This window comes from Artibeus jamaicensis, unplaced genomic scaffold, assembly GCF_021234435.1.
Source record: "Artibeus jamaicensis isolate MK-2021 breed Jamaican fruit bat unplaced genomic scaffold, CSHL_Jam_final contig_718, whole genome shotgun sequence".
NCBI classification, from domain to species: Eukaryota; Metazoa; Chordata; class Mammalia; order Chiroptera; family Phyllostomidae; genus Artibeus; species Artibeus jamaicensis.
In genome coordinates this window covers 3,470,410-3,904,046 of record NW_026521936.1, presented here as the reverse complement: position 1 = coordinate 3,904,046, position 433,637 = coordinate 3,470,410, and the positions used below count along the sequence as shown (strand labels likewise).

Below are 433,637 nucleotides of genomic sequence, written 5' to 3'. Positions count from 1 at the left end.
AGAAGATCACCATTTACAAATAAAATATTTTACATCTATAAAAGCCACCTGCGTGTCTGTTCACCCCTCTGGGCTCCAGTCTGAGCTCTGGAAGGGACAGCGGCCCAGAAGCCCCCAAGGCCTGGGCCCGTCCCGGGAGCCTGGCACGCAGCTGAGTCACCTCGGGGCGCTTCCCAAGAGGCACAGACGCCGGTGTGTCTCATGGGGACGGTCCCTTCCTGGCAGGTGAATGAAGAAGGGGGAACTGCAGCCTCTAATTAAGAAATATCTGTTATGCTTTATTCCCTTGTTTAAAGTCCAATTTTGTTTAAATGTTAAATTTTTCTAGCTTTGTTGCATGTGGTAAGGACTTTATGTGGTCTGTAATACTGACAGTATTGAACACACTTGCTCAGAATCCCCCTCGAGATTTATTTTTTTACCTTAGTTAGAAATGTTTATTGCATTTTAGGAAGGAAGCCGAGGCCTTTTATGTGTTTCATTTTTTCTGTTTTCAGTAAAACTGCTATGTATGATGTTAACTGCATTTTACTTATAAACCTTTTTATTTTCCAGCTCCAGTTGGTCTGTACAGTACTATATTAGTTTCAGGGGTACAGCACAGTGCTTGGATGTTCTACGGTGACCGTCCCTGTCAGTCTGGTACCGAGCCGATGTCACTCAGTCACTGCGGTTTCATCGGTTGCGTTTTCTTGGGCTGCGCTTTACGCACCGCCCCCCCCCCCCCCCGACTGTTTTCATCGCTGGCAGTCGGTGCTTTCCGATCCCTTTTCCTTTTCACCCCCCCCCAACCCCTTTACTTTCGGCAGCCGTCTGTTTATTCTTTGTGGGTTTGTTTCTGTTCGTTCAATTATCTTGTTTCTTAGATTCCACGTGTAAGTGGCACTATATGGTACTTGTCTCTTGCGGATGGACTGCAGTTTGCGCACCGTCTGGGCCCATCTGTGCTGCCACAAATGGTAAGGTTCCACTCTTCTTTACGGCCGAGGCGTGTTCGCGCACCACGCCTTCTTTATCCACCTGTGCACTGGCCGGCACTTGGGCTGCTTCCCTACGTGGCCGTTGTAAATAACAGCAGTGATGAACATGGGGTAGGGGGGTACATGCATCTTCTTGAACTTGTGTTTTGGGTTTCTCTGGATATATACCCACAAGTTGAGTTGCTGGGTCATAAGGCAGCTTTTTAACTTTTTTGAGGGCCCCCGCCTTGCTTTCCGCAGTGGCTGCACCAGTCTGCAGTCTCCAGCAGCACACTGGGGTTCCCTTTCTCCACGTCCGCACCCGCGCTTGTTGGGTGATTTGCTGGTGGGGGCCCTTCAGACGGCGGGGTGGGGTGGTCTCATTGTGGTGTGAATTTGCATTTCCCTGTTCATGAGTGATGCTGAGCCTCTTGTCCTGTCTGTCCGTCATCTGTGTGTCCTCTTGGAAAAAAGGTCTGTTCAGTTCCTCTGCCCGTGTTTTAAAGAGATGATGTTTGGGGCGTTGAGTTGTATGATGTAATAGTTTTATTCTAGAAGAAAATCTTGGTGGGGTCTTTAGGGTTCTCTGGAGTATGTCCCCTGCAGATACAATTCTGCCTCTTTCCAGTTTGGATGTGTTTTGTTCTCTGTGTGGCTAGGACTCCTAATACCGTGTTGCAGAAAGTGGTGATGGTAGACGCCCTTGTCTTCTTCCCGGCCACCAAGGAAAGGCTTTCTCAACCTCTCCGCTGTGGGTGTGCCACACACGGCCTTTGATGTGTCGAGTTTTGTGTCCCCTCTGGTCCCGCTTTGAGGAGAGGCTTTACTGTAAATGGATACTGGGTTTTGCCAAATGCCTTTTCTGCCTCTGTTGATGTGATTGTATGATTTTTACGTTTCATTCTCTTCACGTTGCAAGTCATGTTGATTGCAGACACTGAACCAGCCTTGCTCCCTGGGAGTGAGCCCCAGGGATCTGCGTTGGTTGCTGTCCGTGCTGGGCGGGGCTCAGCAGGAGGTTGAGGGCTGGCTGAAGCCGGCTCCTGCCTGTCCTGGGTTCGTGGGCTGAGGCTGGCTGCTTGTGTGGAAAAGTTGCTGGAAGGGGTTCTAGTGAACCGTGAATTGGGTGTTGGGGAACCAAGGCGGAGCGGTTGAGCGGCATTAGCCGGGTCTATGGCGACTCGGACTGGGCGCCCACCTGTGTCTGGCTGGTGGTGCGGGGCGTCGGCGGGGGGCATCTCTACAAAGGAACACTGGCCAGCACTCGTGCCCTTGAGAGAGGGGCCCTCCCTGCTGGCCCTGCAGCCCTCACCGTGAAGTTTGTCCACCTGTCTCCTCCCCACGTGTCCCTGTCACTTTGGGAGTGTCCTTGCTGTCCTGGAGAGTACGGGTCTGTCACTGAACCGGTGCAGGCCCCCCTGGAGACCCGAGGTGCCGACGTCTCTAGCAGCCACTGTGTCTCTGGGACGCGATCCCTGCTGGCCTTCATGGCCAAGTGCCGCTGGGGATTTCTCTTGCCGGCACTGGAACCCGGGCTGGAGCGCGCTGGTGTGGGGCTGGGACCCCCGCTTGTTGGTGGGGGCCGACCCCCCAAAGCCGAGATGACCCTCCCAACTTTTATGAGGTGCGTGTGGGTGCCTGCACTGGCCTGCTCTTCACTTCAGCCCCTCCTGCGTGTTGGCGTGGCTTCTTTGTGCCCTTGGTCGTAGGGCTTCCTTTCAGCTGGAGGTCAGAGAGGCCTCCCTGAGGCGACACTGAAGGGAAGCAGAGGGACGGAGGCAAGGCCCCCCTGGTGTGTGCAAGGGTCCCGAGGTGCAGGAACCGAGAAGCAGGCCGGGCGGACCAGGGGGATCAGACGGAAGCAAGCGAGAGCCAAGCTGCAGGGATTCGGAGGATCCAGGAATGATAGGAGGTGACGGGAGTCGCCACCGAGACCCTGACCTACATACAGGAGGCGACCTGTGCTGCTCCTCAGAGGAGGGGGCAGCTGGGCTGCAAGGCGGAGACACGCGACCCAGTCTCCCGAAGGACGGCCCCTCGTCTTCACCCCTCCTATGGGCCTGTGGGATTTTACATTTCACGGTTACATGATGCCGGCGTGAAGAACTCCTCCTGAAAGGTTGCCTCCTCCAGGAAGGCCCAGCTCCGCGGGCATCCCTGGCTTCTGTGCTGTGAGGACAGTCGGCCTGACACCAGCACCCTGAGACAAACCCGTGTTAAGCTTTCGGAGGCCCCCAGGCCATGCCGACGCCTTCCAAAGGCCAGACGCCCCTCAGTGGGAAGAGCCGGGGCACAGAGCCTCTGCGCCCAGGGGACCTCGCCTTCCAAGTGGCTCCCGAGCTGCCCCTGCAGTTGGTCTTCTCGGTCCCACACACTGAGTGATGCGCTCGTTGGTTTTTGTTTTGTGCAGAGAAGAGACCTCGACCTCCTGCCAGGCTGACGCTCTGTGAGCACAGCTGTCGGGGCTCCTTTTGCGGTGGTGTTGCCGGCCCTCGCCCGTGACCAGACGTGTGAGGTGGCTCCTACCAGACTGCAGGGTCCCCGCCTTGGGCTGGGGAGCTGGGTGCTTCTGAAGCAATGAAGCGAGACAGTCCCCGCACAGCATGGGCAGCCTGGCATCACACCCGTCTGCTGTTACGGTGACCAGGACGGGCACCGGGACGTCGGCCTTGCACCGCTGGCCCACCAGGCACATCCCCCACCACCTGTGGTTCCAGGAGGTTGCTTATGGCTTCTAGAACCTTCCAGAATGGAGCCCACACCCGCCCAGGGAGGAAGGCGGAGCAGCTGCACACACGGAGCGCGGGTCTCCGCTCCCCATCGGTGCTCCCCGGGCAGGTTCCTAGTCCACGCGACGCTGCGGAGGCCCCCAGGTCCGAGCCACCTGCTCTGGAGAAGACGCCCCCCCAGCTCCACTGCGGGCCACGCCCCGCCGTCCCCAGGTCTGGTCTGGGTTCTCCCCGCCTGTGGCCTTGTGCTCCAAGAGCTCTGTGCACCCAGTTCTGCCTGGGCCACAGGAAGGTAGGAAGGGCGTCACTTCTTTCCCTTGGAAACACACGTCCTTGCGAGCTCACCGTCCCACCCCGGGGCCGTCACCCACGCTGTCATTGTCCTGCTCCCTCCCAGCCCACGCTGAGGCTCCAACGTCTGCCCTCTCCTGGGGCCCATCCTCCCATCTCCTGCCTGCTGACCGAGCCCAGTGGCATGTGGATGTACAGGGACAACTGTCCAGAGGCCTCCCTTCTCCAGACCCAGGCACAGCTGCAGCCTGTGAGTTCTCCGTGCCCTGCCCCGTCCCCGTGAAAGCTGCACCTCAGCAACCCTGTCCACTTTCTTCCCCAAAGCTGCCCACCGGTGCTTCCTGACTCTGGTCGGCACCTGCTTTGCCCACCGGGTGCCCACCGGGAAGACCCCGCCAAAGGCCCTGCTCCGGCGGCCGCTCTGCCCCACCTGCTCCAGCTCAGAGAGGTGAGTGCCCCAGAGAAGGCCTTCCTTCTCTTCCCTAAGGGGCGCCCTGGGGTGGGGGGGCAGTTTTCGAAATAAATACCTTCTCTTGACGCTAAATGAATACTTGTATAAAACTGTTAGATAATGTTTTGTGATTAAAATATCTCTATCCTTAAAAGCAAACGATCAGGGAAGGAAGACAAACCGCAGGAGCTGTCTGGGTAGTTCACAGTGTTCTCGCCTACGTAATGCTGTGATGACTCACTGTGTTGTGCTGTGTGCGGTGCGCACATTTGGCCCAAGACTTTAAGGGTGAAATAAGGATGTGTCTTATACACGGGCATAATAATCCCGCGTATAATGCGGACAAAACTGGGTGCGTGTTACACACGGCAAAGTACGGTGTGTTCAGATGTGTGAGCCTCAGTGCATCACGGCAGTTTACTGGTCTTTCAAAATAAAGTTTGTTGGAGGATAGTTTTAGATTCGAAGAAAAGTTGCAAAGATAGAACAAACTCCCGCCCCCCCCCAGCTCCCCTCACTTGACTGGGACCCCAGGTGTTCAGTTGGAGGACGTCCATCACGTAAACCACAGACCTGGCTCCAATTTCACCCGTTTTCCAGCCGCTCCCTTTTCTGTTCCAGGGTGTGATCCAGGACGTCCATCCCAGGGTCATCGAGTGTCTCGTTTTTCATGACCCGGACAGTTTCCCTCCTTATTCAGGTTTTCCTCTAAAATGTTGCGCCCACTGAACAGGTTTATAGCAGCTCTTTCAGGTTTCGGCCTCTGCTCGTTCCCTTTCACTTCTGGCCTGTTCACCCCATTGCTGACTGACGGCCTGGTAGCAGTTTAGTTTTCAAACTCCTCTTTATATGGTCCCTTCCTGCAACTGAAGGCTTCTTCCCAGGTTCGGACGAGCAGGCTGCATTTGGGTCGGTTCTGAGCACGTGCCTTTCTGGGGCCCCCGTCCTCCCCCCCCGCCCCCCGTCACCTTGACCTTCCCCCACCTGACCCACGTGTGCAGACGGGGCTCAGGCACAAGGGCGGTAGCGGGGGACCTCTCTGTCCAGACTGCTGATGGCCGGATGGGGCAGTGTCACGGGGTGGGGGGTTGGACTTACTCGTCAGTCCTGCCGCCTGCGGAACCTCACGTCTGTCCCCGAGGGGGAGAAACCTGGGTGTAAAGGAAGGGGAGGCGGACCCGAGCACAAAGGAGTGGGTGGACGGGCCAGGGCACAGACGGAGGAAACGCCAGGGTTGCGTTCATGCCTCAGGAGGCTCGCTCCCGCCTCTGGAACCTTCCGGGTGGAGCGGAAGTGCACAGACCCGAGTGGCCTCGCCCGGGAGACACTTTCCTGGGATGGTGGTGGTGGTGATGATTGGTGGACTGGCTAGTTATTAATGGCTAAGTGTCATTTATGTTGACGAGCGACCCAGGCCGGGCGCCTGTGCAGGGGGGCCGGTTGCCAGTGGAGCCCAGCATGTGGTTGGAGGGTAGAAACTTCCAGTCGCCCCTCCTGACCTGGGGGGAGGGGTGCGGGGCTGGGGGTGGGTCCAGTCCCCAGTGGCTGTGATGTCGGATGCAACGGGATGCAGTGTTTCATCCTAGCGGAGGCCTGCTGCCGTCTTTGTCCTTGATTTTGTTGCCGCCACGAAAGGCAGGATTGTTTTCTTCTTCCAGACGAGCGGGTTTGGTGTTTGCGGTTATCAGACCTGTTTACCGCACAGACTCGAGACTCTGAAACGGTCGATACCCACGTTGCGTAAAGCCTGACACGTTAACACCTGGCGCGTCGCCATGATCTCTGGCCCAGGAACGGGAAGCCCGGTCATTCATGGGAGTCTCGTGGCACCCAGCAGGGGGCCCCCAGGGGGCCGCGTCAGACCGAGAGCAGCCTGTGGCTGTGGCCGACTCTGCTCGTTGCTCCGTGCATTTTTCAGTTTCCCGTTACAGGCACTAAGGTCAGAACTGAATTATTTTTAAAACCTTACTTGCCTGCCCTAACGTCACAAAGACATTCTCCATCCTGCAGTTTCCTTTTGGAGATAATTTTGGAGTGTGGCACGAGGGGTCACCCTGGTCCGCAGGCACTCGAACCCCTCCCAGCACCACTCGTCACGAGGCTCCGCTTGCCTGGGAAGCCACCCCTCTGCTGGGAGCTGGCTGCCCGCAGGGTGTCTGCACCCCTCTGAACGGCCTGCAGGTTTGGACTCACCTCCCCCCGTTCACCCCTGCACCCCGACCTGCTGTCCCCATGGGCCTCTTCCAGAGTGTCGTCCAGCTGGTCGGGGACAGCAAGCAGGTTTTCAGATCGGCTCTTTTCCCTGGGTGACGCGTGCTCAGGTCCCTCCACGTCTGCATGCGGCAGGCCATCCTGGTTCTTTCCAACCATGAACGATGCCCTGCTGTCTGAGTGGTCCACGGTGTGCCCACCCACGCACTGAAGGACGTCCAGGTGTGGGCAGTTAATGAGGCTGCTGTGAGGGTTTTGTGTGGCTGTTAAGTTCTCAGCTCCTCCGGGGAAATCACCCGAAGCTTGGCCGTTGGGTCGGGTGGTGAGAGCGGGTTTTGTAGACACATGTAGTTTCATGAGAGATTATCCCAAACACGTCCCCCACGGCGGTGCCACTCGACAGTCCCACCAGCAAGGAGAGAGAACTCCTGTGCTGCCTTTGTTATCCGTGGACTCTCGGAGGGAGGCTGCCATGCTCTTCACTGATGTTGGTAGTTTGGTTTTGTTGTTTTTTTGTTTTTATATTCTTAATCCAGGGTTTTGTTTCATTGACATTCTGATTTTCCACTTCATTCTGGTATTTAGTTCTTCTCTTCCTGTTCCAATTATATTTCTTCTGCTTCTTTGCTCTTTTCCTATTTTCTAAGGTAAAAGCCTAGCTCACTGGTCTGCAGACTCTTGCTAACCCTTCCTCCTAACGGAGGAGGCTCAGAGCTCCGCGCTTTCCCAGTGCCGGTGGGCTGCCCCGGTGCCCCTGCTGTGTGGTAGCCGAGCTCAGCCCAGACTGTCCCTGGTTTCTGCATCGACCCACGGGTGTTGGGAAGGTGTTCCTGGGTTTCCAGGTGGCTTCCTTACTGTTGTCGATCAAGTTTCATGACTCAAATCTGTGTAAATTGAGGCTTAAGATCCCAGGACATAATCTGTCTCGGTAAACGTGTCCCGTGTCCTTGGAAAAAGTAACAGTGTTCTGGCTGGGGGGTGTCTGGTCCAGCTGTTCTCACCCTGGCAGCCGCGAGCCTGTTTTACTGCTGCCGGGACCCTCATGAACCTGAGACGCCGCCCGTCCGGAGGCTTTGGTGGGCGGTTTCCTCCCGGTGAGTCAGCCCTTTTACGGCCACGAAGCCACTGCAATCGCCGGCAACAGCTGTGTCTGGAATCTGCTCTGATGTTAGTACGGCTGCTCCAGAGGCCTCATGGTTAGTGCCTGACACGCACATCTCTTCCCATCAAGCTGGTCTGTGTCACATTGAAAGGGCGTTCCTGGAAGGCAGCGTGTGGTCGGGCCTTGAGTTTCTCTCCGGTCTAACACTCTGCCCCCGACTGGGGCATCCGCTGATCTTGCGTTTAAGTCCGCTGCTCGCTTCTCTTTGTTTTACGTCACGTCCCCGCCGGTCTTTGACGTTGAACGGCTGATAAAAAGTTTGGGGTGCAGATACGTTCTTCTCCCACACGTCCCGAGAGGCTGCGTCAGTGATGGAGACCCGCTCTGTGCGGGGGCAGGTGAACGCACAGAGCCGACTCCACGTCGATCCTCTGATGTCATGTGTGCTCGCGTGTCTGTACGCGTAGAAACCCCGACCTCTGTACCCAGCGACCTCCGTCACAGCTCTGCCTGACGCGTCACAGATGGCCTTCATAGCAAGTAGCCAAATTCCCGTCCTTCGGCCCCAAACTCACAATTCAAGCTGAAAGTCGGAAACCCTCCCCCCACCACCCCCGACTAGAGCCGCTCCAGAGCACGCAGGCCCGTCGGCCGACCCGGCTGTGCTTCCTGGGACACACCACACACAGGGCGGCCCAGACCGCAGGCTCCACCGCACAGAGGGCACGTAATTGAAAAGATCTTTTATTTTAAGTGTGCATAGTACCACAATTAATCAAAATAATTTATAATAGTCAACTGCCTTTTAAATATGATCTATAAATGATGCTGTCTGAAGTTAGAATTAATGTGGATTCAGTTTGTTTAAAATGAACCGTCTGCTATGAAGTCTTCTAGGGAAGGAGAGTGTGACCAGCCCTGATCGGACAGACACCATTCCATTGTCAGGGGACTGGAACGAGCGTAAAGGACCTGGAGCAGCCCCAGCAACGCCGGGGTCTGGTCCCTCTGTGGGAACCCGGCTCTTCACATTCAAACCGCATTCTGGTTTCCTCCGTGAGCAAGAAATTCCTCAACAGCCACCTAGAAGTGACCTCAGTGTCTCGGTGGCACCTGATTCCTCCCATCCTGACAGTCACCCGGTGCTGCCGCCACCTCCCCCAGTCTCCCCAGGCCGCCCCCCGGAGGGACAGGCCGCTCGAATCGCCATCACAGCACGGGGTCCACCTTAACTTTCCAAGTGCCACTGCTGGGAGGAGGAGCCGTCACAGATCGCCATAGCAACCAAGCCTCTGGGACTCCGTGGGTCCACCGCTGTCAGGCACTGCCCGACTGACACCTGGTACAGCCGGTTCTTCTTCTGGAAATAAAAAACAAAAGAGGTCGCTCAGATACCGCTGGGCAGTGGCAAAGGGACACAGCCAACCAGAGGCCACGTGGAACGTTGAAGGTCCCTCATGGGGACGCTACTAGCTCAGAACCCCCTTCCACAGGCGGACTACACATCCACCTGCCCCCGCCCAAGCCGCTGCTCACCCCGAATGTCCACTGCTGGGACCCCCCGGACCCGTGGCATTTCATGAGTCGTGGGGGGTCCGATGATCGCGTTTCCGACATGTCCAGGCAAAGTAGATTACTTAAGACTAGTTCATGCTCTTCATTATAGATCCAGACCTAAGGAAGAAAATGAAAGATCAAAACCGAACTCCTACCCACAGCAGCCAGAGAAGACAAATCAAAAGCATTCAAGTTGGACAGGGAGGAGGAAAACTCATCATTTGTAGACGTGGGACACTGTGCCCAGAAAACCCGTGCGCGGGGGCCTGGTGTGCGTCCACACCTCCACGACAAGGGCTCAGGGAGAATTAACCCCGTTCGTAACGGCACTGGAACAAGGGGGTGCCCGGAAATAAATCCACCCAGAGAGGAGAGAACTGCACGACACTGACGTGAAAGCAGAGGAAAAAGAACTGGACCCTGTCAAACTGAGGAAGTTTTCTGAATGGCAAAGGAAACAAAACGAGGAGACAATTTACTGACTGGGAGATGATCTTTGTAAATGACACATCTGAAAGGGTTCATGTCCAAGAAAATATAAAGAACTCATACAGCTTAACACCAAACAAAAACAAAACCACCCAAGTTAAAAATGGGCAGATGCCCTGGCTGACGTGGCTCAGTGGCCTGAGTGCCAGCCTTCAAACCAAAAGTCGCCGGTCCAGTTCCCAGTCAGGGCACAGCCTGGGTTGCGGGACAGCTCCCCAGTAGGGGGCGTGAGTGAGGCAAGCAACTGGTGTTTCTCTCCCTCCTTTTCCCCCCTCTCTCAAAATAAATACATAAAATCTTTTTTAAAAAATGGGCAGAGGAGACCCGAGTAGACTTTTCTCCAAAGAGGACATACAGATGGTCAACAGGTACGTGAAAAGATGCTCAGCACCACTAGTCATCAGAGAGATGCAAATGAAGACCACAGTCAGCTCTCACCTCACACCCGTCGGGATGGCCGTCATCAGTGAACCGACCGGTGCTGCTGAGGATGCGGCGGAAAGGGACCCCAGGGCCCTGTTGGTGTGACCTAAACTGCTGCGGCCACTGCTGAAAGCAGTATGGAGTTCCCTCAAAAACATCACCAGCAATCCCACTCGTGGGTGTTTAACCAAAGAACACAAACAGGAACCTGAAAAGCCATCTGCACCCCTTAACAGCAGCCGGGACGTGGCAGCAGCGGAGCTGCCCCCGCTGGGCATGTGTGCGATGGGCTCTGACTCCGCCGAAGAAGAATGGCACCTGGCCCCCCGTACCACGGCCCGGGTGGACCTAAGCAGGGCCTGTGCCCAGTGAGTGGGTCACAGTGCACACGACCCTTTGACCCCACTTACACGCAGGCCCACCTGGTTGGGGTCGCTGTAGTCACACGCCTTCAGCACCACGAGGCCTCCCTTCTGACTCGGGCGGCCCTGGGCCCCCAGACACTTGCCGGTCTGCAGGTGGTACAGCTGTGGAAAGAGAGAGCGCCCGTGAAACCTGGCATCGGAGGAAGACCAATGCTAGACACGGCGGGGGTCGGGGGGAGACAGGACAGCATCAGCCAGAGGTGCGGACCTCCTCCCCCAGGTCATCGGAAGCATCTCCACTCCTACGTTCCAGCTGCAGTGCACAGAGGCACTGAGCATCCTTCAAGTTTGCAGGCAAAGTCAAAGTAGACATTCCACCTAAAGACACAGGCTTACTTATCTCCCGGAGGGAAGAAAGAACATTAAACTGTCGTCTGTGAACTGAACAGACACTGGGGAAGTAAGAACAGAAGGCACAGAGCGAACACGACCTGGTTCAATACAGAGCACAAACGCTACAGGAGTCCAGATGCTGAGATGCACAGATGCAGCCAAGACGGCCTTGTCTCAGTTCGAGGCCTGCGCCCAGAACGGAGCCAGAGGAGCTCGCAAGGCGAGGACAGTCGTGGCGAGGGGCTCAGCTACACAGACACACGCCGCCCCTGTCCTCACTGAAGTTGGCAACACCTAGTAACATCATCTTGATGGTTTTTTAAATCTTAGAAGACAAAACGAGAAGGGGAAGCTGCTGGCTTCTCGCCAGCCATCCTGCAGTGGAAACCAGGCCACAGTTACAGAACCTGCACAGCCTTCAGAAAGCGAATTCTAACAAATGACTTAGGGAAAAGGCATGGGTTTTTCTGGCTAGGCCCCTAAGATTTGTGTGATTATAAAACTGTAGAAATTCTGCCCTGGCTGGTGTGGCTCAATGGACTGAGAGCCAGCCTACAAACCAAAGGGTTGCCAGTTCAATTCCTAGTCAGGGCACAGGCCTGCATTGTGGGCCAGGTCCCCAGTCCAGGGTGCGCAAGAGGCAACCACACACTGATGTTTCTCTTTCTTCTCCTCTTTAAATAAATAAGTGAAATCTTTGCAAGCGGCAACAGGGAACACATGAGCACAGGTGGTCGACCAGCAGGGTTCCCGCTCTGTGCAGGTGGGAGTCTGGCCGAGCACCAGCGCTGAGACCGCGCCCTCTTGCCACGCTCCCTGTCTGCAGTCGGTGCCCAGAGTGAGGCCGAGCAGTAATCTGGAGCTGCCCCAACCTCTCCTTTTCTTTTGCTCATTGGACAGGTTTCTGCCCCGTGCACTGCACACTCACACTGCCTTTTGCACCCGCACTTCACCTGTCCTCTCAGGAGCAAGCGCGTGACTTAGAGAAGCCAGAAGTCACACTCTCACGACACAGCAGGAAAAGGGTCCTAACAGCAAAGATGATATAATTCCCAAAGTCTTAACCTCAGTAGAGGAAGCTCCTAAGAACGTAGTGGAAGGCAAGCTCTGGTCCACCCGCAAAGATCCGTTAGGTCTACAGTGCCCGTGTACTTTGTCGTACGCCTTTGATGACGCGCCTCGCCAGACACCCCGCTTACCCTGCCGCGCTGCAGGACTCTGGGGCGTTTCGGCCCTCTGTTGACGAAGAGGGGCTGCTGGGCCCTGGCGTGGGGCCCTGACGTCTGCATCTCCGGGTAGACGTTGTCCAGGTACCACCTGAACGACTTGCAGCCCAGCTTCCTCCGCAGCTCCACGCGCTCACTGACGTTCCCGTAGCTCCGGGTCCTCAGGTCTGGCCTCAAGGAGAAGTACTGCTCCTGGGGGCGAGAGGGTCCTCGTTAAAACCAGCGCCGTCGGGTGCCCCCGAGGAGTTCAAGGATGAGGGAAGAAACGGGTCGCGAGCAGAAATGCTGCCCATGCCACAGCTTTCTGGATTCCGACTGCAAATGTCAACGGGAAGTTGTTACGCAACGAGGCCCATGACTGCCACCGATAAGAAGACAAACTGTAAGAGGCGCCCCTTTCACAAATGGCAGCCCGTGAGGCCGGCACCGCACACTGGTTCTACCCCGCATCTCAGAGGCGATGCGCCAGGCCACGTGTGAGCCCGGTGGTCCACACGCCCCCCGACGCCAGGGCTCAGCCCAGAAACGCCGTGGGCTCCCGGGAGGTTCTGTGTGTGCCTGTGACACCGACTGCTGTCTACCGAGTTAGTGAAAATCCAGGAACTGAAACCACTGAAGTCACTAAAAATAGACTCACTACCCACTGACATGACACACTTTGGACGCATCACCGAGCGAGGAGGGTGGCCTGCTCTGCCCGTCTGCAAATCGGGTCCGAGGCTGAAAGAGCCCGGCGGACAGACCCTCAGGTCCGCCCGTCTGTCACGTTCACGGAAACACACGGTTTACAGTGGGCGTGCTGGGACAACTCTCAGGATCACGCCGTCCCCTGCTGGCATGTTAACACTCAGTGCAGGCCGCTGCGACGTGGACCGCGAGGTCATCGCTCTGGGCCTGTGTTGCTGCAGCAAGGCCTGCCGGTCCAGCCCACCTTGCTCTTGGAACGGATCTGTGACCCGTGCGAGACCCCTGGGTCTTCCCACACTGGTCGCTTGGAAAATCGTGTCCCGTGACGTTCTTCCAAGTAGGTAAACTTCCGTCTACGCTACCCAGAGTCCACACCACAAACGCACCTGCTGCCCACGCCCCACCTGCAGCCGAGCACCGTCCACGCACGCATGCGGTGTCGACGTGGTGAGTTTCACACATGCTGCCCACCCAACCGCGAGGACAGCAGGGCCCAGTCGGCCAACCTGGGGGGACGCTGGGCCCCAAGAGCTCAGTCCAGTGGCGGGAAGAGGGCAGGGTCCTGCCTCTGCTCCCCACGTCCAGCGTTGCTTTGTCCTTGTTACTCCCGCGGGACACGCCATTCCACCTGCATGCCCCCTGGTGTCACGAGTGACAGTGCAACTCTGTCATCTCTGTGTCCCCCAGACCCAACGTAGGCGAAAAAGACACTCCTTTAAGAAAATTCAATGTTTTTTCAACACACATAAAATGCACATGAAAAATGACAGTGGCATTTTCATTACAGAGAATGGAACTAAGGCAAATGTCCAACTCACAAAAGGATAAACAAAACATGGTGCTGTCACACAATGGAACGTCACTTGGCAATAAAAAGAGACTGACACGTGGCACAACCTGGACGAACCCGACGCGCCCGTCTGAATGGAGACGGGGGGGGGGGGGGCCCACAAAGGCCCTGTGCCGGGCGGCCGCGTCTGAAAAGCCCCAGTGACAAAGTGAGGAGGCAGAGTACTGGTCACCTGGGGTGGGGGTGGTGGTGGCAGCTGAAGGAACAACAGTTTCTTTGGAGAGTGAAGTGATAAATGTTCTAAAAAAGTGATTTTTGAATCAAACCTCAATAAAGCTGTTGCCCAGGCAATGGTGCTGCAGGCTGCTTCTGGGGGGGCAGGAGGGAGGCCGCAGGGGAAGCCCGCCAGCCACGGGAGGAGCCAGGGGCTCTGGGAGCCACGGGGACTGAGGACACGCGAGAGAAACAGAGTTTCTTCCGCCGTTGCCCGTCTCGGTGATGACTGGGTGGGCACGCGGAAAACTGCCAAAACAGTCCGAACAAAAGACAGCGACTACTGGGCGAAGAGCAGAGAGGGAGCGCCCGGCAGCAGAGGCACGCGCACTCGTGCGGGAACAACTGCGGAGCCGCCCGCCCGCTCACCTTGTACTCGTCCAGCCAGACGTGCGCCAGCCGCAGCGAGTTGTGCGTCATGGTGTCCTGGCCTTCCGGAGAGCCGTAGGGCCGCCGCTTCCGGAAAATGTGCCCGACTCTAGAGCAAGGGATGATGAAGAGTTTACCGCCACACATCCAAATCTGGTCAGAAGCAAAACACGAGTTAATGTGGTTGCCCGTGGAGCGGGGAGGTCGGTGCGTGCGTGCATGCAGGGTTAACGAGCCCACACTCTGTGAAGTGGGCGTCTGGGGGGCTTCGCCAGGTGTTTTATCTAGTTCTCTGTCAAAGTCTGAAATGATGCAGTGTTCTCTTACTGCCGTGCGTCTGAGGTCTGCTTCCCACGCGCTGTCCGAACAGACCAAGGAGCTTGGTCTTCAGGGCTTAGGGACATGGCTCACTGACGGGCCCTGTAATGCCAGTTTTACAGGAGTTTTTCATAAAATATGTTTTTTAAATAAAATATGCAGAATAGGTCAGTATTCAAGAGATCTCAGATCTGGTCTAAGTGTTATTTCTTACTGAGTTGTCTTATACAGTTACTTTAATTTCTGTGGAACTCAGTTACATTTTTAAACTAATATCTATTATTCCTTTCGACTTTAAGATTCTAAAGATTGTGTAAGAAGGGACTACCTTTTAAAAACACGGTGCTCGGCATGTTTGCAAAACTACTACACAGCACGTGCACAAGACATGGGGCTGTCATCGAATGTGCACCCCGCTCTCCTGCCCTGGAGGGGGCAGTGGGGACCCGTGTCGATCCCCCCCCTTCCTCCGTGTGGAGGTGCACGAGTGTGCACAGCATTCAGTAAGCAGTGCGTGGGGTGATGCTCTGTTTGTCAGGTGAGCTGGACCACTGCTGGGAGTGGTTTCTAGGGAAACAGGTGTGCGCCGGGCAGATCTGGTCCCAACTGTGTCCAGCAAGGACGAAGGAACATTAAGTTCACATTAAGTCTTGTGCTAAACCGTTCACAACCACTGCTGCTGACATTTTGAATGGACACTGTCCACATCACAGATTATGGCAAAGTGGCATTCACTGAGGACAATTTCTTAACAAAGAGAACGCACAGAAAATATGGGATCACAGACATACACACACGACCAAGCACGTAAAAAATATAAAATCACCCGAAACGAAATCTCCAGGTTCTCCCCGCCCCAGATGTCCATGCCGCTGTCGTACCGCCCGAGCTCGTCAAAGTAGCCCCTGTTCATGGCGAACAGCCCTCCGGCCATCGTGGGCGACCTGGAAAGGCAGGTGCGTTCTGTCAGTCCCACACGGTCCACTTTCTTCTTGTTTGAAAAAGCTCAGTGTCCTCTGGAGCATCACTGGGGAAAACTAGGTTACCTGTTTAAAGCACTGAGTCTAACACCAGGAGTGAGCTGGCCCACTCAACCCCACTGTCCAGGTCAATAGCGACAGGCTAGATAATGGGTCATGAAGGCCACTTTCCTAAGAACCATGGCTCTTTTCTTCATTATAACCATGGGTGACAGACGTCCACCTGCCGTGAATTACGTAACCCCACCTGGCAGTCTCAGAGCCTCTCGGATGAAAACGACTCCAGGGCCCCAGAGTGAGACCAGACAGCTCAGCCACTTTGAACTCGACTCAAAGGTGTGTTAGGCCAGAGGCTCTCCAGTGGGCTGACCCTGTCTCCAGGCGAGCATATCTCTATCTTCTGGAGACAATTCTTGGCTGTCTGGGTGGGGGTGCCTCTAGCATCAGTGGGCTGAGGTCAGGGATGCTGCTCATTAAAGAACTCATCAGGCTCCAAGGTCAAGACCGCAAAACCCCGTTAGTGAGAGCACGCAGAGCAGTGGGCTGCCCCCGCCCCCCCCGCCCCCCCCGAGAGCCGAGCCTGGCTGCCAGGCTTCTCCCCTCTGGAAACGGGATCAGGGGGCTGGAAGCTGACACTCAAGCAGCCCAGCACAAGTGAAGCAAAACTCCGTGTGCAGGAACGCGTCACCCTGGGTGGGAACGCTTGTCTGTCGTGTTCCATATGCAGAGTCTGGGACTAATCAAGAACAACCCAGCAAATGAGTAGCCAAGCAGTCGGGAAGCCGAGTCACAGGAAGGGGAACCGGGGGAACGAGCCGCCCGCAGTGAAGCGCCGGTGCAGGGGAGGGAGCAGCCGGGCTGCCGGCTCGGGGGAGGCTCTCAAACAGCTGGTTGTCGAGTTTGAGCACAAAAAACTAGGTGCCAGCAGGTGAGTGACAGCTACGGGACAAGAAAACACCGCTGGCAAAGACGGGAGGGGAACTGGGGCTGGGGAGAGGTTCCCTTTCCAGGACCCAAGACAAGACCGCTGCTGACTCCTCCAGAAGGTTCTAGACTAAAACCTTCAAAGTCCTAAAAGGACGTTATCTGCCTGTCCAGAACTGGATGTCGAATGAAATTTTTATTCTTCAAACCAGTGGTGGAACAAAGACATTTCAGAAAGAGGAGTGATCACCAGAAGGTCCAACCCAAAGAAATACCAAAATGTGATCTTCCATCAGAACACACATGATCCCAAACGAAGGTCTGCAGATGCAGAAAGAGCAGCGGAACATGACAGGAGAACCATGTGGGCCACCAAGTGAATCGTGGTTACCACGGACTCACACACGTTTCAACAACGTGACGAGTGGGCAGCAGGACTGGGAATGCGCTGAGCTCGTTGCACTGCGGGGAGGAAACACGTTCATGCCACACTTTGGCAGGTCGAGGACATGACCTGTAGTCTGCAGGGTAACCACTGAAACCACAGTTTATGAGACTCTGCAACATGCAGATAACACGCTGCTGATGGGGGGGGGGCACATCTAAGATGGCAGAAAACCGGCGGAGGGAAAGGGAAGGGACATGGGAGCTGACGGCACATCCACATGGGCGTCAGACTGTGAAGCAAGTCTCACAGGGAACTCGTAATGATAAATGGGCTCACTCACCAGAGGGTTTAATAATTCACGCATCTGTTAAAACATACAAAGAACCATGAGGAAAAACACACCATGGGAAACTGTATGTGCCACTTTCAATAACTGACAGAGCACGGGAACTAAAAATTAATTTAAACTATGGAATATTTGGTAACACAATAAACCTGACCAGGAATCCCATCTTTAACAACTGCAGAAAACACAAGTTTTCCAGGCCTACCAGGAATATTTACAAAGATCAGTGCTGCTAGACCATAAAGCAAACCTCATCCATTTCTACGGAATTAAAACCATACGGTGTAATTAAATGAGGGATAAATTACTACAAAATTTCCCGATGTTTGGAAAATAGTAAATGCACTGCTAAATAGCCTATCAATGAGAGAGAAGCCCTTTCAATGAAAAAATTTAAAAATGCATGATAAAAATAATGTGTCGTCTCTTAAATACACGTATTAATTAGAAAAGGGAAAAGGCTGAAAACTGAGTATCTAAACAACCAACTCCAGAAGTTAGCTGTAAAGAGAAACAACGTACAGAAGGGGAGTGGAAGGGGGCAGCGGAAGGAGGGTCAGGTGGGCCCGTGACCTGCACAGAGGGGAGGTCACGTGCTGTCAGGAAGCAGCAGGACGAGAAGCAGGTCCAGCCGAACACCCAAGGAGCCAGTGTGGCGACCGCAAACACCTGCTCTGCACACCAGCCAGTGCACAGGGGCATGATGGACCCCAGGAGGGGCCAAGGTCGGTGTGACCTGGAACAAGGACCCGGTCACACCGGGAGACTAGAAACAAAGACGGCTGGGAGAGTTTGCCTTTGGGGCGGGGAGAACAGGAAGGCACCGGGAGACTTGGCCGCTTTCCACCCTAAGTTCTTCTGGTTGATTTGTTACTCCATACGTGTTTTTGATTAAAAATATTACAAATAAGGAAACTTCCGCCAAGATGGAGGCATAGGTGGATGTGCGGTGCCTTCTCACACAACCAAGATTAGAGAAAACTAAATATTAGCAACAGAAAACACAGCCAGAACACGGAAAATTGAACTTTTTGGAAGTCCGTTAACAACAAATTCTTCAGCCTGACCGGTAAGGGGCGAAACCAGCGGCTGGCGGAGCAGGGTTGCACAGGAGGACTTGGCCAGACACACTCAGGCCGGCAGAATCCAGGCGCAGGGTCAGACCTAGTGAGTGACCCAGCCAGCAACCAGGCGAGCGACCTCGGGGGAGACAGCCGGGCCCGGGGCTGCGTGTTGACTGAGGTCGCGCATTTGTGCGAGGGTGGACAGGCGAGGGAGTGGGCGGTTGGACCGGGCCGGCAGGTCCCCACGGCAAGCGGCAGTGGAGGGCGCCGCCATTTCCCTGCTCTGACCCCACCTCCACATACAGCGTCATAACCCAGCGACTCTGAGTGGCCCAGCCCAGGTGAACCACCTAAGGCACTGCTCCTCCCCACCCAGCTGTGAGAAGCGGCAGAGGGGGTCGCCATTTCCCTGCTCTAGCCACGCCCCCACATACAGCGACACAACCCAGCGACCTGGGAATCCAAGGCACCGCTTCTCACACTTAAAGGGCCCGAACAGACCAAGAATGGCATGCCACGTCCACTGCCGCGTCCACTGTTGGATCCCTCTCTCCGTGACAAGGTCCTGAGAGGGGGTGTAAGACTTCAAGGAAGCAGTTTCCAACCTGGTGGACGTGGCATGGAAGGCCTTGCAATACCTATTGTGATTGTGCTTGCTTTGGAGATCATGACCCTTTTTGCTTTAATCATTATGAATACCCTGGCAGTGATTCAGATAGTGTGCCTGGACCTTTCCCGGCTCAATAAACAGAATAATAATATCATACTAGAACGTCAGGGAATATAGGCACAAGGAAACAATCAGAACAATCTGAGAATTCAAGCTTAATCAATAACAATCATTAGAAAAACACCCAAGATAAGATAGAATACTCTAGGAAATCAGAAGATGATCTCACTACTTTCTTAGAAGGAATTAAAGTGCAAAACATGTTTATAAAAAGAACTCCTAGAGAAACTTAAAAGAAGTACCCTTGAAAGCCCCCTGCTACATAGGAACAGCCCCTCCTTTACCTTGAATAGGAATATATATCAACTAGACAGGCAAAGTAATAACAAAAGCTAGTTAGTTATTACAAACTGAACAGTCACTAGGGAGTCAGAATTTATGGTACACTGAAAAAACATTTTAAGCAAAAAAAGGTAGATAGCTAAGTTAGACATCACGAGGGCTTTATAATAAATCTCCTATTTTCTCTACTCAGTCTAGCGTATCCTTATACCCTATACCAAATTCTGAGAAACTTTGGTATACAATAAGATATTTTTAACTGTCTGATTAATGGCTCTCCTAGTTAAAATAATTTTTAACTGAATCTATGAGAACTTTTGTACTTTTACTGATTGCCTTTGTGTTGATTTTTTCTGCTTAAATGATCATGTTATACTGCAAATATTAATCACTACCTGAAATGAAAATTATAAAAACCTGCTTGTACTTTCAATAAACGGAACAGAGCTTCACTGTCCTTTGAGGCGTGTTGTCGTCTGTTACCCAGCGCCGACGCCTACCCTCACCTGTGGGACCCCCTGACCCGCTGCGGCTGGACCGCGGCAAGTGGCGCCCGAAAACAGGGACCCTCAGGTAAGACCCCTTAAATTATTGTCGGGTAGGCTAGGCTCTCACCGACCGGGTGCTGCAGACCCCCTGGTAGACAGACCAGGTAGCAAAGGGTGAGTAATCATGGGACATGCAGAGTCCAAGGAAAGAGGTTTATTCATTGATATAACTAAGCATATGCTCCATAAGAGAGGAATAAGTGTGTCAGGAAGACAGCTTAGAGATTTTTTTCATTTTGTTCAAGAATGTGCGCCCTGGTTCCCGGAGGAGGGATCAGTGAATCCAGAGACTTGGCAGCGACTTGGCCAAGATATGAAGACTTATTATACCCTTCATGGGCCCGAAAAGGTTCCAGTAGGTGCTTTTTCCCTTTGGAATGTTTTAAAAGATAGTTTTGACCCCACTCCTGAGGTTGCGTGCCTCGCTAAACAGACGACCGAGGAGGAAAAACAGCCTTTGTGTGCGGCGGTAAAAATAGCAACTTGTGAAAATCTAGCGCCTTCTGCCCCGCCGCCTGCTCTAGATGAGCATGAAAAGAGTGAGAGTGAGTCTGACTCTGACTCAGATAATGAACAGCCTGAGAAAAAGGAAGAGTTGCCACCTGATTATCAGACTGAATTAGAAGAAGAAGCTGCTAGATACCATTCTAAAGATTTCGATCCCTTGGCGTTAGCTGCGCTGCGAGACCGGAAAGTAAAAGTAAAAATAAAGTCCGTTCGGTCTCGGCAAGCGAAGCGTCTGCCTGATAAGGTCGGGTTTCTAGGGGCCATGAGAGAGGCAAGGAGGCAGGGTGAGACCTTGAGTTGCTTCCCAGTGATTTTTCCAATGACTCCTCAGGACCCCCCGCAGTGGGAACCTTTGCCGTTTAAGTTAATAAAAGAAATAAAAACGGCTGTTAAGGACTTTGGTCCTACTTCCCCTTACGCTTTGCAGCTTGTAGATTCCATTGCTGCTGAGTGGATGACCCCTTATGATTGGCAACAAACAGCAAAATCATGTCTTAACTCTGGGCTCAGTCAGGGAGCGCAATATAAAAGTTGGTCACCTGGCGCTTGGAGCCCTCCCTCGCAGTTTTAGAAGCGTGGGAAAAACCTAAAACCCAAAAGTGGGGTCAGGGTGCCCTGGACACCAGGCAGCCCTCCCTGACGGTTTTCACCAACAACACATTTCTGACCCACCACACTACACTCCCCAATAACTAATTAGTTAAAGTTTAAAACAGGCTACAGAATCTGAAACGGCAGAAATCAAAAATAAAAAAGAAACCTTTTAACAAGTATAGGCTCTCTAAAGAACAAGAGCAATGTTTTATACTAATTTAGCAGTTTTTTAAAGTTGCTAAATATCTTCCTGATAAGGAATCTTCAGACTTAGTTATTTAGGAAAAGTTAGAGATTGAAACAGCACCAGATGGTATAAGATAAAGACTAGTATCTCACTCCCTCCTTTAGAGGATTTAATTTAAAATATTAGTTTGCTTAAATTTTACTTTTGTTTTTATTTTTAAAATAACATCTGTCTCAAAATATTTCAATGAGTAGAATAAGATCTCTAATATTATTACATCATAAAGATTCTACTCAGAAAAAATGTAAATTAATTCTTTAAAAAAAAAAAACTCACTTCCCTCAGATAGTAAAAGGCACAAGAAAAAAGATAATAAGAAAATGTGTCTTTTAACTACTCTGAATCCTCCTTCTAGAGACTCAGAGACTACTTTAATCTTAAGAACAAGAGATGTAGAGCTTAACATCTCCCCCCCTTGCAATAATCAATAAGAATTAACAAAAAAATAAAAATATTTGCCAATAAAAAACTATTTCTAAAGGTTATGAATATATTCATAAATTTATCAATATAAAACATGATAAAAGTGACGTAAAAATATGACATATTAAAGAAATGTTAAAAATCCTCCTTATTTATGCCAGAACTGTGACTTTTATTATAAAACTGAGATCTATGTGTACTGTCTCCCTGGGAGAACTAGCCCTTCTCCCTGGAAAACAAAGTACCATTTTTTAACTCAGTACCTGTAAACACTGATCATTTCCTTGGGAAAGAACTGGCTATTCTATTCCCAAGGAAAAACGATTAGTCAATCAAGTCACAGAAAACCCTCTCCTAATTTACAAAGACCTTATCAAAGGTACCAATGGAAAGTTTTACCTCAAGGGATGAAAAACAGTCCGACCTTGTGTCAGAAATTTGTTGACACTGCTCTTCTTAAATTTAGACAATGTTATAGCCAAATTTATTGTATTCATTATATAGATGATATCCTGATAGCAGGGGCTGATTTACTATTATTAAGAAAAGCTCTATTAGATTTAATTGAAATGCTGCAAGATGCAGGGCTCACTGTTGCTCCTGACAAGATTCAAGAAAATCCTCCATTTAATTATTTAGGTAGAGTCATAGATCCCCCAACTATTACTTCCCAAAAATTAGAAATTCGAAGAGACTGTTTAAAGACTCTTAATGACTTTCAAAAGGTACTAGGAGACATTAACTGGATAAGGCCATTTTTAAAATTAACAACTGAGGAGCTATCGCCCCTCTTTAATATTTTAAGGGGTGATAGTCAGCCTAAATCCCCCAGACATCTTAGTCCTGAAGCAGAAGAAGCTCTCGCAAAAGTAGATCAGGCATTGACTAATGCAAAGTTGTCTCAAGTAGATTATAATAAAGCTTGGAGTCTTATTATTCTGAAAACTATATATTCTCCCACCGCCTGTCTCTGGCAAGGAGCACCTTTAGAGTGGATTCACTTGTCTGTAACTCCTAAGAAAAACTTGCCATCATATCCATACCTGGTTGCACAATTGATTTGGCTAGGAAGACAGAGAAGTAAGACTCTATTTGGAAGAGATGTCCATAATATCATTGTTCCTTATACCAGACAACAATGTGATCAATTATATCAATTGGAAGATCAATGGGCAAATTCACTCAGTAATTTTGCAGGGGACATTAATTACCATTTGCCAAATGACCCCCTTCTCCATTTTTGTAAAGAAGTGTCTATTATTTTTCCTCATTTATGCAAAAGCTCACCTTTTGCCCCTCCGGTGGTTAACATTTTTACTGATGGCTCAGCCAATGGAAGGGCTGCGATTATCATAGAAGGTCGAGAAATAGTTCAAGAGACACAGGAAACCTCAGCTCAAAGGGCAGAGTTGGCTGCGGTTATTCTCGCCTTCCAAAAGGTGCCAGAAAGATTTAATTTATATACGGACTCATACTATATTAAAAGTTTATTTCCTGCTATAGAGACTGCCCTTATCTCATCTCGTTCCTCTATCCATGAAAAACTAAAATTGTTACAAAAGCTTATTCAAAAACGAGGAAACCCCTTCTATATTGGTCATATTAGAGGGCATTCAAACCTGCCAGGGCCTTTAAGTCAAGGAAACGACAGAGCAGATAAATTAACACAAAAGATTGTTACTGTTGCTCTCCAAGAAGCACAGACTTCCCATGCATTGCATCATCAGAATGCTACTGCTCTAAGGTTACAATTTCATCTGAGTAGAGAGCAGGCCAGACAAATAGTAAGAGAATGCTCTTCGTGTGTGACACATATCCCAGCTCAATCTGAAGGAGTTAATCCGAGGGGGCTAAAACCTAACTCTGTTTGGCAAATGGATGTTACCCACATCCCTGAGTTTGGCAAACTGTGTTATGTTCATGTAATAATAGATACTTATTCTCATGTGATCTTTGCCACTGCTAGGACAGGAGAAGCAGTAAAAGATGTCATTCAACATTTAATTCAAGCCTTTGCTTATATAGGACAGCCAGCAGAAATAAAAACTGATAATGCTCCTGCATATACTGCAAAATCATTTAAAGATTTTTGTAACAAATTTCAGATTTGTCATAAAACAGGAATCCCTTATAACCCCCAGGGGCAAGGGATTGTTGAAAGAGCTCATCAAACCCTTAAAATTCAAATTAAAAAATTAAAGACTGGAGATAAGCAATCTCATTTATCTCCTCATCACATTTTAAATCATGCCTTATTCGTCATTAATCATTTGAATGCTAATGAACAAGGTTTAACCCCAATGATGAGACATTGGGGAGTTCAAAATGTGCCTAAAGAATGGGTAAAATGGAAAGATTCCATTACAGGAGAATGGAAAGGACCTGATATTTTATTAACAAGGGGGCGAGGATACGCCTGTGTTTTTCCACAGGATGCAGAAGTGCCCGTATGGATTCCAGAAAGACTCATCCGGAGGGATAAAGAAGCGACGGATGCCGCCCTTAAAACCTCCTACACTTAATCTTATCCTTGAAGAAGAAGAACCTGAGAGTCTGGTCCCTAAGATGTCTCGCTTGCAGCTTGCTCCTCCACCACAATACCCATCCACTCCTCGACCATCTCGGCGCACTCAAGAAAGCGACCTACCCACCTGGGGTCAGATTAAGAAGTTGTGCCACGAGGGACAACGGGTAGCTGATACTGTAGCTAATACTACAGGAAAGCCTACCACCCCAGAAACATTTCTGCTTGCTATAGTAACGCTCCTGTCTCTCCAGGTAGTAGCAGCAGAGTCTCTTCATCAGACCTATTGGGCATATATCCCTAATCCTCCCCTCTTTCACCCAGCAGTCTGGGGGGAAAACCAACCTAAGGTATACACTAACAATACTGAACTTCTCGGAGGAATTCCTGATACCTTAATTTCCCATACTACTACTAAGAATTTCTCCTTTGAAGGATTTGCAGATGATGCCCCTCTGTGTTTCTCGACCTCTGGCACCCCTCCTTCCGGGTGCCTACCTATTAACTATAGAACTGTTGTTACTGACTCTCCCTCCAGTTTAACAGACTATAGCCGTTCTCTTTGGGGACTTAATATAGTCACCCTTGGTCATTATAATTATAATGATACTTATAAAAATAATACTTCCCTCCCTAAGGCTATAGATTCATGTCTAACTGATTATCCAGAAAAAGATATATACTGAAAAAATATTAATCTTAATTCAGGATTTCCAAGATGGCTAGATTGTGGATTCCCAGGAACTCCAGGGAAACATGCCATTCCAAGAACTAACTTAACTATTTTTGATTACTCTATCTCCTCTCCTTATTATAATTATACCTCTTACCTACTGAATTCTACTCACAAGTTTTTTCTTAACAACACAAGAATTTTTAATCCTCATGAACCATTGAGCCGCTATTACTCCCCAGGATGGGTCGCCCCTATCTATGTAACTAATTCCACAAGTCATTCCCGATCCTCCATTTATCCAGACTTATACAAATTGTTTGCAGCCACCAATATGATTATTTTTGATCGACCCACTAGTAGTGTTTCAACTATTTATAGTGTTAGAGCATGTGTTAATACCCCTCATGCAATCTTAATTGGGTCTATTCATACGGAGCAAAGGGGCTCCTCTTTTTATATTAACTGTTCTAATTGTATTTTAACCAACTGTATTGATCCTGGGCTTCCCAAAAACCTAACCACATTTCTCATAGTTTTTCAACCCTCGCATGTCCTAATGCCTGTAGTACTATCTGGAGATTGGTACGCTGATACAGGTTTGTATATACTAGAAAAGATAGATAGATTAATAAGACCAAAAAGATTTTTAGCCGCTCTAATATTAGGAATTACTGCTTTAATCAGTATAATAACCTCTATTGCATTATCAACTACCGCTTTAGTACAAGAAGTACATACTGCACAACATGTTAATCAGCTCTCTCACAATATTTCCCTTGCGCTAATTCTACAAGAAAAAATTGATAAGAAATTAGAAACTAGAGTAAATGCCTTAGAAGATACGGTTATATATTTAGGAAACCAGATTCAAAATATAAAGACTCAAATGACTACTAGTTGTCATGCAGATTTTAAATGGATTTGTGTCACACCTTTGCCTTATGATCAGAATTCCACCACTTGGTCTCAGGTAAAAACTCATTTGCAAGGTATTTGGCACGATACTATGTTAGGACCTGATCTTAAAGGCCTACATACTAAAATTACAGAAATTAGTCAAGCATATTTAACTGCGCCAGGTTCTGAAATTGCAGACAGAATCTGGAAGTCTATTCAAGAATCCATCAACCCTGTCATGTGGTGGTCTAGTTTAATACATATTGGAATCACTGGCCTAATTATTCTAATTTTAATCCTTGTTTTTCCAGTCGTCTTCCGAGTAATCCTCTCCTCCCTTCGAAAAACTACGTTGGAATTTCATCACTTTCGGCTGAAAAATAAAAGAGAGGGAAATGCCACGTCCACTGCCGCGTCCACTGTTGGATCCCTCTCTCCGTGACAAGGTCCTGAGAGGGGGGTGTAAGACTTCAAGGAAGCAGTTTCCAACCTGGTGGACGTGGCATGGAAGGCCTTGCAATACCTATTGTGATTGTGCTTGCTTTGGGGATCATGACCCTTTTCTGCTTTAATCATTATGAATACCCTGGCAGTGATTCAGATAGTGTGCCTGGACCTTTCCCGGCTCAATAAACAGAATAATAATATCATACTAGAACGTCAGGGAATATAGGCACAAGGAAACAATCAGAACAATCTGAGAATTCAAGCTTAATCAATAACAATCATTAGAAAAACACCCAAGATAAGATAGAATACTCTAGGAAATCAGGAGATGATCTCACTACTTTCTTAGAAGGAATTAAAGTACGATACATGTTTATAAAAAGAACTCCTAGAGAAACTTAAAAGAAGTACCCTTGAAAGCCCCCTGCTACATAGGAACAGCCCCTCCTTTACCTTGAATAGGAATATATATCAACTAGACAGGCAAAGTAATAACAAAAGCTAGTTAGTTATTACAAACTGAACAGTCACTAGGGAGTCAGAATTTATGGTACACTGAAAAAACATTTTAAGCAAAAAAAGGTAGATAGCTAAGTTAGACATCACGAGGGCTTCATAATAAATCTCCTATTTTCTCTACTCAGTCTAGCGTATCCTTATACCCTATACCAAATTCTGAGAAACTTTGGTATACAATAAGATATTAATGGTTTAACTGTCTGATTAATGGCTCTCCTAGTTAAAATAATTTTTTAACTGAATCTATGAGAACTTTCGTACTTTTACTGATTGCCTTTGTGTTGATTTTTTCTGCTTAAATGATCATGTTATACTGCAAATATTAATCACTACCTGAAATGAAAATTATAAAAACCTGCTTGTACTTTCAATAAACGGAACAGAGCTTCACTGTCCTTTGAGGCGTGTTGTCGTCTGTTACCCAGCGCCGACGCCTACCCTCACCTGTGGGACCCCCTGACCCGCTGCGGCTGGACCGCGGCAATGGCACAGGAGGATCTCAGAGCCCCAGAGCCAATAAATCTAAGCCATGAAGAAATAGCAAAACTCTCAGACGTACAGTTTAAAACACTGGTGATCAGGATCCTCATAGAACTGGTTGATTATAGCCACAAATTAGACAAATATATGAAGGTGAAACTAATTGAAATGAATGGAATTGCACAGGACACCAATAGCAATGAAAAGGAAACTGGGACTCAAATCAGTGGAGTGGACCAGAAGAAAGCAAATAATGGCCAAACAGAAAAGAGATGAAGAAGCAAGAATTCAAAGAAATGAGGAGAGTCTTAGGAACCTCCAGGACCTCTTTAAACGCTCCAACATCCGAATTATAGGGGTACCAGAAGGGGGAAAGGCACAGCCACCAGTGGAAAACTTATTTGAACAAATAATAAAGGAGAATTTCCCCAATCTGGCAAAGGGAAATAGACTTCCAGGAAATCCAGGAAGCTCAGAGAGTCCCAAAGAAGTTGGACCCAAGAAGGAACACACCAAGGCACATCGTAATTACATTAGCTAAAATTAAAATGAAGGAGAGAATCCTAGAAGCAGCAAGAGCTAAGGGGACAGTCACCTACAAAGGAGTCCCCATCAGACTGTCAGCAGATTTCTCAAAAGAGACCTTACAGGCTAGAAGGGGCTGGAAAGACGTATTCCAAGTCATGAAATCCAAAGACCTACAACCAAGATTGCTCTATCCAGCAAAACTTTCATTTACAATGGAAGGACAGATAAGGTGCTTCTCAGATAAGATCAAATTCAAGGAGTTCATCATCACCAAGCCCCTATTATATGAAACGTTAAAGGGACTTATCTAAGAAAAAGAAGTTAAAGAAACATGAACAGTGAAAGGACAGCAAACTCACAGTTATTAACAACCACACCTAAAACAAAAGCAAACTAAAAGGACAGCTAGATCAGGAGTGGAAACATAGAAATGAAGATCTCAAGGAGGGTTAGCAACAGGGGAGTGGGAGGAGGAGAAGGGGGGAGAAGGTACAGAAAATAAGTAGCATAGACAGTAGATAGAAAATAGATAGGGGGGGGCAAGAATAGCATGGGAAATATAGAATCTAAAGGACTTGAGACACATGGTCATAAACTAAAGGGGGGGTGATGGTGGGGATGGGGGGTAGGGTGGAGGGGAATAAAGGGGGAATAGAACAACTGTAACAGCATAATCAATAAAAAAAACAAAAACTCAAAAAAAATAAATTTTATAAAAATGGTAAAAAAATATATATATATTACAAATAAGACAATGAAAAAGACCCACAATGAGGGGAGAATAGGTAAAAATAGGCAGCCACACTAAAACTAAGAACACACGGAACAGACTGGGTACTTTCTTCTTCCACCTGCTAAAGACAAACACTCTTCACTGGCCACACACACAGCAGTTCCTGAAAAAGGGGGCGCGGGCGAGTGAAGAGAAGGGCTGCAGGCCTGTGAGGATGAGGACAGCTGAGAGCCGGGCGCGCTTCATCCGTGGTGCTCAGCAGAAGGCATCCACCCGGACACCACGGTCCCGGGAGCAGAGCCTGGTCCAGGTGACAGGAAGCTGGCATCACCAGCAGCAACACCGACAGCACCCTGGCCACACCGGAGGTATTCAGAAGACACGACCTTCCTGTAATGTGAGGAGGGCCGTGCCCTGCGACCAGCAGGCTCCCTCCTGGGAACCAGAGGCCGTGAATAAGGACGCTGGGAACAGCACTGGTTGTGACGTAAAAAAGCCACACACACAACGGAAAACAATGCCACTGGCCCATCAGGAGTAACAGGCGGAGAAGCTGTAATGTGTTAATTACGAGAACAGAGCACTGTACAGCACTGACGACACGTCAACGGTAGCTACACATGCAACACACGGGCGTCCAAGGCAACGCTGAGTAAACACAGACCCAACCATGAGCCCTGCAGCTTCATCTGCAGGAGGCCCGAGAGTGGGAGGAAATGAACGCGATGCGGAGAGATGCCCACAGGGTGGTGAGACAACAGGGACCCCAGGGACCTACCAGGTCAGACGGGGCGCCTGGCGCCGTGTGTCAGCCCGAGCGCTGGCAGCACGGGCGCCTGCGTGACAACCATCTATTCAGTGGTGTGCACACGTAACCTCTTTACACGTGCTATTTTTACAGTAGAAAAGTTTAAGAAGAGTGGGTCCGAGAACTTTACAAACCAGAACTACAGGCCTCTGAAAGTGACGTGAGCAACGTAAGAACAAAAACGAGGAAGAACCAGCACGCGAGGGCAGACGTGCAGCAGCAGACGGCGTGGGCGAGCGGCACGGCACCGCAGACCCGGGACTCCGCCTACCGCCCTGCTGTAGGGAAGCTGGTGTGTCCTGCGTCCTCCGCAGCACCACTCCCGCCAGCCAGGGACGGAGGACGGTGACCGCCACGGGCTGCGGGCACCCCAGGCATCCTCCGCAACTGGGCAGATGCTGGCTCCGTCTGCCTTCTGAACTTGCAAAGCCGTAAACCCTTGAGAGCAAGGGCAATTTCTCACTCATTTATCTTTCCTTAGGACTTGGCAGGTTGCGTAAAATTCAGTGAGCACTCAGAACGTTAATGAGTAAATTAAGCCAACACTTTCGCTTCTTGCAAAGGAGGAATTATCTTTAAAATAACGTTTCCCCTTTGAAGTGGCCCTGGTGAGTCCCTCAAACACACGCGGGAACCTTACTTTATGGGTGCGGTAGCTCCTCCCGGCCCTCCGAGCTCAGAAGGGGGCACGAGGTCCCACTTGAAGTGCAGCCCCCAGTTGAAGCCTCCGCGCACCACGGGGGATGAGCTGTAGGCCAGCGTGTCGGCACTGATGATGTCGATCACCGGGCACACGACTGTCCGCCGGTCCTCCTGGATGGCGGCCAGCAGGGGCTGCAGCCACATGACGTTGACTTCGCAGTGGCTGTCCAGGAACACCAGCACTTCCCCTGGGGGGGCAGAGACACGTGTGCGGTGCACACGAAAACATGGGTGTGCGTCACACACTGGAGCCCACCACACACAGCACAATGCGGTTCCTAATATTGTTTAAAAAACTGCCCTGGCTGGATAAGTACAGACTGCGAACCAAAGGGTCACAGGTTCGATTCCCAGTCAGGGCACATGTCTGGGTTGCAAGCCAGGTCCCCAGTGGGGGCCATGTGAGAGGCAACTAGACACTGATGTTTCTCTTTCTCTTTCTCCTTTCCTCTCTCTAAAAAAAATAAATAAATCTTTTTAAAAAATCAAATTTATTTTCAAAGATTGTTTTTTACCACGACCATAAATGACAATCAGGATCACCAATCTTACAGAGTTAAGCACAAGAACACACACGGTGGAGTCCATACAATGTAACTAAAGACTAACCAGTCCATACAATGTAACTAAAGACAGTTCCCCCGGAAGACTGTGAATCTGACACCTGCTCTGCCTCTGTGAAAAGGCAGAGGTGAGAGGAAGCAGGAACTCTCACAGATGTGGTGACACCAGAAGGGACTTTCTCCCTGATTTAGAAGAGGAAAATTCTAAAGAAAATACTTTATAGGTACGTAAGTCAATTTTTTTTTAAGATTTTATTTTTGAGAGAGGTGAAGGGAGGGAGAGAGAGAGGGAGAGACACAGACCTGAGAGAGAAACCACGACTGGCTGCCTCTCACATGCGTCCCAACTGAACACCAAGCTGTGATGCGCGCATGTACCCTGACGGGGAATCGAACTGGCGACCTTTCAGTTTGTGGGATGACACCCAACTCACTGAGCCACACCGGTCAGGGCTCTAAGTCGATTTTCAATATTATGTCTATTACCCAATGAAAATGAGGCACATCACCAGGTATGCCTTTGTACTCTAAGAATTATGGGCATAATTCAAATCTAACAGTTTGGGTATACATATTTTAAATTATGTGTTTAAAAAAGAACAAAACTTTAGTTGCATTTGGGTTTGGGCTGTTCTACTCATCTAGGTGAACAATGTGGAAACAACATGCTTTAGGGGCAGCAGTTAACCATGAGGGCCTTGAAGAAAACAGACCTGTGGGGACTCGGGGACTCACCGTGGAGTCTGTGCGGGGGGGGGGGGGGGGGGGGTGTGCTGCTGCCTTTTCCAAACTGAGCAAGTGCCAGATTCTAAGGGACACCCTTTCCAGACCTCTGCTGACTCAGCACCAGTGCCCAGGATGGCCCTCCTCACTCAGCACCACCAGGCAGCACCACCAGGGGGAGCTGTACCTGTTGCATGGGCTGCTCCAATCATCCTTCCTCGAATTAACCCCTCACGCTTTGTGTTTCTTATCACTTTAATTTTTCCAGGGAGCTGCGTTTGGACAAATTCATCTAGTTGTCCTTTCAAGTCATCTGAAAATAAAGAGTCCAGTAATTATTCAAACCCCATGAGACATACAAAAACATTGTATAGCTGCTCTAAAGCTGCTTCTGGTACTTGCAACAATCTGTCCAGCAAAGGCAGTAGAACCTTCTGCTTTGCTTTGAGAGAACACCACGCTCACCCTGTGAGAACAGACCAGGAGGGGAGGAAGGGAAGGCCCGGTGTCCCGGCCAGGACAAACAGCGCCTCAGTGACACACTCGTCCACACTCCGACAGCACCCAGCCAGCGTTCTGCATAATGAAGGGCCCTCTGACCACCCATCCATCGCGAAGTAAACAAGGGGAAAGTGTCTTTTGTTTCTAAGTAAGTTATCGAGTCCTACAGGACTCTGGAATAACTGAGAAGCGACGACTGCTGCCCCCACCAAAACTTTCATAACAGCAGCGGTGACTGTCCAAGGGTGAAGGACAGGGCCTGCTTCCCAGGCCGTCCTCCGTTCTGATGATGGATTCCTCTGCTGTCCGAGAGCCCATGAGTCTGACGTGGTCCCGTTTGCTCATTTTCCCTTTCATGCCCCCTGCCCAAGGAGATACGATGTTGCTAAGATCAGTGTCAGAAATTTTACTATGTGTTTCCTTCTAGGAGTTTTATGGTTTCAGGTTTTACACTTAAGTCTTTAATATATTTTGAGTTTGTTCTTATACATAGTATAAAAAGTTGGTCTGGTTTCTTTCTCTCTTTTTTTTTTTGCATGTGTCTGTCCAATTTTAAAACACCATTTATTGAATGAACTGTCTTTACCATATTGTATATTCTTGCCTCCTTTATCATAAATTGATCATACAGATGTGAGTTTACTTCTGGGTTTTCTATTTGGTTCCACTGATCTACGTGTGTATGTGTATGTTTCTGCCAGTACCATGCTGTTTTGATTACTATGGCCTGTAGTATAGTTTGATACCATGTAGCGTGACTCCTCCAACTTTGTTCTTTCTCAAGATTGCTGTGGCTACTCAGGGTGTTTTGTGGTTCCATATAAATTTTAGGGCTATTTGCTCTAGTTCTGTGAAGAACGCCTTTGGTATTTTGATGGGGACTGCATTCAATCTAGAGACTGCGCTGGGTAGTATGAAAATTTTAACAATGTTACTTCTTCCTATCCATGAACACATTATGTGCTTCTATTTATTTGTATCTTCCTCAGTGTCTAATAATTTTCCAAGTACAGGTCTTTTACCTCCTTGGCTCAATTTATTCATGAGTATTTCTTTTGAAGCAACTGTAAATGGGATTTTTTTTTTTAACCAGCCCATGAAAAAGATTTAGGTAAAAGACTCATAATGGGAAATCTGACAGTGTGGGTGAATCAAAGTAAGAATACTGCAACCACCTGATCAACCTTTACATCACCAACAATGAAGCAATGGATATCACGTGCTTCTTTTTTTCTAGTTTACATTGCACACTTTTTTGTAGTAGTTTCCGGTATACAGCACAGTGGTCAGATAATCACATTCTTCACTGAGTGACCCCTGACATTTCCAGCACCCACCTGGCACCGTACACAACTACGATATTATTGACTGTCATCTGTGCTGCACCTTACACCCTGTGACTACTGTTACTATTGATTTGTACTTCTTGATCTCTTCCCTTTTCACATCTCTGCATAAGACTCTGTTCAGCTAGTCTTCAGTAGGTTATTGAGTAGGTTATTCTGGCTGATTGTGCAGTAATTTAGCTATAATTCCAATTTGGTCCTGGCAGGAGGTGAGTATAACTTTTACCTACTCTGTAGCTATGTTGGAACAAACCCCAATGGGACTGTTTTCCTAATTCCTCTTTCTGATGGTTTATTACTTGTGTATAACAATGAAACCAAATTCTGAATACTGACTTTGTACCCTGCTACTTTACTGAATTCATTTATCAGTTCTAGTGGTTTTTTGGTGGAGTCTTTAGGGTTCTGTACATAATGACAGTTTTACTTCATCTTTTCCAATTTGGATGCCTTTTATTTCTTTTTCTTGTCTGATTGCTGTGGCTAGGACTTCTAATAGTATGGTGAACAAAAGTGGTGAAAGTGGACAACCTTGCCTTGTTTCTGATCCTAAGGAAAACACTTTTAGCTTTTCCCTGTTAAGTATGTTAGTTGCGGGTTTGTCATGCATGGTTCAAAATAAAAGATTTTTTTAAACATAAGCCAAGGGGAAAATTTCAAGGGCCAAATTTGGGTACAGGTTACCAAGGTCATGCAGCTTCTCCAAGCACACCCTGCACGCACCAGACAGGCCTGTATCTGTGACTGGCTCCATCGCAAGTGCGTGCACAGGGCTCTCCTACCCACTGTGTGGCGCGTGGTCAGCTCTGCTGATGCTGTGAGTGCTGCAGGGAACAGCAGCCGAGACCCCACATCACCGGGCACGGCACTCCTTACCGAAGTCGCTGTCGTCGTCCACGAGGATGACCTCATGGAGGAGCCGGGCCGGCGTGCGGTCCAGGACGCTGTGCACCGTCCGGAGCAGAGCGGACAAGGCTTCGTTGTAGAAACAAATGACGACACTGGCTACCGGCAGGTCTGCCGGGTATGTCTTGTCCTTACATCTGCAAAAGTGGATGGGAAGAACTTCAACACTGGACAGGCGTGAGTGTCTTCAGTCACTGTTATTCACCAAACATTAACTACTGCCTCATTTAGCCCCTTCCTTGCATTACAACAATTTTTTAAAAGCCATTCAAGAAAACAATGTGGTCTCTTACTCCAGAGTTTTCCATTTCTTAGCAATTTCTCCCTCTGGTATGTGTTGCTCTGCTTATGTTTATGTCAGCATTTTAAATTGATTTTTTTTTTTTGGTACTTATGTTACATAAAATCATTCAGATTTTAACACAGCCCTTGTAAGTTAATGACCAGCTTCTCCTCTATGAGGTTTCCAAAGACAATAACAGAAATATAAAACTTTATATTTGAAAATTTTATTTTTGCCCAACGAAAAAGACATGAGTAAACCATGATAATGGAAGAGCGTCCACGTAAGCAACTAATAGTTAGGTGGCTTTACTTGATGACAGCAAAAAACCACTAACTTCCTGACCCAAACCCGGAGTTCTGTGCTCTGCACGGCAGACGGCAGACGGGAGAGCCCTCCAGCGTCTGGGCCCCGCCCACCCCAGCCTCTTGCCGCTGGTCCACTGCAGCCAGAGTGGACCACACCCGTCCCTCTGACAAACTGTGCCGTTTCTGGCCTCCAGCTGCTCCCCACTCCCTGCACCGCTGCTCGGTCACCACGGCCGTGGAGCCTTCCCTAACCACTCTGGTTTGGCGGCCACTGCACCGATTCCCACCACAGACCTCATCCCCCGCTACTGCAATCACCTGCGTCCACATTTCCCTACCCTGTTGGACTGGGGGCCTGTGAACCCAGAAATGCCTTCCTCGGTTTATTCTGAGGCCTAGTGCAGTGCCTGGCGAACAGAAGATGTTCACCCCGGCCTGTGTGTGGAACGACTGACCAACCGTGTGAATAAAAAGTAAACTGGAGTTACAGCCAAATTTTTACCAGTCTAACTCAAAAAGCAACCGTATGAATAAAACACCTTTGACGAAACAAAAACAATGAAAACATAAAAGCAAGGTGATGAGCAAAATTCTTATCCTTTCTGCCATGAACCCGATAAATTAACATTTTTTAAATCTATGCTTAGGTTATATAATTATATGCAGTTAGAACATCTCTCCTTTTCGCCACATGATTTTCACTTTGAAGAGAGTCACTCCAGAACTCCATTAGCCCTGCCCCAGACCCTGTGGATTTGAGCAGGATGAGTGGGACTCTGTCCTAAGTCTCCTGAGTAACAAAGTCTAACTGCGCAGCGTCAGGGCCCAGCCAGGCACGCACGCTGCGCTCCGTGTGTCCGGCACGTCCCTGTGGTAGCCCAGGCGGTTGCTGATGAGCATGTTGAAGGCGTGCTTCTGGTAGCCCGTGTCTCTCAGCTCCTGGTCCTGCTCGTTGAAGATCATGCCTGCGGGGAGCGACGGTACAGTCAGCACACGGGGCCTGCGGAGGGTCACTGCAGTTACTATTTTGATCTTAAGAAAATCTTGACTTTCAGCTTTGATAACCAGATAACAGCCATATTTCTCAGTCCATTTTCAAAACAGTAAATGGAGGTTAGAGCCCAATTTTTATCAGTCCAGCTCAAAACCCAAGTGTCCCTCAACTATAAATGACACCTTCTCACCAGGCATAATCTTTTAAGAATATTTTCAAGAGAAAATCTTAACCTCTAACCGAGAGAGAAAGAACTTGCTGATTATTTTCTATAGAAGCAATAATCCTAGAACCCATACGGACTTCGGCAGGTCCCAGTCACAGGCAAGTCTGTGTGGGAAGCCCTCCCACAGGAGAGGGGAGAGCCCTCTGCAGAAAGTCACTGGTTCCAGGTGGGCGTGGCATCAGCCAGTAACCCCCCACAGAGCCAATCGAAATCCCTTCAGCCTAACATCCCCACGGCCACATCCCAGACTGAGCCTCCCCCCACACACACTGCCCTGGACACAGCAGACAGCAGACAGCAAGAAGGGCTGACGGGCAAGTCGGTCAGGCACACACTGGCGTCACAAGTCGGATGGTGTTTGACGGCAGGACACCTGGGACCTGGTGGCTGTGTGGATACCCAGGGGAGAGGAAAGAGGCCATGGAAGGCGGTGTCCCCCAGGTGTTTGACTGCGGGACTGGAGTTCCCAGATGGACTTCGGGAAACACTGCCCCTTAGTTCACTCTGGCCGGAACTTGTAAAGTCAGAGCGCACCCAGAGCTCTCAGCGTTTGTGTGGGGACAGAACTCCGCCAGAGTGGAGATTCTGGCTGTGTTCACAGGAAGAGAAATGAAATAAAAATGGCTCCATACCCAGCATGTAAAACAGTGCCCTGCACAAATCGGAGTCTCAGTAAAGACTCTTGGGTTCAACAACTATCAAAGGACTACCTCATACCAAAAACCATTATTTTCTAATAAGGATCTCTGGGTGAAAAACTACTCTATACTAAAACATCATTTTATGTCCATCAACAAGATGAGTGGGTAAGAAAATGTGGCATACACAAACATAATGGAACAACACTCAACCATAATAAAAAAGGAAATCCTGCCATTTTCACCAACATGAATGAATCTCGAGGACGTTATGTGAAGTGAAGTAAAGCAGAGAAAGACAAAAACTGTATGAATCTCACTCACACAGGGTGGGGCAAAAGGAGGTTTATAGTTGTGACTTTGCAAAGCAGAGTTTACTCTCCTATCATTACCTGTTATCTATCGTGTTATTTCCCACACCAATGACTGTAACCTCCTCTGCCTCACCCGTGTATGGACTCAGGTCTGCCCCCCCGATTCACCCCCCCTAAATTTTGGGTATTAACCCCCCTAAATTTTGGATGTTAACACCTTATCAGATGTATTGGTGAGCATGTGCTCCCCTTCAGTGGGTTGTCTTTTATTTTACTGGCAGTTTCCTTTGCTGTGCAGAGCTTTGTGGTTTGCCGTAGTTCCGGTTGTTTATTTTTCCTTCTGTTTCCCTTGCCTGAGAAGATGTATCGGACAAAATATTCCTGTGGGCAGTGTCTGAGGTTTTACTGCCCACGTTTCCTTCTGGGGTTTTTATGGTTTCGGGTCTAACATTTATTTAAGTCTTTAATCAATTTCCAATTTGTTCTTGTGCGTGGCAGCGTAAGAGGTGGTCTAGTTTCGTTTCTCTGCACACATCTGTCCAATGTTCCCAACTCCATGCACTGAATAAACTCTCTTTAGCCCACAGCATGTGCTTGCTCCCTGCCAAGTGTCGGTCGACTAAAGCTGTGGGTGTACTGCCGGGCTCTCCGTTCTGTTCCACTGCTGTGTGTGAGTTCTTATGCCAGGACCGGGCTGTTTTGATGACTATGGCCTTGTCATACAGTTTGGTATTACGTGGTGTGATTCCTCCACCTTTGTCGTTCTTTCTCAGGATTGCCTGTTGCTATTCGGGGTCTTTTGTGGTTTCATGTGCATTTTTGAAATATTTGTTCAATTCTGTGAAACAATCACTGGAATCTTGACGGGAATGGCACTGAACCTGCAGATCACTTTGGGCAGCGTGGACAGCGATTCTTCCCGTCCACGACACGGCGCGCGCTTCCACTCACTTGTGTCTTCGGCTTCTTTCCTCCGTGTCTTGTAATTTCCCGACTGTTGACAGCGCCCTACTCAGAAGTCAGTGTGCTTTTAACTGTTACTACACCAATTCCAGTCCGTTCCTTTTGGATGAACTATTCTCTGTTAAAGAATTTCATGGTTTTTTTCCACTGCCTGGAGTATGGTAGCACATACCGACATGTAGTGTGCATTCGTGGCCTTCAGCGTGTTTCCAGCCGTGCACAGGCATCACACCACACAGCTGCAGAACGTTTTCACCGCCCCGAGAGGGCATCCTGGACCGTCAGAGCCGTCACCACCCTTTCCGCTCTCCCTCGGCCCCAGTAAACCACGCCTCTGCCCTGTCTTTGAATTTGATTACTCTAGACATTTGTGTAAAAGAAATCACACAGTATTTGGCCTTCTGTGTCCTGACTCCTTCACTTACAACGTTTTTAAGATTGACCCCGTTGCAGCACGCAGCGGAACTCCATTCTTCCCGTGCCCGTACAATACCCATTGCATCGATACCACCTGCACTCCGAGTTTTGTTCAGACCCGTGTGCAGCTCTTTCAGGTGTGTGCTCGGGAGTGGAACGCGGATCTGGGGCATATACACAGTAACTCCACACTCACTCATTGAGGACTCTTTCAACCGAGGCTGCACCGTCTCACATTCACACCAACAGTGCAGGAGGGTCCCAGTTTCTCCACGTCCTCGCCAACACTTGTCACTTCCCTTTTTAAAAATTGTAACCATCCTAGCGAATGTAAAATGGTACCTCATTGTAGGTTTTGTTTGCAGTTCTACAACTAATATGTTGAATGTTTTATGTGCTGGTTTCTCCTTTGGAGAAATGTCTGTTGAATTCTTTGCCCAACTTTAAACGAAGCTGTTCATTTGTCCCTGTGCTGCTGAGTTGGTAAGAGCTCTTCGGACGTCCTGGTAACGGGCCCACTGGTGAGACTGCAGACACTCTCCCCGAGTCCACGGTTGTCGTCTTCATTGTCTTGGTGGCATCCTCTGATGTGTGAAAGTTTTTCATTCTCATGTAGTCCAGTTTATCTATTTTTTTCTTTTGTTGCTTGTACTTTTGGTGTCATAGCTAAGAAACCATTGCCATATCCAGGGCCATGAGGATCTAACCCTGTGACTCTTTCTAAGTGTTTTATGATTTTAGCTTACGCTTAGGTCTGATGCCTTTTGAGTTAGTGTAATTTGTATCTGTGTTATGAGTTGAGGGTCCAACTTCATCCCTCTGCGTGTGGGTAACTAACTAGTTGTCCTAGCGCCACTCATTGAAAAGACTATTCTTTCCCCACTCAGTGGTCTTTGCACCCTTTTTGAAAATCAGTTGCCCGCAGATGTCCCTGGGTTCATTTTAGAGTCATTAGCCTGTCCGTTCATCCGTGTCTGCCCTTACACCAGTACCGCCCTGTTTGATTACTGTAGCTTTGTAGGAACTTTGGAAATCAGGACGTGTGAGGAGTCCAACTTCGTTGTTTTTTTTTTTTTTTTTTTTCCAAGATCGTTCTGGCTATTCAGAGCCCCTTGCAGTCTGTGAACAAAAGAAGGGGTTCTATGGAAAGTGACCTCCCGGGGCCCTCTGATCATACATTCCTAACTGGTCTGGTCGTGCTGGGTGGTCACGCCCCAGGCACACAACGTCTTTGCCGAAAGGCCTGTCTCTGCCCATTCCCGCCCTGCCCGTGGTTTCCACATACCCAGGTTAGCCGCCCCTGCGAGGGGCCCCTTCCGGGCCTTTTCAGAGGACACACAGTCTTCACCTCCCTTCAGCCCCGCCCCTGAGCTGCTTCCTCCCGCCTCCCTGTGCCCTTTCTTCCATCCCCTCCCCACCCCCCACCCCCCACTTCTCATGCACGCTGCAAACTGCTTCTCTCAGACGCACTGACAGTGCACTGATCTGGGGCAGTGACATCTTGCTTCCAGGTATATCCTCTTTTTGGCTCAAATAAATTTTTATAAAAATTCTCTAAAGGTTTGGACATTTCTTTGTCGACAAATCCATATTAATTTTGGAATCGGCTCTCCCACCTCTTCAACCAAGGCTGCTGGGATTTTGGTAGAGTCTGTGTTCCATCTGTGCTTTGCATAGCACTGACATCTCGGCAGCATTCAGCATGCCAGTCCATAAACCTAGGATGTCTCTCCGTTCGTTTAGAACTACCATGATGTTTTCCAGCAGTGGTTTGTAGTGTTCAGTGTATAAATCTTGCACTTCCCCGGTTAAGTTTATTCCTCAGTACGTTATTCTTTTGGATAGTATTGTAAATGTAACTGTTCTCTTAATTTTATCTTCAGACCAATTGTTAATAGTGTACAGAAATACAACTGCTTTATGTGTGTGTTGGTCTTATATACCCTCCAACTTTGCTCAATTCATTTATTGGCTGTAATAGTTTTTTTGTGTACTCTTTTGAATCTTTTATAAAGAATTTAGTTGTTCGGTCAAGCAATTTGAGTTTGGTACTTCAAATAGCTACAGTTCTCTCACTTCTTCTTTCAAAGGCAAATACAATGTCCATTCAAAATGGTAAACTAGCCCTGGCTGGTGTGGCTCAGTGGACTGAGCACCAGCCTGTGAACTAAAGCATAGCTGGTTCAATTCCCAGTCAGGGCACATGCCTGGGTTGTAGGCCAGGTCCCCAGTAGGGGGTGCACAAGAGGCAACCACACATTTGATATTTCACTTCCCCTCTTTCTCCCTCCCTCTAAAAATAAATAAAATCTTTTAAAAAATGGTTAACTTATAGAAGCGTTACCAAAATAACTATGAATAAAAAAACTAGATAGTCTTAAAATGTCTGAGTGGCTTTTTGAAAAAGACTAGAAGGTGTATTTCATGAAAACTGAAGTTTTATAGCTTCTGTTTCTTCATATAATTTTAAGTACTTTTGACTTCATGTATTAGAATATCATTGTCCCAGAAAATTATTTTTTTCTTTGAAACCATGGTCAAATGAAGAAAATGTTTTACCACTTCCTTTATATTCTGTGAACCTTTCAACCTCTCAAAATCTTTTACTAATTACTTATCTGATGCTTCCATGACAAGATCAATTTTTTTTAAGTTTTAAAGAAAACCAAAAGGGCTCATTTATCCCATATTAAAATAAAGCTTGCTAAAACCAGTACTCTAGAATTATAACATTCAAAACTTATACAGTACATTCTTGCTGCCAAACTGAATAGAATGTAATTTTTGAAAAAAGAAAGTTTCTGTGTTATCGATTCCTGTATTTGACAACTATATTCCAACACCTCCATCACTCTGATCAGAAATTCCGCATCGGCCATCGCAGCTGATTCCCAGACCGGGTGGCTGCTGCTGCTGTGAGGAATCGCGGTGACCCTGCGCCTTCCCCGAGGCGTCAGCGCAGCCGTGTGTCACTCCTCTCTCCCCTTGTTAAACAATGACAGCAGTGAAGTCTCCCCAGAGGCTCCACTGTCTCTCCAGCCACTCAACTGTTCATCTTCCTTTCTGGATCTTACTAGTCTCTCCCGATCCATGCAGAATACTGACTTTGGAATCAGACATACTAGAACACCCCTCTCAGTCTGCAAAAATCATAAGGACGTCAGCTAGCCCATACGTGGAATAACCGACTGGGAAAAGACAACATTTCTAATCACCTGAGCAACATATGATGAGAAGAATAACTGAAACTTAAACTTGGACACGCTGGTGGCAGAAATCAAACACACTTACCCAGTTCAGAAGAGAACTTCATGGTGCCTCTCTCTGCGCCTTCAGCGTGACCGTTCACCCTGCCACCGATCTTGTTTGCCCGGAACTGCTCCTCCAGCTCCCGGCTGGGGCCTCGTGTGAGGCGGGGATGGAACTTCTTGGAGAATGGCCCGTGGGGCCCAGACCCCTTGATGGGCACATGCCGAAGCGGCTGAGTCACTTCACTGAAGTTGAAATAAAAAAAAAGCAGAACCGTCCAGGTCGCAGAGGTAAAAAGGCATCCATAGCAGAAGTAGCGAACTGTGGCACTTCCCATCATAGACCTAGCACAGCCGAAGGGCCATTGTCAGTTTCCTGAAAGAAAAGGACAGAACATTAGCCACCCGGGTCACCTGGGAATTGCTACCAAGCTCCGAGTCACTGTCACCCAAGGTGCCTTTCTCTGCCTTCGTCCTGGACTGCTTCCAGCTTGGAGATTTTCTTCAGACTCCAAGTTTTAAGAGGAAAATGCCAGTACATTACATGAAGGCACATCTAAGACTCCTTCCAAACATAAAGTCACAAGACTGGCTTTAACCCAAGAACCTTAAAATCTGCTTTAAAAATAAGCAGCTTAAACAAAATAGTCCTACTTTCTGATCAAAAATTAAACCTACCCTAATGCTGCTCCAGATTAAACAGTTACATGTTAAGTTTATAATTGAAAGAGTTCAAGTTCTGTTTTCCTTCTTATGGTGGCCAATAACCAATACAGCACCGCAGGTTTCCCTGAGCTTTCTGATGACACCTGGTCTCCGTGGCGACCTCACACGCTTCCCGAGGGCGCTCTGAGAAGAGACCAGTGGACCCACAGGACAGTCTCCCAGGGCATCAAGGCAGGGAAACCCCACGTAAGTCATGCGCACACAGAGGAAATGTACAAAGCGGTACTGACTCATTGCTTCTCGTTTCTACAATATGAAATAATTAAAAAAATAACGGTGCCATCTCTCCACCCCCAAATCTCAGGACAAAGCAAATCAGCATCGGTTAAGTCTCACCTGAGACATGAAGCTGTTTGGTACATTATGCCATAAGCCTCGAAGAAGAAGGTGGTGGGTAAACAGCTCAATTCCTTGTCTATCTACCAACCAAGCAGTTATTTTACTACGTGTCGATTGAAAAGCTTAAAAAGCAAACAAAACCAATGAGGACACCAAACAAAGCCCCCACCACAACCATGCTGAAGCAGCGGCGGGAAATGACTGCCACGTTGGAGCACCACCCTGACACACCAAGGTTGCGGGTTTGATCCCCAGTCATGGCACATACACGAATCAGCTAACAAACATATAAATAAGTGGAATAACAAATCTTTCTCTCTAAAATCAAGCAATAAGTTTTTTTTAATTCAACACCTGATTCTTAGGAAACTAGGAATAGAGAAATCCTTAACCTGACAAAGATATCTCCAAAAATCTTAGAGCAAAAATGATCCTCACTGGTAAAGTGATAAAATCGTTTTCTTTAGAAACAGGACCAAGACAAGGATGCCACATCAGTTCTCGTGTTGCACTGTCATAAGTACAGTATTCGAGGGCGTCCCTCCAAAATGCTGGAAGCCCTGCACGTTTGTTAGAAGTACCAACTCCCGGGGCTGGGCCGCGCGGGCCCATCCAGCGCATGCGGAGGTGAGGGGAGGGGTCGAGGGCTTTAATCGACGCCCTGATCCGTTCTGATGTGAGCAGCCGGGAGCCCACAGGATGAAGACAAGATTAAGCTCAGCCCCGACCCGTCACTCACTGGCTGTGCGACACTGGAAAATTACCAAATCCTCAGAATCTGTCCCAGTTAACAGTACTGCCTGTCTTAACTGGACACTTCCCATTAAATAAAATACCTGGGACTGTATGAGATGGCGCATGTCAAACACCAAATACCAAGGTTAACACACACAGTCTGCAGTGGACGGAGGCATCCCCCACAGACTCGGCTGGTTTCTGTTGTCTGTTCACTGTATTCCCCTCCCTTATCATTATTAGCACAGGGACAGGCACACAGAGGACGCTGAAAAACCCCTACAGGATACAAGAATACAGAAGGAACGTTAGCTCTCCCTCCTCTTCATCAGTTCCAAATCTAATGTCTCACAGGAGTGGTACGTGTGACCATCTGTTCCTTACAGTGACTGCTGCTCCGAAGGGAACCTGGCTCTACCTCTGCGACCAGGTGTCCCACTGGGCCTCTCTCCCACCGAGGACGTGTGCATCAGCTCTGGCTCTTCCCTCTGCTGGGAGCACTTCATCCCAGGTCCCGTCCCCCTGCTGTGTCCCCACACAGACACACCCGGGCAGGGCAGCAAGGCTCTCTCCGCCCACCCTGACGTGGGACTGCAGCTCGGCCACCCAGCTGCGGCCCGGCTTGTCTCCCCTGATCTGGGCAGCCTGCCGCCTCGCCCACCACACCATTCCTCACTCGTTACGTGTGCCGTTCACCGTCCGTGCCCCTGCTAGAACGTCCACTCTGTCAGAGTACAAGCTTCATCCCTCCCACTTCCTGTAGCGACCCCCAAGCTTGTAACAGAAGTGTTGCACACAGCCAACACTTCATGACACTCGCTGAAAGCCACAAGAGGCGATCACTGACCCAGTCACCGACACACTTGCACAATGCCGGGGCTCCTATGTAAGTGGGTTTCCACCCTGTCTGAGCCACTCGGTGCCTTTGAGCAAAGCCTGGAAACCCCAACGGCCTCATCCCAGCAGCAGTGGGAGAAGCGGGCAGTGCAGCAACCAAACCCATCACCAGAGAAGGTGCAAGAGCACAATGGCTCTGGCTGCCCCGTTTCACAAAGCGAGTGTCTGCGGTGAAAACAGGAGCTGGCGCTCCACCGTGTTTGCTGTCAGCACCTGGGGCAAAATGAAGCCAGTTGCCCTCAAGCCTCACGCACAAGGGCCCAGTCCGCGTGGACGCCCGCAGAGCGACACCCACGCCCGCCCTCTGCACAGCAGCAGCTGTGGGGTCCTCGCTTCCTGAGCTGTGAAATGTGTGGAACGACTGAGTCTTGATAACCCTACTGGGTGAAAACTGTTTTCCTCACACCATACTGTGGAAGTCTTGTTTTAAAAAGTTTATTGACTTTAGAGGGAGATGGGGGGAGAGGATGCCTCCCACCCACGCCTGAAGGGAGACCAGCCCACAGCCCAGACACGGGCTCTGGCACACCCAGCCCTTTGAGGCGCAGACCTCATCCCCCGAGAGGGCGCACAAGGCCCGGGCGCGTGATGAACTGCTTCGGAGAACATCTGACATTGTGAATCATTACACCAAGTTAGGGAGCCTCTTAAAAACAAGAGATTTATAAAATCTTGCCATTCCTTTTGTACTGTCAGCTCCAGCAGCCACCATAAAGCAGCAGCAAAGATGTCAGTGTTTAGTCAGGCCAACAAGCCGACACCCAGAAGATGCGGTGCGACCGGGCGCCGATCATTTTGTAACAGGTCCTTACCTGCCTAGGAAATCAAACCCTCTGAACAAAAATCAGAGGCTGAGCCCTGAGTCCACCTGTGCTGATGAGTCCCGAAGCAGCAGGCACAGAGCAGACAGTCTCGCCGCGTCACACCGTCTGCTACCTCTCCACAGGCGGTGCGACTCAGTGTCCCGGCTGCACCTGCCACGAGGACGGTGGGAGCGGACTCGTAGAAGCTGGTTAATACCACACAACAGTGAACAAAGTCCTTCAGTCAGTCATACACCTGAATAGCTAATGAAGCCAGAGCGTCAGCAGTGCAGCAGCACTGGGATCTGTTTTCCAAAAGGTCAGTGAATGAGAGGCTGACCAGCTGTGCACACAGTTTCAGCAACCCAGGCGGTGCGGCTTTATGTTTCCTTAGGTCACGGCCGGCACTTGGGGACAGGGCCCTGGCAGCTGGTGTGGAAGGACGAGGGGCGTGCGCACTGTGAGCTGCCCAGAGGACAGAGCAGGGTCAGGGCCAGGCAAAGGAGAAACGGAAGGGCGTGAGAGGCGTGGCCGAGCGATCAATGGAGTTCTGTCCCCTGAAGGGGTGACCTGGAGGACTGAGCACAGTGACTGGGAACGGCTGCCAGCCCTCAGACTATGGAGGAGTGCAGTGGGGACAGAAGAGTCCTCTCCAGACCCGCCGCCTGGAGACCCCTGGTGGACGCGGGGCCACAGCACAGGCCCACCTCAAAGCCTTGCTGCCGCCGCCATCAGCCTCTACTTGTCACACAGACGCGCACAGCGACACAGCGTTCGGGGCCCCAGGAGACCCCAGTCGGTCTAAACCCAGCATCGTTACCAGACTAGAGTGATGTGTATGTATTTCTCAGCAGCACCACGGCTGGAGCTGGAAGACTCATTTGAGATGCTTTTCACAGTCAGCTGTTACTAACGAAGAACACAGCACACACCAGTAACTAAATTTGCTCCATAAAGTACTTAAGTCGTGTGACATTTGCTGAGACAGTCCCTGTAATGTGATGATGTCGAGGCACCGTGAGCCACCCCACTGATCTTCCAGCTGCAGTCTATTCGATGCACCAAGTGATCCAGCAGTTTTCGTCTGAAAACCAGCACGCAGTCCTGACAGAAAGGCTCACACTAACAACACAGCAGGGGCCTGTGCACCAGACACCCAGGCAGGGGGCTCAGGGTCTGGATTTTAAGCTCTGCTATCATGCTAAAAAATCAGAAGTACACATGATCAGACAAGTTAAAAATTGAACACCACCTGAAATCTCACCACTATTGACGTGAGGCTGTAAATGCTCCCACTTATTTTCACTCTCTCTACCCCGGCTGTGAAACGGTATCTGCTATGGGCCCTTAGGAACAAAGGTGGAGAGGACTGAACATGTTAACGCTTTGAATCTCAGAAGTGCCATGTCCACTGCCACGTCCACTGTTGGATCCCTCTCTCAGTGACAAGGTCCTGAGAGGGGGTGTAAGACTTCAAGGAAGCAGTTTCCAACCTGGTGGACGTGGCATGGAAGGCCCTGCAATACCTATTGTGATTGTGCTTGCTTTGGGGATCATGACCCTTTTTGATTTAATCATTATGAATACCCTGGCAGTGATTCAGATAGTGTGCCTAGACCTTTCCCGGCTCAATGAACAGAATAATAATATCATACTAGAACGTCAGGGAATATAGGTACAAAGAAACAACCAGAACAATCTGAGAATTCAAGCTTAATCAATAACAGATCATTGGAAAAACACCCAAGATAAGATAGAATACTCTAGGAAATCAAGAGATAATCTCACTGCTTTCTTAGAGAGAATCAAAGTACAAAACATGTCTATAAAAGAACTCCTAGAGAAACTTAAAAGAAGTACCCTTAAAAGCCCCCTGCAACATAGGAATAGCCCCTCCTTTACCTTGAATAAGAATATATATCAACTACACAGGCAAAGAAATAACAAAAGCTAGTTAGTTATTACAAACTAAACAGTCACTAGGGAGTCAGAATTTATAGTACACAGAAAAACATTTTAAGCAAAAAAAGGGTAGATAGCTAAGTTAGACATCACAAGGGCCTTATAATAAATTTCCTATTTTCTCTACTCAATCTAGCGTATCCTTTTGCCCTATGCCAAATTCTGAGAAACTTTAATATACAATAAGATACTTCTAATTGTCTGATTAATGGCTCTCCTAGTTAAAATAATCTTTAACTAAATCTATGGGAACTTTCGTACTTTTACTGATTACCTTTGTATTGATTTTTTCTGCTTAAATGATCATGTTATACTGCAAATGTTAATCACTACCTAAAATGAAAATATAAAAACCTGCTTGTACTTGCAATAAACGGAACAGAGCTTCACTGTCCTTTGAGGCGTGTTGTCATCTGTTACCCAGCGCCGACGCCTACCCTCACCTGTGGGACCCCTTGACCCTCTGCGGCTGGACCGCGGCACAGAAGCAAATGGGGATTTTAGCATGCTAAAAGGAAGGGATATTTTAATTCTACTAATTTGTCAAAAACTTAAGAGTGAAATTTGAACAATGAACAAGTAGTCTGAAGACACTATTTGAAGATCGGGTTTTTTTCTACGAACCACTGCCTCGTTCAAAATTCCCACACCTCTTCCCCTGTGCATTGTTTTTAGGACAGGACCAGGGACGCAGTTCTGTTTAGCCAAACAGGACAGCTTTCGTTTTCCTGTAGAGCAAAATGACCTTCATAATACCTAATGTGGTTCAAAATGTCTCCCTTTAAATGTTACACATTCACCTCTCAGGGGTTTCCAGCCGTTTTCTCGTCAGTACACTCTCTAAGTTGCCCAGCAGCAAACATTTGTTAGCTTTCTCCCCACGAGAGACATGCTCAGGTCTCGGCTACGCCGCACTCGCCGAGCACAAGCAGTGACCCGCAGCAGCGCCCTCCCGAATGTCCGTGAAATTACCAGGTGATGACAGCACAGGAACGCACCTTCTCCCTCCTCATTCCCCGCCCACCCGCCAGACTAGAAGCAAACCCTGGCACCAGTGCGCGGCATGGCTGCAAGTGCAAGATCATGGATGGAGGAGACACTCGGGCGAATTCCAGACATCACACGCTCCCTGAAACCAACCCTCTGACAGCCCCAGAGGTTTCTGAGCCCCTCGGAGAAAATCCACAGAGAACGTAAAAACAGACAGTGTCTCTACTTGTACCTTGAATGCATGGGAAGACCACATGGTGAGGTTGATGGGAGAAAAGCAAAATTAATCAATTGAACACTAAAAATGAAACCGAAAGGGCAGACGCCATGACAAAGCAGCCATGGCCCCCGAGTCCGCTCAGGGAAACGCCCTCTGGGCATCGGTGCCCGCCTCGGTCCCGGTGCGTCAGCCCGCAACGTGCCAGCATGGGGGGTCACGAAACGGACTGCAGTCAGAAGCCAAGCAGGTGAATGAGGAAGGCCAGGGGGAATGGGCCTTGCCCCTGACCTAAACAAACTCAGGTCCCCGCAGCTCTGCTGCTCTGCCAGCCTCCAGGCCGCACCCCCAACAGACACACAAGACGCCCGGGAGCCTAGTACACCACCCCCTCCACACCAAACCTGGAGAACAATGGTCTCCTGTTCTCCTCCTCTTCCTCATAAAGAGGGGACCGAACCCAAAGGACATCCGGAGGGTGACCACCTCCAGAAAGCACCACCGCACCTCCCCTGCCGTCCGAGCCCCGCCCTGCTTCCTCCCACCCTCACGGAATCTTCCCTGCGTGCCCTCCTTAATTCCAAATGCACAAAAGAAGCTGCAAACTCATTTTTTTAAATTTTATTTACTTTTAGAGACAGGAGGGAGGGAGAGAAACATCAATGTGAGAAAGAAACATCGACTGGCTGCCTCTTGTATATGGCCAGACAGGGCACCAAACCCGCAACCCAGGCATGTGCCCCGACCTGGAATCGAACCAGGGACCTTTCGCTTTGTGGAACGATGCCCAACCCACTGAACCATGATGGTCAGGGCTGCAGAGTGTTTTTACAAAAATCTATCTGAGCCAAACTGACGACTTATGCTGCAGAGCAAGACCTCAAATGCCCCCAAGATGACAACTGAGCAGTTTCTCTGGGGGAACAAGGAACATTCCAGGAGGGTGGGAGACAGCAAAGCACGCGGGGACAGGGCGCCAGGAGAGGCAAGACTGTGTGTTGTTTGGAGAGTGGGTGAGCACGAGAAGGATGGCTGTGTCAACCTGGACACACAGCGGCACCAGTCAGGGCTTGAGGCAGAGCTAAACCCTTCACCTAGCCCCTCACATTCCTGGGTCGTGAACCCCCCCATGACCTGCCCAGGTAGAAAGGGATGCCCAGATCACCCCATGAGGTGCTTTCCACAGAACCTGTTTTTCCATCCACACCTCACCAGGTGCGCATAAATGTCCAACTGCTACATTTTATACCTGAGAGTAATGTAATAATGTACATCAACTACCACTGAAAGATAAATTTTTTAAATTAAAAAATGGTGGGTGACTTCTGTTTAGCAGCCCACTCCCAACCTTAGAACAAGAGGAGCTGGACAGATAAAAATCAGTGGCATTTCCGGACCAGTCGGAGAACTCGGGTACAGGGCAAGCTGCCACCCCAACCTGGAGATGCTCAGCGGCGTCTGCTCACCTGGGGCAAAGGCCTCTGGAGCAGGGAACTGGTGCGAGAGGCTCGGTGCGAACTGGGGTGGGAGTGAGACACCCCAGGGTGCAGTCGTGGGGGGTGGGCGCTCTTCTGTGGGCTTTACCTCCAGGAACCCCACAAGGTCCTCAAGGTGAAGGTGAAGGTGAAGATCCCGGAAAGGCCCTCTGGCGAATCTGGCAGGGAGGGAAAGAGTAATCAGTGTGAAACACACCAAGAGCCTCCTGTATAAAAATGGCTGGGACAAGACGCCCCTCCCACTCCAGCCCTGTCCAGCCCTCCAGTCAAACAGAAGAAATGAGAGATAATCAGCAGAGGTCAAGGCCTGGAGGAGACAGGGAACTCTGCAGCAAGAGCAGGGACTGGGCCGAGAGGGGAAAGGAAGCCACGCCACTTGTGGAGGACACAGGCCAGACTTCCTGGGACCACCACAGGGGTCTCACCAGCCCTCTTGCTCTGCCACCAGAGCGGCAGCTGAAGACGCCTTCTGCTCTAGCCCACGCTCACCAGTGCAGACCACCTTCTGGGCCACAAAACACAGTTTACCAGACATGAGAATGCAGGATCAATGAAATGAAACTAGAAACCCATAAAACAAGACAAAAAAAAACCAAAACCCTCAGATATCTGGAAATTTAAATAGTATCAAGAGAACTTTAAAATTACTTTGAGCTAAAAATGCAACATGGAAATTTGCGGGATGCAGCAACAGCAGAACTTAGAGGGAAATTTAGCGTTTAAGTGATTATGTTAGAAAAGAAGAAAGGTGTGAAATCAATAACCTAAGCTTCCACCTCAGAACCAGAGAAAGAGGAGCAATTTAGGAGAGGTGAGGACTTCCGCCAAGATGGAGGCATAGGTGGAGACGCCGTGCTTCTTCACACAACCAAATTTAGAGACAACTAAATATCAGCAACAGAAAACAGCCACAACACAGAAAACTGAACTTTTTGGAAGTCTGATAACAACAAATTCTTCAGCCTGACCGGTAAGAGGGGCGAAACCAGCAGCTGGCAGAGCGGGGTAGCACAGGAAAACTCGGTCAGATGGTCTCAGGTGCGTGGAATCCAGGCACAGGGTTGGACCTGGTGGGCAACTCAGCAAGCAATTGCGGGGAAACAGCAAGGGAGCAGGGTTGTGGACTGACTGTGGTCGCGCATTAATGTGTGGATAGACAAGCGAGGGAGAGGGAGTGGGTGACTGGACGAGAGCCAGCAGCCCCAGCGGCAAGCAGCGGTGGAGGGCACCGCCATTCGCCCGCTCTAACCCCGCCTCCACATACAGCGTCATAATCCAGCGACCTAAGTGGCCCTGCCCCGGTGAACAACCTAAGGCTCTGCTCTTCACCCAGTGGTGAGAAACAGCAGAGGGGGCCGCCATTTCCCCTCTCTGACCCCGCCTCCACATACAGCATCACAACCCAGCGACCTGGGAGTCCAAGGCTCCGCTCCCCAACCTTAACGGGCGTGAACAGACCAAAAATGGCTCAAGAAGATCTCAAAGCCCCAGAGCCTAGAAATCTAAGCCATGAAGAAATAGCAAAACTCTCAGATGCAGAGTTTAAAACACTGGTGATCAGGATGCTCACAGATCTGGTTGATTATAGCCACAAATTAGACAAACATATGAAGGCGAAACTAATTGAAATAAATGGAATTGCACAGGAAACCAACAGCGATGAAAAGGAAACTGGGACTCAAATCAATGGAGTGGACCAGAAGAAAGCAAATAATGGCCAAACAGAAAAAGATGAAGCAAGAATTCAAAAAAATGAGGAGAGTCTTAGGAACCTCCAGGACATCTTTAAACGCTCCAACATCCATCCGAATTATAGGGGTACCAGCAGGGGGAAAGGCACAGCCACCAGTGGAAAACTTATTTGAACAAATAATAAAGGAGAATTTCCCCAATCTGGCAAAGGAAATAGACTTCCAGGAAATCCAGGAAGCTCAGAGAGTCCCAAAGAAGTTGGACCCAAGAAGAAACACACCAAGGCACATCATTATGACATTAGCCAAGATTAAAATGAAGGAGAGAATCCTAGAAGCAGCAAGAGCTAAGGGGACAGTCACCTACAAAGGATTCCCCATCAGACTGTCAGTGGATTTCTCAAAAGAGACCTTACAGGCTAGAAGGGGCTGGAAAGACGTATTCCAAGTCATGAAATCCAAAGACCTACAACCAAGATTGCTCTATCCAGCAAAACTTTCATTTAGAATGGGAGGACAGATAACGTGCTTCTCAGATAAGATCAAATTCAAGGAGTTCATCATCACCAAGCCCTTATTATATGAAATGTTAAAGGGACTTATCTAAGAAAAAGAAGTTAAAAAAACATGAACAGTGAAAGGACAGCAAACTCACAGTTATTAACAACCACACCTAAAACAAAAGCAAACTAAAAGGACAGCTAGATCAGGAGTGGAAACATAGAAATGAAGATCTCAAGGAGGGTTAGCAACAGGGGAGTGGGAGGAGGAGAAGGGGGGAGAAGGTACAAAAAAATAAGTAGCATAGACAGTAGATAGAAAATAGATGGGGGGGCAAGAATAGTATGGGAAATATAGAATCTAAAGAACTTGAGACACATGGTCATAAACTAAAGGGGGGGTAGTGGTGGGGACGGGGGGTAGGGTGGAGGGGAATGAAGGGGGGAATAGAACGACTGTAACAGCATAATCAATAAAAAAATAAATTTAAAAAAAAAAGAAGAGCAATTGAAGTCTAAGGGGACCGTAAGAAAATAAATAAAAATTAGAACAGAAACCAACCACAATGAAAACAGAAAAAAAACGTAAGAAAAGAAAAATCAATGAAACCAAAAGCTGGTTCTTCAAAAAGACCAATAAAACTGACGAACCTCTAGGCAGGCTACCCATTCATCACCCTCAAAAAGGGCGGAGAAGACCCAAATCACCTGTATCAGAAACGGAGGATGGAACATCACCACTGTTGCTGTGGACGTTAAAAGGATAAGAGAGAAATACTACAAACAGAACCCGAGATGAAATGGACCGATTCCTTGAAACTACCAAAATTCCCACGCAAAGACCCATACACAAATGTTTACAGCAACTGTCCTCAAATGGCCACGATCCAGAAGCAATGAGATGTTCCTCAGAAGGTGAGTGGATGGACAAAATGTGACACAACCACACAATCACACACTATTTTGCAAAACGGAGAAGGGGGAGAGGAAGGAAGGACACGTGAGTGGGAGGAAGAAGTGGGGGAGGAGGAGGGAGAGGCGAGGGGGAGGGAGGGGTCAAGCTACACAAAACAAGGAAGAATCTGAGGTGCATTTTACTAAGAGGTCGGCTTGAAAAGGCGCCTGCTGTACGGTCCCCGTTACACGACATCTGTGTCCTGGAAGAGTGAGCATACAAAGACGATAAACAGATCGGTGGGTGCCAGGGGCTCAAAGGCTGGGGAGGGTGAGGTTGAACAGGCAAAGCACAGATTTGGGAGGGGAGGGCAGTGAAACTGTCCGGTGTGACCTTAAAGAGGCAGACACACAACACTGCTTCTGTGGAGCCCATAAACTTAAACTAACAAAGAGTGAGATGTGTATGCATGTATGTATCTCACCTAACAAATGCCCTCTGACCATGACCCTTACCTTAAGGTGCCGGGTGCCATATGGACAGGGTGGGGCAAAACGAGCTTTTTCACAGTTGCTCGTGTGGAAAAGTAATGCGCAACCAACAAACACTGACGCAGGAGTAAACTCTGCTTCCTGCGCTCACAGCCGCAAACCTACTCTAGCCCTACCCTGTGCATTGGTTTCCAGGATCAGAATGAGCTTACAGGGTTGAGTCCTCCACTGTTTTTAACCCTCACCCGAGGATATGTTGGGGGATTTAACTGACTTTGGTGGAGGAGAGAAAGGAAGAGAGAGAGAGGGGAACATCAGTGTGAGGAACATCAATCAGTCGCCTCCCATACACGCCCCGTGTGGGGATCGAACTCACAACCCAGGTATGTGCCCTGACCAGGGACTGAACCTGCAACCTTCTGGTGTACGGAACAACGCTCGAACCCCTGAGCCACCTGGCCAGCAGTCCTCCAATAATTCCTGTGCGTGGAATGAAAGGACACAGATTTCTGTGGGTTTAGTATTATTTGTGCATGATAACTACTTTCTCCTCACTTCTGCTTCTTCATTAAGTAATACAAGTTTCACTGAAGGCTACCTTAAGTGGAGTCTAGCCAACAGTGCTCACACGGAAACGCACGGTGAAGGGTGTATGTGGACGCAGGGCACACCGTCAGAAGGGTGGATTGGGCCAGTGGAGGTAGGCTCCGAGAGTCAAGTGCATGCTCCAGATTTGACCTGGGTGGTTCTCGGTCAGGGGCTGGGGTACTGGGCAACCCCTACTGTCTCCTGGCAATGTCTGGAAATGTTTGTGCTTGTCACAACAGGGGATACTACCAGCATCTGGTGGGCAGAGGGCAGGAGCGCTGCTGAACACCCTAGGGAGCAAGGGCTGGCCCCCAGCAACAGGGAGGTAGGTATCTGGCCCAAAATACCGCCAGTGCACAGTCTGAGAAGCATGTCCCATCCAGCTGTGCAAGGGCTGGGAATCTACATACCACGTTTTTCAAACTTGGATAAATCTTGGAAATCGCACAGAAAAGTCTTCAGTCTCAATTAGGAAAGACATGCAAGTAAAAATGAGATGCTACTTTCTAACAATCGAATTAGCAATATTTTAAATGCTCATTGAAGTACAAGTATTGATCGTTGAGTGATGCATTTATCACTGATGAAATTATAAAGTGTAGGTCATTTTTACATTTGACCGTGACACAGAAGCCTTAGAAACCTGTATACCCTGGTCACCTTCTCTAAATCAGAGAACAAATATCCTACAAAAATGACAAATAAGGTGAAAACCTCAGGCATATCCTAAAGCAAACTCGAGAAAGTAGTAAAGACAGGAACAAACTATATAGAAACAAGTATGGAGGAGAAATTAATTTTGTATGAAACACTTAAATAAAATTTCTTATAGAAATTGAGATGTAAGTTTGACTTTAAAGACCAAAATGTCAATGGCCTAGTACTGGAATATTTTCAGCAGAAAGCTTGAGTCTCGGGAAACTGCACGAGTGTTTATTTTCACTTTTCCACAATGACTAGCATGCGGAGCAGCTGTACTAATGCACGCCAGCTGAGGCGGCCAGAGGAAGGTGATTAATTCTGAAGGACAGGCTAGGGCTCTGAGCCCCCGGAGATTAACCTGTTCTGCATGCAACGGAACGTCTGTGAGCCAATTCTAGAGGCGGGGTGTAAAACCGTTTGGAGTAGAGGGGGAAAAACTACAACCGTGGAGCCCAGAAATAAGCGTTCCAATAATGGCTTCACCTGGAGCTGTGGAAGTCAAAGGAGAGGAGAACCAGAGGCAGAACCCTCTGCGCCAACCACCTAGACCGAACTGGGACCCTCAGGGAGAACGGAAGGGTAAAACCTCCACCAGCCTTCATCTTAATGACAGGGAGCATGGGGGAACAGCCCTGGGAGGATGCAGGGCTGAGCTTTTTGTCGGACAGGCTGCCTTCGAGAGCACCCTGACATGGAGGCGATCATAAGCGGAAATTCAAACCTAAGCCTCAGAGGGAAGTTAAAAGAAAACATCAAAATTATGGTCTAAGTGGCGTGGACGTAGCTGCAGGGGGGCTTAAGGAATGAGGAGCGTCGAATACACCAGGGAACAAGCACTGTGCCTCTGGTGTGAAGGCAGAGCCTGGGAAGGACCTGAGAAACACCGCGTCAGAGACCCTCAAGAGGGCGTTCTGTCCAGTGACAGCAGGGCCCCAGAGACTTGTGTCAACCATGGGGGTTCAGGCAGGGGCCATGAGACTTAGCAGTAAGTAAGGCATGAGGGTCTGTAAGAGAGCGGTCCTAAAATGTGAAGAGTCTGGTAGTTCCTGGAGTTAAACATAAATTTACCACAGGACCCCGCAATTCCTACCCGAAAGAACAGAGACTCCAACCTACACGCAACCACAAACTCACAGCAGCATTATGTTTAGTAGCCAAAAGGAGGGAACAGCCCACTCCCACCAGCGGATGAATGGGTGAACAAACCCTGACCGACGGTGCAGCCACACCGCGGGGGAGGTCACATATGTGCCATACATGAGCAGGCCTTGAATGTTACGTAAATAAGCCAGGAAGTGGGCACAAGCCCACTTCCGCCAGGTCTCCAGAACAGGCCAGTTCACAGACAGACAGGGGTAGGAGATGGGTGGTGACTGCCCAGTGCCTACGGTCTGTTTGGGGTGATGGAGAACTTGGAAGGAGGCAGTGGTGATGGTGACACGACACTGCAAGTGTCCTTAACATGTCTGCAGTGTGTGCTTACAGTGGTCAGGATGGTTAACTTTATATCCTTGCCGGGTGGCTCAACTGGTTGCAGCGACACCCCGTAAACCTAAAGGTTGCCCATCTGACCCCCGGTCAGGGCACTTGCCCCAGGTCAGGATGTGTACGGGAGGCAACCCATCCCTGTTTCTCTCCCTCCTCCCTTTCCCCTCTCTCTGAAATCAGTAAACATGTCCTACGGTGGGAGTAAAAAAAAAACAGAAAAAAATCGTATCACACAGTCACACCTCAGTACTTGGCCTTGGAACTCGTTAAACCCTGTACTCGTCGCATCCTGATGAGGAGAAAAGTCTCAGCACTGTGTGCTTGCTGGAGAACTCGTGGCACTTGCCAGAACTTGTACGAGTCAGACACCACCCTGCCAGAGCAGATGCTTCAGCCCTCCTCACCTGTTGGGTACTTGTCAGGTTTCAGCACTCATCACGAGTTCCAGAACAAATTAAGGATGATTACCGAGGTCCTACTGTGTTTTACCACAATTAAAAAAAAAAAAAAAAAAGAACCCCAGTTACAAGGAAACCCACAGAAACTGGCAACACAAGTTGACAGTAGACCATATTGAGGGCAGGTTGTCTGCTCTTGATGTCTCTGAAGGCTGAGGAACAGGTCTCAACACACCGTATTTCTACATAAAAGGAAAGAACTGAGCGAAGGAAAAGAGCCTGGTCTGCCCTGGCTGGTGTGGTTCAGTGAATTGAGCGCCAGCCTGCAAACCAGAGGGTCCCCAGTTCCATTCCCAGCCAGGCAGGGCACATTCATGAGTTACAGGCCAGGTCCCCAGTTGGAGAGGGGCATGAGAGGCAACCCTCTCTTTCTCTTTTCCTCTAAAAATAAATAAATCTTTAAAAAAATAAAAGCATGGTCCAAAACTGTGATTTGGGGGAGAAGAGCAGCAGCACAGTATTTTTTGTGGCTGCACCGGAGCATGAAAGCCCACGTAAAGTTACAACTTCATTTTATGTGGAAAGCCAACCAAAAGGAATGTGGGGCCAGATCGTCGATTACAGGGACGACGCTGTCCCGTCAGGTGCGCATGAACATCCTCAAAAAGGTGAGGTCTATCGGAATTTGTATATATTTATACTTGTGTATATTCATCTGGACGGCACATCAATTCTAAGAATGCGGTAAATTGTGCAAGACCAATAACCCAATTTCTTCAACTTGTATATTGCAAAAGAAACGGAGAGGAAAAGGCTCATCAGTGGCCCGGGTTAAAATACTGATTGGCACAAAGCAGCCATAAGAAAAAAAAAATTTTTTTTTTTTGGTGAGACTTGGTGGGCAATCTTTGGTGAGATTAGCGGGCACCTGGGGCTGGGTCCGGGAGGGGGCGCGCTATTCGATCCTCTCTGGGTTTTGTTTCGAATTTCCCGCAACCCTCCTGGACACTGGGCAGGGGAGCCGCAACGGGGGCACCGGCGAATGGCCCCCGGACCCGCGTCCACTACCGCGGCGACCCGCACCCACCTCAGCCGAGCGTGAGCCCCACCGGAAATCACTCGGGGCGGGCGCCGAGGTCTCCAGCGTCTCCTCGGTCCAAGCCCGCGCCTAAAGAACCGCGTTCCGGGTGCTGAACATCAGGCCCGACCGTCAGACACTGCGGGGGCCCGGGCGCATTCCACAGCACTCGGGCCCCAGTGTCCCCGCCGCAAGCCCGAGGCGCTGAGGGGGGACGGTGGCCGCGCGGGGCCATACACCTCAGCCTGGCTGCGCACTACTCACCCCCACGCCGGCAACACAGGATCCCGACCTTCTGGGACTCGGGCTGTGGCATTTTCTCTCCCGCCACAGCCCAGGTCCGCGCCGCACTACTCGCAGCGGGCGGAGCTGGCTGAGAGGAAACGCGGCGCCGGGAGTGGAGGCGGTAGCGGGCTGGCGCAGGCCCGGGGGGCGCTCCCCAGCTGCCCGCGCCGTAGCCGACGCCGGAGCGTGAGCGCCCGCCGTAGCGGAAGCCGGAGCGTGAGGGCCCGCTGAGGCCACGTGACGGAGGCTCCGCCCCCGCGCGCTGCGGGTGACGTCACTGCCCGCAGGTACGCGCCGCAGCCCCGCGGTGCCCTTGGATGTGCGGTCTGTCCCGGGCGGTGTTTGAGGTTTTCCTTCGTGTGAGAGCCCGCGTCAGACAGACCCTTAGACATAGGAGAAGTTGGTCAGCGCCACCTACGACAAACGAAGTGCAGGTTGGAATGTAAAGGTGGAGGCTCCGTGCACCAGGAAGCTGTGCAAATACCTCCTGGCTCGGTGGGGGGAGTGCAAAATCTGCATTTTGTCGAGAGCTCGAATGACACTGAAATGCCCTTTGCAGAGTGGCACTGTGGTTGAACCCAGAGTCAATAAGAGCTCAGTAAGTGTTAACTCTTAATTATTTCATACTGGTGTGTCTTAGCATACATTCCTAGAAGTATGCTTTAGTATCAGCTCCACAAAGCTGATATTGGCAACATCTTTTCTGATTACTTTAGAATTATTCTCTCCAATTTTAAAACTGGAAAAAAAAAGGTTACTACAAGAAGATGCTCTGCATTTAAACAACTATAATTCTTTTTCCTTCTGCTATAGAATTTCTATTTTGTATTTTACTCTAATTGTAATAGCTTTATGGGTTCATTAGGATCAATCTTTTATTACTTTCTGGAAGCAAGTAAGGCATAAATATAGGCCAAGAGCATAATGATAATGTTGTGCTTAACTTTGTGCTGCTAGATGGACCTTTTAAAGGCTGGATTGAATATATGGCGTCATATCTATAATATATGACAATAAGCTTTTCCTATGTCCTTCTGGCAACAGATTTCAATAGAGTATTTTGCTAAATACATAGGTGTAAAGAGATTATAAACTGGTTCTTTTTTCTTTACCTTGGCTATATCCAAGAACACAAGCCCCATGAAGAGAGGGGCGTTTGCCTGCTCTATGGTGTGTGGCTCCCCAGCCCCGAGGCGATCACTCAGTTGTTGAATGAATGAGCTTAATAGACTGGTCCGGTTGTTTCTCACTGTTAAAAACCAGCGTGTGTCTTCTCTAGCATAGTCTGTACTTAGTGACCCTCTCCTAACTCCCCCTCCAGTCCATTTTCCTCCTTTCTCATGTGTCCCTTCACCTATTTTCTCATTCTCTGTCTTTGTAAATTAAATACATTTCACTTTCCTAGCCACCTGCGCCCGGGTTAGTTCCACAGTCAGCCCTCTAACCTGAAGGAGGTTCATTGGACATTTGGGAGTGTGTCCACACGGGATTGATTTCGAACCCACCTGCCTCTTCCCCAATCCCAGCTAAACAGTTCTTGAGTCAGAACACAGCTCATGCTCAGGGCACGCAATCCAAAAAGTGTCAGGAGCACTGTAGACCAGAACCATAGGAGGGGACAGGCATGAAAAAGGCAAAATCAGAATCACGGACAAAGGAGTGTCTCCCTGTCTGGTGTAACTCAGTGGACTGAGTTCAGGCCTGCGAACCAAAGGGTTGCTGGTTCAATTCCCAGTCAGCCCACATGCCTGGGTTGTGGGCTAGGTCACCAGTAGAGGGTGCACAAGACACAACCATACATTGTGATTTCTCTCCCACTCTTTCTCCTTCCCTTTCCCTGCTCTCTAAAAGTAAAATCTTTTTTTTTTTTAAGAGAAAAAAAGAAGTGTCTCCAAGTGACTGAAGGGCAGACAGGGACAAAAGGGATGTGGTCCGGGGCCCCCAGGCAAGTGGACCTGATGGCAGACACTCAGGAACACAGCTTAGCAAGACGTCAATGCCAGAATCCACATGGGCAGCAAGAAAGGGGTCCAATGAGACCAAACGGAAGTGGGTACAGCCTACCAAGGCTCTCTGTGAGTGTCCTGCAGAGAGACCACTGGGCCAGGTCACACGTCTGGGGTAGGACTAGAAATGGCGAAGCCTCCAGGAGTGGGGCCGTCCCTGTGGCCCTCCCAGGACCGAGTGTGAGTGTAGCAAACCACTGGAGGTCACTGTCTGCGCAGCAGTGTGCATTTCTAAGGTTCAAGGTCTTGCCCTCCCAGAATTTTAGTGGCAGAGGAGAGACCACGTATTAAGTGCTAGCATTAGAGGAAAGGAAAAAGGTTCCGGTGTGGACTCCTCTGGTTGTATTTCCTGTTGCATTTCATATAATGGCATGCTGTTCCAAACCTGTACTCTGTTCTCTGTGTGGGAGGACTCGGGGGCTTTTTCACCCTTTATTGATGAAACCACGTGTTTTCATTGGTTGCCCTTCGATGCCTCCAGTTCCGGGAAGATAGTGTCCAAATACCACTGAAATGACTTGCAACCCAGTCGTTTCCTTAACTCAACACGCTGGCTGATGTTTCCATAGGGAACGGCTTTCAGACCAGGCCTTTGTAAAAAGAACTGCTCCTGAAGAGAAATAAAGAGTTTCATTAGACCAGACAAATCTCTGGTCAGCAAAATCATGACATCCAACATGGTGGTGTATGTATTCTCACCCTCTGAACTTAAAACAAAAACCTTCCGACTTCCTCTGCCTAGGGACACACATAGAACCTGGGACTCACCCACCCCACACGGATGCAGTGTGCGCTGCGGTGGATGGACAGCCCACGGAATGGGTGGGGCATGTTCCCTTGCTCCTACTGCCCCCATACCCTCCCCCATTCCAATCAACACTTGCACAATTTCTGGAATGGGGGATGGTGTGGGGGATCAAGGGCACATCGGCTGTGGAGGAAGACAGCCTGGGTCCCGCGGCTGGCTCTGCTAATTTTATTAGCTAGGTGACCATGGCCCCTACCCTCATGAGGTTGTTCTGAGAACCAAGCACTTCCACACACACAGAGCCTTTGGGAGACGCAGACCAGCACATGGTGTCACGCTGGTGTCAGCCACTATTATTGGCCCCTCCCCCATTGGTGTTCTGTGAGCTCTGATTGAAGGAAGCCCCAAGGATGTACGTCTGACGCACTTGCTCCGCCCCCTGTTCAAAGCACTATTGGAAGTCAACTAAAGACCCCTCGTGTGTTCCCCTTTGTGTTCCCAGGGCCAAGCGTGTGGCAGAGAAATACAGTCGAGGGAGAGGGGCTTGATTATTTAAACCAGCGCAGTATGAGCTGCCACATAGGATCCTCCCCGGGGATCCTTGGCCACTGGAGGTCTTCACCATCTTCTCTTGTCACTCCTAGTTCCCCGCTGTGGTTGGTACAGGGGGTGGGCCTGAGGGTGGCGGAGGGGTGTCATCATTTCAGAGTGAAAGCAGAGAAGTCCTTCGGCAGCATTTCCCCGGGTGAAGCCTTCTCTTGCTCAATGTCACTCACTGAATTCCCCACTGTGGGGTCTCATACAACCCGTCGACCACGCCAGACGTGACCTTCCTTCTCAGTGACGTGGATCTCTTTGGCGCTGGGTCTTCTGTGATACTCAGTAAAGTCAGTCCCAGTTCTCTTTAAGTCAGCCGTTCAAATCTGTGACCAGAGTTCACAAGTGTGTTCACAAGGACCCCTACGCAGGGGTTTAGTGACGGCTTCGGGGCTTAGAAAGCTTGCATTTTACTTCACCCTCTTCCTTACTGTAGCACTTTAAAAAGTGAGTATTATGTCTTATCTTTTTAAAACCGATTTTTAAAAATCAGGAAATACAGGAAACATACAAAAGGCACATAAAATGTAAATGTGCAACTTCATAGATTATTGAAAAATCACCATTGGTAATGCTGACTAGGCCAAGAAATAGAACATTACAAGAACCCTTACAAGCCCCTGGTCTCTCTCTTTCCAGTCATAATTCTTTCTCTTACTTTCACATGCTCCTGATTATGGATTCATTTCTTTGCTTTTCTTTCTAGCTTTGATATCTAAATATGCATACACAGATGATATAATTTCACTTTGCCCATTTTTAACTTATAGAAAAATACAGTGTATTTCATTGTGTTGGCCTGCTCTGGTTCACCGTGATGTCTGCAAGACCTACCTATACTGTTGTATGTGTGTCTACAGTTGGTTAATTTCTGTCGGAGCAGCTAAACACGTCGCATTTATTCATTCCATTTTTGTTGAGTGTTTGGGCTGTATTCCTTTGGGGGTAACGAGCAATGCTGTTGATAAACATTCTCGTTGTGTGTCCTGGCACACACAAAAGCATGCATTTCTTTCCAGTGGAACTGTTGAATGACGGGACAGTCATACCTTTTATTCAGTGTTGCCCCACCGTCTTCCGAAATGAGTTTGTAATAATCAGCACCCACCGTGAGTGTCTGAGAATTCCTGTTGCTTGCCGACACTTGGTCTTATCAGATTTGTGTGTGTGTCTGAATCTAGGTGGCTATCTATCTAGAAATATCTCCCTGAGGTTTTAATTCACATTGCCCTGCTTGCTAAACAAAGTTATAATATTACTTTTATAAGTTAACATAATAAAGAAATATTAGGTCAAGGCCAAGACAATATCCCTGAGAGATCCATACATATTTCCACCCATATATCTGAAAGGAGGACTTTTGGGGTGTCTGTCCACATGGGTTGTGTGTGGATTCCGGACAGACTGCTTTCACAGTCCATGTCCTCTGCGTGCGCGCCCTTTCAGGGCCTGGCAGGGGCTTAACCTGGGGCAGGGGGCTCCCAGGTCAGCAGCAGCCCCGTGGTCAGGAGCTTAGTCGTGGAAGAAGAGAATCTAAAAGCTGCCTGTGGGGATGGGAATGGGGAGAGGTCCAGTAGACCTGAGCAAACAAACAACAGACTTCTCAGGTGGACTGATTGATTCCTAAGCATCCTGAGTTTTCCTAGACGTGGAAAGAAAAAGTAAGGTACAAGCGTCGCAGCGCAGAATGAACTCACTGAGACCCGTCAGGGTCTGACGAGGGGAGGGACCGTGGAAGGGGTGCCACTCGTTTCAGGAGCATCGAGAAAAGAACAAAACCCGGTAACCCGAAAGGCCGTGGACGACTTCCTCAGGGCAAGCCCCACGGCGCCCCCCACCCCCACCCATCTTTTCACATCGGACCCGCGTCCTTTACCTTGTATTCGTCCAGCCAAACGTGCACCAGCCTGAGGTTGTTATGCACCAGGGCTCTGAAAAGCTCGGTGTGATTTTCGGTGCTGTGCTTAACAATGTGTCCAACTCGAGAGCAGGGCAGCACAAAGAGCTGCCCCCCGCACATCCAGATCTAGACGCAAGAAAAAGAGAAGATGTGCTCGTGTATGTTTGTCGGTAACAGGCACCTGCTGGGTTTTTTTTCAGTCCTCACCCGAGGAACTATTTGTTGATTTTAGATATAGACAGAGAAACATTGATCAGTGCCCTCCTGTACGCACCCTCACTGGGGAGTGAACCCACGACCTAGGCACGTGCCCTGACCTGGGATCGCACCTGCAACCTTTTGGTGTCTGGGACGATGCTCCAACCAGCCCCGCCACCTGGCCAGGGCCCGCTGCTGGATCTTTGTACAGACATAACAATAGCTCACATTTATTAAGTTCCTTATTTCACTCAGTCCTCACAACAACCCTATAAGGTAGGTGCTGTGATTATGCCCATTTTGCAGGTGGAGAAACCAATGCCTAGATTGGTTGAGCAGCTTGCCCAGCCACACAAGGGTGGGAGTGGCCAGGCACAGGACTCAAAGTCGGGAAATCTGGCCCCACAGCCAGGAACACTAAGCAAATCTGCCTTTCTCATACGTGACCCATTCTGACACCATGAGAAGCGTGGCATGATACATTCGTCTTAAGATACCCTCAAACAATATAAGAAAATATTACACTGTGTTAACCCCCAGCATGGCTTCAGAGGTGCAAAGTAGCTGAGTGTCAGCCCCGAGCCCCAAAGAACACGCAGGGTGAGGGGACAGAGTTGACAAGAGCCACCTCAGGAACACCCACATTTAAGAGACACACAGAAGAAAGTTCCCCAAAGGGAACTGAGCGCCAGCAAGCAGTGGAAGGGCAACCAGAAATGTTCTCCTAAAATCCCAGGAAACTTCTGGAAAAGATGCTCTACAGCGTCAAATGCTACAATAACCTCAAGTATATGGAAGACCAAAAGCCATCCACTAGGGACATCAATATTAAACTGGCGACAGCTTCCCGCCCCGGCTGCTGTGACTCAGTGGATTGAGAGCCGGCCTGTGAACCAAAGGGTTGCTGGTTCAATTCCCAATCAGGGCACATGCCTGGGTTGCAGGCAAGCTCCCAGTGGGGGACACAGGAGAGGCAACCATACATTGATATTTCTCTCCCTCTCTCCTTCCCTTCCCCTCTAAAGATAAATGAATAAAATCTTAAAAAATATATTAAAGCAAAGATAATCACTACATTTGAATAATAAGTTAGCTGTTATTCTCTATCTGGAAGGAATATAGAGCCAGAAAGAAAAAATATAAGTGCTTTTCAAATATGCCTGTATCACTCACAAAACTGATTTTAGTCTGAGGTGGAAGAAGGTGCTAATGAAGCGATCAGGTCCTAGAAGGGGGAAATTCCATACACCGTTTTCTCAGAGGAAAGTAATGAAATAAGGAAGAATCAGCCAAACAAGGAAAGGCAGCAAAGGTGTGGGTGTTATGATATAGACACTGATCGGAAGGGAAGTATGAATGGAGATGAAGAAACAATGAAAATAATAGTCCAACAGGATGCGTCTACATAGGGGCCTGGAAGGAAAATATACTTCTTTAGATGGTCCTGTATTTAAAATAAAGTATCTGAAGGTTTATGAAACAAATCTACACTTATAAACAGTGAACTTATAAACAGTGAACAAAGTAACCAGCCAAAACAAGAGGGAGGTAAAATCCAAAGCAGAAAAAAAAAGAAAACATTGAAGAGAAATACAGTAAACAATTTAATACATGCTAAGACAACATGAAATTCAAACTATGACTTCCGCAGGTGATGTCACAGAGTAAAAGGCACAGGTGGCGACATTTAAACTACAATAGCAATGGCTGTCTCTTATTAACCAGGTCCTACGAATTCATCAATTAAGCTGTTTTTTCCAGACCAACTTTCCTGATTGGGCAAAGACACAAACAAGGCAGAAAAGTGAGAAAACAAATGTTAAGAGTAATAACAGTGAGATCGCAGCCTAGATTTTTAGGCACAGTCATTTTAAAAATCTATTAGGATTTAGTAAAAAACAAATACCTATGATAAACATTTGAACAGTACCTTATATTTTCTTTGGTCTCTCTCTCCCTCTCTCTCTCCAGGAATATCTAACTTTGTACTTTATTATCTACCTGAATTGTCTCATGAAGTCTTCACAATTTCTGAGGATGGCATTCATATTTATTCCTACTTAACAGGTGAGGAAACTGAGACTAGGAAAGTTCATGACTTGCCAAGGATCATACAATGGTAGAGATGGGACTCATTCTAAGGTCTGGTATCACAGGATTTTTTTAAAGTTGCATCTGTTTTTAATAACTGAGAAACAATTCACATGCCATATGAAATCACCCTTTTAAAGCATAGCTTTTGGTGAGTTTCAGTACTTCCTCAAGATTGTGCCGTTAATTCCAGAACATTTCCACCCCTCCAAAAAAGGAAACCGGGCCCCCATCAGCTGTCACTACCCTTCCTCCAGCCCCTGGCAGCCTCGGATCTACTTCCCAGGTGTATGGATCCACTAATTCTGGCCATTTCATATGAAAAAGACTCCGAAAAATTAGTGGCTTTTGTATCTGGCTCCTCCCACTTACCAAAGGGTTCTCAAGGTTTTGTTGTAGCAAGTGTCCCAGGATTTAAGAGTCGGGGGAAGACTCAACATCCTCTCCCGAGTCCTCTCGTCTTTCCGGATGGAGCAGCTAAGACCTTAGGTGGCTCACAGAGTCAGTGGCACCTCGGTCCCCTGCCTCCTGATGCTGTGTTACATCCACCACACGATAGACCCCAAGACCCTCAACTGAATCAAAAAAGAGATTCCACCACAGATTAGAGTAGTCTTGATATGCCACATGTTCAAAATAACCTGTGGGCGGACGTTCTGGCATTTTATGAAATCTTTTCAATTACTTTTAATTTTTTTTAATTTTTTATATTTTATCTTTAGAAGGGAAGGAGAGAGGGAGAGAAATATCAATGTATGGTTGTCTCTCTTGCGCCCCCTGCTGGGAACTGGCCTGCAACCCAGGCACGTGCCCTGACTTGGAATCAAACCAGTCTTTGGGTTCGCAGGCCTGCGCTCAGTTCACTGAGCTACACCAGTCAGGGCGAAATCTTTTCAATTTTTGCAACGGGTCTTGTAAATCGTCTATTTCATAGGACACCAGAATGGTACCAGATACTCACGGGGTCAAATGGCATAATTGCCACAGCAGATTATAGGACTTAAGGTTCGATTTCACATTGTATGTACAAAGGTGACTATTTTTAAAAAATCTGAATTACCCTCAGTGAAAGTTCCAAATTTTCTCCTCCCCAGAGGTTCATGTCCTTGTCATACTGTCCAATCTCATTAAAATAATGCCGATTTATAGCAAAAATTCCTCCAGACATAGCAGGGGACCTAAAAAGACACATAAATATTAAATTGATTCTACAGGCTTAGTCATTATGGACTTTTGCCCAATTTATACAATGTTAATAACATAGTTAAAAACGAGAAAACAACCACGTTAGCTAATTCCAAAATTATCTTAATGTACATTTATGTACATAAAGTTACTAAGTTTAAACCACAACTACCTAAAAGTAGGCAGTAACATTATTCAGCTGTCACCAAGATGTATAAGCAACACCTGATAAGTGTAGTTTCGGTCAGAGGGAAAGTTCCCTGCAGACTGTGAGTTTCCCCTGGGGATGACTAACTAACTGACCCAGGCAGTGGGGTTTGGACATCCCCTTTCTAAGAGTGTTGAGTGAATTGCAGTATTTACATCTGGGAAAACTGTTATGTTCCAAAGCATCTTTTTTTTTTGGCCCACCAATACCAGGACCCATAAACACCAAAATAAATCATTTAAAATGAATTACATGTCCATTCATTCATCGATGTGTTCGTATTACCTACGCAGCATCTGTGATGTGTGCGAGATCAATCAGTGAGTCAGCAGGCAAAGGCGGGGGTCGGGACACCAGGTAGAGGGGACGGCAGTGGCCCCAGAGAAAGACCGCGGAATCTGGGGTAAGGGTACAGCAAAGATGGCGGTGAGAGGTGGTCGAATCCCTGAACTGTTCTGAAGATGGAGCCAGCAGATTATGGTGGGATCTGGGGCATTGGGAAGAAAAGGGAGTCGTGGCCGACTCCAAGGCTTTTGGCTCCGTACCTGGAAGACGGAGCTGGCCTGTGCCCTGAGATGGGAATGCTCTGAGTGGAGCTGGGTTTGTTGGGAAGGTTTCGTTTGGGACGTGTTACTCAGCACGCAAATGCAGATGTCCGGAGACAGGGCAAGAGACACATCTGGGGTTCAGAGAGCGGTCAGGGCTGCAGACATGAGGATGGAAGTCGTGGGTATGAGGAGGGGGCGGTTCACTCAGTGAGAAGGGGAGAGGGAGGGTGGGCCCAGGACTGAGACGCAGCACCCGACAGTGAGAGAGAAGAGCGGGGATCCATCCGCGGGGAAGATGGGAAGGAGGAAGGAGGCGGGAGGAAGCCGGGGAGACCGTGGTCGCCCGAGGCCACAGGACAATGCGTGTCAGAGAGAAGGAAGGGACGGCTCAGCAGGCAGACCAGGGAAGACCAGGACTGAGAAGGGAACACTGGGTGTAACAATGTGAAGGCCATTAACAAGTTTTTATTTGGTGGGGGCGGGCAAAGTCAGATAAAAGTGAGTTTGAAAGATGAATTATCCCTGGCCCATGTGGTTCAGTTGGTTGGAGCAACATCCTGTAAATCGAAAGGCGGTGGTTCGATTCCCATCAGGGCATGTACGGGGTGGGGCAGCCCATCCATCAATGTGTCTCTCTCAGTCTTTCCCACTCTCTGGAATATATGTGACGAGAGTTAACACAGATGTAGGCTGTGTACAGTGTTAGGAGATTTTTACCCCTATGGTTAGTGAGACAAAGAGTCGATTGTAAAAGGGCAGAGGTGACCTTGGTGTCCAAAGTCACCAGTAAGTGTGGAGAGGGGCCTGGCGGAAGCCTCTTCAGAAGTAGCCTCATCAACACAGCTGACACTCACAATGCCCAGACTGTTCCCACACTTAAGACAGACAGTTCCCGAGACCAATAACCTAGGAAAATCGAGTCCATCTCAGCCTATGAAGTTATAGACAGATGCCCTTGCGTGACTGTTTTAGAAACGGATTTGGTAAGAGTTCTGCTTGTCTACCCACCACGCCGCCCTTCGGTTCGCCGGCCAGCACGTGCCCTTGCTCCTGAACACCAGGCCCACGCTCTGCAGACCTCTGAGGTCAGAGGGCACCAGCCAAAGGGAGGTGCTGGGAACGGGGTGACATGCTCCTGTTCAGTGCAAGAAACTCAAAACCAACTCAGTTCTACTCTCGCAGACTGTTGGAGACAAGCGAACTTTCAGAAACAAGATAAATAGCAAAATATCATTAAGCCCAAGAGATGGAAGAAATAACCCCTGAAAGCTTCTTTTTTTATTTGTCCGAGGTACCCAATACGCATATTCTATTGTGTTTCCCCTTAACCCGAAGAAATCTCACCGGATGGGTCTGATGGGCCCCTCTGGTCCGTCCATCTCATAAGACAGAACATTATCCCATTTAAATTGTAGGTGCCAGTTGAAAGCTCCTCTTACGACAGGGGAGGGCTTGTATTCCAAGGTCATGGTGTCAATGACGTCTATGATGGGACACACCACCATCCTGCGGTTCTTGGCGACGGCATCCAGCAAGGGTTCCAGCCACACTCTGTTCACCTCGCAGTGGCTGTCCATAAACACCAGCACGTCCCCTGGGGAAGTGAGAGGTAACCGGCATGAATGCTTGTGGGCGGGACCCCTAACCACCCAAGTCCAAGTCCAACACCACCGAGCAGCCAAGCCTTTGCTACGGGTTTGGCCTTCCAGGTGATTTCAGTTCCACTGGGAGCAGAGACAAGAAACACAGACCTCACTTTGTACCAGAAAGGTGGGACCTCGTGGGCTAGCGATGTCCAGAAGGACATCCGCAGTTACAGAGTAGCCCTGGGGGGCGGGGGACGAATTCTAAAGAAGCAGGGAGAACTGAGTGAGGCTGCAGAGAAAAAATACTTCAGCTTGGCTCTGACCGATTAGTTCGATTTTGCAAGTGTCAACTGGGAGGACACCTTCTCTGTTGTTTACTTCGGGATGCGAAGTGCATAATTTTTCGTGCTCTTGAGTTGAAGCTTTACTAAGGGTCTATTTTGCTCAGAGAAGACAGGGAAGATTGGCCCTGTAACTGAAAGGTTGCTGGTTCGATCCCCAGGCAGGGCGTGTGCGGGAGGCAACCGATTGATGTTTCTTTCTCACATCAATGTTTCTCTCTCTCTCGTTTCTCTCTCTCTCGAAGCAGAATAAGTTAACCCTTTAAAAAAAAGGTTTTACCAAAAAAAAAAAAAAGAATAGCTGAACGAATTATGCCTATCTCTTCATGGAATCCATAAGGAAGACCATACTATGATTAAAACTCATGTAAGTCTTACGTGCTGTCATGGGGGAAGTTCCAAAACATTAAAATTAAATTAAAAGCTAAGCCTCGGGACAATAAAGCCAGTGTGATTCCACATACAGAGCGGAGCAGAGTAGGTTTACAGTCGCCAGTCTGTGAAACGCATGAGTTTATTCCTGTATTATTATCAATCGTTACATTGTTTTTCATACGAACAACTGTAAACCTACTTTCGCCCCACCCTGTACGTTTGAAAGTCCTTGAAGTTTTGTGTGTGTGTGTGTGTGTGTGTGTGTACACACTCACACGAATGCATGAAACCAGAGGTCTGGAAACCCACACACCGAGCTGGGCCTTGCACTGCATTCCGGGCGATGACCGAGTACGGTCCGTGTTGTTAAATCAGAGACTACGTTCGTCCATCCAGCCAACATGGGAAAAGAATCAGACGTTGCCTGTACTTGGCCTTCTGCTGGCTGACGAGTCCCAGACTGCAGTGTGCTCTGAGGAAATGCCCTGGACAGAACCGGCGACCTTTGATTCTAGTTTACTATTCTGCCAGAAACCTCTGATCCTGCCCTGGCTGGTGGGGCTCGGGGGACTGAGCGCCAGCCTGTGAAACAGAAACCTCTGGCCGGCCTCCCGGGATTCCTGGGAGCGGACAGCTGGAATGCTCAGACCCCTGGGGACCCGCCCCACCCCCGCCCCACCCCCGCCGCCGCACCTCCCCCAGTGCTGACCACTCAGGGCGCACAGCTGCGTCCCTCCCCGGGAACTGGCCTTGGCAGAGGATGGGGCCGCCTCGTCCAGGGCGCGGCCCCTCCCAGAGGCAGGGCTGTGCTCATCTCCGCCTCGTGTCCCCTTTCTCTGATGTGGCTCTTGGTGGCAGACAGGGGAGTGAGCTGCGCAGGTCACCCGTTCAGGAGGACCTGCTGTGAGGAGCCGACCTGACAGCTTCCATATGTTTGGATCCAGAGCAGCGTCTGCCCCAAGGCCTTACTCTCCCCAGGGGCCTCCAGGAGGACTAAGCACAGTGTGTGGGGGGCGGGGAGGGAGCGCTGCAGCAGGGCGCCTCCAGTGGGCGCTCTTCCCCACCCGCCTGGCTGAGCCTCTCCCGAGCTGTTTCCACCACAAGCCCTTCCTTCCCTCCCTCCCTTCCCAGGTATCGACCGTGAGCTTCAGGTCCACTTGTCTCCTTCGCCCCTTAATCCTTCATGGACATTTCTCCCCGGAACTCTTCCTCTTCTCGTTTCCCCTTGGCCTCGGGGCCTCAGAGCCCCAGAGCAGATGCCCGCCCTGGCTTCAGAGTTTCAGAGTCCCCTGCGCTGCAGGCAGCTGCCCCCCCCCCGCCCCCTCCAGAAATCTTGCTGTCCTCACTCCTGGACAGGCCTGGGCCCCAAGAACACCCCAGCGGGCCCCATGCACGTGCAACCACATCTCAGACTTTGTACCTGGGGGGCACTCACCCTGCATCTTGTTACGGGGAGGCTGACCTGATGGCGCGTACAAAAGGTGATCTTTTATTTGTAATAACAGATTAACATTTTAAAGCAGGGTACTTTCAGGGCAACTCTGTTGCTCGTATGGCTGAAATGCATTTCCAGTCTGTGTTTACGGCGAGGGGAGACAGGAGGGCCCCTGTGCGGACAGTCTCTGCCCCGGAGGACAGGTCTCCGAGAGGGGGACCCGGACGCATGTCGCCAGGGACAGGCTCCTACCTGAGGCACGCGCCGCTCCGATCATCCTCGCTCGGACCAGCCCCTCTCTCCTCCGGTTTCTTACGAGTGTAACTTTTCCCCGAAACTTCTCCAGGTGACAGTCCAGCTTTTCTTTCAAATCATCTGCGGGGGGCGGGGGGGCGGGGGAAGGACGGGACATCCAAAGTTTGGCAACGCGTACATGGTAACTGCACGCGTGCAAACAGCTGGGCGTGATTCCGACCGGCCCCTAAACACCACACTCATCCACAGAGGTAGTCACTTTATAAGAGAATTTTATCCGACGTGAGGGAGAGAATGAACTGTGTTTCAGCCCCGAAATCAGCCGTAAATAGCTTTGTCTCTAGTGAAATACCGCGGTTTTAACAAATCCCTCACACAAGTTTAATAGAGAAGACCCGGGTTTGGGCATTTTGGAGCACGCTGGCTTTGCGAGTAACAAAGGGGCTGCGGACTTGGCGGAGACTCCGAGGCACGTTATCAAACCACGTGAGTGTCAGTTTCCTGATCGGTGGGGAGGGACCCCCTCCGTATCCCTTGTCATCTTGCAGCGGGAGGAGGAAATCCAACAGTCAGTGCACGGCCTGTGTGTGATGGCATCCCTCGTATTCCCTCAAAATTTTGGGCAAAAAAAAAAAGTGCACATCACACAGCAAAATACGGTAGGTCTCAGGTGTGGCTCTGAAAGGCTGGGGGAGGGGCCCCACGGTCCTCCTGGGGCTGCAGTCCCTCTGCTCACCTCGTCCTTCTGGGTGAGAAGGTAGAGCTCCAGTCTAGCAGAAGGTCCCACCTGCCCCCTGCTCATGGCTTTTCTGGGGACTTGTGACCCAGCATGGGGACAACTTTCTCAGAGCCACCTCCTACCAATCAGATAAGAAACCTGACCGTCTCTCCGCATTCCCTCCCATGCACAACACTAGAAATAAATAAAGTGTCTCCCGTAGAAATAAATGTCATGTGTGATGGGGTCTGGCCGACATGTGACATTCCTAAAGGTTGGTGACATTCGCTTCAGTTATATAGCACCTTCGAGCTGACGCCCCCGAGTTTCTGCCCCTTCCTGTTCTTCTTCCTACTTTTCTCCTTCTCTCTTTCCTTCCCAGCCGACAGTGGGTCAGGTCCACAGTGACCGTTATGCGCTCAGGTAGGAAACCTACGAGCAGTGCTGATACATTGTTTCCATGGGAAATGGGCCCCCCAGGGACCTGCAGACTCCAAACCTCTTTCTACTCCTCTGGGTCCTTGCGCCAGCTTCCAGTTTTCATTCAACTTGTAAAACAGACCTAATTTCAAGTGCTAAGCGCAGTTAATCAAGCTTTGTAGTATGACAAGTCTTTAAACTCGTGAGCAAGCAGGAGTAAGCACTTCCCTGTAGCTGGTGCAGTTAGAATTCTTTCATGGGAAGGACCCAGATTCCATCTTCTCCCCGCAGTGAGCCCGTCAGAGCTCCCCATTTCCTCCAGATAAAATTCCACCAACTCCCTTCGAGAGCGGTTGCCTTTCTACGTCTCTGCTTTTATGTCCACAGATCCCTTCAACGTTCTATTCATACATAAACTACATCACATATAGAACTATTCTGAACTTACTGTGTTGTCTCTTGCCTTTGGGCCTTTACAATAAATACTCTTTCCTCCGCACCTCTCCAACCAGCTAACGCCAATCAATCCACCCTTCGGACCTGAGTGTTGATGTCCCTTCTTCCTGAATGTCATCGAAGAGCTCTAACGACCAGGCTGGTGCCCCTGTGCTTACCTAACAGGAGCACTAAGCACCCCGTTTGGCAACACTGTCAGGACAGGGGCCAGATCTTTGTGTAGCCGTAGCCTCGAGCTCAGGGCCCGTCTCCATGGCACCCAGAACCACTTTTTGTGTTTTAAACTAACTCACAGGCCATCAGAGAGAGAGAGAGAGAGAGAGAGTACTGCCTTCAACGTAGATTAGGGAGATTATTAGTCTCCTGTCTTACCAAATTTGCTCATGTCATCCACCAGAATAATTTCTTCAAGGAGTTGGTGTGGGGTGAAACTCATGATGCTGGACACTGTCCGAAGTAAGGCATTAAATTCTTCATTGTGGAAACAAATGACAACACTGGCAGTGGGTAGTTTGGTCAGGTAATGTTTTTGATGGCACCTGCAGGCACACAGAAGAGGAAGAAAATGATTCATGTTTGGGGAATCTCAGTGCCCTGGTGTCCAACTATACTACAAAGCGATAGTACTAAAACAGTATGGCACCAGCATAAAAATCAGACACGTGGGTCAATGAAAGAGAATAGAGAGCCCAGAAGCAACCACAAGTATATATGGACAATTAATTTATGACAAAGGAAACATGAGTATACAATGGGATGAAGACAGTCTGTTCAATAAATGATCTTGGGAAAACTGGGCAGCAGAAGAATGAAACTGGATCCCTAACTTACACCAAACACCTAAATTAACTCAAAATAGATGAAAGACGTGAATGTAAGACCTGAAACCATACAGCTCCTTGGAAGAAAACATAGTCAGTAAGCTCAACAACGTCAACCTTGACAATGATGTTTTTGGATCTGACACCCCAACAAAGGCAAGAGAAGCAAAAAGAAATGAGTGGGACTGTATTCAACTAAAAAGCTTCTGCACAGAAAAGAGAGCCAGTAACAAAATGAAAAGGCAACCTAGTGAATGAGAGAAAATGTTTGCAAATCTTATACCTGATAAGGCATTAATATCTAAAACATATAAAGAACTAATGCGGGGTTCTTCTCTTTCCTTCTAAAGATAAAAATAATATTAAAAAAAAAAAGAACTAATGCAACTTGCCCCGGGCAGGCGGACGAGGTAGGTGAAGCCTTGTCCCGTGCGCCAAAATGTTGCCGGTTCAGTCTCTAGCCAGGATTCGTATGGGAGGCAACCGAGTGATGTTTCTCTCTCACGTCTGTCCTCTCTCTCCTCTTCTTTCTCCCCTGCCTTCCTATCTCTCTAAAATCAGTAAAACATGCCCTCCAGTGAGGACTTAAAAAAAAATAACTCATACAGCCCAACAGCAAACAGACCAAACATCACAATACGATTTTAAAAATGGGCAGAAGATCTGAATGGATATTTTTTCCCAAGAGGACACACACATGGCCCACAGGTCCATGAAAAGATGCTCAATGTCACAAATCATCAGGGAGATTTAAGTCAACACCACAGTGAGATGTCACTTCACCCCTGTTGGAATGGCTATTATAGACAAGACAGAGAATAGCAAGTGTTGGCGAGGACGTGGACAAGAGAGAACCCAGGTGCTCTGTGGCCAGGGGTGAACATGAATCGGTGCAGCCACTGTGGAAAATGGTGAGACGTTCCCTCAAGAAATTAAATCTAGAACTACCTGAACATCCAGCAATTCCACTTCCAGGTATTTATCTGAAGAAAACTAAATCACTAACTCGAAAAGACATCTGCGTCCTCATGTTCACTGCAGCATTATGTACAACAGCCGAGACCATTTAGTGGATAAATGGGTAATATGTGTGTATAAAATATATATTATTTTCCATTAAAAAATTGAACCATAAAAAGGAGGAGATATTGCCCTTTGCAACATGAACGAACATGGAGGGCATTATACTAAGTAAACAGCCAAACAGAAAAAGACGAGTCCATATCATCTCACATGTAGAATCTGAAGACAATAGCAGAACCCACCACCCCCATCCTCCCCCACCCCCTGCAAAAAAAAAAAAAAAAAAAGCTCATAGAAACAGAACAGATTAGTGGTTGCCAGGGGCAGGGAATGGATGAAGTGAATAAAGAGGGGAGGTCTGCAGGCGCAGGGCCTTCCAGATACAAAGTAACTAAGTCTCCAGAGCTGGTGCACAGCGGGCGGGCCACTGTAGTTAATACCATTGACTTCATATTTTGAAAGTTACCAGGGGAGTAGATTTTAAAAGTTCTTATCACGAGGAAAAAACATTTTTTGTAACTATGTATGGTGACCGATGTTAACTGGATTTATTGTGGTGATTATTTTACAATATACACTACTATCAATTCATTATGTTGTACACCTGAAACTAATAGATTGTTACAGGTAAATTATATCTCAATACAAAAATAAAGAGGAGAGGCCTGGCTGGTGTAGCTCAGTGGACTGAGTGCGGGCCTCTGAACCAAACAACCGCAGTTTGATTCCCAGTCAGGGCACATGCCTGGGTCGCAGGCTGGTTCGCAGCAGGGGATGCATGAGAGGCAGCTATACATTGATATTTCTCTCCTTCTCTTCTCCTCTAAAGGTAAATAAATAAAATCTTTTAAAAAATTTTTTAAATAAAAAGGAGAAACATACATTTTATTCCTGGTATCTGGCACAGGTCTTGCTTTGCCCAAGTTTTTACTTATCATGGTATTAAAGCCATACTTCCTAAAGTCATGAAGAAGTTCTGGGTCCATAAGCTTAACATCCTTACCTACAAGAAAAGGTAATGAGAGTCACATAAGTATTGGCTGACAGCCATCATTTTGCTAAAAGGCGATGTTTTTAACTGTATCTACTAAAATTTATTTCTGTGAAAAACAGAACACTGTCTGAGACAAGTATAACAAACTATTTAAAAACTGTTAACACAATGAGATAACCACCTCTACCATTGAGAATGGCCATCATGAACAAAGCAATAAACAACAAGTGTTGGAGAGGTTGTGGGGAGAAGGGGACCCCAGTGCACTGTGGGTGGGATTGCAGACTGGGGCAGCCACTGTGGAAAACAGCATGGAATTTCTTCAGAAAACTAAAAATGGATCTGCCTTTTGACCTGACAATTCCAATGCTAGGATTATATCCTAAGAACCCTGCAACACTGATCCAAAAAAACCTATGCACCCCAATGTTCATAGCAGCACAATTTACAATAGCCAAGTGCTGGAAGCAGCCTAAGTGTCCATCAATAAATGAATGTATCAAAAAACTATGGTACATTTACACAATGGAATTCTATGCAGTAGAAAAAAGGTGCCCCTACCCTTTCTGACAGCATGGATGGAACTGGAGAGCATTGTGCTAAGTGAAAGAAGCCAGGCAGTGAAAGACAAACACCATATGATCTCACCTTTAACAGGAACCTAATCAGCAAAACGAGCAAGCAAGCAAAATATAACCAAAAACATTGAAATTGAGAACAGGCTGACAGTGAGCAGAGGAGAGAGGGGAGGGGATAATGGGGGGAAAGGGTGAAGGGTTTACAGGAACAATTATAAAAGACACTTGGACAATAACAAGGGGCGTGGTGGAAACAGAGGAAGGAGGGGGAGGGCTGGGGTGTGGGGAGGGGTGGAGGGATAAGGCACAAAACTGTACTTGAACAACAATTTTTTAAAAAGCTCTTAAAAAACCATAGGTAAGCCTTATCTACTCTGCTTATCCACTGGAATATGGATTGTGCTTATGCATTATGAAGACATTATACCGAGTGAAATAAGTCGGTTACAAAAGTATAACCAGTGCAGGGGGTGCCTAGAGTAATCAAATTCATAGACACAAAGTAGAAAGGTGGGTCCCAGGGGATGGGGGCTGGGGACACGGAGAGCTACTGTTTAATGTGTGTGGTTGGGGAACATGAGAAAGTCCTGAAGGCAGATGGTTATGATGATAGCGCAACCATGTCAATGCATTTATTCCACTTAGTGGTGCATTTAAAAATGGTTAAAACGGTCAACTTCCTGTTATGTATATTTTACTACAATAAGCATATTTGTTAAAGAAAAATCCTTAAATTTAGGTGGTTAAATGCATACATACCTCTTTCATTTTTTTGTAGGTAGAATATGAAATACTTCATAATTTAAGAAATGAATTGATATGAAATATATATTCTCTTCCTCTTCCAAATGTTACATTTATGGCCTATTTTCCCCTTAAAAAAAATGGCTAAAAGAGCCCTCACTGGTGTGACTCAGTTGCAAGTTTGTTTTGCAAAGCACAAGGTCACCAGTTCAATTCCTGGTTAGGTCGCGTACCTGGGTTGTCGTTTGGTCCCCCATCAGGACTTGAACCAGAGGCAGCCAATCTGTTTCTCTCTCACATCCATGTTTCTCTTTCTCTTTCTATCTCCCCTCTATTTAAAAATAAAATCTTAAAAAAAGAAAAAAAGGCTAACAGAGAACTTCGAAACGCTTACCTGATTTTAAAAAGGGACTCCATTCTTTGCTTTCATTCTCATTGGGTCTTTCCTCTAGTACAGAGTATCCTGGTATCTGCCCTGGGCCATGGATAATTGGCGGCTGCAGTTTTTTTCCAAGGGACCAGACAGAGGTAGGCTCCCGGCTTTCCACCTGCCCATCGCTCTCGTGGTCGTGGTGAAAATACACACAGAGCAGTGCCGTCCATGTCCCAAATACCAAGGACCCACAGAGCAGACACTGAACTATGACATTTCTCATCATCAACCCAGCATTTTGGGAAGTCCGGTCTTCAACGTCCTACATCAGGATTTGAGAGAAGCTCTATTAGACTTGCAGTGGTTCGTAGGGTCATTTGCTTGGCTTACATTCGATTTTCAGCCTTTTAAAAATCATTTTGCGCCCTGGCTGGTGTGGCTCAGTGGACTGAGCGCTGGCCGGTGAACCAAGGAGTGGCTGGTTTGATTCCCTGTCAGGGCACATGCCTGGGTTGCAGGCTGGGTCCCCAGTGCCGGGGAGGGGGCTGGGGGGGGCGCTAGAGAGGCAACCACACACTGATGTTTCACTCCCCCTCTGTCTCCCTCCGTTCCCCTCTCTCTAAAAATAAACACACAAAATACCCTTTAAATAAATAAATAATCATTTTTGCTGTTGGCGCTCATCATATACTTTGATAAGACTAAAATGGGACTTCCGCCAAGATGGAGGTATAGGTGGATGTGCCGTGCCTTCTCACACAACCAAGTTTAGGGACAACTAAATATTAGCATCAGAAAACACAACCAGAACACGGAAAATTGAACTTTTCGGAAGTCCGTTAACAACAAATTCTTCAGCCCGACCGGTAAGGGGCGAAACCGGCGTCTGGTGAGGGGTTGCACGGGAGGACTCAGTCGGACGGACCCAGGCGCGGAATCCAGACGCGCAATAGACGCACGGGTTCCAAACGCAGGATTGGACCTAGTGAGCGACCGAGCAACCCACCAGGTGAGCGACTGCAGAGGAGACTGTGGGGAGGCGGTGCTGCGTGTTGATTGCAGTCGCCTATTTGCGCCCGAGCGACAGGCGAGGGAGTGGGCGGTTGGACCAGCCGCCAAGGTAGAGGGCGTCGCCATTTCCCCACTCTGACCACGCCCCCACATACAGCGTCACAACCCAGCGACCTGGGAGTCCAAGGCGCCGCTTCTCACATTTAAAGGGCCAGAACAAACCAAAAATGTCGCAAGAAGACCTCAAAGCCCCAGAGATAAATCTAAGCGACGAAGAAATAGCAAAACTCTCAGACGCACAGTTTAAAACACTGGTCATCAGGATCCTCATAGATCTGGTTGATTATAGCCACAAATTAGAGAAACATATGAAGGCTAAACTAATGGAAATGAATGGAATTCCACAGGAAACCAAGAGAGATGAAAAGGAAACTGGGACTCAAATCAATGGAGTGGACCAGAAGAAAGCAAATAATGGCCAAACAGAAAAGAGTCAAGGAGAAAGAATTCAAAGAAATGAGGAGAGTCTTAGGAACCTCCAGGACATCTTTAAACGCTCCAATATCCAAATTATAGGGGTACCAGAAGGGGGAAAGGCACAGCCACCAGTGGAAAACTTATTTGAACAAATAATAAAGGAAAATTTCCCCAATCTGGCAAAGGAAATAGACTTCCAGGAAATCCAAGAAGCTCAGAGAGTCCCAAAAAAGTTGGACCCAAGAAGAAACACACCAAGGCACGTCGTAATTACATTAGCCAAAATTAAAATGAAGGAGAGAATCCTAGAAGCAGCAAGAGCTAAGGGGACAATCACCTACAAAGGAGTCCCCATCAGACTGTCAGCAGATTTCTCAAAAGAGACCTTACAGGCAAGAAGGGGCTGGAAAGAGGTATTCCAACTCATGAAATCCAAAGACCTACAACCAAGATTGCTCTATCCAGCAAAACTTTCATTTAGAATGGAAGGACAGATAAGGTGCTTCTCAGATAAGATCAAATTCAAGGAGTTCATCATCACCAAGCCCTTATTATATGAAATGTTAAAGGGACTTATCTAAGAAAAAGAAGTTAAAGAAACATGAACAGTGAATGGACAACAAGCTCACAGTTATTAACAACCACACCTAAAACGAAAGCAAACTAAAAGGACAGCTAGATCAGGAGTGGAAACATAGAAATGAAGATCTCAAGGAGGGTTAGCAACAGGGGAGTGGGAGGAGGAGATGGGGGGAGAAGGTACAGAAAATAAGTAGCATAGACAGTAGATAGAAAATAGATGGGGGGGGGGGCAAGAATAGCATGAGAAATATAGAATCTAAAGGACTTGAGACACATGGTCATAAACTAAAGGGGGGTAATGGTGGGGATGGGGGGGCAGGGTGGAGGGGAATGAAGGGGGGAATAGAACAACTGTAACAGCATAATCAATTTTAAAAAATAAATAAATAAATAAATAAATATTTTAAAAAAAGACTAAAATGTACTTTCCCCCCTGTTATCCAAACCACTCTTAAAACTGATATTCACAAGATGACATGACATCAAATTATAGGACCCGCACATAAAGTGTGTAGTATCACGTATGGTCGGGCGCGTTCTCCTGAGCCTGGAGCTAAAGGAGGCAGCGTCTCCTCACCCTTACCTTTGGGTGATGGTACAGGTCTGATCTAAAATCTGATCTAACACCAATCCACCTACTTAAAACATAAAACCTGGCTGGTGTGGCTCAGTGGACTGAGTGCAGGCTCTGAACCAAAGGGTGGAGGTTCGATTCCCAGGCAGGGCACGTGCCTGGGCTGCGGGCCAGGTCCCCAGTAGAGGGCGCATGTGAGAGGCAACCACACATCAATGTTTCTCTCCCTCTCTTTCTCCTTCTTCTCCCCTCTCTCTAAAAATAAAAATATATATTTTTTTTAAAACATAAAAGCTGCAGAATCACATGCTAAAAGGAACAGGGACAATGGATGCGATGGCCCGCCCGCCACCGCTGGGACAGCGTGTGGTTAGGGTGACCACATGCGCACGGTGCAGACCCCTGGGAAAAGAGCCCCAGGAGACTGTCACGAGGCCTGGTCAAGCATGTTGACAGAGGTCAGGTTTGTCCAGACCCTGGACACAGCTCCAGGCTTCCCTCGACGGAAGCCCAGAGAGAGAAAGGGAGGCCGTGCCCCCGACGCCGCAAGTGAGGCAGCCGCAACTCCCGGCGTTAATGTTGTGAAATCTCAGAGAACGATGTTGCCCCAAAACAAACTGGGCGTGACGCTACCTGTAAACATGTAGAAAGCTGGACAGGCAGTGCCATGGTTTGCGGCGACACCATATGCAGCCAGTGATGGGGGGGGCAGGCAAATGGACCCAAATTTAGGATGGCAATGGCTTCCGTGGGGGAGGAAAGTAATAGCTCCTGATGCTTAAAAAATGTTTTAAAAGTCTTTACCTGAGCATATGTTTATTAATTTGAGAGAGAAAAAAACATCAACGTGAAAGAGATCGATTGCCTCTCGTACACACCCCAACCGGGGATCAAACCTAAAACCTAGGTATGTGCCCTGACCAGGAATCAAACCTGCAACCTTTCAATGCTGGGGGTACGGGCAACACTCCAACCCACTGACCCACCCAGCCAGGGTGAGCTCCTGATGCTTTTTGTTTTTTAAAGCTCTGAAGCTCGATGAGGTGTACCCATCATTCGTGATACTTTTCTCTGTATTTCCCTTACATTGGAAATATTTTGCAATTTATGGAGAGAAGAAAAAGGACTTGAGAGGCTTCCTTTCTCCGTGACAGACATCTAACTGTGTTCTCTCCCTCCTCACTCGGCCGGGGATAAAAGTAAAGCTGAAGACCCCCCCCCCCGGGGGGAGGAGAGGAAGTGGGGCCATCCCTGCGTGAGACCGCCACATGGGTCTGGAGGGCGGAGGCCACTGGGTATGTGACAATGACCACAACGAACAGAGGAAGGCCCACTCGGAGCGTGCGCTCACGGGACACTGAAGTGGACCCTGGTGAGGCACCAAAATGGGATTTGGGGGCGGCTTCGAGGGTCCCACAGCTGACAGCCCCTGGCACGCCGCAGCAGTGCACATGTGAAAACGTCACACGTGCGGTGACTGGGGGTGGACTGCTGGTGGAAAGGTGCGTCCTGAGAGGCTCGGGCAGAGCACAGGAATGGGGACTACCGTGGCACCAGACGGCAGTGGCTGGGTGCCCCGACTGCCGTCTGAAAAAGGCAAAGAAAGGCTGAGGGCGGTTTGTCCCACCGAGGGCAAAAACTCAGTCATGGGGGCCCCTGAGAGGCACAGAGAGGGACTCCCCTCCTGCCACCCGAGGGCAGAGAAGGCCGAGAGTCAGGCCTTAGGCTCGGTGACAGGGGACGGAGCCGCAGAGCTTCCAGGAAAGCTGACTTCTCAACCCTGGGGAGGGGGCGACTCGGAGACCCAGGTGGGGACTTCAGCATGGGGACCTCTGGGCCTGCAAAACTGTCCCCATCCCGGTTTAAAGATGTGTCTTAAGGGCCAGGAAAACAGGACCATCAATTTTTGAAATCCTTCCCTCAGTTGCCCAGGGCAATCTTCATACCCATCTCCAAACAAGCCCTACGACTTTCTGATACCACGAAGGGTTCTTTTTCTATTTAATTTTTTTATAGTAAATAACACCTTCACTTGGTATAAATCTTAAGAAGCATAATGACAATTGGCCTTGATTTGCAAGAACTAAATTCACTGTGATGCCCGGTCTGCCTCCAGGGTGGGGATAACACCTTTGGAAAAAAAAATAGATCTTAATCCTAACCCCCCCACCCCCTCCAGCTGGCATCTCCTTGGAGATTCAGGGGTTCGGTGCACTGCTGCTTTGGATGATCCCAGGTGGAGAAGCCTCGCATTCTGCTCAGAGCGCACCCACCTGCCATGGAGACCCGCACTCTGGCTACTTTGTATCCGGTGTCTTTTCTGAGTTTCACGGGCGGAACTAGACGAGTTTGTGCGAGCAGTGATCTGAGAGATGGGATTACTTTTTGAAGGGCTGACTCAGTGGTGTCAGGATTCAGAGTCTTGCCCCCAGGGCTGAGCTCAAAACAAAGCCTGCCTCACAAAGCCCTGTGTGACGTCACACACGGTGTCCCAGCCCCCACAGGCCTCTGCCCGGAAGGTCTGATCAGCAGGTGGAATCCAGGCTTTCCAGAGTTCAAAGGGTTCTTCCAGAAAGTCTTAGAATCCCCACCCCCCTGAGGAAATGGGAAAAGCCTCATCTTGGGAAAATTGAAATCCTAGCCTTCTCTAGGCCAGGCTGTTTGGAAATAAACTTAAGAAAAAAAACAGGCTCTGGTTGGTTGGAGCATCATGTCAAAGGTTTCTGGTTTGATTCCTGGTCAGCGCACATACCGAGGTTGCAGGTTCAGTCCCCAGTCAGGGAGCATATGGGAGGCAACCAATCGATGTTTCTGTCTCACATGGATGTTTCTCCCTCTGTTTTTCCACTGTGTTTTTTTTCTCTCTCTCCTTCCCCCCTCTAAAATCAATCAATACATCCTTTGGTGAGGATTAATAAACAAACAAAAGGAGCTTCCACCGCACTGCAATTGACTTCATGGTGAACCGAAGGGTTATTTGGCTGCCTTTTAATTTTTTCCTCTCCATTACTCAATGTTTAGATGTTAGCCAATGCATTTGGCCAAATGCTTGTGAAATCTCTTCTTTCTTAACACGTCTGAACAGATCCAGCCCTCCCCCCGGGGAGGAGGCTGACTCAGTGTTTTGCCTGCCACCAGACCTCAGCTTCCAAGGATGTGAGAGGCAATGGGCCAGTCCCTTTTGACACAACCTCTGCCCAGATGTGACAGGCAGTCCTCCAGGCATAGCGCTGAGTCTGCTGTGAAAGGCTCGAAGGGCAGGTCCTTCTTGGTCCCCTTATCATAAAATGAATACTAAAACAGAACCTTTTATTCCTAATAGCCCTCAATTGGAAACACCCAAATGTCACTAATAGCGGATGGATACATTGTGGCCGTGCCTGTAATGAATGGAATGCAAGACAGCAACACACGACTGAACCACAGCTGTGTGCAACAGCATGAAGAATCTCACAGACATAACATTGAGCATTAGAAGACACGGGAATTTATAGTTCTTTTTCTTTCTTTAAAGGATTTTAATTATTTACTTTTAGAGGAGTGAAGGGAGGGAGAAAGAGAGGGAGAGAAACATCAGTGTGTAACAGATGTGTTCATTGGTTGCCTCTCACACGCCCCCACTGGGGACCTGGCCTGCAACCCAGGCATGTGCCCTGACTGGGAATCGAACTGGGGACCCTTTGGTTGGTTCACAGGATGACGCTCCACCCACCGAGCCACACCAGCCAGGGCAAGATGACAAGAGTTTTGGAGAGGAACGGCAGCACCACATTGTGAATGGGTTTGACACTCCTGAACCAGACATTTAAAACGGTGAAAATGATCAACTTTATGTCGTGTATATTTTGCCATTAAAAATGGGGGCAAAGGTACCTAAGGGGACATGTATCTTCTGACTCGTGCTACGAAAACTTCCCCCTCCCCCGCTCTGTTCTCGATGTGCTTTTTAGAGAGTGGTTTCACTTCCACACCCCACACTTCTGGCTTCCTGTTGGCTTCCTGTCCGGCGTCAGTGATCGCTCACGCTCCTGCTCTATTTTCGGATGTCATCATTCAAAGTGAAGCCATCCCTTACAACGCTAACTATACAGCCTACATGGTTTGGGGTTTGTTTGTTTGTGTTTTGTTTGTTTGCTTATTTGTCTAAATACAAACCAAAGCAAATAAACACCATAGCTTTTTTTCTCCTTTCATTCGAGTCAGGCTCTGTCGGGTTTTGGATGATCTAACTCCTTCTCTTACTAAAAGACAAGAGGGGAAGTTTTATTAGAAAACGTGCTAAGCCACAAGCCCCGAAGGACTCAGTCAAGTGTAAGCACAAAACAGATCAACCCAGAGAGCCCAGAACTCGCAGCTCCTCTGGGCGGGGCGGGGAGGTACTGAGCAGAGAGCGGCTGTGGAACTCGGTTCCCTTTTCTTTTCTTCCACCGACCCTCCTTGCTGTTTTTCCTACCTTGTCTGGTTTCTGCGCTCTTCCCCACCCTCTGCCCACTGCACAATACTGACACCCCTCTTCCAAGTAGAGGGAGAAGCAGGCTAGGTCCCAAAATGATCTGGGGCTTAGTACTTGGAAGGGAACGAGTACATGATTTGAACAGTAAGTTTTTCCAATCCTGTTTTTCTGACAGTGACATATTTTTTTTCCTTAGGCATCTAGATGCCTTTAATTTCTGGGTTTTTTTTCTCCCCTCTAGCCCCGTTTTCCTTATTGTTTTTCCCTGTTTGCACATTAATGATTAAAAAAACTCTTTTGTATGAAGAATGACTGTCATAATTTTATAACTGACTGGCGTAGTCTTTCTTCCTTAGCTCTCAGCAGCCTGGCTGACAGGTTCCGCTGAAGGTGAAGGTGCCTCCCCACTGTCTCCAGCCTGAGGCAGATTCCCAGACCTCAGTGACCTTTACAAACCAGGAGCATGCAGACCAGCCTCCTTAGGTGGTTGTCACTATTAAAAGAGAGAATTCACATGAGAGTGGTCACACGTGCTTCTTCCACTGGCCACTCCCAGGAGGGCAGATGGGAGGGAGGACATAAAGATCTCGGGGTGACGGGGGTGTCAAGGAGTCCAGTCCTTCTGCAAGCCATCTGGCAATCCCAGAGAAGCCGAAGAACCAGGCGTAAAGACCCAGCCCTCAGGAAATTCCTCCATGTATCCACAGGCGGAAGAACGTCTGGATGGTGCTGTTCCTTGTGAGAAAGTTCACAACCGCCTGAATATCCCAGAGTAAGAGAAACGGCACAGGTGTGTGGTTTTCGTCCAATCATAAGATACAGGAAAAAAAAAGATGAAGGAATGGGAGACCCTGAGAGAAACTTCTACAGTGCAATACTGAGGGGGGGAAGTGGATGGTCGAAGAATGCACCCAGCATCTTCATAAAGTCGAAAAAAGGCAGAACGGCAGCGTGTGCTGTATTGATACCCACATAAGTAGGGAACTATAAAAACACATACGAGAGTAATAAACACAAACTCCCAGAAGCGGTTACCTTGGGGAGGGGGAGGGTGCAGAAAGGGAATTTACACATTGAACTCATCAAAAGATCTAAAGTAAATACAGGGCCAAATGTTTAAGATTTGATAAACCTGAGGCGTGACCGGGCAGCCATTTTTATATTACCTGCTACACACTTTTTTATACGTTTGTAATATTTCGTAACAAAAACAACGTTTCTGTTCAACTCATCGGATTCAGACATCGGTTACCTATACGTACCTCGTCATTGGATTTGTTCAGGATCAGCGGTGTGTTCTATTTCGCAGGCGGCCCACAAGGGGGAGACCTAGAGCAGGCCCGCACCGGATGCTTTCCTGTGTGGAAAGGCGAACTTTGCTGAGTGGTGGCCGCAGGCTCCTCTCTGCTCACTGTGCAAGATGGGGCGCTTTTGAATCTCCAGCTCGACTACTCGTGGTGAAGAGGATATGTCATAGGATGCCGTGATAAACTCAGCAAGGTTTAAAAGATGCCACTTATTACGATATTGATGAAGTCGAGAGCACGTGGCCACGAGAGGAAGAGGGGCCAACAGAGTGTAGGCGGACATGGGGACCTGTGGCCGGGGGTAGCCCCAGGATGCTCCCCGAGAGCAGCACAGAAGCCCAGAAACTCCTGCTGAGACATTCTGAGCTGGCCACTGCCATCCCTGCAGCCAGAAACAATCCAGCCAGCATGGCTGTGTTACGGGGTGGGGGGCACTTGGATTTGCCATCTGAGCAGCCCCCTCAATGACTGGTCCGGTCTGAGCTTGGAGACCAGCCAATCACAACCTTTTCCCGCCTCAGCTCTTAAAACACCTGGCTCTCCACGCTCTTTTGGCAGCCGGGCAGGCACCGCCTCACTGTGAGTGTGTGAGTGTGAGCTCATGTGTGTGTGTGTGTGCACACAGGTGTTCCCTCCCCAGTCAGGGTGCAGCTCCTTAAAGAGAGACAGGACCTCACCGATTCCAGGACGCACCTTTTGAACAGCTCTAAAATCGGGATGCAGCTTGGAATCCGTGCGTGCTGTCTGCAGTCTGTCAGGGCATTTCTTCCATGGAAGGTGAGTTCTCAGGTCTGACTGGCCACTTGATGGGCAGGTGCACCTTCCGCTGACCAGCACGGAAGCAGATTCTGGATATATGACCGCCCACGCCATCGCCACCACGACCCCACTGATGCACCAGTGCCGTCCACGAGAGAGGAGGGCAGCCAGGACGGGGACCGTGGCTGCCCTCCCTGCCTAGTGTGGGAGCTGCAGCCCCGGCCCAGGCGCCGGCGTGGAGGGAGCCCTGGAGGACTGGGACACCACCATGGAAGGGGGACATGCGTCATACCAGGTAGGACGACAGATGAGATGCAGTCGGGGAGCAGCCTGTGAGGGGTGCCCTGGGAGAGAGGCTGGGGTTTCCTGGATTCAGATGGATCCAGAAAGGCCTGGGGGGGAGGGTAGATTAGCAAGACCCAGCATTCGGCTGCTCGAATGTGTCTGTGCTGAGTGTGAGCCCCACTGTGGCTGCGGCCACAGGTCACTGTCCCAGCGGGCTGCTCAGCCCCACGCGTTTGAGGTGGGTGGCAGAGTCACTGGCCTGGCCAGTCTAATAAAAGGACATTAAGTGAATGTCTGTGTTCATAGAGAGAGACTCAGTGAAGGAGGGTGGAGGAGACACATGGGTTTAAGAAGGACGTGCCCCCTGCTGGGGGATGTGCGGGGTGGGGGGGGACTGGGACCGTCACTTACGGATGAAGAAGGCCTCCTGCCTTGTTGAGTGTTCCTGAGCTGCCCCAGGGAGTGCGCGCCGAGGGCGACTCTTAACTGAGCGGCTCCATGGACGGCGGCGGCTGGTATTTGACTGGACTTGATAGTTCACAGACGGTTTTCACACACACTGCTCTCGTTGGAGTCTTTGAACGACACTCGGTGTCACCTCCATTTCACAGGCTGGGAAACCGAGGTGCAGAGAGGGCACAGAGGGGATGGGCTGCTGCGGTTCACGACAGCCTCCTGGTGCCCGGCAGGTCGGGAACCTCGTCCCGTTTCCTTGGCACAGGAAGCGGTTCCTGAAGCCTCTTGTCTCCAAGTTCACGGAGGAGGATGTGGAGGTCTGGGTGGTGAAGTTGTTTGCCTCGTTTGCCTCGTTTATCTGAGTCTGGGACGATTCAAGAAGGGAGCGATGCCCTTGGAGGTTCCAGAGGGAGCAGAGCCCTGCCGACTGCTGGATGAGGGCCCGCACGCCTGTATTCTGGCTTCGGGTTCCTGCTTTAACAGCTAACATACTGGCCTCCATGTACTTGGTCTGAGGGCACAGGAGATTAAAAAAAAATAGCGTAAGACACGCTCTCTGGCTGGTGGGCAGGGCCTTCAGACGCAGCGCTCTCGGTTGGTGGCTTCCTGGCTCCGTTTGGGACCAGGGCCCCAGGTGACGGTGATCCCGTCTGTCAGCAAACACCAGGCAACCCTCCCTTTCTGGGACCTCGCTGACCCCCACCCCACTTGCTGCTGAGGGAAACGCATTTTTCAATCCTGTAGTGAATCCTTCATGGTTGTCTTTAGGTTTCTAGAAAACACAAAAGCCAGAGGGCTTCTGGCTCCTCTTCCCTTATCCCTTTCCTTCCCTGAAGAAAAAAGTAAGAAGACAATTTGCCCACGGGAATGGAAAAAGGAAGAGGGGGGAGGAGAGGTTTGTGGGTCCTGTCCCCCCCCAGAAAGATATGTCCAAGTCCTAACCCCCAGCCTCTCAGAAGGTGACCTTATTTGAAAATAGGGTCCTTAAAGACACACTTAGTTTGGATGAGGTTTGGAGTAGGGTGGCCCCGATCCAGTCCCACAGGCGTCCACATGAGATAACAACCATGGGAAGACAGAGGCGCCCAGAGAGATTGTCACTTGAAGGAGAAGGGATGGGGTGACTCGTCCCAGAGCCAAGGAGCGCCTGACGCTGGCACCTGAGTCTGGGATGATTCAAGAAGGGAGTGATGCCCTTGGAGGTTCCAGAGGGAGCAGAGACCTGCCGACCGCTGACTGGGGACTTCTGGGCTTCACCACTAGGAGACAGTAACTTTCTGTTGTTTTAAGTTACTCAGTTGCTGACACATCGTTACAGCAGCCCCAGGAACCAGAGAGAAGTATAGGAAAGTGATACACTGCCCAGTCATGAATAAGCATCTAAATTTACTAGAGTTACTAGTAACTGATTAGAGGGGAAAATGTTTGGGAGTTTGAAGAACAGGGGAAGGAGGTTAAAAGAACAGTCAAGGGTCTGGGAGGGACTGCAGGCGGCTTTGGGGGCAGAACAAGGACATCTTTAAGGGAGCAGAGGGAACGCGGCTGGAAAGGCAGGGGTCCCAAGTGCTGGAGGTCTTCACACAGGTTGATTTAGGTGACCAGGAACCAAGCTAAGTTTTAAAGCTGGGAATAGCAAGAACAGTTTTCAGTTTTTTAAAAAGATTTTGTTTATTCATTTTTAGAGAGAGAGGAAGGGAGGGAGAAAAAGGGAGAGAAACATCAATGTGTGGTTGCCTCTCTTGTGCCCCCTACTGGGGACCTGGCCTGCAGCCCAGGCCTGTGTTCTGACTGGAAATTGAACCCTTTGGTTCGCAGGCCGGCACTCAGTCCACGGAACCACACCAGCCAGGGCCAGAGCAGTTTTGAAGAACAGAGTGGAGTGGACCAGAAAGTAAGGGTTCTAAAATTAGCCTCCGGTCCAAATGCTGGCTTCCCCATTCACTCTAGCTGGGTGACTTACATTGGTGAAGCCTCTCGGAATTAGGTTTTCTCAGACCATAAAAAAAGAGAGAGCGAGAGAGCAGTGGAATTCCTGGGAGAGGCACTGTAGTGATGGCAGCATAGTCTGTGGCTCTTCCCAAACTCCCCATTGAAAACACACAGCATCTGGGCAGAAAAAAAAAAGCCAAACCGATGAACAACACCGACCAGGCTACCAGGTGTGATGGCATCTCCACAAACGCCTTAAAACAAGCCGGTGGGACAAACCTCTAAAACCGTCAGACCTGCACGGTCTCGGCGTCTGGGCGGGAGAATGTACGGAGGCAATGGGTGTCCGACAGGGAGGACCCGGTGGGCCGGTCTGTGGACAGTGGGTAAAACTGGGGGACGTGAGGGTCCCGCAGTCAAGCCTCAGAGGGCTGGGTCACCCGCACTTAATGATCTCCCTTCCTGGACACCGCCACCCCCAAGAAGAAGTGTCTCGGAGTAAAATCAAAGACAAGGAAGAGAGGAACCGCAGACGCGGAGAAGACAGCATGCCCAGATACCCGATCCAAGGTAGCGTCACGAAGCAAGCTGCTACAGGAAAACGACAGAAGGATGTCTTACGTTAAAAAAAAAAGCTGTTAGAACCAAGCCATCTTAGAAGACTTTGGGAAAACTAACTTCACATAAAAATTCACAGCAGCAAACTGTCAAGGTCACATTGTCTACAAAGTCAACGTTTAGCGAAAGACAAGGATGAGAATCCCATCTCACGGACGAGGGGAGCCCACAGGCTGCACTTGCCCACGGTGGAGAACTTGGGGGAGCTCGGGGAGACTCAGCCTGAGAAAGAAGCACGCAGCTCCCACACCGGCGACGCGCGAATACCCTGCTCAGGTGCTGGAATTAGTGGACCGGCTGAGTCCCGCCCCCATTTTTATTCATTTTAAGGTGAAACGTAGGTACGTCACTGAGCACGCTGGCTGCAAGGGGACTATCGAATGTCCGGTCTGCCACCTCTGCCCGAACACCCCAGGTAGAAAAAAGCAAAACCAATGAGGTTCTTTCTTCACCCCGCAGTCTCCGTGGCACTGAGCAAAGAGCCAGAGTCTGCTGGCTCTCGGTGACAGTGACCAGAAGGTGACCAAAAGCGGGCAGGTGGGCGGCCAGAGGAACAAAACAAAGCTCTGTGGGGTTTTTATTTTTGCCATGATTATACACACATAAAGCTTCAAGAATCAAACCTGTGAAAAAGTCATATCATGGAAAGCACTTAAAAACTGGACAAAGACTTATTTTTTAAAAAGCTACCCACTCCCAAATTCCTCTAAACAGCACCAAAATTGTTTTTTTGATGGATTCTTAGGTATTTACCCCCACATCTCCTGTCAGTGGGCTTTTCAAGGTCAAGAGCCCCTGCATTTTGCAGCAGATCCAGTTCCCAAGGGTTGATATTCAGGGATTGTGGACAGAGAAAAGGACCTGGTGTTGTCATTTGAACGTGCTGAATATGAGACGATCTCACGCCAGCAAGGGACTTGGCAATGTGTAAGACGTGGAATCTGCTAAAGAAAGTCTCCTCTCCTCGCGTGTCCCTCCCTCCCCCTATCCATGACTTTTCTCCTATTTTTCTTCTTCTGCAGGAAATTCAGAAGCACACACTACAGGGTTGTTTTGGTTTTTTTTATTGTATTTTTCCTTACTATTTATTCCCCCTACAGCCTCTTCCACCTCCACCTACCCTCCTGACCACGCCCACTCCCCCGGCCAATCACAATATTGCTGTCCTTGTCTAGGAGTTCTTTCCCTTTTTATCTTGCTCCACCCTCCTCCCCTCTGGCCCCCCAAAAGCTGTCAGCTGCTCTCCGTCTGTGAGTCCGTCTCTATTTAATTCGCTAGTTCAGACTCTTCATCAGAGTCCCCATATGAGTGAAATCATAAGGCACTGACACTGCAAATTTTTTCAAGTCCTGTGTTGGGGTGGGGGGATGGTGCGGGTGATAGGCTTTGATTCTGTTCACTTAACGTAGAACTTTGGGAAGGAAAAGGTGGCTTTGCTGCCTGCGAGGTCCCTTCCTCAAAACTCACCCTCCGTTCGTTCCAGTTTTCTTCGGGGCTTTGTCATTCCTCCTGCCAGGGGAGCCCTTGAATTTTGTAAATCACACCTTTCTTCCCTTGAATTCTCCAGCTGGCTGTTGCTATTACATAAGAAAGGCACTAAGTTCTTTGAGTATTTATTTTCCAGCCACTTTATGGAATGACTTGACTCGTTTTAAGCGTGTTTCCATCCATTTTAATTATTATGATTATTTTTTTAGGTAAGTGATTAAGGTCATCAAGCCTGTTCGTGTCTCCTTTTTAATATTTGTGATTCCTGGTCCAGTCAGAACAGAATGAGAGCGCCCCTCTGGTTTCATGACTTGGTTGGGAGTTTTTTCGTATTATATTCAGGAAATCATCTTTCACTACTGCTTTGCTTGTAGGTGTTTTGAGTTACGGGATCTTTTTCACTGGGAGTTTGCTCAGCTGAAGACGCTGTGGCCGGTCCTATTGAGGGGGTGGGACAGGCGATGTGCCAGGAAGAAAAATCTGACACCAGTGCACACGGGGAGCAGTGCTTTAACTTCCAGGAAATTTAGGTACTTTGTGGGGACTATAAGGCAGTGTCTTTGAACTGAGATTATTCCAGCGAAACCCAGGGCTGTTCCAGGAGGGGTTAAGGGCGTGCTCCGTGGCCACCATTTGCTCTGGGACCTGTCCTCGCCACCCTGAGCTGCCCTAGGTGTAGGGACAGCGTCTCCCAGGTCCCCTTGAGCGCAGGCCTGACCGATGGAGGCAGCAGAGTAGGACCAGGGAGCCAAAGAAAGGGGAGGCCGGAGCGTTTCACCCCCTCTTTCTCTGCCTTTCTCTGGGGTGTTCCTGGGAGAAGCCACACCACCTGCTTGGCTCCGCTCCACTGGACGGTCCTTCTGTGCTGGCCACCGACAGCCAGGTGACGCTGGTTTGGGTGCTTCCGGTAGCACCACCTGGACTCCCAGGAGACGCCAGCCCTCTGGCTGGGGCCCTGGGGTCGGCGGCCGGCTCTCTCACACATGTTCTCTGTTGTTCGCGTGTGAGTGAGCCATCCGGGGTCTATCGCGCTGGCCCCTCCTGTCCAGCGCTACCCGCCCCTCACACTAGAGGTCCAGACATGCTGCTGGGAATCCATTCCTCCTCCAAGATCCATGTGCCCCTGAGGCTGGCTGCCTGCCTGCACACAGAACTGGCTTTCTGTGCACCTCTTCTCCAAGCCTTTGGCACAGGGAGCTGTGCCCCAGGCCCTGGGGAGGGCCCGTGGGCCTGTCCTTGTTTTTTTTTTAATTTCTAGAGATAGAGGAAGAGTGGGAGAAAGAGAGGAAGAGAAACATCAATGTGTGGTTGCCCCTCGCCCACCCCGTATTGGGGACCTGGCCTGCAACCCAGGCATGTGTCCTGACTGGGAATCAAACCAGCGACCCTTTGGTTCTTAAGCTGGCACTCAGTCCACCAAGCCACACCAGCCAGGGCTGTTCTCGTTAAACAGAAGGCATTGATGAATATGCTGGTCACTTAAATGCTTCCTTTCCCAGTGGCTTCCCCACACTCTGGTGGAGGTAAAGCCACATTTCTCTGGATGGCCCGGATGTCGCCTGAGCCCTGCAGGCCTTTCCTCTTCCTCACTGTTTAGCTGGAGGAAGAAGAGTGACTATAGGGAGAGCTTGGGTTTAAATCCAGCTCCGCCTACTCACTGTGTGGCTTCACACAAGCAGCTCGGCCTCTCTGCCTTAGCTTTGTCATCTGTAAAACGGGATGAACAAGAGCACCCACTCTTCCCCAGCTTAAATCTCCCCCTGGCTGCGGGCCCCCCACTGGCCCGAGCCCACGAGGCAGGACCGCCCTCCCCAACGCGTCACCTGCACCGTGCTTCGAGCGGCGGCCGTCTTACTCCTGCGCTGGACCCTGTGCACACTTGACCTCCCTTATGTCTCCGCCCAGGTTTGCACGGCAGAATCACTGTGGCTGTGCACGGGTGAGGGACGCAGGGTCAGATGTTCGAGGAACTTGTCCAGGACACCAGCCGTGAGTGGGCGAGCTGGGCCAGCCCAGTGTCTGCAGGACCCGGAGTCTTTCCTCCCCATCCCGCCCTTGTGTCTCCACCTGCTCCGGTCCACACTGAACTTGCTGCCGTTTCCAGAACATTCCATGCTCTCCCATCCCTTGACCTGTATGGTGTCCGCCCCAGTGCATTTAGTGAATTATGAGTAAGTGAATTTGGAAAAAGCAAGTGCTGTGGACGTGAGGGAGGAGAGAGAGTAGACAGGAGGCGGGAGCAGAGATCGAACCTGCTACATTTCGGGGTCCGGGATGATGCTCCAACCACCCGAGACACACCGGCCAGGGCAGCACAGCGAGGTGAAGTTGAAATTAAAAGTGAGAAGTTTACTAGCGGGGACTGTGGCATTGCAAGAGTCCTCGCCCTTAGCTCTGTCTTAAGATAGAAATGTCACTGGTTCACAGGGGGAGGAGGGGAAGGCCAGGTCTCAGGGACAGGGGGGACCCAGGCTTCCGGGTTCTCCCATCCCCACTTCCCGCTGACAGCTGGACTCAATCTCTCAGGCTACTCACTGTCCATCAAGTGGGGCAGCCTTCAGTCTTGGGCTTGGGATGGGAAAGGCTCTGGTCCTCTCCAGGCAGAATCCCAGGGAAGGGCTCTGATTGGCCACCCAGGACCAAGCCACCGAGAGAAGGTGGTTATGATTGGCTGAGCGGGGACTAGAGCACTGACTCAGAGGGGCAGCCCCTTCCCAGTGGGGAGGCAAGTTCCCCAAAGGGGAAGCTAAAGCAATTAATTAATGGGCGGGTTACGGGTCTGATGCTGTGTTCTGGCCGCCGGTGAACAAGACATGAGGGACACGTCCAGTGCTCACAGGGAACAAACAAACCAGGAGTTCAGGAGAAAGATGATTGTTCTTGGTTTCTTTTTATTATTTAAAAAAACTTTTATTTATCGATTTTATAGAGAGAGAGAGAGAGGAGGGGAGAGAGAGGCGCACACACACACACACACACACACACACACACATACACACATACCGATTTGTTGTTCTACTCATTTATGCATTCATTGTTGGTTATTTTATGTGCCCTGACTGGGGATTGAACCAGGAGCCCTGGCCTATGAGGACGATGCTCTTAACCAATTGAGCTACCCGGCCAGGTCCTGTTCTTGGTGTTTAAAACCAGACAGGAATTTCTCTTTGAGGATCTTAACGTTTTTTGGGTTTTTTTTAGTGTTTCAAATGATCAAGTCTCCAACGTGGCTGGCCACACCCAGCCCCCCAGGCCTGACACAATGGCGTCCTCTCTCCTGGGGTTTCAGACCCAGCTCTGGCTGGACCAGTTCGAGGCAGCGCCAGTGTTCTGTGCAGGGGTCTCGTGTCCTCCTTCTTGGGCCTCTTCCCCAAAGAACCCTCTATCCCCTTCTCCCTCTGGGGTCCCCAGGCCAAAGCCCACTGCCATGCCTTCCAAAATCCCATGCGACTCCTCTTCGACCTTAATAAACCCCCCTCTTTCCACCTGGCTTTTAAGTAGCATGCCTTCTGCTTGCTGGCCACTAACCCCTTCCCCTGTCATTCAGTAATCTAAAAGCCACTCTAGAAAGACTTATAAAATCAATGACCACCGGATTCACACTTGCATCTCGGAGGACATAATCTTTCTTGAGCAAAGGGTTGGTGCACAGATTAGAAACATAAAATGGAAAGGGGATGGGTATTGGCAGCCCTCTCCCCCCTCCCCCAGGCCCCTCCCACACACTGGGAGGGGCTGACTCAGGCTGCTCCCGCCCACACAGCTGGGACGCTGGCTGAGTGCCTGCTCCGCCTGCCTGTGAGGAAGACAGCCACGCTGTCCTGCCTGGCAATCCCGGGGAACGGGCTGTTCTCCAAGGCCATCCTCCACGGCCACGCACCTTCTGCTGGCTGAGAGGCAGGCACGGTGCCCGCAGTTCTCTTGGCAGGGAAGACAGAGCCAAGTGCGCCGCTGTTTTGTGTCTGGTTCCCAGAATACTTCCCGGAAGAAGGCTCAGAGGGAGCGTCCCAGAGGAGGGAGGAGCGGCGGGGGTCTCAGACTTCGCACGTGCAGGGGCGGGGGCTCCCCCAAATGCCCAGGCAGAGCCTGGGAAGGGGCCCAGGCGGCTCCCAGGTCTGGTCCTTTCCAAGCAAAGGCTTGAGGGCCCCTCAGAGACAGGCCGCTTGCTCTCTGCCAAAGCCTCGCTGCGCAGGCTCTTCTAGGAAATTCGCTCTCCCTTGGGGGGGCTGTCACCTCTGAGGGCAGGAGGGCGGACTTCAGAGGGCCACAGGGCACAGGCCTGGAGCATTACAGATGTTCTGCGGTTTTCTCCAAGAACTCTGGACAGGAAGCCGGACTGGCTGTGCCAGGGGGGCGCGCGGGGGGGGGGGGGGGGAGGGGAGGGAAGGGCCGGTGGGGTGGGCACTGGGGGCTGGGAGGGCTGAGACCCCACCTGCCTCAGAAACACCCCCGGGAGTGGCAGGGCCCATGTGCCTCCCACCACACTTGCCTAAACAGGACATAAGAACTCAGGGGCCGCAACAAAAAAATTAATAAAACAAACTATATAAAAGGTGAAGAATCCTCCATGAAGAAAAGGCAAGATACATTTTTATTTTATATTATTTTATTTTATTTACTTTTAGAGAGAGGGGAAGGGAGAGAGAAAGACAGGGAGAGAAACATCAATGTGTGGTTGCCTCTTGTGCACCCCCTACCGGGGACCTGGCCTGCAACCCAGGTCTGTGCCCTGACTGGGAATTCAACCGGCAACCCCTTGGTTCACACTGGCACTCAATCCACTGAGCCACACCAGCCAGAGCCAAGATACATTTTTTAAAACTCAAAAGATAAACAGATGGAAGATATGCTTGCAACCCTCATTGCTGATAAGGGGCCAGTTTTCTATACAAAGAGCTCCTATAAGTAGATTAGAAAGAGACCCACCTCCCCACAGCACAGATCGCTAATTCACAGAAAGGCAACTGGAAAGGAAACACAAATGCACAAAAAGGTGTTCGTTCTCAGCCATAACAAGAAAAAATGCACAGTAAGAGTGCAACTAAACACTGTTTCCACCTGACCAATCTGCAGGTATTAGGAAGTTACAAAATGAAAATGCACCGTGCTACTAAGGGCGGGAGAGACAGGCCTGTGCGCCCCCTGCTGGCAGGCGCACGAATCGGTCAGCTCCGAGAGTCACCTGCGTCCCGACACGCACCGGCAACAGCCACTTTGCCCCCGCACCTGCGTGTTCACGCGGGCGTCCTTCCCAACACCACAACACACGTGGTGACCTAGGCATGTGCTATGTATGTGCATTCTGGGCCTTGGAAGCCGCCCAGCTTTTCGTCGAAGCTGCAGGGGACACAGCTGAGAGAGATGCAATGTGACAAAGCCTAAATCACAGTCATAAGTCACGTCACATTTCTGCAACGGAAGACGACGCGGCCGTGTCCCCGAACAGAGTAGCTCGCTGCATGGTGGTAGGAACAAGTCAAAGACATGCAGCAGGGAGCCTGCGGAGCGCTTCCGTTTGTGCGGGCAGGGACGCTCCTGCCCCAGGCTCTCACATGGTCACTCTCTCCTCAAACCTCCATGGGCAGGAAGCTGAGCTCCCTGACTGCGTCTACTCCGACCCCCTGCCTCCTGGCACAGGAGGACTGTCCTGTTGGCATGTGTCACCGCTCCTGCCTACCTTAGCAAGACGCTGGGAGACGCACAGGTGAGCAGAGGCAAACGACCGACCGCAGGGAAACCGCCGCCAGGCCAAGGACCAATCTCTCACTGGGAGCGGTTGCAATGACCTGACTCCCCAGCTCTGTCAGTTTTGGGTGAATGAATGATGTCAGTTTCTCAAACCTGCAAAGATGCAAGACTTGGAACCAACCGTCCTATCAAAATGCAGGCTCTCCTCGAAGCTCCACCTGAAACCCCTGGCACCCCAACCACGAGATTCAGGGACCTGTGGGAGTCCCAGAGTCCCGGCCGGCGCTCTGGACCAGCAGTGAGCCCACCCAACCCTGCACTACACACGGGCACCTTTGGTTGTGCAGAGAAAACCCTGCACTCAACCCCACGAGGTGCGGGGAACCCCTCGTGCGGGGGAGAGATTCACCACAATGGGAAGACGCTCTCTCAGGCTGGTCAGAGACCAGGGACCTGCGTGAGGAGGGTGTGTTTTTTCACCTGCAGGGGAAGAAGCTGCAGGGAGTGGGGTCAGGAAAAAGCAGGGCGGGAAAGCCTTCGCCTCCACGGCGTATGGGGAACCCGTCTCCCGACAACCTGAAACAGCCTCCTGAGAAAGCCCATGGGTGGAGTTTTACTTGGAACGTTTCTTTCCCCCAAGAAGCCATGCAACTCTCAGGCGTTGTATTTGGGCACATTTTACGAAATACCTTTTGACCCACATGTCAAAAGCCACCGTGTCCTCGAGGGCCTCCCCGCACATCCAGAGCCCCAGGCCGAGCCTCTTGCAGGCTGTCCACATGTCACGTGTGGTGTGATCACAATACGAAGTGCCAGGCGCGGAGAAGGGGCGGGTTAGGGGCTGGCAGGTCTCCCACGCACTGAACTCTGGGTGTGGCTGGGCCCTTCTGGGAGAGTCGGCCGATTAACAGGTAAGTCTGCACACACCTGAGATCCAGTGCGCCGTCTGCCGCTCTGCTCTCCAGGGGCTGCCGAAACCAGAGGATCCTGAATACGTTTCTTTTTTCTTCTTCTTGGAGTCTTGCTGAAAAGCCGTAACTGCCATTCTGGAGGCCAGGTCTGAACATGAGAGCCAAAGTCACGTGGACGGGTGGTGACACAGTGCCAGTGACCAGAGCCTCGTGGGCCTCCCCCGGCCACTGCCCAAGTTATGTCCCGATGTGTGCCACTCTGTGTAAGTTTGGGGGCCGGTGTCGTTACCAGGGTAATTTCATTTGTTCGGGAATTATGACAGTTAACTTGCAGTTTTTATTTAATCATCTCCCGCATGGCAGGAGGTCGGACATGAATCCTGAGTCGCAGGTAATGGTGGTGTCTCATGTTCCCCAGGCGGATCTGTGTGCGTATTTGCGAGGTCAAAGTTCAGAACCGAGTGGAGAGCCCGGTCTGCGGCCAGGGGAGCCTGGAGCCTCCGCAGCCAGGGGAGGTCATGCCAGACCACTAGGACAAAGGTCACACAGGGGCGCCATTAATCCTGAGCCAAAGACCACTCCCGGGGACTTCCGCCAAGATGGAGGCATAGGTGGATGTGCCGTGCCTTCTCACACAACCAAGATTAGAGAAAACTAAATATTAGCAACAGAAAACACAGCCAGAACACGGAAAATTGAACTTTTCGGAAGTGCGTTAACAACAAATTCTTCAGCCTGACCGGTAAGGGGCGAAACCAGCGGCTGGCGGAGCAGGGTTGCACAGGAGGACTCGGCCAGACACACTCAGGCCCGCGGAATCCAGGCACAGGGTCAGACCTAGTGAGCGACCCAGCGAGTGACCAGGCGAGCGACCGCGGGGGAGACAGCCGGGCCCAGGGCTGCGTGTTGACTGAGGTCGCACATTTGTGCGAGGGTGGACAGGCGAGGGAGCAGGCGGTTGGACCGGGCCAGCAGGTCCCCGAGGCCAGCGGCAGTGGAGGGCGCCGCCATTTCCCTGCTCTGACCCCACCTCCACATACAGCGTCATAGCCCAGCGACTCTGAGTGGCCCGGCCCAGGTGAACCACCTAAGGCACTGCTCCTCCGCACCCAGCTGTGAGAAGCGCAGAGGGGGTCGCCATTTCCCCGCTCTGGCCACGCCCCCACATACAGCGTCACAACCAAGCGACCTGGGAATCCAAGGCGCCGCTTCTCACACTTAAAGGGCCCGAACAAACCAAGAATGGCGCAGGAGGATCTCAGAGCCCCAGAGCCAATAAATCTAAGCGATGAAGAAATAGCAAAACTCACAGACGCACAGTTTAAAACATTGGTGATCAGGATCCTCACAGAACTGGTTGATTATACGGACAAATTAGACAAATATATGAAGGTGAAACTAATTGAAATGAATGGAATTCCACAGGACACCAATAGCAATGAAAAGGAAACTGGGACTCAAATCAATGGAGTGGACCAGAAGAAAGCAAATAATGGCCAAACAGAAAAGAGTCAAGAAGCAAGAATTCAAAGAAATGAGGAGAGTCTTAGGAACCTCCAGGACATCTTTAAATGCTCCAACATCCGAATTATAGGGGTACCAGAAGGGGGAAAGGCACAGCCACCAGTGGAAAACTTATTTGAACAAATAATAAAGGAGAATTTCCCCAATCTGGCAAAGGGAAATAGACTTCCAGGAAATCCAGGAAGCTCAGAGAGTACCAAAGAAGTTGGACCCAAGAAGGAACACACCAAGGCACATCGTAATTACATTAGCCAAGATTAAAATGAAGGAGAGAATCCTAGAAGCAGCAAGAGCTAAGGGGACAGTCACCTACAAAGGAGTCCCCATCAGACTGTCAGTGGATTTCTCAAAAGAGACCTTACAGGCAAGAAGGGGCTGGAAAGAAATATTCCAAGTCATGAAATCTAAAGACCTACAACCAAGATTGCTCTATCCAGCAAAACTTTCATTTAAAATGGAAGGACAGATAAGGTGCTTCTCAGATAAGATCAAATTCAAGGAGTTCATCATCACCAAGCCCTTATTATATGAAATGTTAAAGGGACTTATCTAAGAAAAAGAAGTTAAAGAAACATGAACAGTGAAAGGACAACAAACTCACAGTTATTAACAACCACACCTAAAACAAAAGCAAACTAAAAGGACAGCTAGATCAGGAGTGGAAACATAGAAATGAAGATCTCAAGGAGGGTTAGCAACAGGGGAGTGGGAGGAGGAGAAGGGGGGAGAAGGCACAGAAAATAAGTAGCATAGACAGTAGATAGAAAATAGATGGGGGGGGGCAAGAATAGCATGGGAAATATAGAATCTAAAGGACTTGAGACACATGGTCATAAACTAAAGGGGGGGTGATGGTGGGGATGGGGGGGTAGGGTGGAGGGGAATAAAGGGGGAATAGAACAACTGTAACAGCATAATCAATAAAAAAAATGAAAAAAAAAAAAGAAATAAAGCATAATACACCAAAAAAAAAAAAAAAGAGTCTGGTTAACGGAGATAGAAAACACAAGTTCATTTATCATGTTCTTTATCTTAGCATCAGATTGACATAGATGTTCTCCACCGTCACAATGCATTATTTCAATTAAAAATAAAAACAGCCATGTTAAGTAAAAAAAAAAAAAAAAAAGACCACTCCCAACCAGCGCTGTTTCCCTGACTACTAACTCCCCTTAGTCCAGCATGTGCTGGGGCTGCCTCCTCCCTGACGTGGTAAACAGACGCCTTCCCACTGTGCGGTCCCGCCTGTCCTGCTTGCTGAATCTGTCCTGTGGAACTGCCCAGTGTGTGTTGAGCACAGAGCTGCTCGAGACACCAGGGTGTCCTTTAAAGATGTCAACAGCGGGTTTGTCCCTCAGGGGCTTGTGGCCACAGAGTCCCCTCTTCCTTAATCCAAAGCACTTCTTGGATCGCACCCTCAGGGGGACCACATGGCTAACAGGTGTGGTGGGTGAAGCACAATCAGAAAGGCGGGGGCAGGAGGTGGCCAGCATGTCCCCTCTCACACCCCGGGAAATCCAAAGGGACCCCGGAACGCATCACCAGGAGCTGGGCTGTCCCAAGCAGCCCTCCCCACTGGTCCTGAGCGCCGGCCTCCAAGTCTCCTGGAGCGATATTACTGACTCCGGGTGCAGCAAGAGCTGCGTGAGGTTATGCAATCTGTGCCCAGCCTGGTGGAAAATAAAAACAGGAATGTGACTCTTAGCCCTGGTTCTCTCGATTAGATGACACTCCCATTGCCCCGGGTCTAATGGGTTATCCAAGCGTTGAGAGTCCTCAGTCCAGACTCTGTTGTTTCACTCTTGCAGGAGCTGCTTTCTGCACAGATTGGAGGCGCTGGTTTCTCCCGGCTGCCTGGACCACGGCTGTCCGCCAGCTCTGTGTCCCAGGCAGAGACCTAGGCAGCTGGGATGCAGAATAGTCTGTCCATGGTCACCCTGAAGGAGCTTCCTAAACAGTATTATTAACCGTGGGCAAATCTCTTACAACAGGGGGTCAGGGGGAGCTCACTTTAAAATATCTCTCCAGGGGGTGCAGTGAATCAAGGTCTGCAGACAGAAGTTACCACATTTCTTGGTTGATAAGACGCACTCCCCTGCCCCCGACATGGGAGGAATAATGGTCGTTAATGCTGCTGTTGAGTTCTGTTTACATTTACATTGGTGAAATATTGTGTTATTTATGTTATTAAATATTTTACCACATTTTTTTTGCTTCAAAAAATGTTTTCCCTGTTTTCCTCCTCTAAAACCTAGGTGTGTCTTATGGTCCAAAAAATACAATAAACAGATTGCAATGAACTCTCCAACAGCCGGGCCTCAGTTTTCCTGCTCTGGAAAATGGTAGTCCTCTTAGGGGGTGTTCACGGAAATTCAGCAGGATGGTGCATATGAACTTGTGTGACATCTGGCATCTCACCACAACCAGCCTGGGCAAACAACACCCCAAGTGGACACACCTGTCCCTGAGAAGCGCCGCCCTAACTCACCTCGGCTGAAGCAAAGCAGGGGTCTTCTCTTTACTTGCGTGTTTTTGATCTTCGGTCCCTGAATTTTTGTAAAGCTTTACATAGAAGGGATTACTCAAGCAACCAAACGAACAAATACGAGGAAAACATAATCAGGGCAAAACACCCCCCAACCCTGCCCCATTAAACGGACCATGGAAATCTCCCGTAGGCCGCCTCGTCCCTCTTACAGACCAGGAAACAAAGTGTCCAGCCCCTGGACCCATGGCAGACTGGCAGCCCCCAGTCCTGGCCAACTGCTATCTCTCACCCTTCCCTCGCGTGGTACAGCCACAGCAGGGGGCGGCCAGTGAGGCGTTTGCCCCGGGGTGTAAAATCGAAGGCAGTGCTCTAAGACTCAGCGAGATAAATCCAAAGTCAGTGCAATACGTCCTTTAGACAAGGTCATGCTGCAATAAATAAATATCAGAACCTTGGTGGCTTAACCCACAGGTGGCAAACCGAAGGCCCACGGGCTGCATCCGGCTCTCCACCTCGTTTCTCCCCGGCAGCAGTGCCCAGCTCTCACTTAACTGTTAAGGAGCAGTTACGTGGATACAGTCCTAAAGTGACATTCACTCCTTTGAAGGCGACCGTGGGCCTGAGGTGGCCTCCGGTGACAATGAGTTGGACACCCCTGGACCTAACCCACGCCCTAGGCCATTGGGCACCCGTGACCTCCAAGTTCATGGCAGTGGTGGGAAGGGAAACAGTGGAGACAGGCCAATTCCGTCCTGCGCAGCCCAGAAGTAGCCACGCACGCAGTCTACTCCCACCTCCTCGGCCGGAATGAATGGCCTGTCCCTGTCCTAGCTGCCAGGGCGCTGGAGAGAGGAGGGGATCCCTTTGCTATTTAGTGACCACTAACAGCCTCTGCTTCATTCTTGGAATAAAACCTACATATAAACGCTACTTTATAACCCCCCCAAATGAGATTTTTCCCATAAAAACAGGATCGGCAATAATGGTGAGACAAGCAGCTGTGGAGCCTGGGAAAAAGGCAACACCAGCCGGGCCGTCTTTACGGAAAATGTGGTTGTTTTGTTCGGCGTCCATTTTCTGGCGTTATTCTTGGGAAATTGCAGGTTGGGGCATTCTACATCCAGCTACTGGCTAAGAAAACTGTGTAGGCTGCAAGGTAGAGGCAAAGCTGGGGTCCAGAGGGAACCCCAAAGATAGACAATCACTGCACCCCTCCCTCGTAAGCACAGTAGATATGTGATAAATATATTAATCTCTTCCAGAAAGAAAAAACTGCCTGGTAAGCTTCTTCTGGAACCCTCTGTATGAAACACACCCATATTTCAGAAATATTAACATGTGGAACACGTCTACCCTCTGCAAAAAAAAAAAAAAAGGCTCTTCAAATGCTGGCAATTAGGTAAAATGTTTTGATTTGGGATTCCCAGGCACTAAAATCTGTACCCTGACAAAGTCAGAGGACAAATTAATTTGATTGAGTGATTGGGCATATTTACACACGTCAGCTGACAAAAGTACATATTGTAACAATTTTGCCAGGCACAGCCCATCGACAACGACCGACAGGCCCAGGAAAAGCCTTGAGTATGGGAAATAAGGCAGTGGCTTCCTCTCCATCGCCCCGCCCCCCACCCCGGGACCCTCGCTATTGGCTCTTCCTGAATTCCCAGTCAGCCTGCACCGGGGCGCTCTCTCCCTCTTTCCTTCCAAACCCAATTCTCATCAGGTGGAGTGATTTGCACACCTCGGTGAATTATCGCTGTGGCCGGGCTTGAACTCCTGAGCTACAGAGAGGAAACTTGAGTGAAGGCCGGGGACTAATCCGGAGAGATGAAGGGTGGGCCCACGGCGGGCCAGCGGCCAGCCCCTCTCCACTCCTAACCAGGGTTTCCCGCGTCTGTGGAATCCTGCGGACTCTGTCTCCCTCACGCAGCCAGTCAGAAAAAGGCCAAAGCAAGAAATTCCCCAGCTCTGGGGGCCGGGCTCGCCACCTGGTTTTTGAACCCAGACGCACCCCCTGCAGAGCAGGCCACCTGTCCACGGGCGCCGCTCCGGGACCCCGCGCTCAGCCCAGTCTGGCTGCGTTCTGGTCCGCAGAGCAGGGCGGAGGAGATGTTGGACAAACCCACCCGAACCCCGCTCCTGCGGACCTGGGCGCACCCAGACTGCTGGGGATCTCACGCAAGCCGCCGCCGGGACACGGGTTGGAAAGGGAAGGGGAAAGATGCCTTAGGGGTGTCCCCGAAGCAGGCGAACCCTCCTCCTCTGAGAACACTCTTCGAACCGTCTTCTCACTCGTCCCTCTGGTCTCCTTCCTAAAGCGACCTGTGTCGCGTTTTCGCTGGGTGGCCTCTCCGCATTACTGATTACGGGGTGCAGCAGGGCTGACGTCAGCACTCAGGGCGCTCGAGGGACTTCAGGGGCCACCGTCCTCAGCACCCTATCCAGCAGTCACCCTACCTCCAGCCAGGGCGAAGGTCGGCGCGACCTGGGGGAGCCACACCGCCGCCCAGAACCCCCACGGGCCCGCGGCCAGGTTGGCAGAATGGCGAGGCGGCGGCGCTCTGAGATCGCGGCGGCACGTGGAGGCCTCCCTCACCCATTTGCTGCCGCAGGCTGAGTAGACTCCGCGGTCCTCGGGGCGCCGTGTTGCGGTGGGGCACCCGGACTCTTACCGCGGATCCACTGCGCAACTCCGGGCGAACCTGATCCGGAGGGCGGGGCGGGCGGGGTGGATCCCGGCGTGCAAAGCCGCAGTCCCGGCGACCCCCGCCGTGCCCCGCGCGTGCGTTCCGCCTGCCGGCCGCCGTGCCCCGCGCAGCCTGTGCGGATTCACGCGCGCCCCACCGCACGCCAGCGCTCCTGCCGCGGCCGGGTCGGCGGAGGACGGGCCGGGCCGCATGGGCGTGTTTCAGGGGCTCGGGCCCAAACGGAGAGGCCGGGGACCCCACGACGCGGGTCAGAAAGCAGCTGCGGGCGAGCCCCGCACCACGGTGGCCGCGGGGGAGGGAGCCCCCGCCCGCCGGTCACGCCACGGGGCGCGGGGACAACGCAGAGCCGCGCGGCGCCCACTTCCTGTTGGGTGCACGCCGCCTCCCACCGTCCCGCGCTCCCCGCTGCGTCCGCGCGGGCCCCTCGCCGACCCCGGGACCCCGGCGCGGTTGTGGGACAGACAGCGCCCGGCCCCTCTGCCCGCGGGGCCGCGCGAGCCGCGCCGCAACTTGCGCTCGCAGCCGAGCCCGAGCCCCACGCGCCGAGCCCGCGTTTGCGCCTCCTCCTTCCCCTCCTCCCTCCCTCGCGCTGGGAGGGCAGCCCGGGCTCCAGGCTCTCGGCTGCTTTATTCTGCGGCCGAGGGTCACATTCACAGACAAACTGTCCCACTCTCTCCGGAGTCTCCACTTGGGCTCGGGCCGAGGAGGCTTGTTTGCCAGATCCCCGCGTCTCGTTGCACCTGCCTTTCACGTTACCTCTGGGGATCTGTGGGAGGAGCCGAGTGGGTGAAAAATGTTGCTTCGCTTTGCAAAAGGAAGAAAACTTTGCCACCCAGCTGGAGACGTCTGCCACGCGTAACCAGGAGAGAGACCAGAACCAGGACAGCCTGTGGCTTTGATCTGGCGGCCGATGAGCCCGTAGGAGGAAGAGGAAACGAGCTCGGCGCTCACGCCGACCGCCATCCCTCCCGTGGGGCGGTGGGCGGTGGCCCAAGGTACCTGCTCCACCCTCCCTCCCCGCTCAAGTCCCCACGCGGTGTCTTCGCGGAAGGGCAGTAGTGACGAGCTCGCAGCCCCAGGCGGAGGACAGGGGCCGGGCTAGGAAGGAGGACCGTATTCCAGGAACGAGTCAGCCGGAATCAACTTCTGGTTAAAGTTATGGGAAGCGCGGCCATGGACACCAAGAAGAAGAAGGACATTTCCAGCCCCGGCAAGAAAATCCCCAGCCAGAAGAAGCGGTCGCTGCGAGTGCACATTCCGGTGAGTACCCCCGCACCACGGTCCCCGGGTCCCCGCCCTCGCGTGGCGGCCGCCCCAGCGCCGAAGCGGTTAACGCGGGCCGCCCCGCTCGCGCCGTGCGTGCCCCTCCTGTCACTTCGGGCCGCTCGCGGGAAGGGTGGAGACGCAGGGCCGAGCTGGGCCGCGGAGCCCGGGCTCCGTCTCTCTCCCCACCCGCGTGCAGCCGGGGCTCGGCGGCTGTCTGCGGCGAGAGCGGGGTGGAGGTGGGGGGAAGGGGTGAAGGACACGCGGCGCACTCCGGGGCCCGGCCCGCTGGTGGCGGGCTGGGCGTAGTCCCGCCCGGTGCGGGTGCCGGGGGCGGTGCGTAGTGTTGTTTTGTTGGAAAAGGACGGTGTGGACGGCGCTCCGGGGAGGTGGAGCCGCGCGCGGCCGCGGGGGACGGTGGGGAGGGGTAGTGGGTGGGGACAGCGGGGGGGGGGTGGCTGGGTAGCTGCGCCCTGGAATGGACCTCTTTCCTCCCCGATCCCCCGCAGGCGGTCTCTGGACCTGGCGCAGGGGCTTCTCTGCAGCGGGTGCCTTTGCCAGCCCTTCCCCCGCGCACGCAGCGCCCTTTCGAACCTGTGGGGGCTCGGGGATCCCTAACACGGGCAGGGTTTCGGGGGAACTTCAGCCCCGGCCACGCGGGCAGCGCAGCCCGGACTTTGGGTACATCGATCGGTCTGCGGCGTGACTTTATCAAGGTGGAGGGAAGGCGGGTGGGGTGGACGCCCCGCTGCCCGCCCCCCGCCCCGCCCCCCGGGGCTCGCCTGCCCAGGCGGCCCGCGGCCACTTGTCGCAGCGCCCCGTAGCCTTCCCGTGGGGGATCCAGTGACTGGACAGGGCTCAGCCCTTCACTTCACCCACAGAAAAACCCCAACCGGGTCACACCCCTGTCCTCCACCAACCAAGTAAATGTTTGCGCGCGCGCGCACACACACACACACACACACACACACACACACACACACAGCAGAGGGCTCCTTGGGCGCAGGGGCGGGGAATGCGCACTGAGCTGCTTCCATACCTGATTACCTCATTAACGACAATCGATCACTGATCATCCTTCCTGACGGGGACATGGCGGGGCTGGGGCAGGGCGGCTGGCCACCCCCTTGCCCCCGCGGACCCGGTAGGCACTCTTCTCTGGGTTTTGTGAAACACAGCTCCCCCTCTCGCGTCTTTGAAGTTGGGGTGCAGTGACCAGTCCCCCTGGTCAGGGGGAAACGCTGGGAGCAGGTGACTGGACCCAGGCTGTTGTGTGGCCACTAGTGTGGTGACCCCAAAATAGGCATAAAGAAGTCTTCTTTAGAATAAGCATTCTATTTGAAATGGAAATATCCCTGTTTACACGGCTGATGTGAGCCATTTGTAAATGTCTCCCAAAAACTCCCCAAAGCAGTGGTCTCGGAAGTCAGCCGTCCCACCCACTCAGCATCTCCCATTTGTCACGGGAGGTAATAATTCTTTGCCTACTTCCCAGGGATGTTTCGATAAAATAATGCTTGGGGAAGCGCTCACAGGTTTCAAGGGTTATGTGAGTGTGTGGCTGTCACATCTGCATCGGAGCACCTGGTGAAAGAGAGAGACAGGGGAGAAGCTGGCACCGTCCAGACCGAGTTGCCCAGACCACGTTGCGGCGAGGCTGAGTGCGGCATGGAGGGAGCGTGTGGGGTGCTGGTGGTACGGGACACGCGGCGAAATCCAGGCCTGGGAGAGGGCTGAGAGGCCTGGCCGCGAACGTGGAAAAGCCAGCGTGTAGTTCAGACACTCTGACCACCTGCTGCCGGCAACGACTTTGGCTGCTGTGGACCTTTTGGGCACGATCCATCCGGCCCTGGCCGGCAGGGCTGCCTCCTCAGTTCTCTCGCTGCGAGTGCCCAGGGCTCTGGGGGTGAACGGGGCGCTGCCTCCACCCTCACAAGGCCCCGGGGGCCAGGTGAGAGTCCCGATCTCACTGGGAAAATAAGACAGACGCTGGCAGGCCACCCAAGGGCACGAGAGGACAGGTATAGGCTGTTCCTGCTTTCAGAGGGGAGGGAAGGAAGAGGGGACGGCGAGACATTAGACCCAGACGTGGTGGGCAGGACACAGACCGTGGGAGAAGCCAGGGGCTGCTTCTGACAGGGGGGCTCCAGCACCCCCATGGCCTCAGGGGCTTGGCTGGCTGCTTCCAGGTCCAGAGGGATCCCCTCCTTGGGGAGGAAAGGGTTTCAGAATCTGAGTAAGCAGAAAGGGGTTGAGGCCAGCCAAGGAGGGCCTTGAAGTGGGGTTGCCAGGTTCAGCAAAGAAAAATGCTAAATGTACTCGGGTTAAAGTAGAATTTTAGATACACAACAAATAACTATTTTTTTTTAATTTAAATAACTTTTTAAAGAAGATTTTATTTATTTATTTATTTACTTATTTATTTTAGATAAAGGGAGAAAGAAAGGAAGAGAAACATCAGTTTGTGGTTGCCTCTCACATGGCCCCCACTGGGGGCCTGGCCCACAACTCAGGCATGTGCCCTGACTGGGAATTGAACCAGCGACCCTTTGGTTCACAGCCCACACTTGATCCACTGAGCCACACCAGCCAGGGCCAACAAGTAGCCTTTTTACTGTAAGAATGTCTTGTGCACTACTTGGGATAAACTTAGCACTGAAAACCAACCCATTGTTCCCTGACTTCCCAGCTGACCCGGGTGCCCTGCGGCCCGGCCTGGAAGTCAGGACCAGGGAGCGAGGACCTCCTCCCGCAGGTGCTGAGAAACCTTGCAGACGGGGTGGCGGTGACCCACCCGGACCAAGTTCACTGCAGCCTTGCCCAACAGCCCCACACCACGCCACAGCCCGCGTCCGAGTCTGCCTCCCTCGAGATGGGGTCCTCCTGATTGCCACGGGCCGGTCCGGGAGCTCTGGGGTTGGGAGTACGTCCCCATCAGGAGCCACCCTCAGCCATGGAGATGCAGGTGGACCACTGTGATGTGCGTTCTGCCTCAGAGGGTCCCCGCAGAGGCCAGCCCGGTAGCCCCCCACAGTAGTCCATCCATCAGTGTGCTGGCTCATCTGGCTTCCCTGCTCATTCTCCCCCCACCCCACCCCCGGGGATAAATGAACGAACCTGAGTCCTCTGGCTGTCTGCTCTGGGGGGCATCCAAACTAAGAGCAATTAAAGGTGATGAAAACTATGCTTTCTGAGACTTAGCCTTGTAGCAGCATGCTGAGTAGGGTTACAGGAAGAGCGGCCGGTGTCAGGGAAACCGAGGCAGCTGCTCTGGTAAAAACCAGAGATCAGGCTCTGAGGGCTGACCTACGGCAGTGACAGGAGGGAACAGACAGAGGGGAGGTGTGCCCTGTTAGAGGAAGCCTACTGGGTGAGCCTCACCTGACTGGGTGAGCCGCGGGGTCAGGGAAGTGGCAGGGGAGACGGGAATGGCATTCAGGTGTCCGGTACGAGGAAGCCTTGTTCCTGGGGAAAATGATGAGCTCCGTCACCATCACGGGGGACTTCCGCTGACTGCGGCGAATGGGAGGGGAATGACATCCGCTTCCCCATCCCCCAGCTCCAGGCGGTTTCCGGGGCCCAGAGGATGCCGCTTCCAAGGACGTTTGGGATTCTAAGGACAGTGCGACTGTGTCAGCCCCATGGGTGGGGCTGCTTGGTCACATCCATTGGCACCCACAGTGACGGGACTTCCGGGAGCCTCTAGTGTCCACCCAGCTTGTCTCTTCTCCGAATCTGATTGAATTTCTTTTGGATGCGATCGGCTTCAGTCCGCACCCCTGAGCCTCACACATAATCAGAGCTGTGACCTAAGGGGTCAGGAGGCATCATTTGCAAACCTCAAACCCAGGGCCTGGCTCTCGGTCTCACCAGCCTCCTCCCAGTGGCTCCCCCTGCTGGCCTGACTCGTCCACATGGGAGAATTCATTTCAGGGCGTACCCTGGGGCCAACAGCTACAATGCATAATGGAGAGCTAGGACGGCGGACTCAGGCAGCGCATAAATTGATTTTGATTGATAGGAGAATGGCCCTTGGCCTGACGGAGGTTGCAGCCGTTTCTTAGGCAGTTTGGATCAGCTTTCTGGGAAAGCCTTCCCCGCAGCCACCCTGGGATGGTGTCAGGGGTCCGAGAAGGTGGAGGAAAGGCCAAGTGCAGAGTTGTCGGGGTTGCGCTGGGCCTTTGGAAGGGCAAGGTGGGTGCAGTGTCCAGAGAGTCCTGGCAAGTCGAGTTGGCGCCTTGCCTGACCTCTCTTCGCCTTCCTTGCTAACATAAAGCAATCACGGGACGGAGGGAGTGGCTTTAGAAAATAACTCCTTCGAAGTGTGTGGCGTTCTGCCAGGACCCTGCCAGAGGAGCTAGTGCTGGGAGCCAACCTGCTCTTTTCTCCTCTTTCGTCCAAGAGAACACGGCTTCCCTGTTCCTGCTGAAATCCACGCTCGCATCTCAGACACGCGCTAATCCATTACCGTTGGCCAGTGACTTGTGGGTCATTGGAACTGTTTGGGAGTCAGTGGCAAAGCAGGTGACCAGTGGGGTGGCGGGGGCAGCTGTAGAGAGAAGGACCCACACAGGGGCCCCTGGGGACGCGGAGCCAGTGGTCCAGCGTTTTTCTGCTGATAGTTAAGTATTAACGCACCTGTGACTGGGCCTCTTGGGAGAGGAGCTCCAGAGATCTTCACAGCCACTGGAGACAAACTAAAAATAGAGCCGAGAGCAGCTGGCCAGCCACAGAAGGTCATGGAGCCTCGGCTCGGCGTGGGCGGGCCGTCCACCCAGAGGGAAACCTCGCGTCCTCCACACTGGTGACCGGCCTGCGACTGGCGGCCTCTCTCCAGCCACATCCGCTAGCTCGGGCATTCGTCTTGGTGGGGAGCGCGGCTCGGAATGGGAGGGAACAGGAGCTGCCCTTCTGTCCCCAGGGCTGGAGGACTGAGTGCCCATCACACCACACACACCCTGGGCTGAAGCCCCTGGGAAGGGAAATGGGGTGCCCTGCAGCACACAGGAAGGGTGTCAGTTTTGACCTTGGCTTCGACCTTGGTCAGTTGGTACCACCTTGAGCAAGGGTTAGGGTTTAGGGTAGTGTTTTTCAAACGGTGGTTCCTGGACCAGCTTAAGTAGAACCACGTTTCAAAGGTAAAGGTCTCAGCCCAGACCTCCTGCGTCTGGGTCTCTGAGGAGTGGAACCCGTGGCTCTGCAGTGCTGACCAGCTCCCCATGCGATTCTTGTATCTACACGAGTGTCACAACAGTTGGTTCCCAACTTCCCCAGTGTTAACGCTGACCCACTCCATCTGCCCCTGTGAGCTCCTCCCTCCCTCCCTCCCTCCCTTCCTCCCTTCCTCCCTCCCTTCCTCACTTTCCTCCTTCCTTCCTTCCTTCCCTCCTTCCCATCCACCCATCCGTCTGTGTATCTGTCTCTCCGTCCATCTGTCTGTCTTCTGTACTTGATTAGCTGTTGATGAGAAGAGATATCCTTGGCTAGTGACTATTGAGCAAAGGTAGGACGTTTCCGGCTTCCAAACCCAGGCAGACGTGCAGATCAGCCCCAGCGGGGGCCAGTCTGCGAGGCCACCCTGGAATATTGCCTGACTAAGCGTCTCAGGGGCTGAGTGTGTCTTGGGTGCCCCACGCATAGGCTCTTGGGGACACAGAGTATGACATTGGGACCTTCAGGAGTCAAGTGACTCAGGGGTGACACTCCCAGAACTGTGCCGAGGCCCCGGGGTTTATCGACCAGGACTGGATGTCCCTCTGAAGCTCTCCGGGCGGGCAGACGGCTGGCCAGAGAGTGGGCTCTGTTGCGTGTGGGTGTAGTGCCAGCTCAGCAGGGCCCCACGCTGCAGGGAATGGGGGGGGACGGGTGTGGAACGGTGCCACGCTGCAGAGCGGACGTGGGCCACTGTGGGTCCGCTCTGAACACCGCACAGTGGCCTAATGATAAACGCAGCTGTTGACACCCTGGACCCTTCTTTCGCCGAAGGACGTCTCTCGTACCAGGGAACGGGGATGAAGCAGCAGCCCAGTGTGGTTTGTGGGTTCAGTCTCGCGTCTTCCCACACGTCGCTGACTCGTCGGGGCTCCTGGTGCTTTGCAGGTCTCTCCCACCGCCGTTGGACCCTCAGACCCTCCCTGCTGCTGATGCGCACTTGGGTCACTGTGAGGGCGACGATAGAAAGGACTCGGACGCACTTCGTCCCGGTCGGTGCCTTCTCAGCCCTCACTCGCCTCATGTCGAAGTCCATCCGTGCCCTCTGAAACCATTCAGACAGAGCGATGCGCCTGGAAATGATGCTGTTTCTCAACTGTGGGTTTTCTTTTACTTTGCCCTTCACCTGGCCACCAGCCACGGTCTGTTCCTGGGCACCGTTGCATGTGTTCGGGGATGGCACCTGTCCTGAGCAGGCTGCAGACACTCTCACGGGCTGGGCTGGAACCGGGGCCCCTTCGCCCCCATTGGCCTCCATCCACCCTCCCTCTGACCTGGGGCAGTGAGTGTGGGCGACCAGGAAAGGCCGGCATCTCCCACTTCTTGTAAGATGATGGACCAGCCCTTCTTGGTCATAACTCCATGACACCGAACCAGGTGCCAAAGTGTTGTCAATGTCTTTTCTTTTTAACTAATTAATTTATTTTTAGAGAGAGGAGAAGGGAGGGAGAAAGGGAGAGAAACATCAATGTGTGGTTGCCTCTTGTGTGCCCCCTACTGGGAACCTGGCCCACAAACCGGGCATATGCCCTGACTGGGAATCGAACTAGTGACCTTTTGGTTCACAGTCCAGTGCTCAGTCCACTGAACCACACCAGCCAGGGCTCAATGTCTTTTTTTAAAAAAATTTATTGATTGATTTTAGAGAAAGAGGGAAGAGGGGAGACAGAGAAAGAGAGAAACATTGATTTATTGTTCCACTTATTTATGCATTTATTGGTTGATTCTTGGATGTGCCCTGAGCTAGGATTGAACCCACAAGCTTGGCATGTAGGATGGGCGCTCTAACCAACTGAGCTGCCCAGCCAGGGATGTCGACATCTTATAACAACGTCTCATAACAATGTGGAACATGCAAAGGCCAATGAGGTGGGCAGTCGAGTTGAAGCAGTCTTCAATTTGCTTGGTTAATTGGCCGTGACCTTGCTGTTTGCCGGGCAGAGGAGCCTCTCGACAGTGTGGATCTGTCCTGGAGACTCACCCGCAGGGAATTCTTGAGACCCCACTGCACAGCGCACGAGGACCGGAGGGTGTTGACCACGAGCTGGCCATGCTGCCCCTGGCGGAACAAGGCGTCTCGCTCGCGCCTGCTTGCGCCCTGTGTGGGACTGTGTCACGGGCTCTCCCTGACCTCTTTTCTTCTTCTGCGCACTTTGGAAACAATTCGATCCCCATCGTTTCCTTCCTGCTGACAGGAAGCCCTTCTCTGCCAAGTCAGGGCTTGTCCCAGACCAATCAGATACCACCCGGGCTTTGGGGCCTCCGCCAGCACCTCTGGGCTTTGATAGCCACTCCGCCCTGGCTGCTGGTGAGTGTTTAACAAAGACCGGCTTGCTCTTGGAAACCCCAGGGGTCCCACCTTTTCTCTGGGGGGGTGGGCAGGCCAGAGGCTGGGGCCCTTGGTGGGAAGCCTGGCCACTCTGCCAGCCACCGGTGGGGGCACGGCAGGGACTCGCTCCTTGTGCAGAGTCTGGCCGTGCTGGGAGGGGCGGGGCAGGAAAGAGGGCGCCGTGGGGCCAGGGGAGAATTTGAGAAAGCAAAGCGGCAACTTCTCAGCTGGTAAAGAAAGGGAGAGCTGAGTTGTGGGGGGCCGTGTTTACAGTCTCACAGGGTGAGAGCTGGGACTAGACCCCGGTCAGCTGCCTGGTCTGTTTCTCAGGCCCCGCGCTAGGCATTGAGGGTGCAAAGATAAACAGAGTTGTGACTGGAATTGTGTCCCCAAAAGACATGTCAAAGTCCCATGGGACTAAGGGACCCGGGAGTGTGGCCTGTTTTGGAAGCAGGCTCTTTGCAGATGCCGTTAGCCAAGCTGGAGGGAGGTTGGGTGAGGCCCCTCATCCAGTACGACTGGTGTCCTCCTAAGAAGAGGGAAATTCGGACACAGAGACACAGGGGGAAGATCTCGTGACCGCAGAGGCACGGTTTGGAGCGATGCTGCCACAAGCCAAGGATATCTGGGGCCACCGGTGGCTGGAAGGGGTTCTGGAGGGGCCTGGCCCTGCAACACCTGGATCGGGAGCTCTGGGTGCCAGCAGGGTGACAGCGTATATTCCTGTTGTTTTGAGCCACACCTCTGTGGGGCTGTGTCATGGCGGCTCCAGGGACCTGATAGGACAGAGTCCCTGCCCCCGAAGCACAGCTGGGGCTGTGAAGAGCTACCAGCTCTGCTTTGCCCAAGGGGGTGGGGCACGGCCCATGAAGCCACCTGCTTTTCCCTGCCTCCAGTTCATGCCTGCATTTCCACCCCCCAGAGAGCCAGGTCTTCCTTTGTGTCCTGCCCCCTGAAGCCTCCAACACACACACACACACACACACACACACACACACACACACACGTAGACACTTATTCCTTTCTGCTGGGAATCCTAGTGTGGAGGGGCTGGAGCGGGGGATGGTGAGAAAATGGGGCCTGGGATGAGGCTGCCGTGCTTGTCTGAAGTACCTCCTCTTGGTCCTGCTGACCCCTTGTGCATGGCCACCCTCCTAGACTCAGTCCCGGGGAGCTGGGGACAGGGACCCGGGGACAGGGAGCCAGCTGTCCCGTTCAGGTTCCTGCTCGGCCTCCAGAAGACTGGCAGGCATCTTCCAGGAAGGCCCTTGGTTTGCTTTGTTCATGCAGAAACCTTCCGCCCAGTTCCCACCTGCCCCGGCCACACATGTGTTGCTGGGTCCTGGGATCGAAGCCACTGTCACCCAGGGCAGGTTCTTGTGCATAGAAGCCACGCCCCCGAGAGCTCTCCTTGAAACTCCAATGCTGCTCCGAGGGTATTTCCTTCCTGGTGGCTGGGACTGATTGATACTATGGATGATCAGACAGCAGCATCTGGCTGGCACGGTTGTTCTCAGACGTTCCGATATCGACGGAGCCCTTGCTATGTGCCAGGCATCCACTTTCCTATAAGCTGTCTCTCTTCATCATTGAGAGAACCCTGTGAAATATCACTGTTAACAATGTTATGATCTTTGCCACAGAGAAAGAAGTGTGAGCTGTTGGCAGCTCACAGCCATTGTAGCCCAACCTGCCAAGAAAACTCCGGTGTTTGGGGTCCCTTCACTGGGTTTTCTGGTGGCTCCACTCTGCCCAGCCCCAGCCCCAGCCCCGGGCTTCTGAAGCTTGGCGACTGGTCCAGGCGACTGAGGCAGGACTGCTGGGCAGGCAGACCCCACCCACGGGATGGGCACTTGGAGGACAAAGCCCCTGGTCTGCAGCTGCCGCCCAGAGATTTGCCCTTGGGGTTGACCCGATCTCCAGACTCTTTATTTGGTTCCTTTTTAGGTGAAGGTCACAGAAGGCTATTTCTTCACTCTTCTTGTCTCAAAAGTGAACCCTCTGTCTTCCATAATTCCATAGGTCTTGGTCTCTAGTTCTTTCTAATTTTTTTTCTAAGTAACTGAATGTTAGAATAAACAGTAAACCAGGAATCGGGAAATCTCACGCTGGCTCTTCTGTTCAGAACAGAAGAGCTGCTTCTCGCCAAGTTGAGGAACGTGACCCAGAAGCCCGCTGTGCGCCAGGCACTGCACAGGGCTCACAGGGTGTCCCTGGGACCCGGACCAGCTCGGCCCGGCCCTCACAAGGCTGAGCGCCCACAGAGGGGCCTTGGGCACAGGGCACCGTCTCAGTTCCCTGTAGCTGCTATCGAAACACCCCGAACGCTGTGACTTAAAACCGAAAACATTTATTCTTTCTCAAATATACATATAATACATAATTATTGATACAAGATATGTTCATTCCATTGCTATGTAATTTTATTATACATAATAATGTGATATATGAACATAGAATTATGACCTATTAATGTATTACTCAACTATGACATGGTAATTTATTAAGATCACAAACAGGTTAGTGTATTATGGGAGGCGTGTTATTGAATAATGTGCTCTCTAGTTAATACCTGGTAGTGTTATGTTTTGTGCTGCGCTTTATGCTTCTGTAGACAGACACACACACCTGAGCATGCGCCCTGTGGTCTCCATCAGGCTCCGGCACCTGTGGGGAAGCCGTGCCCCCAGGACAGGTGGCCCTCGGGCGCCTGTGGTAAGGGTGGGGGCTGACCCCTGCAGATGGGCAGTGGGGCCTGGTCCTCCCAAGCTGGGCTGGCAGCCACGGTGCCACCCGACCCGCACCAGGCTCGTCCCCAAAGATGAGTGGCTCTGTCAGGAGAACAGAGAGGTCGCTTGTCTCTTCACCACGTGCCTTTGCTTGCTAGAGTGTATTTTGAGATTTCCAAAATGACCCTGGGGCACCGGTAACAGAATATTTTCGGCTCAACGACAGGGGAAGTCTGGGCAGTGGAACCCAATGGGCCCCAGGGAGGAGCTGGGCCAGGTGGCCTCCCCGCCGGGCGCAGAAGTGGACCAGGGTGTGCGTGGAAGCCCTCGTGTGCCGGAGAAAGTGGAGGCTGTGCCCCGGGGACACTTGGCAAATGGGGATTCAGCTTTGAGAGGTTCAGGGACTGCCCAGGCTAGTGGAAAGGCAGGGAGGGAACTTGGGGTGTCTCCCCGGGGTGTTCTGGACAGGGAGAAGACCCTCTCTGGCAACGGGCATCTGTGGCCACAGGTGAGGGAGCTTCCGCAGAGCCGCAGCCCCATCGACCTGGCCCGCCCTGGCCCTCTGCCAGGAATACCTGCTCCTCAGGTCGGGTCAGAAAACGATTTCAAAGCAGTTCTGTGTTTCGCTGCCTCAACAGTCAGGGCCACGGGCGGCAGTCAGGAAGCATCGAGTCTTTTCCGGGCAGGGCCAGGCCCCAGGTTGGCGCCGTCAGCCCCGCCTCCATCCACCTGCCTCCTTCCCTGGACGTGGCAACGTGAGACCCCAAGCAAAGTTCTGCAGGCTTGGCACATGGGCCTAGAGTTTTCAATGAAATGTACTTAGATCAGCTGGACATATCTGGTTGTTATATTCCATGTTTAATGATGAGCAAATGCCCTTTGTTACCTTGACCTAAAAATTATTCTTAGCCTGTAGTTTTGGCCCCTGAGTGGCAGGGGGAAAGAATTAAAGCCAAAGGGGGCAGAGGGAGAGATTTACAACAAAGGCCTCAGCTGACCCCGTATAGCATTCTGGAACTGCGATGCCCCCCAGAGGGGCCTTCTTAATTCCACCGAACACGCCTTCGAGGATGGGGCTCATCCATCCCTCCTCACGTCCTGACCCCAAGAACACCAGCTCCCAGGTGGCCACCCCCCGATGCCCATGATTACGGTGAGAAAAAGCAGAAACCAAGCAGTACAGTGGGAAGGAAAAAAAAAAAGTGACGTCTTTGAGAATCCAAATGCTCAGTTCACTCTATGTGAACTAATTCCTAACAATTCGAATGAATCGATTCTCTGCAAATCTTAGGAGAGCCAACGACGGCACAGTGAATGTTTTCAGACAAACGGGTGGGTCAGTTGGATGGCAGTTTTCAGGAACATTGTTGTGTGAGGGTTTTTTTTTCTCCTTTGTCTCCTGCATGGGGAAGTTATTTGGGCTTTTTGCTCAGACTAATTGACTGCTAAGCGCGCCCTGAAGAAGGCAGGAGGTATTTTAGATGGCACGCCAAAGCCGTCTGGCGCCCAGACGTAAGGGTGCCGAGCCTGCGGGGGATATAGGCCCAAGGTCAGATGGCGGCCCCTCTCCACCTTTGAACCGCAGGCGGCCGGGAACTTCCAAGCACCAAGGGAACAGGCATGTGGACCTCACGGTCATTTTGCACCAGATTCGTGAGAACAGAGCCCTGTGATGAGCTCTCGAGAAGGGTGGCTGGGAGGGGCATGAGTTCGGGTGTTGGAGCCCAGGACACGTCCTGGGGGCAGTTCATTGCCGCTTTGTGAGCCCCAGATTTCTCACCTGTGAATGTGGATGGCGCAATCCCACCTCACGGGGCGGGGGGGGGGGGGGCGGGGGGGATGAAATGAGACTCGTAGGTGAAGAGCAAGAACACGCTGCTGTGGGAATGTTGGTTTCCTCTCCCCTAGAAAGAGGTCCGAGGGGAAGACCACCCGAGGACTCGAAGGCCAAGTTTGGGGTAGGGGCTGCTGAGAGCTGGGGTGGATGGTGCGGAAGTTGAACCTGGAAGACTCCACTTGGAAGTGGAACACTGTACCTGCAGGGCTCCCAGAGTGGCACCTGCGTCACCCCTGCCTCTGCAGGCCTCCCCCGGAAGCCCTCCCAGCTGCCTCCTGGCCAGTTGGTGAAAATCCAGAGAAGGGCAGAGACTATGGTTAGTGGCCACCACGGCCACCGTCATCTTCTTTTCTTTAGAGAGTCACGTGTTTCCGGGAGCAGCGCTGTGACTCCTGCCCTTTCGGTGGAAACTGCTGTGCCTTGGTCTCGCCGCCCCATCTGTGTTCCCCACTGCACTCAGCTCGGGACCAGCCTTTGGTCACTGGTTCCCCAGTGGTTCCATTGGTGCCAGAGCTGCCTGCACCCAGGAAGTACATTCCCTGGGCAGGTGGCCCAGCGGCGCTGCCCACAAACCCAGGGGCCTCTCCCTGCTGGAAGCTGCAAGGGCCTCTGTTTCCTAAATCTCTCCTCTGGCAGATGGGGAGACATGGGCCGGGCGGCGTCCAGCCCCTCCTCCGAGTGAGCACCCTGGTTCTCCAAGCTCCCTGTGATCTGAGGGGTCCGAGTACTCCCCTCGGCTGACAGAGGCCGGGATGGTTGGACCTGTGCGTGTCCCAGTCTTGCAGGATGGGGGACCCTCGGGGTGGGGAGGCCTGGGCTTTCCGGCTGTATCCCGCCTCCTGCATCCGGCTCTCATCAAAGTACCCACACAGCAGGTACTCCCAGCACGCTCTCCTACCTTCCACCATGGCTCCTTTGGTTCTGAAGGTCACTGTATCTTGAGAAAGCTCTTAAGTCACAGGTCACCCGGCGATGGCCAAAGTGAGCTCCAGGGGCTCCTAATCTTCCAGTCGTAGTGGCATCAGGCGGTTGTCACGGCGCAGGTCCCTCCCCCTAGGAGGCAGGACTTTCTGAGCAAGCAAGTGTCCCGGCTCTGGCTCCTTCCCCAAGAGTGTGGGGGAGAGGAGAGGGGCGGCTCATTTAAAATTGGGCATGCTTGTGCCCAGTCACCTTATTTGAGCCATGTGACTCCATGCCATTATTGTCTCCATTCTCCAGGCAGGAAGTCTCTGCTGTAGTTCCTCCCCTCCCTCAAACCCTGCAGCCCAAAGGATGTGCATGGGAGGGACCGAGGCATCTGCCTCCAACCACTGTTCTGGGCTGATGACAGATGCTTAAGTCTGAAGCCGTTTTTTTGGACCTGCAGCTGCTGATGGGCTCCCCTCGGGCACAGCTGCCTGGAGCTGGTGGACCCCCCCTTCCCCGCACCAAGCTCTGTGAGCCTCAGCCGTCTGCAGCAGGGGCCCCAGGGCAAGGTCCTGAGGGTCACCTGGCCCTGCTTTACCTTTACAGCCGCTGCTTCTACCCACCAAACCTTCATTCCCAGCAAACCTTTTGTTTAAAATAAAATTTTATTGATTAAGTGTTTTGGCGAAAGAGAGAGAGAGAGACCGTGCTAGAGAGAGAAACATCGATCTGTTGTTCCACTTATTCATTGGTTGACTCTTGTGTATGTGCCCTGACCGGGGATCGAACCTGAGACCTTGTTGTATGAGGACGATGTTCTAAACCAGCGAAGCTGCCTGGCCAGGGCCTCAGCAAACATGGTTTTACAGCAGCGGTCAGCCCTTGGCTCGGTGTGAATTGACGGGTTTTAGTGGTTTTCTTCTAATGCTGCTGTCCAAAAATTGTACCGGTTTGTCTTTGGATTCCCTAAAGGAACACCAGCTTTCACATAAAGCTGAAATAAAAGGACTGACCCTCAGGCCCCTGGCTGCAAAGTGGGGGCCTCTCTTGTCGTCTGCTTTCCTGGGTCTTCGCCCTCCTGCCCTTATCTCTTCCCATCCTTTGTCTCATTACAGCTAGATTTCACCAAGCTTGAAAAACCTGCCTTCTGACCCAGTTCTGTTCCCTGTGGTTGCCACACCAGCCCGGAGGCACTGGCGAGTCGAGTTCCCGTGGGGACGCGTCCCTGGGGCCCGAGGCCGATCTGCTGGTTCCTTTGACTGTGAGGTCACCTGTGAGTGAAGTCAGAAATAGCCATCTCTCTTTCTCTCTCTTTTTAAGATTTTATTTATTTACTTTTAGAGAGAGAGGAAGGGAAGGAGAAAGAGGGAGAGAAACCTCAATGTGTGTTTGTCTCTCATGCGCCCCCTACTGGGGACCTGGCCTGCAACCCAGGCATATGCCCTGAATGGGAATCGAACCAGCGACCCTTTGGTTCTCGGGCTGGCGCTCAATGCACTGAGCCACACCAGCCAGGGCAGAAATAGTCATCTCTTGACCACCAGGTTAGCTACTTGACACCATGACAGTCCCTGCCCCATATTTTGTTATTTAACTCTTGGTCCACTCTGCCTGGTTCGTATGATTTTTTTAAATCCTCACCCAAGAATTTTTAAAAAATTGACTTTAGAGACAGAGGTAGGGACAGAGAGAGAAAAAAACACCAGTGTGAGAGAGAAACATCAATTGGTTCCTCTCATACGCACCTGACCCGGGATCAAATCTGCAGCCCAGGCACATGCTTGGACCAGGAATTGAACTCGCAACCTCTTGGTGTACAGGACGATGCTCCAATCATGTGAGCCACCTGGCCCAGGGTGCCTGGTTCCTATTATTGCCCCCATGTTTACAGCTGGGGAAACTGAGGCTCAGGTGGGCTGAGTGACGTGCCCAGAGAGCCCAGCTGGTGAGGGGCGAGGCTGCTGTTTGAAGCAGGCGTGGCTGTCTCTGAATCCCATTGCTCCTTCTCCTGAGAAACTGCCTCTCATTTCCCTTGGAACCCAGACAGGGTGGGGCAGCCATCACGGCACGGAGGTGGCCTGTCATCCAGGTGTTGCTCCGAGGACCCTTCCTTGCAAAGGTCATGATGACCATGAGCCGGGGCGTTGGGACCTGGGTTTCCCACCACCAGCTGTGTCTCTCACCTGACGAGCTCCTTGGCTTCCCTGAACCGAAGTCTCGCTGTTCATAAATCAGCAATGAGAGAGCCAGCCCTGGGGCTGGTATGGAACGTAAATGACATTACTTGAGGCCCCCGGCACGAAGCGAACTTGAAGGAGGTATAATGATCAAAATGCCGTCTTCTTCACTGGCTGGCTGCACAGGTGGAGAGTCCCCAGGAGCAAGCCGTGTGGCCTGCACTGCCCGGGTGGAGGACTCCCGGCTTGGGCACGACCTCAGTCCCGCCTGGGCCCGCCCCGCCCTGCACCACTGGGTTTTCCTGTGGCGGCTGTTCCTCCTCCCTACAGTGTAGCTCACCTCACTGCTCCGCAGCATCCTTTTGTGAGGGGGACGGGGTGTCAGTAAATGCCCCTGGGACTCGATACGTTCTGCTCGAGCAATGAACACACAGATCCCAGTGGCCTGTGTGTGGCTGTGGGGCTGTGGGGCTGGGCGCCGTTCCCGGCCCTTCTGATTGCCACCCCCACTCTTCCTTCCTTTCCCCCGCCCCCCTTCCCCGATGCCGCATCCCACACACACCTGGTCTTCCTGCTGCCTCCTGTGTGTGTATGTCCCACTGCCCATAGTGGGGGGTGTGTGCGGGGGAGGGGGGTGGGGACGGTGGGATGTGAGGATGGTCAGATGTGGACGGCCAGGTGTGGACGCGGGGTGGCTGGGACCCCGGGGCTCAGCCTCAGCCCAGGGGGGGTGGGGTCTTGGCGCCGTTACCAGCCTTGCAGAGGGACTGTCCCTACTGAGAGCCTGTGCCCTGATTGTCCCCTGGCTCTCTGCTCTCGTCTCTTCCTCCAGGTGGTGGTTTGGGGGTCAGAGGAGGTGGCACAGAGGGCAGGGACCCCCCATTCTCGGCAGTCCCCGTGCACACTGAGTGTCAGGGAGCCAGGAGATCCGACTGTAGTCCCGGCTCGGCTGTGCAAGCTGAGACGGGGTCACCCAGCCCGGGGGGCCGCACCTTGAACAGCTTTAAGTCCCTGAGAAGCGTCAGGCAGTTGCTCTTCGTCCCCTGGCAGAAGCCGACCCCCGCTGCCTGACCCACGCAGGGCTGGGGCTACGTGGGCCCCCCACGGTTCCCCTTTTCAGGGGGCACACGCTGCTTGAGCACTGGAGGGTCACACGCATGTATGGTGTGCACATGTGTGCATGCTGTGTGCACGTGGGTACACATGTGCACTCGTGGGTACAGACAGATTCAGAGAGGCGTGCAGGTGTAGGCATATAGAGACTGGGAGATGAAGACTGGACCAGGTTCAGTTTTCCAGAACTTGCCACTTGAATCAAGCTCCTCGGAGGTTCATTGTTAATATGATCTTTAGAAAAGCAAGTGACGGTGGCCAGGGAAAGGGCCCTGGCCACTCTTCTTCCTCCTCTCGGTCGGGCCCGGCACGGTGTCATCACGGAGTGAGAAGAAAACCGGGGTAAAAACGAGTGGATTTGGGCTTTGGGTTTGCGGCTCACTTCCTGGGTGTCCTCGGGGAGGTCTCTGGTCTGGCCCAGAGGCCCCAGTTTCTGTGCCTGTGATGTGAGGGGGGCCTGGGTTCGGTCGAGTTTCGGGGGCTGGAAGCATCGTGGATTCACAGGGGGAGCCTGGGTTGGGAGGGAAGAGGCCCGGCCTGAGTCCTGGTCCTCCTTTCTTGTCTAGTGAGCGTCCGCTTTCTGAGCAGGGAAAAGCAGCGGGCGGATGATGTTCCTCCCCTTCCTTAACCTAAAAAGAACGACAATCTTATCACACTCACCCTCATATCTGACCCACTCACCACATAAAACTGTGGAACTTATAAAAAATGTACATAGGGACCATCTTTAAACAGCTCAGTTTTAGAAATACAAATGATTTTATTGCCAAGCCTGTGATTTTGATCCCTCCTCGCCCTGCCCCCTTCCTGAAACCGCCTCTCTTCCCTTTTCTGGGCTCTGCGTTTGGAGGCATCCGTCACCTCAGCCTTGTGCAATCTTTACAGACCGGCTGCTTCTCGGCAGGCATTGGAGACCCAGGGGAGCGGGGAGGTGCTGGAGACAGGCGGGGCCCACCCTCCCCTTTTGGTCTCGCCCTCCACGGGCCTCACTGCAGCCACCTTGTAGGTCGCCTCCTGCCCTTTAGGTGAGGGGAGGGAAGGGGAGCCCCTCACTGGGCAGAGACAGGGCGAGGCCCCAGCTCCCCTCGCCTCTGGGCAGAGGGGTCCGAGGACTGAGTGAGTGTCAGAGGTACCGGACCTGACGGTGCGCTCAGTTCACAGAAAAGAGTAACATGGAGTCAGACATTTGGACCTGCGGTGTGGGGGCCTGGTCATCCTGGCTCGGCGCCCCCCTCCAGCCAGGGCCAATGCCCTAGGAGTGTGGTGGCCTTTAGGGCCCCCCAGGACGTCAAGGGTTAACAGTTAGACAGTGAGGATGAAAACAAAAGCCAGTACTTTTTGCTGAACAGGCGACTACATCTCATTTGTACTGCGCTCTGGAAAGAAACAGAACGGCATTAGGAAAAAAGAGTCCCCCCTCACCACCCACCCTCCAGCTAGAGAGAGGCTGCAGGAGCAGCTGCCCTGGGCCGAGGCTGGATAGCAGGGTAGGGGGTGGTGGTGGGGGGAGCAATTCCAGCAGGTTCCAGAAAAGAGGAAGTGGTTTCTCAAAAGCAGAAGCAACTTTCTTGCCAGAGGCCCCAAACCCAAGGGCCTCCGAGGGGGAAAACTGGCTTTGAGCAAAACGCCCGAGGGCATTGCCATGGCAGGCAAGCCTCGCTCAGGCTCCGGAAAGTGATGGGCTCGGCTGTTCCTTGCGCAGGACGAGGCTCCAATTTGTGGTCGTCCTCCAGCTGAGCCCTGGCCATCGCTGTTCCTTTGTTCATGTTCATTCTTCAGCATTTCTGTACCAGGCTGTTAAAAGCCTGGAGCAGGACAGTTGTCTCGGGGGTGGGGGGGAAGGGTGGAAGTCACCAGCTTGTTTGTCAGACAAGAGGGCGTTTCACAGGATTCCCGGCTAACGCTGCCACTGCCGGAGGAAATGTGGACTCAGTCTGGTCTCTTCCCTCCCGCTTCTGGGGGGAAGCAGGTGGAACATGACCTTGGAGGCAAAGGAGCTGGCCTGAGGTCATGCACCGCAGCTCGCTCACTGATGACCTCTGATTCGCTGCCCTGAAACCCGACTTCCAGAAAGACTGTCGCCAGCCGGCTGGGAGGGGTCAGACCCCACCCCCCCATCTTCCCTTTTCTCCTGGGTGCCAAAGCGGACTCGGGGTGCAACTTGAATTGGTCACCCCTCTGTGCTTCGCTGGCTGGCAGATGCCCAGGCAGCAGGACGGTGGCAGGGTGGAGGGGACGTTTTCTTTTCCGGACACAGGACAGTGGACCTGAGGGGCTCGGGAGACTTACGGGTCTTAGAATCCGACTGCCTGGGTTCAAGTCCAGGTTCAGGGGTTTCCGCTGACCGTGAGCTTCGGCTGGTTTACCCAGCACGGCCGACCGTGCCTCTGAGCCCCCGTGTCCCGCCTCTCCGGTCACCCCGGGGTCGAGCACAGCACAGGCCACCTTTTGCCCACTGTGCAGGTTTTCCTTTCTAAGGTGAAGCGATTTCGCGTTTGCCGATGGGTTCCTTTGCGACATTAATAAACAGGCACATTGGACCCCTTCTTCCAGGAGAAGCTTTGGGAGGGGCCCTGTCGATGAAGTACTCAAGGTGCTTCTGAGGCAGGGGGACCTGGCTTGTCCTGGACACCCGTGGCTTACCCGCACTGTCCCAGGGCGGCAGTTCAAAGTGCCGGCATGGACAACCTATGGCTCCGTTCCCAGGGCCCCTGCCTGCCGAGTTCTGTAGCCACGGGGCTGCCAGCATCGGGCTCCCTGGGCCCGTGGTGACGTGGTTTCTCTGCTTCATGGGTGCCACCACCCCCTGCCCTGTAGCCCTGTGATGTCCACTCTGAGATGGCCATGTTGTCCCCTGGAAAACAACAGCCTGCCGGGAGGTGGGCCTTGAGCAGCTTCCCTGGGCTGGACCCATTCAGCAATAGTGGGGGTGAGGAGCAGAATCGTGGCCCCCAATACATCAGGGTTCATGGCCCCCCGGACCTGTGGCAGAATTGTTAGGAGGGGGTGGCACTGGGCTAAGATGACGGTGTCCTTGTGGGAAGAGAGACTTATGGACACGCAGAGAGAGGCCATGTGAGGGCGGAGGCAGAGGCTGGCGTGATTCTGCCACAAGCCAGGGTTGCCGGCACCACCGGCAATATGATCTTTAGGTTTCAGGGGGAGCTCCGCTGATGCCTTCATTTTGGATTTCCAGCCTCCAGAATTGGGAGAGAGTACGTCTCTGTAGTCGGAAGCCCCTGGTGTGGGATACCTTGTTTGCGGCAGCCTGGGAAGTGAATACAACAGGTTGTGTGTGTGTGTGGGTGAGTGTATGTGTGTGTGAGTGTGTGTCTGTGTTCACCCTCTGCCCTTGGCTCTCCTGGTCTTCTAGACAGAGTACCGTTAGAGATGGGGGGAACTGAGGCATGACAGCCCTAACCCCGCACTTCCCCAGCAACCCTGAGACCCTGGGACTCTCTGGCAGGGGCATGTCCAGGGGAACTGTGGTGGCCAGCATCGCCCGGTGTGGGAGAGAGTGCAGGCCAGCCAGCAACTTTCTGCAAAGACACTTCATCAGGAAATCCTTCTCCTAAGCAGCTGGCCTCCCCAGCCAGTAATTAGCTCCACTCCACACTCCCCCAGCCACTGCTGGGAAGAGGCCCGTGGGAGCAGCCCACCCGGCCGGGACCTGCCCAGGCCAGCTCTGCCCCCGGCCAGCCCCACCCCCTTCCTTCCTCACCTGCCACAGGATGTGAAGGTCCTCCCTGGCTGCGGAGATCAGACCAGATGATTGTGCAGACTGAACTGGGACATGCTCTGTGAAGTTCGTCATTGTCTTTCGTTTTGTTCTCTTACTTTGAGCTGGCTCAGGAAGTGGAAGGTGTTAGTCTGTGGTTCCGTCCGGCAGGTCAGAGCACAGAAGCCACAGGTCTCGGCCTGTGACGTCTGGCTCTGCAGCCTGTGAGGGGGTGCAGGTGGACCCCACTCAGCCTGGTCTGAGGGCTGCTGGGCGGCAGGCAGGGGGTGCATGACTATCTCCGGAAAAGCAGTCCGAGTTGTGGTGTTTGCTGATGGCTGTGGTGTAAACACTCCTTCGTAGCTGGTGTCCCATGATGTCACTCTGTGGAGCAGAGGAGAGATGCTCCCCATGCACTCTGGGATACTGTGTGAGCCCCTTCCAGGTGCCGGGCCAGAGCTACAGGGTCACACCTCCTTGTCTCCTGACCTGGCGCCCCAGGGGCAGGAAGAGTTGGGTCTAGAATACAGAGCCTGGGGGACATGCTCTGCTGGGAGCGGGGCGCAGGCTGGCCCAGTCCTCACAAAGCCCGTGGGTGCCTTGGACTGTGTGCACCAGGTGACCTTGGGTCTCTTTGGGAGGGACCAGGATGGGAGTCTACAAGGCCCACGCAGGAGTGAAGATGGGCAGGGACGCGTTCAGGGGCAGAGCCTCTCCCTGGACAGACAGGCTGGGGAGAAGCACCCAGGCCGGCATCCCCTGAGGGTGTGGCTTGGAAAAAGGAGGGACAGAGCTGATAATAGAAGGGAAAGTCCTTGACCAACACTGGCCTAATCTTGACCTTGATCCCCCAGGTTCCCCACGCAGCCAGGTAGCTACACCTCACGCTTGGTGGGGAAGCAGGAGGACATGACCAGTAGCCTGGGGCCTCCCTTTGGAGGCTTTGCCAAGGAGGGATATTCCTGCTGGTCACAGCTCGGCCACACAGTCCAGCTGGTGTCTGGTGGGCGGGATGCCACCGTGAGCCCAGCCTCATGCTGGATGTCCCAGGGCCCTGGCCACAGTCTCCCCCGTGGAGCCCCTGGGAGAATCCACATCCTTGGCGTTCCTCACAGGTGGCCCCTGCGGGCATAGGCTTTGCACACAGCAAGCCACCCCACCAGGCTTTTACCACCCCCCCACCCACATTGTGTATTAAGAGCCTTGGTGATTTTGCTGAGAACAATTTAATAAACAGGTGGGATGCATGGCTGCGTCATTAAAACATCGATCCCACCCTGACTGGTATGGTTCAGTGGATTGAGAATCAAAGGGTTGCCAGTTCGATTCCCAGTCAGGGCACAGGTCTGGGTTGTGGGCCAGGTCCCCAGTAGGGGGCGTACAAGAGGCAACCACACACTGATGTTTCTCTCCCTCTTTCTCCCTGCCTTCCCCTCTCTCTAAAAATAAATAAATAAAGTCTTTAAAAGCAAAAGTAAAACATCAGTCTCTTTGTACAGTCTCTGGACCCCATCCCCACCCATGCGCCCAGGGGGCCCCCCTCACCTAGGACCTGCTTCCTGGGCAGTTGGGAAGCATCCTGGGAGCGGGGAGCAAAGTGCAGAAAAGTGCACGTGGGTGTGAGGAATGCAGTAGGACCTGCTACACGTGCACATGCGTGCACACCACCCCACACGTACGTGTGTGTGTGTGTACACACACATGAGCTGAAATGTCCTGAGTTCCTGGGGAATGACAAACCGCAGGTGGTGGGAGGGCCCCTGAATGAAGGGGGGGCCTGAGCAGCAGACTCAGGGGTGCCGGCCATTCCGAGGAGCAGGGGAGCTGGGGGTCTGCCATGGGGGTTTTGAAAGGACTCTGACCTCTGAGGTGGGCTGTGGTCCCACCTCAGTGTTTTGGCAAATGTCTCCGCCATCGCCGGCCACCCACAGTGCCCGCCTGCTGTAGGGAAGAGCCTGGGGGCAGGTGGGAGTCTCACAGTACAGTGCCCCGCACCACCTTACCTGTTCCTCCCCGCCCCCCAGATCCTGGCGACTGACCTTTCCGCTGTCTCCTGAACAGGCGTCGGTCCTGACTTTTCCCTCCAGAGGTGCAGGGGCCAGGTAGGCCCCTCACACCTGTCCCTCCTCACAGGTGAGGGCGGTGGTTCTCAACCTGTGGTGTCCCCACAGGGCAGGGTGCCACCCTGCGTCCCGGTCCGTTCGGTCTGCGTGGGCCTGAGAATCTGCATTTCCCACAAGCTCCTGGGTGGATGCTGGTGCAGCCAGGCCGGGAACCACCCTTGGGGAACTGATGGGTTAGTGTCTAAGAGGCGCTGCTGTTCTCCTGTCGCTCCTGGTTCTGTTTGGCTCGTCAGCCCAGAATTCACATTCTCTGATGACCTTCTCACTTGAGAAGGGAAGGACTCAGTGTATGGCCATGGCCGGCCAGAACCCAGGAAGAGCGGAAGGTCACAGAGGAGGGGAGGCCCATTTCTATCCCCACCTGGCAAGGGCTGAGGAGTGGGGATGCCACCTGGAAGGAGAATTGGTGGGGACAGTGCAGTTGCGAGGGGGGCACAGACAGGGAGGGCACACTCATCTCTCATAGGCCCCTGCGAGGGACTGAAGCTTGCCCACACTCACACAGGGCTTGCTGCGCTCCTGCCTCATCCGGGCACACCTCAAGGGGCCGTGGCTGTCCCCGCATGCTGCGGGGGAGCTCAGGGGTCTCACCCGGGTGGCACAGCCCACAAGCCCAGAGTTTGCCCACCAGCCCTCAGGCCTGTTCCGACTGGCCCACGAGGGGTGAGACTTGGGTCTGAAACAGCTCCCTCATGGAATGAGACCCGTTCCCTCATCCAGCATTTATTTACTGCGCGGTTACCTAGTGCCGGGCGCTGTGGGAGAGCTGCGTCCGGCAGTTAACCAGATGGTCAGAAATCCCAAAAGCGTGGGGCTCGAGTCCCGGTGCAGAAATGCGGACGGTCAACACTCACTGACTTACAGTAGCAGTAAGAGTAACAACAGCAAACGAGGCTCCCATAGTGATAACTGTGCCAGGCACTGCGATGTTTTCTGCTCGGCCCAGCTTCATTTTCAAACAAGCTGGTGGGGGGGTGGCCCAGTCTCATAACTGTAAGATCCCCTAGTAGGGAGGGGCTGGTGCTTGAAAGCCCCCACTTTTATGGCCTTCCCCAGGTTGGTGGGGAGGGTCTTCTTACTCATTCTGCCCCCCTCCCTGCCTTGGCAGATCCTGCCCCTCCCCCAGAAAACAGGTCCCCTCTGATCCACACAGAATGTAGATCAGAGTGGGAGCCCCTCCCATTTTCAGAACTCCTGTCGGAGTTAGAGGTGATATAACCTTGTGCCATCTGCCCATTTTGCAGATGAGTATGTTGAGGCCCTGAGGTAGTGGGTCTCAGACCCTGTCTTTTCCTGCTTCTCCATCCTGCAGAGCGTGAGGTCTTGGACTCAGAATTCCAATTAAAAGTCTCCCCAGTCATTGTGTCCCTGGTCAGGCATGACAGCAAGGACAGAGACTGGAGTGCTTGTGTGGTTCAGGGCCACCCCTTCACTGTCTGTTCTCGGCGGCTCAGCCTGGAGGGTGTGGGCACCTTCCGTGGTGACTACAACCCTGCAGGAGGGAGACGTGACGAGGGCGTGTCTGCCTCCGCTTCACAAGACAGCGCCAGCCTCGGTCCAGATGTGTGAATCGGAGCCAGGTCCTGCTGACCTTGAGTCTGCTGACTCCCAGCGACTTCGTTTTGTGAATTTGTTTGGCAATAAGTGGCCTCCGGCTCCAGTCCGAGCTTCCTCGGGAGGCCCCGCCCCAGGGTGGACAGAGACAGTCTGCATGACCCCTGATTTGGACGGAGAAGAGAGGCACTCGGTCTCGTCGGACGCTCGCCAGCAAGATAGCGCTTCACCTTTGCTCCAGAGAGTGTTAGACTGGGGGCGTCATCATTCCTTAAACTTGTGGGAAAACAGCCGCAGGGCAACATGTTCAAGAGACAGTCACAGCTACAGCCATGTGACAGCCGCTGGCCCTCTGTTCCCCGGGGGCTGCCACAGTCCAAGCGGCCAGCGGCTCCTTCCCGAAACTGCAGACCTGCAAGGTGGTGTCTGACGCGGAGAAGCCCAGAACTCGCGGCGTGAAATGCAGCCCCCACTCGATTCTGGGTTCCTACGTGAGGACTCACTCTGAGACACGTGGTCCCTCAGTGCCACCTTGCCTCTCCGCGTGTGGGTGCACCTGGGCATGGCATGCCTACCCTCATACACACGCGTGTGTGCGTGCATGAGTGTGGAAGTCTTTGTCCATGTGTTTGCAAATATTTTAAGTACATCGAGACTTGACAACTGAGGTGGGGGCCCGTTCGGCAGCCCCCCGGGGACCTCGAAGGCTGTCCCACTGGCCAGCTGTTCTCTGTCCTGAGGTCCTGCCCCGCCTGAATTCTGAGGGTCAAGGAGTCGCCTATGAGGGAAAGTACATGGAGCACAGTCATTTTTAGGCATTTTTTAAAAAGCAGATGCAGGCTGGGCTTCATCTCTGCTCCTCCCCAGCCCGTCCCAGTGGGAGGGGGTGACGCTCTGCCCCCCAGTGTCGCCCCCCATCACTGCGCATCCCCCTCTCCTCGGGGTGTAGGGCCCACGCTCACGGTTATGACCTGAAATCTCCAAAGCGCACCTTGGTTTACCTTCTTCGATGACCTAAATATTCCCATTTCTCTCTCAGCCTCGGAGAAGCCTCCACCCCCCACAATTACACAGGAATCTTCGGGCCCAGAGCTCCAAGAGCACCCCATGTGGCCTCCTGTGCTGTGGCTTTCTGGGCCATGTGACGTCACCCGGGAAGGCATCACCAGCCGGGCCCCCCCACAGCTTCCTCTGGGGATCACCCGGGAGGTCCAGCCACTCCCTGTCCTCAGAGGGACACTGCAGGTGTGGCATTGTGGGGCCCAGCACCCCGGAGTCCTGGATAGTGCTCCGGTGAGGGGTGCGGATCACACCTGTCTCCAGCCCTCCTCAGTGGTTGCAGGAGGCAGCCTGTCTCCACGTGCTCACTCCCACGCTGAAGGGACGAATTGTTCAGGCGGAGCCTTTGGCCAACTGTGAGGCAGGGTTGCAGTGTGAGGCCCGAGTTTGGTGTGCTGACACTTTGGGAGCTGCTGACACAGCGGCCATCTCGTACAGGACGGGCACCGAAGGTGAGAAGGTGAAGAAGAAATGAGGAGGAGCCGAGTCGTGGGCTGCCGTCACTTCCTAGTTGGGGAAACTGAGGCCCCAAGAGGGGGGGCAGGAGGGGACAGCAGGAGGTGCGTGCGAGAGGCTGCAGACCAGCCACCGACTCCCGTCCGCTGGCTTCTCCAAGCTGCTCTGCACAGCCGTGTCGTCTGGTGTCTTTTTTTCCTTTCTTTTCTTGTTTCTTTATATTATCTTTTTTGTTACTCCCTTCGATTGTCTCGCCACTGGAAAAAAATCACGACGTTTTAAGTTCTTTCAGAAAATGTTTTTCTGGGTGGATTTTGGCCCAGTGATCATGGGGGACCGGGGCCAGGGTGGGTGGGGGGCAGGCATTGAATCCCAACACATTCACTCTGGGAGGTTAGGGAAGGGCCTGGGGAATGGTAGGTGGTGGCTACAAGTCTATGCACTTGGCAATGGGTCAACCTGCTCTTTCCCTGGGGACCTTGGGTCCCTCCACTCTTTTCCCAGACCTGGGTGACAGCCACAGGCTGCTGGGGCAGAGAGGGGAGGCTCAGGGGCAGGCGGAGGCCAGCGGGCAGAGCCTGGCAGGGTCACCATGCTGCCCGAGTTCGGGGACACCAGGTCCTTGGTGGTCTAGGAAACAGCCCCCTGGGGCTGTGCAGCCTGGCTGACCTGAGCCTTGCACGCCACACAGATGGGAGTTGACCTCCCGCCCTCCTCTTCTGGGGCTGGGTCTCCTGTGTCGCCATCGTGGCTTCTAGAAATAGAGGAACTGCCTGGAGGGGAAGGGGAGGAAAGATGGAATTCGCGTCCTAGTGTTGTCTGCTGCTCACGCCTCCCCGGAGCCTGCAGGTGCTCCCAGAGCCGCAGCTTCCAGCGACCCCGGTCCTAACCCCCATCTTGGCCCCGTTTCTCTCCTCCCAAATCCGCTGTGCCAGGAGGGCGAGCCGCTGGCACCAGTGAGCGCCGTTCAGTTTTGTTGCAGAGTGTGGGGAGCCGAGGGCTGGGGGTTCACAGGAGCCCCAATTCTCTAGCCCAGAAAAATCATCCTCCGTGCCCAGGCCCACTCAGAGCGACAGACATTCTGGAGACAGGCAGGCGGCGGATTAAGCAGCCACTAACAGATCATTAGCATCTCAAGGAGAACCCAGGAAGGAAGGGGTGAGGGGTCGATGCTTAAAAGCTCGCTGGCTGCCAAGGAGAACTAGCTATATCAGCCTTCAGAACCTTCTAAACTCTTGCTTCCCCCCCCCCCCGCCGACCCCCACCCCGTCCCCTACTCTTAACACTGCAACACCCACTGTTAACACTGTCCTTTTGCAGGACAGCTTCTAATCTTTAAAATATTTTATCTTAATTATTTCTACGCAACTTAGTTCGATATGGAGTATTTCTGTCTTATTACAGTATTGACCGTTGTTCTGCTTCTGTTATGAGTCCCGGTGCGTCTTTGGGAAGCTTTTGGGGTGCAGAGGACACACGGGTGTCAGAGCGTCTCCTCCGGGTTCGGTCGGCCACCTTCCTGCCCCGTTTTTCCCTTTCCCTCCCCACCACCCTGAATGGACCCCAGTAGGGCATTCCAGACCAGCTCTGAATATCTGTGATTGTTATGTGAAGAAGTTTAACTTTCTCTTCATTTAAAAAACAGACAATCAGCATCTTGCAGATGAGGGGTTTGCTTTCTCTCCTAAGTGGCGAGGGTGGGGGGAGCTGTCGTCTGTCCCCACGTGCAGACACACGTTGCACTTATGCCCCTCGAGGGGACTCCTTACAGGGGTTCCCGCCCTGAAGAGGCGGCCAGGAGGGGACATACAGGGCAGAGCTCAAAGCGGAGGGGGCTCCCGCCCGCCCGAAACACACAGCTGCCTTTACTAAGCACTGCCTGTGGGCTGGGCCACCCTCCTTTGGGAGACCGGCTGCCCAGCCCTCTCATATCAGGGGTCCTGACCCAGTCCCCACTGCTGGGACCACCCAGGACTGCACAGTCTGAGTCTCCTGGGGCCTTAGAGAACTGGTCACCAGGCCAGTGCCTGCCCTGAGATGCCCCTGGCTGGTTTTGCACAATGGGGCAGGGTGGGTGGGGGTGGGGACTGTCTCTGAATGAAGGAAGCTCTCAGGGGTGTCCCTGTCCCCGGTCTGTGGGTGCAGCTGAGCTGCACTCAAATCTTAGAATCTTGCTGGGGTGGGCAATGAGGGGGGAGGTCGCACACCCCCAGAGGGAAAGAGAAATCGAGCAGGGAAGGATCCATCAAACGCGGAACTGGAGGCACAGGAAGCTGGCACTGATGTTTGTTCTCACTGGATGTCCCCCGGGGTCAGAACAAAAAACACGGGGTTGGGTGTTGGGCAGTGCAATGGACTCTGGGCCCTGCTGGCCTCAAAGTAGACGCGCCTGCAGGTGACTCAGCGGGTGAGGGTCCCGGATGCCCCCGATTCTGCCTGTGGATGTGCCACTCGGAGAGGGAAGGCTGCCCTCTGTGGGACAGACGGACGCCCCACCGCTGGACGGATGCTCCCTGCCTTCCCAGCCCCACCCTCCTCGGGAGGCAACACCCCGTGGGCAGGTGACTCTCCATCCCACTGCCCATCACCCGTTGGAGTCACTGGGAGTTTTTGACACAACGCCCACCTGCATGCTGACCCAGGCCAGACAAAGGGGAGGCTGAGCAGTGGGCTCAGGAGCTGGCTCCCAGGCGGGACCCCTGGGGAAGGTGGGGGGATAGCTTTTTGGCTGCGCCCACCACTTCCCGCATCTGGGAAGAACACGGGTTTCAGAGCGTTCACACCTGGACCGGAAATGCCCTCTGCCACTCAGGAGCTCTGTGACTGGGGCCATGGCCCCTCGTCTATAAGATGGGGCGACTAGTGTCCACCCTGGCATTAGGGGTGAGGATTCTGTGCCTGGCAGGGTGAGGCGCAGACTGGCAGCCCCTCTCTTTATGTTCCCTCTCCCCCAAAGCCCAGAGATGTCCCACAGCCTCTGGCGAGAAGCATCTCTCTGCCGGCTGGTGCCCCAGGCACTTCCTTTCTGGGTGTCTGTCCTTCTGTAGCAAGGGGTCACCACTTAAAAATACACCCTGACGGGAGGCGTGGTGTGGTGCCCACTCCTGACCGGGCTCTAGCTCCTGGACAGAAAGTGTCACCTAATTATGAGGTATTGTGGCCGCTGTCCTTGTGGACTCAAGGGTGTGGAATTAAGGCTATTTTAGCATCCACTGCGGGAGCCAGGACAGCTTGATCCCAGGAGGTACAGGAAATGCTGCTTTTAAACATTTTAGATGATACTTTGTTACTCTTGAACAGCCTGCAGACTTAGAACTTACGTGTTATGAATAATAAGCGATTCCCAAGAAATAAGAGGTGGACAGAGAAGCCAGAGTAAAAAAAAGCTTCGTAAGGGCATCCTGGGGTGGATGGAATTGTGTGCCCCCCTCAGAAAGGGTGCCCCCCCCAGAGCAGGGTGGGGCCTACTCCAGTGTGACCACATCCTTATAAAAAGGGGAAATTTGGGGACAGACACGTGTGTGGGGAACACCCATAGCTGTCAGCAATCTGTCCCTGTCCCCTACCCCCCGCCCTAAGTGACTGTGAAACAAGTCTGTCCATTGATTTCCCTGCTCTGGACTTTTATATAAGTGGAATTGTGTAATCTGTGGTCTTTGAGACGGCTTCACTCACTCACCATGGCAATTGTCTGCTGGTACCCCCACCATGGTTTTTAAAATATGCTGAGCCTGGCCATTTAGTCAGGGGTGCTGACCTCTTTTTCCATAGATTGTCTGGTAGGACAAGGACAGCAGCCAACACAACAAGAGGCATCTGGTGCGAAGGAGTCAAAATCATACCTATCTTTTTTTTTTTTTTTTTTTTTCAGACTGGCAAACAATATGTATTTTCTGGCAGGCTGCCCAATTTTAGTAATTCGTTGAGGTGTGCCGTGAGGTGGAAAAGGTTGGCAATCGCTGACTTAACGGCAAGGTTGTCAAGATTCGCCCTTGTTATGTTAGGTATCAGTGCTTCTTTCTTTTCTTCAGCTGCACAATATTTTTTAGGAATAGATCTCATTTTGCTCATCACTCATCAGTCAAAAGACGTTAGGCGTGGCTCTTAGGAAGAATGCTGCTATGAAGGTCCATGTGACTGTTCCGGTGTAGGCACATGTTGTTATTTCTTGGGGTTTATACCCAGGAATAAAATGCTGCTCCTTTAGTAAATTCATGTTTCACTTTTGGGGAACTGCCGTGTTGTTTTCTAGCTGGGTTTACTGTAAATCCTACATCCTACCAGCAATGTATGAAATTTCTGACTTTTCCACACCCTCGCCAACACTTGGTATTATCTGTTTGTTCATCTTAGCCCTTCTCTTGGGGGTGAAGTGGTGTCTCATTGTGGTTTTGATTTCCATTCCCCTAACGACTGCTGTTATTGAGCATCTTTTAAAAACATGCTTTTTAGCCATTTGTAAATCTTCCTCCGAGAAATGTCTATTCATATCCTTTGACCATTTTTAAATGGCATTCTTTTACTCACTATTATTCTCTTTTTGTTATTGAGTTCAAGAGTTCTTTCTGGAGTGCAGTTGGAGATCGGCCAGGATGGAGGCGTAGTAGAAAACCTTTGCTTCCTTGCACAACCAAAAGGAGGATAATGACCAATCTAACATCGATCAACCAAAAGTGCCAGAAAATCACACTGCATGGAACTCTGACAACCAAGGAATTAAAAAAAGCAGTCAGTCAGAACAACGAGACCAGTAAGGTGGCGGACTGTGCAGGGAGGGCTGGCTGCGGTGAGGCAGTGGGCCTCATGGGCGGGCTGACTGAATGGGCTCAGACTTGACCGTGGACTATGGTGGTTGCTACAGTGGGAGAAACTCCTGTCTTACATGAGAGTGCATTGCAAAGTGCACTAGAGACGAGCAGGCAAGCTTCATTGTTCCCTCTCTGGCGCCTCCCCTACAGGCAGAGCCTCAGCACAGCAAGGAGGGCTGCCCTGCCCAGGTGAACACCTGAGGCTGTGCCCTCCTATAACTTCACAGGTGCGCTGAGATAAAGAAATAGGGCCCAAATGAAAGAACAGAGCAAAACTTCAGAAAGAGAAGCTAAGCGATGAGGAGATGGCCAACCTGTCCGATGGAGAATTTAAAGCCCTGGTCATCAAAATGCTCTCAGATCTGATGGAGTTTGTTTGAAAAATTCAAAAACAAATGAAAGATACCCAGAGTGAAATAAAGCAAAATATTCAGGGAACCAACAGGGAAGGGAAGGAAACCAGGACTCAAAGCAACGATTTGGAACAAAAGGAAAAAATAAATATCCAACAGGAACAGAAGGGAAAAACAAGAATTCAAAAAAATGAAGAGAGAATTGGGAACCTGAGGGACACTTGAAACATTTTCAACATCTGAATCATAGGGGTGCCAGAAAGAGAAGAACAAGAGCAAGGAACTGAAAACTTATTTGAACAAATAATAAAGAGGAACTTCCCCAATCTGGCAAAGGAAATAGACTTCCAGGAAATCCAGGAAGCTCAGAGAGTCCCAAAGAAGTTGGACCCAAGGAGAAACACACCAAGGCACATTATCATTACATTACCCAAGATTAAAAGTAAGGAGAGAATCCTAAAAGCAGCAAGACAAAAGGAGATTGTTATTTACAAAGGAGTTCCCACAAGACTGTCAGCTGATTTCTCAAAAGAAACCTTGCAGGCAAGAAGGGGCTGGAAAGAAGTATTCCAAGTCATGAAAGGCAAAGACCTACATCCAAGATTGCTCTATCCAGCAAAGCTATCCTTTAGAATGGAAGGGTAGATAAAGGTCAAGTTAAAGGAGTTCATCATCACCAAGCCATTATTATATGAAATGTTAAAGGGACTTATCTAAGAAAAAGAAGATAAAAAACATGAACAATAAAATGACAACAAACTCACAACTATCTACAAATGAACCTAAAAAAAAAAAAAAAGAAAAAGAAAAACAATGAAAACAAAAACTAAGCCAACAACCAGAACAGGAAAAGAATCAGAGAAATAGACATCACAGGGAGGGTTTTCAGTGGGGAGGGGGAAGGAGGAATGGAGGGAAAGGGTACAGGAAAGAAGAAGCATAATTGGTAGGCATAAAATAGATGGGGAGAGATAAAAATGGCATAGGAAATCAGAAGTCAAAGAACTTATATGTCCATCCCATGGACATGAACTATGCGGGGGGGGGGGATGCTGGAGGGTTGGGGGTGCAGGGCAGAGGGGAGATAAAGGGGAAAAATTGGGAAAACGATAATAGCACAATCAATAAAATATAATTTTAAAAAGGAGAATTCTTTCTATGTTCTGGATACAGGTCACTTCTCAGAAAAATGACTTGCAAATCCTTTCTTCTGTGGGCTGTCCTTCCATTTTTTTCTGGTGTATTTTGAAGCATGTAGGTTTTTAATTTTGATGAAGTCCAACTTGGCTGTCTTTTTTGTTGTTGCCTTTGCTTTGGTGTCCTAGCCAAGAATCCTCAGAACCCATCAGAACACACCAAGTAAACTCACGGACTGGCAGTATCATACTGATACCTTGATGAGGCCAAAGGCCCTTAGAGGCGGGAGGAAGAGGAGGGAGGGAGTGATGAGACCGGGGCACGGTCAGTGTGTCAGTTTCCTGGGACTGCAGGAAGTCCGGACTTTCTCTCGTGGTCCTTTACCAGGTGTCCCAGCACTGTCACCTGGGCGAGGTGGACTGGTTTGCTCCTTCTTGAAAAAAAAAAAACAAACCTGATTTTTATTTCATTATTATTAGTCTTTTTAATCCTCACCCAGGAACATGTCTATTGATTTGAGAGAAACATCAATCGGTTGCCTTCTGTACCCACCCAACCAGGAATCACCCTGCAACCTAGGTGTGTGTCCCCGACTGGGGATCGAACCAAAATTTTTTGTGTGCCGGATGATGCTCCAGCCAACTGAGCCACCCAGGCAGGGCCAACTTATTTATTTACTTATTGACACAGAGAGAGAGATTGATTGATTTGTTGTTCCATTTTTTTTTTCTGAGAAAAGCTTTATGGCTTCTATTTGGTCCAACACATAGGAGAAGGCGCCAGGGTGGTTGAAAGCGTGTCTCTTGGTTTCAGGGTGAGGCTCAGGCAAAAGCCAGATACCAGGGCAATGCAGGGGGCCCCTCAAACCTTCCGGGCCCTGAAGGCTTCCCCAGCTGTGCTTTGAGGGAGAGCCTTTCTAAGAGATACTCGCCAATCCCCGCCGGGGGGCCGGCCAACCTGAGGACGTTGGTCCGGCGTCACCTGTCTTCCTGACCAGTTTCACCTCCGCGTCCAGGAAGTAGTTCTGCAGGAAGTCACAGCGATGAGGGATTGTGCGGGCGGGACCCTGGACTCGCAGACCCAGAAGAACCTGGCTCAGGAAGCCGAGGCTGAGGCGGCTTCCATGGCGCCCTGAGTTTCACCCCACTCATCTTGGGATGGCTTCGCCGCGTCCTGGAGAAAAGGGTGGCTGCGGCGCTGGTTTTGCGGCTTTAAGAAACGCTTGTAGGCTCCGTGCATCTCCTCGGCCGGTTCTCACGAAAACTGACCCATGCCCTGCAGAGCCACAAAGTCACGGTCGAAATAGGAGCCCGGAGAGCGAGGTAGGCGTGGGAGGCCCACAGGTGCAGGTGGGCCAGGCGGTGGTTGGCAGCCTCCACCTGGGTGGAATGATTCTGGAGAAACTGGGAGCTCATGGTTGTGTGGCAATGAAGAATCAAGGTAAAAACAAAAACACACACACACAAAAAAACGGCGTTAGCTAGTCTCGGAGGCTGAGGATGGCTGAAGTTGCTTGGAAGGCAGCGACTGGAAAAGCAGTTGGAAGGGAGTTGAGAAAAGGGGAGTCTTTGGGTGTGTTCCGCCCAAATTCTGGGGAAGCAAGAGACCGACCCCAGGACCGCCAAGGGCACTGTGTTTTTCCGCTTTTTAATACACTCACTGGTTGCTTCTCGCATGTGTTATGACCGGGGATTGAACCTGAAACTTTGGTGTGTCGGGATGATGCTCTAACCCACTGAGCCACCTGGCCAGAGCTCGTGCTTCCAACTATTTATTCTCCCCTTTAGCAAATACTTGCTGGGCACCCCCTCTTCATCAGGAACCAAGACAGGTCAGGAGTACCCTCGATTTACTGAACGGGGGCCCTGCTTTCAGGGGAGACCCCCACCCCGACTCATTTACCTGGTACCCTCTTGAGACCCCTTAACTGTCTCAGGACCTGTCTCAAGGCTTCAAGGGATGGAGATGCAGGTCTTCCTCACAAAAGCAGGGGCACCCATGGACAAACAAGGACGCGTACCACTTCCAAGGCCAGTGTGGGCGGGGCTTGGCCTGGAACGCGGGTGCTCAGGGTGTGCCCGCTGGGCAGACAGTGTGGCCCGCCTGGGGCGCCTGCCCGGTCTGAGCCTCCTCCTCTGCTTCAAGGCACATTGGAGCCCCAGGCTCGCATGGACTCGGACGGTTACCCTGGCATTGTCCTAGAGAGTGCGAGAAGGGAGGAGGAAGCACGGTGAGGCAGGGTCATCGTGTCTGCTCTGCAGCAGGGGTGACCTGTGGTCCCCCAGGAGCACCCACGGGGGACACGCGTGGTCTGGCGTCGGACGCCTTGGGCGAAGGGGTGGCGTACATCGAGCCAGGTTTTAGCTGAGGCCGTCTTAGGAAACGCCGGTCAGAATGTGTGTTCAGAAATGCTGCGCTTTCTAGTTTCTTTCGATGGAAAATGAACAGCCCGCCCCTCCCTGCGTTTCCCTTTTTCTCTGTCTGCCGCCTGGTTCTCAACTGGGGCGGTGTGCCAGGATCGCCGGGAGGCCGGGGAGCGCTTCCAGCCGCGGGCGCACCCTCAATCCCAGTGAAACGGGCGCCTGGCTGTACACGTTTTTGTTGCCACTGCTGTTTTTCAGTTTCTCCTGGTGGAATGCGTCGTCAAGGTTGAAAGCAGACAGTCCGCCGCCAAGTGGGGGAGGCTTGACTTTTCGTTCCCTCCGGCTGTTTCTGTTTTTCTGGTTTCTGCTTTTCATCTTACATTTCCCGGTCCTGATTTCTGTTGGCCAACGAGCAGTTTGGGTGAAGCCTTTGACTTCGCCAGGACCCTTCATGGCCACGGCCTCGGCCATGTGCCCTGTTAGGCAAATGGGAGGATGGGCTGACTATATTTGGGATGGGCCGACTCTGTTTTTCACGCGGACTTTTGTTTTAAAACTTTGGTCGTCATTTAGTAGTAGTTCCTTTTTCTTGTTGAACGCAAACCCTGGTCCTGTTCTTATTCGGTGATCAGTGGAGATGTTTACCTTGTTAGTGAAAAGGACAGGAAGGGACAGGTGGGAGGGAATTTCCTCAGTTACCAAAGAGCTGGGAAATGGAAAGAGGAAATGGGGAAAATCAGTGCAGCTGGAAGAAAGGAGAGACAGAGGGCGTGGGTGGGCACGGGAGGCTGAGGCACATCTGATTTCGGGGGGATAAAGTGAGGGAACATGGGGGTGGGCAGCGGGAGAGATCCAGTACCTATTAGGGTGACCAGCCGTCCCGGTTGGCTCGGGATGAAGGGGTTTCTGGGACCATGACACTTTCTGTTTTGAACCAGGAGAGTCCCAGGCACGTGGAGACCACTTGGTCCCTCTTCCTTGTGGCCAAGGACCTGGTTGCTTGGTGATTGATTTTGGAGGCTGTTGGGCACTGAAAAGGGGAGTGAAGGAGCCCTGGGTGGGGCAGGAAGTTCGACCCGGCAATTATTGCCCCCGAGTTGGAGCACCAGGGTCTGTAATTCTGGGTGTGCCTCAACCTAACACATTTATACTTGGGGAAGGTCACGTGACCAGTCCCCCAGTGGAGAGGGCTGTGACAGAGGGGGGCGGGTGAGGAGAGCCGCAGACGCAAACAGGGCTGGGAACCTCCCAAGACAACAGGCTTCGCCTTTAGACACAAACACCTGTCTGGGATGTATTCTTCTCCCCGCCAAACTAGGGCTGGCTGAAGGGCAGCAGAGAGTCTGTCCTTTATGTGCCCTTGTCGCCTGGCACAGGACACACGTCCAGTACGTGTTGGTTGGATGAGGTCCAGCCGAGGGGAAGCGCACGCTGGGTGTCTGGTGTAGTAGACGTTAAGAGTTGAGAGTATTTTCAGAGAGACCGTCATAACATTATTTTGAAGATATCGTTGAGGACACCAGACATACTCTCAAAGTATTAGTAATCAAAGTAAAAACAAACTCTGTTGAAGGAAACCAAAGCATCGAGTTGTGTTTGGGTTTGGGGCTCACTCTCTGGGATCCTTCAACCCAAACTTGAGGCAGACAGGGTGCATGGCCAAGAAAACAGCTCCTTCACCCCCAGGAAGCCACGCGGGGCTTGTAGAGGGAGCGCAGTGGAGTCAGAAGAAAGAAAGAGAGGTTCTGACCCCTGGGGGGGGTCTCTACCATCTGCTTCACACCTCTTCACGGTGACACAGCAGCACAAACCAAGCGCACGTGTGTCTCCTTAGACCTCAGGTGTGGGGTGGGGACCCAGGCAGGATGACCGAGGAGGAGCAGCAAAGGCAAAGTGCAGCATGAATTGGGACCGTTGGCCTTAGCCAGTTGCAAAGCTCTCGGTCAACTCACATGCTGTCTAAGCCCAAGATGACGCCAGATGTTCTGGACCAAGGGCGATTTACTGCAGCGCCCATGAGTAACTGAAGTCCAAGAGATTGCCGCTCCATTTGCTTTACATCGAAACCTGACTCCTGCCCTGACTGCTGGGGCTCAGTGGATTGAGCACCAGCTGGCAAACCAAAGGGTGGCCAGTTTGATTTTCCCAGTCAGGGCACCTGCCTGGGTAGCAGGCCAGGTCCCCAGATGGGGGCCTGTGAGAGGCAACCACATGTTGATGTTTCTCTCCCTCTCTTTCTCCTTCCCTTTCCCTCTGTCTAAAGATAAATAAATAAAATCTTAAAGAAAAAAAAAACCCCTGACTCCTGCTTGCAGGGGGAGCTCTGATCCCTGACTTCCCATTGCCCTGTGCAAAGGCACCCACTGTTTTGACTCTATAAATTATACCGTGGACAACAGAGGGACTGTGAGCGTGTCCTTTTCTTTGTCACTTCTTTCACCGTCTTTGCAGCAAGGGGCTGGACGATAGCCGTGGTCCTCAATGGGGGTGCATTCGGTGACCCCCTCTTACCTGCGGAGATCTGATTCAGGCGTTCCCGAGTGGGGCTGAGCATCCGAGTTTTGCAGAAGTGCCCTGGGGTCCTGCTGTCCCCTCCGCGTCAGGAGTCGCTAGAGGAATGAGGTGGCCAGAGGTCCACTTGACCTCCCTTCTGGCTGCCACCCACCGGGGTGGCTCTGGCCCCTCTCTCCCTGAGCCCTGGTGGGGGACCTTAGGGTCAGGCTGATGGAGGCTGGACACACAGACACAGGCTGTCATTGCATCACATCTCCCTCCCCAGCCTTGGACGTTGCTGAGTCGTGAAGCTTTCGGGGAAATGAGGCACCTGCCAGACTGGCAGTCTGAGACTCCGTCTCAAAGTTGAGAGTTCGATCCCCAGTCCGGGCACCTATGAGAATCAAACAATGAATGCATCAGTAAGTGGGCCCACAAGTCGATGTTTCTCTCTCCCTCTCAAATCAATAAAAAGGGAAGGAAAGGAAGAAAGAAAAGAAACTCTTTTTAAAAAAAGGTTCTGTCTCCTTGGGTCCTGTTTTCTCATCCCCAGACACACCGGGTAGAGGGTCTGTGCCCACCACAGGGTCTGGCACATGGCCAGTGTTCGTACACCGAGGCCAAATCCACCTTTGTGCTTAATATTTTAGTTACCTATTTATCTTTAGAGAGGGGGAAGGGAGGGAGGAAGAGAGGGAGAGAACGTCAGTGTGTGGCTGCCTCTCACACGCCCCCTGCTGGGGACCTGGCCCACAACCCAGGCATGTGCCCTGACTGGGAATCTAACCTGCGACCCTCTGGTTCACAGGCCGGCGCTCAATCCACTGAGTGACACCAGCCAGGGCTGTTTATTGATTTTAGAGAGAGAGGAAGAGAGGGAGGAAGGGAGGGAGGGGGAGAGAGAGAAAGAGAAAGAGAGAAAAACATCCATCGGTTGTCTCCCATACCCACCCTGACTGGAAATGGAACCCTTGGCTTTTTGGTGGGTGGGAGGATGCTCCGACCAACTGAGCCGCCCGGCCAGGGAGGTCTAGTTATCATTAATCCCATTTTACAGGTGAGGAAACTGAGGCGTAGAGAGGTTCATTGACTTACCCAAGGTCACAGTGTGTGTAGATGGCAAAGCTGGAATCTGAACCCGCTGAACGGTAGCCTCGGATTGAAAGGTCAAGTGCTGACCTTTCCCCTCTTTTGGGCGGAGGGGTGAGGACGTGCTTTGGGGCGTCATTAGGGGCGGCAGTCTGCAGGGGTGTTGTCCTGTGCCCCAGGGCGGTGTGTGTCATTTCGATTAAATCCGGAGGACTGGTGCAGGCCGACGGCCTGGGCGTCTGCCACCTGGGCAGCCCTGAGCCTTCTGTTCAGCGGGGCCTTGGAGGCGATTTTAGGTCACTGACTGTCGGAACTGGAGCACCTGCCTGGAGCTCAGCCCATCAGCCCTCGGCTGTGGGTGAGCCAAGCCTGGCTTGTGGCTTCAGTGGAAGATCTGGTGCTGTGAGCTTTCTGGAGCCTTCCAGAGCTTTCCAGAGCTTTCCAGAGCCCTGGTGGCCTGTCCAGGGACCAGAGGGACCACATGTCTACACCAGGGAGCCTAACTAAAGGCGAGGACCCTGTGGGCATGTACCTGCTCACTTGCGCCCGCCAGCCTTTTACACAAAGAGGACTTGGCTTTGGCAGTCCCAGGATTGCTGACCGTGAGCTCGGGGACAGCCAAAGGAGGGACAATAAAGGCTTTATTGAGCAGCAGCTCTCTGTCTGCAGTTTCCTCGTGGGCTGTGGGTCCCTTTCCCACCAGGGCCGTGGCTGCCTTTCCACGGTGGTCTCTTGTCACAAGGACGAGCTGGACATGCCACTTGCGACTTCGGGGCTTGCGGCTGAAGATGGTGTGGGATTTGGCCAAGGCCATGTGCTGGATCCCTGGGACTCTCAGAAATGGGGCCCAGGTGTGTTTCCCCGGGGCGGGGGTGGGGTCCCCTCTCACTCTCGTGGGACGTGCTTCTAGTCTCCTGTGCCACTTACACAGCGAAGTGGCAGTTCTTTCCAGCCGCTGCTTCCAGTCAGGACCCCTGTGCAGGGCTCCCCTTGGGCACCTGGGCTGCTGTCCCCCGGGGTAGCAGAGGTGGTGGTCTGTGTGCAAAGCCTTTGTCTGCAGTTCAGAATTCCTCTGTGGTAGACCCTCAAAGGAGAGTAACCCACTTCTAGAGCCGTGAACCTATTCCTCTTAAATTTTAAGTACACAAGTAATAAATACTAAGCCTGTGCCAAGGAACAACTAGAAGATACAAATAAGCAAACAATCAGTAAAGGAAAGGAGTGGGCATGTGATCCTGTCTGAACAGCAAGGACCGAAGCTGGGCTTTGTGGGGAAGGGACCCGTGACTCAGCCTCTCTGGGCTGCGTGTCCTTTATTGGTCGAGTGGGCAGTATTTCCCCCATTTCCCCCTTGCAGAGGTGGACATAACCCGTGTCAATGCCCAGCACTAAAAAATGCACCCAGACACATCAGTTCCGGGGCAGAGGCAGGGCCACCACCCACAGAACCCAGGGAGGCCCACTGGTGGTGGAGGGGACCCTGGAGGACTCTGGGGTCAGCTTCGTGCAAGCCTGAGAGGTTGGGAGCTCCGGCGGCTGTGGCCCAGTTCTCAAGAGCTGGGGTGTGTTCTGTGGGCAGCACAGAGCTGGTGTTTTGTTTTTTGCCTTATTTTGGTTTTGCTGAGAGTAATGCTTAGAAGATTAATGGGTGTGTGTGTGTGTGTGTGTGTGAATCAGAAGCATGTGCCACAGGAATGTCCTGGAAACCTGCGGATCGGCCAGTAGTGGCCCGGCTTTGCTAATTAATGTCTCTGACCCCCTGAGGCTTCTCCTCCTAGAGGGGTGACCTTCAGTCTCCGAGAAGAGCTGGGGGAGCAGCTCAGAGCCTGAAGAAGAAGTAGAAGGATCGAGAGGTGGGATGGAGATTCTGGAAGCGAGAGTAAATACAGGGGAAACAATAACCACATTTGTGGCTGGGAGCTTGCAAGCCGGAGCAGGGCTGTTTACGCGGCTGCGTCTCTGACGAACACCACCAGGTGCCCGAGACGCCAGGTCCCCGGCGCCTGGCCCCGCCCGCACCAGCTGCTCGCACCCCATTTGTCATCCCCAGACGCTGTTCTCCAAGTCTAGCGAACCTCTGATGAGCGCTTTGGACGGTGGAGCCCATTTTCCTGGCATTTCCAGCTATTCTGCAGGCCTGTTTGTGTGCTTTGGAAGAAAGCACGTATCAATAACACAAGCCCAGCTAACCCCGAGAGGCTAGTGCCAGAACCGGCAGGAGAAAATATTTTGGTTGGCCAGGTCTCTGGTGGACACTCGTACCCTTGCCCCTGAGGGGCTGCCTGCAAGGGACGGACCCTTCACTCATCCCTAAGTGGCACCCAAACCATGAGTTCGTGTTCGCACTGCCCTCTGGTTCCAGAACATTCCAAGCTGGCACTTATTTTTGTCGGAATGCTTGTTAGTCTGTTATCCCCACAGCAGCTGTGGGAGATGCACAAGACAAGAGTCTTCACTCAGATTCTCTTCTCAAAGGGGCCACTGTGGTTCAGAGAAATGACAAACCTGGGCCTAAGAGGAACTGGGGGGGCGGGCCTCAGGTGACACACGGCTCATCCTACAGGCAAGGAAATAGCATTCTGGCCTCAGGCAACTTTTGGTGGTAATCTGCCAGTTGGAGCCACAACCCGGGGCCATCTCTCCAGATGTCGCCACCAGGCTCTGCCTCACTCCTGCACTGGTCTCAGAATGGACCGTTGGAAGGACGGTGACTGCCCCTTACCTGCCCGGGCTGAAAGTCACCTTAAAGAAAGCCACAGGCTCCCAATTGTATGGGATGCTCCCCAGAGCCCCCAACTCTTCCTCAGTTGCCTATTCGATTGTGACCCTGGCTGGATCGTCACGCAAGGTCCTTCCGCCCCCTTCATGAAGCCCCCTGAGGGGCTCGTCTACGGCCGTCTTGTCTGCCTTTCCTGATTGTCACCCTCACCTGAGCCTCAGATTTGCAGCCAAATCATAGCAGAGGATCAGAGGGTAGATGCTTCCAAGAAGACTCCCCTGCTTGAATACCTCCCGTACCGGCTCACTCAGTGTCTTTCCAAGCAACTCCTCTGTTGCCAAAAAGGAGGAGTTATGAGTGTGATTTAACAGTGGACATGGCCAGATTCTGGAAGGGGGACCCTCCTTGTCTTCTTCCCAACAAGCCTGCTGCCCCGTGGGGCTGAGGGCTTCCCCGGGGTCGTTGTAAGCGGTGTGGTCAGACATGCAGACACCAGAGTGACCGTCAGGAGAAGTTTATTGTCCTGACAGACCCTAGAAACAGAGGTGCAGCAGGCCACGCAGGGCCACACAGGGTGGCACCAGGGTGGGTCAGGAGGTGGGGGGACCAGGGTAGGATGGGGGCCAGGGCCTTTGCTGGGGTTCCCTCCAGAAGGTGCGGGCACGGCAGGCTGAGCAGGCCTTGGCCTGGGGTGTGAGTAGTCTGGGGTCTGGGTGCAGGGACTGCCCCTGGTTGTCTGGGACCTGCCCTCAGGTGGCTAAGGCAGGGGGACGGGGCCCAGTGTGTGAGAGCACAGGGGGCAGGTGAGGGGCTCGGGCTCTGGATTGGCTGGTTTGCACACGCAGGGCATATCCTCGGTGAGCAGCTTACGTCTCCAGGGCCTGGCTGACCACCTCCCACGGGAGCCAGGAGGGCCACAGATTTCAGAATTGCAGAAAACAGGGCCTGGTTGACCCAGGTGGGGATCACGCCACCTTCTGGAGGTTGACAGGCTGCCAGCTCAGGGCCGGACGACCGGGGTTTCAAGTGGAGGTTTGGCTGGCAGAGCGTTTCGGGACAGCCCTCGCCATCTCGATAGGCCTGCTGGAAAGAGGACCCCTGTCTCTCTCTTCCAAGGTCAGGGGGCTCAGGGTTCTGGAGACACCCTGCTGTTTCCTTCTGAAGCTAACTGGCCTTTGCGTGAAGGGAGGGGACAGGACAGGGTGTTGTGCCGGCTGGAGGACCTCGAGCCCCGACGCCAGCAGCTGCTGCCTCCTTGGCCTCTCCTGCCCCCGTTCACCCTGCTGCCTGTCTTTTTAAAAGACCTGGCTCAGCCCTGCCCCCTGCAGACATGCCTGTGGACTGAGGAGGTGCCTCCCCAGCGGCCCCGGGCACAGGTGGTAATGAGCGCGGCCCCTCCGAGAGAGAGGACTTCTGCCTGAGCGTGCAGCGGGCAGCACCCCAGCTCCGGCCCAAGGCGACGGCCACCTGCACCGGCTCCGGCCAGCTCACGCTGTCTGCTGTTCGCGTGGTGCACACGGGCTGTGGGGACTGGGAACACGCCCAGCCCCGGTCCCCATCTGTTGCAGGCATGCATCATCAGCGGCTCGGGGAGCAGCCGAGCCCCAGAATGCGCCTGGGCTGAGGGGGCCAGGCAGGCCCAGCTCACATGGGGCTTTGGAGAGAGGCCGCAGGATTTTTCACAGCTGCGAGCGTGCATGTGTCCCCGCCGCCGGCACCCCCGAGGAGCGCCCCCCCCGGGAGAGGACGCCCCCAGGACCCCTTGGGGCTGAGTAAGCAGACCTTCCGGAGCCGGGTGGCCGAGTGCGTGGTGATTGTGTGCCCGCGTGCAGGGCTCTCCTCCCGGCTGCTTTTTCTCCTCCGCGTGCGCCGCCGATGGCCACTCGCCGTGTGGTTCTGTGGGGGCCGCTTATTAAATCAGACACCCCCGGGAGGAACCGCATGTTCCCTGGCTCCCTTGGAGCTGTGTCTGTTTTCTCCTTACGTAACTTTCCTCGGTGATTTAAAGAGAAGAACTCGTGGAGGTGGTATGTGTGCGTGTGGGCGTGTGCGGCTCTGTTCCTTGTCCCCTGTCCCTCCTTCTGCACCAGCAGCTGGGGGGCCGGCGCTGCAGCCTCCTGTGCCCCGTGGGGCCGCCCCTCCCCTTGGATCCTCCCAACTCCCTGACTTGAGGATATGTTTACTGATTTTAGAGAGAGAGGAGGAGAGAGAAACATCGATCAGTTGCCTCCCCTATGTGCCCTGACTGGGGATCGAACCTATACCCTGTTGGTTTAACCAACGGAGCTCCAGCCAACTGAGCCACCGGGCCCCAGCTAGGCTTTTTGTTTCCATGCGAGTATCCTGGTCTCTCCTCCCAGGAGAGGCCCTTGTAGGCCAGAGGCCCTTGTAGGCCAGTCTTACCGGCTCCTTCCCTGAATTCCTTCAACCTCAGCTGGTGGGCTGATGTAGGTTAAGGCGATAGCTTTTGTTTCATGCATTATTTTGTCTGAGGTTATGTTCCGTTGGTTCTTATAGGTTGATCCCATTGAAAGCTCCCTGTGGTCACCCATGGTTTTTGTGGGGTTTTTTAAGGAGGATTTGTCTCATCTTAAACTGTCAGCTGTTTGCATTTGGGGAAATATTTACCGACTACGTATTAGGCGTCAGGCCCCATGTTTGGCATTTTCGTGGATGCTAATTATTTCCATTCCCCATGAGAGCCCTGGGGGGATTTGCCTTGTTTTACATGTGAGGATACGGAGGCTCCGTGAACTTGAATCATTCAAGAAGGCTGCATAGACGGGAAGTGGCAAGCTAGGGTTCAAGCTCAGGCTCTGTGTTTCAGCCACCCCTCCCACCACGCCGTATGGGAGTGTGTTGAACGTCTGGTGCCCCTAGCTGTCATCGCGGCATGGTGGCTTGGCAAGAGTCCTAGGCAGGACCTAGGCTTCTGGAAGGCTCTGCGCCTCCCTGGCCCCTCCAGCCCGGAGGTCTCAGCATCCTGACACCTGCAGGGAAGCCTGCGGGCTCTCCAGCAAGGGACCTCACCCAGGAGCGTGACTTCTGCCCCAGAGCCCTGACGCGGTTTGATGACAGGCTGCAGGGCTCTGACCTCAGTCACTGAGACCTGAGTTAGGAGAACAGTCTAATCCTGCCACCTCATGCCCAGGCAGCCGGCGACGTGCTCCCCCTTCCCCCAGAGAGCCCCTCAGTCCTGGGCTTGGGTGTCAGATATGAGTTTGAGTCCGTATCCTACTCTCTCACCCTCTGCGGGCCGCGGGCAAATGAGCGCATCTTCCCGAGATGACAGCTTCACAGGGTCGGGGTGAAGACCAGTGGACCCAGGCCAGTTCCAGCACATAGCAGATGCTCACTAAACAGTCACCGGCCTTTAGATGAGCAGGCGGGTGGGAGAGTGCCCTGGCTGAGCCCAGCAGAATCGTTCCCAAAGCCGGTGTTTCACCAGGACCGTTGTGTGATGGGATTCCCTGGGTCTCATCCCTTTGATTCTTCCCGAGGAAATTGGGGCAGGAGGGCTATGGGTTCTGTGGGGTTTGTATAGTTCCCTGCCACTCTGGTCCAGCCACTTCTCAATCTGTCCTTGGTGACGGAAAGGTCCTGGCCCTCCCTCCTGCCCACCTGGCCGGTGCGGGCATGGCTTGCTCTCTCTGGTGGGTCGTTTGCTGTATCTTGATGTGCCTCCCCCACTGACATGTCCCCTGAAGGTCACAGCGGCCTGTGCGTGTTATCATCCTTGAATCACAATGCCCTGTCCTGATGTCCTCTGGCACCCTCCACCCTAAGATACAGTGCAGGGAGTCAGGGAGAGGGGAGGGGAGAAGCAGAGGCAGCCCAGGGGTTTTTGTTTTGATTTTACTTCGAGGGGCGAGCCGTGTGGTGGCATTGCATTGTTTAACGTCTGCATTGAAGGGAGCCTGCCATCTGCCGGGTGATGGTGGCTTCAGCGTGTTAGTCACTGGTGAGCTGGTGAGTTAGGGCTTTGCTGTGCAGACTCAGTAAATAAGAGAGCAGACACCCTCGAGGCAGCCGGAGCCGAGCCGGCCCCACCGTCTGCAGGCTGCGCCTCAGTGACCCCGCCGCCTGGGTGGGGGGGCCGCCAACTCACCGGGGCTCTGGGCAGCCCCGGGTGGGGGTGAGGGGCAGGAGCAGAGGACCGTGGAGGTGGGGTTGGAGCTCCTCACACAGGGGTCCCGGCTCCTTGGGGAGAGAGCCGACACAGAACCAGGGGCGCAGGAGAGAGAAGTGGCAACATGGAGCCTCGGAAGACCGTGTGGCTTTTTTCTCCCTCGTAACCCAAACAGCTGGTGTGGTTTGACCTTATGCACAGATGTTCTCCTTGGTTGGCAGGCCGGATCAGCTAAGTCACGTTTTCAGGACTGGGAGGCAGGACTACTACTGGGGCTGATCCTGGTGAGCCTTCCGGGTGTTCCGGGACTTCCAAGGTGAAGGGTGGCCTGTGCTCGGGCAAAGGTCCTGAGGAAACGGACAGCATGTGGACCCTCATGGGACCCTCATGCAGGGACAAGTGCCCAGCCCTCCAGGGACCAGGACCAACAAGCAGGATCTTCCATGAACCATCCCAGGCACCAGACTTTGGGAAGGAAAAAGGGTGACAAGACACGAGGGATACTGCGTGGAGACAAAGGCTCCTCTGGTCCCCACAGCTCTGGTGCCTGACACAGACCACAGCCACCGGCCTTGAACCCTGTCCCCGTGAGGCTCATCCTACTGTGAGACATGCGAAGGCGTCGTAGGGGAAGTTTTCACTGGTGAGAATCGGGAGGGTGATTATTACTTATCCAAAACTCAAGCCAAACATAGCCCTTCCCTACCTGACCCTGGCAGGAATTCAGGGCTCACAGAAACACCCTCTGCCCCCTGCTACCCCCACTGGGAGCACTGGACAGCTCAGCGCCAGGCGAACTTTCCTGTTTCAGAGTCTGCAGTGAGCCGAGGGTGGCCGGCGGGGTCCCTGGAGGGGCTGAGTTTTAGGAGCAAGCAGGATACACTTCAAGGGGAGACGAGGCTTCCGGTACCGGATGCTGGGGAGCCTGGTGCAGCCCCATGCACCTGCCTCCAGCACGGGGCAGGGCAGCACCCCACCTTTTCAGGGGGGCTGGTGAGACTTCTGCCACGCCTGCCAGGGCTCTCTGGGGACCCTGCTGCTGGGGCTGGGCTGACACGGGGCTGGAGGCGGGCGGGGGAGGCGGCACCTGGGTTCTTCTGTCCGGAACAGGTTTTCCGCTCAGACCCGCAGAGCCCTCTGGCCCCTGGTGGGATTTGTCCTTCGTGGTAGTCCTGCACCCTAGCCGGGCATTTCCCCAGAACGGCCAGGCCTGGCTCAGAGCTGGCGGCAGGCATCTGTCACCACCCACTCGCTCTGAGTCATCCTACACTTCTCTGCTCCAATCCCAGAGCCTTGAAATCCAACACAAATCCAGGGGGGACACTTGGAAAGGAGGGTGAGTCCTGGAGGGGGGCAGAGGGACATGTTCCAGTCAGGTCTGGGGGTGAGGAAAGGGGCTTTGGGTGCCTGCTGTGGGAGCCTGGGAACCCCTCTGTTCTGGGTCCCCTGGGATAGGGACACAAAACCCCTCCAGGCCTTGTCGGACCCCTGGGGATCTCACTGGCAGTCCCCTCCCTGGTGACTCTCCCCAGGAGGACGCCCCTCCTCCTGGCTGCCAGGAGAGAGGGCATGGGGCCACCTGTGCGGCGAGCTTCACCCCCCCCAGGACAGAGTTGCACTTTCAGAGGCCTGCAGAGCCGGGGCAGGGGGGGCAGGGAGGCTCAGTGCCTGCTTATGAGTATTCTCTCTCCTCGCCTCTCCTCTGCCCTCCCAATTCCTGTGTGATACAGGAGGAGTTTGGGGGAGCCAGGATGTCGGGCTGGGGCTGGCGGACCAGGAGATAATCCTGCTGCAGGTGACAATGCTCTTCACCACCTGTGCACAGCCACCCAGCCCCTGGTGCTCAGCGACCCCTCCCTCCCTACTGGGCAGGAGAGGAAGGGCGGTTTAGCGAGAGGCAGGGGAATCATGGTCTTGTTAGCCCACAAGTGCCCCCGGGGACCCCCTTCCCCACCCCGAGGACACTTCCTGAGGTCCAGGGTCCCAGCTGTGCTGCTCCCCCAAACTGGCCTCCCCCAAGGACTTTTCTCTCTGCGCATCACCGCCCCCCCCACTGAGATTCCTCTCTTCCAGTTCTTCCCTCCCGGGCCTGTAGGAAGTGGCTAATCAGAGAAGGTGATGGTGTGACAGTTCTCTCTTTGGTCTTTTCAGTCCTGCCTTGTCCCGAGTGAGGGGCCTTGGGGGAGGTTTGGGGCATCTCACACTGCGGGGAATGGCCTTTGGGAGGAAGCTGGCTTGTCCCGCAAATGCACCTGTGGGTGTGTTGCGGCCGTGGGTGCTCACAGGGCTCCCAGAAGCAAAATGCTGGCCTTTCAGACCCTGGGACCGGGGAGAAGGGGCAAGTGTGCCTGGTCCAATAGGTGTGGCAGGTGCTTTGGCATGAAGAGGGCAGTCGCTGAAGAATTTTGCTGGAGGATAAGATGGAACTATGGCCCCCGGCTTAGCTGCTTCCTGGAAACCCCACCTGCCCTGGGTGGAAAAGCCCATTCGGTACCTGGGGTTCATAACAGACACCCGTAGGTGGCTTGTTCTTCCTCTTTCTCCCCGGTGGTGCAGCGATGGGTCGGTGGTTGCCCGGCCACTTCTCAGCCCGCTTTATTGACGTGTAGTTTGCACACAGTGAAATCATCCATTGTAAGGGTATAATTAGATGGGTCATAACCCGTGTTCTCAGTCATGTGACCGACCGCCACCACAGTGATGGTGTAGAGCGAGTCCAGCACCCCCAGTTGCAGGGCATTTTCTGTGTCCCTGACCGAGTCCCCAGGGGTTCAGGGTCCCTTTGGCCTGCCTCACAGACCTGCCCTTTCCCCTGTGGGTTTGGATGGATCTCAGCAGATGCCAGGATGTGGTCGAATCTGCCCGTCTCCCTGATCGAAGCTCCGAGAGAAAAGATCCCATGGTCTCACCCTATTATCACATCCACCATGAAGAACACTGGCTGGCCGCCAAAATCAGCCCAGGAAGTCAGAGTCATGGCTGGCATTTTCCACGTGACCGTCACCCATCATTGCCACGTCGTCGTGTGGTGGCGCCCATGTGATATGTGCTTTACATATTTATACATGTAAACTCATAAGCTGAGACAGGCCCTGTGGTTCCCATTTCCCAGATTCGAAAACTAAGGCACAGAGAAATTAAGCAACTTTTATAGGATCACATCGTTTCTAGTCCTCTATTGGTGTATCACAACTGTCCCCAAGCTTTAAGACATGAAGTGGGATTGGCAGGGGGCTAGGGGTTACCTGGCTCAGCCGGCAGCGCTCCTGGGGGGGGCTTCTTGGATGTTTTCAGCTGACGGCCATGGAGGCCGGAGTCCCTGGGGCCCCCTCCCGCCGCCTGGTGCTGCGGCCAGCCGCCTCTCCCGTGGCTAGCTCGAGCTTCCCCATAGCATGGTGGTCTCAGGGTGGTGGGATTTCATCTCAGCAGTTGGTTTCCCCGGGGAAGGGTTTGGGGGGACACTACAAGTCTCATCACCTAACTCGGAAGTCACGAGGTGCCACGCTGCTGCATTCCTGTGCAGGACACCAGCCCAAACTCAAGATGGAAGAACAGGCTCCAGTTCTCGACGGGGGCAGCGTGTGCCTGCAGGGAGGGAAGGCACAAGTGAGCCGGGGTTGGCTGGGGAGGGGGCAGCAACCCTGCAGCCAATATGCAAATGGCGCTTGCAGTCGCCTCGCCTGGGGCCTGTAGGCTTTGATGGGGAGCTGCGGTGACGAAGCTGTGGTTGGGTAGACACAGCCTGAACCAAGTGTCCTGGTGCACCGGCTCTGCTAGGTGTGCCCCTCTGCTCCATTCCATTCCAGTCCATCCTGTTCCATCCCATTCCTAACAGCAGAAAGCCTGTTTGCACTGAATTGATGTCAGGACCCATCTTGTCCTGGCTGCAGGTGGAGAAACACTGTTCCCCGTGGTACCGACTCCTGCACTTGCTCTGAGCTGCTACAGCTGCTCAGAGGGTCCCTCTCAGCCAGCAGTGAAACAGAACAGACAAGTAACGTAGGTCACACAGACGCCGTTTCCCACGGACCCAGCAAAGTCTGGCAGTGGGTGGTGACCTCTGCTGATGAGGCTGAGGGGGACGGACCCTCCCCCACACCGCAGTCAGGAGAGCGAGTTTTCCCCCTTTCTGATACGCAGGGCTTCCGGTTAGAGCATATAGACTGCTTCACGCCTTGCCGACCACCGACACATCCAGGAGCTCTTTCTCTTTCTTTTCGTTTCTTTTCCTTTTCAGTGTCCGCAGCATGTCCCTCTCGTCGGACGCTCTGCTTTCACCAGCTCCTGTGTCAGTCCCAGGCTGCTGCAGTGCGAACTCTGCTCATGAGTCACATTGCCGGGGTGTGCTTCCTGAGGTGCAGGGGCTGCTCAAAGGGCCAAGTGGTTGCAGCCTCCCTGGGACCAGAGTGAAGGGTGGTTCTGTCTTCTCATGGACCTCTATCCTAGGCCAGTTCGGGATGCATCTCAGGGACTGGCAACTCCCCACGATCCTGGAACGTCAGAGACCACTCAGTCTGGGTGCAAGGACCTGGGGCCTGGAGCACCATGTTTTTCAAGTGTAGGGCAGGGTCCCCAGGACCTCATGGGTGCGAAGGGCAGAGATGGGTGGTCCAGAGGCTTCCAGGACATGTGCGACCACAAGTGAAAAGAAAAAGGCTGGAGGTGCCAAGGGACAGAGAATCCCAAGGGTCTTCTGGCTCTAGGAATGTCCCCCCAGGCCCCAAATCCTCTGGTGTTTTTCAGCAAAAATTAAAGATCCCAGCAGGGAGCAGAAGTGTGGAGGGCTGGCCCCATCCTGGCCCAAAGGGAGGCATGTGGCCAGGGAGACATTCTGCCTATGAAGACATCTCAGTGACCCAGCCTTCTAAGAGATGATGGCTTTTAACCCCATTCCTGGGATGTGAGAGGCAGGCTTTGATTTCTTCTGCCTTGAAAAACAACCTCTGTGTTTTGTATCTGATTCCCTGCTGTGGCAGCCGCTGATCTAGAAGTTTCTGTAATCCTGGCCTCGTATACAGCATTTTCCTTCCCTCCCCTCCTTACATAATGAGCACCCCCCAACCCCCACCCCCCCAGCAGAATAGGCTGTTGGCAGCTAAAAAACAAACAAAAACCTAGCGAGTTCCTTGTTTGGATTTGCTTTTGCCATGGTTGATGGCCTTGAATCCCCTCTGGCCCTAGGATTCATCTGCACCTGCAGACCACCTGAGGCCCTTGGTGGGCACGCCAGCACCTTCGTCCACCTGGCAGGTGGAGGCCACGGCCTGTGATTCTGGCCCACACCGGCTGCCTGCACCTGAGAGAGGGGCCTGGCTCTCAGACCTTCCCCAGACCTTGTGCCGCCTCACCTGGTGAGCTGTGCTCTGCTCATTCTCCTCTCCGTCTGGAGGCTGGACCTCAGACAAGATCCCCTGGGTGCGTGCACAAGGCTCCCACGCCTCGGCATTCTGAAAGGGCTCCTAGCCGTGGGCCTGGGCTAAGTGGCCACCTAGCACCTGTCCCCAGGTGGACTGGGCACCACTGGCCTCTCGGGGCAACTTTGGGCGGGCCCTGCACCTTCGAGAACTCCGACTTCCCACGTGGGGGTGTCCTGAGGGTGCCAGACCTGGCCCTCAGCAGGCCCTGCCCGGGAAAGACGGGGAAGTGGGCAGATACCATGTCCTGGACCTGCTGGTCCCCATGGACATGCTGCCCCTCTCTGTGGAGCGCCCGCCAGCCTTCAGGGGGCAGGATGACCGTGAGGGTACTTTGAGGTGACTTATTTCCAAAGGTGCTCAGAGCAGCTGCTCCCATGACTAGCAGTGACCATAGGCATGGAGGATTCTGGGAAATAACAAAGTCACACAGGCCAACAAATGACTAGGAAGGGAGATTAGGCCCAAGAGGTCTGTCACTTGGAGGAAAGATGCAAAGAGGCCAGCAGAGCCAAACTGCGAGGGGGGCCTGCCAGAATAATTACCGCTGACATTCACAGTGTGCCTAGCATGGCCGGGCCTGTGCTGGGGCTTCACCTGAACCATGACTCTGTGAGAAGGTTGTCCTGGTCAGATGGGATGGCAAACATAAGCAGGAAGGTCAAAGTCAGTGAGAAGGAGCACGGTGGGATAGGACTTGGTTCTGCCATGTGGTGGCTTCGAGTGCATGACAGGGGAGGAGGTAAGGAACTGCCCACCCCCCTGGAATGCTCTGTCTCTTCACTCCCTGCACATTTCTGAGCACCGAGGACAAAGAGGGGTCAGAGGGCTTCAGCTGGGGCAGAGAGAAACAGATGGTGCTCCGTCTCTGTCCACTCTCGGGACAGCGGGAGGGGGGACAGAGTTAGCCCGTCCCTGATGACTGCCTGTACCGCTGCAAAGCCCATCCTGGGAAGGCTCGGTCCGATCCTTCGCATCACAGCACACTAAGGTGTCTGTTTCATTCTACGACTGCGCACGTTTTACCCTATGACTGCGTACGTTTTATCCTACGTCTGCGTACGTTTCATTCTACGTCTGCGTACGTTTTATTCTACGTCTGCACGCGTGCGTGCACCACTGAGACGGGACCTTGCCGAGGCGAGGCGCTGTACCCTCGTTTTATTGCGACTCACACTTCTGTTGGCTGTGTAGCCCACCACATCGTCACGAGCTGATGGGTGGGGACTCGGGGCGTGAATGCTGTGGCCAAACGCTGCTGGAGCAGCCAGTGCGCTGCAGGGTGAAAGTGAGCTGAGGGCAGCCGAAGGCTCTGCTCTTTGCTGTGGGCTGTGCGGGAAGCCCTGGTGCCTCGCTGCTTCGTCTGAACAGCTCGTACTTCTGCTGCTGGCACTGGGCGGGTGGGAGACTCAGCAAGTAGGGACGGAAGGCCCCTCGGGACCCGTGCAAGTGTTAGGGCAGAATCTTTTTTTTTTAAAGGTTTTATTTATTTGTTTTTAGAGAAAGGGGAAGGTTGAGAGAAAGAGGGAGAGAAACATCAATGTGTGGTTGCCTCTCATGTGCACCCCCTACTGGGGACCTGGACTGCAACCCAGACATGTGCCCCGACTGGGAGGGAATTGAACCCTCAACTCTTTGGCTTGAGAGCTGGCACTCAGTTCGCTGAAAGACATCAGCCAGGTAGGAAAGAATCTTTTGTTACATGGCTTTTTTTCTGTTTGTTGTTGACAGTATTATAGATGTTCCCCATTTCCCCACCTCTCCTGCTCCACTCAGCCCCCCCTGCCCCCCCCTTTACCACATTGTTCTCTGTGTCCATGGGCCATGGATACATGCGTATATGTTCTTTGGCTGATCTCTTCCAGTTCCCTCCCCACTCCTCTTCCCTCCAACAGCTGTCAGTCTGTCTGTTCCGTGTATCCAGGCCTCTGGCTTTATTTTGTCAGTTTATTTTGTTTGTTAGATTCCATATGAGTAAGATCATATGGTATCTGTCTTTCTCTGACTTGCTTATCTGACTTAGCATAATGTTCTCCAGGTCCATCCATGCTGTTGCAAATGGTAAGATTTCCTTCTCCCTACAGCATTCCATAGTGTCTCATGTTTGTTTTATCCACTCATCTACTCATGGACCCTTGGGTTGCTGCCAGATCTTGGCGATTGCAAATAACGCTGCAACGAACATTGGGGTGCTCATGTTCTTCCTGATTGGTGTTTCTGGATTCTTAGAATATATTCTTAGTGGGGGGAATCACTGGACCATATGGCAGTTTCGTTTTTAGTTTGCTTTTTAAAAAAGATTTTATTTATTTATTTTTAGAGAGGGGAAGGAAGAGAGAAAAATGTCAATGTGTGGTTGCCTCTTGCACACCCCCTGCTGGGGACCTGGCCCACAGCTCAGGCATGTGCTCTGACTGGGGGGTCAAACCAGCGACCCTTTAGTTCGTAGTCCAGCACCCAGTCCACTGGGCTATAGCCACCTGGGCAGGTTTTTTTGAGGAAACTCCGTACCTTTTCCCACAGTGGCTGCACCAGTATGGACAGTGACTACTCAGAAATTCTGAGCTGAAAAGCTCAGCCTCTGGGCCGAGTCCCTGAGGTGGTTGGGAGTAGGAGGAGGTCTCAAAGCCCTGGCTCTTGCGCAATCCCACCGGCACAGAGGAGGGTGTGTCTCAGAGTGAGCCAGCAACCCTGTGACCTTACAGAAATGTTCCCTGGGTGCCAATTTTCTAACTTGTGGTGCCCCTCCTGCAGTTTGTGTTCAAACACAGACCGCGTCCTGCTTGATTTTCCCCCGTGGTGCCCATGCCACCTGCAGGGTGCTTGGCAGGGCAGCTGAGGGGGCTGGCGGCCAACTGAGGGCTATCGGGGTCGTGGAGCAGAGTCACACAGGGGTCAACACCGCAGCGACAGCTGCCTCCATTGGTGGTTTGGCATTTTATTTGTGGGTAAAAACACCCTCTCCGGAAAACCAGAACTGGTCTCTTCGGACCCTGTCTTTAGGTCTGTCTCTGTCTCGTCACAGAACAAATGTCACTGCTGGAAACCGCACTGGAATCCAAGGGCTGCGCCTCCTGTCAAGGATAGCTCACGGGCTCAGTCTGTTCTCGCCTTCAGAAGGCCTGAGTGACAAAGATGTTCCACTTGAATGTCATTCCCTTGTCAGTGGGTCCCATGCACTGTGCCAGGGGCTGTCAATGGCCATGTATTTGTCAGGACAAAAGAGCTTGTGAGCACCTTCTCCAGTGGCAGTTTTGTCCAGAGGAAGACAGACTGGCGTTTTGAGTCCTGCTGTGTGTGGGGGCCAGTGGAGGAGCGAGTCACTCAGCGGAGGAAATGGGTCCCAGCTGCCCCCTGACTGCTGCTCAATTCTAACACAGCGTGGTTGACGTCCAGGGGGACTCACACCCTCCCTGACGTGTGACGTCCCCATGGCGTCTCGGGCTCCCCGGTGAGGCTGGGGCAGACAAGGCTGCTGTGTGCGGGTGGGACATCCCTAGCCCTGCAGTTCTCCTGGGCGTCCACGCTCTACTGCGGCAGCCACAACAAGCCTGGCGGCGCTGCTTCCCGTTTTCTACCCGACTCCGCCAGGGCAGTCGGTCCTTCTAACACTGGCGTTCGTCCTCTCATCCAGCCACTCCCTTTTGGGACTGCTTGCAGCTCAAGGCCCTGCTCGGTGTACAGAGACCCCAGGTGACCCTGCGGGCCCACTCACCCGAGGCCAGCACCAACCCCCACCTCCGGTGAGGAAGTCCAGGGTTCCGCATCAATATCAGGGTTCGCCAGAGAAATGGGACCAGGACAGGGCAGAGATCTGCCGCATGTAGCCTTAATGTCTACACAGTGGTATTAACACATGTATCATGCACTTTTAGTATCCACACATTGGTATGAACACGTAATACTAGTATGTGTGTATTACATACACTTAATACGAATATGTTATGTATCTTAACGTAAATGATTACAAATTAATGAAGTAAGTACATAGTATGTAATTACATTATACAAATATGTTACAGTATATAAGTATTTTTTTAATCTATTTTTAGAGAGAGGGGGAAGGAAGGGAGAAAGAGGGAAAGAAACATCAATGCGTGGTTGCCTCTCACATGCCCCCTACTGGGGACCTGGCCCACAACCCAGGCCTGTGCCCTGACTGGGAATCAAACCCGTGACCCTTTGGTTCGCAGGCCCATGCTCAATCCACTGAGCCACACCAGCCAGGACTATAAATATATTTATAGTTAAGGGCAGCCAGTAGGTGGGGACTCAGGCAGGTGTCGATGCTGAGGTCTTGGGGCAGAATTTCTTCTGGAACCTTGGCCTTTGCTGTAAGGCCTTCAGCCGATTGGGCAAAAGCTGCCGCATTGTGCCGGGGAATCAGCTTCACTGAAAGGCAGGATCGTAGGTACCCACCTCTTCTACGTGCACCTTCCCAGCAGCCTCCAGGTTCCAGCTGGACTGAATCACTGGTTCTGGGGTTTGGCCGAGTGGACATAGAACTTAACTGTCCCAGACTCGGCGATGGCACTGGTCCGTGGAGCCCAGAGACCACCCCTCCGCCCCCATCTCTAACATCTCCTTCCTCCTATCTTCTCACATGGGCCTAATGCCCCTGTGGAAGTGGAAGGGAGCTGGCAAGACACATCTTGGCGGCCTGTGAGTAGGTGGCTCCTCATTGGAGTTGTCTAGGGCCTCCCAGCTGCTCGCCTCCCTCCTGGCTCCGCCCCCTGTCCCTTCCACCCATCTCGCCCCTCCCACTCCACAATTCTCATCATGGTGGTTTGCAGAAGCCTGGAACATTTGCCCTGAGAGGTCTCTTTGGGGCCTGAGTGAGGGGGGTCCTCAGCTGTGAACCGGGAGACCACAGGACCTCCCAAGGTTGCTTTTAGCTCTGGTCAAGCACGGCCGGCCCACAGGGCAGGGCAGGCCCAGCTGCCTTTTAGCAGGAAGGCCATGGCATCTCCAGAGCAGGTGTACTGTGCTGTCCCTCTCGCACCTGCGCCCAGGTCCTGAGTCACCGTCCTGCCTCCAGCAGCAGAGGGACCAGGCAGCTCTGGTTAGTTAGTATCTCTGCAGAAGCTTTGCAGCCAGATTTCAGGTCTCGGTCAAGCAGGGTGACACACACTGGCCCTGAGTCCTGTGCCTCCTCCCAGCCTTGGTGGGTGAGACCGAGGCGTCCTCAGCTGGTGACCCTCATGGTCCCCACTGTGCGGGGACTGTCACTGTGGGAAGGGCTTTGCTTCATACCATCTGATGTGCTTTTCACAGCCACTGCCCTATCCCACTGAAAGCACCGCAGACTCACTGAACAGGTTAAAAACCCCAGGTCCTTGGGGCTAGGATGAGTGGCTACGTACAAGAGCGCCCAGGGGACAGTGGAGGCCTCTTGACCACTGTGGTCTGGGAATCGGCAGCTACTTGGTTTGGGGACAGGAGCATACTGTCTGCTGCTGCAGAGCCAGCCACGGCCCTGGGCAAGGGCTGGGAATGGTGGAAGGGACGGGGCTTCCTTAAAGCCCGGGCAGGGCCAGGCTGCACGGCCCAGGGCGTCTTTCATTGGAGAAAACCCAGCTCACTGCCAGGGCGAAGACCCAAGGTCACTGGCCAGGCTGTGGAGCCAGGCGGTAGGCCAGCTGTGACTCAGCCGGGACCACTAGGTGTAAGGGAAGCGGGGTGGGGGGCGTGGGAGTGAAAAATAGGGGTTTTCTTTTTAGCATCAGGAAGTCTCTCAGACTGCAGGCAGAAGCCATGATGTCCTCTGCGGGAAAGGAAGACTTCTGGAGTCTCCCCAAGGGTTAAGTTTAGGCTTCCCCAAATCTGGCCCCGGTCCCGCCCCCGTTGCCGAGTTCCAGTGATTCAGGGTTTGTTCCTTATTTTTTTCTGAGAGCGGTTATGTAACGTGCATGTTTTTCAAAGGCTCCAATTGACCGTGGCTCTGGTCACCAACCCCCCACCGTGGTACCAGGAATTGCCTGTTTGGTGGTGCTGAGGTTTTGCGCAAAGCCAGTCCATCTGGAGACACCCTGCCGGGCCTCCCACTTGCGTGCTCGCCAAGGCCCTCACCACCCCCACGGGCGGGTCCCAAGCCTCTTCCCCAAGGGTCAGACACAGACAGGCCTGAGTCCTGCGGGCAGCTGCCCTGGGTCGGTGGCTGGGAGTCGGTGAGTGGGGGAGGCAGGCAGGACGGGGGTTCCATGTGGGAACCCGAGGGACCCTCAGTTTGGAGGCAGCCTCTCACGGCTCCTCTGGGACCACACCAGGTGTTCGTTGGGACCCACCTGGCATTTGTACCGATGACCTGGGTGCTTAAGAACAAGGGGCTTTAGAGATCGCTCAAGAACCTGGAGGGTCAGCACTCATAAGCTGATGGAAACACAGGTCAGACAAAAAGCCACCAGCACAGCTGGGTCGTAACCTCCTCCTCTGTGAAGTATTGCCGGGGCCGCAAATGGCGCGCCCTTCTCCTGCCCTGGGTGTTGCCCACGTTCGTGAAGTCTCATCTCTGCCCCCCCCATCCCCCTTCCCTGAGGCCCTGAGCTTTGAGGGTCGTGAGTGGTTCTGGTGGTTTGGGGGCAGGAAAAGGTCTTTTGGTGACTGGTCTCAGGAGAGGGGCTTGTTCTGTGTTCTCAGCGCGGCAGTGCCCCTCGAAAGGGCTCCGGACCCACCTGCGGCTCTGTTCAGACGTGGATGCTGAAAGGCACCTTCTGAAATTGTCTGGTTGAACCCTGTCATTTGACAGGCGTGAGGCTGACTTCAGACGTGCCCAAGATCCCCCAGGTAGTAAACCACAGGGCTGGGCTGGCACCGGCCCCTGGCTCCGTCTCTGCGAACAGGTCGTGTTGGTACCTGCCTAGGGACACGGCGCTCGTGTATGCCCGGCCAGGGTCTCAGGATCCTCGAGCAGCCGTCCCACGGCCCAGGTGGTTCCAGATGTCACTGGTGCTCGGTGTCCCTTGGGTCTGCTCAGCGGGGAGTGGGGAGCGAAAACCTTGCTGGCTGTGTTCCTTCCTCGGCAGGGATCAAACAGCCAGTAATTTTGCAGGAATGTTTGACCGTGACCCCCCGACATTCAGCCCCCCGGCTGGCCCTCGGGTGCAGACCTGGGCCCTGGCAGTGGCAGCCAGCCTCTCTGTTTGTCCTGTTTGTGCTTTCCCCGGGGCTCTTTCTGGGGTACCCCAGCTGCATCAACAAAGAAGTTTTGTTAAGACCGAGCGTCAGGAACGCTGACCTGGCAGGACGGCATCTGGTCCACACGCACTAACCCCTTCGGTCAAGGCTGGGATGTGAGGAGACCAGCCTCATTCTGCCAGAACTCACACATGTCGGTTGCTTGTGAACAGTATACATTCTCTTATCTTATGGAGAAATGTTGGGGTACACGTCAGGGGGAGCTGTAAACAAGACCCCAACTATACAAAGTGTAGACATGCCACATTGTGGGCTGATCGAGTAGGGGACAGGATGCCCTACGCCCATGTCTCAATCACTCCTAGTTAAGAAGTAACCCTTCAAGAGTAAGTTAGTATCATCGGCTGCCTGGGGAATGACATTGAACCGTTCAAATCCTCACCCGTCCGTCACTTCCCCTGAGGTCTCACCGTGCCACGGTTGCTCAGTTTTTATGGGAAACTCTCTGGTTCCTCACAGCCTCTGACACTGAGCTGGTGTTTGTTCCCAGCACCGAGCACCCCCAGGAGGTGGCAGAGGGGGCTCTGAGCTAGGAGTGGGTGGGCCTGGTTGTCTGGCCCTGGGCAAGAGGCATAACCTCTCTGACCCTCAGTATCTTCTTCCGAACCCCGGGAAGACACCACAAGCCTTGCATGGCCATGGGGCTGCTCTGGGGACCAAATGAGGCAACAGTGGGCAGGTACAAGCACAGGCCAGTGGCCGTGAGCGCCGGCTCTGCTCCGGCACCTGCGTTTTCATGATCAACTTTTGACTTTCCCCTGCATTTCAGACGAGAGGTAGGGAGGGGGGGCTCCAGGAGCTGCTTTGAGGGTCAGCTCACACCTTGGGCATGTTCCCAAACCGGAGCTTTCGTCTTTTGTCCTGATGCTGTCCTGATGGGTGACATCATCAGCGCAAGCCCTGGGGTGTCACTTCCCCAGAGCCCCTGACACTCCTCTCCGGAGCTTGTGGCCAAGGTGAAGACCATAGTGCGCACACGGGGACCAGCCCAGAGCATCACACTGACCTTGGCAGAAACTGCATCTTGAACGCCCCTCGCTGCCTTGCCCGGTGACCTGCCTACCCAGCACCCAGGGAGGCATGGCTGGCTGACTGAGGGGACAGGGGAGGGGGCAAGGCATGGATGGAGCGGCAAGCAGAGCCCTGGTGGGAGTGGAAAGGTGAGAAATCGCACGGACAGGGCCAGCTCCACGGCCTGGGCCCTCTGGATTGTCAGCCAGCCTGAGAGGCTGGGACCCAGTTCTTGGCCCAGGTAGGGCCTGGTGGTGGCCATAGAGAGTGATTTTCCCACAACGGCCTCTCAGGTGTGCACTGTTTCCTGGTGAGCGCTGGAGATTAGAATCACAGAATGCAGGGGTGTGGGAGCCTTCCAGCAAACACTGCCCCACGTGCCTGGGGACTTTCCTACGGGGATGCCTGACCGAGCACACACGCAGTGCCCAGGAGTGAGTGGGCGCACTTCCGCGGCCCCTGGGTCTGAGACTTCCACTCGGGTTGGAGGTGGCTGCAGGGCACCCCCACCGGCAGCCTAAGTCGGGCGCAGGCCGTGTCATGCTCTTGGCGTCATGCTTGTGGCTGTGTGGACGTGAGTCCCTTAGCCGCCGGGGCCTCCCTAGCTGGTGCACGATGGCACTTGGCGCTGTTAGCAGAGGCGTGTGTGAGCGTTTTATGCAATGGCTTCTGCCTGTGCTGCTGAACACACGCACCTTCGAGGGCTCGATGACCTCAGACTGGAGAGCAGTGTTCTCGTCACAGTGGGGAATGGGCCCCCCACACCCCGCTGCTCCTCACTCCCCGTGAGCCGGGTGGCGTGGCGCTGAGTGGCATGGTGCCGGCTCATCGGTGCGCACTGAGCACCCCCGTGCTGGGCCCCCGGGGACAGGGGGGCCTTTCCCAGGAGTGAAGTCAAACTCTTCGACACACATGCTGTGTGCCGGGCAGACAGGCTGAGAACAGCAAGATGAATAGCTTCTGCCCTTGAAGGCGTGAGAGTCTCGCTAGAGAAATAGGTTGGTGAATGGCAGCAGGCAGCTGATGGCCCTCTCGTCGATGTGGGAACAGAGATTCCACCTGAGGGTGGGCACCAGCCAAAGATAATGCTGGAATCGGGCTTTGCCCCCACAGAAGAGTTCTCCCTGACCCAGGGTTTGGGGGCTGGAGGAGCGGCCCAGCAGAGAGGGGCGGGGCTGGGAGTGGCCAGAGGCTGCTGGCCAGCAGGGCCGTCATGTGTGGAGGCCGGGCTGACCCGGAGGGGCTGCTCTGGGAGCAGGTGGAGTGGCGGTGAGCTGGGGTGTCTGGGCGGTCGGGACAGCGTTCCAGACCAGCCGTGTCTGGGAAAGCCCCAGAGGGTCTGCCTGCGGCACACCACTGACCGGTCAGCTCACGTTCCCGGGGAGGCCGACCAGCTGTGGGAGCCCAGGTGACAGCGGAGTCCCCGGGGCTTTGGGGGTGGGGCCCATGCAGACATAGTGCGCCTCACTTTCTCAGGAGTCACTCTTCATGTAGAGCTTTGGAAATGGCTTGGAACAGGGGAGGCTGGAGGATGGGGGTACCACCTGGCAGCCGGGGAGAGAGCTGGGCCAAGGAGGGGGCAGACCTGGGCACGGTGGAGTGGGTGCAAGGAGGGGTGCACCGAAAATCACTGAATGCTGGGGGAAGTAAAGACACAGATAAACGTAGAGGCTTCTTGTGTATGTGGGCTGGTGGACCTGGCAGGTGGAGGGAAAAGGACGCCTTCGTGGTGGACATGGCCAGTCTGTGGCCACTCCACACCCCCCATTGCCACTCCTCCTGGCCACTCCGTCATCAGCATTACTGGTCATTTTGCCCAGCTGGCCACCCCCTGCACCCCCATGAGGCCCCAACATCTTTCCCAGGAAGACACGGCTCCTTGGGCACTTCCTCCAGCGTCCGCATGATGTTGGGAGCCACTGTGCTGTTTGTGGGCCGCTTCCCGAAGATGGGCCTTTTCCCTCCACTCCCGCCTCCCTTTGGCTCCTTCCCTTCCTGACTCCTCGTCCCCACCCCTTCTTCCCTGTTCCTTTCCCCGGGTAACAGGTGATCGGAGGCAGCGACTTCCCATTCTGAAGGGAACAAAGAGGGTGGTCAGGGTTTCTGAGGGGGGCTACCACACCCCTTTGCCATCTGCACCCCTCCCTAATGGCTGGTATTGGAGAGCATCAGGAAGGGGGGGCAACACACACGCAGAGCCGTGTGCAGCCCCTGAATGAGGCAGATGAGCACCTGGGGGCCACTGTCATTGACCACGCGCTTTGTTTCCGTCCTAGGACCTGAGCTCCTTCGCCATGCCCCTCCTGGATGGAGACCTGGAGAGTTCGGAGAAGCTCTCTTCTCGTAAGGTAAGGCCACCTTTCTCACAGCTAACCCGAGGTGCCGCCCAGGCGGGACTCCCTCAGCAAGGGCCCGAGATACACTTCTGTGTTCCCACCTGTGCTCCCACCTGCATTCACAGCTGTGTTCCCACCTGTCTTCCCACCTGTGCTCCCACCTGCATTCCCACCTGTGTTCCCATCTGCACAGCCATCTGTGTTCCCACCTGCATGGCCACCTGTGCTCCCGCCTGCATGTCCACCCTACACCTGTTCCCTATGTCTGGTGGTCTCCTGGTGCAGCCTGGAGAAAGGGCTGGGGGGAAGCTGCACGTGCGGGTGGTGGGTGGAGGACTGGAGGAGAAGGAATGCGGATTCGGTTGCCCAGGACCCACGCTCGGCCTCCTCACTCCTGTTCCCGCCCCATCCCCGGAGGGCGAGGACCGCTTCCTCAGACTCCAGCACCGTGGCAGGTCCACTTTGCATTCCCCTCCAGACACCTCGAGTTACGTGTGGGCCAGGACTGTGCTGACCGTATCCCTCGTAGTATGCCCGGTCCCCTTCACAGCCCTGCGGCTTGGCCCAGTGTCCTCACTGGATAGGCAAGGGCCCTGGAGCTCACTCATCACACTGCCAGGAACCGAGCTGGGCTTGCACCCGCGGTCTCTGTCTCCAGAGTCCTTGCCCGTGCCACCTGCGGTAGGGTCACCTTCGTTCCGGCCACCCGACCACGTCCCCAGGCCCACACCGCCCACCACTCAGAGCTTCTCCTTGTCTGTTATTCTCAGGACTCCACAAAGCCTCAGCAAGCCTGAGTCGCAGAGGTAGGTGGCAGAGTGGTGAACCTGAACTCTCCACACACAGAGTCGACACGCATTTCACATTAAGTGGTTAGGAAATGAGAACCCCAAACCCCTCTGTGAGGAGGTGAGTTTGAGTTACGTGGCTCTCTTTGGGCCCGGCCTCTCCGCCCCGGCATCTCCCGGTGGCCACGCTGGTCCTTCCACTCAGGGTGGGGCATGGCAGAGAGATGGACGAAGATTGAGAGTCCCTGGAAGTTCGTGTCCTTGAAGGAAGCTGGAGCCCAGTTTGGAGACGCCCTCTGGTGGTGGAGGAGCTCACGGGGGTCAGGGGTCCAGGCAGGCACCCCACTTGGGCCCTGAGGCTGCCCCTGGGCGTGGACGCTGAGCTGCCTGCCCAGCACACCTCTGGTCACCAGGGTCTCAGCTGGACGAGTCCCTGCCAGGCCTTGTCCTTGCCCCAGGAGCCCTGGGGACACATCTGTGCAGTGAGCCTCAGAGGTGCCCAGCCTTGTTTCCTTCCCTCCTGCCCTGCCAACTGCCCCGCCCTCTCTGTGACACAGTAGCTTGGAGGCGGACACACGTCCCTCCCAGTGCGGGACCCTCAGCGGGCAGCCTGGGCCCCTGTGTTCAGATTGCAGAGGTCTGTTTCCTCAGTTGAAGAGGGCGGCACCTTGTTCTGGGGCGGTCAGACCCGGGAGGACCAACATGCGGTCTCCGGGACAGACCTGCAGGCAGGTTAGAGGGGGCAGGGGATGGGGGGCGAGGACGTCGTTTTGAGCCACGTCCACCGCCTGTCTGTCTGTCCTCCCCTCCTCCTCCAGGAAGCCCCTGCAGGGAGCTGGGCAGAGGCCCTCAGCCCCTGGGTGGCGCTGACCAGCCTGAGGGTCCGGTGCTTTCCCTAGACCGTGGCGGCCGCCTCTGTCTGCAGAAGGGCTTAGGGCTGTCTCTCAGGTGGGGCGCCGTGGAGGAGCGGCTCCGTGACGGTGGCCGCTGCAGGGACGGGTATGACACTGACAGGTCCAGGGCAGGGCCGAGGCCCGAGTGAGCCCACCCGTGTGTCCCTCTCTCCGCAGGCGGACAGCCCCTTGGGCTCGGTCAGCCCCTCCAAGGGCTTCTTCTCCAGAGGCTTCCAGCACCGGCCCTCCAGCCCCGTGTCGGCTCCCGCGCGGCCCAAGACCAGCCCCAGCTCCCCCAAAACCGTGTTCCCGTTCTCCTACCAGGAGTCCCCGCCGCGCTCCCCCCGCCGCATGAGCTTCAGCGGCATCTTCCGCTCCTCGTCCAAAGAGTCCTCCCCCACCTCCAGCTCGTCCACCTCGCCGGGCGGCATCAGGTTCTTCTCCCGCTCCCGAAAAAGTAAGACATTGATGCTCTTTTCCAGGTGGGTGCCGGGCTGCTGGGGACCTTCCTCTGGCCACTTGGCCACCGTGCCACCTACAGGGGTAGCAAAGCTGGCCACGTGGCTTTTGGTTGGCGCTCAGCGCCTACATCTGTGTCTGTCCTTGGGAACAGGTCTCTCTCTGGAACAGTGTTGGTTCCACCTGGCGGCTCCTCCCTGCACTCACCCCTCACGTATGGCCCCGGGCCGTGGGGTGAGCTGTGAGTATCTGACCCTCGGTGAGGCCCGGGCCTCCAGCCCTTTCTGAGAAGCAGGGGTGTGTCCCTGCCCAGGGCCAGGGGGGCCCAGCCCTTGCTCAGGTTTGCTGAAGGCCCCGGAGCCTATGGCCCCGTACTGGGGGGTCTGAGCGATGTCTTTCTGACAGATAGTGAGCGTGTAAGAGAGAGTTCTTTCGGATCATGAGTATTTGTGATACAAGTGCAGCGTCGTCTCTGTGGAGTGCCGTCCATCCACCAGGCACGCTCCCAACTTGAGTTTCTCCCCTCCTCCCCCTGACTCTTTCTGAACACGTGGGAAGTGCCTGTTCAGGAAGATGGTGATTTGGGAAACTTGCCCTTGGGCCTCAGAGGTTTGGGGCGTCTTCCTATATCCCCAGGCCGCTTGGGCATGGAGACCTGCCGGTCAGCGTGGAGGGACCTGGGAGGCCAGACCACGGGGAGCAGTTCTGATCTCTGTGGCTTACGAGGGCAGGCGGCCGTCTCTCTCCTTTCTCTCCTTAATTCATTACGTTGGCAGCAGCCTTATATCCAATAAGGTCATGTTCTGGGGTTCCTGGGAAGACACGAATTTGGGGAGAACACTTCAACCCGGCACACGGGTTGGGCGGGAGAAGCCCAGGCCCACCGTTCACATCCCGGGCTGGGATGTAGAGGGCCGGTGGGCACCGGGCGGCCGGCCTGGGGAAGGGGCAGAGAAGACACCGAGTCCGGTGGTCTGGGGGAGTCCGCAGGTGGGACGGTGGGTCAGAAGAAGGGAAACAGTGGTCCACACTCCCCATCTTTTTTGTTCAGTGGTTTCAAAAGCTCACCAAGGTCCTTGGCCAGGAAACACCCGGTTTCAAATGTCTGTCTTATAAGATGTGCTGGATTGGGTGCAGGCGATTTGGTGAGGTGTCCCTTTAGCTTCCGGGGAGCCCTGCTGTTGACAGGCCTCTGGGAGGCTGTGGAATGACTGGCTGCTCATCACAGTGAGTGTGGAGCAGGCGAGGGAGGGCCTGGCCCAGAACGCCGGCTCGTGCTCTTACCCTTGAACCACAGAGCCCAAGACCTTGACTCTCCCTAAATGGGAAACCAACCCTTCCCAGCCCTGTTGTGGGTGACATGGGAAGGTTCGGGCCTGAGTCCAGCTGGAGCACACACCCCACTTCCCTGGGGGGGCCGTCAGGTCTCTGGCCGCCCGATTCTGTAATCGTGGACCGCGGTGAGCATGGAGGGCACACGGTCTTCCTGCTCTTCCTCAACTTCGGTCCGTTCCTGGATTGAGATGGTGCAGACCCCCTACGCCTCCCCCTGCTCCAGAACTCATTTCGTGAAATTGAGCTTGAGAGTAACGTCGTCAGCCTATAGAAGCATCCTACAGGCTGAGAAACAGCCCTTGACCCGCCGTGCCCCCCGCAGGGATGTCTCAGAGACGCTGTTTGTTACCTGAGGCCCCGGGGAGAACTCCTGTCTGCTGTGGACACCAGGACTAGCTGGGCTCCTGAGCACCGGGGCTGTTCTGTCTCCAGTGGACACACACCGTGAAACCCCTTGGTCTTCCCTGTCGGCGTGGCCTGCTGGGAATCTGGGAAGCAAATCCGTGCGCGGGGCCGAGTGGGGCGTGTTGATAGCCTTATTTCTGAATTCGTTTTCGGTCCCTTTTCCTTTCACGCCTCTTCGCTCAACAAGAAAGCCAATTTTGTGGGAGGGTTTGGGGGTATTTACAGAATTCGAGGAAGAGATGACCATTCAGGATTCGGGAAGGGGAGGAACCCAGCAGCCGGGGGTGGGGGCATGGAGGCAGGAATTCATGGACCTTTCCACGGGGTTCAGAGAATTCCTCGTCTCCGTGTCTCTCCACGTCCCGTGTTACACGGCTCATCCCAGAGTGTCCTCGGCCCGGCTAGGACCTTGGGCCAATCTGTTGTTCAAGGAGGATTTAATTCTGTCCTGGCTAGTTGGCCCAGTGGATTGAATTTCGGCCTTTGAATCGAAAGGTCACTGGTTCAATTCCCGGCCAGGTCCCCTGATGGGGTGTGTGAGAGGCAACCAATCGATGTTTCTCTCCCTCTCTTTTTTCCTCCTTTGTCTTCTCTCTAAAAGTAATTTTTAAAAAATGAAAAAAAGCAGGATTTCATTTCATGGTACTAAACGTTGTTCCCTAGTCACTGACAATAATCATGATACTGTAAGTACTGTACTGAATAATCGTGGGTAGTTATAAACACCTGCCACGTGCATTGTTAGTTGCATTGTACGTGATGACTTTTTTAATCTTAGTAAAAGCTCCATGAAGTAGTATCCTGCCCATTTTCATCCAAGGGGAGAACTGAGGCACTGCGGGGACAAGTCCTGGGGCAGAGACCACACAGCCAGCAAGTGGCAGAACCGGGGTTTGAACCGGGCAGCGGGACTCCCGGATCCACGTCCCACCCAGCTGGCGAGGCCCCACTGCAAAGGGGGGCGTTTCCGGGATGCTAAGCCAGCGATCGGACAACTAAACTAGCCCTTTGGGGGGGAAAAATTAGAGGCGTTCCTTGCTCATTTCTTATACCAGAATACCTCCTATCGTGAACAAAGCAAATGTTACTTAAACGTTCCCAAAAGTGGGTGGCCGTCTTAATCTTGGGGTGTCGGCCTATGGAATGAAGGCAAAACCAGGTTCGTGCATGTGAAGTGAACGGCTCCTGCCTTTCTCGCCGTCCGTGGACGTTTGCGGCCTGCCTGTCAGAGCTCCGGCACAGCAATCCGCAGAGAGAGGGGCGGACGGACTTACTGTCTGGGGGAGGGGGCGGGTCAGGGCGGGTGAGGGAGACTCGAGGATGTGGGTTGGAGTCGGGGGCAGGTTGGAGTTTGGAGAGCGAGACTGAGCGGGAAGCCCAGGGACCGTGGTGAGGGCAGAGGGACGGGGCAAGCAGACACGAAGGATGCGTTTAAAGAGCGTGGCTGTGTTTGGAGAATACAGGCCCAGCCCGAGAGCCCACCCTGCCCCTCTGAAGGCCTCCCCGAGGGCGTCCTGGCAGGACTCGGCCATTCACCTTCTGGCCGAATGAATGGAAACCATCTGCCCACTTTTCCTCTGCAAGAAACGCGTGCACCGCCAGGCCCCGCCAGGCCCCGCCAGGCCCCGCCGGCCGCCACCTCCCGCGAAGGTTGCCGTTGGATCCCACCTGCCTGGGGAGCGCAGGCCCGCCTGCCGTCTCCTCCGTCTCAGGCTGCTGGGAGACCTGGCCCTGCTCGGACCGGCCAGACCCATTCGGTCCTTTACAGAGCAACTTCGCCCCAGCTTCTAGCCCCCGGCGGGCAGGACTGCGCCTGCTCAGCTTGAGGTGTCCGTGACTTCTCTCCAGGGTTCTTCCCTCTTCTCTCCCTTTGCGTCCCAAGAGCCCAGTGGGGCCACGCCGCTTGTCCCGAAGACCGAAGGAGTGGACGCCGGGCTTGTAAATGCATCGACAAGGCGTAAACCAGCTCTGAGGCATCAGCTGCCCCCATCTCCATTCCTTACCCTCACACCCCTCACGGCCGTCTAACCTGGGGTGCTACTCAGAATACTCACGACAGCCAGGGGGGCCCAGCACCGGCCCCTGGGGACAGAATGGGGTTCTGGCCTTGGCACCAGAGGCCCCATGTCCTGGAGGTCACCCTTTGGGGTAAGCATGTTGCTGGACGTGGGCTTACCAGAGGTCCCGGTGGGGCAGACAGAGGTCTGTGGGCCACGGCTGTTCCCCGGCTGCTTCCGAAGCAGTCCGGTCTTTGTGGCTGGCCTGGCCGTGCTGGCCCACCGCCCGCTGGGCGCCGGCCGTCCCCACATCCCGGCACCAGGCTTGTGAGCGCCAGGTTCTTAGGGGAACACAGGCCCTTTCTTTCCCTCTGAATCATTTTGGCTGGGAGGCTCACAGTCTGTAGCCAGCAGAGTCCCAGCAGGGGCACAGAGGAACCTCCCTCTGTTCTTCCTCCCAGCAGGACCCTTGGGCCCCACCCCCCCGCCCGGTGCCTCTGTCTCCCAGGTGGGGCGCCTGCTGACGGGCGGCTGGGCTGCGGCCAGGAGACCCTGTTTGAAAGAGAATGGAGAGAGAACCCCCTGGAACAAAAAGTCCTGAGAAGCCACCACTGAGTCCCTTCGAGGAGGAGACAGGTTCCCAGAAAGTGACCTTGGCCGTGGCCTCAGCCCCCTGCACACCCCGTCCTGGTCTCCCACCTCACGGGGTTTACTGCAGAAGCCCCTTTGACAAGCATCTTCTCGCAGCAAAGGGAGCCTGATTCCCGTGAGGGCAGTTGTGTCGCCATGGTGACATGAGGGCAGACCCAGGACTCCGGTCTGCAGCCAGTGCGGCCCCTGTCCCTGCCCCGCCCTTGTGTGAGGGGTGGTGGTGAGCCCCCACGCCCTCCAGGGGTGAGGGCTGAGTCACGGGTGTCGCAGAGGAAGGGGGTGAAATTGAGCCTGAGATCTCTGCATATCACAGTCGCTGGAGGAATGGTCCTCCTTGTGAGCTCTGTCTGCGACAGCCCGTCAGAACCACGGCTGCGTGTGAGGGAGGCCCCTGATGCCGGCAGCCTCCGGGTCGCGGGGGTCGGATGGGAATCGCTGTCAAGTCCTCGGGCCAGGGCTAGTGGGAGAACGAGGCAAGACAAAGAGTTGATTTCAGGCACAGTTACATAGACTATAAAAATACACAATCTCATTTCATCCTTATGGTAACAGTTACAGGTTGAAGTGTGAACCCTCAAAAAAAAAATGGCATTGACATCCTAACCCCTGCTGTTTCTAAATGTGACCTGATCTGAAAGTAAAGCCACCGTAGGTGTCATTAGTTGAGGTAAAGTCTAACCAGCATGGGCGTGGGGGCTGATTCAGTGTGACCGGTGTTTGCAGGAAGATGGCAATGTAGGGAGAATGCCAGGTGATTTCAAAGGTGAGGACTGGCGTGGTGCGTTTACCAGCTGAGGACGTGAAGGGGTGCCGGCCACCATCGGAAGCTGGGAGAGAGCAGGTGTCTCCCCTGTAGGTGACAGGTACCTACCTGGCCAGGCTCAGCAAACCTTGGCCTTTTCTGCCCTTCCTGGCCGAGTGACCACTAGGGGGCGATGTAGCCTCACTGCTGAGCCTGATGCTGGCCTCAGGTGGGCCTGCCCAGGGGACAGGGCGGAGACTCCCTGTCCCTTCCTGCCTGGTGTGTCCAGCCTGGGACATTTGCCTTTACATGCACCTGCCGAACAGAAGAAAGCTGATGTTACGGAGGAGACATGTCCCCCTCACACCTGACCAGCCTACCCAGCTCTTTCAAGTCGCCTCATGCTGAACACATTTGCCAGGGACTGGGTCGCAGCCCTGAGCCAGTGAGTCCCCGCCCTCGTGGGGCAACATTCCAGGGAGAGGGGACAGTGAGGAATATGCATCGTGTACGGAAGTGGGGCAGGGTGAGGGGGTGGTGCTGCTTCAGGCAGGGCTCCGATGCGGAGGCAGTTGCGTGGGGATGAGAGGGGGCGGCCAGGTGGGTGTGGGGGGCTGGGCCTGCCCGGCAGGGGTGGGGCAGGTTGGCGCCCACATTCTGAGCAGGGACACCTGTGAGGCTGTAGGCTGCAGCCCAGGGAGGTGCAGGCAGCTAGGTGGGGCCTCACAGGCCGGGGCAGGATTTTATGTGTTTGCTGAGTGACAGAGTTACTGAGGGAATGAATGACTTGCACACAGAGGGATCAGTGTGGCTACCCTGTGGTGACAGGTAGCAGAGATGGACGTTGGGGAACCAGCGGGGGCTACAGGTGTGGCCCGGAGACCTATCGCGGTGGTCTCCCGCCTCCGTTCAGTGCCCCTGGAGCCCTGCCTTCTCCAGAGAGCCTTACGAGGTTGTACTTGCCGTGGGCCGCTCGCCTGAGCTCAGAAACGTGGCTGTTATTTTGGGTGTCTGTGCAATCTGCATTCCCCTGGGCCGTGCGTCCGTCTTTTGGAAGATCGTGGGTCTGACGTGTCACGTGCCTGCCCCCCACTCTCCCAAGCTCCCCAAGGTCCCCAGCACCAGCCAGAGCCTCCTTCCTGGGAGGAGCCCTGGGGATCCAGGAGGAGGGTGCGTGCATCTGGGTAAAGATGACAGTGCCCGGAACTGGCGAGGAAAGGGCTGGCCCTCAGTCCCCCACTGCGAGAGGGACAGTTATCTGGGGACCCCCGAGCTCCCTGCCTGCTCCTTCCTCTTGCGGTGCCCGTGTCCTTTCCCTCCTCTCTCAGACCGAAGCCAACTGTCAGGGAAGGTCTGGGGCAGGAATTCAGACTATAAGGTGTGCCGCCAGAAGTTCAAGGCCACGTACTTGGGGCGTAGTCAACACCCTCATAGCCAAGAAGGGGTTTCTCGTATCAACAACTAGATGTGACAGACGCTTTTCGGAAGTGGTTTTCTTCCCAGAACCCCACGGTCATGCAGCACCATCTCTCGGGGGCGGAGGGGTGCATTTCTCCAGTTGGCCCCACACTGCACAAGAAGGGGCATCCAGCTCTGGCCAGGCGGCTTGCCTGGTTGTCCCGTAAAAAAGGCATTGAAAATTGCTGACCAGGACGGCCAGCTACTCTGATTACACCGAGGGCTACTGTAGGTCACGGCCGTGCTGTCTGCAGGACAGGCAAGAAGGTGACAGCATGCCCAGGAGTCCTCGTCAACCAGTGAGGGACACACACAGCTGGTCACAGCAACAGTTTGAAATGCTCTTGTCCAAAGCCACCTGCAAGAAATGCAAGTTGTAGTAATCCAGCTTGCGTATGGCCAAAAGCTATTTCTCCTGGAACATTTGCCCTGGGCCCTGACTTCTCTTTTCCATCCTGCGCCTGCTTGTTTTCCGAGCATGCCTCCTCCAACCCACACAGCGGGACTCCCGGCGGGTGCTCAGGAAAACACCGCCCTACATGGTCAGGAGCAGCAGGGCGGGGTTGGAGCGGCTGGAAGCTGGTCAGCCTGGGAACTTTTCAGGGAGCAGAGAGCCAGGGGGGGAAGGACACACTGGGCTTTGGCCAGAGATGTGGGGTGGTGGATGCTGGAAGGCTGAGCTCGTGTGCACTTGGAACACCCAAGTCAATCTCATTTTTGGCTCGTAGTTAGGATACGAGGACTCTCGTGCAGGGCTGGGCTCCTGGACTGGGTCAGCCTCACCTCGGTTCCTTTCACACCGCGCCCTGTCTGTGGCTCTGTGTCTTCGAGTGTCAGGTGAGCTGTTTGAGTTTAACTTGTAAGATGCTGGTCCTTCCCTCCGTCTCTGTATTGGACTGTAGGCAGCTCTTCCTTTCTCTCCCAGCAACTCGAGTTTGTTTTCCAAATAAAAGCCTGTTTCCCCATAAAGTGCCAAAGGCTTTGTGCTGCACGTGGAGGAATGAACTCCGGCTTTTGAGGCTTTAACTCAGACCCTGTAAAGCTTTGTTTCATATGCCAGGGGCTCTAGGTGCTGAGACCTCCCTGTGGTCATCGCCCATGATCAGCCAGCCACCCATGGTGGCCTGTTTGTCCCACTCTGGTGGTCTCAGGCCCCCGGCGTTTGGGCCTGACACCCTCAGCTGGTTTCTCTGCGGAACCTGGCTTCTCTCAAGGAGCCCATTCATGGTGCACAACAGTCAGGATCCCACCCGCAGGATGCAACCCTCTGTGTGGTTGAAGCAGACAGCACTTAATGCAGTGAGTGGCTGAGGGTGATGGAGGAGCTGGGATGCCAGCCAGAGACGAGGGAGGGAGCCCTCCCTGGGTGGGAGAGGCTGCAGGAGGCCGCACTGCAGGGAAGTGGGGGCAGGGGCACGCAGCAGTGGCCTGGCAGGGCTGGAGGTCAGTCTGCGTGGCAGGGTGGGGACAGAGGGGCTGTGGCCACAGCCAGAGATGTCACCCGACCTAGGCCTCTCCCACCCCCAGGCCGCAGGCCAGCCAGGAAGGTCAGCCCCAGACGCCAAGCAGAGCCGCTCTGGGGTAGGGCGGGGCTCATCCAAACTCCGGAACTTTCTGTAAGGGCCCCCTTGAGCGTCCTTGCCTCAACTTTGTCCTGAGCCCCATCCTGCCTCCTTCTATGCCTTGTCCTGGATGCTGATCCCCAGTGTGTCCCTAACATGCGTGTCCCTAACACACGTGTCCTGCATGTCGGTTTTCTTTTCAGAGTCTGCCGCTGGGGGACCTTGCGGCTCTTGTTGAGGTCAGCAGGTGCCCCTCCCTCAGTCCTCCCCTCCAGTGACCTGAGGTCATGGTGACCCTTTGAAGGAAGGAGGAGTGAATGAGGAAGGAAGAAGTGGACGAATGAATTTGCGAGAGTGAGGCGGGACTAAGCCCGGCCTGTGCGCTGGTGGCACTAGTCAGGTCTGGGGCGGGCACTCTGCCCTGCTTCTGGAAACTTGTACCAGTGGCCCTGGGTTTTCCCCACAAGTTGCCAGAACCCAGAGTTCGGTGAGTTTTACCCTGGCCCTGGCTAAATAAGATTTTCCCTGGCTTGGCTGTGCTCCCCTGCTCAGTCCTGAGGCAGACAGCGTGCCCCGTTGGCCACAGAAGCCCCCTGAGCCGCCCCGGCTCTGTCCCAGCCGGGGCCTTGGGCCCTGCACTGACCAGCCACGGCTGGAGCCTTCTGGATCCAGGCAGCCTGACTCCTGGGGCTGAGCAGACCTCACAAGAACGTGACCTGTCTTGCCTGCCCACAAAGAAAGGAAAAGTATGCCTGGTATCTGAGTTTCCTGAAAAGCCCAGCCAGCGCTCTGCCCAGCTATGCTGCCTGGCACCCAGCACGGTCCCCGGGGAGGGCGCCCTCTGGTGGCTGTCACGCAGATGTCACCGAAAGGAGCCCCGGGGCCCCGTCCAAGGAGATGCCGACCCACGAGGCCTTCCTGCCCTGCCCACTTTATTTCTTAATTCCTTTTGAAAAATTCCTTTTATCTCAACCATTTCAAACTTACAGAGAAGCTGCAAAAACATGCAAAGAATTCTCAGGTACCTTTCACCCAGATTCCCCGGCGTCAACGTTTTACTGCCTTTGACCATGGCCTCTCTCTTGCCCTCTCAGCACAGATCAGTGTGCGTTGACACGTATCTAAACCAGCCAGAGAAAGTTGCAGCTATAATGTTCCCTTGTTCCTAAATCTGTCAGTGTAGCTCTTGCACAAACTAGGGCGTTCCCCTAGCTGTAGTTTAAAAATCTATATGTTAACATGGATATGAGTGTCTGCACTGAGCCACAGACCTTACTTACATGTCAGAAGCTGTCTCCGTCGCTCGCTTTGTGGGAGTAGAAATCCCTGATCCTGCTCTGCTCTGGGTTGTCCTTTTCCCCCCTCAGTCTCTCTTAGTCCCCAACGTTTCCTAGGTGACACAGGCCGGTCATTGTGCAGCCTGACCTTCGCTCCGGGTTAGCTGACCCTCCACCCAAACCCCAAAAGGGACCTTTTTAAGTTATATATGTATTCAGCTCTTTTATGGTTTATGGCTATTAAACCTTGTCCGGTGGTGTCCATTATGATGGGCGGTAAAGGCTCACTTCCCCACATCTTCCCCGGGTTCCCTTCTAGCTCCTTTTAAAAATTAATCGATCTTTTCTTTTTATAAAGAGAGCCATTTTAGATGGTTTTTCTAATCTCACCCCCTTGCAATTTTAATAAAATAGATGTACTATTTGTACAAGGAGGCAACAGATGTGTTATTTATACACTGTGTGTGTCTGTGTTTGTGCTTTAGGTATAAAAAGAATTCACTGCCCCTCCCCCAGGGCCCATTTTCAGCCCCTGGGGGCAGTACCGCCCTCCTTGAATTGAGAAGAATTTGAGGTGGGGAGGTGTTAGCGGGTTAACTTGGGATAAGGCCCCTCTGAATTAGTGAACAATCTAAGTTACTGGTTATTGTTTTTGTATTTTGTCAGCCCGAGGACATGAGCCAGACATATACATAAGTGAACTTTCTTGATGTCTGAAACTTAAGCCACTTAGCACCCGGACATAAATCTTTTTAAGGGTTAGATGTGTAGACACTGGGTGGTTTTCTCACTCGGAAGATACTAAATATAATTTCACTCTTTATAGATGCTTTGGGGTCCTAAACAGATTGGCCCGTGACCCCCCTTCGTGTATCCAGCCACCACTCAAGTGCCAAGACCAGGTTCAAATACTGAGGGACCCCTGACACTCTTCCCGAGTCACTACACTCTGTCCCCTTCTGTGCCGGAGACTCACTCTGTGGTCTGTGTTCTCGCCGTGAGCAGTGCCCCGCCCCACCGCAATCACCAGTGTTCTGCGTGGTCCCAAAGGGGACGTCATTAGGAGGAAGAGGCCCTTGGCTCCTCATTTAGGAATAAAATACTCGAGCTTGAGCTTTGGCCGATGAGCAGGGTGTTGGCCGTGAATGTCTGAGGTCTCAGATCTGGGGTCTGCAGGAGGAGCTGCCCCGTCTGTGGGGCTCCCGTGCAAGTCCAGGTGCCTTCCCTGCTGGCTGGTTAGAGCTGCCGCCCCCGGCGCTGTCCTGATGCAGAGCCCTGGGCAGCTGGCGGGGCAGTGGCCGAGCTCAGTGACGGAGGCCGCACTGCAGCTTTCCCTGAGGTGTCTTCCTGCACAGGCCACGATGGCAGGTGTCGAATGCTCTGCAGCCAATAGGGCGGTTTTGCTATTTTAGCCCCTGTGACTTCCTCGAGCCCCTGTGAGATGGGCGCGGGCTGTGTTTTGATCTCTTTCGAAGAAATGTGCCTGATAAGTGAAGCTGAACTGCTTTGAGGTGCTGCGCTCAACTGAAGTTATTTTAAACGTGACTGTTCCTGTATTTCGTGCCATATTTCACTGGTCAGAAGAAGCAGGTCCAAGACAAAGGGCAGCTCGGGCCTCACGTCTGAGCCAGGGGTCTCCAGGTGAAGGCAGCACCAGGGCAGCCGGGGATCCCCTTGGGGAGCCCTGGATCCGGGAGGCAGAAGCTGGGCTTGGTTGCTGGGAGGTGGGGGCCCAGGTGGGCCGCACTCCAGCTTTCTGAGGAGCAGGTGAGGTATCGCGGTCTTGACCCTTGCCCAGGCTTTGCATGCTCTTGTGCACTTGGCCTTTCCAAGACATAACTTAGAGAGAATGAAACAAGGATCCAGATGCTCAGCTTCTAGAACCTTCAGAGCCTTTGAAAGCCATTGTTCCATGGCCCTCAAGTCCAAGGCTCGCCTTGTGGGGGCTGCTCTGAAACTCACAGTTCGCAGCAGGTCCTTGTCAACTGTTTCTGGCACAATGGGGGCCCCTGGTCTGGCATGGAGACCCCCAGGGACTGCAGGGCCCACCTGAAGGGATTAAATGAGGCCCCCACTGAGCCCTTCCATGGGGCCTCTGGTGCCCCTTCAGATGTTAAGGAGGTTTCTGGACTTCATATTTTGGGGGTGCCACATTGGATATGCTAAAAATAATCACTGCCATGGGTTTTCACTTTGTACTTTTCTGTATTCTAAAAAGGCGTCACCGGTATAAGCCTGCAAGTCGAGGGGGCTCTGTCTTTGGCAAACAACCCCCCCCCCCCGCCTGTCACTCAAAGAGCCTTTCTACTCCAGCTTCCGGGGCACCAAGGTTATGTGTGACTGTGAGTGTGCTGGGTGACGTGGGAAGTGCCAGCGGACGCAGGTGCCGGAGTCAGGGTGGGGCGGCACTCTTCCAAGTCACCGCCACCTCAAGCAGCAGCTCCAGGGAGGGGACTTGGAAGGCCCCAAGGAGGTGACACAGGATCTCACTCCCAGTCAAGTACCACGGCGACCTTTAGAACTTTCCGTGAAATATGACACAGGATTTTGCAACCAGCAGGAGGGTGTTGGCAGAAGATGTGCTAACGCGTGTGGGCCCCCACCCTGGGCTCGGCCCCCCCTGTCCTCTTACATAACCGGCCTGCCTTTGGCCGCGGCCCCGCGGAGGTCTGGGGCTTTTCAGGTACTGTCCCATGATCCTCAACGGTTTCAGAGCGAAGTTTCGGGTGACATGTCCCCATTTGCTCTGTCGACATCCTGACAGAGGAGGGGTAGCCCGGGGTCCTCCAGGCCCCTGGACGGGGGACCAGTGGACCGGGGACCAAGCCCCACTTCATCCACTGGGCTCCCTCCCGGGGGATCTTGGCCGAATCCTTCACCCTCTCGGAACCTCTGGTTTTTTTTATTTCTTAAGTTGAACAGTAATGGCCAGCCTCCCTGCCTCTCGGCTGAGGAAGGTGCTTTGGGATAAGCCTGTAAATGCACGGGGGCCCCACCATGCTGGCTGCGCCCCCTGCACAGAGCCCGGGGGCAGCTCTGCACCTCACGCTCACCGGAGCAGCTTCGAGAATAAGGAAGGTCTGGGGCCTTTACAATTTTACTGTAATACAGTTGGCAATCTGGAGGTAGCGTGGGCTCCAAGGGGGCTGTTGCCGGGGGCGATCCACCCACGGCCAGGCCGGGCGTCTGACAGAGGGGGTGACAAACAGAAGTTGGGCATCAGCTGTGGTGTCTGCCACAGAGAGGTGGCAAGTCCTGGGAGGGGCTGCAGCCGGAAGCATGGCATCGGAACCAGGTGACTGGGATGCCAGATGACTGTGTCGGGCTGTGGGGACAGGCCTCCTGGTCACCGGCTGAGGAAGCACAACAATGGAGCTGATTTACCCGCAGTTTGGGGTCACAGGGTCTTTCTCCACCACTGTGAGAGCTCATCCTGCCCACAGCACGGGCGTGCCGCCGGCTCCCCGCCACCCCCCAGTCCCCCGGGGGGACATGCTGCCCCCCAAGGTGGCTGAGCGCAGAGCTCACCCTGCTTCCGGTCCCTGTCCTGCCTCCACGCGAGGAGCCCGCTTGCTAAGTGCCCGTCCCCACGAGGTGGGAGCTGTCCCTCTGTCTGGGGACCAAAGACTCACACAAGAAAGAATAAGAAGACGTGAGCTCACCATGTGAAGTGTCTCCAGAAAGTGCTCTTCCGTGTCACGTGTGGCTTGAGAGCTGGAAAACTAGAGTCACTACAGCAACAGGAACAAAGAACGCGGTTGGTGTGACCTGTAATCCGCCCCTTTCCGACCACGTAGAATGAGTCAGAATGGTGATCGGGAGCCTGGTCCCCTGGGTCAGGGGACACGCTAAGGATGAGGAGTTGTCTGCTGTCCCAGTGACCTGGTCCTGTTCCGAGCTCGGACCTAGCGCCAGCCGAGAGAGCCGAACGTCTGATGCAGAGACACCCGTCCCTTTGAAAGGGGTGTGGAAATTCAGTCTGTCTTGGGAGCCAGTACTTCCTCCCTCCTTCAAGAAAAGGTCCCCGGGGGTGGAAAGCACCCTGTGAGAACACCCCGTGAGTCATGGCAGGGTGCAGACGCCCCGCTCGTGCATTTGGGACCGTCGGCTGCTGGAGACTGAACACAGGAAGGGGGAGCGCTCCTGTGAGAGCTCTCTGATCCTCAGTTAGGGGCATTCAACCCCCAATCCTGGCACATGCTCTCTCTAGAAACAATTTTAAAAATGTCCATGGGTGAGGATAAAAAAAAAGTGCGTGTTGGTGTAGTTGGGTCTCTTTGGGGCTTTGTTTGTGTGCAGTCTCGAGGTCGTTGCATTTGTCCTCACCTGCCTCTTAAAGCTGCACTGCATGCAGCTCTCGACTCCTCGCCATCCTGTGGGCAGAGTAGCGTGTGTGTGCCGAGCACAGGTGCCTGCTGAGTCAGGCCGACGCCACCACCTCCTTTCAGAACACCCGGTCACCGTCTCCGCACCCAGCAGCGACCCCGAGTGACGAGGGAGGTCGGGGCCCGGCTGCTCCCAGAACAGAGCGGCGCCCGGGCTGGGCGGCTGCAGTGGCTCTGGCCCCGGGGACAGAGGGAGCAAGGTGTCTTCCCGCTTCTGTGCTCAGCACCCCGGGTGCATCCGCAGGAGGGATAGGGGTCTGTGGGGCATTGGCAGAGCCTGGGACACGCACCTAGTGCGCAGGTCAGCTTGGCACAGACACCCCCACGGCCAGTCCATGTCACAAGATGTACTATGATGGGGACAGAGACTTTCAAACGCCGTGTGTCTCTCTGTTGCCTGAAGGTTACAGTGACAAGAGGGATTGCATTCAAACTTTCTAGATCCCTCCAGCCCCCAATGGCCCTCTGACACGAGTAGGATTTGACCTCTTGCCTCGCTGATGGCGGACTTTGGCCTGCATGTGTCTGTGAAACTAAGGTTCCTGGGGAGATGTTAAAGTTAGAGTCAGATAAATAAGGGTCAAGTCCGTGGTCTCCCCTCTTGTTAGCTGCCCGATCCCAGTCAGGGTGCACCTCTGGCTCGAAGTGAGTCCCCATAAATAAAGCACTGGTACTAACACGCCCCCCGCGCCCCGCCCCCCCCATGGTAGGGAGGGTGAGATAAAATAATCACTGTGAGGTGACTCGAACCCCGCCTGACAGGTAGAAGGCACTCAACAGATGGGAGTTGTTACTTTCCTCATGGAAAGGGAGTTCTTAGAGGACGGGAATGCCTTCGAATTATTCATGACCCTGATCCCCTCCATCAGCAACTGCCCTGTGCCTCGGATGGAGGCTTAATAACCACTTGGTGAGTGAGTGGCCCTATGCCGGGCACAGAACCATCGGGCGTGACTCTGAGGTGGTTTATTTTCATTCGCTTTTGGTCGCTACACTGACATGTTTCTCTCCTGCCCTATACTTGATTGTCTAAGACAAGAGCATTACATTGACTTAGATAAAAACTTCTCCTTTTTGTGAAATATGCCCCCCTTTCTTTTCTTAGGGGAACACCTGTTTAGGGGTCCTTTCCTAAAGCAGTTAGGCTTTGTTTATTTACTAATTTCTTAAAAGATTTTATTTATTCATTTTTAGAGAGAGGAAGGGAGGGAGACAGAGAGAGGAAAAACATCAATGTATGGTTGCCTCTTGAGCGCCACCTACTGGGGACCTGGCCCACAGCCCAGGCATGTGCCCTGACTGGGAATCAAACCAGTGACCCTTTGGTTCACAGTCTGAGCTCAATCCACTGAGCCACACCAGCCAGGGTTTATTTACTTATTTAATCCTCATCCAGGAATATGTTTATTGACTTGAGAAAGAGGAAGGGGCGGGAAGAGAGAGAGAGAAAAACATTGATGTGAGAGAGAAACATCAATTGGTTGCTTACCATACGGGCTCCCTACCCAGGGTCAAACAAATTTGCCATTTAGGTACGTGCCCTGACTGGGAATTGAACCTGCAACCTTCTGTTGTTCAGGATGAAATTCTAACTAAGTGAGCCACTGGGCCAGGGCTAGGCTTCATTTTTAAATCGAACATTCAATGTCTGTGAAGAACTGAACTGATCTGAAAGGAAGGAAGGAAGGGAAGGTGAGAGGAGGGAGGAAGGAAGGAACTCTGAGGACAAAACTCCGAAACCGTCCACGTGGTCCTTGTTGGCGTTTATCACAGGGAATCAAGCGCAGAGGTGATTTGCTCCTACACCGGGGACCCAGCCAGAGGGCTTTACTACTGGTTCTGGCGGTCAGGCCCCGCCCTGGGCGGTCTTGGCCTGGCCTGGCCTCTCTCCTCTTTCTGGCCCTCCAGCCCTCAGGGCCGCTCTGCTCTCCAAGCTGGTCCGTGTGACTGTCCCTCCGTCCGTCTGTCCCAATGACACTTGTCCATTCTGACCACTTGCCCTTCATCACAGGTAGCTTTCGAGAGGAGTTGGTAGTGGTGAGCAGTTTGTCTCCATCTCTCTAAGTCACTGGAACCCTCCCGGAGGGCGGGACCGCTTGGGCGTGTGCGTTCGGGCATCCTGGCGGCAGAGAGCAGACCGGCCGCTGGTCTGTCCATCGGTGCCAGCACGAATGGGGCAGTGCCCTGACCGTTCAGCCACCAGACACTCAGACTCTGGGAAGCAGACTAGCATGCCCCCATCTCATCTTGGTTCACAGAGGGGGTGGCTGAGGCCCCTAGACAGGAGGAAACTTTCTCAAGATTACTATAGTTGGCACATCCCCTCTCTTCCCTGGAGCCTAGTGAGGACTTCACAAAAAAAAAAAAAAAAAGGGAAAATGTTTCCCCTGTCTTGCGGTTTTAAAGTTTGTTTCATAATTGCAAAACACACACTGAAACCGCTTTGGTTTGTCTCATTAAATCAGGAGTCTGGCTTAGAACCACACGCTACGGGACCTCGGACGGGCCACCGCCCCTCCCAAGCCTCAGTTTCCCCATCTGTCCCAGAAGGGGGTTGGACCACATCCTCTCTAAAAATCTCTTCTGAGCTCTGTGACTCTGCAGTTCTTAGCAAGTCCAAGGTCCCAGTTCTCTGTCCCCTCCGGTGAATTCCAGGGGGCCCCAAGCCCCCGCCCCTTGTAGGTGGGCTTGCTTCCTCCGACTCAAGGAGGCTGAGCTGAACCAGGCTCCCCAGGTTCCAGCCCCGAGGCAGGTGGCCCCTCCAGTGAGAAGCAGCCGGAGCCTCCTGACCCTTGGAACACATGAATCAAAATAGTTGTGTGATGTCATGTCATAATGGGAGAGTGCTCCGGCCAATTGGTGCCAAGGATTGTCTGCCCAGTGCGGTTTCCTTTTACAGTCTTTTTAAAGAGACATCTGCAGACCCGCACATGACCGGCGGGCCGGTGCTCCCTGGGCCTGTTTGGTCTTCCCTCCTTTTTTAAACGTAAAGGAGGAGAGACACCGGGGCGTGCCTCAGTGCAAGGCTGGCCCTCACTCCATAAACAAACCCACGGCGAGGTTCTGCCTGTGCTGCGGAGGCTTCTTGCTGCTTCAGGCCGGCGGGCTGCCCCAGCCGCTGCAGCCGGAGCTCTGTGGGAGGAAGGGCGGCAGGGGATTCCCACCCGGTGTGTCGCGTGGCTGCTGGTCCCGAGCGTGGCCACCCTGCGTCCGTGCCCCCCGGGGACTTCGCCGGGACTCCCAGGCTGTGTGCGTCTCTGAGCTGTTGGTGGCCGAGGCTGCGGGGCGCCCCACGCCATCCGACCGGCGGATGCTGCACCTGTCCTGGCTCCCCGCCACCTGGGGCTGACGCTGGTTCCGCGCGTCCTGGTATGGTCGCCTGTCACCGCTCCTGTGGCCACAGCTACTGATGAAGCGCTTCGGCAGCCTCAGGGGAAAGAAGAAACACAAGGAGCCAAACCGAAGCACCGAGAGGCGCCAGTCGGAGCCCCATGGTCTCTTCGGTAGGACGCTGCCCTCTGTGCCCTGTCTGGTGGTCTTGCGGGGGAGGGAGACCCGGGGTGTGTGTGTGCGTGTGCAGACTCCTGGGCAAGAGCCGGGGCAGCTCTCTTTCCACTGTGGCAGGGACTGTTAGGCAGCAGTTAGAGGCAGGGATGGGTGTGTTTCCTCATTGATGGCCGTGCTGGTCCTGAATGGCCCCACGTGCCTTTCTCTGAGGCCACTTCCTCTCTCTTGCCCACCTGGCCCAATGCGCTTAGTGACCTGTCAGGCTGTCGTTCATTTAGGCAAACCCAGCAGCTCGGGGACAAGGAAGGACAGGTGGGAGCTGTTGGTTTTGGCTGTTAGGAGTGAATCTCGTGTGTGTGAAGGAACCTAGCAGTAGGGGTCCGGGGGAAGGAATTCCACCTCCGCCTTTACCCTGGGGCTGGGCCATTGGACAGACCGGGCTGTGTGTGGGAGGGAGCGACACCTGGTTGATCTGGGGGAAAGCTCACCGTTCTGTCCCCTGGGACCCGCGCCAGCCTGCACGGACAGGGGGTCAGGACCACTGTGGCTGGAGTGGTTGGGGGAGCGTCTCCAACAGGGTGTGTCCAGGGACCTGTGGGTTGGGGAAGGCTCTGCCCGTGTGGCATTCTTAGCTTCCTGGCGCCTGCGAGACCCACCACCCCCATCAGACGGGAGGCTTCATTTTATAAGCACAGGAGTTCACCGGTCCTTGGTCTCACCACTGGTGCATCCCGGGCGCTTCCTGAGCACCCTGCTGTCCGATGGGACAGGCTCACACACCCAGGGGTGGCGAAGAGGGGACAGGAAGGGGTGTGTCAGATTTTATGTCCTGTGAGTGAAATGTGATCCAGTGTGTGGGTCATAAGGAAGCAACTGTGGCAAAAGGGGGAAAGAGGGGGAGCAAGACAAGAGAACACCATGGGAAACCCGGCCTTGTGGGATGCGGGAGGCCCCGGGCGTGAGAGCCCAGGACTTGGCGCAGCTCCGCAGCGCGGCAAGTTTTCAGTCTCGGGGAGGAAGGAACTAGAATGTGTATCTAATTGGGCACAAAGGTGAATCCCCATAGAAACAAGGTCGGTGCCTTGCCCTGCCCGGGGAGGAATCACAGATGTCCTGCCCTGGATTGCTAGACATGGTTTTAAAAGATGACACTCTAAGTAATAAAGCAATAAACCCTCACTTACCCTAGAATTAAACTTGAACCTGCTATTTAACTAGCAGTCAGGTTCTGCCGATGGGGACGGGCGGGCTCGTTATTAAAAGCCTCTCGATGGCCAGAGGGCGGTGTCTCCCCAAAAGTGTTAAGTCTGGCTGTCACCCTGGCCCCTACACTTCTGGGAGCAAACATAATATTTGCATGTCCACCGAGTTTTGCAAGTGCTCATGTGCAAATGCCAGCGCGGGGCGGGGAGTGGGGGAGTCAGGGCTCCCTCCGGAAGCTCCCTCTGCGGGTGGGGAGGCAGGCTGAGGCCAGCCGAGGTGACCGGAGCCCAGGTATCCAGGTGTGTCCTGATTTCCCTGAGCGGGAGGACCCCGGAGCACGGCCAGATGGCCGGTGTGGGCCCTGCCGACAGTGTCCGGCGTGGAGGCACCGGGTGAAGGAGAAATGGAGGACCTTCGCTGAGCGTGGCCTCCTGGCTCCCGGCCTGCCCATTACGTACCTTTTAAGGCCCAGTCTAACCGTCCCTCCCTCTAAAACTGTCCCCCTCACCTGTTCTGGGACTTTCTGGCTTGTCAGGGACAGGGACCCTGTCCCCAGAGCAGCGTCTCACCCGCCGTTCTAATCCCAACACCTTGTAGCATCACATGTAGTCGCTATGGAATTTCTGGTTATGGGCCCCAAAGTAGCCACTCACTGTTTTCCCTCTTCTCCAGCAAGCACAGCTTCAGGGTTTGTGGTATGTGTTTTTTATAAAGATTGTATTTATTTATTTTTAGAGAGAGGGGAAGGGAGGGAGGAAGAAAGGGAGAGAAACATCAATGTGTGGTTGCCTCTTGCACACCCTCCATTGGGGTGTGCAACCCAGGCATGTGCCCCGACTGGGAATCAAACCAGCAACCCTTTGGTTCACAGGCCGGTGTTCAATCCACTGAGCCACACCAGCCATGGCAGTTTGTGGTGTTTTTAATTTCCTTCCGGCCCCTCCCTCTTCTTCCTCCAGTTATTCCTGTAGCCAAAAGAACCGTGGAGGGGCCCCTTCCTCCCCTAAGGTAGCTCTGTGAAGGTGTCTGTCTGTTACGCATCCTCACTTCCCCCAAACCAAGTGTCCTTGGTTGGTCAACGTGGATTCCTGGGGCCCTTTGGCCGCTTCCGTGGCCGGTTCAGTCTCTCCCCGGGGACACTTGCTGTCTCCTCGGCTGTAACAGGAGGTGGGAATCCCTCAGGGGACGAGGTACATTTCACTTCCTCGGAGGATTTCTCTGCAGGTCCTCAGATCAAGCGACACCAGGTGACAAGTCGTCTTTGTCAGGCACACGGCCAGAATGACCACCCCAGAAAGTGAGGGCGGGCAGCTCAGCACCTGCTGGGTCCGTCTGTATTTGCCCATGGGTGGCATTTCTGTGAGGAAGTACGCAGCTCTCGTCGGAATTTAGAACACGCCACACCTTGTGGTAAAACACCCGTGGACGTTCTGATTCGTGAAAAGCTCATCCCTTCGGGCCTCGATGTTTAGCTCCTACCCCCCACCCCCCTGCACCCCCACTCCTGCCCCAGCCCAGCTTCACGTGCCCCTCTGGTTCTCACCCTCCATGGGACAGACACTGAGGATTTTGACTTAAGCTTCCCCTTTGGTCAGTGGAGTCCCAGATTATGTGACCAAGAGCATGTGGCAATCACAGTGAAAATGGAAAAGGGCCAGGCTGGGTGACTCGGTCAGCTGGAGTGTCATCCTGTGAACCAAGATTTACAGGTTCGGTCCCTGGTCTGGGCACCTAGGGGAGGCGACCGATGGATGTTTCTCTCTCACGTCGATGTTTCTCCTTTTCTCCCCCAAATGAGTTTAATCAAAATATCCCCAAGTGAGGATTTTTTAAAATTTGGAAAAGGAAGATGAGGAGAGGATTAGGCATCGTCCCTGCCCCCTGCAGTTAGAGGGGAGTGGTAAGTAAGAGCCATCTCGAAGGTCCCTCTGAGGGTGGCACTGGAGACAGGAAGCCAGGGAGCGCCAGGAAGGGGGCACGCGGTCCCCTGCCGCCGGAGTCGACGTGACACAGGAGACCAGAACCAAGGGTGGGTCTGGGCGTGACCGTGAGCCTCCTCTTCCTGTCCACTTGCACCCAGGTACACGCGGGCCCCCGCTCTCCTGTCCCCTGGTGCTGTAGGCGGAGGGCTTGCGCCCCTGGCTTTCGGCCTCAAGCAGCGGGCAGAATGGGAACACGAAGGCTGCTGTCCATCCCGTCCCCTCCTGGTCTCCCCGCCTGCCTGCCTGGCTCCCGGCGTCCCCGTGGGGGTTGCCTCAAAAGACCCCCACGTTCACTCACCCACATGCATGTTTAGCTGTTCAGAGTGGACCTCTGAGGTGACGTGAAAGTGTCATTTCTGCCTCATTCTTCACTGACCCTCCAGCCGCCATCCCAGGCCGGCCGTGAGTCACGGTGGCTACTGAGTCAGAAGTCCCCTCTGTCCTCTCTGCTTCTCATTCCTGGGTGACTCAGCCTGGTCACACTGAGTGGCCCAGGCTGAGCGGAATGGACAATGGAAGTGGCTGGGGCCTAGAAGTGACCTCTGAGCAGCTGTGGCCATGACTCTGAGCGGAAGCCCAGGTGGTGCCACAGAAAGGACCGCATGCCGCTGTATCCTCAGGCCGACACCTGTGGGCCAGCCCCCTGGCTAAGGGGCACTTGACCCCTCGCCTTCCGTGGCCACTCCAGGGTCCCCCTTCTCAGGGCCATCTGCTGCGGCAGCCTCCCTTCTCCAGGATCACCCCCACAGCGGGCGGCGGGTCTTGGGAGTGCACCCGCCTGGACGGCCAGGCCGGGGCCGTCCTGCCTCTGCACCGACTGCACCCACGTGGGGCCAGGGGCCTCTCCTCCCAGTGGGTCCCCGCCCGCCATGAGCACTTCCAACTCTCCCAGCACCGAATGCTTCTGACATGGGATTCATGGCGCAGTGCAACCTTGCTCACGCGAGTTCTGCTCAAGTGCATGCACACAGAAATGTGTGCACACACAGAAACATGTGCACACCATTGGCGGTGAATCTGCACTGTATGGATGTGTGCGTGTGACCACCGCACAGAGAAGGCCCAGAGCAGTGTCCCAGCACAGAAGCCTTCTCGCCCCCTGCCAGGCACTGCCCCCCAAGATCAGTGTTATCTGGCTTTGAACTTCATAGGATGGGTCCCTGCAAGATTGCCCTCTGTCTGGCTTCTCTCACTTGAACTTTGGGAGACGCAGCCGGACCGAGGTTGTGGCTGAGGTCCATCTGTTCACCTGGTTGCTGGGTAACAAAGGGTCCCTCACGGACGTCACCTGCAGGGCCCACAGCTGCAGCCCCCTCGTGGGGCCTGGGCGGTTTCCAGGTTGGGGCTCCCGCAGTGGCTGGGAACAGTCCTGATTGTTTTCGAGCTTTTCTGTTGGACACGTTTGAGGGCTGCCGGCGGCTGGCACACATGTATGCAACCGGGGTAGAGACTTCAGTGTTAGTGTGTGTGTGTGTGGGGGGCCTGGGATTCCTAACCTAGTGCCTCACAGGACGCACCCGACCTACCCCTGCCCGTGCCCAGCACTGAACTGCTCCCGGGAGCTCTTCTGAACCTGGGAGCCGAGGTGTCACCCGGCTGCCCCACAGCCTGGCATTGCCCTCTGCGGACAGCAGACGGGGACCCCAGTGGGTCAGGGAGGAGCTCACGCCTCTGAGACAACAGCCTTCCTGGTGGGCCCAGCGTTTGGGGTTTGTTTCTGACCGGGAACTATAGCAGGACCTGGTCTGTCACCACCAGCTGTCGCTATAGCAACCCCTCACTCACACACCCGCTTCTGCACTAAAAATAGATCACCTTCATCCCAGATAGAAAAATCAAAGAAAATCAAAGCAGGAGAGGGCGGGCTACAAGACCCCAGGTGGACTGCGAGGCGCAGTGACGTCACTGCTTGGGGACTCTTTCACCGGCCACTGAAAAGGCAGGCGGGGTGGGGTGGGGTGGCCAGCCCGGGCCGCAGGGACACTGACGTCCTCCATTGCTCTGAAGCTCGGCTGGCTTCTGCTTCAGCGTCTGGACCGCAGAACTGAATACTTAATTATACACAGTCTTATTGCGTCTGGACCTATTCAGTTTCTTAATCTTTCATCTTAATTCTTCTATGAGATTGTAAATGTCTTTCAAGGTCGTGGACTTAATTAGCAGGGTGGTGCAGGACCTCAAAATCCTGTCGAATGAAAAGGAGTTGAAAGGATTGGAGACACGGAGTGGACAGGAGGGAACTAATACTCCACGGGTGCCCGGCTGAAGTGAAGGAGGGGGGTTCCCCCCCACCATGCCCCCCGTGAAAACACTTGTATTTACTTTTCATGCGTTTCCTTGTGTTTTTAAAAATCATTCAGTAAAATAACCTTTCGATATGTTTGAAAACTGCCAAAAAATCTTCTCGAATCAGGAGCCCCACCCCACGCTGGTATCTTGGTGGACCTCCGAAGAACGCAGGGTTCTGGAGGTGGCCGCTTTGGGAAGGGGGGTGCCTGCAAGGACAGGGCCACTGCGTGCGCCGAGCGGGGGTGGGGGTCCTCCAAAGGAAGCTGTGAAGATGCTCTGAGCCCGGGCCGGCACAGCATGTTATCACAGCCCGGGGGGAGACTTTTTGTTTTGTTTTTAAAGATTTTATATTTATTTTTAGAGAGGGGAAGGGAGGGAGGAAGAGAGGGAGAGAAACATCAGTGTGTGGTTGCCTCTTGTGCGCCCTCTACTGGGGACCTGGCCCACAACCCAGGCATGTGCCCTGACTGAGAATTGAACCCATGACCCTTTGGTTCTCAGGCTGGTACTCAGTCCACTGAGCCACACCAGGCAGAGTGCAGGGTGAGTTTTTAAACATCCGGTGGGAGGTTTGCTGAGCCCTCTCGGAGCCCTGGGACTCCGGCCGGAAGAGACCATGGACACGGTGGAAAGAGAAGTAAGCTCCACCCATGGAGTGGTTGGAGCAATAAGCCGGGAGGTAGCCCTTGTGCACGGACAGGCCAAGGGCAGGCAGGGGGCAGGGGGTCCTTGGATCTGCACCTTCCTAGGGAGCCCCCCTCCCACTGGAGCCCCCACGCCCCATGAGTCACACACAGCAGCCGTGAGGGGTATGTCCACTCCTTTGGTTTTTTGGCATCACTTAATTATGGTAAAAATGCACCATTTTAACCATAAGCGTTCAGTTCAGAGGCATGGAGCACATTCGCATTGTTCTGCAACCCCCACCCCCGTCCATCAAGTCTTCATCTTCCCACACTGACCCTCTGTGCCCGACACACCAGCCACTGTCTCCATGGTTTGACCAGTCTAGTGCCTCACACGGGAGGGTCACACGGTGTGTGTGCCTCTGTGCCTGGCGTCTTTCACATAGCAGGTTGTCTTCAGGGTTTGTTCACGTTGTAGCGTGTGTCAGAATGTCCTTCCTTTCTGAGACGCAGTGGAACCCACAGCGCGTTGATGCCCCGTTGTGCTGCTCCGTGCGTCTGCGGACACGGTCCCTCTCCCCTCCAGCCTGCCAGCCCTTCAGGCAGCCGTGGGCCCTTGTTCCCGTTGGCCGAGGACCTCACAGGTGCCCGCACCTCCCCACGGTCAGATGACCGGCCTAATGGTTTCCAGGGCGACGCCGTGTGCCCACGGGCCACTGAGAGGGCCTCATGCCACCATCTCTGTGTGTGATAAGAAGGTGCTGAGGACCCGGAGCCTCCTCCGCGCTGGCTGCCAGCATGCTAGGCCACACGGCCACCTAAGGCGCAGGCACCTGCAGTGTGACTAGGGGACACAGTAAACACCCCTCCAGTCCCCGCAGCCTGGTTGTCTAAAGATACACACCTTGGGTGGCATGTTTGGGACTCTGGTGGCACTGGAGCCATCTGTGCCTCTCTAAGCCTGGAACCGGCCCTTCACAGCTGAGTGTGAATTAGCTCACCTCACAGAGCAAGGTCCTGGGGACAGGAGGCAGGGTGACAGGTTCAGAGGCCAGGGAGGCAGCGGGCGGGACGCGGAGGCATGCCTGGCATGTGTGGCAGGCGAGTGGGCACCAGCCCTGCCCCTGCAGGTCACCTCCCTGTGGGAGGGGCAGAGCAGCCGCACTGTGGAGGCATTTGCCCCTGGGCTTGCCAAGGGGGCTCAGAAGGGCCCTGGGGCCCAGGAATGGCCCTAAAGTTTGGCTGGAACGCAGACCCACGGGCGGCCTACGCTAGACAGAGTCGAAGCGCCAAGCCGGCCCGGGGACTCCGGAGAGGAAGGCTTTGGAGGGCTCGGGGAGGGTGGGACACGAGAATAGGTTGTCACGTAAGACCTGCTCCTCTGCCCCCAACCTGGGGGCGTGCAGAGGACACACTTTTCATGAAGCCTGTGACAAATAATTTGTAAGGGGAGCCCCAGCACCCTTGAAGCTCTGGGGTCCCTGTTCTCTGTAAGGCAGAAAGGACCGTGGGACTTCTGGCATCGACCTGAAGCCCTGACTGCCACAGGGACAGACAGTTGGATGCGGGTGGCGGGGCCCAGAGGCCACCCTCAGTCACACTGCAGACGAGGTGGGCGTGGCTCCTGCAGCCTTGGACATGGCGCCAAAGTAGCTGCAGGAGAGCACAGTCTGAGCCGTGGTGGGGTGGCTGCTTGCCCGTGGTGCTCCTAGCAAGGAATTGAGTGTGAACTGGATCTGTTTATGCAGAAAAATCCTCGGGCAAGTGGGCAGAGTCTGACCCGGGTCATAAAGACAGTCGTGACCCCTCCGTGCCCAGGCTGGAGCCAGTGTACGGACCTAGAGCCCCTCGAGTTGGGGGGTGGCCGGGTCCCCTTTCCCCCAGCCTTCCCCGGGGTCCTGCAGCCTTGACACGGGTGACTGCGTCGGGAGAAAGGAAATAATGAGACGCTTACGGATTCCCGACTCCAGTCCCAGGAGACCCAGGACGCGGCTGTGGTCCAGCAGCTTATGGAGGGAGGGAGTGCTGACGAGTCTGGCCTAGAATTTCTCCAGCCCCCCCTCCGTGGAGGGCAGACCTCAGTGTCCCTGTTTCTGGACCCCAGGGAGGAGGAGAGGGAGGGGCGGGGTGGGGCTCATGGAGGCCCGGAAGTGGGGAGCCAGTTGGAAGATACCAGGGCGTCAGGGGAAGTGAGGAATGTCACTTAGTGGGGGCCTGCAGCCGGTGCCTATCTAATCGGGGGTGGGGTGTGTGAGCGGCACATCCATAATAAGAAAGTGCCGGGTGACGGGCCACCCTGTGAGCCGGGACGGGTGTTGAGCTGCTGGCTGACGAGGCAGAAGCGCCCTCCCGAGTCCCGGGTGCAGCCCTGGAGGGTCGGGGCGGCTGTCTCCCTGGGTCCCCCCAGGACTGTGCTGGTTTCGGGCAGAGCGACTCTGCCCCCTGCTCCCTGCCTGGCAGTGACCAGCTCTCTTTTATCAAAGCGAAGCCTCCATTCCCGGGAGAGATAAGCCCCTGGAGGAGCCCCTGTGATGGGAGAAGGTAGCAGTGACTGAGAACAGCAAGCGGAGGCGTGGAACCCAAGGGCAGTGTGTCCTTGGGTCCAGAGGAAAAGATGGGTGGGGCGGGGCAGGACGAAGGCGGAGCTTTCAAACAGCCCTCTACCCTTCCTGGCTTCGCCCAGCCTCTTGGGCCCCATGAGCTGCAGGGAGGGAGGAGCTTTTCGCTGGGATGTACCCTATTCGTGCTCCATCCACAGGCCATCATATCTGAGAGAGGAAGCGGGTCTAAAAGGCTCTGTCCCCGCCTCCCAAGGTCACGGAGGTGAAGTCTCTCTGGCCCTGTTTTGTTAAGGCGGGACCTGGGGCTCAGACAGAGTGATGGACACGACACCAGGCAGCTGCATGTGCCAGAAGTTTACAGTCAGCTTCGGTCCTAGGATACTGTTGTGTTGTTGACACACTCATGCACTTGAAGAGGCAATACCATGTGGCTGTTAAAACATTCAAAGGTGTGAAGTAAGGCACCCTCCCCGCTGGAGCCCAGGCCTCTGGTTTTTCTGCAACACTTACCTCAGATCCTTTCAAAGATGTTCTATGCATTTACAAGCTCTCCCCACCCCCCCACCCACAAATGGTAGCATATCATGCCTAATGCTGTATGGCTTACTTTATAACCCCTGATGGTTTACACTGGCAGCCACTCTTTTTCATGGCTGCATAGTATTCCACCTGATGGACTGGGAATTACTGAACTGGTCTTGGATTGATAGAGCTGGTCTCTGTTCTTTGCTGTAAAAAAGCTGCTGCAAATACCTACTCTCTGTGCTTACACGTGATCCCACCTGTGATATAAAGTCCTGGGAGGAAGATGGTGGGGTCAGGAAGTGCATGTAGTTAGTTCTTCTCTGGGGCTGTTGCCAAACTGTCCTCATGGAGCTCGTGCCGAGTGTGCCAGCACCTGGGCGACAGTTCGGTTCCGCCACGTCCTCACCCCATGGTGTTTCTAGGTCAAAGCTTTGTGATCTTTCTCAGTGGCGATGGGTCCGGGATGGGGCCGCGACAGCTTTGCTGCTGTGACAGGAGCATGAACCTGTGCCTGAGGATGCCAAGGCATCAATGCCGGCCACTCCTCCCCTTACCTGGGAGAGTTTCAGGGGTCCCAACAGAGACGCCCCTCCCTTTCCTGTGACAACCGCTTGGGCTGCTGAGGTGTGTCCACATGGGTCGTCTCACGGATCCCCCCACCCGGACGTAGGACGGGGGTTCTGCCTCTCCCACCTTTTCCCTGTAGCACTGCAGGCCCGGGAGCACCCCAGGCAGCACCGCCAGGAAGCCCTAAAAAGAGAGGTGTTGCAAGCTCGTAAACGTAAAGGTCCTAGACGGAGTGGCCTGAAGAACAGACATTCATTTCCACACAGTTCTGGAGGCTGGCAGGTCCAAGGTCTCCAGGGGCTGGGGCCGGCCCCCCTTCAGATTCAGAGCAAGAACTAGGTCCAGGGAGGTCAGCCTCGGGCTCTGTGGAGGGGGGGTTCCCGTTCGGCCTGGCCTCCTGGTGCCGAGTCACAGGACCAGAAATTTGTTTAGCTAGTTACGTGGACCAAAAAAGAAAAATGTAGTAAAGGATAGCAAGTAGCTCACAGGTTCCCCAAGATGCAAAGAGCCAGGCTGGTGTTCCGACAAGACCTCCAAGTCACTTCTGGGGCAGGGACAGCAGATGAACACACAGCCCCTGGACACAGTCACCAAGACCCAGCGCTGGGTGGGGCCCCCGGGAGGCCCTTTGCCCCTGCCCTGGCCCAAATGGTAGCCCCCCATCATACGCTATAAGCCCCAGTGTGATGGTCTGTGGAGAGAGGGGGCTTTTAGATGGTCATTAAGGTGAAATGAGGTTGGAAGGGTGGATACCAAATCCAATGGCATTGATGACCTTGCGAAAAGAGGAATGTGAGGACACAGAGAGAAGGCAACTGCCTGCAAGCCAGGAAGGGAGGTCTCGCTGGTTCTGGTCCATGCCAGCACCTTGACTTTGGACCTGCCAGCCTCCGGAACTGGGTGGAAATGAATGTCTGTTCTTCAGGCAACTCCATGTAGGACCTTTGGTTATGGCAGATGGAGAAGCCCCCCTCCACCCCCGTCTGCAGCCTGCTCTGCGCCTGCTTTGGGGGCCCCAGAGGCTGAGTCTGGCCCAGGACATCCACTGATGTCTAGGTCCCACGGTGACATGCTGTGGCCACAGCGGGGCTGGGGAGGGTGTTGAGGGATGGTCCACGTTGGGGCCCCCCACCCCATTCCAGAGGCTAAGCCTGGGGAAGATGGAAGGAGACTTTGCCCACAGGAGTGACAGACATCCTCCCCTACAGGGACTGTGACTTTGGAGGGAGGGCTCAGCAAGGCAGAGGCCAGCTGCCAGGAGGCCTGTCCCATGTGGTGACACTTCCCCAGCAAGTCACCAAGCCTCAGGGTGTGTCATCCACTCTGTGGGCTCAAACCCAGCACTTACAACACACGGAGACCAGGGTTCTGTCTCGCTTCACAGATGCTGGCCTGATCCGGAACTTTCTCACCTGAGTGGCAGAGGTGACGGGCACCTATGGGGACTGGTGTGCACACACCAGTGCCCTAGGGCAGGGTGACACAGGGCACCAGGCCACCAGCAGCTACAGCGGATGCAGAGAGGGACCCCGGCAGGTCTGAAGCTGGGCCACCCTCCCCTTGGACCGGGTGTCAGAGGACTTTGGGGCTTCCTGTTTTGTGCCCTTACATGACCATCTGGCCCTCTTCTCTTTGGGGGGCTTCTCCAAGAAGCTGCCGCTTAGTGAGTGAGAGCGAAATACTATTTCTGCCTCCCTGCCTGTGACCCAGGCCCCCCCGACTGGCGTTCCGCGTGTTCCCACATTCTTCAGCCACATAATCACCATCTTTTGGGTAACTATCAGCAATGGCTAATTATGTCTTTTTGTTTATTTGTTTTAACGTGTTTTCCAAAACTTGACTCTATAAGGGCAACCTCTTTTCTTCTTGTTTTTCCCCAAATTCTTATGGAGTGCATTTCTGCTGCCGTGACCGCTGCCAACACTCATTTCTCTAAAAAGTTACAGACACTGCCCTGGCCGGGTGGCTCAGTTGGTTGGAGTGTCATCCTGTGCACCAAACGGGGGCTGTAAAAGGTGGAGGGTTCAATCCCCGGTCACACACCTAGGTTTTGGGTTTTGCTTCCTGGTCAGGGTGCGTACAGGAGGCAATGGATTGATGTTTCTCTCTCTCTCTTTAAAAATTGATCAAAAACATATCCTTGGGTGAGGATTAAAACAAAAAAAAGTTAAAGAAGCTAAAGGAGTGGCATCTGCCCCTTCCCCCAGGACTCTGTTTGAGAAACGATTTTCCTTGGAGGAATTCAAATCACTAACCAAACGAGTTTCCTTAATCCCCGGGCTTTGCAGAGTGAGTGTCCATGGAGCCCCATTATGTCTAAGCTTCGTCATGTCTGAGCCTCAGTTTCCACATTGATGTGGGGGAACAGGCTCCCGATCTGCCTGTGCGAGTGTTTATTGTGCATCTATTATGTGCAGGGCCGAGCTGAGCTCGGTCAGTGGCTGGCGGCTGCTGGCTGTTGCAGCCCTGAGCTGTTGATACTGGGACAGGCCAGGGGGGGCTTGCTCTGCCCCCTCCCCCTCCCCTGCCCCTTCCCCCGCCTCTTTAATGAACACCCAGGATCGTGGCGGGGACAGGAAGGCATGACAGAGGTCTCTGTGTGTTTCCTTGGCAACGTACTCACGCTTCACACTGTGAGCTCCCACACTCATCCTCCTCTGAGTTTTCTTAGAGAACTCAGGGACCAGGGGAACCTGGGGCTTGGTGCATAACCGGACCCAGGAGGCACTCAGAGTAACCTGTGGTCATCGTAAGAAACATCCAGACCCATGAAGAATATTTATAAGGGTTTATTTGAGGCAAACGGGCAACCGTGCCGGGAAGTGAGATCTCAGATGCTCCGGAGAACAATTTTGCGGTTTCTTTGATGCGTCTGAAATCCAGGAGGGGCCCTAAAGCAGCGGTGGGAGGGGGCAAGGCAGGGACTGGAGCAGAGTGATTGGAGCAGAGTCAACAAGGTTATGTGCTTTTTTGAGGCTGCGAGGCTTCCAGGGGCCCAAGAACGAGGCATCGAGAGGTGCCTTAACCCAGACGCACCAGAATAACATAAGGGCGGCTCAGTGAAGGCAAAGGGAGCCTTTCCGTGTGGACGTTACAGGCCTGGGGCGTGATGGTGGGCCGCAACCTGCCCGGTTAGGGGTTTACAATCCCATCGCCCTGGGAGACTCCCTTCAGGCAGATTCATGACGAAGCCCCTTTCGGGTCCACAGTGCAGGCTCCCCGGTGGGTGTCTTGTGTCTTTTCTCGGCTGGTCAGTGGCCCTAAACAGAAGGCCAGATGGCTCTCTCTTCGCCCAGAGAGACAGCAGGGCCCGGGGGTTTGGATGGAAGCCCCCACGTAAATCCCGTCCTGGTGGAGGTTGTCCTCAAAGCAGTCATGGTGAAGCAGGGGAGAGACTGTGCGGGGTGTTTCGTGGGCATTCACTGTGCGTCAGGCTCTTATCCCGTCCATCTTAGATGTCCCCGCAGCCCTGTAACATCGGTATCCGGGCGGAGATGTCACCAAGGAAGCATAGAAACTTGACCAAGTTCCCCAGCCAGGCAACGGCGCCGCAGGGACCCCAGCCTGGGCCTCCACCCCCACCGTGACCACACATTGCCGTCCGTGAGAATCCTTTGCAGGGGGAGGTGTGTGAGGACAGTGCCGATTCTGGGACGACACCCCTGAATGGTGACGCGTCAGTCCGGGTGGGGTCCCGGAATGTGCCTTGTTAGCAAGACCTCTCAGGGATGTGGGCTTGGGGACACACACACAGTCTCCACGCCGGGTGGTAGGGACATGGAGGTTCGAGATTCCATTCACCTGGTATACGTGGTCAGATGTATCCACGCCAAAAAGCGAAAGGGCAAGACCACGTCGCCCACGTGTATGGGACCTGGCACCGCCCCCTTTTGCAAGCTGCTGATTGGCAGCCTGGCCGGCCGGCAGGGGTGTGTCCTGACACCCACACAGAAATTGTAGTCTTCCTCGGAGGGGAGGAATCAGAGCAAAAGATCACAAAACCTGCCTTCTGTCCACCCCCGGAAGACAGGTGTGGGCGTTCTGGCCTGTGCGCTAGCCAGTTGGCTCCCTGAGTTCTGGGGCTCACAGGGCTTTCCTCACTGATCTCTTACCCTTCTGGGGGTTCACTTTTGAGTCTTCCTTCTCCTCGTTCAACTGATTCCATTGTCCGTCCTTGATTTAATTGCTCAGCTACAGAGAACACATGTCAGAAACTGCTTCAGCCCTAAAGTGGGGTTTGCTCAGCAGGTGAGGGGTGTGCAGAGGGACAGAGCAAGCACCCCGAGCCAGCGGGCACCCCTCTCCTCTGTGGTGTGGCCTCTTTCCCCAAGGGCACCGTGTGCCCCCTTAACATGATTCGCTTTGGGTGCTGGGAGTCTCCCAGAAATACCCTGTTCCCGGATGAGTGATGGGAAATGTGGAGGCCAGGGGTGTGGATTTGCTTGGCCAGACCATCTCCCTCCTCTAAACCGTGAGGATGTGATTCAGGTGGGCGAGGATCGTCCCTGTTTCTAGCAGCAGGAGCCTAACGTCGTCCGACGCCCCCTGCAGCTGGCAGCCCTCCGGACTGTCTGTCTCCTGGGCAGGCAGGGGGGCCTCCCACCCCCAGCCCCCAGCCTTGGCTCCAGGCGGGTGTCAGCTTATCAGCGCCCAGAAGAGCTGCTTGTTCAGCTTCATCAGTGCGGGCAGGGGCTCTCCCCCACCCCCAGAATGAGGGACCTTGTGGGGACATCCCTGTGGTGGCCATTTGCAGACTTGTGGGGCCTGAGAACAGAGTTGTTCCCAGGGAGTGATGCCCTGCTGTGGCCGCCTCTGCTTCCTGGAGCCGCACACGGGAAGCCCAGCCTTGGGTATGTGGGCCCCTCCCTGTCCATTCATGGCAGAGCTGGCAGAGTGTGGGGGGCACACGCTGGGGGGGGGTCCCACCGAGCTGCGCAGTCCTGTTATACCACCTGACAAGCAGGCTGCAGGAGGAAGGCTGGGTCCCAGGTGTCCAGTCACACCCTGACACTGGATCTTCCCAGCTGCTTGTCACCTGAGAGGTGTCCCAGCCACCAGGTGGGATGAATGTCACCTCACGGGCAGCACCAGGAAGTCCTCAGGCGGTTGCCCGTCCTGGGTCCCCCCGGGGAGGGCGGGGCCTCTGGGTGATGCTGCCAAACCCAGCCTGCGGCAGTGCATGGGCACTTGGCCTGCGTCCCTTGCTCACTGTGTCCCCACTGGGCGGAGGCTGGGCAGCGTCCTCGGGCCTGGGCGTTTTCAGACAGGCTGGCAGCTCCGGTGAAAACTGTCTGTGACGTTTTCCTCTCCCCTCGGTCACCCTGCCAGGCAGTCCCGAGATTCTGGGCAAACATTTTTCTTCTACTCATTCATTCCACAAAGATCAAATGTAGGTGACGCACCCTTCCAGTGCCTCAGTTTCACCATCTGTAGAGTGGAGACCATAACATGTGCCTCGTCACTTTGAGGATGAAATGAATAGACTGGAAGTGTTTGAATACACGGACTCACTGGACGTCCACGCAGATATTTCCTGAAGTGCCGGCACTAACCTGCTCCTTAACGACTAACCGGGAAGCTGATGATAACACTTTTACCCCTGGAAGCCGCTCCGACGTGTAAAGTGGCCAGAGTCACCCACACACTCGGCGTCCCTTGTCCTGGTCCCCAGCGCCTCGAATGGAGTGCAGCTGTTGGGAGCGGCCTCCTGGGCACTTGGTTTGATGGTGCATTGCAGGTGAGCCTGGCTGCCCGGGCGGCTGCCCTGTGCGGTGGGCTCACGGGGAGCTTGAGTTACCTGGGTCACCGAGGACTTCCCCATGCTGTAATTACGGCCATCACCCTGGTGTCTGGACACTTGACTGCTCTCCCGGTCATTGCCTGTGTGACCCTGGTATAAAGGACACAGCTGTGTTTAATGCGAACAGCGTTTTCTTTCTAACTGCCACCGGCCAGAGTTAAGTGAGCGTGACATCAGGGGCGCCCCGAGCCCCCAGCCCAGGTCATCACCCAGCTGATTCTGCATCTTAAAACCCATCATCACAAACGCACTCCTTTGTTCGGAGGAGGGGCTTATGGAGCTAAAACACCGAGTGTGCTCCTTGTAGAAGGTGCTCTGCTCCATTTCTTCAGCTCTCCTCCATGGCAGGAAGGGCTCGGCTTGGCACAGGACAATGGCGAAGCACCAGAATGCTGGGTGAGCAGGGCCGGCTGAGGGCAAGCCCCGAAGGCCTGGTCCTGCCGTTACTCGAACTCTGAGCTTGCTAGCTGGGCCTCCCTGAGTCCCGGGACGGCAGGGGGGAAGGTAGGTGGGTAGGAAGTGATCCCCTTCGTATGTTTCCATTGCAATATTGAGCGCTAGCTGCTCACTTGGAGAGTTTGAGGAGACAGCAGTTTCAGCTTTGGAGCCAGAAAGTGCTGCATTCGAGTCCAGCTCGGCCAGGGGCCGTGGGCGAGTCACTCCATCTCCCCCTCCTGGGGCTCCCCCACTTTATGGTGGAGGCGACACCCCACCTGTGATGGGTGGCAGTGAGTCACAATGAGGGTGGTGTATGGTGCCTCACCCAAATTGATGCTCTGTTTCTTGTCCCTACGAGCCCTTCCCCACCCTTTTGGGGGGCTGGTGTGAGTTTTCTGGCTAAGTAGTCACCCTGCTTGCCATGGGGGCAGCCCAGGGCCTGGGGTCTGGTGCCGCCTTAGCCTGGACTTTGTATTGATCCCCGGCGGCCACTGCAGCCTCAGAAGGTCCCACGCAGAGCCCTCTGTCCCCCTGGGCCCAGCTCGCAAGGCGGCCTTGTTTAACTTGGCTCTCGGTCAGGTCTCGGTCCTTCCTGTCCTGTGTTTGTGCTGCGGGGGACTGCGACCTCTTCCAGGGCCCGGCCCCCTCGGGCTCCCTGTGTGGGGCCGGGTGGCTGGGTTGGGTGCGGCGGTTTGGAGACTGGGTCACCTTAGAGGCAGATGTCACTTCGGGAGGAGAGCCTTTGGCCTTTGAGTTCCCATTCCTTTGCCAAGAGGCAGCACCCAATCCCCCGAGTTGGGAAGTCTTGGGGGGGCTGACGCACTGGCTGGAGGTCATGAGGGAATTTCTCGAAGGTCCCTCAAGGGTTCCATAAAGCAGCAGAGGTCAGTTGAGGGAGGGACCCTGGAAAGCGAGCAGTGGTACCTCAGGTCACTGCCCAACAGCCACCACCGAGGATTTGCCTCGTTGGGTCTCCAGCCCACCTGTTGAACTGGGGCCAGTGCTGCACTGTCTCTCCCAGACGAAGGCTCCTTGAGTCTGGGAAGAGTCTGAGAGGTGGGACTGGCTTTTAGCGACCAGACCTGGTGCTCCCCAGGTGTGCGCGCTTGTCCTTGAACAGGTGCTACAGGACCTGGGGTTGGGAGTAAGGCAGGAGTTCCCAGCTCGGCCGACGGGAAGGGCCACCTCCATGTGCTCTGAGGCAGAGGCAGGGCGGGGCCAGGAGGAGCCACCTGTCCCTGCGGAGAGACACCTTCTGGGTGCGTATTCAGGTGTCCTGCTTTCCCACGCCCTGGCCAGGCCGGCTGGCTGCACCCAGGCTGGGAAGCCTGGGAACCAGCGGGGCCCCAAGGTCTGGTTTGAGAAGAAGACACGCTGGCCAGACATACTCTGCGGGCGCCTCTGTGGGCGTGTGCGTGAGCCACCACCACCAGGTCCTGGAGCCAGCCACATGGGCCTGTGTCTTGCCTTTGAACACGCTCCCCGGGGGAAAGACTTTTGCCGGTGACATTAAGGAGCCGTAAGTTACACTGTGAGGATGCGTCTTACAGAAGCAGATCAGTGGGTGTTGGGCCCATCCCGGCCTCCTCTCACCCTCGGCTGGAGAGTGTGGTGCTTCTTGTGGGAACATAATACCCTGATCCTTTAAGGACCCTCATTTCGAGGCCTGGGGAGACCAGGGAGGGTAGACATCTCGAGAATCTGACCAGTTAAAGGCAGGGTCAGGCGGGGGCCCACTCCCAGTCCAGGGTCGGGAACAGGAGTTCTAGCACCATCGCTCTGTCTAGTCACTGCCCCCGACGGGCAGAGCTTGGTTCCTCCCTTGGCGCTCCTGGGCTGAGGGGTGGGGGCGGCCAGTGGCTCGGAGCCCAGACCCGGCTTCCTATGCAGCAAAGCACTGTGCCGACTGTCATTTGCCCTCTGCTTGTGACTCAGCAGAGTCACTGTGAGTAGCCGTGACCGAGCCTGCAGCTGGCCTGGGCTTCCCGCAGGCAGGCTCCCTCCAGGGTCCCCCAGCCCCTCTGGCTTTCTGCTTCTTATGCATGGCAGTCGGGACAGCAGGTGGCCTTCTGGGGCAGAGCCAACACGCCACACAAGCCCCGAGGACTCCCACTGGGTCCGGCCCACTGTGGCATCCTCACCTGCCCTCAGAGCCGTGGGGGCGGGAAGGTGGGGAAGCCCAGGTGTGACAGCCGAGAGATGGCCCCGTCACTTCCGTCCCCTGGTAACCGGTGATTTTCGGTGGCTGGCAGTTTTGCTCTGTCAGTGGTGTCCCTGGGGGTGGCCGGAGACAGGCTTGGCCTTGGGGAACGCCCTCCTTGGCTTGAGAAACGGGGCCTTCGCCAGGGCTCCGCTCAGACCCCCTGGGGCAGGTTTCCTGTGATGGGCATGTCTGCCGTGCAGGGTCACACGCGGCTGCTTAAAAAGTCGGTGTCTAACCATCACTCCACGGATGGGTCCCACCTACTCCCCCTGCGTGTGTGGTGGGCCAGCCTGGTCCATGTACACTTGTCATTTCATCTTTACTCTGCCCGGCGGGACCGAGAAGACTTGGGCTTGCAGGCTTGGAGCCCTAACGCTCACCGCCACGGGCCTGGGAGCTGGAGGGGCGGGGTCGTAAAGCTGGTGTGTGGGACTGTCAAGCGGGCCACTCCGAGGCCAGCCCTTGTCCCCGCACTCCCACATGTGCTGTGCACCAGCAGAAAAGGACCCGGGGCTCTCTCTGCGTCGCCTGGGCACTTCGGCAGAGAGACTGAAATGCATCCCAGTCTTAGGCAGCAGCTCTAGAAGGCCCTGAGGATGCTGATGTAAGAGGGCGGCTTTCTCTCCGGGCCCCGGGGGAACCGGCGGCACCTGCCTGGCACATCCCCTCCTCTCTGAAAAGCCCTGCTTTCCCCTGTCGCTGCCCGCAGCTGCTCGTAGGCCAGCCACGGCCTCCGCCCACGTCCTCTTACGTAAGACAGCGAATCAGGAGCCGGCCTGACAGGGACACGTGGCTCCTGTGTCAGGCTTCCCGCTGGCCTGAGTGTAGGAGACGTCACAGCCCACCCCCCACCCTCAGCCCAGTCCCTGCTGCCCAGACAGGCACCGCCCCACCCAACAGCTCGGACCTGCCAGAGACAGTCCTGCGTGTATTCCTAGCACCTTATCCCGGGTCCCTGCCTGCAGGCACGGCCCCTCCACCATCTGTCTCCCTAAGGGGTGTCTGTCACAGACAGTTGGGCTGCAGCAGGCGCCCCACCTGGCGGTCCCCAAGGCCAGCTTGGTGTGACGAATGGATGCTGGCACACGGATGTCAGCTCTGTGTGCTGCCTGCTGGGTAATCCTTTTTGGGGCTTAGTGCTGCTGACCAACTTTCCTGGCGGGACTAACGTCCGATTCGTGTTGTGGTGCGTGTGTGCATGTGTGCAAGGCCACAAAACGACAAGCCTCCTCTCTTATCGGCCGGAAGGAAAGGGAAACCCGACAGCCTCAGCCAGCCCTGATCCCAGAGGGGTTTCCAGAGCAGCTGGCAGCAGAGCCTGGCGGCATGTGCCTCGGAGCTCAGAGTCGGTCTCATGAACCTGCCGACGGCCAGAGCTGTGTCCAGCGTTTGGCTGGGCAGTGCCCTGCTGTGTCTCGTAGTGTTTGGCAGTATCCGAGATGTCAGAGAAACCTCGTTCTGCTCAGGGTTCTCTCCATCCTGTGGCCAAAGCGGCCCGGGGTAGGAGTGCTGGGCACTAGCATTCTGGGGCAAAATCGTCGGTTGGGGGCATCGTTTGGACTTGCGTCCGTCACTTCCTAGCCTCACTCCTACTGTGCGTCTCTAAGAGGTGCTCTCGCTCTGTCTTTGTGTCCTGCAGGCAGCGGGATAAATCCTACCTTGCAGGTGGCACGTGGTTCCATCTGGTGAGAGACAGGTGCGCCCAGCACCCTCCTACCTTAGGCTCCTCCTCTCTCCTCTCCCCTGAGACTTTTGTGCTGAATCAGGCTGAAAGAAAGTGAAAGAAAGTAGCAACCCCAGAGAATGCGGGCATGCCTCTTAGTGAGAGTGCGTGTGTGTGTAATTTCAGACTCATCGTCCCTGACGGCCCCAGCGTAGAAACCACCCAGATGGCATCTGCAGTAGCAAGGACCTCCACGCCTCGGTAAAGGGGTCTTCCTCGGCAACGAGAGTACATGGTGTGGCAAGCCTGGGTGCACCTCACACACAGAATAAGCAGGATACAAACTCTCTATTTCCATTGGTGCTACAGACCACACAGGCAGAGCTCACAATGGTGTCAGAACCACAATGGTGATTATCTTAGGAGGTCGCGGGGCTGCCAGGATGTGAGAGGGGGCTCCTGGGGAGTGATGTTTGTTCCTTATCTGAGAGCTGCTTACAGGACGCCCTCGCTGGTGCAAGGCACACCCTCACTTGTGCAAATCCATGCACTCATGATGTGTGTACTTTCCTCCCGTAAATCATTCTCACAAAGTTGCGAGCAGCAAGAAGCCGTGGAGGAGGGGAGCCATAGGAGTTCATTGCATCGATAATACACACAGAATGTCGGGAGCCGCAGGATGGGGGGCGGCGCTGGGAGCGGAATTGCTGCTTTCCTGGCGGGAGATGCTAGTGGGCGAGACAGCGGCTTATTGGCCCTTTGGGAGAGTAAATTGCAGGCAGCCCGGAAAGCCGGCTGGAGGAGAAGTTCAAAGGAATTTTCTTGCTGGCAGCAGCTGTCATCTCTGCAGAGCTTGTCGATTGCGGTGGCAAAGGACCGTTTTTCTTTTTCCTGTCTTTGCCTCTCTCTGGCTCTGCTGATGAGTGAGTCAGAGGATGTGCAGGGGCGTTAAAGAAAGATGAGCATCTTGTCTTCAGCCACCTGAGAGGCTGGGAGAGAGGACGGGGTGGAGTGTCATTCGGCCAGGCTGCCCTTCTCTTTTGGGTGTGCCGGTGTGTGCCACACTCGGCTGAAGGAAGGTGCCAGTCCAGGGACAGCCGAGTGACAAAGACAGGGAGGAATGTGCAGAGGCAGAAGTGAGCCATGGATAGTTTGGCATCAGCTTTGCTTGGTTCTGATTCTCAGGCTGTTCCCTCTAGCTCTGACCTTGGGGGCGTGCCTGCAGTCCTGAACTTGGGCCCCCTGGGGAGACATCCGGGCTCTGGTCCTCCCTCCTTGTGCGGTCAGCCTGTGCACCCCCCCCCCCCAGTCAACTCTGCGGTCATCAGGGACTGAGCTCCTCGGGCCTCACGTGATCATTCGTTCATGCTATGGTCCTGGTCAATAATTGGGATGTGTTAACCTGAGATTCTTGGAACTGCGCCTGTGTCATCCTAAGGAATCAATTATTAACAGGAAAGTGTCGAACTTCAGAGTTGCATTTGCCTACGCAGAGTGGTGATGCCGTGCCCCTGACGGGCTTATTGGCGGATGACCAGAGAAGACAGATAAGAGATAAGTTAGCAGATGGGGATGCTCCTGGCAAGAGGGCAGGAGTGGGCTCACTCTGTGGACTGGGTCTCAGTTCCAAGTAAGCCTGGCACCCTGGCCGTCTGCTGTCAGCGTCTGTGAGGACTCTGGCCCAAATGTCAATGTTACTTTCTCGTGCTGGGGAGGAACCTCTGCCGATGATGGGGTCTCTCCCTTTTGAAAGCCGGGGACAAGGGACGTGGAGAATATGGAAGGCAAATCCAGTCCAGCCCGACAAAAGCTGGCTTCTTCTGAAAATCGGGTCTTACTCTTTGCATCTCTCTTAGAAAGATACGCCGTAGAATGACACTGTCCAGAACTTTCTGCAGAGACGGTAGTGATCTCTGTCTGGGCTGCCCCTCCAGGTGGCCACATGCCACATGTGACCACGGAGGGCCAGCAATACGGACAGTCCAGCTGTGTCGGCTCCTGGGGCAGCTGGGACAAAGCACCACTAACCAGGCGGCTTAAAACAAGGCACTTCTCTCTCTCGGTTCTGGAGGCTGGACATCTACGGGGTCTCACAGGGTTGGCTTCTGCGGGAGGCTCAGAGGGAGGCCCAGCTGCCGGGGCTCGCTGGCCGTCGTTGGCTTATAGATACATCACTCCCCTCCCCGCCTCCATCCTCCCTGGTGGTGTCCCCCGGTAGTGTCTGCGTTCAGTCTTCCCTCGTCTTTTTTTAAAAATATATTTTATTGATTACACTATTATGGTTGTCCCTATGTTCTTCCTTTTGCTCCCCTCTCTCAGTACTTCCATTACCTCCAGCAATCCACCCCTGTAGTTCACGTCCATGGGTCATATAGAAGTTCTTTGGCTTCTCCATTTCCCACTCTTCTTAACCTCCCCCTGTCTATTTTCTACCTACCACTTATGCTTCTTATTCCCTGTACCTTTTCCCCCATCTTCCCCCTTCCCCTTCCCCTCTGGTAATTCTCCAAGTGATCTCCTTATCTATGATTCTGTTCCTGTTCTGGTTGTTTGCTTAGTCCATTATTTCAGATTAGCTGTCAGTAGTTGTGGATTTGTTGCCATTTTAATGTTCATAGTTTTGATCTTTTTCTTTTTCTTAAATAAGTCCCTTTAACACTTCGTATATAGTAAGAGCTTGGTGATGATGAAATTCTTTAGCTAAAACGCTTTATCTGCCCTTCCATTCGAAATGATAGCTTTGCTGGGTAGAGAAATCTAGGTTGTAGGTCCTTGCCTTTCATGACTTTGAATACTTCTTGCTGGTCCCTTCTTGCCTGCAAAGTTCCTTTTGAGAAATCAGCTGACAGTCTTATGGGCACTCCTTTGTAGGTGACTATCTCCTTTTCTCTTGCAGCTTTTAAGATTCTCTCTTTATCTTTACTACTTGGCATTTTAATTATGATGTGTCTTAGTGTCATTCTCTTTGGGTCCAACTTGTTTGAGATTCTCTGTGCTTCCTGGACTTGTATGTCTATTTCCTTCACCAAATTAGGGAGGCTTTCTTTCATTATTGTTTCAAATACGTTTTCAATTTCTTCCTCTTCCTCTTCTCCTTCTGGCACCCCTGTGATTCAGACATGGGGACATTTGGGGATGTCCCAGAGGGTACTCAGTCTCCCCTCATTTTTTTGTTTGTTTGTTTTTTTGAGTTCTTGTTCCTTCTTGCTGTTGTGATTGAACGCTTTTCCTTCCTTGTGTTCCCAATCATTGATTTGATTCTCAGCTTTCTCCCCTCCACTGTTGGTTCCCTGTAGGTTTTTCTTTATTTTACTTAATATAACCTTTATTTCTGCCTGGCTTTTTAAAACATCGTTGCCACACTCAGTGAGTTCTTTGAGCATCCTGGTCTCCAGTGCTCTGAGCTCTGCATCTGATAGGTTGGTTGTCTCCTCTTCCTTTAGTTCCTTTTTTTGGAGTTTGGTTCTGTTCTTTCATTTGGGTCGTGTTTCTTTGTCTCCTCTTTCTGGCAGCCTCCCTGTGCTGGTTTCTGTGTGTTCGGTGGAGCTGCTTTGACTCCGTCTTAGCAGCGTGGCCTATTGTAGACGAGCAGACCTATAAATTGTGTGGGACAATGTGGTCGCCAGGGCAGGGCAGACTATTTCACCACTCTGTGACTGTGTGGAGGAGGGTCAGAGAGGGGATAGTGCCACTGCCTGGCTTCTGGAGGTGTGCCCGGCACTTGTCCTGTTTCCAGTCACTTCACTTTCTCCCCGTGTACCACTGGTGCCCTTCCAGCTGCTGCCCTGGTGCTGAATCCCAGAGCAGGTGGGTCTGTGTGAGTCCTAAGTCCATGCGGGCCCTTTAAGAGGAATCTCCTGATAATCTGGCAGTTTCTTCCGCTGCCCCAAACCCCACTGGTCTTTACAGCCAGAGGTTACGGGGACTTCTCTTCCCGGCACTGGAACCCTGGGCTGGGTGGTCTGGTCTGGGACCGGGATCCCTTGCTCCTAAGGTGTTCCCTCTGATTTTTATCCACCACGTGGGCATGCAGGACTGCCTGTTACGCTGCCTCTCTGAGCTGCTCCTGTGGCTCCGTGGCTCCGCGCCTGTCTGCCTCTCTGCCCCTCCTACCCGTCTGGATGAATGTGGCTTCTTTAAGCCCTTGCTTGTCTGACTTCCTTACAGCTCAATTTTCTGATGGTTCTGGGTGATACTTGTTTTGTTGTCAAGTTGTCATTTTTTCTGTAGTTGTGTGAGGCGGCAAAGCATGTTTACCTATGCCTCCATCTTGACTGGAAGTCCTCCAATCCGAATCCCAATTTCCCTCTTCTTGTAAGAACACCAGTCATACTGGATCAAGCCCACCCTAATGACCTCATTTTAACTTCATGACCTCTGTGAAGACTCAATTTCCAATAAAAGTCGCATTCACAATTTTTGGGGGGTAGGGAGTAGGATTTTAACATGCACAATTCAACCCATCACAGCAATGAGGAACTGATTTTTTTTTTTTTTTTTTTTGGTTTATCTTAGGTGTGAACAGCCACACGTGACTAGTGACTGGCTCCGGGCCACACAGCTGCAGAGGGCAGGGGGGATTTGGGTAATTCAGCATCGAGGTTCAGAGGCACCCTGTACCCAGTGACTGTTCTGAGGTGTCTGGTCAGGCTTCTTCCCTGGACAGCAGCCCCTGAGGACTAGGGGGCATTCAGACAGATGAGGGGAGAAAGGACCAGCGTGATTCTGTGTGTATTTTGTGACGTAGTTGGCACAGCGAGGCTGCCTCATCTGTATGAAATGCCTGGGGCCCCTGCATCACCCTCCTCAGATTCCCGGGCAGGACGCATGTGTCCTGCAGAGACATGTGATCTCTAAGTGGGTGGGACAAGTGCTGAGGATCGGCCAGGGCTGGGCACACAGCCAGGCCATTCTGAATGGAAGGAATGGTGTGGAGAGTGAGGGACTGGGGCCAGGGTACTCCCAGGCTGCCCCAGAACCCAAGCAGCCGGCTCTCACAGTGAGTCCCAGACCAGCTCACCCATCACCTGGGAATTGTTAGCAGTGCGGAGTCCCAGGCCTCAGCCCCAGCTCCCGCATCCCCATCTCTGGGAGTGCGGCCCGGGAGCCTGCACTCTGATGGGCCCTCCAGGGGCCGGACTCTTGCTCACCGTCTGAACAGCTGGCCTGGAGCCGGCTCCCCGCTCTGTCCTGCGTGAGAGCTGCCAAAGGGCAGATTCAGATTCCACGGGTCTGGGTGGGACCCGAGCGTCTGCATGTCTAACAAGCCCCCGGTGATGCCAGGTCACTTGGTCCTTCGCCCACTCTTGACTTCTCCAGGGTCAAAAACTCCAGCTCCCCAAGGGCTGGGCCTCTTCCCACTGTCCCCAGCACCTGGCACAGAGCCCTGCAAGCAATACGCTTCATTCATTCAAGGTAAAATACTTGGGTGCCATAGAGGGGGCTCCGAGTGTCACCTCCTGGTCCCCTTGTGGAGAAAGAAAACATTTTGTGATCACTTACTCAGGGATCTCTTTCCTACTAAATATTAAACAAAAGCCACATGGCTCAGAGCCTTAGATGCAACAAAGCACTGGCAGGCAACGCTCTCTCCGAGGGTGGCTTACTGTTTGTGCAATTTGGGGCCTCTGTTCTGTGACAGCGATGGTAGCAGGCTGCTGTCCCCTTCCACCACCCTCTGGCTTCCCTGCCCCTTGTCCCTCCCAATTTATTTAATGCTAATCATTCTCACAGGCCTGCCTCTGCCACGAGCGCCCCTCTCCACACCCAGTGTCCACAGCACTTTGCTCTACTGTGTACCGGGCTCCCGGTCTCACCCAGCTTTATTGATTGGTGGACGCTTTTTCCTTCTCCAAAAAGGACCTGTGCAGACTTAATCACACACCTCCCTGCCCTGTGGCTTAATGGGCTCACATGCCTCTGTCTGTCTCCTCCGCCCGTCCCAGTGTCCCTTGTCCCAAGCACAGTCCTGGTGAACACTTAACTGTGCAGCGGGTGATGCTTACCAGTAAATGTTTACTGTCCCATCAATTGATTCTTTCAGAGCGAAAATACTCTGAAAAGCCTCTTTGATTTTTCTTAATCAAAAACTAAACATGGCCAGTGAGAAGGGAACCCCCAATACTGCCTCCTCCGTGACACAGGTGGAAGAGAAATGCTTCCCCATGTCGCCCCCAGTGAAGCTGGGGCACCACCACCGCCATGGGAACCCCAGCCCCTCTCTCTCCCTGTCGGGACTGAGCCAGCTGCAGCCTTGCCCGGGGCGGAATGGCAGCCTTCAAGGGGTGGGGCTTTCACTAGCCACCAGGCAGCCCTCTGCCCAGGCTGTCATTGTAACTGTGCACTTGGTGTCTCAGGGTCCCCACGAAACTCGGCTCAGCCATCACGGCTCTCAAGGGGAAACAAATGGGGACCCTGCCGGAGCGGCCACAGCCGGAGGCCCACTTTGTTCTGAGCACGACAGGCCTTGCTGTTCCGAACACCCCCCCCACCCCCATCGTGTCCCCAGTGCCTGGACTCATCCGGGTCCCTTTGACCCAGACAAGATGGACCACCTGCCCGTTCCACTGCCTCTCTCAACTTAGCCTCCCCAAGGCAGGGCTACATTGTCATCTCTCCCATGAGGAGTCTGGGGACAGGTCAGCTGAGGGTCTGGGCCTGCAGCTGGCAGTGGAACTTGACCACAGGCCTGAGGAAGATGGAGCCGCTCGGCTCACCACTCCCGAGCTCCGGGGCCTGGCCACCAGGTGCAGTGGCTCTGTCCCTTCCCAGCGGACGACTGGCCAGTCTGGGGACGAGGATGGGCTGGCTCCTCCTCTTTCCCTTTCCTCCAGGCCGCCCCTTCCCCCCCTTCCCTTCCTGCTCTGTTCACGGTCACCTGGCCAGAAAGGGGAGGAAAGGCTTGCCCCACCCCATCCTGCCCTCACCTGGATAGCCAACCATTTTTGCAAGTTTGGCCATGGTGAGAGGCGGGTTGGATGGGGGGCTCCTGTAGCTTTTCATAACTGGGGGTGAGGGTTTTCTCTTAGCCATTCAAAATTTAGGCAAGGAAAAGAGGTTCTCATTCCGGGTCAGAGCAGAGACACCGGCATTAGGAGCTGGGTGACGGCCAGCAGGAGGCCCAGGCCTGCAGAGCAGGTTCCCACAGCCATGCAAAAGGCCTAGGTCTGTCCCCCAACGTCCCCCACTTTCCCGCCTGCCCTAGGTCACCAGAGCAGCCACTGTCACACACATACTAAGGCCCCGTTGCATCACGTTGCCTTGGAGGTTGCGCTCCTGTGTCGGTGAGACAGCCCCGCCGGGCACACTGTTTTCTCTGAAACACCGTGAGCTGTGGCCGAGGCCGCAAGAGCCACACTCTGAATGGGAAAGACGGGGGGCCCTGAAAAGCTGGGGCAGCCAGTACACAGAGTGGGGGCTGCCTTTCCCGCCAGGCTCCCGCCCAGCAAACCTGAGACCTGCTCCCTGTGCCAAACGTTTGGCAGGTGCTGTGCCTGCTGCCTCCATCTGCCCTCAGGGGACCAGTGCCCCCTGTGGGCGGGGTTTGCAGGTCTGCAGGCCAGAGTGTCCCACACTCAGGGTCACAGGCTAGGCCAGTGCCCAGCCTTACAGCTCCTGCCCAGACCCCCGGGGAAGGGCTGTGGCTCTCAGCTGTGGGAGCGGAGGTGCGACCTGGTGCAGGCAGTGGTGCGGGCGCTCAGCTTCCGTGTGCCCATCTCATGGAGGGACACACTGAGGCCCAGACCATAGTGAGCGGCCCTCGTGGGCCAGACCTAGGAGTTGGCTGCTGAAGTCGGTGCAGAATAAGGTGAAAGAGGGTGGGGCCATACCCACCCTAACAGGGTGGTCATGGTCCCGGACACAGGGTCCAGCTCTGGGTTGACCCTTCCCAAGCCCCCGGCGAGCTCATCTATGAATGACCTATCGAATGGCCTGTCAAGGATGCCAGTGTGAGGGGCCTGTTCCCCCTGGGAGCCCCTCACGCTCACTCACGGCGAAGCATTTGCCTCCGCCTGCCCAGGCCGCTGATCAGTACTTTCTCAGGCGGCTGAATTGCTGAAGGTGGAAGTGACTGACTTTGTGATGCCGTGGTCACGTCAGAGGGAGCGGGCTCAGCCAAGACGTGGGAGAGCAGGTGACCACCGGTTTAATTTACACAACACCGAGTCATCGGGCCATGCCCAGCTGCAGGCTCTGTGCCCGGGGACACACCCCCTCGCCTCCCCCCCCCCCCCGCTGTTATGTCACCTCGACAGCCTTACCAGGTATCATGTAAATGTCACATTACCCTTGGCAGGGCTTCTCAGATAGTACATCGGAAACTTGGCTTCGGGATGGCAAGGAATGTGCAACACCTCCCTGGAGTCCCTCCCACCGTGGGCCTGGTGACCCGCTGAGGGTCCTGTGACTGTGACCAGGCAGGCAGGGGTGTGACCCCTTGGCACGGGCTCAGACGGATGAATTCTGGCCCCGAGGCGCAGAGGGGTGTCCCTGGGAGTGTTTAGGAGCCACATGGGTACCGGACACCTGGCTCCTTGTTCCGGGCTCTTTGCGTCCGAGTGAAGGGCACGAGGAAGCCTGCCTGCGGGGCTGTTGGGGGGCTGCTGCCGCCGCAGGGAGGGGCACCTGGAGGAGAAACAAAGCTGGAGCAGAGCCGGGGGGGTGACTTGAGAAGAAAGCTCTGTGGTCCATTCATACAGCGGAGTTGTATTCAGGATTAAGAAGGAGGAAGTTCTGACATACGCAGTGTGGGTGACCCCTGAGGACACGGTGCCTGGTGACAGCCACCAGTCTCCAAGGGCCCAGCGTGACTGCACTTACATGAGGTCCCCAGAGTCGTCAGATTCACAGAGACAGGAGGAGGGTGCTGGGTGCCGGGCCGGGGACAGTCTCAGTTCAGGGACAGTCTGGAGATGGTGGTGGTGGGGGCTGCACACAGGGTGAGAGTGTCTGACGCCGTGGCACAGTGCACTTAAAACGGTTCGGAAGGTAAGCCCTGGCTGGTGTAGCTCAGTGGATTGAGCGCGGGCCTGCGAACCACATGATCGCGGTTCGATTCCCAGTCAGGGCACATGCCTGGGTTGTAGGCCACTTCCCAGCAGGGGACACACGAGAGGCAACCATACATTGATATTTCTCTCCCTCTTTCCTTCCCCTCTAAAGACAAATAAATAAAATCTTTAAAAAAAAAAAACGGTTCAGAAGGTAAAATTCATGTCCAGTGTGTTTTACCACAATTAAAAATAATATGTAAAAGAGACAGTTCTGATCATCCAGTTAGGTTGTTCAGACATTTTGATGAACACATCTCTCAGATTTTAGAAAAATATACATGTAGTCCTCGTATAGGTTTCTAAAACACCAAACAAAATGCCGTATTTTGTCACCCGAGAATATTCTTATAAATCTGACAGAGAGAGAAGGAAACATCAGTGGGTTGCCTCCTGTTCGCACTGTGACTGGGAATTGGATCCACAATGTTTTTGGTGTACAGGGTGATGCTTCAGCCAGCTGAGCCACCCGGCCAGGGCTGCCACGGTGTTTTCAAATGGGAAAAGCCCTGCCCACGCGCAGGGGCACAGACCTCTCTGCTGGGCCGGGAGTGGCCCCAAGGGACAAAGCAGGCCAAGGGGAGGCCCCAGGGCACAGGGAGCCCGGAGGAGAGGCTGGCTGCAGTCTTCCCTCCTGCGGAAGGCGCCACCCGCCAGGGCCTGGCCCTTGCTCCTCTTCTCTGGAACCCCTGTACACCCCAAGGAGAGCCCCGTGATCTTCTAGTGGCCCGGGCCGGGGTCCCTACACCTCCCCCAGGCAGCTGGATGCTGGCAGCCTTTCTGTGTGCTCGAACCCGTGCCAGGTGCCCAGATCTACGGGGAGAAACCAGAGAAACTCAAATCCCTGGTTGGTCCGAGGCCGAGGGTTGGATGAGCCTGCAGGCTCCTCCCCGCTTTCTCTGCAAGGACCTTCTTCCCTTTCCCCTGCCTGACCTCTGAACTCTCTCCAGCCTGGCCTCAGGGCTCAGGAGGGAGCTCAAGCCTCAGGGGGCCGGGCGCCAAGACCTTGCTCCTTTTCCCTGCTCAGCAGTGGTGGCTCCGTCCAGTCTCTTGAGATGACATTCTGGCCGGAGGGCGGGGGTGCCAGTTGCTATTTTTAACGGAGCAGGTCTTGGGCCCCAGAGCCGAGGAATCTCAAGGCCCAGCGAACTTGGCCCCAGGCTGGTCAGCTGAGGCTGGGCCCTGCAGGCAGCCCTGGGCTCCCCTGGAGCACCTCCTGGGAAAGGCAGGTGCAGCGACAGTTTACACACAGCACCTTCACCCGCTTCAGCAGCTGGGGCTGTGAGGTTTGACAGAAATAACCATCGTCGCCACCAAAGTTCCCTCATGCCCCTTCATAGTCGACCCCTCCCCCATCCTCACCCCCCAGAAACCTTTAACTTTTCTGTCTCCTGTCATTTTGCTTTTCCCAGAATGTCACACATAAGCACCAGTGTAGCAGGTAGCCTTTCGGGTCTGGCTGCTTTCACCCAGCACAGTGAGACTCGCCCATGTTGCTGCCCCTGTGGTCTGTCCTCTTTATTTATTTATATATTTTTTAATTTTAAATTTTTTTATTGATTATGCTGTTACAGTTGTTCTATTCCCCCCTTCATTCCCCTCCACCCTACCCCCCCATCCCCACCGTTATCCCCCCTTTAGTTTATGACCATGTGTCTCAATTCCTTTAGATTCTATATTTCCCATGCTATTCTTGCCTCCCCTTCTATTTTCTATCTACTGTCTGTGCTACTTATTTTCTGTACCTTCTCCCCCCTTCTCCTCCTCCCACTCCCCTGTTGCTAACCCTCCTTGAGATCCTCATTTCTATGTTTCCACTCCTGATCTAGCTGTCCTTTTAGTTTGCTTTCATTTTAGGTGTGGTTGTTAATAACTGTGAGTTTGTTGTCCTTTCACTGTTCATGTTTCTTTAACTTCTTTTTCTGAGATAAGTCCCTTTAACATTTCTTATAATAAGGGCTTGGTGATGATGAACTCCTTGAACTTGACCTTATCTGAGAAGCACCTTATCTGTCCTTCCATTCTAAATGAAAGTTTTGCTGGATAGAGCAATCTTGGTTGTAGGTTTTTGGATTTCATGAGCTGGAATACCTCTTTCCAGCCCCTTCTTGCCTGTAAGGTCTCTTTTGAGAAATCCGCTGACAGTCTGATGGGGACACCTTTGTAGGTGACTGTCCCCTTAGCTCTTGCTGCTTCTAGGATTCTCTCCTTCATTTTAATTTTGGCTAATGTAATGATGATGTGCCTTGGTGTGTTCCTTCTTGGGTCCAACTTCTTTGGTACTCTCTGAGCTTCCTGGATTTCCTGGAAGTCTATTTCCTTTGCCAGATTGGGGAAATTCTCCTTTATTATTTGTTCAAATAAGTTTTCCACTGGTGGCTGTGCCTTTCCCCCTTCTGGTACCCCCTATAATTCGGATGTTGGAGCGTTTAAAGATGTCCTGGAGGTTCCTAAGACTCTCCTCATTTCTTTGAATTCTTGCTTCTTGACTCTTTTCTGTTTGGCCATTATTTGCTTTCTTCTGGTCCACTCCATTGATTTGAGTCCCAGTTTCCTTTTTATTGCTATTGGTGTCCTGTGCAATTCCATTCATTTTAATTAGTTTCACCTTCATATATTTGTCTAATTTGTCGGTATAATCAACCAGTTCTGTGAGGATCCTGATGACCAGTGTTTTAAACTGTGCGTCTGAGAGATTTGCTCTTTCTTCATCGCTTAGATCTATAGGCTCTGGGGCTTTGAGATATTCTTGTGACATTTTTGGTCTGTTCTGGCCCTTTAAGTGTGAGGAGTGGAGCCTTGGACTCCCAGGTTGCTGGGTTGTGACGCTGTATGTGGGGGCGTGGTCAGAGCGGTGAAATGGCGACCCCCTCTGCTGTTTCTCACAGCTGGGTGAGGAACAGCGTCTTAGGTGGTTCACCTGGGCCCGGCCACTCAGAGTTGCTGGGTTATGACGCTGTATGTGGAGGTGGGGTCAGAGCAGGGAAATGGCGGAGCCCTCCACTGCCACTTGCCGCGGGGACCCGCCGGGCCCCGGTCCAACTGCTCACTCCCTCGCCTGTCCACCCGCGCACAAATGCGCGATCACAGTCAACACGCAGCACCGCTCCCCCGCTGTCTCCCCCGAGGTCGCTCGCCTGGTGGCTCGCTCGGTCGCTCACTAGGTCCAACCCTGCGCCTGGATTCTGCGCGTCTGGATTCCGCGCCTGAGTCTGGCTGACCGAGTTTTCCTGTGCAATCCCGCTTCACCAGCCGCTGGTTTCGCCCCTTACCGGTGAGGCTGAAGAATTTGTTGTTAACGGACTTCCGAAAAGTTCAATTTTCCGTGTTCTGGCTGTGTTTTCTGTTGCTAATATTTCGTTGTCTCTAAACTTGGTTGTGTGAGAAGGCATGGCACATCCACCCATGCCTCCATCTTGGCGGAAGTCTCTGTCCTCTTTATTACTGAGGGGTTCTTCGCTGTATGGGTGCACCGGTTTGCTTATTAACTCACCGGCCCAGGGACATTTGGGCCATTCCCAGTTTAGGGCAACCATGAAGGAAACTGCCATAAACATTTGCATCGGGCTTTTGTGTGAAGGTGAGTGTCCTTTCTCCTAGGAGTGGCATTGCCGCGGAACTCACGGTCAGCTGTCCACCTGCTCGTCCAGCCTGCCGCCTCGTGTTGCGTTTCCATCTGCAACAAGTGGGAGTTTCTGCCGCTCCGCACCCTCTGGCCGGCTCTTGGTGTGGCCAGTTCTAAAAGTTGCAGCTAGTCTGACGGGGCAGGCAGGGGTGGGGGGTGTTCAGTGTCTCACCGCAGTTTTAATTCGCGTTTCCCTCCCAACTCAAGTGTGGAGCATCTTCCAACATGCTCACCATCGCCGCCTCTTCCTGGGTGAAGTGTCCGTTCCCTCTGCGGGCCGCTCGTCCTACCGAATGGTTTGTCCTCCTGCTGCTGAGCTGTGAGAGCCGTTGGTGTGTCCCGGAAGTATGTCCTGCGCCGCCTGCGTGTTTTGCACACATTTTCTCCCTGTTCCTCGCCACTTTTTCATTCTCTTCTCTGTGCCTTTGGAAGACCTGACGTGTTAGTTTTTGATGAAACCGGTTTTCCCACTCGTTCTTTTGCGGATGGTGCTCGCCCGGCACTTTGTTGAGCAAAGGTGCGCTGACGAAGGCACCTGGTAAACACAGCCTGTGTTCAGTGGAGGGGGCGCGTGCCGGCCCCTGTGTGCTGTCGGCCGGGCTGTGCGTGACCATCACGACAGCTGGTGCTCTCCGGGGAGACAAGATATGTAACAGAGAAGCCGCAGCACACTGTCATTTTACAGTATTGGAATGTGCCGCATGTGCACGGAGCAGGAATAATTAGCGCTGGGAACCAGAGCAGGCCTAGAACTCAGCCAACGGTAAATGCTGACAGCGTGGGGCGAAGCCCGCCCCCTGTACACAGGGGTCTGATAGCATTTCTCACACACGGTTCTGCACGCCTGGCCAGAGGGAGACCAGAGAGAAAATGAAATCTCGTGGAAACAGAGGGTGCTAACTGGGTACAGCTGAGTCCAGGATCCCACCCGTATTTCCTTGCCTGGGGACGGTCCCTCCACGGTGTCACATGCAGGGGAAAATGTTATCCAGAGCAGCCTTCAGGAGGTTGGCCGAGGTGATGAGGGTGTGGAGCCTTTCAGGTGACAGTGGCATGCCCAAGGGGTGACGGGGCTGTTAAAGAGACCCATCAAGCAAGTGAGGTATTTGGAAGGGGGCAGGGGGTTCTCCAAACCCTCAAATCACGCCAATAGGGGGCTGCCTTCTTACTGCCCATAAAACAAGCTCAGGCAGCCCTGGCCGGGTGGCTCAGTTGGTTGGAGCGTCGTCCCGTACACCAAAAGGTTATGGGTTCAATCCCCAGTCGGGGCACATGTCTGGGTTTTCAGGTTTGATCCCCAGTCACAGCACATATGGGAGGCAACCAATCGATGTTTCTGTCTCTCTTTCTTCCTCTCTCTAAAATCGATAAACATGTCCTCGGGTGAGGATGAAAAAAACCAGAAAATAAGCTCAGGCAGCGGTGGCGACCGTAGGTCGGATGCTGGAAGGTAGGGAATTCTAAGCTCCCCAGAAGGACAGTTCTGTTCCCGGTGCCCTCTGGCGGAGTTGTCAGCCCTCTCCCAAGGGCCCAAGGAGACACTCAGGCGTGTGGCTGTCGTCCTTTATCATTCCTCGGGTTGTGAGTGGGAAGAACAGCCCCACAGAAGCCTGCGCCGGGGCCGAGACCCCGTCTGGATGCCTTCCCGGCCCCAGGCCTCCCGGGGCTTTAGCCTGTCTGGGCTCCCGGCACCTCCCACCCAGAGGGCCCGGCGGGTGACGTCAGGTGGTGTGCGTGTTGAGTCGACAGAGCCGCAGGAGAGCCCTGGTCGGAGTCCCGTGGCGGCGGGCTGCAGCCGGCACCCTGGGAAGGAAATGCCTGGGCTGGCTGGCAGCCACCACCGGGCCTGCGGGGCACCCAGCGGAAAGGCGAGCGCTGGGCCGGGGCAGGGGTCAACTCACCCACAAGCCGCCTCCCCAACTCTGCCTCCAAAAGTGGGGGTTGGGAAACCGTGCTCCCGGGGCCCTGGTGGAATAGTGGGTGCTGATTGGTCAGAGACCTGCGCACTGGAAAAGACCCAGGACACACCTGGAGGAGGGCACCGTGGCCCAGAGCCCTTCCTGGAGGGGGTGGGTCACTGTCCCAAGGCTCTCAGTGACTCGAGTAGCTGACTTGCAGAAAGTACCGGAGAAACCCAAGGCACGGTTTCGGCGTGTGGGAAGCAGGCCCCAGGAATGGGCGCGGGCAGGGGTCCTCGCCCGGCGTGCTCGTGCCTTCTCTTCATCTGGTCAGCACGTCACTGTCCGTCTGGTCTCAGGCTCCGGGTCCTCCCACTCCAGGTCCCTCAGCATGGACGCAGCTACTGGCCACAGCCAACACAGTGGGGGCCTGGCCACCCTGTGGAAAAGTTTGGAGACCCCCAGGGACCCAGATCCTCAACACCTGGCTTTGGGAGAGGCAGAGCTGCACTGAGGTTATTTCTGTATCAGGAAGACACAGAGCAGCTGCGGGCACGCTCCGTGACTGACTGCAGCAGATTATCACAGGGTCACCGATGTTGAAGGGTCACACCCTCCCCAGTGTCTGGGGAATGTCCCCAGTGGCGAGAATAATAAGCAGGTGATGGATGCTCAGGAATCCCTAGAGGGGCTCTGGAGGCAGGGCCATGTCCCAGACAGAGAGGGGAAGCCAGTCCGGAGTTCCCCGTGGCGACCGGCCCGTCCCATTTCAGCAGGGCCAGTTCCCCATGTGCCCTCACCCCAGACCCGCGGTGACATCACAGTGGGACCGTGGGTGGTAGACAGGCTGGCTCTGTGGGAGCGATCTGCCTGAACAAGGCTGCGTCAGAAAGGCTTCTTGGAGAGACCGAGGTTAGGAAGGCTTGTTGGAACGTGCACTGAAATGTGGTCCTGGCCTGAGAGCATGCCGGAGCAGGGCAGGCACTGCGGGTAGGGGTGGGGGCTCCTGCCCAGAAATACTCTGGCTTCCCCTGTGGGCAACTTTCCCTGCCCACCGGGCACCTTGGCATCAGCCTGCAAGTGTGAAACTCCGCATCCTCCTAGTAAATTAGGGTGCTTCCCTGTGTCCTCGCAGGAAATGACAGTCACCACACTGACCCAGGAAGGAACCTAGGGTTCCTACTGGGGACCTGGCCCACAACCCAGGCATGTGCCCTGACTGGGAATCGAACCGGTGACCCTTTGGTTCACAGGCCGGCACTCAATCCACTGAGCCACAGCAGCCAAGGCTGTCTGGTTTTTGTTTGTTTGGTTTTTTAAATCAACTTTTTTACCCGCCACATTACCATAATGCTATGACTGCAAGGTGACTTTGGACATTCTGCAATGTATTTTGAATAGTTTCACTTCTGAGAGATTGTAAAGCTGATTGTTAAAAGGGTCCGTAAATGAGGCTCGCAGCCCAGAAGCCCAACTGCAAGTTCATCCCTGAACTGAGAGTCCGCTCAGGTCCGGCACAGACAGTGTCACTGGTTTAGGACGCCATCTAGGCCAACGCAGAGATGGGAGCCTGGACACTCCGCCCAGAGAGAGAGGGTCCCCCAATGTGGTGGAGGGGGCTGGGTGGGGGCACCAGGCCAATGTCTTTGAGGACATGGGCGATTCTGGAGCATTCCAAGCAAAGTCGCAAAGCAGCAGGCACTGTGGGGAGGGGGCCGAAGGCTGTGTGAACTCTGGTGTCTGGAGATCAGGCGGAAAGCAGGGAGGGGCAGAGGTCAGCCAGGCACAGGGAAAGCCGAGAAGGTGAAGGCTAGAAATGGAAGTGACTCCGTCAGCAAAGGCACCCTCAGCAAAGCAGCACACGGTGGTGGGTGCCGAGAACGTGGTGTTTTTGATACAGTCCTTCTGATAAGTCAGCCTTCGGTCCCCACGTGGATCGTCTGACCTAGGCCTTAGGAACCGAAAGTGCCGAGCCACCCATACGACTACCAGTCCTACCAGTGACCACCGGCACCCAGAAATAACAGGGAGCCAACACAGGGGACTGTGCTGTTCACTCAGACTTTATTAATGCAGGTTCACCCAGCTTTTATTAATGCACATTTAATCCAAATCTATACTAACCTGGTAACAATACTAATCACTCAGAAACCGTCAGTAACAACGTCACACAAGAGAATTGGAGGGTAATGAACCCGAGTCCCAGAGTCTCGGTCTGTGGGTCCAGGAGCCTGTGGAGTCTGTGGGAGTCGTCAGTGTCTTGCAGGGAAGGGTCTGCAGAGCCACCAGCGGCCAGTGCCAAGGGACATCAGCCTGGTGTGGAGCAGCACTCTGGTGTGTGGGGCTCGGCTGTCTCAGTGACGGTCTGGAGTCTGCCTCAGTTATGCCTTGAGGGGGGTGCACCCCACCCTTCTGGGTCTCTTGATCAGTGTCTTGGCGCCCCTGCTGGCAAGTTGGGAGTTTCCCCAGGAGCCTGTCTGCAGGGGGTCCTGCTCCGCAGACACGGCTGTGCTGACCACGTGTGCACATGTCTTAGGTGTGTCTTCTTGCCAGATGTGTCTGGCATGACTTAGGTAGTTCCCCTCTTCAACCAAAGTGTCACAGCTGACTGATGGCCCTGGTGGTTGACGTGAGTGACTCCATTTTGTGTTACATGCTCTATGCCGCCTGGACCAGACCAACGCCATTTTATCGGTCCTGCTCTCCACAGCAGGTTCTGCCTGTGCCCCCCTCCCTTACGGACGCACTTGTATCACCCGGGGGCTTTCTGTCCCTCCTGATGTCCCTTTATGGCACACTCTTTAGCAGCAGGGACCCTGTGGCTGCCTGGCTGTGCACTTTTGTGTGGCCCACTCCGCCTGTGCCACCACCCTCTCTGACCCTTGTCACCATCCCTCCAAAGTGAGAGACAGCACAAGCCCCCTCGTGTCCGGGACCAGTAGTTGTTTCTAAAAACTGCGTATAAGCAAACCCCTCATCCGGCATAAACTGAAAATTTGCTTTTCTCTTCCCATGCTTCTCGGGATAATGGTCTACAAGGGTATTTTGAGGTCAGAAGCAAAACAGATTTTTCATTCTTCCTTGTGAGTTTAGACCGTACGCATGAAAAAGGCTGGCCCTGCCCAGCAAGGGTGGGGAAAGCAGGAATGCATGCCAGTGCACACCACACAGCCATCTGGTCTACCTGGTTTATGGCATCAGGCAAGCAGTTGGCTGGCTCACGGCCATGTTTCCTGGGGGTGAAGCCACAGGCCGCTGCTTATGTTCCTCCAGTGGCTCCCTCATCCCCCTCCTGCTCACACCCGCTCTCTCCAGACGCAGCGCCTGCCAGCGCAGTTGGCCCTGTGAAGTCGTCAGCCCCTGGCTCCCCAGTGTCTGGGGCCACTTGCCTGGTGTGCTGTGTGGCTGCCAGGAGCCGGTTCTGCTCCCCACGGAGCTTATTCACTCATCCTGGCCGCTGCCCGGGAAGAATCGAAGGCATTGTCCCTCTCTGACAGCCGTCCAGTCCAGAGCGAAGTCCTTAAGAAGCAGCAGAGGGAGGGAAGCCTTCCCTGGAGAACACAATGGGAAACCTGTCCGTCATTCTGGGCCGTCGGAAAGTCCCCTGATTGGGGCAGATCTGTTTCCTTCTCCCTGAAGGCAAGGCCCAGGGCTTTCCATGTTTCTGGGGGCTTTCACCACCCCGCCTCCGTGCCCCCCACCTCAGCGCTCTGCTCTTTGAGGCCTCCTGCCTGGGGTCCCACATTTGACTCTCAGTGTTTATTAGACAATATTGTCGACTAGAGTTTGGGTTTTGTTTTTGTCCTACTTTCCCCAATCCCCTAGAAATGCGGGGCTCTGTCTGATCCCTGCTGTCCCCTCAGCACCCACACTTATTGACCAGATGCACGGTTTTCCTGCAAGACTGGACCTACGCTTGAGCAACAGATCAGTCTGCTTAACAGTAACGGGGGTGTGCGTCTGCACTGTTCCGTTTTCCTCTCTATTTGCCAGTTGTGACATTGGCATCTTTTAAAGAGTTTAGCAATATTCTCACCTGTCCACTTCCTGTTCCTGGGACAGCCCCCCACCACACACGCACACACTGGTAAGTTTCCTCACCCGAAAAGTGGGTACGGGCCTGCCCCCGCTCTTGCTGGGGGCTTCGGGGAGCACATGGAGGGGGACTCGTAAGAACACTTTGCAAACAGCAAGGCATCCCCCAGAAAAGGTGCTAGTGGGAGGCGCCACCCCCTGAAAGCCATTTCAGGTGTCGTGAGAAGAGGGGGCGCGTTGGTTGTAGGAAGGCTCCTCCCCTGCGCCCTAAAACACACACAGAATCCTAGTTTGCACGGTCATCTCCTTGTCCACAGGAGTCACTGGCTCTGGGAAGGGAGCCAAGGGGAGGCAGGAAGGCCAGGCAGGAGGTGTCTTTGAACTTGGAAAGATTTCGGTGAGAGGATCTTTTGTCAGGGCCATGGAGAATCATTCTGTCCCACTGGAAACAAATTATCCCCCCCCCCCGCCCCCGGCATGAAAAGCCCGCCTTATTTTGTCAGCATCCCAAGCGGTCCAGGGTAGTGTGTCTTCAGCACCCGGCTTCTCTCTTGCCCTCGTGGGGACTGGGTTGGCCTCACTGCGACGGCACCACGTGGGGACAGCCTACCCAGGCTGCGCCTCGGGAGAAGCAGACGCTGTGGGCTGTGGTGTAAAGGGCCCTCTTGGGGGGAAGCTGCTGAGTCCCGGGCTCTTTAGTTATTTACACTTGAGGAATGGATGTTCTGTACCCACAGAATGAGCCAGGATGACATCCCACCAGCTATGAATGTCACTCACACAGCGGTGTCCGGGCTTGGTCCCAGCAGAGTGTAGTCAGTGGGACAGCCTGTCAGGGAGGGGACCCGTCATAGCTCCTCTCCTGCGGGGGACCGTACGGGAGGGGAGGCAGGAGGCGCTTCCATGCCGTGTGAGCCGGCCTCCAGCCCCAAAGCAGAACCGTGGCCGAAGAAAAGCCGTTGTCTGAGTAGATGATACGTTTACATGGTGTGCGGGTTGGAATTAGAAAGGCCGGGAGTCTTCCCCACCAGCCGCTCCCACGTCCGGTGACGGCGGTTCCAGACCCTTGCAGAGACGCTCGGTGCGTGTGCAGACAGGCAGGGCCCGTGGGCACCGTGTCATTCCGTACAGATGGCTGTGAGGGTCACTTTTTGATGTGCCACTGTGCCATGGAGACCAATCACGGGGCTCGTCTTGTCTGGGTGCACAACCGTGGCTGTCCGTGTGGGTGAGCCGCAGGTATTGAACCCCTCCCTGCGAGCGAGCCTCTCTGCCTCCTGGCCCTGCTGTCCAAAGCCGTGTGGTGAGGAACGGCGCCCTCACTCGCTGCGTAGCAGCCCCACACACGCGTGTCTGCAGGAGACAGTCCCAAAGCGAAGTGCGGTCAGGATGTGTGCGTGTGTTACTTTGATAGATTTTGCCAAAATGTCGCCGCACAGGTGCTTCCTTCCAAACTCCGGGCCTCTGGAAGGTCCTTTGTGGGCGTGGTTGGAGCCAGAAAGTGAGGGCGCAGGCAAGGGGAGGGCCTGGTTTGGACTGTGCCCAGGCGGGACAGATGTGGGTGCTCCGCACTGTCACTCAGGGGTGCTGGAGATCACTGGGGCCAGGCCCCCCGCTATGTGAGGAACTGATGCCCCCAGACAGTCTCTGCCCAGGGGGCTCTCCAGGGCTGTTAGGGTGTGGCTGCCCCTTAAACTGCACCCACCCCATCCTGCTCTATTCCCTGCTGGGTCCCCCCCTTCCCCAAAGCCAAGTCCATGTCCAGTGGCCAGAGTAAGAGTTAGGAGCATGGACCGTAACGTTTTCTACTCGACTGTGATGCTGGGAACTAGCCCGTCCTGGGTGAGGAGCCAAGCCAGCGCCCCTGCCAAGGACTCTCCCTGGGAGAATTCTTGACCCACACGCCATCACCCCCAGGGGCCAGAGGCCAGTGAGGTGCCCAGGCCCCACAAACGAACCTGCACCGGAGTTCCCTCTCCTGGTCTCCACTCCAAGCTCGGGCAGCTGGGCCACCCCCTCTGAGCCTTGGCTGGCGTCCTCATTCCTCACCCTCCTGGGGGCGTCTCTGGGGAGCGCTGGTGCCGTGAGGACGCGGGAGCCTGGCCCGGAGAAGGGCTGGGACCTGGGCCAGGGGCCTCCCGTGTTGGCCAGCCTGCTGAGCTGCTACGCCATCCACTTTCCTCCTGCTCTTGGTCCTCCCTCTCCTTCCCCTCCCACCCCCACCCCGCAGCCCCGCCTCAAAGCAGGTGTTGCCTCTCAAGACCTTCGGGGGAACCTTGTACCCCCAAAGCACCGGGATCTTTGCTGGAGGAGGTCTTTCCTCATTGAAGTTCTGCGACTCACGGAGACGCAGGGCAGAGCATTCCGCGTCCCACTTGCACAGGAGCTGCTCCAGAGTCCAGCCTGGGGCTTGGGGACGGACAGTCCCACTGGCTGTGATGTCGTGGTGTAGGGAGGTTCCCCGGAAAGGGGCGCCGCTCCTTTCTTCGGTTACTTCTGCCCTGGAAGCACGCACCCGAGCTTTCCTGTTTCCCTGCTCGCTCCTTGCAGGTCGGCAGCTGGTGTGCATTTACCCAGCACCCTTCCCGGCCCGGGACAGCACACGGCACCGGGAGCACGGTACAGGGGACCCAGGCTGTGGCGCTGTGGGCTGAGCCGTCCTCGTCAGGGTCAGAAGCAGCCAGTGGGTGGCCTTGGCCGTGTCCACGGGCATCTGGGCTCTGACTCACCTGATTGAAACATTCCAAATAACGCATTTCAAATAAAAATTCTATTTAGTTACCTAGAAATTGGGAGAGACCAGACCCACATCCCAGTTCTGCTTCTCTTGGAAAACATGTCAGTACCAGGCAGCCTTACAGTGTGTCAGTTTCCCGAGGTCACTGTGACCAAGTGCCGCAAACCGGTGGCTTAAAACAGCAGGAATTTAGCCGCTCCCGGGGCTGGGGGCTGGACCCTGAAGCCGGGGAGCCGGCAGGGCCGCCTCCCTCCCAGACTCTGGGTCCCTGGCCTCCCCCAGCCTCAGGTGGCTTGTCACTCCTTGGCTTGTAGGCACATCACTCCAGCCATTGCCTCTGCCATCCCATGGCCTTCTCCTTGTGTGTGTCTCTCTCTGTGTCCTCTCCTCTCATAAAGACACTGGTCACACTGGGCAAAGGACCCCCCCCACTCCAGTATGACCTCATCTGACCTCGTATGACCAGGTGCTGGGGGTAAGACTTCAGTGCATCTCTTCAGGGGACGCAGTTCGCCCCAGAAGGGCAGGTTCATGTCCCCAGTCCCCGGCCCCCATCTGCTTCCTCCTGGTTCCTGACCCTCTACATCATCACTTTGCAAGGCCCTTTCCCAGTGTGGGCCCCTCCTCTCGCCTGCAGTCCCCACCCCCCAGAAGCCACCTTCATGGTACCCTCTAAACTCCCCCGACTCCCAGGGGCCGCATTCACCCTGTGCATCAGGGCAGTAACAGTGCATTGTGTCCTCTGGTCCTTAGCGATTGTTGTCCTGTGGTGTCTGCAACTCTGACCTTGGCCTCTGTTGACTAGTTTATGGCCTCTCCCAGGTCTTATCTCAGGCAGCAGGGGACACCCTGTAGGTGCTCTCCACCCGGGTCAGACAGGGTCTGACTGAACGGGAGAAAGCAGCACCTGCTGTGGGAGTGTGTGAGACCCTTCCCCCAGACAGCTTCTGAACTGTCTGAGCCCCCCTCCCCAAAGGGGACCCCGCCCATGGCTCAAGTTGGATGACGAAGCTCTGGCTGGTGTGGCTCAGTGGGTTGAGCATGGGCTGTGAACCAAAGGGTCTTTAGTTCGATACCCAGTCAGGGCACGAGTCTGAGTTGTAGGTCAGGTCCCCAGTAGGGGGCGTGTGAGAGGCAGCCACACATCGATGTTTCTCTGTCTCTTTCTCCTTCTTTTCCCTGTTTGTAAAAATAAATTTTAAAAATCTTTTAAAAAGAAAGAAAGAAATGAGGAAAAAAGTTGGATAACGAGGGGAGTTCTGGGCTCAGCTCATTCTAAGGGATTAGACACCAGCTTATAAAAGCTTGTCCCGATATTTGGAATTTCGTCATTTCATTCTCGCCACTTTGAGATTTTGGCCCTTGGACGTGGGGGAACCCGGCGCCGCCCTCCTCCCCCACAGCTGAGCCTCTGACCACCCCCTGCGTTCCCCTCCGCAGCCTCCGGCCTCTCCTCCTCGCCGTCCACACCCACCCAAGTGACCAAGCAGCACTCATTCCCGCTCGAGTCCTACAAGCAGGAGCCCGAGCGCCTGGAAAACCGCATCTATGCCTCGTCTTCCCCTCCGGACGCGGGCCAGAGGTTCTGCCCGTCCTCCTTCCAGAGTTCAGCCCGGCCTCCGGCGGCGTCGCCCACCCACCAGGCTCCCTCCAGAACCGTAAGTCTGGGCCTTGGCCAGTGGGCTGAGCCTGACCGCATTCGGCCGGAGCTAAGGCTGTGCACTTCTGACATGGGGGGGGGGGGATAGTTTGTCTAAAGTCACAGGCTGAGAGAAAAGTGGGGAGGGCCCAGCAGGCAGCTGGGAGTCCCCTGAAAGGTGGCAACACCTGGAACTTGACCAGAAACGGGGTTTTTGTTTTTGTTGTTCCCTTGGTTTCGTTTTGAAAATCGGCCATTAAAAGTTTTGTCTGAATGTGTTTTGATGGGGAGAGACTCCAGTCACAAGTCACAGGCAAGGCGAAGACCAAGCTTTGTAAAAATAGGAATTTGATTTGAGAGCTTTTAGCTTTTAAGTCCGATGCCGGATGCGGAGTTGGTCGGGACGCATTCTTGAGAGGAGCCCTTCAAAGCGGAGTGGGGGTGAGGCGCCGCGGGGAGGCCGTCTTCCTCGCCCCACCGGCCCTGCGTGTGGTCTCCTGGACTCTGCCCCTCTCTGCCCGCCCGGTCCGTGCTGGGCACCGAGGGTACTCAGTGCGAGGTCTGTCCCCGGCCGGGACACGGGACGCTGGCCACTAAGCTCGATCTGCACAGACATAGCTATTTTATTCCGTGCTTTTCGCTTCCTGGGGCTGGTGGAGCAAAGTGGCTCACACTGGGGACCTGTACCAACAGGAGGCTGTGTCGCAGCTCTGGAGGCAGGATGTCCAATGCCCGGGGGTCGGCAGGGCCGAGCTCCATCCGGGGCCTCTGGGGGAGGGGTCCTTCCTTGTCTGGTCCAGCTTCACGGGGCCCCGGGCTCTCCTCGGTTTGGGGCAGCACCCCCCAGCCTCCACTCCCCCTGTACAGGGCTGTGTCCCCTCTCTGCGTTTGTCTGGGTCCACATTTTTCTCTCCTATGCAGACACTAGTCTGGTTGGGTTAGGGCCCAGCCTAACCCAGAACGACATCATCTTAACATCGTGACACCTGCAGAGACTTTATTTCCGAATAAGGTCACATTCACAGGTATCGGGGTTAGGACCACCACGTCACTTTTGGGGGCAGTGACACAGCTGTCACACTGGGGAGAAAGCGGATGCGCAGGTCACGCCAAGCCCTCACCATGGCCGTTCTCTGTTCATGGGCAGTTTCCCTCGCTGTGTGGGCAGTGGGTGTTGTTTGTGTCAGTGCTGAGGGGGGACGTGCAAGCTATTGCTTCTGCTTTCCGGAGCTGACAGTCTTCCTGGGGACAGAGTGACACTAGATAAAAGCGAAGCAAATGCAGCAAGTGAAGGACAGAGAGGGCTTCTGTGCAGAGGGCTACCTGCCAAGCTGAGCCTGAGTCACTGGTAGAGTTTAAATGAGGGGACAGGTAGAGAGCCTTCTAGAAAAAAAAAAAAATTAGCCGCTACTTGGGGCAGGAAAGAGTGTGCCGTGTGGCTCGGAGAAGAAAGAGGCCGAGGCGTAGGAGCTGTGGGCAGGCCTGAGAGGGTGGGGACCTGGTCGCAGAGGAGGAGACACACTGCGGAAGGGAAGCCCCCAGGAGGCGGGGAGAAGGCGGGGCCTTGGCCCCAGGGCACAGCCCCCTGCAGCGGTGGGCCCGGGAGGAAGGTCGTCCACATTCGTGTGGGTGAGTGAGGGAAGGTCTAGAGAGGTCACTGTTTTCCTGAGCATTTAACTGAGAGACACAGAGAATCCAAGAAGGGAAGGAGGAGGCCACCCAACAACAGTGATCAGAGGCAGGAAGCCACCGCTCCCTTGGGACTAGGGGACAGTGACGGGAGGTGGTGTTACCAGGGCCCATCAGATGGGGGGTGGAACCACACGAGTCCTCCCAGCAGGAGCTGGAGCCGTTGAGGGGAAGCAGCCATCAGCTACAGATGCTAGTGGGGGTAAAGGAACAGAGACCCCGGCACTTCCGCCCTGCCTTGTCCTCCAGCCCTGGGCCAGGTCCTCCCCGAGGCGCAGGCGGGCCTGCGGGGGCAGGGAGCAGGGGGCAGACTGGGGAAGGGAGCAAAAAGCAAATGCCCTGCAGAGAGGATTAAACGATGCGGCAGATGAACCTCTCAGAGTAGCGGCTTCTTCTCCCTGAGCCGTGAGAATCAAGAGAAGGGCCTCCTCTAAGAAGAGATGCTGATTTGAAGAGAAAGCAGTTATTTTGGCTTAGATTGTCGGATGTGATGGTGGCAGACGCAGACGCAGACACAGGGCTTCCCCGCGACCGGGGCAGGCCGTACCCGTCCCGGCTGGCGTGGAGGGGAATCATGGGCAGTGTCGGCCGTGATGAGGCTGAAAGGTGCTGCTCTTACCTGTTGATACTTCACACCACGGAGGCCCAAAGGCGTGGGTCCTCCCAGGCTTCCGGAGGGGGTTCTTCGGCCGGAGAGACAGCGTCCACAGCTGGATCCCTACCCAGCGATGGACTCGGACCAGGTGCCCTTCTCAGGGACACTGATGGTGGGTGTGGATTGAGAAGCCACCAGGAGATACCCAAGGTGTGGTCATTCCACTCCCTCCAAGGGACTGTGACCCCGCCTCAGAGAGGAAGGGGGTTCCGACACGGGCTACAGCGTGGACGAGCCTTGAAGACAGGCCGCCAAGGGAAGTAAGCCAGTCACAGAAGGGCAGACAGTGTGTAGTCCCCCACCACGAGGTCCCTCGGGCCATTGGACTCACAGACACTGAAAGTAGCACAGTGGGTGCCAGGGCTGGCGGGTCCCAATTGACGGGGAGAGAGTTTCAGTTTTGCAAGATGACAACAGCTCTGGAGATGATGACAGTGGTGACAGTCACATGACAACGCCCCCGAATTGTCCTCTTACAAACAGTTGAATGGTAACTTCTCTGTTCTGTATATGTTGCCACAATTTTTTTAAAATGGGTCCCATCAAGGCTACAATGTTTATGAAGTTTGAGCTCAGGAAAACCAGGGCGATTGCTGGGGGCGCCCCACTTACGTTCCGAAATGGTACGTTTTAAAATTGAAAGGCCCGGTGCCGCTGGCTGCCTGAAAGTGAACAAGGTCTCAACCCCGTCGGTGAGCTTTGTCACCCACTGGGGTGGAGGGCTCCAGGGGCTGCCCCCCAACCCCGGAGTTTCCAGGTCATGTAAAGAGTGTTTCTTTGTCATCGGGTTGTGTCGAATGTCTTTAGTTTACATGCTAAATTCCTGAAGAGCTTGGCCGAGTTCGTTCCTGCAGCTGCCGGTCCAGTCTCCCTGAGGAATGGCGGCTGCTCCAAGATACCTGTCAGCCCGAAAGCATGGAGGTAGAATTTACCTCTGTCTTTTGCACTAAAAAGACCCTTTCTATAAACGTGAACCATGGAGATCACTTTTATAAAACTCGTTCCCGTGAATGGAAAATTCTAAAACTGAGAAGGGGGTGCGGGTAATTAGTCTTTGGTGGGCAGCTCCCACGTTCTCGTTTAGTTACTCAGCAAACACGAAGCAACCGCAGTGTGCCAGGCGCCGTGCTAGGAAAGGGTGATGGGTGACAAATGTTAGTCGTTCCCACGTCACTGCATTAACAACACATCGTACGTGGCACGGTTAAAATTGTGAATCGCTGACTGAACCGGAGAAGGTGCTTTTGTCCACCTGGAAGGTGCGGACAGGTAAGTAAGTGCAGACGAGTTTGGTAGAACCCACGGCGTTATTATCAGAGGAAATGCCCAGGCTGGTCTCGGTGAGCGGAGGAGCCAGAGGAAGGAGCCAGAGGAAGCCCTTCCTCGGTGAACAGAGGAAGGGCGTGGACATTTTTTTCTGCGGCAGAGAGCAATCATCAGCTTTGTGTTTTAGGATTATTCCTCTGGCCAGGTGTGGACATTAGATTGGATTTGGGCGGCATCGGAGCTCAGATGAGATGCAGCGTGAAATGGTGGGAGCTTGCTGGCAGGAGAAAGTGGGAAGGCGTGGACTCGTGTTAGAAAGAAAAGAGCTGTTGCCTTGATAGCTGTGGCTCAGCTGGTTAAACATCATCCTGTCACCGCAAGGTTGCAGGTTCAATTCCCAGTCAGGACATATACCTAGGTTGCGGGTTCAATCCCTGGTTGGACATGTACGAGAGGCAACCGATCAATGCTTCTCTCTCGAATCGATGTCTTTCTCTCTCCTTTCCTCTCTCTCTAAAAAATAAGGAAAAATGTCCTCAGGTGAGGATTTTTTTAAAAAGCAAAGAGCTATTTAAGAGGTGGAATTGAAAGGAATTTGGAATGTAGTGATCGATGACGTGCAGGAGGAAAGGGCAGAACCAAAGAAGGTTCCCGAGGTCTTGCCTCGGACAGCTAGATGGATGTGGCTTTGTTTTCTGGGACAGGGAAGCCGGCTGTGTGTGGTGTGCATGGGTGTGAGCATGTGTATGTGCTTGTACGCACGTGTGTTGTGATTGTGTCTCTGTGCACAAACACGTGGGCATGAGTGTGCCGCAAGTGTGTGCTAGTGTGCATGGAGGTGGGTGGACGTACAATAAGTCGTAGGACATTCAAGGGGAGATGTTTAAAGAGCGATTGCATGTGTGTGTCTGGAGCTAATTATCAACCTTTGAGCGTCATCAGAGAGACAGTATTTATGGCATCAGAGCAAATGAAATAACACAGAGAAATGTGTGGTAGGGAGAAGAAAGCCAGAGAAACTTGGACATTCCAGGGACAAAGGAGAAGGATTCTGAGTTGCCGGAAGGCTGGCAGAAAACCAGGCAAAAACGGTATCACAGAAGCAAAAGGAATGCATCTCACCGTGCTCCCCGCGTTTGGAGGGGGTGACCAGAGTTGTCAGAAGCAGCCACGGCCAACCCCTGGGAGACCCGCCCCGGTCCACCCAGGTGAACTCCTCGTGCACTCCTGACCCGTAGAAACCATGAACATAACTTACCAGCCGGCTCGGGCTGCCGTAACCGCACCACAGACAGGGCGGCTCAACCTGCAGACGTTTGTTTCTCACGGTTCTGAGCGTCCGGTTTCTCCAGAGGCCGCTCTCCTTGGCTGCAGGCGGCCGTCTTCTCGCCGCGTCCTCACGTGGTCTTTCCTACACACACACACACACACACACACACACACACACACACACACACGTCCCTAAGGCTCTCCCTCCTGGTAGAAGGACACCAGTCCTGTTGGCTTAGGGCCCCATCCCCATGACCTCGTTTAACCTGGGTAACTGCTTTAAAGGTCCCCTTTCCACATACAGTCACATGGGGGGGGGGTGAGGCTTCAACATTTGAATTTAGGGGGAGGACACAATTTAGTCCATAACAGTATAAATTATTGTTATCTTATACCACTGAGTTATGGGGGTGATTTGTTATGTGTCCAAAGATAACTAACACTTATTTCATCATGTGTATGGGGGGGAGGTAATGTAAGCCAGTGAGTTCATGAACTTGAGTTGCTTCTTAAACCTGACCGTCTGTCCACGGAATCCATCTCCAAGATTCCTGGTTTCCCTAGGATTTGGAAGGAAATCACACACCAGTCTTTCAAGATTGTTATTCGGAACAAGGACCCTTTTTAAAAAAAGATAGGAAAGCACTTTTAGAATCTAAAACTACTTTAAATCACTTGATGTGGAGGAGCCGTTGAAGGTTTTATGTGCACGGCTTTGTTTTCCGATTCCTGTCCCCACATCTGAAATATCAAGTGACAGCCCTAATAAGGTCTGGACGTTAAAACCGTCTGCCCAGAAATGGCCAAGCGGCAGCCCCACGGTCTATGCCTCACAGCAGATTAGATGGTGTAAAAATAGTGTAGGGAAAGCTCCCCCTCGGGTCCAGGGGTGGGAGCCGTGGGGACTGGTCATCACGGCCGCAGATAAGTGTTGCCCAGGGGCCAGAGACACTGGTGGGGAAGCTCTGTCCTCCGGGCTGCCAGGGAAAGGTGTGGTCCCTGACTCTTGTCCTGTGCTGCGGCCCTGCCGGAGCCACGACCTCGAGATCGGAAAGACGACCGAGCCCAGACCAGAGAGGCGCCCTTGGCTGAGGGCCCATCTCCCTGAGCAGCGCCCTGGCTCCGTTGTAGGGGTTCTTGGTTATTCTGTCCCCTGGGGGTGGTTGAGCTCCAAAGAAAGGATGTTGCATCTTTTCGCCTCAAGATTTTTTTTTAAGAAGTATTTTTTTAAAGATTTTATTTACTTTTAGAGACAGGGGAAGGAAGAGAGAAGGAGAGGGAGGGAAACATCAACGTGAGAGAGAAACATGGATCAGTCGTCCCTCCCGGGTCTCCAGCCAGGGACGTGGCCTGCAACCCAAGCATGCACGGTGACTGGGAATCGAACCTGTGACCTTTCGGTTTGTGGGATAACACCCAACCCACTGAGCCATACCAGTCAGGGAAAGATTTCTTTAGCTTGATGAATGCCCTGCCTCTGTCCCCTCTCGGGAAATCATTTGTCCCACAGGTTCCTAAGACCCTATCACGTGCCTGGTGCCACCCGGGACTCTGGGCCCTCGGTGACGGCTTAGCCATCCGGGCCCGTGAGTGCGTCTCAGCAGGCAGCGAGGCCTGCAAAACCGGGGCCCTGGAACTGGCACATCGGGGGCACCTGCCACCTTGTCACTTCCAGGTCCCGAACCTGACAGAGGAGGGATCTCTTTCCAAAGACACACAGGTCCCAAGGCAGTGCCCTGGGCATGGCTGTGATCACAGGGACACAAATGTGGATTAAAAAAGAAAAAAGTCAGTCCTGGCTGGTGTGACTCAGTGAATTGAGTGCCGGCCTGCGAACCACAGGGTCGCTGGGTTCGATTCCCAGTCAGAGCACGTGCTAGGTTGTGGCCAGATCCCCAGCAGGGGGTGTGCAAGAGATGTTTCTCTCCCTCTCCTTCTCCCTCCCTTCCCCACTGTCTAAAAAAGTAAATAAAGTCTTTTTTTAAAAAGTCCATTTCCAGTGCCAGGTCACGTGCTGTCTTGGTTGACGGAGACAGCGCCTTTCAAGGTAGAATTGGCTGTTAGCACAGTAGCCACTTCAGGATTCAGGCGCCGCCGCCTTCACCCTTGAGAGGCAGCCGTTGAGATGCTCGTGTCACGTGGCGTCGGGGCGGCCCCTGGAGTTGATCCTGGCTCCTCTGCAACAGCACCTCTCCTGGGACACCACCGTTCTCCCCATGATCTCCGTTCCCCCCACTTGGGCGGAGGGCGTGACAGAAGTCACTGAAATGTGAGACAGGCTGTTCCACAGCCCTGTCATGACTCTTGAGGCAGACGCCAGCCTGCTGAGGGTCCCCGCGTGAGTGTGAGGTGACAGCACGGTCAGAGAGTGTGGACAGCTCCATCCAGAAGCCGGGGTGTGAAGAGGCGGCCGGAGTGAGGGCTGGGCGTGACGCGAGCTGATGAAAAGACCCACAAGGGCCTGAGCCGTGGGCCCCTCCTCACTCGCACCTCCGTGCGAGGAAGACAGTGTTTCCTTTAAAGGGCTGCTGGGAGGATCCGCCGAGATAACCTGCATGAAGTCACCCAAGGCTCCAGAGTTAGCAACACCAAGGTCAAGATTTGGCCCTGGCTGCTGTGGCCGAGTGGATTGAGCACCAGCCTGAGAACCAAAGGGTCACAGGTTCGATTCCCAGTCAGGGTATATGCCTGGGTTGTGGGCCAGGTCCCCACTAGGGGCACATGAGAGGCAACAACACATTGCTGTTTCCCACTTTTTCTCCCTCCCTTCTCCTCTGTAATAGTAAATAAATAAAATCTTTTTAAAAAAAAGTCAAGATTTGAACCAAGGCGATTTAGCTCCAAAATCCCTGTTCTTGGCATAGTTTCCTACCACTTCCAGCTAAGTCTGAGCGTCTCAGCCTAACAGTCACACATATGCCCAGGTCAGGGGCTGGCACCCTCGGGCCCACAGGAATTAAAGTTTCGTTCATACCCAGCCACACTCGTGCCTTTCTGCACCTTCTGTGACTGCGTCCCTGCCGAGACAGCACAGGTAAGTGTTGGCCGTAGAGACCAGGTGGCCGGCAGAGCATAAAATGTTTCTTGCTCGGCCCTTTTTCAGAAAAACACTGACTCCTCTGTGCTGGCGCTTCCACCCAGTGAACTCACAGGGCAGCCCGTGCAAAGCAGCAGAACGAGACGGGTCCCCAGGAAGGTGAGGGGCCAACCATCGAGCGGTGCCCCACCCCAGATGCAGAGCAGGGTCCGTGGGGATCGCACGTGAAATCGGTCACCGTCCTGCCCCCGAGGGACCCGGGAATCAGCCTGGCCGTGAAGCTGGGCAGCTCGCAGCTCATCCTGTGGAGTTAGGGCGGAGGATGCAGATTCTTCCAGCCCTCGGGGTGTGATGAAGCTGCACAGGCTGCTTGCCAACTGGACTGAGGACATCTGGAGCAATGCGAGTTTAAGGTGGAAAGGCCCCCTTCACCCCCTCAACCCCCGTGGGTGGGGAAGGGATGCAAATTAGACGTAAGCCCACAGATGAGCATCGCGGAGGGTTCACAGCCTGCCCCGACGGTGGTGCAAGGCAAAGAGGTGCTCAGACTTGCCTTTTCAAATTCTTTTTTAAAAATTATTTTATTTTTGATTTTATACAGAGGGGATGGGAGGGAAAAAAGAGGGAGAGAAATACCAATGTGAGAGAGAAACATTCATTGGTTGCCTTCTCTGCACGCCCCAGGGGACTGAACCTGCAACCCAAGCACGTGTCCGGACCGGAAATCAAACCGGCGCCCTTTCAGGTCGTGGGATGATGCCCAACCAACCGAGCCATGCTGGCCAGGGGCCAGACTTGCATCTTAATAGAAGGATCAGTCCAGTGACAGGCTAGCGATTGGAATTTACAGGGGAAAGACTACACAAGAAGCCTGGCAAAAACACACTCGTCCAAGGAGAAGTGACCGAGGACTGGAGTAAGGCCAAAGTGAAGACCCAGAGGAAGGGACTCATTCTAAACATACGTGGGAGACAGAATGGGCCGGCGTCAGGGATGCCCACGTGCGTGGCACTTGGGAGGAGGAGTCCAGTTTCCGGGGGCGTTATTACATTCAGAAGGAGATGCAGATGGGGGGGGGTGAAAGAGAAGATTGGGAACATTTCTTTGATTCCTTTGAGACGTTAAAATAGAGACCTTAGGGGCCCGGATTGGAGAAATGAGATTAGAAAAATGATACTCTTTGTCCATGCACATTTCCATGAATAAAGTCAAAGAAATCAAGACTCTGGGCACCTGTACCTCCCTGCGGGCGCAGGGAACAAAAACGCATGCTTCACCTCACGGGGAGCACTTGTTTCCTGACGCAGTTGTGTGAAAATGCATTTTGGGGGTTGGGGAGGGGTGCTGAACCCTGGCCCGTGGGAAAACCACTGCACCTGCTCCTGCCTTCTAGTTGGGCTCGTCTTCATTTGCATTTAGATGGAAATTCTTTCGGCTCCAAGAGCCCCCTCATGCGAAGCCCTTAGAAAAGCGTTAACCCGAGCACGTGGGGTATCGTTGGTGCACCAGCCGAATTAATAGCGGCCCCTTAACAACTCCGTCGGAATTAGCCGTTGGAGCGGTGGAAAAGTTCACAGCGAGCCTGCTCTGGTGTGTCTCCGAGAAGGGCGAACGTAACCTGTTGAGGAGTGACGGCCCCCGAGGCCTCTGGGAGCGCCCCGGGGCCTGTTGCAGGAGGCCGTGTGGCCCCACACTGCCCCTGCAGTCTCTGAGGTGTGGCCTGGAACCCTGAGTTAGTGGTGTTTGGGGTCCTGAGTAAGAGTGACGTCTGGTCAACCTGAGCATGGTTAGAGGAGAAGGGTATTTTATTCAGAAAAGGGGGTTGAGGCAGGCGGTTCTAGGGGACTACACCGAGGGTACCCTAACGGGAGCTCCATGCCTCCTCCTGCGCCCTGTCCAAGGCCCGTTAAAAGCCCCCTGCTTATTAGGTGTGCGTTCACCAGTTGGCAGGCTCATTCCATACCCAGGTCTAGCCTGTGTGAGACACTCCATTCACCTTCTTTGCGTTTGATTTCAAAAAATGGATTCATTTCTAATGGATTCATTCAAAATTTTTATATAGATAGTTATTTTTAGAGAGAGGAGAAGGGAGGGAGAGAAACATTGATGCTGGAGAAAAACATTGACTGGTTGCCTCTCTCACGCCCCCTACTGGCGACCCGACCGGCAACCCAGGCATGTGCCCTGACTGGGAATCCAACTGGTGACCTTTCGGTTTGCAGGCCAGCACTCAACCCACTGAGCCACACCAGCCAGAGCCACACTTAAAACTTCCTCTGATTATAAAAAGAAAAGCGTAAAGAGAAGAAAAGCTTCCTGCAGTTCTACCTCTTTCAGACAGTTGAACTGTAGTGTGACTTTGTTTTGTTTTGTTTGTTTGTTTTGACTTAGTCTTCGCTATGCTTTTGCGCACAGACCAGAAGTAGATGCGTTACACACATCGGACCATGGTGAGGCAACTCAGCAACTTAGCTTTTCCCTTAGTAGTATAACCAGGGCCCTCTGTGTCCATAGTTGGGCGGTTAGGAGAATGTCACTTTTAAGTCTCATTTGTAGGTACGGTGTCAGATTGGATTCATCGGGGGATCCCTTCATTAGTTATATAAATATCTAAACAGTATGCCGAACACCTGGAGTTCGTATAACACAAGCATATCAACTGTACTTAGGAAGCTGAGAAAGTTTTTAGGCCCTGGCTGGGTAGCTCTGTTGGTTAGAGCATCGTCCCAATACGCCAAGGTTGCAGGTCCAGTCTTGGGTCAGGGCCCACACAGGAAGCCGCCGATGAACGCATAAATGACCAAAACAACAAGTCGAAGCCTCTCTCCACCCCCCAACCCCCTTTCTCTCCCTCTAAAATAAATAAAAATTTTAAACATTGAAAACAAAAAATACAAAATTTTTTAAAGTCCTTTGTTCACCAAAGGTGGTGGTCCCACAGCATTAACCCTTCCTCTGCGCTATTCCAATTCCAAGTGCGCTGCTGGGCCACAAACAGGAAACGAATGAGACTCGGAGCCTGGGCGCCAGGTGTGACTTCCCGAAGCCATCAGTGAGAGGTCGCGGTGCCATCCACTGCCGTCTCAGTAGACTCACTCAGCAGCAGTGAAATCCTTTAGAAAACGGGGTAGAAGATACTTCGGCACCTGGAGGCCGGGAGGGTCTCTGGGCTGCTCACCGGCCTGAGGCTCAGCGGCTGCTCGGAGGAGCCGTGGGAACAGGGAGGGAAAGTCTTCCCGCCTGCAGATCTGTCGTTGCACTGGACTTGGTGTCCAGCCTCCTGGTTTCATGATGGCTGGCAGCTGAAGATCATTTGGGGATCCCCAGATACTAATGAGTATGTCCCCTGCCCATATTCAATGACACTAAATGGAGAGGTTTAATATCAATATGTTCTGTTCGTCTCCAGAACGTGATAGTGAAGGCCAGCAACCAACCCTCTGTTAGCTGTGTTTGTCGTGTTCGAACGCAGCCAGTGGGAAGTACGCACTTGATTCGGTCAGAAAATTTCTCAGGACGCCCCCCAACGGGCTGTGTCTGGCACTCTGTGCCGAAGTAATCAAAGAAATCGCATTCAAAACAGAGGCTGGGTCCTCGGCGCTCACCAATCTGGGATCCTGCTGGTTCTCAGGACATGCGGCCGCAGACGGGGCTGCATTTTCACTCCTCCTGTCCACGTGTCCAGCCTCACACGTGTACCGCTAAAGGAAAAGTCTGTTTCCCACCAGGCGTGGACTGTGGACGGCTGTAACGTCCCATTCGGTTTGCTGCCTCCTGCCCTCCAGGGGTGGCTGTAACACACCTTGAGACACCTGGCAATACAAGCTGTAGGTAGGTTAAAATCGGCTCGTAACATGTCCCTCACAAATGTGCTTGGGACAGTCCTATTTGAGAGTTTCCGTGTGTGTTCTCAGCCCAGCCCTGTCTCAGATCGGGCACTTCCGGTGGCAGATAGCTTATGGAAATGTGACTTCCAGTCTTCAAACGATCTTCAGTGGATTCAGGGACGGCAGAGGACAGCGCTCTGGGTCTGTGGAACAAACGGTCCTGCCGTCCTTGGAGTAGGATGCAGTTTATGCTTCCTTTACAAACAGAAACAAGCGTTGGGCGCCTGTGGATTCTCACATCAAATGCAGGCTCTCCGCAGGCCTCTGGTCCTGCCGGCCCAATGCAGCCCGAATCTCCTGCTGATGATGAAATCCGGGACTCAATTAAACGCCACGCAGCTGATGCCTGTTACCGGCCAGGCCTCCACTGGTTCAATTAACTCTCACGCCAGCCCTGTACAGCAGATACCATTATCTCCATGTTTCAGGTGAAGAATCCAGATTTAGAAAAATTAACTCATCTGCTTGAGATTCTATGACTAGTAAATGGGCCTACGTTTGAAACATACGTGGATTTTTTTTTTTTCATTTTGCTCAAGAGCAGCCTCCCAGTGAGAGCAGCTATCATTTGTGAGCACCAGGCCTGAGCTGGGGTCGGAACCAGGCACACAGCACGCATGGGCTCGAGGCTTGGAGACCGACATGCCAGGGCTCAGCCCCGGGGCCCTGGCAGGCTCACAGCCGGGCCGTGCAGGGTGGAGGGTGCAGAGGCCTGAGCTCAGAGGCCTCAGCCCAGCCGATCCCCAGTGGCGCTGTTTGGTTTCCTGACTTTTTCTTTGCTCTGGTCCCACATTTTGACTTTGAGATTAATGTTGGAGATCTTAATAAAAAGAAGTACCAGCTGATGACACCCCTTCGGGATTTTTACTCCTGTTGGCTTTCAAATTCCATGATGTTACATGAATCCAAGTGCTGGTCCAAGCCAGTCGAGTGACAGCCCCTCCCTCGGTCAGGAAACCAAGGTCAGCCATTGGCCTGACTTGCTTGGGCTGTCCCTGTCGTGGACTCCTCTGCTCTGGTCCTGTCAGAGGGTCCGCCCCTGCGAAGTCTGTGCCACGTCAGCCGTGTGGTGGGACTGAGGCTCCGGCGTGTGAAGTGAGCTGTGGTTTTGCTTATTGTCGAGAAGCGTAGTTTCTATTGTCATCCTTTTTGTGATTTTTTAATTTTTATTTGTTGATTTTGGAGGGAGAGGAGAAAGACACCAAGAAACATCCGTTTGTTGCTGCGCTTATTGACGTGTTCATCAGTTGATTCTTGTCTGTGCCCTGACGGGGGATCGAACCTGCCACCTTGGTGTATCACGAGACCGCTCCAACTAACTGAGCCACCGGCCAGGGCTCTGGTCGTCCTTTTTACGCTTTTAGTTATTTCTGGGTTTTCTTGCTGTATTGACGGCACATTCGTATCTCTACGGCCACGATAAGCAACGTGCTTGCAACCTCAGTAACTTCAGCACCACAGTGGAGCACCGCGGAGATGCCAGGCTTAGACCGCATTTTCAGTCGCCTACTTCATTCGCTGATGCCGTTGCCCCGGGAAACAACGCATCAGCAGAAAAGTAAAACCGCCCGTTCTCCTATAGCCTGCGATGGACCTGGCATTGGGGCCGCTCTCCTCGGGTTAAATTTGGGACTGATTTTCATTCTAAAGGTAAATTCAGCAACAGCAGTAAGACACCCCAGGCTTCTCTGACCTTCCTCCTCCTCCTCCTTACTTGTGGCAATGTCTGTGTGTCAGAAAGCACCGTAAGAGTTTGCGGGGGGTTGGGGCAGTGCTGATACACAGGCCCTGCATGCCATGGTCCTGCAGGGCGCTCCTTTCATTCAACCCTCGATATTACTCTGCCTCTAAAACCTAAAATCCCAGCCTTGGCCGGGCGGCTGAGCTAGTGAGGCATCGTCCCCACACACCAAAAGGCTGTAGGTTCAATCCCGGGTCAGGGCACATGCCCAGGTTGTGGGTTCTATCTCCGGTCGGGGTGTGTACAAGAAGCAACCAGTTGATGTTTCTCTCTCCCATCGATGTCTGTCTGTCTGTCTCTCTCTCTGAAGTCAATAGACACATCCTCAGGTTAGGATTTTTAAAAATGTTTAAAACCTAAAATCCTGTGCACCTAGCGAGTTGCCCCGGTTTCAAGTTGCATTCTTTTCAGGAGAGTTTTATGAATAGCATGTGAAGACCAAGCCACTGGTTTTGAAAGTCGAGGCAATAAAAAGGTGCTGGCAGAGCCTCTGAGGACCAAGCAGGAGCCTCAGGAAGCCCTGGAGTGATATTTACGGCCACACTGTGTGCGGCTTCTGTGATCCCGCCTGTTTGCCTTTATGGGCTTGTCTTGGCTTCTGTGAAGACTTCATTGCTGTATTTAAAGGCTTCTTCTGATGCTTCCGTTTCTGATTGTCACTCTAGTTTCTCTCCTGTTTATTTCCCAATTCACCGAAATACCAAGTCCGAGCTACTTCTATTTCGGGGATGCTTCTCAGACAGTCTCACTTAATTCTTACATTTACAGTAAAGACAGCTTAAATATCCTCACTGACCCTTGGCTCTCCCTGTGCCTCCCTTTATGCAGATACCAAAACCTTTTCATATCGCCAAAAACAGATGACGTTTACGTTCACTTCTTCTATCCCACTGTGGGAAACCTGCCTCCGTTCCTGTAACTCCCAGTGGTTTCTCACTGGTGTCTGCTCTGGCCCGGGAGCTGAGTTGGTTTGACTGTGTCATCCCAGAACACCATGGTGGTGGGCTCAATCCCCCGTCAGAGCACATGCAGGAATCAACCAGTGAATGAATAACTAGGTGGAACAACAACTTGATGTTTCTCACTCTCTGTTTCTCAAAATCAATAAATTTTAAAATAAGGAAAGAGCCTCGGCCAGTATGGCTCAGTGGATTGAGTGCCGGCCTGCGATCTTTAAAAGGGTCACCAGTTCGATTCCCAGTCAGGGCACATGCCTGGGTAGCGGGCCAGGTCCCCAGTAGGGGGCGTGCGAGAGCCAACCATACAATGATGTTTCTCTCCCTCTCTTTCTCCCTCCCTATCCCCTTTCTAAAAATAAACAACTAAAATCTTTTAAAAAAGAAAGAACACTCTGTTCTGGGACAAAGGCCATGTGATCTGCTGGGTCCTGCAAATATCTTCGCCTTCAGAGCATTTCCTCTGCTGTTGTTCAAAACGCTCTCCTGTCCTTCAGCTGGTCCACCGGCCATGGAACATCGTCCGGCGAGGAATCCCTGGAGCGAAACTTCCCAGACCACTTCCGACACGTCCGATCAGTCCCAGCCCCTTCTCCATACATGGCACAGACCTTCTTTTGCATTTCAGTGGCTCTTTTACTTTTCTTAAAATAATAAAGGACAGTATGCCAAAAATGTTGCATACTTTTTTCCATCTTCCATATTAAAATGGCTACACAAGAATTCATCTACTTTAATAACTTTCTTTAATGCATGCTGACGTGACAGCTGTCACAATACAATTGAACAAAATTGTTTTGAAGGAAGTTAAAGACAACTAAGCACTACTAGAGACATTGTAATGGGAAAAAAAGAGACAATGAACTTTTTGGCCGGCCCAGTACGTCGCGAGAAGAGACCAAGAATCAGAGCGTTCTTCCTATGACCGGTCGTTAGGGACTGAGTAGGACCCAGCCAAGAGGCAGTGGAAGTCAGGAGACAGGTGTTCACACCCCCACATGGTGTGCAGGGGCCGTGCCTAAGGCCCCCGCGGGCAGGAGAAGGTAAAGAGGTGAATGACCAGGCCCCGCTGAGCCGAGGAGCTGGCCCGACATTCCTGAAGGCTCCTGAGAGTCACCGACCGAGCTGTTTCACACAGGGCGTCATGAGAACAGGCCTGTGCGTTTAAAAGGCCTCTCTGGCTCCGGGGCAGAAAAGGGCGAGAGAGGGAAGGAGCTGGAGTTGCTCCAGCAGCCACACCTGAGATGGGGTGGGACCTAGGAGCCGGAGCGGAGACGCAGGCAAGCAGGGCAGCCTCAGAGGACATGATGTGACAGAGAGGATGCAAGGACTGTTTCCGAAGGGTGCGCCTCGGTTGTCTGTAGAAAGTTCAACTGGAGATGATTAGTCGATGCCTTCGCTCGAGAGAGCTGTCAGCTGGAAACCCAGGCTTGCGGTGGTCAGCCCCAAGGTGGGGGTGAGTGCTGGTTGGAAGGCACTCAGCTCCTGTCCGGGCACCGGTGGCAGGTCCCTGACCTCCCTGTCCCACCTCACGGAGGACGTCTTTACAGAACAGAGCCAATCAAGAGCTCAAAGACAGCATCTAAGCGTCCCCCAGCCAGCAATGTGGAAGCTGCGAGGTTCCAGACCCTAAATTATTCAGGAGCTACTCACCCAGTAGTTCAGGTTGATTTATTTCTTACAGTAGCTATTTAAGATGACAGTTTTTTGAAAAAAAGGCAAAGTGAACTCATATGCAACTTCAACGCGTAAAGGAAAGCTTTCACGGCAGTCCTTTTGTGATCAAGTTTTCAGGCTGAAGTTCTCCTTCCCGAGAGGAGAGTCCTTCAACACACCGTATGTTGCGGCACCCGGGCACAAGGACCTGGGACAGCAAACCTCAGTAACATAGCATTTTTCACCAACCCCAAAGTCACCCTGTCAGTGGCTCTGTGTTCCTCAGGCATTCTCTCATTCAACTTCAACCTAACACTCAATGGTCTTCTGGAGAGAGCGAGCCGAGAGTGTCACGCACTCAGGCCCCTTCCCTCGCACGTGGAACAGGGCCCCTGCCCTTTCCTGGTCCCTCTTGCCTTGCCCTTCCCCACCCCCACCCCACCTGAAGTTGCTAAAATTGAGTCAGGCGTATACATCTGTTGAGACTTCAAGAAAACATGACCACAGAAAGGGCAGCTGACCACCACCGACTTTCAATTGTTTGCACGAGCCAATCCATCACTCCCTCGACCTTATGCATCCTGGAGAAGTTTCCTCTCCTGCCCTTTCTAGTCTCCGGGACCGTGCTCCTTTCCAAGAAAGAAGACGTGAGATTTCTGAGTGAAAGCAACCTGTGGAAATAAATTCAGCCTAGTAGCATGATGCAGAATCATTTTTATTTTCGCCGCGTCCTGTACACCTGCTGTTAAGTGACGTCACACCTAAGAGGCTCACGGGAATTTGTGTCCATTTCTGTTCACCACCAGCTTCTGCACGGATGGGGGGACGGGACTCTGGGGTCCGAGGACCACGTCTGCAGAGTTAGCAGCCTCCCAAAAGACGCACATGCACACCCACTGGCTCCCACTTCTGCCCCCAAAAAGCAGCCCATCAGGGTTACAGGTGAAATCAATGACGTGCAGAATCAACAGCAATGAGGGATGTCTTTTTTATCTTTTTAGATTTTTTTAAAAAATTAGAACTATTCTTTCTTTTTGTAACTTTTCTTACTGTTATTCTACTCCAGTTGTCCCACTCTTTCTTTCTTTGCCTTCCCCCGCCCAGCCCACCCCCACCTCCACCGCCACCCCGGTCTTACTAAATTATACCACAATTACTGCAAGAAATAAAATGTGGACCTTTCAAAAAGTAAAATGACCGACACTTCCACTATAGCACCATACTTCTTAAAACTCAAACAACAAAAATGTTTTAAAAATTAGAACATTTTAAAATAGAAAAAACAGGACTTCCGCCAAGATGGAGGCATAGGTGGATGTGCCGTGCCTTCTCACACAACCAAGTTTAGAGACAACTAAATATTAACAACAGAAAACACAGTCAGAACACGGAAAATTGAACTTTTCGGAAGTCCGTTAACAACAAATTCTTCAGCCTGCCTGGTAAGGGGTGAAACCAGCGGCTGGTGGAGCGGGGTTGCGTGGGAGGACTCGGTCAGACGGACTCAGGCGCGGAATCCAGGCGCAGGGTTGGACCTGGTGAGCGACCAAGTGAGCGACCAAGCGAGCGACCGCGGAGGAGACAGCCGGGCCCGGGGCTGCGTGTTGACTGTGGTCGAGCATTTGTGCGCGGGTGGACAGGCGAGGGAGTGGGCGGTTGGACCTGGGCGGCAGGTCCCCACGGCAAGCGGCAGTGGAGGGCGCCGCCATTTCCCTGCTCTGACCCCGCCTCCACATACAGCGTCATAACCCAGCAACTCTGAGCGGCCGGGCCCAGGTGAACCACCTAAGGCTCTGCTCCTCCGCACCCAGCTGTGAGAAACAGCAGAAGGGGTTGCCATTTCCCCGCTCTGACCATGCCCCCACATACAGTGACCTGAGAGTCCAAGGCGCCGCTTCTCACACTTAAAGGGCGCGAACAGACCAAAAATGGCTCAAGAAGATCTCAAAGCCCCAGAGCCTATAAATCTAAGCCATGAAGAAATAGCAAAACTCTCAGATGCACAGTTTAAAACACTGGTGATCAGGATCCTCACAGAACTGGTTGATTATAGCCACAAATTAGACAAATATATGAAGGCGAAACTAATTGAAATGAATGGAATTGCACGGGAAACCAATAGCAATGAAAAGGAAACTGGGACTCAAATCAATGGAGTGGACCAGAAGAAAGCAAATAATGGCCAAACAGAAAGAGTCAAGAAGCAAGAATTCAAAGAAATGAGGAGAGTCTTAGGAACCTTCAGGACATCTTTAAACGCTCCAACATCCGAATTATAGGGGTACCAGAAGGGGGAAAGGCACAGCCACCAGTGGAAAACTTATTTGAACAAATAATAAAGGAGAATTTCCCCAATCTGGCAAAGGAAATAGACTTCCAGGAAATCCAGGAAGCTCAGAGGGTCACAAAGAAGTTGGACCCAAGAAGGAACACACCAAGGCACATCATCATTATATTAGCCAAGATTAAAATGAAGGACAAAATACTAGAAGCAGCAAGAGCTAAGGGGACAGTCACCTACAAAGGAGTTCCCATCAGACTGTCAGCAAATTTCTCAAAAGAGACCTTACAGGCAAGATGGGGCTGGAAAGAAGTATTCCAAGTCATGAAATCCAAAGACCTACATCCAAGATTGCTCTATCCAGCAAAGCTTTCATTTAGAATGGAAGGGCAGATAAAGTGCTTCTCAGATAAGATCAAATTCAAGGAGTTCATCATTTCCAAGCCCTTATTATATGAAATGTTAAAGGGACTTATCTAAGAAAAAGAAGTTAAAGAAACATGAACAGTGAAAGGACAACAAACTCACAGTTATTAACAACCACACCTAAAATGAAAGCAAACTAAAAGGACAGCTAGATCAGGAGTGGAAACATAGAAATGAAGACCTCAAGGAGGGTTAGCAACAGGGGAGTGGGAGAAGGAGAAGGGGGGAGAAGGTACAGAAAATAAGTAGCATAGACAGTAGATAGAAAATAGATGGGGGGGCGAGAATAGCATGGGAAATATAGAATCTAAAGGACTTGAGACACATGGTCGTAAACTAAAGGGGGTAATGGTAGGGATGGGGGAGTAGGGTGGAGGGGAATAAAACAAGTGTAACAGCATAATCTATAAAAAATTAAAAAATAAAAATAAAAAATAAAATAGGTAAAAAAATTTAAAAAAAATAAAATAGAAAAAACAGCATAAAACATAAAGAAAATGATTTTGTACAGCTGTGTAAAATATTTGTGTTTTAAGCTAAGCGTTATTACAAGAGTCAAAGTATTTAAAATTTTTTTTGTTGAAAATGTTACAGTATCTGGCTGGTATGGCTTAGTGGATTGAGTGTGGGCCTGTGAACCCAAGGGTCACTGGTTCGATTCCCAGTCAGGGCACGTGCCCGGGTTGTGGGCCAGGCCCCCAGTTGGGGGCACATGAGGGGCAACCACACATTGATGTTTCTCTCCCTCTCTTTCTCCCTCCCTTCCCATCTCTCTAAAATTAAATAAATAAAATCTTTTGAAAAAAGTTACCGTAAACTAAGGTTAATTTATTATTGAAGAAAATATGACTCTATAAATTTAGTATGGGCTGCATTACAGTGTTGGTAACGTCTATGGTAGAGCACAGCAGTGTCCTGGGCCTTCACGGCCACTCACCACTCACTCCCTGACACACCCAGAGCAGCCTCCAGAAAAACATACAGATGTGAGTTGCATTCCTGGTAAGTGCTCTGTACAGAGATAGCGTTTTCGGTCTCCTGTGCCCCTCCCTGGGCCTCTTCTGTGTTCAGATACACAAGCACTCGCCCGTGAGTTACAGCTGCCTCCCTTCTGTACTGCAGCAGCTTGGGGTGCAGTCCTGTGGCCCATGGGCCGCGGGCTGTGCTGTACAGCCAGGTGTGCCGTGGGCTGTGCCATCCAGGTCCGTGGAAGTGCACACCGTGGCATTCACACCGTGATGTCCTCACCGAATGACGCATTTCCCAGAAGGCATCCCCATCGTTAAGTGATGCATGACTGTGGTTTGCTTAACCATTCACTCGATGAGTGGCATCTGTTATTTGCAGGCTGGGCCCTTACAAGCAAAGCTGCTGGGAATATTTGTACACAGGTGTTCGTGTAAACGTACTTTTTTCATGTTATCTGGGATAAATACCCAAGTGTGCAATTGCTGTGTCATGTCACAGTTGCAGGTGTAGTTTCATAAGAAACCATCACATTGTCCTTCCAGAGCCGGAGTCTGACTTTGCATCCCCACAGCAAGGCAAGGCATGATGGTTGTTCTGCATCCGCAGCAGCATGGACCATTTTTATCTGGGCCCTTCTGATAGGTGGATAGTGATCACTTAGTGTGATGTTAATGTGCATTTCCCTACTGGCTAATGATGTTGAGCATCTTTACATGTGCTCATCTGCCCTGTGTGTGTTTTTCCATGAAGTGTCTCTTCACATCTTTTGCCCGCGATCTAACTGGATTTTTGCCCGACTGCTGAGTTTTGAGAGTTCCTCGCACATCCCAGACACCAGCCTTTTGCTCTGTGGCGTGCAAGTATTTTCGTGAGTTCTGCGGCTTATCCGTTCATCCTCTTCTCCGAGTGTCACAGAGCAAACGTTTTCACGTTAACGAGGTCCCACATATTAATTTTTCTGTGTTTGGCTCATGCTTTTGAGGTGAAATCTCTTGCCTGACAATGGGTCCCGAAGACATTACCCGACTTTTTCCTGAAAGTTCCATTTTACCTTTACGTCCAGGATCCCACTGGAGCTCATTTTCACAGAGGGTGGGAGGCCTACGCTGAGGCACGTTTTGTTGCCCATCGGTGTCCAGTTGCTCGAGCACCACGGCTTTTTCACCTTTGTAGACATCAGCTGGACACACATGTGTGGGTCAGATTCTCTGTCTCGATTGATCGTGTGCCCGTCCCTCTGCCCGTACTCCATAGTCTTTTTTTATCTCATCTTTCAATTACACTTTACATTCAGTGTTATTTTGTATTAGTTTCCGATGTGCAGCATGGTGGTTCAACATTCACATAGGTCTTGTGTCCTTCTTTGCAATCTGTGTGCCTGCTATTAATTTTTCTTGCTTTATTGCAGCAGCTGGAACTTCCAGTATTATGTTGAAAAAGGATAGAAAGCAGACACCCTTGCTGTATTCCCTGAACTTAGAAGGAACACATGCAGTCTTTGGCTGCTAAGCATGACACAGCTGTAGTTTTTTACCATCAGTCCTCTGACAAAATGTATTTTGTCCTTTTTTTCTTCCTCCTACCTCGCCACCCGCTTCTGTTCTCCAGGGCCAAGCGTTCTCCCCGATGTTTCCAGTGCTCACCTGGCCCCATCCACGGTTATCACAGTACTACCGACCCTATTCCACTGCTGGACTTCACGCCCCTGTGACTGTTCTGTAACTGCCAGTCTGTGCTTCTCAACCCTTCCCCCTTTTCCACCCAGCCCCCACCCCTCCACCCCTCTGGCAACCATCAGGCTGCTCTCTGTGTCTACGAGTCTGTTTCTGTTTTGCTCATTGACTCTGTTCTTTAAACTCCACGTGGTGGAAGTGACATCCCGCGCAGCACGCACAGTCCCGATTGCTGCAGCTCCGGGGTAAAGCTTCTGTGTCGAGTGAGTTCTCCGCCCTCGTTCTTCGTTTTCAAGACGGCTTTAGCTATTCTAGAACCCGAGTGTCTCCTTATAAACGTTCAACTAAGCTTGTCAAAAGAAAAAAAAAAGAAAAACGGATCGGAATTTCAATAGGATTTGCATGAAACCTCGAGGTCAGTTTGGGGGTGAACTGACACCCTCACTATGTTGGGTCTTCCAGTCAGTCCCCAAACGTGCAGTGCCTCTGAGTTTGTTTAGGTCTCTCTCTATTGCATCCGCCTTCTGTCACTTTCAGCCTACAGGTCTTAACGTTTCCTTCAGTATCTCACTAAGTATTTAATTTCCTTTGCAGCAAATTGTATAGTTTTTAAAATTTTTTATTTACTTATTTTTATTTATTTTATTATTTTATTTTTTAAAAAGATTTTATTTATCTTTAGAGGGGAAGGGAAGGAGAGAGGGAGAGAAACATCAATGTGTGGTTGCCTCTCATGCATCCCCTGCAGGGAACTGGCCTGCAACCCAGGCATGTGCCCTGACTGGGAATCGAACCAGCGACTCTTTGGTTCGCAGGCCCGTGCTCAATCCACTGAGCTACGCCAGCCAGGGCTTATTTACTTATTTTTAGACACAGGTGAAGGGAAGGAGAAAGAGAGGAAGAGAAACATCAGTGTGTGGTTGCCTCTCATGCACCCCCCACCAGGGTCCTGGCCTGCAACCCAGGCATGTGCCCCCACTGGGAATCGAACCAGCGACTCTTTGGTTCATAGGCCCAAGCTCAATCCACCAAGCCACACCAGCCAGGGATAATATTGTTTTGAGTATCAGTTTTCTACATGTTCATTGCTACTATATAGAAATGAGATTGATTTTTGTGTGTTGATCTGGTATCACACACGGAACTCACTAGTTCCAGTTTGGGGCCTTTTCTGGTTTGTTTATTCGTTCACTTTTAGATTCCTTGGGACGTTCTGTGCAGAAAACCACGTCATCTGCAAATAGGGATGGTTTTGTGTCCTTCTTTGCAATCTGTGTGCCTGCTATTAATTTTTCTTGCTTTATTGCAGCAGCTGGAACTTCCAGTACTATGTTGAAAAAGGATAGAAAGCAGACACCCTTGCTGTATTCCCTGAACTTAGAAGGAACACATGCAGTCTTTGGCTGCTAAGCATGACACAGCTGTAGTTTTTTACCATCAGTCCTCAGGCAAAATGTATTTTGTCCTTTTTTTCTTCCTCCTACCTCGCCACCCGCTTCTGTTTAAGAAGAAGCTTAAGACTTAGGGTTTGGCCCGACTGAGATGACGGAGCAAAAAGAAAGCCCACAGGAGATTTCAGTACTTCCTTCTCCCCCGGCTGGGTTTGCTAGCGCGATAAAACCGAGTTCCTATCCAGAGGCCAGGGGCCCCTGACAGCCCCAATCGGCACCGGGGAGCTAGGCTCATTATCAGGGCCCTTGCACTGGGGTCTGAGCTGAGGGCCCCCTGGGGATGAGACAGAAACTGGCGGTCACACATTAGAGCCTCGGGAGTGGGTGCCAGTCCCCTGCCTGGCTGCGCTGCTCTCCCCGGCGGCTGGCGCTCGGCTGCCAGCCAGCGCTGCCTGCCAACCTGAGCTGGCGATAGGAGAGTCTCGGATACCAGATGCAGGGCGACAGAGTGGCCAGGGCCAGGTTTAGATTTGTGCGAGCTTTTGGCAGCGGCCCACCCAAAGAAGGGAGTGGTCGGACAGGCAGCGAATTAAGACTCCCGTGGCTGGTAACAGTGGCAACCACAAAGTGTAAGCACGGTACCGGGGACCCAGAGCGTAATTCATTTTGGTACGCGAGGGGGATGGGCAGTCTAACCTACAATTTAAAAAAGAAGTGCAGTCACCCTGGCCCTCCAGCTTTCCCCCCTGGGCCCGCCCCCCGCTCCGCGCGTCGCCCCGCCCCCACCCCACCCCCGCGGCGCGCCCCTCGCGCCCCACCCCCGGGCTGGCCCAGGCCGCACCTGCGCAGGTTAAACCCGCGGGAACGCGCGGGCCGTGGGTGCAGGGAGGTGAGCGGTGGTGCGCGGCGGGGTGGGAGGGCGAGGCGGCGATGAGAACGCGGGCCTCCTCCGCTAATGGCCGCGCGGCCCGGCCGGGACAGGGGACCAGGGCCGCGGCCAGTGGGGATGTGCCAGCCGCTCGCGCGCCGGGGTCCTCTTCCCACGCGTTTTCCTCCGCCGGTCGGTACCAAAGCCGCCGGCAGGGGAGGGCAGGCCGTTCCACTCGGGGAGGGGCGCGGGCTCGGCGAGGGCGGGCCGGGGGGCTGGGCCGCGCCGCGTCCCGTTCCGTCAGGTCCGCGCGGAGGCCCCTCCTCCCGCGGCGGCGCGGGGTGAGGCCCCGGCGCTCGGCGGGGCCGCGGAGCCCGCCCCCGCCCCTCCCCACTACCCGACTCCCGCGTCCCCGCGCCCCCGCCCCGCGCGGGGACGAGCGCCGCCAAGCGCATGCTGATCCCTGTCCTCTTCCTCTTCAGGCGGCGCTGGCGGCGGCCCCCCGACCCGCGGAAGCCGGCATGCTGGAGAAATTCGAGTTGGAAGAAGAAGGTGAGTGCCCCCCGCCGGGACGCGCCTCGGCTCCTGCGCCCAGCGGCCGGGCCGCCGGCTCCCCACGCCCCGGAGGCCGCTCACCCCGCCGCGCGCCCGGCCGGTGTGCCGGGCAGCTGGCGATGGAGGCGCGGGGCTGGCGGGGCGCGTCTGCAGTGGCCCGAGGTGCCTCCGCAGGGGAAGCCGAGTGGGGCTCCAGGATGGTCGCTCCTTTTGTCCTTACCAGCCGAACCCGAAAGAGAGCCAGGTGTCATGCAGTAGTAATTGCCTGTAATGTCGCAGGGGCAACCCCCAAATTCTGTTTGTGGTCCGTCCCTGTGAATAACGCAAACTGTCCCCTGATGTGTATTTGCAAAAACACCGCCGCCAGGGTGTGTCGTCTTGTTGTAAATAGGGAAAGTTAAATGGGAAACCCTGGAACCGCCGAGTGACTTGGTCTGGAGTTCAGGTGACTCTGTCACTCCATCGTTCCTGCCGCCTCTTCTCCTCTCGCTGGGCTACCCCCCGCCCTTCCCCCCCTTTCTTCATCTGGATCTTATTTTGAAGCTATTAAAAACGTAAAGGGAATGGTTTGTTCTTTGGCAAAATTAATGTTTAAAATGGGATACAAGGTTTTACCTGGGTCTTACTTTGAAACTCAAAAATTTGAAAGGGAATAATAGCTTGATTTTTGGCAAAATCAGTGGTTCAAGTGGAATAGAATGAGCTCAAAGTGAGAAGAGAACTTTGTGTAAGATGTTTGACAATTTGAGGAATTTGAAGGACTTGCACACTGTCTGTGGACTTGCATTATTTATTTAGTGAGCTTCTCTTTTTTCCTAAGGGTATTGATAGAGTCGGGCTCTGGGAACAAAGAATGTGCCATGTGGGTGCTTGCACCAACTTTACTTTAATTCTCCTGCCCGTGTACAGTCAGGCCCTTCCTTAAATGATACGCACAGTCAACACGAGAATGGTAGCCTGGTAGGTAGCATTAGGCCAGTGCCAACATTTATTTTGATTTAGATTCCCTGTAGTATTCCACAGATATCTTAGCTAGAAAGTAATGCATTCATAGTGATTAGCATTAAAAGTCTGCATCCGTACTTACTCTTAACAAGCAGTTGCATGATATACATTGCAGAATTTTACTGGGACTTCATTTGCATTTTATCCTACTGAGAAATCTGCCTCATTATTCCTTTGTTTCATTATATCACAAGTCAAATTTTGGCCACTGTCCACAGGGCAGTATGGTGTTCCCCCCACCTTTCCATGAAGATTTCCCATTAAAATCCCTGAAATCATAGGGGATTTTCTTTGTCTGTGATGTTAGTAACAGTGAGAGCCTACTGCATTTCATCGTTTTTGCAGATTCACCTGGGCACAAAGGGACAATGGAGGAAGGGTGCTAATTAGAGGGTTACCACAGTCATGGTCCCAGAGTCCAGGCCCAGCTTCAAACCATAGCTCCCCTTCTTATGCAGCTGTGTGACCTTGGACAAGTCACTTAACTTCTCTGTGCCTTAGTATCCCCATTTCTCATATGAGAAAGCACTGTATCGGGGTATTTTGAGGATTAAAGGAAATAGTCCTTACAGGGAGGTTTAGTACAGTGTGTAAACCCTGGGGAAGTGTTATTAACTTCTGTAAGCGTTACTAACGGTTATCTCTTAACTACTGTACTGAATTCATGGACTTCCTCCGGCCTTTATCAATGAATTTTAACACGGAGATTCTTCTCAACACGCGGTTCGATAGGTTCTTTTCTTCCTTGAGATTTAGTGATTTAATTATGTTTCATCGCTCAGAACAGATATATAGGCCTTACTTCCTTTGCCTTGTTCCTGCCAGTGGCGTGAATGTAAAGCAGGAAACCTGAGCACCGAAGAAAGGGAAGTTCCCATTTTTGCTCCTCCGTTCTTATCTCTGTTGCCGTCGTTGCGTTAAACTGTGCCGCACCCCAGAGACACCCCTGCCGGACTTCTCTGGGTTGTTAAGGAGGCAGAATGTTAAGCAATTGCTCTGAAGCTGTTAGGAGAAGGAGTGGTGTTGGCTTGTTGTCTAAAATGCTGCTTTGGTGGGTTTTCTTGTTTTTGGTTTTTTTTTAACTTTAGATTGCTTATTCATCCAAAATACAGAAAAAGTGAATATCAAGCAGAATCATGCATTTATTTTGGGGGAAAAATTCTAACATAAGACATCACACCTTTAAATATCTTGTGAGCTGATGTGCTAGCAGCCTACATAATAGATAGCTGATGAGTTGATCCTCATTTAATCTTTAAACTTCCTCCTTATCCAGATACTGTCATAATTTATGCATTGAGATCCGGAAGCATTACTTAGATGGAGATACATTTAGGGTGTGCGGCAACACACGATTCCTGGTGTTTCGTTACTAAGTATTTTTCTGTTTCCTAATAAATTATAACTGACGCTGTATTTGTTGGAAGCAAATCGGAAGCATTAGTGAAATTGGAGTCATGTCTCAAAATGTCATCTGCTCCTGGGAAGAAAGAAGGAGCCGTCTGGCGATGTCCCCTGCATCGTCTGGGTCTTTGCGTGGATTCTGATGCCACTTCCTGCTGTCAGCTCTGCGGACTGTCACGGTGTGACTGAGGGGCCTTCCTGGAGCGTGGGTGGATGGCTCTGCTCCTTTATGGGAAAATCTTCACTGCTTTCCCCCGACTCTGTACAGGATAAGCACCTGCTTTTCTGCGTTTTCAGCCTCACTGCCTCCTCCCAGCCCCACACGCCGGTGGCAGGAGAGCTTTCTGGGTGTAAAGATCTCCAGAGGCAGGTTCCAGTTCCATGGGTCTGGGGTGGGACCCAAGCGTCTGTGCTTCTGCCAGATCCCTAGGTGCTCCCACCTCGCAGACGCCTCTCTGAGTGACAAGGCTCTGGACCGGGTGTCCACCAGCTTTTGCAGAGGGCCAGCTAGTCTCAGTCTCCAGCACCATCTCTCAGCTCCCCTGCACTACAGTGAGGCAGGTGGCAGCCGGGAACCAGACCAGTCCATAAAACTACATACAGAAAAAGGGCCAGACTTGGCCTGCAGGCGTAGTTCGCTCTGCGTGTCCCTCCCGGTCATGGTACGTCCCCTCCCGTCTCTGTGTCTCCAGGTGTTACCACTTTCGGGAGTAAGGCCTTCTCCTCGCCCAGTGTGCACCCTGACGATCTTATCGGTTCACCGTGGCCCGCCCAACATCTCGCCCTCTCTGTGAGGCCGTGCCCCAAGTCCATTTCTCTAGCAATTCATCTCTTTCCTTCCCCAGTGCCTGCTGTGGCTGGCACATAGTAGGTGCTCAACAGTGTTTTGATGCCTCAATGAGCACAGTAAAGGTTTATACAGCAGTCCCTCATTACCCACAGGGGATATGGTCCAAGACACCCGATGGATGTCGGAAGCCATGGATAGTCCCAAACCCCGCAGTGCCCTGGTTTTCCCTGTGTGCGCACCTTACCTACCTTTTCGCTCGCAGGAAGCAATGTGCGTGCGGCTTCTCTCTGCTGTATCCAAACTGCTGGCATCACTGTGCTTGTGCTTTTGGGTCATCCTTCAGTAAAATGGTGACTCGTACACAGGCACTGCCACGCCAAAGTGGTGGGACCCGATGGTGGCAGAGATGGCCGAGTGACTCACAGGCAGGTGCGTCCACAGGGGGCTGTCCCTTCCTCGGCAGGTCAGAGCGGGGCTGGCGTGACATTGTACCGTGCTACTCAGGACGGCTCATAGCTTAGAGGATGGATTATTTAGTTGGGGAATTTTCCATTTAATGTTTTCGGACCCCGGTTGACCGTGGATAACTGAAACCAAAGAAAGGGAGCCCGTGGATAAGGGGGCGACAGGAGCTCCTTTACGGGAACATGGGGGTCAGGATGTGCACAGGAGGAGGGCGGAGCCTGGCCCTCCTGTCTTCGCCTTCCCGGTTCTGTATGTCTCTGGCTGTCACATCTCAATGCGCCTTTATCAGGATTAACTGTCTTAAACTTACCTAACATTGAAACCCAGCCCATAAATTCGCTCTGAGGGAGGGGAGTGTTTAGCAGCCTGTCCCTGATTAACACACCTGTCATTCTGGCACTTGAAGAGTCTCCTCTGTGGTGTCCCGGCCACCCTCTCTCTCTGTCAGCTGTCATAGGCTCTTCAGTGATGCAGGTATCCCCTGAGGTGCTCTGGTGGCTTTGTCCCCCTGTCCTGCCCCTCCCGCACCTGCCCCCTTCCTTCCTCCCCAGCGGCCCATTCTGTCCTGGCCACTCCTCCTTCACCTGTAAGGCATTTTCCAAAGGACGGCCTTTCGGAACATGTCCCCAAACTCAGATTCAGAGCAAGACGGGTCAGCCCGGACACTGACAGGGCCCTGGTGCAGGGACAGATGGGCAGTGTGTGGACCTGTGGTTTTCGTTCCCCGGGGGATGGGACGCTCGGGGGGAAATGTATAAAAAGAGGGGGGACAGATCCTGGCACAGAGGCTGAGAAACGCCGCTGTGACTTGCTTAGGGGAGAACCGTCTCTGTGTGTCTGAGGTCAACGGGTAAAGCAGTCCCCGTTGCCGAGCTTCAGAGCAGCCAGCTGCTGAGGGAGGCTCCTGCGTGCACTTGACCATTTAAGGAGGATAGAGTGACGGGCTCTGACCTCTGGTGGCAGGCACAGGGGAGCATGAGGGTTGCCGGGGCAGCACAGCTGGGTTGCTCCTCGATCAGCTCCCACCTTCCCAGTTTGCAAACTCACCTTAGACATGAGACTGATTGTGTCTTGGTTATACAAGTAGTTACAACTTGATGAGGTATTCACAATGAAACGTTTTCTTCGCTAGCCGGCCCCACATTAAAGGCTGACCATATTTAGTCAAGTGTAGGTGCACGTTTCATAGTGTCTGAAGTCGGGACATTGCTTCACATGGATGGCATCTTCATTCAGGGAGAGAGAAGGCCTGTCTGGGAGGCCCGGGGCGGGGGGGGGGGGATGTTACCTGAAAGGAAAGGTCCCTGACTGTTAGACAGAGGAGTGTGCACAGGAGGACTCGGGGACTTCCAGAAGTGGGGCCATCTTCCCAAGGAAAGGAAAGGCATCAGGCGCCAAGCCAGCACTCGGTCACCTTCCCTCTCGGGACCGACTCGCCTGCTCCTCCTCGGTGGGCACTCAGCTTGGACCCCGCCTGTCAGGGGACAGGAGCCCAGACCGATGGCCCAGACAGCTGCCCAACACTGCACCCCTCCGAAGTGGGAGCTCTGTGTGGGGCGGGTGGCCCCGGGAAAGTTGTTTCACCTGTGAATTTCAAAGTCCGAAAACTGACTCTACAAGGCATTTGACATTCACTCGGGGGCGGGGGGGGGGGGGGGAATGGAGGCTTCGACGCCCTTTTTAATGATTGTAATAGTTGGCACGTGCTAAGTGCTGTGAGGCCCTGTTCTCAGAGTCCTCTCCATGTAGCTCCTCCGATCCGCAGAACACCCCTAAGAAGTAAATATTTGTAGCATCCCCCTTTTTGTAGAAAAGGAAACCCAGAAAGTAAGAGGTTAAATAAATCCCCTGAGGGGATGTTTCTGGGAAGGGGGGGAACCGGGTTTCCGGGGCCTGTTTGCCTGACCCACAGATGGCAACCCGGCAACCCGGTGTTCGGAAACCTTCTTTGGTTCTCACCTCCTCGCCCCGGGTTCACTGCTGCCCCCAAACCCCTGAGGTGTGTACAGTGGCTCCTTTTTACAGTCAGCAAAGATGACTGTTCCCTTCCCTCCCACACGGCGACATTTTTCTTCGTGGGTGTCTGGCTGCTGGTTTCCATGATGGTTCTCATTCTTCTTTCCTTCTTTGGTTGGGTGACAGGCTTCGTGAGCCTGTTCACATACCGCCAGTTGCTCCCCTTCCCTGAGTTTTAGACGCGGGGGCCTCCCTGTGGCCCGTCCTTTCCGCACCCTCATCCCCGCCCACCCTCCGTCCCTCCGTGGCTTTGGTTACCACGGCTCCCGCTGCCAGGTGCTTCCATCCCAGGGATTGAGTTACCGCGGTGCTTCAGTAACTGATGATCCCAGATGGGCATCTCCAGCCAGAGCTCACCTGAGTGTCCGGTTTCCTCCTCGGTGCCTCTGCTGATGCATTTCTCGGCCCGTCTGTTCTGGTCTCCTGCCCTCCACCCTCCGCCTCCTCTTTTTTTAAAGCCACTCTGATTCCCTAAGTGGCACTGTTTCCACCGAGTTTATCTGCTCTTCCTTTTAACAAGAATGGTGTTTAGCTGAGGCTGTCTCACTGCCCCCCATCTAAGTAATCAGAGCCCCTCGATTCTGTTGCCTGAACGTTAGCTCACAGGCACCTCTGCCCCGCTCCAGGCCAGGCCCCCACGCTCTGCATTGGTTAAGTAGCCAGACCTCTCCCAGCATCCACTCTGCCCACTCTGACCGCCTTGATGAGCTGCGTCAGAGAGATTTTCTACAAACACCTGCCTAGCCGAGTGACGTCCACGATTCGGAGCCTGCGGTGGTTTTCCTCTGCGGGATCCCGTGTTTCTCACGCTGTTCTGTGAGGTCCCTGCTTCCCCTCGGCACACACCTGTCTCCTCGCGTCCCTCCTGCTCTCCTGGCCTTTCAGTTCTTCTCACCACCAGGGCCGGGACCTCCGTGCTGTCTGCACCTCGCACAGGCTGTTCCCTCTCCCTGGAGTGTTCTTCCCTCTCCTGGGCTGCAGATTGCTGCCTGCGTGTCACCAGCTTGGGGAAGCCGTCCAGAACTTCACACGTGGTATCACGACCGCTTGCGGCGGGGCTGGGCCGTGCAGGAGAAATGCGTTCACTCACTTCCTCCGCTGTTGCATCGTAAGCTCCAGGAGGCGGGGGGTCTGAAAACCCTCTGTACATGCACAGAGAGAAAAGCTTTGGCATCCGCTCCAGCACAGACACTCAGTCTGCCTCCCGGGTCCGTGTTGTTTCTGAAGAGGAGTTAAGGCGTCTATTTCTGTCTGGGGCGACGAGAGGACGTCCTCCACTCCAGTTAGTGTGTGCTAATCCCAGAGCAGTGTCGCCGTGGAAGGCGACTCGGGCGTCTCCCCCCTGGAGCAGGGAGACCAGATACACTGGTCACCCCGGGGAGGGGCAGCTGCACGCCACGCGGAGGCGGTGTGATCGCTTGCTGATGTAACGGGGGTCCGAGGGAGCCTTCCAGGCCCTTCTCTCGTGGTCGGGCTGGTGCAGACGTGAGGGAGAGGCTGACGCACCTCGGGGAACGAAGGCGGGCAGTCCTTTGGGGAGGTAACCAGTATGGGAGCCTTTGGGATACATTTGAGTCACTTTTGTTTTTTTAATGTTTAATTTGCGGTGTCTGTCTCCCTCCGAGCTATTTCCTGTGGCTTCCGAAGGTTGTGGTTCGTGTGTTTTTGGTCATATTAGTTCATTTGTAATGAGCAGGGTTATCTCCTAGATTGTCACACGTTTCCCTTGAAACTCAGCGTTTACTCCCTCAGGACCTTGTTTGGACACCCACGTCCACAGCCTCCTCGTTTATTCCGATCCTCCCTGTGGCCCTCGCTGTCACCTTGACCTCTCTGGCTTTGGGGTGTGCCCCCCTTGCAGCTGCGGGTGTAATTAGAGTCGCTGTGACTGAGAGCGTGACTCAGCCTGGGTCCGAGTCCCGTTTCTCCTGCTTCGCAGCCGCGAGACCTCGGGCCGGGTGTTTGAGGCCTCGCTCACTCGCTCGCTTCGCGTGTGAGCAGGCAGGAATAGCAGAGCCCGGCCGCGAGGGTTCCATGAGGGTCGGACAACGTGAGCATAGTGTGGTCACTCCCAGTGCCCGCCCTGGCATCGCCGCCTCCAGAAACGTCACCTCGGCCATGACTGGTGCAAAGACCAGAAAGGCAACTCAGCACAAACCTCAGGTCGCTGTGAGTGCATCCCCCGGGGGGCCGTTTGCTGTCCTGACTCTTCCCACGTGCCCCCTGGGCGCCCTGTCCCTTCGGCAGCCTGAGCGACTGGCTGTCGGAGTTCCTCGGTCTCCGTTCCTCAGGGTCACCCTGCAACAAACATGGAATTGTCCCCACTTTACAGAGGAAGAAGGTCAGACTCACAGGGGTCCCGTCGGTGGCTGCAGGTCACACAGGCTCACAGCAGGTCATGGCAGTTTGGGTCCAGCTTCCGTCTGGATCTGCCCCCCTCCTCCCTCACTAGCTTCCTGGCTGCCCGGCTAGAGTCCCCATCGGCAAAGGCTGGCTGCCTGCCCCGCACCCTGGAGGGAGGGCCCCGAGGCCCGCGGGCTCGCAAAGGACGCTCCTGCCGTCTGCGCCCCACCCTGCCAGTAGTCACTGCGTATCTGGTTGGCAGTTGTAGTGCTTACCAGCACTTACCTGTGTCACGGGAACCATGGCGTGCCGCTTCGGGCAGCCGGAGGCCCAAGGCACAAGGATCTGTTGGAAAAGGCTCAGCCCCGAAGGTGTATAGGCAGTGGTGGCCCCAGGTTCGGACTCTGGTCACCTGTACCATGTCCGTCAGCGTGCGTGGTGCCAGCCCACTGAACTCGCTGCACCGGGCTGCCACGTGGACGCCTGGGGGCGGTTTGCTGAGTACCCTCACTTACCCCTCTTCCCTCTCCTAAAACCCTATGAACTACTTACAGTAACCCACCAAATCAATCATAGGACGTGGTCTCGCTCAGCAAAAATGAAAGCTTAGATCCTGGAAGAACAGACCAGTGAAGTGGATAAACCTTTGCCAAGTCTGTTTAAAAAAAAAAAAAAAGTGGGTGAAAATGCAAAAAAGCACTAGAAATGAAAGGGCTTTCTTATTTATAAGTGCAGACATTTAGAAAATAACATTTAAAAAACCCTGCGTATTTCAAACTATACCAATAAAACTTAAAATCTTTCAATCACTTTTGAATGGATTTTATAAATGTGCATTTTCCTGATTAGTTGATGATCCCTTTTGATCAATCCCTATTAAAGAAATTAAACAGGCATTCACTAAATTGCACACTTGAAATGGGTGAACGGGGCGCATATGAACTTGAACTATAGCTGACTAAAGCCCTTTTGTACCAGGAGCAATGAAAAGTCCTCGCCCCTCCTCAGGCAGAAGTAGTCCCAGCCTGTGGGTGGGCGGGTTCCATAAACCCCACTGGGAACAGTTCCGGCCTCTGTCATTTGAATTATTTTAGGGCACAGGAAACGGTGGCAGCATCCCAGCTCATTCTTGACATCGAAACCAGATGACAGCCACAAAGAAGACAGCAAACGATCAGCCTGACGCTGGGAATCCAGGCCGAACTCCTGCAGAAACGTCAACGCCGTGAGGCACATGCAGACCTGGGAGCTGGCAAGGTTTGTCCTGAGGTTCCTGAGAAATCCACCGAGGGAAGGAAGACCAGCAGATTCGAGAGAGCCCTCCAGGCCTCGCCGTAGACATTGGAAGAGGAGTTGATAAAGTTTAACACATGCTCCTTCCGCAAGGTCCTTAGGGAGCTCCAGAGACAAGGACACTTCTTCCGGTTGCCGAGCATGTAGTGGACAAGGGGGTGGGGGTTGGGCAGTGCGGTCCCAGGCATTGTCACAGTCAAGGTGGTCCTCGCTCTCCTGACAGGCGTGGAGCATGACCCCTGCGAGCTGACCTGGTCCTCACTGTTGCTGCAGCTTGGCAGTTGGGTCTGTTTCCTGAAAGAGAGGAAACATGGCTGCGATGGAGGCCTCCGTGGTGTGGTCCCTGGAATTCTGCGTGAAGACACTTAAAACCCTGCTGGGGGTCACCTGAATTTCAAGGCCACTGCTGTGTCTGCCGGAGACATTCCTTAGGCGTCTGTGGCAGCTCCTTTGCAGTAGCCAGCTGGGGAAGCTGTGTGCCTTTCCTTACCCACACTCTGCCTTCCTTCGTCCTGTTCGCCCTGGTCGGGAAAGGCAAATGCATCCCTTCCTCGGTGGGCTCTGGACTCTCAGCACGCAGGAGAGCAGACGCAGGAAGCGTGGGAAGGAGAAGGATCGAATGCGTGGCATTTGTTCTGCTACCTTACGAGTCCTGTAAAATTACATTTAAGCTGTGACTTTGTTAATATTCCCATTTCTAAGCACTTCAGGAAAATCTGTGAGTTTCATGTTTTCCGTACACTTCTAACTTCCGCGTTCGCCTTTTTTAACCTATTTCTTGCTCAACTATCTGAAATCATTTTCTAAAAAGAAAAGATACCATATGCATATAGTAAGCTTGTGTTTCTAAATTGTATTTTATTTTTACCCTCACCCAAGGACATTTTTTCATTGCTTTTAGAAAGAGAAGAAGGGGGTTGGGGAGAGAAACATTGACATGAGAGAGAAACCTCAGTCGGTTGCCTTCTCCTATGCACCCCAACTGGGGACTGAGCGTGCATCCTGGGTACATGCCCAGACCGGGAATCAGACCTGCTACCCTTCAGTCAATGGGACAACATGCCAACCACCTGAGCCACACTGGCCAGGGCACTGTGTTTCTGAATGTTAAAATAACTAACATAAACATTTTTTTTAATCTGAATGTTAAACCCTGTGGCTTGCTGGCGTTTCTAGCTGATACAGCGAGGCCAGCACAGGACAGGAGCTGGTCAAAGGGAGCAGTCACTCTTCTGTGCTCCAAGGCTTTACTCGCGCCCCTTGGCCTGAAATCTGCAGGGTCCGAGTCAGTCCCAGGGGTGTTCGGCCCGAGCAGAATTAATTCTCTGTGCGGCCGGAGGTTCGGCGACGTCACTGCAGGATCACGGTTGTTGCAGGGGCCTCTGCTGTTTTCTGACGTGCCCTCGGTGCCTCGTGTCCCTCTGCGTCATTGGGCACTCGAGGCCAGCACTCAGCTGTCCCCGCCACCTCCTCCTGCCCTCACTGTCTCTGTCCCCTTCCCTTGGTCCCGTCTTTGTCCCACAAACAAATGGTCGGTGACAGCCTGCTCTCTTGTTTTCACACAGTTGAGGCTGGAAGTGCCCAAGAAGCACACAACCTTGGAGTACGTTCTTTGCAAGCTCTAAATTCAAATTCCCTGTGCGTGGTTTTTAGAAGTCGTTCATGACCATAGTGTTTATAAAATACCATAGACCCGCAGTGGGATGGGAACTGATAAAGGTGTTTTGCTGCGTTTTTCAGGTGTACAATAGTGGGAACGTTTTCAGGTCTTCGGCCATCTTATTCAACTTAATAACATTTCTTTGTCCAATAGAAGTGGAAAACAGCTTCAGTATAAAATATACCTGCAAACGCTTTTAAAGCTGTAGATCAGTGCTGGTTTGCCTTAAAAAAAAATTTGCAGGGGGCACTTCTCCCAGATCTTGTTTCTGTGACTGAAAGCATCTGTTTCCAGTCCCTCAGTCTTAACAAAGGTCGGCAACAAAGTGTCTTTATGGGTCACTGAATCCGGACCCACCAGTACTCTTTTAACCTCAACCACATTGTTACATCCCTCTCTCAGATTAGAGAGGTAGCACAGTGATTCACACTTGGTCCTTTGCGTTTTACCTGGGAGTCTGCCGGCAACATACAGTTGAGCAGGCCTGTCCTAACACCCTGTTCCCTGCCCCCGAAAGCCACGGTCAAAAGGAAGGGCAGACCTCCACCTCCAGTGCAAGGCACAGACTCCAAAAGCGAGTAGGTCGCCCAGCTCCAGTGGGAGTGTCAGAGCTGGCGCAATTCCTTCTGACTTGAGGGCCTTCGGGAAGGGCTTGCGGGCCTTGGAACTGAACTCCGAAGGCGTGATTGTTTCCCCAGGCCGCCGTTACACATTGCCCCAAACTCAGTGGCTTAGACAGACAGGCCAGCGTGGAGGCCAGAAGTCTGACGTCAGGTGTCGGCAGGGCTGGTTCCTTCTGGAGGCTCTGAGGGAGGGTCACCTGTACACTGCACGGCAGCCTCGGCTCGTGGCTGCGTCAACCTGACCGCTGCCCCTGTCTTCACTGGCCATCATCACCTGTGGGCCACTCTGTGTCTTCTCCTCTTCCCTCTTTTTTTATTGTTCATATTGATTTTAGAGAGAGAAGGAAATGTGGATTTGTGGTTCCCACTTAGGTATGCATCCATTGGTTGATTGTTGTATGTGCCCTGACTGGGGATCGAACCCTCAACCTTGGTGTATCAGGACGATGTTCTAACCAACAGCTGCCCAGCCATGGCCTCCTGTTTCTCTCCTGTAAAAATCGTTGCTGATTGGATTTAGGGCCCACCCTCACCAGGATGATGTCATCTCAAGGTCCTTACTTGAATTACATCAGAGAAGACCTCTGTTTTATGTAAGGTCTTCTTCTGATGGGCCAGGAGGGGACGTCTTTGGGAGCCCAGATTCAACCCCCAGCAGAAGGGCACGTGGGGCGGGAAGGCTCTGTTCTAGAAAAGAGAAAAGCGCGTGCAAAGCAAACACGGAAAAAAGGAAGATGTTCCCAAAGGAAGTAGCGGTGGGGTCCTGGGTGGGGGGTGGGAGATCCCTGGGGGATATGGTGGGTTAGAGGTCAGCTGCTAGAAACCTGGAGTGATTGGGGACGGGGGGGCTGGCGTAGGCGAGAGGACCTGCCAGGAATTGTTGGACCGAGAGTGGTAGGTCGTTGGACCTTTTAGAAGCAGACACTGCTCCCTGCCACGCTTTTCCTCTTGAGTGTGTATGATTGTTCACATTTGAACTTAGATGTTGCATTTTCAAAGTGTTTTGTTAACCTTCGCACATTGAACGTTTTATCATATACTTTGTACTTCCCAACTCCCCGCTTTGGCAGCTCCCCCAAACAGCGGCGTTGGTCGGCGTCGGGTCAGCGTCGGGTTCACAGGTTACTGGGAGGGTGGGGGGGTTTCACATTGTTCCAGGAACAGCGTCCTCTGGTAGAACAGTAACTCCGTAACTATGCTCCTGTCCAGTGATACATAAACTAACAAAAGAATGGAACACTGTGATAATATCTGAACCCCCGTCACCTGTTGAATAATGCAAGTTTGAACTTCATGCCTCCCCAGGAATTTTAATAATGCATTCCAAACAGCCTGTTATTGTTGAATGGTTTTGCTGGGGTTTTTTCTTTTTGGTTTGACTCCAAATTACTCTGGTTTTCTCTATTTCAGTGCCTTTTCCCCTGCAAGTGCAATTCGAGGCTTCATCATAGTGTGAATAGCACAGATGAGGCCACCCAAACTCAGCTCACACTGAGGGTGGAGAAGCTCTGACATTTTAGGCTATTTCAGTTTGTTTTCCCAACTTAAATGCTAACACTTTCGTTACTGATGTTGTTCTTACCATATCAATAATAATCTGTTCATATTGCAGACCAGAATAAATTTTGTTGTAATTTGTTTTACATATTTAACATTTTGCTTCTGCTTCATTGGGCCAAGCTTTTTACATTTTAAAAAAGTTTTGTATTTCCTCCTTGAGCCCCAGAACCCCATTCTAATCATGAGAAAAATGTGGGACGTTCTGGCCAAGGGGTGTCCTCTGAGGCGCCTGCCCTGCCCTCCACCAGAGCAGGGAAGTTCCAGGTCTCTGTTAATAATTTGTTCGTGATCACTTTATCGGTTCACTAGTTGCAGCAAATGTACCCTACCACACAAGACGTCAGTGATGGCGGAACCCGGCTCTCACGGTCGGGGTGCACAGGAAGGGGCCCAGGGTGCCCCACCCCCATGCGCCCGCACTGCCAGAGAACCCCACAGGCCCAGCTTTCCACCAGTCCCGCTGGTGGGAGGCCACAGGTGTGAGCAAGGGTGTCCTGGGAGGTTGGGGCAGAAGGGGGGTGGAATTCCGAGCCAGGGCGGACTGGAAGGACCTTGGAAGGAGCTCCACACCTCCCCCCAGACCCATCAGCAGAACACAAAGCCTGCCCAATCCTACGTAGTGGTGGGTGGCAACTCAGAGTGTAAAATAGCATCCTGAGTCCACACTGAGACAGACAGAGGGACAGAATTCTGGTCATGTCTGTAGCTGCCCCGCCCTCAAGGAGGTGGAGCCTAACCCCCAACCCTGTAAGTGCCAAGACCACAGTGTGGAGGGAAGGGATGGAGTGCAGCGGAGAGGCCTGGCAGCTTCTCACCTGAGCCAAGTGATCCCGGGATGGGTCACATGCACAGCAGGCAGCCTCGATGTGGCGAGTGAGGTGACCTTTTAGCTCAGGGTCTACCTCCCAGAGCACAGCCCCAAGACTGAGATGATGAGAAAACCATCTCACAAATCCGAAGACATAGCCATTTCCTGGAATACCTGCCCCACACCCCTCTGAACGGTCAAGGTCACCAAACACAGGGTCTGACAAACTGGACAGTCCGAGGGAGCCTAAGGAGCCTGATGACTAAGGTGCCCTTCCTGTGTGAGATCCTGGGGCAGGAGAAGGACACAGGGAAGTGAAGGGAATCCAGTAGAGCGTGAACTGCAATAGTAAAGGCGTCGGTGTTGGTTCGTCAGCGGCGGCAGTGCCCCAGAGTAACAGACCGTAAAGCCGTTTAAAATAAAATGTTTAATTTAGCCCTGACTGGTGTGGCTCAGTGGGTTGAGTGCCAGCCTATGAACCAAAGGGTCACAGGTTTGATTCCCAGTCAGGGCACATGCCTGGGTTGCGGGCCAGGTCCCCAGTAGGGGGCGTGATAGAGGCAACCACACATAGATGTTTCTCTTCCTCTTTTTCTCCCTCCCTTCCCTCCATCTAAAAATAAAAAATAAAATCCTTTTTTTTAAGTGCCTAAAACAATAAAATGTTTATTTAAATATTTTTTAAAAGTCAACAGAGAAATTAAGACCACACGAAGGGGTTAAAAATTAGAAGTTCAAGTGTCTTTTTTCATGGTAAAGTTTTAAGATTCCATTTCAGATATCTGTATCACAATATCATCATCTATAATGTGTGTGCTCCTTTTATGAAAAGGTTTGATTTAACCAATAAACAGAACCTCTTGTCAGGGTTCCTTCCTGGGAGATGGGTTGTTACATTTTATTATAGTTTTCCCTCTTGATCCCATCCACTTGAATTTCAGGATTTGGCCGGCAGGGTGTCACTTACATGTTAGTTCAGAGCGTGCTTAACTGCGGCGACCCTTTTGGCCTTGTGTCTGCGCACATCCCCCAGTCAGTAGGCTGCGGGGACGCATTCACAGTCTGTCTCCTTGACGACGTGGGACCAGCGACGGCAGAGACAAGTCAGAGGCCTGTGCGCCCCGTTAGGAGAGCTTTCTGAGTTTCCGTTCTTCCCCAAGCACCTCCCACGTCCCGGACGTAAATGTTTCGGGGCACGTGAAAGCACTCGGACGTGAACGTCAGCGTCCCTTCTCTGACTGCTCCTGTCATTCACTCCTGAGTGCCCGCCTCTCCCGGGTCGTGCTTGAGTTGGTGTGGTGACGGTTCTGCCCCTGTTCTGCTGGGGCAGCGGTCGGGGACTCCAGCCTGTAGCACTGCGGAGGTGCTGGCAGCAGCCTGCTGGCCCTCCAGAGCGTCCACACTCTGGTTTGGTCGTCCCTTCCTGGGGCATTCTTTGGCAGCTGGCCTTCTGGGCACAGGGCAGAAATGCCAGAGGTAATGCCCCAGGTTGACCCCTCCTAGCCAAAGACGGCGCGGGGGGTGGGGGAGGGGTTACAGTGAGATCGTCTGGGTCCTGTGCACATGTCACAGCCTCGACCCTTGAGACACAGAGCTGTCACCTGCTTGCTGACACGCCCCATCTTGGCTTTTTCCTTCCCTAGCTCACTTCCCTGATCTAGGCCCAGCTTTGGGAGGACGCACACTAAGACCCTATGCAACGCACAGGTGTCGACGGAATGAATTAATGTTCTAAATGAGTGCGAGCCTGATCATTCAGGGTGTACCCAGGAAAGAAAAGAATGTGAGCGCTTCCAGGTCACTATGAATGGGGTGTAAAGTGATGGCTGAAGAGAAATCCATAGAGGCCGCCGTACACACCCGGAGGAGGGGTCATCGTCCAGCCTCTTCCTCACCCTTCGCAGCTCAGGGGTGGTGGCCGCCTGTGAGAGTGACCCTGTGTGACCCTGCAGGGAGGTCAGAATTAAAGCAGGTTGGGAAAGGGTCACGTAGTTGACCGTGAAGTCGGCAGAGCAGCCGGCACACACTGCCTGCCGCAGCAGGGACCTAAGACTCAGGGTCCTCTGGTTAATGCATGCTCTTTAACTGACTCCTCTACCGAGTGCTGTGGGCAGTCATTTGTCCTCCCAGGTGGTCTGTCCCCCACTGTCCCAGTCAGTCGGTGTGGGCTCAGAGGCCTTGTCAGGTTCTCTCAGAACAGCGTGAGGGCGAGCCGTGGACACAGGTCAGGGTTTAGGTCACTTCAGACTGGCAGGAGGGCCATCGTCCCTGTAAGGCAGCGTCTGGGTTCCAATCCTGGTTCCACAGAGTCCTGGTCACGTCCAGGAGCTGAGGCCCTGAAGCCGGGGGGTGGGGGGAGGCGAGCAGAGTGGTCCAGGCCTCGACCCTGCAGTCGGGGGCCCCAGAGAGGAGGGGAGCGAGCACTCAGCAGGGACTGAGAGAGGACGTGGTGGCTGGCGGAGCGATTTCCCATTTTTCACCGCCGGCATACGGAAATACGGTGGCATGCTTTTTGTCTTTTATTAACCCTGCCTTCTGGGACCTTGTTAAACTTTCTTTTTTTTAAGATCTGGAAACTTTTTTTGTAGATTCTTTGGTATTTTCTAGTTAGAAAACCAGCTGGTCTTCAAATAAAGACAGTTTTGCTTTTTCCTTCTCCGTGTGCACACCTCGTTTTTCCCCGCCTTGCTGTGCCAGCGAGGACCTCCAGGGCGGCGCCGTGTCAGCGAGAGAGCGCATCCCCGTTACCTTCTCACTGTCTTGGGGAGAATGGGCCCGTTTCCCGTGACGTCTGTTAGCAGCAGGTTTTTCGTACGTACTCTTTGTCCAGTGGAGGGCGTTCCTTACTGTCGCTGAGAGTTGCCCTTTTCTCTTTCCTTTTCAGCAGAAGATTCAGAAAGTGGCGTTTACATGCGGTTCATGAGGTCACACAAGTGTTACGACATCGTTCCGACCAGTTCAAAGCTCGTGGTCTTCGACACCACGTTACAGGTGAGTGTGCCCAGTCTTCTCATGTAGCGGGCATACGGTTCAGGCGGTGGCCTCACGAGGTCATTTTCATCCAACAATTGCAGCAGGCGCGCACTAGGTCCGCTCTGCGTGTCGGGTCCATGCCAGGGCTCAAGGTGGCCTCGTGGGGAATGGGCCATGACTGCCGTCTCTGTGCAGATGAGGAACCTCAAGTTCTAGACTTAAAGAACTCGAGTCACAAAGCCGATCCCACAGATTCTAGAACGGCGGAGCTTGACCCACGGAGCTGGCGCGTGACGGCACCTGGAGCCCAGTGTGAGGGTGTCAGCCTTCATGGCTCCCGTGAAATGGCTGCCCCCTCCACACACTCTGAGGGGGGTTTTATTTAGTAGAATAGCTCATGAATTAATTTGAAATAATACTGGTTAAAAAGGAAAAATCACTACGCTAGATAATAATCTGCATTTGTTTGCAGCAGATTTGAACCTGCCCATTCTGGTATCAAGACTGCTTATTGCAGCTCATTTTCCACCAGCGTGACTTACAGTTCTAAACGGAAAGTCCTCAGTGATACATTCAGGGTAATGCCAGGTGTCATCTGTGCACACACACGTGTGTTTAGTGTCTGTGTGACACACACGCCTTTGCCGAGCAGGACTGCCTGCAGTTGTGTCCCAGGTCCCTTTTGTCTTCCACTTGCGTTTGGTTCGAATATGGAAATACAGCGGATTTTGGCAAATTGACCTTTTTTTACATCTCATGATTTTGTTAAATTCGTTTCAGACCAGGTCCCTGTAAAACCCCAAGATTCTCTGATCCTTTGATGTAAAAGTCAGGGAAGCCTCCCAGTACAATATTCCCATAGAGAAAGAGTCAGACGGTCACTTTCAGATAAGATATACAGCCTCCACCACCGCAGTGACAATTATACTAGAAATTCTGAATTCCCACACACCGCTTCTGGGTCAGTCCGTCGCCCACCGGTGGCCATGCCCCAGAAGGCTCACTGTCCCTAGAACCAGGTGTCCTCACTGTCGGTTGCTGCTGCCAGGAGAGCGACAGCTGCCATGGCCTGTCTGTGCCCTCACGCAGCTTCGCCCTCGCCAGGAAATTGACCTTCCTCTGAATTCAGCATGTAGCCAAATCGAGCAATCCGTGAAAAATGCAGTGCCAGCCTGCCGGAGGGGGACCGCCTGTAATGCAAGCCCGGCTGTCTCTTGTTGGTCAGGGGTTCACAAGGAGTCCCTCCCAGCCCTGCTGTGGGTGTGGATGGGACAGCAGGGGATGCAGCTGGTGCCAGTGGCAGGAGCGGGAGGCATTGCTGGGGCATCGTCCTCACTCTCTGGACCTGGACAGCTCTGTCCCCTACACCTGGGCACCCCACGGTGGCCGGCTGTGGAGCACAGCCCAGCATGTGGCCGTACAGGTCACATGGCACCCGTTTATGGGGACACTTGGCTGCACAGCCCCCATGGCTTCTCGTTAGTTTTCCATCTTTACCAGGGTCCAGTGGGAAGCCAGGAACCCGAAGGGGCCTCACCGGGCAGCCCTGGCTGTGACTCTGCTGGTCATGGCCCACGTGGACCAGGAGCCTGCACTTGCTGCTGAGAATCAGCTTGCTGTGGTCCCCTCCCAGAACAGCTTTTTTGGGTCACTCAGTAAATGTGTCAGAGCGGCTGCTCAGAGCAGAGCCTGCTGCTTCCAAGAGACCGACCAAGTGGTGTGCAGCCGGCAGGGCGTGCACAGAGCAGCCACTGAGACGTCCCTGGGAGGGGCTTCTGACACTCCAGCCAGTGCCCTCACTGATCTCGAAGCCTCACCCTCTAGTCGGCAGGTGTCTCATGAGGCATCGGAAGTGTTGCTGCTTTCTCAGCCCCAGATCTGGTGGGCAGTGTCTCCAGCGGCAGCCAGCGTGGCGGGCGGCCTGTCGGAATGAGCAGCAACAGGCATTCGAGGTTCATGCAGAGTGTGTGGGGTGCAGGAGCCCCCGGGCGCGTTGGTGACCCAAGCCGTGCCAGGTCCAGTCAGACTGCCCAGGCCATGGACGGACAACTCTGTCTGTCTTGGCAATGACACTGGTGCCGCCACACCCCATCGGGGTGCCGCTGCGGTCAGTCCCCACCATCACTCGGGGAAGATGCGGTCACAGAGCGGTTTAACTGGGGCCAGTGGGGTGGGCATGACGCGTCCCACCCCTGCAGGGCAGAATGTCTACTTGAGCAAGTTGGAACTTTTCTGCAAGGGACATCATTCTGTCTGCCACCCTCATAAATGTATTCAATCATCAATAGCAGTATAAATTTACAGAGAGAGAGAGAGAGAGAAATAGCGCATTAGGTTATAATTCATTACTACTTTATTTTGTTGCTCAAATTATTCCAATCAACACGACTGCTAATTATGCCAACGACAGAGAAAACAGGCAATTACCCAAATACGTGGCTGTTCGCCAAGCACACGTTTTCAGAAGAACACGTAGGAAACGTAGAATGAAGAGGGTAGAGTCAAAAGGGAGCTCAGAGAAGGGATGGCTGGGCGGGGCTTCCCCGGTGATCTCAGCTGGGATTGGATAAGATCCACTTGGGGGGCGGGGCTTTATTTTAAAAGCTGAGAGGACAAATAGAGCCAGGTGGGGCTTGCTGCTCAAGACTCTCACTGCAGGTGCTAGTGAGGAGGAAGTGAAACTCTTCAGCTCGTTGTGTACTTTTTCATCCTCAAGGTAAATGATCTCCAGCATGGGGACTAAAGTGCAGCAAATGGTGACTAGAGGACATTGAAGCCCAAGACAGGTGTGGAGATTTCAGGATGGTGCATTAAACCAGGTCCACATGAGTCATGTCCTGGTATAATGCAGGGGGACTGCTGGGCTCTTGTGATGTCAGGGGATTGTGGACAGTGAGGATGGTCTGGTCCCAAGGCAGTGGGTGGGGAAGGCAGCATCTGTCCCAGCTGAGATGCTTGAATGAAATTATTAACAAAAAAAATAGAAGTGGTCACCTCTGGGAGCCTATCGTGAATTGACCAAAAATAAAAGTCACAGAAGGTGAACCTTTGATGCCTGGGTTTCAGCTACATAGTTGACAGAGCCCTGCGTGGTGTCCCCATGTGTATGGGCAGAGTTTGGCAGTTCAGTGAGTGGATTGACGGCCCATATGGACCCGAAGAGAATGTGGATTAAATCTCCATTGGCCTGGAGCCGGGTTTCTGGTTGTATCGGATGCCTCTCGTGGGCCATTTCACGTCACCTGCACCTCCAGCCACCGCCCGCCTCAGCCACCCCGAGCACAGGGTACCTCCGGCTTCCTTAACCCCAGTGCAGGACCTAAGCTGGTGGATAAACACGCCCTCAGGGTGGACAGTCCTGAGAAGATCTCAGTGGAATGAGTGGCAGCTGGCCTGCACTTGTGGCCACTCAGTCACCACCACCACCCATACCCCCCCCCACACACACACACATCCTGGTGTTTCCATCCACCCCTCCCCTGGGCTCCCAGTGAACCGCATGCAGGCCAGCCTCTGCCTCCCGGCGCATGCGGGGAGCTAAGGCTCATGCCAGCACTGCACCACAGGGTTCTTTTACTCTAAGGTCATCTAATGAACAAATGACTTGAAACCAGGAGTGATAGCTGGTCATCATGGATATCCAGAAAGATCCCTCAACAAGCTAAGTCACTTTTAAGATCAATTAATAACTAGATGAAACGATGGCCTGTCAATATTCCAGGAAAGGGTCCATCTGGGGACTGAGCACCGTGGGGCTGTGAGGGTGGACATATGGCCCTTCTACTCAGTTTACAGACTGCTGTGAGTGTGGAATTAGGGATTTCCTAACAAGAGTCACTTTTGTTTAGAATTACCTCTCACTGCCAGGGTTGCTGGAGAGAGCTATTGTGGTTCTTTTCTGATCTCCATCTTTTGTGTGAGATTGTTTTCTCCCCTGTGAAACTATTGGGGTTTTCTCTTTGCACCTGGCCCTCCAGCATCGCACACTCCATGCCTGGTCTCGATTTCCCTTCCTCACGCTGGGCACCCCGGGCACCCCGTGCACCCCCACAGCCCAGGGGACTCGTTCAGGGCTGACTCCCTGCATCAATCGCTCCTGCTGTTTTACTTCTGCAACTTCAGTGAACTGCCGTTGGGCCCCCTGCGCTGATCCTTGAATGTTCTTCTCTTTGTCTTGTTGCATTTTTGTTCTACTTTTTGGACAGTTCTTCGTTTTCTCAACCCACCAGGTAGGATATGTGTCGAACAGGAGCTCCTGCAGCCCCGTTGTTCGTGCTTGTCATGGGGCTGTGACAGTTTGAGGGGACACACTGTGTGTGCAGGCTGGCTTCTTGCTTGGGGGTCCCCACAAAGAATAGAGATCGGCCATCTTTTCATTGGCAGCCCCCAAATGTTTCCTTTTGAGAGCAGTTTCTCCAGAAAATAACCCTTTTTTATGGTGGTGCCAAGTGGCTGTGGTCATGACCGGAAGTGAAGCAGTCCTCCTGCTTGATTTGAGACCTGTCCCCAACCCTGTGGGCGCCAGGTCTTGGGTCCTCCATGTCCAGGGAGAGACTGGGCCGCTTCTGGCTCCGGACTCTCCTGGCACAAGGCTGTCCCTCTCTGTCCTCCTCCGTCCGGCTGCTTCATGCCCCAACAGTCTCCTCGCTTCTTGTGCTTCTAGTCTGTGCTCCCCACAGTGTGAGGATAGTGTTTCCAGAGGGGACGTCATCAGGAATGTGTTTGCGCTGCCGTTTTTCCCACCGAAGGAGTCACAGGGGAAGCCACAGTGACAGAGGAGGGTTAAGTGGGACCTGTGGGGGGTGACTGGGGCTTAGCTTTGATTGGAAGGACGTGGGCAGGTTCTTTTGGGGAGCCGAAAGTCAAGGGTGGGTTGGTGTTCACAGGGAGAGTAGAAGGTTGGTCCATCTGAACTAGAAGGAACATTGTGACATAAAGGACCCCCTTCCCCCCAAAAAAAATGGAAGTTCAGAGAGGAGGGAGTCGGCTGGAGCTGCAGGGATCGGGCTGGGGCTGGTTTTGCAGGGCCTTAGGTCCCATTCCTGGCAGGCCGGGCCCTGCCTTACGCAGTGGAGAGCTGTGTAGATGTGAATCCTTTGGATAAGCTCTGATGTCGAAACTCAGTGAGAACCCCAATTGGACAGCTTGGAAGAGCTTTTAGCCATTCATCAGCATTAAATCACCCTGGCTGGTGGGGCTCAGTGGACTGAGCGCCAGCCTGGAGACTGAGGGATTGCAGGTTCAATCCCCAGTCAGGGCACATGTCTGGGTTGCGGGGCAGGTCCCCTATTGGGGGCGTACGAGAGGCAACTGATCCAAAATATCTGGCACATTGATGTTTCTCTCCATCTCTGTTCCCTCTCTCTAAAAATTGAATACACAAAATCTTTTTAAAAATAATTTTTCAAAAGCCCCACAATCGGTTGAATCACTAAAAAGCAGGGTGAAACTGTGTAAAAAGCATCAGCGGAACCAGATTCCCGTTTCCTGGGACACCGCGGGCTGTGGGGCATTCGGTTGTCAGGACACCTCGCACAGCGAAGGCCCAGCGTGCTCTCTCCGTGGTACCTTTGTCTGTTCCATCTGATTATCCCCTTTGGTCGTCTGAAACCCCCATTGGAAAGTCTATTTTAAAATCAATAACAGTTTGAGCAGATTGCCCATCGGTGGAAAAGAAAAAAAACTTTTCAGCGGTCCTCAAGATGTTTTTCCTGATCAGAACGAGACTGATGGAGTCCCTTTTCAGTCCTTCTGTCGGTGAATTGGTAACACCCTGTGCCTCCTAAAATCGTGAAGAACTTCCCAATCATACTGTTAAATGGGCCCTTGAACAACTCCACACACACGTTTAAAAATCAAAGGAGACTTCATTATTGCAGAGAAGGGCAGCCACGCCACAGAAGCAGCGGGCACGTCCCTGAGCCGGGACATTGTGGAGCCGCTTCGGGGAGGCGCTGTGAGGTAACTTGGCCACCGAAGAATATTCCGTGAGGTCCTCGGAGGGTGGAATCGAGACTCCTTCCATGATGAGTGGGCATGCACCCCAGCGGTGCGTGGCGGGGAAGTTAAAGCCCTAAATCTTCTCTGCCTGCTTCCGGTGTGGTCAGCACAGTAGAAAATTAAAACATTTCTTCTTTTTGGCTGTATGTGCGGTACCACGCTGACCGTCTTCACCCCCAAGCCCAGTGAGTCCCCACGGCGCCGAGGCTCGGAGAGGGCTAGGACCTGAGCCGAGGCGCGTTACCCCGCTCCGGGCACCCTCCTTGGCGTTTGCTTGTTTTACCTCTTCTGCCCAAGCGAAGGCATGTTTTTTCTTAAATTCTGACCATCCTCTGCCATTGGGCAGCTGCTCCCTGGGGCCTTTCTCTCTCCCTGCCCTTGACCTGCTTAGCGTCAGCCATGCGAGTCTGCTCAGAAATAACTGGGGAGCCTGCACAGCCGGTTTCTGACATCCACGTTGTGGGCCTGTGTGTGTCTGCACATGTGTCTCTGCCTCCGTTAGAGCCCTTCCCCCAGTGTCTCCTGCCCATTGGCCGTGGGACTCGGTGATGCAGCAGATGAGTCAGAGACACTCTCGTGGGGAAGCACGGTTTTCTGTTCTGTTTCTGAAAGAACAGTCATATTTCAATGTGAAAATTGGCCCCGTCTGTCTGAGGGTGGCTCCTGAGAAAGCCCATGTCTTTTCCCCTCTGGCTTTCCCCTGCAACCCCTCAGTCTCCAGGCCTGTGCTCAATCCACTGAGCCCCACCAGCCAGGGTGATTTAATGCTGATGAATGGCTAACAGCTCTTTCAAGCTGTCTAATTGGGGTTCTGAGTTTCGCCTCTGATTTTTGTTGTCTTGTCGGGGATGTGCTGCGGTGTGGTTTTCTTTGTTTTTATCCTGCCTGGGATTCGATCCCTTTGGACAGATGGCAGTTTTCTGTTAAGGTCCAGCCATTGGAAGGTGACTTGGGGGGAGTGCCCACAGACCAGTCCAGCAGCACCTGTGGGGCTCCGGCCATTATTTGCTTTCCTCTCAAGAACTGTAGTGCCCTCCCACCCCCACTCCCACCCCCACGGCCCACCTGGCTGGGTCTGTGCACACCAGGGCTTTCAGATAGTGACAGGTGTGTTTGGCCCACCTTGTATTGTTGGTTTCGTTGTGGCCAAACTCAGAACTCTCAGAATGGAAGGCCTCTCAACAGCTCTGGGCACTTGGACTTTGATGGGTGATCCTGACAAATGATAATACGGGTTTCCTCTGCTAAAGGAGGTCCCTCCTCCCTCCAGTTCAGAAAAACCAGCTAAGCAGAATGCTTCGTCTGGGTTAAAATCTGTGTATTTGTGACTTCTCTCCCCTAGTCCTTTCTAATGCTTCCTAGGGCCACACCCAAGGTTCTCAGAGTCGCTGCTGGGTCAGAATAGCGCATTCAAACTGGCACATAGTCCCTGGGTGCCGTGACTGCTAGTCACATAAACACTGGATGTTTGGGCAATTCTGGGTGCAGCTGTGGCTCAGACTGCTTCATCAGCTCATGGTGCCAGTTTGATTACTGCATGTCCCCATGTCCTTGGGTGGGGGGGGTGCTCCACCCCCTCCTCTTCCCAGTCCTGCTGATTCACTCAGCTGATGGATGGACCCCCTGCAGGCCTCAGGACAGCACTGGCCGGGTCGAGACACTGCAGAGACTGATTAACGAGCTCCCTGTCCCCACTGGGCACCTACACAAGTCATTCTCGGTCACGGCAGAATATGGCACATTCAAGTCGCAAACAGGTGCAGAAGTATTAATCCTGGCCTGATTTGAAACTCCAAGTTTCTGTAATTCTCTCATGTCTTTTTGTTATTAACAGAGGTTCTAGAACATAGTGAGAAAAGGATCATTTTTTCTTAATTAAAAAGAGATCTATAAATAATTTTTTAAAGGAATGTACTCCCTAGTCCCAGCTTCTTGAATCAGAACTTTTTTTTTTTGCTTATTTCTCTTTATCTTTTCCATGTATGGAAAAATTTTTCTTTTAAATGTATATATTTATATAATCAAGGTATAGTATTATAATTGGCATTTTCACTATCATATGCTTTTTTTTTTTACTGCAACTCAGTCTTCATTATCATACTATTGGACATCTTTGTCATTGGGACACCAGTATGAAACCAGTTAGCTTCTGTCGGGGGTGGGTATTTTTACAGTTTCAGAACTGGAAACAGTGTCCAATCGAACACCATTGGTTCAGGAATCCTGCTCCTAAAATTGTAGTCTGAGTAAATAATTCAGCAGAGAAAAAGCAAGCACACCGATGCTCAGAGAGTATGAACGTGTTAGTGATCACCAACACATGACACACGCCATGGCTGCAAACACGCCCAACGCTACTGACTCAGCAGTGCTATGTGATGCTCTAAATTTGCTTTGATTTTTGGTTTTTTGGCTCCTCGTGAAGTCAAACCATTTCCCCTCTTTCCTGTCTATATTGAGAGGCTTATTTACAGTGCTGGACATTCAGCTTTTAATAAACCTTCTTAAAATTTTTTAAACATTTTATTTTAATGATCGTTCTTAAATTTTTTAAAAGATTTTATTTATTTTTAGAGAGGGGAAGGGAGGGAGAAAGAGAGGGAGAAAAACATTGAGGTGTGGTTGCCTCTCATGCGCCCCCTACTGGGGACCTGGCCCAGGCATGTGCCCTGACTCTGGAACCAACCGCAACCCCTCAGTCTGCAGGCTGGCGCTCAGTCAGCTGAGCCACACCAGCCAGGGCACCTCTGATCCTCCTTCACCTGCCGTGGCTCCCAGGGCCATTGGGCAGGAGGGTGCCGTGAGACAGCACACACAAATGTCATCTAGACGGGGACCAACCTGTGACAGGCACAGGGGTGTTCGTGTCTGAAAAATATAAAAGTCCTACTAAATGACATTTCTGAAAACATTTCTGAAGTGAATTTTTGTTTCCATTTCAAAAAATAATCCCCAATCCCTATATGCCCTTAAGTGATACAAAAGCACTTTTGATAATATGAATAAATTTGGTTATTTTTAGTTTATCAAACTTAGAAAACTTAATATTGAAGATAACTGATAGGATTTGGTTGCCTGTTTTTGTCGAAGGTATTTTTCTTCCTGATGTGTACACTTTAAAGTACGTTTCTCTCTTCTCTGTCTTCAGGTTAAAAAGGCCTTCTTCGCCTTAGTAGCCAATGGCGTTCGAGCGGCGCCTCTGTGGGAGAGTAAAAAACAGAGTTTTGTAGGTAAGCATTGTGGCCTCAGAGAAAATCCACAACCCTAAAAGCACAAAGCCCAGGACATTTTAATGGGTGCTGGTTGGAATTCACCCTCGTAAACACGTTAGCAAATTAAAGAACATTCTTGCTTTTATGTGACCAGGTAAGGCCGGGCCACTAGTAAATTCAAAACCACTTCTCTATTTTTATCGAGTTTCCTATGATTCAGCAGCTTGTCTCTGGAGGATTTCATGTGCCAGTCCCTGCGAGCCCAGGACCAGGGTCCGAGGGGGAGGCCGTGGTCAGACATCTGTCTGTCAGCCACCTTTGCTCATGTTTGCACAGCTGTGGTCCCTCCTGGCTTCCTCGTGGGTGAACACCTTTTGACGGGACAAACCATGCGATGTAAAAGGGATCAGTCCCTTCGCTAAATATTGTTATACTGTTAAACACCATGTGACTTAACAGTATCTGAACTCCGTGATTTCACATCTTGGCAGTCAGAGCAGACGGGGTGTCGTCCCTGTCGGGGTATATCACATTAGGATGGAATGACCAGCCCTGTGCCTGCCTCCCCCTCTGGTTATGGTTTCCTTGGTTACATTTCCTTAGTTACGGTTTCCTTGGTTACAGTTCCCTCTTTGTAGTCCTGGCATCTGGCACATAGTAGGCACTTAACGCATAATGACTGGTAAAACTGGTGTTTCCAGAATGGTTTCCAGGAAACAATCCAAGAGCCCCCCAGAAGTATCATGTTGCTAGAGCTTCTGGAATACTTTATTTTACTTTATTTTAAATTATTTACATGTAGCTGCCAGTCTTTTGTGATGTTTTATAACAGTCATTAGGTTTTCCCTCATTAAGTTGCCAAATACTGTGATTGAATCCAGTTACTGTTGGATTAAATTTCAGCTAAATTTGTGTATCTTTGTTGGCTGTAGATAATTAACAGATCAAATGCTTTAAATAAGGTATTGCACTGTGGTTGAGACCCACACGCTAGCACTTTTCTAGTCACTGTTCCACATTTGCCTGTCACTTGAAATTTTTCTTTCTTGTTTTCGGAGTTTCCTATTTAACATACAATTCTTTGTTCCAGGAATGCTAACGATTACAGATTTCATAAATATACTTCATAGATACTATAAATCACCCATGGTAAGTGCCAGACGTCCTTATGTCCGTGATGGGGGCTGTGCTCTGTGGGTGTGTATAAGGGTGTGTGTGTGTGCATGTGAAGATTTTTGTGGGTTTGGGTTTTTTTGGTACAGGGATGGTGCCAGTGGTTGATTTTTTCCAAACATATGTGATGCACGGGGAGCCCCGTGTAAGTCGGTCCTGTGTTTGAAGCTTGGAGAAGGCGGTCAGTCTCAGGAAACGGAGTTGCGGTCAGTTCGGTGTCCGGCTTCCAGGAATTCCCGGGCGGTGGGCGCTTACTTCTGGCCTTGGTCAGGGTGTCGACCTCATTTCCACCGGGGGCCACATCAGCCTCGCAGTTGCCTTCAAAGGGCCGAATGCAATTTTAGGGCTGTTTAGATGTCACTACGCCTCAACTAGGGGCAAGGAGCTCGGCACTGCCGTCAGGTAGAAACAAGGCAACTGGGCGGATACCGGCAGCACCTGTGGCCTGGATGGTCAGTAGGTCTCCCTGAATTTATGGCCTTGAACAGCTTGATGGCCACACTGCAGTGTCAAAAGGCGGCCCCCGCACCCTTGTCATATGGGTGGCCGTCCCCAGTGACCACACGTGCTCCGAGATGAGAATTACCCTCAGCACAGGACGTGCCCTCGTGGGCTTGGGGGGGGGCGCAGCTTCCGTGCACTTACCCCCGAAATGTTACAACAGGAGTGACAGGTGTTCTGTCCTTTAAAGAAGTAAAAATTAAATTTGAAGAAATTCTGTGTTGGGGGAATGCCCTGGTCCCTGGTCCAGCTGTTCTTTACAAGAGAGTGCATAGAAACCCACACGTGGCCCTCACTCTAGCTTTTCCACTTCATGATTCTACCAGCGTGTTTGGTTTTGGGGTTTTTTTGTTTGTTCTGGCAAGGGGCTTGGGGAAAGAACAGTATTGTACACTGTGTCTTTAACTAGTACTATTTTGGGTATGTAGAAGATAGAAGACCATCCAGTTAATGCTGCTTTTGCATGTAATAGTCTATATTGCCCAATAATTAAATTCCATCATAAAATGGGACAATAAGTTCCTTCATAATGCGCACACTCTCAGAAGAAAATTCTACCAAATACCTGTAGTTATTCCATATGCATTTCACCGGATAACTCTGATTTTTAAAATGCCACTGATGCAGGCAAATACTGACTTTACTTATAGTGGACATCTCTCTGCTTTTGAGCTTCCAAAAATCACAAGTTTGATTATTAAGTAGATAGATTTTTATTAAGTGCAGCTAACGCCCGTCTAACAAATCTCAGCAGTAGTCAATTAAATCAAAATGTCTAAAAATGCAGCTGTGTCTAAGTTATACAGCCCAAAGATTTCTTAATTCTTAAGGATACATTTCTTTTCCTCCACATTTCACCTCATTTTCTTTCTTTTTTTTTAAAGATTTTATTTATTTATTTTTTAGAGGGGAAGGGAAGGAGAGAGGAAGAGAAATATCAATGTGTGGTTGCCTCTCATACGTCCCCTGCTAGGAACTGGCCTGCAACCCAGGCATGTGCCCTGACTGGGAATCGAACCGCGGTTGTTTGGTTCGCAGGCTTGCACTCAATTCAGTGAGCTAAACCAGCCAGGGCTCATTTTCTAATTATGTGCAGAAAAATGCTACTGTGAAAGCCGTGGCTTGTTTCATTTTCCAAGTATTCATCTTCAGTATATAAAAGCAATAGATTTTTATATATTGACCTTTTATCCTGTAAGATTCACTTACTAGTTCTAGAATTGTTTTGTATGTTAGGATTTTTTTTCAGTCATTTGTACTCACACCATTTATTGAAAGGCCTTTTTTTCATAGAATTGTTGTACTACATTAGGTGTAGGTCTGTTGCTGGACTCTATTCCGTTCCATTGTTCTCCTTGTCTGTCTCTTATACCATGATGTCTTTATGACTATTTTAAAAAAGAGCCTTCTGTTATTATTGAGCGTCTGTAGGTCAATTTGGGGAGAATTGGCATCTTAACACTACTGAGGCTTGCAATTTATGAGCGTAGGATTTTTCTTGCTTTATTTCAATGGCCAGTGCCTCCAGTGCAGCACCAAAGTCAAGTCAGACCGTGCCTTGTTGCCCGCCGCAGAAGGGAACCAATGTTCTTGTTCCTCCCTGCCCCCCCTTTGGGAATTCTGATTACTCAGTTGAGACCTCTTGTTATGTAGGTTTTTTTCCTCCAGTTTTTTTTTCTGTCTATGCTTCATTTCAGATATATTTTCTTTTAACTTCGGTGTCATTGTTCTCTTCCTCTGCCATAACTAATCTTAATTTTTTTTCCAATCAGATACTGTATGTTCTGCTCTAGAAATTTTTTTTCATTTTTTTTCTTGTTCATATCTTTAATTCTTCGAACATATCAGTTGTTTTTAAGTTCTCTGCTAATTTCACCATCTCTGTCTATTCTGGGCCAGATCCTATTCACTGATTTCTTCTCGTATTTACAGATCACATTTTCCTGCTTCTTGAAAATCTCATAGTTTCCAGTGGGTGCTGGACATTGTTAGCATGTAATTAAATATCTGTATTGTCTTCCATTCAAAAGTATTAGAATTTGTTTGGGCAGGCAATTGATTTACTTGCAGATCAGCTGGATGATTTTGAGGTTTTGGTTTTTATTTTTTAAGTTTTGTTGAGATATAATTCATATACCCTTTTTCCACCCATTTGGAGTGTACGATTCACTGGCTTTTAAGATATTCACAGTTTTATGCAACCATCACCACAGTTGATTTTAGAAAATTTTCATTCCCCCGAAAAGAAACTCCACGCCCCTTAGTTATGGCTCCCCACACACAGCCCTCTGTCTCCCCAACCTTAGGCAACTACTAATCTGCTTTCTGTGTCCGTAGATTTGTCTGTTCTGGATATGTCTTATGAACGGAATCACCTAGTATGTAGTTCTTTGTGACTGGCTTCTTTCACCTCACGTAATGTTTTCAGCATTTCTTCCTGGCGTAGCGTCTGTCAGCACTTCATTTCTTCTTTTTGCTAAATAATATTTTGTGGTGTGGGTATACCGCGTTTTACTTGTCCATTCTCTGACTGATGGACATTTGAGTGGTCTCCACTTTTTGTCTGCTGGGAATAGGATGCCGCAAACATTCGTGTTCAAGTGTTTGTGTGGGCCTGTGTTTTTAGTTCCCTTGGGTGTATGCCTGGGAGTGGAGTTGATGGGTCCTATGGTAAAATGTTTAATTCTGTGAGGAGCTGCCCGGCTGGTCTCCAGCGGCTGCACCATTTGACATCCCCACCAGCAAAGCAGGAGGGTTCCAGGTTCTCCGGGTCCTCAGCAACACTTGTTACTGTCTGTCTTTTACAGCCATTCTAGTAGGTGTGAAGTGATATCTTCTGGTTTTACTTTGTATCTTTTATGGTGCTTCTGGGGGTCCGGGCTTTGTTAGAGTGTTACTTTCTTCTGTGGGTGGTTTAGTTCTCCTACTTCCAGGAGTTCCCTGCACTTCCCTGGCTGCTTAATGAGGACTTTCCCCTCCGCCTGGTCAGAATGCAAGCGTCCCTCAGTGTCGGTCTTTGTCTGACTTCACACACTTTCACAGGCATGTGCCCAGCTGAGTGTTCAGTAAGAACTCAAGGAGCGCCGGGTGCAGCCTCCGCTGCTTCAGCTGCACAGCTCCCTCTGCACATGGTCCTGGCCCTGCACATTCCCGTCGGCTCCGTCCACCCAGCCTTCGATGTCTCAGCTCAGCGAGGCTGTCTTGCCCTTGCATGGGGCCAGCTGCCTGCCTCGCAGTCCAGAAGGGTCCTGTGGAGAGAATGTGCTGATCACGGGCTCACTTTGTCTGCCCCCTTCTCTCGGGGATCAGTCTCGCCCTGCTTGTATTCCAATGTCTGGAAAAAGTCATTTTGCATATTTTTTTTCTGTTTTCTATTTGTTTTCAGCAGGAGACTGAGTGTGGCCCCATCCAGTCCATCTTGGCATCAGCCAAGAGCTCTAGCAATATTTTAGCCGTACCTCTTTGCACTGTCTTGGGGGGGGGGGGTTGCTGAGTGGATTTCACTGTCAATTTTAACTTACCACGTCTATTTAGAGTGAATATATTAAGTTTTGGCATAAAACGTACTTCCATTAAATCTGCCCCTACACTTCCCAGTGTTCTGAAGAACGCCCCTCAGCTTCTGTGTCAGCTGCGCCGTTGGCGATGAATTCCCTCCGATTTTGTCCATGGACGGTGTCATCATTTCATCGTCATATTTGAAAGACAGTTTTGCTGCTTTACAGAAACTGAGTTGGCATTTTTTTGTTTGACACTGTAAGGATGTGATTTCATTGTCTTGTGACGCCCCTCCCCCAATGCTTCTTCTGTTTCGAGAGTTTCTCTTTTTTTTTTAATTTTTAAAGAGAGAAAAACATCAAGTTATTGTTCCATTTATTCACGTATCATTGGTTGATTCCTTTATATGCCCTGACCCGGGTGGGACACACGGTGGCATATTAGGACGATGCTCTAACTAACTGAGCTACCCGGCCAGGGCAAGAGTTTCGCTTTAACTCTGGTTTTTAGCAGTAACTGTGATACGCCCATGTGTGCTTTCCTTTGTATTCATCCTGTTTGAGGTACGTTGAGTTGACAGGATCCCCTGAGTTGGTTTTTCACGTCCTTTGGGAAGTTTTTCGGCTGTTGTCCCTTCAAACAGGTCTCCGTCTCATTCTTTCAGTCCTCCCTCTGGGACCTCGGTGCACGTCTGTTGGACAGCACGATACTGTGCCACAGGTCACCGAGGCTTGGGTGTCATCGACCTTCAGATCGGAGCAACCATTGGTCAGCCTTAAATTTGCTAATTCTTCCGCGGGTGACCCCCAGTCTTATTTTCAAACCTCACTCCTGTTGAATTTTCAGGAAGATTGGGAATGTAAACTTGAAGATCCTGTAGCTTCTTGGTCCAATCTTCTGTGGCTGACTTCCGCAAAATGGAAATGAAACTTTTAAACAACAGCGTTTGTGTGTATTTTCGGAGCAACTGCTCTTCATAGTGGCAGCCAAGGCTGCTGCTGTTCTGGTCCAACTCTGTTCTTTACACAGATGCGGGTACGGGATGCCTTTTCTTTAACTATTAAAGTTTGTGCACGGGAGCAGCAGTTGCTGCTTCTCCACCTTCTGCAGAGTCTTCTAGAGTGTTTTACCTGAGCATCACCTTAGTGATGGGGGAGTTCCCTGTACTAGCCTCCCTCGGGCAGTGCAGGTCACTAAGTCAGGGACTAATGAATAACCTCGTGGCATTTCTCATTGTATTCTGATCAGTGGTGGTACAGTGTTTCTCACCTGGGAGTGATCTGCCCTCTGCCTGCTCCTTACCTGACCTCTGTTCACCTCCAGCCTCCAGGGCCCTCGGCTGAGCCCTTTGGAGAGCGGCCTGGTTCTCTGTTCAGTTGTTGGTGGCACTTTTCTGTGGGACTGTGCTAATGCTGCCAGCCAGCTGGACTGGCTGCTTCAAGAAGAGGCCAGGTTTCCTGCCGCAGTGCCCTGATGCGCCCCAATAGAGAGAGTCTTGGGTGGGGGCCCAGCCTGGCCGTGTTTTTGAAAGCAGGAGGCTGCAGAAGGTGCTGTTAGGAGCCCCAGGGTGGCGAGCGCGGGGCAGGTGACCTCTGCTGCCCCTCCAGAAGCTGAATGGGGGGGGTGTCGTTTTTATCCTATTGTTTAGGCAGGAAAACAGTTCAGAGAGGTCCAGTAATTTGGCCGAGAATAGCAACTGAGAAATGGTAAGGCAGGTGTGGGGACTGGAGACAGAGCTGGAGACCCCAGGGTGCCTGCAGCGTGCCGTCCATGCTCCCGGCCTGTCCCCCGCCCCTTTGTGAAGAAGGGGTGTGGCGGGCCCAGACTTGAGCAGATCCCACGGCTCCTTTCCATTCAGGATTCAGCCCGCCGCCCTTTATATTAGTGACACTAGAAATCTTTTGAAGGAATGAGCGTATACATCCGTGTGTGTTTTAAAAGTCAGATGTGTCCGAAATTTTCAAGTTAAATCAACGAAAATATGTTAGGCTGGTTTATGTTTTAAATTACTAGAACATTTATCTTCAAAGAAACACAGAGCATTTTGTTTCTCCTTTGTAGTTCCAGTCTTGTTGAATTACCTTGATTATTTCCACCTGCTGCGCTGTAGGACTCAGGAGTAGTTATGAGATCGTTTTCCTATGTTGTATGAACATGTGTAAATAAGAATTCTTATTTTCAGGTACAGATTTATGAGTTAGAGGAACACAAGATTGAAACGTGGAGGGGTAAGTACCGTTGGGTGTTTAGAATCTTTTAATCTATTAGAAGAGTAAAAATGTTCTACTTCATGTTTATAATATGTTTTAATTTCGCAGACCCTTTTCTGTGCTTAATGATAAACTACGTTAATTAAAGCATTAAAAAAAAATATTTTTTTTACTTATTTTGTGGAGACAGGGGAAGGGAGGGAGGAAGAGAGGGAGAGAAGCTTCGACGTGAGAAACTTTGTCAGTTGCCTCTCGCACGTCCCCAGCTGGGGGCCTGACCTGCAGCCCAGGCCTGTTCCCCGACCAGGTATCACACCGGTGACCTTTCACTTTGCCGGATGACGCCCAACGCGCTGAGCCACGCCAGTCAGGACAAACATTTATTTCTCTCTTTGCTTTGGTAGCATGCCCTCCTGCCATGCATAGTGTCCACTCTGTTTAATAGGAATTTATGGAGAACCTGTAGCAGGTCTTAGTGAAGATGAGTAAGCTAACCAGCACCCACGTCTCTGCCCCCCGCCCCGGGAGCCACCATTTCAGTAGGAAGTGTTACCCCCCCCCCCCAAAATTTGCCTTGGTACAGAAAGTGCACCAAGGAATGCCTGAGATGAACCAAAGCAAGGGTCTGTCCTTATTTGAGTTTACGCATCATTCCTTTACAAATCAGGGAGAAACGTGGAACCAGTGACCCTGAACTAGAAGGTTGGGACCAGCTGACATGAAACTGGGGTCCTGGTTGCTCCTGGTTGGTTGTGACATTGGCGTTTGCCCTTCGTAATCACAGCCCCCTTTTCTGAAATGGAGCCATTTTTGAATCCAGACTGCTCGACTGGGGAGCTGTTCTGTGTTAATGAGGCCCCTCAGCTGGGCTGGTGGGGAGGGGCACTGCCCCTCGGAAGCAAAACCGTAGACACAGGCCTGGCGGGAACCAGTGCAAGGAGCCTGTTCTGGGGGAAGGTGGCAGGGGAGGAGGATGCTGGGGAGAGATGGAGGGACCCATTGAAGGCCAATTTTGAACTGACAATTGAAATTTAGCTTCAGACTTCCCGTAACCTGCTTGGTTTGATAAGCAACCTTTGTGACCGGCTGGGAAATCTGAACATCTGTTAGGATGCTCCAAAGGGTTCAGGGACTTTTAATTAGAATTCTCTGAAGGGCTCAGGGACTTTTAATTCCGTGTGACCCAGAAGTTACATTGAGTGATGTACTTGATGCATGACAGCTTTATCAACCCCAACTAAACAACGTTGGTGTTGTTTATGGTGGTCCGTATCTTAACCCTGCCTGTCCTGACATGCATGGACATGTCATACATGGACATTTCATGAATGGACATGTAAACCCAGGTTTACAGTGGCGAGTATGCAAAACGGAGTTTATGCTCGTATTGCTATTTATTAACTCTGTTACTTGTATTACAACTGTAAACCTACATTTGCGAAACCCTATACACCTCAGTACCCACAGTTACTTGTTGCCAGATTCTCCTGTTAGACCAGATGTGAGTCTCTTTACATTTTGACATTACAAGGTTAGTCTGTAGTAATAACAATAATGTCAGACATTCTTGAATGCCTTCTGTAGAAAAGCCTCAGTAAATTAATTTGTTGATCTTGACAAAGATAATTTCCACCTACTAGAAGGATTCCCAGCATGCAGTGCGTTTGGAGCATTCATTTGGTAACGTAAAACTTAAGACCACTTCAAGGACAAAGTCCGTTACGGCTTTTGGTTTATTAACTCGAGAACATCCGTCCTAAAGGAGGTCACGAAGGCTTCCTCTCTTGCTGGGGACGTAGCTGTGTGGTGACCTCTGCTGGCAACGCTTTTATCGGCCTTGACGGCTTTTTTAGCACCTCTTGTATAGGACTCTTTTAAACATTTAATTTTTCCGCAAAGGTGGTATCCTGAACACAGCTTGGGGGATGTTTAAAACAACCATAAATGTAATGGAGACGACAGTTTCTGCTAAATTAAATTTGGTTTGGGTTTTTAATCTGATTATTATCTAGAAATTGCAGGGTATCTTGATTTATGTAGTCATTGCAAAGAGCAAATGTGTGACTAATTACATATTTTCTTTCTGTAAACGCAGAGCTTTATTTACAAGAAACATTTAAGCCTTTAGTGAACATATCTCCAGATGCAAGGTAAACTGGGGAAGCTTTTCTCCTTTGAAAATCTTCATTCAGATTCATCTGTTTCCTTACCGTGATTGGTTGGTTGATAGATTTCTTTTTTTAATCCAGATAAGGGCCAGCCTCCTTAATTCCACATAGTAAATTCAGGAAATCGAGAGACAATAGAAACCCCAGCCACCGTTGCTGCGGAAGATTGGAAATGGACCAGGGAGAGGGTCATACTCAGCAGCCTTAACGCCCCGATGCACTGCAGCAGAAACCCGGCAGGGAGCTGGGCACAATGGCGGGGTCCCAGGCCCGCCTCCCACCAATGAAAGCAGTCTGTGGAGAGCAGAGCCCAGGGATGCACCTTAAAACACCTGCCCCAGTGGTTCTCACACAGCCTCAAGTTGAAAAATCAGTCTCTGTTAGACCCCGGTCCAAGGGCATCCCAAAGAAGGGGCTGTGTTCTCAGAAGTCTCCTGGCCCGTACGTCTTGCTCCAAGCCTCTGGGACGGCTCTGGTCCATTTCCACATTCCTACGAAAGCATTCTCAACTCTATAGACTGCTGGAACAAAAAAGAGGAATGTTGATTTGTAGTATTTTATTTCCAAGTCCCAACAAACATAAAAAACACCACCCTCCATGCCTCCGAGTTGGTGGTCACAGGAGAGGCCAGCGGCCAGCCCAGGGGCCCCACTGGCCACAGACGCGGCTGCCACTCACGGTGTCCGTTAGCTTTCCCAGGGCTTGGCGTCTGTCATTTCTCAAATGAAAGCCATAAACGTGCTACTGAACAACGGCTAGAGACGCACAGCTCACAATCATGTACCTCACAGTCGTGTTTGAGATTCATTAACGCGGACTATGGTGGGCAAAAAAAATAACCAAAATATGTACTGCAATCTCTGATGTAAACTCTGATGTAAAACTCTTCCAAAACGCCCTTTTAAGTCAGTCAGCGTCTTATGATTATAATATGGGGACCCTGAGAAGCGCTTTTGAAAGCAGGGGTGGTCTGAAGTTTTCGCATTTTTCCCGAAAGCCTCCTAATCACTTTCCCGGCTCTTCCCACAGCCTCTTCGACGCTGTATACTCGCTGATTAAAAATAAAATCCACAGATTGCCCGTTATTGACCCCATCAGTGGGAATGCACTTTATATCCTTACCCACAAAAGAATCCTCAAGTTCCTCCAGCTCTTTGTAAGTAGTTTCTGGCATTTCTAAAGACACAGTCACATCTCCTTGAACTAAACCCACCTCCAGCGCGTTGGGCCCCATTGCCCTCGGGAGACGGGATCGTCGGGTTTGAGGCCTCTGTCTCTGGCTTTGGTTTCTCAGCTTTTTACTGTCTGAACTGTACGTTTCCAAAGTTGATTCCAGTTAAAAAGCCATCACCTTGTTCAGGGCAAGTGGCAAAAGAACAAAACCATTTGGGATCCTCTGTTTACGTGAGAATGTTCTACCCGCTAAAATAGGAGGGGGAATAAAGCAGTTGGCCAGTCAGTCTAATGAAGGAAGTGCTCCCCAAGGCAGATCGAGTCGGTTATTTATCGCGACTTGTCTTAGGGCGCTTGATTGGCGTCACGGTTTTGGAAATGCATTCACCAAGTGCTGTCCCCAGAATTAGCTTACCGTTAATTAAGGGCAGAAATGAGAGGGGAACCCAAAGCGAATAAAATTTCGGCAGGAGAACACCATGTTGGTCCAAATGAGGGCTGTGTCCCCTGCAGGGTTCCCCACTGCATCCGAAACGAGACAGGTTCGCAATCGTGCGAAACTTCAGACCCCGTTTGGTTGGCGGGTTTCACGGAGGCCCAGAAGGACCAGAGCGTTCAAGCTCTTCCTCTGAGTGACAGGCACCGGACTTGACTTTTTTTCCTTGTAAGGTCAACTAGAACGAGGGTGGCCTCGTGTCACGGTGCCAAAGAGACTGTTTGAAGAGTCTTTTTTTTTTTAAGAGGTTAACACATTAAAAAGTACATCTGATTAGCTCTCCCGTTTGCCTCCCCACAGCTTCACATAAGGTGATGGTGTAGGCTTCTGGTGGGGGGTGGGAAGGAGCCGGGTCCTGCTCCCAGATGCCACCCACCCCTGCTGAGCCGGGCACGGTGGGTGCAGTCCCTGGGAGAGGCTCTGCCCAGCACGCCGGTCCTGTATAGTAATAGATTATGTGGGAAAATAACACTCTTCCCATTAAAATTAACGATAAAGAAGGTAGCAAGAAGAAGGGTCACTTAGCAAAACAAGCATGAGGTTCCGGAGAAAGACAGCCGTGGAAGGAGAATCAGGGACGTGTGGACGCTGCGGGCCAGACTTGACATTGAGTGGTCTGATGCAGCCGCCTAGGGTCCGGGCAACAGTGCCGGGCGGGCACGAAAGGCCCACAGTCTTACCCGTGTAGCCTCCAGAGAAAGTACTTTAGAGGAACATTTACTTTAGAGGAACATTTACAGTAAGTCAGGCACTGACCTAGGCATGTCACGTGGTCAGTCCGAGCCTCGCCACCACCCTCTCAGGTTTTGTTCCTCCTGTTTCATGAGGGATGAAACCGAGTGAGGCCGAGTGACTGCTTTGGTCCCCGTGGGCAGTCTGACCTCCAGCCTGTCCCAGTCCGTCCCCCCCGCCCCCTGGCCTGTGTACACAGGCACCCAGCTCCCCCAGTCTCCAGACACAAAGCGGCCGGGTTCTAGCCCCCACCCTGCACCCCACGGCTCTGCTGCCGCAGGAAAGGGGCAATGGGGTGAGACCGGCCTTTGGTCTCTCTCTCCTGGGAAAAGTCCAGGAGGTCACCCTGCTGGGGCACCTTACATTTGGGCCAATATGGTAATTAGAGTCATTCTGTTAGAATAGCTGGATAGCTAGAGGTTTTCGGGTCACAGTGCAGAGTTTTAAAGACGTTTCAGAACCTGGTTTCTACCTTTCTGAGAAAAAGGAGCGATCCCCCCTCAGAGACAGCCGACAGGCAGCCTCAGCACGCAGGATGGAACCAGGGCGGCCCTGCCGTGGGCTAGGTGACCTAATAGGTCTTCTTTTTTTGTTTTCTCTAAATTTCCAGGAGTCTCATGCTTTGAATATTGATGAACTCCTTGACTTGAACATTTTGTTTCTTCTAATTGTTCATCTTTTCCCGATAATTATAAGGTACACCAGGAGGATGGAATCGACCAAACCCTTTCTAAAAGGTGGATTTTTGAAACCATAGACCTTATTTTGTTTTAGTCAAACGTGATCCTATACTTCTCTCTTCTGCCTTCTCCCTCCTCCTTTAAAACAGCTGTGAAAAAAGTTAACTTTTAAAAGTTCTTTTAATTCTGTTCAGTTGGCTTGTCCTTTATGCCTAGTAGACAAAACGGGAGCCCTCCCAAGGAGAGAGAGTTCAGGATGTGGATGGAGGCGGGATGGCGTGAGGATGCGCTCAGCCGCTCAGGGAGCCACCATCAGACACGTGGGCTTGGAGACCTGCGGGTGCTTAATACACGACCTGGGAGGGCCACAGGCCCGGGGATTCCACGTGCATACTTAAGAACAAAGCGTTCTTGCTGGTTTCTGGCTTTTAGTTTCTAAAAAGACCTGCTGGTCCCTTCCATCCTCTTTTCCACTGGGTGCAGAGAAGGGGAAACAATGCTACGGCGTTAGTGCCTTGAGATGCTTGACTAAGCAGTTAAACAGAATAGACCCACATGCTGGTGGGAGCAAAAGAGAGCTCTTACCCTGTGGCATCTCCGCATTCATTCAGGCACCCAGGTGGAAAGTTGGAAAAGACCCACTGTAGTGTGTCACACTAGTTCCTCATCCGTGTGCACGTGTGAACGCGGAAAGGGGCCTCTGGAGCCTCTAGAGCCTCTCCCTTCCCCTCCGTGCAGATGTCCGACATGCCGAAGCCGGCCTTCATGAAGCAGAACCTGGACGCGCTGGGCATCGGGACCTACGACAACATTGCCTTCATCCACCCGGACACGCCCATCATTAAAGCCCTGAGTGTGTTCGTGGAGAGACGGGTGTCCGCCTTGCCCGTGGTGGACGAGTCAGGTCTGTGTTGGCCTTGAACAGGAATGACGGGGTATCTCAGGAGCGTCGGGTTGCCGTCACACGGCCCAGGCTCCCGGGGTGTCCAGCCTTTCAGCATCTCTGGTCCACACTGGAGGAAGAAGAGCTGTCTGAGGCCCCACATTCAATACATTGAGACACGTGATCACAAAAAAATCTCATCGTGTTTTAAGTAAATTTATGGTTGTGTGTTGGACCGGATTCACAGCCATCCTGGGCTGCAGGGGGTCTGCAGGCTGGACACCCCTGACCCCAGCCCATGTGCCAAGTGGAGGAGGTGGACATTTAGGTTGGGTGGATAAACTCAGTGCCCGGGGGCACTCGGGACAGAAAGAATTACAGAGTGGCTTGTTTTTACTAAGATGTGCATTTAAACTTCATGTGTATTTAAAAACAGGCATGTTTCTTTTATTTAGCAATATGTATATCTTAATTATTACCTAGTTACGGCTGATTTTAAATGTCATTTTGTGTTCCTAAGACAGCTGGCTAACATATATCTTCATTTTTAGGAAAAGTTGTGGATATTTATTCCAAATTTGATGTAATTGTAAGTATTCTCAATTTTGTTAAGTCTGCCATCTCAAATGTGATTTTTTTAAAAAGATTTTATTTATTTTAGAGAGGGGAAGTGGGGGAGAAAGAAAGGGAGAGAACATCAATGTGTGGTTGCCTCTCAAGCGCCCTCTGCTGGGCACCTTGCTTGCAACCCAGGCATATGCCCTGACTGGGAATCGAACTGGCGACCCTTTAGTTTGCAGTCCGGCACTCAATCCACTGAGCCACACCAGCCAGGGCTAGAATGTGTTTAAAACATTAAATAATCCGTTTTTGTGGTTTTCTGTAAATTAATGATTTCTTTTTTTGAGTGTAAAGATCTTATCAAGAGAATTCCATAGACTCTCCCTAGTAATTGTACTTCTAATATCGGTTTAGCAAACGCAAATGTATTAGTAGCATTTTGTAACTCTTCCATCTTTTTAGTGCATGTAGTGTTTACCCGTCACCGCAGCACGTATGTGTCTGTATTTGAAATGGTCATTTTTCTGTGCAGGAACATTATTTATTCCCCCAGTGGGCACATGCTCAGTGCACATGAATTTGGTGTCATTGTTCGGTGACTGAGGACAGCTGTCCTAGAGAAGACAGCAAATGCATTAAATAGTAACGTGAAGTCCCACGTGAACCCCTGGTTTAACTCTGCTGGGTTGACGTTGCTGCTGCATCTTTCTACGCAAGGCTTCTCTCCTCGTTCATTTTAAATGCACTTCCTGAGAATCTGCCATTATTTTGACGAAAGGGAACTGAAACTGCAGTAGCTCCATCCAGCTGTCTCAGAGCGTTTTGTTTCATCCATAGGCTCATTGGAATTTGGGTGGGCGGGACCTGCTCAGATTAATCAGAACCCCGAGGGGCTCTGGTCGCAGGCTCGCCAGCCCTGTGACACTTCCCACCCGAGGTTAGTCCCCCTCTCAGAAGACCCCTTATTCAGGCAGGGAGCTGTGCAGGGTGAGGATAGCAGGAGGTGGGGGCAGTTTAGAGGGACATGCGGTCGAGTTAGTGGCTTCCTGATTGAGGTCCACCTTGTGAGCCTCAGTGACGGCCTCAAAGAGGATGACAGTGCGGGTGGCCTCTCACGAGCTCCCTGTGCCGGGGCTGAACAAGCAGTCACGGGTTTAAAATCGGGCTGCTTGACACTTACTCGTTCGGGTCATTGACGTGAAGTGAAATGAAAGCGTGTAATTCCCTCTGTTGCCTTATTACAGAACCTTGCTGCTGAGAAAACGTACAACAACCTAGACATCACGGTGACCCAGGCGCTTCAGCACCGCTCCCAGTATTTTGAGGGCGTTGTCAAGTGCAATAAGCTGGAAATACTGGAGACCATCGTGGACAGAATAGTACGAGCAGAGGTGAGATGTTTCAGGTTCCTCCCTCCCCACCCCCACCTCTGCCCCCCAGGCCACACAAGCCCCATCCCGTGAATGGTGCCTCGGGTTGTGAATCTCTGGACTGGCCTTTGGGGCTGCCACCAAGTTCATTGGGATGGTGCCGTCTCTCAGTGCCAGAACCTGGCATGTTACTGGCACATAGTAGGTCTTCTCTGAATGTTCACTGAATGGGATTTTTAAGTCCTGATATCATGGTTGAATCCGGTAAACTGGTAAGATACTCCCACGGTTTAAAAATACATACTGAGTAAACCAAACTCCCAAGAGCTGTAAGTTCCCTTTGGGTATTTATGAGTTGAAAGCTAAAAATGCTCAATTACATGGTTTTAACAAAGTAAATGATAAAATGTACTCTGATTTTTATTAAGTAAAAGTACAATTTCTCTCTTCCCACTGGTACCTCTGTCTCCTGATTCAGGTGAACAGTGCGTGTCTGGTGACCTCGTCTCCTGACCCCACACACTCACGTCCCGTCACCCTTACCGTCTGCAGGGTTGCCCGGTGTGCCACGTAACAGTCTCATTCCAGGACAAGCGAGGTCGTTTCATAGCACACCTAATTCTGCACGCCCATCCCTACATCCTTATTCTTCCTTGTTAGACAGCGAGGGAAGTACCCTGTCCATCACTCTGGGGCTGAAGGAGGCAGCTGCGATCCCTCTGGGACACGCCCCGATTAGGCAGACTCAGCCCATCCTGATCGGCATGTTTGATGCTTATTTTGACTGAACGCACAAACACAGCCCAAGAAGAGTGCCTTAGACTAATAACGGGCAGTGGACTTGCTTTCTGAACGTTTCCCCTGAAGGAGGGCGCTCCCTCTCGGGAACCGTCATTAGCCCCCCCCAGCCCTGTTCCCTCTGCTGGCTGACAAGCCCCACCCTGCCCTGGCCTCTGTGGAGGTGACGCCCCAGCTTCACCTGCTGTGGCTGCTAAGGCGTTTCCCTGGAATCTCAGTAGGAAGTCTTTCCTTCTTCTACCTGAATGTAGCATCCATCACTACTTGTTTGGCAAAGCAGTTTAACTGACTTAGGAATATATGATTTTATGGAGGTCCTTAGAATTGCGTGCCTTTTGAGGATTATCAGCGGAAACAGACCAGGGGTCCCGCCTATCTGTAAGCAGAGTGGACATCCAGATGGTGGCGTCCCCTATGATGAGTAAAAATCGTGCTGTAGGAGAATTTTGTTGCCATGGAGAGACATGAACCGTGTACTGCCAAGAGAAAAAGCCAACTGCCACACAGCCGTGTGACTGTAATACACACATGTACCCATGGACAAGCGGCTAGAAGGACCCGCACCCCAGTGTGACCTCGTCTGCCTATGGGTGACTGCACCCTGGTTGTGCCAAAGCTCCCCGTGGCCCTCAGCGCCCCGGCGTGGGCAGGTGCCGCTGTCGGGTAGAGGAGGAAAGGAGCTGGCTGGTCTTTGAAGTTCATCTGGCGAACAACAGAAATTTCACGACTGTGCAAAGCAGGTCATGGAGGAAAGTAAAGACGTAGTTAGTTTCTCAAGTTAACCATCCTGGCTTCTTTCCTCATTAAAATAATTCCTTTTAGCAGATGACTCCTTGGCCAGGGGCCAAGACCGATTTTTAGCTTCCGCACATTGACTAGTTGGATAGGAGCAGGGTGTGCAGTGTCGGCAATGGTTCAGTTTATTTGCATGACCTAAAGGTCGCACTGGCTTTTACATACCTCAGAGAAGGGACTTTCGTAAAGTCCAGACTCAGCAGCAGAAGGCGAGAAGACACTTTCACTGGTCATCTCTGTCCAGTAGAATTTGTTCTCCAGGTGGGAGAGTTTCCCCTTGACCTTCAGCAGCTCAGAAGACAGTCAGGGTTCTCAGAATGTAGACCTCGGTCCTGGAGGTCAACCGTCATTTTAACTTACAGTTATTAAATGTGTAGTTACATCACAGGATTATTGAAGAACCCAAGTGTTTTAGAGAAACTTGTGAAAGAAACATACGTTGATTAGTGTGAGAAAGATGACAGTGATTTTTTTCAGCCCAAAGCAAGCTAGGGTGCCAAGAGCATCACCAGAAGTGTCACTGAAGGCAAATGAGACAGAGCCAGGGCGGCGGCGGGGAGGACCCTGAACCCACCCTGCCCACAGGCACACTCGCAGGTCCACCTTCGAGGACTCGACAGGTCTGTGCAGAAAGTATCCAGCCGTGCACCACGGGAAAGAGGTGTTTCCTGAAGGAGACAGAAGACGCGCTGTGCACAGGACAGGGACGCCTCAGTCCCCTTCACAGTAGAGACCTTGGGACCTCACACAGTTCTCCCAGTCTCCATCAGCTGCCCCATCGTATTTTCCTGAATCTCGTCGTGGTCTGAAATCTCTTCCCTTTCAAAGGTGATTTTAGTTTGGGGAAAATACAGAAGCTGCGGGGCACCAAATCTGGGCTGTACAGGTCCTAGTCACCTGGGTGATTTGATGTTTCACCAAAAATCTCTGCAGGAGACGTGATGCGTGAGTGGGCACGTTGTTGTGATGAAGCTGCCAGTCACCAGTTGCCTATAGCTGTGGCCTTCTGAGTCATCCAAATAGTTTCCATGGAGGAATGTTCAAGCTTAATGCAAAATCTGATGTAGATTTGTTGCTCTACTTGCTCAGTCATCTTGAATGCGATGGCCATGCAGTGCACATGCTCACTAAACAGCATCTGCTGTCCCCACTGACTAGTCCAGTGAAGTCGTCAGACAAGAACAAGGGAGCGAATAGAGAAGCCGGGAGAAACGGCAGCGGCTCTCCAGGGTCAGAGGGCCCATGAGCACCACTGCTCACATCCCCGTCCACCCCGATACCCAGGTGCTCTGGCCCACCTGTGCGGTGTCACAGCGCATTCTCAGATGCATGCCCAGAGCCCATTTCAGCCCCCACAGAAAGGGAGCAAGCAGCATCAACAGGGTGCCCCTGCATGCCCCTGGCCCCCCTGCCCAGAGCCACTGCAGACTGGCAGGCCCAGCTCCAGGTACCAGAAGTGCCCACCTGGCTCCAGCCAGCCTGCCAGAACCACCTGGCACATGGCCTACCCAGAGGTCACGGCCACCTTTTTAAGGCTGAGAAAGGCTGCTATTTTGTGTAATTTGTGTAAGCAAACATAGAAAGTCAAAACAAAGTGAAAAGAGAGAAGACAATCTCAAATGAAGTTAGAAGAAAAATAACCTAAGAAAGGGGAGACATGTCATTTCGCTGATGAAGAGACGGCCACACGGTGGGTGCTCTCCAAACTCGAGAGGGGAACAGAACTTCGACAAGGAATTAGCGTAATAAGGAACTGAGCAGAGCCGAAGAATACAATAACCGAAGTGAAAACTACTCTGGAAGGAAGGACTCAACGACAGATTAGCTACTACAGAAGACTGGATTAGGGACTGGGAGACAGACTCGTGGGAGTCCACCAACCAGACCAGCAGGGAAGAGAGAAAGAATTTTTAAAAATGAGGGCAATTTAAGGAAGCTCGGGGGGGACATATCAAGCACAAAGGCATTCACATTATCGGGATCCCAGAAGAAGAAGAAAGAGAAAGGAACCAACACTTTATTTGAAGAAATAATGGCTGAAAACTCCTAACCAGGCAAAGGAAATAGACACCCCGGTCCAGGAAACACAGAGAGACCAAATCTTGTTGTAATTAAAACGGGAAAGTGAGGGATGAAGAGAGAATGTTTAGGCTGCAAGAGGAAAACAGTCACATGCCAAGGAAACCTATAAGGCTATGTGTGGCCTTGGCTAGCAGGACTCAGCAGGTTGGGTGTTGTCCTGCAGAACGAACGGTCGTGGGTTCCATTCCCAATCAGGGCACACTGACTTGGGTTGCAGGTTTGGGGCCCCTGCCAGAACGTGTATGAGAGGCAACCAGTGTTTCTCTCTCCCTCCCTCTCTCCTTCCTCCCACTCTTTCAACCCCTCCCCCCTCTCAAAAATAAACTTTTTTTTTTCAAATTGTCAAGCAAATCAGCATTGCATTTGAACATTAGAGCCAAAGACCTTTACGTGGTTCTGTACTGTTACTCTCTCTCTCATTTGTGGGGTGCAGTCATCGTAAAGCGTATGAAAGGCGGTATTTTTCTATTTTCCACTTTAAAACTTTGTATTGCAGCTTGCTCACGCGGCCTACCTTTCTCTCGTTTGCAGGTCCATCGGCTGGTGGTGGTAAACGAAGCCGATAGTATCGTGGGTATTATTTCCCTGTCGGATATTCTGCAGGCCCTGATCCTCACCCCGCCAGGTACCAAGGCCAGCTTCTGACCTTCACCTCCTGAGACAGGAGCGGGCACAGCCCGCCCTGCGTGTCCCCTGCAGGGCGGCCTTCTGTGGCTTCCTCTGTAAACCATCGCCATTTTCTCTGAGGTTGTGAGGTTTCACTCTTCTACTTGGGTGAGAGAGAAAAGTCCATAGAAAGCATTCTGACTTGGCCTATCTCTGCCCAGCCGTGCCCGAATAATCAAGGATTCACTGCCAAGTTCATCACAACTTTTTCCATTAAAAAGCTGCCTAAAAAGCTAAGACCTCTTCAGTTTTGTTTTAGTTTTAGGACTACTAACTGGAAAACAGAAGGGAAAAGTCTTTGGGTTCTAATTGTTGAAATCTTCACTTACCCCTCAGAGAGAAAGTCAGCTTTCTGGTGTTCTGAATATATAACACAAAAGACTACAACACAGCTTTTTCCATGAATAGTGTGTGGAAATTACATTAACTACTACACAGCATGGATGGCTAAGCTCATTTTTGCCAGGCTCACTCTGAGGCCGCCCAGGGGTCGCAGCCAGGGCCCCGCGTGGCGGGGGGGGGGGGGGAGGCTTTAGGAGGGAGGGGCTGGTGTTTCTCCTGTGTGGGGCGGGCTGAAGGGGTCCTAGAACCAGCAGCCCCCTCCCCCTTCTTCTTTTTCCTCCTCCCCTCTCTGCCCCCAGTACATTGGCCACACAGACAGGAGCCTAACTCACGTGCACTTTGCACTCTTGGAAGTTAAACATTATAGTATATGTACTACGGTATTGATTTTTCTTCCGTTCAGAAATCCAACTAGCTAAGACTGTTTTCACAGTCGACCTATCACCTAAAGATGCCCACCCTGCAGGACTGCCCACCGCCACCGAGTGGGAACGCCAGGACCGTCCCTGCAGCTGAGCAGGGACCCACAGGCCTGGAGTAAGCCGCACCTGGGCTGGTCAGAAGGCGGACTGAGGGCCCCCGCCCACATCTTTCAAATCAGGAACTACACTGGAGACCTGGTGCGGTCACTGTAAAATTTGAGATAGTGGAGAACATGAAACTCATGATAATCTTTATAATCATGAAATGCTACTACAGGAACTAAGCAAATGTGAGATTGTTCGTAGCATTAGGTCATAACCTAAAGTTGGCGGTAATCCAGGTATCTGTGAGCAGAACAGACGGTTTTTTTTCCATTCATCCAGGGGAACGCTACAAGCATTCACCCCAAACACACCGAGATACGGACAGTGGACAACCCCCCCAGACAGCAGCCAAACTCAGACTCTCCAAAGGCACCTAAGTAGCCATACACACCACCAATGAGTCAGCAAGTGGTCTGAGGGCGGTGGCCACGGATTTTTAGCCCCTTTTTCACAGATGAGTCTCTTTCAAAGGCTGAGGGCCTGATGAGAAAATAGGGGGGCAACTGCCGTGAGGAGAAGAATGGTAGAACTCTCTGCTAACCCATTCTGAAACACCCCGGAGGCATCAAGTTGGCACCGTGTGTGATTATCCTTAAACATGATTCAAGTTGGGTTGTTGTTTTTTTTTAACACTTCCATGTGCACAGTGGAAATAGTTTGCATCTTCACCAAAACATAACGCACACTTCTTTTAAAATTCTTCAGCAGCAGAACCCTTCTCCGAATTGAGTCACACGTTTTTAGAATCACAGCATGTAACGTCAAAAATGTGCTGGGGTGCTGGTGGGTGGGGCTGGGGAGCCTGGAGCCCACCTGCTCAGTCCCCCCTCGTCCTGCCGAGGCCCTGCCTGGGGGGACAGACACCCACCCCCAGGGTGGAGGACCCCACCGCTGTCACGGATTCTGATGTCGCTTTGAAACTTTCCCTCTTCTAACAGGTGCCAAACAAAAGGAGCCGGACACTGAATGACGACCGGGATTGGAGGCGCCCTTTTGGGACTTGAATGAAGATTCTGGGTTGCACTTTGCCTCATCCACACCGACCACCACAGAAGAGAGGAAAAGGGCCAAGAACGTGTATCAGGGTTTAGCGATGGGTATTCTTCCCAGTGATGTTGAAACTAAGCGTTTAAAACAAACAAAGATTTTGTGTGTTTGAAGAGCTGGGCCTGCATCGTCAAGGCTGTTTTTGGGCCTCTGTCTGAGAGATTTCAAATGCCGTACGTCTAATTAAAGCGCGCTGTGCCCTGACGTGTTTATTTTCTTTCCCGAGAATCCACTGGTATGGGGACAGGGAACGTGACATAAGGCGAGCGTGTGGCATGTTCAGACCTAGTGCCTTATGTCAGGACAGCGACACGTCCCCACTCCTGCTGGGGACAGCGTGTGCGTGTGCGAAATGACACGGCTGGCGTGTGAGTCTTCGAACCTTCACCAGATCAGTTTCTTTTTCCTTAGATTTGTCAAGCACTTGTACTCTGAGCATAAATGACTTTATAAAGTTTTAAGGACAGTTTTCTGTTCGAGTGTCTGGACTGCCGCGTAAGCGAGAGCGCTTTATTTATTTTTCCCTTCCCTGCGATTCTTGTGCACGTCTTTTGGGGGGCGAGCATCACCATGCCCGTGGATAAACCATCGGGGGTTCTTTGGAAATGGCAAGCTGCTCATTATTTAAGCCCGGGTGTGGCCAAGCCCCGTGGCTTCTCAAACAGCCGCTGGGTTTGCCGCACTGGAGTTGGAAGAGCGTGTGTGCAAACCCGCTCCGCTGGCCTGGCAGCAGGCGGCGGGTCCGAGGACACCGAGTGCCGGGAAGACGCGTGCTTCTTGTGTGTTGGAATGTAAAGCCGTGCTGTCTGGGTGACCGCCGACGCGATTGCTTCTGTGAATCCAACTGTGGCAGGTACGGCGTAGTCCTGCGAGCGAAGAGAAACGCAGCGTTGCCGGGTGTAACTGCTCCGAACGTGTTCGCACTGTACATACGAGTATAGTTTTGTTTTCTGTTTTGTTTTGGGGTTTGTTTTTTGGGTTTTTTTTTTCAGATTGAAAAATTAAAATAAATCTTACTATCTACCATTTTGTGAATGGAGTTCTTTAAGATACCATGTGTTTCATCAGACATTCATTAAAATTCCACGTGCCGTTCCCCACTTAAGACATTTCTCCCCCCAAAAAGGATAATGTGGATTCTCATATCCTTCTTCCATCATCGAGCGGTTGCAGGGGGAACCTTAATAATTCAATCCCTCAACTTACCATCTCTCCATTATTCAGTAGAACGCATCTAGTTTAAAAACTGCCTGCAGACTTTCTTGTACTCAGATGTCAATTTTTTCCATTCCTAGTTGGCCAGACACGCAAGTGCGTGTTTCCCCCATTGAAACAGTAGGGGTTGGGACTTAGGCCGGTGGGCTACTTGGGAGAAAGGAACAGAATTACAAAGCTGCTGAAACCCTGCATTTTTGAAACTCAAAGCATCTTCTCGTCCAGCCCCTTGTCTGTGAAGCCACACGAGGACCCCAAGGGACAGGGCATGGGGATGGGCAGTGTATCTGCTGCTGCCAAAGGACCCTGGGTGGGGCTGCTTACAGAGAAACGTGGCCTCATTTTCCCTCCCTGCAGGGTGCCAGCACGCACGCATGCCCAACACGAGGGTTTGGAGCAGGCCTGTGTCGCCCCGTCTGGTCCTTAGACAGCCACTAGCAAAGGCCCCTTGTCCTCTGCTGCCGTCAGAGTCTGCGTCTGTTCCCCAGGTGGTAGGTGTGCTGCTCCTCGCCCTTCTGGGAACAAAGCACGTAGCAGGCAAAGAAGTCCCCAGGTGAAAGGTTTCTAAGGAAAAAGGCCTAACCCCGGTGTCCAAGTTTGGCATCTCTGGACCACACATTAAATACACAAAACACCAATAAAAACAAAAGTCTCATAATGTTTTAAGTAAATTTAGGGTTTTGTATTGGGCTGCAGGTTGGATACCCCTGGAAACCCTGGCTAAGACTCAGGTGTTGGCTTAAACTGCAACACCCACCAGGACTTGTGGGCAGTGGGCTTGATGGACACCCGTGGTGCCCCCAGCAGGGACTCTGGGGGCCCTCGCCCACAGGAGGAGCTGCTGGCATCTCAAAGGGCTGCTGTGAACAAATGAGTGACAACTGAAACCCACAAGCATTTTGGAAACACCACACCTGCCTGGGTGATGGAGGGCGTCTGTTCTGTGTTGTAGGCTACTCTCTTTAAAAAAAAATGAACTAATCTCATTTCGTCGAACGTTTTTCCTCAGAGACACATTTGCATGAGCAGTCAGTCCCCTTAACTGCTTCTTAACCAGGGGACATCTGACCCTGGGGGGGGGGGAGTTGTCACCCTGGGAGGCAGGAAGAGGGGCCTGGCATCTTGGTGGATAAAGGCTGAGGATGCCTCAAAGCCACCTACACGGCACAGAGCGGCCTCCATACCAACAGTATCCAGCCCAGGGTATCTAATGTTAGGAACCTGGTCTAAACAATTAGAACGTTAAGGGTTTATTTCCATTTAACATTTGTTACTTTCTAACTGACTCCACCGTCTTTGAAGAAAAACTCAGCCCACAGGTTTTCAGGAAAAAGCACCAATTGACACATTCACCCACAAATAAGCACAGTCTGTCTGACCTTCGCCAATTCCCTTCAAAGCATTTCACCAGAGAGGGAACTTGGCTTTGCATAATGGTTCGCTCAGGAGAAAATTCCAACCCATGGGGAAGTCCTCAGAAAGTGCATTTTACTCTCATAAATTTGAAACACTCTCAAACTGTTTTTCACATAAAAATCCCCACGATGCTGGCATAAAGATGTAAGTCCATGTGCAGACCATGCTCCAAGCACCTTCACACGGGAGCCATGAGATCCGTCCCCTGTGGACCTCCGTGTGCTTTGGGACATCACCCCGAGGCTCCCAAAGCACACCGGGGTTCCTTCCTGCAGGAAGGACGCGAGAAAACCCAGCACCCAATTCTCTCTTGACTGCGCTTGAAGTGCTGCTGACCTCTCCCTATGAGGACCGCAAACCAGAACCTGCCAATGCCCAGAAATCCAGCTCCGACTTCCAGGTATCGCCTCCCCACCCCCAAACCCCCATCACCATCCCGATTCCGGATCCCATTCCAGGCCAGGGCCCTTAGAGGGCCCATCTCACAGCTGTGCCCACTCGCCATTGTTGGGAACTCCTAACACCTTCCCTCCCCCGCGGTCTCGGGCCGTCGGCAGACAGGACAGTGGTCACCGCTGAGTCTAATGCAGCTGAACACTGCCACACGTCACAGGCCTGAGGCCACCGTGCACTGCAGCGCCCCCTAGCTCTGGTGAGAAGTGCCTCCTAAAGGGACTCCCTGCCTAGCTCGCAAAGTCCCTTCCGTCGCCCTCCTCTGAGTTGTGCCCCAGGAACCCTGAGCAGTCAGGCACCATGCTGACCACCGTGCTGCTTCAGACACGGCCACAGCTCCCAAGACCAAGCGGAAACCTCCAACTACTGCCCACGAGGCCGGCAAGTTCCAGGCAAGGGCAGGGCCGGGAGAGGGTGGCGCCAGAGCCAGCAGGCCTGCTTCCTGGCACTGCCGCGCACCCAGGAACCTGCAGCCGGGCGTCTGCTCTGCGTGTCCCAGAGTGGGTGGGTATACGCATGCGCAATCTGGAAATGCCGGTAACAGGAACGATCGCGTTGACACAGTGGTCTGCTGAGCCCCTCCAGAAGGTAACGATGCCCTGTTCGTCTCCACATTCACCCTGGCAGGTCTCTAGCACCTAGTCGGCTCCACGTGGTTGGTGAGTGGTTGGTGGAGGCCAGGACACCCAGCAGGATAATGGGGCCTGTGAGATGCTTCAGTCACACGAAGCTTTGCCCTCAGAATTGCCCCCTGATAAAGTCAGGACATGCAGGGTCATCTGCAAATTCAGAGGCAGCCCCTCCTCCGAGCAGTACAGGGCTCCAACCAGGACATGCTGAAGGCGGGTCCTGAGGGTGAAGGTACTGTCCCCACCACAAGGGGCACTTTCTTATCCGGGAAGGGGACCTGGGTGCCCATGGGCCCCTGAGGTCAGGAGAGAGCTGTCCTCCTGTAAGAGGTGCCAGCCAGCCCAGAGGTCAAGAGCCCAGGGCAACTCAGACCTGGGAGGGAGCCCCCTGCCCTGCAGAGAGCAGGCAGTGCCAGTCAAACTCCCAGCAGGCTTTTCTGGTAGAAAGTGACAAGCAGATTCTAGCATTTGAATTAAAATGTAGGGCACATAGATTAACCACGGCTGTGAAAAAGAAAAGCAAGTCTAGAGGGATAAAGCTATCTGATGTCAAGACTGACTAGAAAGCCACAGCAATCAAGACAGTATATACTGTGGCTGCCAAAACAGACAACTGCGTCCACGGGCCAGACAAGCGTCTGGAAACAGAGCCACCCCTACGTGGGCAACTGAAGTTTGGCACGCGTGCAAAGGCAGGTCCGTGGGGAAAGGAGAATCGTTTCGGCACACGTGGGATCCTGCAGGTCCTCAGATAACATTTCCTTATGGCGCTGATGGGGGAAAAATGGATTCCTGGCCAAGGCCACTGTCTGTGCGGAGTTGGCACATTTTTCTCATGTCTGTGTGGGGTTTCCTGGGGACCCTGCTTTCCCCCCACACCCTAAAGATGTGCAGTGAGGTGAACCCAAGTGTCTCCACTGACCTCGTCTGAGTGTGGGTGTGAGTGGCCGCTACAACCCCGTCACTCCCCGAGTCACCAAAAATTGGGTGAGCACGGCAATTATCTTGTGTTTATTCATCTTTCTTAAATGTATGTGAGACTCACACTTACTTTAATGCTTAATATTAGAAGTGTCTTGGGTCTTTATGTGTGTGCTTTGGTGATGTTTTTGTGACCAGAAACAGGCTGTGGGAACGTAACTCTTCTTTACATGATTGTATTATGGTAAAAGTGAGTCCATTACAGGTCAGTTTGCTTAAAGTCACAGTTTCCAAGAACCTCTCGATGACTCTGAGGAGTGAGGACTAACCGATCCACGCACACCAAAGGACTTTGGTCCACACCTTCTACCGCATGCAAACATTAAAACAAAGCTGAACGGTGTTCAGGAGATACGCAACCCAGAATTTTTATAACACACCCATAATGTCACTCTAAAATAAAAATTACTAGCTGTGGAAAGACACAAAAACATATGTCCTGTAATCAAAAATCATCTGCTAAAAGCAGACCCATGAATGATCCAGATGTTACAATTAGTGCAAAAAGATTTAAACATAATGATGATAAGAATATTAAAAAACCTACAGAGAACACAGGTATGCTGGGTAAAGACAGGAGAATTTAAGGAGAGAGATGAAAACGGTAACAGAGAACCAGACAGAAATCCTGAAGAATACAGTATCCAAATTTTTTTAAATCATTACACTAGAAAGGGGAAAACAGAGAAAAGAATAAACAAAGGCTTTTTTGGGTAGAAAGCTACCAAACTGCCTAAAACTGGAGTAAAACTGGGGTCCCAGAAGGAGCAAAGAAAGAATATGGGGCAGAAAAAAATACTTAAAAGAAGTATTGCTTGGGAAATTCTCCAAACTGGATCAAAACCAGTACCTCACAAATCTAAGCAGCTCTGTTAACCTCAAAGAGCATAAAAGCAAAGAACCCGACTCACAGACACATCATACTCAACCCCCCGAACACCAAATATAAAAAGAAAATATTAAGGCAGACAGAGCAGGGGATATGCACATACAGGGAATAATAACATAATAGCTGACGTCTCACCGGAAAAAAGCAGAGCCCAGAAGAAAATGGAACCACCTTTAAAGGACTGAACCACACTCTTACACACACACAAATGCACGCATGTAAAACTGGTGCAACCTGAACAGGATCTGAGAGCCGGACCAATTTCAGTCTCTTGGTTTCGATACTGTGCTGTATTCATGGAAGATGTCACCATCCAGAGAACAGTCCAATAACTATTTTTGAAAGTGCCTGCTAACCTGTAATTGCTTCAAAATAAAAAACAGAGAAATAAAGAGAATTTTCAGATAAATCAGTTGTGCATCTGTTTCCTGGAGACAGCAAGAAATGCTACAGGAAGTTCCGCGGGCAGATGGGAACTAGCAAAGCCGAGCTCTGGGGTCTGTGAGGGCGGCCCACAGCGACTTCCTGCCGAAGGGGGACAGCACAGAAAGGCAGGAGGAGTCACCTGCCGGAGAAGGATGACACACTGTCCCTGAGCCAGGCGGCCAAGGCCAACACCCACAGTGATAACACACTGGTAACGTGCGCTTGCTGCAATGTGACGAGCTGGGTCTCCCTCCCAAAGCCCCACGCTGCCACGCGGAACCCCAGCACAACTTTGGGTGAGTCCCAGCTGAGCAGCGCCCCTCAACACTGTCCGAGTCACCAGAAACAAGAAAACTCTCAGAAACCATTTCAAGAGGCGTGTAGACGGGTGACCGAACGCAACGCGGTACTCTGGACAGGATCAGAGAACAGAAAAAGGACAGCAGGGGAAACCGAGGAACTCCAAACACTGTGTGAGCCGCAGTCAGTAACCGTGTGTCAGGATGGGTTAACTAATTCTAACCAATGGACCACACAGTGTAAGATACTAGCAATGGGGCGGCTGGGTGCAGGACGTATGGGAACACTCTATAGCATCTTCGCCACTTTTCTGTACATTTAAATCTCCTCCAAAAAACAAAGTTTATTTTAGAAAATAAAAGACTCAAGGGATACAAAAAAACCAATTGTACTATACGGACTTTATGTGGATTCTGACTTGAACAAATGGTTAAAGAAAATCATGAAGTGTTGGCCCTGGCTGGGTGGCTCCATTGGCTGGAGCATCATCCTGACACCAAAAGATTGAAGGTTCCATTCCCGGTCAGGGCACATACCTGGGCTGCAGGTTCGATCCCTGGTCAGGGTGCGTGCAGGAGGCAGCCAGTTGGTTTCTCTTTCACATCGATGCTGCTCTCTCCTCCCCTCACCTCTAAAATCAATAATAAAAAATACCCTTGGGTGAGGATTAAGAAAGAGAGAGAGAGACAGAGAGAGGCAGACTTGAATAGTCTGAGCGGTATCAAGGAATTCCTTCACTGGTTTTGTTTAGGACATAAAAATGGCATGTTATATATATATTTTTTTTTTAATGATAAATTTTCCATTTTAAATGATTCCATTTTATTTTATTTTATTTATTTATCTTTAGAGGGGAAGGGAAGGAGAGAGGGAGAGAAACATCAATGTATGGTTGCCTTTTGTGCGTCCCCTGCTGGGAACTGGCCTGCAGGGAACCTGCCTGCAACCCCGGTATGTGCCCTGACTGGGATTCAAACCGCGATTGTCTGGTTCGCAGATCTGCGCTCAATCCACTGAGCTACACCAGCCAGGGCCGATGTTATATTTTTAAAATTATCTTTCAGAGGAGATACTGAAATATTTGTGGATGAAACGATGTGATGGCTAGAACTGGCTTGAAAGTAACCCGTGGGTGGGTGGGGGAAGAGGGCAGGGCAGTCCATGACCCCATACATATTGAAGCCCGTGACGGGCCTGGGGCTCATTTTACTGATCTCTCAACTTTTATAACATGCTTGAAATTTTCAACACACAAAACAAAGAGAAAAATTTATAATGTCTTCCTTAGTGTTTTGGTTGCTTTGTTATTAATATCTTGCTGTTGGTTAAGGGATACTTACAATGTCATTATCTAATACTAAGGTCTAATACACTTACTAATGACAGTGGACAAGAATCCACATTATAAATACTTCTCTTGCCAATTCTTCCTTTTTTTGTAAAAATTGTTGGTCATCCTCATGTCAGAGAAGATTAGATGATCGTGTGTACCTTCAATGTGGCTGGCAAGAGCTCACACAAGGAAGAGCTGGCGGCTCTCACATTTTTCCCAGGCATGAAATGCTTATACTGGCCCTGGCTGGTGTGGCTCAGTGGACTGAGAGCCGGCCTGTGAACCAAAGGGTCACTGGTTCCATTCCCAGTCAGGGCACATGCCTGGGCTGCAGGCCAGGTCCCCAGTAGGGGGCATGGGAGAGGCAACCACACATTGATGTTCCTGTCCCTCTTTCTCCCTCCCTTCCCCTCTCTCTAAAAATAAATAAATAAAATCTTTAAAAAATAGAAAATACAATGCTTATCCTGCATTTTTATCCTCATGAATTCATGGTCCCTTTGAAGGACTCTTTTAAGACCCGTGACCTTTTTGTGAGGCTGACTTTTGTTCAGCAGAACTTGAGTGATCCATTCTCCAACCCCCCCAAGAACAGACACGTGACAAGCAGTACGTGAGAATATTCCGAGCCCTAAACAGCAAGGGCAACGCTGCCAAGACCTCGCTGTTGTGGAAGGCCCCCCGATACCTCTCGGATCAGCCAAGATATGCCACCACCTGTCACGCAGGCCTTGCGGGTGCCGTGGTCAATCCATACACTACACACTAGCAAAGCCCCATTACTTTTTAAATAAAAATGCTTTTCCATAGAAGTTCTGCACACCACTGGGAGAAGCTCCAACGACAACTCTTCACACAGGAGGAGGAACCAAGGCTGAGTATGTCCCTGCAATGGTAATTATATCTTGCAGTGGCTTAACAACACTGTGACTAAGTGCCACATCTGAGGCGCATCTGAAGGCTACATGCAATCCAAGCCTCATGGGTTCAAGCCATCCCCCATTTTATTGCAAGGAATTAGCCACCTGGCTCTTCCTGAGCGTCCCCCAGGTGTGTCACAGAGGCTCTTTCCGACAGATGTTCTGCTCCAGCCCCCTGCTGGTGAAAGCGCCTGTCAGGAGCACCCCAGCTTGGGGCTTGGGAAGAAGGCCAATGGCATCCACACCCAGCCCAGCAGAATCTATATTTATACTTTCAGTGAAACTGTTGATGATTTCGTAATTGATATATTAGTTTTCTAGGGCTGCTGTAACAAAACACCACAAACTAAGGGCTTAAAACAATGTAAATGTATTGTCTCACAGTTCCGGAGGCCAGAAGTCCAAAGTCAAGGTGCCAGCAAGGCCAGGCTCCACCCGCAGTCTCTGGAAGAGCATCTTTCCTCGCCCTCTCCAGTGTCTGGTGGCTCCAGGTGTCCTTGGCCTATGGCAGCATCACTTCAGTCTCTGCCCTTGTTGTCATGTAGCTTGCCTCTGATCTTTCCTGTGTCTGTGTGCCTGAGTCCCTTCTTCTTCTGAAGACACCAGTCATATTGGATCAATGCCCAGTCCACTCCAGTATAACTAGTTACCTCTGTAACAACCCTACTTCCAAGTAAGATCCCATTCTGAGCAGGACAATACTTCGACTGTTCGGGGTCATTCCGACCCTGAGTCAAGAACAGTTTACAACCACTGCATAGGCCCTGTCCCGAGAGCTCCTGGCTAAGCCGACTTCCACCCTTGTGCATGCATGGCTTACGTCCACAGGCTTAGGGCAGGCTTACTGCACTTCCCTCTGCTGGGAGCACTGCACACATCTCCATATCTCGGGGTTCAGGCAAGACTGATCCCTGGCTTCGGAGAGAAGAGGATTTTTCTGTCACCCCAGTGTACCTCGGGGACTTGCTAGGATAGCCTCATGCTAGGATACCAAGGGCAGGCTCCTAAGGCCCCACTGAGAAAACCACATCCCACCCATAAGAGCAGGCCCTGTCCCCTCCACTCCAACAAGGCAACAACACAATGACACGACCTTGGCACGTTTCCCCAGCCTGCACCCTTTAATTTGAACAACACCCTCCATGACACATAACAGAGCAGTCTCGTTCCGCTTCTGCCAGGATTAAGAGGAGCCTCGTTCTTTTGCAGTCTTCCTTCATCACTTGCTATAAAAACGAAGTGCCTTCATGTCTGCTTTCATTGAGGGTTGCTCTCTCACATGTAAAAAGGTAAAATAATTTCACAAACGTCCTTTTCCTAAAAACAAGCAGAGCTGTGGTTTTTATTCTTTTCTTCCTTAGTCTAACCCAATGAAACTGCAAATCAGATGTCACTGGACTTGTTAACACTCGCAGAAAGTTACCCTGGCTGGTGTGGCTCAGTGGACTGAGTGCTGGCCTGCGAACCGGCTCGATTCCCAGTCAGGGCACATGCCTGGGTTACATATGGGCAGGGAATATCTCTAGCACATCGATGTTTCTCTCTCTTTCTCCCTCCCCCATCCCTAAACATAAAAAGCTCACAGAAAGTTAACGGTGATCCTGTAATAGTGCACAGTTCACAGATAACTGCCATTAACTGTTTTACTCACCAATGGTGCTTCACTGGCTGATTGACAGGTAAAGCATGAGCTTCTCACTCAAGAGATGATGATACCCTTATGGGGTCCCTCAGTTGGCTGGAGCATTGTCCCCGAACACCTTTGCACCAAAAGGTTGCGGGTTCAATCCCGGTGCAGGTGTATGTACAGAAAGCAACAGATTCCTATTTCTCATATTAATGATTCTCTCTCTCTCTCTCCCCTCCCCCGCCTCATTCTTCTCACTATCTAAGATCAATAAACATGCCGTCAGGTTAGAATTCTGGGAAAAAAGAGAGATGATGGTCATTACTGAACCCATCACGTCCTCTCTCTGGAATCAACATAAAAGGATTCTCTGCCTGAACAGCAGCGTTCTAACTCAACCAGGTATCTTGATGGGATATCCGACCCCATCTGATATCATTCCTGAGGTATCATACTCAGGAATCCGACCCCGTCACTCAGCTTCCAGGGTTCTTTCTCTGTATTCACTGGGAAAATTCGGTCAATTCGGCCTCTTGACCGCTTGGCCAGTCAATACTGTCCAACAGCCCGAGGACAACAAAGGCACTCTCCTTTTTCAGCAACCACGAAGAGCAGAATGCCTCCCATGATGGAAGTCTCCCTGGCTGGAAATCTCCCAGTTCGCCTCCTCGCTTCTCGGGCCTTCCTTTCCCATGACCAAGGCCCCCCAGGCCAGCGTCCCTTCCTGCCTTAGATATTGGTGCCACCCTAACAGCTCTTCACCGGCACCAAGAAAAAGGGGTTGTCGGTGCGTCTTCTGTGGGAAAGAGCGATTTCTGGAAAGGTCAGCCCGCACCGGAGCTCCAGCCCAGCAGACTAAAATCCCGGATTCTGAAGTGGTCTCGGGTAACAACGGCTAGTGTTTAAGTTTCTGTACAAGAGTTAGCCACGCCTAGTGTTGAAAAGTAAAGGTGTGTTGACCGTTAAGGTGTGCAGGGGTCCACGTGTCCCAGAGTTGGGAGCAGAACTGATGAGGCGCACAATTTTTTAATGAAATACAAAACATTTTGAACTAACACATACTCCATGCTTCCCATGGTTCTTCACTGCAGATGGCGTTTAATCACCAGCTATACCCTCAAATCCAGACTTACTAATGCCATTACAGCAAAGGGATTAAAAATGGAAAACCCAGGAAACCAAAACGCCGCCGGGTAACCACGCGCGTCGCCTCCGGAGCCTACTAAGGGCCCACGGGGAGCCAGTCCACCCACCTCTCCGCACTTCGCCAATGAGCGCGCCTTCCGCAGCTCGCCCCGCCCCTCACCCTGCTCTCACCAATCACTGAGAAGTTAGCTTCTCCCAGCCCTACCCGCAGCAACCCTAGCCCAGCGACACCCCAAGCTTTCAAACCTTGCTGGCGCACAACCTCGCGGTTGCATCCGGATTTTATTTTTAGCGTTGGGACGAGCAGCATACTCTTAGGCTCCGCCTCATCGCCGCCCCCAATGGAAGACAGAGTGGATTATGCGTCATCGCGCGGGCGGGCATGAGTTGTCCAATCACCGCTCTGGGAGAACTGGCGTAATTAAAAAGCGGCGGAAGGCGGTGGGTGGGTCATGACACAGCGACTTTTAGTCGTGACTTTTCCGGAAGCTTCTCGGCGTCCCCTCTTTTCCCCTTTAAAAGTAAAACGTCTTCTGACGCACTCCCGTGCGTCTCGGGGGCGGGAGCGGCCGCCGCGACGGGGAAGCCGGCGCTGACGCGGGCCGCGAGAGAGAGGGAGGGGCCGGCGGCAGCGGGCGGTCACGTGGGTGTGTTTGGGGGTGGGGCCGCGCGGCGGTTCCGGGCGGTTGGGCGCGCGAGCGAGGAGCCGAGGCAGCCGCGCCCGCCCGCCCCGCCCCTGGATGCCGCTCTGCCCCGGCGCGGCCGCCGAACGTAGCACAGGAGGCGCCGCCGCCGCCGCGGTTGATGTGGTTGGCCTGGGGCTGAGGAGGCCGCCAAGATGCCGCAGTCCAAGTCCCGGAAGATCGCGATACTGGGCTACCGGTCTGTGGGTGAGTGACGGACGCCGCGCGGCCTCCTATTGCCCGGGCCCAACCTAGCCTGGGCGCGGGACTCGGCGGGCCGGGCCAAGTTTGGGGCCGGCGCGGCCATGTGGCGGCCGCGCGTTTCGTAACCAGCCGCCCGCCGCCGCCACCTCCATTTTGAGCGGAGGCGGCGGCGAGGCCGGGCCCCGCGGGGCGTCCCGGGCACGGGAGGAGGAGGCCGGGAAGGCCGCGGACGCGCGGGGAGTTGGGTTCAGGCGGGGCCCAGGGTGGCGCCGCAGGGGTCTGCTGTCTCGCCGGAACGGCCGCAGGGCACCCGGGGGCGGGGAGGATCGCACCTGTCTCCCCGCTGCTGCGCGGCTCGCTGTCTTCCTCGCTGCTAGGCAGCCTTTCCGCCCCGAATTAAATCAAGTCCGTGGGATTTTAACAAAGGAAACAGCACCAGGCTTTCTTTTTTTAATTTTCCCCTCTCTGTGAACTTCAGCATTTTAAAGGAAATCGGGGAGCAATAGGATGTTTGGCTACTGAGGGCACGTTTCCTCCGAAGAAATCTAAAAAGAGCCCCCGAGATGCTGCCAGGGACCAAAGTAGGAAGGCAGGGAAAAATAAATGTCTGATGTCTCGGTGTCCTATTTTTCTCCGGGAAAAAATAAGGTCAGGTACTTGTAAGCAGGCTGTTAAAGTAACTCAAAAGTTTGTTCTGTATCAGGGTTTTTCCCCCCCAAGAGGTTGACATATTTGAAACTTAGCCTTAGCGTCAGTCGCCTCTTTGCCGACCCGAAGTGATATTTGGTGGGGCGCAGGGTGGACACGGTGCCAAAAAAAAATGTGAGAAAGCACACCGTTGAACTTAAAGCCATGCTTCAGGGTGAAGTGTTGTCTTTCACAACCAGAAGCCTTTCGTCCTGTGTCGTTTTAAAGAAGTAAATGTCTGAGGAAAATGTGCGCCTGACCGCAGTGGAAGGAAGGAGGTGAAAGCGAGGTTGGGGTTCTGGGGGCCGGAGAAGGTAACAGTAACTGCCGTGGGAAGGCTCGTGGCCGCCTGCAGCTCCCTGGAAGACTCCCCGATTCCACTTTCAGTTCTCCTTCCTCCCCCATGCCACCCCCCATTTTCCACCGCCGGTGCCAGGGTCTGCTCTTTGACCAAGATCGGCTGCAGCCTGCTTACTCATCCTTTATCTTCTCTCTCCGTCAGAGGGGTGGGGGTGGGGGGGGGGGGACAGTTTAAGGCGCTTGTGTAGAGATAGGACGTTCCAAGAATCTTGGGAGTAACTCCTGTGGCGCAAGGCCAAAGCGCAGGTACCCGCGGGGAAGGAGAGGTGACAACCCAACGACTGCCTCGGAAAGTGCCTTCAAAAGCCCCTGCACCAAGTGAGGCTTTTGAAGCTACTGGCAGTCCGCTCCCGAATGACCCTGTGGAGCGGGGCAGTCACCCTTGATTGGCAGCCTGAGTTGCCCAGCGCGTGCTTGTCGGCAGCGCTGGGTCCTCCTGTGCATCCTGAAGAGTGAGTGGGGCTGGGACCTGACTGGGCTGCACCTGCGTGCCCTCTCAGTGGGGGTAGAGTGTCTGAGTGACCAGACTACCTGCGACGTGTACGTGGACTGTCTGATTTCCTCTGAAACAGGTGTTCCCAGCCACCTGGCTGACTCCCCCCTTGAAATTCTTGAGATGGGGATTCTCGTCTCCAGTAAGCAAGCCCTGTTTTTTATCACTCTTGTGCTGAAGTTCTGTGCGTTTAATTGAAGTCTTCCTGTTTATCTTCCTGGTAATCGTCCCCCTGCTAAAGGCCCAGATGTGACAGGTCACCCCTCAGCCTTCTCTTCACACTTGGTGTGAACTGCTGTTGGTTAAGCCACTGTCATAAATAGCCTCCATTGGGACACAGTGGGTTTCTAATCCCTGTTTTCTGTGCCCTCGATAGGTCGTTCATTACTCTACCCTACTTCATTTTCTCTGCATTTATTTTCAAGTGTAGTGATGGTGAAGTGAAGGTGGTTTGGAGAGGTTAAATCATTCCCAGTCTTTGCATCCGATTTTTAAGCCAGGACACTTTGTAGTTTGTGGGGTCTTTTGTCTTGCCAGCCTCAGAAAAGGGAGTAATTCCCTGGTCCCATGTGCTAGCCACTCTTGGTGGAGGGACTTCCGGGAGTTCACGGCCGCCGTGTGTTTGCAGATGGTGCTGCTGTGCTAGAGGAATTTGAGTCCGAGTGTTTCTAGCCTGTGCCGTTTGGGGGGGTTAAGCCGCTGTGTCATGCTGACAGGGTAGAGTGGTGGGCAAAGGCACAACTAGAAACCATAGCTTTCTTAGAATGCTCTCTTGGTTAAATATCTCATGCATGACGAGTACTTGTCACACCATGGACTTTATTTTTAAATTTTGCCTCCAGATAAAACTCCCAAATATTAGGATTGTTTTACTACCTGGCTTTCAAATTTTGTATTTTTATAAAAACCATGGATGCAGCTACTGGTAAGGAAAAGACAATTTTCAGGTAATGTGTACAATTCCTTTGTTTCCCTGAAGTACTTTTCCTGTTGTTTACAACGTTAAGCTTTTTAAGGACACGTCACCTATAACGCAGGCTGGCTTTCAGGGAGTGCTTTGTATTAATTGTTTCAGTGATGGCCGAGTGTCCTGGCTCCCTCATACCCATTGTTTCTGACACAGGCGAGTGGTCCCATGGTAGGAGGTGACTCAGCTTGACCAAGCTAAAGCTGTAGTGTTGGGTAACTATCTTCCGGTCAAATCTAGCGCACCCTCCACCGGAGTTTTCTCCAGAGGCCTGGACACTCCAGTTTCCCCTTAGTGCACAACCGAAGGCTGTTTGCAAGCCTCTGAGGTGAAGGAGACAGGGGAATCACAGGAATTCAAACAGTCACGAGAGAAAATGGAACAACTCTGGTTTGGTAAAAGGCAAAACAGCAAAAGTAACTCCGGTTATTTTATTGCCTTGTTAAATGTTTTAGATAGTAAGGAAGATGCAGCCTTTGATTGGGATACTTCTTAAGGGAAGATATCATTAAATTTGTTCCAGGTAGAATACCGTCCAGTTGTGACCTGATGTACTATTTTTAAATTACCCTTTTCTGACACAGTTCATTGAAAAAAATAAAAGGCAAAACATTGCCATTTATAAAATTTATTAGTATGTGAAATCGTATGGTCAGGTGCTTAATGACATCCTGTAGTAGTTACCTCATGGTGGAGCTTGAAATAATTTCTCTCCCTCTTTTGTATCAGTCATTGTCCGGCACAGGAGAGCAATCAGAGCGTGCGTTCATGGTTGTGACTCTTCAGTGCTGACATTACTTGACTGTCCCGTAGGATCTCTAATCTGTATTTACCCTCATCGCCCCCAAAAGGAGCTGTGCCCTCGAGCAGTCACTCCCTGTGTTCCCGGGCCTTCAGCCTCCTGCATCCATGTGTCCACTTCTGGTTTCTATGAATTTGCCTGTTCCGGGCATTGCGTGTAAATGGAATCATACACGCACAGTCTTTTGTGACTGGCATCTTTCATTTGATTTGAGAATTTTCAAGGTTCATCCAAGCTGTAGCATTTATCAGTAATCCATTCCTTTTTGTTGCCAAATAATGCTCTATTATTTGACTATAACACAGTTTATTTCTGTATTCACCAACTGAAGGACATGCGGGTAGTTTCTGCATTTTGGCTATTACGCATGATGCTGTTACGAACATTCCGGTATAAATTTGTGTACAGGAATTGCTGGGGCATGTGGTAACTCTACGTTTAACATCTCAAGGAACTGTCGAATTGTTTTCCAAAGCACCTGCACCATTTTACACTCCATCCACCATCAAAATTGCTTTCAGTTTCTCCACATCCTCACCAACACTTGTTATTGTCTCTTCTTTTTCTTTAAGATTTTATTTACTTATTTTTAGAGAGCAGCGAAGAGAAGGAGAAAAAGAAAGAGAGAAACATCAGTGTGTGGTTGCCTCTCGAGTGCCCCAAACTGGGGACCTGGCCCACAGCCCAGGCATGTGCCCTTACTGGGAATCGAACCAGTGACCATTTGGTTCATAGGCCTGGGCTCAATCCACTGAGCCACACCAGCCAGGACTATTGTCTGTCTTTTTTATTCTAGTCACCATCCTGGGGGCACAAAGTGGTATCATATACATGATTTGCAAATAATTTCCATTCTGTGGGTGGTTTTTCACTTTCTTGGTGGAAGCTTTTTCCTTCCCTTAAAGCAAGAAGTTTAATTAATTAATTAGTTAATTATTGCTTATTTTTGAGAGAGAGACATCAATTTGTTGTTCCACTTATCTATGCATTCATCGATTGCTTCTTACACGTGCCCTGACCAGAGATCGAACCCACAACCTTGGGATGTATTCCAGTGATGCTCTAACCAACTGAATTACCCCGCCAGGATCAAGAAAGTCTTAATCTTAAATTTTAGCAGAGTCTAAATTTTTTATTTTGTCACTTGTGTTTTTGGTGTCATAACTAGTCATGGCTTTATTCAAGGCCTTGTGGATTGCCTACTGCGTTTTCTTCTAAATGTTTTATACTTTTAGCTTTTACATCTGGTTTTATGATATATTGAGAGTTAATTTTTGTGTATGCAGGGAGATGGGTCCAAAACGTGATTCTTTTGCATGTGGCTATTAAGTTGTCCCAACCCTGTCTGTTAAAAGACTGCTTTTCCCCTCAGTGAGTTGTCTTGATGTCACTGTCAGAAACTGAGTGACCAGCAGTGTGAGGGCTCATTTCTGGACTCTCCTCCTATGATCTGTACGTCTGTCCATATGCTAGTATCACACGGTCCAGTATCACTGTCTTGCTGTGGTTTGTAGCAAGTTTCACAAAATAGGAAAGTGTGAGTCCTCTAACTTCATTGTCTTTCAAGACTGTTGTGGCTCCTCTGAGTCCCTAGCATTTCCATGAGTTAAAATTCCTAAAAGATGAGCTTATCAATGTCTGCATAAAAGCAGCTGGGATTTTGATAGGGTGTTTTACAGTTTTGCAAGTATCTTCAAATGTCTGATTTGAAAAACAGCTGAACTGTCGTATTTGCTTCTGAATCCATTTCATTGCAATGTGATACTTTAATAAAGTGAATGAAGGGAATCCAGCCTTCCTCAGGTACATAGTTGGCGGGGGCGGGGGGTATTTTAATAGCTTTTGCAGACAGCTGTTGATACTCTCTGATACTGACACAGACTCCCTAGGTGGTCATTTCTCAGAGGTGAGGTGAAGTGTGGAATCTGAAATCATATAGACGAGTGTTCTTCCCTGCTGCATTAAACTCTGTTGGATTGTTTTGCACTTTGAACGAATTGTCTACCCATTTGTCACACATACATTGATCATTTGGAAAATACTGGTCCACTGTTAGGTCGATCCTTCCACATTTTGCCACATTTAATATATATTTTTAAAGTCATGCTTTTTAATACCACTACCAGTCTCAGAAAAATCTAGATTTTGGGGAAGCTGTTCTGCTCACTGTGAGTGATGCAAGTTTTCCAAACCTAATTTCTTCTTGAGAGTTCAAATTTGTTGGCAGAGTGCTAGCAACTTGACTTGGAATGACAGTCTCATTCCTTTCATTTTCAAGAAAATGTCTGCCAGAGCCCCACATCTGAAAAAAATGGTCGTTTGTTGTTCAGCCTTGAAAGTAGAGATGGTGTTAAGTGAGAAAGGGGTATTTCTGACTGCTGCCCAAACGAGCGCTCTGCTGGAGACGGGCATCGCTTTCGGTGCATGGCCGGACACTCTGTGCACACCTCCATCCCATTTTGTTGGGCAAAATACTAAAAAGACATGTTCTTAACAGTCAGGATTTAATAAAAAATCAATAATTTTACTGCCTCCTCAAGAATGCTGTTAAGTGAAAATGGCCTTTTTTTTTTTTTGACGTGAGCACCTGGCAGTGAAGAGTGCAGCGATCTTCCCTACAGCTTGTCCCCACTGCCCACTGTCATGATTGGCGCCAGGGGCACCAAGCTAGTGGTATCACCCACCGTAGCTTTTGCACCACTAGAAAAGGCAGAAAATATCCTGGCATTTTTATGAAATGCCTTTACCCTCCTAAGCCCCCTGAAGAGGTCTCGAGGACCCCCAGGGTTTGGCAGGCTGCTCTCTTAAGCACTGTAGAACTGCAGTGTGCAGGTGCTTACTCGCTGATGGGGAGAGTTGGCTCCAAAGGAGCTGCATCCTAGCGACTGTTCAGGCTGCTTCCAGCTGCTGTGGTCTTGGAGGAGCCTTTATGAGGGCGAGAGGCCCTGCAGCATTGTGAGAGACGAGGGTGGGGAGGCAGGAAGAACTTGGCACGCGGGAAGACGTGAGGACGGAAGGAAGCGGGGGTGGCTAGAGCATGATGAGGGGGAGTGGAAAGTGAAGTTGGGAAGGTAGTCGGCAGCTGGGTTCTGCAGGGCCTGGCAGGAGAGGGAATCCCTGCTTTTGAGCAGTCGGCGCAATGGGTTCCTAAAGCCTGAGTCCAGTCAGGCTGTCTCAGGACCAGCTGACTCGGCCTCTGAGGGTGGTGCAGTTTGGGGTGTGTTGTTTTTGACCTGGTGAAGGCAAGGCTCCCCAAAAATAGTAAAAATCGCCTAGGGTAGCAGTATATGCAGGTCCTATAGACTGATACTGGCATGGTTCAAATTCAGATACCAGGATGGAGGGAAAAACCAGCTTGATGACAAAGTGAGAAACCACCCTCCTCACTTGTGAGTATGAGGTCAGAATGGACGCGACTTTCCGTAGTTTAGGGCAGCAGCAAGGAGTCAACAGTTTGAATACTTTTTCATGAGTGGTTTGTACTTAGTTATTTGAATGAATCAGGACTGGAACAGGACATGACTGTGCAAGTTACAGCATATGGAATCATCAGTGGTCACACAGAGAGAACCTTTATTCTTGTTTCTGGTTTATCCTGAAATAGCAAATTAAGTCTTCATAGCGGCCGGAGAGCTCGCTGCTGTAAACTGAATGCACACTGCAGGCACCTTGAACATACATGAGTTGTTCGATCGATTTAGGAGTACAACTTAGTATCTCAAAGCACAAAGGTCCTGGAAGAATATCGTAGTATTTTAATGTCCTGAAACACATGGCGGGCTTCTGATGACCAAGAGCTCTGTGGACCCAAAGGATGTTGGGTTTGAAGTCTGAGTTGGGAGTGGTGTGGCACAAAGTGCTGCAGGCCTTGCATTGGGCTCCGCGCACACGCACACGTGGAAGTCAGGCCATTTAAGGACACTGATGAAGTTAACTCCTGCCTGTCCTTGGCTGGTGGTGTGGCTGGGGTATCATCCAGCTCCCTGTACCCCCCTGCCAGCCCCCCTCCCGTCTCGCTGGTGCTTGCTTGCAGTAAGACTGGGGGCAGGGGGCATGAAAAAGCTGGTATTTTAACAAGATCTGTGGTTCTTCTCTTTGCAAGATTAAAAGTTGAATGTTGCCCTTGGCTGGTGTAGCTCAGTGGACTGAATGCCATCCTGGGAACCAGAAGGGCACTGGTTCCATCCTCAGTCAGGGCACGTGCCTGGGTTGCCATCCGGGTCCCCGAGGGGGTGTTGGAGAGGCAACTGATTGATGTATCTCTCACACGTCGGATGTTTCTCTCCCTCTCTTGCTCCCTCCCTTCCCCTCTCTAAAAATACATAAAATATTTTTTAAAGTTTAGTGTTAACTCGGATGTGTGAACCTGGAAACAAAGATGCTTTCACAGTTGACATAGTTTTATGAAATGGCAATGCTTTTCTAAGGCTTGTGTGTTTTAGATATGAATGCGTCTGGCTGATGGTTGGCTTTTTTCAAATCTCAGTCACATTTGGAATTTGTTTTAAAGAGAGTATTTTAAAATAAAGGTTCTCTTTTTTTCTCATTCATGACTTGAATGAGTTACTAAGTTAACATAAATGGCAAAAGTCAACCACGGTGGCTTAACATTAAGATGGAAGAAGGTTCACAGTGACCTTGGCACCCTGGATGACGCACCAAGGTAAAATATGACACTCCGTGGCGTGAGTGGAAGTGGGAGAACACTTGGACTTCCCAGTCTGTCTGCTAGGAAGTGACTGGATGCGGTGAAGTTTCCGGCCTGGTTTGCGTGGCCGCGGGCACACCAGGGGCTGTGGACACACCAGGGGCTGCGATCAGTGCACTGTGCATCCATAGGACCCCTGAGCTTGCTCTGGAGGGCAGGAGGGCTGCAGAGATGCAGACCACACATTGAAAGCCCTGTGTTTGCATTTCGGGGGGGGGGGGAAACCCCCCCCCCCCGCCCTGTGCAGACAGCCTGAGAGCCCTGGGTTGAGTTTCTGAGCGTTGTGGTTGGCCCGGTTATCGCTGTGAACTCTGGTTGGTACCTGGCGGAGCACTCTCTCCAGTCTGGTGGCACATGGTGAGAAGCGTTGCCAGCATAGGGTGGCGGTTCTTACCTTGGGGTTCACGAGCTTTCTCGGAGACGTGTGCGTGTTTCTGGGGGAAGACTCGGGGTTTTCACCATCTGTCTGTTCAGAGGATTCCAGTCCCCCAAATGACCGAATTGCTAAAATGACTGGTTGAGGAGGACAGTGTGTGGAGTAAGTGCCGTGAATTCGTTACTTGTGTCCCGGGCGCTGTGCGTTTAGTCCCGGAGGTGAGAGCAGTCTTGGTCCCTGGCCCTGGGGAGCTTCCACCTGGAACAGAGGCACTGTAAAGTTACTGGTGCTAGTGAGGGTGGTGGCTGGGGCGGGGCACCTGTGAACCCTGTGAGGTACGGACTGTTCTTGTGCCTGTCTTGCAGGTAAGGAAACTGAGCCACAGGAAGGTTGAGTGGTTCGGCCCAGGTTGGTGATGGTGTGGCTGAGCCAGGATCTGAGTTGAAGCGGTGTTGCAAGGCCAGCAGTCTGTAATGCACATTCTAATTTTAAAACAATTGGGGTAAATGCTTTGAGAGAAATAATCCAAGGGAGAGCTACCAGGGCTGTGGGTGGGGTGGGAGACTTGGCACTAGCAAGCTGTCCTTAAAGCCGGACTTGGCAGGCAGAGGGTGGGGAGCATGGGGCCAGAAGGGCAGAACCTTCCAGGAGAAAGGAACCACACGTGTAGACGTCCGAGGGGTGAGACAGGGCTTGGCACGTGGGAGGAGCAGGGAAAAGGCTGTTTGTTTGGGCTGGTGAATGAGGAGAGGAGTAGGATGTGAGTGCGAGGAGGTCACGGGGCGGGCCTGGGTGCCAGCTGCCTACGGAGAGCAGCCCGGGACGCCCTGTGGAGAGGGGTAGCCTTTTCCCTGGAAGCAGTGGAAAGTCCCTGAAGGGCTTTTAGCAGCAAATAAGACGGTTGTTTATACCGGAATGGGCAAGCTTGTTCTGTAAAAACCAGATAGTAAATAGGTACGTCAGGCTCTGGGCTGCCTGGCCGCTGTCACAAACACTCACTTTGGCGGTTCCAGACAACACACGAACAAATGGATGTGGCTTTGTGCCAGTAAAACTATTTATGGACATTGACGTTAATGTCATTGAATTTTCACATGGCATGAAATGTTACTGATTCTTTTCAACTATGTAAAGATGTAAAAACCATTCTTATTCTTAGCTCATAGGCTGTGCACTTTTGGCCCTGGTCTGCACTTCGCCGATCTTCTTTTAAGTCTCAAGAGAATCCCTCCCACTGCTCTGTGGGGGGGGCGGGGGATGAGGGCCTTCAGGGGTGGAAGTGAGAAGTTAGCCACGTATTGAAGTGCACCATTGAGGGGCCATGGGCTGGGGTGGTGCTGTGGGGTGAAGCGGAGATGGATCTGAGCCTCAGAGGAAGATGGGGTAGACTTTGTGATGTGGGAGATGCTGGGGATAACCTTTGGGTGGTCGACATGAGTGGGTAGTGGCGCCAGTGGCTATAATTGAGAGAGATGGTAGAAAAGGACCAGGATTAGGGGTGGCCCACCTGCCAGAGCCACGCACTTGCCTTGTCATCCCTGTGGTCCTACAGACAGGTGGCCACTCCTGCAGCTGGGCTTCTGGGGCTGTGCTGCCCCTGGTTCCTATGTTACTGAGTGTCCGCTCAACACACCCTGGTACTGCAGGATTGTTTCCCTGTTGCCTTGGAAACCAAGGAGGTAAGGTCGTAAGACCTGCTTGGCCCCACACACTGCCGCTCCACAAGGAAGGCTGCCGAGGATCCCTGCTGGATGCAGGAGGTTTCCCTCTCCTACTTGGGGAGAGCGGTGTGGGGCTTCGTGTCTAGGCCTTTTCATTCTGCCGCTGCTACTAACACGTGGAAATGCGTGTACGGAAATACACTGTTTCCTTCTCTGATCGTGTTTCTGGATGAGCATTATCCTGAACAGTTGGACAGAGTGCGCGAGCCTTCCCTTTCTCAGATCTCGGTGGAAGCCTTGCTCACTGCAGTCAAGTTCATACCAGTCGGGCATTCTGATTCCCGTCAGCTGCACTGTAGAGCAGCATCGTCCAGTAGGGGTACAGCGCAAGCCACGTGGGACATTGGAAGTCTTCTGGTGGCCATGTTAAACAGGTCAAAAGAAGCAAGTGAGATTTACCAATATAACTTAGTCCCTCCGAAGTGTTACCATTTGAGTAGGCAGTGGGTATTGGTATTTCTACATTTTTGACACCCAGTTTTTAGATTTCATGTATGTTTCACACTGTGACCCACCTTAACTAGGACGGACACCCTTTCAGATGCTCACTGTCCATGGGGCTGGTAGCTACCCACCGGTGGGAGCACAGGCAAAGCGAGGGGTGCGTGCATGTCTGTGAGTGGGCTCAGTGTGGGTTTGGGGGAACTCCTGGAGAGATCATCTTCACGTAAATAACCATTCATGCTGACTGATGAATGTGCTTTATTTTATCACTTCATTGTTCTAATTTCTCGTTATTACTAGTTTTGATCAGTCTCAAACATCATGCTTTTTAATGTGTTAAAGAATGTGTTAAAATTTTAGGATTTTTCTCCTCTTTCCCACCCTAACCCCCAGCCTTCTCCCCAGTTTTGGCCACAAATCTAGCAGAATTCATTCCTTATTGTTGCCAGGTGTTGAATTTCCTGCATTTTACCTGGTCTGTCCCCTTGCCTTCCAACTCAGCGTCCCGTGGTCCTGTAGAAAGCAGCGCCTTACTTTAACCAGCTTCAGGGGGCAGAGTTCCGTGGCTGTTCTTGGCAGCACTTTTTCCCTTTGGCTCAGTGATCCTGCCAGTTCACGTTGCTTCATCTCCATAACTCGGACCATCACGTTGAGAACTCGTATTTCTCACGTGCTCAGAGGGACGGATGTGGAGGCACAGTGTTTGGTGACAGCAGGCACACAGCTGGGGTTTGAATGGGTGATGGCTTTATGGACCCGTTTTACTCCTTGTCTTTGTCATAATCATTGCACCTTGGTTTTTTTTTCCCCCTCTCTCCCTCAAGCATCTATTTTTAAAAAACTGAGAAAGGGGTGTGAGAAAGAATAAGATGATGTCAGCTCTGCTTCACGCATAGCATAGGTAGGTGCAGTGAGAAAATTCGTGCAAAAATGGTTTGGAAACTCTTAAAACGGTCTCACTTGTAGGTTGTGATGAACAATTAAACTTTGGATTACCTGCCTCACGTGCCCTCATCTGACCAAGTGTGGCAGAGATGGGGTGGGACTGCATGTTAGACCCCTGGGAGGCAGTGTTCGAGCACACACAGGACCCCTAATGCACCCCTCTTAAATTAAATTAGAACGCAGGGTGCCCTGACTGGTGTGGGCACCCTTCCCTGAGCTGAAAGGCCTCCAATTCGATTCTCAGTCAGGGCACAGGCCTGGGTTGCGGGCCAGGTCCCTGGCTGGGGGTGAATGAGAAGCAACCAGAGTGAAGCATGAGAAGCATCCCTCTCTTTCTTCCTCCATTCCCCTCTCTCTAAAAATAAATAAAATCTTAAAATGAAAAAAAAATGCCACCTGAAAACAAAAGATGCTAGGGTGAGTGCATTTTTCCCAAAGGCTGCCTCGGTGGCTCTGCCTTGTAGCGGGTGTGTGCGTATCACCCACCCCTCGTGTAGCAGCCGCCACCCGAGCTGCTGTCAACAGAACTGCACGTTTTTACAGAAGTGGATGCCGTGCTTGGCCAGCATGTCACCGGCGGTGCCGTCGGGTGGTGCCGTCATGTACGGATGCATTGGGAAGCTGCCGTGCAGCTCGTTGTTACTCTGGCTCTGTTATTGGTGGTGATATACTCAGGGCACAGTGCACCGGGAACCCAGCCTGCTGGTCGCCAACCGGGGCCGTGCGATCATGTCCACTCTGTCCGTGGCTCCCAGAGAAGCGCTCTCCTGCCCTTGCACTGGTCCTGCGGCACTCCTGGACAGCAGTGTGCTGCCGCGAGGCTCACGGGCCTGTGCCAGGCTGCGTGCCGTACAAGTCGGCAGTTTCTGCTTTTCTGCCGTCCTGTCGGCCCAGATGAGTCTAGCCCCGGCCACCGCCAGCTCAGCTGCTGAGGGGCGACTACGCAGCCAGCAGAGGGCCTAGCAGAGGGCCTGGCCGAGCGCAGCCTTGCCTGCAGAATCGTGAGCAGGTGAGATCTGGGGCAGTTTGTCACACAGCAGTGGAGAACAAAAACTGTTTCTGCTTTGGGGGGAGTATATTGATTGATTTTCGTGTTTTGAGGATTTAACTAAAGTAGTAGTTACTGTGTGTCATTTTCATAGATTGTAGGTTAATGTTAGAATTACTAGAATGCATTTTTCTCCTGAGCATATTGTATTTGTCTTAAGAACATCACTAATAACATTTATTGAGGACTTACTACAACCAGGTATTCTATGTGTATTTTCATTTAACCCTCACAGCCACCTGTAAGGTAGATGCTGTATGATCTCCATTTTCCAAGCAGGGAGTAGACTCGGTCCAACTGCCTCAGCCACGCAGCTAATCATCGCCATCCTATTCTGCTTAGTAAAAAATAGTAGATGTTTTGTCTCCCTTTTTTATACTACTTTATTGAGGTGTGATTTACATGTAGTAAAGCCTGACTCTCCGCATGAACTCCTTTCTCCCGGGGAAGCAAAAGGGGCCAGGGTCCTCCCAGGTGGCGGTCAGGCGCGTAGCACTGACGCCTTTTCCGGAACTACCCGTGGAGCAGGATTTTGGTCAGCGTCTCTGGACTCAGTGTGTACTGTGTGGGTCATAATGAGGACAAAGCCTTACTGGCATTGGCTTGCGTGCGGCACCAGGTTTTAATAACCACCTTCTGACTGCGTGCCAGGCGCTGGGCCTCCTGCTGGCAGTCTCGTGAGGTCATCACAAGCGGGAGGGTTTGAGGCCCAGGGATGTCACCTTCTCCAGATGCACAGCTGGGGTCAGAGATCCCAAACCTCCCTGCACTTGTGGTTTCTGTAATGATTGCATTTCTTCGGGTCTGGGATGCTGTTTTTTCTGTTGTGGTGTTTCCGAAGCCGAGGCGCACCCTGATTCTGATTCAGTTGGGTGCTCTCAGTACCCTGCCCCCCAGGCCGCCACCAACAGGGGGACACGTCCCAGAATACATGGAGTGTTAACAGTGGGGGAAGACCACCTTTATGTGTTGAATACTCTCTGCCTTGTGCGGGTTACCACACATCATCCCATCATGTCCTTGAACTGTGTGCTGGGACCCACCCATTTCACGTCAAATGGTAGGAACTTATTTCAGAAGATATTACCTAGGTTTTTTTGAACATTATTCTAGAATGTTTGTGTAAAAGTTTTTTCAGTTCACTTGATTCTGTTTGTCTTTTTCCATAAATGTTGTAGAAGGGATGCCTTTAATAACCTCTTTGGAAACACTTAGCCTATTTTGTTAAACTATTTGGCAGACCTTTATAAAATTGGTTTCACCTATGCCAATTATTTCAGTGGAGGTGTTTTGGTTTTTTTCCTTTTTCTCTCTTTTCTGAAAACAGTTCTTCATGTGGTCGGGAACCTGGGGTTGCAGGTTCGCATCTGCTGTGACCCCCTTTGCCGTCCCGTCTCTTTCTCCTCGTATCTTCTGGGTTTCTCCTCAGCCTTCAGCTGGTCGCAGTCCAGGGCCCCTAGTTAGGGAATCAGGGACTGTGTCCGGTCCCAATTGTCACCCTCTCCCAGACACATGCAGAGGGCCATGGTCCCAGTGGTCAGCAGCTTCCTTAGAGTTTCTGCCACGCCGCCCTGTGACAGTCACTGGCGTCATGGAGCCCTTGGTTCCGGAGGGTTCTCTGCCTGGGTCCTGCCAGTTCAGAATGGAGTCGAATGGTGCATGAGGTCCTGTGAAGCTGAGAGGGCTCCCGTCTCTGTAAAATACACACTTACCAAATAGAAGCATGGTTTTCATAAGAAAGATAATTCTATCAGTTTCGTTGTAATAATACTATTAATATTGTAATTGGGATGCTTTGGTTGAAAATTACTTTAACTCATACTTTCTTAAACAGTAAGGAAAGGTATTTGTGCATAAATGGAAGAGTAGGGGTTGACCAAGTGATAAGTCAGTTCAAGAACAGAGGTCCTTGCATCTCTTTAGTCAGCCACCCTTGACCTTGGCTTTAAGTGGTGGCCACACCCTGTGCTGCTTAAGTCAGAGTTACTGGGGTGAGACCCAGGCAGTTAGTTTTGGAATTTTCTAGGTGATGCAGGAGTGTAGCTAAGTTTGAAACCAGCGCTCTAAAGTGCAGGTGTGGTTTGGAGGTCAGCCTCACTGGGGACCTCGGTAGAAATGGGAAACCCTGCACCCTCTGTTTACCCAGCATTGTTTGTCCCTGCAGTCTTCTTCGACCCACGTCCGTGCAGTTCTCGGTGGTCCGAGTGCTATAGGTCATGGGTCAGAGGCGTCTCCGTGGGCGTGTCTCACTTGGGTTAGCAGGCTGGAACTTTGAGTGACCGAGGTCTTGCTGTAGAGTGCACTCATGTTCATGGTGAAGCACGTGCACCCACCAACTGCAGTGCCCAACGATACCTCGCTGTACCTCAGCAAAGGGGGGCTTGAAAGACACTTGAATGTTGCAGGGGCACTGTTAACAAAGCACACGAGTGGAGTAAACCAGTGGGGAGACCGAGAAGAGTCTGTTCATGACTCGGGGGAGGTGGGTTCAGAGGGAACGGGGAGGGGTGGTGTCTTCAGGACAGGGGGCCAGAGCAACTTCCATGGGAAGAAGGTATGCCACCCTCTTCCTGTGAGGTGCGGGAGCTGGCAGGAATGTGGGGGGATGGTCACAGCAGTGACCTCTGAGGTTAGGCACGTCCTCTTAGTCATGGCTTTATCCTGGACCTGGTCCACCTGGAGGTGTTCCATCTGTGCTTAAAGTCTGAGCTTCTGGAAGGAACTGGAGAATGGGGGGACACCCTGGAGGCGGGAAGGAATTAGGGTGACCATTAAATTTGAACTTTGTCTGAGGGCAGTGGTTGATAAACTTCAGTGAGCAGTGGAGTGGGGGAGGGGGGTTGTTGGATAACACTCCAGTCCTGTAAGTTTGGTTGGGACTCAAGATTTTGTAGTAAGTCACCCTGTGATGCTATGGGGACACTTGACTGCTACGGGGAAGGGTAGCCACAGAGAAGACTCCTAAAAAGAGAGGATGTGGCGGGGGCCTTTGAGAGCCATCCCCAGCCCGGATGGTTGTAGGACTTCCACAGCCAGGCTCATCAAAGCAGGTGATTAGATTAAGATCGCTGAATTATTGGGGGGCCAGAGAAAGGAAATGGAGGTTCTTACAAAAGACTAAGAACAGTGATTTATCATGGGGAGTAGACTGATAGGGAAGGAAGTGGTGGAGATTGGAGGCTCGGGGTGTATCATTTAGTACTGTATTTGTAACCTTTTCCACTGTAGCCTGTAGTGAGAAATGCATGTTACTCAGCCAGTCAGTCACTAATGTGTGTGTAACTGATCAGTTTCGTGCTTCTGCTCCGCTCTGGTGTTCCTACTCTGAAGACAGCACTGATCATAGCACAACGTGTGGATTGCATGACCTGGCGGGACAACGTTGCTTCCGGGGACGGTCTGGTTGAGCCACTGGGAGTCTGAAAGTGAGGGTGCCGGCTGCTCAGTCGCTGGTTGGTGCACGGCAGGAGCAGGTACTGGGGGTGGAGTCCCCTGGGTGGTAACCACGCCCCAGTGCGCTCCTGCAGTGTGGGGACAGTGGTTGGTGGCAAGACCTGCGAGTTTTGAAGCCAGACTGTTGGCTTGTGTACGTGGACATCAGAGTCACGTGAGGTGATGTGAAGAATTTGAGGTGGAAATGAAAGTCCTCGGAACTGTGTCCCAGCTGCAGCCCAGTGGTCTGGACGGACCAGTCACTGCCCTGACACCTGCTTCTCCTCATTGTGTCCCCAGGACCAGGGTACATATCAGCCGTTCCAGAGTAGGTGGGTTTGAAGGGGAGATGGGGGTCATGGTTTTTTTTAGGGGAAGCAACAAGAAAGCCAGTTCAAAGTTCATCTGGAAAATAGGTACTGTTCACATAACATGCTTTAATATTTTGCAGCTATCTTGAAGTATGAGATTTAGTCAACAGCCTCGGAAGTCCATCATCTGCAGTGACAGGGGCAGGGCGTCTGCTGGGCTTGTCACCATTGTAAGACCTATGTAGCTGCTGTTCTGGCCTGCTGCAAGTTCAGGTGCAACTTTTATACAATAAACCTTGCATTTTTTTTCAAGTGAGGACTGTTCAAGTGTGGAGGAAGAGTATTTAGAAGTTAACGTGGGGTGCTGGGTCACAGTCTTTTCAGACCTTTCCTAATAGCGTGTCCTGTTGTCACACTAGTGATTTGTCTCTGGACGCCGACACGCCCACCCCTGCGTGTGTGCTGCGTCTCAGTCCACTGGCGTCACACAGTGTCGCTCCGGGGCCAGGCTGGGGTCCGAGGTTCTCCCCCGTCAGACAGGCTTGTGGGCCTCTGCAGGTGTGGCTGAAGTGGCTGAAAACCCTTAAGGAAATAGTTGTATCCAGGATGTGAATTCAACAAGGACAAAGGCCCAAGTGAATGAATGCATGAGGTTGTTAGGAGGGGGAGTGTAGAAGGTGATCAAGGAAAGAACATAATTTGCTGAAGGGTCCACAAGGCCTCCCGTAGCTGCCAGCAGGCTGCACTGGCCAAAGGAGCCGAATCACTGCTTTAGAGGATGAGGGTGGCCCTCGCAGCCAGAAATTACGAGACCCGCAACTAGGAGCAGCTGGGTTTACTTGCTAAGATTCATTATCATTTAGCGCTGACTTGCAAAGATTTCAACACTAGTTGCCTAATAATTCTGCTTCTAATAGAAACAGCAGAAAACTACTGTCATGTCAGCAAATGTAGCTTTCCTGTCCCTTTTTTAAAAATTTAAATAATTAATGATCTCCCCAAAGGGGAGAGTCCAGTGGAGGAGAGGCCCGAGGCAGGCAGACCGCGCTTTCCTCAGTCCCACCCCTGCTAGTTAGTAGTGAGCTCTTTCTCCCAGGACCCTGTGACCAAGCAGCCTGGCTTGCTTCCGGGTCGGGGCCCTCGGTCCCAGTGTCCCAGTCACTCCTGAGGGCGAGAGCTGCCTGTCAGCCCCATTGGGGTTTGGGTTGGACTACCTCGTCCACTTTTGCTAGAGGGTTGCTTGTGTTTTCAAGTTAAGTGTGAGCTAGCCCATCACATACTATCTGCCCCTGTGACAAAGGGGGAACCCCGCTCTGGGTGTGCACCAACAACTGTGTTTCTAAGTGTGGTCCGCTGGTTGGCTGTAACTCCATTCATCTCATGCTGCCTTGTTCAGGACCTTTCTTTTCTTTTGGCTTGTGGCTTCCTAAATTCCATGTCCCCCTCCAGAGGCTCTGCTCCCTTCCCCTCCTCCTGCTGTGGCTGAGGAGACTTCTCCCAGTGCCAGTTCACATTCCTACCTACTTCCCTCCACTTGGGGGGAGTTCATCAAATACGCCGTGTTCAGCCCCTTTCTTTACATGTTTAATCCAGGTCTGCTTCCACAAATGTTACTAAGATCCTTTAAATGCCTTTCTTTTTACCTTTGCTCATTTATCTATAGGGGGAAATTCTTTTCTTCCTTCTCCTTTCTATGTGTAAGCCCTCCCCAACCTGCCCCCCCCCAAGAAAAAAGACTCTTACCCTAAGGGAATCAAAAGCCCAGCGGAGAGCCTGGGCATCTTCAGAAACCCTAGAGAAGGTCCTTTTCTCTTTTTCTAATTAAATGTCTTTTGCTTCAAGCAGTAGCATTTGATGTAAATAAGAATTTTCTTATGCTTTAAAATGTTTCAGTCTTGCTGGCAGAAAACAGAATTTTTATTGTTATTTTCATTACATAAAACAGCTTTCTGTACTTTGAGCTAAATGCCTCTTTGTGAGCTAGGTTATGTAACAGGGTTTCTTTTGAACACAGTTGTTCAAAATGTGTGGGTTCCTAGACGCTGCGGTAGCCGGTACCGCGGCAGGCCCCCGCCTGGGTACGGTCCATGCCACACAGTTGCTTCCTAATTTCTGTCGGCCTGTTTCTTGGTCACGTTTTTAAAGTTGAGATCTTTTGTAGCCTCTGAGTGTATGCGAGTGCCCTTTCAGGGTCTGAGCTTGAATTTCATTCATTTTCTCAAAACCCAAGTGTCTGCAGGGTCTCCAAAGACTAATTAATGAATGAAGGTCAAGTCCAGCTAAGTTCAAGCACTAAAAGAATACAAGAGGGTGGTATGATAGAGTGATGTCAAGGAGGGGTACCATCTTCCACAAGGTAGGTTGAGCCATGGCTTCTCCCAAGAAGGGACATTTGAGCACAGACCAGAGTAATGACAAAAGTGAGTCATGCTTTCAAAGATGGGGTGGGGGGGCAGGAATGGCTAGAACAAAGGCGCTAATGCTGGTGGGAAGCTGGCTGGGGCTGAAGGGCGTGGCTGGAGCCAGGGGAGGGGCCGTGGGGGGCCTGTCCCTGTGTGTGGGCCATGGTTCGGAGTTGGGAATTCAGTCTAATCACAGGGAGGGTTTTAAGCAGGTATGGAGTAACGTGTAATTTTCAAAACCTCTCTCCTGTAGGCTGCTTTGTAGACAGCGGTTTGAGTTGTCAGTAATTCTGGCCACACTGTGAACTTTGTGTGTTGCTGCCCCTGAGGAGTGAGTAATGAGCCCACCAACTTGGCGATTTCAAGCTGTCCCCCAGTAGTGCCCACTTCTCAGCCAGCTCATTACCGGTTTTACCGTGTCTAATGGGCACTTGTTGCCAGGATCTTTTAGGGAAGATAAGGATGAGCATTGTTCATGGGTGGTGCCTGAAATACCTTGTATCTGTTCTTGTGTTTTGTAATTATTTGTTACATAAAGATTCTTGTACCATAATATGTTCAAAAATAAAAGCTAAAGTTCCTTCATAACACACACACAAAAAGTATCTTAATATAAATGAATGAATAAATGAATGAATGAATGAATGAATGAATGAAAAACAAAAGATTTTTTTCCTGAAAGTTTGGGTCCAAAATATGGATGTGCAATATACACAGCCAAAAATACGGTGATTGGTAAATTTCTAAGTGTAAGGGGGACGGCCTTTGGTGTGAAGACCTGTGTCCCCTGTGAACCGCACCTCTCTCTGGTTTCCGGGAGGCCCTGCGGACTGGCAGCCTGGGAGTGTGGGACCCCAGTTAGCAGCCCGCCCTCCTGTGCTCTGCCTGCAGGTCCCTGGGATGGAGGTGGGTGGGGCAGCACACCTGTGATTGAAGGGCCACGCTCCGAGGGTGGGGGGACTGCAGGGGTGGGGGGACTGCGGGAGCCGCTTCCTGCTTTCTGGTGACAAAACAGTCTGTCTCGCCCTGTTTCTTCCCTGCCCTGAAGCCCTCCAGCGGTGGTTCACAGGGCCCCTAGTGGGCGAGAGGACAGGCTCAGTACTTGGTGACTCTCTGAGTGAGTCCCGACCGTTTCTCACCTGCCTGCTGCATGAGGGACAGCCCTCTGTGAGAACGCCCACAGAAGTGAGTCGTGTCTTATTTCCACGGTACAGCTAATGGCCAGGTTTCGAGGGCCCCAGGGGAAGTCTGCTCAGCACAGACCTTACGCACAGAACACGCGCTGTGCTGGTTGGTCGGTGCCGTTTGTGAATCTCACAGAAGCATTTAATTCACAGTAGTTTGACAGGAATTTTGAAATTGCCCGAATGGCAGAAGAATGTTTTCTGACTCCAGTACCTTGAGTTTCTTCATCTGCTACAGTGTGGTTTTCGTAAAATAGCAGAACTAAAATTTCCACCTTGGTAATGCCAGTGCGATCTGAACTGCTGCTCTCTTTTCTAGGGAAATCCTCGTTGACGATTCAGTTTGTGGAAGGCCAGTTCGTCGACTCCTACGACCCGACCATAGAGAACAGTAAGTACTGTCTGCAAGGGCGATGAGCTGGGGCGCTGTCCTTCAGCGAACGGACAGACGGCCCCTGTGTGTGTGCAGAGACCAAGATAGCAGGGGTACTCGGTTAGAGCTGTAGGTCACTAACAGGGGTCCCTGAAAAGCTCCCCAAAACTTTGCCCACTGTACAGTGAAGGATTTTCTGGTTCCTCATCCAGATCCTGCCATCTGGAAATTGTTGCTCACCTCTACAGGAATCCGGAGCCCAGTGTCGGAATCCCTGTTCCACACTGTGCTTTGGGGACGGGGTGCAGCCTTTCTCTGCACCCCGTTTGCACTGCCTCTCACCACGTTTGCACCGTGTTCAGTAGCAGCACCAAAGACCAGAACCAGTCATGACCTTTACCTGGTCCATTTCCAGTGTGCATGGTTTCAGAATCTCCTTGAAGGACAATTCTGGGGACCTGCAACAAGTCTTGGTCCTGGGGGTCACGGGGGAGAATCTGAGGCACTTCTTCAGGGAGGCTGCTTGTTAGAAGCCGGTTTCAGGCCCTCTGAGAAGGCAGTTCGCCTGGCATCAGTCCTCTCAGATCGGTAACCCCAGCTCACCTGGGGTTTGTCACCAGGGACGGGTGGGTTTCGGCGTGGGTTCATCAGACCCGAGTGCTGTGTTAGATGTAGAGCCTGCCTGGTGGCCAGGCTCCCGGGTGGGACGGCCGGATTTGCAGGCTCCGCCTACCCACAGCTCACACCAGAGACTTAGAAAGAGGCTCACTGCTGGGGGGTGGGCAGCTTTCAACTGCAGGGCGAGTTGGCCCACAAGCTGAGTGTGGTTCTGGTGTTTTTAATATTTGAAAAGAGTCAAAAGAAGAAGAATGTTTGACATGGGAAAGTGGCATGGAACCCAAATGTCAGCATCCATAAATAAAGTTTGCGTAGAACCCAGCCATGCTCATTCACATGCATCTGTCTGTGGCCGCTTTTTCCTCCACACGGTGAGGCTAAAGGTCAGTCTCAGCCCACAGAGCCTGAAATACTTGATCTCTGGCCCTTTCCAGGAAAAGTTTGCTGACCTCTGGCTCAGAGTACCCAGCTGTCTTGCGCCAGTACGCGGGTAGCGGGGAAGAAAGCTGTCAGTTGCTAAACTAACTGGGAGAACTGTTCGGGGGGAACCTCTGCCCTCCCCGGAAGGAGGATCCAGTTGCGTCCCGTTGGTGTGCGTAGCTGTCTCGGAGCAGTAAGCCTCGTCTGTGCGAGGGGCAGGTTCATCTGGGAGCTGGGTGCGCGGGCTCGGCTGTCTCTCCTTGGAATTAGAACACGTTAAAGTTGAGTTGGAAGGCAGATCGTAGTGTTGTGTGTGAAATGCGCTTTCCTTTTATGTAAGTCATGGGTCAAAGTCCGACTTCCACGCCTTGATTCTGTCCTGGACACAGTTCAGTGGCCCTACTTCAAAGGCTGTCAACATCGTCTTCAGTCCTGTTGTTAACACTTTTCTACCTAATAGCGTTTACCGATACTTCCAGTCTCTGGAGTGAGTCCATTGCAAGCTCAGGGTCATCAGGCACGCGCAGAAATGAGTATCAGGGTGTATGAGCCCCTTGAAAGTTCCTGATGTGTTCAGACGTCAGGCTGCTTCCCAAGCTTCTGACAGCAACACAAGCAGACACCCTTCCTGACTGTTCAGTGGAAAAACATTGTTTGGTGATAATAAAGAATTAGAGAGGAATGGAATGGCTGTCATAAACTTGTTGCCAGCAACGTAAATGAATAGATGGTTTTCTGGTTCTATAAAACACGGCACTCTGTAAATCTGGAAATGATCCAATAATTATTTTACACTTAACTCTAACATAGAGCAGGGTGTTGATAACAGACAGGCAGTGGTGACACATTTCTATGAAGTGTCACCGCCAAAGCAAAAATCCCGGGACTGTGTCATCATCTTTTTAACGCGTGTACGTTTGTGGTCGGGGACCAGGAGCACCGCCTGTGCAGACGTGCTTGCCCGTGTGCAGCGGTAGTGCTCTAACAACTTGGCAGTGAGACCGGCACAGCGTGGCACAGCACTTCATGATCTACAGAGGCGTGGCGGCGGCCCGGCCTCTGCCCTCTTGGCCTGCGGCTGCTGGTGGGTTCCCGGCACTGCCCGGCAGACTGGGAGGTCAGAGTCTGAAGCTTCACGTGGTGGGCAGACTGCCCAGTGGGACATAAGCGAAGGGTTCACCGAGCACACCAGTGATGCAGGCCTTAGTGTGCGAATGCCCATCCTCTGGAGTCTTCAGTCCCTTGCTCATAAGAATTTACTAGTAAGTAGCTATTAGTCTGCTTAGAGAAGCTCCAGGATTATAAACTGGAAATTGGATTAATTTCTCCAGTGACTGAAAAGGGAGGGGGGGTTCAGAGACAGTGCTCTCAGGGGAAAGCCGCCCTCCCACCCCTCCTCGAGCTCGCGGAAGGGTTCGCTCCCAGGCTGCAGGGTGGCAGGCGGATCCCTGAGGACGCTTCCCTTCTCCTGTAGTGACGCCAGGAGGCACTTTTCCCAGGACAGATGGAAGAGCTTCGGTTTCATCTCACTGCGTTGTGTAGGAGGATTTACATCCTTTTCGTGCGCAAGGGTATGCTAAACGTTTGTTAATATTTTTTTCCACCTTACGTGCAGTTGCATCTTCTGCCTTTTTACTCCTACCTTCCCGGCCAGTACCCCCCAGTCTCCCAGGCTGACCCTCCCTTGAGTGTCTGACTTGGCAGCACAGGGCACACTGGGTGTCGTGCCTCACGTCTCTGCCTCTGCCCCCCTGGTCACTGTGTTGTGGGCTCCACCGCTGGCCCGTGGCCGGTTTTCTGTTCGAGGCATAATCAGAGGGATCCTTGTACAACAGGGTGTGAATCAGATCAGGTCCCTCTACTGCTCACCACCCTTGATTTCCCAGTGCGTTCAGAATGAAAATATGAGCTTCTGACCATGTCTTCTAAGGCCTCTGGTTCCCGCCCCTCGTACCGGCCCACGGTGCTCAGCTGGAGTGGCACTGACGTTACTGCTTTTCCTCACTGAGCTTTTTACATGCTCCTCCCCCTCTGCCTGGGTGCCCCTCCTGGAGAAGGCGCCTGGCAGTGGGCCTGAGTCCCCAGCTTCCTCCACTGCGTGTCCACTCAGTGAGGTCAGGGACTGCTACCACGACTACCACCACGACTACCTAGTGGTAGTCGTAACAGGCGCTCAAGAAGTAGTTTTTTGGTGAGTGAATGGTGTTTGGTGGATCGTCTTCTCATTATAATGTTACTCAATAACCACAATTGTTTAGGTCTAAGACAGGTGGCTGTCTCATTGCTCACAGCATTTCGTATATAATTTTCATCCAGTCTGGAGTGCACGCGTGGGCCGTGTGGGAGGTGAGGGAGCAGCTTTCCACTCGCGCACCTCCTGGCTGCCCTGGCCGGTGGTGATTGCAAGCAGTCGGGGCCTGGGCATCCCGAGCTCAGAGAGGTCCCGGTGTGGAAAAACCGTGGTATGATTTTTTCCTTAGAATTATTTCTTTAAGTGATCATTTCCAGAAAGAGCACAAGATTGCTGTCACATGGAACAGCTGCTTGAGCAGTGCGGTCACACTGTCCCGCCTGGCCTGGGCCCCGCTGGCCCTGGGCACGCACGGTGCTGGGGGGATTCTCCCTGGTTGCTGCTTCCCTCCTCGCCGTCCTCCTGCCATTTATGGTTCCTCACATGCTGTTATCTGTCTGGTTTTCTTTCCCTTTTGGCTGAGGGACAGAAGTGCGTGGGCTAGACTCTGCTGGCCGGCTCCGATCAAGTCCAGTGGGCAGCCAGGAGACGGGGACTCCTCGTGAGCCGAGGAGGCTGGGACGGGGCGCAGAAACCTGTTCCGTTCGGTTGTCCGGGTTCCAGATGGTTCTTTGTACTAGTCAGTCACTATTAATAGTTCTTTCCTCTTTTGTCTATATTTGCTTGAAGTCTGTCTCCTTAAAATTCTGAATTGACTTTTCCAGAAGTTATTTGAGTCAGATTTGCTCCCCACACCCACCCCTTGGTAGGAAAAAGAAATTGTGACAAATTGCTTGGATGCTAAGCGAGTGGGAATAATGGCTTCCCACGAACATCTGCTCCATTGCCGTTTTATCTGTCAGCGAGGCCGGGACGCTTTTTAAGTACTGGACGTTCGTAGCATTTCATTAAATATTAGCTCTGTATGCTCTGGTGTCAGACTTCCTATAAATTAACAGAGAGGTTTGTGCTTTTGGTTTTTTCTAGACACTGAACTTCATATGTCTTACTTTTTCACAAGTGAAAGGATTACTCACAGAGCACTCGGATGACTTTTATAGAATGATTATTGGCTGATTTCTTTTTAAAATTTTAAGGTTTAGCCAATCTTGATTGTAGTCAGCTATGTTTTTTTGGTAAATAATGGAGGTTGGGAAGAACATATAAACTGAGATTTGTGTTTTGTTTTACGGAAATTCTTAGGAGATTTTTAGGAACTCTTCTTGATTGGTTGTCATTGTTCAGGCCTGAAGTGACCTGAAGTTAATGGTTGAGCTAACTGATACTTTCTTTTCTCCTCTGTAGCTTTCACGAAATTGATCACAGTAAATGGACAAGAATATCATCTTCAACTTGTAGACACAGCTGGGCAGGTAAGTTTTGTGCGTCTCTCGGACCCCCGCAGGCTCCTTGCAGGCTCGTGACTTCTGTGTCATTGAAGAGCAATGGCCATCTACTCAGTTGTTTCAAAGTCATTTATGGCCGTTTTTCAAAAAAATTAACTCGCTTCTCTACTTCAGAATTGTTTTAAATGCTCTTACTGTGTTGTGGAAGGCCGTGGTTACTACAGGAGAGGGGGTTCTGGTTCCCAGGCACCCATCAGAGACTCGGGTGAGCACCTTCCCCTGTGATGTGTGTGCCCCACCCTCAGAGCAGAGAGCATCTCTCCTGGGGAGAGAGAGCACACTCAAGGGACGGTGGTGTGATCTCCGGGGGAAGGGCTGTCGGTGTGATTGGCTGGACAGTCGGTAATTGCCAAAGGTTGAGTAACCCAGAAAAGATACTCGCAGGTTGATGTGTGGGGTCTGGCTTGCCAGAGGAACTGCCTGGAAGCAAAGGGTAGAGGAAATGAAGAGAATGTGAAGGGAACAGAGAAGCCCCTTTCTGTCAGCCTCCGGCCCCCTTACCACGCCCCCCAGTCCAGCCCTCACGGAGGCCCGTTCTGCTAGGCCCCGAGTGTCGCAGCTCCCTGGAGGGGCGGCGGGGGGAGTTGCGCTGTGGTGCCTCCCTCAGCCTCTGCTGTGCAGGGTGCTGGTTCACAGCCAGGTGGGGGTTTGGGGGCTGCTGCAACAGGGATCGCAGCTTGTCTTGTACATCAGTGTAGATGAGTCCTGGGTGGGGCTGGTACAGTGGAGAGTGAAGGGGCACAGGTGTGATTACACTGGGGCAGCAGGCAGAACTGAGAGCCCTAGGCAAAGAAATAGGGCTACCCCGTGTAGGTTATCAAGATTCCGGTGTGCCTTTGTGTCTTGGTTTTGAATTTGCATTGAGCTCACAGGAAGTGAGGGTGTGGCTGGCAGTTGCTGCGCCCGCCCAGTGACGATGCTGTCGGAATGCATTTCCGAGTCACCCAGGAGGCCAGGGCTTCACACTGGTCTGCAGCGTGGGCTCTGCAGTCCCAGTGCTTGGTGTCCTCACTTTTCTCCCTGACCAGTGACCACGAAACAGGCAGGGAACTTTTCATCTGTGACATGGTGACGACTGTAGTGTGTGCCACCTCAGGCCTGGTAGATGGGCGAGCTACAGGAGGGCTGGACAGATGCTCGTGTGTGGATCTTGGATACTCCTGAGGCCAGCGCAGTGGCCTCACAGGGTGGCTCCATCGGTGTCAACACGTGGGGTGCAGATGTTAACAGGTCGTCGCGCTTGGAGGAGAGCTCACTTTGCAACCCCTTCCCTGGCAAGAATGTAGCTTTCCGTCCATTCTCACGATTGCTGTGGAAGGGAGGCTCTGCTGGGCTCTGGAGCGGGAACACGTGCCCAGCCCTCCGACTCCTGTGACCGTGGCCGTGTTGGAGCCTTACAAAGAGTGGCCCACGGGCTCAGAGAGCTCAGGGAGTGAGTGTGCCGAGTGAGGACGGCTGAGCGCATGCAGTCCCTGACCAGCTCTGCTGGTCTTGCTTTTTGGGGTTCTGTTACTGCCAGATAAGAATATTTAGAGAATTTTTACACAAAGTAGTTCCAAATTTAGCTTCTTGGAATAAATTGTTCTCAGTGTAGCTACCCATTCTGAAAGGCCGCAGTCACCATTAGACAGAAGAAGAAAAGGCCCTGCTGGTGTGTACCACTCGCTCCTGTGGGAACTGGATGGGCTGATGCTGAAATCACTGCTCCAAGGGCTGTTGGAACATTGGATTCGGCCCTGGCAGATGTGGCTCAGTGGATTGAGCACCAGACTGCGAACCAAAGGGTTGCTGGTTTGATTCCCAGCCAGGGCACATGCCTGGGTTGCAGGCCTGGTGCCCAGTTGGGAATGTGAGAGAGGCAACCACACACTGATGTTTCTCTCCCTCTCTTTCTCCCTCCCTTCTCTAAAAATAAATAAATAAAATATATTTTTTAAGTAACCTGGTCAGTTTTTTTCACTAGCTTGCACGTCTGAGGAGGGAAACAACAGAATACGTTGTATCTCACTGTACATAAACGTGTGACAGCAGGTACTACTTACGTAGTAGTTGGTGTTGCAGCTGGCGGGGCCCATCTAGGGAGGATGATGAGCAGAGTGAAATACACAAGTTGGTTATTTTGATTTACGTGAAATACTTTGTTTTGGTCTAATTTCAGTAGACTCAATGACAGGCGAGTCAGTAACAGTCAATTTTATGTCAAATTCACCTTCAAAAAGATACTAAGTTTCTCTTAATAGTAATAAGTGCACTTGTTACAGAAATAAAACAGCATGAAAAGGCAAACAGGAAAATGGTTAAGTTTTATTTCCCCGCTCTACTACCTTAGCTCCTCCCCCAGCAGCAGCCCCTGGGACCAGCTTCCAGCATCTGGTTCCAAGCTGCTTCCTGCGTGAATGTGAGGTGTGGTTTTCAGGGCAGGTTGCTTGGTGGCTTGGTCGGTTTTGCCCTGCAACGCAGCTCTCCGTCTCCCTCTCGGAGCCAGTTTCGTGCCAGCACATCCAGCCCTTTGTTCTCTCCCTGTGGCTGCACAGCACCCCACTGTTCGCGTTTTATTGTCATGTCACTGTTGATCTACAGTTAGGTTTTCCCCAAGTCCTGCTCCCAGCAATAGCACCGGCATCATCTGTGTCACTTAGGACAGATGGTGTCCGCATGCCAGGGTGTGGGGCTGTGGGGCCTCAGGGTCACGGTTTGCGTCCTCCCCAGCGGTGAACCACCAACACGACATGTTACTGGGTTGTGTGATCTCTTGGTCTGCTGGGTGAAAATCGGCATGTGTCATTTTATTAGTGTTTTCCCTACTGTGAAGGGGTTGAGTCCCGTCCCCTGTGTTGGAGGACACGTCTTGCCTTTTCTGTGATCCCTCCTGCCTGTTCACGTACTCTCCCCTCTTCCTGTTAGGTGGTTGGCCTCTACTTTCTGGTTTGACATACCCCTTAATGTGTGAAGAAAACTAGCATTTGGTATGGGGATCTGAGCCGGCAGGTTTTGTTTTCAGTCTAAATTCTCCCACCTGCTGTGCACCGTTTCAGTTTTCATCTTTAAGTCTGATTCCTCCAGAATCCATTTTTGCTGCAGTCCGAGTTAGAGACCAGCTCAGCCATTCACCCCACAGATGGCTCTGCATGTGTCCCCCATGTGCTACTTTGTATCCTTAGTGATTTGAAATGCCACATTGTTGCGTACCTAATCCCATCCCTGTGTGCCTCTTCATAGATCTTTCCGTAGATCTTTCCCTTGGCTCTGTCGTGAGCCAGCACTGCAGGTTTTGATTCCTGCAGCTTTACGGTTCCCACCTGCCTCCCCAGTTGATTTTCTTTGTCAGAAAGTCCATTTTTCCTCCAGGATCATGTTGCATTTGGATATTAACTTAGGGTTCATCTCTGGGTATCCTCGCAGTTTTGCCTGTCCTTGCTGAGGACTGCCGCATTGTTCTTCTCATTTAATTCTTTTATCTCGTGGGAGTATTTTCAGATTGCCTTCAAATGAATCATGTATTTTTGTGTCCTTTTCAGTTGTTGCTACAGCTGAAGGTTTTTTCCTCTCCTGGACCTCTAGTTAGTTGCTGCTCGCTCATGCTTCTTGGATATGAATATTTACTCTCTTCCTTATTTCCACATCTTCCTTTTCAGGGAAGTGTAATGTGAACTTTAGATACACTGTAGCTGAGCTGGTGACTAAAATCGTTTGGAATTTTGTTTTTAATTTGGGTAGAAAGATCTGTCATTCCATTAAGTTTGTTTTTAAAAATACTACAATGAATTCAACTTAATAAAAGCTGTACTGATAATGAAAACAAAGGTTTTATTTTGCACAGGTGGGTGAGCTGTGCGGTGCAGACCTGCTGTTTGTCTCATTGATGACTGCCATTTACGATGTTACCAAGGCGACAGGAAAAGTACATTTTTCCTGTTGTTTTTAAGAGACACGCTGCCACAGGGCAGTAATTCAAGGTCATTGTGAACACGAGGTATACCCATGCCTCGGCATGCAGAGTTCACACACACAGCTCCTGGATGTGAGCGTGACTTGCTGTGGTTTCTTGTAGCGGCGCTGGGTCCATGAGGCGCACACAGTCGGACTGGACTGCGGCGTGAACACAGCAGCGTCTGTGCCGGACAGCGTTGTCGGGGCGGGGGGGCCCCGGCGCGCCGCTGTGTGCTGCGCACCTTCTTGTTTCCTTCCTGGGGCTCTCTGTGAATAACTCCCTTCATCCTCAGAAGTCAGGGCATGCACAATGGGCCGGCCATTGTGACTCACACGCAGAGAACAGGCCACGCGCAGCACACCCGCTTTGTGTAGGAACCACACGGACTGATGACACAAACCACTAGTGCTCGTGCGTTTTCTGTGGGGTCCAGGAAGTGCTAGGCTTTCCATCCACGAGAGAAGTCGCGGACCCGCCATCCTTTCCTTCGCTCTGCCGGCCGCCTCTCCCAGGACTCGGGGAAGTCGCCGGCCTCTCCAGAAGTCTTGGGTTCACCCAGACCCATTTTTGAGCAGGGGCTTCCACCACCCCCACACTGTTCTTAAATGGGTCTTGTCTGTGTAGCCACGTTTCTGGAATAGTGCTGTACCCCACTTCTCGTTGACCTTGATTTCTTCGGCCAGGAGACATGGGGGAAACTTCGGGTGAAGGTTGCACTTTGTGCCAAATGCGGTTGTCTTTCCTTACAGGACGAATACTCCATCTTTCCGCAGACGTACTCCATAGACATCAATGGTTATATTCTCGTGTACTCCGTCACATCAATCAAAAGGTAAGGCTCGGCTCCCCTTGCTCGAGTGCACTGGCTGTGCGGAGGCAGCACGGGCCTTTATAAAGGACTTGCTGGGCTTGGCCACGGTGCCAGTTAGACTTCGCTACTGAGCTAAATGCTTCGTGGGGCGAGCAGCCACCCTGTCGGCGCTGGCACTGCTGGACCACAGTACTCCGTGTTTCTTACCTCGCGCTGCTGGACAGGCCGGATCGGCCGTGGTCTGCACTTGCCCACTGGCGGAACAGGAGGTGTGCAAACTGACGGTCGCTCTCTGTGGTTTGACACGGAACTGGGCTGACCGCTAGGTCCCTCTGGCTAAGGAAGGTTCTGCAGACGCTTACTTGGAGAGCAAAACTGTCTGCGTGGCATGTCAGCCCGGTGCTAGACTCTACCCGAACTGCCAGGCCCGCCTCCTTCTGAGCGCTCCCGGCCAGGCGGGCCGCTGGGCACATGTGCCTGGGAGCCGTGGGTAGGAAAAGTAGAGAGATGCTTTGTGCTCAGTCTGTTCTGCATTAAAGCAATGATTCCGTGACATTGTCTATTTTTCTTACTGACACTTTACATAATAAACATTTAAAAACATGCCCATTAAGTTGGATGTCTGATTTCATACGTTTTCTTTTGTAGTTTTGAAGTGATTAAAGTTATCCATGGCAAATTGTTGGATATGGTGGGGAAGGTGCAGTAAGTAGTAACATTTTCTCTCTCTCGTTACATGTGCTTGTTCTAATAGTACCTTCTGCACAGTCAGATCCGGCACTGACTGGTTCCCTGTGGCTTTTTCCTTTATATTTACAGGATTCCTATTATGTTGGTTGGGAATAAGAAAGACCTACACATGGAAAGGTATGTGGCTTCTGAGTGATGTCTGATTTATGAAGTTAAGTCTAATTGATTTAGTCCCTCAGGGTCCATTTTTCATCCTCATCCTTGTGGCAGGAGCCCGTCTAGCTCTGCACCTCTGTGTGGCGCGTGTGCTCAGGGGCACACACTCGCATCCGCCCGCACTGTGGGGAATTATCTTCAGTTTCTTCTGCCTTTTGTGTAAGGCAGCCTCTGAAAAGACAATGGTAGCATTCATTTATTGAACAAATCCTTTTCTGAGTGTGGGGTTAGGGTTAGAGTGATGGGACCCCGCCCCTGGAGTCGGATTCTAGAGAGAGGAGGCCTGTGGCCGGATGCCACAGCCCGGGCACCGTGGGCCCTTCCAGGCCAGCCCTGGTCTTCAACGCACCTCACTCTTGGACGGCGGGGGTTGGGAGGGGCAGTTGTGTGGTGTGAGCAGGGAAGGCTGCTGGAGCGAGGGCAACCCCATAGACAGTGTCTGTCCTGTCCCCAGTCGGGCGTGTGACGGGGCTCCTCTGGAGCAGGGTGAGGGGTTCGTGCGGGCCCTCCTGGTGGGCCTCTCCCACTGCCCCGTCTCCGCGCCTGTGGGCTGCGAGCGCCGAAGGGGGCGGCACCGTGTGAAAAAAATAAAACAAAGTGCCCCTCTGTGTCCCAGCCAGGCTGATGACACAGAGCAGAGCAGACGTCTGCTCCGTGAGGAAGAACGTCATAAAAATGGTGCTTGTTTATAAATCCAGGTAGATGTTTTATATAGTAGAGAACAAACCTCTTTAATTAGAATGTGCTTTTTCGTTTAGGGTGATCAGTTACGAAGAAGGGAAGGCGTTAGCAGAATCTTGGAATGCAGCTTTTTTGGAATCGTCTGCTAAAGAAAATCAGGTAGGTAGTTTTCAGACTCTTTTGGCACTGCATCCGGCCAGCCGCAGGCCCGAGGCCCTTAGTGTGTCCACACTGTCTTCGCCGCTCCTGTTTCATCCTGACCCTCCACCGTTTCTTGCAGCGGCTGTGGGGTGCCCTAGAACAGGGTGTCCAGCCTTTGGGCGTCTCTGGCCCACAGTGAAGAAGGGCTGTCTTGGGCCCCACATTAAATACACAAACACTAACAAACTCTGATGAGCAAAACAAGGTCCGTGCATAATTTCTGTGAGATCCGCCACCACAGATGATCAAAACATTCTCACGTAATAGCCCTGATTATGCAGCAGCCCTTTCGGTGATTTTTTAAAATCATCAAGCAGGTCCCAGGTTTGTGGTCACTAATATAGAAAATGTACATAATTAAAGAACAAAACATCATTGGATTTTTATATTTTTACATACAGTATATATATACACCACTGTAAAACCAAAGCCATGCATGTGTACAAATAGCAAAAGTGTGCGTATGATTGTGACGTTGTGACAGGTGACCACAAAAAAGCCCTCATGGCGTTTTAAGTAAATTTGCGGTTCTGTGTCGGGCCGAGAGTTGGACGCCCCTGCCTCAGTGGTGCTGTTCTGTCCTCCTTCAGTTAGTCTTCCCCGTACGGAGGGGCCTGGCATATTTGTGGGGCGGCGGGACAGCAGTAGGGAAGGAGATGCTACCCTTGTGAACACGTGCCACCGACTTAGTTGTTGCTCTACACCAAAGGCTGGTATGGACGTGAGTCCACAGTCATCTTGGGTGGAAGAGGGGCCGTGGGCAGAGCCCATGTGTCAGGAGGTTCAAGTCAGCCCGGGGTGGGGGTCGGGGGACAGTTGTGGACTGAAGAGTCTGCGTGGGCCTGCTTGGCGCCTGGTCCCAGAGCCCCTGGTGTGACCCGAGTTTGGCAGGCTGGGGAAGTTGGCTCAGCACGGTGCTGGTGCTGGGCTTGCGAACGTGCACCGGCCCTGGGGAAGGCAGACCGATGGTGCCGGGGCCGCGTCCCACAGTGTCGGCGACCGGCACTCTCAGGTGGGGCGAGAGGCGGACAGAGAAAAAGAAAACAGCCACATCTTCTTTGTTTCTTTTTTAAATATATTTTATTGATTATGCCATTACATTTCCCCCTTCATTCCCCTCCACCCTGCACACCCCCTCCCCCCATTCCCCTCCTTTAGTTCATGTCTATGTGTCACAAGTCCTTTAGGTTCTATATTTCCCATACTATTCTTACCCTCCCCCTATCTATTTTCTATCTACTGTCTATGCTACTTATTTTCTGTACCTTCTCCCCCCTTCTCCTTCTCCCACTCCCCTGTTGCTAACCCTCCATGTGATCTTCATTTCTGTGGTTCTGCTCCTGATCTAGCTGTCCTCTTAGTTTGCTTTTTTTTAGTTGTGGTTGTTAATAACTGTGAGTTTGCTGTCCTTTCACTGTTCATACTTCTTATCTTCTTTTTCTTAGATAAGTCCCTTTAACATTTCATATGATAAGGGCTTGGTGATGATGACAGCCGAGTCTTCTTGCTGAACTGGCTGAGTCCAGCTCGCGGGCAGGTGACTCTGGTGTGGCTGTTTCCGTGTGCCTGTGGACAGGCACGAGCAGCCTGAGGGGCAGGTGCACTCGTGGAGCTGCGGCCCCACGCTGCCTGCTGTCCGTTCGCTGGTGTCGCCGTGTGGGTTTCCGTCTGACACTGGTTGAGTGGGCGCCGGCAGTGGGATCCTCCTGTTGGTGTAGGTGTGCGTGACCGCGGGCACCGTGAGTGTGACTATCCCGAGGGTCCGGCACTTGTCATGCCGTCAGCCCCCTCGGATGGTGGGCACCACAGGGACCCGCCTCCAGCGCAGGCTGCTCCGTGGAGGGCCCACTGCCTCCGAGTGGGTCACGGGAGCAGTTCTGGGAGCAGCCGACAGCGACTTGCTCACTCACGGTGCCCAGCTGCTGTCCTGTCTCGGGTGCATCCTCTCCTTGGGTTCTGTTGTACTGGACTGTGGCCGAGAGTTTCGATGAGGGTCTGGTGAGGTCTGCCCTTCAGCCCGTGGGCTCCCTTGGGGGTGGCGCTCTGCTCTCAGATGCCCAGCAGAAGGGGGACAAGGCGCAAGAGTGGAGGCCTGTGCGCTCGGGCCAGGCGCCCATGGCCCCTGTCTGGGTCTGCAGCTCTGCCTTTACCGCCGACCAGCAGTGGCCTCGTCAGAGCCAGAGTGAGTCCTTAGAGCAAGCGCTCGTCATCCCCAAATGACGTAGTGCGTGGGGTGTGGAAGGCGGTCCTGATGAGACCCCTGTCCAGCTGTGTCACGTGGTGCTCCATCCCTCTGCTGGCACCCCTGCGGGGCCGGGGCAGTTCCTCCGCGGCAGGTGGGGAGAAGCCGAGAGACCCCAGTCCCCTTGCGGAGCCGTGAGCGGTCCTCCTGCAGCACACGCGGCGGAGCCCGCTGCTTTGCGTCTGCTCGGCCGGGGAGGGGCATTTGCGGGGCTTGCACCCGTGACCAGAGGCCAGTTCCTGTGAACTGCTGGGGTCTTTTATTGATGGATTTCCCAGTGTAGCCTGTTGTGATTTGTGTTACTTGCCAAAAAGTCAACATTTTAGAATGAACTCTCCTGGGAGGAGTTAAGTGTCACTGATAAGGACATGCTCCGTAGAACCGTCACCGGTCCGTGAGAAGGCTGCGTCACGGCTGCTCAGGGAGGTGCATGCTCTCGGTTTGGGTTCGTTTGATGCAGAGGCCTCCTGCTGTGGCCCCGCAATTCCATGGGCGAGGGTAAACCCTGACGGGGTCAGGTCCCGCAGGCAGGTCGGGGAGGTCTGACGTTCCTCAGAAAGCCAGACCGGCCACACCGTGTTCTTGGTGAGAGTTCGGTGTGTCATTCCGAATTTTCTCTGTGCATGACTGTCAGGATAAGTGCCGTGGCTGCAGAGCCATGGGACAAGGGGGTTGGGAATGTACAGAGAAGGCAGGCTTGCAACCCCGTGGCCTCGATCAGAAGGGGGCTGGGCCTGGGGCCAGAGAGAAGGGGCCCGAGTAGCTGAGCCTGCATTCAAAGGCACGGTCAGTGTGTGTGGGGCCCCCTTTTGAATGGTGATTCTGGTTTGCTGGTGACATGTGAAATAGGCCCATCCATTGAGGGTGGGGCTGGGGGGAGGCTGTGGAGATTTGAGGGAAAGGCAGGAGACCTCCATTGGGGGTGACTGGACAAGGGACATGGAGCTGGCGGCTGGCTGGGTCCAGGGTCCTGGAGGGGAGGGAGGTCTGTCAGAGTGTGCTCCCTGGGCATCACTGGCTGCGTGGTATTCAGCACTGGGCGGCAGCCATTGGCCAAGAAAGGAGCTAGCGTTCATGACCGTGACAGTGGCCACAGGATCTCCACGGGCGGGAGAGAAAACAGGCTGGTCCCTGTGGAGCAGGGAGTTGTCGAGCTGGGGCTGTTGAGGGTGGGAAGGGAGGTGGGTGGGGAAGACACTTGGCCTTGGGGAGGGAGTTGGCGACGACGAGGTCTAGGACTGCCCCAGAGGCTTCCAAAAGTGGGGTTTCTGTTACCTCTATGAATGCATTTAAAGGACAGGGACTGGCGATTCTGCCATTGTTCAGCCAGGAAAGGACTTCCTGTCCTGAACAACAGAGCTCCACCTATGAAGGGCAGGCAGGGCTGCCTCGAGCACCCAGAGGCTGGGCCGTGGGAGGCGCCGGAGACGGTGTCACAGCTGTGGGGGTGAGCAGGGGAGCTACTCAGTCCGCGTGTGGCCCGGAAGACCCGGGGATGGAAAGTGGCATGTTGTCTCCTCTCTGTGTGAGGGGTCAGCACCAGGAGTTTCACAGGGGTGGCAGGAGAACAGTCTGGAGGAGGGTGGTGAGGATAAGGAGAGCCTGCCCGCTTTTTGGCCCCACTGTGCCAGCTCACCTGGGGCACATGGCCCCAGGGAAGGAGTGTCCGGAGGAAATGAGAGCCCTCGGCAGAGGGGGCCCTGCTGATACTGGACCTGAAAATCCAGAGGCACCGTGGGAGGGGTGGGAGGGCTGGCATGGCAGTAGGAGGTGGCAGATGGGGACCGGGACCGCATGAGCTCCCTGTGGTGACCAGTGAAGGCGGATCAGAAGCGAGAGAGGAGGTTAATTCTGCTCTCAGGTCTGCTGGTGGCGGAGCCAGCATGAGTGGGGATGAAGGAAGGCTGCTCTCGGGGTTCGGGGCAGCCCACAGGGTGTGTGGCCGGCCAGCTTCTCCAGGCCTGCCTGCCGGGGGCAAGGGCGTTTCTTAGGCTCCCACTTGTGAAACAGCACGGCACGGTGTGCTCTGTCTTTCAGACTGCTGTGGATGTTTTTAGGAGGATAATTCTGGAGGCAGAAAAAATCGATGGGGCTGCTTCGCAAGGAAAGTCTTCCTGCTCGATGATGTGACTCCGAGGTGGCCCAAGGACACTGGGACCCGCCTGTGCGGAGATGCAGGCTGCCGGAGATTGGCGGAGACAAACTCGGCTTCGTTTTCCTTCTGTTAACCTGAAAGATTTCATCCGGGTCAGAGCTTTCCCCGCCCACCCCTCAGATTATGTTGGACTCTGACTCTGTCCACATGAATTCACTTCCACTTTCAAATTTTAAGCAATCATATTTTCAATTTATATATTGTATTTCTTAATATTATGACCAAGAATTTTATCGGCATTAATTTTTAAGTGTAGTTTGTTGTTTAAAATAATGTAATCATCAAAAGATACATATTGTTACACTACTGTTAACTAGGCTTCCATATATCAGTGTTTATTTCATTGTTAAATGTATACTTGTAAATAAAATAGCTGCAGACCTTAGTGCCTCGCGCTGCTCCGTGTGGCTTTTCCAGAAGGAACCCTCGTCCTGTGAGGGCTTCTCCCTCAGCCCTCGGGAAGGCCCAGCTCGGATCCTGGGGGCAGGTGGGGGACAAGGCTGTGGGCAGAGGCAGAGTGAGCGGGGCCTTGCGGGTCTGTCGGGTAGGGCCGCCGTGGTCCCCTGCCACACCTTCACGCCCCCATCCTCTCTGTTTGTCTGCTCGGCTGCTTGAAGGGCAGGTGACGCTTCAGACACCCCTGTCCCCACCCCACACGGCCAGAGTTCTGAGTGGGGCCTCAGGGGCTTCCTGGGGCCTCAGCCACACGCCTCCCACTCTGTGGGCACAGCGCAGTCTCGGGGGTTGACCGGGGGCACTGCACCTGCACTGCAGGTCGGTTCCCGTTTTTTAAATGATGCCCCCGTCCGTCTTCTCAGGGCCTTGTCTAACATGAGGAAATGTTACTATTAATAAAATGCAATTTTGCTTAATGGCTACTTTTTTCATGAAAAATTGTTTCTAGAACACACCACCATTTTGGACCTTTTAAGTTGTCTCATCATTCCAGGATGAAACTAGATCATCCCTAGAAAACCTCCACAAAACGCTCAGTTTTAAAATAAAAGCAAATGTGACAGTGTAGTGCCATCACTTCCTAACAGGGGTTGACTCTCGGGCCTGACGCTGTCCGTGCTCCATGTACAGGGTCGCAGGCAGGCAGGCAGTCCGGCCCCGGTCCCCCGGGCGGGTTGCTTCACTGGGAAAGTTTTCTCTGCGGGGTGCGTACTTCCAGCAGCAGATTCATAGTGGAGATGAGTTCACTGTCACAATGTAGTCCTTTCAGGGCCGGACCTCCTGTCTGTCAGTGGTGTGACACTCCTTTACATCAGCGGTCCCCGGCCTGTTTGAAAACAGGGTCCCCAGGGACCCTTTTCATGGAAGACAACTTTTCCCCAGGTGGGGCGGGACCGTGGGAAGTGGGGGCTGGAGGCGGAGCTCAGGTCATCCCGTGAAGCTGGCCGGCCACTCCCCCTGCTCTGGCCCAGGGGTTGGGGACTCCGCAGCTTACCCTTCCACTCACGTGTTTTCTGAGTGCTGTGAACAACAGAAACCTGCACCCCTGTAGAACATGCCTCTGACCTTGAACCTTGGAGACTCCACTGGGTACGTCCAGTCCTGCTCTCCAGGGCCATGGTCCTGTCCACCAAGCCACTGATGATTCCGATGGATTCAGAGTGTCACAGCTTCACATGGTGTGGCGTGGCAGCTTGGGACTTCCAGTGGCAGGGCGTTCGTTACCCCTGTGCCTTGCTAGTGTTCTCACACACCCTGCAAAGGAGATGTGCCCTACCCACTCGGGAGAAGGCTGCCGCGGCCGAGCTCGTGGTGGGTTGCGGTCGACAAGCAAAGCACTCTGTCTGCTGTGCTGATACGCCATCTGCAACTGCCAGGTTTGCCGCCCAGTTTTTGTTCCTGAATTCTGTGTTTCGTCATGTCTGAGGCTTTTCTTACATTTGAACGTTTTTGAAAATGAAGTGAGTCTCAAATCAGTGACACAGCGTTGCGTCATAAAAGGTGTTTTTCTGGATGGTACATAGATGCAATTTTAAGATTCGTTAAAGTACATTAAGTGCAAATATAAAGCTAGGGATATATTCAGAGCTACTTTGCAGCTCATAATAAATGCAAATTACGCAAATTTAAATTAACATGTTGAAATTCTGCCAAAATCGAATCACCCATCTATTCCCAACTCTCGAGTCCGCCCCCCCCCCTGCATCAGTGGGGGCTCTCGTCTGAATTTATCATCACCAAATCCAGTAGCTGTCTTCTGGTTTCTTTTTCTAAGATTTTATTTATTTGCTATTTAGAGAGAAGGGGAGGGAGGGAGAAAGAGAGGGAGAGACACATCGGTGTGTGAGAGAGACATCGATTGCTCGCCTCTCGCACACCCCCCAATGGGGACTCAGCCTGCAAACCTGGCATGTGCCCTGGCCAGGCATCGAACCAGCAACCATTTGGTCTGCAAGCTGGTGCTCAGCCCACTGAGCCCCAGCAGCCAAGGGCCACTCCTGACTCTTCCTCAGTAGCATTGCAGACAGGGGACTGCTTTCTGGGGAAGTCTATGTCCATGACAACAGTCTCCTGGTCTCCCCGCTCACCGAGGCTGCCTTAGTTTCCCCTACACAGACCCCTTTCCTCACCACATCCTGCCTTGATTTTACCCGGTCACGCAGCTTCGCTGCCTTGTTACCTGACCACCAAAATCTGTGTCTCCCACCCTGACCTCTGCGGGCTTCAGCCTTACCTTGTGTTATGTCTTGTAGGCATCTCAAGTTTGTGATGAAATTGAATCCTTGATTATCCTCAAAAATACAGGCTTCCCCTAGACCCTGTTGTTCAGGAACACATTCTCCACCACCGACTAAAGCGAATGATCTGGGAGCCATTCTCTTCCTCTTCCTTCATCCCTCCAATCCTGCCAATCTAATAAAATTGGTCCCTTGCCTTCCAGAGCCGGGCCTGGATTCGGTCTGCCTTCTCCCTCCCCACCGCAAACCCGTCCGCCATGGCCGGGGCACACCTTCCGATGCACGGACGCCACAGCCCATTCGACTTGTTTAAAACTTGTTCGATGTTCCTCCCTCACTTTAAAGTTTCTTAATCACAGTGAAATCCAGACTTCCTGTCAGCTCCGGGCATCTGTCAGAGGCCTGGGTTTTGCCAGGCAACACGGCATGTGCCACCATTTATCAGCTGTGGCCGTGCGCTGGGTGTGTTGCGCGTCACTGAACTAGGTCTGACCATACCAGATACGGCGACCGCCGGTCTGTCTCAGACGCTTCTGCTTCATCAGCTCCCCGCAGCACAGGGAAGAATAGAGATTTCCAGGATACCATTTTACTGTTCTTGTAGGAAGTGTCCCCTTCCCAGGGACTGGGCCCCATCTGAGAAGCGAGCGGGCTGCAGCCTTGCTCCCCCACCCCCTGGGCGCCAGGGCCTCGTGGGGACAGCCCGTGGCATTTCCGGAGAGGTACGTGCTTGCAGAAGGACTCCGCCCCCAGGGTCCTGCCGCCAAGGTTACCCTGGTAGAGGAGACCAGTGCACCTTCCAAGGCGCTGCTCAGAAGATCCCAGTACAACCCTCTCTCTCTCATTCCTTCACCTCCCCCAAGAAGAGAGAGTTCTACAGTAAGACAAAAAGAAAAGTTTACATTGAGCAAAACTATTGTTTCACACTCTGGAATGACCAAGGACCGTCGGCTCTAGAGACAGAACGGAAAGAAGCTGAGAGCGAACATAGCCTCTCGGGGTTCAGAGCGGGGGATCCGCAGCCAGAAGTCTGTCAGCTCTTAGTCTGCTGTTTGCACAAACCACATTTGATCACCACCCATGAGCCTGACACCCCGACATCCTCAGGGAACCCCGAATAAATGGAGCCGCGGATTGAGACTCAGAACATAGCATCTGTGGTCCCAGCTCTGCAGCTTACCAGTCCCTGGGCAACTCCCTTCGACCTCCGTCTTGGTTCCTGTGTCCCAGACGCCCCTTTGCCAGGGGTGGTTGTAATGGCCCCAAGTGTGAAAGCCTTGGCTGTTCCCAAAGCCCTAAAAATGCAAAGTCAGGGTCCCAAGGAAACGGGGCCGAGCCGGGTCTCCAGTCTGAGGTCTCCCCCCTGGCCGGGGGGTCTCCTCTGCTTTCTGGAAGCTTCCTGACCCTCCCCAGCTGTGTGTCACCCACTGCTGTCGGATTCCCACTGGGCCCCTGTGTTACTCCTGGGCGATACATCCAAGAGGCAAGGTGCAGACACAAGCCTCACCTCTCCAGACCTCGCTGGTGTGGCTCCGTGGGTTGGGCGTCATCCCACAAACTGAAAGGTCTTGGGTTCAATCCCAGGTCAGGCCACAGGCCTGCGCTGCTGACCAGGTCCCCTGATTAGGGGCATATGGGAAGCAACTGATTGGTGTTTCTCTTGTACATCAATGTTTCTCTTTCTCCCTCCCTTCCTTGCTCTCTAAAAATAAATAACATCTTTTTAAAATGGGAAAGAATGACCTCCCCCACCCTGGGCAGGTGGTTAGGCTGGGGCATCATCCCAGACACCAGACACCAGCAGGCTGCAGGATCGATCCCTGGTCAGGACACACACCTGGGTTGCAGGTTTGAGCCCCGGTCAGTGCGTGTGGGAGGCAACCGATCAGTGATGCTTCTCTCACATCGATGTTTCTTTCTCTCGCTCTCTAGTCCATAAACATATCCTTGGGTGAGAATTTTTAAAAAGAATTCTCGAAGCAATCTGATTCTAGTCTGGCCCAAGGTATCGAGAACATGATGATGACCTGTGCGGTAATAAAAATTGCAGGTACGCGCAGGTCACACATTAGATTCACAGAAGGTCATGGTCGGACCTGCTGAGCTCGCTCCTGCACCTGCTCACCAAATGCAGTTGCAGAATAGGGGACTGTGCCCTAGTCGGGGGCTGCCACCCCACAATAGTGGTTCCTCCGGTTTCCACACTCTGTTACAACCTAGGAAGGGGCCTTGGCTTCTGCTTATAAGGTATGAAGTTTCTCAAGAAATAGCAGAGGATCCTGGAAGCATTATAGTCTCGACAATTGAGACCTTTCACCCAGTTTTCCCTGATGTCCAGAAAGGCTGGGAAGCCACGCCCCTTGATTTATTACCCACGAAACAACCGGCAGGATTCCCTGCTCCGCGGGGAGCCGCCTGGCCAGCCAGCGCTTCTCAGGGTATCACTTATCACTGTGTTCCCCCCTCCATTATCAGATTAGCCAAGGACTCACGTAAATCAGTGCGGTTGTCTCTGTTCCACGTGGCTTGGCTGTGGGGTTGATGTGTCCTGACCTTTGCCCTAAAAGGCTCACGCAGAGGGCCAGCCTGGCAGGGGCAGCTGGGGCGGCAGAAAGGTCCCCCTCCCCTTCCCGGCCCTGGCGCGTGGGGCTGCCACCCCACAACTGACATCGTTCCCGGTGCCACCCCTGCAGTGCCGGTGGCTGGAGCCCTGTGTGAACTTGCAAAATCCGGGAAACAACACTAAGTCAGCCACTGACTCCCTGTGGTTCGGGGACCACATTTGAGAACCGAGGACTCAAGCAACGGTCCCTGAGAATGGTCTTTGCACATGTAGGTCAAGTTCAGATGAGGTCGGACTGGAGTCGGATGAGCCCTAACCCAGGGATCTGTGTCCTAACAAGAAGAGGAAATTGGGACCCAGAGGGACAACTGCACGTTGGAAGCCACGTGGTGACGAAGGCAGAGATTGGAGTGACATTGCTACATGCCGGGGGAACACCAGGGGCTGACAACCACCCCAGAAGCGAGGACAAGTGCGGGACAGACCCTCCGTCTGTACCTGCAGAAGAAACCAAGCCTGCCAGCCCCTGGATCTCCGACGGCGGCCTTCCCCACCATGAGAGAGTGACCGCCTGCTGTTTTAACCCCTCACTGTGGTCCTTTGTCAGGGCCGTGGCAGGGAACTAGTACAAGGATGTCCTGTGGTGTGGGGCTGTCACCCTTCAAACCAGCACAGCCCCTGGCAAACCGGAATGCGTTGGCTGTCCTGCTGTAAAGGAAACCAAGTGACTTTCCACTCTAAACGCTCAAGCGTGCACAGGAGACGGATGCCAGAGAGGTTGGGACCGGCACTCAGCTGGGGCTGCGCTCGCTGCCAGAACGCCGCAGGCCACGCGGCTGGTAACGAGAGATTGATTTCACACCGTCTGGAGGCCTCGAAGTCCGCAGACAAGGCGTCTGGGGGTTTGTAGACAGGGTCCTTGCATGGTGCACAGAACGACAGCTCCCTGGGGGTCCCTTCTATGAGGGTACATACTGATCCCACTCATTGGGGCTCCACCCCAGTGGCCCAAGCACCTCCCGAAGGCCTAACACAGGGTGGAGCAAAGTAGGGTTGTGGTGGTGGACGTGAAAACGGGGTCTGTTCCTGTGTTATTATTACTGGTCAATAATCGTGTTAGTGTCCACACGGACGACTGTAAACCTACTTTTTCCCCACCCTCTACACAGGGACTTGGGTGGGGGGCACAACCTTCCAGTGTGTGGCCACTGCCGAGGGTGACCTCGGAAATCCGGTGAGGCCAAGACTAAAATCACCTCCGGTGAGGTAAGAGCTGACCCCCCACCCCCTGCTGGTGGTTTGTGTGCACGCTTGTGTGAGCATGGGAGCAGCCCGCCCTCCCCGCCCCGGGGGACTTGGTGCAGACTCGGGCCCAGTCTGTCCGGACTGCACAGAGCCCCAGAAGGGGCATTTTGGACAAGTGCACGGTGATGCCCATGCTGCTGGACAGTGCGGGGTCGGGCGGCGCTCTGCCATGATTCCACAGCCCCCTCGGAAAGACGCGGCCCCTGGAGTAAGAAAGGATCTTGGGCTGACAACTGTGGGGGCGGGGAGACCGACAGGGGTCCATCCTCACCCTTGCCCTGCCCCTGAGCCAGCAGACGCACCTCTGGACTCCCCTTTGCTCTCCACCTGCAAGATGAAACAGTGCTTACTTGAACTCAACGCACTGTTCCCAATGATGCGTGTTTCTCCAGCTGGGATCAGGTGCTCCAACGCAAAACTTTCAATTTCCCGATTTTTACCCACCCCCCAATTTTTTTCAACTTTAGGGTTGTTTTTCCCAGCTATTTTTGTGAAGCTGGGGGGTAGCGCCTGCAGCCCTGCCTTGGCCGCCCTCTGATGTGACCCCGAGCTGGACAGCGTTGGTGGCCGCAGCTGGTGCTGATCCAACGCAGCCGCCGTGGGAGGGGGTGGGGCAGGGGGACGAGACCCACTGGTTTGCTCTGTCGCCCCCTGGAGTCTGAGGAAGGCACAGATGTCTGTGCTAATTGTCTCTTTCCACATCGCGGATCCTGTCCGGCTTATAAGAGCATGTGGGTCCCCAAGGGACTTACGAGAAAGCACAGGTCGGGCTGCCCCTGGGCCCTGGTGGCTGCTGGCTGTGGCGCAGGGGGGCCTCACAGGGCTCAGGGCACAGGGGAATGTGAAAGCAGGGGGAGGCTCCCTAGGAAAGAGAGGGGACCCTGACACAGTTGGGTGCTGCTCTGGCCAGTGCTCTGGCGACCCTCTCAAAGAAGGCGGGAAGGGACAGAGGTGGCATACACTGGGCCCCAGAAAGAAGGCTCGAGGCCCGACCTGGGGAGGCCCTGCTCTGTTGGCACAGGTCCCGGCTCTGAGTGGGGCTGCTGGGCTGCGTGAATGTCTCAGGCTCCCTGGTCCCGCTGCCATCGTCACCTGGGTCTCACCCTCCACCGTTGGTGAGAGAGATGTCCAGCCCGGTGGCCACCCCGCACTGGCTGTGGCATTGGGAGTGGCAGCCTCAGAGGAGAGCGCTGAGCCCCGCGCTAGTCAGGAGCTCTGGAAGTGCCCAATCCAAGAAACCAGCAAAAACGGGGCCAGGCCACAGCGCGGGAGGAGGTCCTTCCGAGGCGCACGCGCAGCAGGGGACGGATGATGGGACTTGCACGCACGTATCCGTCGGTAAGTAAAGACTCCAAAAACGCGGGCAAAGAATAGGAAGAAGCTGCTGACAGCGGCACAAGCCCACATGGACGGTGTGTGAGCGGACAGATGCTGACCAGCTGGACGCAGATCCACCGTGGGTGCCCCTGGAGACCCCCTCCTGTACCCTGGGGAGGTGGAGGTGAGTGAAGGTGAACTCAGGCTTCACCCAGAAGTTTCACTCAGACCCCCAAGGGGGCGGGACTAGCCCAGTGCAGGGGAGGGGGGGATGGGGGACGGCATTCGGAAATTTGAGGGAGTTTCCATTAGAGTGACACAGGGCAGGCCTCCGTGGGCAGGGCGCAGGGACACTTGATGTCCTGCAGCCCGCAGTGAGGAGCGGTCCCACAGTCCCAGCCACCGACACGGAGTATTCTTCACTTGGTTTTAATACACGCTGAGTTTTTAATACATCCTGGTATGGAAGGTTGTGTACTTTCAGCTTGGTGTTGCTGTGAACCTAAAATGGGTCTAGAAAATAGTGTATTTTAAATATATATATTCCCCAAAGAGAAATATCAGTTGGTGACCTCTCCCATACACACCCCACCTGGAGACTGAACCCACAATCTAGGCACGTGTCCTGACTGGGAATCGAACCCACAATCTTTTGGTACACAGGATGATGCATCGACCAACTGAGCCGTATGGGCCAGGCAAGTCTATATTTAAAAATAATAATAATAATAAGAGGTTTAATTTATCTTATTTGGAGTAAGGGGCCTGGCTGGCATAGCTCAGTGGATTGAGCGTGGGCTGGGAACCAAAGGGTCATGGGTTCAATTCCCAGTCAGGACACATACCTGGGTTTCAGGCCAGGTCCCCAGCAGGGGGCGTGTGAGAGGCAACCACACACTGATATTTCTCTCTCTTCCTCCTTCCCTTCCCCTCTCTCTAAAATATATAAAGATAAAGTATTCTTTAACAAAGAAAATAAGGGAAGAGGCTCCCCCACCCTTTTCCTTCCAGAATTTCTTTCTCTGCCCTTTTCACATTATCCATACCCTCTGTGTCCCATGGGTTCTTTTTCATATATATATATATTTTTCTTAATTTACCTTTAGAGGGGAAGGGAAGGAGAGAGGGAGAGAAACATCAATGTATGGTTGCCTTTCATGCGCCCCCTGCTGGGAACTGGCCTACAGGGAACCGGCCTGCAACCCAGGCATGTGCCCTGACTGGGAATAGAACCTCGATCGTGTGGGTCGCAGGCCGGCACTCAATCCACTGAGCTCCACCAGCCAGGGCTTCCCACGGGTTCTGAGTTGCCCGGCAAGAACTTTCCCACCAAGTACCTTCTGCTCTTCCTCAACTAACAACCTGCAAGTCGCCCACTCTCACTTCTGAAATCTGTGACCCCGACTCCCCCATTTTTCCAGTTTGTCCGAAAAGGCCTTCAATCCCCAACGCGGCCTGTCTTCGGCATCTGTGTGCCTCTGTGAATTCCTGCTGCTAAAATGGTGCTTTTCTCCAGTTACTCTGTTTCTGTGAATTAGCTTATTAGCCCAGCCAGAAGGACTTACTTAGAGGGGGGAAGGAACAGTATTACTATGTCTTTCATCCCCCACATTCCTGTGCCCCAAAAACTGCATGGCCTCGTTTCCCCGGCCCTGAAGTGTCTCATCTGTGAAGTGGTGATAAAAATATCCTTTCCTCACAGCAGCTCCGACTGCTGCCCACAGTCCCGCTTCCGCCCCATCCACCAGGCCCCCGCTCCATGCAGCCCCTGGGGGTCCTCCTTGGGAACAAGCTCTTCTTGGACCCCAGAGCTGGCTGGGGCCCCAGCGAACCGCCAGGGTCATTGTTCTGCGTGTACACATCTCACCTTCCCAGCAGTTTGGGGGCGGCTCCTCCGGTGGCCCCAGTGTTGGCTGTTTGCTCCCCAGACTGTCTCCGAGCCTCTGTTAGGTGCCAGGAACCTGCACGCCCGAGAGAGCCTCGCACTGGAGTGGGGCTGCGTGTTCCTGTAAAGGGGTCCTTGTCAGGGACAGGTGCCACAAATGGGTCAAGGGTGAATGCTGATCCCTGCAGGGAGGGTGAGGGACAGGCATGGCCTTTGGCAGGATCAGACGTGGGTGAGGACAACCTGGCAGGGGATGTGGGGGCCAGTGGAAGGGGCTGGAGGATGGGGGTGGAGGGCAGAAAGTTCAAGGTGGGGCTGGGAGCTGAGATGAGAACAGCAGAAGCAGACAGGGTGGTCAAGGGCTGCCTTCTTTGCCCTCAGGGTAACTAGTGGAGAAAGTGCCGGCAGACTCTGTGGGTGCAGAGGGCAGGCACCTTCGGGGTTGGGGGTGGGGGAGGAGGGAGAATCAGCAACCACTCCCCAGGGCAGAGGGGATGGAGCAGGCCCTGAATGTGTGGTCCTGGCTCTGAGAGGCAGCTGCAGTCGTAGGGGGTGTCAGAGGGAAAGAGTGACGCACACACGGGGGGTCTTGGGGGGCGGCTGGAGCTCAGGTACAGTGACCTCCATGACCCTGGGGCACTGTGGGTTGGGTCCCAGGCTGGGCGGCCCCTCGAGGGCTTACACAGATGGACAGTTCTAATGCGCAGGCCAAGCAAATCCTTTGTCTTTGTCGGGGGCGCTGACCCAGCAGGGCGCCGCCCGCTATATCTGGGGGCTGGCATGCAGGGGCAGCAGGCAGGCCACCATGGCGCAGTGCTCAGGGAAGGTGAGTGCCACCAAATTTCTTAACCAAACAGGCGGCCTGGCTGAGGGAGGTGGGAAGGTGCCCTCCCCACACCCTCCTGCACTGGCTCTGAGGCCCCACGTCCACCCCTTCAAGTCAGAGGGGTTGTCAGGCCTCAGAGGGGCCTTGGCTGGGGTGGGAGGTCTTCACCTGTCCTGAAGCCCCAACGCCCCCCGTCTCTGATGGAGGCTGCTCTGTGTGGCTGCTCCTTCCTCAGGGGCACCCGGGGCTGGTTCTCTGCAAAACGCTGAGACTTGAGCGACCTTTGAATCCTATAGGTGACCAGTTCTCCTTGACCGTCTGGTGGGGAACCTTGACCAGCCCTGTCTCGTGCAGGAAGGTGGCAAATCGGGATCTCTGCCCCTCCTCTGGCTCTGATACTGCCCGCAGTCACCCAGGGAAGGCTCTCAGGGCCACCACTGTACCCGTCTGCGTGGGCCAGGTTATGCTTCGTGGCCCGCCCACCCTCCCGGGGCCCCTGAGGGAGAGCCGGGAAATGCTCTCAAAGCTCACACACTCGCATCCCCTTGGCCAAGTCAAGTGGCCGCGCCTCACTGCAGGGGGTCCATAAGGGCAGGGCCTCTGAGGGAAGGCAGTGCCTCTGTGGGAGGAGGGACACGTGACTACAGCAGTTATGGGCCCCCCAGAAACGTCACTGGTATTTTGCCAGGACCCTTCTAGGAGCACAATTTTTTTTAAAGATTTCATTTATTTTTTTAAATATTATTTATTTTTAGAGAGAGCGGAAGGGAGAAAGAGAAACATCAGTGTGTAGTTGCTTCTCGCACGCCCCCTACTGGGGGCCTGGACTGCAACCCAGGCGTGTGCCCTAACTGGGAATAGAACTAGCGACCCTTTGGATCGTATGCGGGCACTCAGTCCACTGAGCCACGCCAGCCAGGGTGAGCACAGTTTTTAAAACCCAAAGAGTTATTGAATGGCTGGAATTTTAGGCTCCTGGGCAGGAGATGAGTTTTGAGATTGGCACAGTTCCTGTTGTTTAGTTCGGGAGCAAGTGGAACCCATCGCTGCTACATCGCCATAGGACACTGTGTCTCAACTGAGTTGCTGAACCTCCAGCTCGGACACACACCTGTCACCCAAAGGAGAGGCCTAATAAGCAAAGGGACAGTCACACCGAAAAGCCCTTTTGAGCCATGAATCCTGAGCCCAGCCCTGACTCAGCCGTGGGGTTCAGGCCCCCCTCTACCCCCTGAGAGCAAGGGGCCAGTCCCAGCCTATGACGTTGGGTGATGGGGAAGCGCCGTCTTTTGAAAACATTTCCTTGGATGTTATGTTATTATAATAAACAGAAATCGAGTTTAAAGAAATGCAGTGAGAGTTTGGGAAGAGTCCCTTCTCAATGGGGCCCCTGGACAAAGGGGAATCCGGGTCCCCACGTCTCTCCTGGAGTTTGCTCACCGTGAGCTCCAGGCCAGGAGGGGCGGGCGCTGGGTCCATGCTCCCGCCCCGCGCAGCTGACGCGCTGGAGCGCTTCCTGCACGCAGCAGGCAGGCCTGGGCTTCCGTGGCCAGGGAGGCCGGGTTCAGCCGAGGGTGTCGGTGCCTTTCCAGATCACTCTCTATGAGGGTACGCACTTCACGGGGCGGAAGCTGGAGGTCTTCGGGGGCTGTGACAGCTTCCAGGAGCGAGGCTTCCCGAACCGGGTGAACTCCATCCGCGTGGACAGCGGAGCCTGGGTGTGCTTCGACCACCCCGACTTCCGCGGCCAGCAGTTCGTCCTGGAGCGCGGCGAGTACCCCGAGTTCTTCCGCTGGAACGGTCACAACGACCGCGTGGGCTCCTGCCGGCCCGTGGGGATGGTGAGTGGGCCGCGCCGCCAGGGGGCGTCCTGCCAGGGGGCCGAGGGTCGGGCCTGGCCAGACATGGGACAGCAATGAGGGGGCGTGGGATCCTCAAAGCAGACAGATGGCCCGGAGACCCAGACACTCCCGCGGGCGGGCAGGGGGTGCTGGGGGGGGTCCTAGCTGGACCCTTTTGTGTCTATATTTTCAGGCATATTTGAGGAAAGCACTTCAGATTTTTCTTCTTTTATTAATTTAAATCTTTTTTTTTTTCAGTAACAGTTGACATACATGATATAAGTTTCAGGTGTACACCCGAGCGAGTAGACATTATATAACTTAGTAAGTGATCGCCTGATAAGTCTGGTACCCACTGGGCCCCATCCCTGGTTATCTCGATATTACCGACTCCATTCCCTGTGCTGGACTTTGCATCCCCGCGGCTGTTCTGTGACTGCAGATCTGGGCTTCTTTTCCAATCCCTTCCCCTTTCTCACCCCACCCCCCACCCCCTTCCATCTGGCAACTGTTGAAAAGTTCCCTGTGTGTATGAGTTTGTTTATGTTCTGCTTGTCCTTTTGTTTTTAGATTCGATCGTTGGTAGATGTGTACTTACTGCCATTTTATTGTTCATATTTTGGGGTTTTTTTTCTTCTTCTTAAAGAAAACCCTTTAACACATAGAATACTAGTTTGGGGATGATGGACTCCTTTAGCTTTTTCTTGTCTCGGAAGCTCTTTATCTGTCCTTTGATTCTAAGTGATAATCTTAGCACTTCAAATTTCTGATCCCCAACCTTGCTGAATGTTCCACTTAAAATGTGGTTGGAAGCTCTGGCTGGTGTGGCTCAGTGGATTGAGAACTGGCCTGCAAACTGAAAGGTCACTGGTTTGATTCCCTGTCTGGGCACTTGCCTGGGTTGCAGGCCAGGTCCCCAGCAGGGGGCGCATGAGAGGCAACCACACATTGGTGTTTCTTTCCTCTTTCCCCTCCCTTCCTCTCTCTAAAGTAAATGCCTTTTTAACAAATGCTGTGGGAGACACAGAGGTTTGATTTTGCCACCAGACAGGAGCACACTTAGCCATACAGTCAAACCACCAGGCAGGTCACCTGGTGAAGAGCGTCTACCAGACCCCTTGGTGCCCAGCTGGGGAAAGGATGACCGGGGGCGATGCATGGCTGGCCAGTAAGTGGGAATTTGGGGGCAGGAGCCAACAGGTGGCGGCCACTGCACAGTGTGGCCCCGTGTGTAGGGGCCAAGGATGTGTGTGTCTAGTTGTCACAACGGTGAGATTTGAGGACTTTGGATTCTCCCAAGCCACAGCTCCTACCCGTTCTTCTGGGAGTTCCAGGTGGTCTGATAGGAAATGAATGAGTCCTGAGACTGGGGTGAGCAGGGGACCCTTACCTGCTCGAGGGAGGGGCCAGGTGGGCAGGTGAACATCCGAGGAAGCCCAGGGAAGCGGCCTCCTGTGTGGGGATCCCCTAGGCTTCTGCACCTCACATCGTAAGAGCACTTTCTTGGGATTATTACCAGCAGGCCTCGGACATTTGGAAAAGGAATCCACAGGGTGGGCCCTGGACCTTGCATAATGCTCTTTGTATGAGAAACATCTCAGGTATCTTCCCAATGGTCTTCTCCTAAGAGCCGACCTGGGGCCAGCTGTGCCGCAGGTGCAGGCCTTGCTGGCACCACCTCAGCCAGTCGGTCCGGAGCTGGCCTGCCTCTGCCTTTCGGAAACACTGGGACGCTTAGTGGGACATCTGTGTCACCTCCCAGGGACGCAGCAGGCATTTCAGCGAGGACAGCTCTCTGTTTGCTTTAGGCTTCTAGCCTCATGTTGTAACCAAAGGCTCTGTTACAGTTGGTCAAATACTATCATTGAAAGGCTTGCTTGAGGCCTGCAGCCCAGGGAGGTGCGGGGGGTGGGGGCAGAGGAGGAGATGGAACCTGTCAGGGGCTCTGCAGCTGTTTAAAGGAACAGACCTCTTTCCTCCCACCAAAAGCCCTGAACAAGAACTGGCAGGGGTGCTGGGTTGGGGTGCCTGTGGGCGGTGGGGACACACACAGTCACCTGGCCTGGGAACTCTTGGGTCTCCGGAGCCCGCGGTGATTCCCAGTCCCCACCCCCACACTGTCTTCCTGTTTTCGAGAGGGTCACTCAGCTCCGTCCACCTTCTTTTTCTCCGCTGCCTGTGGTGGGGCCTGCAGCACGGGGAGCACTTCCGCCTGGAAATCTTCGAGGGCTGCAACTTCACGGGCCGGTGCCTGGAGGTCCGGGAGGACTGCCCCTTCCTTCCAAGCAGGGGCTGGGCCCAGACCTGCGTCAACGCCATCAAGGTGTACGGGGACGGAGCGTGAGTAGAGACCAAGTGGCCGCCCATCACAGGCCCAGCCAAGCCCTGCAAGGCCGGTGTGGGGGGCTGTAGTGTGGGTCGGGCCCCAGCAGGCAGGCAGCTTGTCCCCAGCCCTCCAGTCCTCTCCCCACCTCAGTGGCCTCCCCTGCCCCACTCAGGCAGTGTGGTGACTGCTTCCAGGGCCCAGAGAGGCCACATTGAGGGGAAACACAGGTCGTATCACCTGAACCCCACAGCCTCCAGTGATGAAGGGCGGGGCATGTTTTCTCCTGCCCCCACCCAGGGCCAAGGCCTCACAGCCTAGTCCAAGTCCTTGAGTGCGGCTGGGCTCTCAGGGCTGATAGTGGCCCCCAAGGGCTTGGAGCTGTGGGAGTCCCGGGGGGGAGGGAGGAAGGGCCCCCCTGGAGCTCCAAAGTGTCTGGAGGCAGCTCCTCTGAGCACCTGCCTTCACACACCAGTTTCCCACTGGAGGGGGCGTCCCTGGGGCAGGAACCTGTGCGTGGACTTGCTTTAGAGTCTCCTAAAGCAGCGCCAGGCACAAGCATGGAAATGGGAGCGTTCGCCTGGTGAATGAATAGTGACTGGTCCCCATTCAGTGCCAGCACCCTGCCAGGTGACGGGTACCGTCTGTGCAAACTGACCTCTTGGGGACCAGGAATGAGTGGCAGGGTGTGTGTGTGTGCATATTGTGTCCTGGAATCACGCATGGCCCTTGCAGACTGACTGATCCGTGTAAAAGGTCAACTTTTACTGAGCCCCCCTGGTATGCACGTCACAGCCAGCACTGACCCCAGATGGAAGGGTGAGAGTGGGGGGTGGGAAGGGCCCCCTACCCCCACGGTGCAAGGAAGGAAGGGGATGCTGCCCAGCGTCCTGAAACCTGACCTCCCGCCCACCCTTCGGGCCCCAGGTGGGTCCTGTACGAGGAGCCCAACTACCGTGGCCGCATGTACCTGGTGGAACGAGGCGACTTCCGCAGCTTCTCCGACTGGGGGGCCCCCAGCGCTCGCGTCCAGTCCCTCCGCAGGGTTGTCAACTTCTTCTAGCCGAGAACCACTGTCCGGCCAGGCCCAGGAGAAGCCCGGGACAGGGGCTGTCCCTTCTGACCCACTGCAGGACTGGGGACCACGGGGAATAAAAGTCATAAAAGCGGAGAGCGAGCCAGTGTGAGTGACTCTCTGCCCCTTCCTGGCGCTGGGGCAGCTGGACAGGGCACCCCTGGCCCTGGGCCTGGGGAGTCCAGGGGACCCGGAGGGTGGAGGAGGACTCTGTGAGGCACCTGCTACTAGAGGGACATTAAGGCTGGAATGGACCTCAAGGTCCTGCAGCCCAACCCTCTCACATTACAAGCTCCCAGGGGCGCCAGGACGGGATGGTGTCCCAGGTCCCAGGGACCTCCCACTGTACCCTCTCACCAGCCCCCCAGTGAGAGAAAGCTGGAAAAGGTGAGCCACTCAGGGTTCCCACAATCCACCCAGGACAACGCCCGCTGGGAGCTGGGTGGCAAAGGGGTGCGGCCACCAGGAGTCAGCTGTGGGGCCCTCTGGGTAGAGGAGTCATGACAAGTGACTGTCCACCCTGCCCGAGATGGGGAAAGGGCTGCCCTTCTGCCGTTTGCCAATGGGCCCCCCAAAGGGTCTGCCCTGTACCCCCAAAGCCCACAGCCCGCCTCCTCTGAGCTGTACCCCAGAGGACGGGGCCCTGGATGCCCAGCTCCTGAAACTGTTGGCTGCCAGGCTCAGAGGCCAACCTCCCCAGGCCTCGAACTTGGAGAAAACACTGCAGAACTAACAGCAAACAGGTTCAAATCTCTAAGCCTGGAGCTCTTTATATAAGGCACCAGGCACATTGTGTCAGGGTTCACAGTGATGACGACCTCATCTGCTTTAACTTCGTCCCCTCTGTGACAACCCAAACACGGTCACATCTCCAGGTCATGAGGGTCAGGACTTCAACATACCAAGCTGGAGAGTTCAGCCTCTCCAGCTGCTTCAGCCTGGGTGCCCTGCTCTGCATGACGACTGCGGTCACATCTGTTGTCCCAGCTGCACACGGCTGTAAAAGCCACACCACTAACCCACAAGAAGGCGCTGCAGGAATAGCGGTTATTAGTCGTTAAGTGGCGTCTTCAGCGTCGCCTGGTACGTTCGGGGAGCCCTGAGCAGCGTCTGCATCATGTGAGAGATGAGGGAGGTCAAGAGCGAGCTCAGAGTCTGGGCCCTGACTTGACCTTGGACACACTGCTCCTTGCCTCGGTTTCCCATGAAAATAACAGCTGCACCCCCCTAGGGGGCTCAAGGGGAACTGCAGGGGCCAGAGAGCGCCTCCAGCTCCCCAGGAGCGCGGGGCGGAGCCAGGCTCCGCAGCCCCGCCCCGCATTCCAGAGGTCTCCCTGAGCTTGTCCTCTGCGCCCAGGGCTGAGCCAGAGCGGCACCTCATTCAGCCGTAATTTAATGCTCCACCGATAGGCTTTTGCTCCCGGGTGACCTGCGCCTCACCCCAGCCAGCCCCCTGCTTCCTAATCTGTCAGCAAATCTGCTCTTTGTCTGAAAGGAGAAAAACAAGATCCCCACCAGAATGCTTGTGGGCAGGCCTGCAATTTGTCTGAAGTCCGTCCAGGGGGTCGGAGGACCCAGAGCCAGGCCTTCTGAGGAGTCACATGCCTTGCATATTTCTGTCTCCGCTCTGTGGTTTGAGAAGCCGGGCTTTCACAGAGCCATCCCTTGGCCCTCGGCCCTCAGCCCACAGTCCCCTTGCCCGCGGGGGCCCCTGCTGACCACGCCCCCTCCCCCGTGTGTGGCGTTTATCAGGCCCCCAGTCTGACCACAGGAAAAATACCCTCTCTGAGGCCCAGCGCAGTGGTTCCCTGGGGAGCAGAGGACTGGATCAGGAGTGGCCTGTTCCCCTGCCCCCTGCCCGAGCCTCCCTGCCCCACGCCAGGTGAGCCCAGCTGAGCCCAGCTGGTCCCCTGCACCCGTGGGGGCTCCCCACATTTTCAAGGCCTCCTGTCTCCTGCCTTGGCCCTACTAGCAGAGAACGGAAGCCCTGCATATCTTTGTTTGCCCCAAGAAACTAACTCGGGTTTGCTCTGAGAGAGTTTTAAATTTTTAACTCCTGCGTTTCACTTTGGGAAGATGCATGAGAAAGTTCCGGGGGCGTCGGTGGGGGCAGTGGCGGGTGGCCCACACAGTAAACCCACGTTCTGCATGTTTCCCCACAGTAAAAACAGAACTCCGGCCCCTTGTGCTGGGGTACTGAGGGCTGCGGGCAGGTGATTTGGGTGTCCAGACCCTCCGAATGCTAGAGGAACCTGTAGGTCTGACCTGCCATGCCTTCCCTTGCCTGAAGAATCTGTCACCTACTGATCTCATTTGGTGTCCCATCAAATGCTGTGCAGTGACAACTGAGGGCATTTAAAGGGCACAGGGGGACTCGGGGAGCCGGAACAAGGACCTAGCTGAACCCCGACTTCCCGAGCCCCAGTCTGAGGGCAGCCTGGTGGCACCAGAGGGAGTGGCTTGCACCGAGGGGCATGAAGGCTGGACCTACAAGATGAGCACCTTTGTAAGGCAGGCCCCTGGCCCCCCTGCTGCCCGCGGGGAAGCCCCTCTTTGGACTCAGCTATGGAAGACACCCCCCACATGCCGCTGACGAGGGCCCTGGGTGGGGACTCTGCCTGAGAGGGGCCAGGCAGGCGGTAGTGTGTCCCTAGGGGGCCTGCGGGTTTGGGGAAGGCCCCTCTGGAAGCTGAGACCAGCCCCTTTCTCAGGCTGTGGAGATGTGCTTGCTCCTGGTCCATGCCTGTCCGGGACCCCCGGGACCGGACACCCTGGATGGGAAGCAGGAGGGGGGCATCAACCATGTGGGAGAGGCCATGGTCAACCACGGAGGATCTGGTGATTATATGGGACTGCTCAGGTTGGCCAGTCAAAGCTGGGACAGCGGGCAAGAGGACCGACAAACCCTGCCCTCTGCACACACGCTGCCTGCCCCCCAGCCCCCACACCTGGGAGCTGCGATGGGAGATGGGGGAGGCTGCCCCTGGGTTTCGGGCACAGGGAGCAGGAGAGCCTGTTCACTTCACGGCTGGGCCCAGCTGCCCTGGACCCCGGGAGACCTGAACCACTGGACAGAGAGAGCAGCCAGAATGGGCACCACCCTGATACGGGGGGTGGGCAGGAGAGAGGAGCCCCCGGAGGTGGCAGCAGCCCTCCACGCAGAGAGGGGGCGCTCAAGTGCCACTTTACGCTTTACGAAGGGGCTGGACACCAAGGTCAGAGAGGGTATCCATCTCACTGAAAAAACAAGATGGAGACTCTGCCCTGTAGCTCTGTTGGTTAGAGCAACATCCTCATATGCCAAGGCCGTGGGTTTGTGGGTTCAATCCCTGGTCAGGGCACCTACAAGAACCAACCAATGGCCCTGGCTGGTGTGGCTCAGTGGATTGAGTGCCGGTCTGTGAACCAAAGGGTCATGGGTTCAATTCCCAGTCAGGGCTCATGCTTAGGTTGCTGGCCAGGTCCCCAGTAGGGGGCGCATGTGAGGCAACCACACATTGATGTTTCCTCTTTCTCCTTCCCTTCCCCTCTCTCTAAAAATAAGTAAATAAAATCTTTAAAAAAAAAAACAATAAACCCACTGGGTGCATCAGTAAGTAGAACAACAAATGGATGTTTCGCTCTAAAAAAAAATCAATAGATAAAAAAATTGGAAAAAAAAAGATAAAAGGTAGAAGAAAAAAGTGAAGCCGGGGTAAGCATGCACCCACAGTGTAATTATATGCAGCACCAAGGCCTGATTCTTTGCTAGAATGAGACTCCGGCCTGGGCCAAAGCAAGCAGCAGAGCGGGCAGGGCTCCATGAGGCAGAGCCCGCAAGATAAAAGAAACCAGTTTCCCAGGAGGAGCAGAGCAATTCCTGGGACTCCGGCCAGAGCGAAATTCTTCCCGGCATCCTCAGGACCCACGACGCGGCATGTCAGGAGCTACATCCTCAACGTATGCCTCTGACAGAGAAGACAAGGAGCTCCCTGGGATTCTTGCTAATGACGTCCCATGGGGCCAGGCCGGTGGCCTCCTGCCAAGGTAAACTTTCTGCGGGGGAGATGATGTGAACATCCCTCGTTTAAACAGGAACCTTTAGTGCATTCCGAGCACCGGGCGAATAAAGCAGGGCCTGGCCACACTTGCTTGTCGGTAAATACCAGCATCACCCGTAACGACGCAGCTGACATTTATTGAACAACTACTGCACCCCAAGCACGAGGTCAAACTATTGTTATAGGCGATGAGGTGGCTGTGTTATCCTCTCGCTGTTACAGTGGGAGAAAGAGACTTACAAGGTTGTTCTAAAACCTCAGATGCTGCCGTCACTGTGGCTCCTCGTGGGAGAAAAATGGTAAAAGTTTCCAAGGCAAAGTGGCTCCATTGGAAGCCACGGAGACGCCTCAGGCATTTGGATTAGAGAGGGCAGGAGCAGGGTGTCTGGTGGCCACGTACCCAAGTGTCAGGGCGGCAGGACAAGGCTGTGGCTCCTAAAGTGACGTGTAATGACACTGAAGCCCTGAGAGATGAAGGGGTTCACTCGTGGGGTCTCCACTGTGTGATCCCACCCTCCACCCAAAGACTGGGGGCTGCCTTTGTTGACTCAGAGTCCCTTCCTTTGGGGACCTGCCTTTGGGAGTGGAGCAGTGCATGCGGGGTTCCCACGGGGTAGCCCCTGGAAAGCAGGGCTGCTGTTGGACATGCATCCACGGAAAGAAGGGGCTTGTGCGTTGGCACAGGGAAGCCAAACCGCAGCCGGCAGGGAGCGACACCCACCACGACGGCTGTCGGCTGTCGATGTGAGCAGTCAGTCAGTGTCAGGGCCCTGCCCCCAACCCAGGGACAGGTCAGGTAGAGCAATTAAATTCTCTCTCCTCGGAAATGAAGTCTGGTGTCAAATCACACCTGAGAGAGGGCGGCGGGAGCCATGTCGAGTCTCAGCATCAGAGAGACAAATTCCACAAGTTCTGACTGCTGAGACTCCCCCTCCCCCCGGGGGGCCTTTCCCTAGTTCTTATCCTTCTTTAGTTATTTTTTTAAATATTTTATTTAGTTAGTTTTAGAGAGAGGGGGAGAGGAGGGAGAAAGAGAGGGAGAGAAACATCGCTGTGAGAGAGAAACATCATCGGCTGCCTCTCGTATGTACCCCGACCAGGGACCAAACCTGCAACCCAGGCACGCGCCCCGACCGGGAATCAAACCAGCGACCTTTCGCTTTGCAGAAGGACGCCCAATCCACAGAGCCACGCTGCTCTTGGCTTCACTCTTCTTTAAACCTGGATGTTTGTGTCTTCCTTCACCTGGTTTCCTCCCAATGAATCCCCTTTTCTTGCTTAAACTCACCAAACTGGGTTTCTTTCACCACCAGCAAAGATCCCGACTGACCCCCCACCAGCTCCTCTGTTCTGTTCCCACCAAAATAAAGGCAGGTGCAGAGAGGGGCTCAGCTGGCCCGGGCTTCCCTTTGGAAGGACGCTAATGTCCTGTAAAATGCCCTTTGTGGGATTAACAACGCCTGTAGGAGTTCAGCTTAGCTTCAGAATCTCCACGGAGAGCAAGCAAATGCATCATTTGGTGGGCAGCTGGGAATCTTCTGGAGTGAGTGGAAACAGATGTTGCTACACCGAGCTCCCCGAGGGTCCCGCCTACTCCCCCCACGCACACGCACAGCACGCGCAGGCACACAGGAGCACACACGCACTCCAACCAAGATGTCTCGGGGTGTTGCGTGAGAATAGTAAATGCTGCCCACCAGAGAGGTGCCCACGTGCAGGAAGGCTGCGCTCTCTCTCACTGGGGTGGCGCGGGTGTATCAGGCACCGAGGAACTGACTGGTTATCATCTCGCCTGTCTCCACCCTCAGAGGGACGCACTTAGGGGCGGCGCTCACAGTCCTCATTTTTTAAAGAAAGATTTTACTTATTTACTTTTAGAGGGAGGGGAAGGGAGGGAGAAAGAGAGGGAGAGAAACATCGATGTATGAGAGAGACATCAATTGTTTGTCTCCCACATGCCTCCAACCAGGGACCTGGCCTGCAACCCAGGCATGTGCCATGACTGGGAATCGAACCAGTGACCTTTCGGTTTGCAGACTGGTGCTCAATCTGCTGAGCCATTCCAGCCAGGACCACATTCCTCATTTTATTATTCAGGAGACGGCACCCTGGCCAGACCTCTGCCCAAGTCTCTCTCTAGGAAATTGCAGTGGGATTGGAGCAAAAGGAAGGACAGGGAGCCTTCTAAATGTAGGCACGAAGGGGCGGCCTTCTCCTTTCTGCCCTCATTCTCCGTCACTGGCGGACCCCTCACTGAGACTATGGACCCCTCACATGTCAGAGACCTTAGATCCCCACTCGCTGGCTGAGCAACCTGGTCCACGTGACCTCTCGGGGCCTCGGTTTCCTTGTCAGTAAAATCAGGGAGATAATACATAACCTGAGACGTTATTACGAAAGTTAAAAGTTATCACACCATGTGCTGAACACAGTTCCTGCCTCGTCCCTTGATTATAATGAAATAATATATAAATTCCAAGAGCACAGGAGATTTTGTTTGTTTTTGTGTTGTATTTTGGGGGATGGGTGGGTAACATGTTTAGAAAAGAAGGTTCTCCCAGCCTTGTAAACCGTCACCCTGCCGTCAGGTGGCGAAGGGGAGGCCGGTTTTACCTCTCCGTGATCCGCGGCATGCTGGTAGGGTGTGCGCGGCGGGCGTTTCAGGGAATTACCTGGAAAAGGACTTGACGGACTTGGCCCGAAACCACAGACCCACGAGGCTGACACCTGCCCAGTGGAGGGTCGGGGACCTTGGAAGGCCTTCCGCCCCGGGGCGTCCCTCCGTCTGCCTCAGAAAGGCTGGAATCTGCAATGCGGGGGGGGGGGGGGGGGGGACACACGACACTTTTCTTGTCGTTGTCCCCTTCGCAACAAAGGGAAGCTCCGTAATGAAGGAGGAATCAGATCAGAACCCCCTTCCTGGAGCTGCAGGCACCAGAGGAGAGTCCCCAACGACCACGTGGCCAATCAAATGGCAGGGCAGTAGTCACGTGGAGCAAGAGCTGAATTCTCCGCATGACGCTTGGGCGGGTTCCAGTTTGTGACTATTGGAAATAAAACTCACGCAAATTCGTGAGTGAGTCTGCATATGGACCCACGTGCTTGCATCCCTCTGGGGGGAGAGGAATGGGCGAGTCACGTGGTAGGTGTGTTGAACTCTTCAAGAAACTGCCAAAGTGTTTTTCCAAGTGCTCCTGCCATTTCCTCTTCTCATCAGACGCATGTGAAAAGGTCTCGAGGCTCCACCGCGCTGCCAACGGGAATTCCTGGATCGTTTCAGCTGTTCTGATAGGTGCGTCTGGTGCCTCACTACGGTTTCAACGTGCTTTTCCCTCACAGTGAGTGGTGTCTCTTCACGGTCTGATTTGCACACCTTCTTCGGGGAAATGTCTATTCTAATCTTTGCCTATTTGATTTGTATTTTATTTTTTAATTTATATTTATTTTTAGACAGAGGGGAAGGGAAGGAGAAAGAGAGGGAGAGAAATATCAGTGTGTGGTTGCCTCTTGTGTGCCCCCTACTGGGGACCTGGCCTGCAACCCAGGCATGTGCCCTGACTGGGAATTGAACCCTGGACCTTTTGGTTTGCAGGCCGCACTCAATCTACTGAGCTACACCAGCCAGGGCTCTTTGCCCATTTAAAAATGGGGATATTCGTCTCTTTATAGTTACGTTGTGAGAGTTTTTCAAGTATACTCTGGATACTAAATCCTTATCAGAGATGCAATTTGCAAATATTTTCTCCCATTCTGAGGACTGAGTTTTCATTTTCTTGATAGGGTACGCTGAAACGTAAAAGTTTTTCATCTGGATGAAGTCCAATTTTTCCAGTTATAGTTTGTTTGCTTATTTATGCATTAGGTTTCATATCTAAGAAATGATTTCCTAGTCCAAGGTCATGAACATCTGCTGCAGATCCCGTCCTGCAGAATCTGTGTGGTGTGTGGATGAAGACAAGAACGAATGCAGAGAGGCTGCTATTGCAGCCTCTCTGTGGAGAAAAAGGGGCCGAACGGGTACTCTCTTAGGATGGGAGTCCTGTGGACACTTCTCTCAAGGGGAGGGCGCCCCGACCCTCGCCTGGACAGGCTTTTATTGTTTTTCTCGGGTCTTACATCAAAGAAAGACTTATTATCTATTACATAGAATGCTGTTGTCTACCTTTTAGGTGCAATCAAGGAAACGAAAATAACAAATGCAGGAGGGAAAGGTTTGCGTGCTGATTAGCTCCATTCTTGGGGAAGTTCATACCAGCTTTGGAAATTACCTTGAAGATAGGCAATAAACGTCGACTGTTTCAGACCACGGCCAGGGAGTTTTAGCCAGAGCCAGAGCCAAAACAGTCTGGATGCATTTTCTGGGTCTGGTTCCCACGAGAAGACTGGTCTGAGGGTCTGGCGCCTGCCCTCCCCTTCATTGCTGTTGACTTTCCGATGCAGGGCGGAGCCACCTCTGCCATCGGCAAACAGATCGGTTCCCTGCAAACACTTACACCTACATTCTCTCCTAAGAGTGGCACGGCTTCAGCTCTTACACTTAGGTCCACGCTCCGCTTTGAGTTAATTCTGTATGTGGGGTGAGGCACAGGGTCCAAGTTCATTTTTTGCACGTGCTGCTTGTTCAGTTACCCCAGCACCAATTTTGGAAAAGACTGTTCTCGGTCTCATTGAATTGTCTGGGCCCCCTGGGTGGAGACAAATTGACCCCAGGTTATGGGTTTATTTCTGGGCTCTTGATTCTATTCCACGGGTCTCTGTTTCTATCCTTGGACTATCCATGGGTTGATTTTTTGAATGTTGAACTGACCTTGAATTTTTGGGATAAACCTCACGTGGCCATGATACCTTATGGTTTTTATATATTGTTGAAGTCTATTGTTAAAGTTTTGTTTAGAATTTTTGCATCCGTGTTCATCTGAGACCCACAGAAGTCTCCTCTCAGGTATGTAGCTGGGGACTTACCAACAGATGCATGTGGGCAAACTCCTCCAGGTGGGAAAGAAAGTAGAGGTATCTGCCCAACTCCCACACGGGCTGAGTGGGCAGCAAGACCAGGAACACCATTCTTATAATATCTTTGATTTTGATATCACAGTAATAGTAGCCTCATGGAATGAACTAGAAGTTATTTCTCCTCTTCTCTTCTCTAGAAGAATTTGTGGATAATTGATATTCTTCCTTCCTTAAGTGTTTGGTACAGTTCCCCACTGAAGCCAAATGGGCCTTAGGTTTTCTTTATGGAAAGGTTTTAGATACAGATTCAACTTTTAAAATAGATGTAGGGTTATTCAGATTATATATTCTTTTTCTTTTTTCCCCGACCCTTGCCCAAGTAGGTAAAGAGAGGAAAGGAGGGAGACAGAGCAGGAGAGAAACATCGATGTGAGAGAGAAACATTGATTGGTTGCCTCCCGAACTCCTTGACTGAAGATCGAACTGGGAACCTAGGTATGTGCCCTGACTGGGAATTGAACCTGCAACCAACTGAGCCACCTGGCCAGGCTATATATTCTTCTTAATGGAGCTTGTGTTTATTTTTAAAATATTTTTAAAACATTATATTTATTTATTTATTTTAGAGAGAGGGGAAGGGAGGGGGAGAGAGGGAGAGAAACATCAATCGGTCCCACAATTCACTGCTGCTCTTCCCACTTTTTAAATGTTATTTTCTCTGGGTTTTTGTGTTTTTTTTTGTCTTGGATAAGTCCTACTGCTATGCCTTCAAATTTACTCACATTTTATTTTATTTTTTCCTAACCAATCTGCAGTTGACCCCTTGCAGGGCTGTCGTTGTTTAATTTCAGGGATTGTTCATGCACCCGCATCACGCTGAGCACACGGAAGACGGTCACGGTGATGGTGTTCGTGTTCTTGCTGCCCACTCAGCCCGTGTGGGGGTTGGGCAGTCACCTCTACTTCCTTTCCCACCTGGAGGAGTTTGCCCACATGCACCTGTTGGTAAGTCCCAGCTGCATACCTGAGAGGCACCCTCTGTGGGTCTCCAGGGGTCCCCCTCCGTGGCGCTCTGTCCTGCCACCTCTGGCCACTTGATGCCTCCCGGATGCTCAGCTGCTTCGGCAACTCAGGGAGTCCCCTGGGCTCCACCCCAGCTCCCCGCTCCTGCGCGGTGGTCTGGACGTGCTCTCGGGGGCCCTGCGCTGGGCCTGTCTCAGGGTGCCCCTCGTTTTCCCCCTGTCCCTCAGGAATTTCTGTCTTTCACTGCCTGATGTCCACTGTCTTGAAAAGCACTGCTTTGTGTGTTTTGTGTGTGAGGTGTTGGGCCGTTTCGGGTGGGAAGAGGCAGTTCTAACCCCTGTGGCTCCATCTCAGGCGGAGACAGAAGGCAAAGCCAGCGGGTTCTGAAGGCTGTGTGAAAGCCACCTTCCTCTGGTCCCGGTGGCCTCTGACGCTGCTCTGAGGCTGCCCAGGGCGTCTGTGGGGGAGAGCCAGTGGACATGCGGGTGGGCGGGGTGTTCGGCAGCTGGCTGGCACGCTACAGAGGAGCCAGACGCCCACGAAGGACCCAAACATTCCCGTCCCCACGGCGGGGTGACCTCAGAGAGCCATATGCAGGGCCAGTCTCCCGCTTCCCTCTGGGCCACAGGCGCAGGAGACCTAACTTCTGAGTTCAGACGCCAGTGGCTGGAGGCTGTGGCCAACACAAAGATTTTCTTGGCAGGAGAGGGACGTTTGATTGTTGAGCCCACTTCCTCTTTAATCTTGAACCTGATTGGAGTGGACAGTGACCCCTTGGAGCAGACTGAGTGTCATTCTGGGAATGAGGGGGATGCAGGGCCTGGAGCCGGCCTGAGCCCAGGCGTCCAGCTCAGCCTGGCCCTGGACCCTCACACAGGGACAAGGGGACTCCCTCTGACGTCCCTCGCCAGTCCCCTCCCTCTCTGGATCCTGGCAGTGCTGACAAGGTGAGACCTGTGCACATCTGTGTGCCCTGTTGGTAAGTCCCAGATGCATACCTGAGAGGCACCCTCTGTGGGTCTCCAGGGGTCCCTCCTCCTTGGCGCTCTGTCCTGCCACTTCTGGCCACTTCTGGCCACTTGATGCCTCGGGGACGCCCTGGTACAGGGCTTTAAGGGTACAGGGCCCTGCATTACTCTCCCAGCGATAATTTTAATTGTCTGATAATTGTCCTCCAAGCACTAATAATAATAGTAATAACACTGAAGCTTCTTTCTTAAATGTATTTATTTATTTATTTATTTTTAGAGAATGGGGAAGGGAGGGAGAGAAACATCAGTCCGTTGCCTCTCGCACACCCCCCCAACCAGGGACCTGGCCCACAACCCAGGCCTGTGCCCTGACTGGGAATGGAACCTTTAAATTCTCAGGCCGCTGCTCAATCCACTGAGACACACCAGCCAGGGTGAAAGTTTTCTTTCCTTTTTAATGGCACAGTATGTTTTGTGCTGGTGCGCGGTAAAAATAAAAGTACAGCACACTGGAGACTTCCAGGGTCCTCCTTTCCTCCCCGCATGCATCTGGCTCTGATCAGCCCCCCTGTGGAACGGGCTCGCTTTCTGCCTTCCCGCCTCCTGCGTCCCTTTAACGCACCTCCACCAGTGTCTTTGATGAGTTCAAATCCCACTGTCCCCCGCCCCCTAACCCTTCGGTGGCCCTTCCCCCTCGCTGCCTACGAAGTTGAACGTCAAGCGGACCCACCAGTTCGGGTGTCTCCCGTTAGGCCGCGTGGGGGATAAACCACCCTGTGGGACCCCGTCATGGAGTTTTCTTTCGAAGTCTGCATATGGCCAGCCGTTGGGAGAAGGTCCCGCTGTCGTGATGAGGACTGGCGTTCCAAAGCCACCCTGCTCACCAACCCCCGCCCCCGCCTCCCACACACAATCGCAAATCCCAACCCAGCTTTGCCCAGTTAGCCTCCCCGAAGAACCCTGGAGGGCTCCGGAAATCCTGTTGCCTTTAGGACCTGGAGGATCCGAGCTGGGGATCACCCCTCCCCGCCCCCCGCGAAGTCGGCGCCGGAACTGCTCTAATGAGAACCAGCCGCCTGGCGTTCCGGGGTCGGGGTTCCTGCAGCGATCTTGGGGGACCCTCCGAGGCGCGCGGCGCGCTGAGTGGGCTCCGCGATGGGGTGGGGAGGAGCGGACTGGGGGGGGGTGGCCGCCGAAAGAGGCGGGAGCGGTGGGCGGGGCGCAGGGAGGGACCCTGACCTCCGCTGGGTGCAAGCGCCACCGCCCCCTCCGCCGGAGCCAGCATCCCGTCCCGGACACCGGTCCTCCACGCCCTCCCCGCGGGACAGCTTTAGAATTGGGGTGCACGTGATTCCCAGCCAGGGCGGTCTGGGCACTCTCCAACAAGGGGGCCGCCCCCAAGTCCCCCGAAAGCCTCTCGGGTAGGGTCCTCAGGGCTGGGAGCCTAGAGGAAGCAAACTCGCCAGGTGGAAGCGCGCAGCCACCGCCCCGAGTTACCGGGCGTGCGAGCCTCCCCACCCCCTCCTCTCCCTCCCCCTCCTCTCGCGTCCCGAGAGCCTGGAGGCGCAGCCGGGGCAGCCCAGAGGTTCGCGCGTGGAGGCGACCCCTCGGGAGCTGGGTGCGTGGGCCGCGGTGCGTCCCTAGGGACCCGGGCTGGGGGTGGGGTCTGGAGCGTAAGCCCGAGAAGTGGGAGGGGACAGGTTGGGGGGTGGTCTCTGAGGAGGAGCCAGTCTGGGCTGTATTGTTCCGCGCTCCGCTGGTCTGAGCGCGCGGCGCTGGCCCGAGAGGGCGCGTGGGGCTCGGGGCGCCCGTCTACCCGTGTTCGCCTCACTGCCAGCGCCCCGCGAAGAGATCCGGGCTTCCCAGCGCGCCCCAAATCGCCGCTTCCCCGCTGGCCTGGGCCGGAGGGGGGCCCGCTCAGGTGGGGTGCGGGTCTTCCGAGGAAGCGTGAGGAAGGGCGGCGCTCTGCGCCCTTGGGGCTGGGACTGCCCCATCAGAGGAATGGGGGTCGCAAGTGGACCGCCAACGCAGCGCCCGCTGGGTCCGTGGACTGGGCTACCGAGTGGGCGGCCCTGGAGCGAGGGTCCCCCACTTCACGCTGTCGCACCCTGTGCCGTCCACAGGAACCCGGGGCCCCGGCCCCCCGCGATGACCGCGAGACAAAGCCGCAGGGAGCGCGGGTGCCCGGGCTCTCCCCCGTAGCAGACGCGGCTCCCTCCTCGCCTCCCCGCCCGACGGCAGGATGGGGGGCGGCGGGTCGGCCCTGAGGGTCTGCGCAGAGCACCGCGGGGGCATCAACTGGCTGAGCCTGAGCCCCGACGGGCAGCGCCTGCTGACCGGCAGCGAGGACGGCACGGCCCGGCTCTGGAGCACCACGGACGGCCGGTGCTGTGCGCTCCTGCAAGGTAGACGCGCCGCGCTCCCCGGCCCTCCACCTCTGTCCTTTCCGTCTGCTCGCCACCCCCAGGCCCCTTCCCCAGAGTCCAGCCCCCACGGCTCCCCGTACACTCGCGGAAGCGCGCCGCCCGACGCCCGGCGTCCGACCAGTGGGGGGCGCGCGGGGTGGGGGCACAGGGCGAGCGGCGATCCCGGTCAGTGGGTCGGCGGGCGCCCTCTGCGGGGCCAAGGCCACAGCTCAGCCCGCTGCGTGCCATCGTTTCCGTTAAAACAGTTTTCACAAGCACAAAGAAATCGCACCTGTGCGCCCTCAGGTGCTCAGCACCGTGGCGGGCCTCTCACTGGCCAGGTCATCTCTGACTGGACATCTCTCTCAGGGCCGTTGGTGCCGTGGGTTCCGCCGAGCACTACAGTGGGCAGCCCTCACACTCCTCCTATCCCACTCGTGCAGACAGGGAAACTGAGGCACGGAGTTAAGTAACAGCTGGCGCAGATGGTGGTGAGGTTTGAACCCCTTCTCCCATCCGGACGCCATGCCCTGCTCTCGGCTGCCTCGTCGCATCTGCAGTTCAGCCTACTTGGAAACCGGGTGAAATAGCAGGAGTTTCGTAAAAGTTTTACAAACACATCAGTCTGTACTTGTGCACTTCCTCAGGGGAGGTGGGTATAATTCTCCCCCCGCCCCCGGGTCCCTGTTCCGTCATATCAAGTCTTGGGCCAGGGACCGGGCTGCCGCAGAGGGTGGCCCGGAGGGACAGACAGAAAAGACTTGAGGAGGAGCAGGGCGGGGGCGGGGGGGCACCACTCTCCATGCGGAGTCGCGGAGGTGTGGGCCAGCTCACCTGCGGCTGCTCGCCCTGCACCCCCGGCCCTGAGCCCCTCCTGGCCGCGGAGGGGCGCTTCGACTTCCAACTGGTCCCAGGGTGTAAGGAAGGCCCCCACGACCTCGGCAGGAACCCCAGAGCCTCAGCGTGTTCTTTTGAACATAATAACTGCATCTTATCTGCACTCTTCATCCCTTCGAAAATATTTTGAGTTTGGCTTTTTTTTGCTTATTCTGCACAAATCCAACAGCAAGCTGCCAAGGCGCTGTGGTCCCTGGAGGCGTGATGGGCCCTGGCTCCCCCAAGCCGCTCCTCCCCTTCAGCCTCCCTCATCCAACCCCAGGCTGGGGCGGGGCCTTTGCGCCAGGGTCATGGGCCTCAGGGGGGTGGAGCCCTGTCTCTGGTCTGTAGATTAGGGTCAGGGGTCAAGGACACACTCTGCAGCCCGCATGGCCCCTCTCTGGAGGGGCTCTGGGCCAGGCCTCACTTGGCTTGTGTGTTGAGTTCCCAGTGGGTGCTTGGCACACAGAAGAAGGAGCTGTCCACGCGGGGGAGGGGGGTTGGGGGGGCAGAGAGGGAAACATTGACCACTGCTGGGAGCCTCGGCCAGCTCAGGGCCAGGTCCCTGACGGGGCAGAGGGTCAGCCTGACCCTGCTTAAAAGATGAGGGTTTTTTTTTCACATGGAAAAACTTATTATCACCTCTTAAGTCTTTGTTTATGGGTTATATGGTTACTGATTTGCAATCAATGTTTATATATATAAACACTTTTAATGTATATAAAAGTATATATATATATATATATATACATACACATATACACACTTTTTTTAACTTTCATGGGTCGAGAAAGCAGCCCTGTACGTATCTCATGGTCCGAGGCATCCCTGGTGGACTGGCAGCAGGTGCCCTCATGTACTCGGTTCTCTGTGTTTTTCTTGGCCTGATTCACACTTGTACTTGGTACTTCCGGTGAGACGGGAGGAAGCAGTCTCCATGGGGATGATGCCTCCCAAGGTAGACAGACTGTCTGGGGGGCCTGGGTCAGTCCGCCCTGCGTCCCTGGAGGACTGCGGGACCTGAGGTTGCGCAGGGCCAGCGGGGTGGCACCTCCTCACCTTCAGGGCTGCCCGCCAGCCAGCCCCCCACGGTGCTGTGCCCTCCTACCGACAGGTCTGGTCTCCAGGAGAGTTTGTTGATGATCCTAACACAGTTGATAAACTCGGAGCGTTGGCCAGAAACTGAGCTGTGTTCTGCCAAACACACTTTGCCCTCGACTTTTAAACTGACGTGGTTTTCAAGGGAAACATCATCTCCAGTTTCTTCAAGTGTTTATTTAATTCACGCAAATGTTGTTTTCTCAGAGGCCTGGTATAGGCTACCCAAGAAGACTGAAAACCATTTCTCTCTTAATTTTAAATAAATTCTGTTTCTTGGAAGTCAGGAAGTTGAATCCCTCCAAGAGTAGCTAAGCTTAAACTCAGCCCTCCAACCCCCCAGAAAAGCATGAGTTAGCCTGAAACTGTGCAGGAGATTCTAAATCCTCATCTGCCTGATCCTGGACATCTACATGAAATTTTAAAATCCAATCAAAATCCTTAGTGTAGTAAATACGTCTCCCAAATGTGTGGGAATTTGAATTCATCGGTCTTCTCACCTGTGAAAAGAGTCCTACAGCCAACACCCCTGTGATTCTGTTCACCTTCTGGTGCCTGAATCCCCCTCAGAGAGACTCAGCTTCAGTTCACGGCAGGCAGCTGTAATCCGAGCTGGAAACATCTTTGTCTGAAGGGCAGGCCCTGACGGGGACCGAGGTCTCCTGGGGCAGCTTAATAACACGGGTCCCGATTCCAATTCCGCAAATAGGGCAATGTTGGTTGTTTTAATTGTAAAGATTTTATTTATATTTAGAGAGAGGGGAAGGGAGAAAGAGATGAAGAGGAACATCAATGTGTGGTTGTCTCTAGCGCGCCCCCTACTGGGGACCTGGCCCACAACCCAGGCATGTGCCCTGACTGGGAATCGAACGGGCGACCCTTTGGTTTGCAGGCCAGCGCTCAGTCCACTGAGCCACACCAGCCCGGGCACGAGGGTGATCTTTAATAGACCTGACAACCGGGTAGACAAGAGGGATGACCAGTGCACTAGGCTGAGACCCCAGACTGTGCAGCCCTCCTTCGGTTCCAGATGTCCATCTTTGCTATGTCTCTACCTCATCCACCATTTCTGCCAAACCCCTGAACTTAGGCCTTGGGAGTGCGGTGTCCTCTCCCAGATGCCTTTCTCCTCCCCACACAGCGCCATGGGGACCGTTCCCCCTCTGCCCTGCACGTGCCAGGCCCTCTGACCATCTCTCCTGGGCGGCGTCCCCCTCCGACATCAGGGAGCGCGGCTGCCTCATCTCTGGACCTGTGTTGTTCCCTGTGGCTGCTGTGACCAGTGATCACACTGGGCGCCTTGGAACGGCAGAAGCTCATTCTTGCACAGTTCTGGAGGCTGGGGATCCAGAATCAGTGTCCCTGGGCGGAGATCAGCGTGTTGGCAGGGGTGTGCACCTCTGGAACCTGTAAGGGAGACTGCGGTGGGTCAGCATGCCTTGGCTTGTGGCCGCATCATCGCTTTCTTCAGGGCCGGCACCCTCAAGTCTGTCTCCGTTCTGCCTTCACTGTGTCCTCTCTCTGTCCTCGGTTCTCCCTCTGCTTCCTTATTTCACTTGTGGTTGCACTGAGGCCCGTCCTGAAAACCCAGGATGATCTCCCCATCTCGGAATCCTTCACCTAATTACATCTGCAAACCATATCTATAAGGGTCCAGGAATTGGGACTTGATCTTCTGCCTACGGCTGTGTTTCTTCCTGAGTGTGAGCACCGCTAAGACCCAGCGTCTGCTCTGTCTGCACAACATTCGTACGAGATGGGCATTGTTGCTCTCCCTGTGTCAGATGAGGAAACCGAGGCACAGAGAGGGGAGACACCTTGCCAGTGAGCAAGTTCCAGGAGGTCAGCCCAGGCGTTTGGGCTCTGAGGACTAGGCCCTTAGCTTTTATACTTCCTGCCTCCCTAAGGTCGCGTTTGTTGAATGACTGAGTGAATACCAATAGCTGAAAAGTTTGAAGATGGCTGAAAGGTGATGATGAAGAGGAGGGAACAAAAGAATTCAGGGGAAGCCCTGGCCTGTGTGGCTCAACTGGTTGGAGCATCATCCCATAACTGAAAGGTTTCAGGTTTGATTCCCAGTCAGGGCACATGCCTAGGTTGTGGGTTTGATCCCCAGTCTGGGCACATAAGGGAGGCAGCCGATTTGATGCTTCTCCTTGTCATCGATGTTTCTCTTCCTTCCTATCTTTCGAAAAGCAATGGAAAGACATCCTCGTGTCCTTGGGTGATCATAAAAAAAAAGGTTTGGTCACAGGGTGAGTGCCCCCTGAGGGGCTCCGGGCACCCCACAGACTCTCCCAGAATTAGCTGGTCATTTCAAAGGGCTAGTCAACTCTGGACTTGTCTCGAACGCTCCTGCCCTGGGCTTTCTTCCCTTCTTTGCCATCTCAAGCGGTCTTCCCAGAATTAAAGCCTGAGCCAGCCCCCTAGGCTCACGCCTCCCCCCTCGTCCACAGGACACGAGAGCTACGTGACCTTCTGCCAGCTGGAGAACGAGGCGGCCTTCACCTGCAGCGCTGACCGCACCATCAGGAAGTGGGACGTGCTGACCGGGCGGTGCCTGCAGGTGTTCCGGGGACACACGTCCAGCGTGAACAGGTGGGCACGGCTGGGGGCCCTGGGCTGCCAGGCAGCGAGGCCCGGCCCCAGGGGGCAGAGATGCAGGCCTGGGGCCTGTGCCCTGGAGGAACGCAGCTTCTCGGGGGGAAGCCCCCCTGTGCTCTTGTGGGTTGGCCATTGGGGGCACATAGTAGTGGAAGGCTCAGGACAGAGGTGTCCCCAGGTGTGACAGGTGCTAACTGCCCCGGGCTGCAGGTCGGGCTGCAGGTCAGGCTGGGAGGCACCACCCACACATGGACCAGGCTGCACCACTGCCCCCTGCTGGGCACAGGGAAAGGCGTCAGAGGCCACAGCTCCTGGGATGAGACCTGATTCCAGAGGAAATGGCTTCATTGGCACCTGATGATGGACTAGGGGCTTGGAGGTGGAGCCGGCAGGGGTGGGTCTGAACATGAAGCCCAGAGTAGTTTTATGTTTTATTTCAATTTATATGTATTCATTTTAGAGAAGAGAGGAAAAGAGAAGCATCAATTTGCTGTTCCACTTTTTCATACGTTCATTGATTGCTTCCTCTATGGGCCCTGACTAGGGGTCGAACCCACAACTTTGGAGTATTGGGACGACGCTGTAACCAACTGAGCAACCCAGCCAAGGGGAGCCCGGGGTATTTTTAAACCTCTCTTCTCTATGGTGCACTTGAAAATCTCTGCCCCCCCACCTTCTGCCCCCGCTGGCCTCCTTCTCAAGAAAGTTTGAATTTTTCCTTACTGAGTTTGGGTCTGCACTGAGCCGGGGAAGTTCCTCTACTGATCAGATCGACTGGACGCTGTTTATGTAACTCGTGGCCGTCTCAGACTCCTGGCCCCTCCTGCTGACTCACTGCCCAGGAGGGGCGCCTGCCTGGGGGGTCCTCCGAAGGAGGAAAGGCCCAGTGCAGCAGCAAGAGTTTGAGGGGTCGGAAGGCTGGGTTGGCTGGTGGAGAGTGCTCTTCTCAGCCAGAAGGGACGCTGCCAGCACCCACTTTGCGCATGCCTGGGTCAGGGCGGGGCCCGACGGGTCTAATGGTCAAGCGCCTAGAATGACCAGACTGACCGTTAACTGAAGTACCAGCTGCCCGTGGCCGAAACTCGGTAACACCCCCTAGGTAGAAAGATGGCAGAGCTGTACCCTGGCAGGTGTGGCTCGGTGGATTGAACGCCAGCCTGCAAACCCAAGGGTCGTCAATTTGATTCCCAGTCAGGGCACATGCCTGGGTTGCAGGCCAGGTCCCCAGTAGGGGGAGTGCTAGAGGCAACCACACATGGATGTTTCTCTCCCTCCCCTCCCCTCTCTAAAAATAAATAAGCAAAATCTTTAAAGAAAAGAAAGATGGTAGAGTTGTGTTGGCTCGGGATGGTTCCAAGTAGAGAAGGCAAGCCCCCTGCCTTCCTGCAGCCCAGCCTCTGCCTCCCACCCTTAGTGAGAGCAGGCAAGGCCTGGATACCTGGGAGGCCGGGGCCACGCAGAGAAGGGGCTGGGACCAGGGCTTGGGTCCTGCAGCCCCTGCTGGCCGCTTCCCAGCACTCCTCCTGCAGGGGCCAGTTTGTGACTGAGGAAGAGTGTGGGCCAGGGGGAGTCTCCTTTTGTGAAGCTGTGAGTGGCCGGAAGTGCTGACAGGTGGGAGAAGGCCGAGTCTCGGGGGACCAGCTGGCCCTCAGGTTGTACCTGGAGACTATCAGCTACTTCTCGAGAGGAAATCTGGGCCATTAGGCTCTGCCATGTGCACACACACCACGCACACGTTCTCACACGCATGTACTCACTACTTTTGAGCGGTAGCTCTGGGAAGATAGTTGCCTTATTAATTAACTCTCACCCCTGAGGTGAGGACGGGGAATTTACTTCCTCCCGTGTTTTCAGAGCCTGGCCAGGTGCGTGAGCTCCTGGGGGCGCCCGCCAGGCCTGACGTCCCCGCCCTCTCAGGCCGGGCCACACCTGGCAGCACGCAGGTCCCCAGAATGTCACCCGTGGCTGGCACCTGGCTGCAGGCGGTCACTTCCCTCTAGAAATAAACACGTTGTGAAAACCGTATCTACTAGGGAAGGAGCCGCTCAGAAACCGCGTCCATGCCTCGGCGGGGCCGTCTCCTAGTGACTTGTGGGAAGTAGGAACCGTGCAGAGGTGAGGAGCCTGGACACTGCGCAGGTGGGAGGTCTGTTCTCTGCGGTGGCCCAGCCCTTCCCCCACCCGGGCCAGCCCCTGGAGCTGGAGTGTCCGAGCAGATGAAGAGTGAGGTTCTGCTTCGTGGGCTGACAGCAGACACCCACTCCACGGAGACTCGTCCGACTGTGCCTCCCGTGGGTGGCACTGGCCTCACAGAAGTCACCCGCAGGCTGACCCAGGACCCCTGCTGTGGGGTGCCAGCAGGGTGGGCCTGTGGTCCGGGGGCACAAAAGCCCTTCAAAAGCACCTCCCAGCTCACCAGCTTCCCCAGGGCTCTTCTGTCCCATTGGCCCTGTGCGGCCCCTGGAGGCTGACCTGTCCCTGGGGGGACCAGTGTGCTCTACCTTGCCTGGCTTTCAAACTGCAAGTCCTGTGTCCCCAGAAGTCTTTCATTAAAGATTTTATTTATTTTTAGAGAGAGAGGGGAAGGGAGGAAGGGAGAGAAACAGCAATGCGTGGTTGCCTCTTGAGCGCCCCCTACTGGGGGCGGGGGGAGGAGGCTGGCCCGAAACCCAGGTATGTGCCCTGACTGGGAATCAAACCCGAGATCTGGCTCACAGGCCGGGACTCAGTCCACTGAACCCAGAAACAGGGGCCGGGGCACTCCAGCCCATGGCTTTCTCTGGGAGCATTCCATGCTTCCCATTGCCTGGACTCATTGACCACGGAAGACACCAGCCAAAGGGACCCTGGGGCAGCCTGCCGGGCTCTACTGCCCACCAGGCCACCTGCAGGCCTGACCCCTGACCTTCCTCTCCTGCCCCCAGGATCCTCGTCACCGACAACCAGCTCTTCAGCAGCTCCTACGACCGGACAGCTCGCGCCTGGAGCGTGGACAAGGGGCAGGCGTCCCGGGAGTTCCGGGGCCACCGCAACTGCGTGCTGACTCTGGCCTACTCCGCCCCCTGGGACCTCCCAGGGGCTCCCTTTGAGGAGGAGGCCGTGGCCGGGGGGCTGCTGGTGACCGGCAGTACGGACGGCACGGCCAAGGTGTGGCAGGTGGCCAGCGGCTGCTGCCACCAGACGCTGCGGGGCCACACGGGGGCCGTGCTGTGCCTCGTGCTGGACACGCCCAGCCACACGGCCTTCACGGGCAGCACGGACACCACCATTCGCGCCTGGGACATCCTGAGCGGGGCGCAGCTGCGGGTGTTCCGGGAGCACCGGGGCTCTGTCATCTGTCTGGAGGTGAGCGCCGCCCGCCCGCTCACCGCCCCCCACACACACACCCCATCTGTGGCACTTTGTCAGGCGGCCGGAGCTGCTGGTGCTCTGGGGCAGGGCAGCACAGGGCACCCAGGGGGAGTGAGAGGGCACCCAGGGGGAGTCCTCGGAAGGAACCAACCCTCCTAAACTGAGATGCATTGTCTCACAGTTCCAGGGGCTGGAAGTCCAAGAGCCAGGGGTCCCCCCTCCCTCCATCCCCACATGGCTGTCCCTCTGCGTCCACATTTCCTCTGTTTAGGAGGACACCGGTCCTACCGGATCGGGCAGTAGTCGCCTCATTGACACCTGGCAGTAGGGGGCACTAAGCCCGTGGACCCTGGTGGCCGAGCTCGTGTCGTATCTGTGGCCCCAGGAGGAGGACCCGGCACGGTCCTTATTCACAGTGAAGCTGCCGAGGAGCAGAGTCCGTGACCTGGCCAAGGGCAAAGTGATGGTCTGGATGTAAAGCCAGGCCTGCCTGACGGTCTGCTGGACGGCCTGACCCCACAGGTCCCGTGGAGCAGGGGGAGCAGCGAGACCTGTGTGCCCGTAGGTGGGGCCCCTGGGCCAGGGCATTTCTGGCCCCTCCCCTTTCTCCACTGAGACCAGCAGGTGCCCCGCCCCTTGTGCTCAGAGGCTGGGAGGGGCCTCTGAGCCGCCCACTGCGGCCCAGCGGTACCAGCGTCCTTCCTCCGCAGCTCGTGAACCAACACGTATACTCCGGCAGCGCGGATAGGACTGTCAAGTGCTGGCTGGTGGACACAGGAGAGCGAGTGCGCACGTTCACAGCCCACAGACACAGCGTGAGCGCCCTCAAGTACCACGCAGGCACCTGTAAGTGGCCCTGCCCCTGCCCCTTGCGGCACCTCCCCAGTCTGCCCCTGCCACTCCTCACCTCCCACCAAGCCCTCCCTGCTCAGGGCCTTTCCGCGTCTGCACTTCTCCCTGAGGTTCGCTCCTTGAGTCTCAGCTGCCATTCGGGGTGGTCGACGCCCAAGGCAGCGGCGGCTGGGCCGCCTCCACGCACGTGCGCCTGTCTGAAGTGTTATCTACAACGAAGGCCCGAGTAAGGGTGTGGGGACTCCTCCCTAACTTTACCCCACGAGAACATGCCTCGACCTGAAAGTTCAGAGGTCCTGGGGTCAAGAGCATGTCACAAGGACACATTCTAGTTCTCAGAGAGTGATACGGATCAGCCAGGCTTAAGGGCCATGTGGGGTTGGCATCACCTGGCATTTAGGCATGACTGCAGATAAGGGCAAACCCAGATAGCAGCAATTTACATGAGGTAGTGGTTTATTTCTCTCTCAGAAGAATTTTAGGAGCTGTCAGTTACCAGGCACCCAGATTCCTCCTGTCACTTTGCTTCACAATCCTTGGCACATATCTTCTAGCTTTAAGGGGGCCTCATGGTTCAAGATAGCTGCTGGAGCTCCAGCCATCTCATCCTGTTTTCGGTGGGCAGGAAGAAGACAGAAGGGCAAAAGAATGTGTTTCTTAGTTGTTTAGGCCCCTTTAAAGCTTATTCCTGGAAGCCCTACCCAAAGACCTTTTAAATTTTTTTAAATTTATTTTTAGAGTAAGGGTAAGGGGGGAAGAAAGAGAGGAAGAGAAACATCGATGTGTGAGAGAAACATGAATCAGTTGCCTCTCGAACACCACCAACTGAGGGCCTTGCCCAAAACTTAGGCCTGTGCCCTGGCTGAGAATTGAACCAGTGACCTTTTGCTTTGCGGGATGAGCCACGCCCAATGCGCTGAGCCTCACCAGTCAGGGCAACCACCCAAGGTGTACACCTTATAGACCAGTGCCCGCAGGAGCGGCTGAACGATAGTCTCTTGCCTGGGGACCTAGCTCACAGGATTAGCCAGGGTCATCTTGTGAAGCAAGAAGCAGGGAATGGCTCCTTAGGTGGACAACAAGCTGCTCATCCGCAGGTCACAAACTGTCATGCATCCGGGCCTTGCTGGCTCTGTCCCACTGGCTTGCCATGTGTTTCCACCCCAGACACGCCCAGAAGACACCCACTGTTCCCAGGAAGCAGCCCCCCAAACCTCACCGCAGCTATGTGGCAGGGGACCCCCAGATTCCTGAATGTCTCCCCCCAAGTGATCCCCAATGTTACATTTTGCCATCGGCCCCCCCTTTACACACACACACAGCAGGAAGCCAGCCCCAGAGGCACTGACCCCCCTAGTCACCTCCCTGACACTGGAGTGAGGGGGCAGACTGGGGGGCGGGAAGAGTCAGGGTGGAAAATCACGTTGACTTCGCAGCAGAGGTGCAAGGTGAAGACACTGTGGAGCTCTGGAAATAGAGCCTGAGACGCCTCAAGACTGAGGTGTCTGACGCGGACAGATTATTTTTCTCTTCTTCCTGTGTCCAGAGCTGTAAGTGTGATTATGGCTCTGCTCCCAAGTGGGGGACCGCTAATTGAAAAAAAGAATGTCGCCTAGAGCGCCCCCCTGGGGTAGCAGCTGGTATCTAAGCTGCCCCTGTATGAGATCCCAAGGACCCCGTCTGTTGCTCTGTTCAGATCCTTGGTCCTTGGTCTTTGCCAGCAAGGCTGCAGGGTGATCAGACTTAACTCCTGACCCTCCCCCCCACCCACGGGCAGCCCAGCAGTCAGGCTGAGTTGCTGGGGAGGGGACGGCAGGGAAGGAGCTGGAGAGACCCAGAAATGAAGCCGCCCCTCCAGGGCCACAAGCGCCGCTGGCTTTAGTAGGAAAGCTGGGAGTGGGCAGGTGACCCAGGAAGGGGGGTGCCTGCTGTGGCCGTTCAGGTCGCAGGGTGGGTGCAGCGGATACTGTGGGTGCTCCGTTAACGGTGCTTCTTGCTGTAGCCCCTGGGCCTTCTGCCTGTGTGTGTTCCCAGGAGGGGCAGGACAGAGGGGGGGCTGGGCGTTGACACCCACATGAGAAGCCCTCAGCCGATGACTAATGGGAATTGCTGGATCAGTCACCCAGTGTCTTGCCCTTGTGTGGGACAGCTCTGCTCCGTGGTCCACACCTTCTCCCAGGGGCTCGCTAGCACACCTGTGTGGGTGCCCTTCAGGCCTGTCTCTCTCCACTTCCTGGAATGTCCTGCCAGATGAGCTAGTGGCACTAAGATCCTAGTGTCCGGCTGGCTTATGGCACAACCCGGGCCAGACGCTAAGGGACCAGAGGGTCCGTGTTCCCGGTGTGGACCCTGACCACAGTGTCAGCATCACCCGGAAACGGCCAGAAATGCAGGTTCCCGGACCCACCCAGACCGCCTGGATCAGATACTCAGGTGGGCCCAGCAACGTGCGTCTTCACGGGCGCAGCAGGTGATTTCAATGACAGCGGACTTGGAGAAGCTCTAGGAAGTTCTCCGAGGACACCTGCAAGAGGTTGGGCAGGGCGCTGCTTGGAGGGCCAAGTTCATTACTTGGAGTGGAGGGAAGGAGCGTTTCTGGCTCCTGGACCCCAGTAGGTCGCTCAGATGGTGGGGCAGGGGTGGCTCCCCTGCGGCAGGGGCTTCGGAGCTGCGGGAACACCGGGCAGAGAAGCCAAGCTTCCCCAACGGCTTCCACCAAAGGGCCTGCGTGGGAACCTGGGCCCAGGTGGGGCTCAGGAGGGTGGAGGCCCCGAGAAGCGCAGTGCAGGAATAAGGTTCAGTAGCCACAGTGCGCAGACCGCAGAGGGCCCTTCCAGAGCCCCGGCGGTCACCCCGACGCCCCTCGGGAAAGTACTCAGCGAAGGCGCCGCCTCCTTGCTTTCAAGGGGCGGCCTCTGTGCCCCACTTGAGCCTTATGGGATCCTCGTGAGGCGGGCGGATGGGCCCGGGAACCAGTCCAGGTGGTTCGGCCTGCCCGCCCCGCCCCCGCCCCCGCCCCCGCCCCGCGGCGTCCGGAAGACGCAGAGGGCGGGTGGGCGGCCCAGCGGCGCGTGTGTCCACAGTGTTCACGGGCAGCGGGGACGCCCGCGCGCGCGCCTTCGACGCCGAGTCCGGAGCGCTGCAGAGGGTGTTCCGCGGCCACGCCTTCGTCATCAACTGCATCCAGGTAGGTGCTCCCTGCCGGCTGCCCCCCGGGCCCCGCGGATTGAGGGCTGAGCCGGGGCGCGCCCTCCTGCGCCCGCGTGCCCTGGAGGGCAGGGAAGGGAAGGAGCTCAGGTCCCCACGTCCTCAGCACGCCACGGGCAGACCTTCCTCCCCGAGGCGGGGGTCCCCTGTGCTGACCCGTCGCTGTCCTTCGGCGGTGGTAGTAGTTGGTTGTCGCGCCCCTGCCTGGGCCTGCGGTGGCTGCTGTAGGGCGGGGTCTGCCAGTGGCTGACCGCTGCTGTGATGCAGTGAGGCCGCGGGTGGGAGTGGTAGCGGGCCGCCCCTCAGCGCCCGTCCCACGCCTCGCGCGCGCGTCCCCCCCCCCCGCAGGTGCACGGCCAGGTGCTGTACACGGCCTCGCACGACGGCGCGCTGCGCCTCTGGGATGTGCGCGGGCTCCCCCGCGCCCAGCCGCCGCGCCCGGGGCCCCAGCGCAGCCTCTCGCGCCTCTTTAGCAACAAGGTGGGCTGCGCCGCCGGCCCCCTGCAGCCGGCCTGAGCCCGCCTGCCCGCCCGCCCGCCCGCGGCCCCATCCGGGGACCCACGAAGTGCGCGCGCCCGCCTCCTGGTGGCCGGAGCGGACCAGGCGGCCCAGCTCCCGACCTGCGCCGCTGTTTTGCTGTTTTCTTCCTGTTGGTGGACGTTTGAGACTCCCCCGGTCCCCTGCGAGCCGCCCCTCGGAAGGAGGGAAGGAGGCGGCTAGCCCTCCCGGGGACCCAGGCCCCACCCCCTGCACTCCGGGACCTCCCCACCGCGGCCCACCCGGACCCTCCAGGGTCTCCAGCTCCAAGTGCCTGAGGTTCCCAGAAGGCAAGCCTTTCTTGCCGAGAGAAACTGACGTTTCTTAAAAACAAAGCCACTGAGCCGCAGATTATTCTTTTTGCAAATTGTTTTTCCCGAGGATGCTGGTAAAGAACCAAAATAAACGTTCTTAAAAGTGCTCTGGAAAAAAAAAAAAGTGCTCTGGGACTTCTTTCATTCTGCAGACTAAGCGTCAGCTTCGGCTCAGAAGGGACCTGGGTGAAATGAGGGGCTGTGGCCGATGACCCCTCCAGGGTCATTCGTGTGGGAAGTGGCCATGGAAGAGACCGGGGAGCAAGGAGCCAGCCCCCCGAGCTGCGAGGTGACCTCAGGGACCCATTGCCCCCGCCTTAGGGCTCCCATTTCTTCATGAATCGAGGAGGGCTGTTTCTCTCCATCTGGGGCAGTAGACCCCCCGGCCACATGCCTGGGAGCCAGGCCTGCTGTCCATGTGGTGAAGGCGGGACAAGGACACAGGAGCAGCCCGAGTACTCTTAGCCAGGAGGGGCTTCACGGAGAAAACGGGGGGTCAGCCTCTGGAGAGGCTCCGAGGGGAGCCGCCCCAGCAGCCCTTCTTGCCGGAAGGGGGCGCTCTTCCCCTGGCTTGTGCGTGCTTTCTGCATCCACAGTACGGTGTCCTGCATGCTGGGCTGGCCACCGGTGCAGAAGGAGAAGCTGCAGCAGACACTGGCTGCCCTTGAGAACTCAGCATCTCACCAAGGACAAGCCTCCCTTGGCAGAGGCAGCTCTCAACGCAGAGTGGTGGGCGCTCCATTGTGGCCATGCAGACGGTGTTTCATTAGCGAGATGCGCAGCTAGAGGGGCTTCCCATTCTCCCTTGGGTGCCCAGGTCCAGGCCTCATGCACAGTACTGGCGCCAGGTGTGGTAGGAAGGGGTGCACACCCCCCAAGCCTTGGGGGTGCAGGGACCTCCCCAGGAAAACGGGCTTGCTGGTGAGAACCTGCAGAAGCTGCATCTCTCACTCAGCATTCTGTGGGCGGGACTCAAAGCACATAGCCTTTGGGAGATATGGGGTTCCCTGGGGGGCACCCCACTTTCTAGCCAGGGCCTGTTCACCCCACAGGGGCTCCCCAGGATGCTGAAGTTCACATGAGGGAGGGCAGGCAGAGCGCCGCCTTGAGTACCTGAGCCCACATTTACCCACCTTTTCAGACGGGCGCTCTGAGTCACCATTCGCTGGGGACGCTACCAGCTGAGACTGCATTCCTGCCTCACCAGCTCGTCTGTCATGTGAGATTTCCCGTTGTGTCCACACACGACAGAGGATAAGCATGCACACTACACACGCCTGGGAACAGCCACTCCGCACAGATCCTAAGTCAGGGTCCCCAGGAAGTGTTCGCTTCCCCAGCCTGCCTCTCCCGGAGTTGGGGGAGGAAACGGAAAACCAGTTTGGCATTTGCAGTGCACAGCCTGGGGGGGATTTGCAGTCCGGCAGCACCGAGGCCTTGGCTAGATGCTGGGCGTACAAAGACCAGGCAACCAGAAGCTGTTTCTTTGCCATTGATGGTATCTTCTTGCCGCTGACAGATATATTCAGGTGGATGGGGGAACAAGAACAGGAAGTCCTGAAAGGACACTGGGGCAGGAAAACAGGGACAGGACATGACAGAGTCACCAGGGCTAAGAGCACACAGATTTCACAAGAAGAGGGAGGGGCACCAGTTCTGAAGGCGTGTGGCGCGCCCCGGCCACGGCCTCCCACGGACTCGTGTGGGCCGATCTGCAGATCCCTGCAGCCCCTCCTTCTGGGAGTCCTTTGCCAGCCCTGCCAAGCTGCCACCCAAATCTAGACCCCTGAATGGCGGCTCACGGTGCTCTGTGCTTGAAGTTGGTGACCCTTCCAACCTCATTCTCTTCCCCCAACACACGGCCCCATGACACCATGGACATAGCTCAGCTTATACCTGTTCTATCCTCACTTGCACCAGGTTGGGAATGTCGTCTTCTCGCCTCTAGCCAAGGAGAGCCCCTCCGAGGCCCGTGTCCTCTGAGACCCTCCAGTCTGCTCCCTCCTGGTTACGTGAGCGGCATTTTCATCACCAGTCCTTCCCTTCCTTCATCATCCTTTGCTCCTTCCCTTGCTCTGCCAGAGCAGGGAGTGGCCCGTGGTCACCCCGTCTGGCTTCACACACCCAGCCAGAGGCAGGACCAGAGCCCGCCTCCCAGCTCACAGTGGTGGGAAGGCCTGCAGGGGGACAGTGTAAACCCGGGACTGTCCCTCACTCAAGAACTGGCTCCTCTGCACCTCTTCACAAGAAAATGGACCGAAGTCAGAGGCTGCTGCCGTGGCCCTTCCCAGGATCATTTAAAAAGCACTTGGGAATCTCCAGGCCTCGCTGGGCCCCAGCCCAGGACGGTAACTTGTTAGCCAAAAGCTGCAATTTGGGCCCAAAGTCTGACAGTCTGCCATGGTCTCAAAGGTACCCCCTCGTCACCAGGGCCACCAGGGCACAGCCCCCTCCCCTCCTCTCCTATCCCTCCTGTCCCCAGCAGCCCTGCCCTGCTTTTTCCAGCCGCCTCCTTGTAACAGGTGTTTCGGTGTCTGCACGCAACTCAGAGGAAGCAAAACTCTCAGGCCTGAATGAAGTTGAAGGCCACCTGGGCACTTTCAGCTCTCAGGACAGTTGAGGGGTTCGAGTAAACTTCCTGCAAAGTTAGGCTGACAACTGTCGAATACGTTTTCCACCTTTTACTTCCATCTGTATCATCCGCGTCAACAGAATGACAAGGAAATGTTTCTACCACTCCAACTGGACAGCAGCCCGAGGTGTGTGGACAGGAGGAGCGAGGAAGCCCACGCAGCCCTGCCAGCTCCCCAACAGGATGAGGCCGACCCAGCGCCCTCAGCCGGGGCCCCAGGACGCACCTGGCCCTGGTTCCAGTCAGCCAGTGTCCAGCTGCTGCAGCAGGACCTGCTGCTGGAAGGAGTTTTTGTTGAACACCCGCCTACAGGGGGTCACATTGCAATGAGAAATGGTTGTGTGAGCCAGGAAGAGGCTATGTACTTTGTATTTTTAAGATTTTATTTTTATTTATTTTTAGAGAGGGGGGAAGGTAGGGAGAGGAGAGAAACATCAATGTGTGAGAGAAACATCAACTGGTTGCCTCTCAAATGCCCCCTACTGGGGACCTGGCCCTTGAACCCAGGCATGTGCCCTGACTGGGAATCAAACTGGTGACCTTTCAGTTCCCAGGCCAGCACTCAATCCACTGAGCCACACCAGCCAGGATGAGGCTATGCACCTTTTGAAACAGTCTCTGCACTATAGACATACCCCAAATCCCACAAAACCTGGAGAAAATATACCTTCATCTCTGGTAGGTAACTTAGACAGCAGTATGTTTAATGTAAGAGCACAGTGTCTGAAAATGCTCATTAAAAATAAATTGCTTTGGTTAGCATTTATGACTTTCCTATTTAATAAAAGATTTTATTTTTGTAAAGGATTCTGAACACACATAAATCCTGAACTCCCAACCTTGTATTTCAAGTGCGTATTTCACTAAACTGAGAGCGTGAGACAGTGACGTGGCAGGCTGGTGGTGGCGGCGACGACAGGAGCGGGGCGGCGGGCGGAACCGCTGCCGCGCCCTTCTGCCCCCAAAGCACCGCGAGTGGTTGGAGACGCGGAGGCCATTCGGGGGCGGGCAGACGGGGGGGGGGGGGCAGCGGAAGGCAGCGCTGCATCATGGGAAGGAGGAAGAGCTGAGCGGTGGGCTCAGGAGGGCTCAGGAGGGCGAGGCGAGGACAGGCAGATGGGAGTGCACCCCGCGCCCCCTTCTCTATTCCTGAGACCCTTCCAGGGGCCGCCCTGTTCTCTAGTCCTTCCCGTTTCCGGGGGGCAGAGAAACCCAGCAGGGAGCTCCTGCCCCACGAGGCCCAGCAGGCACCAACGCCCCGGCCCCCAGCCCAACTCTCCTCTGGCCTTGTGAGTCCCGGACCCTGCCCGCCCGGCCTGCGCCTGGGCAGGGAGCGCTCTGGAGCAAAGCCAGATACAGAGGGGGAAAAAAAAGAAGACCTGCATTAGACTTTTCGTAACGATAGAGTTTATGAGCAGAAACTTAGTGCTTCTTTCTGTTCGTCATTCAGTTTTTCTTCGCCGCCACCTTTATACTTTCTACATAGGACAGGTACTCCGCAATGATGATCTCCTCCTCCTCCAGGGTGGAGTCCAGGTAGTCCTCCTCGTGCTCCGGGATGTCTTCCAGGATCTCGTTGACGGCGTCTATCTCCATGTCTTCGTCTGTCGAGGCGCTGGAGGTGCCTGCGACATGGTCCCGTGGGCACGGGTGGGTCAACGCAGAGCAGACAGAGGAGAAAGCCCACGGAGAGAGCACGCCGGCCCACGTCAGCCCCGGCCACACCTTCCCCGGCCCCACCCAGCCGAAGTCACATCCCCACCCGTCAGCTGCCTGGAGATCCAGAGGTCCCAGACCTACCTGCAGAATCGGAGGGCGACACAGAGTCCGAGGGGGACGCAGAGTCGGAAGGGGACGTGGACGGTGTTGAGTCCCCCACCACCAGCTGCAGGTCGCGAGGGAGGCTCCCTCCGTTGTGTGCCAGGGTCTGAGCCGCCAGCTGGACGTTCCCCCTGAACACTCTCAGGGCGGCTTCGGCCACGACCGTGTCGAAGCCCATGTACACCAGCTGTGGGGACACAGGGAAGGGACAGCCACCGCTGAGGCCGGGGCTCCAGGAGCTGGCACACGTCCAGCACCCCTGTCCCCTCCTGCTCCTGAGAGGACAATGCTAGCTGAGGACAGTGCTGGCTGAACCGGGGCCACTGACTAAGCAGCCACAAGGCACTAGGTGTCCTCATGTGGAGGGGGAAAAATGTGGACAGAGGCAGCACAGTGACTCCTCTGAGGTCCCAGGAGGCCCCAGGGTGGTGCGTGTATAGGACCCCCCTGCGCCTTCCTTCCTGCAGCCCCCTCCACTGCCCGCAGCCGTCACGGGCCCCTGGGGTGGCCGATGTCACACTGCAAGCCAGGGAGCCAGGACTCAGCCCTGTCCCACGGCCAACCTGTCACCCTCGCCCTCGCCACCCGAGGCTGGAGAGGGGCACAGAAGACTCTCACTCACTTGGTCGATATTTTCCTGGGAGGGGCTTTCCTGATGGTTGTTGGCTTCAGGGCCGAAGTCACCGAGCCACATGTAAGGGTTGCTGAGAAGAATCTAAAAACACACAGGAACACTCGCCCTTTACTCCTCACGGGCACCCGCCCACGCCCACCAAGGCCAGGCGGCTGTTAGGGGCCGGGCGGACACAGTCAACGGGATTCCACCCGGAGGACCCCGCGGAGGACTACGCGGAGGCGCCATGCAAGCAGATAAAGGGGACCCCACCCAGGCTGGGCGCAGGCTGGCGTTCAAAGGCTTCCCACCAAAGGTAGGACGAGGTGGGGCGCGCCGAGCCATCTCCATCATGGGGTTCGAGAATGAGTGCCGCCCTTCAGATCCAAACCAGGAACGAGGGTCCCCGCGGGCTGGGGCTCCACACAGGCTGGGGGGGGGGGGGGGGGGGCGAGGCGCGGGGGAGGAGCCGGGGAAGGCGCGGGGGAGGGGTGCCCGGCCCGGAAGGGGGCGCCACCTTCAGGGCAGCGTCCAGGTTCCCGCTGGCCTGGTGGAGGGCCTGCCTGGCGGCGTGAGCGGAGTAGCCCATCCCTTTCAGAGAGTTGATGTTCTCCAGGCGGCGTCTTTTCTTCTCTTTCTCCTCCCTCCGGATCTGGGCCAATTCCTTTAGGAGACAGCAGACTCTCCCTGAGTGGGGGGCCGAGGTTCTGCAGAAAGCCTTCTCAAGCTACGTGCGGTAGGATTTGGGGACCTGACAGGCAGGTGACCCTCCGCCTGTCTCGGCCCGTCAGCAGCATGAGAGGCTACAGAGCAGAGGCCATGGTGGGGCTCCTGGCCTGGGCCAGAGGGCGGAGACCTGAGTTTTCAGGGAAAGAGAGCACTCAACAGTTACCACCAGCCGGCGCCAGAACTGGCCACTCGGAACTAGTGAGCTCACTGCTCGGCCCCCTTGTCCCTAGGGGGCTGGGACACTGCGTGGGTGGGAGGCCGCCTGGCCCTTGACAGATCACTGGGAGGTCAGTAAAATGTGGGCTCTGGGGTGATGCTAATCCCCTCCCCTGCACTCTGGGCATAGAGAGTATATGGAACAGTGAGATTTTTTTCAAATCGTCTCATTCTAAAACACTGGCTCCCCAGATGCTAAGACGGCAGTTCTGGTGACTGAGCGGCAGCACGGTGGTAAAGGCGCTGTCGGCGAGGCCCCCTTTCCATCCGCGCTGAGCCGGGTGACGTAAGCGCAGACACTCAGACCTGGGCTTTTCGGGGTCCTTGCCTTTACCCCGGGGGCTTGTGTGGCTGGGGTTACAGCGGGGAGGGACCCTGAGGTGGCCGACACCAGCTTCCCGTGTCACAGAGAAGAGCGCGGTCCCACTTCTGCGGGACCACTGCTCCCCCTCCTCGGGCCACAGCTCCCTCACTGCGAAACCGGTGTGTTAGACCCGCAGTGTTCCTTCCAACCCCGAAACTCTATGTCTTTTTCCTGTGCTTATTTCTACTCATTTTAAAGAGTTTGACTTTGTGCCTTTGCTTTTGTAACGTACTAGTGATTACTTCTGATTCAACTTGTGTCTCTAGGCAAGAATACCCCCTCAAACCATAGCAATGGCCCTTTGGGAAAATAGGGCGCCTTTAAAATGGTTTCCCGAAATATGCTATGATAAAAATAAAAAGAGAGAGCGAGAAGCCTGCCTGGAAAACTGTACTCAAGAGCCACCTACCACGGCAGGAAGTGAAATAAGGAGACCGCACTAACTTAACAGTCACAGAGAGGGCAGCCCCGCCTGACTTCCCAAGCCGAGGCGACAGAGAGCCCGTTCGCAGCACCTGCCGGCATTATCTTTCCCTGTTTTTGCACATCCGAGGGCTCAGGCCCTTCAGGAAGGAGCTGGCTCCTGCCTCGGGTTCCCTCCCACTACCAGGCACAGGCGGCGACCGGGGTCCTGAGACCCTGTCAAGGTACCTCTCTGCGGTTGGTGATGTGGGTGGCTGCGTGGTCCACATTCCCGTCACAGGCCCTGAGGCCAAGCCGGGCCTCCTGGGCAGTGAACCCCAACTGCAACAAGTTGTGAACTTTTGTCGGGTCGATATAGAGCTCCTTAAAGAGCTGGCGAGCCTACAGACAGGAAAGATGGAAAAGTCGTATAAGGATTGCAACATTAACACATGAGAAAATAGGCCCAGTAGTGTGGGAGGGGCTGGTATCCAACCTGTCCCCCCTTTTTGCAGCAACTCCCCCGCATCTGGCCCTCCCCTGAGCTGGGGGCAGCCTCCCGGTCAAGTCTAGGCCAGGGCACCAGCAGGACAGAGGGCACAGTCTTGTGTCATCTCCCTGCTCTCTTGCCCCCTCTGCTGGCGGCAGGAGGCACTGACGGGGCAACCCGAGATTGCCCCACCGCCCTGGCCCACTTGGAGGCAGCCGGGTGACACAGAAACTTCTAGCCATCAAGTCATCATCTTCTTAAGGTTTCCTCATTATGGCGCCTGGCCTGACCCCTCACAAATACAGACATGTTCATGGTGCACGTGGCAGAGAGCTGTGCTCCTCTCAAGTCACACACTATGGAGCTTACGAGATACTCAACTTCTGGGATAAAACAACACAGAGACGGACATGGTTACGACTCCCAGCGCCCGCACTTACCTTGTTGAGATACTCCCGAGCCTCCTCACCATTTCCGCTGTGATAATTGCGGATACCTTGAAGCAAGTAAAGTCTTAAAAACAACACCTTCTCTTTCCCACAGTTTCCCTAAAATTATTGGAGGAAAAAAGGATAAGACGGTTTCATTTCTAATGACAGGTCAGCAGTGGCCCCGCGCGTAGTTCCCTCCCTTTCCGTGGGGTCACGCGGAAGCACTAAGATGTCTGCAGCGTTGCTGTCGCCGGTGGCCAAGGCGAAGACCCCACAGGACAGTGACCTCCTCTGCCCAGCTGGAGGAAAGGGTGTCAGAACACCCCGGGGCCCTCTGGTCCGGGAGGAAGCACCCCAACCCCAAACCAGATGCTAGCTCATGCTGCCCTGTCCTTCCCAAGCAGAATTCTGAGGGCTCTAGAGAAAAACCCCTACTCGAACCCCTATTGGGCTGTGACGCACTCATGGGAACCGATATTCTTCAACACGTCCATTTTCCACACTTAAATCTCCCACTAGACTCTACTGCACACAGTCGGCTGCCCGGAGGTCAGCAGGCCCGTGACCGGTACCGGGTCCTCTGGGCCAAGCACGCACAGACGTAACAGCGATCGCCTTTGGGCAGCGGTCTAAATACCCGAGTGAACTCAGGTTCTAGAAATGGGCTCAGTGGTACCTCACACCAACTACAGTCACGTACTTTTATGTGGACCAGTCGCTGGTGATTTTCTCCATAGCAATTTTTAAAGCAATTCTGGGCCAAGTTTAGTTTTTTTTCCGCGTCGTCGAGGCACTCCAGCTGCTCCAAGCGGTAGTAACACCACACGATGTCCAGCTGCAGCACCGCGTAGTTGTCCACCGTGTCCAGCAGCTCCGGGCAGCACTGGCTGGGGAGAGGAACGGGCGGCGTCACCGGAGCGTGGCCCTGCACGCCCACAGTGGGTGACTGGCACTCCTCCCCAGTTTTGGTGAATCTCCAGAGACTGACTGCTCCTGAAGGGACTCGACGTCTATCCAGGGAGCTGTATTTATCATCGGAATTCATCCAGTCAGTGTGTGTGTGTGGGGGGGGGGGGGGCGGCAGGACTGAGGATCAGCGCGCACGCGCACTCCCATGCTGTGGGGGAAAGAGGCTCTGCAGAAAGCGGAAGTTGAGGTCACCGCGTCAGACCCCTGAGCTAACGGGGAGACCAGGCTGTAAAGCAGTGGTTTCCAACCCTGAGTGCAAGTCGGAATCATTCAGATATAAGGACCTTTTCCTTCTTTCTATTGTTTATTAATACTGATTTGCACTGGGACCCAACCAAGATCAACAGTAACAGAAACCTGTAGGCCTGCGTGATGCATGTCTAAGTCTCCCTACGGGATCTGATGCACGGCCAAGTTCAGAGCCCACGCTCTGAAAATCACTGCTGACTAGGATGGCTCAACTGACGAAGCCCGAAAAGGCTTCCATATCCAAACGCGCGCGCGCTGGCAGGAAAAGAGATTTGGAAAACGCCGCGCTGCTCTGGGGACCCGGGAGCTGGCTAAACGCTGCCTCGTGGCTGTGGCAGCAGGCCAAGCCGAGGGCCAAAGAAAGGGAGAAGACAAGACAGTGGATGTTGACAAAGAAGGACATTGAGATCATGTTAAAAACTCCTAATGCAAGTCTCGATCTCGAGTCTGAACTCTTCGACAAGAAAGGAGACATTTGCAAACTGGCATTCTACACGGAACCGTAAAGTTCTAGCTGTTATTGTTGGTAGTCTACTAAAAATAAGGCTGCTCTTGAATGAAACCACAAGATCCAAATGCCTGTAAGCTTCCCATCTCACCTATCGAAATCCACTTAGAAAATAAAACCCAAAGAAATCCGATTTTGCCATTTCTGCTTTAAAGCAGCAGTCTCCTAGGTGGGACCCCCGAGTGAGCTAATCCGAGAGACTTGAAGAAATCTACCAGAGCAGGGTTTCATGTTGACTGTTGCCTCCGTCTTCCAACATTTCTCTTCTTGCCCTGGCTGGTGTGGCTCAGTGGATTGAGCACCGGCCTGCCAACCAAAGGGTTATCGGTTTGATTCCCAGTCAGGGCACATGCCTGGGTTGCAGGCCAGGTCCCCAGTAGGGGGTGTGTAAGAGGCAACCACACATTGATGTACCTCTCCCTTTCTCCCTCCCTTCCCCTCTCACTAAAAATAAATAAATAAAATCTTTTAAAAAACACATGAAAAATAAGACAGCTCTGGCTCAGTAGCTTATTTGATTGAGTGTCACCAGGTACTACAAAAGGCCTCACTTTTGATCCCCAGTGGGGGTGTGTAACCCCACCCCCCGCCTTTCTCTCTGTCTCTACCATTGGTGAGTATATCCTCAAATGAGAATTTTAAAAAAGAAGAAAGCACAGTCTCATATTTTAGTTTCAGAAATAACACTTTTTCTTCATAATCTAGGCCTACAAAAGAGATCATGAAATCAACATTTGCATAAGAATAATTTTGAACCTGATTACGTCACTCAGAAAAAACAAATTTTAAAGCCTTGAATGAAATTGTGTCTTAGAGCATATTTTCATTAATATTGCTCTGGCTTCTGATTTTAGCAGCTTTAATTCAATAATCAATACATTTTCAGGTTGAAAACAACATTAAAATAAATGTACATTTACTTAAATAAAATTTACTGAGCTAGCTTTAGGAAAATTAAGTCCCACTGTGCCTTAAGTCAGTTATTTAACAGACATTTATTATATTTGCCTTATGGCTTGTAAGTAAAGACACTAATTTCAAGAAAGGTAAACTAATCTTAAGTATCTCCTCTTTTAAAGGAAGGTGGGCTAAAGCCCTTTTTAAGCCTCACTGCTGGCTTTGAGGAACTGGATAATGGTGTTTCTGTGGCTTTTGTCCCCTCAGATTTCTTGTACTTGAGATTCATTACAGGCCTTGTATCTGGGGTGCTTATCGTTTTCCTCAAACTGGGGGAAAGTCTGGCCATTATTTGCTCAGGCATTTTTCTGTCCCCTGCCTTTATCAGGGGCGCCAACGACTCCATTCGCTGTGACCTTTGAGGCCGTCCTGCAGCCTGTGGGCCTTCTGTTCTCTTTTTTTCAGTCTTTTTTCTGTTTCATGTAGAATCGTTTCCTTTGCCTTACCCTCACATTTACTGATCTTTTCTTCCACAGTCTCTAATTGCAGTTAGCCCCGCCCCCCACGGGGGCCACCCCACCCCCAGCTTTCTACACGTTCCAGTGGGGGGTTTCGGGGCGGCTGCCCCCGCTGCCTCCGTGGCCCTGGCCCTCTGCCTTCTCGAATGTGGAAAATGTGTTTACAGCAACTGATTTCACACCCTTGTCTACCAAGTATCTTCTGTGTCTCTTCTGGATCCGTTTCTGCTGACTGATTTTTCTCTTTATTATGGGTTGTATTGTCTCCTTTCCATGCCTGTGGATTTTTAATGAGATGCTGGATATTTTTGAATTGCTATAAATACTATCGAGCCTTGTTTGGGATGCATTTAAGCTACCTGAAAACAGGGTGATGCTTTCTTACGTTTAAGTTTTATTAGGGGGACTGGAGCGTCTTCAGGGCTCGTTTGGTTACCACTCTGGCTGGTGGGAACACGGATTACTCAGCTCACCCTGCACCTGGGGAACCGCGCAGGGCTCCTCCCCGCCCGGCAGCCCAGGAACCTACCACGTAGCTTCTCTGCTCCTGGGGGTCACTATCCCAGCCGCCAGGAAACCCACGTTCGCACCCATTTTCAGTTGTTTCGGGTGGGAGGGCACATCTAGTTCCTGTCACTCCATCTCGGCCTAAAGCGGAAGTCCCCTCTGGTTGTGAGTGGGGACAGAAACTACTCTTGGTCACACTGCACCCCACGCCCGGGATGTGCGACAGAAGGCTCCGGTACAACTGCCTGTTTGGCGCAGATGGGAGAAGCATCGAGGGTTGGGAGGGAAACGCACTGAAGTTTCTTCCACCCACACGACCGACTTGCGGAGACCTGCTCTCCTTTACGAAAAGGAGACACTTGCAAAAACTCCGCTGACATGTGGGTCCAAATAAAAAGGTCCTCAGAAGAAAAGTCATTGCCAATCACAAAGGCACAGACAGACACTGTTGGATTATTGGATCTGCCACTCACTGAACGAGTAACAGTCTCCAAACTGCAAGCACAGTTGTTGCTATTCCTCGGCTCACAAGGGTCTCTGTCCAGGGTGAAAAGACGGGACACCCAGATGGACCAAGACCGACCTCATCTCGCTCACTGAAGCTGGGTTATGAGTGCGTGGGAATTCCTTATGCCAGCCTCTATCTTTAGACACCTTTGAGATGTCCCCTCATGAAGAGTTAGGAACAATTATGGGAGGAGATGAAACATCCGCCTGAACTTGAAGGACCTGACTTACAGTCCGCACTGCCTGCAGCAGAAGAGAACAGCAGCGACAGCCAAAAAGCAGCCGAGAGCTCAGGCAGAGCGCGCAAAACCCAGGGCCAGCGAGCCCTGGTCCCAGTAAGGTCTCGCTTTGCCCCTCCTCCCAAGTGGTTGAGACAATAAACCTCCCTTTTTGCTTAAGTTGTGATTTGTTCACTTCACAGCCAAGGCTGCTGCCAGTGTGTGGACAAACCACGCAGCTGTATTTACCTTCTTGAAGTGTGCAGTGTATCATGGGAATTCATCAAAATGGAAAAGAAAATAACATGAAAATTGCTACCTTTTGAGCAATTTCGGACACCGTCTATTTTTCAAATGTCCCATCTGCCTTGATCACAGTCTCTGGGCGCTGTTTCCCGTTGCGAGGAGCCAGGGATCGGTGGGGGGCTGCTGGCCCCCAGGCTGGGGCGGAAAACGCCCGCGGTGACTCTGGGGTCCTTGGGCACCGGAGACCGGAGACCACCAGGTCAAAAGGATGAAGCCTTTGCCGGCTGGCCATAGACGGCCGATTTGGCATTGAGCTTCAAAACACATCAAATGTATTAAAATCCATGAGTTCGTATATCGATACTTTAAAAAATAAATAAATAAAAAGGAAAGAAAACCTCTTTGGTAACCTCATTTTTGGAGGATGCTAGGGAAGTCATTGATTTATTCTGAACACGAGAAAATAAGGGAAAAGAACCATGCATTTCACTGCCTTTCGCTACAAATTGCTCACCAGCACAACCAAGCAGCTGATGAGGAAACCTGTTTCTTTTCACAAGAATTCTAGCAACAAATGCAGAAGGACGGCGCCGTGTTAGCTTTCCGCAGCCTCAGTAAAGCAAGGGGTTTGGGGTGCGGTCGGCCCTACCAAATCCCCTGGGGGAAGGGCCAAGGGCTGACAGCACCTCCCCCAACACAAACGTGATGTCCTGTGTGTTTGCTGAGGAGGAAGCCAGTGCCTGTGTTTCTAACACTCTTCACAGGGAAGAGAGACCCGTTAGAGCTGTTCATGAAAGAAGCACTTCACAAACCGGTCTGCCCCCGAACTGCTCGCTCCCAACGACCGTGGTCCGGGGTGAAAACCCGAGGTCTGAGGCGACAGGGGCCGGGAGGGGGCTGTCTGATTTGGGGCCATCCTCCTTGAACCTGGGGCTCCCCAAGGACAAGAGTGCCTACCAGAAGTATCTGTCGGCGTCCAGAAGGAAAGGCAAGGCTATTTCATATTCTTTTCTCTTCAGAAACGCTCGGCCCTTCTCATGATAGCCCATCGCCAAGGTGAGAGCCTGGGGAAAAATTGGGAATTGGAAAAACATCACTTTAAACTATAATCAAATATTATATCGAAAGCCTAGTAAGTCTAAAGAAATAAAAAGTAAAAATTTAAAAAAGAGCACAACCAATTTAAAAGTCCAAATTAAGTCAGACGGAAGGTAGAAAAAAGCAGCCATAGTCTGTTTGTCTTTCATATTCTCTTTCAAAGGGGGCATTCATTCAGGTTTTTTCTGAAGCACCTGTCAACTCTAGTTTTGCCAAAATAATTTTTAAGCAGTGATCCAAAATTTTTTGGGTTCCTTAATATTTCTCAATTTGAATTTCCAGATAATTCCATCTTGCGAAGGTCTTCCAAACTGACCTGCATGGCGTCATTCAGTGTAAGAGGGGCAGTGGACAAATTATCCCAACCTTAAAAAAAAGCAAACATCAATCCCCTGGCAGCTACAAAGTTCTCCTAGTAAAACTTAACTTTATTCCTCAATTTTAACAAAATAATTCATATACTGAAACCTACTCAAACTGTCCTTTAAAGACAGAAGAATTAGCCCTGGCTGGTATGGCTCTGTGAGTTGAGTGCCGGCCTGCAAACAAAAGGGTCACCGGTGTGATTCCCAGGGCACAGGCCTGGGCTTTGGGCAAGGTTCCCAGTAGGGGGTGCACAAGAAGCAACCACACATTGATTTTTCTCTCTTTCTCTCTTCCCCCCCTCTAAAAAGTAAATAAATGAAATCTTTTTAAAAAAAGACAAAAATTAAATCAATGGGACCCACAGTCATTAGAGTTTTTCATTTAAGAACTGCTGGACTCCAGCTCGAGGCTGCACTCAGGGTACAGGGTGCACCGCGCTGCTGTAAAGAACCCGCCGAATGTGTTTAAAGGTAAAACTACCTCCTACTAACCCCAATTCCAGAACAGGGAAAGGGGGTGTGGGAAGACAGGGCAGACACAGCAGAATCGCCTGTCATTCTTTTCCCAAACCCCACAGTTCCCCCAGGGACCCACTCCTCAGGGGACATGGCCCTGTAGCAAAGTAAACCCCACCCATCAGCCAGTGCTGAAGGCAGGACGTCACATCACTTGGGAACGTGCAAAGTCACTGCTACAGGACGGGAAGGTCGTGCATGTGTACTGCTCCCCGGAAATCACAGGGCGAGCCGGCCGTGCATAACCGCACAGAGTGAATGCTGTTGATTTATACACACTGCTGGTCGGCCGGAGACAGAAAACTGCTTCTGCCCCTTCCCAGCATTCCAAGATCAAATGACTAGAAAGCCGCTCAGTTCCGATAGCAAATCCAAGAACAAGCTCTAAGTTTCCTACAGGACTTACTTTTCTTTCTGACGGAGGAATTTTGATGGACCTGCCCGTCTGGTTAGCTATTTCCAAGTACGGCATGGTTTCAGGGTCCACTGTCTCAGCTGCAACAAGACCAAAGGGAACTTATGCAGTCGGTGTTAGAAGCAATGACAGAAAAAAGGGGAAGGGAAAGGGGAAGGGGAAGGGAAGTGAAGGGGGAAGGGAAGAGGGAAGGGAAGGAAAGGAGGGAAGGGAAGGGGGAAGAGAAAGAGGGAAGGAAGGAAGGAAGGAAGGAAGGAAGCAAGCAAGCAAGCAAGCAATGACAGCGGTATTCAAAACGTCAGACTGTCGGGAGGAAAAGCGAGTGAGAAAGCCACGCCCCCACGAGGGCGGGGTTGGCTGCGTGCATGGAGCACTGAGGGAGGTGAGAAACCTGGAGCCCTGGGTACCTCTCTCTGCCAGGATCTCCAGTCCCCTCTTCGTCCTCTGAATCTTCTTTTCCTTTTGTTCAGCTTCGTTTTGCTCTTCCTCTTGAACCCGGAAGTCCTTCCTGACATCCTCCTCGGACTGCTTCAGTTCCAGCACCATGGCCTTCACGTTGTGCGTCACGCCCTGCTCCTCCAGCGCCTTCCCTGTGACAGTCGGGAGCGCGCACTGTGAAACGCGCCCTCACGCGTGCGAGGCACCGGGGTTCCCCAGGTTCCCCAGAATTCTGAACCCCGCCTCTGCACTTGCCAACCACCGGGCTACCCCAGCGGCGGGCACGCTTAAAGTGGGTGGTGTAGCAGTGGCCGGTAAGCAGTGGATAAAGTCGGCCAGGGAAAGTAGCCCTAATTCATCCTTTCCGATTTCCTTTAGTCTCATCGTAAGACCACACGGAAGCAATAAATAGCTGGGAATGCCCCAGGGAGAGCACCACGCTGGACGGCAGAAAAGGAAGCCTAAGGCACGACTTCTCCTGTGCCCTGGCTGGTAAGAGGGAACCCGCCCAGTGCACAGCACCGCTCAGGCGGCCAGGGCGCAGCAGGGCGCCCGGAGAGGCGGTCTACTGTGGTCTACTGTCGGGAGGAGCGAAGACCTTGGCCTCTCCCCCTTCCTCACTCGGAGGCCGCAGTGAGCGGCTTGCTTCCGGGACCCAGGTTCCTCACCCTGAGGCTGGTTCTATGCAACAACTCAGTCAAGTATACAAATGGGACAAAAATTAAGTCAAAGATGCAAATAAACCACCACCAAAATGAAAAGGCGTAAATACAGATACAAACAGATTTTTAAAATAACAAACTATCATGAACTGTAAGTATATACATTTGACCACGTGTATGGAAAATGCTACTTGGATGTATACATTCTTAAGAAGCTTGATGTGAAGACCCACCAACGGCCAAGTCGCCGTGATAAAGAACCAAGAGGGGGATCCATCTTGCCAGATTTTAAAACTACAATGAAACCACAGTAATAATAAACTCTATGGGTGAAGATGTCAAAAGATACAAACTTTCTGTTACAAAATAAAAGAGCTTCTGGCCCAGGAATGAACCTACAGGTGAATGGAAACAATATATACAGGCACCAAGTATCAGCGTGGAAGAAGCAGGTTTAGTCGGGGTATCGGAAGAAGCATGACACTGGGGCCTTAGCCTTTACAAACAGGGGACTCGGGCAGATTAGAGACCTCCTACAGGTTACGCTGGTACAAGATAACCTAGACTACCCTGGGACCCTCGGGTTAGAGAAGGAGCTTCTGAAAACACACCACCGGGAGAAGGACCGATGGGTCGGCTGCTATCCGGGGTCTCTGCCCAGCGACAGATCCACACACAGGACAAGCACAGAGGCGAGGACAGACAGCGAGTAGACACTGTGACACCTAACACAGGCCATGGGCGTGGCTAGAGGCAATGATGCTGGAAAGGAAGACGAGGGCTGGGCTGTGAAGGCGGCGTTGCATCGAGCTGGGCAGTGAACTTGACCCTCTGGGCCCTGGGAGCCCCGGACACCCACCAGACTACAGCACCTGCCTGAATGAACTGCAGCAAGAGCCAACTGGTCTCTCAGGCCACGCCTCCCTCAAATCCACCCCCTGCAGCAGCCACAGCGGCCTGCAAAACACAGATGTACCACGTGCCACGCCCAGCATCCACGGTCTCCCTCCCCCTCAGGAGGGACTCTGTCCGTGCTCAGGGTCAGTTTCTCAGCCGCAGCATGACCAGCGTCATGGGCTGGATGGGTCTTCGCTGAAGTGGCTGCCTTGGGCCTTGTACCGGGCCTCTAACCAACGAAGCCACAGAAAATATACCTGGGCCCCACCCCATCACCAAGTCATGAACAACAAAAATGTCTCTAGACATTGCCAAAGGTCCCCTGGGTGGCAAAACCACGCCTGAGCGAGAACCAGCAGTACAACCCCCACAGTGTGGCCCGGCCGGGCCTGCGCTCTATCCTCACCCAGCGCTGCCCTCCCGTCACCGTGCACACTCGGCCCTGCGCGACCTTTCCCCCAGTCACGTCTCGGCTCCGAGGTGCGGCCTGCTCAGTCTGGAGCCCTCCCCAGCACAGCCTGCCCCGCCTCGCTCTGCCCCAGCTGGTCTCCCTGGGCAGCGTGTGGGGAAGCCCGATGTTACCCCCTGAGCAGCCCTGCGCTTCTGCTCTGTGACATCTCATCAGACCAACGGCCAGTACCCTTCTTCCCCCCAGCACCGAACAGAAGACAAACATTAGAAATGCTACTTGCTACTTTACCTTTTTAGTGTAGTAAACTCTAAAATAATTGCTTTCGAATTTATATGCAATAAAACCACTAGAAATTTGTGGATACGGGAAGAGAAAAAAGAAGATGCAGTCATTATATCTGTTAACTTGATTTTAAAATCCTGCATACTTTGCCATCACATACCTAGTTGCAGTTGTTTCTTATTTATGACAATTTTGATATAATTTTCTTGGAATCCATAGGTTTCAGCTATTCTGTAAAACAAACCAGTGAAAAATGTAGGTAATAAAATTTGTTATTTTCCATTAATTAGATTTTAACCACGATGGTTAAAATCTAATTATATATTTTACTCAGAAACACCCGGTATTTCAATTTACTGACTCACAAATACCAATTGATGATGTGTACGAGACAATGGCCCTTTTTTGTACACCTGGCTGGTGTGGCTCGGTGGATTGAGCGCAGGCCTGTGAACCAAAAGGTCACCGGTTCGGTTTAATGCAAAGTCAGGGCACAGGCCTGGGTTGCAGACCAGGTCCCCCAGTAGAGGGCACTCGAGAGGCCGCCACACACTGATGTTCCCCTCCCTTTCTACTTCCCTTCCCCTCTCTCTAGAAGTAAATAAATAAAATCTTTTAAAAAGAGAGAGAGAATGTCCCTTTTTAAACTGTTTTACTACTTGTTTCCTCAGGAGGTGGAGACCCCTGGGGCAGCATCCACATGGGCAAGGGGGGCCCTCACTGGGCTTCTGGAGAAAGCCCTTCTCTGTAGCCTGGGCCCCCTAGGAGGATGGGGCCGTCCCTGCTGGATGAATGAGGTCTCTGCGTCCCCAGCAGCCCTGACAAAGGGCAAAGAAGAAAATGAGAAAAACCAGCTTCAGGAACTGGAGCTGGAGGTGCCGAAAATGCGGCCCATTCAAAAACAGTTCAAATTTCACTAGCATGTGACGGACCGGTGTGTTTCTTCTTCTAGTTGAGCGTGGCGTTACTTACACATCACCGTCAGCAGTGACGGTGGCGGCGCCTGTCACAAATCCGCTGTGTCCCCTTTCCTGTCCAGGGCTTTGCTGCTCCCAGTGTGGTCCTCAGACCAGCCACCTGGGCCATACTGGGAGCTTGTTGGATGCAGGCTCTCAGCCCCTGCTCCAACCTGCTGGACTCTTTTTAAATTTGTTTTTAAAGATAGTATTTATTTATTAATCTTTTTAGAGAGGCAGTAAGGGAAGGAGAAAAAGAGGGAGAGAAACATCAATGTGCGAGAGAAACGCTGATTGGCTGCCTCTGCTAATTTTTCTTCTGGCAGGTGTGCAGCAGCCTGAAATCTGCTGAAACACTCCGCTGAACGTCTGAGCCAGTCATTAGTGCCCCGAGGGATGAAACTGAAAGCTAACGACGGGGTCAACACCAGGCCGTCCCCTATTTCTACCGTCCATTCATTGACTCACACGTGTGCCAAGCCCCTGGTAGGCAGTGCCCAGAGCTCCCACCGGGGCTCAGGTTTGACCAGGAAACGAGGAAGAGCAGGGTGAGGCCAGAGTTCTCACCTGCCCTTCACCACCAGCGTGAGCCCAGGTCAGTCCTGCAGCCTCCCAGCCTCACGTTTCCCTCCCTTAGAGCGAGGAGAGTAGCACCCGCCCTCTCTGCTCTTCCAGGTCGGCCACCGGGATCAAAGGGCTGATGTAAAAGGGCCGGGCCCTGGGGGGGGGTGGCGCCACAGGGGGATGGGGACAAGTACGTACTTCGATCTCAGCTCCCTGCCAGTGATGTGTAACCGAGTTTCCAAGAGCTTCTTCCTGTCCTATTTAAAAAATCAGACAAACAAAATAACTTTGTATCATAGCTTTTAAAAACAATCACAATTCGCGTGCTTGCCTCACTGAGTGAACCAGGCATGAGGACCTAGGAGGACCTACGTGAACCCGAGAAAACGACTCACTTTTCTGAGCCGTGCAGGTAAAAACACCTCGATGGTGGCCATTCCCGTGGTCTTGTAATTTTCATTTCCTGTGCCACGCTCGACCGCTTTGCAGCGTATTTCTTCTATGATCTTCTCTACCTCGTTTTCACAGCATTCCAGCTTGTCAGAGTACTTCTTAGCAAGGTCCTAGAAAAGAATCAGAAAATACAGATCAGCGTAGTATCAGCTCAAAATACCGCGGGGGGGGGGGGCGGCGCCCAGAACACAGAGCAGCGCGTGCAGGACCCTGCTGAGTGGCGGACCCCCGCTGCGGTGACATCCAGGCCGGCCTGATGGATGGGGAGGCACAGAATCAATGGAAAGAGTGAAGACAGCTGACATTATTGTCGGGAGAAAAGACGAGTGGACTGTAACTGAAGTGACTGTAGCATATAGAAATTATTTTAAGGAATACTGAGCGGATCTTCTCCACTGGAGGGGAAAGAAAAGGAAAGCAGAGAAAGCAATCTAATTTTCCTAACTTGTGAGAACAAGTCAGGGTTGACGTAAATAACTTTATATATTTTTTAATTTTATTTTTAACCTTTTATCCTCACCTGAGGACATTTTTTTCTATTGCTTTTACAGAGAAAGGAAGGGAAAGAAACACTGACTGGTTGCCTCCCATACACGTGTGTGCACTTGGACAGGGGACTGGCGCCTGGACTGGGAACCGAACCCACAACCCAGGTATGTGCCCTGACTGGGAATCTAACCAGCAGCCTTTTGGTCACGGGAGGATGCTCCAACTGAACCACACAGGCCAGAGCCATAAATAACTTTCTCAACAGAGAATTCTGAATCACTGGTACTCCTTATAAAATGACAATTTGCTACAACTCGTGAAAATGCTCCTCTTACTATTATGGTTTATGATAAAGGACACAAATGAACATTGAGATGAAGAGGTAGATAGGTGGGGTCTGAAAGGGTCTGGGGTACAGCCTGTGGGCGTGTTTGCCAATCTGGAGGTTCCCCTACACCCATCCTCTAAGGGTTTTACGGTGCCATTGCGCAGGCCTGGCGGGCTAAACCACTGGCTACGGGTGACTAACCAGATCTCCAGCCCGCGCCCCTCCCGCCTTCCCTGAGGCTGGAGGGTGGGGCTGAGCCCCGTCCTGGCTGTGGCCCAGAGCGTCGGGTCAGAACAAAAGGAGCCCCTGTCGCCCTCACCACTGGGGAAATTCCGGGGTTTTAGAGGAGTCCTGCGCCAGAAACCAAATAGCTTTCCTCTTATGCCACACCAAGAGCTCTGAGCCAAGAGCTCGTAACCAGCAAATTCAGAAAAAAGGTCAGAAGGTGGGGTGCAAAAGAGAAAAAGGGGGGCCTGTGACGACCAGGAGAGACCCGGGGACTCTAAGACCCCCATACAGGCGTCACCTCCCCAGTGCACCCTTGCGTCACAGAGATCTGACGCAGCCATTGACCTTCAGTGACATTCCTCAGTCCCTGACAGATGTTACATGGTTTATCTCTGGTTACTCAGACTGAGAATGCAGAAAAGCGTGTGCTGGAATATTCCAATATAATAGGTTTCTATAAAAAAAAACAAAACCCTGCGAACCAAAGGATCAAGGTTCAATTCCCAGTCAGGGCACATGTCTGGGTTGCAGGCCAGTTCCCAGCAGGGGATGCATGAGAGGCAACCATACATTGATGTTTCTCTCCCTCTCTCCTTCCCTTTCCCTCTAAAGATAAATAAATAAAATAAGAAAAAAAATTTTTAAAAGAAAGAATGCTAGAAAAGGAACATGTGAATAAATACAAAATTAAAAAGGATTCATGTTTTTCTGTGCTTTGGAAAGCAATGAATTTTTAACTTCTATAAATTTCACTTACATAAAATAAGGCCATTTCTGCTGCCATGAAAAACTGAGGTGTAATTAACAGAAAAATAGTCTTTGGAAAAATGAACAGCGCCGCAGTTTAAAGATGCTGGGGGCAGAGAGCAATGGTTTTCTCGACCAGGCAGAGACCCACCCGAGACCGTCCCCTCTGGAACGCGGGTGGACCCCACGAACTCGCCAGCAGCACTGCCACACCGGCAGGTCAGAAGTACTCCCCGGATTAATGACTTTAGGTAATGCCGTACGGGTATCGAAAATAGTATATGCCCCAGAAATCAGGTAACATTTCCACATGAATAAAATCTTATTAAAAATGAGCTTGTTAGCTCCCAGTAAGAAGCGGGTACCTGCCTCTCACTACTGCTTTTGGTTATGCCCAAAGTTTGCACCCGTGGTTGTGGCTGGCAACTTGTGGTGACTTCAGAAATCTTATTTACCGCCCTGGCTGGTGTGGCTCAGTGGACTGAGTGCCAGCCTGTGAACCAAAGGGTCACCCATTTGATTCCCGATCAGGACACATGCCTGGGTTGTGGGCCAGGTCCCCAGTAGGGGGTATGCAAGAAGCAACCACACACTGATGTTTCTCTCCCTCTCTTTCTCCTTCTCTTTCCCTCTCTCTGGAGTCTTTTTTTAAAAAAGAAATCTTATTTACCAATGTGGATGAAGAAAGGCTCTGTAAAAAAATCTAACCCAAAGTGACCTCACAGGATGACCTGGTCATAAATTCCTAACCGGGCAGGTCCCCGAGGGTAGTCCGGCCAGGCACACGGTGTCTTCATCCAACCTTCGCCTGAGGCTCTGTCTCGCGTTCCTGCACGTCCAGGTTACATACCTTTGAAATGCCTCTTTCAAACCCTCAGAGACAGCACGTACCCACCCTCCGGGAGCACATGCTCCTGTTAACTCCCCTGTAGTCCAACCCCCACCTCCTTTCTCCCTTGATTTCTCGTATCTTCCTTAGGTTCCCTCCTTCATTCTGAGTGTGCACCAGAAATGCAAGCTGCCAGTCTGGGGAGTGTTCCCCTCAGTCTGCTGAGATCTTGCTTGCAGGCTTGCCCTCTGTCCGGCTCAAATAAACTCTAATGAACTTATAAACACGTCTGCAGGTTCAGACGTTCTTCTGTTAGCACTGGGGAGACGTATACCATTGCTAGTGACCTATGGCTTAAAAGAAAAATACCTTCAATGCCAAACCGACTTCCTTATTTTCATCCGTATATGGAGGTTTCCAAAGTTGAATTCTGTCTTCTCTTAAAAACTGGGTCAGTTTTGCTTGGAGATATTTCTTTTGCGCCATCCTGGAAAGCAAAACAGTATAGCAATGAACCCCACAGGACATTTCCAGGTGTGTCTCACCACCTGATAGGCTGGCATGTTCCGTTGAGCTCCCCTCCACTTTTCCCACTCCCGTTTAACCTGAATTACTTTCAGATCAGGTTTGAACTGGTTCCAGACTTCTCTGAAATACGTATATTTATATATGCACTCGGGTATATATATATATAGTCAATTATATATTACATTAAAGTGTGTACTGCAAAGCTACTAATATGTAGCAAGGCTTATTATATTTTTCTATTTTTTAACCCCATTATTCCCTGATTTAAGAAAAAATATAAAATATGAGAAAGATGGATCCCTAAAGCAGTGCAATTTTCTAAGAAACTCAGCACAGAGTTTATAAAGTCTCTAAACAAATACCACCTCCCCTGGCAGGGAAACATTAAAAAAGTTAGCTTGACCTGTGAACTATCGATAGTAAATGTCCTCTATATCTGAATTTTTTTAATGAAAAACTTATGCCCTGGCTGGTGTGGCTCAGTGGATTGAGTGCTGGCCTGCAAAACAAAAGGTTGCCGGTTCAATTCCCAGTCAGGGCACGTGCCTGGGCTACAGATCAGGTCCCCAGTAGTAGGTGCACTGGTGGCAACCACACACTGATGTTTCTCTCCCTCTCTCTCCCCCTTCCCCTCTGTCTAAAAATAAGTAAATAATATCTATAAAATAAGTAAAATAAAAAATTTACTACTTACAGTACTGGGGAAGTACTGCATGACATTTTGTGGCAACATCATGACCCCAGTACATATTTAAACAGTACATTCTTAACACCGACTGGCTGGCCCATCATTTTACGGCTGAGAAACCTCAGGTCCCACATCAGTGACCAGCCGAGGCCACAATATCAGGCAGCACCAGACTAGCACTGGGACTTCTGCCGACACATCAGACTCTGCATTCGGTCTCAGCGTCCCTCGCTGCTTCTCTGTGCGGCCCACATAAGTGCTCCCTTTCGAAGCAGCACCTGCCAGCAATGGAGCTGCCTGCTTGGACCTCGGTAGCAGGGCAATGTGAAGGGGGGGCCAGGGTAACAGCTGCAAGGGGTACTGCAGCCAAATCAGACAAGCAGTAAGAAAGCAGAGGCCCTGGCCAGGTAGCTCAGTTGGTTAGAGCATCGCCCTGCTACACCAAGGTGCACCAAGGTTGTTGGTTTGGACTTCGGTCAAGGCGCATACAAAAATCAACCAGGGAATGTATAAATAAGTCAAACAACATATCGATGTTTCTCTCTCTCTCCTTCTCATTCTCCCTAAAATTTAAAAAAAAGTAGAAAGCTGTTAGGCCCTGAGGATGAAGACAAGTTCTAGAGTGAAAAAAATATGAGTTAGCGTAACCTAGATACATGATTTTTTTTCCCTGTTCAGGGCCTGTATTCCACACTCCCCCAAACCCAAATCACCTGATTTTTATTTTATTTTTAAGATTTTATTTATTTTTAGAGAGAAGGAAAGGGAGGGAGAGAAACATCAATGTGTGGTTGCCTTTCACACACCGCTTACTGGGGACCTGGCCTGCAACCCAGGCACATGCCCTGACCAGGAATCAAACTGGTGACCCTTTGGTTCATAGGCTGGTGCTCAATCCACTGAGCCACACCAGCCAGGGCTCAATTCACCTGATTTTTAGGTCAAGTTTGATAAATTAAGTGTATTCCATAAACAAGTATTTTAAAAGAAATTCCAAATCTATTTTGCATCGGTGAGAAGGAGGGTAATCAGGACCAGGAGGAGAGAGGGGAGGAAGGAATAAACACACTGGGGAGGGGACTGTGCTTGTTCAGGTGACCTGGAGAGAACTGAGACCTTCCCCGCTAACTGCTTCTCACACAGAAAGTGTGTGTTAGAACTGATGCGTATGAGCTTTACAAACACAAGTAACTTCCACCACCACGACACAAAGCTAGTTCCCTCCTCATAAATCTTTACATCTTCAGAATCACGTCCTGAGCTGCTTAATGAAGCCAAGCTGTTGGGAAGGCTGAACGCCCAGCCCTCTGCCATCCAAGGACCCAAAAGGTCTCACACACCTAGTGTGTGTCCCGAGCTCCACCCACCAGCAAAGAAACAGCAGGGAGGGTCCACACCACCCCACTTTGCGTTTGCACAAAGATGAAACCACTGTCGTTAAACTTACAAAACTTCAGTTATAGACAACGGAATATGCAAGGATACAGATTTCAGATCAAATCGAAAGGGAAGAAGGCTTACAACATCCCTTTTCTATTTTAACTGGAGAACTGTTCCACATTATATAGCGTCCCCCAAAGCGGAACTCCATTCCCTAGTGCTGCTCCAAACCGAAAGTGAGACGTTATAAACCACCCCTTTAAAGTGATCACTTTCACTTTGGCAATAAAGTAATCTACGCAACCTTTACCCAGAGCTTCTCAAATATATATACTTCAAAATACATTACGTGATTCTTCAGTCGGAGTAATAAAATATCCTTGTATTTAAAAATAAGGGTGAGGCTTAGGAGGTGAGAAATACAGAATCAGATTGTCAAGGCTGGAGAATATCAACCGTGTTCTTTCATTAAATAGCAAAGAAAATCTGGCTTTGATTGCAAGGAAGTCCTAAATGCCATATGTGAAATAACAGTGTTATGATTCAAGCTTTTTGTGTGATCGTGTATTTCCCTGTCTCTTCCCAGAACAACATTCGCTCTTTTAAAAAAAGAAAAACCCACCACCCTCACCCAGACCAGCGCAAACCGAGGGCCCCCGGGAACCGCCGGCGCACCGGGAAGCCCCAGCCGCCGTCCTCTGTCCCGGCCCGGCCTCCGCGTAGGAAGCCCAGCGTCCGCGCCGCTGAAGCCGCGCCAGACCCGGGCGGGGCAGGGCAGGGATCGCCCCAGAGACCGGGGACGCCGATCGGCGCCGCTGAGACCCCTGTCCAGGGATCGACTCCCGGCGCTGTCTCCTCACCTGCGCCACCGCCGCGCCGCCTCGACCTGCGGAGTGCCCGGATGCGGCTGCGGCCGCCGTTAGTATTCATTCCGGGTGAGGCGGGCCCCGCCCCCGCCGCCGCTGCAGCCAGTCCCACTCGGCCCCCGCGAGGCGGGGCAGAGGCTTATAGGCGGGACTAAGATGGGGCGGGTCTTAGGCAAGGTGAAGGGAGACTCATGATAGGCTGTGGTGTAGACGGGGTGGCTGATACTGGGCGGGGCTAAGGCAAAGAGGGGCTGTGGGCGGGGCCTGTGGGCGGGACCCGGGCTAGTGTGGGACCGGGCGAGGGCGCGGTGGGGCGGGGCGGGGCGGGGCGGGGCGAGGGCGCGGTGGGGCGGGGCGGGCCAGGGCTAGGATCCGGCCCCTTCCAGTAGACGCGGAACGGACGCCCTGGGAAGCCAGGGAGGACTGTGGGCCCGACCCAGTTTGCCTGACTTCAGAGGAAATTGATCCTGGCTTCGTTCTTCCAAAGCCTTCAAAGAGGCCAGAGTACCTTGCAGGAAAATCCGGAGAGAGGTCTGGACCTCCTGCATCCAGATGCGACCCCCTCGCCAGTCCCTGGATCTAGTCCGGACAAAGCGGTTGTCCCCTCTAAACCGCCGGCGTCACCCCCGCCTTCCATCACCCACACCGCCCCCCTGCAGGATAGTTTCGCCGCCCGCAGCCGGCCCTGCTAAGTGGCCTGTACTGTGTCAGTGTGTCCAGGTGAGGGAATCTGACGTAAGCGGAACAACTAAGAACAGTTGTTGAAATGCCCCGAGAATGGGGCAGAGTCCAGATGGTTGAGCTTTCTTTGATGGGTGGTTCGATCAGCCTCTAGCAGGCAGACTGGGGATGGAAAATAGAGTCTACCCTGGGCCCCAGAAAGTTTGCTGGGATGTGGCTGTGGGCCCCTCCTTTCCAAATCCCGAAGCCCATCCTTGGCCCTGTGCTAGCACTGTCGCGGGTGGGGCTGGAGAGCATAGGTCCTGCACGCAGGCAGGGATACCAGAAGAAACCACGTAGAGCTGGTTCTCATTGGGGATACTTGTAACACAGCCCACCGGGCATGGAGGGTAAAATCTTGGGCTAGGGTCTGGCTTTGTCACTACACCAGGACAACCCCCAGGACATGATTAGCTTCAACAGTACGTTTCCAAAAATGGATGTATTGGGTCTGGAAGAACACCAGGGGGCCCTGCCACAGCCAGTCCCAAAGGGGCTTTTTTTGCACACCCTCTGACAGCGACCCGGTGGGGGGGAGCAGGACTCCCCCTGGAGCCTTTCCACTCTCCAGGAGGAAGCCTTGGAAGGAATGTGGGCCTACATCCATTTTAAGGAAGGGAAACAGAGGGAGCCAATGTCTGCTCATCACGGCAGTTCCCTGCCCATCACGAAGGGGACTCTGCATACAGGATGCAGAGCATTTTCAGGTCCCCTCTTTTCATCTGGTGACCTGTAGGCATGGTCCCGAACCTAGCAGTGCCTGTGAAGCTGGCAGATTTCTGTCATTGTCCAAATAAGATTTTTCTGTCTCCATAGCTCCCTTTGGGTACACAGACACATAATCTTTATCTTGGGCCAAATCAACTTCTTAGTCAAGGCAACAGACGAATGGTGAAGTGTAGGAAATATTGTCAATTCACATCAAAGACAAATTTCTTTGATATGTAAAGAGCTCTTTTTTAAAATTTTTTTATTGATTATGCTGTTACAGTTGTTCTATTCCCCCCTTCATTCCCCTCCACCCTACCCTCTGTCCCCATCATTACCCCCCCTTTAGTTTATGACCATGTGTCTCAAGTTCTTTTTTTTTTTTTAAGATTTTATTTATTTATCTTTAGAGGGGAAGGGAAGGAGAGAGGGAGAGAAACATCAATGTATGGTTGCCTCTCATGTGTCCCCTGCTGGGAACCGGCCTGCAACCCAGGCATGTGCCCTGACTGGGAATTGAACCACGATCCTCCGGTTCGCATGCCCGCGCTCAATCCACCGAGCTACACCAGCCTGGGCTCAAGTTCTTTAGATGCTATATTTCCCATACTATTCTTGCCCCCCCATCTATTTTCTACCTACTGTCTATGCTACTTATTTTCTGTACCTTCTCCCCCCTTCTCCTCCTCCCACTCCCCTGTTGCTAACCCTCCTTGAGATCTTCATTTCTATGTTTCCACTCCTGATCTAGCTGTCCTTTTAGTTTGCTTTCATTTTAGGTGTGGTTGTTAATAACTGTGAGTTTGTTGTCCTTTCACTGTTCATGTTTCTTTAACTTTTTTTTCTTAGATAAGTCCCTTTAACATTTCATATAATAAGGGCTTGGTGATGATGAGCTCCTTGAATTTGACCTTATCTGAGAAGCACTTTATCTGTCCTTCCATTCTAAATGAAAATTTTGCTGGATAGAGCAATCTTGGTTGTAGGTCTTTGGATTTCATGACTTGGAATACCTCTTTCCAGCCCCTTCTTGTCTGTAAGGTCTCTTTTGAGAAATCTGCTGACAGTCTGATGGGGACTCCTTTGTAGGTGACTGTCCCCTTAGCTCTTGCTGCTTCTAGGATTCTCTCCTTCATTTTAATTTTGGCTAATGTAATGATGATGTGCCTTGGTGTGTTCCTTCTTGGGTCCAACTTCTTTGGGACTCTCTGAGCTTCCTGGATTTCCTGGAAGTCTATTTCCTTTGCCAGATTGGGGAAATTCTCCTTTATTATTTGTTCAAATAAGTTTTCCACTGGTGGCTGTGCCTTTCCCCCTTCTGGTACCCCTATAATTCGGATGTTGGAGTGTTTAAAGAGGTCCTGGAGGTTCCTAAGACTCTCCTCATTTCTTTGAATTCTTGCTTCTTCATCTTTTTCTGGTTGGCCATTATTTGCTTTCTTCTGGTCCAGTCCACTGATTTGAGTCCCAGTTTCCTTTTCATTGCTATTGGTGTCCTGTGCAATTCCATTCATTTCAATTAGTTTCGCCTTCATATATTTGTCTAATTTGTGGCTATAATCAACCAGTTCTATGAGGATCCTGATCACCAGTGTTTTAAACTGTACGTCTGAGAGTTTTGCTATTTCTTCATGGCTTAGATTTATAGGCTCTGGGGCTTTGAGATCTTCTTGAGCCATTTTTGGTCTGTTTGCGTCCTTTAAGTGTGAGGAGTGGAGCCTTGGACTCCCAGGTCGCTGGGTTGTGACGTTGTATGTGGGGGCGTGGTCAGAGCGAGGAAATGGCGGCCCCCTCTGCTGTTTCGCGCCGCTGGTGAGGAGCAGAGTTTTAGGTGGTTCACCTGGGCTGGGCCACTCAGAGTCGCTGGGTTATGACGCTGTATGTGGAGGTGGGGTCAGAGCGGGGAAATGGCGGTGCCCTCCCTGCAGCCCGCCGCTGGACCCGCTGTGTCCGGGTCCAATCGCCTGCTCCCTCGCTTGTCTATCCGCGCACAAATGCGCAACCACAGTCAACCCGCAGCCCTGCTCCCTCGCTGTTTCCCCGCGGTGGCTCGCTCGGTCGCTCCCTAGGTCCAACCCTGCGCCTGGATTCCGCGCACCTGAGTCTGTCTGACCGAGTTTTCCTGTGCAACCCCGCTCCACCAGCTGCTGGTTTCGCCCCTCCTACAGGTCAGGCTGAAGAATTTGTTGTTAACAGACTTCCAAAAAGTTCAATTTTCTGTGTTCTGGCTGTGTTTTCTGTTGCTAATATTTACTTGTCTCTAAACTTGGTTGTGTGAGAAGGCACGGCACATCCACCTATGCCTCCATCTTGGCGGAAGTAAGAGCTCTTAAAATTCAGTAAGAATCAGACCAACATAGAAAACTAGGAAAATATGATTCACTGCAAAGGAATTAGACATGGTTGATAAATACATGAAAACTACTCAACCCCACTCATAATAAGATAAATATAAATGAAAACGACACTAAGATACCACTTTTTACCTGTAAGCCTGGGGGGAAAATGGCACCATGCTACGAAGGCAAGGCTGTGTGGATACAGGTCCTCTCACACATCACTTGGGGAGGGTAAATTGATAACAATCCCTAGAAGGAAAATTTCAGCAGGATCTTTCAAAGTCAAAATGCATATTCTCTTTGACCCAGTAAGCCAACCCTTACAATTCTTGCCGTACTTTTTTAACCTGCCTCTTCTGTTTTTTCTAATACTGACATCAGTGGCCTCAACTGCAATTTCTTGAAATGAAAAATTCTTCCGAATTCATGCCTGTGCTTTTGTTGCTGTGCTTTCGGGGCGATAAACAATCACGGAACTTGTGCAGGACCGGTGTTGCTTCTGGTGGAGTAGAATCAGAGAGCCCTTAAATATCCTTTGCACGAGGGTGAAATTGAACGGGGAATGTTATCCATCCTTACTAGAAAGTGAAACATAACAGGACATTTTGGCTTTGCTCCTTCATTTATCGTTGTTTGGATCAGAAAAATGGATATATATGCATTGGGTTCCATTGTGTGGTAAACTAATTTTTTATGGATGGGGAAGTGGATTTAAAAAGAAACCAAGTTCATTCTTGATTTCTCTGTTTGTAAATGGGAATTTCCAAGGTAATGTTTTGGGGAATTTGAACGATGACTCACTTTCAGCCTGGCTGGCTTTTGGTTTTGCTGATGACCATAGCTGGAAACATGGTTATTTTATTCAGCATCAGGGCTGGACGAGAAGAACAGGGAAGGAACAGAGAGAGAAAACAAACGGGGAGAGAATGAACTTTGTTCCCACCTGACTGCAGTTTACTGTGTCAATCACCCCTGAAGGCAATTGAAGCTGAAAGAAGTTATGAAAAGCTCAGACAGAGCATGACCCTGGCTCTCAGGAAATGTGGGTGGGAGGATGGGTCTCAGATACGACCAGAAAGGCACGGCCTGCTCACCTGTGATGCAGGTGGGATCTTTCTGGAAGCACGTAATCCTGCAATTCTGGTGTCCTGGCATTTTGAATCTCCAACATATCCTGGTCCCAAAGGTTAAGCCCACTCACCTCCATGTATCTTTTGGCCAATAGATGGGCAGGTGATGTACTAACTCTGAAAAGATGAATAAGGGCAGAGATGGTGAAGTAATCAAACCATGGGATCAAGCAGTTGACTTCAGTTCAGGATAATCTGGGTTTTGCTGTTTAACTCATTTTTAATATTAGAATTTTATATACAATATCAGTCTTATGACGTTCAGTTTAAAAGTGAATGAAAACTAAAGTAAACACAGGCAACAAAGTGGCTAGTCGTTGCTGTGGGCTTACTGTTTGAGGAACGTCTGTGGAATGCTAGAATAATTTCCTTTTTGAAAGGACATTTATTTTGTTGCCCTGACTGGTATGGCTCAGTGGGTTGGGCATCGTCCTGCAAACTGAAAGGTCACCAGTTTGATTCCCAGTCAGGGCACATGCCCGGGTTGTAGGCCAGGTCCCCAGTAGGGGGTGCGCAACAGGCAATCGTTCACTGTTTCTTGTGTCGATGTTTCTCTCCCTCTCTTTCTCCCTCCCTTTCCCTCTCTCTAAAAATAAGTAAATTTTAAAAATTAAAGAAAACACAGATTAACCACCATGAGAAAACCCTTGCCCCCTGTCAGACGGGCACGGGACACCCGAGGTCGACAGGGGAGGCGCATCTAGTCAGTGCACATCTTTGTGCTCTTTGGTGAGGGTGTGCATTAGCACACTTGGAGGGAAAGGGAAGAATACGAAGAGTGTTTTTGAGTTTGCACCTTTCAACCCGTTCATCCCCCTTTAAGAGCATGGTCAGGACGTTCCATGAGCAGGGCTGGCCAGGGCCAGCCGGTAGTGTGCAGGTTCCTGCCTTCGTGCAGGAAAGATGTCACAACTCGAGTCCAGGTGGCTATGAGGGTGACCTTTACTAAAGCTGGGGCAGTGAGACAAGGAAGGGCCTCGCATAGGAGAAGCTCCAGGAGAACCGAGGCGGGGCTGCCTTCGCCCACTGGGGAGTCAGAGAAAAGGGGGCTTTGGGGACAGGTGCAGGGGGACAGCCTGGGACAGCTGCCCCTGCCCACTGCTCCCCTGGTTGCAAGTCTCGTGGGTCCCTTAGAGTTTGGGAGATGCACTCCTGTGGGGGAAGGAGGGGGGAAGAAGATGGCTGGGGCAGCTTCCCAGAGGGAGAGTGTGCCCAGGGTCCTCTGAGTTCCCCCCCCCCCCCGCCCTCTCTCAACGGGTGGGAACCTCAGGGCAGGTCTCAGGGGAGGGTTTCAGCAGAAGAGTCGTCATTCTTCCAGGCGCGCTCTTCCAGGGTCGTGGTGTCCACTGATTGGTCAGCGCCCAGCAGGGAGTTTCTGGTCACTGCGGTTGGTTCTGGAGTTGCCAGCCGGGCTTTGCTGCTTTTCCAGGTCCGGAGCTGACATTCTGCTGGGGCCCAGATGTCGTCTCCGGGGAGGCGACCTTCTGTCTGCCTGTAAACCGCTCGGCCGGTTCGTCCGGCTGCCTGTCTGAATTTCCCCAGTCCACTTGTCCTGCCTCCCTGGCCTGTCTCAAGGACCTGGAACCCAGCCTGCTGCTGGGATGGCCAGGGCCTTTGAGAGACTGATTTTGTGTCCCCAGCCATTCCCAGTTTTAAAAAGCAGCCTCTAGGGGCTCTGCCCTCAGTGCCTTGTGCCAAGAACAGAGAGAGAGACAGACAGATGCCGCACTCACCCAGGGCTCAGGCTTCACCTCCCTCTCCACCCCACCCTCCTGCCCCGTCTCTCTCTCTCACACACACACACACACACACACAACAGCTGTGTGGTCTTGCCTCTCAGGGTCTCGAGGACCCGCCCCACCAGGGGCCTGTCCCCCCGCACCCTGTGCTCAGGGGACTGAATCAGATGACCTCTCTGACTCCCCCAAGCTGAGACCCCAGCTCTGACCCCGAGGGGCTCGTCCTCTGCTACAGGAGGCAGGAGATGCATCCAAATCCACGCAGATGCTCCCTGAACGCAGGGAGGCCGTCCGGTTCCAACATGCGTGTGCGCATGACGTGGCCTCATTCCTCTAGGATTTTAACATCCAAGCAAAAGTGCAAAGCAGGATGTGACCATCACTGTGACAGAGAGTTCCCTGCACGTCCCAGGAAAGGGAGGCACATTTGTGTGAAGCTGGAGAGACCCTGATGTGAGTCAAAACAGACAGGTGCCACTGAGCCTGCAGACTAAAAAAAAAAAGTGCCTGGGACAGGATAGGAGCTCCTCTGGTTGGCCTCAGCCCCCATTTCCTGGGACCCAGCTCCTAAAACCTTGGGGTGTCTGAAGAGGTTGGCCGCCCCCCTCCCCCCCGCCCAGTGAAGCCCCAGGAAGGAGGGCTGGCTGCCAGGGCCAGCAGGAGACACAGAGCAGGGCCAGGAAGGGTGCGGCGTGACTCTGGGGCGGGGTGGCCAGACACAAAGGGGAAATCCAGCCCACAGGATGTGGAGTTCAGTGTGAAACCCGTCAACGGTGGGGCAGTGAGTGCTTCCCCGAGTCCGGTTGGCACCAGCCGCAGACACCTCTCCTCACTCAGTGACAATGTCTCTGTGCAGCTGTTTCCTCTCGGAGCCTTCGGGGGAACTGGGGGTGCCTGGCCTTTCTGGCTGCTTCGGTGATGCCTGCACCCACACCTCTCTAGGGAGGTGCATGGAATACTAAGACATTTAAACGCTGCAATCAGGGGGAAAGTAACATCGCTGGAACTGTTGAGGGAAATTTACAAGTTAAGTAGCCTAAAAGGCTGCAGATGCAAACGACATTAAATTAGCAGAGACTTGGGGAACTCAAGGGTGACTGTCCTTCCTACAGAAGAAAGTGGTCAGAGGTCAAATCACAAGCCAGGAAGGAGGGGACCCTCAGGCCCCAGATTCCCTGCACAGCCTCCTGGGACTCCAGTGGGGCCGGTTCTGTGAGTGTCGTGAGGTGCATAGCATTCCATCCCCTGCAAATGCTGTAAGCTCCCCAGTCCTCATAACAGCCAAGAGCGACCTGCCTGAGGCCAGCCGAGGCCTTCGCTTCACCGGTGGGGCCCCAGAGGTGGCAGCTCCCAGGCTCTTGTCACTGCTGTGTGACACAACTGGAAGGGGGCCCAGGCTTTCCAGGCCCCGGGCTGGGTGGCTCCCAGCAGCATGTGGTTTGTGAGGCTGTGGGCTGATCCCCTGTGCTGGGCCCGCTGGTGTGAGAGCCGAGTTGAGAGCGATGGTCCCATTGCCATCTGCGGGACAGGGGGACCCGACCCCAGTCTTCCTGATCTCCCCCCACTGATGGTGGGGCTGGGAAACAGCCATGGCAGGAGGGAGGCAGAAAGCAGGTGATGCTTTGGACAAAGCATTAGGCCCACAGACTAGAGTGGCTGACACATAGATCTCATTGTCTCCAGGTCCTGGAGGCCAGAAGTCCCAGATCAAGTGTCGGCAGAGATGGGACGCCCCTCAGGGTGCTAGGTCGGATCTGCTTCAGGCCTGTGCCTTAGCTGCTGGTGGCAGCAGAACTCCAGTCATCATGGGGCGTTCTTTCTGTGCGTCTGTCCCTGTGTCCACTTTCCCCGCTTCTTACAAGGACACCTGACACAGTGGATTAGGGCCACCCTACTGACCTCATCCCAACTTAATCAGTGCGAAGGCCCCCATTTGCAGATGAGGTCACATTCACAGGTATTGGGGGTTAGGATGTCAGTGTCATTTGGGGGGACCAATTCCACCTAAAAGGCCTTGACCCTATATAAGTGCATCTGGCAAGCTGTGTGTGTGTGTGGGGGTCTCCGGGCTGACCACTGACCGAGGAGCTGACCCCAACCTCAGCGCCGCTGCACCTCGCTCCCCACCACCTTGATGCAAACCTCAGTGCCTGAGTCATTCTGTACTGAACCCACGTGTGTGGGGCCCAGTCCCTTCGGGGAGCCGGCTGCCATCCTCCAAGGGCTGCTTGGGACTCGATGGCATCCCCAGGACCCCGGCCTGGGGAATACGGCGGTGACCATGGTGGTGAGCATGCAGAGTGGACGGAATTGCTTTTAGTGCTTATGTCCTCCCTGGGAGCTTAAAATGCAGATCCTGAAGTCCACTGTGGCCCGCTGTCCCCTGCTCCCTCAGGGGACACCCGTGGAGGCACCCCCCCAGGGTGAGCAGCTGAGGGCAGGCACCCTTCAGATGCAAGGCTGCCTCTCCTCACTGAGCACGAGGAGGAGGGAGCCCCCGGAGGGGCCGGGGTGGTCCCGAGACCTGAGTGCTAAGCCGAGCCCTGTCCCCAGTGAGCAGCATGGCCTTGGGCAGGTCCCGTCCCCTGTCCGGCCTCTGCTCCGGGGCTGGGCAGCCGTAAAGTCCCCTCTCTGCGCTGAGACTCCGGCTCTGTGGGGAGGGCAGGATGGGGGTGGAGGGTCCTCACAGGGCAACACACACGAGGAGGACCCATTGCCCTTCGGTTTCCGAGAGGAACCTTTCTTTACCTGCTTATTGATCTTCACCTGGCACCTCAGGTGCCCAGAGCCTCCTTGGAGTGACAGGCTCAGGCTGAACAAAGAGGGCGTTGTTTTCCCCGTGGGAAATGTCAGATGAGGAGCTGGGTCGGGAGCAGCCTGGTGACAGCGTCCCACCTCACCTACGGAATACCTCACCTTCACATTCCAGCCAGCGTGTGGCGTGCACACACACTCGAGAGTGTGAGCCATGGGTTCAGGGCAAGCTCGGTGTCTCCCTGATGGGAACTGTCTAGCTTTCCACTCTGTCCACTCCTTTCTTACAGTCCGTGTCACCTCCTCCATGAAGTCTTCCCGGATACAACTCAATGCAGCCAAATTAATACAGCATCAGTCCTGCTTTCAGCCAGAGCGCTCATTGCCTGGACTGTGTTAGGATAAAATAAAAGCCTTATTAGATATGAAACATCTTAATTGTTCACCCTCATGCATCCTTTCTCAGGAAGCTACTGTATTCAGCTGTCCCCTCAAAAGAATAAAAGGGACCCAGGGAACTGGGGCTGCCACTCAAGAGAGAGGTCGGGGGCACCTCCAGGGGGCCAGCTGGGCACTAGACACAGGGGTCAGCCGGTTCCCATCCAAGCAGAGCAGGAGGATCTGGGAAACAGCCTTTCGAGACCCCCAGTTTCACAGAATATCTGCCATGTTTGAATTTATCAAAAGGAGATTTACACAGCGGGGGAAGAATTTGGAGATGAAATGGTAATAAACATATGGAGAACTGAGCAAAAGAAGGTGCAAGAGAATCACTAAATCCAGAGCAGAGAAAACGCTGGGGCAGAAAGGAAAACTCATCATCACATAGAGTTCACGGTCAACTGTGAGGAGCAGTCAATCACCGAGTCTGTGAACATAAAGGCTGAAAACGAGCTAACCCCAAATGAGACGTACCTGGGAGGGTGAGAAGGCACGGAGTGAATTGGGTCGGGGCAGGGGGGTGCGGGGAGCAAAGTCCCCACGTCCATCCTCAGTAGAAAACACCCAAACTGGGAAGGGGGCCTGTCAATCTGAGATGTGCAGGTGAAGAATCCTCTGGAAGAGCGCAGAATGGGAAAGTGGGAACGGCTTTTTCTTACGAATCGATGACTACACGCCTTTAAACGTGGTGAAACTACAAAAACCGAGACCCTAAAGAGCTGTTTGGCTGTGCCGTGTGCGCGCCTGTTCTCTCCATTCAGGAGCTTCCCTGGCAAGCGAGACGGCTGGAACCCCGCGTCACCCAGCCCTGGCCTGTCATTCACACCCAGGACTGGAGGCCCCACGTGGCCTTCCCTGGGGGTGAGGAGTGAGGGTCAGAGGGGTGGCGCGAGCCCGGCGTGGCGTGGGGGGCCGCCTCGGGTTTGGAGCACCCGGTTTGCTGGGCGGGTGCTCCACAGAGCCCGGGGAGCATCACAGGGTGTCGTCCCCGCTATGGCCGCCAGGTGACGCCAGAGCCCCGCGCCAGCCGGGCGCCTTCGCGGAGCCCCAGGTGGAACCCAGAGGGAGAGACCCAGGCCAGGCTCCGAGCGTGTGGCTCTTCGGCTGCCGCCTCGGGCATCCTCGGGAGAAAATTGTTTTCAATGGAGAATTTCAAATACATTCAAAAGCAGATCGAGCCATATAACGAAAAGGGGAATCCAGTTTCCCCTATTCCTCCTAAATGCTGAATTCAATGTGTGGTTCTTGGTAATGTTCTCGTTCAATCATTTTCTCCCAGACCCTCATCTGAGACTGGCCACTCTCATTCCAGCCTCTGAGCTCACTCCCTCGTCCTCTTGACAAATATCAATATGTACTGAGCGCGTACAGTGTGTTCGTGCCAGAGATGCCAAGGCAAGTTTCGAGGACCTAGTGTCTGTCTTCCAGGTGCCACGTGCTGGTGGGTGGGCCCCAGGTGGGCGGGCCCTAGGTGGGCTCACAACACCTGTTCAGTGCCAGCCAGAGGAACCCACAGGACCTCTCCTGACCCCGCAGCCACACCTCAAGAGGAAAGGGCACCCCTCCCCAGCTCATTCCCTGACACACAAAGGTGCATTTGTTCTTCACACCTTTCCTTCCCCTGTTCTAGTCCCGTCCCCACCACCACCACCACTCGCCTGGCCTGCGATCACTGCTCTGTCTTCCCCAGCTTCTCCCCAGCCTCTGGCCCACACTCTGTGCCTAAGGAAGGAAGAGCCTTGCAGCTCAGCCACCTGCAGAGACACCGCGCCAGTCAGGAGAACTCTGACCCACTGCCCAGACCTGTCATCTGTAGCCGACTGGGTCACCTAGTACTGAAGGCCACAGGGCCTGGCCAGCAACTGTAAGGACCGAGCAGAAAGTGGGGAGGTTGGACCTACCAGCCCCCACCTCCCGGCCTCCCCAAGGCATTTCTCTTCCTCACCCGAAGGGAGCCACTGTACTTTGTGTAAATAAGGAAACTGAGGCTTAGGAAGGTGGGTTGGTTCCCAGTGGCAGCTGTAACATAGTCCTGCAGACTTGGTGGCTGAGACCAACAGAAACGTATTCTCTCCCAGTTCTGGAGACCAGAGGTTTGAAACCAAGGTGTGGGCAGGGTCATGCTCCCTCCAGAGGCTCTAGGGGACAATATGCTTTTTGCCTGTTCCAGCTTCTGGGGGCAGCTGGCACTTGTTGACCTGTGGCCACTTGACTCCCATGTTCAACAACAGCATCTTCAAGTGACTCTCAGCCTTGCCCTCACAGCACCTTCTCCTCTGGGTGTGGGTTGTCTCCCTTTGCCTCCCTCTTTTAAAAAAATATTTATTTGTTTTTAGAGAGAGTGGAAAGAAGGGAGGAGAGGGAGAGAAAGGTCAATGAGTGGTTACCTCTTGTGTGCCCCCTACTGGGGACCTGGCCTGCAACCCAGGTATGTGCCCTGACAGGGAAACGAACCAGTGACCCTTTGGTTCTCAGGCTATTGCGCAATCCACTGAGCCACACCATCCAGGACTGCCTCTTTCTTATAAAGACACTTGTGACTACATTTCAGGCCACCCAGATCATCCTGGATAGTGTCTACACATCAAGATCCTTAACTTAATCAAAGCTGCAAAGAAGGGTCTTCCAAATAAGGTAGCACTTGCAGGTTCCATTGACCTGGACCTGCTATCTCTGGGGTCATTATCAGTCCAGCACAGGGAGATAAGTCCCTTGCTCAGTGTCTCGCAGCTGATTAAGTGCTAAGTTGATGTGTGAATCTGGTCTGCCAGGCTGAAAAACCCGTGCTTGTATTCCCTTTTGCCCAGGGAGTCTCTATTCTGGGGTGACCACCAGAACAGTGTGTCCTGTTCTCCGCTCTGTTGAGGGAGGCTGAGAAAGCGTCCCTGCTCGAAGGCATTTCTCCTCACCATCTGTTCCAGCCAAGTCAGGAATCCTTCTGGGCACACCCCTGCTGAGAGCCCAGGTCACCTGCAGGGACAACCGGCAGAGCGTTGGAAACCATCCTCACATCCGTCGCTCCTGCCTTCGCACCACCTGCGTTTATTTACTATCACCTCTCAGCGGTGCCGGGCTCAGGGAAGCTCCAGATTGAACCCCATCAGGGGCACATTGGGGGAAACCACAGTGGAGTTTCGGGAGAGGACGCTGGGGAACCTGCCTCATCCTTCACCTGTGTCTCCAAAACCAGATCAGAAAGAAGACCAGTGTGGGACCAGACGCTGAATTAACGACTCTATAGTTTTTCAACAATTGCTGTTAATATCACAAAGGGGAAAAAAAAAAAAAAAAAAAAGACAGCGTGCGCCCCCTGGTGGTAGAACAACGTACGGCATCACAGTAGGGCAGCCAGCAAGATGCAGACTTCGAGAAAATCCAAAGCTCAAATGCCCCGGTTCCTTCCCATGCAACCGCACACATACATACGCACAGGCACGCGCACGCACACGCACAGGTACGTGCACACATGTGCACACAGAGCCAAGAAACCTGTGGGATAAAAGACTGAACCTGTGACCTTTATTTGCATTCAAACAAGCAAGATATTTTTAAATGACATTAATAAAACAATTAGATATTTAAAAACTGAATATTTGATGAAATTAAGAAAGTATTGCTAATTTTTTAGACTTGATAATGGTGTTGTAGTTATATACATTTAAAAATATTTTATTTATCTTTAGAGGAGAAGGAAAGGAGAGAGGGAGGGAAATGTCAATGTATCGTTGCCTCCTGTGCATCCCCTGCTGGGAACTGGCCTGCAACCCAGGCATGTGCCCTGACCGGGAGTCGAACCGCAATCCTCTGGTTCGCAGGCCCTCACCCAATCCACTGAGCCACACCAGCCAGGGCTGTAGTTATATACTTTTAATTAAAAATGTAATGTTTTATATGTATGTATATGTACATTTAAATATATTATTCATTTAAATATATTTTATAAAAATATTTTAAAGCTAGAAATGTTTTCATATATTCTATATTTTTATATTTTAAATTATTTAAAATATTTTGTATTTTTATAATTTGAGTATTTTTAAATAGTTTATAAAATTTTATTAAAATATTTTATATATCTTATTTAAACATATTTCTACAAAAATAAGCCTTTATGTTTTAGACATACACACTGAAATATTTATAAATGAAATACTGTTATGTCAGGGATTTTCTTTAAGACAATGCCAGGAAGGGGAAGTGAGTGGAAGCATAGATGAGACAAGACTGTTGTGAATTGTTGAAGCCGGTGATGGGTGCACAGAGGTTCATCAAACTAGCCAGTCAGCTTGTGCAGGTGTTTACATTTTTTCATAAGAAAAAGCTTTTAAATTTTTTAAGAGACAAAAGGCATTGGGCCCCTTTAAGGTCTGTCAATCACCCAAGTGAGGTGTTTCCTGTTCAATTCCTGGAACTTTCCTGCTCCCACCTGCTCCTCATTGGTGAGTCATCCTCCCACAGGACCCACTAGGGGGCGCTGAGCAAGGCTCGTTGTGGGAGCTGCCAGCAAACCCGAACCTAGAGGCCCCCGGGCTGCTGCATCTATAGCAACTTGAAAGGGTTCCTCTAGACCGAAGCGGCAGGAAGGGTGATGAAGTCCCTCCTCACAATCCTTCCACCAGCGCACTCCGCCACGTCCCTTCCCAGCCTCCTCTGGCACCTTCCTGGTAGGATTCTTACTATTGGAAGAGCAAAGAGCACCCCAGTACCAGGAGGATGGACTCATCACACCTCCTCCCGCTGCCTGCTTGGACCAGAGAGACTCCAGTGGGACTCAGCTCTCACCTCCACAGGTGCTTCTGAGGTTAGAAGTGGGGACTTCCACAGATTCACCTGGAGTCTCCTAAAAATCAAACGTTCCAGGCTCAGGAGAGAAGGTTGTGATTTCCTTGGGATGCTGGATATTTATTTATTTATTTACGGAGAAGTTCCACAATCTACGACTGGTAGGCTGGAGGTCCAGGAGAGCTGATGACGTAAGTCCCAGGTCAAGGGCAGAAGATCAGTGTTTGTCCCGGCTCAAACAGGAAGCCAGGGAGCAAATCCTCCATTACCCTGCCTTTTTTTTTTTTTTTTTTTTTTTTTTTTAATTTGGGGCTCCATTGGATTGGATGAGGCCCATCCACACAGAGGAGGGCAATTGACTCTTCAGTCTACTGATCCCAATGCTAATCTTATCCAGAAGCACCCAGAATAATGTTTAACCAAACAAGTTCACACGGAAAATTCACCATCACAGAGGGTGGTAGATACATAATTTCATTATCTTGTTTGTGGTGACGGTTTCACAATGAATATATGTATCTGTTTCCCCCTATGGTAACATTATGCAAAACTCTAGCACAATATACAGTTGTATCAATTACCCGTGGCTACTGTAACAAATTTACCACCAACTGGACTGTTTAGAATAATAGAAATGTATTCTCTCACAATTCTAGAGGCCAAGGTGCTGGCAGGGTGGGGCTCCCTCTGGGGGCTCTAGGGCCTCAATGTTCCTCACCTTTTCCAGCTTCTGGTGGCTCATCTGCTGAATCTTTCTCTGACGCGTCTTCACATCACCTTTTCCCGTGGGTGTGTGTGAGTGTGTATAATCTCCTTCTGCCTCTCTCTTATAAGGATTTTGTGATGGCATTTAGAGCCCACACAGATAATCCAGGATAATCCCCTTTCAAGATCCTTAATTTAATTACATCTGCAAAGATACTATTTCAAGTAAGTAGATACCAGCAGGTTCCGGAATTGGCAGGTGGGCATGCCTTTGGGAACTCCCATCTGGGTGTTGGATTTTGTCACAGGCTTTTCCCGCAGTGATTGATGTGATTATGTGATTTTTCTTTAGCCTGTTACTATGGTAGGTTATACTGATTGATTTTTTTTTTACATTGATTGATTTTTAAGTACTGGACCAGCCTTGCATGCCTGGAATAAACATCCCACATATGTTTCTTACCTGTTGTCTGTCTTTCTCATTTGAAGGGAAGTCCCAAGTGGGCAGAAACGTTTCGGTTCATTTTGTTCATTGCTATACCCCAGGGCCTAAAACAATGCCAGGTGTAGGTAAGCACTCAATGTGTGTTTGTTCTTTTTAAAGATTTTATTTATTTACTTTTATTTTTTTAAGTGGCTTAGTACACTTTATTTTTTTATATTTTTTTACTATCAAGCATAATTTTATTCAAATTTATTTTCAGTTCAGACAGAGGTGCAGTGAAGAATTTGGAAAAGTGGGAGAAAAAGGTAAGAGATGAAGAGAGTATCATTTGTAGCTTTTTTTAATTTATTTTTTATTGATTATGCTGTTACAGTTGTTCTATTCCCCCCTTCATTCCCCTCCACCCTACCCCCCCCGTCCCCACAATTACCCCCCCTTTAGTTTATGACCATGTGTCTCAAGTTCTTTAGATGCTATATTTCCCATACTATTCTTGCCCCCCCATCTATTTTCTATCTACTGTCTATGCTACTTATTTTCTGTACCTTCTCCCCCCTTCTCCTCCTCCCACTCCCCTGTTGCTAACCCTCCTTGAGATCCTCATTTCTATGTTTCCACTCCTGATCTAGCTGTCCTTTTAGCTTGCTTTTGTTTTAGGTGTGGTTGTTAATAACTGTGAGTCTGTTGTCCTTTCACTGTTCAAGTTTCTTTAACTTCTTTTTCTTAGATAAGTCCCTTTAACATTTCATATAATAAGGGCTTGGTGATGATGAGCTCCTTGAATTTGACCTTATCTGAGAAGCACTTTATCTGTCCTTCCATTCTAAATGAAAGTTTTGCTGGATAGAGCAATCTTGGTTGTAGGTCTTTGGATTTCATGACTTGGAATACCTCTTTCCAGCCCCTTCTTGCCTGTAAGGTCTCTTTTGAGAAATCTGCTGACAGTCTGATGGGGACTCCTTTGTAGGTGACTGTCCCCTTAGCTCTTGCTGCTTCTAGGATTCTCTCCTTCATTTTAATTTTGGCTAATATAATGATGATGTGCCTTGGTGTGTTCCTTCTTGGGTCCAACTTCTTTGGTACTCTCTGAGCTTCCTGGATTTCCTGGAAGTCTATTTCCTTTGCCAGATTGGGGAACTTCTCCTTTGTTATTTGTTCAAATAAGTTTTCCACTGGTGGCTGTGCCTTTCCCCCTTCTGGTACCCCTATAATTCAGATGTTGGAGCGTTTAAAGATGTCCTGGAGGTTCCTAAGACTCTCCTCATTTCTTTGAATTCTTGCTTCTTGACTCTTTTCTGTTTGGCCATTATTTGCTTTCTTCTGGTCCACTCCATTGATTTGAGTCCCAGTTTCCTTTACATTGCTATTGGTTTCCCGTGCAATTCCATTCATTTCAATTCGTTTCGCCTTTATATATTTGTCTAATTTATGGCTATAACCAACCAGTTCTGTGAGGATCCTGATCACCAGTGTTTTAAACTGTGCATCTGAGAGTTTTGCTATTTCTTCATGGCTTAGATTTCTAGGCTCTGGGGCTTTGAGATCTTCTTGAGCCATTTTTGGTCTGTTCGTGCCCTTTAAGTGTGAGGAGCGGAGCCTTGGACTCCCAGGTCGCTGGGTTGTGACGCTGTATGTGGGGCCGTGGTCAGAGCAGGGAAATGGCGGCCCCCTCTGCTGTTTCGTGCCGCTGGTGAGGAGCAGAGCCTCAGGTGGTTCACCAGGGTGGGGCCACTT

General features: G+C 53.1%; 7 protein-coding genes and 1 long non-coding RNA gene across 31 annotated transcripts; 4 read left to right on the top strand and 4 right to left on the bottom strand.

Annotated features, from left to right (window-relative positions):
• Positions 1-8,471: 8,471 nt before the first annotated feature.
• On the bottom strand, positions 8,472-57,893 carry GALNT11 (polypeptide N-acetylgalactosaminyltransferase 11). 9 transcript variants are annotated; one of them, XM_037131892.2, is made up of 14 exons: positions 57,671-57,892; positions 56,335-56,408; positions 49,546-49,733; positions 41,454-41,786; positions 35,452-35,575; positions 33,990-34,156; positions 31,454-31,579; positions 29,919-30,168; positions 15,460-15,577; positions 14,316-14,468; positions 12,170-12,388; positions 10,623-10,739; positions 9,280-9,417; positions 8,472-9,103 (listed from the first exon to the last, which is right to left on the bottom strand). In XM_037131892.2, exons 4-14 carry the CDS (start codon positions 41,749-41,751, stop codon positions 8,972-8,974), a joined length of 1,842 nt encoding a protein of 613 aa, XP_036987787.2. In that variant the 5' UTR covers positions 41,752-41,786; positions 49,546-49,733; positions 56,335-56,408; positions 57,671-57,892; the 3' UTR covers positions 8,472-8,971. The 9 variants fall into 9 exon arrangements, with proteins under 9 accessions (XP_036987787.2, XP_036987786.2, XP_036987792.2 ...); XM_037131891.2 differs by lacking the exon at positions 56,335-56,408; XM_037131897.2 differs by lacking the exon at positions 56,335-56,408 and having other exon boundaries at positions 10,635-10,739; positions 57,671-57,890.
• Positions 57,894-59,588: 1,695 nt separating this feature from the next.
• Positions 59,589-77,574, bottom strand: GALNTL5 (polypeptide N-acetylgalactosaminyltransferase like 5). The gene is given in 10 exon segments (XM_053671820.1): positions 59,589-60,170; positions 60,173-60,307; positions 62,919-63,068; positions 66,292-66,409; positions 68,517-68,766; positions 71,162-71,284; positions 73,131-73,297; positions 75,485-75,600; positions 75,682-75,689; positions 77,331-77,574. Coding segments are annotated over 10 exon segments (1,425 nt in total). The 3' UTR covers positions 59,589-60,056.
• A 27,635-nt stretch (positions 77,575-105,209) lies between these two features.
• Positions 105,210-301,570, top strand: PRKAG2 (protein kinase AMP-activated non-catalytic subunit gamma 2). 11 transcript variants are annotated; one of them, XM_037131946.2, is made up of 16 exons: positions 105,210-105,812; positions 166,014-166,085; positions 167,932-168,211; positions 228,175-228,392; positions 252,620-252,689; positions 269,547-269,650; positions 278,781-278,862; positions 279,935-279,993; positions 286,199-286,244; positions 288,322-288,376; positions 289,425-289,551; positions 292,215-292,380; positions 292,911-292,948; positions 294,165-294,311; positions 298,497-298,590; positions 300,439-301,570. In XM_037131946.2, exons 1-16 carry the CDS (start codon positions 105,711-105,713, stop codon positions 300,468-300,470), a joined length of 1,692 nt encoding a protein of 563 aa, XP_036987841.2. In that variant the 5' UTR covers positions 105,210-105,710; the 3' UTR covers positions 300,471-301,570. The 11 variants fall into 11 exon arrangements, with proteins under 11 accessions (XP_036987841.2, XP_036987839.2, XP_053527931.1 ...); XM_037131944.2 differs by having other exon boundaries at positions 269,544-269,650; XM_053671957.1 differs by lacking the exon at positions 105,210-105,812 and adding an exon at positions 165,009-165,145 and having other exon boundaries at positions 269,544-269,650.
• Positions 296,298-312,475, bottom strand: LOC128628379 (uncharacterized). 2 transcript variants are annotated; one of them, XR_008392769.1, is made up of 3 exons: positions 312,129-312,475; positions 307,393-307,487; positions 296,298-296,551 (listed from the first exon to the last, which is right to left on the bottom strand). It is a non-coding gene; the product is annotated as an uncharacterized LOC128628379 (long non-coding RNA). The 2 variants fall into 2 exon arrangements; XR_008392770.1 differs by lacking the exon at positions 296,298-296,551 and adding an exon at positions 301,765-301,909.
• Positions 312,476-312,543: 68 nt separating this feature from the next.
• On the top strand, positions 312,544-349,008 carry RHEB (Ras homolog, mTORC1 binding). 3 transcript variants are annotated; one of them, XM_037131948.2, is made up of 8 exons: positions 312,554-312,772; positions 332,969-333,040; positions 337,596-337,663; positions 342,377-342,459; positions 343,087-343,143; positions 343,258-343,305; positions 344,103-344,184; positions 348,506-349,008. In XM_037131948.2, exons 1-8 carry the CDS (start codon positions 312,721-312,723, stop codon positions 348,596-348,598), a joined length of 555 nt encoding a protein of 184 aa, XP_036987843.1. In that variant the 5' UTR covers positions 312,554-312,720; the 3' UTR covers positions 348,599-349,008. The 3 variants fall into 3 exon arrangements, with proteins under 3 accessions (XP_036987844.1, XP_036987843.1, XP_053527939.1); XM_037131949.2 differs by lacking the exon at positions 332,969-333,040 and having other exon boundaries at positions 312,544-312,772; XM_053671964.1 differs by lacking the exons at positions 312,554-312,772; positions 332,969-333,040 and adding an exon at positions 335,535-335,631.
• Positions 349,009-359,133: 10,125 nt separating this feature from the next.
• On the top strand, positions 359,134-364,541 carry CRYGN (crystallin gamma N). The gene is made up of 4 exons (XM_037131968.2): positions 359,134-359,212; positions 360,805-361,053; positions 363,248-363,393; positions 364,304-364,541. The coding sequence occupies exons 1-4, from the start codon at positions 359,192-359,194 to the stop codon at positions 364,437-364,439; spliced, it is 552 nt and encodes a 183-aa protein (XP_036987863.1). The 5' UTR covers positions 359,134-359,191; the 3' UTR covers positions 364,440-364,541.
• Positions 364,542-377,222: 12,681 nt separating this feature from the next.
• On the top strand, positions 377,223-391,233 carry WDR86 (WD repeat domain 86). Of its 2 annotated transcripts, none has more exons than XM_053671824.1 (7): positions 377,223-377,359; positions 377,562-377,843; positions 382,274-382,415; positions 385,346-385,766; positions 386,483-386,618; positions 389,708-389,811; positions 390,835-391,233. In XM_053671824.1, the coding sequence occupies exons 2-7, from the start codon at positions 377,681-377,683 to the stop codon at positions 390,892-390,894; spliced, it is 1,026 nt and encodes a 341-aa protein (XP_053527799.1). In that variant the 5' UTR covers positions 377,223-377,359; positions 377,562-377,680; the 3' UTR covers positions 390,895-391,233. The 2 variants fall into 2 exon arrangements, with proteins under 2 accessions (XP_053527799.1, XP_036987881.1); XM_037131986.2 differs by lacking the exon at positions 390,835-391,233 and adding an exon at positions 390,180-390,408.
• Positions 391,234-394,698: 3,465 nt separating this feature from the next.
• On the bottom strand, positions 394,699-416,235 carry NUB1 (negative regulator of ubiquitin like proteins 1). 2 transcript variants are annotated; one of them, XM_053671903.1, is made up of 15 exons: positions 416,135-416,235; positions 413,048-413,165; positions 410,000-410,167; positions 409,803-409,861; positions 408,245-408,315; positions 405,801-405,983; positions 405,385-405,473; positions 403,957-404,063; positions 399,081-399,267; positions 398,390-398,497; positions 397,709-397,861; positions 396,266-396,412; positions 395,758-395,850; positions 395,115-395,322; positions 394,699-394,939 (listed from the first exon to the last, which is right to left on the bottom strand). In XM_053671903.1, the coding sequence occupies exons 2-15, from the start codon at positions 413,162-413,164 to the stop codon at positions 394,761-394,763; spliced, it is 1,869 nt and encodes a 622-aa protein (XP_053527878.1). In that variant the 5' UTR covers position 413,165; positions 416,135-416,235; the 3' UTR covers positions 394,699-394,760. The 2 variants fall into 2 exon arrangements, with proteins under 2 accessions (XP_053527878.1, XP_053527879.1); XM_053671904.1 differs by lacking the exon at positions 416,135-416,235 and adding an exon at positions 415,950-415,970.
• Between the last annotated feature and the right edge of the window lie 17,402 nt (positions 416,236-433,637).

Excerpts from the sequence above, each read along its gene's own strand:
- PRKAG2 (XM_037131944.2), top strand. The coding sequence starts at position 105,711 with ATGGGAAGCGCGGCCATGGACACCAAGAAGAAGAAGGACATTTCCAGC. Across the intron at positions 166,086-167,931 it reads AGAAGCTCTCTTCTCGTAAG|GCGGACAGCCCCTTGGGCTC; the intron begins GTAAGGCCACCT and ends CTCTCTCCGCAG. Across the intron at positions 289,552-292,214 it reads TCAAGTTCCTCCAGCTCTTT|ATGTCCGACATGCCGAAGCC; the intron begins GTAAGTAGTTTC and ends CCCTCCGTGCAG.
- NUB1 (XM_053671903.1), bottom strand. The coding sequence starts at position 413,164 with ATGGCGCAAAAGAAATATCTCCAAGCAAAACTGACCCAGTTTTTAAGA. Across the intron at positions 397,862-398,389 it reads CTCGGGAGTATCTCAACAAG|GCTCGCCAGCTCTTTAAGGA; the intron begins GTAAGTGCGGGC and ends TCCTGTCTGTAG. Across the intron at positions 394,940-395,114 it reads GTCGCCCTCCGATTCTGCAG|GCACCTCCAGCGCCTCGACA; the intron begins GTAGGTCTGGGA and ends ACCATGTCGCAG.
- WDR86 (XM_037131986.2), top strand. The coding sequence starts at position 377,681 with ATGGGGGGCGGCGGGTCGGCCCTGAGGGTCTGCGCAGAGCACCGCGGG. Across the intron at positions 377,844-382,273 it reads GTGCTGTGCGCTCCTGCAAG|GACACGAGAGCTACGTGACC; the intron begins GTAGACGCGCCG and ends CCTCGTCCACAG. Across the intron at positions 385,767-386,482 it reads GCTCTGTCATCTGTCTGGAG|CTCGTGAACCAACACGTATA; the intron begins GTGAGCGCCGCC and ends CTTCCTCCGCAG.
- RHEB (XM_037131948.2), top strand. The coding sequence starts at position 312,721 with ATGCCGCAGTCCAAGTCCCGGAAGATCGCGATACTGGGCTACCGGTCT. Across the intron at positions 312,773-332,968 it reads ACTGGGCTACCGGTCTGTGG|GGAAATCCTCGTTGACGATT; the intron begins GTGAGTGACGGA and ends TCTCTTTTCTAG. Across the intron at positions 333,041-337,595 it reads CGACCCGACCATAGAGAACA|CTTTCACGAAATTGATCACA; the intron begins GTAAGTACTGTC and ends TCTCCTCTGTAG.
- CRYGN (XM_037131968.2), top strand. The coding sequence starts at position 359,192 with ATGGCGCAGTGCTCAGGGAAG. Across the intron at positions 359,213-360,804 it reads TGGCGCAGTGCTCAGGGAAG|ATCACTCTCTATGAGGGTAC; the intron begins GTGAGTGCCACC and ends GTGCCTTTCCAG. Across the intron at positions 363,394-364,303 it reads AAGGTGTACGGGGACGGAGC|GTGGGTCCTGTACGAGGAGC; the intron begins GTGAGTAGAGAC and ends TTCGGGCCCCAG.
- GALNT11 (XM_037131892.2), bottom strand. The coding sequence starts at position 41,751 with ATGATGGGAAGTGCCACAGTTCGCTACTTCTGCTATGGATGCCTTTTT. Across the intron at positions 34,157-35,451 it reads CCGGACACACGGAGCGCAGC|ATGTAAGGACAAGACATACC; the intron begins GTGCGTGCCTGG and ends CCACTTTTGCAG. Across the intron at positions 12,389-14,315 it reads TCTGGCTGGACGAGTACAAG|GAGCAGTACTTCTCCTTGAG; the intron begins GTGAGCGGGCGG and ends TCTCGCCCCCAG.